Genomic DNA, 576,716 nt, shown 5'->3' with positions numbered 1-576,716 from the left:
ATCAACTCTTTTCTTAACTTTTCTCACCACAACATTGGACCCTTCTTCCAACAAGCTTCCCACCAGTGTGGTGCCGATCTATAAGACACATGAGAAGCTATTCAACATACACTTCCTCCACTCCTGAACCAAGGTCACTTCAACCTCAAGCTGCAAGCCATGTTTGGACGTTATTGTGGATTCGCTAGAGTGTATGACTGGTGTACTGCCCTCATCAGTCACTGAAGAAACCTCAGAAATGGATTAGTAACAAGTCATCCTCAATATGGAGGAATTTCTGAAGAAGAAGATAGTATTTCTGGTAACCATAAGAGTGAATTATTTTGGAGTCATGATTTTGTAGATGGAACATCTCTCTATTAATGAGTCCTTAATATTCTGTGTAGAAAATGCTTGCTTCCTCTAACTGACAGGGAGATGAGGATGTAAATCTTGAGCAGGGACATTCCATGAGTAGTCACCCTACTCTTCCCGATCCTCTTATTCCTGCTTGACCTAAGCTCTGACCTCTGGATTTCAAGTTCTGGATCCTCTAAATGTTCTTCTTCCAGAACCAGTTCTTTGCGACTGGATGCAAGATTCTGCAGCTTGCAGTGCAAAGTCTCTGATGCAAGATTTTGACTTGAAACATCAATTTACACTTATTACCTCCTTAGATGCTGCTGTAACTGATGAGTTCCTCCAGTGCTTTATTTATCTTATTTCAGATTTAGCTTCTGCAGTGTCCTTTGTCTTCTATATCTGCTTGATATGTTCTTCAAGGTGTGCCAAGACTGAATCTTACCTTGAACAGATTTATGAATCGTATCTTCAGCAGAGTAATGGTACTGTATATTTCTGTGTCATCTGTGTCATTTGGTAAATCTAGTTGTATCTACGCACAGAACTGAGACGTCATTTATACCCCAGTGTGGGCGCTCGGCATAAAGAAGTCATGAGAGCTTCTTAGAAACATAGTTTTTCTATTAAACCCTTCTGATACGGGTTTAAACCTAAAACTATATATGATATGATTATGAAAATACAGCCAGGTATATCTGATAAAATTAAGAATGAATGAAAAAGAGAACTTCAACTTTTCTTACCTATAGAGAAGTGGGAGAAAATTTTCCAATTAGTTAACTCTTCCTCTATATCTGCTAAACATCCGTTGATACAATTTAAGGTGGTGCATAGGGCTCACATGTCTAAAGATAAACTAGCTCGTTTTTACTCTCATATAAGTCCTGCCTGTGTTAGGTGCCATTCTGAGATAATTTCTTTGACTCATATGTTCTGGTCTTGTCCTCTTTTGGAAAAATATTGGAAAGACATTTTTTATACTATTTCAACAGTTTTGCTTATTGATTTAAAACCTCACCCTATTACCGCAATTTTTGGGTTACCAATGATGGATCATAGTTATTTATCGTCTTCGGTTCATCAGATGATTGCATTTGCTACATTAATGGCTAAAAGATCCATTTTATTGAATTGGAAAGAGATCAATCCTCCTACTACATTTCAGTCGTTTTCCCCAAACAATATCTTGTTTAAATTTAGAAAAAATCAGACAAGTGCCAATTTTGACCCTTCTGTTAAATTTGAAGAGACTTGGAGGCCATTTATTCGACACTTTCCTATGATGTAACTTGACATTTTCCGAATCCTTTTTATTAACCTTAAGTATATGGACAGAGGAGCGGAGTTAATGACATTAATGATTGTATCCAATGTAATATAATAGCCCAGCTTTCTTTAGTTTAGTTTTGTTTAGTTCGGTTTACTTTTTTTTCTAATTTGGGTTTTATTTCCCCTGACATTTTTTTCATTTTTCTTTCTATCATGTTTAATTACATTAAGAGTTTGGGAGGCTTGCTATACTTGTGTTATCTGTAGTTTATATTCGCATATGCTAATTACCAATAACGTAATCCTTATCTCTTTGTACTAATATTGTTGTTATGTTTATGAATTTGAAAATTAATAAAAAGATTGAAAAAGAAAGAAAGAAACATAGTTTTGACCCTCAAGTAATTTTTCTGTATATAAAGAGGGTATAAGCTCTCCCTGCTCAGAAAAGGCTCAGAGGAACCTAATTGTTTCATGCACTTAGTGGCCACTTTATTAGGTACACCTGTACACCTGCTCAACAATGCAAATATCTAATCAGCCAACACACACAAAATGATTCAGGAACTCAGCAAATCAGCCAGCATCTATGGAAAAGAGTAAACAGTTGACGTTTTGGGCTGAGACATCGACTATTTACTCAATGCATAAAACATGCAGACATTGTCAAGAGGTTCTGTTGTCGTTTGGACCAAACATCAGAATGGGGAAGAAATGTGATCTAAGTGACTTTAACCATGGAAACGTTTGTTGCTGCCAGACAGGGTGAGTATCTCAGAAACTGCTGATCTCCTGGGACTTGTGCACACAACAGTCAAATGCCGCAAAGAGCAAAGAGCATCCAGTGAGCAGCATTTCTGTGGGTGAAAACATCTTCTTAATGAGAAAGGTCAGAGGAGACTGGTTTAAGCTGACGGGAAGGTGATCGTAACTGAAATATCTACACATTACCACAATGCTGTGCGGAAGAGCATCTCTGAACACACAACACATCAATCCTTGTAGTGGCTGGGCTACAGCTGCAGAAGACCACAAACATACATTTCATTGGCCTCTGTATTAGGTACAAGAGGCAAACATCCCACCCTGCAAAAACTCATTTCAGGGAGGTAGCACCCCGGCTCCCCGCAAACTCATACCGCACCCCCCCCCCCACCAGTCGACCTCCAAGGGCGTATGTAATACTCTGTTTAGTGATTTTGTCTAATCTGTAATCCAAGTTGGGTATATGCAGAAAATGTGACATTAAAATATGTACTTATATAATATTATCAAGTTTATTCTATTACAACTTTAAGCAAGTCTACAGGGAGTTTGGCCTCATCACATAGGACATCAATAGAGTAGCTCCTTAGCAGCCAGCCAGCTAGTTTAAATAACATTAGCTATGCTAATGAATGAATGACACCTGTTAACTCACTTCAACATGTCTTTTACATTTTAACCCACCATGGGCAATAGAAAAGTCACTGTTGCAAACAGTGCAGCGAACAACACTGTCATTATTTTTGAGGTCGACTGTAAAGCCCGTCCACAGAGAAAACTGATAGGTCTACCTAGCAGGGGTCCCCAACCTTTTTTGCACCACAGACCGGTTTAATATTGACAATATTCTTGCAGACCTGTGGCGGGGGTGTTAATCACAACCGGAATATAGGTGGTAAGTCAACTATAAGTAAGTTATAAGTGGCAAATACACTCAATTTCGTTTCTAAAAGGGTTTATCTAACGAATTTAATATTAAACACACAGCGCATATTTTCCTCACATGAATATAGTAATAAGAAAATTATAAGACAATAGCATCATAACATTTTAAGTAACATTTGGATATTAAACACACTGCACATATTTTCCTGGTATGAACATATAAAATCATTGCAACACACCAATATCGCTGAATCAATGGGAGCCCTGGACTTGTTTTCCTGCAACAAGATGGTGCCATCGAGGGGTGATGGGACACAGCGATACTCGAACAGGGTTCCTTGTGTCCAGTCTATTCCGCAATTTAGTTTTCGTTGCATTCATTGCAGAAAACTCCGTTTTGCAGAGATATGACGTTGAAAATGGAAGCAACGTTTTCAGTGCTTCCGTGGCTATCTCAGGATATTCAGCCTTGACTTTGATCCAGAATGCCGGCAGAGATGTTATGTCAAACATATTTTTCAGCCCACCGTCATTTGTAAGCTCGAGGAGTTGATCTTCCTGCGCTGACGTGGATGACGCGTGCGTAATGATCTTGCGTGTGTTCAAGTTCAACAGTGCATGACAGGGAATGAGGAAAGGTGCAGATATCATTTCATATCGTCAAATCATATCGCTTCTTCGCAGCCCAGTGGTTGAGGACCACTCTTAGCACGAAGAGAGACCAATCTGGATGCTCGCTCTCTCCCTCTCAAAAAAATTGATTTCCGGGATATTGTATATAATTTCCGGGTGTCACGGAGCCACTATCAATATGCGGGAGACTCCTGGAACTTCCGGGAAAGGTGGGATGTCTGAAGAGGTATCACCTGTACCTAATAAAGTGGCCACTGAGACTATGAGTGTGGTCAGTGTTTGCCTACACTCTTGGGAAGACAGCAATATTAGCAGATCCCAGGGCTCAAGCTGTTACTTTCTCTTCCTTGAGATCAAAATATTCAAAATCATTCCTTCATGGAAGTTGTCTCTTGGTATTTCTCTCATGTGAAGAATGACCAACAAATTGCATAAATTTGCAACAAATGGCAGAAAATTACTGTGGGCATTTGAGGGCAGTGGGACACAAGCCCAAGAGCAAGGAATGAGCTGATGTTTGACCATTACTGGAGCAGACTTGGGGTCAAATTGAAGCAGCAGGAGCCGGGCCCGAGAGCAAGGAACAGGCCTATGTTTAGCTGTTTTAAGCACAGGGCCAGATTACGAAAGTTAGTGTGTCGGGGGCTTGCTGCTGCATGAGGTTTACTCCTCTCTGCACTGAAATGAGGCTGTATTCTGCAACTAATGGGCTCCTGGACCAGCTGTAGTGATGAACTGGCTTTGTGGCTGGGCTGTAGATTCACTTTGGAGAACATTAGTTCTGAGTGTTAGTTACTTAATTATTATTGTTAGCATGAGTTGTTTTTTCTTGCTCATTGGGTGTTTGCAGGTCTTTTTTAATGAGTTCTGTTGGGTTTCTTTGTTTTTGTGCCTGCTTATTTCTTATAAGAAAGCAAATTTCAATGTTTTCTATGGTGTACATGTCTTGATAATAAATGTAATTTGAACTTTGAAATTTAGATGATCCTTTAGTCAGAAACGTGAGGGTCAAGGAAACATTGACTTCCATGAGGAGTCCAGGCATGGGAGAATGGCCAAATTGCTTGTCTTAGTTATATCTCCTTCAGAAAATCTGAGCCTGCAAATTCCTTGTTTATCTCAAGGTTCAAGAAGAATGTGGCATCCCTGAAAACTCACTGACAAGTGGGCTTTTGAGTTATAGGCACTCTTTTTCTGCTCACCCAAGATTTGCAGCCTATGCTGAGTGGCTATCCCAGCAACTTAATGCTGGTAGAAACTCTCCCTGTTAGACGTAGCATTGACTGCACTCTGGAAAACATTTGAGAGGCCTGCATTCAGTTGTGAATCTGTTCAATCAGGTATTCTGATGTTAGCTGAATGTCCTTTAAGTAATGAGAAAAGCAACAAATCTGCACAATTTTCTTCGGCAACAGTCAGGAACTTCAATTTGACCTCCAGCTTATATTAGGAAGGACAGAAATGGATGTGGTGTAGATAGTGTTGCACTAGCCACACACCTCACATAAGGAAAATGTCACATGTGCTAATGTCAATGTTGCACAGTAGAGCCTCGTCCAATATCCAAATCGGCAGAATTTCACCTCGGATTAGTCATTGGAATGATCAACTCTAGCTACAAATGATGATAGGCACCTAAGCAGGCATTAATCAATCAGATTTATTGGCATGTGGTAAGTTTGTGATCTAGTATTTCTACGAGGAGCAGAACTTGCAGAGTATGCATCTTTATTGCATTTTTCTGAAAGCTGTCTTCCTTCTTCCACTCTATAGTCTCCTGTTGAGTTTCATGTGCTGCCTTTTGTCCTGTTTGCTGCAATTTGCTTGTGACATTATTTAAACTTCTCGCTGAGATCACTGGCTTGCTACATTCTCAACCTGCTGCAAACTGTTTTTGCTCAGCATTTGATCTGGGATTTTTTTTTGTATTTGGTGAATTAGCTGAATTTTCTCATGCTGGTGTAGTGTTTAGAAGTGAAATAGTTATTTCACACCTGCCCCCACAGATGCTGCATGACCTCCAGCACCTTGTATTTTTTCGCTCCAGATTCCAGATTTGCGGTTTCTTGTGCCTTCAATTCGATTAATTTGATATCTTGGAATTTATTGATACTTACCTCAAATTTTTGAATTAGGTTGCTTTGAAATTACTCTGAAAAGAAAGTGTTAACCTTTATGATTTGTTTTAACTTAAATGGTCTGTTTAATAGTGTTTAGAATTAAGTTAAAAAAAAACAGCCAGTACTGAAAGGGTTAATCCAAAGCATGCATCATGTGGAATGACAAGTTACCTAAAGTCAGTGTTGCCTTCTACAGTGTTTGCTAATTCTGATCATTTGTTGCGAGGCTGACATCTCCAGACTCTGTCTGATGGGAATGAGCAACCAGTTTATCTTAGACCCTTTGATCTAGACAAAAGTGTGTGTTCTCAATCAATGCATCCACCATTCTGTATTTTAGTACCACTTGACCTCTTTATACAGTATCAGAGGTGACTTCCTGCCACTAAAAATAATATGAGCCTCAGGTCCTGGGTAACTGTTGAGGAACAAGCAAACATTTAAGCCACTTAATCTTTTCTCTGTATGTGACTGGATGTATTGGTATCTGTGGTATGTGATCAAACAATTGATACAAGAAAAAAATTGGTTCCAAGGAGTGAAGTGGTTTGATGTGTAGATATTGGAAAGAATCTGGACCTTTAAGAGCCAGCCATGTGTTGCCTAGAATATCAGAAATTCAGCCACAGATTGAATTTGGGTTCAAACTTTTCCGTAATATCTGAAACATTTGCAAATTCCATTTGATGTTATTGTTGATGTTGGTTCTTATAGAAAATGGACACCAAGTTAAACTTATAGTTTGGAGGATGAATAATAGTAAAATTTTAATTTCTTTGTATTCAAACAATGGTGGTGGATGGATTCTTTTGTCCTATTGTAGGATTTTGTGAATAAAACATGCAGGAGTCATTTTGGGCAAATTGGGCATTGATTGCAATTTGGGCATCGAGGGAGAGGGTCTCCTGGAGGAGGGTGTATGATGTTGAAAGACCCGAAACACCCAATGATTCCTGGAACATCACTGAAGATGTGTCCAGAGGCATCAGTAGATGTACGTACACAGCAGTATGTGCTTCAAACTACATTCATGTCCTATTATATTTCAAAATACACCAAGGTTTATCAAACAAAACCAAGCCAAAATATATAGACGTAAACAAATCCTTAACTCATATCTACATGACATGATGCCTGAAAATTTACAATCAGCTTTAAAGAGGCGTAAACTCACTGCTGTTGAAAGAAATATCGTAATCCACAAGCCTGTAATAGATTTTGTGGTAAGGACTTCCCTTTTTTGAATTCAATGCTGTCAAGGGAAAGTGAACAGAAACATTGGTAAACAGTAGTTGTAATGCCAATGGTGTTTTTCGGTTTTTGGCATCTGGTTGTCATTGGAAAGGGTAGCATTTATTGCCCATTCCTAATTGTCCTTGAAGGTGGCGGTAAACCACCTTCTTAAATCTTTCGGTGAAAGCATTCCCAAAGTACCGTTGGATTGTGGGTAACATGAATGAGACTCAGTGACAATAAAGTATAAGGGAAAATATTTCCAAGATAGCATGTCATCTGCTTCAGTGGGGAACCTGCAGGAAGTACTTTTGTTATGTGGTCTACTGCCTTTGCCATTTTTGGTAGCAGTGGTTGTGGTTTTGAGAGATGCTAAAAGGGTGACACAGTGGCACATCTTGCAGAGTAACTCTCACACAGCTCAGCAACCTGAGTTCAAACCAAGCATCTGGCACTGTCTATGTAGAGTCTGCATTTTTTCCCTCTGACATATGGGTTTCCTGGTGAGCTAAATGGCCACTGTAAATTACCATTATGTGTAGATGAGTGGTAGAATAAGTGGGGTTGGTGGGGGCGGGGGAGACCGATGAGAATGTAGGGAGGATAAAATGGGTTAGAGAAGGATCAGTGTAAAACTGGGGACTTGATGTGGACTCAGAGAACCAAATGGTTTATTTTGGTGCTGTATCTATGACTAAGACTAAGTCTTGGCGAACATCTGCTGTGCATTTAGTGGACAGTACCCATTACAACTACTGTGTGCAGCTTATGTAGAAAATTAGTTTTCTGGGTGGTGGATGGATTCCTTTGTCCTATTGTAGAATTTTCTGAATAAAACATGCGAGAGTCATTTCATGCGCTTATCAAAAGCCGCAGCCATTTACTTCCATTACGGACAAACCAAAAGCCTTACACTGATGTTATCATGTCAGACGCCGTCTCATAAAGTGAACACAACAACTCAGTGACGGCCTTAGTGAATTATGCAGAACATTTTCTATTTTGAAGAATATGTGTCATCTGTCACCCATTACATTATCCTATACAGCACCCACCCCACCCCCGACCCCCAGAATTCACCTAGACCGGTATTGTGAGTCTGTCTAGAACTCATACGAGCCTCCTGGCTCAAGTTCCATGTGGCTTGATTGGAGTAACAACAAGTCCCTATGGCTTATTCATGCATACCCTTCCTATCTACAATAAAGGTCTTTTAGCTCTGTTCCAAACTGCGGAATGAGCCATTGTAAGGGAGCCTAAGGTGTTGTTGATGTGCATCATGGTGGACAAAAATGAACGAGGTAGAACGTGGGTCAACTGGAAACCAAGAGTTTGGCACGTCATTATGGGAGTCGGAGTAGGTGGAATAGGTGCAAAAGAATTGAGTTTACTCAGGAGGGTGGAGTGCTGATGAGACACCAAACTGGCAGTCGTACCATCAGGAATAAAATCACTCAGCATCCGTAGTGGCTGCCCGTAAACCAATTCAGTTGTGGAGGACTGCAGATCCACTCTTGGAGTCATTCTGAGGCCCAGCAGGACCCACAAGAGATGATCGTGTCAACATTTGTCAATTAGGCAGGCCTTTGGAGCCGCCTTTAAGGAACAGTGAAGTGCTTGCACAAGCTATTGGACCGTGGGTGATGCAATTTAACACCGAGGTTCTGGGCCATTGCACCCTGGAGGTCTGACATGAAATGGGGACTGTGATCAGAAGAAATACCAGATGGGGTGCTGAACTGAATGACCCAGGTGCTGATGAACGCCTAAGCCAAACCTGCAGCCATCATGGATGCGATAGGGTCAGCCTCTGGTCACCTGGTGGTACGGTCCATCATTGTAAGGAGATATGTGAAACTGTAGGAGGGGGGAAGGCAAGGACCAATCAGATCCATATTGACGTGGTCAGGGATCTCAGTGGGTGCTGACGGCGTCCACACATGACAGTTAATTTTCGCTCAGTGACGCACAACACTGGTTGCACTCCAGTCTCGCACATCGACCATTCAAGTATGTGTAAACCAGGTTAATTAAACCCAAAGATGTACTGTTAGAAAGCACAACCTGAGGAGGGATGAAAACAAGGGTTACTGATCTTAAGAAGGAAAGAGAATTTGAAAAAAAAACCTGCTATGCGAGGGCAGGGCAGGCTGGACATAGGCACGGACAAAGAGAGAAACACAGCAACAATCAAAAGCTGAAGACGTGAACTGTTAAGAGTGGAATTAGTAGTGGTATCTTTTCCCTACTAACTTGAAAACTTAAGGGTGAAATCCCTGGAGGAGAGACAATAGTTATAAAAGATTTACTGAAGCTACAGCTATAACACGCAGCAGCTATAATGAGGCAATATCAGCAGAGACCAGTGTCCAAAATCCCTACTATGTACTCAGGAATTAGTTCTGCAAAATCATAAAAAGGATTTGGTCAAGTTTTTGTACAAGTTTGTGAATTGACTTTCTGTGGATGATAAACTATTTAAATCCAGTGATCTAAGAAACAAGATGGCGAGCCACCCAGGGTGAAGAACCAGCATGGGAATGAAATGTGTCATGACACAGAGGATTTAATACCGTTGGATGTATAAGTTTATTTTCATTCGAGGAATCCGAATTTGATTTTCTGCAAGAACTGATTATTTTTGCAAAGACCTTGATAAGTTACTGAATGTGATTTAATTTGATTAAAAGTTATGATGTTGGAGAATTATCATGAAAGGAGTTAAACTGTGTATATAAAATTTTTGAATTTGAATTTAAACTTGTAGATATACTACCTGGAACTGAAACTGAAGTTAACTATTATACTTAAGAAAAGGAATTATATTTGATTTTCTAACTAGCTAGGGCTAAGTAAAAAGAAAAGTTTAGTCTGTAAAATTTTAAATCGGGAATAACACTAGATCTAATTAGTTAGAGAGATTAGAGTAATAAAGGAATCTCACTGATTCTAATTATAAAAGAATTTGTTCTGGTTTGATATCTAAGATTTGGAACCTAAACAGAATGTTGGAATTTTGAATTGTACATGCTCCTGTAAATATTTTGTACATATTGTTTTTTCTTATAAACAAAACCTTATTTCCAAAAGTAACTTAATAATATCAAATTATAACTCAAGTCTCTGGGGAGGTCTTCTCTGCCTCTCCAGGTAATGTCTGCCTGAAACATTTGCTCTGGGGAATGAGTCTCCACAGGTACATCAAGTGGGTCATTAGCACTGATGACAGTTTTATATTCACTGTCTCCTTCCAATACCTAAAATCTTCTGATGGCCTACCAGCAACTAGTGTAATTTGATTTTCTCAAAAGAGTGCAGCGTCCAGTCACATGTGATAAGACTGGTGCCACACAGGTGTTACACATGCGATTAGGAGCATTGCCTTTAAGGACACTATACAAAGGGAGCATAAGTTCAGCAGCACATGGAATGAAACAGGAATAGAAATTCACCAAACCTAAGAACTCTTGCAGTGTTTTGGTAGTGCAGGGCAATGGAAAGTACACAATAGCACTGACTTTTGACAGCAGGGGTATTGCCCCTTCTGTGGAGATTGGTGGCTGAGAAAGTCAATTGTAGACAACCCGAAATGGTACATAGCAGGTACAATGAACAACCCATGTAGCTTAAGCGACTGAAATGTGTGCGGAGATGCGATAAATGTTCGGCTTTAGATGCGCTGGTGACAAGTATGTTGTCCAGGTAAACAAAATCGAAGACTCTTAACATAGTTCATTTGTCACTAGAAAGTCTGTACTGCATTTTTTCAGCCCAAACAGCATGGACAGAAATTCAAATAAGCCAAATGAGGTTATAATAACAGCTTTGGGAACATCCTCAGCTCGCACAGGCACATGATGGTAGACCCTGACTAAGTCCACTTTATAAAAAAAATTATCTTTACTGCTAAATATGCTGAAAAGTCTTTGTTGTGTATGTGGCCTGTTTACACAATTATGTTATTAATAAAATCGCGGGAGATGGGAGCAAAGTTTCATGGTTCTTTACTGGTAGAGTCCGAACTTTTACTCATACACATACAGATCCATACACGCCTCATAGCGCATGCAACGACATGTTACTACAACATAAAGTAGACCCTTATTATAATGTAGGCTATATGGTACACTCCTACCCTTTTATTTTAAAAGTGTATCAGCTGTTTTTTTTTACTGGGGTGCTATGCTAAACAAATATGTTTACCCTTCACATACAAATGCCTACCATTTGTTTTACAAATTATAACAAAGTAACTTAATAATATCAAATTATAACTCAAGTCTCTGGGGAGGTCTTCTCTGCCTCTCCAGGTAACGTCTGTCCTGAAACATTTGCTCTGGGGAATGAGTCTCCACAGGTACATCAAGTGGGTCCTCAGCACTGATGACAGGCTTATCTGCAGATGAGGCTGATGTGGTCACATCAGGGGAGTTCGGGTAAGGTGTTGTTGTGTTTTTCATCTGAGCATCCAGGATTTGGTCCACATGATGTCTCCATACGTTCTCTCCCACGTTCACTGTATACATCTGTGGCCCATCTATGGCAGAAGTTGTACCCAGCTGCCACTTTTCAGTCCGGTAATCACATGCAAGAACTGACTGTCCCACACTAAAGCTCCGTGTTGACTTAGCATTCAAGTGTTTCAGCTGCTTGTTCTCCACATCACGACGTACATCTGGTTTGAGAAGATCCATGCGGGACCTCAGGTTCCTGTTCAAAAACATCATTGTGGAGTCTGATTAGTGGTTGCATATACTGCATTACGATAGGCAAGGAGGAAGTTGTCAACCTTGTGTTGCAGTGGTCAATTTTCGCTGTCCGTTGCCTTGATGGCTTTCTTGAATGTCTGAACAAATCTTCCTGCCAAGCCATTTGTGGATGGATGATAAGGGGCAGATTAAAGTGCTTGATTCCATTGTTCTGTACAAAACTTTGGAATTCTTCAGAGACAAATTGTCATCCATTGTCTGTGCAGATTTGTTCTGGTATGCTATTCCTGGCGAACATGGTCCTCAGAACTGTAGTGGTCTTTTCCAATGTGGTTGTCTTCATCTTATGACCTCTGGCTATTTGGAATATGCATTGACGGCGATTAAAAAGGTAGAGTCCATGAAAGGTCCAACAAAGTCGATGTGCACCCATTGCCATGGTGATTAGGGCCACTCCCATGGATGGAGAGGGGCTTGTGGTGGGTGATCTGGATCTTTTGACATCCAGAGCAGTTCTTGGTCAAGTCCTCAATCTGTTTATCAATTCCTGGCCACCACACACAGGCATGGGCAAGACTTTTCATCTTCATGGTACCCAGGTGCCCCTCATGCAGTTCCTCCAGCACTCTGGTGTGTAGCTTGGGAGGTATCACAACTCGTGAACCACACATTAGTGTTTCCCGACACACTGACAACTGCTCCTTCCTCGCTGAGAAGGCTGTATAGAGTGTGTTACCACATGCTGGCCTGGCCATCCCTTCACCGTGATGTCATACACTTCTGACAACATTGGTTCATTGCGTGTTTCTCTTTCAATGAGGCTGTTTGTTACTGGTAATTGTTCAACTATTGTTGTGTGAAAGACCTCTGCTGAATCCATTTGTGTAGTTATCTCTGAAGTCAGCAGTGGTAAACGTGACAAGCCATCTGCATTGCCATGTTGCTTGGTCCCCTTGTGTTCAATGTTATACATGAGACCTCCTAAGAAAAGAGACCATCGCTGCAGCCCTTTTGCTGTCATCACTGGAACGCTTTTTCTTGGGTTGAAGATTGACACGAGAGGCTGATGGTCAGTCAACAGAGTAAACTTTTGGCCATACAGGTAGTGACTGAATTTCTTGACTCCCCACACGAGGCTTAGGGCCTCTCTGTCAATCTGTGTGTAGTTGCGTTCAGCTGAAGTTAGCATTCTTGAGGCAAAGGCTATTGTTCTTTCTGAGCCTTCTGGAAATTTGTGCCATAACACAGCTCCTATCCCATGGGGCAAGGCATCACAAGCCAGATGGATAGGTAAGGAGGGGTCAAAGTGCGCGAACACCCCTTCTGAAGTTATGAGTCTTTTAGTTTCTTGAAATGCTTTCTCATAGCTCTCAGTCTACTTCCATTGTGTCCCTGTCTGTAATAGTGCATTTAGTGGGTGTAGGACTGTGGATAGGTTAAGCAAAAACTTGTGGTAATAGTTCACTAGACCAAGATATGCTCTCAGCTGAGACACATTTTCAGGTGGTGGTGCCTTAAGTACCACTTCTATCTTGTCTTGAGCCCTGTGTAAGCCAACCTTGTTGATCTCATGCCCACAGTATGAGATTTCCTTTTAGCTCTGAGCCCATATTCTCGTAACCTGCTGAGCACTTGTTCAAGGTTAGAAAGATATCTATCATCATCTTTGCTGGTGACAATGATGTCATCCAGGTAACACTGAGTCCCTAGAATCCTCTGCAGGACCTGGTCCATTGCCCTTTGCCAGAATGCAGGAGCTGATGCTATCCCAAATACCAACCTGCTTTATGTCCTTTGTGTGTATTTATTGTCAGGTATTTCTTGGATGCTTCATCGATTTCCATTCGGAGATAAGCCAGGGCCAAATCGATTTTTGTGAAATGCTCCCCTCCTGACAGGGAAACAAAGACGTCCTCAATACGAGGTAGAGGATACTGTACTGTGCGGAGAACTGGATTAACAGTCACTTTAAATTCTCCATATATGCACACCTTGCTTGGTTTACCTGGTTTTGTGCTGGAGGTCTTCTTCATCACTGGAACAATAGGCGTGACCCATTCACTCAAATCCACCTTTGACAGGACCCCAGTCTGCTCCAGAATTTTCAGCTCTGCCTCTACTGTAGGACGGATTGCATATGGCACTGGCCTGGGTTTGTAAAGTTTTGGACATGCATTTTCCTCAATCTCAGTCTTTGCCTTCATGCCCTGAAGTGTTCCTATTCCTTTCAGGAACACTTCCTCAGAGTCAGCAAGTATTTGTGACAGTCTCTCGGATGTAGCCTTGCTGCCCTCCTTTGCTGACACATCTAGTGCCTCGATGGTGTGCCAATGCAACTGGATTTTCCTGAGCCATTCACGTCCCAGCAACGGTGGTCCTCCATTTTTCAGTACATAGAGGTTCAGCTGCTGTGTTTTGTCTCTGTAGGTCACTGTCACTTTAATTTTACCTTTGGGACGCACTTCCTGTCCTGTGTAAGTCTTTAGCAGTAGTTTAGTTTGTTTCAGAGGTATGTGAGAAAACAGTCATTTGTGTTCGTGTATAGAGGTTACTGTTAAACCTGAGCCTGTGTCCAGCTCCATTTTCAGTCTCACGCCTGCCACTTGTGGAGTGATCCATATTACTCTTCGATCATCTGTCTCTTTCACACTGTCGCAGACAAGACAATTCACTTCTGTTTGAGACATTTTCATCAGAACTGCTTTCTTTCATTTTGCGTACATTGTTGTATTTTCCTTTCTGGGGTCTCTTGTTTCTCTGTATTTTGTCCTTTTTCTGCTGTTTACTAGCTTTGCATACTCTGCCAATGTGGCCCTGTTTGCCACAGTTTCTGCATTCTTTGTCTTTAAACCAACAGTCCTCAGGGTCATGTGACATGTTCCCACAACGGTAACATTTCTTTCCTTCATTTCTGTTCAGTGACATTTTATTTGTAGCGCATTCCAGAGATTGTTGTTGTACTCCTGAAGCACCCCATGCTGCTATTTCCAATGATATTGCAATGTTCAGCACCCCCTCTAAGGTAAGGTCTATTTCACACAGGAGGTTCTTCTGTGTGGTTTCACAGTGCATGCCATATATTAACCTATCCCTCAATGCGTCTGATAGACCAGCTCCAAATTGACTATGTTCTGATAATTTGCACAATTCAGCACAATATTCAGAAATGCTTTCATTTTTGCTCTGATTCCATTTGCGAAATTTAAATCTTTCAGCAATGACCTGTGGTTTGGGGTTTAAATGCTGTTGGAGAGTATCTACTATTTGCTTGAACATTTTGTCAGCTGGCTTTTCAGGGGTTAACAAGCTCCGTAGCAGTCCGTATGTTTTTGCTCCATTAATACTGAGTAAGACACTGGCTTTCTTTTCATCATTAACACCATTAACATCACAATATAACTCCATTCTTTCAATGTAAATTACCCAGTTTTCAATGCCACTATCAAATGCTGTAATGGTTCTAATCATTGTCACCTTTGTTACGTTAATTTAGCCCAGTTTTTCCTTGTTTTCTTTTTAGCTAGTTTCTTGCAGTCACAGCACGTTTCACTTGACTTATCTGTCCTTTCTGCTAGCACAACGAGCGCACTTCGTTTAGATGCGTTTGTCACTCCTTTTCATCTCCCTTCTCTCTCTTCTCCTCCGAGTGCTGTTATCAACTAAAACACGGCGTTCCGATAAGATGTAGGTTCATAATTCGCGTCATCAATTTGTTGTGTATGTGACCTGTTTACTCAACTATGTTATTAATAAAAACACAGGAGACAGGAGTTAAGTTTCATGGTTCTTTACTGGTAGAGTCCGAACTTTAACTCACACACATACAGATCCATACGCACAGTGCATGCAATGAAGTGTTACTACAACATAAAGTAGTCCCTTATTATAATGTAGGCTAACAATACAGTCTTGAATATGAGAGACCAGGTAATGAATGGGAGGCGGTGGCCTCGTTAAGACATTGGCAATTGCCACATGGATGGCAACCACCATCAGACTGAGGGACCGTGTGGAGGGGTGAAGCCCTAGGCCTATTCAACCTGCATTCAATGCCAAGTAGTTCCATATTAGCAAACTTGGCCTTCATGCTGGCCAGCTTTTCTGAGTCCAGTCTGTACACACAGGTGTGGACCAGTGAGCCAATTCTGGCAAAGTGGTGCTCGACCCCCATGCTTTGTGACTGTGGTGGAAAATGTGGGCTTAGTGAGGCTTGGGAATTCACCCAGCAGGCGAGTGATGCTTGTTCTAGACAGAGTCGTCGTGGGGATCCAGCATTTTTGTTTTTGTTTCCAGCGATCTAAACTTAGCCAAAGTATCATGTTTTGCGTTGTTTACTGAAGCTGAATGCCATGCGTTGTGTCCGGATCCGGATCCTGTTGCCATTGGTGGCCTCTGCTGGTAGCAGCCTCGCTTTATTGGCCGTGTCACACAGGAAGTGCTACCCTAAAAGGATGTCCGTAGTGAACAATAGACGACCCTGGCAGCTGGAACCCATGGTGTTCACAAACCCCTAATGTCTCCATATGCTGGCATTGTTGAAGCTGCTTGGTGGTCAGCACTTCTTGGCGTTTGTACCGAAGCGTGTGTGGTAAAAACATAGACCTGCCATTGTCTGGTTCACAGCCACGGGCATGAGTCTGCTGGAGGCTCTGCTAACAGGGCTTATTGAGAGAGGGAAAGGAGGAGGAACGATGCAGATCTGACTGGCTGAGTGCAAACCATCTGCCATTTTAGCAAGCTCCCTATAGTCCTACATGGGTGACTTAGTGAGGGCTGTGAGAACTTGATCAGGCATTTGTTGCATAAAGAGTTCATTAAAAATAAAACAAGGTGGTGATCGCCCAGGAGAAATACTATAAGGTCCATTAGTTCTGAAGGCCTAGGAAAACCCAGGCCAGACAGGAAGAGCAACAGTTTGGCGCACTCAGACACAGACAGTCCAAAAGTCGGAAATAGGTGAGTTTTCAGAGTGACATATTTATCACATGAGTTGGGTCTACTAATAGACTCACCAATCTGGCTGCAGTGGAACTACTAAGTGATGCTACGACATAGTAAAATTTGGTATTGTCCACAATGATTTCTCACAGCATGAACTGGGCTTCTGCCTGTGCAAACCATGCAGTGATGTGTTGCTTCCAAACAGGGACATATCGACAGAAAATAACGTCTATGGCAAGCACTAAAATTGCGCCCCTGCCCAAACATCTGACACCCATCTTTTAGATAACTTTACCATAATATCAGCTCAAAAATACAAGTCAAGCTCGTTAATCTTTTAATTAACAAATTATGGCACTACATGAAAATTATAACTGCACCTTCCTTGCTTTCACTGATGCAAATTGGTCTATGATGTGATCAAAGTCAGTTTTTTCAGTTTCTTCTCTTTCTACACTCAGCAGAGCAAGATCACAGAGTCTGCCTTGACCCATGGAGGCTCTCAAATATGAAAGTATTAGTTTTAACTTGCCGAATGATCTCTCACAGCTGGCGATGGAAACTGCGATGGTTCGCATTATCTGAATAGCAATGCGAAGATTGGGGAAGACGCTCTCATCTCCATACTGAACAATAAATTCAAAAAGCTCTTCAGGTCTTGATATTTTCATGTTGACCTGCCTTGATAGCAACATTCTGCAATCCAAAATTTTTTCATATAGCTGCTGTCCATCAACATCGGAGCTGTACAATTCGCCCAAATTTTCACACTTCTTCTTTAGTTCGTTACTGTCGGCGCCGTAACACAGTCCCTCGACATCGAGAAGGAACCCAAACTTGGCGTCAGTGTCGTGCAAACGAGCGAACCTTTCATCCATTTCTCTGTGAGGAAGGTCGAGTGTTCCCTTCATGACTCTTTCCATTTCCTCCTTAGCTATTAACCCAGCGTCTCTTGAGTTCTCATCAGCCATTCATTTCTTTCGTCTCTGACGTCTTTCCATTTCAATATTCCATTCTTGACAGAGACCGACTCCTTCTTCGAGTGGCTCACTGACCAACACTTCTCTTTCATCATAGAAATGATCTCGGAAGGCTTTCAAATCCGGGGCAGCATCATGGAAGTTCATACTAGGATTCTGCAGCCTCTTTTGAATACGGTCAATGCGAATGAGTACTTTGTTCCAAAATCCTAGCAAAATCAGAAAATTGTAACTCAACATGCGGTTGTACAGCTGCCTTGCGTCACTTCTTGTTTCACTGGTCTCGTTTTCATTGTCTATCATGTCCTGGAGAACTTGAAGTATCTCCCCAAGGTACTTGTTAACAGGCTTCAGTGCTTCTGTCCTTGCACTCCACCTGGTTTCAGACTCTGACTCAACAACCACAGGCATGGTGTTTTTGAGTTTTTCCCAGTGCTGTGTTGAACGAGAGAAAAACACGTAGAGAGTTTCGATGGTTCCAAAAAACATGATCATCATTGTATCCCGCTTGGCTGCATGTACACCCACCAAGTTGAGTGAGTGATTGTCGCAATTCACAAACACTGCCAGGTTGTTCTTCTCACTTATTCTTTGATGAACACCACTTCTGTGTCCAGCCATCACAGCAGCGTTGTCAAAGCACTGTGATTGACAATCTTGTAGCTCCATTTCATCCTGCTCTAGCTGTTTCAAGATGTCTTCAACCAAGCTCTCAGCATCCTCCTGGCTTATCTGGATAAAACCAAGGAAGGACTCTCTAACACGGACTGTCTTCCTCTTAAAATCAACTTCCACATACCTCGTCAAGAAGTGGCGTGATTCTTGTCAAGATATCACACCACTTCTGATTTTCCTTCTCAATCTGTGACTGAGATACCACGTCAATAGCTCTTCTGTTTCCAGCTAAATTTCTTTCCATTTCTTTCCACTGTGTGAAGTATTCCCAATGATTCTTGGCATTTTCATGAACACTAATCCTTTCAGGTGCTTTCCACTGGTTGAATCCACTTTCCTGCTCCAATGAGGATTGATGGTCTGACCAGGAATAGAGAAGACAACAGATACAAAATGCAGACTTTTTAGAAGGGGAATAGACCAGCCATGAGCGAGTTGCTTCCTCACAACGACCATTTCCCAATTTCCTTTTGAACCAAGTTTTGTTCATTGAGCAGTTATTTGTTGGTAGGAAAGGCCCCTCACTGTTCTGGAAATACTTTGAATCCAGCTTTATTATTTCTGTTCTCAACGCGTCAGGCAGAATTGCTTTTCCAGTATCCTTGTCGAACTTCAGAAGTCCACTGTCATGCTGTTCAATCACTTCTGGTATGACAGTTTGAGGTTCTTTGACACCATCCAGTTCACTAGGTTCAGTGCTGTCAGGATCAAGCTCGTCAGGTAAAATCTCATTAATAAACTCAACATCACCACCACCACCGTCTTCCCCTCCTGTCATGTCCACGTTCTCTGTGGCAGCCTCACTCTTAATCTCGTCATACTCAGATTTATCTGATTTGACTTCCTCCTCGGCTTGTGACGCATTTGTACTTGATCCATCTTCGGATTCTAACAAACTTGTAGCAGGTGCAGGTGACTCCATGGAACATGTCGAACTACTTGTTCCGGGCTTTTCAAAGAAGGGCATAAAGAACTTGCTTGACTTCATGGCTTCCTCCGCATCCAACTTTCGTCTCTTCCGTCCTTCAGCTCCACTTTCCTTCTTCTTCATGAAGAAACGTTTCATGGTCTTCTTACACAACGTTCTGAAATAAGGCCATCCTAGTGCTTCTCACCCATGATAATCAGATCATACATCTGAAGAAAATTCTTTTCTCACTATCCGAGGATGGCTTGTCTGACTTTAATAGAAACTGCTCAGTGGCGCCCCCCCCTTCAAGTGGCGCCCAGGGCACGTGCCACACCTGCCATACCTTAGATATACCACTGCTTCCAAAACTCCAGCAGCATCAAAACGACTGTGTTCGTCGAAATCTCGTTGAATAACTCTGGAATGGTCCAAGAGCATTGTGGTTGCCAATGTAGGATTTGGTCAATGAAACATTCAAGAGTCATTTTTTGTGCTTAACAGAAGCCGCAGTCCTTTACTTCCATTATGAACAAAGCAGAAGCTATCATCTAACACTGACGTCATGAGTTCAGACACTGTCTTTTAAAGTGAACAGAACAACACAATTACGGTATTTGTGAATTATGTAGAACAGTTTCTATTATGAATAATATATCTCATCTGTCACCCATTACATTACCCTACACCATTACTGGAGTTGATAGACTTTAGGTTCAACAAAAACAAAAATGCTGGAGAACTTACAACACTGCCCTCTACTGAAACTACTAGTCACTGGCAGTGAACTCGAAAAGCCTCCCTTTATTGCTACTTTTTGCCTTCTGCTAGTCAGCAAATCTTCTGTCCATGCTCGTATCCTTATCATGGGCCCTTATCTCGTTATGATCACTCTCCTCATGCTTCCCACGGTCCACTCTCCTCTCCTATCAGATTCCTTCCTCTTCAGCACTTTATCTTAACCACATACCACCCCCAGCTTCTCACTTCATCCCCACCGCCCCCACCCACCTGCCTTCCCCCCTTTTAGCTTCACTTATCACCTGCCAGTTTGTACTCCATCGTTTCCCCCCTCCTTCTTATTCTGGCCTCTTCCCCATTCCTTTCCAGTCCTGATGAAGGGTCTGGGCCCAAGCTGTCAACTGTTTCTTTCTCTCCATAGGCGCTGCCTGACCTGCTGAGTTTCTTCAGCACTTTATGTGTGTTACTATTTTTTTTCTATTTTTGTTTCAGATTCCAACATCTGCAGATTTATTTGTTTTCAATTACTTTATCTGCTTTGAGCTGAAAGTGAATGGAGATCCTCCTTCTGGCTTCAAGGTTTTCTGGAGAAATTCAGCCGGTGCTGTGGATCCTGACTGTATAGAACTGCAGCTAAGCAAGCTGTGTGGAGGTTTTGAAGCTTTCATTGTATTGTCTTTTTCACCCCCTGGGAGGATATTTAAAGAACTGGAGGCTATTCTGTCTATCTTTAACTTTCAGTGCATCATGTCATCAGTACCGAAATGATGTTTGTGTTCACGGAGCCAATACCTCATATGCACAAGCGCAGCTCTGTGGAATTGTGAACATGTATTAATCAGTATTGGGCAGCAGTCTGCCCTTTTAGGATCACTTCCCAACATGATACGTTCAGGACGGCAAATTGTGTCAATGGAATGAGTCATAGTTTCACATGAACCCACTCTGGCGAAAATCTATCTGTCGACCCATGAGTCAACACCAGACAGAAACTTGCAACTCTGGAGCTGTAAGGCCCCATTGGTACTGCTGCTTTGGGAAAGTGAAGCAGGAAGTATAAAAACAAAGAGTAAATATAGGATATATATTTTTAAAAAGAGAAAGAACTATGATAGAATTAAAACATAGATAAAGATGTTATCTCTGCCACTTACGAATGTGTTATTTTATCTGTGGTTTCTGTATTGACAATGTTATCACCAATTCTAGATAGAACAGCCCATAATGAGATGTCTGGTTATAGGTAACCAAATGCTTTTGTACTTAGCTTGCCTGCTATTTAACAGATCCGTGATGAAATAGTTCTTTTAATTGCCATGTAGAGAACATGGTTTTCACATTTTAGAGGAACTTAAAGTAGAAACTGAAAACATAATTGACTCTAACCTTACATAGCTGAATGCATCACATCTTGAACAGTAACACATTTTGATGTGTAAATTAGCTTAACATTAGACCATCATGCTCAATCGAGTGATCAAAATTTTGAAATGATTCAACTACCTTGTCACTCTGCTGTTATAAAATATGTAAAATTATCATTTCAATTGGCTACATCAATTCATAATGTTAATTACAATTTGATATGCAATTACATTTATGATCCTACCTTTTCCGATTCACTTCAATAGAATGATGGGACATTTCTCCAGAAAGCAATTTTGAGAAGTAGGATCATCTAAAAATCATTGCAGAGTTATAATCTGAAAGCACAGCACATACTCAATCATTTCCACCAATCTAATATGTTGAGTGGGTCTACGCAATATTATCAGTATTCTAAAATTGCAACAAATTGACATATTGATGCTCAATATATCAAAAAAAAACAGTAGCCAGAGGATTTAGGACCTTATTCAACTTCTTAGCAGAGTATGCACAGGCCAAGTCCCAGAGAAAGTCCAAGCACAGGTAAATCTTAAACTAAAATAAACAAATGAAGTTCAATTTGCTGTGTGACCACCAGTTTGTTAATTGTGTTGAAAGTACTTGTCTATCCCAAATCTGTATCTTCAGAACTTCACAGAGTTATACAGCATCAAAACAGCCTCTTCAGCCCAACTTGCTAACCAAGATGTCTATCTATACTAATCTCATTTCCCTGCATTTGGCCCACGTCACTCTAAACCTACCCAAGTGTCTTTTAATTATTGCAATTATACCTGTTTCTACCACTTTCTCTAAAGTCAAGTCAAGTGAAATTTATTGTCATTTAACTACATATACCCTGTATTTTATATATACCATATATAGAAACAAAACAAAGTTTCCTTGAACCAGGGTAATACTCACTTGTAGCTTATTCCAAATACCCACCAACCTCCTGTGAGAAAAACCTGCCCCCTCCAATCTCTTTGGTATCTTTCCTCTTTCACCTCAAAACTTTGCCCTCTAGTTTGAGACTCTCACCCTGTGAAAAAGACTGTGACTATCTACCTATCTATAATACTTATTATTTTATAAAGTTCTATAAGGTCACCCTTCAATCTCCTTTGTTCCAGAGAAAACAGATGTGGCTATCCAATACATGTAAACTTTAGGCTTCAAATGCATTTAAACACTGCCTAATTTTCCCTTTTCTCTAGCCCCTTGCTGGAATCTCTAGTCTCTCTATTAGTGATTGATGCTGCCAAAGTGATCTCCCCATTCTCGTGTCTCTCAGCATTCTCTCAAACTTCTGCATAGTCTCCTTGATCCACTCTCTACCCAAATCCAATCTCCCCTAAGCATCCAAATCCTGTTCCCGCAAAATCCAAACTTGTTACTTCTGAAAGGAAGTTTTCATTCCTGATACTTGAGCAATGAAGTCAGCCACTTTTCAGGTCACAAAAACATTAATGAGATCCCTGATGTTCATATCAATATGTTCTCCCCTGCCCCAGGCTTTCTGGGTTTAGATGTGCCACTGCATTCCAACCAACCATTTCATAAATGACTGTGCTGATGGGTGTCTGGCTTCTTCTTTGTGCTTGGTAAGTAGGGGCAGGTAAAATGGAATTGTTGATGGTTTTTGTCACTATCAGCTGAATATCTGTGTTTCACTTACCTCAGCCTGCATGGCCATACATCAGGTGAATTTTAAGGAGAGTGAAAATCCTGGAGAGAGCATGGAATGATATTCTAGAATACTATCTAAAAAGACATTCTTAACTTCAAATAAACTGACTCCTAAGCTCTGGAACCTGGGCCTTAGCACTCAGATCTGCAGCTGGATCTTCAACTTCCTCACAAACAGGACCCAGGCTGGAAAAACAGGGGACAAGCTTTCCTCTACAATCACTCTGAGCACCGGTGCCCCACAAGGCTGTGTACTCAGCCCCCTGCTGTACTCACTGTACATCCATGATTGTGTAGCCAAGTTGCCATCGAACTCAATATATAAGTTTGCTGATGACACAATTGTAGGCCATATCTCGGGTAATGAGAGTTTGAGTACAGAGAGGAAATTAAGAACCTGGTGGCATGGTGCAAAGACAATAACCTTTCCCTCAACGTCAGCAAGACGAAGGAATTGGTTGTTGACTTCAGAAGGAGTAGCGGACCACATGACCCAATTTACATCGGTGGTGCACAAGTGGAACAGGTCAAAAGCTTTAAGTTCCTCGGGGTCAATATCACAAATGACCTGACTTGGTCCAACCAAGCAGAGTCCACTGCCAAGAAGGCCCACCAGCGCCTTTACTTCCTGAGAAAACTAAAGAAATTTGGCCTGTCCCCTAAAATCCTCACTAATTTTTATAGATGCACCGTAGAAAGCATTCTTCTAGGGTGCATCACAACCTGGTATGGAAGTTGTCCTGTCCAAGACTGGAAGAAGCTGCAGAAGATCGTGAACACAGCGCAGCACATCACACAAACCAATCTTCCGTCCTTGGACTCACTTCTCACCGCACGCTGTCGGAGCAGTGCTGCCAGGATAATCAAGGACACGACCCACCCAGCCAACACACTTTTCATCCCTCTTCCCTCTGGGAGAAGGCTCAGGAGGCTGAAGACTCGTATGGCCAGATTTGGGAACAGCTTCTTCCCAACTGTGATAAGACTGCTGAAAGGATCCTGACCTGGATCTGTTCCATACCCTCCAAATATCCGGACCTGCCTCTCGGTTTTTTTGCATTACCTTACTTTCCATTTTTCTATTGTCTACTTATGATTTATAACTTATATTTTTAATATTTACTATTGATTTGTAATCTAGGGAGCGGGAAGCGCAGAATCAAATATCGCTGTGATGATTGTACATTCTAGTATCAATTGTTTGGCGACAATGAAGTATAAAGTATCCCTAACAATTCCTTTGGGGAAACTGGGAAGTAGTGTCACTACCCCGTGACGGGGATAAAGAAAGCAGCAGAAATAGAAAACACTTTAGAGTCCAGTATTGTTATAAACTACTAATATTTATTAGTAACTGCGCAATACAGTAATATCAATGTAAATAAATCACACAGGTTAGCAATTATTATATATAAAAGTAAGTGTGGAAATATATATGTATGAAAACCAAGCTTCTTTAAGTCTAGGGGTAAAAAGATACAGTCTTACGATGTTGAGTAACGTTCAGTGCAGTTCAGTTCGTGGTATTTAGTTGAGTAGTGATGGAGAGAGAGAGAGAGAGAGAGTGAGTGAGTTGAGTCCTCAGGTGAGCTGATACCATTGATCTTCTCGTTGTCCTCCGAAATCCTTTACAAGTCACCGACAGTGACTTTAACCGGGGGACCAGTCTTCTGTGCTATCACCCAGACGAGGGTGGACACAAAGACGATTCCCCACCAGTCAACCCTTTCTCCTCAAACTGGAATAGCAATTTGGATCGATCCGCCTGATTGATCTTCCAAAACCCACTTTCTCTGCAGGCACAACAATGCTCATTCAGTGTCCAGATCATGTGTCTGAGGTCTGTATCATCTGACCTCCTATTTATTTCTCTGTGCTGAGCATCACCTGTCACTCAGAGTCCCTCCTTCCTTTATCTGTGAAGAAATGCACAAGCAGGCAACAAGTCCTTGAAAGTAACGTCAACAACTTGCCGAAAATCATAACATCGAGTGTCCATTAAATAACACTGTATTCGGTCACCATAGCAACCTTCGAGCTGCTCGGTGCTGTTTCCAACTCCAAACTCAGTAAAAATCCAAAGTTACTTCCAATGCCTCAAAGTGACAGTCCAACCGTTAATCTTCGTCTCTCTCTCACTTTTCAAAAGCAACATATCGGTGGTAAATAACTCTCTCTCTGTCTCTCTTCAAACAGTTAATAGGGGCACTCCTGGATCCCCTCACAGCAGAAAAATATCTGGAGAGACTAGACGTTTGAACAGGAAAAACACCAGGTATACTTCGGAATAGCACTATCAGTTGCAAACAGCCAAGTCTGTCATCGAGGTACCATTCTGATTAGTTTATAAAATTGCAATAAAAAGAACATCTTACCATTCTAAGTGCATACCACGTCTTCTGCCTTACTAGTCTATTTCTCTAGCAGCATATAATCTGCTCTATATTGTGTCAGTGAAATTGCAACAAATACATTGACTTCCCATTAAATGATACATGCAGAATACTGCCTAAATGGCTGCCTGTTCTCTGCTCATGCAGATCACTTAATACAGTGTCTGCGTATTCGGATGCTAGCCTTCCACTGTATTCTCGTCAGCTAGCGGACCATGACTACTTAGCTCTGTATCCTCTATTATATGACTCAACGGCCCGTAGCATAGCAGTTCATGCACCAGAGATCCAGGTTCAACTCCACTGCTGTCTGTAAGTAGTTTGTATGTTCTTCCCGTGATTGCGTGTTTTTCCTTTGGGTGCTCCGGTTTCCTCCCACATTCCAGGGACATAAGGTTAGTAGGTTAATTAGACACAGGGGTGTAACTGGGTCACGTGAGCTTGTTCAGCCAGAAGGGCCTGTTACTGTGTTGTATTCCTAAACAAAAATTAAAGAGATTGACTACTTTGTCTGAATTATCCTCTGGTAAAAGGAACGGTTGGAACTTGGCATTAAATCAAGAAGAATTGGCTTGGAATTAATTCATTGAGGATTTTGTATTTGATCTTAAATACAAAAAACCCATGGCAGAGCAGGATAGGATTCAGCAGGTGCAAACTTTTCCTGAAATTATGGGACATCAACACAACTAACATTGTTTCAAAAATAGAAAATAGCATAAACATTCGGTATGTTAAGCAACATCAGAGGACAGAGAAAGTCAATAACCTTACATCAGAACTTAAAAAGCGAGGGAACCAATTTGTTTAATTTGCAGAAAGGAGCAAGTGTGGTGACAGAACATCTGTGTAGGGTGGAGGCCAATTTATTTAGGAAACATAAATGCTTTCATCAAAGGAGTGCCCCTTGTCCTTTAGGTGTAGATACACAGCTGAGTCTTGACCTGAGGTGTTGGCCCTCCTGTGTTGGGCTATCCATTCGTGAAGTGGTTGTTTTGTCTCACTGCTATACAGATCTGTGCAGGATAACAATGTGCACATTTTGGTCAGGGGGGACAGGTGGTTTGAAAGCAGGGATAAAGAAGCATCTTTGTCAAACTGGAAAACCCATCCCTGAACAGAAGGGGTGGGTACGACACCACCTATCGGCTACGTACAATGCAGTCCTAACATCTCTACCCCTCCATCTCTACAAGAGTTCACACCCCCATTCATGCAAAGGTAAGACTAATGACCCTCTCATTACCCCTATGACTCTTAATGACCCTCATGTGATTGCTATACCTTTAAACAACCCATAGAGTTTATAAGTCGGAAAACTACCCATCATGGATCAGAACTGAAGAGGCCACTTGGATCAGTGGTGCAACATCCTCTTTAGTCATTATTTCTGATATAAATGATTATTGATCAGCAATGGTGAATCTGTTACTTTCTCCATAGATGTCTCACATTACGATCAACATTTATGTTTTGATTCAAATTTCCTGCAACTCTTGTCTTTTACAACAACTGGTGCATATGTCAAAGATAAACAATGCTTTTTTGCTACAGCACCAGAATGTATCCAACAAGACATGCAACACCAGAAGCGGAAGCCTGTGGAGAACAATGATATATACTGTAGAAGTATTCGACAAGATACGTGACAATAGAAAGCAACCCTTGAATCCCCCAAATGTACGCTTGTGGTTATCATTGATTGGAAATTTAACCGGAATAGTTACATTGATATTTAGCAGGTCTGAAGCTAGGTATTTGGATGCTCCGCGAACCTTCCTACCTCCTACAAGGTACAAGTCGGGTGTGGCAGAATATTCACCATTTACCTGGGTACTAGCGGAGTACAAAAGCCCAGTTCCTCTCAGGGCAAGGAACCTTGATTGTCACAATAGCCACATTTATAGGCACTCATTGCTTTACAAGCAGCAGTCTATGGAAAAAATGCATACAATATACTAGATGGATTACAAAGCTTCATGACAGCACCCACCAATTCAAATCTACATTCACTTACAGAAATCCAGGCCAGGATAATACAGACGTGTGAGGTATTGCACGTTGGAAGGACAAACCAAGGTAGAACATACAGGGTTAATGGTAAGGCACTGAGGAGTGCAGTAGAACAGAGGGATCTGGGAATACAGATACAAAATTCCCTAAAAGTGGCATCACAGGTAGATAGGGTCGTAAAGAGAGCTTTTGGTACATTGGCCTTTATTAATCAAGGTATTGAGTATAAGAGCTGGAATGTTATGATGAGGTTGTATAAGGCATTGGTGAGGCCGAATCTGGAGTATTGTGTTCAGTTTTGGTCACCAAATTACAGGAAGGATATAAATAAGGTTGAAAGAGTGCAGAGAAGGTTTACAAGGATGTTGCCAGGACTTGAGAAACTCAGTTACAGAGAAAGGTTGAATAGGTTAGGACTTTATTCCCTGGAGTGTAGAAGAATGAGGGGAGATTTGATAGAGGTATATAAAATTATGATGGGTATAGATAGTGAATGCAAGCAGGCTTTTTCCACTGAGGCAAGGGGAGAAAGAAACCAGAGGACATGTGTTTAGGGCGAGGGGAGAAAAGTTTAACGGGAACATTGGGGGGGGCTTCTTCACACAGAGAGTGGTGGGAGTATGGAATGAGCTGCCAGATGAGGTGGTAAATGTGGGTTCTTTTTTAACATTTAAGAATAAATTGGACAGATACATGGATGGGAGGTGTATGGAGGGATATGGTCCATGTGCAGGTCGGTGGGACTAGGCAGAAAATGGTTCGGCACAGCCAAGAAGGGCCAAAAGGCCTGTTTCTGTGCTGTAGTTTTCTATGGTTTCTATGGTTTCTATGGATGTGTACCTCCTCCAAATCACACACCACTGTTACCTGGAAAAATATTGCTGTTCCTTCAACAGAACCGATTAAAAATCCTGCAAATCCCAACTAAATAACATCCAAGATATACCTTCACAAGATCTGGGAAGTTCTAGAATAAAGCTCACCAGTCTCCTATCATGGATAATTTTGGATAAGACCTTAAGATACAGGAGCAGAATTAGGCCATTTGGCCCATCAAATCTGCCTCACCATTTCATCATGGCTGATCTAATTTGCCCCTCAGCTCCAATCTCCTGCCTTCTCCCCCTATCCCGTCATGCATTGACCAACCAGGAATCTATCAACCTCTGCCTTAATTATACATAAAGATTTGGCCTCCACAGCTGCCTGTGGCAAAGAATTCCACAGATTCACCACCCTCTGGCTAAAGAAATTCCTCTTCATCTCCAAACCTAAAATGACACCACTTTATTCTGAAGCTGTGTCCTCTGGTATTAGACCCTCCCACCATAGGAAACTTCCTCTCCTCATTCACTCTATCAAGGGCTTTCACCATTCAATAGGTTTCAATGAGATTACCCCTCATTCTTCTGAATTCTAGTGAATACAGGCCCAGAGCCATCAGATGCTCTTCATAAGACAAGTCATTCAATCCTGGATTAATTTCCATGAACCTCCTTTGAACCCTCTCCAGTTTCAGCACGTTCTTTCCAAGATAAAGAAGTTCAAACCTGCTCACAATACTCCAAATGAGGCCTCACCAGTGCTTTATAAACTTTCAGCATTACATCTTTGCTTTTAAATTCTAGTCCTCTTGAAATGAATGCTAACATTGCACTTGCCTTTCTCACCACAGACTCAACCTGCAAATTAGTGTTTAGGGAATCCTGCACAAGGATGCCCAAATCCCTTTGCACCTTAGTTTTTTTTTTGTATTTTCTCTCCATTTATAAAATAATCAACCCTTTCATTTCTTCTACCAAAGTGCATGACCATACACTTCCTGACATTGTATTCCATCTTTCCATCTGCCATGTCTTCGTCCACTCTCCTAATCTGTCCAAGTCTTTCCTTAGCCAATCTACTTCCTCAAAACTATCTGGCCTTCTACCTATCTTAATGTTGTCTGCAAACTTTGCAACAAAGCCATCAATTCCATCATCAAAATCATTGACATATAATGTAAAAAGAATCGGTCCCAACACACACCCCTGTAGAACACAACCAGTCACTGACAGCCAGCCAGAAAAGGCTCCATTTATTCCCAGTCTTTGCCTCCTGTCAGACAGCCTCTGCTTTATCCATGCTAGAGTCTTTCCTGTAATACCATGGGCTCATAGCTTGTTAAGCAGCCTCATCTGTGACAACTTGTCAAAGGCCTTCTGAAAATCCAAGTATACAACATCAACCAATTCTCCTTTGTCTTTCCTGCTTGTTAGTTCTTCAAAGAATTCCAACAGATTTGTCAGGCAAGCCTTCCTTTGAGGAAACCATGTTGACTATGGCCTATTTTATTATGTACCTCCAAGTACCCTGAGATCTTATACTTAATATCAACTCCAATATCTTCCAAACCACTGAAGTCAGACTAACTGGCCTATAATTTCCTTTCTTCTGCCTCTCTCCTTTCTTGAAGAGTGGAGTGACATTTTCAATTTTCTAGTCTTCTGGAATCACTCCACAAGAAACTCCATCACTCACTAAGAAATAATTACCAGCATTAGTACCATCTCCATGTTGTAAAGGAAAAAAACAAATAAAAGTAACCTTAAATAACATCTAAAATTATTTTTTAGAACTGGATACTTACAATTGTTGCACCAGACAATCAGCTTGCATTACACATTTAATACTCAGGATAATTTATATTTATGACTAATCTTTGAACTTTTCATTTATCTAATGTCATTATTTTAGATTTATTTTTGAGTTATACAAGAGGTCCCATGATCTCATAATATCTGTCAATTTTAAGGATCGGAAAAAATGAATTAGTAATTTAAACTAAAACAAAGTGTACTTCTGCATTTGACCTCAAAATGGTTTCCTTGATATCATGCATCAAAATATTCAGTAACTTTTTTCTGACCCAAAAAAGAGAAAATCATATCAGTAGCATTAAATGATGAGTATTATCTGATAATTCTATTCTACTCCATGTATTTGGCTCAATGGAATTGAATTTGCAAAGTTAATGACAATTAGTGACTGTTATTTTAATGTGTAATTACTGCTGGTGTCAAAGATAAAGGTCTCCTTTATTTCATTCTGCAACTTTCTAATCACACATTTCTCCCAGGAACCAATGTAAACCCACTTGTCTATTAACACAATATTAAAACATATTAATTAAATATTGCAGCTATAAAATTGTGTTCCCGAAATTTAATATACCAGGTATCCAAACACTCTGCATTTTTCTCTCTTTCTCTGTGCGCATTGGGGTTGATCTTTTGTTTAATTGAGTTCTTTCAGGTTCCTTGCATTGTGACTGCTTGTAAGCAAGCAAATCTGAAGGTTGTATAATTCATACATTTTTTAGTAATAAATGTACTTTGAATACTTTGAGTTTCAGCCCCATTATCTAAGAAAAGCTGTGCTGGCATTGGAGAGGATCCAAAGGAGGTTCATGAGAATGATCCCAGGAATGAAAGGGTCAACATTTGAAGAGTGTTTGATGGCTCTGCACCTGTACATGTTGGAGTTTAGAAGGATGAAGGGGGATCTCATGGTGCCCAGGTCCGCAGGAGGATGGAGGCCCTATGGAGACTACAGAGGGCGCAACAACGCCACAACCGCCGACAGATACCCAGTACCCCACATCCAGGACATCCAGGACTTCACGGCGAACCTGCACGGAGCGACCATCTTCTCGAAAATCGACTTGGTCAGATCCCAGTGCACCCCGACGATGTGCCCAAGACAGCCCTCATCACCCCGTTTGGCTTTTTCAAATTCCTGAGGATGCCCTTCAGTCTCAAGAATGCTGCCCAAACTTTCCAAAGGCTCATAGACTCGGTGGGACGCGGCCTGGATTTCATTTTAATTTACTTGGACGATGTCCTGGTGGCCAGCAGTTCGCACCAAGAGCACGTGGCACATTTGCGCCAGCTCTGCCAATGCCTGAGAAACCACGGACTGGTAATCAATCCGGCGAAGTGCCAGTTCGGGCTGACGGAGATCGACTTCTTGGGCCACAGAGTCAATCGACATCGCGCAGTTCCCCTACCGGACAAAGTCCAGGCCGTCTGCCAGTTCCCCAAACCCAGCACGGTCAAGGGCCTGCAGGAGTTCATAGGGATGGTCAACTTTATCATTGGTTCGTGCCAGTGGCGGCACACATCATGAGACCCTTGTTCAGCCTGATGGCCGGCAAGGCCAAAGAAGTGGCACGGGATGTGGAGTCCACAGAGGCGTTCGAGCAGGCCAAGGAGGCGCTGGCAAAGGTGGCCCTCCTAGTGCACCCGAGAGTCGATGTACCCACGGCACTCACAGTCGACGCTTCCGACACGGCAGTCGGCGGAGTCCTGGACCAGCTCGTTGAGGACTAGTAGCGACCACTTGCTTTCTTCAGCCGGCACCTACGGCCACCAGAGGTCACCTCTACAGCCGCCGTACGAGGGACCCATCAAGGTGATCCGGCACAGCGGAACCACGTGTGTCATGGAGGTGGGTGGCCGGGAACAGACTTCTACATTGGACCGCCTCAAACCGGCGCACTTGGACATCGAGCAACCAGTGAGGGTACCCTCACCACGCCAGCGAGGCCGGCCAACCAGGCAAGCCACATTGACTGGGGGGTCCACTCTCCCGATGGACGTTGCTGCGGGGGGAGGTGTGGCGGCCCGCACAGGCGGGACTCGAACCGCCATCGGGAGCCGCAAACAGACACGCAGTAGCCCACTTGGAACTACCCACTCAGGGCGGACCTTCTGGGAACAGTCTGATGCCACGTCCGCCCCGCGGATCACAGGTGCCCATGAGAGGGGCGATCTAAGTGCGCGATTTTGAATCAGTAAGGGCATTCTGAGTTCAGCTCTCTCTGCCTCCGTGTGTATCTATAGCAGTGCATTTGCGCGCGCGACCACTATATATATGTATATGAGGAAAAATTTCTTTAGCCAGGCTGTAGAACTCATTTCTACAGACAACTGTGCAGGCCACATCATTAGGTATATTAAGGCAGAGGTTGTTAGGTTCTTGATTAATCAGGGCATAAAACGTCTCAAGGAGAAGGCAGGAGAATTGGGTTGTAAAGGATAATGAATCAGCCATGACGGAATAGCGAATCAGTCTCAATGTGCCAAATGGCCTAATACTGCTCCTATGTCTAATGGTCTTGTGATCAAATCATTAGTCTGGCAGGCAGAAAGCACATGTTAACTATGAGTTATATTGAGAAAAATATTGGTTGAAAGAACCACTAGGACTTTCCAGTTAAGTGTGAAGTGGTTCATTTTGGTAGGTCAAATATGATGGCAGAATATAGTATTAATGGTAAGACTCTTGGCAGTGTGAAGGATCAGAGGGATCTTGGGGTCTGAGTCTATAGGACACTCAAAGCCGCTGCGCAGGTTGACTCTGTGGTTAAGAAGGCATACGGTGTATTGGCCTTCATCAAGCGTGGAATTGAATTTAGAAGCCAAGAGGTAATGTTGCAGCTATATAGGACCCTGGTCAGACCCCACTTAGAGTACTATGCTCAGTTCTGGTCACCTTGTTACAGGAAGAATGTGGAATCCATAAAAATGGTGCAGAGGAGATTGGGGAGCATGCCTTATGAAAACAGGTTGAGTGAACTCGGTCTTTTCTCCTGGGAGCGAAGGAGGATGAGAGGTGACCTGATAGAGGTGTATAAGATGATGAGAGGCATTGATCGTGTGGATAGTCAGAGGCTTTTTCCCAGGGCTGAAATGGTTGCCACAAGAGGACACAGGTTTAAGGTGCTGGGGAGCAGGTACAGAGGAGATATCAGGGGTAAGTTTTTTACTCAGAGAGTGGTGAGTGCGTGGAATGGGCTGCCGGCAACGGTGGTGGAGGTGGATATGATAGGGTCTTTTAAGAGACTTTTGGATAGGTACAAGGAGCTTAGGAAAATAGAGGGCTATATGTGAGCCTAGTAATTTCTAAGGTAGGGACATGTTTGGCACAATTTTGTGGGCCGAAGGGCCTGTATTGTGCTGTAGGTTTTCTTTGTTTCTATGTTTCACTAGGCAAACATATCATCTAGAAGATCTTCTGTAAGGGCCATCTCCCCCCAAACAGAACCAGTTTGCAATGAGACTGCCAGCATTAGTAGCTGCTGTTCTCAGTAAAACAAGTGAACAGGTGATCTAACAACATTCCTCAAATGGACATTACAACCCGTAAGTAAAAAGATAGCTTTGTTCAAAATGATAATTTGAATATGGAGTTGGGTGCAGATGGAATGTTTCCTCTCTCACTGTGTGCTGCTCTACCTACACATTGGCAGTAATCCATCATGATCACAGTCACTGCCAGTCTTTATCTTTACTGCTCTTGTACTGTGTTTCCTTGTCCAATCACACCCTTCCTGGTTTGTCCCTTAACATAATCTCCATATGGCTGTGGAGTGCGACTGATTATGAAGTGATAAACAAGAGAAATTCTGAGGATGCTGCAAACGTATGTGTTGATTCTGAGTGTCTGCGTTATCCACAAGTGAACTGCTTGGTGATAACATTTATATATCCACAGTTCACTGATTAGATGATATTGAGGCCCTAGCACCAATTTACATACATTGTGAGTTTTCATGCAAATGCTTTTCCTTGCACCTCGAGAGGCAGTTTGGGATAAGACTGAATTTTTACTTGATTTGATTAAATACAGGAAAATGTCTATTATAGCAGCGGTCCTCAACCACCGGGCTGCGAGGAAACAATATGAGTCCGCTGCACTTTTCCTTATTCCCTGTCACGCACTGTTCAACGTGAACATAGGGTTGTTAACTATCCTGTAATGGCCGGGACATCCCGTATATTGGGCTAAATTGGTTTGTCCCATACGGGATTGCCCTTGTCCCGTATTTCCCCCCGCTAAGGTAGAGCGTTCCTATGAAAACTTTCGTGCCAAAATGGCATAAAGCGAAGAAGCAATTACCATTAATTTATGTGGGAAAAATTTTTGAGTGTTCCCAGACCCAAAAAATAACTTACCAAATCATACCAAATAACACATAAAACCTAAAATAACACTAACATATAGCAAAAGCAGGAATGATATGATAAATACACAGCCTATATAAAGTAGAAATAATGTATGTACAGTGTAGTCAGGAAGATTAAGCCAAAACCGATTTGTGGGAAGAAAATCGGCACGTACGCGCATGCGCATGTCACATGTGCGCACGTCACGCACACGCACACAGGTGCCCGCGCTGGGCTTCATGGTCATGGCAGTCTTTCTTGGGATAAACACAAGTGTCCCGTATTTGACTGCTACTTTTGTCCCTTATCTGGGAGTGAGAAAGTTGGCAACCCTACTTGAACACCCCCCCCCCCCCCACCGGCTGGCTGGTCCGCAAGAATATTGTCCATATTAAACCGGTCCGCAGTGCAAAAAAGATTGGGGACCCCTGCTTTTGATACAAAGTATATCCTTTGATGTTAAATGTCCAATTATGACCTTCTTTCAGCCACGACTCAGTGATGCTCACGTCATACTGACCAGCCTCTAATTGTGCCATGAGTTCTTCCACCTTATTCCGAATGCTACGCGCATTTTAAATACAACATCTTCAGTCCGGCATTCTTCGCCCTTCTGAATTTTGCTTCTGTGGTACAATTTAACCCTTGGCTCTGTCTGCATTTGTACCCAGTCATTGGCTTGTCCTTCTTTACATTCATATCACACGCACCATCTACTTGTAAACTTGCTTGCTCACCCTCAGCTCTACCATACTGGTTCCCATCCCCCTGTTATGTTAGTTAAAACCACTCCCATTAAGCTAATATCATTTTTATTCCATTAAATGAACCATATAAGTGTTCATATTTAACATCAAAGCCACAGAAATATTAACATAAATGTTATTTACCAAGTCAGGAATCAATTTTGGGGAAGTAGCAAATAGTCCCATTTGATAGCAATTAGCTGTAGTACCACTATTCCTGTGGCTATTGAAATTGCATAGAAAATTTGTAGGAGTGTTGGTGGTGAATGTAAATGGGAGCTATTTATTTAGTCCAAGGTTATGATGGAGGGCTGTCTATAAGTGTCACCATGTTTCTGGTGCCAAAGTAGCACGTGCACAACTTATTAGTCCTCACTAATCTGTGTATCTTTAGAATATGAGAGGAATCTGAAGCACGCAGAGGAACCCCTGACAGGGAGAATGTACAGACTTCTTACAGACAACAGTGGAAATTGAACCCTGATCACTGGTGCTGCAAAGAATTACTCTAGCCGCAATGCTACCATGACTAATAGATTACATTATTGGAAATAACTTTTGCTTTGAGTACGTTTTACTGTCTTTTTTAAAACAAATATGAACAAGGATTATTCTGAAGTCATGGAAAGATGCTCAAAAACTTGTGACAAACAATTTTAATTGTATGGTCTAACAAACTATATTTGATATGAAAACATAATCACATAGAACAAATCATAACTTTTTAAAATTGTGAATTGCAGGTATTTGACATTACATATTACAGACACTCATATATTGATATTCTTTTACCAACTATGGGATAGATTATGAGGGTTTATGTGAGATTAGCTTAAAACCTGATTTAGGCCACAGCTAAAATAACTTGAACAGCTCTGACCACCATGCTACAGGAATGACACAACACAATGAACGATGGCGCAGACATGATTTATAGAGTTATGGTCAGGGTGGAGAATTGTAGTCATGAGAAAAAAAATAGGTTAAACTAGGAATGTTTTCTTTGGAATGGAAGAAAATAAAAGAACAATTAATCAAAGTAAGCAAAATTATAACATCTGCATAGAGAGTGAATAGGAAAGATCTCTTTCCATTAGCAGAGAGGTCAATAACCAGGGAACATAGATTTAAATTAATTGTTAGATGGGTTCGGGTGGAGTTGAGTGAAGATTGGTGGGTGTCTGCATCTCCCTTGGAATGTTGGATGGTGAGGTTGGATGAGAAAGAACTTGCTCTTAGTTTAAAAAATGCATGGATAAATACCTGGTAAATCACAGGGCTGTGAAATGTGATAAGCCTAATTACCCCTCTGACCATCATGCTGTAGGTGTTTCAGATTTTATGATAGTTCAATCATGACAAGCAACAGGAAGTATTCAGAGTTGGATAAATATGTCAATTATAAGAATGCGTTGATATCTGTGTGGGAATACTTTTAAAGCAGACAATGGAACTTCAAAAATTAATGGTCAGAAAACCTAACAATGAAAAGTTAAATTAACTGCTTGGACTGATCAGTAAAATGAGACCTGTTCAGAGTGAATTTTCTGCCAGAAGTGAAGTGCCTGCACATCATTCATTACATAAATAGAGTGCTTGTCTGAGAAATATGGATGAATGCCTAGGTAGAATTCTGACTCAGAGATCTTCAATCATAGTCCTACAAATAGTAGCCCTTTGCTCACCAACCACTGGCTCCTCAGCCAAGCACATGCACTAAATGTCCAAGCCAATGGTTTCTCTTATATTGAGCAGGAATACTTTTGCAATGACATATAATCAGTGAGGTAATAACCTGTTTCACTTATCAGATCTGAGATATTTTGTGTGCTGCACAGGGCCAATCCAATTCTAAATGATGATGTCTTGTCAAGAGGAAGCATCTTGTGCACAATAATGCCATCACTTGGGTGGTCAAACTGAGCTCTGTTCAGGAAAAGACAGGTTAAACTTTACTAAGAAAGGCCCGTGAAACTCAGACAGGCAGATTAGCCATGTTCTGGATTTCCAAGTTGGAAAACATATCATAGACTAGGAATGTTTCTTAATCTCTCTGGTTTAAAATCAGACTAAACTAAATTACTTCAAAAATACATGTGAACAAGTAATTATCCTTCCCAATTGCAGGCATTTCTCTCCATTGGGATGAATGGGCTTCTGTTCTTGAAGTGGATCTAAAGCCGGTACAGGTCAGCACACCGATTTCAGATCACTACAGCTCCTGATGTTGCGGTATATTTATACTCTGCATCTGGATCTGGACCCGGATCTATGATTAAATAGTTCCAAACGCCTCAACTGAGCAGACTCCAATGCAAATGTCCAACTGATTAGCTACTTCAACATTCATGACAATATTCCCAACCTTCCGGGAATTTATAGGGATAAATACTAAAAGCATGGCACGAAATTACTGACTATCTTTTCAAATACTGACCCCCTACTTCAAAGTTTTGGTGCAACTAGTAGAGCTGCTGCCTCACAGTGCCAGAGACACAGGTTCAATCCTGACTTCAGGCGTTACCTGTGTGCATTTTTGCTGTGACCACACGAGTTCCCTTTGGGTGCTCCGCTATCCTCCCACCTTCTGAAGATGAGCAGGTTGGTAGGTTAATTGGCCGCTTTGAATTGATCCTAGTTTGTAGTAGAGTGGTAGAATATATGAGAGTTGATAGGAACATGGACTGAATAAAAAGAAATGGGATTAATGTAGGTTTAATGTAAACAAGTGGTTGATAGTCACTACACACTTGGTTGCTCAAAGGTTCCATTTCCATGCTGTGAATCTGTGTGCTTTTCCCCCAAATATCCATCAACCTATGAATTTCAGCTTTGAATTTAGCAACTCAGCATCCTCAGCCCTCTGAGGTAGGAATTCAAAAGATTGAAAACTGTCTACTTAAAAGAAGAATTGTCCTCCGATCAATTCTAAATACTCACTCTGTTGTGGTAATATTATGTCCCCTAGTGGTTTTAGATTCTACAAATACAGGAAATGGCCTCTCAGCATATAATCTATCAATCATTTCAGTTACCTGGTTGATTAAATGGCAGTGCATGTAAACCACTCTTTCTCAATCACTTCACAAGACAACCGCAATGTCTCCAGAATCAATTGGATTAATCTACCCTATTCTGACTTCTTTAGGTAAGAAGAATAAACCTGAATTCAGTACTTCAGTTGAGGTTTTGCCAAGGTTTCATTCTTAAACTCCAATCCTCTCACCTTCCTAATCATTTGCTCAACCTGCAGTTTGGCTTTCAATCTTTCTTGAATCAACACATCAAGGTTTCTTTGTCATCATAGCTTGTCACTCCAGACAGCCAGCCACTCTAGTGTTGTTTGGTTGATGTTGAGCAGGTCAGTGTCAGCTAAATCAGGTGAGAGTGGGCAGTTGCACAGAACGTGTTCAATGTTCTACACCCTTTCGCCACACTCACAGGATTCACTGGTCTTTAAACCCCACTTCACCATATTGTCTCGAGTCCTACAAACTCCCGCTCTCGCTCTGTTGAGAGTGCACCACTTCCGTCTGTCAAGCAGTGCCCCGTCTGGTAACATTTCTGTGGGGTCTTGCACTGTATTGTTTGGTGGGGTTCTGGCTTCTGTTTGTTGCCAGAGGTCAATTCTGTATGTTTGGAGGGATGTTCCATGTGGTAGTTCCTCCACTGTAGCAAAGCTTTTCCTCGATTTTAAGCGGTTGGAAATTGGCATATGATGATGTAGTGGGTGCCGTGGATCCGAGTCCTGTTCACCTTTTTCAAATTTTGTTGTAGTGTGTCTTTGGATCTCTGGGGGAGCAATGCCTGCAAGTCTGTAAATGGTTAGTGGGTGTGGGGCGCAGTATGCCCGTGATTATTCGGCAGGCTTTGTTAAGCAACGGGTCTATTTTCTTTGCATGGTCTGATCTGCCCCACATAGGTGCACAGTATTCTGCAGGTGCATAGCAGAGTGCTAGGGCAGTTGATCTAAGTGCGTGAGCATTAGCTCCCCATTTCGTGCCTGCTAATTTTTTCAAGAGAGAATTGCAAGAGTCAACTTTCCCTCAGAGTTTTTGGATGTGGGTGGCAAATGAGAGTGTCCTATCCAGTGTCACACCCAGGTAAATTGGAGTCGGATGGCGCTCGAGCTCCTTCCCACACCAGAAGATCTTGAGTTTCCGAGCTGCTTCTTTGTGACTAACATTTATTAGTTTCTCACAATTTCTTCCAGGCAAAATAAATAATCTCACAATCCTCACTATTAAAATCCATCTGGCATCTTGCTCGCTTCCTTAACCTGTTTACATCTCTTTGCAGACATTTGCCTATTTCCTTCCTAGCTTTCTGTCATCAACCAACTTAATAAATCTAATCTGTAAGTTTACCTTAATCGCTCATATAAACTATGAATAGCTTGAGGATCCAAAACTGGTTCGTGTGGGATCTGAACTCAATCTGTTTACTCTTTGCTTTTTGTCTTTTAACCTTCCATGCCGGTATGATTCCTGACCCATGATGCCATAATTTAATAACACAAATTTTGTCTGGCATCTCATTAAATATTTCTGAAAATCCAGATATATTACAACTTCTTCATTCTGACCCAGCCTGTAACCTATACACTGAAGAAAATTTGATAAGATTTGATAAATATGATCTTCCCCATGATAAATCCTTGATGTTATGATTTTATCATTGTGATATCATCTACTTGCTCTGTTGATAAATGTTGATTCCAATATTTTTGCCAGCAACAGATGCAGTCCAGCTAAACACAATCCAACACATTCTAAACTTTTTCTTAATTGATTACACTAATAGTATATTAGGTTCTGTATGAGACAGTAATTTTGAGCTGAGTTTTAATCAGAAAGTTTTATTCACATTCTAAACACAAGATTCTGCAGATGGTGTTGAATGCTGAACTGTAATCAATACACAGCAGCCTGACATAGGTATTGGTATGTTCCAGGTGAGCCAAGGCCAAGTGGAGAGCCAATGAGAATGCATCCGCTGTAGACCTATAATGGCAATAGACAGATTGCAATGGGTACAGATTCTTGCTTAGGCAGGAGTTATTCTGACCTTGACCAGCCTCTAAAGCATTTCATCACAGTAGAGGTGAGTGTAACTGGGAGATAGTAGTTAAGGCAACTCACCTTGCTCTTTTTGGCTACTGGTATGATGGTCGCCCTTTTGAAGCAGGTGGGAAACTCTGACTGCAGCTGTGAGGGATTAAAGAACTTTGAACACTCCTGCCAGTTAGTTGGCACATGTTTTCAGTTCTCTACCAGGTCTACCATCAGGGCCTGATGCCTTGCAAGGTTTCACCCTCTTGAAAGATGTTCTGACGTCAGCCTGCGAGACAGAGATCATAAGGATGCTTTAGGGATTCACACAGGTGTAGTTCTATTCTCCCTTTCGAAACATGCTTAAGAGGCACTGAGCTCATCTGGGAGTGAAGCATCTCAGCCATTCATGATGTTACGTTATGCCTTGTAGGAAGTAGTAGCCTGCAAACCTCACCAAGCTGACGTGCATCCAATTCTGTCTCTAACCTCAAACGGAATTTCTTTTTTAGGTCCTAAAATAGTCATTCCACAGGCCGTACCTGGACTTCTTGTATCATTCTTGATCACCTGTTTTGAATGCTACAGATCTAGCCCTTAGTAGATGGTGAATCTTCTGGTTAATCCATGTTTTTTGGTTTGGGTATGTCATCCACACAGGTCTTGATAAAGTCAGTGGTGTGTTCATCCAGATTTGAAAATGAGATCCTGAATGTTGTCCAGTCGACTGACTCACAGCAGTCCTGTATGTGCTCCTCCACCTCCCTTGACCATACCTTCTTGTTCCACACCACTGATGCCAAGGTCTTTATTCTCTGCCCGTATGTTGGGAGTAGAAGTATAGCCAGGAGACTGGACTTTCCAAAGGGCAGGTGTGAGATGACATGGGAAGTGTTCTAGATGGTGGTATAACTGTGGTAATTAGAAGTGTTGGTTCCACGGGTGATATGTTGGTGGTAGTTGTTCAGAGAATTCTCCAAGCTGGGCTGGTTGAAATCCCCCACAATTATAGGGAATGCATCTGGACGTGCTGTTTTGTGACTCTTGATCACGATGCTCAGCTCCTCAAGTGTCTCCCTCCCTGATGCTGGCCAGCTTTGGAATGTACACTACTACCAGGATGATGGCAGAAAAATCCCTCGGCAGATAAAATGGACGACATTTGACCGCTAGATGTTCCAGGTTGGGTGAGCATGATGAGACAGAACCACCATGTCTGTGTACCACAATGAGTTAATTAATGTTTTGTAAAGAAGCACACACGACCTCTAAAGTAGTCATGGTTTCCTTTTTCCGTGCCATCCCATGCAGTTGATTAAGCTTCTCTGATAACACACTAACCACCTTATTGTTCACCCACATTAGCTTTGGCATAAATAATTCCCAATCATTGTCTTTTATCATGTCCTCGGAGACAGTATGAATACTTGGATCTTTTCCTTAAAATTATGTGCACAGATTCTCAATGCTACATGCCCTGAAGCCCACTGCTGCCTGTTGTATCTCTGTGCAACCTGTTCTCTGTTTTGTGATTTCATGCAACGCTGTCTTCATGATGGTATTCTGGGATTTCTTTTGTTATTATCATCGTTTTCATATTTTGCTTTTGCTTCTTCCTCTAGTATTTCCCCCTGCTCCACCTGCTCTGAATCATTGAATTTTCAAGAGCGAGAAACAAGCTCTTTCCAGGTGCCTTGTAGAGAAACAACAGGAAATTGATGCCCTTTCAAGATATATCCAAAAATTGTTGGACCACAGCTGGTGAGACGAGGAGGTGATTCAAATCAAATCGCAGGGGATATAATAGTCACATTCAAACATTGCTAGAGAGCTGAAGACAGACTGCAAGAGGAACTCAGCAGGTTGAGCAGTATCTGAGATAACAAAGGGATTATTAATGTTTCAGGTCAACGCCTTGCATCATTTATATTGCAGGACGTTCCAACGCCATGACTGTATCATGGAGGATCATGAAATTCCTTGTGACATTGCTACATAACTTGGAAATTCTCATTCCTAGAGTGAATAGCTGTAGGGACTTCCAGCCAGGATCCTCTGCTGATGAGCTGGGAGGGTAAATAGTTTATAGGTCACTTGTACTCCCTGGTACATAGGTCCTCTTACTTGGCAATTATTTGTCCAGAACCTTCAGTCAGTCTGAGAATCTCCATCTCTTCTGCAATCTTCCTCTCTTCACTGTGGCAACCATGGCTTGTGTTACAGGTTTCTGGATGCCTTGGGAGGTGTACATTTATGGGCTGACATTCTCCTCTGATTCTGATTAGGCCCAACAGAACACAAGCAGCTGTAATGCAGTCTGTGTTACTTTAGATTAGATTAGATTCAATGTTATTGTCATTGTGCCGAGTACAGATACAAAGCCAATGAAATGCAGTTAGCATCTGACCAGAAATGCAAAGAATAGTGTTATTTACAAAATAACTGCGAATAAAAAGTAAGTACTGTAGCACACAAATATAAAAGTACTGAGACAGTACAATATGGGTGCAATACTGCTTAGCGCTGTGATGTGAGGTTCAGCAGGGTCACAACCTCAAGGAAGAAGCTCTTCCTGTGCCTGCTGGTGCGGGAGCGGAGGCTCCTGTAGCACCTACCGGATGGGAGGAGAGTAAAAAGTCCATTGTTGGGGTGAGATGCATCCTTGATAATGCTTTTCGCCCTGCCCAGGCAGCGTTTATGGTAGATGCTCTCAATGGTGGGCAATTGGGTGCTGATAATCCGCTGGGCAGTTATCAAATATATTTTAAAATTCATCCCTAGGTCTTTTCTGGTTCAGCTGCAAGAGATATCTGCAAACAAAGGAGGAACTGTACATGTATTCAAAGTTATAAGTTATTAATTTAGTAAAGTTGTATAAAAATAAATACAGAAAGCAAGTAAATGGCTAACGAAGAAGTAAAAGAGATATAATAATAATTAGCAACCAAACAACTCTCTCTCTCTCTCTTGCTCTGTCCTTGTCTCCAACTCAACTTCTTAGCATTAATTGCCAACCAGCCTAAGAGATGGCTCTGACTTGCACAGAGAACTTGCCCTTTTTTATACACCTCAAGACCCTTATACTAGTACTTTCCCTGGTACAGTACCTGGCAGTATCTGCACCTGCAGAATCACCTTCCCTTTCCCAGACAAACATGTTTTTCACCATTATCTACTCTCAGAGCTGTGGACTGGTACTCATGCTAAAGCCTCAAAATATTGCTGTGGACCGGACCATTTTTACTTTGTAAAAATGACCCCATTTTGTCTTACAAACTTCCATTTCGTGCTCTACATTTCAGTGTATATGTCATGGTCCGGATCAGGGTCCCTTTAAATTTACCTTGTTTATGTTACAATCCGGACCATTGATTCCCTGTTTTCCCGTGTCCCTCGGCTTTAGTGATTAGAGGCAATTAATGCTTGGCTGAACCGGTAGTTTATAGTCCCCGGCTTTCAGCCGTTCGGCGCGGGAGCATCTGCAAAGCCATCAAGGTACGGTGTGCTGATGTCATCTGGCCGGAGCAAGCCTAGTCTCTGCCGAAGCGAGTGCCGGTAATTCGCCCTTCTTCACCGGGGCAATCCTGTCCAGTTATCTTGCCGAAGTGAGCCTGCAAAGTTTACTCATCAAGGTGGGTCCGTCAGTTAACCCGCTGGAGAGAATCAGGAACCGCTGTCTACTGTTCCTGGGCTGAGTCTAGAGCTCACCACTACCCGGAGGCTCCAAGTCAAGTCCTGGCTCTGGCAGCATTCAAGTACCAAGTCAAGTCCTGGCCCTGGCGGCATTCAAATACCAAGCCAAGTCCTGACCCAGGCAGCATTCAAGTACCAAGTCAAGTCCTGGGCCTGGCGGCATTCAAGTACCAAGTCAAATCCTGGCCTTGGCGGCTTCCCAGTTCCGAGTCAAGTCTTGGCCATGGCGGTTTGTGATTCCTGTCCTACCCCCCGTCTGAATCCCTTCTCTGCCCCTCTTGCCTCTAGCCCTCGTCTGCAGCCCTCGCCTGCACTTCGGTCCAGTTCTATCGCCAGAGCTAGATAGGTACTGTCTGATGTTCTTTCGTGTTGGTCTTGTCTTGACCTCGCCTCCGTGGGGTAAGTCAGGCTGACTTGCCGTTGCTCCGCTGGCGGGTCATGTCTTGTCTGGTCCTCGCCTCCGTGGGGTAAGTCTGGCCGTCTTTCCGTTGCCCCACTGGGGGGGGGGGGTCATGTCTTGTCTTGTCTGGTCCTTGCCTCTGTGGGGTAAGTCTGGCTGTCTTTCCATTGCCCCACGGGGGTCATGTCTTGTCTTGTCTTGTCCTCGCCTCCATGGGGTAAGTCAGGTCATCTTGCAGTTGCCCCATGGAGGGTCATGAGTCCCGGCCCTATGTCCTGTACCCAAGGAGGGGTCCTAGCTCTCTGTTCTGTGTGTGAGTCTCAGCTCTGTTTTCCATTTTCCTCCTCTCCCTAGCCCATGTCATGTCCATGCCTGGTACTGGGGTCCGAGCCCGAGGCAAGACCAGGTACTGGGTCCTTGCCCAGTCTCGGTCTCGGAGTCCATACCCTAGCCTCTTCATGTCTCCTCTAGTTCTGGGAGCCAATTCCGAGTCCTAGCCCAGACCCTTGGTCCCAGCCCAGTCGTAGTCCTGAGTCCCTGTCCAGTTCGCTACTCCTGCTCCTGCCTTGCTCTCCTGGTATTGAACAATAAACTAAATTTAATTAACCTCGCAACGTGTGTCTTGCATTTGGGTCCACCTTTGCTCCCAATGCCCCTGCCATTGTGACAGTATATTAAGGAAGTCAAATTTAACTCTTTCCTTACAGTTCCAGAGTTGTTTTAAAATTTCAGACAATGTCTGAGCTAATCTAATGTTGTTTTAAATGTCTTTTGTATCTGTTTATTGAGAGAAACCCCAACTGGTGTTAGCAATGGATGTCATAGTGTTTTAGTATACCAACAGTATGTGCCATCCAACTCCCAGACATAAAAAAACAATCAGCCAAGTGCAGCAGTCTGATAGGCAGGAATGTCCAGACAACTAGCAGCTATCACCTGCATGGTGTCAGGGATATCTCAGATTTCTGCACAGCTTACTGACACATGGAAGTCCAAAATTATGACACCAGATTTACCATTGGAGGAGCACTTGCATGCAGAGAACAGAGCTTGAAATAATTCTACACTCAGCTCTTCAGGCTTTCTTCATTGTAAGCTATGGGAAAATTCAGCTGCTTATACAACTTCTTTTTTGATTTTTTGTTAGCATTTTGTAATCTTTTTATTTTCCAAAATGAAAAGATGAAGCATCCTTGTTTGTTAAATAATTCATTATGGGTTGTATGTAAAAATACATATGTCATGTACCACCATGTGATACACGCACACCTTGCTTAAAGTAAAGACATTATTCCCTACTCCTTATTTTCCATTTGATTAGATTTTATGTTTCTCTCTTTATTCCACTCTTTTTCTCTCACATTCTTTCTCTCTTTCATGCCTTTCTCTTTCTCACTCACTTCTTTCTCTGTATCTCTTCTCTGCTTTTCAACTTCTTGACTTCCTTTTTCTCACCTTCCTTCTTTTCTTATAGTTTCTTGTGAGTATCTCTGAATTTGCTAATTTCTTGAGAAATTAGGCCTTGTTTGCTCTCTTCCATTTCTATAGCACTTATGTCATCCTTCTCTTCTTTTCCTTTTCCTTATTTCTAGAATGTGCACCTTGATCTTGGGAAGATGTATTTAGTTCACTGGAGTATTCTCTTATTAATCCTTCAACTGCTCCCTTTACAATCTGATATCTCCTCTTGGATTCCTCAACCACAGCATCATCTGACAAATCCTCTGTTTGTGCATCTCCATTGAGTCCTATCTTTTTGGTCTCTATCCATCCAGCTGGGCTTTGGGCTTTGCATCTACTTTTACAAGCGGCCTTTTCATCTCCCACTTGAAGTTCATGGAATAACCTTATTGCACACAGAGTATTTTCTCATTCTTTATACTCACAAAAATCGAATGCTTCCAACTTTCCTAAAGCTCCTGGAACTTTTTTTCCAGCTAAAAACCGAGCCACACTTTGTAAGTATCTGCCTAATTAATAGATCAGAAGTTTTTCCAAATATGTTATCTACAAAAGCTGTTGTAATTGGACCACTGATTTCATTATTTCACAATTCCTATGAGCAGCGTGGACCTTTCTTGGTCCAATGTACTTCCCAACCAGAGGTACAGAGGTTGGCACCAACACCCGTTTGCCCTCTGCTAGGCAACAGTTCATGGTGTACAGCATGGAGACAGTTGTGGCATCATCCAGTACCTTTGTTAATTCATTTTTCAGTTGACTCTATTACAGGGGGTGTGGCATGAACATGGTGGATGGAACTTCAATCAAGTTGTAGTTGTCTCAGTCAATCACATCCCCACAATGTTAGCCCTCCCGTTTTTACCACATACAAGCCGAATGTGGTTTGTTGGTTGTTGTATTTCATTGTTATGAATGTCATTCCCACAGGAGTTACCTTTTCTCCAGTATAAGTTCTTAGTTGGATATCTGCAGGCTTCAGTTTAGTATCTTTGAAATGCCGTTCAAACTCATTTTGTGGAATGACTGAAACAGCTGAGCCAGTTCCTTATTCCATTTTAATTAACTTGCCATTCACTTTTGGTGTAAGCCATATTGCGTGTCGGGTCTGAGCCTGAAACGTCGACTGCACCTCTTCCTACAGATGCTGCCTGGCCTGCTGTGTTCACCAGCAACTTTGATGTGTGTTGCGTGTCCATTGTTAGTTTTCACGTTATCAATCTCAAGCCTACCCAGTCCTGCGTCACTCTCATCATTATCAAATTTTTCATCAACAGCATTAGTGCTCCTTTTGAAACTGCAACTGTCCATTTATTTCTATCTGCCCAGCATGCTCTTTGTATGTGTCATTGCATTTTCTGCAAGTTTCACCCTTAAACCTGCATTGGTCTAGTGTATGTGAACACCTGCCACAACAGTAACAGTATTTGTTCAGCCAGGCCGGACTCTGTTTATGCCATTTTGTTTATGCTCACTTTCATTCCTGAATGCAACTTAATTGCCTCTCTGTCTACTGTTTCCATTGTTACAGCAATTTCAACAGCTCTTTTAAATGTAAATTGTGCTTCAGGGAGGACCCATTTTTGAATACTTTCTTGTAAGATTCCACAAACTAAATGATGTCTCAGCGCATTATTAAGCCCATTACCAAATCGACAATGCTCAGACAAGCTCTTCAATTCAACCTTGTATGCTGAAATGGACTCCCTTTCTTTTTGATTCCAATTATGAAACCTAAAGCATTCTGCAATTAACAATGGTTTTAGTTCCAAGTATTCTCTCATTACTTTCACAATATCAGCAAAGCTGATTTTGGTTGGTTTGGTTGGAGCAGTTAAATTTCTAAGCAAACTGTATGTCTTTAAATCTAAGGCACTTAGAAAAACTGGTTTTACTTCTCATTGGCTCTTTCATTTGCTTGAAAACACTGCACATTCCATTCAGTATACAAAATCCAGTTGTCTTTAGTGTAATTGAATGCATTGATCTTTCTGAGGTAGCCAGCAATTTAGATTAGATTATGAGGACACTCAGTCCTCGTTTATTGTCATTTAGAAATGCATGAATTAAGAAATGATACAATGTTCCTCCAGAGTGATATCACAAAAAAAACTGGACAAACCAAAGACTAACACTGACAAGACCACATAATTATAACAATTATAACAATTTCTGCTCTTTATTAAAATTTATTATTGTTTTCAAACAGTACTCAATCTTTATGAGCCTGTGAATTTTTCCATTTTCTGCCTCTTTTAACTTAACTATCCCTCCTTCTGAAGAAACGCATGCTGTATTTTTTTTAACTTGAATGTTTCACTGCACTTTTTAAAAATTCAAATCTCTCATTGTTCTTCAACAGATAGGTAATCATATCGGGTTTGTTTAAAACTTCCTCGTCACCACTGTTAAGTTTTGTAAGTCCAAAACATAGAAACAAATGGAAGGGGAAACAAGGAGCTGGGAATAACAAATCTTAGTTTTGTTTTTACTTCAAGTGAGGCGTGCATGTATCATATGGTGGCGTAATGACGTATACAATTCACATATCTTTAAACATAACCTGTAATGAATTATTCAACAAACAATGATGCTTAATCAAACAATATGTTTATGATATTAATCAAATATTACTGAAATATTAAATACAGAACAGTTTCAAATCATTTGCCTATTTCAATAGCTTTTTGAGAGTACTTGCTTCTGCCAATTCTCAGCAGTGTGTTCCAAGTATTTGTAAGAATAGAGTGCAATGGAAAAGAGGGACCTAGGGATGCAAGTGCCTAGTTCATTGAAATCAGTGTCAAACATGTGGGATTCCTCTGAGTGTCCCAGCTTTCTCCCACATTCCAAAGGCGTACGGGTTAGGGTTAGCAAGTTGTGGACATGCTATGTTGGCACCAGAAGCATGGCAACACTTGTGGGTTACACCCAGCACATCCTTGGACTGTGCTAGTTATTGATGTAAATGACGCATTTCACTGTATGTTTCAATATACATGTGACAAATAAAGCTAAACTAATCTCTTTAAAAGATAGACAAGATGGTGTAAAAGGTGTATAGTTCCTGGTCTTCATCAGTCAGGACACCGAGTATAGGAACTGAGACCTTATGTTGCCCTTGTATATTCTGCTATTAGTGTATAGTTTTGGTCACCCTACTGTAGGATAAACTGGAAAAGAATGTAGAAAAGATTTACGAGGATGTTGCCAGGGCTAGACGTCTTGAGTTATAGGGAGAGGTTGGCCAGTCCAGGTCTTTATTCCTTGGAACGTAGGAGAATAATGTGTGACCTTATGAAAATGTTTAAAATTATGACAGGTATAAACAAGGTGGACAGTAACAGTTTTTTTGCCAGGGTAGGGGAGCCAAAACTATGGTGCATAGATTTAGAGTGAGGGAGGAAAAATTTTAAAAGGAACTGAGCGGCAACTTTTTCATGCACAGGATGGTGAGTAGATGAAATAGGTTGCCAGAAGAAGTGGTTGCGACAGATACAGTAGTATTATTTGTGAAACACTATGATAGGTAAATGGAGGGGCAGGCCATAGAGGGAGATATGGACCAAATGCAGGAAACTGAGGCAAGCTGGGTGGGTAAAGTGATTAGCATGGACTAGTTGGGCCAAAGGGCCTGTATCTGTGCTGTATTGCGTGATGGCTCTATAACTCTAAGAGGAAGATCATCTACTTGATGATCTTTGTCTTTCATTTTATCAAACTTTTGATTTATGGGGTTGCTTCACACAGAAATTCTTAAGTTTTATCTTCTATGTTCTTTTACAAGTGAGAAAGTCTGTATGATGCTTTTCAATTTACCACAAAGCTAATTTTAAACATCATTTTAAGAAAAGGGCAAGTGATTCCACAAATCTTCACTGAAGGCAGAACATGATGGGATGCCACATCTGCAACGCATTAATAGTTCTGATGGCACATCCTCAACCTGAACTGTTAACTGCATTTCTCCACATTTTCTGACCTGTTTCTGTATCTACGATATTTCACTTCTCTATGTTTTCCCGATTGTGTGGATTTTCTGATAGATAAGCAAGATTAACTGAATTCACTCTAGTTTTAACAGGTATTTTTCATTGTATTATTCAGTATACTAAACACAAAATGAAAAGACACATGAAACTATCATTTGAGATTACAGGAAGAAACCTATGAGCCAGAAGCAGTTCTGTGGAAGGAAGTGACTAATTTGTCCCACTTTGAATCTGAGCAGCGATCTTCTGAAAACACATTTGTACCACACTTATACATGATTTACAAATACATGTGGAAGGGACTGAACTCTGATTAAAATAACTGGATCTGGTGCTGTGCTTTCTGATCGATTTTATAGAAGCTTTTATTTCTTTTCTGAACTAAGTTCATCTTACAATTGGACATTTCAGGATGCAAATGATATTCTGCTTTTAATTTCAAACAAAGTGAATGATGACTTCACGTATAATGAAAACAGGATGTTTTCATCGCTCATTCAATTAGATCAATTTGTTAATAAAATTCTGTGCACTTGTTTTAACTGACCTTTTATTCTTTCTTTCCATTAACTTCTTTGCCAGATCTAGATTAGAGATATTAACATCAAAAGACAGAGCTAAATCTTTCCCTGCTGCAAGAAATATGGTGGGACTTTCCATCTGTATAACATTACTGAAAACTCTTGGGCAAGGTGGCTTCAGTGCTCCTCCCATTCCTGATTTGACCTGCTGCTTGAAGATTATGGTGTAATGCTGTTTATCTGCTGCTCTTTAAAATACCCAAGTACTTGAATTTGAAGTAGAATGGAAGGAGAAACACTTTCTTTGTAATGAAAGCCTTCACTAATTAAATGTCAGCTAAGTAAAAATCAATAATTGGATGTAGTATCTTATTGTAAAGGATGCTACAAATAAGCAATTATTTTAAAATGTTATAATCTATATAATTTAGTGCTCATTATATAGCTTTAGCATAATACACAATGCCTCACTTTTAAAATGTGCATCTTTATATGCATGTCTCTCTCTCACCAAGGCATTACATCTCTTCTCTGCAGTTCATTCCGCAATCTCCAAGCTCTTCAGATCACCGATTTTCTTTATGTCACTGTTACGATGCTTTCTTCCCCCTGGCTCCTAAACTCTGGAATTGCAGATCAGTCTCATTGCCTCCCGGAAGCTAGGTTTATTGCCCATGCATTTTGTCACCTCTCCTTTAATCCCTTTAGCTCAGTGTTAAATGCTTCAGTGAAGTGATTTGGGCTTTTAGCTGCATTTAATTCCCAATGCATGTGGAAATTTCCTATGACTGTTGTGCAACTAGAACTTGAGTTACAGGGAAAGTTAGGTCTTTGTTTCCTGCAGTGTTGGAGAATGTGAGAGATTTGATGCAGGTAGACAAAATTATGAGGGGTATAGATAGGGTAAATGCAAGCAGGGATTTTCCATTGTGGTTGGGTGAGATCAGAACTGGAGGTCATGGGTTAAGGGTGAAAGGTGAAAATTTTAAGGAGAACATGAGGGGGAACTTCTTCACTCAGAACGTGATAAGAACGTGGATCAAGCTTCCAGCACAGGTTGTGGATGGGGGCTCAATTTCAGCATTTAAGAGAGGTTTGGATAAACTTGGATGGGAAGGAAATGGAGGGCTATTGTCCAGGTACAGGTCAATAGGACTAGGCAGGATAATAGTTTGTCATGGACTAGTTTGGGCCAAATGGTTGTTTCCGTGCTGCAGTGTTCTATGACCCTATGCCTCTAAATGTCCAAAGCACTCCATTGATGCTATAGAATCACAATTCTAATACTACACAATATTACAATGAGTGACAATACTAAAACAATTGGCAACCCATTTTTGGATTCAATCCCCTTAACACATGCTGGTAGAAAGATTACTCAACACAGCAGGAGTCTTGGCTGCTCCAACTTTAATAGTCCTTATGCATTTTGGTGGAGTGGGTCAGGGATTTTGGAGAAAGCAGTATAGGAATAGATTAAGACAAAATCTGTCTGCAGACCAGGCAGGTTCTGGTGTACTCTCTAATCTGTTGTTTTTTGCTTTGTTGGTAAGTCATCAAAGATTTAATACTTTAAATGTGATCTTGCTACTTGTTTCCTCTTGCCTGTTATTTCAAATGCTATTGTGCCTGCTGTTCCACTCTTTTTAATTCAAATACGAAAAGAATTTGAGACTGAAGATTATTTATGGAGCTTTTGTTGTCAGTTAGTTTACTGAACGGTACTGTAAATGTTGATTGTTATTTTCTTTTCCAGTTGGAAGAAATTCATTCTTTCTTTTTCAATCTTTTTATTAATTTCAAAATATAGAAACAAAACATAGCAATAATACAAATAGTAGGAGATACATTGTTACACTTAAAAAAAGTAATTGCAAAACCAAGTAGAAGAAATTCAAAGATGTAATTCAGTTGCAAGAAATTCAAATTTGTTCACACATTGAACAAACATTTGAGCTTTAACTTACGAAGCACAATGTGAACTTGAGCAAGTACTCAATAATGTAATAAATATGTAAAACAATAGTGATTCCTTTTACTGTCTGAATGTAATAATATTTAACAGGTCAAAGCAGATTTTTCCCTTCATTTTATCCTTCAGGTTTTCTTTATTTGCTTTTATGAGTGTCATGTTTAGATTAATACTCTTACTTCTGTCAGAAAGTGAGAAGTCCACGGACTCCATGGCAACAAGCTCCATGATCACCCAACAAGTAATCTGTAGAAATGAATAAAGTGCAATTGTAGTTCATAATTCAGCAATCTTAACTATCAATGATTTCTCCTAATGAAGATAAAAACTAAATTAATTATACAGTCAGCAACTGAGTTTTAAACGACATTTATAAGGGATCTTAGTTTGCTTAAATTTAGGGTTTTATGTAATAATCATTGGTATAATTTGTTGATTTTGTGTTAGATACATTGACGCAAAACTAGCTGAAGAAAGTTATGTTTTCTGCCTCTGGTTTAGTTAGATAGAAATTCTATATAAAATTAGTTTGTATCTAAGTAACTTGTTTACATAATTTTGAGATTTTGATCAGGTTTCAATAACATTTTTATGAGCTAAAATTTTTTAGTGTGGGCATGACACATACACCTTGGTGATTTGAGTTTGAATTTATCAAATAAACAATAACCAAAATGAAAAAAAAAGGTACCTCAGTTTTAAACATCATGTATGAAAGTGGTATTAAGGCTTTCATTATATAATTAGGCCTGGATTTACAAAATCCAGATGTTGACTGAAAGAAGAAACCAGACCAAGTAGATCACCAAGACTGTCCATGGGACAGCTGCTTGATTGTAGAAAATGACAAATTTTCTCAGCTGTATTAACTCTGGTCAAGTTGTTAGTATCACTTAATCAAAAACCACATACAAGGGCAGTAAATCTAAATCTGACATAGTTATGAATGTCTTCCTTCTGATGATATAGGAGTATAGCAATGACATGTGAAGAAAAGAAGTCATCCGGACAGGATTTAATAAATCTTACTTGTGGAGTTTTCCTTCAGTTTTGGCTACCTGAATGTTGCACTTTTTTTAAGCATTACTCTTTCCACAAAAATACATTTTTATCTGTTATATGATGAGGGCATCTTTGATAGTTTTAGCATTCATTGCCTGTCCAATTGTGTCAAAAATTTATGTTGCAGTCTCTTCTTGAACCATTACATTCAATGTTCTTCAGTAACACGAGGCACAAGAGACCGCAGATTCTGGAATCTGAAGGAACAAATAAACTGCTAGAGGAACTCAATGGGCTAGGGAGTATCTATGTAGAAAAATGTACAGTTGATATCTCAGGTTGAGATCCTTTCCAGCCTGAAACAATGACTGTCCATTTTCAGGCTCTGCCTGATCCATTGACTTCCTCCAGCACTTTGTTTGTATCTTCAATAACATTGTTAAGAAAGAAATTCAAGGGTCTTTATCAAGCAGCAATGGACAAATGAGGAAACATGTCAAGTTAGAATGATCTACCACTTGAGAAGTATCACAAATGGTGTTGCTTACATGCCTTGAAATGCTAGAAGTCAACAGCTTGGGAGATCTATCGAAAGATATTTGGTTAGTTGTTCCAGTGAGATCTCATAGTCCATGCACAGTGCACCACTTGTAGAGGAAGTGCAGTTTTAAGGAAGTGGATGGCTTGCCAATCATGTAAGCTGCTTTTCCTGAATATTATTGTGTTTTGCTGTAGTCCAATAAGGGGATGGAATTCCATCATATTCCTTATACGAACAAGGAAGTGAAAATGTTTTGGGAAGTCCAGAAATGTACCATTTGCCTTTGACCTGTATGCAGTAACGTAGCTAGTCCATTTAACTCTCCGACCAGTGATCACTTCCAGCTGTTGACAATAGGGGAATTTAGAAGAAGTAATACCCTTGAAGAGGAAGTGATTTAAATTGTCCTGTTAACACATTTTAAGTATCTGGTTCTGGTCCTGATAGTCTCTTCTACAACTTTCATTGATCCAGAATTTACGTTCTGACTTGATACCGGTTTTAAAATCAGTATAATCCCAGCCAACAGTGTCATAGATTGGGGTGGAGTACTACCTTGCTACTTCTGATGTTTCACAGACGATCATCGATGATTGGTTTACAGCCGCTACCTCCATTCTGAATGTGTTTCATTCAGCAAAATAGCATTACCGCAGATATTGTAAAGGTCGACCACAAGCTAGCTGTATCAACTGTTGCAAATGTGGGTCTTCTGATGATGAATGCATCCACTCAATGCCAAGATAGTCTTTAGTGTGCAGCGTATTTAGTGTGTTGCCAATGTCAGAAGCAATAGACTTAGGTTAGTCATAGTTCCTCTTCTTATTTAATGATGCCTATCACTGCTGCAAGTGGTAAATAAGCTGAGAAACGTTCACTCAGTGGCCACTTCCTTAGGTATATCTGTACACCTGCTTGGTAATGCAAATATCTAATCAACCAATCAAGAGGCAGCAACTCAATGCATAAAAGCATGCAGTCATCGTCAAGCACTGCAGTTTTAGAACAACATCAGTCCCGGCATTATGTGTGGAGATGGGAGAAGCGTCTCTGCATTTAAGACGAATTCAGTTGGACCTGCAGTATTGGGTAAAACTAAATGGATTCAATCACAGCTGTCCATCAAAGTGTCTTTTGCAGGGGAAGTCAGAGCGCCAAAGTAAAATTAAAAGATACCCATTTTTTGATTTGGTTAATAATTGGGCTATGAAATTGCAAGTGACTGAGGAAGACATAAGTGACCAAATTTGCTTGCCACCCATCCCTTTTTGGCTCTTTCCAGAACCAGAAGTAGACCTATTCCTCCTTTTTCACCTTAAATGAAGCAGTGCAATTTCATCAGCATTGATCACAAATGAATATTTAAATAATATGTGGGGATCTTATCTGAAGATTTTTACTGATGGCTCAGTGGACCCAGAGAGCAGTAGGGCAGGATTTGGGATGTATATGTCTCAACTTGGAGTTAAGATTAGTCACCGGGTTTCAGATGGTGTTTCTGTCTTTGCAACAGAATTATTAGCAATCCTCTGGGCCTTATGGTGGATAGAAGACTCTCGACCACGTAGGGTTATCATCTGTTTGGATTCTGCTGCTGCCTTAGAGTCTGTGAAAGGGAGTAAATCAAAAGCTCGTCCTGACATAGTTATTGAGATTCTCTTAGTGTTGTTTAGAGTAGGGAAGATGGGTTATGCAGTTAGATTTTCATGGATACCTGGGCATGCTGGGGTGGAGGGAAATGAAATTGTGGATGGCATTGCAAGGTCTTCTTTATAGAGCAGGCAAGTAGAAATTAGAGTTCCCCTAGGCAGAGCAGAATTGAGAAGTAGGATTAAAAAAGGTATAGAGAAGAAGTGGCAGGAGGATTGGAAACACGAATTAAGGGGCAAGCATTATTTTTCTAGTCACCCACTAGTTAAAAAATGTCTCAGGCTTTTAAGTCGTAGAGATATGGTGAAATTTACAAGACTTAGGTTGGGGCATTGTGGGCTAAACTATTATTTAAAGAAAATAGGAAAACATCCTACTGGATTATGTGACTGTGGTAGTCCTGAGACAGTCCAACATGTTTTGCTGAGCTGTAATCGATATAAAATTGAAAGAAGCTTGTAGTTCAAGAGGCTATCTGGCTTAAATTTATTTTGGTTTTCTATTAAACCATTGTTTGGCCGTCAAGAGAATCAACATCTGATGGATGAGTCTATTATTCAGTTTATGCGTGAGACTAGGTTGCACTCGAGAATTTGAGCTCCTTGAAGTTCTATAACTTATTATACATCCTGCGGAGGACTGTAATATGCCTAGATGCGTCTAAACAGCCGGAAATAGAGGAAGAAGAAGAAGATGAAGCACTGCAGTTGTCATTCAGACCAAACAGCAGAATGGAGATGAAATGTGATCTAAACGACTGTGACCGTGGAATGATTGTTGGTGCTAGATGGTCTAGCTTAAATATTTTCAAAAAGTGCTGATGTTCATGAACAACTGTCTCCCAAGCTTACAGCAAATGGTGCAAGAATCAATGAACATCCAGTAAACAGCATTTCTATGGGTGAAAAAGCCTTGTTAATGCGAGAGGTCAGAAGAGAATGGCCAGATTGGTTCAAGCTGATGGAAGGTGACAGTAACTCAAATAACCAGGCATTACAATGGTGGTGGGCAAAAAAGCATTTCTGAATGCAAAACCTGTTGAAGCCTGAAGTGGATAGGGTCCAGCAGCAGAAGACCACAAACATATGCTCAGTGGCCACTTTATTTAGGCATCTACTAAAGTAGCCACTGAGTGTATGGTTAAGTATTAAAAATTCTTTCTTTCTAAAATGCATGGAAGTGTACTCTTATATTTTATTCTGATTAAAGATTAAAGTCTGTCACGAGCCTTGTGGCCCATCAGGTCGGTGCTTATGCCAGTTTCTGTAGCATGAAGCAACTGAGAGTACGAGACTGCCCCCCGCGCCCCCACCCCCCCGATAGGATGCCAGTCTATCGCGAAGTTAACACCCAGCATTTTTGCTGGAGCATTGCGTGGTTAAGTGCCTTGCTCAAGGACACACAGGTTGCCTTGGCCGAGGTTCGAACCCACGACCTTCAGATCGCTAATCTAACGTCCTAACCACTTGGCCACGCGCCACACATATTTTATTCTGCAAGTATTTTATTTCACAATAGGTGAACAGATCCCTTGCACAGGAGAGCTGATCCCACCAACAGGAATTGCTTGGTGCCCTGCCCACAACTTCTTCCTACGTGCAACCAGTCTGTGTACTTCCCAACCAATTGTAAGCACTTGGAAGATGGACACAGTAATAACAGTACATCAAAAATAATGCACGTAGTTTTTAGTTTAACCTTTTCTGAGGGACTATGAACTGAGTAATTCTTATGAATAATTTTGTTTCCATAGAAATGTTAAAGGTAATCTTGCACACGTAAGTGCCATGTAGTTGCAATTGTATTCCATTAGTCATAGAATGAACTAAACTCATGATGAATTTTGATGTCAAGAAATATTATTTCATCTGCAAGTATAAAAGTTAATGAAAGAGTTAAAGGGAGCACATTCCAAATTGTTACAGCTCTTTATTCATTGCTTTTCCTGAAGCTGTCATTTTGTCCATGTCTGTTTTCCTTCAGCAGACATGCTTCTTGAAGCAGTCGAGCTGCTGAGAGACGTGAAGAAAACAGGAAGCTATTACTAGCATGATGCACAGGAAACAAAGCTAACTAAATAAGTTGTAACAAGGAAGAAAAGGCCCATGGACAGGATATTTTTGAACATGTTGTCGATTTTGCAGCTTATCTTTTGAGCGCAGAATTGAAATTCTATACAAATAATTGAAACATCTGGTTCTATATAAGTGTCGTCAGTATTTGGTAAGGGGCCAGTCACAGCGGCTGGGACGGAGGGGATGTGTGGGGAAAGGTTGGCAGCTTGGCAAATTGTGAAGTAAGTGAATGTACTGGGAGAGTAATTAAGAAAGACATTTCTGAACATGTTCTTCCAGAATTGATCCTGACTTCTCACATTGGCAGATGACAAAATCACAGGTAGTCTCGTCATATAGAGCATAGATCAGTATAGAGCGGCAACAGGCTCTTTCAGCCAGCCATGTGTGTGCTAATTGTGGTACCAAACTAAACTAATCCCGTCTGCCTGTACATGATCTATATCCCTCCATTCTCTGCCTGTTCCAAGTTCAAAGTAAATTTATTATCAAAGTACGTGCATATATGTTACCATATACTACCTTCAAATTCACTTTTGCAGGCATTTACAGGAAAGAAGAAATACAATAGAATTTTATGAAAACCATACATAAACAAACAATGCATCCAATGTGCAAAAGAAGACAAAATGTCTATGTAATAATACTACTGAGAGAATGAGTTGTAAAAAGTCCTTGAAAGTGAGTCCATAGGTCATAGAATGAGTGCAGAGAAGTGTTGAATGAAGTTATCCACACTAGTTCAGGAGCCTGATGGTTGTAGGATAATAACTGTTCCTGCACCTGGTAACACGGGGCCTAAGGCTTCTGTACCTCCTGCCTGAGTAGCTGAAAAGGGCATGGCTGGGATGGTGGACGTCTTTGATGATGGATGCTGTTTTTTTGTGACAGTACTCCATGAAAACATACTCAATGGTAGGGAGGCTTTGCTTGTGATGGAGTGGGCTGTGTCCACAACTCTCTCGATTCTTTTCTGTACCTGAGCATTGTTGTTTCTATACAGGCAATGATACAACCAGTTAGGATACTCTCCCCTGTGTATCTATAGAAGTTTGTCCAAGTTTTCTGAGAATCCTGGATCTGCCTAGATTATACTTCAAAGCTGCTATCATATCTTCTTCTACTATCTCCCCTAGCAACACGTCCCAAGCATTTATGACATAAACAAACCTGCCTTGTGTATTTCCTTTAACCTTTCCATCATTCACCTTAAACTTAGACATAAGACCATAAGACACAGGAGCAGAATTAGGCCAACTGGCCCATCAAGCCTGTTCCACCATTCAATCATAGCTGATCTTTTTTTTTCTCTCTCCTCCTCAACCTCAGTTCTCGGCCTTCTCCCCATAACCTTTGATGCCATGTTCAATCAAGAACCTATCAATCTCTGCCTTAACTACACTCAAAAATCTGGCCTCCACAGCTGCATGTGGCAACAAATTCCACAAATTCACCACCCTTTGGCTAAAGAAATTTCTCTGCATTTATGTTTTGAAAGGGCACCCCTCTATCCTGAGGCTGTGCCCTATTGTCCTAGACTCTCCCACCATAGGAAACATCCTTTCCACATCTTCTCTGTCTAGGCCTTACAATATTCGAAAGGTTTCAATGAGTTCCCCCTTCATCCTTCTGAATTCCAGCAAGTGCAGACCCAAAGCCATCAAATGTTCCTCGCATGACAAACCTTTCATTCCTGGAATCATCCTTGTGAACCCCCTCTGGACCTTCTCCGATATCAGCACATCTCTTCTAAGGTGAAGGGCCAAAAACTGATTACAATACTTAAGGTGAGGCCTCACCAGTGCCTTATAAAGCCTCAGCATCACATCCTTGCTCTTGTATTAAAGACCTCTTGACCTTTGCCTTCCTCACCACCGACTCAACCTGCAAGTTAACCTTCAGGGTATTCTGCACAAGGACTCGCAAGTCCCTCTGCATCTCAGATTCCTGGATTTTCTCCCCGTTTACAAAATCGTCTGCACATTTATTTCTACTACCAAAGTGCGTGACCATGCATTTTCCAACATTGTATTTCATTTGCCATTTTCTTGCCCATTCTCTTAATTTGTTTAAGTCCTTCTGCATCCTACCTGTTTCCTCAACACTACCTGCCCCTCCACCAATGGTTGGGAGTAACTTGTGCCCTCAACTTTTCAACTTTTCAAATCTGGGAAAAAGATTCTACCCTATCTATGATCCTAATTTTATATCTTTTCAGGTTGCCTATCATCCACTGACACTCCAGTGCAAACAATTCAAGTTTGTCCAACCTTTCCTTGTAGTTAAATACACTTCAATCCAAATAGCATCCTAGTGAACCTCTTCTACACCTGAGTGTTTCTTAACATTCTTCTTTGACCAGCTATTGCTTTTCACTGGAAGTGGATGAGCAAACGGAAGGCAGCATCGTATTGCCTGTACAGAGTTTATATTTCTTCCCAAGACCACATGGGTTTGCTCCAAAGGCATACCAATTGGTAGGGTAATTGGGCGTTCTAAATTGTCCCATGATTAGGTTAGGATTACATCAGGGGATTGCTGGGAGGTGCAGCTCGAAGGGCTGGAAGGGCTTATTTGGCACTGTATGTTACAAAATAAAATTTAAAAATCATATGAAGCCCAACAGTTAAAATACACAAACAAGAGAAAATTTTCAGATGCTGGAAATCCGAGCAACACGCACAAAATGCTGGAGGAACTCAGCAGGCCAGACAGCATGTAGTAAACGAGTACAGCCGATGTTTCAGGCCAAAACCCTTCAGCAGGACTGGAGAAACATTAAAATATACTGCTTTTACAGTCTACTGCTGTGTACTCTGTGTGAGATTGCTATGCACTTAAGCCAAAAATAAACATTAGCTCTTCGATCCTAGAAACTAAGGTCATCTAGTAAACTGATTTGATTACCCTTGCTCAGTTTAAAAGAGTCTACTTAATCAGGAAGAAAAACTGTAAACAATGTAGTAAATTTATAGAATACAAAGTAGATATAAGTTGTGAAAATCGATAAGTAATGATGGCTTGATACAGGGGCCTGTGATAATTCATAATATTTGTGTTTACTATCAATATCCAATGTAATCTTGAAGCTCTGTGATCAACAACAACAAATTTTCCTCAGTGAGTTGAGAAATATCTGTCTTCCATCTTTTCCCAGTTCCTGACCTTTAGCCGAAGTTGAGACCAGTTTCCTTTCTGGGTGAAAAATCACTTCCTCCAGCAGGTGGCCCACTGCAACCATTTTCACAAGGAAAGCGTTTTTTTTCCTGTGCTCTGTAATGTGAATAGTGGCAGGATGTCGTTCCAAAGTTTCCTAGGGAAAAAACAATTACATTTTAGAAAGTAAGAATTAACTCCATCCTGACCTTTTGATTAGTTGAGCTAAGTAATTTTCTGCTATTGAATTTATTTCTCCAGTATCTCAGTCTTCTATCTTGGTTGGCATTTGGAGATAACTTTTCAATTTATAAAATTTGCTTCACTTAACTAAACATTTTCTTTGTATATCAGGGTGAGTATTATTGACAATGTTATCATCGTTCAAGTACTTTCCTAGGATAGGATGGTTTTCTTATGAGGAAAGGTTAAGGAGACTGGTTCCTGTTGTGTTTGGAAGATTAATTAAAGTGTACAATATTTTTACTGGCTTGACTGGACAGAGCGCCACAGTAGCTTAGCTATTAGTGTGATGCTATTACAGTTTAGAGTGTCAGAGTTTAGAGTTCAATTCCAATGTCACCTGTAAGGAGTCTGTATGTTCTCCCCATGGAATGTGTTGTTTTTTCTCCGGAAATGCAGTTTCCTCCCACAGTCCAAGTCAGTAGGTTAATTGGCCATTGTAAACTGTCACGTGATTAAGCTAGGGTTAAATCCGGGGTTGCTGGAGTGGTCCCTCGAAGGGCCACAAGGGTCTATTCTGTGCTGTATCTCTAAATAAGTAAATGAAATATAGGAATGACTTTCCCCCTTGCTTGTTCCCTAGAACCACGTGTTCACCGTCTCACTCTAATGGGCCAGCCACCCAGAACTGAGAGAGGAAGGAATTTCTTCATTCAGAGGATAGGGAATCATTGAAACTTACTTCCTAAGCAAGCTGTGTCATTAAGTCACACAGTATATTCAAAATAAACATCAGAAGATTATTGATATTGAGGAAATTAAAGAATAAGGGTAAATGCAGGGTAGTTGTGCTGAGATAACTCATATCGAAGGATAGGGCAGATACAAAGGATCAAATGTTCTTTATGGCTTCTATTTCTCCTACAGTTATGCTCCTTCATTAACTATGTCTAGTGTCTACCTATTTATTAGCAGATATAATGGCATAATGGTTAGTAAAATGGACTAGTAATTTGGGGCTATGGACTAATGCTTCTAAGGCAGTAAATCTGAACTACACTGAAAAAGCTGGGGAATTTAAATTTGCTTAATTAAATAAATCTGGAATTAGAAAGTTGGGACCTATCTGACCCATTAATTTTGCTTTTCTATTTTATGCAAGGTGAACCAGAAGTCGTGATACATGTTGGGACCAACGACATAGGCAGGAAGAGGGATGAGGTCCTGAAGTGTAAATTTTGGGAACTAGGCAGAAGGCTGAAGAACAGGACCTCAAGGGTGGCGTTCTCAGGATTGCTGCCAGTGCTACGTGACAGTGATGGTAAGAATTGGAGGAGATGGCAGTTGAATGCGTGGCTGAGGAGTTGGTGCAGGGAGCAGGGTTTTAGATTTTTGGATCATTGGGATCTCTTCTGGGGAAGGTGGGACCTGTACAGATTGGATGGGTTGCACCTGAACTCGAGGGGGAGCAATATCCTTGCAGGTAGGTTTGCTGGCATGGTTCGGGAGGGTTTAAACTAATTTGCAAGGGGGATGGGACCCAGAACGTTAGAGCAGTGAAAGAAGTTCATGGAGTAAAGCCAGATCTAACATATAGAGAGGCTTTGAGGAAAGAGAAGCAGAATAAACAGTGTAAAGACAGTAAGGTAGAAGGGCTGAAATGTGTGTACCTCAGTGCAAGAAGCATCAGGAACAAAGGTGATGAACTGAGAGCTTGGATACGTACATGGAATTATGATGTAGTGGCCATTACAGAGACTTGGCTGGCACCAGGGCAGGAATGGATTCTCAATATTCCTGGATTTCAGTGCTTTAAAAGGGAGAGAGAGGGCAGAAAAAAGGGAGGAGGGGTGGCATTACTGGTCAGGGATACTATTACAGCTACAGAAAGGGTGGGTAATGTAGCAGGATCCTCTTTTGAGTCAATATGGGTGGAAGTCAGGAACAGGAAGGGAGCAGTTACTCTATTGGGGGTATTCTATAGGCCCCCTGGTAGCAGCAGAGATACAGAGGAGCAGATTGGGAGGCAGATTTTGGAAAGGTGCAAAAATAACAGGGTTGTTATCATGGGTGACTTTAACTTCCCTAATATTGATTGGCACCTGATTAGTTCCAAGGGTTTAGATGGGGCAGAGTTTGTTAAGTGTGTCCAGGATGGATTCCTGTCACAGTATGTGGACAGGCCGACTAGGGGGAATGCCATACTAGATCTAGTACTAGGTAATGAACTGGGTCAGATCACAGATCTCTCAGTGGGTGAGCATCTGGGGGACAGTGACCACCACTCCCTGGCCTTTAGCATTATCATGGAAAAGGATAGAATCAGAGAGGACAGGAAAATTTTTAATTGGGGAAGGGCAAATTATGAGGCTATAAGGCTAGAACTTGTGGGTATGAGTTGGCATGATGTTTTTGCAGGGAAATGTACTATGGACATGTGGTCGATGTTTAGAGATCTCTTGCAGGATGTTAGGGATAAATTTGTCCCGATGAGGAAGATAAAGAATGGTAGGATGAAGGAACCATGGGTGACAAGTGAGGTTGAAAATCTAGTCAGGTGGAAGAAGGCAGCATACTTGAGGTTTAGGAAGCAAGGATCAGATGGGTCTATTGAGGAATATAGGGAAGCAAGAAAGGAGCTTAAGAAGGGGCTGAGAAGAGCAAGAAGGGGGCTTGAGAAGGCCTTGGTGAGTAGGGTAAAGGAAAACCCCAAGGCATTCTTCAATTATGTGAAGAACAAAAGGATGACAGGAGGATGAATGTAGGACCGATTAGAGATAAAGGTGGGAAGATGTGCCTGGAGGTTGTGGAAGTGAGCGAGGTCCTCAATGAATACTTCTCTTCGGTATTCACCAATGAGAGAGAACTTGATGATGGTGAGGACAATATGAGTGAGGTTGATGTTCAAGAGCATGTTGATATTAAGGGAGAGGAGGTGTTGAGTTGTTAAAATACATTAGGACAGATAAGTCCCCGGGGCCTGACGGAATATTCCCCAGGCTGCTCCATGAGGCGATGGAAGAGATTGCTGAGCCTCTAGCTAGGATCTTTATGTCCTCGTTGTCCACGGGAATGGTACCGGAGGATTGGAGGGAGGCGAATGTTGTCCCCTTGTTCAAAAAAGGTAGTAGGGATAGTCCGTGTAATTATAGACCAGTGAGCCTTATGTCTGTGGTGGGAAAGCTGTTGGAAAAGATTCTTAGAGATAGGATCTCTGGGCATTTAGAGAATCATGGTCTGATCAGGGACAGTCAGCATGGCTCTGTAAAGGGCATATCGTGTCTAACAAGCCTGATAGAGTTCTTTGAGGAGGTGACCAGGCATATAGATGAGGGTAGTGCAGTGGATGTGATCTATATGGATTTTAGTAAGGCATTTGCAAGATTTTACACGGTAGGCTTATTCAGACAGACAGAAGGCATGGGATCCAGGGAAGTTTGGCCAGGTGGATTCAGAATTGGCTTGCCTGCAGAAGGCAGAGGGTCGTGGTGGAGGGAGTACATTCAGGTTGGAGGATTGTGACTAGTGGTGTCCCACAAGGATCTGTTCTGGGACCTCTACTTTTTGTAATTTTTATTAACAACCTGGATGTGGTGTTAGAAGGGTGGGTTGGCAAGTTTGCAGACGACACAAAGGTTGGTGGTGTTGTAGATAGTGTAGAGGTGTCAAAGATTGCAGAGAGACATTGATAGAATGCAGAAGTGGGCTGAGAAGTGGCAGATGGAGTTCAACCTGGAGAAGTGTGAGGTGGTATACTTTGGAAGGACAAACTTCCAAGGCAGAGTACAAAGTAAATGGCAGGATACTTGATAGTGTGGAGGAGCAGAGGGATCTGGGGGTACATGTCCACAGACCCCTGAAAGTTGCCTCACAGGTGGATCGGGTAGTTAAGAAAGCTTATGGGGTGTTAACTTTCATAAGTCGAGGGATAGAGTTTAAGAGTCGCAATGTAATGATGCAGCTCTATAAAACTCTGGTTAGGCCACACTTGGAGTATTGTGTCCAGTTCTGGTCGCCTCACTATAGGAAGGATGTGGAAGCATTGGAAAGGGTACAGAGGAGATTTACCAGGATGCTGCCTGGTTTAGCGAGTATGCATTATGATCAGAGATTAAGGGAGCTAGGGCTTTACTCTTTGGAGAGAAGGAAGATAAGTGGAGACATGATAGAAGTATACAAGATAATAAGAGGAATAGATAGAGTGGATAGCCAGTGCCTCTTCCCCAGGGCACCACTGCTCAATACAAGAGGACATGGCTTTAAGGTAAGGGGTGGGAAGTTCAAGCGGGATATTAGAGGAAGGTATTTTACTCCGAGAGTGGTTGGTGCGTGGAATGCACTGCCTGAGTCAGTGGTGGAGGCAGATACACTCGTGAAGCTTAAGAGACTACTAGACAGGTATATGGAGGAATTTAAGGTGGGGGCTTATATGGGAGGCAGGGTTTGAGGGTCAGCACAACATTGTGGGCCGAAGGGCCTGTACTGTGCTGTACTATTTTATGTTCAATGTTCTAAGTTCTATTTCCAGTTCTCTAATAGTCTGGGCTTATATGTGAACCCAGACACACAACAGTGTGATTGACTCTTAGCTCAGATTTAGGTTTATTTCTCACATCTACAATGAAACATTTAGTGAAATGCATCATTTGCATTAACAACCAGCACACCCAAGGATGTGCTGGGGGCAGCTTGCAAATGTTGCCACATATTCTGGTGGTAACAGAGCATGCCCACAAGCTGCAGCAACATCAACAACAGTGAACCATGTTCTTCTCCCATAACTCCCATTCCCTCCACACAATCACACTCCCAGATAAGCCTCCAACCGCAGGACAGGCCACTTCTAGGATTCCAGATGATCAGACTCACAGACATCAGGTTGCCAACTTTGGCCTTTGCCCCAGGACTCGCCGATCACAGTTCAACCTTTGGGCCCCAAATTGGTTCTTCAGTTGTATAAAGCTATGAGAAAACAAAAACAAAAAAAGTGGATGGGATTAACAAAGGCAGAGACAATTCGAGTTAATCGCATAAAGTCTTGCATTTGGGAATAAGTTTGGAGAAATATCCTATGGATTAAACAAGTAATCATCTAATGTAGTCAAACTTGTATTTCAGTGAACGTTTCAGAGCCCTTCCTTGTCATCCCCTAAAATGAATCCATCAGAAATAACAACAAGCAAAAGAGTAGGTTCTGGGAGATCTCAGCTTTTGCACTGAAGTATTGTTCTATAAGCTTAAACATGAAGAGGAAACCTCTTGTTGATAATCAGTGATGTGATCCTCTTCCCCCAGGTGACATATAACTACTCCGCAATATCTGAGTCTTCCATGCTGGTGCTGCAGTGGTCAGCTCCAGAGGTCTGGATTAAAACTCAAGGATAGAAGTTGAAATCTCACAGTGGCAACAGTGGAAGTTAAATTCAGTTAATAATCTGGATTTTTAAAAAATCCACTCATTAGTAATGATATAAGAATAGCTATTGGATTGTCCTACATACTCAACTGGCTTAATAATGTGTTTCTGCTATACCATAGTATCACATTATGAACATGTGCCATTAAATGTACTAATACCAATTTATCGGCAGATATGATAGCACTGTGGACTAATGATCCCAAGGCATTAACTCCACATTATACCAGGCAAGCTGCTGAATGTGATACTGCTGAATTCCAGAAGTTAGATAGCAGTACCTGTCTTTGATGTCAAATCAGCATTTGGTGAATAGTGGCATCAATAGTCACAGGAGGAGGTTTCAAGAACCTTAGTGATGGCAGAATCCAGCAGGTGTGCTAAATACAAGTCTGTAGTACTAGCAGAATTGTCAGCAAAAAATGGTGAATGAAAGAGATTCCTTTGCTTTCTTCTACATCCCTTACCATCTCAGAAGCTGGTCTTCAGCCAACTGGATTCACTTTAAAAATTTAAGAACAGTGAATAAAGAAAAAGGCTATCGGGTTAAACAACATCCTGGCTCCTGTATTGAAGGCTTGTACTTCAAAACCAGCCCTGATGGCAAAGTGGTGCAGATAGTGCAGCGACTGCTTCTCAATTCCAGAGATCTCTGTTACTGTCTGTGTGGTGTCTGCATCTTCTCCTTGTGACCATGTGGGTTTCCTCCATGTATTCTGGTTCCTTTCCATACCTCAAGAATGTGCAATTTGCTAAGTGGATTGACTACTGTAAATTGCATCTACTGAATAGCTTCTGTAGTGAGTGGGAGAATCAGAATTACAATAAGATTTATTACCTCTGATGTACTACATGTCATGACATTTGCTTTGTGGCAGCAATACACTGCAAGGCAAAACATTAATATAGGTTACAATAAAAATAAAATATACAAATAGTGCCAAAGATGAATGGTAGGGTAGTGTTCCTGAGTTCATGGACCATTCAGAAATCTGATAGTGGGAGGGGAAGAAGCTGCTTGCGAAACAGTGAGTGTGAATCTTCAGGCTCTTGTACCTGCTCCCTGATGGTAGTAATAAGAAGAGGGCAAGTCCCAGATGGTAAGCATTTTTAATGATGGATGCTACCTTCTTGAGGCACTGGTTTTCAATGATATTCTCAATGGTGGGGAGGCTTGTGCCTGTGATGGAGCTAGCTGAATCTACAATCTCCAGCAGTCTCTTTAGATTCTGTTCATTGGAGCACCCATACCAAGTGGTAATGCAACCAGTCAGAATGCTCTCCACAAAACATTTGTAGAAATTTGCTAGAGTTTTTGATGACATACCAAATCTCTTCAAATTCCCAGTGAAGTATAGCCACTGGCATGCCTTTCTTGCGTTTGTATCAGTGTGTTGAGGCCAGGATAGATCCCCTGAGAAGTTGATGCACAGGAACTTGAATCTGCTGTGGATGGACTGAATCAATGGAAATGCGATGAGAAAATGGGCTCGCACAGGATTAGTATAAAAAATTATGTGCTGCACATTCATATCACTCATTGAAACCCTGTCCCTGGCCAAATTGTTTCAGCTCAAATTTGACACTGCTGGGTATATCCTGGCCACAAAAAGCAAGGTACATCCAATCTGACTAGGTGCTGCCCAGTCAGTCTTTATTCCACTCACATCATTCAACTCCAGATACTACCACAGCCTTCACCCAAATTTAAAACACTGTCTTTCAGAATTGAAGTAAGTGACAGATCTTAACCCCAAGGCAGTATTTGATCTAGTGTGACATTAAAGAACTCTAGTGAAACTGCAGTCACTGGGCATCAAAGGTCGGAGTCATACCTTGCAGAAATAAGGTTGTTACAGCTAAACCATCCCAATCCCAGGAGCTATTCAAGACTGTGTCCTAGGCTGAATTATCTTCATTCATCTACCATCTTTCTGTCACAAGATCAGAAGTGGAGGTATTTGCTAAAGGTTCAATTCCACTTGTAGCTTCTTAACAAATGATGTATTCCAAGCTTACACACAACAAGGCAAAGGCATCATTCAAGCTTGACGCCACAGATTTACAGAACAGTGAGCATCTCCAACCAACTATCCTTGCTATTCAGTACCATTTCTGTCGTTAATTCTCCACCATCACTATCCTAATGGCTTCCATTAACCAGAAATTCAACAGGATCAGTAGCATAATTGCTGTGGCTACGAGAGCAGATCAAAGGACAGATCTTGCATGAAGAGATGACTTCTTAACAACTGAAAGATTTTCCATTATCCAGTTAACACAAGCGAGGAGTGTGATCAAACACTTTCATGGATGAAAACAATTTGAAAAATTATCAAGATTTATCCAGGACAAAGGAGTTCACTTGAGTGGTGTGCTATCCACCACTCTAAACATTCAAAATGGAAAGTACAATTATAATCAAACTATGTATACTATATATAACCTTGAGATTTCTCTCCTTACAGGCAGCCACAAAACAAAGAAACTCCCATAGAACCCATTAAAAAAGGAGATTGTCAAACACCCAATGTGCAGAAAAAAGCAAAAAATGAAAGAAAAAAAACCTTCATTTTTACCCACCATGTGTAGCTAGTGACTGCAGATACATAAGAGGGGTGATTGATAAGTTTGTGGCCTAAGGTAGAAGGCGTCAATTTTAGAAAACCTAGCACATCTATTTTTCAACATAGTCCCCTCCTACATGTACACACATAGTCCAGTGGTCGTGGAGCATACGGATTCCTTCTTTGTAGAAGTGGTCCACAGCGGGGTGATTGATAAGCTCGTGGCCTAAGGTAGAAGGAGATGAGTTATTAACTTCAAACTTTCTGCATTTTCACTCAAAGAGTTGAACTGCACGTGCATGTAACAAGAGCGTCTTGGATCTCCAGGTGGTCCATAGCAGGGGCGATTGATAAGTTTGTGGCCGAAGGTAGAAGGAGATGAGTTATACAGTTCTTGTTACATGCACGTGCAGTTCAACACTTTGAGTAAAAATGCAGAAAGTTTGAAGTTAATAACTCATCTCTTTCTACCTTAGATCACGAACTTATCAATCACCCCTGCTGCAGACCACTTTCTGGATGTCCAAGACGCCGACTTCTACAAAGAAGGGATCCGTATGCTCCATGACTGCTGGACTAAGTGTATAAATGTAGGAAAAATAAATGTGCTAAGTTTTCTAAAATCGACTCCTCTACCTTAGGTCATGAACCTAACAATCACCCCTCGTAATCTACAAAATACATTGCAATTAGACGTCTAATTACTCCAACAGAATTTCTCAAAACCACAATCACCATTACCAAGAATTTAAGAGGCAACAGTTGCATGCAACCTCCACCAGTGGAATTCTTTCCAAGATGCATGCCATCCTGACTTGGATATATATTGCCATCATTACTGGGTCTAAATCATGGAACTCCCTTCCTGTAACAATAAACAGGTATCATTACCTGGAGGACAATATGAACATTAGACCATAAGATACAGGAGCAGAATTAGGCTATTTGGCCCATTGAATCTGTTCTGCCATTTCATCATGGCTGATTCATTCTCCCTCACAGACTCAATCTCCTGCCTTCTCCCTGTAACCCTTCATGCCCTGACTAATCAAGAATCTATCAAACTGCCTAAAATATACCCAAGGACTTGGCCTCCATAGTGGTCTATGGCAACAAACTCCACAGATTCATCACTCTCTGGCTAAAGAAATTCCTCCTCATCTCCAATTCTAAATGGTCATCCCTCTATTCTGAGACAGTGTCCTCTGGTTCTCGACTCTTCCTTTATAGAAATATCCTCTTCACATCCACTCTATCAAGGCCTTTCAACATTCGATACATTTCAGTGAGATTTCACCCCCCCCCATTCTTCTGAATTCTACTGAGTGCAGGCCCAGAGCCATAAAACACTCTTCATATGATAAGCTTTTCAATCACAGAATTGATTTCATGAATCTCTTTTGAACCCTCTCCAATGTCAGCACATCCTTTCTTAGATAAGGGGCCCAAAACTGCTCACTATACTCCAAGTGAGGCCTCACCAGTGCTTTATAAAACCCCAGCATTGTATCCTTGCTTTTATCTTCTACTCCACTAGAAATTAATGCTAACATTGTATTTGCCTTCCTAAATTTCCTTTTAGAAAATAGTCCATGTATTCCATTTGCTATTTCTTTGCCCATTCCTCTAATCTATCTAAGTCCTTCTGCAAGTCAAGTCAAGTCAAGTCACTTTTTATTGTCATTTTGACTATAACTGCTGGTACAGTACACAGTAAAAACAAGACAATGTTTTTCAGGACCATGGTGCTACACTGAATTACGTAAAAAACAACACAAAACTACACTAGGCTACAGAACTACTCAGGACTGCATAAAGTGCACAAAACAGTACAGAGATTACAATAAATAATAAACAAGACAATAGGCACAGTAGAGGGCAGTAGGTTGGTGTCAGTACAGGCTCTGGGTATTGAGGAGTCTAATGACTTGGGGGAAGAAACCTAGTCTGGTCGTGAGAGCCCGAATACTTCGGTGACTTTTGCCAGATGGCAGGAGGGAGAAGAGTTTGTATGAGGGGTGCGTGGGGTCCTTCATAATGCTGTTTGCTTTACGGATGCAGCGTGTGGTGTAAATGTCTCTAATGGCAGGAATGGCAGTCTCCTTGATTCCTCAACACTACCTGCCCCTCCACCTACCTTCCTATTGTCCACATTTTTGGTGACAAAGCAATCAATTCTGTCATCCAAATCATTGGTATATAACATAAAAAAGAACCAGACATCTATGGAACACCACTAAACTCATAATTCCCACACCCCATACCGCTCGGTTTTACCTCCTCCCCAAGATCCACAACCCTGACTGTCCTGGTAGACCCATAGTTTCTGCTTGCTCCTGCCCCACCGAACTTGTATCTGCCTACCTGGACTCCATTTTGTCACCCATAGTTCAGTCCCTCCCCACCTACATCCGGGATACATCCCATGCCCTCCACCTCTTCAATAACTTCCAGTTCCCCGGTCCCGACCGCTTCATTTTCACCATGGATATCCAATCTTTATATACCTCCATTCCACATCAAGAAGGCCTCAAAGCCCTCTGCAACTTTCTGGATAATAGACCTCACCAGTTTCCCCGCCACCACTACCCTCCTCCGGTTGGCGGAACTGGTACTCACACTTAATAACTTCTCTTTTGGCTCTTCCCACTTTCTTCAGACTAAGGGTGTAGCTATGGGAACTCGCATGGGCCCCAGCTATGCCGCCTCTTTGCTGGTTATGTGGAACAGTCTGTGCTCCAAACCTATTCTGGTACTGCTCCCCAACTTTTCCTTCGGTACATTGACGACTACATTGGTGCTGCTTCCTGCACCCATGCTGAGCTCGTCAATTTCATCGACTTTACTTCAAACTTCCACCCAGCCCTCAAATTCACTTTGTCTATCTCGGACACTTCTCTCCCCTTTCTCGATCTCTCGGTCTCCATCTCTGGAGACAGACTGTCCACTGACATCTTCTACAAGCCCACTGACTCTCATAACTACCTCAACTATACCTCTTCCCACCCCGCCACATGCAAAAATGCCATTCCCTATTCCCAGTTCCTCTGTCTCTGCCGCATCTGCTCCCAGGGATAAGGCTTTAGGGATAAGGTTTTCCATACCAGGACATCTCAAATGTCCTCTTTACTTAAGTATCGTAGTTTCCCTTCTGCCATCATCAATGATACCCTCAACCGCATCTCCTCCATTTCCTGCACTTCGGCCCTCACCCCATCCTCCCGCCACCACAACAGGAACAGAGTTCCCCTTGTCCTCACCTACCACCCCACCAGCCTCCGGATCCAGCACATTATCCCTGCAACTTCCGCCACCTTCAATAGGATCCCATCACTAAGCACATCTTTCCCTCTCCACCCCTCTCCACTTTCTGCAGGGATCGGTCCCTCCACAACTCCCTGGTCCACACGTCCCTCCCCACGGATCTCCCACCCGGCACTTATCCCTGCAAGCGTAAGTGCTACACCTATCCCTACACCTCCTCTCTTGCCACAATTCAGGGCCCCAAACAGTCCTTCCAAGAGAGGCAACACTTCACTTGTGAGTCTGTTGGGGTCATTTATTGCATCTGGTGCTCCTGGTGCGGCCTCCTCTACATCGGTGAAACCCAACGCAGATTGGGGGACCGCTTCGTTGAGCACCTCTGCTCTGTCCACCATAACAGACAGGATCTCCCAGTAGCCACCCACTTCAACTCTGCTTCCCATTCCCATTCAGATATGTCCATACATGGCCTCCTCTACTGCCATGATGAGGCTAAACTCAAGTTGGAGGAGCAACACCTCACATACCATCTAGGTAGTCTCCAGCCCCTTGATATGATCACAAAATTCTCCAACTTCCGGTAATTCCCTCCCCCTCCCTTCCTCTATCCCTATGTCACTCTGCCCCCTCCCCCAGCTGCCTATCACCTCCCTCATGGTTCCGCCTCCTTCTACTACCCATTGTGTTTTCCCCTATTCCTCCTTCACCTTTCCTGCCTATCACCTCCCTGCTTCCCCTCCCCCACCCCTTTATCTTTTCCCTTACTGGTTTTTCACCTGGAACCTACCAGCTTTCTCCTTCCCACCCTCCCCCCACCTTCTTTACAGGGCCTCTGCTCCTTCCCTCTTCAGTCCTGACGAAGGGTTCCGGCCTGAAACATTGACTGTTCGTTTCCACGGATGCTGCCCAACCTGCTGAGTTCCTCCAGCGTGTTGTGAGTGTATCTATGGAACACCACTAGTCACTGGCAGCCAAATAAAAAAGGCTCCCTTTATTCCCACCCTTTGCCTCCTGCCAATCAGCTAATGCTCTATCCATGCTAGTATCTTTCCAGTTATACAATGGGCCCTTAACTTGTTAAGCAGCTTCATGTGTGGCGTCTTGTCAAAGGTCTTCTGAAAATCCAAATACACAACATCCACCAATTCTCCTTTGTCTATTCTGTTTGCTATTTCTTCAAAGAATTTAAACAGATTTGTCAGACAAGATTTTTTATTAATGAAACTATGCTGACTTCGGCCTATTTTATCATGTGCCTCCAAGTACCCTGAAACCTCATCCTTAATAATTGACTACAATATCTTTCCAACCACTGAGGTCAGACTAACTGGCCTATAATTTCCTTTCTTCTTTCTCTCTCTCTCTTGAAGAGTTGAGTGACATTTGCAATTTTCCAGTCCTCTGGAACCATGCCAGATTGCATTGATTCCTAAAAGATTATTACTAATGCCTCCACAATCTCTTCAGCCACCTCTTTCAGAAATCTGGTCCAGATGACTTATCTACCTTCAGACCTTTACGTTTCTGAGCAGCTTCTCTCTAGTATGGCAACTTCACTCAATTCTGTCCCTGACATCCTCGAACCTTTGGCATATTGCTAGTGTATTCCACTCTGAAGACTGATGCAAAATATTTATTCAATTCATGCAATATTTCCTTGTCCCCTATTTCTACCTCTCCAGCGTAATTTTCCAATATCTACTCTTGCTTCTCTTTTACTGTTTATATATCTGAAGGAAGTTTTGGTATCCTCTTTAATATTTTTGGCTAGCTTACTTTGGTATTCCATCTTTTCCCTCTTTATAGCTTTTTTAGTTGCCTATTGGTTTTTAAAACCTTCCCAATCCTTTAATTTTTGCTCTATTATATCCCCTTTTTTTGTCTTATATGTTAGCTTTGCCTTGTCAGCCACGGTTGCATCATCCCGCCTTTAGAATTGTTACTTTTCTTTGGGATCTATCTATCTGAATTGCCTCCAGAAATTCCAACTGTTGCTGCTTTGCTATCATTCCTGCTTGTGTCCCCTTCCAGTCAACTTTGGCCAGCTACTCTTTCATGCCTCTGTAATTCGCTTTACGCCACCGTAATACTGATACATCTGATTTTACTTTCTCCTTCTCAAATTGCAGGGTGAATTTGATCATATTATGATCACAGGCTCTGAAGGGTTCCTTTACCCTAAGCTCTCTGATTAATTCCGGTTCATTGCTCAACACCCAATCAAGAATAGCTGATCCCCTAGTGGGCTCAACAATGAGCTGCTCTAAAAAGGCATCTTGTAGGCTTTCTACAAAGTCCCCCTCTTGGGATCCAGCACCAACCTGATTTCCTCATTGTACCTGCATTTTGAAATTCCCCCATGACTTTTGTAACATTGCCTTTTTGGCATGTATTTTCTATCTCCCATTGTAATTTGTAGCCCAAATCTTTGATACTGTAGCAGTTCTAGAAGGTGGCCCATCACCACTTTCTCAAAGGCAGTCGGGAATAAATAAAGGCTGTCCTTGCCAGCAAAGTCTTTTTCCTGAAAGATGAAATTAAAACAGAAAAATAGTGAAAGTAAGATTAACTTGCATTTTATATAGAAATTTCCATTGTCTTTAATCATCCCAATGTTTGTTATAATCAATGCAATAAGGTAGAAAGTACAGCAAGTTCCTCACACAGTAAGATAATAATGGCCAGATTATCTCTTGCTGAGAGAGCAAGGATAATTCTCTCTACCTCTTTGAAATCCTGCCCTGCGATCTTTTATGTGCAACCCAAAGGGGTAATAGGGCCTCAGATTGACACTTAATCTATTTTTAGTCACTATCATCACAATATTGAGCTAAATATCCATCTAGGTTTGAATAATAGTGTCTCTGGAGTGAAACAGATTCAGGACTACTGGTGAGACGCTCAACTGGAGTCAGGGCTGGTTCTGAATTTTCAGTCATTGAAGGCTCAACATCAGGCTGTAGGGGAAGGATTTGATACCGGGGGTCAATCAAAGTGATATCCAATGGGAGCCCAATTAGTGTCAGAAAGGTGATAGATGGAGCATTTTGGAGACTGACGAATTTTAGTGCCACAGGGTGGTTGTGGGTATCAGACTGAAGGTGAGTATTGTGACTTGCCTGAGTAGGAACCCAGTTCTTTGTTAGTAAACTATTGTGGATACCCCTCAAAACAATGTGGTCTAATTTCTCTGGCAATACTCCCAAAACTCAGATGTTAGTTTTCTTCACATTTTGTTTTGGTTCTGGTCTGTCAAGGAGCTCTCCAGAAAAGTAACATACAATGATAGATTGATAGAGTATCTCTTATTCATATTAGCTGTTTCTTAAGCTTTTCAAAGGTTCAAAGGTCAAGTTTAATGTCAGAGATATGTATACAATATACTGTACATCTTGAAATGCTTTTTCTTCACAAAACATCCACAAAAACAGAGAAGTGCCCCAAAGAATGAACAACAGTTAAATGTGAGAACCCCAAAGTCCCCCCGCCAGTTCTCCCCTCCCGTGCGTAAGCAGCAGCGAGCAACAATCCCCCCTCCCCCCACCAGCACAAATAAACGTGTGTTGGTACAATCACCAAGCCCAAGCGTGTGCTAAGCAATAGCAAAGACACACACCAAAGTTACCCCAAAAGCTTTGCATTTCATCCAAATTCAACAACCCACAGGGTTGGGAGGGGGAGGTGTCACCCATTTTCACAGCAAGCAGGAGACATAACTACAACCCACTGGTTTACAATGTTAAAAGTCCATTTCATAGCTTTTTTTTTTAGCTCTGTGTCCCAAGATTGCAAAGACCTCAGGTCTTCAGGTCCACAGTGAAAGATTTTCCAGCCTCCCCAATGACACACGAGTCTATGGCCATGACACTGACCCTCAATCCGCCCGTCTCCAGAGCCCCGAGATCTTAGGCTTCCGAACACGATCGAGATTCTCAGGCCAAACCCTTGGCATGTGGAATAGCGGCCCGTCATGAAACCCCGAAAACGGGTTCCATTCCCAAAAAGAACCGAAGCCTGCATGGAACTGTAGGTCAGGGTCTTCAAAAGAGCCCTGTAAGGAAAAAATAATGATATTAAAGGTAGAAATAGAGCTGGGGTATTTGTTATTGTTGCTGGCACCACTGTCCCTTCAACTTTGATATATTACTCTTCCTGTGTTCTCAATACCATCAGCTTGAATACATATTTTTAATGTCTTTCAAAAGTTGAATCAATGTGGGATTCTGTAGTTTAGTTTGGAGATTTACAAGCAAGATAATGAGTTTCCATACATGTCAGACATCCAGCTAACCAAAATTATATAATCATATTTCTTCCAGTCAAAGAAATAAGTGTTCCATTGAAATGTTTCTTATCTCATTTGGGAATCTCACAGAAGATTTCTTTTGTGTATTGCATTATTTTGCAATTCAAAATGAATAAGAAAAAGAAATAAAAATTTCACACTCACTATGTTAAAAATGCTGGCTTCAGGAATCTTTATGCATGTGTTGAATCAACATGAGGTAGAACATTTAATCTCACTGAATTCTCAGGTTAGTCACTAGACTACATTAAGTCTGGTCTCTGAAGTTGGTAGGAATGATTTATTTGATGCTCTGCTGTGGCTTATCATTTGAGGCAGAAGCACAGGCATTGTGTCTGTCTGTTTATAGGAGACAAAATGTCAACCTGCTCTGGCTCTGATAAGGATAATTGCCTCAGGATAACCTTGGCAGATGGGACATTCCACCTGCTCCAGAAGGCAGTTCAGATTATTTCCACAGACTTTATGGAAAATACCATGTAATTCTGAGGTTTGGATATTTGCCTGCTACTGATTTCCAAGGATCTGTGAGGAGGTGTGAGGAAAGATTATGTGAGAGTGCATATGTGTGTGTGTATGTATTGAGGTGTGGGGTGATGAGGATGAGGGGAAAGGTCAGAGTGTCAGTAAGCTCACAAGTGCAGAATTAGGCCATTCAGCCCATCGTCTGCTCTTCCATGCAATCATGGCTGATTTATTTTCCCTCTCAACCCCATTTTTCCATCCTGTAACTTTTGATGTCCTGACTAATCAAGAACCTATCAACCTCCACTTTAAATATACCCAATGATTTTACCTCCATAGTATCTGTAGCAATAAATTCCACTGATTTACCATCCTCTGGCTAAAGAAATTCCTCCTCATCTCTGTTCTAAAGGGATTATTCTGAGGCTGCCACCACTTGTCCTAGACTCTCACATTATTTGATATCCTTCTGTCTCATCTTGCCAATGAAGAGGTAAGTATAGGGTATATGTTGGTCGGTGGGGTGTTAACTATGTGGAGCTGTCTTCTGGGTTCCAGGGTCCTAGGTGAACAGCTTACTGGATTGCTTAGAGGTTCTGCATCTGTTTGTACAAGCAATCTGATTAGCATCTTGAATGCCTTCACAGGGAGCTTGCCTCTGGAAATAGAAACTTATAAGAGTAGAACGGTATAGAGAGAGGTATGAATGATAGTCAGAGCAAATGGGCATTGGGCATTGGGCATTACAGAGAAATTCAGGGGGATTGTTGAGGAGTTGTTGACAGCTATTTAGCAGTGTGTTGGGCCCAGAGAAAACAACTAATTCCTGAACTACAAACTGTACTATAATCACTCAGACCCCATGACTTTAGTCAATTTATACCTCAGCAGACTCATTATTTCAATGACCTATCCAGTTATTGGGAGGAGATTGGCTACCAAATTCTTGTCTCACCTTTGTGAAAGCCAGTAGATTATTTTTATTCATTTTCAGAATTTTGACATTGTTGGTGAGTATTTATACCCATTTACCTCAAGGCAAATTCATGCTGTCTGCTCATTTGCACAATTGCAATTTTCAGCAACTACAGTGAGATGCTATATTGTGAGTAGAACCACTTAAAGCTAGCTTGTACTTCATTATTCATTCATTCAGTGTGTAAGGAAATCTCAGTAAGGCCAGCCCAAATTATCTCTTGAATCAATTGGCCATCTGGGGCTATCTCAAAGGGCAGAATACATTTCAAAGATTAAAATAAATTTATTATCAAATTTTATATATGTCACCATACATATAATATTATATATGTCACCCTCTAACTCTCAATACAGGAGCCCCTCAGGGCTGCATACTGAATCCCCTCCTTTACTCGCTGTACACCCATGACTGACAGTATCGCCACCCACTGCTCCAATCTTCTAATTAAATTTGCCATGAAGCTACATTGATTGGTCTTATCTCAAACAGTAATGAGGTGGCTTACAGGGAAGAAGTCATCTCTCTAACACAGTGGTGTCAAGGAAAAACCCTCTCTCTCTCAATGTCGCAAAAACAAAGGAGCTGGTTGTGGATTACAGGAGGAATGGAGATGAACTAACCCCTATTGACATCAATAGATCTGGGGTTGAGAGGGTAAGCAGCTTCAAGTTCCTCGGCATCCACATCACCGAGGACCTCGCATGGTCTGTACTCACCACGGACAGTTGAGGAAGTTTGGTATGGGCCCTGCAAATCCTAAGAACTTTCTATAGGGGCACAACTGAGAGCATCCTGACTGGCTGCATCACTGCCTAGTATGGGAACTGTACCTCCCTTAATCGCAGAACTCTGCAGAGAGTGGTGTGGACAGTCCAGCGCATCTGTAGTTGTGAACTTTCCATGATTCAGGACACTTACAAGGACAGGTGTGTAAAAAGGGCCCGTAGGATCACTGGGGACCCAAGTCATCCCAACCACAATCTATTCCAGCTGCTGCTAACCCAGAAGCGGTACCGCAGCATAAGAGCCAGGACCAACAGGCTCCAGGACAGCTTCTTCCACCAGGCCATCAGACTGATGAACTCACACTGATTTGAGTGTACTCCATATTACATTGACTGTTCTATTTATTATAAATTACTATGATTGCACATGGCACATTTAGATGGAGACGTAACATAAAGATTTTTACTCCTCGTGTATGTGAAGGATGTAAGAAATAAAGTCAATCCAATTCATTTCATACACTATCCTGACTGAGATTCAATTTCTTGCTGGCATTCACATTAAATGCAAAGAATCACAATAGAATCAGTGAAAAACTACACACTAAGACAGGCAAACAACCAATCTGCAAAAGACAACAACTTGTGTAAATACAAAAAGAAAAACAAAATAATAATAATAATAATAATAATAGATAAATAAAGAATAACATAATATTGAGTATATCAGTTGTAGAATCCTTGAAAGCGAGTCCACAGGTTATGGAATTCTGCTCACTGTTGGGGTAAGGGAAGTTATCCACTCTGGTTCAGGAGCTTGATGATTGAGGAGTTAATAACTGTTCCTGAGCCTAGTGGTGTGTGGTCTAAACCTCCTGTCTCTCCTTCCTGATGATAGCAGCGAGAAGAGAGCATGGCCTGAATGGCGGAGGTCCTTGAGGATGGATGCTGATTTCTTAAGACAGCACTCCTTGTAGATATGCTCAATGGTGGGGAGGGCTTTACCTGTGATAGACTGGGCTGTATCCACTACTTTTTGTAGGCTTTTCTGTTCAAGGGCATTTGTATCTGCATACTGAATCACATACAAAGCATGTTGCTTAATAGGGTTGCTTTAAATTTTCCTAAACATTAACCTACACCATTGTCTCTGCATCACTGCTGTACTGTGCACCACCTACAAAGTGCACTGCAATTGCTTGCCTAAGCCTTTTCAAAAGGCTTACCGAATCTTTTCTGTCAAGATCAACTATGGCTTCAGGAACATGACCTGCAGCTACCTCCAAGTCAGACATGGAAACCTGGTTACCAAACTAAAATAAGTGACTGAAAATGATTTTATACACATAATTAGTCAGTAATTATCCTCCACTTCTGGAGAAATTACTTGCTTTTTGTTGGACAAAGTTGCTATAATTTATTGAATATTGTATTTCCTCCATGTATTAAATAGCTTTCCGATTAAATTTTCTTTGTTTCTTGTATAATATTGTTTGCTGTGAACTAAGTTAAACTCACTACTCCACGTTTAATGTATTAACCAACAGAGTCATGAATAGTTGCTCAGAAAAATAAAGTTTGCATTAATGATCAGATGTTCTAGAGTGGAATGTGCTGTTGAGAATTTGATCAGAGGGGAATATTTAGGCAGTGCGGATAATTGCCTCTGACATTAGTAAATCTGAAATGTAAACTTATCCAATTTTGTCCATTTTTTGTGGTTTGAACAAGTTAACTGTCAAACAAAACTATTGTTAATGAATCAAGAAGGAACAGATTATAGCTGTAATGTCTGTGTCCAAAATGTTGAGTTTGTCAAAAGACAAGTTTATCCCATACGAAGATGATTGCTGTCAACTTCCCTATGTAAGAGTCTTTGAAATTAAGCCCACATTGACGCATAAGATAGTGGGGTGAATATCTAGTTACTTTGTTCATAATTTGGTCTTCCCATGTAGAGAGTTTCAAGATCAGAGAAGAGTTGGGACTGAAGTAAAGTAGGGGCAAACCAAATAAATGGAGATTCACAGAAACTGTTTCCATCTAACTGGGTAATGAAGTTACTCTATATGAGGATAAGTATAACACTTGTTAGAATGACTGCCATACTGATGATCAATAGTAGAAGGCTTTAGTGGGGAGAGCTAGGACAAGAGAAGTTTGATGGTTCTGCTGAGGCTATAATTAGAGGGACGGGAGCATGTCTTGAAAGCAGAGTTGAGAACCCATGTGGTACGTTGCTTACCTCTTTCTAAAGCAAGAAACATATCAATCTGTGTTTAAAAAAGACTTTGTAAATGCAGAGCAATGATGCACTTTTTATGAACAAGGCCAGGGGTTCACAATGAAGCACCAAGGCTGCAGATACTGGAATCTTGCACAAAAGTATAATCTGATTGAAGATCTCTGTGGAGGCAAAGTGATAGATGATGCTTCAGGTTGCCAGAACCCTGTGAGTCCAGCAGGACCAGCGGCAAAATTCAAGAATAGGATCTGAAGGACTACTTCATTAATCCATCATGTTCAGAGCTTTGGAGGTGCTGAAACAGCAGACGTTCTAAGCCATTGATGCTCTGATATATACAGTACAAATTCATTTTTTAAGATGTTAACAGTGAAATAATAACAGTTCTAGTGAACCTTGTAAGTTTAAAGGGATTTCAGAAAAGAAGGCCCAAGGATGTTTTAAGGGAGTATGGTTAATAGGGCCAGGTAAGTTTTAAGGAGGCTCAGGAACCAAAGCCACAGTGACTCTACAGGGAGCACGTGACTTTGGATCTCAGTCAGTGTAAGAGTCACAGGAATGGGAAAGAACAGGATAGGTTCAACTTGAGTCAACTGGGGAACTGATCACAGCGAAAAGGAATGAATAAACAGATTGAAGGGATGTTAAATTTGTCTATAAACTAGGTGGATTCAGGAAATACAGGAGTTATTAATAATGTTACTAAAAAAAAACAACTGAAAGGGAAATTGTACATAGGGCTCTCCAGGTAAAGAAAACATCAAAAGATATAAAATAATTTAATCCTGAATTTATGACATGTGAGTAAACATTGGATATTAAAAGCAAAGTCTTGTCAAAATAAGGCATTTTATATAAATGTATGAAGCATGATGAAAATGGAATAGATTTTAAGAGTATATTTAGCTTAGTAGGTAATGGGAGGTGGTTATTATTGAACTGTTGAGGATTTTCAAGATGTTCAGGAATGAGAAATAAAAAGACCATGTTATGAAATAAAAGAAGAGGAGGATCCCAGGGATTAGGCATGGAATGATATCATTCACGAGAGAATAATTAACAAGAGCTAAGCCTGCAAGTGAAATTGAAGAGTGCAATGGGTAATTGTTGGGACTCCTGGCAGCTTCTGCAAAGTGTAACATGTATAAATGCAGAAATTTGATAAGCACATATCATACATCTTTCATAAACTCTGGGAATGATAGACTAATTTGCATCTAGAAGGTAGTACAGTCTGTACAGGATAATTTCCCATAGCAATGTGTTTCAGATCCATCATGAATTATATTAAATTTAGTATTGATTAATGAACTAAATTTAGTTAACAGCCTAGTGGTGCATAAATATTTATCAGGTATTGTTGAAATTATGACTAACATCGTGATTGAAAGAGAAAAATGTTCTAGATATGTATGAATAAACCTAAATTCCTTGTGATGAAGAAGAATAATTTTAGAAAAGGGAAAAATCTCTTTTTAAAAAGAGCTAGTACAGTGGAAGGTGTTCAAAAATAGCTTACAATTGGACACATTTAGTTTATATCCTTAAGGTGCGCTAATTCAAAAATTCAATCATAGGTGATTCAAGAAGAAAGGGACAACATAAGACTTAAAGAAAAACATACAAAATGACAAAAACTTCCAGAGATTCAGATTTCTGAGGTAATTGGACAAAATGCTAACAATGGCAAAAGCAGTAACCAGAGTACAAATTATAGAAAAGGGTAGAGAAGAAATGTGCAAGTGACATTCAAGTTAATATATTTTTTCATGAAAGTATCAGGGAAAAAAAGTGTCTGACCAGGGGCAATGTGCTTCCTTTAAAAATAAACCAAGATGATATTCGAAAGCAAATAAAAAAATAGCAGGCATGTTGAAGATGATAGTGCATCAGTATTTACAGTGAAAGAAGAGAATAGCATACCAGATATCTCAAGAAATGTCAGTTTGAATTAGGAACAGGTACTTGGCAAAATTATAGTAGACAAAATAATGGACAGGAAGAATCTAGCTTCACAAAGAAAAACATGTCCATATGACCTTATCTGGCCTGATACCTGGGAATAAGGGACACCTTTCATCTTCACAGTGGTACTTCATTAAATGTGCTTGTTCAGTGTTCACTCCTAGTCTTGGCTTTCCCCATGCTCACCTCCCAATCTTGTTCTCAATGCTTTTGGGGACTCTGATCACATCTCTGTCCAACCCCAGACATAACCTCCAATTTTTTTTGCACCAATCCTGCCCCATTGTTCATTTTGGCCAACTCCCAAAATACCCAGCCATCTCTACCATTCTCCCTTTCCCAATCATCTCCTTACCACCAACAAACTCTTATCTAGTCTACCCATCTCTGAACTTCATAATGTAGAGTCAGACTGATGATGTTCTATTTTTTGTATAACAGAAGCCAGTAGGAATCAGCATTCATGCACGCAAAATATGAAAGACCTATTTTATAAGGAACATTGCAATGACTATCACATAACTTCTGGTAAGATTCATGATAGCATACTGTAATTTTAGTAATCGTGTAAAATTATTTTAAGAATTATCAAACGATCAATATATTATTACTTATGAAAAGAATGCAGCATTTCCCAATCTTTTCAGTTGTCTTTGCACAGTTTTCATCACTTACCTCTTTCTTCTGGAGTATATTTTTGTGGTGTTGCTTGCAAAAATATTTTGATAAAGCCAATAGTAATTTGCTCATCATCTCCCTTTTATAAAAAAGCTCATGTTTACACAGTTTTTGTTGATAACCCAGGGCTATAATTAACTGGGAGGTATACACTCCATAGCTGATCTGTAAAATATAACCTGTGTAATACATTCCATGAAGGATGTATTGTATAAGCAGAAATCTTGACTGGAACAGCCATTAAGATTATCATGCTGCCACCAAGTGGCAACAGAACTCATTCACTCAATGACTCATCCTGATTCTTTGACATTATTGATATCCATGAACACAACCTCAATTAAAACAAAACTGAAGAACTATCTGAACTATGTACTTTTCTTATAAATGCACTTTCTGCATTTTGCATGGAACTTGCAGATTCTTGCAATTTCATTTGATAAAGTTGCATTATGTAATTAAAAGTAGAGATTAGACTTGTATGCATTAATGATTACATATCAAAGCAAGAGATATATAGACAGTATGAACACTTCAATTTTACTTTATAAGAAATAGGATTCTGCAGATGCTGACCAGCACTAATAGGATCTTTAAAATGACTGTGCAGTGTTCACTCATCACAGGCTTTAATGGCTTGGATTATGAAAGTGGATTGCTTTTTAGTACAACCAGTTTATTAATTCCTTTTATGTGTATTAAAGCTGAACCATTTTTTCTATGTACATCTAGTTTTTATAATAACACTATTTTGTCACAGCTTAGAGGACTCCAATTTATTGAACAAATGAAGTGAAAAATGTCAATAGCCAGTATTTGTTTTTGATATCTGAACAAGGTTTCATGGAGTTGATGCACAGATGTGAAAAAGAGATTGCTAACAATTTTGCAAAAGAAAAAGAGTTTTGCAATTTTAACACCCCCCCGCCAAGACCTACATATCCATTATTCATAACTTTGTGTCCTTCATGTATTGTCAAAATTCAGAATAACATATTGGAAAAAAAATTAAAACAAAATTTGGAAGAGAGAAGAGCTAATTAATTTTATAATGGGGTGTTCTGAGCTGGGACTCAATTTTATAAGCAGCTACAATTTGTAGGATAGGCCTTCGAATACATCTGCCCACAGGATTACTGGACCAGTGGCTCAAATTCTGGTATCAAAATAATAGAAATTCTACTTCCAAAATATTAGAAATTCTACATCTTAGTCTATCCAGGAGGAGCACCACTAAAGAACATGTAATTCATAGAAATTTTGTGGAAGCTTTTCATTGTTTGCAGAAAGTTCATTCGGAATAACTGTCTCACCACATGATAGAGATTGCCTTACTTCAGGACAAAAATTAAAACAGATTCAGTCATTATTAATAAAACTCGCGTACCGCTTGTGCAAAAGCAAATCACTCAGCCCCACAGATCCATGTGTTCTCCCACTTTATATCACATCCTATCAATGTAATCTTCCATTCATTTCTCCCATAGACTGTATACTTATTTGCCTCTCAAGAAGAAAGGTAAGTAGCTGTAAGTAAATTGTACTTTTTTAACATGGTGTAGGTAAATTTGATTCACTTACTTGTTTTCAAGCTTTTATTGAATTTTTTATTGTGTTGATTTCTTAAATAAGTACTATATCTCATTTCTAATAGTTTTGAGTCATTAAAATATTAGTGACATTTACAAATATTCAAACTCTCTAATAGCTTTGAGTACTGATTCACCCTAAGGTGGGGCTTAACCAGCTTTCAAAGAGTTTCATTTGAGGTCTGCAGTTGGAATGCTCTGTGCTGCTTCAGGCTTTGTCAATCACGTTCAACCAGGTTTCAGCCATCTTAGCTGAGTAAGTTAGAATATTCAAGGTAAAGGCATGTTTAGTGGAGAGGCACCAGCAAGCATGGGAAATTGGCTGCTTTGAGGAAATTTTCCAAGTACCTACCATGGTATCTACCTTCATACATTAAGCATTCAATGTGTTAATATTGTCTATATTACATAAATAAGTTATGGTACACAGAAGTTTGTAGCTATTATACTGTAGATAAGAGGGTAACTACAGTTGTATTGGATTAGCTTTAGCAGGCGGAAAAGTCACAGCAGGGAGCAGGAACAGAAAATAACTGCTGTGAATGAGTAATAAGATTAGGGGCATACTGTCTCCAATTTGAAGCTACCAACCATATATGCAGACAAAACCATCCATGCACTCTTGAGGCTCAGGTTTAGTAGAGCAGTTAGAGCTGGGCTATTTATTTAATTTTTCTACTGCTAAATACTCTTACAATGTGCTACTTGATCTTTGGACAACTGACCTCCATCGGTCAGTTGATAGGTGAATCACTAATTCAAAAAACTCTCTACTAATTTCCTCAACATACTGAACGCAGAAAAAAAAATCATAGATTTGAATCTACATCCTTCAATAACACTGGAAAACCAATGTTTTCGAAAGCCTTACTTCCTCAGAATTTTTTTTTTGTTTATGATAGACTGCTTGAAGCTGAACACTAATATAACTTCAGGCTACTTGTATCATGTAGGAATTTGGAAAAACAAGAAATTAACTTTCCTTGAATACAATTCATTTAATTGTATAACTGTGCTGACACTCTGCAATAGTTCAACCAAGCTAAAAATGTTTTGTCATTTGTACTCAGTGTCTGAGGCTTCTCACTTAAATGCCCAACAATAATCAACCAGCATTGATGGATTTCAGCTGCCCTGAAACCATTTTTTCCTGGTGAAACCATACACCATGTTTATCACTGACAGTGTCAATGTTTCTAGGGAAGAAGTCTAAATGGGAATGCAGAAAATGAATCTTAGTGATATGTGGAACGACATGATTTTGTGTGTTTGAAGCATGTTGTCAACCAGCTAGATGTAGTTGCCCTGCAGTTGCCAAGAAAATTTCAACAACATCTTTGAATGCCTTCCATGCAGTTTTCTCTGGTCCCACTAGAAGTTCTTCGAACTGCCTATTATTGATGACCTGTTTGATTTGTGGATCAACAAAAATGCCTTCGTTAATCTTGGTTATTCTGAATTGAATTATGAAATGAAATAACACATATAGGCATTTTAAAGTGTGTGATAGGGAAAGTTCATAGTAATTTTCATGACCAACAGCTCAAAATCCATAAGATACACCCAAAGGTATTCAGGAAGCAATGTCTTTGATGTCCAGTATAATGGCACTGTAAGCATTCACAGGCAGCTTTGTTCCATTGATGGTGCCATTGAAAATATCCCACCACAATTGCTAATGTAGGCATTTATTCACAAGTAAAATGAAGCAGGTTTACATTGACAGTGCGACCAAAAGGTTGGGAATTGTTGATATTCGCTACATTGGAAACAGTAAGATGGGGAACCAAGAGAGAGTAAAGACGTACCATTAGAGCAGCAAACAAAAATAGAATGGACAATTTTGAGAATAAGGACAAAAGGGAGAGTGTGCCACAGTTTTAATCATAGCGATTTATGTCAATAGTCTTTCACATTCTTGATCTCATAAAAACTTTTCTCAAGAGGATGTTGAATTCATGGGTCTCTGGGATGAGAAAGGAACTTGGGACAGATGCTCAGTGATAGGAAGATGACATAGAGGAAAGGAGGGGAATTTAGGAAAAGGGATGAAATTATGGACCAGATATCTGGATCTGGGAAAAATAGAAACCATAGAAACTACAACACAGAAGCAGGCCTTTTGGTCCTTCTTGGCTGTACCGAACCATTTTCTGCCTAGTCCCACCGACCTGCACATGGACCATATCCCTCCATACACCTCCCATCTATGTATCTGTCCAATTTATTCTTAAATGTTAAAAAAGAACCCGCATCTACCACCTCATCTGGCAGCTCATTCCATACTCCCACCACTCTCAGTGTGAAGAAGCCCCCACTAATGTTCCCTTTAAACATTTCCCCCCTCACCCTTAACCCATGTCCTCTGATTTTTTTCTCCCCTTGCCTCAGTGGAAAAAGCCTGCTTGCATTCACTCAATCTATACCCATTATAATTTTATATACCTCTATCAAATATCCCCTCATTCTTCTACGCTCCAGGGAATAAAGTCCTAACCTATTCAACCTTTCTCTGTAACTGAGTTTCTTAAGTCCCGGCAACATCCTTGTAAACCTTTTCTGCACTCTTTCAACCTTATTTATATCCTTTCTGTAATTTGGTGACCAAAACTGAACACAATACTCCAGAGTTGCTGGTGAACGCAGCAGGCCAAGCAGCATCTATAGGAAGAGGCGCAGTCGACGTTTCAGGCTGAGACCCTTCGTCAGGACTAACTTCGAAGGGTCTCGGCCTGAAACGTCGACTGCGCCTCTTCCTATAGATGCTGCTTGGCCTGCTGCGTTCACCAGCAACTTTGATGTATGTTGCTTGAATTTCCAGCATCTGCAGAATTCCTGTTGTTTACAATACTCCAGATTCGGCCTCACCAATGCCTTATACAACCTCATCATAACATTCCAGCTCTTATACTCAATACATTGATTAATAAAGGCCAATGTACCAAAAGCTCTCTTTACGACCCTATCTACCTGTGACGCCACTTTTAGGGAATTTTGTATCTGTATTCCCAGATCCCTCTGTTCTACTGCACTCCTCAGTGCCTTACCATTAACCCTGTATGTTCTACCTTGGTATGTCTTTCCAACGTGCAATACCTCACACTTGTCTGTATTAAACTCCACCTGCCATTTTTCAGCCCATTTTTCCAGCTGATCCAAGTCCCTCTGCAGGCTCTGAAAACCTTCCTCACTGTCTACTACACCTCCAATCTTTGTATCATCAGCAAATTTGCTGATCCAATTTACCACATTATCATCCAGATCATTGATATAGATGACAAATAACAATGGACCCAGCACTGATCCCTGTGGCACACCACTAGTCACAGGCCTCCACTCGGAGAAGCAATTCTCTACTACCACTCTTTGGCTTCTTCCATTGAGCCAATGTCTAATCCAATTTACCACCTCTCCATGTATACCTAGCCACTGAATTTTCCTAACTACCCTTCCATGCGGGACCTTGTCAAAGGCCTTACTGAAGTCCATGTAGACAATATCCACTGCCTTCCCTTCATCCACTTTCCTGGTAACCTCCTCAAAAAACTCCAATAGATTGGTCAAACATGACTGAAACTGAAACGAGTTAGTCCTGACGAAGGGTCTAGGCCCAAAATGTTGACTGTACCTCTTCCTATAGATGCTGCCTGCCCTGTTGTGTTCATCAGCACTTTTTGTGTGTGTTGCTTGAATTTCCAGCATCTGCAGATTTCCTCGTGTTTGCGTGCAAAAGAATAATGTTATTTACCAAATAACTATGAATATAAAGTAAGTGCTACAGCACACAAATATAAAAGTACTGAGACAGTACAATATGGGTTGCATACTGATCAGCGCTGTGATGAGAGATTCAGCAGGGTCACAGCCTCAGAGAAGAAGCTCTTCCTGAGCCTGCTGGTGTGGGAGCGAAGGCTTCTCTAGTGCCTGCCAGATGGGAGGAGAGTACAAAGTCCATGGTTTGGGTGAGATGCATCCCTGATAATGCTTTTCACCCTGCCCAGGCAGCGTTTATGGTAAATGTTCTCAATGGTGGGCGATTGGGTGCCAATGATCTGCTGGGCAGTTTTCACCACACGCTGGAGTGCTTTGTGGTCTGATACGGGACAATTGCCATACCACACTGAGATGCAGTTGGTGAGTATGCTCTCAATGGTACAGTGGTAAAAGTCCGTTAGTATCCTGGGACAGAGGTGAGCTTTCTTGATGTTCCACAGGAAATAAAAGCAGGATATCAAATATAGTTGATCACACCACTACAAATATTCCCCTTCACAATTTAGTAGTTGCAGCAGAGCTACAATATAAAAAAAAGTTAATAGGGACAGAAAACTTACTGCAACCTTTGGTTTACTTCCCAATAGACATTCCTTGAATTATACCTTTGAAATCTTGCTGTGATTCATTTAATACAAGTATTGGCTGGAATGTTTCTATCATCTAACATTGTTTTAAAATACAAACATGAGACAATCTGCAGATGCTGGAACTCCAAAGCAAAGCAACACACACAAAATGCTGGAGGAACTCAGCAGGCCAGGCAGCATCTATGGAAACTAATAAACAGGAATGGCATTGATGCTGCCTGGCCTACTGAGTTCCTCCAGCATTTTGTCTGTGATTGTTTCAAAATAATCAGATTTGTACAGTACTGTGGAATGAGATGTAAAAATGAAAGTGCAAATAAACTCTGAATTAGCTTCTGATTTCTAAATCTACAGTGTTACAAATTGTGTCCTTTTTCTCCATTCAAGCATGAAACTTCGCTGAAAAGCATATTCTTGAATTAATTTCTGAAACATAACCTATTTGTTCTGAAAGGCATAAATTGGTTAAGTTCTTCTAATCTGTCACGGTAGTATTATTCCTGTTATATGACGGTGATGAACAAAATATGTAGACCTAAAGAAGATGAATGTTGCAATTAACATCACAACAACTTTATTTGAAGTACAATTTGGAATTCAATAGTACGTGATAATTAGAAATATCTTTTGAAACTCATTTTAATTGCAGAAAGAGCTCTTTTAGATTAGATTATGAGAACACTCAGTCCTCTTTTATTGTCATTTAGAAATGCATGCATGCATTAAGAAATGATACAATGTTCCTCCACAGTGATATCGCAGAAAACAGCACAAACCAAAGACTAACACTGACAGAACCACATAATTATAACATAGTTACAGCAGTGCAAAACAATACCATAATTTGATGAAGAACAGACCATGGGCACGGTAAAAAAAGGTCTCAAGTCCCGATTGACTCCCGAGTCCCCGATAGCAGGTGGCAAAAGGGAGAAACTCCCTTCCATAAACCTCCAAGGCACCGACAACTGCCGATACCTTGGAAGCAGCTGACCACAGCCGACACCGAGTTCGTCCATCCGAAAACTTAGAGCCTCCAACCAGCCCCTCCGATACAGCCTCTCGAGCGCCATCCTCTCCCGAGCCCTTTGACCTCAACCCCGCCACTGAAACAAGCAAAGCCGAGGATTCGGGACCTTCTGCTCTGGAGATTCTAGTTACCACACAGTAGCAGTGGCAGCGAAGCGGGCATTTCAGAAGTTTCTCCAGATGTTCCTCCATACTCTCACGTCTGTCTCCATCAAATCAGAATTGTGCACGATCCCCTACTTGTCAGATTACAGATATCATTCACCGGAGAGGCCATGTGCACTGCGTCGTGCCGCCATCTTCTCCTCCTCCTCAACTTTTCTAGTCCTATTCAAACCCAGGTTAATATGCAGAGAGGAAGGCACTTGCATTCAATCAAGGCTGAAACTTCAGTTTTGACATAGCTTGAACTGGAATGGTAATTGGAACTGGAGTGAAATATAAATGGATATCTGATGATAAAATCATTCACTCCACACTTGAATTTGATACTTAAAGAGAGGGGAAAATTAAAGGAATATAAATGTAAGGAATGCAAAAATTCTGAAAGTATCTTGAGAATCTCAACATGTGCCTGTATATATCTGCCAAAGTTGAACATCTAGGAAGCTTTAAAGAAGGGGAATAACAATGAGATGAAGGAAATCCAAACTGTATACATGATTTTGGAAAGGTGATATTGTTTTGATGGCTGCTGAAGTGAAACTGATTCTCATAGGTTTCTCATGAGAGAAGAGTTGTAATGTGACTTTACAACTTTACAGCACATTCTCACAATTCAGTATGTGTGAGGAGATGAGGTGGTTGTGATTTGCCCAGGGATCCAAAGACCGGAACTGGTATGGGAGAGGGGTTAGCCATCAAACTTCGGTCTAGTGTAAATGTGGTGTGGCTGGCCATCATGTCTGGATTGGAGTGAATATAGGCCAGGGATTGGGACCAGGTGATGGTGAAGAGAGTATTATTGATTTTTGTCTCACCAGATATCCAGGACTGAGAGAGACTGATGTCAATTATCAGTAAGTTTTAATCAAGGTGGTTGTGATTAGGACCTGATTTGGGCATTGGAGTTGTGTGATCAGGTTAGGGACTGAGAACACTGAGAACTGATGATCGGGGGTTTGGTGTTTAGGAACCTAGGGTTGAAATCAATGAATTGACAGTTATATTGTAGGATTTTAAGGGAGGCAAGAAGTGCCCAATTGAATTTCCTGAATGATGTAAAATGGTCTGGAAGTTGATGTTAATATGCATCAAATTTTCATAAAATGCATTTTCTATTGCATTTTGGTGTGATCAGGTTTTAGAACAGTATGGAATCTGATCTTCCTAGTGTCTTTCTCATGGTGCATTTATTTTTCTAAACATGTCAAATAAGAAGGTTATGTATGACACCTCTAGCTGATCCCTGTAACAACACTCAGAGTGAGAAGAGACAATTTACAATAATGAGGAGAAAAGTTACACAATGGTTAAGCAGGCTCTTTTTTATTTTTTGTGCCATTTTTTAACCTTCAACTTATGTACTATTGTGTACAATTGTAAACAGAATGAGACATGTGCGAGGTTCTGAAAGCCAAAATGCTACGAGACATTATGCGAGACCTAAAACCCTGTGAGTATTGATAGACATTCCAGCGCCTTGACTTTCTTAGATGTCTATGTAGACTTGATATGTCATCTCAAACTTTGACAAACTTCGGGGGAGTACACTGACTGGCTGTGTCACAGCCTGGTCTGGAGCACCAATGCCCAAGAACAGAAAAAGCCCACAGAAAATATGGAATGGACATAGCCCACTCCATCGCAGGAAAATCCATTCCCACCATTAAGCACATCTACAAGGAGCATCATCATCAAGGAACCTGCCATGATCTCTTCTCAATGTTGCTATCAGGGAAAAGGTACAGAACCCTTCGATTCCACACCACTGGGTTCAGGAATAGTTATTACCCTACAACCATCCGGCTCCTGAACCAGCATTAATAACTTGACTCGCTAAACTTATGGACTTACTTTCAAGGACTCTGCAGCTCATGTTTTATTATTTCTTTTATTGAGATACAGCATGGAATATGGCCTTCAAGGGCCACGCCACCCAGCAATCCCCCTATTTAATCCTATCCAAATCATGGGACAACTTACAATTAACCAATCAACCGGTACGTCTTTAGACTGTGGGAGGAAACCAGAGTGCCCGGAAGAAGCCCACGCAGTCACGGGGAGAATGTACAAACTCCTGATAGGCAGGAGCGGGAATTGAACCTGGGTCACCTGCACTGTAAAGCATTGTGCTAACCTCTACACTACCGTGCCGCCCCACTATTCTGTTCTCAGTATTTATTTATATTTGAAATGAATTTATTGAAGTGAATTCATTTAAATCTCATGTCTGTCCCACAATGTGAAAAAGTAAAAATCTTTGCATTATGACTCTATTGCAATATGCAGACATGTGAATTTGTAAGTCTAATGGCTTGTAGAAAGAAGCTGTGCCATATTCTGTTGGTCCTGCTTTAGTGCTGCGGGACCATTCGCCAGATGGAAGCAGCTGAAACAGTTTATGGTTGGGGGTGGTGGTGACCGGTGTTCCCGATGACCTTCCAGGCCTTCTTTCTGCACCTGCTGCTGTAAATGTCCTCAGTGGAGGAAAGTTCACATCCACAGATGTGCTGGGCTTCCTTATTTATTTATTTATTTGTTTGTTTGTTTGTTTGTAATTGCAGTTTGTCACTTTTTTGCACATTGCTTGTTTGTCCATCTTTGTTTGTAGTTTTTTTATTGATTCTATTGTACTTCTTTATTCTGCTGTGAACGCCTGCGACGAAATGAATCTCAGGGAGGTATATAGTGACATATAAATACTTCAATAATAAATGTACTTTGAACTTTGAACAACTTTGAACTGGAATAAGTAAAATAAATGTAGTCACTTGAACAATAGAATAATCAAGGTGCATCTAACTATTTAATTGGATGAACAGACAAATTCATCCTCATTTTGGTATCTTTCACTTTTATATTGTTCATTTTATTTTGACTGGATATGATTAGGAATGATATGATTAAGATGATTAGGAATAGTCATGACGAAGGGTCTCGGCCTGAAACGTCGACTGCGCCTCTTCCTATAGATGCTGCTTGGCCTGCTGCGTTCACCAGCAACTTTGATGTGTGTTGTAGGAATAGTCAACATGGCTTTGTCAAAGGCAGGTCGTGCCTTACGAGCCTGATTGAATTTTTTGAGAATGTGACCAAACATATTGATGAAGGTAGAGCTGTAGATGCAGTGTGTAAGGATTTTAGCAAGGTATTTGATAAGGTACCCCATGCAAGGCTTATTGAGAAAGTAAGGAGGCATGGGATCTAAGGGGACATTGCTTTGTGGATCCAGAACTGGCTTGCCTACAGAGGAGTAGTTGTAGTCGGGTCATATTCTGCATGGAGGTCGGTGACCAGTGGTGTGCCTCAGGGATCTGTTCTGGGACCCCTACTCTTCGTGATTTTTATAAATAACCTGGATGAGGAAGTGGAGGGATAGGTTAGTAAATTTGCTGATGACACAAAGGTTCGAAGTGTTGTGGATAGTGTGGAGGGCTGTCAAAGATTACAGCAGGACCTTGATAGGATGCAAAACTGGGCTGAGAAGTGGCAGATGGAGTTCGACCCAGATAAGTGTGAGATGGTTCACTTTGGTAGGTCAAATATAATGGTAGAATATAGCATTAATGGTAAGACTCTTGGTAGTGTGGAGGATCAGAGAGATCTTGGGGTCCGAGTTCATAGGACACTCAAAGCTGCTGCGCAGGTTGACTCTGTAGTTAAGAAGGCATACAATGCATTGATTCATCAATCGTGGGATTGAGTTTAAGAGCTGAGAGGTAATGTTGCAGCTATATAGAACCCTGGTCAGACCCCACTTGGAGTACTGTGCTCAATTCTCGTCGCCTCACTACAGAAAGTATGTGGAAACCATAGAAAGTGTGCAGAGAAGATTTACAAGGATATTATCTGGATTGGGGAGCATGCCTAATGAGAATAGGTTGAGTGAACTCGGCCTTTTCTCCTTGGAGCGATGGAGGATGAGAGGTGACCTGACAGAGGTGTACAAGATAATGAGAGGCATTGATCGTGCGGATAGCAGAGGCTTTTCCCCAGGGCTGAAATGGCTAGCACAAGAGGGCATAGTTTTAAGGTGCTTAGAAGTAGGTACAGAGGAGATGTCAGGAGTAAGCTTTTTACGCAGAGAGTGGTGAATGCGTGGAATGGGCTGCCGGTGGCAGTGGTGGAAGCGGAAATGATAGGGTCTTTTAAGAGACTCCTGGATGGCTACATGGAACTTAGAAAAATAGAGGGCTATGGGTAAAGCCTAGGTAGCTCGAATGTAGGGACATGTTCAGCACAGCTTTGTGGGCCGAAGGGCCTGTATTATGCTGTATGTTTTCTATGTTCTATGTTTCTATGTCTATTATAATCTAATATATGACCTCCTTTGATCACAGGCAGCCTGGCTATGATACTAAGGTCAAGAGGCCAAAGAATATGGTAGAATGGTCCCGCAGATCTTCACACACATTTCAATTAACCTCATCCAGAATTCAATCCAACACTTCAGACTTGTTTTGAATTTAATATTATGCCACATTTAGTTTAGTGTTAAATGAGCCAGAAATGTTATCCCTACATTTACTTCAAACTGTTTTATAAGATTTAGTTCTAATAGCATTAAGAGAAGCCATGGTACTCAGCTATACGAACAGGAGTCAGGCCATGTGGACTTCTCTATTCCAGCTGACTACTGATCTTATGTTATCAAGTCGATTGAGCCAGTCCCATTGAAGAATTTTCACAAACAAGATACCCAGGTAAAAATAAGAACATAATTTTTAATTCACTTTTTACATATTTCACATTATAGTAAATAAATACTACATCATACACATAAAATTCTAATAGCTGAATTTTAATAAGAAATTTCCATGTTTTGATTTAAAATATATACGTAAAGCAATTACAATCCACATTGATAAAATTGATCTTAAGGTGTCAGAGAGCTTAGTTTTGAGTAATTATATTTAAGCATTTAATTGTAAGTTAACTTAGAATTCATGTAAAAAATTCAAAGTTCAAAATAAATTTATTGTCAAAACACATATATGTCACCATATACTAGCCTGAGATTCATTTTTTTTTTACAGGAATTCACAGTAGAACAAAGGTATACAATAAAATCAATTAAAACTACACACAAAGACTGATAAACGACCTATGTGCAAAATGAGACAAACTGTGTAAATCAAAAAAATCCACAAATAATAAATAATGCTGAGAACATACGTTGTAGTGTCCTTGGAAGTGACTCTATAGGTTATGGAATCAGTTCAGTGTTGAGGTAGTTGAGGTATCCATATTGGTTCAGGAGTATGATGGTTGAAGGGTAATAACTCTCCTGGACCTGGTGGTGTGGGACTTGAGGTTCCTGTACCTTCTTCCCAATGACAGCAGTGAGAAGAGAGTATGGCATGGATGGTGGGGATCCTTGATGATGGATGCTGCTTTCTTGTGGCAGCACTCCTTGTAGATGTGCTCAATGGTGGGAAGGGCTTTTCCTGTCATGGACTGGGCTGTACCCACTAGTTTTTTTAGGCCATAATAGTTTCAGTGGACATAACAAAACATAATATGGTGGCATGAACATTGACTTCTCTAACTTCCATTAATGCCCCACCTCCCCTTCGTACCCCATCCGTTATTTATTTACTTATTATTATTATTAATTTTTTTTCTCTCTCTCCTTTTTCTCCCTCTGTCCCTCTCACTATACTCCTTGCCCATCCTCTGGGCTTCCCCCCTCCCCCTTTCTTTCTCCTTAGGCCTCCTGTCCTATGATCCACTCATATTCCTTTTGCCAATCAACTTTCTAGCTCTTAGCTCCATCCCTCCCCCCTCCTCTCTTCTCCTATCATTTCGGATCTCACCCTACCCCTCCCACTTTCAAATCTCTTACTATCTCTTCTTTCAGTTAGTCCTGACAAAGGGTTTCGGCCCGAAACGTCGACTGTACCTCTTCCTATAGATGCTGCCTGGCCTGCTATGTTCACCAGCAATTTTTATGTGTGTTGCTTGAAATTCCAGTATCTGCAGATTTCCTCATGTTTGCATAATATTTTCAATGTATTTTACAGTAAGAATAGTTCCAAAATCCTACAAGCTAATTTCAAGCCATGTTATCATCTTGTTGGAAGAGAATAGAAAAACTTTGTGTGTGGGGGGAATGCTGAATTACTGACAAATTAGGAATTATTCATGAAACGTGAGGGTGCAGAAATCATAATTATTATTGTTTCACCAGGCAAGGTCAGGGAATACTGATAGTTTTACCATCAATAACACTGCAACTTGAAAGTATTTTTTATTTCCTGTGTTGGTTACCTAGCTATTAGATAGAGCACTGAGACGTGATGTGCTGCTGACTGCCTGTTTAAGATAATTTTAGAGAGACCAGAATTGGCATTCCTCTTTTTTTTTCTTGTTGTTGCATGTTCCATTTCCTTAATCTGACTTCATGTAAGTATAATTATTTCAATCCAATATCTTCATCAATCAATATAAATTGCATGATGGATAATTTACTACAGGCTTGGGATACAGGACAAGCACTTCAGGTTTTTATGACATTAATCAATCCCCAGTGAATTAATATATTTAAAAGCTGTTTAAGTTATTGCAGGAAGTATAAACTATACAGTGAAAAGTGATCATTTTTCAAAAATGTACTAATCGATAACAGGGTATGAGTACCATAACATTCATACAAATATCATAAATGGTTTGATTTTTGTAATTCAATCTATTTTTCTTCTGTACATTTATGTCATACGGTAATTATCCATCATTTTTCTGAATGCTCCGAAAGATATTTTGCCTGTTGCAATTTGTTAACAAAATGTAGGTTTGTCATCAGTCAGCATGCCGGCTTTAAAGTTTATTTTGATTGCAACTATTTGTGCTGATTCTGCTGATTAAATTGTCGGTACATTAAATAATCCATCAAATACTGAAGACTCTATGCCTCTATACACTCTGCACTTAACTCTTTGCTGTTTGACTGTTACATCTATATTCCAGATGTAGAAAATACTTTGAGTAAATAGTGAAGTCACTCCAGTAGTTAATTTTGTGTGAACGATGTTCATGGAAGCTTGGGCCATTTAAGAGGCACATCAAACTTCCAGGGACTATTGAGCAGTGCAAACAAAATAAAAAACAAATTTATGAGCCAAATGAGTAATGGCATTAACAGTTCATGATATATAGAATTAAGAAAGAGAAATCATTTGTCATACAGTATGTATATTAAAACTGTGGAGATATATCAGTCCACAGTCAGCGGCCACTTTGTTAGGAAAACCCATGTATCTGTTCATTAATACAAGTCGTGTGGCAACAACTCAATGCATAGAAGCATCCGGACATGGTCAAGAGGTTCACAAAGCATCAGAATGGGGAAGAAATGTGATTTAAGTGACTTTGACTGTGGAATGATTGTTGATGCCAGATGGGGTGGCTTGAGTCTCTCAGAAACTGTTAATCTCCTTGGGATTTTCATACACAACGGTCTCTGGAGTTTGCAGAGAATGTTTAAAAAAAACAGCAAAAAACATTCAGTGAGTGGCAGTTTTGTAGGAGAAAATGCCTTGTTAATGAAAGAGGTCAGCTGAGAATGACGGGTCTGTTTCTAGCTAACAGGAAAGTGACAGTAACTGAAATACCCATGCATTACAACAGTGGTGAGCAGAAGAGCATCTTTAAACACACAAAATGTCAAAACCTGACATGGCTACAGCAGCAGAAAGCTATGAATATATACTCAGTGATCACTTTATTTGGTACAGGAAGTGCCTAATAAAATGGCCACTGAGTGTACTGCTAATTAAAACTTATAGCTGGAGAATATCATAATTAAAATCAGCTACGTGTTTCTTCACAACATAGCAGAAGGCTCTTCAACCTGCATAATCTGTGCTGGCTCCTATGAATCATAGTTCCTCCCCCTTGGATCTCCCTGTAATCTATTCTGCCTCATGTGGCCATCAAATCTATCCTGATAGGGACAATTTAAAGGAAACAATTAGATTGCAGCACATACGAAATGCTGCAGAAACTCAACAGGTCAGGCATCATCCATGGAAAAGAATAAACAGTCGATGTTTCGGGCCGAGACCCTTCATCGGGAGTGGTGAATTAGCCTACAAACCAGCACAGGTTTGACAAGTGGGAAGAAACTGAAGCACCCTAGGGGAATCCATATGGTCATAAGCAGAAAGTAAAAATCCCACAGAGAGAGCATCAGAGCTTATGATTGAATCAGAGCAGCTTGATTTGGAAGGCAATTTTGTTACCTCCTCTGCCACTAGGCCACGATTTAAATGTAAAAAGAGAACTTAAAATATTTTTGAGAAATCAGTTTGAACACTCTTTTCATCTTCCTGTAGAGTAGGATCTTCTAAGATGACAGGTAATATGCTGTTCACATTCCAATGGTGTCATTGGACCAAAGTCACGCATACTAATGAGTTATCTCTTAAATTAAGTGCGCTTCGATATACTATAATAAAAAAAAGACCAGTCCCGTATTGACAGTCAAAAATTGAGGAGGATTGGAAGAAAATATCTACAGGGGTTATTTTAACTACAGAGAAGTCTTGATCCTGGCAGCCAGATGGGTTAAAATCTTACAACTTCATCCCAATGCAGGACAATGATTATATTGGCAATATATTTAGTGGTATATTTGAATTCTAAAGAGATATAATTAAGGTGCAGTTGGGTTACACTTTAGCTTCTACATTTAAAAATTAATTTAATTAAACTAAAATATATGGTACATGAATTGTTAAAACCGTTAATGAATGAGACTGTATAATCATGGAGGAAAATGCTTGAGCACTGTACTCATTTCTTCTTAAATGTTTTCCTGCTCCTATGTTATCTTACTTCCTTTAATCACATTCATTTTATTTCTCAATATAATTTTCATAAATATATTTTATAACTTTGCTATCCGAGTTTTATGTAAAGTCATATTGATTCAAGTGGTCAAATCAAAGAGGAATATTTCTTGCTTTATTTGAAGCAAAAGAAAAATCAAATTAACGTGCTATGTCAATAAATTTTCCGTTTCCAAGTTATCAAGTTCAAGCTTATTGCCACCTCCAAGTGAAGCAACATTGGACAAAGGGACACAACATGGTACATATAATTCACATAAAGTAATATTACCACAAATAAATTGAAAAAGATCATTCCAAAAGATTGACTTTAGCATGAGGTACATTTACAATGCATGTTAAAAAGTTAACAGTGTAATGCTACTGGTTCTTCAGAGGTGATGAGACCTGGGTGTTGGCAGGGCATTCAGTAGTCTCAGAGCCTCGGGGGAGAAAAGCTGTTTACCATCCTGGTCTTTGTTCTAACGCTCCTGCTTGATGGTAGAGGGTCAAAGGGACTGTGGAATGGGTCGGAGGGCTCCTTGACAATGCTAACCAGCCTACGTACACAGCACTCATGATAAATATCACTGCCGGGTGGAAGAGCGACACTGGTGATATTGTCAGCTGTCCTTGCAATCATTTTAGGGTCTTGCAGTCAGATGCCTTGCAATTCCCGTACCAGAAACTGATGCTTCAGGTCAGGATTTTCTTCATGGTACTTCTGTAAAAATCATAAGCGCTTATGTTCAAACAAGATTTTACACCATAACCCCAAATCCATTCATCTGGAGCTTCCAGTAGATGTTCAGAAATATTCAAAGAATAATTTTCCTGAATAACATTTTTAGCAAAGCAAACATTCTATTAAAATAGGAAAAATGGTCACATATCTGACTTCCATTTGTGAGAAACATGTAAAAAAAGTTGGATTACTTGCTGTGTAACAAATGGTTATTTTTATAATACATTTTGGGCTTCCAAGAGAAGTGAAATTCATCTACTTACTGCAAGTTTATTTTCAGCATATAATTTGCTAGTTATGGTCAACTCGTATTCACCAAGTTTCTGTTCCAGAATACATTTACCTAGATGATATTCCTTTCAAATACTGTTGAAGTAAAATTCTAACAGATTTATTTCAAAACAATACATATTATTTTAAAATATGTCTATAGGCCATATTTATGGTACAGAAAAGTTTTGTAGAGATAAAAAGGTAGGCAAAGTTAAGTATCAATATGGTGAATGCATTTTCCATTCAAGGGCATTGATATTTCCATAACAGGTCGTGATGCAACCAGTCAATATGCTCTCCACTGCACATCTATCAAAGTTTGTCAAAGTCTTAGATGACATGCTGAATTTTTGCAGATTTCTAAGAAAGAAGAGGGGCTGCCGTGATTTCTTCATAATTAGAATCACCTCATTAAAATCCGAAACTGATTCTAACTCTGATTCTGATTCTGATTCTAATGGCACTTACATGCAGGACCCAGGACAGATCCTCTGAAAAGATAACGTTGAGGAATTTAAAGTTGCTGATTCTCTCCACCTCTGATCTTCCAATGAGGACTGATCACGGACCTTCAGTTTCCTCCTCCTGAAGTCAATAATCAGTTCCTTGGTCTTGCTGACATTGAGTGCAAGGTTATTGTGGTGGTACCACTCAGCCCTATTTTCAGTCTCCCTCTTACAACAGAGGGAGATTTTCCTCCACATTTTATTCAGTCAATGACAGTGGTGTCATCGGCAAACTTAAATATGGTATTGGAGCTGTGCTTAACTTAACAACCTTAAGTATAAAATGAGTAGAGTAGGGGGACTTAGCACACAGCTTTGTGGTGCACCTGTGCTAATAGTGATTGTGGAGGAGTTGTTGCCAATCCAAATGATATGGGTCTGCAAATGAGAAAATCTAAAGATCTATAGTAGTCATAGTTATAGTCATACTTTATTGATCCTGGGGGAAATTGGTTTTTGTTACAGTTGCACCATAAGTAATTAAATAATAATAAAACCATAAATAGTTCAATAGTAATATGTAAATTATGCCAGGAAATAAGTCCAGGACCAGCCTATTGGCTCAGGGTGTCTGATCTTCCAAGGGAGGAGTTGTAAAGTTTGATGGCCACAGGCAGGAATGACTTCCTATGGCGCTCTGTGTTGCATCTCAGTGGAATGAGTCTCTGGCTGAATGTACTCCTGTGCCCAACTAGTACATTATGTAGTGGATGGGAGACATTGTCCAAGATGGCATGCAACTTGGACAGCATCCTCTTTTCAGACACCACCGTCAAAGTGTCCAGTTTCATCCCCACAACATCACTGGCCTTAAGAATGAGTTTGTTGATTCTGTTGGTGTCTGCTACCCTCAGCCTGCTGCCCCAGCACACAACAGCAAACATACTACTTGCAAAAGGAGGTATTGAGGCTTAGGTCTTGAATCTTATTGATTAGTTTTGAGAGGATAATAGTATTGAATGCTGAGCTGTAGTCAATGAAGAGCATCCTGATGTATGCATCCTCACTGTCCAGATGTTCTAAGGTTGAGCGAAGAGCTAGTGAAAAGGCATCTGCAGTTGACCTGTTGTGGTAGTAGACAAATTGGAGCAGATACAAGTCGCTTCTCTGGCAGCAGTTGATACGTTTCATCAACAACCTCTCAAAGCACTACATCACAGAAGATGTAAATGCTACTGGATGGGAGTCGCTGAGGCAGGTTACCACATTCTTCTTAGGCACCAGTGTAGCTGAAGCCTGCTTGAAACAGGTGGGTATCTCAGACTGCCAAACAGTGAACACTCTAACCAGTTGATCAGCACAGGCCTATAGTACCCCGTTTGTGCTGGATTTGTTCACTCTCCTGAAGGTTGCTCTCACATTGGACTCAGAGGCTGAAATCACAGGTTCAGGAGGGTTGTGAGAGTTCATGAAGTTGCCTCCATGCTTTGATGCTCAAAGTGAACATAAAAGGCATTGATATCATCTGGAAGTGAAACCTTGTTGTCACCTATATCGCTTTTTCTCATTTTGTGATAGCCACTCAAGCCCTGCCACAGCTGTCAAGCATCCTTCAGTGATTCAAGTTTGGTCCAGTATTGCCATGTGAGATGGCTTTCTGGAGATCGTACCTGGACCTCTTGTATTTTACTTGGTTGCCAGACCTGAAAGCCACTGCTTTAGTCCTCAACAGATTACAGATCTTATGATTCATCCGTTGGCTTCTGGTTGGTGAAGACTCTGAATAATTTTGTGGGGACACACTCATCTGCAACTGTTTTATAAAGTCCGTGACAAGCGTGGCAAACTCATTCATATCCTCTCATAAGTGCTTGAACATGGACAAGTCCACCAACTCAAAGCAATCCTGCATCCAATTATCTGCCTCCTGCAACCACTTCCTCATTGTTTCTGGTCAGAGTCATGGAAGAGAATGCTTTTGGTAAGTAGAATGGTCACCACTTAATCATTAGATGTTCCAAGTCAGGGGAACAAGAGTGTGATAAGACCACTGCAACTGAGCACCACAAAGAGGTTGTCATGAAACACAGACTCCCAACTTTTGACTTTTCTGAATCAGCAGTCTGGTCCATCTGGAGTACTGAGAACCCATCATGTCTCACTGATATATCTGACATGGCTTGAGTTAGCTATGTTCCTTGAAACACAGAACACAGCAATCTCTCATTTTCCTCTGTTATAATAATCTTGCCCTTACATGTTCAATCTTGTTCTCCAGAGTCTGTACATTTGTTAACAAGATACGGGGTAGGAGAAGTTTCATACCCCAATGTTTCAGTTTGGCTTGGAGTCATCCCCTCCTCCCAGCTGTGGCGATGTGTCTTTGTCCACTCAAAGGTGCCATACCTGCATTCATGAGAGTTAAATCTGATAGACTTTCAGAAGATTGTGAAATCACTAGTTTGTTAAAATGGGTTTAAAAGTGCATTACTTAATGGGGAAATACAGGATGCATAATGTAGCAATGGTAGTTCAGAAGAAGTGCTATATCTAGAAGTTTTGTGTACAGCCAGAAAAACATCACCATGTATGTCACCAGTGCCACCTTAGTGACATTATCATTACGTAGTGGATTCCACCCCGTTCATCATGGGTAAAGCCTTCCCAGCATTGAGCACATCTACGTGAAGTGCTGTCACAGATCCATCATCAAGGACCCCTACCATCCAGGACATGCTCGTTACTCACTGCTGCCATCAGGAAGAAGGTACAGGAGTCTCAAGTCCCTCACGACCAGATTCAGGAAAAGTCATTACCTTTCAACCATCAGGCTCTTAAACCAAAGGGGATAACCTCACTCAGCTTCACTCACCCCTCTCTGAACTGTTCCCACAGTTAATGGATTTACTTTCAATGACTCTTCATCTCATGTTCTCAGTACTTATTGCGTATTTATTTGATATTATTATTTTTCTTTCTTTTTGTATTTGCACAGTTTGTTTTCTTTTGCACATTGGTTGTCTGTCTGTTCTGTTGGGTGCAGTCTTTCATTGATGCAATTGTGCTTCTTGTATTTACTGTTTCTTGAATGCCTGCCAGAAAATGAATCTCAATGTTGTATATGGTAGCATATATGCACTTTCATAAATAAATTTACTCTGAATTTCGAACTTTGAATGCAGATATCATCAGCAAATGTTAATATAAATTACCCTTCATAAGGGAACTAAAAATCAAAACCAATAAATATCTACTTGCTGAGTGGTGCAGTCTAGTAGTTTGAGAGTCAAATGATAAACTGAATATCCTCTGAGAACCAAATTAAATTAAATTGGTCTAATCAACATTGGGCTGTGCAATGCAAAAACTATGAGACCATTGTAGTATACTGTACCTATCCACCAATCCAATAAGCAATTATTCCTCTATATCATAGCTTCCTTTAGAGCCTTAGATTAAAGTTTTCTAGTTTACAATGACCTCCATTGCCTTTGTAATAAATATTAAGTGGTATGATGGCATGCTTCTACATTTTGGAGCAGACACCTCAGGCTAAAGCTTTGAAATTTCTGGGCTAATACATCAACCTTTTCAAAAAAGAATATGAAGTTTCATTGGTTACTTTTTAAATCATAGTTTCTACAGTCATGTCTTTGAACAGCAGAAATGTTCACTTTATTTCAGATAACCTTAGATCTCAACTGAACCTTTGTGAGCCAAAGATGTAAACTTCAGCATCGTTTAACTCTTCTTTTTGTACCATAGAGGAAGATTTACAGTATCACCAGAACTTACAGATTTGTCTGCAAATAATGGGATAAGAGTTTTTATATATTTGCTTTTATACCATAATGACTTTTTAGTCAAACACATGAAATATAATAATAAGGGTCAAAATATTATTATTGCTATTGCTTACAAGATTCATATTTTTTTCAGATTCAACACCACTATATACGTTACAAGGTGGCCGGAAGAAGGTACAGAGGGGATGTCAGGTGTAAGTTTTTCACACAGAGTGTGGTGGGTGCATGGAATGCACTGCTGGCAACGGTGGTGGAGGCAGATAAAATAGGGTCTCTTAAGAGACTCTTAGATAGGTACATTGGGCTTAGAAAAAATAGGGGACTACGCAGTTGGGATAGTTTCTAGAGTAGGTTACATGATCAGCACAACAGGACCTGTAATGTGCTATAGATATCTATGTTCTATGTTCATCTAAGTGCCCTTCATTTTCTATTTCTTAAGTTTTAATTTAGAATTGCAGTCTGAAGAGTGCCACAGACTTTTAATCACAGTTTAAAGAAATTTCATCCAGCACTAAACACATTTTCCAAATTCAAAACCTTGATTCTCTTCCACATTACCATCAGCAGAATCAACAGTTTATAGAGAGAGGAAGAAGATTATCAATTGCTAAAGTACAGTATAAACTAAAGTTGCAGAGAATGGGTATTTAATGTCAAATCTCTGGTGCAAATTTAGTAAATTAAACCTTCTCACTCCTTTTTCATATCAGATCCTATTACACCAGAAACTACTAGTTCTTTTCAATGTTTCCGTCCCTTACTTACCAGTTCTTTTCTATTTTCTGCAAGAAACTGAAATCGCCCTGCTCCTGTTCCCTTTGCCACATTGTATTGTTGTTCCTTACCATGCATGGGACAGCAATCTTGTCATTTCTTTATTACTTTTGTCTGTTTTTTATGAGACCGAGTTGCTGGTTCAACACTCAACCCAACATGGATGGAAAAGGAGCTGGCCGGATTTGAACGCAGAACCACTTGCCTTGAAGTCCAGTGCAGATGCCACTATACCACTGGCCGGCACCTTTGTCACATTAACTGCATCCTGTTCTACAAATACAAACTAGACCTTCTCATTCCTCTGCCGTTCTTCGCTCTTCAACTTAACAGACAACTGCATCCTAACTTTCAGAAAATTGATGCAGAAAATTCATCAATCAGTCTATTACTAATCATAGAAAGCAATACACACAAAATGCTAGAGGTACTCAGCAGGTCAGGCAGTATCTAGAGAAAGGAATAAAGGGTCGACATTTTGGGCCAAGACATTCTGTAATACTTAAAAAGAGAGGTTGCAAGAATGATTCCAAAAAATCAAGTGCTTTTCAGTTTGGCTCTTCTGAGCAACAGTCAAAGATGTGATAGACATAGACAAAATATCTGCATCCAGAATAATGTGTAACCTTCTTACTGCCCTTTGATCTGTGGACAACAGGCCTCTGAATACCACAAAATTATGTGAATTATTGCTTCAGAATACTTCCCACTAAATTGCAAGATGTGATAGACATAGACAAAATATCTGCATCCAGAATGATGTGTAGCAGAAATGTGACAACACATTGCAACTGTTCTTCAACTGAACTTTTGATGTTGCATAAAATCCATTATTGAAAAGTATTCTACAATGACATGTTGAGTTGAGGACAGAGAGATATGTACCATTTATGGCAGAGATGAAGAAGTTGCTTGCAATTGTACCATATGTGTGAAGTGTGGTATGATTTATAAGAGTGAAATTACTGATAGATGAGTGATGGAAGATTTGCTGAGGAGGGCATGTTGGTTTTGCTGATGATGGGAGAGAGCAGATAGATATGGTGTCTGAAGATGTTCTTGCTGACCTTGAGAACTACAGCAGTACATAGCCCTTCACCTGGGTCACATTGGAAATATTTTCCTGACATTGACCTCCACAAATATCCACAAGAGCTGCTTATGACCATGTTCTGACAATGCCTTACTTTTCATTAGGTCCTGTGCAGCTTCCAAAACCACAGAGCTTGTATTTTCCAATATCCCTTGCTTCACTGTTTCTAGGTCATATTATTTTATTGGATTCCCACTGATACCTGATCCAACTACAATGCCCCCATCCCTATATATATGTAAAAAATGCTGAGTGGTTTTAATTAGTAGAAATGGCTTTAAAAGAAGCAAAAATTTGGAAAGTTTTTGAAGGATCTTTAACCTGATACGTCAACCTTGCTTCTCTTTCTGCTGATGCTGCCTGGATTGTTGAATGTTTCCTGAATGTTCTGTTTTTTTTTTACTGTGATGACTTATTTATTATCCTGTGATTCTGAAATCAACAAAATTGTACTCTAATGGCACATACCTTCGATTAAACAAATACACTATTTTCTGAGAAAAAGCAATGAAGTACTTCACAAAGTAAATGAGCTGTTTGTTTCTTGCTATGTATGGAGCTTATGACAGTTGACGTTAACTGTAAATATATATATACATTCATATACACACACACTCTATTATTAGTCTTTCTTGGTTCATAATGCTTATAAGTAAATGTGCTTGATGTTTCAAGAGTTATTTTACTGTCTTTGATAAGCAAAAATTAGCTGTTGTTTTAAATTTGTTATTTGGTAATCATGTATTCTGGAGCATGAGTGAAGAAATGAGAATACTCTCTGATATACAGTGAACTGCTGATTACTTATAAAAGTGATCTGTAACATAATCAAAATAACCTGTGGAGTTACAAACAATGGTAATAGCCCCCACAGAAGCAGAGAAAAATTTTAGTTGAGGTTAAGTTTCTGGAGGCTGACATTGTACATTGGGATATTCAGGTCCACAGATAGCAAGGCATGGTTTAACATTCAGCTGAGGTCAGTCATAGTCATAGTCATAGTCATAGTCATACTTTATTGATCCTGAGGGAAATTTGGTTTCGTTACAGTTGTACCAACCAAGAACAGAGTATAAATATAGCAATATAAAACCATAAATAATTAAATAATAATAAATTATGCCAAGAAATAAGTCCAGGACCAGCCTACTGGCTCAGGGTGTCTGACCCTCCAAGGGAGGAGTTGTAAAGTTTGATGGCCACAGGCAGGAATGACTTCCTATGACGCTTAGTGTTGCATCTCGGTGGAATGAGTCTCTGGCCGAATGTACTCCTGTGCCAAACCAATACATTATGTAGTGGATGGGAGACATTGTCCAAGATGGCATGCAACTTGGACAGCATCCTCTTTTCAGACACTGCCGTCAGAGAGTCCAGTCCCATCCCCACAACATCACTGGCCTTAGGAATGAGTTTGTTGATTCTGTTGGCATCTGCTACCCTCAGCCTGCTGCCCCAGCACACAACAGCAAACATGATAGCACTGGCCACCACAGACTCGTAGAACATCCTCAGCACTGTCTGACAGATATTAAAGGACCTCAGTCTCCTCAGGAAATAGAGGCGGCTCTGACTCTTCTCGTAGACAGCCTCAATGTTCTTTGACCAGTCCAGTTTATTGTCAATTCGTAGCCTACCGTAGCCCTGTACTCAGCCTCATTTCCCTTGCTGATGCATTCAGCTATGGAGATTTTTGAAGTTACAGAATTGGACTTAAGTGGTAATGATGCTGCAGTTCTGTAATCAGAAGCTCTTTTATAAGTAAGTTATAACAACAAGAGAACAGTGGGTGGATCACATGAAAAGTAAAAGAAGAGGAAGATGCAAGTTCAGGAGTTTGAGTAAACTTGGGTCAGTGGATTAGAAGAAGGAATGACTTAGTAGAAGTAGCAGAAAAGATGGATTCAATCCTTATGATAAGATATCTACTCTCTTCTTAGAGTCGAGGGTGAACAATATAAGGTTAAAAATGTAAAGTAGCTAAAGGAGAAGGAAAGTGTTTGTACTTATATTGCATTACTATTTTGGAGTGTTCTAAAGCAATATACAAGTGTTTCAGAGGTAAACATGGTCACCATGGCAACATGAGGTTCATGCTACCACATCATACATAGCAAAGTCACATTAACAGCACTCAAGCACTTCTTCCGTGTTGTTTCAGGGATAAATATTGACCTGGATACCAAGAAAACTTCCTTACATATATCTAAGAGTGCAGACAGTCTGATAACTCTTCAAATATTTTCACCAATTACATCTCAGATTTGGGGGTCAAATCACAGTAGTGGGGTTGCTGAGGTTGCTTTTGGCATCCATCATGTCTTGTTGTGACTCAAGAGAAAGAATGAAAAATATTTATAGCAACAAAATAAGGCTTGATAATTAATGTTTTCCAGAAATCTTGGAACAGAAAAATTCTCACTAGTAGTCACAGTAAAAGAAATGCTATGCAGTAAGGTTATCACTTTTGACAGGTGCTTGCTGCATAATTTTAATAGTGTTGTTCATTTTTGTTTTCACTCTCTCTGGAGCGCTCCGCTTTTCCATTGTAAGCTGAGGCCCAGTGCCTCAAGTCATCCATGCATTCAGTACGATACATTATACAGAGGAGAGCTTCAGGTTTGGAGCTTATTTAGATCATGGGTCTTGTGATATTAATGCTTGGACTTGGATGGACTGGCATAATTTTAAAGTCTGCAGATAATGTGAAATTTAGAAATAAGGAGGAGAGCGATATACTTCAGAAAAGATATATGAAGTAGGTACATGGCTGATGAAATTATAATGTAGAAAAGTCCGAAGTCTTACAGTTTAGTATGTAGAATGGATACAATTGGAAGCAAATAGTCGGTCGTACTAGTCAGCATCTGGAGTAATGTTATGTAACAATCTTTCACAGAGGGAAATAACCACCCATTCTGTTTGTTTGAAATTCAGTGAGACAAGCACAAAATATAATGCTTTCTAGCTTTGGGTCAAGTCATTTCCATAATGTTACCATGATGTGCGGAAATAGTAATCGAGCTCTGAGGAGACTATTCTCCAGACGGACACTGCTTTTTTTAATTTTGGGACCACAGCATCTGCATTTCATTATTATTATAGCTTTGTTAAGCTCTCGCAAAGGCATCAGAAATTTATTTCTTAAGAAGTACAAAAATCATTGTAGCACTAGAGAGCTCATTCAGTCCATCAAGGCCAGACTGTGAGCTACCAAACTGTACTGATGCTATGATTCTACAAACACCTGCCTGTCCAATAAATTGTAAAAAATTTAGCTTTAGACTAAAGATGAGAATGCTAAAGGAAAGAATAGAATCTTCTGGGGAAAAAAGTAAGATTGATTTCTATTGAAGTAAACATTTGTAATGATAATTTAAAGTTTTTTTAATGTCATCACAATCACCAGATTCTAGCAACACTGCATGAAAATTTACCTTTTTTTGTTCAAATTATGTGTTCCTTCTGGTAACAATTGTGCTCTTATTTATGTTCTTTTTGAGAATGCTGTTTATATCATTCGATGCTTTAGGCAATTTTTTCAATGCACCTGTGTATATCCTCAGTACCAAGTAAAGCTCCAAAATCTGGGCCTCTGTATGTTCCTCTTCAACAGGGTCCTTAACCTCCTCGTTGGAAGATCATAGTCAGTGCAGATCAGAAATAACATTTCCTCCTCGCTGACAATCAACACTAGCACACTTCAAGACTGTGTGATTAGCCCTCTGCTTTACTCTCTCTACATCTACAACTGTGTGGCTGGGCAGAACTCAAACACCATCTATAAATATGCCAATGACACAACTATTGTTAGCAGAATTTCATACAGTGATGAGGAGGCATACAGCAGTGAGATAGATCAGCTGATTAAGTGGTGTCGAAACAATAGCCTTGCACTTGATGTCAGTAACACCAAGGACTTGCTTATGGACTTCAGGAAGGTGAAGTCAAGGGAAAACCCACCAGTCCTCACTGAGGATATCAGCAGTGGAAGGGGATGTGCAGTTTCAAATTCCTGGGAGTCAACATCTCTAAAGGTCTATCCTGGGCCCAACATTTTGATGTAATTTCAAAGAGGCCACAAAAGCAGATATATTTAATTAGGAGTTTGTGGAGACTTGGTATGTCATCAAAGACTCCCGCAAATTTCTACAGATTTACTATGGAGCGCATTCTAACAGGTTGCATTACTATCTGGTATGGAGGGGCCACTGCACAGGATTGGAAAAAACTGCAGAAAGTTACGAATTCAGCCAGCTCCATCATGGGCACCAGCGTCCCCTGCATCGAGGACATTTTCAAAAGGTGATGCCCCAAAATGTCGGCAAACATTATTAAAGACCCCCATCACCCAAGGCATGCCTTCTTCTCATTGCTACCATCAAGAAGGAGGTACAGAAGCCGGACGACAGACACTGCATCTTAGGACCAGCTTCTTCCCTACCACCATCAGATTTCTGAATGTATAATGAGCCTATGGACACTACCTCACTATAGTTTTCCTTTTTTGCTCTCTTTTTGCATCACTTATTTAATCAGGCCATTACCTTTGTCAGAGCTGGGGAGCAGCCAATACCCGCCAAAGGAACATCTGCAGGTGTCCTGACCTCTGCAAGGGACTGGCAGCTGTTGGTGGACCTCGAACGGCAGCTGAAGTTCCCCAACCATATCGCAGCCACCACCCTGGGACCAGACATTGTCCTTGTGTCTGAGTCTACTAAGCAAGTGGTGCTGCTGGAGCTGACAGTCCCATGGGAAGATGGCTTGGAGGAGGCCTTTGAAAGGAAGCTCTACAAGTACGCAGGACTGGTCAGCAACTGTCAGCAGGCTGGATGGAGAGCGAGGTGTCTCCTAGTGGAGGTTGGTTGTCGGGGATTCGTAGCCCGTTGCTTAGCTAGAGCCTTCAGCAATTTGGACATCGAGGGAGAGAGGAAGAGGAGAGCCATCCGTAGTACCATCGATGTGGCAGAGAGAACCTCAACATGGCTGTGGCTCAAAAGAGGGGATCTATGGAGTCATAAGTAGCTAGCCATCTGGACACAAGCTGGGGTCTGATCAGCCCCGGCTGGGTCACCTGGATGAGGTTGTATGATGTTGAAAGACCCGAAACACCCAAAGATTCCAGGAACATCACTGAAAATGTGTCCAGAGTCATCAGTAGATGTATGTACACAACTTAATTATATATACACACCATATTTCTTATTGTAATTTATAGATTTTGATGTATTGCAATGTACTACTGCTGCAACGTAGGCCAATGATTCTGATTCTGATGTGCATTTGAAACTAAATTCAACTTTGACCATTTCAGAGATTACCTTACTCATGACCATAAAAATCGAACATTTTTCTTGTGGATCCCTGGTGCCCAAATAGTTGAAGCATTATTTTGTTTAGAGATAGTTTTTAAGACTTCATAATTCTCGATAAAATTATTCAAAATCTTTTCCATAAAATAGTTACAAGTCTTGTTCGTCTTTTTACTCATATTATATTCAAATAAACTATTCAACTCCAAATATGTTGAATATAGGATTATAGGTTTACTTTAGTAAAATAAAGAACTGTTTTTTTTTAAGCTGTATGCTTGGTTTTATACATACAGTATTGGCTTTACTTGTTTAAGTAGTGATGTGGTATTTAAATGCCAATGCCCATTGTCCCTCCAAGGTCACTGTTCAAGTATTATCTGCAGATATGTATTCTAAATAGGACCAATGCTCAATTAGGCCTAATTAGTGTTCACGGAAGTTTCTATTTATTAGCAGCTGCTTAGTGCTTGTCACTATTTCAGTGACCTTTCCAGCTTATCCCAAAGTCAGAGAAAATAAAAACTATGCCCATTTATAATTATTGTAGCAATGAATGAGCCGAACCCAAAGGCAGGACACAGGAACGGAGATTGAGTTAGGATGCAGACGCGGGCGTGAGGGTTGAACGGCAAACAGGAGGGAGTGCAGGAAAGCAGGAGGCAGGCAGAACTTATCGTGACATGGAGCGTTAAAAGGAAAGCGGCAGAGAAAACTTTTCTTAGCACGGAGAGATGGAGTTAAATAGGTAAACCTCAGTGCTGAAGTGAAGCTTAGAAAACTTATCTTGATACGGAGAGACTGAGTTTCACAGGTAAATCTCGGTACTGAAGCAAAACTTAGAACACACAATCCTAAGCGGCCGGGAAATGTTAATTACCACAGTGGCAAAACCAACGATCTGGCAACTAGCGGGTGCAAAGCCGGGGTTCTTATGCTGCAGGTCTTGATGAAAACCAGGTGTGCCGCCATCAAAGGAAATTAGGAGAAAATGGGGAATTTAACAGTTGGAACCGTGGTACAATCAAAGGGAATTAGGAAAAATGGGGAATTAACGTTCGGGACCGTGACAATTATATATATTTTAAGTTTTCTCACATGTGATTAGCTGATTTGTTTTCTAAAGTATGTCATTGGAAAGTGATTGGCAGGTTCAATATGTCTTAATCCAAATGTGGATAGGATGGTAGAGAAATTTATCTTTGCTGTTGTTCAGTCACTAACAGTCTGCATCATATCTTTTTAAACAACACAAAAAGTAGTATCAGTGCTCATGGAATCCCTCAAGTAATGTTATTCTGTTTAAGGAACAGCAGGTGTTAGGGATAACATTTCCATTGTGAATAACATCTTTCCTAGCTACTCCAGCTGAGGAAGCAGCTCTTAAGATTCAGACCACAATAGAAGCTGCAGCTTTTCACTGGCTGAAGAGAGTTGAGAACAAATCACTGTATAAAATAATGTTTTTGGAAAGCAGGGAGGCAGAGGTACTCATACCATCCTCTACTCATAAAGCAGTTCATGTCCAACTTAAGGTTGGTGGGGTGAGGGCAGATGTGTGAGTGTTTCATATTGAGAACCTATTGTCAGAATAGAGAAGGAGACAAAAGGAGCTTGTTAAGATGTAGGGTGTGTGGGAGGGATATCTCTGGTAGGGTAAAATTGTGGTGATCACAGACCCCACTTGGAGTACTGTGCTCAGTTCTGGTCGCCTCACTACAGGAAGGATGTGGAAGCCATAGAAAGGGTGCAGAGGAGATTTACAAGGATGTTGTCTGGATTGGGGAGCATGCCTTATGAGAATAGGTTGAGTGAATTTGGCCTTTTCTCCTTGGAGTGACAGAGAATGAGAAGTGACCTGATAGAGTTGTATATGATGAGAGGCATTGATCATGTGGATAGTCAGAGGCTTTTTCCCAGGGCTGAAATGGTTTCCACAAGAGGACACAGGTTTAAGGTGCTGGGGAGTAGGTACAGAGGAGGTGTCAGGGGTAAGTTTTTCACTCAGAGAGTGGTGAGTGCGTGGAATGGGCTGCCGGCAATGGTGGTGGAGGCGGATACAATAGGGTCTTTTAAGAGACTTTTGGATAGGTACATGGAGCTTAGAAAAATTGAGGGCTATAGGTAAGCCTAGTCATTTCTAAGGTAGGGACATGTTCGGCACAACTTTGTGGGCCGAAGGGCCTGTATTGTGCTGTAGGTTTTCTGTGTTCTATGTTCTATGTTCTAAGTGTAATCAATATTATCTGATTAATGAATGGATTGGGGCAATTAGACAATGAAAACATAAACAAAAAAAATCACTGCAGAAGACTGTTTTCTCCTAGGAGTGGAGGTCATGCCCAACCTGATCTGCCCATCATGTTGCAGCACACAAGGTGCTGGGGGGGCACGGCGGGTCGGGCGGCATCTATGGAGGGAGGTGGACGGTCAGTATTTCAGGTCATGAGCCTTCATCTGGACTGGTCTTCTTGCTCTGCATTTCACAAATCGTACCATCTTTTGTTTATGTTTTTGTTGTCTCCTTCTCAGTTCTGATGCAGGCTTGAACTTGAAACAGTCCCACCAATAGATGCTAGTCAAGTTCATATTCAAGCTTATTGTCATTCAACTGTACACATGTATACTGCCAAATGAAACAATGTTCCTTCAGACCAAGGAGAGCATGCCTTATGAGAATAGGTTGAGTGAACTTGGTCTTTTCCTGTAGTGATGGAGGATGAGAGGTGACCTGATAGAGGTGTATAAGATGATGAGAGGCATTGATCGTGTAGATAGCCAGAGGTATTTTCCCAGGGCTGAAATAGCTAACACGAGAGGGCATAGTTTTAAGGTGCTTGGAAGTAAGTACAAGGGGGATGTCAGAGGCAAGTTTTTCACAGAGAGAGTGGTGGGTGCGTGGAATGCACTGCCAGTGATGGTGGTAGAGGTGGATACAACAGAGATTTTTAAGAGACTCTTAGATAGGTACATAGAGCTTAGAAAAATAGAGAGCTATGGGAAATTCTAGGCAGTCTCTAGAGTAGGTTACATGGTCGGCACAACATTGTGGGCCAAAGGGCCTGTAATGTGCTGTAGATTTCTATGTTTCTATGTCTCTATTCTAAGGGCACTTATGACAGGAAGCTGTTAGGAAGTTATCCTAAAGAGTAAGTGCTTTCTATGAATAGCTGGAATTTTGGTGGCTCTGCAATGTGTCTAAATATGTGAATGAAAAAATCAGCTGGCTAGTAGGTAAGATGCACTACTTCATAGGTAGAATTTTTGATGATATGGGTTGACTACCCTTTATTTGAAATACTTGGGGCTGAAGTTTTTCAGATTTTGGAACATATAATGAGATAGCTTGGGATCACCATCATTTCTGACTCTGAATTTACATGCTACTGGTATGCAGTATTAGTATTACACTTGCTCATCACAAATATGTACTGATGCAACTGTTCAGTGTGTTTGATCTGCATCAACAACAATTGGATAACTACTTTGGTTCTGTCTTCACTAAGGAGGACATAAATAATCTTCCGGAAGTAGTAGGGGACCGAGGGTCTAGTGAGATGGAGGAACTGAGGGAAATACATGTTAGTAGGGAAGTGGTGTTAGGTAAATTGAAGGGATTAAAGGCAGATAAATCCCCAGGGCCAGATAGTCTGCATCCCAGACTGCTTAAGGAAGTAGCCAAGAAATAGTGGATGCATTAGTGATAATTTTTCAAAACTCTAGATTCTGGACTAGTTCCTGAGGATTGGAGGGTGGCTAATGTAACCCCACTTTTTAAAAATGGAGGGAGAGAGAGACCGGGGAATTATAGACCGGTTAGCCTAACGTCGGTGGTGGGGAAAATGCTAGAGTCAGTTATCAAAGATGTGATAACAGCACATTTGGAAAGCGGTGAAACCATCGGACAAAGTCAGCAAGGATTTGTGAAAGGAAAATCATGTCTGACGAATCTCATAGAATTTTTTGAGGATGTAACTAGTAGAGTGGATAGGGGAGAACCAGTTGATGTGGTATATTTGGATTTTCAAAAGGCTTTTGACAAGGTCCCACACAGGAAATCAGTGTGCAAGCTTAAAGCACACGGTATTGGGGGTATGGTTTTGATGTGGATAGAGAATTGGTTGGCAGACAGGAAGTAAAGTGCGGGAATAAACAGGACCTTTTCAGAATGGCAGGCAGTGACTAGTGGGGTACCGCAAGGCTCAGTGCTGGGACCTCAGTTGTTTACAATATATATTAATGACTTAGACGAGGGAATTAAATGCAGCATCTCCAAGTTTGCGGATGACACGAAGCTGGGCGACAGTGTTAGCTGTGAGGAGGATGCTAAGAGGATGCAGGGTGACTTGGATAAGTTAGGTGAGTGGGCAAATTCATGGCAGATGCAATTTAATGTGAATAAATGTGAGGTTATCCACTTTGGTGGCAAAAACAGGAAAACAGATTATTATCTGAATGGTAGCTGATTAGGAAAAGGGGAGGTGCAACGAGACCTGGGTGTCGTTATACACCAGTCATTGAAAGTGGGCATGCAGGTACAGCAGGTGGTGAAGAAGGCAAATGGCATGCTGGCGTTCATAGCAAGAGGATTCGAGGACAGGAACAGGGAGGTACTACTGCAGTTGTACAAGGCCTTGGTGAGACAACACCTGGAGTATTGTGTGCAGTTTTGGTCCCCTAATCTGAGGAAAGATATTCTTGCCATGGAGGGAGTACAAAGAAGGTTCACCAGATTGATTCCTGGGATGGCAGGACTTTCATATGATGAAAGACTGGATCGATTAGGCTTATACTCGCTGGAATTTAGAAGATTGAGTTGGATGATCAGCCATAATCATACTGAATGGCGGTGCAGGCTCAAAGGGCTGAATGGCTTACTCCTGCACCTATTTTCTATGTTTCTATGTTTCTATCTTGGCAAACTTGTCAATGAATTTCTCTGCTACTTTGTGATCAGCAGACATTCTATGACCACAAATCTTGAGAAATTTAATGCTGATAAATTTTTAAAATTCTGCAGCCAACCTGCTGAATATTCATGATTACTTTCAATTTTTAGTTTGCCGTGATAGATCTTTGCTTATTTCATGAACTGCATAGTGTTAAACGGCATATATTCACTCTAACACTGATGCATCCACTCTTTCAACACACATTCGAGATCTTCCTTTTTTTTCATATTCTGTTGTGTTTTTCTATTTCTTTCATTAACTTCTGTTCATTACATACGTAAGGTCACTTCACAGAACTGTCTGTGGTTCACAGAGACTTGTGCATTACCAGGGAACCTTCCAGCGCCTTGTGGAATTTTCCATTTGTGATGTCATATCGTGCTCAAAAATATTTTGGATTTTGGTGGTTTTCGTATTTTGGAATTTCGGATAAGGGGTACTGAACCTGAATCTGTACCGTAATAGAGAGTTGCAAATTGTCAATTGAGGCATACATCAGCAGAGACACTGGTCAAGATTTTATAAATCTTGCTCTGAGGCAGGATTTATAAAAGCAGTGGAAGGAGTTTGCCCTTATTTTGACTTTGAGAGCATAGCAGGATAGTGAAGAGAATTGGCAAGGTGTTTTACAGCAGCCTGAAAGACACACTAACAATCCAGGTAACCTGTCAGGAGCTGAACGGCTGGATGAAAGCAGATAACCAGTCAGGACTACCTGGCAAGTTTGAGGCATTAATATACCAGCATGGCATCCTACCGAAGGTTCTTTGGCACTGCTGGTATATGAAGTTTCAACTTCAATCGAGAACTTAGAGAGAAAGGTCAGCAGCTTTTTCTGGAGGTGGCTGGGATTGCCCGGGACTCTCAGCAGCATCACTCTCTATGGAAAGAACATCAAGCTGCAGCTGCCCTTGAACTCCTTGGAGGAAATGTTCAAAGTGACAAGAGCTAGAGAGGTGGTGCAGTATGGGGAGTCCAGTGACCCAAACGTGGCCCAGGCAGGGACGTTGTGAAGACCTGGAGAAAGTAGAGAGTGGAAGAGGCCTTGCAGCAGGGTGAGTCTCAGCTGTGTCACAATATGCTGGTGAGCGCAGTGACTCAGGGAAGCTTCCTAGTCCCCAGGCACAACTTGGCTAAGGGGAGGGAGAAGTGCAAGCTCATCCAGGAGGCAGTGAGAGCAGCTGTGGATGAAGAGCAATCCACCAAAGCAGTGGGTATGAAGCATGCAGGGAGCTTGGGCTAGGTGAGAGCAGGCCATGGAAAGGAGAGTGACATGGACTGATCTCTGGCGAGCAGAGCCACACCGAATCAAGTTTCTTGTCCAGGCGGTGTGTGATATCTTGCCCAGCCCATCCAATCTGCATAGCTGGGGGAAGGTTGATGCCCCAGACTGTCTGTTGTGTTCCAGGAGAGGAACCTTGGAGCACATGCTGAACTGCTGCCCAGAAGCTCTCGGAGAGGGCTGATACTGCTGGGGACATGACCAAGTATTGAAAACCCTCGCAGAAGCAATCTTCTTAACAGTTAGTAACGATAAACGAGCTCAACCCTGCATTTGAACCATCACCTTTATAAGAGCAGAAGGGCGACCAGGAGCAAGAGTAAGGCCACCCACAGGGTTTCCAGCACCGGCTCACCCTGGAGAGACAGCGAAATTTCCCAAGCACATTGTCAGACCTCCTTGAGACCGGACACCCTCCTGGTCTCAGGCAGCAAAACACATCGCCCTGCTGGAGCTGACAGTGCTGTGGGAGGAGTGTCTGGAGAGGGCACATGAGAGGAAGCTCGCCAGATACAAGGAACTGGTCAGCAACTGTCAGAGGCAGGGATGGAAGGCAAAGTGGGTTTCCAGGGCTTTACTGGACAGCTGGACAGTCTCTACACAGAGCCCTCAGTGCATTGGGCATCGCTGGTACAAGGAAGCACAGAACCATCAGCAGTATCACTAAGGCAGCAGAGAAATCTCAAGATGACTGTGGATGAAGAGAGCAAGTCCATGGAGATCTGCAGCACATGCTTCCTGAACACAAGTCGTGGCTTGGTCACCTGGGTGGGGGTATCTGGTGTTGAAAGACCCAAAATACCAGATGACCCCAGGTTACATCATCCATGATGTGTTCAGAGCATTGTGAGATGTATGATTCAAATCATATCTTGTTTTGTTAGGTTATATGTGAGGACTACTTTGTCGAAGATAGCCTACATAGACCTTGCTCCTTCAATAGAGGTTGTCCCCTTTTGAAGCTCGGGTAGAGAAGGTTTCTGTTTCCATCACTTTTGTCAAATATGTACCTTTAATTCTTTTTTACTCATTACTGATCTGATGAATAGAGAACTAGTTCATTTTATGGAGGACTTATTCTTGAGTTTTTGGGCACTTCATTTCGAAAAGGAATCTGGTGCAACCTTGAGGCAATGTAGTGACTGGAATCACAGTTAGGGTCTGTTCCTTTGAAGTCTGTTTAGCTAACAAGCGTGTTGAATTCTGCGTTTGAATATGGGAGAAATGTGTTTATGTATTTAAATAGCAGTCTATTTGAGCTTTTCAGCATTATTAAAACTATTCATCTAAGAGTGTATAGAACCAGATGCTATAAAGAATAATATGCAACATCTTCCTGGAAGCAAAATATGGGCTTTACTTTATTATTGAGCATACGGGATGTCAGAAAATCATCACTAAGGCACATAAAAATCTTGCATCTATATGAGCATATTCTTTTAAAGACAGTTGTTGAATCCAATATAAAAGTGTGTAACCTTTGCTTGTGTTCTATTGATTTTGCACAATTGAATGTCCAGGGGTGGCTAAAGTATAACATATGTGCCCAAGATGGCATGCACAAGAATTTTGTTGGCACCCAGCATGCAGGGCTGCCCCTTGATTCTTCAAACCCTGCCTGCATCATAAAAAGATACATAATGATTAGCTTTTCCACCAAATGAAGCAGCGAATGCTTTTTTGATAACCCGGGCAGAGTGAGAAAATTTCACTGGATCAAAAACATTGAAATCCTCCCAGGGCTGGTGTACTCCTCAGTATTTAGATAGTAAATGGTTTATAGTAACAATCCTATTTAGATGTGATGTTATTTATCAATTGTCTTTTAAAATTATTAATATTAATAATTTTGTAACAGGTTTTCTAAAATGTTTCATTTATTTCAAATTGTCCTGTTATAGATTTATTAATGATAAAACAATGAACATATGAATAGCAACAAGACTCATCCTTTTACTTAAAAAGTGTCCATAATTATTTTTACTATTTCATTAATCAATGACAATCTCTGCTCAAAATTACCATGACATGCAAGTTAATTTTTTAGATTATCACCAATTTGGGCACACTTTCTCAAAAAGGTTCCCCTTCACTGGTCTAAGCAATCGTATATTGCTACCTGCGAAATATAGTGAAGAGACAGTCAAAGATGGTTTTCCTTGTTTTTTTTTTACTTTTTTTTATTTAAAGGAACAGTGCAGAGCAGGTCCAATGAGCTGAACTGCCCAGCGACCCACTTACTTAACACTAGCCTACTCACAGGGCAGTTTAGAGTGACCAAATAACCTACTAATTTTTTACATCAGAATCAGAAACAGAATGTTTACTTTTGAAAGAATTCTGGCACTTTGTCTCATTGCATAAATTTTCTGTAATCTCATTGAATGTAGTCAGAAGAAATGTAATAACACAATGTGCAAGGCATTTATTTTCCTTCAGAACAGATCACTGTTGCACTTAGCAGTGATAAATAATCGTGATTATTAATCTGTAAAATGGTTTCATTCTTCAGTAGAGTTTACGCTTGTATAATGCTTACCACAGAAAAAGACCCCAGGATGCCTTCTGTGTAGGATGAAATGAATGGTTACTCAACCAGATGATAAAGGACTAAAATAAAATAATTTGTTAAATCATATGCTTGGTTGCTAAGGGGTGACATTAGAGTTCTATTGAAAGCAGTTAGCAAGTTAACAAGATTGGGAAAGGAATTCCAGAGGGTATGCCAACAGAGGTAAGAGAATCAATGAATATATCAGCGTGAAGTACTTGAAAAATGAGGTAAACTAAAATCAGATATGTAGAAGATGCAGAAGATAAGAAGAAATGAAAGGATGTGAAAATCCTTTGCACTGTCTGGAACTTGGTGAATTAATTATTCTTACATAGAAGCGGAACCATATGGACCGGCAAAGAGAACATTAGAATTAAGCTGCAGGTGAGTAAAATTCTCACAAAATTTCAAACCCCTTTCAATTCAAGCAAAACAATCTATGAAAGCCATCTGACTCCACCCCTCTGACTCTCAACACAGGAGCCCCTCAGGGCTGTGTACTAAATTATACCCATGACTGTGTCACCACCCACAGCTCTAATCTGCTAATTAAATTTGCCGACGACACTACATTGATTAGCCTAATCTCAAACAATAACAAGGTGGCCTACAGGGAAGAAGTCATCTGTCTGACACAGTGGTGTCAAGAAAACAACCTCTCCCTCAATGTCGCAAAAACAAAGGAGCTGGGTGTGGATTACAGGAGGAATGGAGACGGGCTAACCCCTTTTGACATTAGTGGATCTGGGGTTGAGAGAGTAAACAGCTTTAAGTTCCTCGGCATCCACATCACCAACGACCTCACGTGGTCTGTACACACCAGCTGTGTGGTGAAAAAGGCACAACAACACCTCTTACATCTCAGATGGTTGAGGAAGCTTGGTATGGGCCCCCAAATCCTAAGAACTTTCTACAGGGACACAACTGAGAGCATCCTGACTGGCTGCATCACTGCCTGGTATGGGAACTTTACCTCCCTTAATCTCAGGTTTCTGCAGAGAATAGTGCGAACAGCCCAGCGCATCTGTAGTTGTGAACTTCCCATGATTTAGAACATTTACAAAGACAGGTGTGTAAAAAGGGCCCGTAGGATCATTGGGGACCTGAGTCACCCCAACCACAATCTATTCCAGCTGCTACTGTCCAGGAAACAGTACCGCAGCATAAAAGCCAAGAGCAACAGGCTCCGGGACAGCTTTTTCCACCAGGCCATCAGACTGATTAACTCACACTGATTTGAGTGTATTTCTATGTTACATTGACTGTTCTATTTATTATAAATTATTATAAATTACTATGATATCACATTGCTCATTTAGACGGAGACGTAATGTGAAGATTTTTACTCCTCATGTATGTGAAGGATGTGGGAAATAAAGTCAATTCAATTCAATCTCCACTGTCTACATAAAGATCAATGTACCATATTGATATTTCTTCTGCATAATAGTTTTCTGAGATTAGGATTCTTAGACTCCATTGTGAGAGAGAAATGATTTTAAATCCACAAGACATAGACCTGAATAAGTTAGAACATTGAACATCAAGCAGTACAGCACAGAAACAGACCAGAGCCTTCAGCTCACAAAGTTGTGCCAAACCAATTAAATTAGTAATTGAATGGCCAAGTAAAGTAATCTTCTCTGTCTAAACGAGGTCTATATTCTTCCATTTTCCTCTCATTCATATGCCTACCTAAAAGTCTCTTAAAAATCCCTGATTGAGAGAGGCAAGAGAAGAGTTTGCTGGGGCATTGATCAACATATTTGTGTCTTCTCTGGCCACAGTTGAGGTCTGGAGGACTGGCGAGTAGCTAATGCTGTTCCATTATTCAAGAAGAGAATCAGAGATAATCCAGGAAACTATAGGGCAGTGAGTCTCATGTCACTTATAGGGAAGTTACTGGAGAGAATTCTTAGGGATAGGATTTGTGAGCATTTGGAACACCATGGCCTAACTAAAGAGGGCCAGCATGGCTTTGTGTGGGGCAAGTCACGTCTTACTAACTTGACTGAGTTTCTTAGACGAGTGATGAGGATGATTGCTGTAACTAGAGCTGTGGATGTTGTCTGCATGGATTTTCGTGAGGCGTTTGACAGGGTCCCTCATGGGAAGCTCTTCCGGAAGATTAAAATGCATGGGATCTCTGGTAAATTGGCCATTTCGATTCAGAACTGGCTTGCCCATAAAGCATAGAGGGTTGTGATTGGAAGTATTTACTCTAGCTGGAGGTCACTGATTAGTGGTGTTCCACCGGGATCTGTACTGGGACCTCTGCTATTTGTGATGCATTTAAATGACCTGGATGGAAATATAAATGGGTGGGTTAGTTAGTTATGGATCGCATAGAAGTTATGGATAGAGATCAGTTGCAGATATGGGTGGAGAAATGGCAGATGGAGTTTAACCCAGCCAGGTATGAGGTATTGCACCTTAGCAGGCCAAATGTAAAGAAACAGTACACTGGTAGGGGCAAGGCCAGAGGGATCCTGGAGTACCAGTTCATAGCTCCCTGAAAGTAGTTATACAGGATGATAGGTTGGTTAAGAAGGCATATGACATGCTTGGCTTTATTAGTTGATGCATGGAGTTCAAGAGTCAGGATGTTATGTCACAGTTTTATAAAACCCTAGTTCGTCATCACCTGGAGTACTGCATACAGTTCTGGTTGCCCAGTTATAGGGAGGATCTGAATCAGAATCAAAGTCAGGTTTAATATCTCTGGCATAGGTCATGAAATTTGTTCCTATGCAGCAGTACATTGCAATACATAATAATAAAAAATGCAAATTACGGTAAGTTATATATAGTTAAAAGAGGTAAGTTTTGCAAAAAAGGGGAAAAAAAGTAAAAGTAGTGAGGTAGTGTTCATGTGTTCAATATCCATTCAGAAGTCTAATGGCAGACGGGGAAGAAGCTATTCCTGAATCATTGAGTGTGTGCCTTCAGGCTCCTAAACTTAGCCCCTGATAATAACAATGGGAAGTGGGCATGTCTTGAGTGATAAAGGTCCGTAATGATGGATGTCATCTTCGTGAGGCTTCACTCCTTGAAGATGTCCTGGGTGCTGGGGAGTCTAGGGGTAATTTTTTTTTACACAGAGATGGTGGGTGCCTGAAATGCACTGCCAGGGGTCGTAGTTGAGAGAGAAACATTAGGGACTTTAAAGAGTTGTTTAAGTAGGCATATGAATGAGAGGAAAATGGAAGGATATGGACATTGTGTAGGAAAAGGAGACTACTGTAGTTTAGTTAGCTCTTTGATTACTAATTTATAAGTTTGGCACAATATTGTGGGCCGAAGGGCTTGTTTCTGTGTTGTACTGTTCTATGTTCTATGCTCTAATGCGCCTGCCTCTACCGCCACTCAAGACAGCGTATTCCAGATACCCACCACTCTATATGTGTAAAAAAAATTGACTCTCACATCTCCTTTGAAATTACCCCCACTCACTTTAAATGTATGCCTTCTTCAATCAGACACTTCAACCCCGAGAAAGAGATACTATCTGTCCACTCTATCTCTACCTCTAATAATCTTATAAACCTCTATCAGATCTCCCCTCAGCCTCCACCACTCCAGAGGAAACAATCCAGGTTTGTCTGCTCTCATTGTAGCACATGCCCTCGAATCCAGGCAGTATCCTGGTAAATTTCTTTGCACCCACCCCAAAGCCTCAATATCCCTCATATAATGTGACCAGAACTGTATGCAATACTCCAGATGCGGCATAACTGGAGTTTTATAAAGCTGCAACATAACTTCCTGACTCAATGCTTCCACTAATAAAGACAAACATGCCATCTACCCCTTTAACCACCCTATCAAACTGTTCAGCCACAGGTCCTTTAACCACCCATCAACCTGTTCAGCCACAAGTTTTCTCAGTATTTCCTATGAATCAGTAAGTCAAAAACACCCTATTAATTCACAATGCACACTACAGTACTGTGCAAGTCTTGGGCACATATATGTCACACCCACCCCTGAATCACCAGGCAAGGTCATTTGATTCCAAGCAATTGCTTTATAGATCATTACAGAAAGTCTCTCTGGTGCCTCCCGCTCCATCCCAGCTTCCTTCCCTTTTCCTAACCATGATTTCCATCTCCCTGCCCCATTCAAACCTTCAGTCCACAATAGAACCCCATATCAGCATCAGGTTTATCATCACTCACATGTACCATGAAATTTGTTTTTCTTTTGTGGCAGCAGTACAGTGCAATACATAAAATTACTACAGTACTGTCAAAAAGTCTTAAGACTCCTAGCTGTACATACGTGCCTAAGACCTTTACACAGTATTGTAGATTTGTACTTTTATAAACAAGGTAATATTCATTGCTGGTGCATTTGAAAATTAATTAAATCCTTCATTTCAAAAGTTGTTTTATTGCTCGTTAATTATTCATGTAAGAAGTTTAGTCATAATGAAATGCTCCTTTATTAGCAACAATTAATTTATTGCAGCAGTGAGATTTTATAAGCACCTAGCAGGCTATTAGAAAAATAATATTATACATGTAGATCAATGTGAAGTTTGAATAGAGGCATAACAATGATATACAAAGACTAAAATATGAACTACTCATTGTTCTTCAAACTTTCAAAAGTAAGATTCAAGATGCAATTCTAACTGAATGGAGGTTGTGACTATTGTTGATGCTGATGTAGGCTTTGTACTAATACTCTGTAGGCATTTCACCAAGTTGACATGTTTAATAATCAAATAATAACCTGCAATGCTGACCATGTATGGGAAATAATTGATGTAAACAAAGGTGACGTCTCAGGCATTGCGTAAGGTATCACGTATACTGTTTCTTCTTAGACCGCTAACCACTATTTTACCCAATTAAAGCTAAAACAACATTTTAAAAACAAGATCAACTGACTGTTTATGTCAGATTACAACTAGTACTACTAGGTCATTATCATCATAGCTTGTCACTCCAGACAGCCAGCCACTCTAGTGTTGTTTGGTTGATGTTGAGTAGGTCAGTGTCAGCTAAATAGGTGAGAGTGGGCAGTTGCACAGAACATGTTTAATGTTCTGCGCCCTTTCACCACACTCACAGGATTCGCTGGTCTTTAAACCCCACGGTAAAGAGTACTGATAAAAAAAGCAATAACAACACAGCCATGATTTTCCAACCCACGCTGCAGACTACTGACAATGCTGGATCAAGCAATTCACCTCATAACTTCTTTTACATAAAGCTGACTTGAGCACATGGGTTGTCAGCCAACTGTAACAAGAGCAAGTATCTCTCCCAGTTCATTCTATTTGCGCTGTACTATTTGTCCTGTGATGCCTAAGGCCAAATCTAGTACTTTCCCAAAATCTAAAGTGCATGTTCTGTTACATTCTTCAGAAAATGATTGCTAATGTTGAACTTCAACTTTTCCCTACAAGAAAATGGTTTGAATGACAACAAGGAACTTCTGAAGAAATAATAAACTGCTAAACCCTTACTAATTGCATTTCATTCCAAATGATTTAGGATACACTGATTCTCAAATCTGACTACTATGGTTAAAGATTTAGTTTAACACTCTCTCTTTCCTTTTTCTTACCTAGAGTGTTTTGACTTGTTGAACACAGGTGTTGGAGGCCACAACTCTCTGATATCTTACCATGCACTCTCCGTGACGTTAAAGATGTTCTCAACAAATACTCGCAGGTGGTATTGGTGTCAGCTGATCTGAGTTTTCTTACTTTATGACCCAAATAAAAGGTTTTTTTTTCTTTGTATTCCTACTTTAATTGTGAGGGTATGCAAATAAGCTCATCCTCTGCACCTCCAATTGGACAACTAAACACTCAGCCCTGCAAAAGTATTCTAGGTCAGTGTAGTTCCCATTTTCTTTTTGTTCATGTCCACATGGAATCCTCTGAGCTTTATTCTGTTTTCTGCAAATAACTTTTAGATTAGCTGAAAGCAATGACGAGACAATGCATGAAATCCAATATCCTGCCATACTATAATGAAAGATACTTGTAGTTGGGTATTTGGTGACAACATATCTTCATCAGTTTTAGCTTAAATGTAATTATCTAACCATCATACGACCATCTCAAAACCTAGATTTCCAATCGCTTAAATCCTTGTGCTTCATTTATCAGATTAACCACAATAGAACTTACAACTAATTTTTTCCAGTTAAATGTAACTTTTACAACATAGAATACTAATTAATGCTACATGTTCTTCAAAAGAATGCGAAGGTATTGACAACAGTTGCTTTGAAATTTATTCCATTTACATTTCAAAAAGGCCTTTGTCTTATATGTTGTGCTGTTAGCTTGAGAGCTGAACATTGATATGAATGTTGAATTTCCAGCTGTTTTCAACAGGGTCTTCAGATACTTTTCAAAGGAAGCTTGAAATTGACAAGTTGTTTGAGAAAATGTATTAATTTAATTAGTTCTGCTGGAGATAGAGATTTCCAATTGATTATCAGTCAACATGATCTAAACTTGAGTAATTTTATTTTGTAGGTAAAATATTTGATGATAAACTCAGCACCACTTAATGTAACAACATGATCAATGCTGATCATTAAGTAAATTTATGAGGCCAGAAGTTACGGTCTTGTCTTGTTATACCACTTTACAGGCACAAGTATACCAAGTCTTGGATAGGACTGGGAGGGTGAGGCTAACATTGGATATATATTTGTGATCCCATCTGCACTCTGGATACTTGGATCCTCTGGTGGTTCTGAGCAGATATTGATCAGAGGTGCCGCTACCCCTGGGGACTGGGATACTTTGGATGCCTGCAAATCTCTTCTTTCAAGTCCAGAGAACCATCCTGCAAGACAATATTATACGGTGGAGAGCAACACTTATTGAAAATATACTATAAGAGTCAGACTACGAAAGTAGAATTGCAGTGCCCTACAGTCCTCTCAACTAACTGTGGTGTCTTTCCAAGTATTTTATGCTCGGTGTTGTAGAAGGTTGTTGGCAGCCCACTCTTTGGGATTAAGGCCCTGATCTTGTCATCTCCTTATTCCTCCCTGTAAATTATTAATAATGGTGGAAGAGCAAAGGCAAAAATATAATGCTAGCTTCACCAGTGTGTGGTGTTTACTAGTAAAAATTTGTATAAAAATATCCAATAATCAGTTCCAGACTCATAAATCCATTTCAAAGACGATGTTGTCATTATTTGTTGTATTTGGCATGCAATTAATTTGACTGTCTAATACATGGAGGCCAATTCTGCTGATAAATTTAACCAGTTTCTCAATGGGGCCTTCTGCACCACTAGGACACCAAGAATTGTTCCTTCAGTTTTGTGAAAGAAGAGCATTTGTGGAAGATTATAGCTCTGTATTTGGCCTTACCAGAATCATCTCATGGACAATGAAATCAGCTCTCTTATGGAAGAGGACATCTATCATGTTGATTGCAAGTTAATGCGGCTTGTCAACTGTTGAAAAGATTTCCAGTGGGGACTGAAAAGTCCCAGAGGCAAAGATAATGAAGGCAAAAGTAATTTTAACTGATAAGGTTTTAATTCATATATAGAAGTGATTCAAGATTACATAGAAACATAGAAAATAGGTGCAGGAGTAGGCCATTCGGCCCTTCGAGCCTGCACCGCCATTTATTATGATCATGGCTGATCATCCAACTCAGAACCCAGCCTTCCCTCCATACCCCCTGACCCCTGTAGCCACAAGGGCCATATCTAACTTCCTTTTAAACATAGCTAATGAACTGGCCTCAACAGTTTGCTGTGGCAGAGAATTCCACAGATTCACCACTCTCTGTGTGAAGAAGTTTTTCCTAACCTCGGTCCTAAAAGGCTTCCCCTCTATCCTCAAACTGTGACCCCTCGTTCTAGACCTCCCCAACATCGGGAACAATCTTCCTGCATCTAGCCTGTCCAATCCCTTTAGGATCTTATACGTTTCAATCAGATCCCCCCTCAATCTTCTAAATTCCAACGAGTACAAGCCCAGTTCATCCAGTCTTTCTTCATATGAAAGACCTGCCATCCCAGGAATCAATCTGGTGAACCTTCTTTGTACTCCCTCTATGGCAAAGATGTCTTTCCTCAGATTAGGGGACCAAAACTGCACACAATACTCCAGGTGTGGTCTCACCAAGGCCTTGTACAACTGCAGTAGTACCTCCCTGCTCCTGTACTCGAATCCTCTCGCTATAAATGCCAGCATACCGTTCGCCTTTTTCACCGCCTGCTGTACCTGCATGCCCACTTTCAATGACTGGTGTATAATGACACCCAGGTCTCGTTGCACCTCCCCTTTTCCTAATCGGCCACCATTCAGATAATAATCTGTTTTCCTATTTTTGCCACCAAAGTGGATAACTTCACATTTATCCACATTAAATTGCATCTGCCATGAGTTTGCCCACTCACCCAACCTATCCAAGTCACCCTGCATCCTCTTAGCATCCTCCTCACTGCTAACACTGCCACCCAGCTTCGTGTCATCCGCAAACTTGGAGATGCTGCATTTAATTCCCTCATCCAAGTCATTAATATATATTGTAAACAACTGGGGTCCCAGCACTGAGCCTTGCGGTACCCCACTAGTCACCGCCTGCCATTCTGAAAAGGTCCCGTTTATTCCCACTCTTTGCTTCCTGTCTGCTAACCAATTCTCCACCCACACCAATACCTTACCCCCAATACCGTGTGCTTTAAGTTTGCACACTAATCTCCTATGTGGGACCTTGTCAAAAGCCTTTTGAAAATCCAAATATACCACATCCACTGGTTCTCCCCTATCCACTCTACTAGTTACATCCTCAAAAAATTCTATGAGATTCGTCAGACATGATTTTCCTTTCACAAATCCATGCTGACTTTGTCCGATCATTTCACCGCTTTCCAAATGTGCTGTTATCACATCCTTGATAACTGACTCCAGCAGTTTCCCCACCACCGACGTTAGGCTAACCGGCCTATAATTCCCCGGTTTCTCTCTCCCTCCTTTTTTAAAAAGTGGGGTTACATTAGCCACCCTCCAATCCTCAGGAACTAGTCCAGAATCTAACGAGTTTTGAAAAATTATCACTAATGCATCCACTATTTCTTGGGCCACTTCCTTAAGCACTCTGGGATGCAGACCATCTGGCCCTGGGGATTTATCTGCCTTCAATCCCTTCAATTTACCTAACACCACTTCCCTACTAACATGTATTTCGCTCAGTTCCTCCATCTCACTGGACCCTCTGTCCCTTACTATTTCTGGAAGATTATTTATGTCCTCCTTAGTGAAGACAGAACCAAAGTAATTATTCAATTGGTCTGCCATGTCCTTGCTCCCCATAATCAATTCACCTGTTTCTGTTTGCAGGGGACCTACATTTGTCTTTATCAGTCTTTTCCTTTTTACATATCTATAAAAGCTTTTACAGTCCGTTTTTATGTTCTCTGCCAGTTTTCTCTCATAATCTTTTTTCCCCTTCCTAATTAAGCCCTTTGTCCTCCTCTGCTGAACTCTGAATTTCTCCCAGTCCTCAGGTGAGCCACTTTCTCTGGCTAATTTGTATGCTTCTTCTTTGGAATTGATACTATCCCTAATTTCTCTTGTCAGCCACGGGTGCACTACCTTCCTTGATTTATTCTTTTGCCAAACTGGGATGAACAATTGTTGTAGTTCATCCATGCAACCTTTAAATGCCTGCCATTGCATATCCACCGTCAATCCTTGAAGTGTCATTTGCCAGTCTATCTTAGCTAATTCATGTCTCATACCTTCAAAGTTACCCCTCTTTAAGTTCAGAACCTTTGTTTCTGAATTAACTACGTCACTCTCCATGTTAATGAAGAATTCCACCATATTATGGTCACTCTTACCCAAGGGGCCTCTCACGACAAGATCGCTAATTAACCCTTCCTCATTGCTCAAAACCCAGTCCAGAATAGCCTGCTCTCTAGTCGGTTCCTCGACATGTTGGTTCAAAAAACCATCCCGCATACATTCCAAGAAATCCTCTTCCTCAGCACCTTTACCAATTTGGTTCACCCAGTCTACATGTAGATTGAAGTCACCCATTATAACTGCTGTTCCTTTATTGCACACATTTCTAATTTCCTGTTTAATACCATCTCCGACCTCACTACTACTGTTAGGTGGCCTGTACACAACTCCCACCAGCGTCTTCTGCCCCTTAGTGTTACGCAGCTCTACCCATATCGATTCCACATCTTCCCGGCTTATGTCCTTCCTTTCTATTGCGTTAATCTCTTTTTTAACCAGCAACGCCACCCCACCTCCCCTTCCTTCGTGTCTATCCCTCCTGAATATTGAATATCCCTGAACGTTGAGCTCCCATCCCTGGTCACCCTGGAGCCATGTCTCTGTGATCCCAACTATATCATAATCATTAATAACAATCTGCACTTTCAATTCATCCACCTTATTACGAATGCTCCTTGCATTGACACATAAAGCCTTCAGGCACTCTTTTACAACTCTCTTAGCCCTTTTTAATGCTTGCCCTGGATTTGTCGGCCTGCCACTTTTACTTTTCCCCTTTGTACTTTTTGCTTCTACGCTCACTTTACACCCCTCTGTCTCTCTGCACTGGTTCCCATCCCTCTGCTGAAACATTTTAGATGCTTGGATAATCCTAACAATGGTGATAAATTTCTTACCATCAAATAGGTTCTCTGGAGTGGGTAAGGGATGTCATGAGCTTGGTTTGGACTCCAGTGATGTTGTACTACATAAAATGCAACCTGCAGCAATAACATTCTGGAATGATTGAGAGTCAGAGAGGACCTGGGGAATTTGAAAATAATGGCAAAGATATTAAAAATAAGAAGTTGCTTATGGGGAGGTAGTAAGTATTAGGATAGCATGTGAATGGGACTCAGGGAGAATTAGGACACAAGAACAAAACCATGAGAAATGGACGGAGGAGTGGGCCTTACTACCCCTTTTGCCTGCACTGCCGATTGATCCTTCACCTTACTCCACTTTCTGGCATTGAAGCCATATACCAAGGATAGAAGAATAAAAGGCAGCCATAATGAAAACATAGGGAGCTAGATGCCTCAAAATTACCATTTTCAGATAACTACCGCACTTTAATGGCAAAATGGGCAAATCTAGCAAAAGCAATTATTCCAATAATAGAAAAAAGAGAACATATTTGAAAAATCAATCCGAGGCTGCATTAATGTAGTTCAATTGCTTTAATAACCATTTCATGATCCCTCAGGCTGAGAATCATGTGAACAGCATAAATAGTATTTGTGTCGGTGACAGAAGGATCCACCCACACCATTATTTATTAGTTTAGTTGGCTGTAAACAGAAAATAACTGTTCTAAATGCAGGAAAATCACTATTGACATTGATCTGAATAAAAGAACAGAGCTTTCATAATCAACTTTGAACATTGTCATCAGAAGGGAGTTGTAAATTCTCAGCGAAATTTGGCACAATGTGATAAACAATACAACCCACTCTCATCATAATTTGCCTTGACAGTTATGATGTAAATATAACCTGAAAAATAGATGCTATGGCACAAGTCCACTGGTAACTCTGCCAACAAATTGCTATTATGTAAAAAGTATTGATATTAATCCAAAACCAATCATATTCCTGAGTTATGATGGGTGACAATTTTAAAACAACACACTAAACTGCAATATGAGAGAAGCATGCACTAATCTAGTACTGAATCATTGCGCTGTTTTACATAAGCATATGAGAGGTTATTTCCCCACCTCTTCCACATTCTAGCTTTATAAAATGTTACTACCAAAATAATAGGAAATGGATGTGTATCCAACAGTGGAAGGCAAAGAGTTGAAATTCTTACCTCCATGATCAGGTCATTTATGGTAGAAGAAAATAGTTATTAAATTCATCTATTGGCTTGCCTTGAGCAAATTCAATATGAGGTGTACTACTATGTCCAGGAATACAAGTGTAAATAAGGCCAAATATTCATGTGGGGCCTAAAAGACAACAACCCCTTCCTCTCCTATCTTCATCTTGCTTATATTCCATAAGGCTCATTACCAATAACTCAGCTATCAAAACGTCCAGTGGTCTTCACAAACATGATGACTGCAGATGTCTAACTGATTTGTGATGAACCTTCTGACATAATGATTCTAGTGCAAGGATTAACCCCCTGAGCCCATTGTATATCTATAGATTGGCTCCAACTCAATTTCTAGACTATTACTTTTCTGCCATTACAAATGTAAAAAAAAGCTTTGCACATTCAGGTATTGTATTGTTATTTTTAACTCCATTAAACTGTTGAGTGCAAAGCTACACTTTGAGTTCTAAGCTAAATCCGAATGACTCGTTCTTGGCTTACCAAAGCAGTCAATGAAATTCAGAAGATGTTGAAAAAAATAAATTTAATATAATTTATTTTTAGCGAAAACATGCGCATTACATTACGAGTGGAGCAATTAGGAGGTTTTAATCCAAACTCTTCTGACTTCAGTATAGTGACAGATCGTGAAGTGAATTTAGTTTATTAAATAAACCAGTTCAAATCTCTCTGGTATTAACACCATCCTGAATCTTTTTTTCCAATAGTATTGTTCTCAATAGTGAGTAAAATATTGTCTCAATTAATAGAAAGTAATATCACTATATGTTGAGTTTGTTCATAAGACCATAAGATATAGGAGCAGAAGTAGGCTATTCGACCCATCAAGTCTGCTCCACCATTCAATCATGGGCTGATCCAATTCTTCCAGTCATCCCCACTCACCTTGCTTCACCCCATACCTCTCGATGCCCTGACTAATAAAGAACCTATCTATCTCTGCCTTAAATACACCCAATGACTTGACCTCCACAGCCACTCATTGCAACAAATTCCACAGATTTACCACCCTCTGACTAAAGTAATTTCTCTGCAATCTCAGTTCTAAATAGACGCCCTTCAATCCTGAAGCCGTACCCTCTTGTCCTAGAATCCCCTACCATGGAAAATAACTTTGCCATATATAATCGGTTCAGACCTTTTAACATTTGGAATGTTTCTGTGAGATCCCCCCTCATTCTCCTGAACTCCAGGGAATACAGGCCAAGAGCTGCCAGACACTCCTCATATGGTAACCCTTTCATTCCTGGAATCATTCTTGTGAATCTTCTCTGAACCTTCTCCAATGTCAGTATACCCTTTCTGAAATAAGGAGCCCAAAACAGCTCACAATACTCCGTGTGGTCTCACGAGTGTCCTACAGAGCCTTAACATCACACCCCTGCTCTTATATTCTGTACCTCTTCACAACCTGGAGGTTAACCTTTAGAGTATCTTGCACAAGGACTCCCAAGTCCCTTTGCATCACTGCATTTTGAAATCTCTCTGAATCTAAATAACAGCCCATTTATTTCTTCCACCAAAGTGCATGACCATATACTTTGCAACATTGTGTTTCATTTGCCACTTCTTTGCCCATTCCCCTAAACTATCTAAGCCTCTCTGCAGGCTCTGTTTCCTCAACACTACCCGCTCCTCCACCTATCTTTGTATCATTGGCAAACTTAGCTACAAATCCTTTAATACCATAGTCCAAATCATTGACATACATCGTAAAAAGCAGCAGTCCTAACATCGACCCCTGTGGAACTCTACTGGTAACCGGCAGCCAGCCAGAATAGAATCCCTTTATTCCCACTCTCTGTTTTCTGCCAACTAGACAATGCTCCACCCATGCAAATAACTTCCCTGTAATTTCAAGGGTTCTTATCTTGCTAGGCTGCCTCATGTGTGGCACCTTGTCAAAGGCCTTCTGACAATCTAAGTACACCATGTCTACTGCATCTCCTTTGTCTACCCTTGTAATTTCTTCAAAGAATTGCAGTAGGTTTATCAGGCAGGATTTTTCTTTCAGGAAACCATGCTGGCTTTGGCCTATCTTGTCATGTGCTTCTAAGTACTCTGTAATCTCATCCCTAACAATCGATTCCAACAACTTCCCAACTACTGATGTCAAGCTAACAGACCTATAGCATCCTTTCTGCTGCCTCCCACCCTTTTTAAATAGCAGAGTAACATTTGCAATTTTCCAGTCATCTGGTACAATGCCAGAATCTATTGATTCTTGAAAAATCATCGTTAATGCCTCTGCAATCTCGCCAGCTACTTCCTTCAGAACCCAAGGGTGCCTTCCCTTGGAGATTTATCCACCCTCAGACCATTAAGCTTCCTGAGCACCTTCTCAGTCATAATTTTCACTCCACAAACTTCACTCTTGAATGTCTGGTATACTGCAGATGACTCCGACTGTGAAGACTGATGCAAAGTACGCATTCAGTTCATCTGCCATCTCTGCATCTCTCATTACAGTATTTCCAACATCAGTTTCTATTGGTCCTGTAATACTTTATATACTTAAAAAAAGGTTTTAGTATGTTCTTTGATATTTGTCGCCAGCTTCCTTTCGTAATTCATCTTTTCTCCTTAATGACCGTCTTAGCTTCCTTCTGCAAGTTTTTAAAAGCTTCCCAATCCTCTACCTTCCCACTAGCTCTGGCTTCCTTGTATGCCCTCTCTTTTGCTTTTACCTTGACTCTGACTTCACTTGTCAGCTAAAGTAGTGTCCTTCTTTCCTTTGAAAATTTCTTATTATTTGGAATATATCTGTCTTGCACTTCCATCATTTTTCACAGAAACTCCAGCCATTGCTACTCTGCTGTCTTTCCTGCAAATGTCCCTTTCCAGTCAACTTCAGCCAGTTCCCCTCGTATGTCATTGTAATTTCCTTTATTCCACTGAAATACCAACACATTGGAGTTTATTTTTTCCCTCTCAAATTTCAATGTGAACTCAGTCATATTGGGATCACTATTCCCAAAGGGTTCCTTAACCTTCAGCTCTCTTATCACCTCCGGATCATTACACAACACCCAATCTAGCACAGCTGATCCCCTAGTGGGCTCAACAACAAGCTGTTCTAAAAAACCATTCTACAAAATCTCTCCCTTGAGGTCCAGTACTGACCTGGTTTTCCCAATCCACTTTCATGTTAAAATCCCCAATGATATCATGACATTGCCTTTCTGACACGCCTTTTCTATCTCCTGTTGTAATTCATGTTGAAACAACTCTGAAACCACTCTTAAAAGTGCAGAATGAGGCAAAAAAGCAGAGAGAGACATAGAGGTAATTAAGAGCTGAATAGCTAAAGGTCAAGTGAAAGGAGTGGGGGATGCATAGAAATGTTACACACTATTATTCTATAAAAAAAGGGAAATTCAGAGGTTTCTGAGGGGTCAATCTTTATTTAGGGCAAATCAATAATGATGACTGTCTTACTTGTATTTCTTCTCCAATGTTTTGTTAATATTGTCTTCGTTCCTGTGCCTAGTTTGATTCTTCAGTTGTGCTCTCTTCATTTCATTTGTTTTGAAATGCTTAATAATATTTCCTTTCTCTTCTGACTCCCTTCTCTCTCACCTCACCTTAGGTTCTTTCAGCCTATTTTATCATTTTTACTAGGAACTTAACTCAAGCTCAATTTTGGTGATGCATATTCCAATGGCACGCTTCCATCCTCTCCCATAATTGAATTTCTCATTCTCAAACAATACTTCCAGCTATTTTCCAATGTCAATTTTACGCAAAACCCAGATAATAATCTAGAAACTATAGCAATTAAAATTCTGTTCTTTATTTTAGCTCCGAGCACAACCATCTTCTTTTTCTTCTTCTATTTTGTTTTATGGCAGTTGGCAACCAGTTTTCAGTACATTACCACCACCTGCTAGACTTCTTGTGTTCCAACCAAATATGACCTGGAGTTCTCTACTTTAGACAATCTAGTTCAGCCTGCAATTCTCTATTAGCATCACTCTATAGTTGCAATTCCTCGTGAATGCTTAATGCGCTCATTAGATAATGCCGCAAACTGCTATTCTTCCCTAATTTTGTCATGTTTTCGTGTAATTGCATTACCTCAATTACATTGATTTCATCTACTTCACTTGTAAGACTAAAACCGTCTTGTTAAAGAATAGTAATTATCGCACATTACACTTTTAAAACTGCTGTTTTTCCAAGTCTATCTGCTTTTTCAGGTTTTCCTTTTCTTGGATCGTAGCCTGCAGTTGTTTACTGAGACCTCGGAGTTCTTCTTCATTTGCTTCCATGTTTTCATTTTATAATCTGAATGTAGATAATTCAATTTGCAACAAATCCTTTTCCTTTTGTATCCTTGTAATAACTTACTCCATTTTCTAATCTCTTCCAACTCACGATTGTTCTTGTTGGGTACTTCTATTTGTTGTCGGCGTTCTGCACATTTACCCTGGGCTTCAACCATAAAATCTGAGGATTTTCCTTAAGTTCTGAAACATTTCTTAAATTCTTGCGATAGATATACTGCCATTAAGATTCCATCTCTCCTGCCTGTGAACTGTTGGATCCTCCATTCAGCATTTCTCTGACTCCTTCCCATCTAATCCCTTTAATACCAAGACACTTTTCTGCAGACTTGATGATAATTTTCGTTTTCTCAGTTCTTTTGCTCCTTTTATGTTCTGTTTAATCTCATCCATAGTAACTTTTGTTGGTATCCCCGAAATAACTCCTCTATTCCACTTTCTATTGTTGGGTATTGAGAATTGTACTTCTTTGCTGTCTATTTTACATAATCTTATCACTTTACTTTGTTGAGCACTATCCCGACAAAGCACTAATAGTGATCCATTTTGTAAAATCTTTGCTCCTTCAATCTCGCCTATAATTTTGTTGAGCATCTTCGTCAAACGAATCGGGTTCCAATCACCAAAAGATGCCCCGTCTTCACTTAGTTTTATAATTGCTTTAATCTCATCTTCTTTCCATTGTTTTGCTGTCCTGTTTTGATCATCCACTGATTCCTCAGAGTTTGATATCCCGTACCTCTGCTTTCTTTTCTTCCTCTTTCCATTCTGTTCCTCGTTCCCGCCGACCTTCATCTCTAGTTCACTTCCACTTTTGCCAAAAACTTCCTTCAACAGCTTGGCTCTTTCCTTGATGTTCTCCCTCTCTGCCATTTTCCAGTCACAACTCGGCTCCTCATTCGCTTCGCAACCAGCCCCCAGAACACAACCGTTTTTTGACAACACCTTTTGTAATTCATCCAAGTTCAAGACATCCTTCACTTAGCAACAGGAATAGTTCTTATGGGTTCCCAATTATTTTTTCACAAAGGTTGCTATCTGTCCCTTAATTGAATAATTGTCCACAACTGCCTAATTCCTAATTTGAATAGCTCGTTGTTCAAAGGGAGCTTCTTCATCAAGATGTCTATCTTTTTCATAAAAATGTAAGAAACGGAAGAAAAGCAGGCCAATCAACTCTTCTGCAATGTTCACACATGCCCTGAGATCGATGATAAATTCGGAAAGTAATATAACTTCTAGAGCCGCTGCCTCACAGTGCTCGCAACTTTGGGCTTCAAGGGTATCTACGTATGTGGGCTTTTATGTTCTTCCTGTGACTGCATTGGTTTTCCCTAGGTATTCTGGATTGTTCTCACATCCTAAAGACTTGCAAGATTATTAGGCTAACTGGTCACCATAAAATGCCATTAGTCTGTAGGGTAGAATTAGGAGAAGTGAATATGAATGTGAGTTGATAGGTTAAATAGAAAACTAATGGGAGGTTTAGATTGCTATGTGAGTAGATATTATTTCAATGGGCCATAGGGTTTCTTTCTATAAGGAAATGTGAAAATATATTGGTGGAATTAATCTTGACAACACCAATTTCCTGCTCTCCACATTCCTTATTTCCCTTGAGCTGAAGTGCCTAATGTTTCTCTGTCTTGAAAATATTCTCAGAGGTGTCCAAGGTAGAGAATTCCAAATCCTCACACCCTTTGAGAGAAAAAATGTCACCTCATTTACACCTTAAATGTGTGACCTGTTATTCTAAAACTACTCCATCAAATCTAGGTAATCCAACTGGGGGAAGTATCCTCTCAGAATCCACCCTGTCAGTCCTCATAATTTTACATCTTTCAATATGATTACCTCTGGGTCAAATCTGCTCATCCATTTTGCATACACTGGCCCCTTCAACCCAGGAATCAGCCCAGTGGATTTTCTCTGCAAAACCTCTAATGCAGGAAAGCAAAATACAGAGACCAAAATTGTATTTTGAAGTCAAGGTGTGGTCTCACCAGTATCCCGTAAAATTGTCTCAAAATATCCTACCTTTTATACTGGATAACCTTTACAACAAAAGCCAAGACCCAATTTGCCTTCATACCTATTTGCTCTACCTGCACATTAACATCTTGTGTTTCAAATAATGGAATCCCTATACCTCTTTGTAATGCAACGTTTAATCATATCATTGCATTTAAATACTAATTTGCTTTTTTCTCTTTCATAGTGGATAATCTCACATTTTCCCACATCATTCAGTGTCTGCCACCTTCTTGCTCACTCACTCAATTTGTCTATGAACTGTATCAGATATATTGCCAGAGTGTGGATTGTAGTCAACTGATCATGCGTTAAATTGATTGGGCCTCCTATGTGTGACAGGCACTCTTTTCTAGTGTTGGCTTTCAAATGTGCAGGGTTTCTGTAAGTGGGCCCAGATTATTGCTCCCACACTGTAAATTGCCCAGTGTATACCGTGGCTAACATGAGTTGGTAAAAACATTCAATCCTACTATTCTATTGTCGTTCTTGTTTTGTGCATGCATAGCAAGTTATATCTTTTGAATGTCCTTTGTGTCCTACTCACTGTTCCCTGATCCACCTTCCTCTTGAATCATAAGCATTTTGGCTACAGTATCCACCTTCATCAAAATCAACATACATCGTTAATAGCTGAGGCCCCAGCACTGATGCCAATGGCACCCACAAGTTACTGATTGTCTAATAGTCTAACAGGTGCAAAGATGTAGGAGAATCTGCACAAATTTGCTCTATACTACATTAATCCAATTTTCAATAGCAGTACACAAATAGTCTTCTGGGGGATTTGTCAAGCGACTTGTCAAGCCTACTGCACAAGAGGTCCACAGTGGATGCCATCTTATTGGCTCTTCATTCAGCCCTGGAACATTTGGACAGCAAAAAGCATACATGAGGATGCTCCTTATCGACTGCAGCTCGACATTCAATACCATCAACCCATCAAAACTTATCAATAATCTTTAACAACTTGGCCTCAATAACTCCTTGAGCAATTGGATCATCAATTTCCTCACTTGCAGACCCCAATTGATTTGGATTGGCAACAACATCTCCTCCACAATCTCCATCAGCAAAGGTGCACCACAAGGCTGTGTGGCTAAGCATATCTCCATTGCATATTTAAGTTTTCTGATGACACCATTGTTATAGACTGAATCAAAAGTGGCAGCAAATCAGCATATAGGAGGGAGATTGAAAATCTGGCTGAGTGGTCCCATAACAAGAACTTCTTATTCAATGTCAGCAAAACCAAGAAGCTGATTATTGACTTCAGGAGGAGGAAACAGGAGGTCCATGAGGAAGTCCATCCTCATCAGTGGATCAGAGGAGGAGAGACAGCAAATTTAAATACTGTACCTCCCCTCTAATTGAGCACATCTACATGAAACAATGTCACAGGAAAGCAGCATTCATCATCAGGGGCCCCCACCACCTGGGATGGGCTCTCATCTTACTGCGGCCATCAGTAAGAAGGCACAGGAGCCTCAAGACTCACAGCACCAGGTTCAGGAACAGTTATTATGACTCAACCGTTCGGCTCTTCAATCAAAAGGGATCATTTGACTCAGCTCAGCAATACAAACAAGATGCTGGAGGAATTCAGCAGGCCAGACAGCATCTTGGAAAAGAGTACGGTCGCCATTTCAGGCTGAGACCCCTGCATACTCTTTTCCTAGATGCTGCTTGGCCTGCTGAGTTCCTCCAGCCTTTTGAGTGTGCTTGTTCGGATTTCCAGCATCTGCAAATTTTCTCTTGTTTGTGATTTGACTCCACTCACTTGTCCCATTATTGAGATGGTCCCACAACTTATGGTCTCACTTTTAGAGGCTTGTTATCTCATATTCTTGATATGTATTGCTTATTTATTTATTATTATTATTGTTTCTTTCTTTCTGTATTTGCACAGTTTGTTGTCTTCTGCACACTGTTTAGATGCGCAATTGGTGCAGCCTTTCATTGATTCTATAATGGTTATTTTTCTATTATGGATTTATTGAGTATGTCCACAGAAATTTTGTATATGTTGACATATATGTACTTTGATAATAATTTAATTTGAATTTTGATCCTAACTGTTTTTCTGGTTTAAATAGTTAATTATAATAAAATAGAGATTAAACTAACATCCAAATTGTGGTAAATGAAGTTAATTTTTCCACTTCAGACCTAAAATGAAAACAGATTACTTTCTAAATGACAAAATGTTAGAAAAAACCAAAGTCCAAATGGACTTGAGGTCCATACAGGGTTTGCTACTGTGTTGAATACTGAATATATTTATTAATAATTTGTTGATCTTTCTCAATCTATAAACTGGTGGAGTTCTTGGTGATGTTGGCAACATGTTTTTCTTTGTTAGAAACCTATCAAAGCTTTGTTTCTTCCTCAAAGTCTACTTGGCTGTAAGATGTTCTGTGATATAACTATTGGACATAATTTGGTTTCAATTGATTTACTTTCGAAGATGCTGCTGAAGTACTGTACTGCAAATATGCCCTATGGTTAGGGAGTAAAAATTAAAATCTGAAAAATACTGCATTATCCTTGTCTTAAAAGCATGAACAAAGGTTCAAAAAAAACATACCATGGTGTTGAATTTCTGTAATTGCTAGTTAACCACTGAAAAAGTTGGCATTATGCATAATTATTAAAAACAGCATTTTATGTAGCTTCTAAAATTTATTAGGTATGTAGGGATAGGAATAGACTATTTACCTCACTGAGCATATACTGTAATTTATTCTGAGCACAGCTCATGTGCAACATAATTCAATTCTCCTCCCTTTCCTCTACCTGTTTTAACTAATTGAAAAAAGTGATTGAACAAGGATTTAAAGTTAACAATTGAGTTCAATAAATTGCCATTTAGAAAATCTCAATTCTATCAACTTCTACAAGTAAATAAATATGCAACAGTTGTTGCTGACTTTATCAAGACTGGTGCATCTTTGAGAATATACTAGGCATACCCAAACCAGAATCTCTGGATGAACCGTGAGATATGCAGGTTGCAGAGGGCTAAATCTCTTGTTGCTTAAGACAAGCGTTCGGAGTTTCACAAGAAGTCCAGGTGCAACCTATGTAAGGCTATCGTAAGAGTGGAGAAGCAATTCCAGTTGAAGTTAGAGATACAGTTATATGCATGTCAACTATGACAGGGTTTGTAGGCCATTACTTGCCACACAGTAAAACTTAACATCATAAATGTCCGTTATGTTTCACTCACTGATGTGCTGAGTGTCAATTTTTTCTGCACATTTTGAAAGGGATGAATCCTTGCAGCATCTGCTGACACTGTGATCTCTGTCTCAGAGGCTGATGGCAGAACATCTTTCAAGAGGATGAACCTTCGCAAGTCATCAATCCTCAATGACGGTACCCGGTAAGGCACTGAAAACCTGTACCAACCAATCATCTGGAGTGTTTCTTTAATCTCTCACTGCTGCAGTCAAGGTCTTCCAACTACTTCAAAAGGTCATAAATCATGTGGGTGCCCAAGAAGAGAAAGCGAGTCCCTCCCCTCTCCTTCACCATTCTCCATTCCCATTTCCCTCTGTCACCTTACCTGCCCATCACCTCCCTCTGATGCTCCTCTCCCTTCCCTTTCTTCCGTGGCCTTCTGTCCTCTCTTATCAGATTCCTCCTTCTCCAGCCCTTTATTGCTTTCGCCAATCAACTTCCCAGCTCTTTTCTTCACCCCTTCCCTCTTGAGGTTTCACCCATCACCTACTATCTTGTACTTCTCCTCCCCTCGCCCCACTTTTTTACTCTGATCTCATCTCTTTTTTTCTGATGAAGAATCATGGCCCAAAATGTTGACTGCTTACTCTTTTCCATAGATGCTGCCTGGCCTGCTGAGCTCCTCCAGTAATTTGTGTATATTAATTTGAATTTCAGCATCTGCTGATTTTCTCTTGTGGGTGAATCATCGCTTCATTATTGCCTAGTGGCACTCACATCTAACTGTAATGAAGTGCTCCGAGAGATTGGTCATGGCTGGAATTAATTCCTGCCTAAACAAGGACCTGGACCTGCTACAGGTTGCCTCCTGCCCCAACAGATCTACAATGGATGCTGGCTCTCCACCCAGCCTTAGACCACCTGGACAACAGCAATACATATGTCAATCTGTCACTTATTAATTACATCTATGCTTTCAACAGCAGCATTCCCCCACCCCCCAGAACTAATCAAAAGTTTCAGAATCGGTGTCACTGTACATCCCTCTGCAACTGGATCTTTGACTTCCTCATTGGAAGACTACAGTCAGTGTAGATCAGTAATTGTGTCTCCTCCTCGCTGACAATCAACAGATACACCACAAGGACGCATGCTTACTCCACCACTCCATTCTCTCCACACCTGTTACTGTGTGGCTGGATGCAGCGCTGGTGCCATTTATAAATTCGCCGATGTCGCAACCGTTGTCGGCAGAATTTCAGATGGTGACAAGGAGGCATGCAGGAGTGAGATAAAGTGGCTGACTGAGTGGTGTCATAGCAACAGCCCTCACTCAACGTCAGTAAGACCAAGCAATTGTTTGTGTACTTCAGAATTGGGGAAGTCAAGAGAACACATGCCAGTCATCAAGGGTTTGACCGAGGAAAGGGCAAGTAGTTTCAAATTCCTGCATGTCAATATTTCTGGAAACCTATCCTGGACCCAACATATAGATGCAATTACAAAGGAGGCAAACCAGCAGCTGAATTTCATTAGGATTTGGAGGAGATTTGGTATGTGACCAAAGACTCTTAACAAATTTATACAAATATACCGTGGAGAGCATTCTAGCTGGTTGCATCACCATCTGGTATGGAGGAGGCAACACACAGGTTCAGAAAAGGCTACAGAGGGCTGTAAACTCAGCCAGCTCTATCATGGGCACTAGCCTCCCCACCATCGAGGACATCTTCTTTCCAACTGTGATAAGACTGCTGAACGGATCTTGACCCAGATCTGGGCTGTACCCTCCGAATATCCGGACCTGCATCTCAGTTTTTTTGCACTACCTTACTTTCCATTTTTCTATTTTCTATTTATGATTTATAATTTAAATGTTTTAATATTTACTATCAATTTGTAATCCAGGGAGCGGGAAGCGTAGAATCAAATATCGCTCTGATGATTGTACATTCTAGTATCAATCGTTTGGTGACAATAAAGTGTAGAGTATGAAGTATCTTCAAAAGATGAACCCTCTAAAAAGGGGGCATCAACACTTCAGAACTCCCACCTCCCGGGTCGTGTTCTCTTCTCATTACTTCATCAGGGGAAGTGATAAAGGAGCCTGGAGACACACACTTAACGTTTTAGGAACAGCCATCAGATTTCTGAATGGTCTATGAACCAATGAGCTCTACCTGACTATTTTGCTCTATTTTTGCACTACTTACTTATTAGCTTTATATATCTCTTGTAACTTCTAGTATATTTTATGCATTGCATTGTACTGCTTCTGCAAGAAAACAAATTTCAAAGTATGTGCCAATGGTAATAAACCTGATGAAAGGACAGCAGCTGTAAGATCGGGTTCGATTCCCTCCACTGTCTGTAAGAATTTTGTACATTCTCCCCGTGACGAGTAAGTTTCCTCTGGGTGCTCCAGTTTCCTCCATCGTTCCAAAGACTTGTAGTTAGGGTTAATGAACTGTCAGTGCCGCAAGTGTGGTGACACTTGCTGGCTGCTCAGCACAATCCTCATTGATTTGATTTGATGCAAACACATTTTACAGAATATCTTGATGTACATGTGACAAATAAAGCTATTCTTATTGTATAATATTATTTTAATCTTCTGATTCTGATGAAATTAGGTATTGCCTAACTTTACTCATGAAAGAGGTAGATCTGGTTTTATGAATATGACCTCTGGTCCTGCACTGGTAGAAGTAGTATATTCATGCTATCCATTGTCAGAAATACAGTACTATGCAAATGTCTTAGCACATCAGTATAGCTAGGTTACCTAAGACTTTTGCACAGGAGCAAAGGGATGATAAGGGTGGAGGGCTGTGGGAGGGGTGTGGGACAGATGACAGGGAAGGAGTGCTGGGGCAGGGGACAGCACGGGGTGCAGACACACCCAGCCCTGAAACACCAGGAAAGATCATTTGATTCCAAACAATTGGTTTATTGATTGTTACAGAATGTCTCTCTCTTATGCTTCCTGCTCCCTCCCCTCTCTCTTCCCCTTTTCCCGATCATATTTCATCTCTCTCTGCCACTTTCCCATTCTGAGTCCACAATAGAGACGCACATCAGAAGCAGGTTTATCATCATTTGAATGTATCATAAATTTTTTGTTGCAGCAGTACAGTACAATACATAAAATTACTACACTACCATGCAAATGTCTGAGGTATCCTACCTATATAAATGTGACTAAGACTTTTGCACAATATTGTGTATTTGAAAACATCAATCAATTCTTTAATAAGCTTAATAATTTAAAAGAAAATAAAGCTAGTTCTTTTTTTCTTTCCTTACAAATGAAGCTCTGAATTTCATGAATTATTCTAATAAATCGACCTGATGATGCCTCCAAAGCTAATATTTTTCTATCCAGCTGTGATGCTCAGAAGTGCTTATAATATACGTCTGCTGGTATTTGTGCATTGGACAGATGTACTGACATCAGCATACCGGAGAAGGCCAACATAATTAGCATCTCTACCTGTCATGGTCCGGTCCCTGAAGTCCGTATTCCAGTTCATGGTCCGGTCCATCGACCCTTGCTCCAAGTTTTCCCGTCTACCCTGTTTCTGTTCTTGTTGAGCTCTAAATGAGTCAGCTGATGCTCGTTGGGGCTGGCTGCATAAATACATTCAGAGACCAGGGTGTGGCCGCTGGATTGTTCCTGTCCTTACTCCTTGTATCCCTTCCTCTAACTTCTGTTTCCTTGCCTGAAGCCCTGCCCTGTCTTGTCTTGCTGGTAACTCTCGCCGCACCTGAAGCTCTCATCTCGCCTTGTTTTGGCAGAAGCCTTGCCTTGCCAGAAGCCTTGCCTTGTCTTGCCGGTAACTCTTGCCTCACCTGAAGTTCTTGTCTCGCCTTGCATTGCCTGAAGCCTTGCCTTGTCTTGCTGGTAGCTCTCCCCTCGTCTTGCCTGCAGTCTTGTTCTGGAGCCACCCTGTACTTAGCTCCCTTCCTGTCCCTTGCCTCCGCCCAGGTAAGCCAGGCCGTCTTGCCGTTACCTGCAGTTGGTTCTGTCCCTTCCTGTCCCTCGCCTCCGTCGGATAAGGCAGGCTATCTTGCCGTTACCTGCGGATGGTTCTGTCCCTTCCTGTACCTTCCCTCCGTCGGGTAAGCCAGGCCATCTTGCCGTTACCTATGGTTGGTTCTGTCCCTTCCTGTCTCTTGCCTCTGTCGGGTAAACCAAGCCGTCTTGCCGTTACCTGAGGTTGGTTCTGTCCCTTCCTGTTCCATGCCTCCGTCGGGTGGTGATCCGCACCCTGCCCAGGAGTACTGCACCCTACCCAGGTGAACTGCACCCTGCCCAGTAGGAGCCTGCCTAGCCTCAAGGTTGAAGACTCCAGCCTCCTGCCTAGCCTCAAGGCTGAAACTCCAGCCTCCTGCCTCCTGCCAAGCCTCGCCTCAAGTCTCTAGCCTCCTGCCAAGCCTCGCCTCAAGTCTCTAGCCTCTAGCCTGAAAATTCCAGCCTCGTCCTGCCTGCCTGCCAAGCCTCATCCTTGCCTAGGTCTGGGGTCCGAGCCAGAGGCAAGACCCAGGTATTGGGTCCTTGTCCAGACTCTGGCTCGGGGTCCAAGCCCGGACTCCTAGCTCTCTTGTCCAGTCCTGTTCCGGGTTCCTGGTTTTCATGTCCATGTCCTTGCCCTCAGCCTGTATCCTAGTCCTGTCCCTAGTACTTCAATGACTGTGTCTTGCACTTGGGTCCATTTCCAGTCACCTCCTTATGACACTACCACAATAAAGCAACACCAACTCTGATGGATAGATCATATCTACCTCACGTCTCCCCAAACAGATCCTTCACTTCCAGTTGAAGGAAGGTCAGCAAGTCCCTGGTGGACAAAGGAAAGACTTTAAAGACTTTAACATCAAAACCAGCCTGAAGAAGTTCAACATAGCATCTAAAAGACTGGGAAAACATTGCACTCAATAGATACACCTGGAAGAAACCTATTCAAGAGGATGCTGTGCTACATAAGAGCAATCTCTAATGTGCTGGAGAGAACAAGTGGCATCTGTGAAAGGAGAGATTGAACAACCAAAAGACCCAACCACCAGCTACAACCACCACCATTCACTGCACCAGAATATGTGGATCCCAGATTGGGCTCTACAACTACCTGAGAACCCACCAATAGACAACCCCCTCAGGAGGACATCATAGAGTGATCACACTACTGCTATTGCTTATCCTATGCAGGTTGAGATCTAGTCAGGGTATCGTATAGAGTTGCCATAATTTTCAACCTAATATATTCCAATCCCTTTGATTGTCATTTGCTTCTCGATTATTTTGTGCATTTTTGCAGTGAATCTTAATGGACTTCCAAATAACTAGGAAAATATATTTATTCCTTTAAGAAATGATGAAATGAAAGGTTAATTCAGAAAGAAACCTCTTCTATTCAGGTAGAGGATTAATGGGAGGTCCCATCATATCAAAGTTGAGTAAATAAATGAATACCCAGAAGTTATATTGGTTTTTATAGAGCATACCAACAACCTTATGAGATAAGCATTCATGTGTGTCTTTATTGTGAGTGTTAATAATGTTGCCCAGAATGTTTTTCTACTGTCTTCATTCCTCAAAAAAGTCAAGACCATAAGACATAGGAGCAGAATTTGGCAATTTGGCTCATCAAGTCTGCCCTACCACTCCTTCATGGCTAATTCATTATCCCTCTCAAAATGTTTCTCCAGCCTTCTCCCCATAATCATTGATGCCCTTACTAATCAAAAACCTATCAACCTATGCTTTAAATATACCTATGTCTAGGTCTCTGCAGCCATCTTTGTCAATGAATTCAACAGATTCACCACCTTTGGCTAAAGATATTTCTCTTCATCTCTGTACTAGAGGGACATTCTACGAGTCTGAGGCTGTGCCCGCTGGTCCTGGACTCTCCCACAATAGGAATTATCCTCTCCACCCTGTCTAGGCCTTTTAACATTCAATAGGTTTCAATGAGATCCCCCCCCACCCCAATTCTTTTCAAATCCAGTGAGTACAAGCTCAGGGACATCAAATATTCCTCATATGCTAACCCTTTCTTTCCCTGGATCATTTTCGTGAACCTCTTCTGTACCCTCTCCAATATCGGCACATTCTTTCTTAGATAAGGAGCCCAAAACTGCTCATAATACTCCAAGTGCGGTGTGACCAATGCCATATAAAGCCTCAGCTTTAGGACTCTTGTTCCCATCAGCAGAAAAATCCAATCCTTTGGTGAAAGGATGGGCAAAGATGAAATAGTTCTCTAATATCCTGTGTGCATAGGAATTAATTAACACACAGTGTCTACAGCATGATCATAAGGAAATTGAACAATCAGGCAAAGCAGCATCTTTGCAGAGACATCTCACTATATAAAGGGGGAATAAGTTTTATCAAATGGCATGAAGGATGATTATTCATGTGAAGAAGTGTACTATGTGTTTAAAAAAATAGTGTCATGAATTCTGGAGAAAATATGTAACCTATTCAGAGACTTGCTGAGGGTCTGTTCAAGGAAAAATGGAGTATGTGATTAAACATTGCTGGATTAGAACATTATTCTCCTCTTTAATCGTGAAAGAAGGAATTCCATGATAGCACAATTAACATATTAAATGTCTTTGGTAATTGTTTTTAGTATAATAAATATGGAACTAATGAAAATGCTTGATTAATGCATCTCAGGTAAAGTATTTTCAATTAAGCACACTTTTCCCTTTTGAGTTTCTTATTTTTACAATTCATCTGGACCTGACAAAGTATTTCACATAGAAATCCACTACTGTGAAGATGGAAAAAAAAGGATGTATACCGTGGAGAACAATATTTCATAGAAGATAGTAATGATGTTGCCAGGGCCTGTTTTGTCACTGACATTATTTCCCTCAAGTCCCTGCTTTATTCATTTCATATTTTATTTTTGTCACGACGGGGTGCTGGAAACAGACTCAAGTGCAAGACACAGACACTGAAGTACAAGGAATAGGACTTGACTAGAGTAGGGATGTGACAGGATTCGGGTAAGGAGCAGGGACAAGAACGCAGAATTGGGCTAGGGAAAGCAGGACCAGGACTAGGAACCATGGACTAGGAGACAAGGCTTAGACTCCAAGCCCGAGACTGGACAAGGACCCAGAACCTGGGTCTTGCCTTGGGCTCGGACCCCAGAACCAGGCAAGGACATGACATGGCTTCAGCACAGGACGTGGCTGGGGTCTAGAGGCCTGAGCTTGGAGACAAGACAAGGCTTGGATTCCGAACCTGTGACTGGACAAGGGCCCAAAACCTGGGTCTTGCCTCGGGCTCGACCTCAGAACCAGGCAAGGACATGACATGGCTTAAGGCTGGGGTCTTGGGTCTTGAGCTTGACTTGGGATCCTTGAGGCTTGGGTGCTTGGAGCTTAGCTTGGATTACTCAAGGCTTGGGTGCTTGGAGCTTGGCTTGGGTTTTTGGGTCTTGAGCTTGGCTTCAGGCTGGGGTCTTGGGTCTTGAGGTTGGCTTGGGATCCTCGAGGCTTGGGTTCTTGGAGCTTGGCTTGGGATCCTTGGGGCTTGGGGTCTTCGTCTTGAAATACTGAGGCTGATAACTCGGAGACTGGAGCTGAGAGACAGGCTGGGAACTGAACATCAATATAGAGCCAGGACTTATCCTTCAACAAGCCAGGACTCATCTTTAACACAACACAAACATGAGACAGGACAGAACATTAACATAGAGTGGGACTTATCCTATGACAAGCCGGGACTCAACTTCATCTCCACACCAAGGTAGGACAGATCTCTCCATCAGGTAATGGTAGAACAGCCAGACTTACCCAACAGAGGCAAGGACAAGACAAGACAGGTCCCCCCGCAGGGCAACGGCAAAACAGCCTGGCTTACCCCATAGAGGTGAGGACAAGACAAGACAGATCCCCCTGTAGGGCAACAGCAAAACGGTCTGGCTTACCCCACAGAGGCAAGGACAAGAACAGACAAACACTCAAGAACGACAGACAGTTCCATCTCTGCTCTGGGGAAGCTCCGAGTCTCAGTTTGGCCAGCAACCTCAGCTGGCTACGGAAACAGCCAGATCCCTACCTAGCTTGGTGGCTGGCAGCCACTCAGCTGGCCTGAGAAACAGCCGAATCCATACTGCAAAGACCAATCCAACAAGTGGCAACAAGCTCCATGAAGCAGTGGTCCTCCAACCAGGCCGAGAGATCACAAATGGTTTCACTAGCCTTCCATCAGCAGATTGCTCCAAGGGGGACTGACAAGACAAACCAGCCACTCACACTTCTTCTTCTTCTTCTTCTACTACTTCTTTTTTGTTTTATGGCAGTTGCCAACTAGTTTTCAGTGCATTACCGCCACCTGCTAGACTTGTGGTGTTCCAACCAAATTTGTCCGGGAGTTCTCTACTTTAGACAATCTAGTTCAGCCTGCAGTTCTCTATTAGCATCACTCTGTAGTTGCAATTCCTCGTGAATGCTTAATGCGCTCATTAGATAATGCCGCAAACTGCTACTCTTCCCTAATTATGTCATATGTTTTTGCGTAGTTGCATTACCTCAATTACATTGATTTCATCTACATCACTTGTAAGACTAAAATCGTCTTGTTAAAGAATAGTAATTATCACACATTATACTTTTAAAATTGCTGTTTTTCCAAGTCTATCTGCTTTTTCAGGTTTTCTTTTTCTTGGATCGTAGCCTGCAGTTGTTTACTGAGACCTCGGAGTTCTTCTTCATTTGCTTCCATGGTTTCATTTTATAATCTGAATGTAGAGAATTCACTTTGCAACAAATTCCTTTTCTTTTTGTATCCTTGTAATAACTTCCTTCATTTTCTAATCTCTTCCAACTCACCGTTGTTCTTGTTGGGTACTTCTATTTGTTGTTGGAGTTCTGTACATTTACCCTGGGCTTCAACCATAAAATCTGAGGATTTTCCTTAAGTTCTGAAACATTTCTTAAATTCTTGACCATTTGCGATAAGTATATTGCCATTAAGATTCCATCTCCCCTGCCTGTGAACTGTTGGATCCTCCATTCAGCGTTTCTTTGACTTCTTCCGACCTAATTCCTTTAATACCAAGATACTTTTCTGCAGACTTGATGATAATTTTAATTTTCTCAGTTCTTTTGCTTGTTTGCACTGAACAATTAATTGCATCCACCATAAAAAGCACAAACTCCTTTCTACTCGTTAATAGTGTATCCTTATTTTTCATATTACAGCTCTCACAATTCACCAGTTTATTATTCCCCGTATTTGTTTGCTTGACAGCCTTTTTTTCATCAACTTCTTTCACTGCCTCTGCGTAACTGATTCCTCGAGTTACTTTTACATATTGTATCTCAGCCGCCTTCTTGCTATAAATGCACACTCGATAAGCTGCGCTGTTCCTCACCACAATTGCAGCATTTCAGCCTAGCTCCCGCCTCACATTTCCCATATTCATGTTCTCCATCGCATCTCCCACATCTTTGTTTTCCTCGGCAGACTGCCGCAATGTGTCCGAATTTCTGACATTTATAGCATCTTAAAGGCGGTGGTATATATATAGAAACATAGAAAATAGGTGCAGGAGTAGGCCATTCGGCCCTTCGAGCCTGCACCGCCATTTATTATGATCATGGCTGATCATCCAACTCAGAACCCCGCCCCAGCCTTCCCTCCATACCCCCTGATCCCCGTAGCCACAAGGGCCATATCTAACTCCCTCTTATATATAGCCAATGAACTGGCCTCAACTGTTTCCTGTGGCAGAGAATTCCACAGATTCACCACTCTGTGTGAAGAAGTTTTTCCTAATCTCGGTCCTGAAAGGCTTCCCCTTTATCCTCAAACTGTGACCCCTTGTTCTAACTGCATAACACATATGCCCTAAGTAAACATTAGTCGGCAATCTCTCTTCATCAAAGTTAATCATTACTGAAAAACTATCACACTTTTTCCCATTTCTTGTAACTTTCAAACGTTTGGCCTCAATAATTTTTGCTCCTTTTATGTTCTGTTTAATCTCATCCATAGTAACTTTTGTTGATATCCCCAAAATAACTCCTCTAGTCCACTTTCTATTGTTGGGTATTGAGCATTGTACTACTTTATCGTCTATTTTACATAATCTTATCACTTTGCCTTGCTGAGCACTATCCCGACAAATCACTAATAGCGATCCATTTCATAAAATCTTTGCTCCTTTAATCTCACCTATAATTTTGTTGAGCATCTTCATCAAACGAATCGGGTTCCAGTCACCAAATGACACCCCATCTTCACTTAGTTTTATAATTGCTTTAATTTCAGCTTCTTTCCATTGTTTTGCTGTCCTACTTTGATCATCCGCTGATTCCTCAGAGTTTAATATCCCATACCTCTGCTTTCTTTTCTTCCTCTTTCCATTCTGTTCCTCTTTCCCACCAACCTCCATTTCTAGTTCACTTCCACTCTCACCAAAAACTTCCTTCAGCAGCTTGGCTCTTTCCTTGATGTTCTCTCTCTCCACCATTTTCCAGTCACAACTCAATTCAACCACAGTTCACCAGTCACCAGTCACCAGTCACCAGTCACCAGTCACCAGTCACCAGTCACCAGTCACCAGTCACCAGTCACCACAATCATTTCAGGAAACAGTCACCCACACTCAATCCCAAGGCTATTTATATTGCAAGCCCAAAGATGGGAATCAGGTGCCTATGATTAATTCAAACAAGGGACAGCTGGAAGACCCGGAGTCCTGGGTCCACGGACTGGACTGTGAACCGGAAAGTGGACTTCATGGGCTGGACCATGAAAATTTTTAAGCATTTGGAATCAAAGAGAGAAATAGACCCTTCACCGTACCAATGGGCAGCCTCCAAATTGCTCTAATCTTACATTAATCCCACCTTTTTATTTTTAGATACTCATTAATTCTCTCCAGGTTCTACCACTAGGGGCAATTTACAGGGACCGATTAATATAACAATACACGCATCTTTAGATCATAGGAGGAAAACTAGAGTACCCATCCAATCACAGCGAGAATCTGCAAACTCCAGATGGATGAACCCAGGGTCAGGATTGGACCCAGGTCTGTGGTGCTGTGAGGCAGCAGTTCTATTAAGTGTAGCACTATGTGCTGCTTGTCAGGTTTTTAGAGAAGAATTGGCTTTCCTAATTGATGCCGCACTTGCATTTAGCCTTTAACGATCCATACACTAAAACCCATAAATCCCTCTGCATCACAGAGCTCTGCAGTCTCTCACAATTTAGATAATAGGCTTTTTTTCAATTTTCCCTGCCAAAGTGGACTACTATCATTTTCCCCACATTATACTCCATTTGCCAGATCATCATCATCAAACCTATCTAGATGTTCCTTTGTAAACACTTTATGTAACCACTTACCTACCTTTGTCTTCTGCAGATTTAGCACCCATATCTTTAGTGCTTCCACCTAAGTCATTTATATACATATATAAAAAAAAATTAGGTCCCTGAGGCACACTATTCATTACATCTTACCAACCAGGAGGAGACTCATATAAGCCTACTCTTTTTCCTACTTACCTCTGTCATAGTTATCCATTGGTTTTAAAAATTTTAGAATGGCAGTTCTATCCCCCTTGATTCTGGTAGGCAGGTCCATGTCCTAACAATTCTGTTTTTAAAACAAAATTCTCTTCCCTTTCCATTACTTTTTCTATAATAATATTGACATTGCCCCATGGCATTATCCTGATTTACCTTCTCAAACTGGAAACAATATTTCGCATCTCAGAATGAGATCAGGCAGCACATACTTGAATTGGATTTGACAGACTTCGAAGTGAATTGGTTAGACAGAAAAAAAAGCAGATGAAACACACCTTGGCAATCATCTTCACCACTTTGTGGAAATTGCTTGGAGGATTTTCTGTGCCACAGCTCGTACGTTTAGCAGAGCCTTCCATACCATAGGAAGCTATGGATATTGGAGTGGGATAAGTTAGCATGGGGGAAGGGGAGCAAGACTAGACTTTTCCCAAAAAACGAGCAAAAGTCACACCTTGCTAAGTCACACCCCAAAATACTGCCAAAATTTCACTGATACTTTGGAGTGTTTCCAAACCTTCCGAAAATATTAAAATCTTTCCAATACACATAAAGTACTGAAGCAATTCAGCCTACTTCCCTCTCATATTGCTGAGCTCCTTGTAGAACCCAACATCAGAATATGGCCTCATGCTTAGCAGTTAATTTTTAGAAACAAGTACCTGATTTTGCTTTCATATACAGGCATAGGTAAATCCATTAAATGCTGTCAGCTACATGTGTCAATGGTAACAAATGACAGCACCAGCGCCAGCAATCTGCGATCGGGATTTCATTTCCACCCCAACTGTAAGAAGTTTGTACGTTCTCTCTGTAACTCAATGGGTCTTCATTGGGTGCTCCGGTTTCCTCCTACATTCCAAAGATATACAGTTATGGTTAGTCAGTTGTGGGCATGATATGTTGATGCTGGAAATGTGGCATAACCCTCAAGCTGCCCAGCACATCTCTTGATGTTTTCATTTGACACAAGCGACGTATTTCTCTGTATGTTTTGATGCCCATGTGACAAATAAAGCTAAAATCTCTTTCTTTATCTCTCCTTATACTAAGTTTTGTGTGTTTCTGGGGCAATATACGACTGCTGACAAAGGACACACAATATTGAAGCAACAGTTAATATGAAATGATCCTGACCTTTTTAGTTATTAATCTGTGAGGATTATTAGTGTGGGTGATTTTGGAGGTGTCATGCCACCATCCAGCAAGCATCTCTATTAATTATTATCCTTGACACTTTGACTCATTTATTAATCATCATAGCAGCAGTAGGATTTGCTCAGCAGAAGCATAGTACCAAAGTGCCTTATAATCTTGCCCATCTTTGATAATGTAATATGATTTAGTATATTATGATTTCTACTTTTATTCCTTTAAATTCTTGCGAATATTATGTAGTGAGCAGATCCTTGAAAACTGTGTATCTTAGGGATTTATTCAAGTAGGATTTAAGGACCAAGGATCAACTTCATTCACCAAATACATTTACATGTATTAGGAATTTGCTGTGGTGTGTTGGTTGGGTCACAACATGCAACAAAAAACAATGACATTCAACAATTATAAAGAATAAAGAACTATAAAAAAATGAAGTCAGAGATAAAAGAATGGAGATGGAATAAAATATGCATAAATACATAAATACCAGCATGTACTTATAATGTAAGCAGCATTATAAATAGTGTTTTGAAGTGCTTAGAGAACAAAGCAAGGTAGCAGTTTGAGGGGGTTGGGGAGGCTTAACTAGAATGGTTGATCAGATTAACAGTTTCAGAAAATAAATATTTAAGTTTTAGTCAGTTGTGGGCATGATATGTTGACACTGGAAGTGTGGCATGAAGTTTTATTTTTATAGCCCTATTGTACTTTACAGCAGAGCACTTTTGGAAAAGGTAGCTTGCAGTGTGAGTAGTGTCCATAACAATTTTTCCTGCCCCCTTCTTTGTCCTAGATACATACAAATCCTGCCCTGATGGTAGGTTGCAGTCAGTGACATTTACCACTGAGCTAACAGTCACTGCAGTTTTCATATATTATGAGAGGATGCTGTACCAAACCAGACAGCAAAGGCCGATGTGAGGATGCTCTCTATGATGGCAGTGTATAATTGCAGCAGTATGTTCTGGGGAAGAGGGAATTTTACCAACTGCTGCAAAGTACTTACTTTGCCAAGCCTTTTTGTTAATGAAGGACAAACTGTATAGTTCTCCTGCATGAGGTCAAGTTAATTAACTAACATTTTGGAGACCAGTACACATGATTAAAGTCAAATAAATTCCAAAGTATTAAATACAATTATTACTTCATGATCATTTACAATAATCTATTTATAGTGTCAAGGCTATTGCAAAGACATTGTGGTCATGAATTGATAGGTTCCCTATTAATCAAACTTGCTGATTGCAATGTTATAAGTAATAGTGAACTGAGGATGATAGTTCAGTTACAGTCCTTGAATTGTTATATCACTATAAGATTGAGAAGGGTATACATTGTTAGGCAGAACTACATTATTTTGATAACATTATACCATATAATTTGGTAGTACAGTGTATGTTTACATTCTACTTATGTACGAAATGGCATTGGCCAAGACATGGTATGAAGTTGGATGAATAAACACATTTTGAGCCATAGATTTAAGCCTGGGAATATAATTAACAATTAGAGCCCTGCAAACAACAAAAAAACATGAATTTCTGGCAAACATGCTCTGCCTGGGTTAGGAGAAATTGTCATGGGTTATCTTATATTTGGCCTTGTTGGATTGCAATTAATTGTTTTTTGCAAACTCAGACATACAGCCCTCCATCACCAACTGACACAGAAATATCAATAGGGATTCTGTGAAAAAACTACAAATTGGTAACAGTAATAGTGATCATGAATTGAACCGTCATAAAAGCCCATTTGATTCACAAAACCTTTCATGTAAAGGAAATTTTCTATCCCTACCTGATCTGACCTGAATGTTATTACAGAGTTGCAGGAATATGATTAACTGTAACTGCCCTTTGAAATGGTTCAGCAAAACACTGAGTTCAAGAATAATTGGAAATGGACCACAAATACTGGCAGTGTCAGCAATTCCAACATGTTGCGAAAAGCACAAACAGCGGGCTGCATTTGATATTCTACCTAATCTTGAGAAATGTAGGTGATAAGTTTGAGACTGGAGAATCAGGTGATCTACAACCAATAAATGGAGATGCTAGGATCAGAAAACAAAGAGCAACCCATATTGATCCTGTGCTCTATCTTGAACAAGAGTTTGGTATCCCAATGTACTATTATCAGAGGGCAGTTAATATTAGACAATTAGTTAAAATTCAGGAGCCTCAAAACATACACTCAACATTTTAGGAACAGCTTCTTCCTCTCTGTCATCAGATTTCTGAACAGACAATATACCAACCCATGAATAATATCTCACTATTTTCATTTTCTTTTTGTGCAACTGATATATATATATCTTTTTGTAACTTATAGAATTTTATGTATTGTACTTCACTGATGCTGCAAACCAAATTTCATGACATTTGTCAGTGACATTAATTCTGATTCTGAAATTCTGTATTTCTACGAAACAGAACTCTAGCCATCACCAACATTCACCAATAAAATAAAATTTATTGTTGATGATAACATTTCTAAAAATATACTACAGCTACTAGGGAAGATGCAGACTTTCAATGAAGAGCTAGAAAATCTATAGACCTACCATTGATAAGCTTTCAATGGCTACAAAATTAGCAACAGCCAAATAAATCATATTAAAAATGATCTGATATTTCTGATAGGTTACTAATGTATAGGGCAATTATTGTACCTTCTCTTGTAAAATGTATGTAAAAAATAATACTACTCGACCATGGTCAAGATCTGGATTGTTGGCAGTTCCTACTTATATTTCTTTAACATGGAACTCTCTTCATATGTGAGCTTAACCTTTAAGTGGACATCTTGTTTTACAAAAGAGATTTCCTGTAGTTGAATAGCAATGAATGATTTTAAAGAAGTCTAATTAGAAGAAGCAATCAATGCTCTTTTAGAGGTAATGTACTTGATGACTTGAGGCCCTAGTCAGTTTCATTGATTGATTTCAAGCAGTGTACTTCTCACCATGCACTAGACAATGCAGATTATCACTTAAACTTCCAATATAACAGAGCGGCGATTTTGGATCCATTAAGCATGTACTTACACTAGAAACTTATGATTGTTCCAAAACATTTCATTAATGGTATGAATAAAATTGGTTAAAGAAATAAATTCACAATGCTGTGTTTCTTATCATGTGAAGCATAAATGTACTCCCTTTTTCATCAAGAACCTACCTCTGCCTTAAAATAATTAAAATTCTATGTTTTCACCACATTTAAACAAAAATTTGTAAAGCCGAGGAGTGGTAGTGGGGACAAGCTCCCACTACCTAAAAGTGCTCCTCACAGCATGTGACTCAAATACCCTCTGACAACCAAGTCCAACTCCTGGCCTTCTCGTGTGGTTTAGCCTCTAAGCCCGGCGGACCTGTTTCTACCGACAGGAGAAGGGGTGAAGGCGGGTCCTGGTGCCCTAAAACCAGTGCTTCGGGTAGATGGAGCTTGTCAGCCTGGGAAAGCAGTCCATCTAAGGGAGGGAAAACTCTGATTTCAGACCTCCGCTGCCTTGCAGCCATACCCACTCATGAGAAAGGCTTCGGCAGTAAACCCTGAGGACAAATCCGGAGCTGGAGTCCCTAAGGCAGTCCGACGTTGCCTTCAACCTCATTCTGGCAACTCCTGTGACGACGTTGGTACCAAGCTGTATCGGCCCTTGCCCTTCCCTTGGACAACATCGGTGTCATGGAGAGGGGAGACTTGCTGCATGGGCAACTGCTGGTCTTCCATACAACCTTGCCCAGGCCTACGCCTGGAAACTTCCAGGCGTAGATCCATGGTCTCGCGAGACTAACGGATGCCACCACCAAAACAAAACAGTTTCTAAACCACACCACTGTCTCATACAAAATATTTTGCCTCATCTCTCTCTTATTTTAGACTATAGCCCCAAGTTCCAAATTATCCCAGAAGATGAAGAATTCTCACTGCATCCACTCAGGTTCTTCTATGATTCATTCTAGTCACTTGTCAGTTTTCAACAACTCTAGAAGGTATAAGCATAGCTTGTCCAGCCTTTCTAATGGATATTTGCCCATCTCAAATATTAACAGCAAGTTTTTGTAGATCTACTCCCAGCTTATTAACATCCTTTTTTAAATGAGGAAGTCAACACTCAACACAGTACTCTAGATGAGATTTCACCAATGCCCTAAACAACCAAGGCATAACATTCTTAGCAATAAAAGATGATATTCTGCTAGATTTTGTGGAGTTTTTTGTCAGTTATGCACCAAGACACCTGGACCTCTGTACACTTTAGATTTATACAGTTTCTCATCATTTAGATAGCATGCTTCCTTTTTAATTTTACTGTCAAATGGACAATTTCACATTTTTCTCATTATACTCAACCTGCTAGATTTTTATCCCCACTTACTTAAAATATCTATATTTCTATGTAGCATCTTTCAGTCCTATTGAAATTTTACTTCCTTGCACATTTTTGCATGATCAGAAACTTGCCATTGACACCTTAGAAATCTCGTCCAAGTCACTTACAATTTCTTCTTTTTAATTGAGATTGCAGGACAGATCTCTGAGCTACATGATTCATTACCTCTTCACAACCAGAAGAGGACCTATTTATGCCTACACTTTTTTCACTGTGTTGGCACTCTTACCAAAAGGCAACATGCAAGTGATACAGAGGAGGAAGATAATGATTGGTCCTTAGGGATTCCATGGATATAGACTCAGGGTTTTAAAGATAAACTGAATCCTTTTGGAAAAAAAGAATAAACCTGTATTCCTGATGTCTTTGAAGAGAAGATAGGACTTGAGGAAGTTGCAGAAATTGGGTGGCAGAACATTGGATAAACTTAAGACAAGATTGAAGATTCTGAAATGTTTACGTTGGAGGAAGAAGAGCATGTAATGAGTAAGTAGGATTTAATCTTTAAGAGTAGGGATACAAAGAGCTTATACACAATGATGAAAGAACATGAGATGTCAGCAATTTTAACATTTAATCTGCACCAAATGCACTGTTTTACATGTCACCAGCCTATCAGTGGCATAACGTAAGGTCTTCTTATCAACTGCTGAAACTAACATTCATGATTGAAGCCAGATGCATCTCTTAAAGGCAAGACATTCTTTGTCTTTAACTTGCAAGAAGTCATGGAAGAATTAGTAAGCATTTAGAAAATAAAAGAAAACCAAGCCTGGATCAGGAACCTTGATTTTTAGGCTTAGTATTTTTCATCATATCAGAAGAAGTTGAAAGAAGGAAAGAGCTGATTAGAAGAGCAAAAATAGTGCAAGGAATATAGAAAAATATTGTGAAGAAACAACTTCATGGAGTAAAATGAGAAAAGATTAGTGAAGACAAATATAGTTGATTACGGCCAAACAATGGCAGAATTTATAACAATGGAAGAGCAATTAAATAAATACTATATGCATAGCAAAGTGCACAGATAACATTCTTGAAATACTAGGGAACCAAGAGACTAAAGAAAAGGAAAAAAATAAAGGAATTTAGAATTATTTTAAAAATGGCAACAGAGAAATTATTGGCACTGGAGGTGGATTTCCCCAACATATTTGCATCCCAGAGCACAAGAGATGTGGCCATGGCAGTAACAGATGTGTTGGTTGTCATCTTAAAAAGTCAATAGATTATGGAGGTGTTTCTTCAGATTGGAGAGTGACAAATATAAACTCACAATCTCAAAATGAATTGAGAGAGCAATGAATTTGAGTACAATCTGGTTAGTCTAACATCAGTAGTTTAGAAAATGCTACAGAAAAGTGATAACAAGATATTTAGAAAATATCCATGAGATTAGATAAAGTGAAAATGAATTTATGAAAGAGAGATCATGTTTGACAAATATACCAGAGCTTTTGAAAATGTAACTGGTAGAAGTGATAAGAGAGGTAGTGACAGTAGATGCAGAGTGTTTGGATTCTCAGGTTTTTGATAAAGTCTCACATAAATATATGTATATATAGATTGAAGAGTATTCATGAGAGTTTGAGAAGGTAACTATTGATATTTACAACAGTCTGTCATAGCTTGTAAGGATGGATGCAGGGGTAATATTTCTCCTGCCTGGGACTCCAGAACAAGGGCTATCTCAGGATACGGTGTAAGACACTGAGATGAGCAGCATTTTTCTCACTCAAATCCTCTACCCTAGAAGAATGTGGAGATCAAATCACTAAGCATATTTAGGAAAAGTTAGATTTCTTGACTTAAAAAAGGCATCAAGGGGTTATAGAGAAGAGATTGGGTATATGGTAATAAGTTACGAAATCGGGCACGTTTCTATTGAATGGCAGAGCAGATCTTAAGTGCCAAATCTCCTAACCCTGCTGCTATTTTTCTGTTTTTTCATGTTCAGGGGCCCAGGAAGCCCTTTCAATAAGAAATTAGGTTTGGATGAAAAGAGACACCTGGCCCAGGGGCTGGTATCAGGACTAATGCCATCCATGGCATTCCGGGAAATCCGGAAAATAATGAACATGTGTAACTTTTATTGAAGGAGTAATAAGTGGCTGTTGTTATGTGTTCAGTGTGGTAGTGTAGTGGGTAGTGCTTGTCATTCTCAATTTCAGTTTCCACTGCTGGCTAGCAGTCTTGCGAAAAGGAGAGCTGAATGTATAAGTCTCTCCCTGGCAGTACATGGCCTCTCCAACAGCAAACCTCATGCAATGCCTCCTCACCGGAGACACACAGAAACTGAACTCCTTTTGGACTCAGGCTGAAGTACAGAGGACACAGGGGAGGTCTGGCCCCTGCATACATAGCCAGGTGCTTGTGAACTAGATCTCCAGCTATGGATAAATAGTCCCACTGCCTTATGGGCAGCCTCAGGAGAAACGAAGGTTATGGGAGTAAACCCAGACGGCAAATCCGGAGTGGAGCCCTTAAGGCAGCTGGACATCATTGAACATCCTTCTAGCAGCTCCTGCAGCTAAGCTGGTGCCAAACACATTGTTTCATAAGCTTTCCTTTGGACTACACTGGTGTAGCCAAGAAGGGGATCTTGACAACCGGACATCTCAGGATCTCCATACCTTCTGCCCAGGCTCGTGATGATGATCATCATCAACCATTGTCCTTCAAGACAAATGGATGCCAACCACCACCACCACCACCAGTAAGTAGTTATCTTTTTGATCTGCTGTAGAAATCTACAATGAGTTTGGAAAATCTAGAAATATAAAGAGTCATCACATAGAAGGAGTGATTTATATTTCCATATCAATACCTCAGCACAATCTGTGATTTGTAGGCCACTCTATAGATATCCAGAGTGGAAAGTAATTTTTCCTTCTAGATGTAAATCTCAAAGGTTTCCCTTGCATTGCCAATAAAGTGTGGATGAATCATGGCCCTCCATTTTCCGGATCGTGTATGATGTAGTATAATCAGTATTTATCACTCTTCCTAAGAAACCTGGAGCAATAGAATGTGAATTACATAGGACCATAAGTTTAATGAGTCATATCACCAAGATACTCATAAGAATTTTGATGACAAGAGCTAAAAGTAAGGTACAAGCTGAAATAGGTAAAGAACAATGTGGCTTTGTGAAAGACAAAGGTACAAGAAACGCAATATTGATGTTAAGGATACTATCAGAAGGAGCTATTCAAGTGCAAAAAGATTTGTTTGTTTGTTTTATCGACTACACAAAAGCATTTGATAAAGTGAAGCACAATGAGTTATTTGAAATATTACAGGAAACTCTAGATCTAGATTCGAAAGACCTCTGCCTAATCAGAAACCTGTACTGGGAACAAACTGCCGCTGTAAGAATAGATGGAGAAGTGAGTCAGTTTACGAAAATCAAGAGAGGCATTAGACAAGGGTATGTTTTCTCCCCTGATTTATTTAATGTGTACAGTGAAACAATATTACAAAAAAATAAGAGACATCTTGGAAATCAAAGTTGGTGAAAACATCAATAATTTCAGATATGCAGATGACATTGTGTTAATTGCAAGTACAGAGGAAGAACTACGAAACTTAATTGATATAGTTGTTGAAGAAAGTACAAAAATGGGTCTATCTATCAATTACAAAAAGACAGAATGTATGGTGATATCCAAAAAGAAGGAGAATCCTATCTGCAAGCTGAGAATAAACGGGGAAGACATAAAACAAGTACAGAACTTTTGCTACTTAGGAAGCTGGGTGACATCAGATGGCAGGTGCGACATGGACATCAAAAGAAGAATAGGGATGGCAAAAGACGAGAATGAAGAGTATACTGACCAATACTAAACTAGGTATGACAACCCGCCTCAGTGTACTGAAATGTTACGTTTATCCTGTTACGTTATATGGCTCAGAATGTTGGACAATATCTAGTAACATGAGGGAACAAATTGAAGCAGCAGAGATGTGGTTTTTGAGGAGGATGCAAAGAATATCATGGATGTAACGAATATCTAACGAGGATGTCATGAACAAAGCAAACACAAAAAGAGAAATAATGTATGAGATCATGAAAAGGCAACGTAACTTCATTGGACATGTGATTGGGAAAGAGGAGTTAGAATGCACGGTAATTATGGGAAAGATTGAAGGGAAGAAAGCAAGAGGAAGACAAAGACAAATGATGATGGAGACAGCAGCCAGAGAATTGAAAATGAATACCAATGAATTGATCCACTTGACCCGAAAGAGGAGTGTGTGGGCCGTGGCAGTCAAAGCTCAAACTGGGCACGGCACCTGATGATGATGATGATGTAGCCATAATGTGACTGCAGTGGGCATCAGTAAATGTATAGAGTTTGATAAGGCCAATAACTTATTAAGCTTTTATCCAATATAAAATCAAGCTTCCTCACTTTCTTGGAACTGCACCTATTGAGAAAAGTAGAGAAAATGTCTCAGCAACCTTCATATGCTTTGTAGTTGATGGGAAAGCTTTACTAATTAAGGAGTTAGACTTTATCACTGTAGAGTACACAGTTTTTAACATGGTTCTGCCATCACAATGATTAAACCACGTTCAATGGTTAAAGTCACAGCTTGTTGAAAGGATAGGACTTGGAAATGGTAATGCATCTGAATAACAAAGGAAATAGTGGACTTCTCTTTATGAAGGTGATGATTGAATCTAATCACTCATACAGCACAATGTAATTTGCCTCTAATGCTAAGTACCTTTGTTGGCAAAACATTGGCAGAGACATCACTTTGTCACAGTACATATTCAATGAAGTGATGTTCTCAGCTGACCACAGGAGAGATAGACATGCCTTCCAGCTCATCTAGAGAAGTCATTTGATCTAGTTCATCCTCTTTCTCTGCTCTCTTTTATTCAATCTGTCCTTCCAGCTGCTTTACCAACTATAGATGTACGAGATTGTGTGCTACATTTCTTGACTGGCATCCCCAGACCTGACTATACATCTAAATCTCTGACGTTACCAGGATAAAGTTTTTGTGGAAAATACCCACTGAAGCTATAAAGAACAAAGAATGAAAGAATCAAATAAGTTTCCCTAATTCTCTGTCAGTCTTCTGATATTGGCCAGATGATCTTTCAGGCATTGATAGACCTTTCTCTTTCGAAATAAGTTAGGTTTTATATGTGATTTGTCTTATTGGCATGAGTGATGTTTATTGAACATGAATTATCAAGAGTCCCCAGCTGGGCATATATCCATCTTCACACTGTCTGATACTCAATACTCAGAAATAACTAAAAAACTTCCCTGAGTGGAGAGCTTTCATAGCATTGCAAATGCTGTCGGGATTGTAAATTGTAAAATGTTGCAGACATTAGAATGAAGATAAAGCCTGCATTTGAGGAGTATGCACAAAGAGATGAAATGATCGATGTGATCTCAAAGAGAAGAAAAGTTTTGGTGCTGTGCATTAAAGTATTTTGCCAAGGCCAACTGGATAGCTATAAGGAATATTGCAAAAGGTCACTTGTGGAAATGTTAGAACCATAGAACCATAGAACATTACAGCACAGAAACAGGCCTTTTGGCCCTTCTTGGCTGCGCCAAACTATTTTTCTGCCTAGTCCCACTGACCTGCACCTGGTACAGTCGACGTTTCGGGCCAAGACCCTTCATCAGGACTACCTCAGTTAGTCCTGACAAAGAGTCTCAGCCCGAAACGTCGACTGTACCTCTTCCTAGAGATGCTGCCTGGCCTGCTGCGTTCACCAGCAACTTTGATGTGTGTTGCTTGAATTTCCAGCATCTGCAGAATTCCTCGTGTCCCGCATTTACTACTTCATCTGGCAGCTCATTCCACACTCCCACTACTCTCTGTGTGAAGAAGCCCCCACTAATGTTCCCTTTAAACTTTTCCCCCTTCACCCTTAACCCATGTCCTCTGGTTTTTTTTCTCCCCTTGCCTCAGTGGAAAAAGCCTGCTTGCATTCACTCTATCTATACCCATCATAATTTTATATATCTCCATCAAATCTCCCCTCATTTTTCTACGCTCCAGGGAATAAAGTCCTAACCTATTCAACCTTTCTCTGTAACTCACTTTCTCAAATCCCAGCAACTTCCTTGTAAACCTTCTCTGCATTCTTTCAACCTTATTAATATCCTTCCTGTAATTTGGTGACAAAAACTGAACGCAATACTCCAAATTCGGCCTCACCAATGCCTTATACAACCCCACCATAACATTCCAACTCTTATACTCAATACCTTGATTTATAAAGGCCAATGTACCAAAAGTTCTCTTTACAACTCTGTCTACCTGTGACACCACTTTTAGGGAATTTTGTATCTGTATTCCCAGATCCCTCTGTTCTACTGCACTCCTCAGTGCCCTACCATTTACCTTGTATGTTCTACCTTGGTTTGTCCTTCCAATGTGCAATACCTCACACTTATCTGTATTAAACTCCACCTGCCATTTTCCAGCCCATTTTTCCAGCTGGTCCAAATCCCTCTGCAAGCTTTGAAAACCTTCCTCACTGTCCACTACACCTCCAATCTTTGTATCATCAGCAAATTTGCTGATCCAACTTACCACATTATCATTCAGATCATTGATATAGATGACAAATAACAATGGACCCAGCACTGATCCCTGTGGCACACCACTAGTCACAGGCCTCCACTCAGAGACGCAATCCTTCACCACCACTCTCTGGCTTCTTCCATTGAGCCAATGTCTAATCCAATTTACCACCTCTCCATGTATACCTAGCGATTGAATCCTCCTAACTAACCTCCCATGCGGGACCTTGTAAAAGGCCTTATTGAAGTCCATGTAGACAACATCCACAGCCTTCCCTTCATTTACTTTCCTGGTAACCTCCTCTAAAAACTCTAATAGATTTGTTAAACATGACCTACCACGCACAAAGCCATGTTGACTCTCCCTAATCCCTGTCTATTCAAATACTTGTAGATTCTATCTCTCAGTACTCCTTCCAATAATTTGCCTACTACTGATGTCAGACTTACTGGCATATATTTCCCAGATTACTTTTAGAGCCTTTTTAAGACAATGGAACAACATGAGCCACTCTCCAATCCTCCGGCACCTCACCTGTAGACAGCAACATTTTAAATATATCTGCCAGGGCCCCTGCAATTTCTACACTAGTCTCCTTCAAGGTCTGAGGGAATACCCTGTCAGGTCCTAGGGATTTATCTACTCTGATTTGCCTCAAGATAGCAAGCACCTCCTCCTCTTCAATCTGTATAGGTTCCATGACCTCACTACTTGTTTGCCTTATTTCCATTGACTCCATGCCAGTTTCCTTAGTAAATACAGATGCAAAAAAAAAATTTAAGATCTCCCCCATTTCTTTTGGTTCCATACATAGCCGACCACTCTGATCTTCAAGAGGACCAATTTTATCCCTTACTATCCTTTTGTTCTTAATATACCTGTAAAAGCTCTTTGGATTATCCTTCACCTCATGTCTACTTTTAGCCCTCATGATTTCTTTCTTAAGTTTTTTTTTGCACTTTTTATACTCCTCAAACACCTTATTTGCTCCCTGTTTCCTATACATGTCATACATCTCTCTCTTTTTCTTTATCAGAGTTGCAATATCCCTTGAGAACCAAGGTCCCTTATTCTTATTCACTTTGCCTTTAATCCTGACAGAAACATACAAACTCTGCACTCTCAAAATTTCTCCTTTGAAGGCCTCCCACATACCAATCACAGCCTTGCCAGAGAATAACTTGTCCCAATCCACTCTTTTTAGATCCTTTCTCATTCTTCAAATTTGGCCTTTTTCCAGTTTAGAACCTCAACCCGAGGACCAGATCTATCTTTATCCATGATCAAGTTGAAACTAATGGTGTTATGATCTCTGGAACCAAAGTGTTCCCCTACACACACTTCCGTCGCCTGTCCTAACTCGTTTCCTAATAGGAGATCTAATGTTGCATCCTCTCTAGTTGGTACCTCTACACATTGAATTAGAAAACTTTCCTGAACATATTTTACAAACTCTAACCCGTCCAGACCTTTAACAGTATGGAATTCCCCATCAATATATGGAAAATTAAAATCTCCTACTATCACAACTTTATGTTTCCTGCAGTTGTCTGCTATCTGTCTGCAGAATTGCTCCTCCAGTTCTCGCTCACTATTGGGTGGTCTATAATACAACCCCATTAATATGGTCATACCTTTCCTGTTTCTCAGCTCCACCCATATGGCCTTGGTAGACAAGCCCTCTAATCTATCCTGCCTGAGCACTGCTGTAACATTTTCCCTGACTAGCAATGCACCGCCCCCCCCCACCCTTCATTCCTCTGCCTCTATCACGTCTGAAACATCAGAACCCTGGAACATTAAGCTGCCAATCCTGCCCCTCCTGTAGCCAAGTTTCGCTAAAGGCTATAATGTCCTAATTCCATGTATCAATCCACGCCCTCAGCTCGTCAGCCTTCCTCACAATATTCCTTGCATTGAAATAGATACACCTCAGAAGATTACCAGCACACACGATCCTCAAGGCCCTGCTTTTTAACGTCCTACCAAGCTCTCTATACTCACTCTTCAGGACCTCCTCACTCTTTCTTCCTATGTCATTGGTACCGATGTGTACCATGATATCTGGCTGATTACCCTCCCACTTCAGAATGCTGTTTACGCGATCAGAGACATCCTTGACTCTGGTACCCAGAAGTCAATAAGCCATCCGGGAGTCTCTATCACGACCATAGAACCTCCTTTCTGTACCTCTAACTATCGAGTCCACTATCACTAACGCTTTCCTCTTCTTCCACCCTCCCTTCTGCACTGCAGAACCAGACTCAGTGCCAGAGATCCGGCTACTGCAGCTTGTCCCAGGTAAGTCATCCCTCCCAACAGTATCCAAATCGGTATACTTGTTGTTGAGGGGAATGGCCACAGGGGAACCCTGCTCTGCCTGCCCTTTCCTCTTCCCTCTCCTGACGGTAACCCAATTACCTGTGCATTCCTCCTTTGGCGTAACTACCTCCCTGAAGCTACTATCTCTGAACACCTCATTCTCCCAAATGATCCGGAGGTCATCCAGTTCCCTAACGCAGTTTGTTAGGAACTTCAGCTGGATGCACTTCTTGCAGGTGTCGTTGTCCGGGACACCAAAGGTCTCCCTGACATCCCACATCCTGCAAGAGGAGCATTCCAACATCCTGCCTGTTTAAGAAAATTAACCCAGTGGTGAACAAGAGAGGAGAAAAATGTGTTTGCTGCCTTGTTGAAGATGCTTAACTTCTTAAACCACTGTTCTGAAGTTCAAGGGTGGATGAGTTGACAATATGATTGCCAACTCTTTCACAAGGTACAAATCACCACTCAGGATTTACATCATGGTGGCTCTTGGATTTCTCCATCTTGAATTAATTGCTGTGCAGGTAGTTCTATCAAGAGTAATAAAAGAATTAGAAAGGATTACAATGAAGTAATTTAAGAGAGAAATGAAAGCTATGGCCTGTCTCAACGATTACATATCTTTCAAAACATGCAAAAAATCATTAAGGTATAGAAGGGCAGACTATTTTCTATATTTTTCTATACTAATAAAGAAGAAGTAAAATAAGTTTCTCAGGACACTTAATTGGTGTTTGTTTTAATCTTATTTGGATAGAATATTACAGAATATACAAATGTAAAAGGCAGAAAGTGTAAGCTGTATTTGTACTCATGGATTTACATGAACAAACTGCAATATGATAAAGTTTTTCATAATTCAAATTTCAAATCTATCAAAGTTGTCTTACACTTGATATTCAATTTACTTATTGATGTTGTCTCACTTAAAATCTAAATTAATGTAACTTCATTCTTTATTTCTCTATTGTACTTGTTAAAGTCAAAAGCATTGTCTATTGCTTCAGACTTCATATAAAATGTATAATTATGTAAATGTTGTTTAAGAATTAAACTGACACTTCCTTCTTATTCATTTTACATAAATTCTATTTATATGCTTTCTAAATAAACCTTCTAAATTTTAAAATTAAATTTATTCCTTAGACATTTACGTTAATAATCAAATGTAATTTTCTGTGAGACATTTGATGCATCACAGAGAACTACATCAAGCATTTATTAATTCAACCTCATGCAGACAGTATTTTCTCCATTTGGAAATGTCAACTTGTATTAGCTCATTACACAGTTAAAACTACTCAAGAAAAATTTAGTGATAATAATGCCACAAACAGTGCATTATTTAATTATTTGATCTTTTGAAAGTTTTAATTAAGAATTACATGTTTTTGAAAAATACAAATCTTCATTCCTTAATGATTATATGGTTTTATAAAGTGATGCAAATTGGAGACTCCTGACACTTGCGCTATTTAAAATAACTATTGGATCAAAAATTACATTCATCAAAATCTGTTTATGTTCCAATAGTGAGTTGCTGGATGAGGATAGACTGTAACAAAGTAGGTGTGGAGGTTTTAAGGACACCAATTCCATCTCAAAGTTATCATATCAAGTTATTGTAGGTAAGGATGTTGAAAGATTGTTCGTAAAATAGAACATAGAGCATAGAACACTACAGCGCAGTACAGGCCTTGAACCCTCCATATTACGCCAACTATTTATCCTACTCTAAGATCAATTTAACCCTTCTTTCCTATATAGACCTCCATTTTCTTATCAATCATGTGCCTATCTAGGAGTTTCTTAAATACCCCTAATGCATATGCTTCTACCATCACCCCTGACAGGGCATCCCATGCACTCACCACTCTGTATGTAAAAATAAAACTTACCTCTGATGTACCCCCCATACTTTCCTCCAGTCACCTTAAAATTATGCCCCCCTTCCCAGTGTTAGCCATTCCCTGGGAAAAAGCCTGGACTATCCACTCAGTCTATGCCTCTTATCATCTTGTACACATCAATCAAGACACCTCCCATCCTCCTTCGCGCCAAGGAGAAAAGGCCTAGCTCGCTCAACCTATCCTCATAAAGCATACTCTCAAATACAGACAGCATCGTGGTAAATCTGCTCTGCACCCTCTCTAAAGCTTACACATCCTTTCCGTCATTGTTAGTACTCTTATTTCAGGGAGACTAGGAGACACTCACATGAATGTTTTTATTGCCTTTAATATAGCTGAGGTGAAATCAGTTGCTGTATCCTGAAAACGAGATTAAATTTTCATAGACTGGGATTTACAATGCGAGTTTTCCTGGATTCAGTGACTTCTAATATGCTGGAAGGTGGGGGGGTTCCAAGTACATAGCTACTGATTAATATAAAATGAAATGAGTCTTAATAAGCTCTTGAAAAGACAAGGTGCAATACAAGTGTTTAAAATCATAATATTTCATCTTCTGGATCTGACAGTTTGCAACACCTAGTTCAATTAATGCATCATATTACATTTTGTACTTATCCTGATACAACTGGACATATCTATCTCAGAAGGTACCACTACAATGATCTGGAAGTGTCTGCAGAATCCTTAAATTAGTGCCAGCAACTTGGCACTGGTATAAGAAGTGTAGAGTTTAAAGAACAATACAAAACCATGGACCTATATTCCATTTTGTATTAACAATGCAGAAGAAAGTTACAATGATGAAACTAGAAAGATATACTATATCTTTGGAAAGGTTTAGGCCATCCTCCTTCAAGATTACCTTACTTATAATTACATTTGCCCTATTAATCTGAACTGCAGACTCAGCTTAAAATACATCTGCTAACTCCACTTCACCAAGTAACCTGCTTTTGTACAATACAGTCTATTGCAGCATCTGGTACAGGGCCGCACCAGGTAACACGCTTCATTGCCTTTGGCTCTGAAGGTGACTGTGGTCCTGAATTTCTAAATCTTGCTGTCGTCCCTGCCAGATAGATGTGATTTACTCCATTTGTAGTATGTTTTAGTGTAAAATATGTCAAGTAAATGCTCCTCACCAACTCAAATGATTTCATTTTCAATCTCATAAACTTATCAAAGCATGAAGGTCAACACTCAGATCATTGTCTCCCCTTGACTTTGGGTCTGTCTGCTACAGTGCTTTAAAATAGAAAGTTCCAGGATTTATTCTCAGCATTGATGAAGGAGTCCCAATTATTTTCCAAAAATACAATTATTCGTCAAATTTGAAACTACACAATGCAGGATATTCATATTGTAAACATAGGATATTTATAATATTTCCTCTGTCAACACAGTATCATTTTTCTATTCTTAACCAGCCTGACAGAGGTAGTTTGAAAGGATATTTCTCAGAACTCAATCCCGCAGCTTCCAGTGGTGTGAGGAGTCTAAACTGTGATCCATCCCTGCAGATGCACCAAACGCCCTTCAGCACAGAGTCTCATGCCTTGGAGTGAAGTGGATTGTGTTCATTTACAGTCTTGACCATTTGAAGCTGTTGACAAAGAAGACCAGCGAGTTTGTGAAAGGCACATTTAAAATAAGAAGCATGCAGAAAAAATTCTCAAGGATCTTGCCAGGACTGGAGGGCTTGAGTTATAAAGAGAGATTGGATAGGCTAACTTTGTTTCCCCTGAAGTTGAGATGAAGAAATATAAAGTTATGAGGGCCTGGACAGGCTAGATAGCCAGAGACACAAGGGATTCTACAAACGGTGGAAATCTTGAAAACACACACAAAATCCTGGAGGAACTCAACAGGTCAGGTGGCATCTATAAACACAAAAGCTTAACACTGCAGCTTAATGTGAAAAAGACTAAGGAGCTGGTGGTAGACCTGAGGTGAGCTAAGGCACCGGTGACCCCTGTTTCCATCCAGGGGGTCAGTGTGGACATGGTGGAGGATTACAAATACCTGGGGATATGAAGTGACAATAAACTGGACTGGTCAAAGAACACTGAGGCTGTCTACAAGAAGGGACAGAGCCGTCTCTATTTCTTGAGGAGACTGAGGTCCTTTAACATCTGCCGGACGATGCTGAGGATGTTCTACGAGTCTGTGGTGGCCAGTGCGATCATGTTTGCTGTTGTGTGCTGGGGCAGCAGGCTGAGGGTAGCAGACACCAACAGAATCAACAAACTCATTCGTAAGTCCAGTGATGTGGTGGGGATGGAACTGGACTCTCTGACGATGGTGTCTGAAAAGAGGATGCTGTCCAAGTTGCATGCCATCTTGGACAATGTCTCCCATCCACTACATAATGTACTGGTTGGGCATAGGAGTACATTCAGCCAGAGACTCATTCCACCGAGATGCAACACTGAGCGTCGTAGGAAGTCATTCCTGCCTGTGGCCATCAAACTTTACAATTCCTCCCTTGGAGGGTCAGACACGCTGAGCCAATAGGCTGGTCCTGGACTTATTTCCTGGCATAATTACATATTACTATTTAATTATTTATGGTTTTATTACTATTTAATTATTTATGGTGGAACTGTAATGGAAACCAATTTCCCCCGAGATCAATAAAGTATGACTATGACTATGACCATGACTAAGAGATGGAATTGTTGAGCAACACGCATACACATAATGCTGGAGGATCTGAGTAAGACATGAAGCAGCTATGGAGTGGAATAAACCACAGATGTTCTGGGGCCAAGAGGGCAGAAGCAATAATAAAAAAGGAAGGGGGAGTTGGAGGAGCACCAGCTGGCAGATAATAGATAAGCTGCAGTGAGAAGATGGCGTAGGTCAGTGGAGTTGTGAGAGGGGAATGGAAGGGAATGGAGTGAGAAGCTGCAAGGCGACAGGTGGAACAGGCAAAGGGCTGAACAAGAAGGAATCTGATTGGAGAGGGCAGTACACCATGCAGGTGATGAACCAAAGAAAGGTGATGAGTAGGTCATGAGGGGAGGGGGATAGGAGAGTGAGGGAGCCACAAGAATGAGGGAACTCAAAGGGGACCAGTTACCGGAAGTTAGAAATTGATGTTGATACCGTCAAGTTGGAGACTATCAAGTCAGAATATGAAGTAACTCTTCCAGCTTGCTTCTGGTTTCATTGTAGCAGTAGAAGAAGCCATGGAAAGACATATTGCTGTGGGAGGCAGAATGGAAATTTTTGTGTACTTAGCCAGAGTCTGTTTCCCATGGTAGGGGTGCCTAAAACTAGATGACATTGTTTTAAAGCAGGAGAGAGAAGGTTTAAAGGGGCTCCGATGGGGAAAAATATTCACACCAAGCTTAGCTGTCACAGAAGGTGGTAGAGACTAGAACAGTACCAGAAGTACCTAGACATGTACTTGAATGGGCAAGGTATAGAATTGTGTGGAATTAATTGAGACAAATGGGACTACAAATCGGACAGGCATGATGGATAGTATTCCTAAAATGGGCCTAAGGGCCTGTATCTCCACTAAGCTTTGGTCAAGTGTGTCTTTCCATCACCAGTTATTAATTGTTTTAGTGCAGAAGTTCCCAACCTGGGGTCTATGGGCCCTTGGTTAATGGTAAGATTCCATGGCATGAAAAAAGACCGGGAAGCCCTGTTTTGTTGTGTCTATTGTCACCCTGAAAGCGGCCTGTTTGTGGGCTTCTGTGGTATGGGATGAAACTCAGCATAGGACATTGCATTTTACTTTGGCCTTCTTGGTAAGTATACGCTCCTGGAGGAAGAGGAGAAGGACTGCATGTTCAGTAAATGAGACTCTGGCTCCGTATAAATGAGTTTTTCTCAATAGGAGCCAAGCAAAATATCATACTTGTTTGAATGTTCTGGTGTAGAGAAATTTTGCTCATGGATCTACCTATTTCAACAGGGCCTCAGGGAAACCATATGCTACATCACAAGAAAATCTGCAGATGCTGGAAATCCAAGGCAACACATACAAAATGCTGGAGAAACTCAGCAGCTCAGGCAGTATCTACGGAAAAGAGTAAACAGTGGACAGTTCGGGCTGAGAACCTTCATCAGGAAGTCCTTCATCAGGAGGACTGAGTTCCTCCAGCATCTTGACTGCATATTATATGCTACCACTGCCTGATTGTTTTGTTGTTAAATATGCTTTTCTGCACAAATTTTTCTCTGTGGAAAATTTCCCAATGAGTGGAACTTCCCATGGCAAAATGACCAAATCTATCCTTTGCAGTACTGTATCAGGGACGGGTAAAACCTCAGTATTTGGTGATATTTGATCCTGCATACACAGAACCTAAATGCAGGTTATACAGTAACATATACTGCAAATGCAGCCATATTAGGTCCATCTACCTTTAGTTTCTCTGGAGGTTTGTACATTGCATCTCTACAGATGTGATCTCCCAGTGAAATAGACAATGGCTTGAGTCACTGCCATAGTGCAGGAATGGGGTTTAGGCCAGAATCAGTATCATGTATAGTAACACCAAGGATATCTCTCACCTGATGGCCAGGTTTTTTTCCCACATTCCTGGTTTCCATTTCCCCTTGGCTCTGCCCTCCACCCATTCTAGGTACATGTCCTCCCTCTTCCAAACCATCTTCCCAACACCTTCAGCGTAATCATGGGCCTTTTGCTGTTAAAACTGACTCTGGCCCACAAGGTTGCAGATGCTCAGTAGTGCAGGGGGTTACAGGCAGAAGATGGCAGTATCATCCATGTACAGGCATACTTTAATTTGAGTGCCTTTATTGCCTGGGATAATTACCCTTTTTATGCTTATGTCCTTCCTGGTGGATTCAGTAAATGGCTTAATGCAAAGCACATACAAGGCAGAGGGGTAACTAACACAAAAGGCTGGAGGAACTCAACAGATCAGGCAGCATCTATGGAGAGGAATAAAGAGACGACATTTCAGCTTGAGACCCTTCATCAGGACTGGAAAGGAAGGGCATGCAAACTGCTACTTCATCTGTTGTCTTTCCCTGTGTAGTTTCCATGGGACAGTATCAGAATGTCCCACACCCACAAATTATTAGTTGGAAGTTAAATTGTATATAGATTTTACTTCTTGAAGAATGGTGCTTAGTGTAGTTCATCTGTGATTATGCTATCCATAATGTCATAACACCAGAATGATCCTGAACAGAGCAATTATGCATCCCTTAAACCTTACTTTGGAGGTCTTTCCTATCATGCATATGTGAGATATGCTGCCATAAGTCTTCTCCTGGTCCAAACTGACTAGGTAAGGATTCATTCCCAACACCCCCCCCCCCCCCCCACCACGACCATCTATCCCTTTCTGCAACTCTAGGGTGATCATGTCCCTGTCTAGGTCGAGAATGGCAGAGATCTCTCTGTTGAGTATAGTGCTTTTTTGCCCTGGATGAATCAGATCAGGGATAGTCTCAGACATCTACATTTAATAGTGAGTTAGCTCCAATTTTTGGCATTCTGTCCCCCACTTCTCTTGTCGGTGAGAGCGAAAATGCCCTCACTCATGGATTCTGACCTGCTGCCAGCTGCCAGCTACCAGCATCGTGTATCTACTTTCTGTATGTTCATGTCCACCCAGTTTGCAGAATCAGGGTCATCTCATCACTAATATATTTTTTATTTGTCTTAAAGAAACAGGCTGATCTAGTTGCCTTGTGTAGGGTAGATGGATAGTCCAGCCTTTTGACTTCGTTGTCATATTAAGAGGAAGAAGGCAGGAAATTCTGGGAAGCTGTGTGATATCTGAAGTGGACAGGCAAGCAGAGAAGAATTGCAGATGCTTAATGTAACTGGTTGTAAGACCATTACTGAAACATCATCTTCCTTAGTGCTAATATTTTTTCCCAAATCAGGATAGTATTAGATTTGGAATGGAATCTGCAGTTGGTGGTGTTTCTATTTGACAGTAACCTTTGTCCTCAATAGTTGTAGTGGTCAGAGTTTTGGAAGGTATTTAGAAGTGATACAGATTGCAGCCAAGGTGAACAAGTAATACAGGGAACAAGTACTTGGAATGCTAATCAAGCAGAATGCTTTATCCTAAAGGATAAGAAAAATATTTCAAATGCTGAAAATCTCAAAAAAAAAGCTGTCATTACTTCTGGCTGAAGATGACTTGTTAGATATTTTCTTCCTAAAACTTAACTTTCTCTATTGTTCTGCCTGTCCTGCAGATTATTCCTAGCATTTTCTGGTTGATATTATCCTTCTTCAGTTTCATTCAAATTGCACTCATTCAGGTAGGTGGAAAATTAATATAATCCATACTTAAACACCGCATAAATAAAAAATTTAGTAAAATATCCACAAATTGACCCAGCTATGTATTAATTTTGTATCATAGCTACCAGCAACAATAGTCTCAGAATGTCATTTAACTATTTATGAATTATTTCCAACTCTCTTAGTTATCATCAGTAACTATTATGAATTATTTCCAACTCTGTTAGTTATCATCAGTAATTCCCCTTCCCTTTGGGGAATGGCAGAGGATATTGCTTTAGTCTTGCCTTTTGCAACCAAATCTGTGGCAAATTAACTAAATGTTTCAGTGCTCCATTACTCCTTCATTGAAATTTACATTTCCTGTTGAAACTCAGTTGTTATTTCTATGATAAACTTCCTAATTTCCTTTTCAGCAATAAAATCAACTTATGTTGCTTATCATTACTACATCATGCTTCTATATAAACACAATTGCTTAGAAATTGGATCCACTTGCTCTTGTTTTTTTAGTACAAATTATAAATAAATGCTGCTTCAGCTATTTTTGCAAGAGAAGTGACCATTTAGTAGCGCACACTTATCCATTAAAAATTGAATTGGGTACTGGATTGTGATTTGCCTTAGCATGGCTAGTGTTTCTCTAGATTCATTCAAGGATGTGATGAATTCATCAACACGCATGATTCTCATCTCAGCCTAACAGAAAATGGATCAATAATTTGCAACCTGAATCTTTGTTTTTAACCCCACCCTTTATAAAACAAAGAGCAACTCCACAGCAATTTGACAAGGAGATGTGAATAAAAGGATGCCCCCTCCCCCCAGGATATTGATATATACATGTCTCCATCTGTTTATCTCACTTTTAATGCTTTACATCATTTCTGGGTCTCACAGTAGCCAGGGCCATTATGTAGGCCATTAATGATTAAAGCACTGATTTGATCGAAGCTACATTGCATTTGGCAGAGCAAAATGAGCAACCAACATGGCAAAGGGATTAGAAGTGGCATTGTCAAATGCTTCTTGGTAACAGCTAGGGCATCGTTAATTCAGACATCTGTTGTCTGGTTCAGCATGACATGGTCAAATAGATTTCACATCAGATTTCCATGGAGACCCTGAAGGTTTTCCAGACAACATGATCAGGGATATGACTACCTACAAGAAGCATACCAAATGCAAAATGGTTATTACCAAGGATCTGGTGTAAATTCAGAAGCACCAAGGCCACACTTGCAATGGGTTTGGTGACTTAAGAAGTGCAATATCATGCAGTTATGTTTACCTGACAGAAAACAGATTCTAGACTGAGCCTGGCATGGCAGTGGGAGCTAACAGAATGAGCCACAATTTGTTTTTCTGACATTGTCGCACTTTGGCAGCAAGGCATCTTTCCTTGCACTCTCTGCATCCCAGCTCCAGAACTTTAAGAACAGTTTCAGGACACAGAAAATGTTATTGGCAGTCTACCGTCACTGCAGGGCGTATATATGTCCAGCCAACAAAGTGGGCAGGATAAATCATTGCAGACACTACCCACCCAGCAAACTGCTAAAAAAGCTCCCAAAAGCTTCCAAAAGCTCCCTTCTGGAAAGTGCTATAAGGCTATTAAGACAAAAATCTTCATGCCATTTTAAAAGTTTCTTCCCCCAGGCAGCTAATCTGATTAACCATTCTAGTTAAAACCTCCACCTCTTTCTATTTATTACTTCAGTCACAAAACTGCACTGTAAACACTTTAATCCACGTCTTTATAATGCTGTTTACATTGTAAATACATGCTGGTATTTATGCACATTTTATTCCATATCAGAACTTCTAACTTTATTTTTATATGATACATTTTTCCATATAATTGTTCCATGCTGCAATTTTTTGTTGCATGTACTGTAGTGCCAACACACCACAGCAATTTCCTACAACATATAAATATAGAAGGCAAATGAAGTTGATCCTTGAATATAGGAGAAGCACTATGAAGAGTGAAGATTGTAACTCCAGGAAACTGAGAGCAGAATCATTTCTACCTAGATCCAGAAACTCAGGTGCTAATGACACTGGATAACACTTTTTTTCAGAAGTGTTGCTTGTTCTGGTTATGATAGACCACTTGAATCTGAACACAAATATAATTTCAGGCTACTTGTATCACATAGGAATTTGGAGAAACAAGAAATGAACTTTTATTGAATACAATGTGTTTAATTGCATAATGGTGCTGAGGCTTTGCAAAAGTCCCACTAACCTAAGAATGTTTTTTGATGATTTTTGTTTGTACTCAATATCTGAGGCTTCTTGCTTGAGTGTCCAATAATAATCAGCCAGCATTGATGGATTCCAGTTGCTCAGATACCATTTCTCCTTGACTGCAATGTCCTGATGAAAACATGCACCATGCTGGTCACTGACAGCACCAAGATTTGTAGGGAGCAAGTCTACCAGTAATGCAGAAAATGAATCTTCAGTGACATGTTGCACTTCATGGTTTTGTATGCATGAATTATGTTGCCAACCAGCTGCACTTCCTTAAATGCCTTCCATGCAATTTTATCTGGTCCCACTAGAAGTTCTTTGAATTGCCTATCGTTGATAACCTGTTAGATCAACAAAAATGCTTTCCTTGATCTTGGCACTAGTTATTCAGGGAAACATCAGTCTCAAATATTGAAATCCTTCAGGGTTTTTTGGCCTGGTGACAGCAGATCCCTTCATCCTTGCAGCCTTGAACCCAGTAATTCTGTTTTTGCCTTTGACAAACTCAAATCCTTGACCAGGTCATTTATCTCAGATTGAGTTATTAGATGAGGATCACTCGATATTAAGGGTTCAAAATCTGTATCAGATGTATCAGTATCAGAATCTGTATCAGTACCAGAGTCATTTTCCATTCCTGGCTCATGCAACATGGCATCTTCATCTGACTCTATGTCTCCTCTAGATTCTATGTCTCTAGTGTCTTCAGTACTGGAAGACTATCATTATGTGCCACAGGTCCCATGGCTGAAGGGAAATTGAGGTATTCAATGGATTTAAACGCAAACAACAGGAATTCTGCAGATGCTGGAAATTCAAGCAACATACATCAAAGTTGCTGGTGAATGCAGCAGGCCAAGCAGCATCTGTAGGAAGAGGTGCAGTCAACGTTTCAGGCCGAGACCCTTCATCAGGAGTAGTCCTGACGAAGGGTCTCGGCCTGAAACGTCGACTGCACCTCTTCTTACAGATGCTGCTTGGCCTGCTGCGTTCACCAGCAACTTTGATGTATGTTTATTCAATGGATTTCTTGTTTTTAGTAGAGAAACCAGACACACTAGTCAAACAGAGTAGCAGTCTGTCACATGATCCTTTTGCTCTTGCCATGCCGTCAGGCCAGCAAATGGCATTGACCTCAGAGTACCTCTCAGCAAAGTTCTAAGATTGAAAGTGCATGTTGCACAACAAATATGAGGAGCCCAGGCTTTGTCCTGGTCACCAATTTACACCAAAAGTGGAGCTGATTGGCTTTATTAATCAGAGGAGTCATGCTCTGTCTTTGAGGTTTAAGTGTATACTTCCTACAAATACAACAGAAAGTATTGCAGCTGTTGCAACATTGGTGAGACATTTTGCTATCACAAATACTTCTGAAAATACAATTACTTTATTATAATCAGTGCAGACAATATGCTTTGCCTGTAGAGCATGTACATCAACATAATTGCAAATGATATACATGAAATGCAATGCATAGAATGGTGTGTATGTGATGTTTTTTACAGTCTTTCTAAAATCTGCCTTGCCATGCTTTTATTCCAGCTGATACAAGTCTAGAGTTTCCTCTTTAGACAACACACCTATTTCAAGTACAACTCTGGTAGACTATATCTGAATATTTCCAGTGCATTTACATCCTTCCTTAATAAAGCACAGGTTAAAAAGATGTCATCTATCACTAAGGAGCCTCATCACCTAGCTCAAGCCTTGTTTTCATTGCTACCATCTGGAAGGAGGTACAGAAGTGTGAGGGCACACACTCAATGATTCAAGAACAGCTCCTTCCACTCTGCCATCTGAGTTCTGAATGGACATTGAACACTACCTCATTATTTTTTAAATTTCGATTTTTGCACTACTTATTTAACTATTCATTATATATACTTACTGTGATACATGTTTATTTCTCTATTAGTATGTATTGCATTGTACCGCTGCTGCAAAGTCAACACATTTTATGACATATGCTGATGATATTAAAACTAATTCTGATTCTGACAGTACTTTTCAGATGCTATTTCACCAATGCTCTCTGTAACTGAAGTGTTACTGTCCTACTTTTGCATGGAGTTCCCTTCACAATAAACAATGACATTCTGTTACCATTCCTGATTACTGGCTTTATCTGTATTCCAGGCTTCTGTAAATTATTCACTCAGACACTTTGATTCCACTGCATTTCAGAACTTAGTAAATTCTATGTACTTGCATAATATGCTTCCTTTTTAATTTTTTTTCTGCCAAAAATGGTCATTTCCTCAATTTCCCAAATGATGCTCCATTTTGACAGATATTTGTCACTCCAACGATCTTCCTCCCACTCATTTAGCCTATATTTACACCTTTGTAGTCTCCTTATGTCTTCAACACCAGCTACTTCTCAACAATTTTTTTAAATGAATATAGCCAGGAGAAATCATGAGGCTTTATAATGTGAGGCTTTATGAGGCTTTGGTCAGACCATATTTGGAGTATTGTGAGAAGATTTGGTCTCCATATCTGTGATCGAATATCCTGGCATTGGAGAGGGTTGAGAGGAGGTTATACAAGAATGATTCCAGGAATGAAAGTGTAAATGTATAAGAATCGTTTCAATGTTCTGAGCCTGTACTCACTGGAATTCAGAAGAATGAGGGGAGATGCCATTGAAACCTACTGAATATTGAAAAGTCTAGACTGAGTGGATATGAAGAGGATGTTTCCAATATTAGGAGAGCCCATGACCACGGGGCATGACCTCAGAATAGAAGAATGGCCCTTTTAAACAGAGATGAGGAGGAATTTCTTTAGCTAGATGGTGGTATATCTGTGGAATTCACTGCGCTGTACTGCTGAGGAAACCAGGTCATTGGGTATATTTAAAGTGAAGTTTGATAAGTTCTTGATTAGTAAGGGTGTCAAACTCTGCAGGGAGAAGGCAGGAGAACGGCAATGTGAGGGAAATATATCAGCCATAATTGAATTTTAGAGCAGACTCGAGGGTTTGAATTGCATAGCTTTGCTCTTGTGTCTTATGCTCTTATGGCTTTATGGACTTAGTATGTCTTAATTGAAAAAGAAGGGGAGTTATACACAGCAGAAATGTATGTTACCAGCACATGATCTATGTGATGATCTCAAGAAGAAATGTGACCACATGCAGTAAAGAGTCCCCTTCCCTCATGTTATCCCTTCTCTCTTGTGTAGCCTTCTAGGCTGCTGTACCATGACTGTTATTGAGAAAGCTCTTTAAGCCTCCGTAGATTCCGTGTGCCAATTAGTGGCAAAGGCATAACTACCATGATCTTGCTGCAACAGCCACTGGGAACTGTGTGAGCTATGTTTTAATGTAACTCTCAAGGTGAAAACACTAAACTAATTTTCAAAAGATAGGTCCCCCTACCTTCAAGTGATTTTTTTTTAATCTCTGGAATTCCCATCTCTAGGCATCACCAGTAAACATACTTCTTATTTTACACAACAAACAAGTCTGAACTCCAACTTCTAAGCACAGATGTATTCATTTTGTTGTTGTGTTGTTGGATGGATGAGCTGGAACATTTTCATCCATGGAGTTATGGAAGAATAAGAAAAAATTGTGTTTTTCTATTTTGCATTTTATTAAATTATTAATTTTCATTCAAGTACTCATTTTACATGAGTTTCAGGGAAATTTATTCCTTGGCAAACCTTCCTGACTTGTATCTTGTACACACAATCCATAAAGATCATTTTAATAACAAATTATAATTTAAAGGTAATCATTCAGGATATTGGAGAAAACTAATATTTATTTGTTAGCAGTGACCATGTCATTAAGTTATAGTTCTTTGCAAAATCAGTGCCCTTTGATTATCTTGTCTAAAATTGTTACTACAACACCAAAAAGACTAGAAATACTTGAAACCATTGACATTTTCTGCAAGCAACAGTTGTCTACATGAAATTAACTATGTTTGTTAATCAGTAACATGAGGAAGTCTGCAGATACTGGAAATCCAAATAAACACACCCAACATGCTGGAGGAACTCAGCAGGTTAGCCAGCATCTATGGAAAAGAGTAAACAGTCAATGTTTCTGAAATGTCAACTGTTTACTCTTTTCTGTAGATGCTGTCTGACCTGCTGAGTTCATCCAGCATTTTGTGTGCGTTGCCTTAGTTAATCAGTGTTGCTTATTTGAATCTAAATTACATGTCTCATTTGAATGCCCAAAATATATGGTGGCAACTGAACAGCTTCCTGAAGAACAAATGTAGTTCATTTCACAGGCCATTTTAGGGAGAACAATTATTGATGTGACACTGGAGACAAATATTAGAGTAATTGAGTATTACAGCATAGAAACAGACCCTTTGGCCTATCTAGTCCATGCCCACCTGATTTTCTGCCTATTCCCATCCACCTGCACCCAGACCACGCCCCGTATTCCTCTCTCATCCGCGTACCTACTCAAGTTTCTCTTAATTGTTATAATTGAACTTTCATCTATCACTTCCACTGGCAGCTCATTTTATACTTGTATCACCCTGAGTAAAGCAGTTCCCCTGAGATATTTTATCTTGCTCTAAAATTATGACGTCTAGATCTCATCTCACACATGCATCGGGGAAAAGGCCTGCATGCATTCACCATATCTTTACCCCTTGTAATTTTGTATATCTTTATTCTAGGGATAAAGTCTTAATCTATTCAACTCAGATCCTCAAGTCGCAGCAAATCTGTTCAAATTTTCTCTGCACTCTTTAAGCTTATTTGTATCTTTCCTATAAGTAGTTAACCAGAAAGGCACACAATATCCCCATAGCTGGCCTCACCAATATCATGTACAACTCAAAATAACATCCCAGCCCCTTTACTCAAGTGCCCTGATTTATGAAGACCTATGTGGCAAAAACTCTCTTTATGGTCCCAACTAGCTGTAGCACCATGTTCGTGGAATATGTACTCCCAGATTCTATTGTATACATCAGTGCCCTACTGTAGGAAGGGCACTGATTGTAAGTCTTACCCAGGTTTGTACTTTCAAAGTGCAACATTGCGCACAATTCTGCATTAAATTCCATCCACCATCTTCCAGCTCATTTTCCCAGCTGGTCCACATCACTTTTCAAGTTTTGATAGCTTACCTCTCTGTCCACTATGCCCCACTCTTGGTGTCATCCACAAATTTGCTGATCCAGTTTACCACATTATCATCTAACTCATTGATAGAGATGATAAACAACAGTCGACCCAGCACCAATCCCTGGGCACACCACTAGTTACAGGCCTCCTCAGTCAGGGAGGCAACCATCTAACACTACTTTCTGGCTGTGCCTTTGTAAGCTAAAGTTAAATCTAAAATAAAAACAGAAAATTTTGGAAACATTCAGCAGATCAAATAACATTTAAGGAAAGAGAAAATGAGTTAACATTTTATGTCTGAGACTCTTCATCAGAAGTGGTTACTTTCCATCAAATGTTGTTGACTTATTAAACCTAAAAGGTTCTTAACTGGCAAGCTTCATTTTTAAGCTGACACAACAGAGGATAAGCACAAAAGAACGTTTTCCACCTACTCCACCTCTTAACTATTAAATGGACTTCAGAATGGTATCGGTGGTACCATAAAATGTTGTTGTCTTAGAAAACCTGCAAGGTTCTTAACTGGCAAGCTTTTTTTAAGCTGACACAACAGAGGATAAATGCCAGGGAACATTTTTGACCTACCCTACCCCTTAATTATTAAATGAAGTTCAGAAAGGTCCCGATGGAGTACCTGGTAGGGCTCATAAAACCTGTGCCAACCGACTCGCGGGAGTATTCAAGGACATTTTCAACCTCTCACTGCTACGGGTGGAAGTTCCCACTTGCTTCAAAAAGGCAACAATTCTACCAGTGCCTAAGAAGAATAATGTCGGTTGCCTTAATGGCTATCACCCGGTAGCACCTCATATCAACAGTGATGAAATGCTTTGAGAGGTTGGTCATGACCAGACTGATCTCCTGCCTCAGCAAGGACCTGGACCCATTGCAATTTACCTATCACCACAATACGTCAATGGCAGATGCAATCTCAATGGCTCTCCACACGGCTTTAGACCACCTGGACAACACAAACACCCACGTCAGGATGCTGTTCATTGACTACAGCTCAGCATTTAATACCATTATTCCCACAATCCTGATGGAGAAGTTGTAGAATCTGGGCCTCTGTAACTCCCTCTGCAATTGGATCCTTGACTTCCTAACCGGAAGACCATAATCTGTGCAGATTGTGATAACATATTCTCCTCGCTGACAATCAACACTGGCACACCTCAGGGGTCTGTGCTTAGCCCACTGCTCTACTCTCTATATACACATGACTGTGTGGCTAGGCATAGCTCAAATACCATCTATAAATTTGCTGATGATACAGCCATTGTTGGTAGAATCTCAGGTGGTGATGAGAGGGCGAACAGGAGTGAGATATGTCAACTGGTGGAGTGGTGCTGCAGCAAAAACCTGGCACTCAACGTCAGTAAGACAAAAGAGCTGATTGTGAACTTCTGGAAGGGTAAGATGAAGGAACACATACCAATCCTTATAGAGGGATCAAAAGTGGAGAGAGTGAGCAGCTTCAAGTTCCTGGGTGTAAGGATCTCTGAGGATCTAACCTGGTCCCAACATATCGATGTAGTTATAAAGAAAGCAAAACAGCGGCTTTACTTTATTAGGAGTTTGAAGTGACTTAGCAAGTCAATAAATACACTCAAAAACGTCTATAGTTGTACCGTGGAGAGCATTCTGACAGGCTGCATCACTGTCTGGTATGGAGGGGCTACTGCACAGGACAGAAAGAAGCTGCAGCAGGTTGTATATCTAATCAGCTCCATCTTGGGTACTAGCCTACAAAGTACCCAGGACATCTTCGGGGAGCAGTGTCTCAGAAAGGCAGCGTCCATTATTAAGGACGTCTAGCACCCAGGGCATGCCCTTTTCTCACTGTTACCATCAAGTAGGAGGTACAGAAGCTCGAAGGCACACACTCAGCAATTCAGGAACAGCTTCTTCCCGTCCGATTCCTAAATGGACATTGAACCTTTGGATACGACCTCACCTTTTTAATATATGGTATTTCTGTTTCTGTACGTTTTTTAAAATCTATTAAATATATGTAATTGATTTACTTGTTCATTCATTATTATTTTCCTCTGCTGGATTATGTTTTGCATTGAATTGCTGCTGCTAAGTTAACAAATTTCACGTCACATGCCGTTGATAATAAACCTGATTCTGATTCAGTGAAATCTGTGGCCTTAAGATTTCTTTTTCTTCAACGATATTAGGAAACCAAGAAGAATAACAATCTGTTTTTAAAAAAAAATTCCATCAGATTCTTTTAAAATTTTCAACTTGCACGTGGGATTTGAACTCACTTTATTTGACCTTATATTCTCCATAGAATTATCGTCTTTACTTTCCAAATTCAAGTCTCGGGCTTTAGTCCAGGAAAATAACCAACCCGCTACCGTAGTCACCACAGGCATTGGACGTTTCACTGTGAATATGCTTTGAAATCATTCGGTAAATACTTAATGTTGTCCCTAGCTTTGGTGCCATTCACTTATTTAATGCTAAAATTCCGGACAGTAAACTAACAAATCGGTACATCAGTAATTCAAAGAAAGTCAACTTGTATACATTTTGGTCCGGGATTGTAGATGTCGATTATTGTTCTACAACACATACGGACTTGGGTTCAAAACCTACCGTTTATCGGGAAGAAACAGAAGAGAAACTGAATGCTATTTGTTTTATGTCATCTTTAAGGTGAATTAATAGGACGCCCTCTCCAGTCAAATGCAACAAAGGACCAGGTTATATTTTACCTGTCTCTTTCTACAACCTAATTTATGCAAATCTCTGCATTATCAATCGAAAACCTACAGTAAATGAAGATGATTCGTTCTCTAAACTTCACATCTCGTAGAAGCTCATGTTGCCAGTTGTATTTAGGGACACTTTCCGAGTGAATAATACTGAAATCGTGGCGCCACCCTGTACACCAGTTCTAGAGACTAACCACCGAATCACTGGCAACTATTTTAACAGATGATCTCGCTATTTCGAAAAGCCTTAACTGGATTCTCCAAAAACGTTTGAATATTAGAAGGGTAGAATTGAACTTGTTGGCAGTTTGAACGCTTTCGCTATATATGTATATGTGTGTGTATATATATATATATATATATATAAGCGGAATTTATGCTTCTTGGTATCCTTGTCGAATTAATCCTTGGCGAGGAAGGTGTAAAACACGTCGTATTGGGTGGGTCAGATCCGCAAGAAAGTGCAAAAATGTTTGGATGCACGGGGCTGTGAATGTTGCGCCGGCGTAGTATCGAGGGTGTGCGCCTGTTGAATTCTTGCCCGGGTCTGTGTGAAACAAAAGGATGAAACGCCTGTGCAGAGTCGGTGATGCAGCCACGTTAATCGAGCAGGGAAGGAGGCGGAGCAGCGGTGAGGAGCTGAAAATCGACTCCATCCTCTCAGGAGCCGAACCCAGACCGAGCAGTAGCAGGAAGTTTTTTGTGTCCAACCCCCTCCCCACCACCACACCCTCCCCTCCCCCCTCACCCCTTCCCCCTCCCCCCCACCCCAGGCACTGTTAAAAAGAGCGCGTTTCCCCGGAAGTGAGTGCCAGTCTAGGAGGGGGGCTGTCGCCTGTTCAAACATGGCTGCAAAGTCGGACGGGACGGGAGTGACGGCGTTCGCTTCCTCGCAGAATTTAGGTCAACACCCAGCCGAGAGCGAGGAGAGGAGCCCGGCGGCGGCCTTTGGAGCCCCGGTGCCGGGCGAGCAGGACTCCAGCTGCTGCCACAGCTCGTGTGTGCACTCGGTGATCCGCCAGCGCCAGGAGTACTCGCTGGCCGACTGCTGCTGGGTCTTGGGCGCGCTGCTTGTCTTCTTCTCGGACGGGGCCACCGACGTCTGGCTGGCCGTGGACTATTACTTCCAAGGGGACTTCTGGTGGTTCGGGCTGACGCTTATTTTTGTGGTGGTGCCTTCTCTGGTGGTGCAGGTGTTGAGTTTCAGGTGGTTCGTCTATGACTATTCGAGCGGTAGCGGTGCCCGAGCCCGGACGGCAGCGGGAGGTGAAGCTGCCGCCACCGAGGAGGCAGCCGATCACTTCAGCACCAAGGAGAGCGAAGCGAAGCAGCGCCGGGATGCAGTCGCTTCGCCTTGTTGCCGGTTGTGTATGTGGTTCTTCCAGTCTCTCGTTCACATCCTGCAGCTCGGACAAGTCTGGAGGTAAAACTGCAACACTCCATTTAAACCAGCTAGTTTAATACACAACTCTATTGCAACCATATAATTCAATTTTGCTATTTTGAATCCAAATTGACAACTTGCAATTCAGGGTTTGAGGTGTTATTCAGTAGAGGGGGTGGTGTAATCCACATTTAATGAAGAAATTGTGGATGCCATGTGTTAATCTTTGAGCTAGGAGATCTTAGATTAATCTGATTTCGTTTATTAAAAGGTAGTTAACAAAGGATTTTTGAAGGAATTAATTTTTCCTATGTGAGCTCATGTCTGCAATTATCTTCAAAATATATGGGGTTATTTTTTGGGGGGATATTCATATATTTGAGCTGTTCATGTATCAGTATTCGTAACCGTTTTTCGCTAGTACTGTACTGGTAACAGTGCAGACTATCTTTGAATTAAGCGTTACTGAGGTAGCGAGAGAGGTAAAGTGATAAAAATAGACCTGCAACTTCACAATATTATCATAGCTTGTTAAAAAGGGGATCATTACTGATTTAAAACATAGTGATTTGAAAATGCCAATTCCAGAATTTCTTCTAATTTACAAGAAAAGGCTATTTCCTCCTCCTAGCTTCTACCAGAATAGGCTTTTTTTTTAATAGGCATTGGGTGAATACTTGAGTATTTTAGTTGCATTTTTAAAAAAAATCATTGACCTCTTTATTTCCAAGAATCCAAAGGATTTACACTGGTGAAGTAAATCAGGAACATGTGTGCTCCAGGGAGAGCCATGATAAGATACATTATAAATTAAATTTTTGCTAACTACTCTGCAAGAATAAACGAATAGGAAACTAGTCTTGAGATGTCTTATCATAATGAGTATTGATAAGTACTTCAATTATTAATGTAAATATTAAATATTTTTGCATGCGCATTAATCAAGTTTATATTGGATGATACCTTACCCTACCTTTATTCTTGGTAATTCATATTTTATACTTTTCAGTTTGGAGTTCAATAGCTGAGTTAACTAAGTGCCAAAACATAATACAAAATGAGAAGTATTTTACCCATCTAGTAGGCCCTTCAGATGATGAATTTAGAAACCAAGTACCATTTTGAAGTTGCATAATTTGCAGATGCTGATGAGTAAATTTCCTGTTGTTTCTTTCTCATTCCATAATGTGTGAACAAGTGTGCCTTCCTGCTTACAGAATCTTTCCAAATAAAGGATGGATCAAAATCTTCCTTATAACTTTTTAAAACAATAACTAAAATACAGGTGCAGTATTTTATATATTTTTTTGACTTTGGATAATTGGAAATTGGATTCCTTAATTACGACACAATATAATTATCTTTTGTAGTTTCATTTGTTAAACCATAAATTTAAAAATGTATTCTACGTTACAAATACCTTAACTACGCTGATGGATTATTGGGTTAAGGTTTATATGGAAATATTTATTGGACTGAATTAGCTGCTTAAATAGATGTTATCATGGGTAAACTTAAAATAAAAGTTTGTGACCATGGTCGGATACCAGTATACTTAGATTATTAAGTTGCTTTCCTTAGTTAGTGCAGATCAAAGTATTATTTTGTTTTCTGACACTGGACCAGATTGTTTGAAGAATGAATGACACTCCATTTGTATTTAAATGCCATGAAAATATATTACTGATTCTAGTTTGTACAGAATATTAACTTTGCTTTATAAAGAAATGCATTTATAATTTTATCAAGTGAGTATGTAATTTGATGCTCTGTATATGATGGTAAGTGTTTTAAGAATACACCATACTGAAAAAAGCACTATTATTGTTCAGTTTGACATATACAAACCAGCTGAATGTAATGGAAACTTTAGTGCCTTTGCACGCCCTGCTTTTGGAGCTTATTCAGTCCTAGATACAAACATAGTTCAACTCCATTGTAGATGGTTAGAGTTATATTAAGGGTGGGATCTGGGATAAATTTATGCATAAATGAATGAATATTGTATAAATGCATAAATATTTTATAAAAGAAGTTCGTGCATTTGGCACTGACCATCTCAGTGAGAATCTGTAGAGGTTTGAGGAATCGGACATCAATGGAAATGTAGGAAGGATATGGTAATGGATAGATGGTTAAGGCAGAAAAGAAGAGGTTTTTGTTTAGGATACCTAGTCTGCCTGTATGTGATCTCAAAGTGTTCAATCACAGAACCTCATAGTCAAAATGGAATTGAATTTTGAGGATATCTTCAAGGCAGAATGATGACTAAATTTGAAGGCATTCTGATCTTGTAAGGAAACCATAATTTGAGGCCATAATCTTCATTCAAATTGGAGTTTATGGTTCTCAAGGTCTGATGTTTTAAGAAATAATAGATGAATCTGAATCAGCCCATTATAAAAACCTATTAAGATTCTGACCCAAGGTGTTGGGATTAAACATGTTTTTTAAAAAAGTAATTATGGTTTAAAAACTTGCTTCTGAGCAAAAATAAAAACTAAGTGCAGAAGGAATGACTTCCAGAAATTATAGTAGTGTGTAAGTGGTTCATGGTGCCACATTCTTCTGATTACTTTTTTTTTGCCATGAACTGTTTATGGAGTTAAAGAACAAGGGCAATGGCATATGTATATCTTCCCCTCTTGAATGAGGGAACATCTAGAGCAAAACTTAAAGATCCAAGCTGCAGGAAGAGCACATTTGGTGAATTGTGGCTTTTAATGATACTTTGCCACATTGACATAAATTGTTTAAATACTACTTTTGAGACATTAAAGCTGTAGAAAATTGTAGTTCAACATTTGATGGTCACCAATTACATGTGGGTGACTTGTACAGAAACATCTTGGGAATAGTTATGTTACATGTGAGGTATCATTATTCTCCATTATCAGATCTGGGTTGTAATTATTATACTCACCAATGCAGCTGCTGCTGTTTTTAAAGAAAGAAAACATTAATTTGCCGTGCATTTATTGAAATTGATTTAATAGTGAAAAGGTACTGTTGTTTATTGTTTACATAAAAATTATGGGCATTAGTAAAGCATTATTGGATTCTAAATATATTTGAATAAAATTTCTAATTGCTGTATTCACAGTTAAGTGAAAATTAAAGCAGAATATACTTTATAACATTATGGGTATCTGTATTGCATCAATGTAAACCTGAAAATTTATGGATATTCTTATTAATGTTTAGGAATCAAGTATATCCTTTTTTTTCTAATAAGCAGACATTTCTCTGGAAAATTAGTGCAATTTAGCATCAAAAATTAGCTATGACATAGAAGGCCATTCATTCCATTTTCTCTTCCTGATTTTAGTTGGAACATTGTCATAAATCGTAATTCTTAACTCTTTTGTAGTAGCTATTAACATTAATTTACTCTTTAATTCCTATTCAATTCACTTTTGAAAGCCCTGATTCACTCTGTATTCACCAAATGAAAACTTAAGATGATATTCACCAATGATATTAGTTTTGGGGAAGGAAAAGAAATGCTTTTCTGACAGTTTTTCTATCTGCCTCTTAAATGTTCTTTTCACCAATTACTTTAAAATTGTTTTCTCTGATGCTTAACTATCTCTTTACTTACCCCATGTTCTCTAAATATCAGGTTTTTACATACTTCAATCAAATCTTCCTTTTGATTTTCTTTTGCTCGAAAGAGCACCACCTTTGGTTTAACCTTGTAGAGGAAATGCACCCTCCATGGAATTATTGTGATAAATAGTCATAGTCAGAAAAGCACGGCCCATCAAGTATTCACTGGCCATCAAACATTGATTTAAATTAGTCTGATTTTGTTCTTCTGACATCCTCATCAAATCCCTCCCCCACTCCACAGATTCTACAATTTGCCAATATAGAGGGACTGTTAACCTACCTGCATGTCCTTGGGTATATAGGAGGAAACTAGAGCCTTTGGAAAAGAAAATCAATGCAGTCATGGGGAAAATACGAACTACTTTGGAACAACTGGAGGTCAGGATTGAACCCAGATCACTGGAGCTGAGAAGCAGTAGCTCTACTAGCCGTGCTATCATAGCCACCCCTATTTCTATATACTCCGCAATGCATTATACATTTCGTTAGGTGTGGTAAATGAACTGGGATTCAGTAGTGGCTGAACTAGGATTTTATAAAGGTTTGTTTGTAATCTCCCTACTTGTTAATTCTACTTTCTGACATTGCATGTGAAGCCCAGAGTTGTGTTTTCTTTACTAAAACCCTTTAAATGGCATTTGGCTATACAGTAAAGCTTATAAACTGTTAAGTTTTGGACTTGTGAACTGCCAGATTTTCCAGACTGCTGGATGTTATGTATTTTAAAACCTGAGCACATCTTTATTTCACATTTTTTTTAATGTTTTACATTACACATGTATTGTACATTTACCAGTGAGTTTGCAGAGGGCAGGAAATACCCCATATAAGGTGCTCCGGCTGCAAATCAATGCACACTGGTATTCCTGAACCCATTTCTTTTGGGCGATACATCAAATCCACTGTCTTGGATACCAGCCAGGCTAATGCCAGATCTTCTTGCACACTCTCCTTGGGTCTGGATCCCCACCTTAACATTCTGAACTACTGAGTGAGCATGTGCTAATCCATCAGGTTTTCAAAACAATCAGATGCTGAAATTTCACTGTTTGCACCCAGATACTCCTATTTCACACCCTCAGAACTTTAACATTTAATCTGTTTTCTTTGTCCTGTCTGTTACAGTGTTTCAATTTTCTTTTTTCTGTGTTAAATTCCATTTTCTACTTTTCATCTTTTAACTTTCTCCTCATAGTTTGCTACGATCCTTTATTGCATGGAAACGGGCCCTTCTGCACGCTGGGTCTAAGCCAACAAGCAAACAACCCTTACACTCAAATCCCAGTTTCTTGCCGTAGTGTTGCTCTTGTTTTAAATAAGCCTCCAGCTTTAGTGCTGTTTGACACTTCACTTGGTTCATCCGTATCCAAATTCCACACACTTTCAGTCTAGCTAGTCACTAGTATTGACTCTGGTGCCAAAGAACCACTAGTGGACAGTAAGCATTTCTTTAGTAGGAGTTATCCCTTACAACTAGCACTTAATCCCATGTCTGTCAGGAGCAGCAAGTGCAGGAGGGGAACACTCAAGGTAGCACAGTTAGTGGATAGACAAAGACATTTTACCTTCAATAAATATCATTTAAGGCCTTCTTTATTATTAAAAAGATAATGAATACTGCTAATTAAAGTTGAAGGATGAAGTTACTGAGCTGTTTCATTGATATTTTTTTCCACAGTGGAGAATTGAATCCATGTAGTATGCTTTCCACGTTTTACAATTAGCAATTTAGTGAAGACCCAAAACTAGGAGGTAGCATGTCCATGTATTTTCTCTTAAATCTGTGCTTTGCGAAATCTTGTTCTAAAGATTGTACAGTCTTTAAGCTGCATGGCATTTCTTAATTCTTTGATTTTTAAAACAATTACAGCTTTAGACTAATAATAGCAGATCAGGAGTGCAATAAAATGTGCTTGTAGCTCAACTATAATGAACAGTTCCTTTTTTAATTAACAATTCAAAATATGTAATTAATATCTTGGATTCATCCCCAGAATTATTGTATAATAACAGTGATTCACATCCTCCAATTTTGTCTGGACATTACATTTCTAACTCGATTAAACTAATTGACTTTCTATTCTCAATGAAAGCTGGACTTACAAGACAGTTCAATAATAATGTAATGATTAAGATGCAGATCTTTGTTTGCAGTCACTGCTATGTTATTCAAATGTGAACTTGCTACAAAGTGATAATTGTCTATTTCAGCTGTTTAATAAAAAGTACAAGAGAAATGCAGCTACCCCTGTATTTCTGGCCAGGATTTTGTGATCAATGGTGAATGTACAACTCCAGCCTTTCAATGCACTTACAATTGCTCTCAGACTTTCAAGGGACTTTGATGTACTTCCAAATGTGTGGTACAAATGCAGTGATATTTCCAGGGGATTTAAATACAGCGTGGGTAATGGTTAAGATAATATACTGATCAGAATGAAGGATCCTTACTAAGGCATGCAGAGGCTAAAACAGGATTTGCAAGTTAGAATGCTTTATTCAATAATAAATGTACAGGAAATCAGATAGTGAGGAAAATATTGAATTAACAGAAGAAGACACTCTAAAAAGCATTTAGAACTAGAAATCTGGCAATGTATTGCTGTTTATTAAGCACAGAGCTATTGAAAAGTACACTTCTGGAGTGAATGTTAATCGCACTTTCCAGGGTTTGTTTTTTGTTCTTATGGAAATTCAACCGGACATTTTTCAGTGTGAGTTATCCTTGAGCGTTTGACATTATTTCCATTCTGAATAATATCTCATGCAACTTGTTGAGAAAAATATTTGATGTTGGGAGGGTGCAGGTTTTTGTGCATTCCTGGAACAGTCAAGTTTTCATTGTACTAGAGTTCTTCTAATGACTTTCTCTCTTTTGAGTACAGGTCAAACAAGCCCTCATCAAAATCGGGTTTAATATCACCGAAATGTGTCGTGAAATTTGTTAACTTTGCTGCAGCAGTTCAATGCAATACATAATAGAGAAAAAAACTGAATTACTGTAAATATATTAAAATATATATTGTTGAAAAAAAACAAAAATATAGTGAGATAGTGTTCATGGGTTCAATGTCCGTTCAGAAATTGATAGTAAGGGGAAGTAGCTGTTCCGGAATTATTGAGTGTGTGCCTTCAGGCTTTCTTATCTCCATCCTGATGGAAACAATGAGAAGAGGGCATTTCCTGGGTGATTATAAGTCCTTAATGATGGATGCTGCCTTTTTGAGGCACCATTCCTTGAAGATGTCAATGTCTTCCTTTAGTTAATACCCCAGGCCATACACCGCTGGATCCCTGCCCTTTGTCTCAGATGACATATTTCCTCTGTCCATTCCAAAGTGTGTATGTTACTTTCTGTCTCGTGATCCGCTGAAATGTGCACATTCTAAACAATTGATGCACTTCCCAATGGCCGGATAGAAATCCATTTGTTGGCTTGGGGACATTTAGCAGGGGCTTGTCTAGCATTCATCTTCTCCACTGATTACATTCATGGATAATAAAAGGTTAGGAATGTGTCAGATCTTCCAGGGGATGAGAGGTAAAATGGATCATTGCTTAACTGAGGTTGACTGTCTAAAGTAATTTTGTTGTTCAAGATGACATTTGAAGCTACAGCTTCCTATTTGGTGATAACTAATTAGCAGTACTGCACATTGACTTGCTATGAAATGGCAGTTTAAAAAATTTGCATTTAAACTCTTCTGGACCAGGAATTTCCTTGGGCTACTGTTTTATTAGATATTCAAATGTTCAATCATACTCTAAACTGTGGTCCAGGTGCTGAGTTAGAAACTGACTTTCATTGTTAAGGTCATCTGGAATCACTTGAGTAGAAATGCTAAGCAGCATTGTGATTACAGCTACATTATTAGGATCACTTCATGTTTAAAGAAGCTTGCTATCATTTTATTTCTGCATTGGCCATGTCCGTTGTGTGTTTAAAATTTGTAATACAAAAAGAGCTGCACAAATTCTTACTGTACTGTATGGTCTTATTTTAGTAGGTTCATGTATCTTTACATAAAACACTAAGACAACTGTGCTGCTCCAAAGAGCACTATATGAGGTCATTCTTACCCTCAGTTTTTAGGCTCTATAATGAGTCAACCTGTAGCCAGGGAATTGATGACCCCTTCCTATTAGATTGTTTGAGGTAACTTATTCTTTCTTGCTTCTCTTCTAATATTTGTATATCTGTGCACTTATAGTGCTACTGTGACACTGTAATTTCCTTTGGGATAAATAAAGTATCTCTCCATCCAATTTTAAATGGTTGAAAATATTGTGTGAATCTGAACAGTTCAACTTCAGCATTACTAATGCAAGTCATTTCTTTGGGATTGACCATAACAATTGGCATAGCAAAAATAATAAACACAAGAGATTCTGCAGATGCTGGAAATCCAGAGCAACACATGCAAAATTCTGGAGGAACTCAGCAGGTCAGGCAGCATCTTTGGAAATGAATAAACAGTCAATGTTTCTGGCCAAGACCCTTCTTCAAGACTGGAAAGAAAGAGGGTAAGGGAGGGAGGAAAAGATGGCGGCGCAATGTAGCGCATGCGGCCGTTCCGAATTGATATCGATATGTGTTAACTAGGGGGCCGTGCACAATCCTGATTTGATGGAGACAGCTGTGAGAAGCACTGAGGAACACCTGGAGAAACTTCTGAAATGCCCGCTTCACTGCCGCTGCTACTGTGCGATCGAGAACCAGCGGAGGGGAAGGCCCCAAATCCTCGGCTTTGCCTATTGCCGGGGCTGGGGTCAAAGCGCTCGGCAGAGATGGTGCTCGATGTCGGAGAGCTGGTCGGAGGCTCAGAGTTTTCAGACGGACTCTTGAGTCGGACTGTGGTCGGATGCTTCCAGGATGCTGCATCGGCAAGTTTGCGGCGCTGGAGGTTCACCGTCTGTGTGAGATGATGGGACTTTCGAGAAACTTTGAGACTTTTACCATGCCCATGGTCTGTTCTTATCAAGTTACGGTATTGCTTTGCACTGTTGTAACTATGTTATAATTATGTGGTTTTTGTCAGTTAGTAAGTGGGTTTGTCATGTGTTTCTGTGATATCATTCTGGAAAAACATTGTATCATTTCATAATACATGCATTATTAAATGACAATAAAAGAGGACTGCATGTCCTCATAATCTAAGATGCCAAAATAAAAAAGATACAGGGGAAGGGGAATAACTAGAAGGTGATAGGTGAAGCCAATTGGGTGGGAAAGGTAAAGGGCTAGAGAAGAAGGAATCTGATGAAGAGTGGAGCATGAGAGAAAAGGAAGGACAGTCACCAGGAGGAGATGATAGGCAGGTGAGATGAGGTAAGAGGCCAGAAAATAAGTTCCCAGGAAGGATCCGTGGCTGTGGTGGTGAGTACGTGGCCAATCAGTTGGAGGGCAGCAGAGATCAGAGGGGGAGCAAGGACAGAGGGTCACACTAAACTCCTGTCGAAGAGAAGCTTTAAACTTCTTCAGGAAAGGCATCCCTTGAAGAGACACAGTGGAGTAGTAAATCGTAAACATAAGGGGATTCTACAGATGCTGGAAATTCAGAACAACACACACAAAATGCTGGAGGAATTCAGCAGGTCAGACAGCATCTACGGAAATAAGTAAATCTATGTTTTCAGCTGAGACCCTTCATCAGAACAGAAAAGGAAGGGGGAAGGTATCAGAATTAAAAAGGTGGGGAAGAAGAGGGTAATGGGTGAGGCTAGGTGGATGGGAAAGGTAAAGGGCTGAGATTTTATAAATTATGTCTCCAGATTGACGGCCTTAATTTTTTCTCAAGAGGTGGTGGCTGAGAAATTGCCCTGTGCTGTTTTTTGACATTTAACATGGTACTGAAAATCACTCTTCTGCTGTTGGTGGAAGTCACAAAGAGCAAGAGGTTGCAATGTGAGGTTCACAGAACAGCATTCTTTCAGTAACAACACACTAAAACCGATGGTGTCATTTTTAGGATCGAGTTCCATTGTATTGCAAGTACTCATAGTTCTAACAGTGTCACACAGCAGGAGTGTTTCTTTGCAGGTGGTTCTGAAGTAGGCACACCACAAAACAAGTTCCTGTCTTTCAACTATGACAACATACTGTGAATGAGAAAATATCCAATGTGCAATGGTGAGAGCTCGGCAGAAAAGGACTCCTGCAGGCCAGAGAAGCTGAGGCAATTGGCAGTAGGATGATACTCACAAGAGTTCTCTTTGTGCATAGGGGCCACAGACACTTCCATCAGGTGCAGCTAGCATGGTAGTCACTGTAAAGAAGTGAGCACAGATTGCTGGCATGAGAAAATCCAAGCAACACACAAAATGCTGGAGGAGCTCAGCAGGCCTGACAGCATCTTTGGAAAAGACTAAACAGTCGGCTGGAGTCCTGTTGAAGGATCTTGGTCCGAAACGTTGACTGTTTACACTTTTCCATAGATATTGCCTAGCCTGCTGGGTTCCTCCAGCATTTTGTGTGTGTTCTTTGATTGCTGGCATTATCACGGGAGCAGGATTTCAGTGAGAAGAATAAGAAGCAATTAAAACTAAGAATTTTAAAAGGATCAGCAGGAACAACATTGGTGAATACTGAATTTTGAAGGTGGCAGGGCAAGTTGAGAGGACATTTTTTTAAAATAATGCATTCAGGATCTTTGAGTTTATTAATGGAAGGTTCGAGAACGAGCTGACAAAAGCCAAGTGTTTAGAAATACAATGCTCAGGAACCAGTAGTATCAATTGTTTAATTATGGATTCCAGATTTTAGGGGGAATATTTTACTAGATTGAACCAAGAAAGCAGTTAACATTTGAGGAGATTGAATCAACAAGACCTGTTCTAACAACAATGGTTAAGGAGAGATTGGATGGAGGTGTTCAAACTTGAGAATGAATTTATATAAATAATGAAAAACTAGAGGGGGAAGGTTTGGTAACTGTCAAATGTTTTGTTTTCCAATGGGCTGAAGGAAAAGTAACAAAGTGTCCTGTCCTTTTATATAGAGCTTGAATGACCTTTCCAATGCAGCAAACTGTGAGCCGTTGCACTGATTAGCTACAGCAGCTTGGAATGACCCCGAGGCTAGGAAGCTGAGTGTAACCATAGCCCTGACTTCGATGGGCAAAGCAGTCAAGAGACGTATTTGATTGCATTTAAGGTCATAAATGGTCAGAGATCTGTGGGGATAAATAATCCAGCTTCTGTTGGCTCTTTAACGAGCATGAATTCTGGGGAACTCCTAGTTGCTCTACAAATGGTCATTTTCAGATACTGAGGTTAAAAAATTTTGTGGTCAAGTTCTGTATTTCATTACCACTGACGACATTGGGGAAGTTTATTGGAGATGGGGAGGAGTATAAATTTGGTTGAAGAATGAAGAAACAAATATCCCAATAACCACAGTAGCACCTAAAAATGTTGATAAAATTATTGTGACACCTTGATAGCCAGATTATTTTCTTCCTCCAGCAGCAAACCAACTATTTAACCAAACTAGTTTCTAAATTGGCTTCCTAATTTGATTTTAAAAGATACAGCACTGTAACAGACTCTTGGGGCCCAACAAGTCTGTGCTGCTTTAATACACCCATGTGACTAATTAACTTCCTAACTCCATAAGACATAAGAGCAGAATTAGGCTATTTGGCCCATCGATTCTGCTTTGCCATTTAAACACATCTGATCCTTGTTTCCCCTGCTCAGCTCCACACCCTGGCCTCCACCCTGTAACCTTTGATGCCTTGTCCAATTAAGAACCTGTCAAGCTCTGCCTTAAATACACCCAATGACCTGGCCTCCACAGCTACCTGTGGTAATAAATTCCAGAAATTCACCACCTCTGGGTTTTAAAAAAAATTCTCCACATCTGTTTTAAAGGGACACCGCTCTATCCTGGACTTCCCCCACCATGAGAAACATCCTTTCCACATCTACTCTGTCTAGGCCTTCCAACATTTGAAAGGTTTCAATAAGATCCCCCCTCATCCTTCTAAATTCCAGTGAGTACGGACCCAGAATTATCAAACATTCCTTGTATGATAATACTTTCATTCCTGGAATCATCCTTGTGAACCTCCTCTGAACCCTCTTCAATGTCAGTGCATCTTTTTTCAGATGAGGTTCCCAAAATTATTCACAATACTCAAGGTGAGGCCTTAAAAGGTGAGTGCCTTTTAAAGCCTCAGAACTACAGGGGGACCAATGTCCTTTCAGGGAGGTTTGTTAGTGCTATTGGGGAGGCTTTAAACTAGATTTGCAGGGGGATGGGAACCAGAGTGCCAGAGCTGACAGTGTGGCTGGGGTGAAAATAGATGATGTTAAAAGTTCAAGCAAATCCACAAATAGAAATGTTGTGAGTGGTGGTAAAAATCTGAGGTGTATATATTTCAATGCTAGGGGTATTGCGGGGAAGGCGGATGAGTTGAGGGCGTGGATTGACACGTGGAATTCTGACGTTATAGCAATTAGTGAAACTTGGCTACAGGAGGGGCAGGACTGGCAGCTTAATATTCCAGGGTTCCGATGTTTCAAATGTGATCAGGGCAGAGGAATGAAAGGTGGGGGAGTAGCATTGCTTGTTAGGGAAAATATTACAGCAGTGCTCAGGCAGGACAGCTTGTCTACTGAGTCCTTCTGGGTGGAGCTAAGAAACAGGAATGGTATGGCCACATTAGTGGGATTGTATTATAGACCACCCAATAGTCAACGAGAATTGGAAGAGCAAATCTGCAGAGAGATAGCAGGCAACTGCAGGAAACGTAAAGTTGTGGTGGTAGGGGATTTTAATTTTCCATATATTGATTGGGACTCCCATACTGTTAGGGGTCTAGATGGTTTAGAGTTTGTAAAATGTGTTCAGGAAAGTATTCTAAATCAATATATAGAGGAACCAACTAGAGGGGAGGCAATATTGGATCTCCTGTTAGGAAACGAGTTAGGACAAGTAACAGAAGTCTGTGTAGGGGAGCACTTTGGTTCCAGTGATCATAACACCATTAGTTTCAACTTGATCATGGACAAGGATAGATCTGGTCCTAGGGTTGAGGTTCTTAACTGGAAGGCGGCCAAATTTGAAGAAATGAGAAAGGATCTAAAAAGCGTGGATTGGGACAGGTTGTTCTCTGGCAAGGATGTGATCGGTAGGTGGGAAGCCTTCAAAGGAGAAATTTTGAGAGTGCAGAATTTGTATGTTCCTGTCAGGTTTAAAGGCAAAGTGAATAAGAATAAGGAACCTTGGTTCTGAAGGGATATTGCAACTCTGATAAAGAAGAAGAGGGAGTTATATGACATGTATAGGAAGCAGGGAGTAAATAAGGTGCTTGAGGAGTATAAGAAGTGCAAGAAAATACTTAAGAAAGAAATCAGGAGGGCTAAAAGAAGACATGAGGTTGCCTTGGCAGTCAAAGTGAAGGATAATCCAAAGAACTTTTACAGGTATATTAAGAGCAAAAGGATTGTAAGGGATAAAACTGGCCCTCTTGAAGATCAGAGTGGTCGGCTATGTGCGGAACCAAAGGAAATTGGGGAGATCTTAAATAGGTTTTTTGGATCTGTATTTACTAAGGAAACTGGCATGAAGTCTGTGGAATTAAGGGAAACAAGTAGTGAGATCATAGAAACTGTACAGATCGAAAAGGAGGAGGTCCTTGCTGTCTTGAGGAAAATTAAAGTGGATAAATCCCCGGGACCTGACAGGGTGTCCCCTTGGACCCTGAAGGAGACTAGTGTTGAAATTGCAGGTGCCCTGGCAGAAATATTTAAAATGTCGCTGTCTACAGGTGAGGTGCCGGAGGATTGGAGAGTGGCTCATGTTGTTCCATTGTTTAAAAAAGGATCGAAAAGTAATCTGGGAAATTATAGGCCAGTAAGTTTAACGTTGGTAGTAGGTAAGTTATTGGAGGGAGTACTAAGAGACAGAATCTACAAGTGTTTGGATAGACAGGGACTTATTAGGGAGAGTCAACATGGCTTTGTGCGTGGTAGGTCATGTTTGACCAACCAATTGGAGTTTTTCGAGGAGGTTACCAGGAAAGTGGATGAAGGGAAGGCAGTGGATATTGTCTACATGGACTTCAGTAAGGCCTTTGACAAGGTCCCGCATGAGAGGTTAGTTAGGAAAATTCAGTCGCTAGGTATACATGGAGAGGTGGTAAATTGGATTAGACATTGGCTCAATGGAAGAAGCCAAGGAGTGGTAGTAGAGAATTGCTTCTCCGAGTAGAGGCCTGTGACTAGTGGTGTGCCGTGCCACAGGGATCAGTGCTGGGTCCAGTGTTATTTGTCATCTATATCAATGATCTGGATGCTAATATGGTAAATTAGATCAGCAAATTTGCTGATGATACAAAGATTGGAGGTGTAGTAGAGGTGAGGAAGGTTTTCAGAGCCTGCAGAGGGTCTTGGACCAGCTGGAAAAATGGGCTGAAAAATGGCAGATGGAGTTTAATACTGACAAGTGTGAGGTATTGCACGTTGGAAGGACAAACCAAGGTAGAACATACAGGGTTAATGGTAAGGCACTGAGGAGTGCAGTGGAACAGAGGAATCTGGGAATACAGATACAAAATTCCCTAAAAGTGGCATCACAGGTAGATAGGGTCGTAAAGAGAGCTTTTGGTACATTGGCCTTTATTAATCAAGGTATTGAGTATAAGAGCTGGAATGTTATGATGAGGTTGTATAAGGCATTGGTGAGGCTGAATCTGGAGTATTGTGTTCAGTTTTGGTCACCAAATTACAGGAAGGATATAAATAAGGTTGAAAGAGTGCAGAGAAGGTTTACAAGGATGTTGCCGGGATTTGAGAAACTCAGTTACAGAGAAAGGTTGAATAGGTTAGGACTTTATTCCCTGGAGCGTAGAAGAATGAGGGGAGATTTGATAGAGGTATATAAAAGTATGATGGGTATAGATAGAGTGAATGCAAGCAGGCTTTTTCCACTGAGGCAAGGGGAGAAAAAAACCAGAGGACATGGGTTAAGGGTGAGGGGGGAAAAGTTTAAAGGGAACATTAGTGGGGGCTTCTTCACACAGAGAGTGGTGGGCGTATGGAATTAGCTGCCAGACGAGGTGGTAAATACGAGTTCTTTTTTAACATTTAAGAATAAATTGGACAGATACATGGATGGGAGGTGTATGGAGGGATATGGTCCGTGTGCAGGTCAGTGGGACTAGGCAGAAAATGGTTCGGCACAGCCAAGAAGAGCCAAAAGGCCTGTTTCTGTGCTGTAGTTTCTGTGGTTTCTATGGTTAATCACATTCTTGCTCTTATATTCTAGTCCTCTTGAAATGAATGCTAACATCGCATTTGCCTTCCTCACCACGGACTCTACCTGCAAGTTAACATTGAGAGTGTTCTGCGCAAGGACTCCCAAGTCCCTTTGCATCTCAGATTTTTTTGGATTTTCTCCCCAGTTAGAAAATAGGCTGCACATTTATTTCTACTACCAAAGTGCATGACTATGCATTTTCCAACATTGTATTTTATTTGCTAATCTCTTGCCCATTCTTCTAATCTGTCAAAGTCCTTCTGCAATCTACTTGTTTCCTCAACACTGCTTGCCCCTCCACCAATCTTCATATTATCTTCAAAATAGCAACACAGCCATCTATTCCATAATCTAAATCGTTTATATACAGCATAAAAAAGAAGTGGTCTCAACACTGACCTCAGCGGAACAGCACTAGTCACTGGCAGCCAATCAGAAAAGGATCGTTTCATTCCCACTGGCTGCCTCCTACCAATCAGCCAATGCTCTAACCATGCCAGTAACTTTCCTGTAATACCATGGGCTCTTAACCTGATAAGCAGCCTCAAGTGTGGCACTGTGTCAAAGGACTTGTAAAAGTCGAAATATACAACATCCACTGCATCCCCTTTATCTATTCTACTTGTAATCTCCTCAAAGAATTCCAACAGGTATGTCAGGCAAGATTTTCTCTTAAGGAAACCATGCTTTGTCCTATCTTGTCCTGTGTCACTAATTATTCCATAACCTCATCCTTAATAATTGACTCCAATGTCTTCCCAGCCGTTGAAGTCAGGCTAACTGGTCTATAATTTTCTTTCTGCTGCCTTCCTTCTTTCTTAAAGAGTGGAGTGATATTTGCAGTTTTTCAGTCCTGTGGCATCATGCCAAAGTCTAATGATTTTTGAAAGATCATTACTAATACCTACACAATCTCTACCGCTCCCTCTTTCAGAACCCTCGGGTGCAGTTCATCTGGTCCATGTGACTTGTGTACCTTTTTTAAAAAAAACACATTTCACCTTTTTGAGCACCTTCTTCCTTGTAATAGTAACTGCACTCACCTCTCTTCCCTTGTACCCTTCAACATCTGGCACACTGCTGGTGCCTTCCACAGTGAAGACTGATGCAAAATACTCATTTAGTTCATCTGTCATCTCCTTGTCCCCCGTTATTTTTTTTTCCCTCAGGCCTTATTTTCTTCCAGTCCTATAACTTCTCTCATCTCCCTTTTATTTTGTACATACTTGAAAAAACTTTTACTATCCACTTTGATATTGTTTGCTAGCTTGCTTTCATATTTCATCTTTTCCCTCCTAATTATTCCATGCTTCTTTGTAATGTTGGAAGAAACCCACATGGGCATGGAGAGAAGGTGCAAACTCCTAATAGACAGCAGCAGAATTGAATTCAGGTTGCTGGTATTGTAATAGCCTTACAATGACCATTTTTCTATCATGCTGCCCCAGATTGTATTTCAGCTGCTCAGTAACACTATTGTTCTGAATGTTATTCAGCAGTCTACGATAACTTCTTGGAACAGATGTGCTTTTACTTTTTTTTAAAAAAAATGTAAGTGTATGTTGATTCCAACTGGAATGGAATAGATGCCATAATGCTGAGGGTTAGCATAAATCTTCCATTTACACTAAAAACTATAATTTAAAACCTGACTCATTTTTACAGATGTACAGTACGTTTTTAGGAAAATAACTATGTGGTATGTCTGTTCAGTAATTGACCTGGAGATAAACTGTTATTTACATCAAGAATATCAGGTGGCTTTGAAGAAACAGTTGAGGAATTGCACAGTGGTGCAGCTAGTAGAGCTTCTGCCTCATTATGCCAGTGACCAGTGGACAATCCTGACACTGGTGCTGTTTGTGTGGCTTTACACATTCTCCTTTTGACTGCTGGATTTCCTCCCACATTCCAAAGATTTACAGGTGGTTAGATGAATTGGCCACTGTAATTTGGCACCTGAATATCACTGTCTTGAGTCTAATATATTTCTTTATCCAGTAACCCTTGAGGCTGTGCTTTATTTTGATACAAATTGTGCTCTGAGATACGCTGGCTGAAAGCATGGACATGATGAGCTATACGAAGAGAGATGAGTACAGGAACGTTAAATATAACATTTGTTTCAAAACAGTTGTTACCTAAGTAATTTCTTTTTAACAAAACTACTGATCTTGTTTCTCTTTTAGTTGGGAGTCAAAATCAGAAAAGGAAAAGCTCTTTCAGTGGGGTATCATCCCAGAGATGTTTGGCTTTTTGTTTTGTATCTTCCTTGCCATGTGATCGAGACCATATGATCCCGACTCTTCTAAAGACTTGTTCTTTGGATCCATAGGCATTAACTTCCTGAGTGAACTGGGATGATTGCCTGTTTCATTCATAATTTCTAAGGTAAATGAGGAGGCAGCAAGTCTAATGTAACAGTACTTAGAAGGCCATTTACTTAATGTGAAACATGAGTCCAATCATGTGGTGAAATTTTAGGTGAACTGGCTGGGAAACACTTAGTGAGCTTGTATATCAGACTACATTTCCTAGAAATGAATTCTAGACATTCCCTCTTGTCATATCATGTGAACAATTCTGCCTTCTAAAAATTCACTTGTCTCAAACAAACATATTTGTGTTGTGAACAAGTGTGATGTTCTTAAGACGGGTTTCTAATAAGATGAAGTAGTTCACATTAATTACGATTTTTATGAAATATATTACTGTAAAATGATTGAAAAACATTGTTCAATCCATTGGAACTGAAAATACAATGTAAAAATGTTATACTCTGTACTTCTGTTCAAATTCAGTTTTGAACTATAATTACTGCGTTTATTTAGAATGCAGTGTAAAATAGCTTTACCACCAGTAAGGTCGACACTTTTGACTGTTGCTTTGTTTTTTTTTTAAGTCAAAGACATTGAATGCAAAATGATGCAGGGAAATGTCAAAAAATGGGGATGGAATTGTTACAGGATGCTGTTGCTTTATGCTACTCATTATCATTAACGTGGTTTGTGTTTTACAATTGATGCAGATTTTTAAAGCTCTGTTATAATTGACCTTGGATTTATTTTCCACTTGTTTTTATTGTGATGATGCATCAAAAGTTCAAAGTTAATATTTATTAATGTTCTGTTTAAGAGCAAAGCATTAAGTGTTGCACAAGTATCAAAGTCATTGAGAATCACATGTTCTAAATTTATGGTTATTTACTTGAAAGCAATATATTCCATTTTGTGCAGAGTAATAATTTTCTTTCCCATTTAACAAACTACGGTATATTGTTCTATTTCTGTGCAAATAGAGTGCACCGTACTTAATGATATGGAAAGACCTGCTTTCCCCAAAATTGAAAAGAACTTTTCCTGTTCTTCATTGGGCCTAGCATTAAGGTAGACTCATCTCAGGTACAGTATTTATTTCTAATATTGAGTTCAAGTTAGCAACTGTGGAAAAACTTGTTTTCATTTACTTTGTTTTTATTCTGTTTAATAGTTAACCTCATGGTAAATAGGTTACTGATTAAATCATATTCCAAAGGATTATAGTTAAAGTAGCCGTGGCATTTACTTTCAGTGAAGCACATTATGCTTCACTTCCTCTCCATAATTCACTTGCTCTCCATAATTCACTTGCTGTGTTAAGAATTTTTATCTGAAAGAGTTGATATCTTAGAGCAGGTTCTTAAGAACAGATGGGTACAACAAAGCATCTTTTGATGATTCTGACATTCATTAAAAGGTATTTGAATACACTGTAAAAATCAAGAGAAACAATTAATAAATGATCAAAGTGATAGGTTACTGATTGCTGTAGTCTTTAAGCTGACGTGCTTGTCATTTAGGACCTGTTGGATAAAACCTTAAAACTTATTAAAAGGTTTAGAAACAACACACACAAATTGCTCAAGGGCTCAGTAGGTCAGGCAGTATCTATGGAAATAAATAAAGAGTTGATATTTTGGGCTGAGACCCTTCTTCTGGACTGGAAAGGAAGGGGTGTACTGAAAGGGCGAATAAAGGGGTGGGCTAGCTAGATGGTGATAGATGAAGGCTTAGAAATTTTTCTTTTTTAACTGCAGATGCTGGAAATCTGAAATAAAATCAGGAAATAACAGAAATAACCGGCAAGTCAGTCAGCAGCAAAACACAGTTAATTTTTTAGGTTGTTATAGCTGATGGTAATGCTTGCCATTTTTCTTTGCATTGTCATTGTGAAGGTCATGTTTATTCTGTCTCCCAATTAACAGAGTTGGAGAGAGCAATATTTCTTTCCCATGGTGGAGGCAGTTGAGAATGATTCAGATATAGCTTGTGACAAACTAAAGGGAGACCCCTCTGCAGTTACCGCATAGAGATTTGTCTCCTCGTTTCCTTTTACATGGGAGATAAGACTGAGAATTTTGTACATGAAGTTCTTCTCAAATAAGATTTACGACTTACTACAAGGCTATCATCTTCTCCAAAGGCCTTGTTTCTCTCCTGATGTATTGGGTTTCCAGCCTCTCATGAATCTTATGGAAGTATAGACATTTGAGGCGCACACCATTGGGACCATTTAATAGTAGTATTACTCCTGCAAAACAAAGGTCTTCAACTTATCTTCTACCTTCAGCAGAACACTGCATTCCAGTACTGGAATTCAGGATTGTCTCAGTTAAGGAGTACAACTGATAGTGGGTTTTGGCAGCTCTTCTGTTCCTCGCTTTCAGTGGAGAAGGCACTTGGGTATTTAAGCCAAAGATGGACTTGACAGGTGTGAATTCTTCAGTACTGTCATAAATGTAGCTTTCTGCTTGATCCTTTGGTTATTCTCAACAAATTAGTTTATAGTGTTTCCTGAGAGAACTTTGCAGGGGCTAGTTCTGTTGGCTTCGGGGCACTCAGATGTGGTGTTTAAAATTAAAAACAAAATGCTGGAAATGCTCAATATGTCAGGCAGCATTTGACTTTCTGGGAGACCTTTTCAAGGTCAGAATAGAAATCCTCCTCTACCTCATCCATAGTTTCCAGGCTGGAGGTAGGTACAAGGCCAACTGCAGCATGCTAGCTCCATGTCAGAGTAAACCATGAGGTTATGAAATGCTTACTGAAAGGGGATGCACTGAGATGCCAAACCAGCCTATTCTTGCTGGTGAAGCCAGTTCCATGAAGCCAACCACCTTTCGGAAAGGCAATCAAGAAAATAATGTACCCATCATTTTGGTTATTAAGTTAGCCATTCTCCGTCAACTATTTCATTCAGTCAGAAACATCAACATTAAACACCTGAGTTGCCAGGTTGAGTCTTGCTGAGTTCTCAGGGTTCTTTCACAACTACCATTGTCCATTAGGGACCTGACCTTCCAGCTACCAAAACTCATATTGAAAAGAAATTATTGATTTCTATTAAAATGAAATGGCTGTTATGAATCAGTTCCACATGGATCTTTTCATCCATTAGGCTAAGTCCTGACTATGTTAGGTTCATGACAACCCTGATATTGGGTTTTGTTTCCCATATATTTAACATGTGCACAAATTGCACTTGGATGTCTCATCAACCTTACTCTTTTCAAATAATCTTGTGTAAGTAGACTTGCTCAAATTCCTTTCTAATGTTAGTGTTATGTAATAACTGAATTAAATTCCATGGAAAGAAAGGGATCACGGAAAGGGATACAAATTTTATTAAGAAACTGTTTCAGATTGGGGCGGGGGACTGTGGCTGTTAGGGGAGTGGAAGCATTTGGTCATGTTCCCTGAGGTCACTATTATTAATGTCTGTCCTTTATAATTAATTGGCCTTTGTTGTAAGAAAATTTGTTTACAAGAGTGGTGATCATGCTCTGATTAGATAAGAGACTTGGTGAGTCCACATTTGGAACATTTGGTAAGAAAAACAAACCTGTAAGCATGTCAGAATGTGTTTGTACCAGACAGTAGTGGTTTGCTGGATTGATTCCTCAGATAGTGTTTGTCAGATGAGGAGAGGTTAAGCAGACCAGGCATATATTCTTTTGAGTTTAGTAGAATGAAAATTGATCTTGTTGAAAAGAACAACGTTCTTAAGGGACTTGACCTTAAGATGCTGAATTGATATTTTCCTTTTTTGTGTGTCTAGAACCAAGAATAATAGACTCAAAATAGAAAGTTAGCCATTTAGTACAGACTTGAGGAAAATTTCTTTATGCTCAGGTGGTAAGGTCACAGCCAGGGGTGGTAATGGGGATAACTTCCCACTACTATTAAATGGTCCCAATGGTGTGCGCCTCAAATAGCTACTGACAACCAAAACCAGCTCCTGGCCTTCGGGTGTGGCTTGGCTGTTAAGCTGGGTGGAACCATTTTTACAGGAAAAAGGGCAAAGTTGGTTTACTGGCATCTTAAAACCTGTCTCTTCAGGCAGTTTTTGGGTTCATCAGATGTGTGGAAAGGGGGACCTTTCTAATGGACAACAGCTTGCTCTCCAATAGTACTGCTCTGGTTTCCTTATCGAGCCAGTCAGAATGCAATATCCATGGTCAATCCTGATTTCAAATCCTAGAACTTTACCCACAGCATTGTGGAAGTATTTTCACTACATGACTTCAAGGGTTCAACTATAGGGGCGTGAAAGATGACTGGGAATTAAATATTGACTTTGCTTATGACCACGCATGGCAGATAGTGAGAACAGTTCAAATGAGAGATTAAACACATACATAACCAAATCAAAAAAGTGGACTTATCACTGCAGGCTTCTATAGAAAAAAAAAATTTGATGGGTTTAAGCTGGAATTAAATATATAGTAATGTTGGTGTCAGCAATGATAACAGTTAATCACAGCAATTGTGGGGAGTGTAGCAGAGGGTGAAAAAGACATATTAGAAGCAAATGAATAAGGAGTGAGTGGTTTTATATTAAAAGCAAATGTGTTGGAGAAAAAAAGTGGAAATACAAATGTGTTACAGAAAATGGGGACAATTGCAAATTGGACGAGCTTAGAAAGGAATCTTGGTTGGCATGGATCAATTGGGCCAACGGCCCTGTTTTCATGCTGTATGATTCTGACACTGAATTATTAATATACATAATTGTATAAAAGTAACTGGTTCTTTAAAACTCAGTTGAGTATAGATGATGTCAGAGAACAAAGGATGTTGAGGTATGTAAAAGAAAAAAGTTAAGTATGAAATTTTCCCATCTTAAAAATGCAATTTTATTTTTGGGTCTGGAGAGTAGCCAACTTAAATACCTGATTAGCTATGAGTGGGCAGTGAAAAGGTGAGTGGAGATTTGATTAACCTAATGAAAAAGGAAAGTTCGAGGGTAACTTCACTTTGTAGTAAAGACAATAAAAATTCCAAATCACACCCATATCTCTTTAAGCACTATACACTGTAATTAAAGAAAGTTATTTCTCACTGTATCTTTATTAAGAAGTTGATACTATACCCCTTCCCCACATGAAACCACCACGGTGGGCTTCACAGCTGAACAGGTGAGAAGACAGTTGAAACGTCTCAACCCAAGCAAGGCTGCAGGCCCGGATGGTGTCAGTACCAGGGTGCTCAAAGCCTGTGCCCCTCAGCTATGTGGAATACTTCACCATGTCTTCAACCTGAGCCTGAGTCTCCAGAGGGTTCCTATGCTGTGGAAGACGTCCTGCCTCGTCCCTGTGCCGAAGATGCCACGCCCCAGTGGCCTCAATGATTATAGACCGTGGCTTTGACCTCCCACATCATGAAGACCCTGGAGAGACTTGTTCTGGAGTTGCTCCAGCCTATGGTTAGGCCACACTTAGATCCCCTCCAGTTGGCCTACCAGCCCCGACTAGGAGTTGAGGATGCCGTCGTCTACCTGCTGAACCGTGTCTGCGCCCACCTGGACAAGCCAGCAAGCACTGTGAGGGTCATGTTTTTTGACTTCTCAGTGCGTTCAACACCATTCGCCCTGCTCTGCTGGGGGAGAAGCTGATAGTGATGCAGGTGGATGCTTTCCTGGTGTCATGGATTATTGATTATCTGACTGGCAGACCACAGTACATGTGCTTGCAACACTGTGTGTCCGACAGAGTGATCAGCAGCACTGGGGCTCCCCAGGGGACTGTCTTGTCTCCCTTTCTCTTCACCATTTACACTTCAGACTTCAGCTACTGCACAGAGTCTTGCCATCTTCAGAAGTTTTCTGATGATTCTGCCATAGTTGGATGCATCAGCAAGGGAGATGAGGCTGAGTACAGGGCTACGGTAGGAAACTTTGTCACATGGTGTGAGCAGAATTGTCTGCAGCTTAATGTGAAAAAGACTGAGGAGCTGGTGGTAGACCTGAGGAGGGCTAAGGCACCGGTGACCCCTGTTTCCATCCAGGGGGTCAGTGTGGACATGGTGGAGGATTACAAATACCTGGGGATACGAATTGACAATAAACTAGACTGGTCAAAGAACACTGAGGCTGTCTACAAGAAGGGTCAGAGCCGTCTCTATTTCCTGAGGAGACTGAGATCCTCTAGCATCTGTCGGATGATGCTGAGGATGTTCTACGAGTCTGTGGTGGCCAGTGCTATCATGTTTGCTGTTGTGTGCTGGGGCAGCAGGCTGAGGGTAGCAGACACCAACAGAATCAACAAACTCATTCGTAAGGCCAGTGATGTTGTGGGGATGGAACTGGACTCTCTGATGGTGGTGTCTGAAAAGATGCTGTCCAAGTTGTATGCCATCTTGGACAATGTCTCCCATCCACTACATAATGTTCTGGTTGGGCACAGGAGTACGTTCAGCCAGAGACTCATTCCACCGGGATGCAACACTGAGCATCACAGGAAGTCATTCCGGCCTGTGGCCATCAAACTGTACAACTCCTCCCTTGGAGGGTCAGACACCCTGAGCCAATAGGCTGGTCCTGGACATTTCCTGGCATAATTTACATATTACGTTAATTATTTATGGTTTTATATTGCTATATTTATACTCTATTCTTGGTTGGGACAACTGTAATGAAAACCAGTTTCCCTCGGGATCAATAAAGTATGATTATGACTGTGACTATGACTAACCCTCCTTCTGACCACCACCCTTTGCAAACCTACGCATTACCCTAAATAAGCCATCAGTCTCTGAGCTGTTGGGCTTCATTTTGAGGAAACAACTACATTTCTACTCTCTTCACATTATGGCTGGTTTGCCTGACAGCTGAGTAATTAGAGGTGTTGCCTTCAGAAATGGAGCTTGTGTGGGACCAGTAGTATGGTTTGTGGGAAATTGAAACTACTTCCACCAGCAACCAATTAACTCATAGTCACTTTTCATATAATCTAAGTTTAAAAGTACTAACTTGTATTTCTCCAGAATGAATTTGGAAAGGAGGGGAAAGTAAGGAAGCAAAACAGATTTGCTGTGCCTTGCTCTCTATCCTACAGCAATTGGTACATTGATAATTAACATCTGATCTTTCAACTGTTGCTGGTGACTTAATGTCTTGTGCTTGAAGTCATATCATCTGGAGCTCATCTGCTGTATCCTGCAGGTGCAATAAATTTGATATGCTCAACTAATAAAATTTCCTTGTTTAAATGTGTCATAGTTGTTTAGTTTTCTTTTGATTTTTTTTTAATGGGAAAGGCTATTTGCATCTGGAACTGCTTTTGTCTACCTGTGCATTAATGCTAAGAAAAATCAAGGATCAGCTTTATTTACTGTGTACTGTACATTTGCATAAATTAGGAATTTGCTGCGATGTGTTGGTGAGACATGCAACAAAAAACAAGATTCAACAATTGTAAGAATTAAGAACAATATATAAATAAATGGAGGTTAAATTAGAGTTGTGGAATAAAATGTGTACAATTACTGAAATACCATGTATTTACAATGTCAAGTTTTTGCTCTCTTTGATAATCAGACACTTGTAGCTGATAGTTCATATTCACATTAGTTTAATTTATTGTCATATACACGCCAGGGTGCAATATAATTTCTTGGTTGCCGGAAGCTCAAAGAGTAAATGGTATATATTTTAATAATAAATACAACACTCAGGGCAAATCTGCAGAATGGTGGAAGGATTGTAGTGCAGAAGGAAATACTAAAATGACAATAACAGAATATCCAGAGAGGTAGAACTAAGAATTTGGAAATTGGTTTTGTTAACAGGAATATAGTGTAGTTATGAAAAGCTAAATAAAAAGCAAGATATACCTTAGTTGTGTCATTGACAAATGTATAGATGATGCATCAGCTGTGCCTAGCCACACAATCATGGGTGTAAAGAGAGTAGAGCCAGGGGCTAAACATGCATTCTTGAAGTGTGCTAGTGTTGATTGTCAGCAAAGAGGAGATGTTATTTCTGATCCAAACGCTGTGGTCTCCTGGTGGAGAAGTCAAGGATCCATTTGCAGGGGGAGGTACAGAGGCTCGGGTTTTGGAGCTTATTGATTCAAACTACGAGTATGATAGTGTTGAACACTGAGGTGAAGTCTATAAACAGCAGCCTGGCATAGGTATTTCCATTGTCCAGGAGAGCCAAGGACGAGTGGAGAGCCAGTGGAGTTGCATTCTCTTCAGGCGATAGGCAAATTACAGCGAGTTCAGGTCCTTACTTAGGCAGAAGTTAATTCAAGCCGTGACCAACCTCCAAAAGCTCTGTCTCTGCAAACAGTTATGAAAAATGAAATCTAGATGTATATAATCCATCTATCTAGGTGACTAGGATCCTCATTTTATTTCATTGTGATACAAGGTGCGTAATTGGAACTTAAAAATGGGCCTGCTTCTAATGGCACCAATTTGCTTAGTTTTTTAAAATGATCAGTAATACTTAATGTGCTGGGAGGGGAGAGGGATGTTTCCATACTAATATCTAGAATGCTTGGATCTTCTCAAGTGCCTTTCAATATAGTTCCACCTGTTTTAAATGCTGTAAATTTCACTACTTCAATGCTTTCCTGTATTAAGTTGACATTAGGTTTCTGTTTGCTGCAACTTTTTTTTTGGGGGGGTGCCTTTTAAAGTTTTGGAACTGTCTCCACATTGCAATGTAGTCCTCTTTCTAAGTGTCCAACTCATCTGGACTCCATTCAGTCTTTTCAGAAATAATGTAAATTTTGACCTTCACTTGTAGACATCCAAGTGCTTCTCAGTTCATCTCTGCATCGAATTTACCACATCCATTCAATGCCACTCTGTTGTAGCACCTGTTCCTTTTCACCTTGTTTGTGGGCTCGTGTAGTGATGTGCCTCTGTTTTCATAAAACTTGTATGAATTGGCTGTCTCATGCTGTTCAAAGATATTACAGTTTCTTTCTCTGAGCTGTCTACCTATAATATCTGTGAAGAATCCCTTGATTGTGAAATTGTTATGTCACCTTTGATTCTGGATGCACTTAACGGGCTGTCTTTTACTGGCCTTAGACTTAGAACACGATTTCCTTTGGGACATTTCAACCTCATCCAATTCTTTGAGCAAATTATTGTTTTACTCTGTAGGTCTGCTTCTCAGCCTCCTGATTGCCTTCAAAGGTAGATCAGTAACCCAGCTCATTGTTATAGCATTTCACAGCATTTTCATTCAATACCTGTGCACTTGTTGATCAGCTGCCAAGGTTTTAAAGAGTGTATTCTACAAATCCATGATGATCTAAGATTGTCTTCAGTATGCACTTTTTTACTGTAAGTATATCATATTATTAATCACTCCAAAAGCTATTCTTATAATGTTATTTCATGTTTTCATTCTCCTTTTAATTCTGTTGGTGCTTGACCTGTGGAAATCTCTTTGAAATTGCTGATTTACCTTTCCCAGGGAGATCACACATTCTAATGCTTGGTTTTAATCCCTGTCAGATAGGTTGTTATCAGATTCTAGCACCTCAGTCAACACACCTGCTCTCAAGGATAAAAAAGCCAGCATCACATTATTCTCATTCCATATTGTATTTTTTGTGCTAGCCTGGATTGCTGCACAATAGCTGTTGAATTGCTGTTTTCTAAACTGTCTTGTGTGATCTCTAATCTGTCATGCCTTGTCTGCTAGCTGGATGCACCTTGGTGCCTCCTGGGCTTGCTCTGAAGCACAAATGGTTTCTGGATTTCCTGGCTGCTTAAGGTGATGGTTTTTTTCAGTTTCTCAGTCTCAATGATTTAGGTTCTGATTCAATTATTTATCCCACCTATATTGAAACATACAGTGAAATGAATCATTTGCATTAACAACCAACACAACCTTGCGGGCCGTCACCAGCATATCCTTGCGTGTCGCCACACATCCAGTGTCAGCATAACGTGCACACAACATTCAGTAAAATCGAAGACATCATCAAAAAGTGGTTCCTCAGGAAAGCAGTGTCCATCGTTAAGGATCCCCACTACCCAGGGCATGCCCTCTTATTGCTACTACCAGGAAGGAGATACAGGAGCCTGAAAACACATACTTAGTGATTCAGGAATACTGTTTTCCCCTCTGCCATCCAATTTCTAAATGGACATTGAACCCATGAACCCTACCAAAATATTTTATTTCTGTTTTTGCATTAGTTTTTTAATTTAACTGTTTGACATGTATATATAATTGCTGTAATTCAGTTCTTTTCTATATTTATCATGTATTGCATTGTATTGCTGCCACAAAGTTAACAAAATTCGTGATGTATGCCGAAGTTATTAAATCTGATTCTGAAGAGCAACAACAATAGCAAAACAAATCCCTTTCCTGCCTGCCACCTACCCACCCACTCACTCACGCAAACAAGCCTCCAACCCCCAGCCCGGCCCCCTCCGGGCTTCCAGCCCGGCCCCCTCCGGGCTTCCAGCCCTGAGGGTATCCATGGACTTGTAGACTTTGGGCCTCTGATTTCCCCAGTGGACTCACAGACTTGCAGAACCAGGGCTTTGGCCATTGGTCTCTGACTTCTGGACTTGTTGAATTTAGTCTTCAACTTTCAGGCTTCGATCTTCAGTATTGACCCCAGCAAGACCCTCTGATGATGGGACCTCAAACTTCAGGCCTCATACTCTGGATTCATCAACATTGGCCGGGGATGGGGGGGGGAGGGTCAGTGGCCCTCGTGCCTCCTTCCAATGATCCTCTGATCCCAGGATTGTCAACCAGGGTGTAACTAGTCCTTGTCCTTGCTGGTCTTCAGGTCCATAGCACTTGCAACCCGACATCTATCCACAGTGATAGCTGACTTTTGACCATGGAGCACGAAGTGGAGACCTGGACTCTGTTGTGACCTCAAATCTGTTACCTCCCTGTCCTTGACCCCTAACTCACCATTCTGTCCCCAAAACCGTCCCTACACACCAAAAAAGCAACAATGTCTGAGCCATGACTTGGATAGATATTGCAGCTCAGCATCAACTTGAGTGATTCAGTCCAATTCCACGATCGCTGTTACTTACTCATCCCAAAACTATGATGCGTAACTGGGTTTGTCTGACTCTGTTAAAGATACAACAGTTAATTTCTCCCCTTTACTTGGGAACTATCAATATATATTGTATATTTCAACACTATTTTCCCTTGACGCAACAGAAAATGTTGAAGGTATTAATGATGCAAGTTCTCACCTGTAACAGAACAAAGTGTGCAGATTTATGGTTGCTTCCTCAGTCAGTGCCCCTAAATGCATTCTCCATGGTTTTGTAACAGATATTTTTGCATATTCTTTCTTCACCCCCTTCATATTCTGATTCTACTATATGTGCTTACTGGTAATGATCTATAAAATTGCTCCTTCTTTCAGAGATATTTGGAGCTTACCTACTTGTTACCTACTTTAGGAGCTTGCACCCTGTTCAATATTATCTATCCTATGATACTCGCACCATTCTTCCATCTAAAATAGATACTGAGGCCATGATATCTCCTTTTTGCAATTGTATGATCTGCTAGTTTCCCACTTAAGGGGTCCACATGGTTCATCTGTGAAGAAGCTGCTATTATTGTTTCAGTGAGCTTGAGCATAGCATTTTGTTTGGAATTATGCATGGAGTGAAACTGGCTTGGACTCTTCAGTGCTATCTCTATGATGTCAAGGTGTCATAGAACTCTATCACACAGAAACTGGTCCTACAGTCCATCTAATCTGTGCTGAACTATTATTCTGTCTAGTCCCATTGACCTGCACCTGGACAAAAGCCCTCCATACCCCTTTCATCCATGTACCCTTCCAAATTTCTCAGATGTTGAAATCAAACCCAAATCCATCACTTCCATGGGCAGCTCATTCCATACTCACCACTTTCTGAGGAAGAGGTCCCTCCTCATGTTCTTTTTAAACATTTCACCTTTCATCCTTAACCCATGACCCTAGTTCTAGTCTCATCCAACTTCCATGGAAAAATCCTGCTTGCACTCTAGGAAATAAAGTCCTAACCTTTTCAGCCTTTCTCTATAGCTCTGGTCCTCAAGTATCAGCAACACGCTTGTAAATTTTGTTGACACTCTTCCAAATTATTGATATCTTTCCAGTAGGTTGGTGGCCAGTAGTGCACATGCTACTCCAAATTGGGTGTCACCAATGTATGATGCAATTTCAAAATAACATCCCCACACCTCACCTCAATACTGGTGAAGGGTCTCAGCATGAAATTTCCATTGTACTCTTTTCCATAGATGCTGCCTGGCCTGCTGAGTTCCTCCAGCATTTTATGTGTATTGCTTTGGAATATTTCCCACCTCTGCAGATTTTCTCATGTCAATGTGCCAAAAGCTCTCTTTATGACCTTATCTAATTATGATACCACATTCAAGGAATTATGGACCTGTATTCCCAGATCTCTGTTCTACCACACTCTGCAGTACCCTATTGCTCTCCGTGCAAGTCCTATTTTGGTTTGCTTCCTCCCAAATCAGAATCGGATTTAATTCCATACGCTGTGAATTATGTTGTTTTGCAGCAGTAGTACATTGCAATATATTATTGAAAAAATAGGCACTATAAGCTCACAATAAGAAATGTATATTTTTTAAAAAATTAAGTAGTGCAAAAGGAGAAATAAACACTGCAGTGTTCATAGGTTCATTGTCCATTTAGAAATCTGATGGTAGGGAAGAAGCTGTTCCTAAAATGTTGAGTGTGTGCTTTCAGGCTCCTGTACCTCCCCCTTGACAGTATCAATGAGAAGAGAGCATGTTGAGGGTGCTGGAGGTCCTTAACGACAGTTGCTGACTTTATCGGGCATCACCTGCAGATGCAAAAAATCCATTTAAGATCTCCCCCATCTTTTTCAGCTCCTTAGATGACCACTTTGATCTTCGATAGGACCAGTTTTGTCCTTTGCTATCCTTTTGATCTTGATAGACTGTATCTGTAGAAGACCTGAGGATTCTTCTTCAGAGCAACCTCATGTCTTTTAGCCCTCCTGATTTCTTTATGTATCCCCTTGCTTTTCTTGTACTCCAAGTACATAAGAACATAAGAAATAGGAGCAGGAGTGGGCCATTTGGCCCATCAAGCCTGCTATTGCCATTCAATAAGATCGTGGCTGATCTGGCCATGAACTCATCTCCACCTACCTCCCTTTTCCCCATAACCCTTAATTCCCCAACTATGCAAAAATCTAACCAACCTCGTCTTAAATATATTTACTGAAGTAGCCTCCACTGCTTCATTGGGTAGAGAATTCCATAGATTCACCACTCTTTGGGAAAAGCAGTTCCTCCTCATCTCCATCCTAAATACACTCCCCCGAATCTTGAGGTTATGTCCCCTAGTTCTAGTCTCAACTACCAGTGGAAACAGCTTTCCTACCTCTATCTTAACTATCCTTTTCATAACTTTATATGTTTCTATACGATCTCCTCTCATTCAAGTACCTCATTTATTCTTTCCTCCCTATACCTGCTGTACACCTTCTTAACCTGGAACTTAATATCTCACAAAAACCAATCCACATTTGCCAGATCCTTTCTCATACCATCAAAATTGGCCTTCCTCAAACTTATGTGTTCCTCTGCACCCACTTCTGTCACCTGCCCAGTCTCATTTCCGAATAGGAAATCCGGTATTGCACACTAGCTGGGATCTTGAAATAGAGATTAAGGAATCTTCCCTAACAAATTTTACAAACTCTATCCTATCTATCCCTCTTATATTATGGGAGTCCCAGTCAATATGTGGAAAGGTAAAATCACCTACTATGACAACCTAACACAGACAAAAAATGCTGGTGAACGCAGCAGGACAGGCAACATTTATAGGAAGAGGTACAGTCGACGTTTCGGGCCGGGACCCTTCATCAGGACTAATTGAAAGAAGAGATAGTAAGAGGGCCTGATGAAGGGTCCCGGCCCGAAACGTCGACTGTACCTCTTCCTATAGATGCTGCCTGTCCTGCTGCGTTCACCAGCATTTTGTGTATGTGTGTTACTTGAGTTTCCAGCATCTGCAGATTTTCTCGTGTCTACTATGACAACCTTATGTTTCTTACAACTGTCTGTGATCTACAAATTTACTCCTCTAAATCCCACTGTCTGTTGAGTGGTCTACAACATAATCCCATTAGTGATCATCCCTTTCTTATTCCTCAGTTCTACCCATATAGCCTCTGCAGATGGGCTCTCCAGTCTGTTCTGACTGAGAGCTGCCATGACATTTTCTCTCCCCCTTAATCGCTCCCTCTCTATCATGTCTAACATATCAGAACCTGCTATATAGAGCTGTGGATCCTGCCCCTCCTGCAACCATATCGCCCACTAATGCTACAATATCATAATTCCACATGTTAATCTATACTCCAAGATCATCTATCTTTCCTACATTATTCCTTGCATTGAAACAGATGCAACTCAGAATGTTATTCCCACCACACTCGACCTTTTGATTCTTGTCGTTGTACGGAGGTTTAAAAACATATTTCCCCACAACCACTTAATTAGCTGCTCTGGTTTCCCATCCCCCTGCAACTCTCATTCAGTTGTGGCATCTTGTATGGTCCTGTGGAGATTAGCAAGACCATGCTGAACAGTCCAACCTGAATTCTCTTATCCATCAATCTGTATAACTGATTCAAAAGGCCTGATTTAAAAGAGTCCAGCAATTGCACTGTTTTGTTAGTGCCTTTAATTTGACCATATTTGTCATGTTGTTTCATTTTCCAAGCTACTTATCAGACTTAACTTCCTATCAGTTATTATGCATTACTATATTTCTCTGTTTTACCTTTCTTTCAAACACCCATAAGACACAGGAGCAGAATTAGGGCACTTGGCCCATTGAGTCTGCACCACCATTCAATTATGGCTGATTTATTATCCTTCCTTAACCCCCTTTGACACCCAGACTAACCAAAAATTGTTAACCTCAGCTTTAAATATACTCAAAGACTTGGCCTGCAAAGCCATCCGTGACAGTAAATTCTACAAATACACCACCCTCTGGCTAAAAAAATTTCCTTCTCATCTCTGTTCTAAGTAGACGTCCCTCTATTCTGAGACTGTGCCCTCTGGTTCTAAACTTGCAAACTATTAGAAACATCCTTTCCACATCCTCTCTATCTAGGCCTTTCAATATTTGATAGATTTCAATGAGAATGCCCCTCATTTTTTTAATCTGCAAGGATTGCTGTCCTAAAGCTATCAAACATTCCTCATATGTTAAGTCTTTCATTCCAAGAAACATTCTTGTGAATCTGCTCTGGACCCTCTCCAATGCCAGCACCTCTTTCTTTGCAAAACTGCTCACAATACTCCAGTGTTGTTTGACCAATACCTTGTATCACATCCTTGGTCTTATATTCTGGTCCTCTTGAAATGAAAGTTAACATTGCATTTGTCTTCCTTATCACTGACTCAACCTGCAAATGAACCATTAGGGAATCCTGCACAAGGACTTCCAAGTCCCTTTTCTCCCCATTTAGAAAGTAGTCTCCACCTTAATTCCTTCCATTAAAGTGCATGACCATACACTTCCCCACACTATATTCCATCTGCCAATTCTATGTCCATTCTCCCAATCTGTCCAACTCCTTCTGCAGACTCCCTGCTTCCTCAGCACTACATGCCCCTCCACCTATGTTTGTATCATCTGCAAACTTGATTACAAAGCCATCAATTCAGCCTTCCAAATCATTGACTTATAACCTGAAGAGATGCAGTCCCGTCACTGACCCCTGCGGAACACCACTTGTCACCGGCAACCAGACAGAGTAGTTCCCCTTTATTCTGACTGTTTGCTTTCTACCAGTTAGCCAATCTTCTATCCATGCTGATATGTTTTCTATAATACCATGGGCTCTTACTGAGCAGCTTCATGTGTGGCACCTTGTCAAAGGCTTCCTGAAAATCCAAATAAACAGCATCCACTGACTCTCCTTTGGCTATCCTGTCTTTTACTTCATCAAAGAATTCTAACAGACAAGACATCACTTGCCTTGTGAAACATTTTCAGTTGTTCTGCATGCATAGCAAGTGGCTGAGTCAGTCTGCACCTATTTAGGGCTCACTTCCCTAACACCCGCATACTGATCTAGCAAAACAACCATTAAACTTTCTCCCATGTCTAAATACTTAATAATTCTACATGTCAAATTTTAAAATTAAGAACATATTTTGTGTGGTTGCAAGAAAGTAGTAAGCCATGCTATTTTTTTTGCTTTCGATTTCATTTTTTTTCACTGGTAACCGGCTTCCCAATTTCTATTTCAGCAAATTCAAGGTCTTGTTAGAATAATTCTCAGGGTTTATAGACGTTGAGGACAATTTCACTTTCAATCATCTTTTGCTTTCATCTGTTTATAAATCTTAACTGACTGGACACACTCTGTTCTGTTGCTGATGGCTGGGCTCACAGTAATATACGTACATCTCTTAAGGGATTTTTGCAAGACCACATACCAGCTGTTCTTTTCAATTGAATTAGTTTGTGAAACTTGCTCTCTTTTGTTTGAAGTATATTTGTGTTAGACTTGGGTACAGCTATATTTTTTTTTCCGCACTCTGGAGCTCTCTAAGAAAAATACTCTTGAAGTGCTTGCAAGGCATAAAATTGAATTGATCCTCATCCATTGAACGAATAACACCAGGGAATCTTATAGCTCTTATCTGCAGATACGCTTGAGAGGTAATGTATCCATCTTGTACCATCATTTTAGTGGAGTTAGCCTAGATTAATGAAGATAACCTAACCAACCCAAGGGAAATCCTTGTTCGCTCTTCTTGTTGCATTAATTTTTAATATCTAGGTTCCTCTTTTTACCCAAACCTAAGTCAATATTTCGATGTGAGCTTTGAGTGTGCATCTCATTTGCCATTCATCAGAGTGGTAAGATTGGATTTTGAAAGTAATGGAGAATGCTCACTTTATGATGCATCTGAGCCATTTTCTGGTCTAGGTGCAGATTTTCTGATGTAAGTTAAACAGAAAAAATATTGTATATGATTAAACATGCAAAAGTTTACTTTCCTGAATAACGTACAATTATTATTCAAATTCGAAAGTGATGACTGTGCGCTGATTTCTTTTGTATTTATTTGCTCATAACTAGGTATCTCAATAAATTTTGCATTATGTTATTCTAAACTAGCATTCTGACATGTACTTCCTTGAAAAAGAACAATCATTTAGTTTGGCATCTGTTCTAATCTAAAAGCTAGCAATATTTATACAGTGGAGAAATATTCTCTGCAAGATTCTTGAGTATTTGTTATATATACAAATCTCAATTTGCCATTTCCCCTCTGTTATCCTTCATTGATTTAACTAGCTGTTTTTATTTTAAACATCTGCTTGCCTAGAACTTGCAAATCACTCAGCACTGTTTTTCACTCTGGATAAATAATACAGGGAATTTGGACAAAGTGCTTCTGTGTGTAATTCACCTTTAGCGTGGCTGACATTTATTTGGTTAACTTGAAGGTTAAGTCGGTGTTGAGGAAGGCAAATGCAATGTTAGCATTCATTTCAAGAGGTCTAGATACAAGAGCAATGATGTGATGCTGAGGCTTTATAAGGTACTGGTGAGGCCTCACCTTGAGTATTGTGAACAGTTTTGGGCCCCTCATCTTAGAAAAGATGTGCTGGCATTGGAAAGGGTCCAGAGGAGGTTCACAAGGATGATTTCAGGAAAGAAAGGGTTAACATATGAGGAACGTTTGATGGCTCTGGGTCGGTACTCGCTGGAATTCAGAAGGATGAAGGGGGATCGCATTGAAACCTTTCGAATGTTGAAAGGCCTAGACAGAGTAGATGTGAAAAAGATGTTTCCCATGGTGGGAGAGTCTAGGACAAGAGGGCATAGCCTCAAGATAGAGGGGCGCCCTTTCAAAACAGATGTGGAGAAATATCTGTAGCCAAAGGGTGGTGAATTTGTGGAATTTGTTGCCACATGTAGTTGTAGAGGCCGGGTCATTGGGTGTATTTAAGGCAGAAATTGATAGGTTCTTGATTGGACATGGCTTCAAAGGCTACGGGAGGAAGGCCGGGAACTGAGGTTGAGGGGGAGATCTTAAAAAAAAGGATCAGCCATGATTGAATGGCGGAGCAGACTCGAAGGGCCAGATGGCCTAATTCTGCTCCTATGTCTTATGGTCTTCTGTTGTCATTTCTGCATCAGGTCATGTGCTGGATGTCGCCATCCATGCCACCAGAATTGAGAGTTTTTGGGGGCAATTTATGACTTACACTGTCACCTCAAGGTAAGTGTGTTGCAGACAGTATGGGGAAAGTGTTTCATTGGGGAAAGGGTAATTATGTTAGGCAGGAATTTGAGAGCATAAATTTGGAACAGATCGGAAGCAGAATCAGCATGTGACATGAAATTTGTTAACTTAGCAGTAGCAATTCGATGCAATACATAATCTAGCACAGAGAAAAAAAAATAAAGCATAATAAATTAAAAAGTAAATCAATTACGTATATTGAATAGATTTTTTAAAAAACATGCAGAAACAGAAATACAGTATATTTACACAAAAAAGTAAGGTGATGTCCAAAGCTTTAATGTCCATTTAGGAATCAAATGGCAGAGGGGAAGAAGCTGTTCCTGAATCACTGAGTGTGTGCCTTCAGTGATAGTAACAGTGAGAAAAGGGCATGCCCTGGGTGCTGGAGGTCCTTAATAATGGACGCTGCCTTTCTGAGACACTGCTCCCTGAAGATGTCCCGGGTACTTTGTAGGCTAGTACCCAAGATGGAACTGACTAGATTTACAACCTTCTGCAGCTTCTTTTGGTCCTGTGCAGTAGCCCCTCCATACCAGACAGTGATGCAGCCTGTCAGAATGCTCTCCAAGTATAACCATAGAAGTTTTTGAGTGTATTTGTTGACATGTCAGATCTCTTCAAACTCCTAATAAAGTATTGCCACTGTCTTGCTTTCTTTATGACTATGTTACTATGTTGAGACCAGGTTAGATCTTCAGAGATCTTGACACCCAGGAACTTGAAGCTGCTCACTCTCTCCACTTCTGATCCCTCTGTGAGGATTGGTATGTGCTCCTTCATCTTACCCTTCCTGAAGTCCACAATCAACTCTTTCGTCTTACTGACTTTGAGTGCCAGGTTGTTGCTGTGGCATCACTCCACTAGTTGACATATCTCACTCCTGTACGCCCTCTCGTCACCACCTGAGATTCTACCAACAATGGTTGTATCATCAGCAAATTTATAGATGTACTCTGAGAAATACACAACAGAAATCTGAAAGTTGTTTGCTGAGCACTTGCATTGGGTACTGGAGAGATTTGTACTATTGATTTAGGGAAAGGGCATTAGGATGAAGGAAACTTGGTTGACAAGAGATGTGGAATATCTAGTCAAGCCGAAGAAGAAAGTTTATTTAAAGTTTAAGAATCAAGGATCAGACAGGGCTCTCTGGAGTTGCAGGGTAGCTAGGAAGGAGATGAAGAATAGGAGTGTTAGAAGTTCAAAGTACATTTGTTATCGAAGTATACCTACCATATACAACCTTGAGATTCGTCTCCTTACAGGCAGCCACAAAACAACGACTGGCTAAAGGAGGAGGACCAGATGGTTGGAGGCTGCAAATATAATTCCTTTGTTCAAGGTAGGCAGTAGGAATAATTGTGGAAATTATAGATGAGTGATTTTTTTTTTTTACTTATGTGGTGGTAAAATTATTGGAGAAGATTCCTAGAAACAGGATTTCTGAGCATGTGGAGAAGCATAGTCTGATTAGGAATAGTCAACATGGATTTGTGAGTGTCAGGTCATGTCTCACAAGCCTGATTAAATTCATTGAGGAAGTTACAAAGCAAAGCACACATGACATAAGACAATTACTCATAGGAGCAGGAAAAGGTCACTCTCCCATTTCATCATGACTGATTTATTATTCCTCTCAACCCCATTCTCCTGCTTTCTCTTTGTAACCTTTGACACCCTTACTAATTAAGAGCCTATCAACCTATAAATATATCTAACGAATTGGCTTCCACAGCCATCTGTGACAATGAATTCCACAGATTTACCACTGTCTGGCAAAAGAAATTCATCCTCATCTCTGTTCTAAAGGGATATCCTTGTATTTCAAGGCTGTGCCATCTGGTCCCAGACTTCCCTAATACATGGAACATCCTCTCCACATGCACTCTATAGACAGATAGATACTTTATTGGTCCCAGAGGAAATCACAGGATTCTTAACAGGTGTTGCAGGAACAGAGGGATCTTGGGGTCCATATCCATTGATCTCTCAAGATTGTCATGCCAGTTGGTAAGATTGGAAAGAGGCATATGGTGTGTTGACCTTAATTAGTCAGGGGCTTAAGTTCAAGAGCTGTGAGGTAATATTGCAGCTCTATATGACTCTGGCTAGACCAGACTTGGAATTCTGTCTTCATTTCTGGTCATCTCATTATAGGAAAGATGTGGACATTTTAGAGAGGGTGCAGAGGAGATTTTCCAGGGTGTTGCCTGGGTTAAAGTGCAGGTCTTGTGAGAAAAGATTGAGTGAGCAAGGGCTTTTCTCTTTGGGGTGAAGGAAGATGAGAGGTCTGTTGATAGAGGTGTACAAGATGTTGAGGCATAGATCAAGTAGGCAGCCAGAAACTTTTTTCCAGGGGAGTAGGAGAGGGGAGTGCATTAATATGAGGGGCATAATATTAAGATGATTAGAAGAAATTTTAGAGGGGTATGTCAAAGTTGAGTCTTTTTTTTACAGAGTGGTGGTTGCATGCAACTCGCTGCTAGGGATGGCGGTAGAGGCTGGTACATTAGGGGGATTTAAGAGACTCATTGATGATAGAAAAATGGACAGCTATGTTGGAGAGAAGGGTTCAATTGATCTTGGAGTAGATTAAATGGCAGTACAACATCATAGGTCAAAGGGCTTTTACTGTGCTGCAGTGTTCTATGTTTTATGTTCTAAATTCTGAAGGATTCAAAATTGAGATAACATTAAATGATCTTGCCTGCCACATCAATATCTTGCAAAAAGCATCTCACAGCCATGGTGTTCCATGCTTAACAGTATGGGAAGATTGATCAATAGCTCCTTGGCCATTTCCTCGTATTACCATGGGGCCACTTGCAGACCCTCTGTTTGTGAATGGTTCCCTCTCCTCAGGGCAGCCTTTCCTTCAGTCTTACTCAGGCTGTCATGGAGAAGGGTTTTTGTGCTCAGACTTGCTGCTTGGTAGTTAGCAGGTCAGAGACGTCGCAGCTGCAAGCTCTGCATGCAACTTATGATGCATAGTTCCTACTGAGTGTATGAATCTGTGTGGCATAATGACTGAGCACCATCTTTCAACATGTTTTGGCATACATTCTAGTATTTTTAAGGAGGTCTGAGTGGACAGTGGCAGCACATGTAGCAGTATATCTTTAGCACAACATAAGAAGGTAAAATCCACAATTTATAGACTATTGTGTGACAATTGCAATCTTTTATCAGCATAGAAGCTTTTCCTGTCACAGTTCTAAAATTGGTGTATCATTAATTGTGCTTGAAGGCAAAGTAAGTTTAAATATTAGAACCCTGTTGCTGCCTGTGTAGCTGTATGAAAATTCACACTTTGGTTCATGGTATGAATTAAATATTTATTCAGAGGAAAATCTTCCATTTCCCTCCAAGGTTGAGGCAATTTTGTAGAAATCCTTATCAATTGGCTAGATACATACTGTTGCATGTTAAAAATGGTATTGCCAATGCTAATCACAATGTCGCATTATTACTTGACATGAAAATGCTGCAGAGAGAGACCTCTAGGCTGATTCTTGATGTCAGAACTGAAATGTGGTTGCCAGGGTAAGCTGTAACTTTTCAGGAACACAAAGGTCTAAATCGTTAAAAGATGAAAAAGGCAACTTATTCCAGATAGCAGTGCTTCACAAAAAATAGAATTAAAATAAGAAATGATTTCTAAATCAAGTTGTGAAGCAGCCTCTCTGGACTCATTGAGAGTTGGTTGGATACTGAGGGAATGAAATTAACTTCCACTTATCTCTAATTAATGTAATGTGCACCATCATTGAAAATTTTTAAAGAAACCTTTGTTGGGAAAAAGCTTGAAAGAATGTGTGGCCTTTGAAAAGGGGCTGAATGAAGAGTATTAAGATTCTAAACCTTACAAGTTTCCACCTTCCCACTCAGTGGATCATCAGTCACAGCATTGATTTCTCTTCAGTTCTGACAAGCACAAATATTCTCCTTTTCCAGTGACTATCTGTTTTCTTTTGTATGCCAAGATATTTAATAATTAATAAGAAAATGTTTGTGATTTAATGTATTACATTCATAAAATCTTAATATGCAAATTATAGACATCAAACAACTTACCTTTTTCTTAACAAACTAGGAATCACAATGCAAATTAAAGTATATTTTTCACTTCTGTAGATTTAACATGTAGTGAGCATCTCTATTAAATACTACAGAGAAATGAGAAAATTGATACGGACATTAAAACTGTTACATTTAGGTTTAAGTTGCCTATTGCCAGTAGCACATTGCAATCCTTGCACTCAATTATGGCCTTCTGTGCACTTTGTATTATATTATTTCTCTGATAGAATCTTAAATGTTTGGCTGATTCTCCCTAGTGTTTCTAGAGGAAATCGTGAATGCTCAACTGCTTCCAGGTATGTAAATCTTAGATGTTCATAGGTCTACTAAATCCATTATGTACTGATAGATGGATGTTGTGCCATCTGCCACTTACTGGACCTCTTATAGCAGATGTCAGAGCTTAATTGTGCTGGGAGCTCCAGTATTATGAAGGATTTTAGACCACATTGATTTTACAATTGGACACCGAAAATGGAGATCAAGAAAAATAAGTTCAAACTTTGAATATTTTTAGATTTTGTTGCTGCTTTAATGTGTTCATTTTCTGTGTTTTTGTAATCACGAGCAATTATAATTTTGAATATCTCTGAATAATTGAGGTGCATTACTGTTGCAAAGGTTTGATTGGATGTGTGATACTACCCCTAAGCGGTCTCCTTTCATAGCCTATTGGCAATTTTGGAAATGTTGCCTGAGGCAATACCATTCCTTGCAGGACACTACCTAAGCAACACACACAAAATGTTGGGGGAGCTCAGCAGGCCAGGCAGCAACTATGGAAGACAGTACAGTCGACATTTCAAGTTAAGACCCTTTGGCAGGACAGCATGGTTAACCCCTGCATCAGGGATGTGGGTGTGGAGTAAGATCTCAGCCTGACCTACCTGACAAATATAGTTACTAGTTTCTGTAACGGTTGTGCAACAAAATTTGTGTCTTGGTTCTAGGAGTATGGCAGAGAATTAGGACATCACTGGCAATTCTGGGGAAAATGGAAAGAAAAACGTTACTAGAATGTAACCTGAGTTTTTTACTAGAATGTTACCTGAGATTCATCACCTAAGTTACAGAGAAAGGTTGAATAAGTTAGGTCTTTATTCTTTGGAGCGTAGAAGGTTGAGGGGGGACAATAGAGGTATTTAAAATGATGAGGGGGGTAGATAGAGTTGACGTGGATAGGCTTTTTCCATTGAGAGTAGAGAAGATTCAAACGAGGACATGAGTTGAGAGTTAGGGGGCAAATGATTAGGGGTAACATGAGGGGGAACTTCTTTACTCAGAGAGTGGTAGCTGTGTGGAGCGAGCTTCCAGCAGAAGTGGTAGAGGCAGGTTCGATATTGTTATTTAAAGTAAAATTGGATAGTTATATGGACAGGAAAGGAATGGAGGGTTATGGGCTGAGTGCAGTTCGATGGGACTAGGTGAGAGTAAGCGTTCGGCAAGGACTGGAAGGGCCGAGATGGCCTGTTTCCGTGCTGTAATTGTTATATGGTGATAAATAGGTTTCACCTTTCAAAAATGTGGAAAGTTGGTAAATGTTTGCATTGCTTGCTCATTAGAAAGTGTGCATTTTTGTCAAATAACAAGGAATTGCACCTTGTAATCCATGAGGGGATAACCATATGAAAATAGTAAATGATAAAGGTAGGAAGGACTGCTAGTACAGAACAATAGTGAAATTTATCCAGGCGCAAACCTTTCCAATCTCTAGAGCAATGGTTCTCAAGCTTTTTATGCTGTAGATCCCTACTGTTAACCGAGGGGTCCATAGATCTTAGGTTAGGACCCCTGCTCTGGAGGAAGAAGAGCAATTACGATGTCACTAAACCTCCATGATAACAAATATGGAGTTTCTCCTGAAACAAAGTGGTAATAGAGCAAAGTTCTTAAATATTACGCCAGATCTGAAGTGCTGCTGAATTTTGAGTGCTTATGTTCTTTGTATTTGCTGTACATGTTAAGTATGTGCTAAAATGTTTCAGAATTCTTTGGCTGTTGCCTGTCACTCCACAATTGCTGAAGGTATAAATTATTGACATGTTATCTTAAAGCCTCCTCCAGGATATACTGTAACTGTGCTACATTTTGAATGGAGACACGTCGTAACTTTCAAGCATCCACATGTTTCTATTACTCCCAACATTTGTATCTTAATCCCTCTTTTTGGTTACATGTGATTATATTCTGCAAGACATAATTTTATTTCAAGGTCAGAAATGTCTTTTTCTCTGCAGTGTAGTGATATTTTTATTTATTCCTAGTTGTCAAGATGGATGTTTTTACTTGGGCTCACAGAGTCACCAAGCATGTCTTATTATTTTAACAAGTCCTTGTTTTTGAAGCCTGCCATGAACATATTAATAGCTTAAGGGAGGGGACAGGAATATTCAATTTAATGGTCTTTAGGAAGGTCAAATTTGACGTAAGAGCTCTGGAAGTCTATTCTGAAGGGAGCCTGATTAAGACTATTGAGAGTTTGCACACCAGTTCACTTCAAGGACTGATGATTCTGTTTCTCTCACAGGATACTTTTCACAAGCCATAGACGAAACAAAATTCTTCTTGTTGCTTCTGGGGACCTACCTGATGCTTTTCTTATGCATATTAATAAGAATTCTTCAGTCTTTAGTGTATAAATGCATTTTCCTTCATGCAAATAAATCAAGAGAGCTTTATATTTGTTGAAATTATGATTTTGATGAAGTTATTGACCAGAGCAGATTAAAACCCCAGTAATGCACCAGCTGTGATTACATTGATAATAAGTAAACAGTTGATATATTTATAACTATATTTTAGACAATGTATGTAATTGCATATTCTATGATTGGTAGTACTATTAAAATATAGTCTTATTTTAATAGCCTGTAATTGCTACCTAAATTAATTGGTGATGTACGGATTTTTTTTTTGGAATGAGCGTATTTTGGAATTACGGCCAATTCCTATTTGCCCTTGAGCTGGTGATGATGAGCCATCATCTTGAGCAGAGGCAAATGTGTCCAACAGAACAGCATACTTGGCCACCTCAGTAGGCAGTTGTGATGCATACTGCTGTGAGTCTTGGGACAGAGGTAAGGCTGAACTGAGGAAGCATAGCACATCCTTATCCTGAAGGACAGGTGAGCTTTGTTGACAATCCAGTAGTTTGGTCGTCTTCATTATTAAGTTGGTACTTTTATTTTTAAATACTGCATTTTTGATTAAAATCAGTCAATTAACCTGGAATAAATAAATTCTAAGCTACAATATAGGATTTAAACTTGACTCTTTTAAAAAAAAATTAGTCTAGTACTAGCCTGTGATGAAACCACGGCATCACCATTGTGTTCCATGTTAGAAATTTTCGGAATTACAATTTGTTTAAATATTTATGACTTGCAAAAATTCCTGAGAATGAATATTACTGTACAGTTAACTGTACAGTAATTATCAAGCACAATAAATTTTAATTTGTAAGTAACGAACTACCGAGAAGAGGGACTAGTGCCACCTGATGAAGGGTCCTCTGCTGGAAATGCTAGCGCTCCTGAGATGTTTGGTCAGCTCTGATGTTTCCGCACGTGCTGCCTGACTATTGAGTCTTTTCAGCATTCTCTTTTAACTTTTATAGGGTCCCAGTTATAGAGAAGCAGCAAGGCAAAGGGCTCACCAAGTTCACACTGACTATTAACCAAGCACTCGTTCCACACAGCACCTGAGGTCTGGATTGAACCTGGGTCTCTGGCACTGTGAAGCAGCAGTTCTATTAATTGCACACTATGCTGTTGTCAATCACAATGTAACTGAAAGACTGTGTTTCCTTGGCAAAGGCATGAATGTTTGAGAAGTCAGAAATACATGCACTATACAGAGCGGAATTGTGTACATAATGGTCTACTTCTACATGTAGTTGACTATGTATGCATTTTATCAAATGATTTCTCAAAATCAGTTGTCCTTCTAAACTTTTATTCTGCTTCCAGACTAAATACCACAGTACATTGTTTGCCAACAATTTTTTGCATATGCATGGGCATGGACTGTTATTTCAGTGTAGTTTTGTAGAAAGCAAGAAGTTTACTAAATGGATCAATCATGTCGAGTTTGTTCAGTAGCAGCAGAACTAAACATGACAGCTCTGATATTGAGGTAGAAATAATAGGAAATACCATAAGCTTTAACTATTGCAGAGCAAAATTGCATATGAGATATGTCATACTTTCAATATCTTCTGTTGCATAATATGCTTTGCAACTTTTTTTATTTGAAGCTCATTGTCTCATTGCAATAATGGAATTACAGTAATAGTAATTGTGGTCATTCATTAAATGCCAACCATGTGTTGTTAGTAGCAACCATGCTTCAGGCACAACATTATGGGTTCAAAGTGCAAGTCCCACTCAGAGTTTCTAGCACAGAAATCTAGATGTGCTTCAATGGAGAAGTGAAGGAGTGGTAAGTCACAGTGCAATGTTTTTGATGAAAAATTAAATTAAGGTTGTGGCCCACTAGTCCTACTGTTTCCTAAGATTGATATAAAAGGTGACATTATTTTGTCACTTCTGTTGCCTTTGTCACCAAAGCTGACGTTATTTTGAAGAAATGAGTACTGTAATGTCCAGCTGGGGAAGATGGTGCCAGTGATTAACTCAACCAAGGATGACATCCTCTAAGTGGTTCACAAAACTTCTTTCACTTCTTTTTCTTTCAAATTTCATTGTGTTACTGTTGGAGCCTGTGATCTACACTATGGTGGTGTGTTTTCAGGCCAACTGAGCGACCTGGCACTTCGCCATCTCCAAGGTGGTTCTGTGAGGTTTTGAGTGGTGTGTGGCCTGGAGATGGGGTGCAAGCCCATGATGGACCAATCTTGTAAGTAAAGCATCGAAAAAGGTTGAAATTGTCAAGGCAAGAGCGGAAGGTAAGCAGGTATCAGTGCCATCTACCAGCCTCTGGTTCTCCGCTGCTGGAGTAAGGTGTATGTGGTGGTCTCTCTCTCCCTCTTGCTCCATGCTACCACAGGATGATGCCAGAGTCCTGGGTCTTAGGCAAGGTTTAATCATGCAGTTTGTGGATTGGACTCTAGTTCACATTATGATGTGTGTTTGGTTTCTGGTTGCTCTTTTTTGCTACTATATTTTTAAATTTGTTTAGGATGGACTGACTCTGTGGCCTGAAGTTAACAAATGACACAGAGCTCGGTTGAACAGAACTGAGCTGAACTGCATATGCCTGGACCGGTTGGATAATTTGTGGTTTGGTGTTCTACATTCTGTATTTCAAATTTTTTTTTGCCATTTGTGTGATTTGTTCTTCTTTTTGCATGTTGGAGGTTTGATGTTTCTCTTTCTTTGTTTCATGGCTATCTGTGGGAAGACATACATACTTTGATAATAAATGTACTTTGAATCTTAATTCTTGGTTTCTTTCCCAAAACTTTTAACCCTCCATCAAAATCAAAAGGATCAAACTATCATATAATTTCCTACATTCTCACTTGAGAATTGTTGTATACACATTGACTGCATTCTTTCCTGTGTTACAATATGATTACACTTCAGGTGTGTCAACTTGGCAGTGAAGAGCTTTGAGCTGAACTGAAACTGTGGAAAGCATGATTTTTATAGGCCTTTTTAATTGTACAAGTCCTAGTGGGAGAAGATTCGAAAAGAAATCTTGTCAATGCATGTTATTGTCCCAAACTGTAAGTGTGGTGGTGAATTTCAAGTACTGCTTGTTTGTTGATCAGGTGCATACACATTATTGGCATTTTTTCCTCTCCACATCATTACCCTTCCTTTTAAGCTTCTTGTCTCATTCACCATCTTATCCAACTCTGTCAGTAAAGTTTTTTTTTGTCAGCAGTTCATTGTTTAGACTCACTGACCTCTACCTGCTCTTTCCCTGCTGTTTTATCTTTGTGTTTTTTTTTCCCTTCATTAAACCTCGCTTGCTGTTACATCCAGTTTTGCTATCCACCTGTGTGCTCGCTGTTCATGGGGTTGTAGGCAAATGGCTGTCATTGCAACATTTGCCTCCTACATCCCCATTTTCACCCAATTAGCGCTTGTATTTCACTGTGTCCCATATGAATTCCTCCCACGAATTACTGCTTTGAGTTGATGTTTTATGGTACAGTTGCCATGTTTGCAATTTTAATTTCAGGTTGCATGTTGACTCCAACCAGCCTAGCTGTGCAAAGTTCAGGTTTGGCTGCTGAATTCTGAAGAGTTATTTTTCATTATTTTTGGCTATTAAGGAGCTTAGCAACTATCCACTTCTACAGCAACAAGCAACAAGCTGCAAGACCATACTGCAGTGAGCAGCAACTGCAGGAGGAAAGGCATTGCTGAGGTCTTTCCACTGATGCTTCTCAACAACTGTGTTCTTCCAGTAAATTGTCTGTTGCTCCAGATTCTAGCATCTCTTGTCACTTGTGTGTCCACTCTCTTCTATAGGTTCAAGTATTGATTCCCTTCCTTGCTTGCTTGTCATAATGATGCTAACAACTGACAAAGTTTGCTCCTCCTTCTGTAGCCTAAATAATTAAAAAAAATTAGTCATAGAGAATGCAAATGAGCCCTTCTGTGGGGTATGTCTATCAATTACCTATCTACACTTTTCCCATTCACTTGCACTTATTCTCCTGTGACAACACATTTCATGTGTACATCTTAACACTGCATAAGTGTGGTAAAGGTCTCTGCATTCACCTCCTAGATTCCAGTCCCATAGTTTGAAACCGATATTTGCTCAAACCCCCTCTAAATCGCCAATCCCTTAATTGCATGCTCTCTAGTTAAGGACACCCCTGTGAAGGGAAATTCTTGTATACCTGAAATGAGTACTTTGTTAACTTATTCTGCTCCAAAGAAAACGAACCTAATCTCTCCTCATAGCTCAAATATTCCATCCAAAGTAACTGGAACTGCACATGGTATCCCAACTTGGGCTTAATTAATATTTTAAATGCTTACACCATAACCTCTGTGCTCTTGTATTCTTTGGCAATGATTTAATATGATTCCTTAACCTCCTTATCTACCTGGCCTGCAGCCTGCAAGGATCCTTGGATGTGTACACCAAGGTACCTCTGTCATTAAATCCTACCATTATTGTGGACATATTTTCCAAAATAGTCATTTCAAGTTGTATCCTTGTATTTTTCAGTGTCAAATTCCATTTGTCACTTATCTGCCCATCTTACCAAATTATCAATGTCATACTGTAATCAAGAACTTTCATCCTCACTAACCACAACACTAATTTTTGTATTATATGCAAATAACATTCACCTGTCCCATGCCACACATTTCTGATGTTGGTCTTGATTAGCCACAATTTTATTCTTATGAGTAACTGCAAATCTAAAACCTGAGTGTTTGATGCTGCAGACTTTGTGTCTGTGGTGCTAATTTAATTTCCTTGTCCAGCTGCTTACTCTCACTAATCAAACAATGAGCTTCCTTGGTGTTGACATCCAGGTGCTTTTTAAATTCTGCTTGATCTTGTCTGATGCTAATACCATCCTTTATGCCTCTTATCATCTGCAGGCCCAGTGTTTTCATTATTTTTCAATTTAAAGCTTGCACAGATGTTAATTCATCCTGAACTCTCAAACTTCCCTAATGAAATTCGCTCTTTCTATCTTCCTTAACCTTTAATAGCCTCCTTCCTCTCAGAATATTAGTTTTAAATTGCTGGTTTTCTTCATTGAAATCCAAGTGTAACCTTGTCCACCCATGTACTGGCACCACCTTTAGCCTCACTATTCGAATACTATCAATTCACCTAATGGTTCTGCCCAGTGCAATCCATTGCTGCACCAACAACAGGTTTGGGGAGGTTGGGGAATGACCTAGTGGAAGAAGGCCACAACAGTCAGGACTCTGGCACTGAGCCTGGTTCTGTGGTTCAGCAAGGAAGGCGGGAGAAGAGGCCACCTATATTGATAGGGAATCACTATTTAGAACAGACAGGAGGTTCTGTGGACGAGAATGAGATTCCTGGATGGTATGTGCCTCCTGGGCACCGGGGTCAGGGATATCTTGGATTAAGTTCATAGCATTTTTAAGTGGGGAAGTGAGCAGCAAGAGGTTGTGGTCCACGTCAGTACCGGTGACATGGGTAGGAAAGGCGATGAGTTTGTGCAAAATGAGTCAGGGAGTTGGGTGCTATGTTAAAGGATAGGACTTCAGGGATGTGATCTCAGGATAGCTACCGGTGCCATGAGCTACTGAGCTCATAAATAGAAAGGTAATACAGTTTAACACATGGCTAAGGAGTTGCTGCAGGAGGAAGGGCTTCAGATTTTTGGATCATTGGGCTCTTGCAGGGAAGATGGGACCTGTACAGGCAGAATGTTTTGCAACTGAACTGGAGGGGAATATCTTTGCGAGGAGGTTTGTTAGTGCTGCATGGTGCAGTGGGTGGGGTGGTTGTGGATGTGGTTTAGACTAGAGTTACAGGGGATAGGAACCAGAGCACCTAACCAGATAATGGAATGGTCGTGGGGAAAAATGCTAAGCCCACAAAGCCAGGGATCAAAAGGTTGAGTGTGGCTGGACTAATATTTTGAGTTGTGTTTACTTCAATGCAGGAAAGGCAATGAGCTTAGGGTATGGATCATCACACAGTATCAGAAAGGATCTGGCAAGTGTGGATTGGGACAAGTTGTTTTTCGGGCAACGATGTGCTTAGTTACTGGAAGGCATTCAGAAGAGAAATATTGAGAGTACAAAGTTTGTATGTTCTTGTCAGAATAAAAGGTTAACAGGTTTAGGGAATCTTAGTTTTAGAGAGATATTGAGGCCCTGGTGGTGAAGAAGAAGGAGGAGGAGGAGGGACATAGCAGGTATAGACAAGAAGGAACAAATGAGGTATTTGAGGAGTATAAGAAATGCAAGAGAACACTTAAGGAGGGAATCTGGAGAACAAAAAGATGCAATGAAGTTGCTCTAGCAGACAAGGTGAAGGAGAATCCCAAGGGTTTCTATAGATATATTAAGAGCAAAAGGAGAGCAAGGGACAAAATCAGTTATCAGGAAGATTGGAGTGGTCAACTCTGCATGGACGTGAAAGAGATTGGGAATACAGGTGTGACCTGCTTTTCGAATGTTCCCTTTACGACACCTCGCTGTTACGAAGACCTACATTAGTTACATGTTTTTGGTAACAGAAAGTGTTTTCACTGTGAGGAAAAAGGCAACGTGCGATAAAAGGCAGTGTGCGCCCCAAGCAGCAAAGCTCCTCCCCCAGAACTGCGTTCTAGCTGACATTGCTTAAACACGTGCCTGTGAGCATCTGTGCATTATGTCAATTTACTTTGAGTATCCGTTTGCAAGATGAGTTCCAAGGTATCGGAAAAGCTTAAAAGAGCTCGTAGGGGTGTTGCACTTAGCGTAAAACTAGACATAATTAAGCATTTCGATCGTGGTGAATGAAGTAAGGACAAAGTGAGTTTGGCTTGTGGAAGTTGCGAAGATGATGTTGAAGAGGTTTTGGCATCCCATGAGGAAGAACTGATAGATGAAGAGCTGATGCAATTGGAAGAGGAAAGGGTAACAATCGAAACCGAATGCAGTAGCGAATGGACCGAAAGTGAAGTCGTCCAGACACTGAACATGAAGCAACTGCGTGAGATTTTCGCTGCAATGGTTGCAGAAATGTACGACTTTAATTTTGAAAGGGTACTTAGGTTTAGGGCATATTTGCAGGATGGTTTGAGTACTTACAAAGAACTGTATGATAGAAAAATGCGCGAGGCTAAGCAGTCAAGCATACTGTCGCTTTTCAAGCCTTCCACATCAGTCACAGCAGACGACAAACCTCGACCTTCGACATCGAGGCAGGCAGAGATAGAAGAAGATGACCTGCCTGCCCTAATGGAAGCAGACGATGATGGGATGACACCTCAGTGTCCCATCACCCCAGTGGTCCCAACCTCCAGGCCGCAGACCGATACATTGCTGCGAAGCATGCCATGGTGCAGCAGTAGCCGGGACGCACCCAGCGCATCTTTAAGAAAAAAGCCAAAATAAACAAGCTAACTAATTAGGTGCCACCCGGCACGTAAATGTCGGCCCAAATCAGAGCCGATTGCCGATTGCGTTGCCTCTGATCTGGGCTGACATCTACGTGCCGAGCGGCACCTAATTAATTAGATTGTTTATTTTGACCTTTTTCTTAAAGATGTGCTGGGTGCATCCTGGCCACCACTGCACCCCTACATTCTTCGCGGATCGGTATCCTTCTGCGGCCTGGAGGTTGGGGGCCACTGCACCACCCCAACCTCCGACGACTCAGTCTAATACACCATGATCAATGTGCTCAACAAGCTGTCTTCCTGATTCCCGTAAGTGATACTACGCTGTACATACATTATTTCTACTTTATATAGGCTGTGTATTTTTATATGTTATTTGGTATAATTTGGCAGCTTCTTAGCTTAAGGGTTACTGCAGAGAGTGTTTCTGCCGAGAGCGCTTGCGTGAGATTTTCGCTATGGTGGGCAGTGTGACAATGATTGTAGAAAAGTATTTCTACTTTATATAGGCTGTGTATTTATCATATCATTCCTGCTTTTACTATATGTTACCGTTATTTTAGGTTTTATGTGTTATTTGGCATGATTTGGTAGGTTATTTTTTGGGTCTGCGAATGATCACAAATTTTTCCCATATACAGGTGTCCCCCACTTTTTGAACGTTCGCTTTATGAAACCTCACTGTTACTAAAGACCTACACTAGTTCCCTGTTTTCGCTTTCAGAAGGTGTTTTCACTGTTACGAAAAAAAGCAGCACGCAATAAAAGGCAGCACGTGCCCCGAGCAGCCGCTTTCTCCCAGATTCGGAATGGCATTCTCACCGGCATTGCTTAAACACATGCCTGTGAGCATCTGTTAGCGAGATGAGTTCTATGGTATCAGAAAAGCCTAAAAGAGCTCGTAAGGGTGTTACACTTAGCGTAAAACTAGACATAATTAAGCATTTCGATCGTGGTGAACGAAGTAAAAACAAAGTGAGTTAGGCTTGTGGAAGCTGATGAACATGATGTTGAAGAGGTTTTGGCATCCCATGACCAAGAACTGATAAGTGAAGAGCTGATGCAATTGGAAGAAGAAAGGATAACAATCGAAACCGAATGCAGTAGCGAACTGAACGTGAAGCAACTGCGTGAGATTTTTGCTGCATTGATAAAGTATGACTTTAATTTTGAAAGGGTACGTAGGTTTAGGGGATATTTGCAAGATGGTTTGAGTCCTTACAAAGAACTGTATGATAGAAAAATGCACGAGGCTTAGCAGTCAAGCAAGCCTTCCACATCAACCACAGCAGACAACGAACCTCGACCTTCGACATCGAGGTATGCAGTCATAGGAGAAGATGAGCTGCCAGCTCTAATGGAAACAGACGACGAGATGACACCTCAGTGTCCCACCACCCCAACACCCAGGCCACGGACAGATACCGATTCACGGAGAATGTAGCAGTAGCCGGGAGGCACACAGCACATCTTTAAGAAAAAATACGAAATAAACCTGCTAATTAATTAGGTGCCGCCCGACACGTAATTTCCGGCCCAGACCAGAGATGAAGCAATCGGAAATGGGCACTGATCTGGGCCGACAATTAGGTGCCGGGCGGCACCTAATTAATTAGCATGTTTATTTTGGCTTTTTTCTTAAAGATGTGTTGGGTGCCTCCCGGCTACCGCTGCATGCTTCGCGGTAATGTATCGGTTGGTGGCCTGGAGGGTGGGGGCCACTGCACCACCCAAACTGCGACGACTTAGTCTAACACACTACCATCAATTCCTGTAAGTGATACTACACTGTACATACATTATTTCTAGTTTATATAGGCTGTGTATTTTTACGTGTTATTTGGTATGATTTGGCAGCTTCATAGCTTAAAGGTTACTGGAGAGCACTTGCACGGTCTTTTTGCCAACAGCGCTTGCGTGAGATTTTTGCTACGGAGAACAGTGCAGTAATGATTGTGGAAAAGTATTTCTACTTTATATAGGCTGTGTATTTATCTTATCATTCCTGCTTTTACTATATGTTACTGTTATTTTAGGTTTTATGTGTTATTTGGCATGACTTGGTAGGTTATTTTTGGGTCTGCAGATGCTCACAAAATTTTTTCCATATAAATGGTAATTGCTTCTTCGCTTTACGACATTTTGGCTTACGAACCGTTTCATGGGATCGCTCTACCTTCGGATGGCGGGGGAAACCTATAAGTGGTAATTGCTTCTTCACTTTACGACATTCCGGCTTACGAACCGTTTCATAGGAACGCTGTACCTTCGGATAGCGGGGGAAACCTGTATTCTAAATGATTCTTTTTGCATTGTGTATTTTTGGGAGACAGACACAGAGTATATAGAAATAGGGCAAAGCAACAGAGAGGTCATGGATCGTATACAAATTACCGAAGAGGAAATGTTTGCTCTCTCAAGGCAAGTTAAGGTGGATAAATCCCCAGGGTCTGGCATGGTGCTCTCCCAGACATTGTGTGAGGCTAGTGCAAAAATTGCAGAGGTCCTATCAGAGATATTTAAAACATTCCTAGCAAACATAGAACATAAAACAGTACAGCACAGTACTGGCTCTTCGGCCCACAATGTTGTGCCAACCCTTATAAACCCTGCCTCCCATATAACCCCTCACCTTAAATTCCTCCATATACCAATGGACGAGGTGCTGCAAGATAGCTAATGTTGTTACGTTGTTTAAGAAAGGCTCTGAAGATAAGCTGTGATAATAAAGGCCAGTGAGCCTGACATAAGTAGTGGTCAATTTATTTGAAGGTACTCTGAGGGAGTGGATAGGCAGGGACTGATTAGAGTAGTTAACATGGTTTTGTGTATGGAAGGTTATGTATAACCAATCTTAGAATTTTTCGAGTAAGTTACCAGTAAGGTTGATGAAGGCAAGACAGTGGATGTTGTCCACATGGATTTTAGCAAGGCCATTGACAAGATTCCACATGGGAGGGTAGTTAAGAATGTTCAGTCACTTGGCATTCGGGATGAGATAGTAAATTGGATTAGATATTGGCTTTGTGGGAGAAGCCAGAGAGTGGTAGTAGAGTATTGCCTCTCTGACAGGAGGCCTGTGACTAGTGGTGTACTTCAAGTATCTTTGCTGGGTGTATTGTTGTTTGTCATCTGTGCCAACGTTTTGGATGATAATGTAGTGAACTAGATCAGCAGTTTATGAATGACACCAAATTGGGGGCACAGTGAACAGCAAGGAAGGCAGTCAAAACTTGCAGCGGAATATGGACCAGTTGGAAAAATGGGCTAAAAAATGGCAGGTGGAATTTAATGCAAACAAATGTGAGATGTTATACTTTTGGAGGACATCCAGGGGACAGCTTACATGGTGAGCAGATATGGGAATACATTTTAAAAGATTTTTTATTTAGAGATACAGCATGGGAACAGGCCCTTCTGTCCCAAAAAGACACACTACCCAGCAACCAACCTATCTTAACACTATTCTAATCACAGGACAATTTACAATGGCCAATTAACCTACTAAATGGTACATATTCGGCCTGTAGGAGGAAACGCAATAGTCATGGGGAGAACATACAAGTTCCTTACAGACAACACCAGAACTGAACTCCAAACCCAAGTTGTAATGGCACCACTCCTACGCTGCTCTGGCAGCCTACATGTCCATAATTCCTTGAAAGTAGATCAGGTCATAAAGTGAACTTCATAAATCAAAACATTGAGTACGGAAATTGGGATATTATATTGAAGATGTACAAGACATTGGTGAGGCCTAATTTGGAGTATTGTTTGCAGCTTTGGTCACCTACATACGGAAAAGATATCAGTAAGATTCAAATGTGCAGAGAAAACTTACAAGGATGTTGCCAGGACTTGAGGACCTCAGTTATAGGGAAAGGTTGAATAGCTCAGGACTTTGTTCACTGGAACATAGGAGAATGAGGGGAGCTTTGATAGAGGCATACAGACTTATGAGGGATATAGTTAGGGTAAATGCAAACAGGGCTTTTTCCACTGAGGTTGAGCAATACTAGAACTAGAGGTCATGGATTAAGAGTGAAAGGTGAGGGGGAAACATGAGGGGGAACTTCTTTATTCAGAGGGTGGACGGAGTGTGGAATGAGTAAGTTGTGGATTCTGGTTCAATTTCAATACTTAAGAGAAATTTGGATAGGTACATAGATGGAAGGGATATAGAGGGCAGTAGCCTAGGCTCAGGTCAATGGGACTAGGCAGATTAATAGTTTGACATGGACTAGGAGACTAAAGGGCCTGTTTCTGTGCTGTAGTGTTTTATCCTGAGCTAAACCTTCTCTCACATTTGCCATCGCAGAACAGAACACTTGCTTGACCAGCAAGCTTCTTTCTTCACTCCCTTTTGATTAAAAGCCTTCTGAAACATCTTATTTGAATATTTTGTAGCAACCTCCCTTCCTTGTGAGATGCATCCCATGAATTGAGAAGTACTTTCTAATGCAATTTGATGCCTCATAATGTTTTACTATTGTATTTCATAGCCATTATTAACGTGTATATTAATATTTATAGCGGTAAATTCACTTTCCTTGGATTTTGACCTTCTCTAAATATTCAACTGATTATCCATTTGCCATTTATGATGATCTGGCTTTATTTTGCTTGAATCCAACAGTGGTTTTTCACATATCAGAGGCCTGATTTCTCCCCCCCGTGCCCCCCCCCCCAATATCAGTAGTTTAAAGTAGCTGCGTATATCACAGAAGTGGGTTGCACAATAGATTGCAACTCAAGCTCATGCCTGAAAGGAATAGGGTGTTTACTTGGGCAGGAATCACCAGAAAGTGTTTAAAATAACAGGAAATCAGTCTGAAATTCAGTCATTCTGGTAAGAAATTAGCATGCTCAGACACGGCAGCCTTTGCGGGGCCAACCAAAGGTACAATTGTCATTTTTAAATGTACATTTTTTATGATGGCAAGACCCTGCTAGACATTAGGAATCTAAAAGTACTGCAGGTCTACGCCAATCAGAGAGTTGTTTGTTGGTGGAGAAACTGAAGGAGCTGGACTTGCTAAGGTCCATTCTGCCTCCTGCAAAGAGGTGTTGATATTGTACGGTGAAGGCTGGGGCACTGAGGTGAGTGGTATTCATGGGAATACTGATCATAATTCCTTGAACATGGCATCACAGGTAGATAAGGTCATAAAAAGGGCTTTTGGCATATTGACCTTCATAAATCAGGATTTGGATGTTATGTTGAAGGTGTACAACTCATTGGTGAGGCTGAATTTGGAGTATTCTGTGCAGTTCTGGTCACCGACCTATATATGAGAAGGATATCAATAAGTCTGGAAAAAAAATAGAATTTACAAGGATGTTGCCAGGACTTGAGGAACTGAGCTACAGCCAAAGCATGAATATAGAATATAAGATAATATAGCACAGTACAGGCCCTTTGGCCAACCTTGTGGCAACCTTTAATCTACTGCCGGATCAATTTAACATCTTTTCCCATACAGCCCTCTATTTTTCTTTCATCCAACTGCTTATCTAAGAATATTAAATGCCTTTTAAGGAATCTGTCAAACAGAATGCTCTTACCACAGTGTGTTTATAAAAAAAAATCCTCTAATATTCTCCCCATACTTTCCTCAAATTTCTAAAATTATGCCCCCACGTGTTACACCTGAACTTAAGGAGGTTTAATAGAGCTGTTGGGGAGGTGTTAAACTAATATGATAGGGGTAGGAGTCATCGGAGTGATAGGGCTGAGGATGGGGCAAATGGTGTGCAAGTCAACACACAAAATGCTGAAGAGACTCATCTGGTTAGGCAACATCCATGGGAATGAATAAGAAGGTGGGGGAGGGGAAGGAGGGTAGCTAGAAGGTCATAGGTGAAGCCAGGTGGATAGGAAAGGTAAAAGGCTGGAGCAGAAGGAATATTTTAGGAGAGGAGAGTGTACCATAGGAGAAAGGGAAGGAGGAGAGAACCCAGGGAGAGGTGAAAAGCAGCTGAGAAGAGGTAAGGGGCCAGAGTGGGGAACAGAAGTAGAGGAGAGGATGAGGGAATTTTAAAAATATTTTAAAATTTTTTTACTGGAAGAAGAAATTGATATTCATCTCATCAGGTTGGAGCTACTCAGATCCCCCACCCTGAGAGTAGCCTCACCATAGCACAAGCGGAGGCAATGAACCAACATATTGGAACAGGAATGAGAATTGGAAACAAAATGTTTGACCACTGAGAAGTTTCGCTTTAGGCTTATGGAGGGGAGGTGCTTGATGAAGAGGTCCTCCAGTTTACAATGGGCCTCACAAGTGTACAGGAGGCTGCATTGGGAGCACTGGACACAATGGACGACCCCTGTAGATTTGCAGGTGAAGTGATGCCTCACTTGGAAGGATTGCTTGGGTCCCTGTATGGAGGTGTGGAAGGAGGTGAATGGGCAGGTGTAGCACTTAGGCCAGTTATAAGGAGGGAGATTAGTGGAGAGGGAGCGATCCCTGTGGAAAGCGGAGTGGGGGGGAGGGTAAAGATATGTTTGGTGGTTGGATCTCTTTGGAGATGGTGGAGGTTGCAGAGAATGATGTGTTGGATGCAGAGGCTCATGAGGTGGTAGGTGAGAACAGGAGGAACTCTTAACACTGTTAAGGTAGCATGAAGAGGATATGAGCACTGATGTGGGTAAAGGCAGCATCAGTGGTGGAGGAAGGGAAACCCCAGCCTTTAAAGAAGGAGGACATCTCTGGCCGAAATGGAAAGCCAAAACCTGGAAACAGCTGCTGCAGAGATGGAGGAACTGAGAAAAAGGAGTAGCATTTTTACAGGAGACAGGATGGAAAGAGGTATAGTCAAGATGACTGTGGGAATCGATGGATTTATAAAAGATGTTGGACAACAACTTGGACAGATCGAGAAAGGAGAGGCGACAGAAATGGGCCAAGTGAATTTAGCGGCAGGGTGGAAGTTGAAGGCAAAGTTGATAAAATTGGTGAGCTCAGCATGTGTGTCTGAGCAGCACCAATATAGTCATCACTGTAGCAGAGGAAGCGCTGGGGAGCATTACCTGGAGAGCTTGGAACATGGACTGTGCTATGTCGTCTATGAAAAGGCAGGCATAGTTGGTGTCTACGCAGGTACCCATGGCTACCCCTTGAGTCTGAAGAAAGTGGGAGAAGCTGAAGGAAAAATTATTGAATGTGAGGAACAGTTCTGCCAGATGCAAGTGTGTGGTGGTGGGGGGGAACTGGTTGGTTCTTCTATTGAGAAAGAAGCAGAGAATTTCAAGTCATTCTTGATGGGCGTTAGAAGTGTTTAGGGACTGCACATCCATGGTGAAAATGAAGCAGTAATGGCCAGGGAATTGAAAGTTACTCAGGAGACTGAGAGTGTGAGAAGTGTCACAGATGTAGGTGGGAAGGGACAGAACCAACAGGGGTTAGAATTCTGTCAAGGTATGAGTACTGGAGTTCAGTGGGGTAAGATCAGGCAAAGACAATGGGCCTACCTGAACAGTCAGATTTGTGGATCTTGGGTAGAAGGTAGAAGTAAGCAGTGTCGGGTGAGGGGACTATGAGTTTGGTGGCAGTGGATGGGAGCTCTCTAGAGTTAATGAGGTCAGTGATAAGAGAGAGACAGTTTTCTGATGGTAATAGTGGGGTCGTCTTCAAGGGATAGGTATGAGGAGGTGTCTGGGTTTCTGGGTTGCCGACTGGCCTCAGCAAGGCTGAGATCAGTGTGCTAAACTACAACAGCACCCCTTTTGTCTGCTGATTTGATTGTAAGATGGGGATTAGTGCAGAGAGAGTGAAGGGCAGTGTGTTTAGAGGGGTTAAGTTTGATGAGGATAGAGGAGTGCTGAGTTCGAGGAGCAGAAAGGAGTGTTGAAATTCAACGTCTGCAGAATTTCACGAGTTTATGGTACACAATTCGATGTAGTGAGACTGTGAGGAAGGACAGACAGATGACAGTGCAAAACTATATTCAGTGGGAATAGTTGATGTGTAACATGGGACAACATTGAAAGAGTGATGAAAACAGGACTGAAGGTGTTATATTTGAATGCACGCAGTATACAGAATAAGGTGGGTGATATTGGAGCACAGTTAGAGATTGGCAGGTATGATGTGGGTATCACTGAGTTGTGACTGAACAAAATCATAGTTGGGAGCTTAACGTTCAAGGATGTCTCTTGTATCGAAAGGACAGGCAGGTAGGCAGAGAGGGTGGGGTGGCTCTGTCGGTTATTTAAAAAAAATCAAATGCTTAGTAAAGGTGATATAAGATCGGAAGATCTTATATCACCTTGTGGGTTGAGTTAAGAAACTGCTAGGGTAAAAAGACCCTGATGTGAGTTGTATACAGGCCTCCGAACAGTAGCCAGAATGTGGATATAAATTGCAACAGGAGATAGAAAAGACATGTAATAAGAGCGGTGTTACAATAGTCATAGGGGATTTCAGTATGCAGGCAGATTGGGAAAAATCAGGTTGGTGCTGGATACTAAGAGAGGGAATATGTCGAGTGCCTACAAGGTGGCTTTTCAGAGCGGCTTGTGGTTGAGTGCACGAGGGGAAAGGTGATTTTATATTGAGTGTTGTGTAATTTGATTAGGGAGACCATAAAGCATAGGAGCAGAATTAACCATTCAGTCCATCAATCTGCTCTGCCTTTCTATCATGGCTGATTTACTATCCCTCGCAAGCCCATTTTCCGCCTTCTCCCCGTAACCTTTGATGCCCTAATTAATCAAGAACACATCGGCCTCCGCCTCAACTATACCCAATGACTTGGCCTATATAGCCATCTGTGGCAATGAATTCCACAGATTCACCACCCTCTCTGGCTAAATAAATTTTTCCTCATCTGTGTTGTAAATGGAGGTCCCTCTATTCTGAGGCTGTGCCTTCTGGTCCTAGACTCTCCCATTATAGAAAGCATCCTCTCCACATCCACTCTCTCAGCCTTTCAATATACAATAGATTTCAATGAGTTCCTCTCTCATTTTTGTAAAACTCCAGTGAGCACAGGCCCAGAGCCATCAAACTCTTCTCGTATAGTAACCTTTTTATTCCTCGATCCTTTCTCGTGAACCTCCTCAGGACCCTCTCCAATGCCAGCACACCTTTCAGATAAGAGGCCCAAAACTGCACACAATAGCTCCGTGCATTCTGACCAATGCCTTAAATTTTCAGCATCACTTTCGTGCTTTTGTATTCTTGTCCTCTTCAAATGAATGTTAACATTGCATTCACTTCCTTACTACTGACTCAACCTGCAGATTAATCATTAGGGAATCCTGCACGAGTACTCCCAAGTCCCTTTGCACCTTTGTTTTTTGATTTTTCTTGTTTAGAAAACCTTTATTCCTTCTAAACATAGGAGCAGAATTAGGCCATTCAGCCCATCGAGTCCACTCTGTCATTTCGTCATGGCAGATCCCAGATCCCATTCAACACCATACACCTCCCCTCTCAACATATCCCTTGATGCCCCAACCAATCAGAAGTCTGTCAACTTCCATTTGAATATATCCACAGACTTGGCCTCCACCACAGTCAGTGGCAGAGCATTCCACGGATTCACCAATCTTTGGCTTAAAAAAACTTCCTCCTTCCATTCTAAAAGGTTGCTCCTCAATTTTGAGGCTGTGCCCTCTACTTCTGGATACCCCCACCAGAGGAAACATTCTTTCCGTATCCAACATATCTAGTCCTTTCAACATTCAGCAGGTTTCAATGAGATCCTCATGCATTCTTCTAAATTCCAGTGAGTACAGGTCCAAAGCTGCCAAACGCTCCTCATATGTTAACCCCTTCATTCCCATAATCATCCTCATGACCCTCCTCTGGACTCCCTCCAGTGACAACACATCTTTTCAGAGATATGGGGCCCAATACTGGTGACAATACTCCAAGTGTGGCCAGCTAGTGTCTTAAAAAGCTTCAGCATTATCTCCTTGTTTTCATATTCTATTCCTCATGAAATAAATGCCAACATTGCATTTGCCTTCTTTAGCACAGTCTCAACTTATAAATCAACCTTCTGGGAGTCTTGCATGAGGACTCCTAAGTCCCTCTGCATCTCTGATGTTTGAATCTTCTACCCCATTTAGATAATAGTCTGCACTGTTGTTCCTTTTACCAAAATGCATTATCATACATTTCCCAACACTATTCCATCTGCCACTTTTTTGTCCACTCTTCCAATTTGTTTAAGTCCTACTGCAATCACATTGCTTCCTCAGCACTACCCACCCCTCCACCTATCTTCATATCATCTGCAAACTTTGCCACAAAGCCATCAACCCCACTATCTAAATCATTGACAAACAATGTGAAAAGTAGCAGTCCCAATGCTGATTCCTGAGGAACATCACTCGTCACTAGCAGCCACCAGAAATGCCTCCTTTATTCCCATTTGCTGCCTCCTGGCTGTCAGCCATTCCTCAATCCATGCCAATATCTCTCCTGTATCACCATAGGTTTTTATCTTGTTAAGCAGCCTCATGTGAGGCACCTTATCAAATGCTTTCTGAAAATATGAGTTAGTGACATCCACTGCATCTCCTTTGTCCACCCTGCTTGTTACTTCCTCAAAGAATTCTAACAGATTTGTCAGGCAAGACTTCCCTTTACAGAAACCATGCTGACTTTGACTTATTTTATTATTAGTCTCCAAGTACCCTGAAACCACATCCTTAATATTGGACTCCAACACTTTTCCAACCACTTGAGGTTAGGCTAACTGGTCTGTAATTTCCTCTTTTGTCTTCCTCCTTAAAGAGTGGAGTGGCATTTGCAATTTTCCAGTCCTCCGGGACCATGCCAGAATCAAGTGGTTCCTGACAGATAATGACCAATGCATCCGTTAACTCTTCAGCAACTGCTTTTAGGACTCTGGGATGTAGTCCATCTGCTCCAGGTGACCTATCCACCTTTAGACCTTTCAGCTTGTCTGGCACCTTTCCTTTGTAATAGTAAGGACACTCACCGACCTCTGGCATAAAGCTAGTGTCTTCCATAGTAAAGCTGCAGCAAAGTACTTATTAAGTTCATCTGCTATTTCTTTGTCCCCCATTACTACCTCATCAGCATCATTTTCCAGTGGTCCAATATCAACTCTTAGCTCCTTTTACTGTTTATATAACTTAAAAAAACTTTTAGTATCCTGCTCTATATTATTGGCTAGTTTGCCCTCATATTTCATCTTTTCCTTTATAGCTTTTTTTTAGTTGCCTTTCATTGGATTTTAAAAGCTTCCCAATCATCCAACTTCCTACTCACTCTTGCTACTTTATATGCCCTTTCCTTGGGTTTTATGCAGTCCTTAACTTGCCTTGTCAGCCACTGTTGCCTACTCCTGCCATTTGAGAACTACTACTTCTGTAGGACATTGTCACGACTTCTGGCTGCTCACCCTCCCTTTTCAGGATATTGTGGATGCATTCAGAAACATCATGGACCCTGGCACCTGGGAGGCAAGCTACCATTAGGGTTTCCTTTTTGCATCCAACGAATCACCTATCTGACTCCTAACTATGGAGTGCCCTATTACTGCTGCCATCCTCTGCAGTTTCCTGCCCTTCTGAGCCACAGGGCCAGACTTATTGCCAGAGGCACGGGCACTGTTGTTTCCCCAGGTAGGTCTTTTCCCCCCAACCCCAACAGTAGTTAAAACGGAGTACTTATTGTTGAGGGGGATGGCCATGGGGTTACTCTCCACTATCTGACATTCTTCCTTCCCTGTCCTGACAGTCACTCATCTATCTGTCTCCTGTAGCCTTGGTAGCTCCCACGATGAATACTCTGTTAGGTGGTACCTCTCTTTTATAGAGACCGGGTTCTTAAAGCTCTTCACCAGACCTGCGTGTGAATGCTTCTGTTGCATCTACACAGGACTCCAGTAATCCATTTATGAGGAGTATAAGACCTTAAGACATAGGAACAGAATTGTGTAATTTGAAAGGGTAAATACTTCCAAACTTTGCCTCTTAAGGTTGAATAAAACTAGAAATGGAGGTCAGGTTTAGATTTAAAGGAGAATCTGAGAAGAACTCAAAGTGTGTGCAAATGTAGAATAAAGTGTCAGTTGATGTGGCAGATGCAAGGTCAATTATAACATTTGAGATATTTGCATAGGTACATAGCTGAAATTGGTATGGAGGGCTATGGTCCTGATGCAGGTTGATAGAACTAGGCAGAAGACCCAGCTAACATGAACTTGATGGGCTGAAGGGCCTGTCTGTGTTCTATATTGCTCTGTGACGCTACTATCATGCCATTTTTTACTTGGTTCCCAATCTACACATCATATTTTAATAGTTTCCTTAGTATGGGTTGAAAACTGATTTCAAATTGAGCTACAACATTGTTGAACCTGATGTAAAATTAAACCATGTTATGATTAACTTTTCCTCGAGTCTCCTTTTCCAGTGTTTTTTATTTAACAATTTATTGCACTGGATCTAAAACAGCCTGTTCAAAACCCACTTTATCAATGCATTGATCATGAAACTCATCTGGTATACATTTCAGAAAATTATCCTGTACTTTGGTATTAATTTGATTTGTCCAGTTCACTTGTAGAGTAATAAAATGGAGGAGACTGCAGATGCTGGAATCTGGAGCAATAAACAAGCTGGAACTCTACAAATGCTGAGTTTGTCCAGTGCATATTTTTTCGTACTTGTAGAATAATCTCACATGATTAAAGTACTCTCCTGGTTAGTCAAACCTTTAATTTCCCAATTTATATTTCCCAATTCTAATATTTAAAAACCTATAAGCAAAACTCATTAATGCTTTCTACCTGCTCGTGCTGCTTCACTTAACCCAAATCAATTAGTTTAAGACCAAAATTTTTCCTAATCAATGAACTGATATCATCTCTTATTAACTGTCTACTGTGTTGCCTTCTCCATTTGACTGTCCTTTCTAAATATTAAAATACCCTAGGAGATTTTCTACCTAGCTTTGGTCTCTCTGCCGTCACATTTTTATTATGGCAACCAGATCATAGCCATTTACAACTTTTGTGCATTTAATTCATCCACTTTGTTGTAGATGCAAAATGAATTTCAATTTTGTGCCTTTCAATTTGATCTCATTCTTTCCTTGCTGTTTCTTCTTCTGTTGCCTATTTATTTTGCCAATTAATTTTTAACTTCCATTAACCCCTTTATCCTCTTATTGTCTGTTTCTGCCATTCAATAATGTCATGGTTGATCTACATTGCTATGTTTGCTCCAAATCAGCCCTCTGAGATTGACGTTTCTGCTGTTATTATATTTGAAGCTAAGAATTGGGGTGGCGTGGTAGTGTAGTGGTTAGCACAATGCTTTATAGTGCAGGCGACCTGGATTCAGTTCTCACTGCTGCCTGTAAGTAGGTTGTACATTCTCCCCATGACTCGGTGGGTTTCCTTCAGGCGCTCCGGTTTCCTCCCACAGTCCAAATATGTACTGGATGGTAGGTTAATTAGTCATTGTAAATTGTCCCTTGATTAGGCTCAGATTATATCTGGGGTTGCGGGGTGGCATGGCTCAAAGGACTTTTAAGGAAAACATACTGGTTGAGCATTTTTGGCTCAAACAACAGGAATTCTGCAGATGCTGGAAATTCAAGCCACATACATCAAAGTTACTGGTGAACGCAGCAGGCCAAGCAGCATCTGTAGGAAGAGGTGCACTCGAAGTTTCAGGCCGAGACCCTTCGTCACCTGAAACGTTGACTGCACCTCTTCCTACAGATGCTGCTTGGCCTGCTGCGTTCACCAGCAACTTTGATGTATGTTGCGAGCATTTTTGGCTCTTGTGTTTTCTGAAGTACAAAGAAGAAATCTTTTTGTGCCTTCCAATGGGAGCAACATGCACAAAACAGCACATCCTAATGCCTTCACCTTCGTTTTGGGAGATTTTAACCAGGTCAGTCTGAAAAAATCACTAAGCAACTACTATCAACAGATCACTTGCAATACCAGAGGAAACAACACACTGGACCATTGCTATATGCCACACCACCATCAAGAATGTCCAACTGTGCTATTCCACACCCTCACTTTGGGAAGTCTGATCACCTGGTTGTACTTCTACTCCCTGAGTATGGGCAGAGACTGAAGACTGTAGCACCAGCACTGAGGACCAAGAAGGTATGGACAAGGGAAGCACAGGAGCGCCTACAGGACTGCTTTGAATAGGTGGACTGGATTTATTCAGGGATTCATCTTCGAAACTGGATGAATATGCTGCAGTTGTTACTGACTTCATTAAAACCTGTGTGAATGAGCGTGTGCCCACAAAGGCTTGCTGTACATTCCCAAACCAGAAGCCGTTGATGAACCAGGAGGTACGTCGTCTGCTGAAGGCTAGATCTGTGGCATTCAAGTCTGGTGGACCAGGCCTGTACCAGAAAACCCAGGTATTATTTACGGTGGGCTATTTCAAGGGTGAAGAGACAATTTCGAATGAGGTTAGAGGTGACAGCGGATGCACGGCAACTCTGGGGTCTGCAAGTCATTACTTCCTAAAAAGCGAAACCCAATATCATGAATGGCAGCGCTGGTTCGCTACCAGATGAGCTCAACACCTTCTATGCACGCTTTGAAAGGGAGAACACAACTACAGCTGTGAAGATCCCTGCTGCATCACTGTCTGGTATGGAGGGGCTACTGCACAAGACTGAAAAAAGCTGCAGAAGGTTGTAAATTTAGTCAGCTCCATCTTGGGTACTAGCCTACCAAGTACCCAGGACATCTTCAGGGGGCGGTGTCTCAGAAGGCAGCGTCCATTATTAAGGACCTCCAGCACCCAGGGCATGCCCTTTTCTGTAGGAGGTACAGAAGCCTGAAGGCACACACTCAGTGATTCAGGAACAGCTTCTTCCCCTCTGCCATCTGATTCCTAAATGGACATTGAATCTTTGGACACTACCTCACTTTTTTTAATATACAGTATTTTTGTTTTTACACGTTTTTTAAAATCTATTCAATATATGCATACTGTAATTGATCACTTGTTTATATATTATTTTTATTTTATTTATTATATTTTTTCTCTGCTAGATTACGTATTGCATTGAACTGCTGCTGCTAAATTAACAAATTTCACCTCACATGCCGATGATAATAAACCTGATTCTGATTCTAGATAAAAACAGGAGCATTGTGACACAGTAGTTGTGCTGCTGCTTCACGGCTCCAGTAAATGGAATTTATTTCCAAATTTTAGATGCTATATGTATAGAGATTGAATGTTCTCTCTGTGACTGCATGCATCCCACATCCTGAAGAGGTGCTAATTGGTAAGTTAATTAACCAGAGTAAATTACCACTACCGTAGGTGGATGGCAGGACAATTGGAGTGGATTGAAATGAAGAGATAGGTCTCAGAGGAAAACTGGGATTGATATGGATGAGTGCTTGATGGCCAACATAGATGTGGTGGGCCAACATCAATGACTCCAGCTATTATTATTTCACAAGAATATTTGAGTGTGTCCTTGGATTAAGGTGAATGAGATTTCAGAGACTGAGGCGGAAATAACATTTGAAGTACTTGTAAATTATTTCCATTTTCCTACACTCATTTCCTGTCTTCCTGGGACCCCTCAGAATTACAATAAAATCATACCACCTTCAGCTCTGAACTTATGTTTGCATTAATGCAAATTAAATGTGCAGTTCCATAGACATTTCTAAGTGTTGAAGTGGCTTCTGTTTCCTTTGTATTTATTTGGTTCCTAATTATAAAATAAGGAGGCCATTTGGCCCATTGGGTCATGCCAGCCCCCATTGAGCACATCCAATAAAATAATTTTCTTATCCCCTCTGATGCACTACAGCTTGTACTTTGGCTCGCCTATAAACTACCCCTTGATCCCTTTATCACTTGGTGACCATAAGATAATTTACAGTAGCCATTAAGATGAACAGCATATTTTTGGACTTTATGAGGAAGCCTAGTCATGGGGAGAGTGTGCAGACTTCCAAGCAGATCATATTCATTTGAATCCAGGCTCCTGAAGCTGTGAGGTAGAAATACTAAATGTTCTGCTACCATATGGCTTGTTCAAGGAACATAACATTAAAGAAAATCCTGTATAATACTACTACCTTTTAGATTTGAAGCATTAGTTCTGGTGCCAGCACTAATTTGGGAAAAGCATTTGCTTTATAGGTTCATAGAGTCAACAGGTTTCAAATTGGCAAGAACTGAGCTATTTATCATAAGGATGAAAAGTTCTTCTTCTAGATCCGTTTCATCTGTTTCAATTATATTCTAAACAATATAAAAGTGACCTTCATATGTTTCATGCTAATAGCCTGAAAAATTACAGCCTTGTGACAAATCATATGATTACAACTAGGTTTTGCTCCTGTTATGCCATCTGTTATAGGAGTTATTGTTCTTCATCATTCTATTCCTGTAGCACGTTTAATTATTCTTGGTCATCATCCAAAAGGAAAGAAAATATCTTCCTGTAAACTTATTTATCTAGTATGCACATACAGAAATAAAAAGTTGATTCTCCCAAATGGTTATGATATTTTCTATGTTCTTTAAGAAACGATGGTAGCAAGAAAATGTTAATTTATATACAACATTAGTGCAACACTCTATCATTTGATTTTTCACCCTTAGAATAAATTAGATTTCTGTACTGTACTGTTCTGTTCAACACTCTATGCAAAAAATCACTTCACACATAGACATATGAATTGAAGATGGTTGCTTATTTGCCTTCATGAAAGTTTGCCCCTAATTTTGTTATAAATCCAGGCATAGCATTGCATTTGGGGGGATAAAAAAAGGAGTAATCCACCTTTTCTTTTGGTGGCACCATAGCTTAGCATGGGGGGCACGGGTAGTGTAGCAGTTAACTCGATCGCCTTACTCCGTCAGCAATCACTATTTGAGGTTCGATTCCCGCTGCTGTCTGTAAATTTGTATATTCTTCCGTGACCATATGGGTTTCCTCCAGTTGTTCTGGTTTCTTTGCACAGTCCAAAGATGTACAGGTTTGTAGGTAGTGGACATGCTGTTTTGGTGACAGAAGCGTGACAAAACTTGTGCACTGCCCCCAGCACAATCCTCACTGATTTGATTTCACGGAAATGATGGATTTCACTGTATGTTTTGACTTGCAGGTGACAAATAAAGCTATTTATCTTGAAGCAGTTACATCTCTTGCAACTGTCGACTCCGAATTCAGTGGTTGCGGCTGGAAAGGATATCGTGACATCTGATTTGGCTTCTGTGTTTATGATCAGAGGTAGAAAGGATAAAGCCATAAGTCTTAAGTACTGACTGTTTTTCTCTTTAAACTTGATCACTTGAGGTAGCAGCTGTGAAAACATTCTCGACCAGGAGGTGCTGATTGCCATGTGGATACTGCATAATATGTGCCCTTAAAACAAAAGGGGTTGATAGAGAGTTAGCCAGGTAAAAAATATTGGGGTCTTCTGTATATGCAACAATTCCTTTGTAACCCTGTAGTGACTGTGACACTTTGTAATATTAAGTGAATTTTCCTTACTCCGTTTGTGTCTTGGCAGCAACTTGGATTGCTTGGAAATCATTAGCTATTAACTTTCTTTATTAGTGAGGGCAGTGTCCTACCACTCGTTGGGCTTCAGTACCCAATTTGGTTTTGTTACTGATGCTATCATCTTTGGAAGGCATTGTTAAAAGTTTGCTATTCTTTCACTTCATAAGAAGGCAGGATTGCAATTGATCTCTGCTGTATGTTTCACACAAGTTTATTAGAGTTGGGGTGATGGAGCATGACAGCACAGGAATGGGCCGTTTGGCCTATCTTGTCCATGACAATCTGTTTTCCTGTCTTGTCCCATCTACCTGCATCTGGGCCATGACCCTCCTTCATACACCTCCTATCCATGTACCTATCCAACCTCCTTCTAATTGTTGCAATCAAACCCACATCCACTGCTTCTGCTGGCAGATCATTCCACATTCTCTCCACTCTCTGGATGAAGATGCTTCCCCTCCCATTCTCCTTAAATATTTCACCTTTCACTCTTGATCTATGATCTCTAGTTGTGGTCTCCCACAACCTCAGGAAAAAGCCTGCGTGTATTTACCCCCTTATACAATTCATAATTTTGTATACCTCTATAAGATCTCCTTTCATTCTCCTTTGCTCCAGGCAATAAAGTCTTAACCCATTCAGCCCTTACCTATAACTCAGGTCCTTGGGTATCCTTGTAAATTTTATCTGCCGTCTTTCAAGCTTATTGATATTTCCTGTAGCTTGGTGACCAGAGCTGCACACACTACTCCAAATTCAGCCTCATCAGTGTCTTGTATAACTTCAGTATAGCATCCCAACTCCTGTACTTAATGTTCTGATTTATGAAAGCCAATGTGGCAGTAGTTCTCCTTATGACCCTATTTACTTGTGATGCTGTTTTCAAGGATTTATGGATCCTTATTCCCAGATCCCTTTGTTCTACTGCACACCTCACTGCCCTACCATTCACTGTGCAAGCCTGCCTGGGTTGTCATGTCATCGTGCAACAGCTCACACTTATCACCTGCCATATTTTTTTTCAAGATGGTCCAGATCATAGTGCAAACTTTGATCGCCTCCACTACATCCCCAATCTCGTTGTAATTTACAAATTGCTGATCCGGTTTACCACATTATCATCTATGTCATTAATATGGGTGATAAACAACAATGGGCCCAGCACTGATCCCTGCCGCAATTCACTAGTCGCAAGCCTCCGGGCAGAAAGACAATTATCTACTACCACTGTCTTCTCCCGTTAAGTCAGTGCTGAATCCAATTTATTTTCTCATCCCGAACACCCAGTGACTAAACCTTCTGGACCAACCAACCAGGTGGATCTTGGTCAAAGGCCAGCTGAAGTCCATGTCGACAACATCAACTTGCTTTCCAGAATCAGAATCAGGTTCGATATCACTGGCATATGTTGTGAAACTTGTTGTTTAGTGACAGTGTACATTGCAAGACATAGTAATAAAAGGTATAAATTAAAATAAATATATATAATATTGAAAAGACTAAATAAGTAGTGCAAAAAGAGAGGGAAAATACTGAGGTAGTGTCCATGGGTTCATTGTCCATTTAGAAATCTGGCAGAGGAGAAGAAGCTGTTCCTGAAACATTGACTGTGTCTTCAGGCTTCTCGATGTTAGTAATGAGAAGAGGGTATATACTGGGTGATGGGGGATCCTTAATGATGAATGCTGCCTTTTTAAGGCATCACCTTTTGAAGTTGTCCCAGAACAGGAGAGGCTAGAGCTCTTGATGGAGTTGGCAGAGTTTACAACTTTCTGCTGCTTTTTTTGATCTTGTGGAGTGGCCTTTTCATACCAGGTGGTGATACAACCAGTTAAAATGCCCTCCTCAGAACATTCGTACGTGTCTTGAGTGATGTACCAATTTCTCTCAAACTCCTAATCAACCTTCATCCTTCATCAGCCGTACTTGTAATGTTCACAAAAAATCTATAAGATTAGTTAGACACAGCTAGCACAACAAAACGTCATTTTGACTATCCCTCATCAAGCCCTGTCTATCCTGATACATATATTTCCTGTCAAATAATTTACCAATGATTGACATCAGGCACGTTGGTCTGTAATTTCCTGGCTTAGTCTATCTTTATCAATAGAACAACTTTTGCTATCCTCCAGTCCTCTGACACCTTACCTGTGGCAGTGGGCATTTGAAATACCTCTGCCAGGGTCCTTGCAATTTCTGCACTAGCCTCCTACAATGTCCGAAGGGACTCCTTTTCAGTGCTTAGGGGTTTATCCACCCTCGTTTGCCTTGAAACAGCAAGATCCTCCTCTCCTATGATTCAGATACGGCCCATGACCTCACTCTTCTTTTGCCTCAATTCTATAGGCCCTATGCCTGTCTCCTGAGTAAATACAGATTGAATTACATTCCACTGTATTACCAACCATAGAACAGTAAGTGAAATTATAAGCACAAAGAATCATCACTCCTTTAACTTCAATTGGTTGAAATAGAAAATGTACTCAAGATCGGCTGTAATAAAGCAGGCCATGATTGCAGTTAATTGTGATTTCATTTTAATTCATTATTGATGAATAAAGGTTTAAAATTCTTATTTGCAGCTGTAAGCACTTGTGGCCCTAATTTACTGCTGTGGAAATGATTGGGGAGGAGGAAATAGTACCTCTCTATAATGAATGTCAAAACATTAGTGCCAACTTCCTGCCTGGCCCACTCCGGGTGTCTGGACTAGTAAAGAATGCAATTTACAGCACCCGGTAACGACCTCCATAAATCCTATGCCGGCAATTTTAGGTTCTTATCTGCTGAGAGGAGGGGATTGACATAGGAGAATTCCAGTCAGAAAAGGAAGGTTAAACATCATATGAAGAGATCCTTAAGAACCGACAGCTAACATTTTCCTCAACTGCCATAGAACCATTGAAGTTGATAGGAGTGCAAGGTGTTCAATGTGTCAAAGAAAAGGGAAGTACAGGATACAATTATCCTAATATGTCATGCTGGGTCTTTATGAAAGCCTGGTTTCTGTTTTGCGAAAACCAGGTAAATCCTGGAAAAGTAGAAGAGTGCGTAAGGATTCCATTAATTCCTGGTACAAAATTAGAATTTGTTATACCAGTTTCCATATTTTTGGTCTCCCAATCCCGCGAGTTACGGCTCCTCAAGAGCTTTTTGAATGTATGGAGAGATTTTTGCCTCTTCCACGGCCTCACTATAATTTGATGCAGCAGTTCAGTGATGATCAGCGTGGGCTCGGCAGCTAGTATTTCACCTTTGTTACATCTGGGCAATGAGTTTTGTAAGACACATCAGGAGGAAGTGTTTTCTTGTAAGAGTGACAAAATTAGGATTCATTAACATGATGGCTGACTTTTTAAATAACCCACAGTAACTGAGGTTATGCCTAGGAGCTTAGAGGATCAATGTACAGTGGGCCTGAAGATACTAGAAATGCATTATCTAAATGCTCTGTGTTTTACTTGGGGTGATGGGGAAGGGGGGAGTGGGGAGCAGTAGAAACTCATGATTTGGACACTTGTATTTGCAAGCTCTGGAAGAAGTGCACTGGCTTCAAAGGTACAGTGAAATTACACCTTATACTCCACTTAAGTCCATTTTTTTTGGTGTTGTGCAATGAACTCTCATTGCCAAAGGGATGAAAGAAATCTGTCATCTCAAAAAACTTTGGCTGAATTTGAAGACCAGCTTTGGCATGAGGATTGAGAGTGCCCTATCATTAACTATAAAATATCAAAGCTGCCGGTACTTGTCTTTAGTCAATAATTATATCAAAATAAATAATTCATTGTTTGCTGGTGCCAAGATGTTTGACATTTTTTCTCCAGAAAACCTCTACTCAGAGAAAGCTGTCCCATTCAGTCATATTTTCAGATTCTGAAAGAAAATTGTTGTGGTATTTATATTAAACATCTGGCCATTTGCAGCTTTAGCCAAAATAAAGCAACACTCATGTATCAGTTCCTTTGGTGGTTTGGATATGGTAGAATGGAATGTAATGCTTAAAAAATTCCTTTTAATGATAGCAACACACACAAAATGCTGCAGGTCGGACAGCATCTGGATGGAAGGGAGTAAACATTCGATTTTTTTTTTGGGCCAAGACCTTTTGTCAGGAGGGTCCTGATATAACTATATAACAACTACAGCATGGAAACAGGCCATCTTGGCCCTTCTAGTCCATGCCGAACTCTTACTCTCACCTAGTCCCACCGACCTCTCAGCCCATAACCCTCCATTCCTTTCCTGTCCATATATCTATTCGATTTAACTTTAAAAACATCGAACCTGCCTCAACCACTGCTGCTGGAAGCTCGTTCCACACAGCTACCAATCTCTGAGTAAAGAAGTTCCCCCTCATGTTACCACTAAACTTTTGCCCTTTAACTCTCAACTCATATCCTCTTGCTTGAATCTCCCCCACTCTCAATGGAAAAAAACTATCCATGTCAACTCTACCTATCCCCCTCGTAATTTTAAATACCTCTATCAAGACCCCCTCAACCTTCTACGCTCCAAAGAATAAAGACCCAAATTGTTCAACCTTACTCTGTAAGGTAATTTAGGAGATGAAACCCAGGTACCATTCTAGTAAATCTTCTCTGTACTCTCTCAATTTTGTTGACATCTTTCCAATAATTCAGTGACCAGAATTTTTTACTACTTCAATATTAATACCTAACGATTGAACTTTCCGTGTGGAACCTTGTCAAAGTCCTTACTGAAGTCTATATAGACAACATCTACCGCTTTACCCTTGTCAATTTTCCTAGTAACCTCTTCAAAAAATTCAATACGATTTGTCAAACATGACCTTCCACACACAAATCCGTGTTGACTGTTTTTAATCAGACCCTGTCTATCCAGATAATTATATATACCATCTCTAAGAATACTTTCCATCAATTTACCCACCACTGATGTCAAACTCACAGGCCGATAATTGCTAGGTTTAGTCATAGAACCCTTTTTAAACAATGGAACAGCATGAGCAATATGCCAATCCTCTGGCACCATCCCCGTTTCTAATGACTTTTGAAATATTTCTGTCAGAGCCCCTGCTATTTCCACACTAACTTCCTTCAAGGTCCTAGGGAATATCCTGTCAGGACCTAGAGACTTATCCACTCCTATATTTCTTAAAAGCGCCAGTACTTTCTCCTCTTTAATCATCATAGTTTCCATAACTTCCCTACTTGTTTCCATTACCTTACACAATTCAATATTCATCTCCTTAGTGAATACCGAAGAAAAGAAATTGTTCAAAATCTCCCCCAGCTCTTTTGGCTCCGCACATAGCCGTCCACTCTGATTCTCTAAGGGATCAATTTTATCCCACAGTATCCTTTGGCTATTAATATAACTGTCGAAACCCTTTGGATTTATTTTCACCTTACTTGACAAAGCAACCTCATATCTAATTTTAGCTTTTCTAATTTCTCTCTTAAGATTCTTTTTACGTTGTTTATATTCTTCGAGCACCTCATTTACTCCAAGCTGCCTGTATTTATTGTAGGTCTCTTTTTCCAAACCAAATTTCCAATATCCCTTGAAAGCCATGGCTCTCTCAAACTTTTAACCTTTCCTTTCAACCTACAGGAACATAAAGATTCTGTACCCTCAAAATTTCACCTTTAAATGATCTCCATTTATCTATTACATCCTTCCCATAAAACAAATTGTCCCAATCCACTCCTTCTAAATCCTTTCGCATCTCCTCAAAGTTAGCCTTTCTCCAATCAAAAATCTCAACTCTGGGTCCAGTCCTATCCTTCTCCATAATTATATTGAAACTAATGACATTGTGATCACTGGACCTGAAGTGCTCCCCAGCACATATCTCTGTCACCTGCCCTATCTCATTCCCTAACAGGAGATCCAACACTGCCCCCTCTCTAGTTGGTACCTCTATGTATTGCTGCAAAAAACTATCTTGCACACATTTTACAAACTCCAAACCATCCAGCTGTTTTATAGAATGGGCTTCCTAGTCTATTTGTGGAAAATTAAAATCTCCCACAATCACAACCTTGTGATTTTTAATTTTTAATATACTACAAATATCTGCTATCTCCTTACAAATTTGCTGCTCCAATTCTCGCTCCCCATTAGGTGGTGTATAATACACCCCTATAAGCATTACTACACCTTTCCCATTCCTCAATTCCACCCAAATAGCCTCCCTAGACGAGTCCTCTAATCTATCCTGCCAAAGGACCACTGTAATATTTTCTCTGACAAGCAATGCAGCACCTCCCCCTCTTGCCCCTCCGATTCTATCACACCTGAAGCAACGAAGTCCAGGAATATTTAGTTGCCAATCACACCCCTCCTGCAACCATGTTTCACTAATAGCTACAACATCATATGTCCAGGTATCAATCCATGCTCTAAGCTCATCCACCTTTCTTACAGTGCTCCTAGCATTAAAATAGGTGCATTTAAGAAACTCTCCACCTCTTACTCTCTGTTTATCCCTGATGGTGCAAACAACTTTATCTTTTTGTTCCCTCTCCCCTACATCTTCGGGATGTAGCTCCATATGTGGCCTCATTTGTACTTTCTTTGTTTTGTGGCTGCCTGTAAAGTGGCAAAGCTCAAGGCTGTATAACATATACATACTTTGATAATAATAAATGTACTTTGAACTTTAGAGGGGCCCGAAATGGGATTACTATTGCATAATGTCCTAGAATAGCCTCATACCCTCTTAGAGTAGTTGGTCAGCTCTAAGCTAAGGTCTGTATAGGATTTCTACATAGATCTGTTTGGTTTAAACATATTCTGTTTAATCTCAAACCTCTTGTAGATTTTATTGTGTTGCTCGTGTAATATAAGACCTCGAGTATGCACCCTCGCTCTAAGCATTGGCACATGATCGACTTCATCATTGTGAGACGTAGTGACATCAAGGATGTTCCTATCACCTGTACCACAAGTGCCGGGAGCAACATCAGGACCTTTATGGCCTTTGTTGACCTCTCCAAAGCATTCGACACAGTGCAAAGAGAGCTCTTATGGGATGTCCTCCTCAGGTTTGGCTGTCCCAATAAATTTGTTAACATCCTCCGCCAGTTCCACGATGATATGACTGCTCGGGTGACCATAGGAGAACAAGAGTCTGAGCCTTTCCTTGTTTGCACAGGGGTGAGGCAGGGATGTGTACTAGTGCCAGTGCTCTTTAACATCTTCCTCTTGTGTGTTACCAAGCTTCTCCACAATGAGATTGAAGACAGCAGCGGTGTGGCAGTGGACGTCAGATTAGATGGCAACCTCTTTGACATCAGGAGGCTCCAGGCAACCACCAAACTCCGTAGAGAACGGGTCCTGGAGCTGCAGTATACAGACGACTGTGCTCTTATGGCCCATACTCTGGAGGATCTTCAGACTGTCCTTGCTGTGGCAGTGAGAGCGTACAGCAGGATGGGGCTGACTGTCAATACCACCAAGACAGAAGTGGTTTGCCAATGGAGTACCAGTATCCCACCCACTCTACCTGCTTTCACTGTTAGTTTTGAAAAGCTGTCAGTAGTGCCATCTCTCAAATATCTGAGGAGCATTCTCTCTGAGGATAGAATCATTGACAACGACATCCAGAGCCGCATTAAACAGGCATCGGCTGCCTTTGGGAGACTTCGGCGTAGAGTCTTTTGGAACAGGAGCCTTCGTCCCCCCACAAAGGTCGCCGTATACCAAGCGGTCTGTGTCACCACCTTCCTTTATAGCTGTGAAGCTTGGGTAACCTACAGCCGTCACATCAAGTCCTTGGAGTGCTTCCACATAAGCTGCCTCCAGCGCATCCTGGGAATTACCTGGCGTGAGCGGGTGCTTCACACTGAAATACTTGTAAAGACCAACTGCAGGAGTATTGAGGCCATGATCACCCAGCGTCAACTGCAGTGGCTGGGGCACGTGATAAGGATGCCCCCATGTCAGCTACCCCGCAGAGTGTTATACGGCCAGCTACATCATGGTCGACACTCAGCTGGAAGACCAAAGAAGTGCTATAAGGATAAGATGAAGAATGCTTTAAGGAAGTGTAAGATCAGACCCGAGGACCTGGAGAAGGTTGCTGCTAACCGTACCACTTGGCGACTGCTGTGTAGGGACGGGGTTCGTATTCTGGAGATGGAAAGAACAACCAGAAGACAGCAGAAGAGAGCCAGGAGAAATGCAGCCATGGTTGCCACCACTACCACTATCACCACCACCACCACCACCACCACTACTACATATACATGACCCACCTGCAATAGAGCTTGTGGGTCCAGGATAGGACTGTATAGTCATCAAAGATCTCACCATCAAAGGAGTGGACGTCGTCATTGGATTTCGAAGGACAACCGAAGAGAAGAAGAGTGTAATGTTTGTAGACAAGCCCCCTTAAGGTCTGAACATTTGGACAAAGTAGCTAAGGTTTGAATTGCAATTTAACTTGCACTTATTCTCAGTTGTGTTCAGTGCTTCAGCTGTGTTTTGTAGATCTCGGAGCAATATCATGCTCTTTGATGCATTCTACTAATATTTGACAAGCCCAGAATGATGTTGAGTATTGAGGTATTTGGGTTGAATATAAGGCCAGGTATTGAAATAGCAGGAGAATATAGTTTCAGTGCCTTTCTTTAAAAAAAATGATTGCATATATCACAATATTGAAGTTATAACCCGGAGTAGCTAAAGAACAGCAGTGAAAAATGAGATAATTAAATTTTATACTCAACCCTGTAGATGTGGACTCTACAACCTGCTGTTTTGCTATGTTCCTCTTTCTCTGACCCAAACATAAAGGAACTGTAAGAAGGACAGCATTCACCTTGTATGTAGGCATAGAATTGTAATATTAAAATGGTCCTGGAAATCTTTGTAACCTTTGACTGATGAAGTAAATAGCGGGAAAAATCTTTAAGCCAATTTAATCTGCTTGTATTATAGACTAAAGTAGCTGATTATTATGGAAATTTTTGAACATTTAGTAAAAGTTCTGTCAACATAGGCATATTCAATAATCTATTTAGCTTATTTGAAATCTTAATTACTCTGATTATCTGCTGTGATTTGCTAAAAATTGATAGATGGTTTTCTTTAGATGACATTAGCAAATTTGGTAGCAAGGGATGACATTTTTATGAAGTGCCAATACTGTTCACAAGGAATCTTTTATATCGAACTACTCTGACTCTGAATGATGAAGAGTCAGTTTAGATGTAACAGAATTGGTAAAGACTTTTATAGATTTGGTTCTGCAAGTTGAAGATAATGGAATAATTCATAAATAGAAGTAACATTGGAAGACTCTAGCTTTCAAAATATCACAACATAGTCTTTGCTAATGTTGAAAGTACCGAATCATTTCAGATTCTGCAGTTATTTCGTTGATTCTCAACCTACTCTTGGAGCAATAGTTTAAATTTCAGATATTTAAAATTCTTACCTCTTATTCTGAATGTTTATCAACAGTGAACTCAGGAAATATCTTAAATACAGGATGAAATTTCAATCAATGCACAAAATTCCAGAAACTTGGCTACACAGAGGTAATTTGACAAATGATAAAGACTTTCCTAAGCCTGCACTGCGGTGTTCTGGAAGTACATGTCACAAAGCAGTATATGTAGTGTCTACTGTATTCCTTACAGAATCAGATTCAGGTTCAATATGACTAGCATATGCATCTTGTTTGCATATTATTTGTTTGAAGATGCCACCGAAAAATTGATTTGCTCAATAGCGGCCAGTAACAGTTCGGCATAAATATAAGAGTAGGTATTTTAAGTCCTGATAATTAATAAACTATTACCTAGATCCCAAGCCAGGCAAAACATCAGTCCTTCTACAGACCCCACACTGATACAAAGTTGTCTTTCTTTTCTTTTTAAATCTTTTTATTGAATAAGTATACAAAAAGGTAAGCCATATAGACACTAATGCACTGTTAGAATATAATAAAATTACAGAAGATATTAATACAAAAAAAACTACAAACAATGTAATTTAAACATAACATACCAAGGTGACATAATAGTATACTAATTTTATATATATATCAATAGAGAAAAGGAACCCCCCCCCAAAAAAAACACCCACCGTGCAACTAACTAAAAGCAAAGCAAAGCAATGGGCTAACTTGAAACCAAACAGAGTTAAACTTAAAATCATGTCCTCAATCCCGACCTCCATTAAAAACAGTAAAAAAAACAAGAAGGGTATATATTACATTAAATGAAAATATTGAATAAAAGATCTCCAAGTCTGTTCAAATTTAAATGAGGAGTCATAAAGATTGCTTCTAATTTTCTCCAGATTCAAGCATAATATCGTCTGAGAAAACCAAAAAAAGGTAGTTGGAGCATTAAGCTCTTTCCAATGTTGTAAGATACATCTTTTCTCCATTAAAGTAAGAAATGCAATCATTCTACGGGCTGAAGGGGAAAGATTACTGGAAATTTTAGGTAGTCCAAAGATAGCAGTAATAGGGTGAGGAGAGATATCTATATTCAATACCTTGGAGATAATATTAAAAATGTCTCTCCAAAAAGTTTCCAAAGTAGGGCAAGACCAAAACATATGAGTTAAAGAGGCTATCTGCCCCGGACATCTATGACAAAAAGGATTAATATGAGAATAAAAGCGCGCTAACTTATCTTTGGACATATGTGCTCTATGAACAACTTTAAATTGAATTAGGGAATGTTTAGCACAGATAGAGAAAGTATTGACTAATTGTAAAATCTGCCCCCAGTCATCCACGGAAATGGTAAACCCCAATTCCTGTTCCCAATCTACCCTAATCTTATCAAATGGAGCTTTCCTAAGTTTCATAATAATATTATAAATCATAGCCGATGCACCTTTCTGACATGGATTAAGGTTGATTATAGTATCTAAAATGTATGTAGGAGGAAGCATTGGAAAGGAAGAAAGTATAGTACTTAGGAAATTTCTAACTTGTAGATATCTAAAAAAATGTATTCTTGATAAGTTATATTTATTAGATAATTGTTCAAAAGACATAAGGGAACCATCTAAAAATAAATCCAAAAACCGTGAAATACCCTTAGTCTTCCAAATTTGAAAAGCACGATCCGTAAAAGATGGAGGAAAAAATATGTTACCTAAAATAGGAATCGCTAAACCAAATTGATTAAGATCAAAAAATTTTCTGAATTGAAACCAAATACGTAAGATATATTTAACTATCGGGTTAGACCCCTGTTTAAGGCGTTTCAAATCAAAAGGAAGAGAGGAACCTAAAATAGAGCCAAGTGTAAAACCCTGAACAGATTGTAATTCCAATGCTACCCATTTAGGAATGGATAGTATATCCTGGTCCAGTAACCAGAATTTCATGTGTTGAATATTAATTGCCCAATAGTAAAATCTAAAGTTAGGTAATACTAAGCCTCCATCTCTCTTAGCTTTCTGTAAATGTATTTTACCCAGTCTCGGGTTTTTATTCTGCCTAATAAATGAAGAAATTTTAGAGTCAACTTTGTCAAAAAAAGATTTTGGAACAAAGATTGGTAATGCCTGAAATATATATAAAAATTTTGGCAAAAAAAAATCTTAACTGCATTAATACGACCAATCAAAGTTAAATATAAAGAAACCATTTAGATGAAAGTTGAATAATATGGTCTATTAATGGTAAAAAGTTAGTCTTAAATAAATCTTTGTATTTACAAGTAATTTTAATCCCAGGATATGAAAAATAATTATTAATCAATTTAAATGGACATTTATAATATAAGGGAAGTTGTTTATTAGTCGGAAAGAGTTCACTCTTACTAAGATTTAATTTATAACCTGAAAAAAGACCAAATTGTGCTAATAGCTCTAAAACAGCCGGGATGGATTTTTGAGGATTAGAAATATATAAAGGTAAATCATCAGCATAGGGTGATAATTTATGGGACTTTAAGCCCTGAGTTATCCCAGTAATATTTGGAGATTCTCGAATGGCAATTGCAAGAGGTTCTAATGCAATATCAAATGATAAGGGACTAAGAAGACAACCTTGTCGAGTACCTCGAAAAAGAGGGAAAAAAGGTGAACTTAAAGAGTTAGTACGGACCGAGGCCACAGGAGAATGATATAACAGTTTAATCCAGGATATAAATTTCGAGCTAAAATTAAACATTTCAAGCACCTTAAATAAATAAGGCCATTCTACTCTATCAAAAGCTTTCTCAGCATCTAAAGAGATAACACACTCAGGAACATTTTGTGAGGGAGTATAAACGATATTTAACAGTGTGCAAATATTATAAAAAGAGTAACGACCTTTAATAAAACCCGTTTGGTCTTCCGAAATAATAGAAGGAAGTACTTTTTCTAATCTATTTGCTAATAACTTAGAAAAAACTTTAGGATCAACATTTAATAAAGATATTGGTCTATAAGATGCACATTGAGCAGGATCTTTATCCTTCTTTAATATTAAAGAAATTGACGCTCTATTGAAAGATTCAGGAAGTTTACCAAGTTTCAATGAAGCCTCGAAAACCCTACAGAGCCAAGGGATTAATGAAGGAGCAAAACATTTATAAAATTCTACGGTAAACCCATCAGGGCCAGGAGCTTTCCCCAAATTCATAGAGAAAATAACATTCTTAATCTCATCCATGGTAATGGGAGTATCTAACATAGAAGACATATCCTGTGAAATCTCAGGGAAGTCTAAATTATCTAAAAAATCATTCATATATTTAGAATCTCGAGGAGACTCTGATTGATATAAGGAAGAGTAAAAATCACAGAAGGTTTGATTAATCCCCACATGATCAAGTATCAGTCGATCATTTTGGTTATAAATCTGATTAATTTGAGATTTAGCATAATTAGACTTCAATTGATTAGCCAACAGTTTGCCAATTTTGTCACTGTGTACATAAAATTCACTTCTTGTTTTCTTTAATTGGTTTACAATCGAGGACGAGAGTAATAAACTGTGTTCCATTTGAAGTTCAGTTCTTTGTTTTTATAACTCCTCAGAAGGAGCTATAACATATTTCTTATCAATTTCCTTAATCTTGTCCACAATTACCAACTCCTCCTGCTTCAGCTTCTTCCTCAAAGCAGCAGAATACGAGATAATCTGACCACGAATATAAGCTTTAAAAGTGTCCCAAAGAATGTTGACAGAAATATCCTCTGTATAGTTAATTGTAAAAAAAAGATCAATCTGTTCATTCATAAAGTTAACAAAGTCCGAGTCCTGAAGCAACAGCGAATTAAAACACCATTGTCTATTATTTTGTATATTGGCCAGAATTTTAATAGAAAGCTTAAGTGGAGCATGATCCGAAATGGTTATAGAGTCATAATCACATTTAATCACTGAGGAAATAAGACGAGAATCAATAAAGAAATAATCAATTCTTGAATAGGAATGATGAACATGTGAAAAAAAAGAAAAATCTTTTTCCTGAGGATGCAAAAAACGCCAAATGTCCGTCGACCCAGAATCTGAAAGGAATGAATTAATCAAATTTGCAGATTTATTAGGTCAGGTCCGTAAAGGAGCCGAACGGTCTAAAGCTGGAGACAAACAGGTATTAAGATCCCCGCCCCAGATCAATGAAAACTCATTCAAATTCGGAAACTGATTAAATAATGATTTATAAAATTCCGGACAGTCCATATTAGGAGCATAAACATTAACCAAAACTACTTTTTTATTAAATAGTAAACCACTAACCAATAGAAATCTACCATTCGGATCAGAATTAATATCGTGTTGTATAAAAGTAACTGAGGAGTCTATAAAAATAGAGACGCCTCGAATCTTAGCATCGGAGTTCGAATGAAACTGTTTGCCCTTCCAGAATTTAAAAAAACGTAGTCCGTCCCCCCTCCGCAAATGGGTCTCTTGTAAAAATAAAATTTGTGCTTTAAGTCTCCAGAACACTTTAAAAACTTTTTTTCCTTTTAATAGGATGATTAAGACCATTAGTATTCCAGGAGACAAAATTAATAATAGACTCCATAAACCCTAAAGTCAACCCGCAACAAGGAGGATTGACGATAGGCTCGACCCACGAACCCGGAAAGGGAACAGAACATACAAGAGATACCGGGAAGAAGAACGCAACCAATACTTCAATAATGTATATAGCCCAAGAAGAAAGAAACTAAAATGTGAAGCCCCTCCCACCACCCCACCTCATGACCCCAAGGCTAAATCTAACGCAGATCAGCCCGAAAGAAGCAAGCACTAAAACTACCCCCATGACTTCCGGTATATGCTCCCTAAAAAAAAGTGTAAATATAAAAAAGATCAGCTGATTATAAAACAGTAAAAGAATAAAAAAAGATAACTCAATTAAAATAAACACATAACAGAATAAAAGCCAGAAAATATTTTTAAAAACCGCAATAAACCCCAGACCCATGAATAAACAAAAGAACAACAAAAAAAATGAGATTATTAACATAAACTAGTTATAAAAACCTACAAAACAAAATAGATTTTAAAAAAACTACAAAATTTAAGGCCACAAAAGAAATACGTAAAATGACGATAAGGAAGTAACCACCCAGAATTCCCTGGGAAAAAGAAAGAAATGACGCAGTTAAAAAGAAAGTTTAGCAACCATATTAAGTAATCAAAAATAAACTTTTCTGCCCAAATAGGGCAAAAAAAAATTAAGACCAACAATTTCGCAGCCTTCGATTAACAGAGATAGTTAAAATATTACGATTAAGATGTTGAAGATGAAAATTGATCCAGATAACTCTGGGCATCCGATGGAGATTCAAAAAAACGGAGGGCTCCATCCAGCGTACGAATCCTTAAACGTGCAGGGTAAAGAAGCGCTGGTCTTAAATCCATCTTGTAGAGTTCCGACATCACAGATCTGTAACGAACCCGTTGATCCCGGATTGGTTTACTGAAATCCTCCACGAATCGGAACTTAAGATCCAAAAAATCAATAAAACCTTTAGATCGAACGAATTGAAACAGTTTCTCCTTGTCTTGAAAGTAATGAAACCGTAAAATGACATGTCTAGGTTTATCTGACCTAGGCGAGTATGATGGAACTCTGTGAACACGATCCAATAACGGTGGTTGGTCAGGAAATACAGTAGGAAATGCATCTTTTAAAAGTTGAGAAAAATACTTCATAGGGTTATCGGATTCAACAGCTTCACGCACCCCAATCATTCGAAGATTCTGCCGTCGCATTCTAGATTCTAAGTCAGAGTTTTTAAAGGTCAGAAAGTCAAGTTTCTTCTTCATTACATTAATTGTTTCTTCGATTTTTCTCCATCTTGAGCTCACTTTGTTGCGTGGATTTTTGAAGATCAGATATAGCACAAAGTTGTCAATAACTGATGTCTATTTTCATGGCTAACAGGAATTACATTTAAGGATAAAATAAGTATTTTTTTCCTCTCCATTCACTCAATTCATTTTCCCCAACTATCAAAAATTGAAAGGAAATGGGGATAGTCTGTAGATTTCAACTAGTGGTAGAGATAACTAGAGATGAATTTTCTTTTGGAGCTACAGTTCGAAGAAGCATAAATCTAAATGTTCCAGCAATGATAGTACAGTGTAGCAAATTTATAAATCTTAAATTAAATTTAAGCAGCAACCTAAATAGGCAAATTAAGAATTCAGCCATTAAAAATGAGTTCTATTTCCAGTAAGTAGCTTGTTAATATCCATTTGTAATATGATGTAAAAGTGGTTTGAAAAAGGTACAAATATGATTTGTAATATCTCATTTAAGAGGCTGTTTATTGTCCTATGGTGGCTAAAATTTTTAACCTATTTAATAAAATGTACGTGCATTTCAATCCTGATTTTGTACACTCTTTAATCTTGCCTTTAACTGCAAGGGAAAATATTAATTTGTCATTAAATGGCAAATGAATGCTAGGAAGCGTGACATTTACTTAAATTTGTGAGTAAGTATTTCTAAAGAAAGACTTAGAAATTGCAGCCAGTATGAATATTTCTACATAATGAAGCATGGAGTAAGTAAAGGCCAATTAGTATGTCAAAATCAGCTGCATTACATTCTTCCCCACTGTGGACTTGACTCCATTTATTTAATTTCTTCAAGACTGTTCTACATTAATACTCTATTTTTCTGCCAGCTTAATTAGCAAAGCTCTAAATTTTTCTGCATTTTTACTAGTATTTGATTCAGTCCCCCTGCATCCCTTCAGATTGTTTCAACACCTGATGATAAGCGGCATTGATCGTATGGATAGACAGGGGCTTTCTCCCAGGGCTGGAATGGCTAGCACGAGAGGACACAGGTTTAAGGTGCCTGGAAGTAGGTACAGAGGAGATGTCGGGGTAAGTTTTTTACGCAGAGAGTGGTGAATACGTGGAATGGGCTGCCAGCATTGGTGGTGGAGGCCTATGATAGGGTCTTTTAAGGGACTTCTGGACAGGTACATGGAGCTCAGAAGAATAGAGGGCTATGGGTAACCCTAGGTAATTTCTAAGGTAAGGACATGTTCAGCACAACTTTGAGGTCTGAAGGGCCTGTATTGTGCTGTAGGTTTTCTATGTTCTATGTTTCTACCTTTTATGCTGCTTGTAGTATCTTAAGGAATATTATAATGAGTAACTTCTGTTGCACATTCCTGTTGAAGATACAGATCAAATACTATCTGCTGCCACCACCCTCCCGATTCTTGCAGGTGTGCATCACTGATCAATACAGCAAAAGAGGTTTAACTCTGGTATATGTGTGGTTGCCCAAAATGAGAAGTCCATTAAAGGAGAAAGCATGTGTCAGGCCGTATTAACGGACAGTTTTATTTTAAAATTGCATTTCTCTCAGTCATTGCCAGGAATAGAATGGGGATGCAAACTGAATTCAGTGGCCTAAGGAAACAATGCAAACAATAAATAAAATATGATCCTGTTTTGCAGGTATGCTGCTCTGAGTTGTACTCTAAGCAATTGAAAGCTGGGGAAGTTTGACACCTCTGATTTGTGCTCTATTCATGTATGGATTTCCTGCTGAGAGTTTGTTATCCTCCCACATGGAATAGTTTGTAATGCTAAATGTTCTGCACCATTCCACATTTTTTACAAAATGACAATACATTATCATTCTGCCACAGTTTAGTGACTCTTATCCTAATGCAGTAGTTGAAGAACCAGCTGTAAACCCTTGTGTCTTTAAAACCACTTTAAAGATACAACACAGATAGTTCATTCACTTCTATTCAGAAATGAATGGAGCATTATTCCAAGTCACCATGTACCATCTCTTTCAAGTGGTCTGTACTCACTAAATTATCTCAATTGACTATTAAGTAAAGCATTCTCTACTGTCGAATTCAGGATAGTAATGATAAACTTAATAAACTGTTGATTTTTTAAAGAAGCTTCTTCCTTTGCTCTGAAGCATTAGTAAAATAAATTATATGTTTCAGACCAAGGAAAGGTGATATAGAACCTAGAACCTAAAGTCGTTTCTGTTTACTTTGGTTCTATTAATAGCATTAACTACTGTACAATATTTGGAAGGAAATTCTTTGACAACCCAAGGGCTGAGCACTAAAAAAAAATGCATGTTGTACTCCCAAAATCCAACTCCCTTGACTTTGTTTTATTCAGGCAGATGATGATGAATTTCTAATCCATTGCACTTGAGTAAAGGGAGAATCAATGTGGAAAGAGGTGGCATACTCCCCAATTACAGACTGCTGAGAACGTTGTCACATAAGGCATTTGTTGATACTTAGCCATGGAATTTGAATTGAAGAAACTTATCAGGCAGAATATTAATTGAGAAAGTGCTCTGAGCTCATTAATACTGTTAGTGATTGATATGCAAAATCTGAACTTTTTTTTAAGTTTGCTTGGTTACTTAGAAAGGTTATTAAATTTTAGGACTTTCGAACATCCCTGCAGCTGGAGCTTTAGTTGATCAGTAGTACAGTTGATGAGCGCACTGCAGCTTGTTTCTCAAATGCTTGGCATCCAAAACGGTAGTTCATAAAATGACATGATGCTCCAAAAGCTTAATTGCCCAAATGTTGAGCCTAATTTTGCTGTAGCGCTTTGAATTCTTGTTCACTGTGAAACTTTTTAAAAAAAAATAAAAAATCACATCTGCAATACTTGTACAGTACATTATACCGATTTCTTATTCTTGCTTTTCTGTTCTGTAGATATTGTATACATCCTGACATTTTGAATTGTACTGTTGAGGCCTAAAGCCAGATTTTGTTGGTTATTATGCAGATTTTTTGAGTATTTTATGTGTGATATGATTTTTGATGACATTTGGATGCACCTACCGTTTTTATTTACTATATTATAAATGTCCTTGGTTTTGTGTATTCAGTTAATGTATTTTGCTTAATCCTTGCCACACAAACCAGAGTCCCTTCATCAAAATTCCTTTGATCATTTTTATGATCACACCAGCTGTTGCAAGCTGGAAAATAGACTGACCAGTTAATAAGCAATGCACCCTCTAATGCACACTAATGATGGATTTCGCAGAAAAAGAAAATGTAGCAGTCTTCCTGGCTTTATCTACACATTAATACCTAATACGTAATTGGAAGGAATCCTAAATCCTTTTAAAGGGAATAGGAATAATGCAACTGCTGCAGTAATGAGAGAAAGAAGCCAGTGACCTTGGTGAGCAGTTAGGGTGTGACTTGATTTGGAGAGAATTTCTCATTCTGCCAAGTCGACCCGGAAATAAGAGAAAATAAACATCAGTTTGCTGCTTTCCCTGCAGGTTGAATTATTTCCATCCTACTGTCATACTTCATTGTCTAAGTGAAATTAAAAAATCACAAATTAAGAATGCATATTCAGGCTTCTAACTTGATTGTTTGAAATCTAGTTGGTGTTTCTGTGATCAGACATTGTAGTGACAATGAGTTGATAAATTGCTGTGATTACAATTTTAATATACCATCTATTTTTTAGTACCCCCTCCAAAAAAACAGGTGGGAGAGGTAGAAGTTGAGGACCACAGTGAGCTAGACTAGTTCCGTCTCTGTTTTAGTTGGCAGCCTGACTGGTGGCCATAGTAGTGGTATTGCTTGGTAACTGTCTCCATGGTGATGTACTAATGATGGGATAACTGCTCCCTAAAGAGCATCCATAGGTGTGCTTTCTGGGATTTTTTTTATTCCTTTGCTTTATTGTGGGGCCAGATTTGCATTAAATCCCACTGCCCTCCATCCTGAAGGTTCTCCTGTGCTAATCCCTATCAGTAATTTGCCTTTTGGAACGATGGCTGCAGTGTGCAATTTGCCTGTTTTATCAATATTCTTATTTTTCACCATTTTTGCTGTGTTCTCATTCGAGTTTGGAGTACTCATTTAAGTTCTGTAATTTAATGAACTCTGGTTCTTTAACAAAAGTTTGTGCTGTGGTTCTGAAATCCTCCAAGGAAAGATTTAATTTTCTTAAAGAAATAGAGCTTGTTCAAAATGGCAAGACCTGAATTCCCATTGTAAATTTTGTTTCAGTGCCATGAGTCTTCAGTGCATGTGCAGAAAGGGATTATTTGAGGGAACTGAATGCTCACTGTAATGACCTGTCTCTTATTCACTCTTCAGTATACAATAGAAACCGAAATATTGAATTTTTGCACTTACTTCCCCTTTCTGCAGAAATATTTCATGTCTGTCATATTTTAACTCCCTACCCTTGGTTACATCTGTCAGAATTGATTTCTCTCCTGATTTATGGCTGATTTAGAAGCACGTCCTGTATTTTTAATGTAGTTTATAACAGAGGACCTTACTGTATGGGCATCCCTTTAAATAGTCTTCTGTCTGGCCATTTTGAAGGAAGGAGTTACAGGTAAACCACCTACGTTTACATTGCTATCTCAAACCCCAAAATCTTCAGCAACTAAACTTGTATAGAAATCTTCCTAGATGCAAATTTCGAAATCCTTTGCTGTGGGTATGAAAAGAGATTGGTAGAATTGGTATTCAGGGAGACTGGATCCACTGCAGAAAGTCATACAGGAGCAGCAAGCCAAAGTTAACTTCTACATGTGTCCAGTTCTTTCAAAAACTTTAGCTGTTGTCCTTTATTTCTTTGCCCCAAAGCAAAGGTTGGTTTTCAAAAGCAATATATTAAGGATGCTGCATTTATTTCAAGTTATCAGTAAATGCTAGAAATTCTCAACAGGCCTGGCAACGTCTGTGGGAAAAGTGTGATCCATTCCTTCCTTAGCATCATCTGATGGTAAAAATCTGAGGGAAGATGTTCTGCCTTCAGCAAGGGCCTTACCAATGTCCCCATGCACCTATACCTCAGTGAGTTTCGCGTCTACCACTGCAGTGAGCTCTTCTTTCATTAACTCTATCTTTGAGCATACTTTTTTGGCGAAGATTCTCCACCCTGCACCGATGATACCATCTCTTGACTTGAACCCTCTTCCTCAAAAAAAAGTCCTGATGAAGGGTCTTGGCCTGAAGCGTTGTCTCTTTATTCCTTTTCACAGATGCTGCCTGGCCAGCTGAGTTCCTCTAGGATTGTGGGTGTGTGTGTGTGTGTTGCTCTGGATTTCTTGTGTTTATGTATCTGGTGGTAAATCTGTTTTAACACTGGTTAGAAAATGTCGGTCTAGTCAATACTTCCTCTATCTGTGCTAAACATTCCCTAATTCAATTTAAAGTTGTTCATAGAGCACATATGTCCAAAGATAAGTTAGCGCGCTTTTATTCTCATATTAATCCTTTTTGTGATAGATGTCCGGGGCAGATAGCCTCTTTAACTCATACGTTTTGGTCTTGCCCTACTCTTGAAACTTTTTGGAGAGACATTTTTAATATTGTCTCCAGGGTATTGAATATAGATATCTCTCCAGTAATCTTTCCCTTTCAGCCCGTAGAATGATTGCATTTCTTACTTTAATGGCGAAAAGATGTATCTTACAACATTGGAAAGAGCTTAATGCTCCAACTACCTTTTTTTGGTTTTCTCAGACGATATTATGCTTGAATTTGGAGAAAATTAGAAGCAATCTTTATGACTCCTCATTTAAATTTGAACAGACCTGGAGATCTTTTATTCAATATTTTCATTTAATGTAATATATACCCTTCTTGTTTTTTTTTACTGTTTTTAATGGAGGTCGGGATTGAGGACGTGATTTTAAGTTTTTTAACTCTGTTTGGTTTCAAGTTAGCCCATTGCTTTGCTTTGCTTTTAGTTAGTTGCACGGTGGGTTTTTTGGGGTTTTTGTTTTTTCCTTTTCTCTATTGATATATATATAAAATTAGTATACTATTATGTTACCTTGGTATGTTATGTTTAAATTAAATTGTAGTATTTTTTTTTGTATTAATATCTTCTGTAATTTTATTATATTCTAACAGTGTATTAGTGCCTATATGGCTTACCTTTTTGTATACTTATTCAATAAAAAGATTTAAAAAGAAAGAAAGAAAATGTCTGTCTTCAGCAACGGGCTGGAATGAGTTGAAATAAAAAGTGCAATAGGCATAGTTAACTTGGGATGTAATTGGAAAGCTGAAGATCAGGCAAAATAATGTTTATCAATGCAGTGGTGGTGAAGATGATTAGTGAAATCTGGTTATAATTTTCAAAAGGGGTTTGTTTGAGTGAAGCAGATGGGATGGGAAACATAAGATATGTCTTACTAAACAAAGAAGAAATCCATACGGATGGGTAGCTTAATCATGGGGATTGAATTTTCAGTATCAGTAAAACCCTCTAGTTACCTTTTAATAAGGTATGTAAAGCATTAAAATGCATGTCATATCCAGATGGGTCAAGCATATTATTTTAATTCAGTGCAGTAGCCCTGCTACAACTGCATTACTGAAGCATAATGCACCTCACTTACAGGAAATTGACCTATAAGCCCTGTGGGAATGGTAAGAGTAAACTGACCTATACATCCTTTTGGGAGAGAAAGGCCCTCCACAAGCTTCTCCTTTCATCTGGTGTACTCTAACCCAGCCCACTTATTGCTCATTCCCATAACTGTAACAGCAGCTGCTATTTCTTTGCTGTTTTCTACATAAAAGAAGAGACAGCAACTAAGACCAACAGTAAGTGCCTCATCCAGATTAGTGAGGCAGCAGGAGAGGAATGAGAGAAACTTCTGCAATCTCTCAATCCTTTGGGATGCACTAACTACATCAGGATATGTCATTGTAATATAGATACCCTTTAAAATGTGCCTTCATATGTTCAAGTGTAATCTCACTAAAAGGTTCTTCATTGCCAAATTTAGTATCATCCATGATGAAATTGAATCTTTGGCCAATATCTAGTTACCATAAAGTCATTTTCCCAGTTAGAATACTGCTCAGTAAAATTCTGATGGGAATAGGACACTCAGTTGATTCTCTTCCCCCTCATTTTGCTGCTTCCACTTCATGTTCATAAGTTAAATTGGGTTAAAAGTTCAGATGAAGTTAGGGTTTTTTTAAAAATTGCTCAAGTTGTTCCAAGTATTATGTTAGCATTAAATTTCATAAATTAAAATGACCACCTTGACCTTTCTAGATATCAGAATCAATTCAATGTTTCACCAGGCTTATTAACTGGTGATTTTTGAGAGTGCTCACACTTTAATTCCAGTGATAATGAATAACTCCATGTAGATATCCTTCTTCTGTTGGAATATTCCTCTAGCTGCTATATATTCTCTTAATTCTCATCTGCTTCACTCAGTCAAACTCCCTTCTGAAAATTGAGGACAGTTCATTAAGCATTAGCAGCACAATTGTTACTTCTGGATTCAGTGTTCCATTTACTTTGCTTTTGTAGGCTCTTACTTCGACTTGCACGCTGTCCTCTGATATTCTATTTCTTATTTCTATAAATGAGAATTGATTAGTTCATTGACTCCTGGCATTCAGTATTCCATTTTCCCCTAATTTTGGTTAGCCTTTGATTCTTTTTCAATTCTATTCCAAAATTACTGTGATCTTGGAATTAAACTCTAACTCATTCAATTTAGATTTCCTTAGAGCAGCCTTTTAAAAAAGAATGAGGTTGGTTCTGTTTACTTTTCAACTGTGCCTGATTAATTAATCCTGAAACCCTTCTCAAAGGTTTGAATTCAGCAGATTTAATGAGGTTTTTTTTGAGAAGTGACTAATTGGATAGATAAGACAAATGAATTTGGTGTAGTCTATATTGATTTTCAAAAGGCGTTTGAATACACGTTCAACTGCGTACTTCCGAATCAATTCTAAATGTTCATAGTCTCTGTCTCTGACTTTTAGAATTCATTGTATTATCTTTCTCAACCAGATAATTAAAAACCAAAAATTTACTTGCTTCCATATGTAGTTTCTACTATGTTACCAGTTTACCAAATATTTTCTGACAAATAATCCAATATTCTCAATCTAATATTTATAATGAATTAGTCAAATAGCCAGTTCTTCCATTGAGTCTCAGCCCAAAACATTGACTGTTTACTCCTTTCCATTGTTGCTGCCTGATCTGCTGATTTCTTCCAGCATTTTTTTTTTGTGTGTTGTATTGGCTGTAACACTGAATTGGAAAAAAAATGGCTAGTGTGGAAATCTGTTTTATTTAATACATACTTCATAATGGATGTATAATTACTTGATAGATATAGTTCAGAGGATAGGAGCACAAGGATTATTTCAGAATCAGGTTTAATATCACTGGCATATGTCGTAAAATGTGTTCATTTATCATGTCCATTAGGATTTTGTGTAGGCTAAGTTTGTAGGTTACTTAGAGTAATTTCATAAATGGGCCAGCACATGGAATCATATGCATTATGACTAAGTTTGTAGGTGATGCTTGCTCAAGGATATTAATTGCTATGGTAAATGCCATTACTTGAATTTTGGAAGTTCTCTTTATAAACTATGAATATATTTGATACAGCAACTGCATGCTAGTGTGATATTCAGTTATCCTAGTTATTGCCTATCTTTTATATCTTATCATGATATGAATTTCACGTTCTTCTCCATCCCTGATCCTCATGTCCACTCTCCTTCAGTACCAACTAGCTTACATCTTCCCAAGGGTTAGAGTTACAAACAGAAATGAGGCCCAGAGTTACTGGGACCTCTGGAATCTGGTAAGTGACAGAGCGGATAGTCGTCTTCAATTTATTAAACTTGAGGGTGGAGCGAGAAATTGTGAAGGAAGAGGAAAGTGAGAAATCTGTCCACTTAAAAACCAAAAGAAATTGAAAGAAAGATTGTATTAATTTAAGTCTAGTTCATATGTTTGTTTTATTCAAGATACTTGTTTCTTCTGGAGCTGTTAGCGGTGTAGAACAATCATTTATTTACCTGTACCAATTTGTAACTCATGGGTGTCCCTTCCTTGCTGCAAGACACAGGTTTCCTTTTACACTGTAATAATGGGATGCACATTAAATTGTTATTTTTTAAGTAAACTTTGTCATTCTATACCTTAACTCACATTCCTTTGGCATAATTTGCTTATTAACTGTTGTTACTTCCGCAATAACTTCTATTTGACAGAAATAATGGAAAAACTGGAGGCTTTGACATTTGTAGAATGATGCTAACATGTTCGTGTAATGTTATGTTTTCTAAAGTGATATATCTTTTCAAATGAAGGTATTGACTCCTCACCCAGAAAAGTAGCCAGAAATGTTATCTAAGTATTCGTTGTTCCTCCACTGCTGTTAACAGTAATTTCGTGCCAGCTGTTTAATGGAAAAACCATTTTGGTTAAGTGGTTTTTAAAAGCAAAAACTTCAAATTTTGGATATCTAAAATAAAAGCAATGCTGGAAATCTCAGCAGGTTGGGCAGAATCTGTGGATTCAAGCAGTTAATTTATCAGGGCAATGTCCTTTCCATTTAAGTCGTCAACTTAAAACATCACGTTATACAGTTGCTGCCTGACCTTCTGTGTATTTCTCAGAATTTCTTTTCTTTTATGATTAGACAGGTTCTTGGACTGATCTGCTCTTCAGATTATTTTCTGTTCACTGTCATAGAATGTTGTAAATAAGGGTGCTGCTGTTGTATACTTACTATATATTCTGTAAATAATATGCAATAATTACAGTATTATTATAATGAAGTTGAACTTCAGTGATCAGTTAGCCCAAACTACATACATTGGGGAGATTGCACTGCATTTGAAAAATTGTGTGCTGAAAACTCCTGCATGAAGATAAGCTGTTTCAAGTAGATTAGTTGCTTCATAATTCAAAGTTAAAATGCTGCAGATGTTAGATATACTTAACAGGTTAGGTAACACTTGTGGAGATAGGAAAATAGATTCTGTTACTGATCTTTTGCCAGAGCTTTATATAAAAGTACAATCAGACTGGGTTTATACATAGAAAATTTTTGAAACACAGATTGTATTCATTGCCTACAAGTAATGCATTTAGTCAATAACCATTTTGCAGCAAATTGTTAACTTGTTTTTCACATGATGTGCAAAACTTGAATGTTATGAAGAGTCTAAATCTGTGATTCTTGACATAGGATGCTCTATCTTCTTGAGAGAAGGAGAGGAAAAAAAGTTCAAAGTAAGTTAACTGTCAAAGTATACAAAGGATTGTCACCATATACAATCCCAAGATTCATTTTCTTGCAGGCATACTCAATGAATCCATAATAGAATAATAATTATAACGGTTAGGAAATAGTTAGTGTATCATGTTATTATCCCTATACCAGACCTGGACAAATGAGATGACAGGATCCTAGAAAACAACAACCCTCAAAAAGATAAAGTTCAAATCAAAGTTATTATCAAATTGCATATATATCACAATACGCAATCCTGAGCTTCATTTTCTTGTGGGCATACTCAATGATAGAATAATAACCATAACTGAATCAATGAAAGACTACACCAACTTTAGCATTCATCCAGTGAAGAAAAGCCAACAAAAAGCTATGCAAATACAAAAATAAAGAACTAATAGTAATAAATAAGCAATAAATATTGAGAACATGAGATGAAGAGTCCTTGAAAGTGAGTCCATAGGGTGTGGGAACATTTCCATGATGGGGAAGGTGAAGTTGAGAGAAGTATTCCACTTGGTTCATGAGCCAGAAAATTAACAAAAATACATTATGAAATGGTATGTCCATCATGTTACCTATCTTAACTCGGGGCTTCTTGCAGTCCCCAAAATGCCCATCTCCTTAAAAGCAATTTGTTATCTTTAAGGAGGCACATATTTTATATGAGGAAAACAAGAAGAGAATTGAGTCAAAAATAATAGGAACTACTATTTCTTTGTAATGGACAATAGTAGAGCTACTAGGACTTGATGTTTCAATCCCTATGGTTATTCAGCATTCTCGATGTTGGCAGTGGGCTTGGAGTGGTAACAAGGAGGGAGGGTAGGTATGTCATCGGGATCATCAGGTGGGCACCTTCCTTCTTTGACGTTTCATTGATAAGCCCACGATGTCTCCAGAGGGCTCAACGGCGCAACCTGGCGTCCCAGATACACTCCCCTCAGTTCCATGCCCTCCTGTCTTCATCTTGCAGCCCAATTGTTGTCTTTCCTTTTAATCCAAATCCAATTGCTGCTTTCTTCTGCTGCATTGACAAGGATTTGATTGCTTGTTGGTGGGAGTGACCCCTCACCCCCATCTTCCTCAATAGACTGGTTGTAGATGTAGCAACGAATCCCCTGCATCCCACTTCCACAGGGAAAATCTTGGTCTTCCAGCCATTCTGGGCAGCTTCAGTTGCCAGTTCAGAGTGCTTGGTCTTTTTCCTCTCATAAGCTTCTTCGACACCATCTCCCCATGGTACTGTTAATTCTACAACATATGCCAGCTTGTGTAGAGTGCCCTCCTGCTTCAAATTATCCACCATTGTCCCTGTACCAAAAAAGACCAAGGTAACATGCCTGAACGACTGGCGTCCTGTCGTACTCACCTCAATAATAAGCAAATGCTTTGAGAGGCTGATTAAGGATTACATCTGCAGCTTGCTACCTCCTAAACTGGACACCCTATAGTTTACCTACCAACACAACCAATCAACAGACAACGCAATAGCCACTGCTCTACATACCATCCTTACACATCTGGAGAAGAAGGATGCTTGTGTAAGAATGCTGTTCTTGGACTACAGTTCAGCATTGAACACCATCGTTCCATCCAGGCTCGACAAAAAGCTTAAAATCCTCAGCTTTGACCCTGCCTTGTGCAGCTGGATCCAAGATTTCCGGTCAGATTGCTGGCAGGTGGTAATACTGGGCTTCCTCACCTCCACCCCTCTGACTCTCAACACTGAAGCCCCTCAGGGCTGTGGACTAAGTCCCCTCCTTTACTCCATGACTATGTCACCACCCACAGCTCTAAACTGCTAAGTAAATTTACTGATGACACTACATTGATTAGCCTAATCTCAAACAGTAACAAAGTGGCCTACAGGGACGAAGTCATCACTCTGACACAGTGGTGTCAAGAAAACAACCTCTCCCTCAACGTCGCAAAAACAAAGGAGCTGGGTGTGGATTACAGGAGGAATGGAGACAGGCTAACCCTTATTGACATCAATGGATCTGGGGTTGAGAGGGCAAACAGCTTCAAGTTTCCCGACGTCCACATCACTGATGACCTCGTGTGGTCTGTACACACCAGTTGTGTAGTGAAAAAGGCACAACAGCGCCTCTTGCACCTCAGACAGTTGAGTAAGTTTGGTATGGGCCCCCAAATCCTAAAATCTTTCTAGAGGAGCACAATTGAGAGCATCCTGACTGGCTGCATCACTGCCTGGTATAGGAACTGTACCTCCCTTAATCGCAGAGTTCTGCAGAGAGTGGTGCGGACAGCCCAGCGCATCTGTAGTTGTGAACTTCCCATGATTCAGAACATTTACAAAGACAGGTGTGTAAAAAGGGCCCGTAGGATCATTGGGGACCTGAGTCACCCCAACCACAATCTACTACAACTGCTACTATCCAGGAAACGGTACCGCAGCATAAATCCAGGAGCAACAGGCGCTGGGACAGCTTCTTCCATGAGGCCATCAGACTGATTAACTCATGCTGATTTGAGTGTATTTCTATGTTACATTGACTGTTCTATTTATTATAAATTACTATGATTGCACATTGCACATCTAGACAGAGACGTAACATAAAGATTTTTACTCCTCACGTATGTGAAGGATGTAATAAATAAAGTCAATTCAATTCATTTCCTATCTTGTCCAGTGTCACCAAGCACTCCAGAACCTCATCCTGACCAATTGACTCCAACATCTTCCCAACCACTGAGGTTAGGCTAACTGATCTTTAATTTCCTTTCTGCTGCCTCCCTTCTTTCTTAAAGACTGAAGTGCCATTTTCAAATTTCCAGTCACCCAGAACCATGCCAGAGGCCAATAATCCTTGAAAAATCATTACTAATGCTTCCACAATTTCTACCGCTCCCTTTTTCAGAACACCAGGCTTCTGTTCATCTGGCCAGGTGACTTATGTACCTTTAGCTCTTTCAGTCTTTGAGCACCTTCTTCCTTTTAATAGTAACTGCACTCACTTCTCTTCCCACACTTCCTTCAACATCTGCACACTGCTAGTGTCTTCCATAATGAAGACTGATGCAAGGTTCATCATTTAGTTCATCTGCCATCTCCTTGTCCCCTGTTATTATTTCTCCAGCTTCATTATCCACTCTCATCTCTTTTATTTTTTATATACTTGAAAAAGCTTTTTCTATCCACCTTGATATAGTTTGCTAGCTTGCATTCAGATTTCATCTTTTCCCTCCCAATGATTCTTCTAGTTGCTTTCTGTAGGTCTTTAAACGCTTCCCAACCCTCTATCTTCCTGCAAATTTTTGCTTTGTCTTATGCCCTCTCTTTTGCTTTTACATTAGCTTTGAATGCCCTTGTCATTCATGGTTGTACTATTTTGCCATTTGAGTATTTCATAATTTTTGGAATACATCTACCTTGCACCTTCCTCATTTTTCCCAGAAACTCAAACGATTGCTGCTTTGCTGACATCCCTGCCAGCATCTCCTTCCAATTTACTTTAACCAATTCTTCCCTCATACCGCTGTAATTTCCTTTACTCCACTGAAATACTGTTGTGTCAGACTTTATTTTCAGGAGTTTTAGGTACCACAGCACCTGGTTCAGGAGCAGTTACTAGCCTTCAACATCAGGCTCCTGTACCAAAGTGGATAGCTTCACTCACCCCAACACTAAACTCAATTCACATTCTATGAACTTACTTTTAAGGACTCCATAACTCATGTTCATGATATTAACTCATGTCTCTATTTCCTGAGGAGACTGAGGTCCTTTAACATCTGCAGGACGATGCTGAGGATGTTCTACAAGTCTGTGGTGGCCAGTGCTATCATGTTTGCTGTTGTGTGCTGGGACAGCAGGCTGAGGGTTGCAGACACCAACAGAATCAACAGACTCATTCGTAAGGCCAGTGATGTTGTGGGGATGGAACTGGACTCTCTGACGGTGGTGTCTGAAAAGAGGATGCTGTCCAAGTTGCATGCCATCTTGGACAATGTCTCCCATCCACTACATAATGTACTGGGTGGGCACAGGAGTACATTCAGCCAGAGACTCATTCCACCGAGATGCAACACAGAGCGTCATAGGAAGTCATTCCTGCCTGTGGCCATCAAACTTTACAACTCCTCCCTTGGTGGGTCAGACACCCTGAGCCAATAGGCTGGTCCTGGACTTATTTCCTGGCATAATTTACATATTACTATTTAACTATTTATAGTTTTATTACTATTTATTATTTATGGAGCAACTGTAACGAAAATCTAATTTCCCCAGGGATCAATAAAGTATGACTATGACTATTATTTATTATTAATTTATTTATCACTTTTTTCCTCTGCATGTTGCTTTGTTACCTTTGTGTGTAGTTTTTCATTGATTTTTATTATGTTGCTTTGTATTTGCTTGTGAATGCCTGCAAGAAAATGAATCTCAGGGTTGTATATGGTGATATGTATATAATGTACTTTGAAAATAAGTTTACTTTGAACTTTGGTAAATGGCTATTTTCTTAGCACTCTTGCTAAGGTCCTGAAATGATTATGCAGGGTCTAAAATTATATGCAGTCTTCCAGCTGCGGCCTCATTGCAGTTTCAAAGGTTCTGCAAGACACGTGTCCAAAACTCTCTATACAAAGCTTTGCAATCCACTTTACTTCTTTGTTACCCTATCAACTGCCTCTTGTGCAAGCCGAGATGTGTTAATATTCACCAACATATTCCAATACCCCTGTACCTCTTCAGAGTATTATATAGATCAAAGTCTCTTAAATTTGGTCAAGGGCAACTATTGCATGAAGTCTATGAAATTTGATACACGATCATATGGGTTGGATAATTGAATAAATCATTTTGAGTAGTTATAACAGTGTCCAAAGTGACTGCTGTCTTAAGGCCACTGATACAGGGATGGTGTGGATGATGGTCAAACAGTAAAGAAGGCATTTGCATGGCAGATGATAAGCATCTCAGACACCAGTAGTAGCAAGTCAGGGTGCAGCCCTTTTAATTGGTCCAGTTAGACAACATGCAAATATTGGCATGTCATGTTTTCTCGTGTAACCTGAAAATGCCCCTTTAAGCACAAGTCTGTGCACTTCTGGTTATGAATGATACTATCTCACCATAATATACCTGACCAAAATACATCACAGAATAATTTATTGTATCTGTCAACTGTCACCTTGTTATCTGTTCAAGTCTGCTGTCATCTTGTTTGCTATTAGCAAATTTGCAGATGACACAAAGCTGCAGTATGAAATGTGAGGAAGATGTTATGAGAATGCAGGGTGACTTGGACATGTGGGTGAGTGGGCGGATGCATGGCTGATGCAGTTTAATGTGGATAAATGTGAGGTTATCCACTTTGGTGGTAAGAACAGGAAGGCAGATTATTATCTAAATGGAGTCAAGTTAGGAAAAGGGGAAGTACAACGAGATCTAGGTGTTCTTGTACATCAGTCACTGAAAGCAAGCATGCAGGTACAGCAGGCAGTGAAGAAAACTAATGGCATGCTGGTCTTCATAACAAGGGGAATTGAATATAGGAGCAAAAAGGTCCTTCTGCAGCTGTACAGGGCCCTGGTGAGACCACACCTGGAGGATTGTGTGCCGTTTTGGTCTCCAAATTTGAGGAAGGACATTCTTACTATTGAGGGAGTGCAGCGTAGGTTCACAAGGTTAATTCCCGGGATGGTGGGACTATCATATGTTGAAAGATTGGAGCGACTGGGCTTGTATACACTGGAATTTAGAAGGATGAGAGGGGATCTGATTGAAACATATAAGATTATTAAGGGATTGGACACGCTGGAGGCAGGAAGCACGTTCCCGCTGATGGGTGAGTCCAGAACCAGAGGCCGCAGTTTAAGAATAAGGGTAGGCCATTTAGAATGGAGTTGAGGAAAAACTTTTTCACCCAGAGAGTGGTGGATATATGGAATGCTCTGCCCCAGAAGGCTGTGGAGGCCAAGTCTCTGGATGCTTTCAAGAAAGAGATGGATAAAGCTCTTAAAGATAGCGGAATCAAAGGTTATGGGGATAAGGCAGGAACTGGATACTGATGTGGATGATCAGCCATGATCACAGTGGAATGGCAGTGCTGGCTCGAAGGGCTGAATGGCCTACTCCTGCACCTATTGTCTATTTAGTAGGCAGCTGTCAATCCCAGGGAATCATGGGTTTGCGCCTCTGGTGGCCTATGACCTCTCCAGGGCACAAGCCTGGGCGAGAAGATTTGAAGAACTGGCTGTTGCCCACGCAGCAGGTTCCCCCTCTCCACGTCACTGATGTAGTCCAAGGGAAGAGCAAGCATCAGTACAGCTTAGCACCAGTGTCATTGCAGAGGTTGCCAGACCGAAGTTGTGAACAACATCAAATTTACTTTGGAAAAATAAAGGTATTAATTCTTTTTTGTATTTATTTAAAGAAGATAGACTGATGTCTTTTGAACAATTAGTTGATAAATATTCTCTTTCTTACTCACACTTTTTACAATACCTTCAAGTTAGACATTTCTTACAAAAATATTTAAGTAACTTTCCTTACATGTTGGATGCTGATCTGTTAAACACTATTATGAGTATGAACCCTTCGATGAAGGGTTCCATTGGAAGAATTTATAATTTACTATTACAATGGGATAAGCGTCCTTTATTTAAGATTAAACAAGACTGGGAAAAGGAACTTAACTTGACTTTTATGACGGAGGATTGGATGCGGATTCTGAAATTGGTTAACTGTTCTTCGATCCATACTAGTCATTCATTGATTTAATTTAAAATTGTACATCGTTACCATTTGATGAAGGAGAGATTGTCTAAAATATTCCCTAACGTTGATAGTTATTGTGATAGATATAAAACTAAGACAGCTACGCTGACACGCATGTTTTGGTCTTGTTCCATACTGGAACAGTTCTGGAAGTCAATTTTCTTGGCAATTTCTAAAGCACTTAAAATTAATTTACATCCTAACAAATTAACTGTGCTTTTTGGAATAATTCCTCAAAATATCCGTGGTATTTCTTTGTCTGACCAACATGTTATTGCATTTGTTACATTGATAGATAGGAGGGCCATTTTGTTGAAGTGGAAGGATACATCAGCTCCCACTTTGTCACAATGGTTCTCTCAAGTGATGCTATGTCTTAGTTTGGAGAAAATTAGAAGTCGAATCTTTGAACCTATGTTTGATTTTTTAGAAAAGATGGGGTTCATTTGCTCGTTATTATCATTTGAGTTAATTGATAGATTTCCTCCATGATCTAATTGTAAATTTTTGGTACATTCCTTTTTTTTTGCTGGCGGTTTGATGTTTATCTTTAGAAGCTTTTGTATGATACATGGCTCCGGGGTTGAGCACCTAATGGTTTTTTTCCCCCCTCACTTTTTCTTGCTCAGTAGGGTTTTTTTCCTCCTTTTTCTTCACCAAAAATTTTTTCAATCTTTATAATAATGTTTTTTTTTCTTGAGACATTGTAAGTGTTGTTTACTTCGATGTACTCTTGTAAATTTTGGATATTAATAATAAAAAGATTTGAAAAGAAAGAAATTTGCCTTAGGGACCCTGGCTCCAGATTTCTTCCTCGGGGTTTACTCCCGAAGCCTCTCCCATGGATAGGTATGGTTGCAAGACAGCAGAGGTTAGTAATCAGAGTTTTCCTTCTCCATGCTTGCTATTTATTATATTTAGAATGGCACTGTCACAATACTGACACTAAAGAATCTCTGCTGCATATATTTCTAGAATCAGGAGAGAAAAGTATCAGTTTGCCACCTCCCTCTGAATTCTATTGACTTAAATGTCACAGTAATCTGACAGTTAATGTTGCTTCCTTATTACTCCATCAAATAGCTTCAATCCTGATCTTCAGTGCAGCCTGTGCAAATTTTCCAATGGCTGTGTGTTGCCCTCTGGTTTCCTCCTGCAGCTGGTAAAATAATTGGCAACTGGGAATTGGGCCTTGTGTAAATAAGTGATTGGAGAATAAGAGTGGTAGGAGAGAATGGTCTATAGGGAAATGGGTGAAGAAATATGACTAAGATTGCTATGAGAACAAGCATTGACTCAATAGACTGAATAATATTCCATGTCACGAAATGGCTTGACTGTCTCTTGGTTGCAGCAGCTTAATTTTACATTTCTCATTCTTGTTATCAAATCATACCTAGTTTTACTTTTGTCTATCCCTTTAACCCTGCATTTTTTTCAGTTTTACCATCTGATTAATGAGCTGAATTGTTTAATTCTGTTACTATACCTTCTGTACATCTGATTTGAGTCTCATTGCTTTCAACTGCCAAATGGCCTATCTTAGGAATTTACTCCTTTAAGATATTTTTCCTTTAAAATCTACTTTTTGTCAAGTTTTCAGTCATGTTTCCAAAACTCAGCATGTAGCTATGCATCAGGTTTTGTTCGATAATGCCTTGGGACATTTTACTGTGTTGAAGCCATTGTATAAATACAAGTTGTTGACTGCAATATTTCAGATGTGACCTTTTTCACAGCAGTGTTGAAGAACCCCTTGTTGTGCTGCATAATAAATTATTTAGAAAGTAGCATATCTCCATGACACACGGGTGTGTCACCAGACAGTGCCACTGTAATAAAATATCTGACTTGCCCCTGATTCTTTGCAAAATAGGTTCCCATTTCTGTTGGGAAGTACAAGGTGATGCTTACTTGGAACTTGTGCAATGTGAACAGAAGCATTTGAGATCTATTATCCAGAAGCAAAACTGCATTCAACATGCAGTGTGGCTACAATAAACCCCTCTGGAAAATATTGTGACCGGTGTAGAATAATTGTGTGAACAAATCAGTTAGCATAAAAGCAGATCTTGATAATGGATTGATAGCCTGAGTCATGGAGAGAAGTGTTTTTTTAAAATTCATGAATGTAGGGCTAGGGCTTTCCTTTTTAGAGCACAGAAGGATGAGAGGTGACTTAATAATGGTTTATAAGATGATAAGAGGCATAGATAGACTGGTTTGCCAGTGCCTTTTCCCAGGATAGAAGTGGCTAATATGAGAGGGTATAATTTCAAACTGATTGGAGGAAAGTATAGGAATTGCCCAAGATAGGTTTTTATTTTACACAGAATGTTAAATATGCGGAATGCACTGGTAGAGGCAGATACCTTTGGGATATTTAAGAGACACTCAAATAGGCATATGGATGACTGAAAAATGGAGAACCATGTGGGAGTGAAGTGTTAGATTGATTTTAGAGTAGGTTAAAAGGTCAGCATGTCATGGGTCAAAGGGCTTGTGCTATGCTGTTCTATTTAGGTTTGAGAGCAGGCATTGGATGGTATCTGGGGAAATTAGTCAGAATCCATCTCCAACCTGCCACCAACATCCAGATATTTTAGACCTGAGCTGAGGGCAGGGTAGATATTTTGTATATATCAATTAAGCAGAAACTGTTTTGAGATTACCTTATTTTCCGGGTTGGATGGTCAAGCTCCCTGCAGTGAGGGTACTCTGGCGATTGGAGTGAGATGATAGTAACTTCAGAGAGAAGGCAGATGCCTTTCTACCACTGATTTTAGCAGAAATTTCTCCTGTTCTTGAACTCTCATCCACCATCACACTTCTCCCATCTCCTTCACCATTAAATGTTGTAACTTTTACAAGGACGGGGGAAATTGGGAGTAAGGACTATCTTATAATTAAATCAGAAGCATTTTAGATCAGTTAAAATTCCTCTATGATATGAGTATTTCTTTTTGTCTAGCATGCAAGCAGTTTGTGAATTTAATTCATACTCTAGATGATTTACTGAAAGACGAGTAATCTGCTAGTTTTTTATTAAAAGACAGGTCTGATATCCCCACCTTTGTTGCAAAATTATCTGTGTATTCAGATATGTTAATGAGGTAAGAATCTTTTTCAGTGTATTTCAAAAATGAAATTTGTAAAAGATATTGTGATCATCTTGTTTGGATTGTAAAAAAAGATCTGTTTGCTTTGCCGTGGTGTGAAAGGAAACACATTTGTCAAGTTGCTGGATACAGTGCCCCTCCCGTCTGTTCTTTAAAATAATGGCACAGGATGTTTCATAACCATCAGTGCATCAGTTTAACATTTCATTTAAAGGTTAGCATCTCTGAAGTTCAATACTTCCACTCATTGTAGTGGAGCATTGGTCCAAACTTTTGTCTTCAAAATCTTGAGTAGGTTTTGAAGCTAATAGCCTTCGAATCTGGGCAAGAACGTTATCAGGGGCTGAAGCAAAATTTCTGAGAACATCCATCTTCCAGGAAGAACGACATTAAGCACGTATCAATAATTAAGACACCAGATGTCAAATAAGCAAGTGACTCAACCTTTGAAATGCCACAGGAAATCTGATAACTACAATATATTAAGCATTTCTATATAGCATTTTTGAACATGTCAAAGTACTTCTCAATTCAATTTGTTGAAAACAACCCTTCAGCAGATTTTAAACAGTCCATGAGCACTAGCATGTGCAATTTGCTTATAGAGGCAGAAAATCCTAGGCTCGTTTTAACACCTTTTTTGCGTATTATACAAGATGCTGTTTAACATTCAGTGCAGCTGTTGACTATTACATTGCCCTTTGCCATCTAATAATTGAAGCCCAGAAGTGTTTATTGAAAATGTGCACAATAAGCAGTCTTGCATATGCTGTAATTGCACCATTTTCTTGCTATTAAGTGTTTAGAAAGAATGCTATTCAAATTTTCAATCATAATTTATCAAAGGAATTTTATAATAAAAGTAAGCTCTTATTCCGGATTGATTATTGCCTAATTGTCATTTAATTTTGACTTGATGAGCTGAATAGCTAAAAATATGTGCTGATTTCAATCAAAATACTGTATATGCAGAATTGTAGAGCATCAGTGTGAATGCAGGCACTAAAACCTGGCATATGTTTGCAGAACCATGTGTAGTCTTGATTGCTACATTAAAAGGAAGATTAAAAGGCAATGGAAATTTTGGAAGTTAGAAAATAATAATTTCACAGCATGGAGAGTACATGGAGTACTCTGCCTTTTTAATTGTTAAAACAGTATCTATAAAAAGTCGCTTAAAAATGTTATGGTTGCTTGGATGGACATTTAAAGGCATGGGGAATTAGTCTGAGCACCTTGTGTGAAGAGAAAAGCAGCATATGGGCCTACTGTGGGATGAAAGCCTTATCCTGTACTGTGATGTTTTCTGATTTACAGTATGTTCCATTGACCTGCGTTCAATTTTATTGCAATTGATCAGGAAGTGGGCGGGCCAAATCACACCCATACATGGACAAAAGAGACTGTATGTGAAAGAATCTGGAACAAAATATATAATGCTGGAAAACCTCTGCAGGTGAAGAACAGCATCTGTGGAGTCAAAAGTGGTTTTGCCAGTAGATTGTTTCCTGTCCAGAGTGGAGTTTCTCCCCTGAATCTCTCATCATTTTGAACAAAAGATGAGAATTATTTTAATATTGTAGAAAATATTGTCATAAATATAGAAAATATTTCACAAAGCACTGCAGCATTTTATTAATTAGGAGAAGGAACTTAGGCTATCTAGAATAATATAAATTGTTATGTTATTAGGACATCCGTTAGTTTTAAGTGTTTGCACAAACTATGCAGCTGGTGGAACATATAGCAAATGAATGAAAGCACATTTTTACTGGTCAGTTAAGTACTGTATGTTGGCCATGACACTGAGGATGAATTGTTTTGCGTTTGATAAACATGTGATCAGTGGTCAATGGTTATGCATTGAATTTCTCAAAATGCAGTTTTTGATTCCACTGAAGCCTATGAAGCCAAATTTCAGAAGGAAAGTAGAATGTATATTTTTGCACATTTGAAAACAAATGTCTATTATTTTGAGTGTTTATTTAACACATCCGAAAAGCATAAATTCTCATGTCAGAAGTCATGAGAGGAAATCGTGAACTACCAGGTTTTGGGCCAAAAGAATGAGAGTTAAGTTGACAAGCTTTATTTGGGGAAAATTTCTCTTGAAGGTTATGCAATCACAGTTGACAACTGCAAAGAGACTCCTGTACAAACTTGACATATAAAAGATTGATTTTTTTTTAAAAAGACAGTCCAAGTGGAATTGGAAGTGCAAATAAATGTGATCAAATTCATTGCAGTTGAACTCTGTTGGAGAACATCACGAGACTGAGTTTTCCAGAGGGATAGTGTTTCCTGGCCAAAGAAGGATTAGATTACTGTTGCAGAAAAGATTTGTATCAATAGAAGTATGGCAAGCTGATTAAAATTTCAGGGTGGCTTGAATATTGGGTTTATAAGTAAGTATCTAACAGGAGAGTAGTACAAACAAGAACTATTTTGAAGATAAAGAAGGCATTAAAGTTTGAGGACTGATGAGTAAGAAGTATTGAAAACCCAGTCCTTCTGAGGATGATTTGTGAGGCAGTGAGTTTGCTACACTCATCATGGCAGTTTCAAGTTCTTGATTCCTGATTCTAGCTATTTATTGGAGGCTCTATTTAATTGCTGTCATTTAAATTTCATAGATGTAGCAGTTGAACCTGAAGGTGTTTGAACCTCCAATCTAAACTTCTAGTCAAATAACATACTGCTTTGTATGTTGCACATTGAGCATCCTGGTGATTCAGCAATGGCCTAGAATTTGCGAGTAGGGTTGAACCCATGAAAGAGGTTGAGTTTATCTTTTTTATCACATCACCTGCAGAACTCCCCAGGTTGTCAGCTGCAAGGTCAGTAATGATACCCTGCATACCAATAGGTTCATCTACCTGATTGCATTATATGGGGAGTTGGGGTACACAGAGAAACAGCACACAACTCTAGCATGAAATGACTGATATACTGAAAAGCTGTGATATGAATTTCATGCATTTTTACAGATGTAAAATTATTAGCATTTTTAAGCTAGTTGTTTAAGTTCAAGCAATATAGAGAGAATCCAAAGTTTCTGAAATGTGCATTAGTTAGTTATTCTCTCATGATTTTCTATAGAAAGTTATGAAGAGGGCTCCACAGACCAGGTAGAATGATGTTCTTCCAGTGGATTCCCCAGTGAGTACTGAGGGATTGATGCAGCATTAGGCTCTGCCCCTTTTTTAACAAGGATTCCAGTGATGGAGTATAGTAAGAAAATCTCTGGTGAATGGCTCTTGGCAAGCTTGAAACCGGCTTAGTACATGCATAAAAACCAAAAATGTCGGTGTAATCCCACAAAATCTAACCTTTTGTTTCAGTGCTTGGACGTGCACATTCTAAGGAAATGGACTTTTAAGAAGACACAAGGGTCATGAGTGAAATTGTACTGCTATTGATTGCATAAGCTTATTCAGATTGTAACAAAGATTTCATTTTTAAAATTAATGGAGGATTTGTTCATCAATAGCAAAAGGTTAACTGATACACTCAATAATTTTTAGATGAAGCCAATCATAGAAAAATAATGCAAGAAGTTTAATTAACCCTTTTTTTGGGAGAAAGGGGAATTAGGGGTCAATTTATTCGAAGGTAATTCAAACTTCTTTTTTCAAATTGTATGGCACAAAGGTAAGGAAGCTACAAAAGATTGCTTCGGAAATCTGGTTAGAGGAAGGTGGTGAAGGAATTGTATAGCCTCTGGCTTATTTGGCTCAAGGGTCTGTCCTGTAGTGGAAATCTGAAATTGATGGCCTCCATCGTTTTGGTTCCAGACCAGCAGAACTGCTTTACACCTGTTCTTGAAATTCCAGTTGCTTGCCTCCATCCTACTCCCACTCTAACCTCTTTGCCTCCTATAAGGTTCCAACAAAGCTCAATGTACACTTGGGAGAAAAGTACATCATAGCTCTTGGACATTTACACTGACTTAAGCAAGGGAGGCTGTTTATGCTGCTGTAAAATTAGTTCAGTTTTTCTCTCTGTAGACATTTCTTTTCAACTCTCCATCTTCTACTCCCTGCTTTCTCCATTCCTCTGCAGTCCTCTTGAAGGGTTATGGTCCTAAAACATTAAGTGTTTTTCTCTTCATAGCTGCATCCTGACCTGCATATCTATCACACTTTACTTTGTATTTTTTAATTTCTGGATGGCAGTTGTTTTTGCTTCCAAGCTATAGGATAAACTGTCCTTTTGAGGAGGGTTCTACATGTCGGGTCACATCAGCAGATATCTCTATTGGTAAAGTGTTGTGCATCTCTGCTCTAGGAGTTTGTATTCATTTCCAGACCATGCAGTGTGATGCAGTTCCCCGTAAGAAGGACCAAAAATGCACACTTTTAGAATCATTTCAATGTAGGTGCAACTTCAGTTCGTACTAATGGACCAAGGTTTTATAAAATATAGCAAAATGCCCACAAATGTTGCTTCCCTTTGAACTAAGCCTGTGCTTGCCGTGTGTTTTTATCTTTCTGGATAAAACCTGCTGCAGCCCCAGTAGGCTTTGGAGCAGGGCTGAGACACAGTGCTTATTACACAGACGTCATGCAACATAGGAGATGAGAGCAGAGCAGAATAACCCCACTTGCCAAACTCTTGGCAGAATTTTGATATCATTCTGACATACATGATTAGTCTTAGTCAGATTTCTATGCTTTCAAAGCACCATGGAAACAGCATGCAAACTATTTGGAAAAATATTATTTTAATTAATTAAAGAAATCATAATCTAAACACAAGGTATTCAAAGTCATATTTTTTGTAATCTGAAACGATTAATCTAATGAATCAATATATTAACTTCTCAGAAGTGCTTTTCTCCATTGAGGGAGAGCTGCTTGCCCCACTTCTGACCTGGTATAAATTGTTTCAGTAGATTTCCCCATTGTAAGTGTAAAGGAATCATATGAACTTTGAAGTTTAGTGATGGAGCATAGAAAAATATGTGAGCAGTTTAAGATTTTTACTAAAGGTATACATAGAAATTGTGAATTTGCTGGCAATTGTTTCAGATGCTGGCATCTCCTGCAATATCTGACTGATCTCCAGGGGAGGTTACAATTCTTCACCTGGGTGTTAATTCGTGAGAGGACAAATAACATAATACCATTATATCAGAGGAACAGGACATCCTAGTATCACACAATTATTTAGTTTTGAACATGCAGCCAGTTATTATGTAAACACATAGCGGCTAATCTGAAAGAGGTGAATGTCTCAGTGATGAGACTGTTCAGTGATGGCTAGAACTGGAATGTTGCCCAGGAAAATTTGCTGCTCTTTGAATTCTACTATGACAAAGTGAGCCTTTCAGCCACTTATCAGAGCGCAGTGTATGTAGCAATGCCAGATTCCCTTGGTGCTGCAGTGACCTGTCAGCCTGCATTACAAGGTGAGCTTCTGAACGAAGCATGATTTGAGTGTTGAGATTGTTGGCAGCTGAACCAAGCTGCCACATGCACCAGTGAAATACTGAGCTCATGAGTAACTTGTACTCATTTATCCAGAAAGGTTAATATTGTGCATTAAGTATAAAAGATTTTGCATTTAAATGTAAAAGCAATTTGATTTATTTACTCATATTGTGGTGTATTTTAATGCATTTCAAACACCATTCATTATTTTATATACTCATTTAGCAGATTCCCTGTGGCATTGCTCCTAAGTAAATTGATGTCAGGAAAATGTTGGTATTCCTTTGCTGTTAGCTATTTCTAAAACTCTGCCTGTAATAAAATGAATGGCCTGAACCTGCTGTAATTACTTTCATCCAATAGTGTGTGTATGACTGATGCACCATGGGCAAAAGACTCACCTCCTGTGGGACTGCCGCAAGTGCAATTTTAACTACTGTTTTGTCTATTACACACATCTCACTCCCCCTCTTGCCCTCCCCTCACAACCCTTCCTGTCATTCCTCTCACAGACTGTATAGTTTAGGCAGAGATTTTTGTTTTGTACAAGTTACTAATGGAAAGGGAGTTTGCAATGCAGCTCCAGGTAACTTTTAGGGCTGCAAATAATTATTAAGGATTTGGGCTGAGGAGTGTCAAATCTAGTTTAAATCAAAAAAATCAAGCAGTGGGAGGAATGAAAAGGACAGCTCAGGGGTATGAAGAGGAATGGAAAGAATTGTGCTGTAGGAACAACCTAAGTGAGAAAATCACCTTCTGACAGAGATGGACTGGTCGCAGAGAGATAAAGGTTAAAGAGCAGAGTAGGAAAGATGAATGCAATGAAATACTTTGACCACTCAAGATTTTATTCATCTTTCATATCTGCAGAAAAGTGTCAAGCAATGTTAACTGGTAATGGCTGGCAAATATCTGCACTGCAGTTCATTAATCCTATTCTATTCACCAGAAAGATAGGCTTGAAGGTTTAAGTGACCTGTACCCTTGGATTTCTGCTAAACTTTCTATTCAGTCTCCAATATGATGTGTACACATGAACTGGCAGAGTGCCACCTACCATGTTGGTAGATTTTTGTCTGATAACAGGACATCCAGAGCTCATTCCCAAAATGAGGATCATACATATGCAAGTAAGGAATATGACACCTGTCTGAAGCCCTCTGTTGCAGTGAATACTATCTGCATTCTGAACAACTTGATACATCCCACCAAATCATTGCAGACTTGACGCCAAAAGCATTTAGACTTTAGATCACCCCACTGGTGTCTCACCACTTTAATTTCCCTCTCCATCATCCAGCATTTTAAGCCTCCTATTTCTCCCTCTTGCTAATGCTTCACCTAATCACTCTATTTTTTAAGTACTTGAGAGCAATTATTAATGATGCAGAGACTGTTCGTCCAAGATCCCTATTGGGTTATAAATAATCTGTCTTCCATAGGTTTGACAGTGGTAATAAACTTGCTACCTCTTACTCTAGCTGCCAGTTTCATCTCCTGAAGAATGGTAAGTTTTGTTTTGCTGTACATCAAATATACCACGAGTTCCTGATTGGTATGTTCATTATGGTTCAGCAGCATTATTTTCCTCTGGTTCTCTGGTGACATGTATTGTGTGCTCTAAATCTTCTAAAGGTCTTTGCCAGATCTATAGCTTTAGTCACTTCTACACAATAAACTGTTTCATTGCATCCCTCATTTTTTTTTTCTTAGACTCCATGAGGTACTCAGTGTTGTGCAAGAGTACATTCAGTAGAATGACTTGCGTCTACTTTGTCTCTGGGGTACTCTTCTGAACTGCATGTTGGTATGTGAGTACATCTTGTTGAATTCACTGAATGATCATGGGAATCAAATCTGTATTTTGCCTGCTAGCAACAACAGTTATTGAAGAATGTGATTAGTTATTTGCAAAAGAATGAATCCTATAATGCCCACAAAATCCTAAAAAAAAAATTATATTTGTAATAAAGTACATCATACCCATACCTCCAACATTTACAGACATTATTAACTTTTTCACCGAGGCAGCACTAAAAATTTGTACATGCTCCAGATGTTAAGCTGTCCATTACAGAAAGTCATTGCCTAAAGCAGGGTTAGGGTTCAGTGAAAAGAACTGAAGTCTGATCTCCAGGATGATTGTTAGTGGCAATGTGCGATAATGAAACTTCCAGGTAAGCTTCACCAGTGGAATCCTTTTTGTATTTGCATTATATAATCTGATACACAGTTTAGATAAGTGCACAATCTCAATTCTTGATCTGTTTATCTTCTGTATCTTATAGAATTTGATAATAATCACTTAGTTGACAGCCGTTCGCAAGCTTATGGGTACTAAAACATGACTTTTCTTTTCCATTTTGGACATGCAGTAATGCTGCAGAATCTTCCTAATTTTTTGATCAGTTGTCATTTCAACTAGTAAGGCAGAACTTACTCCCTGGATTTATTTAAACTGATTTAATCTCCAAATTTCCAAATTTATTTTTAACTGACTTGAATGCAGTCCTTTCAACAATTTGTCATTATCACTTCTCAAATTTTGTTGCTGCATGAAGGGTCTTGTCCTACTGGTGGTTACCACCAGAAGATATTCCAAAGAACCCCCAAATTTTTAGAGAGGCTTTTAAAAGAAAAAAAAGTCTCATCATAACATATTGCAGTTTTTGTCTTTTTGAATTGCCAAGTTGATGTAAAAGTCAATGGACCAGGTGTTGAGTTTTAAGGGGAATTTTATGTTCGATCTTGCATAAAGACAAATGTTTGTGGATGTTGCAGCTTATAATTTATCTCAGGATATCTTTGCAGGAGGTGGTGGTTCTTAATACCATCCTCAATGCTCCTTCTCCCTTTTGAGTGATCATGGGCCTAAGTTTTGCAGGAATTAGTGAGGATGTTGCACTTCTAGAAGGCTTGGAGCACATCTTTGTATACTTGTATATGTCCACTTGGTAATCCTGTTCCACAGGAGAACTCAGAATGTCTGTTTCAGGATCTGCTATCAAGCATGCAACATAGCCTGAGACTAACTTAAGGTTACCAGGATGTTGGCCTAGAAATGGATGCTCACATTTGTTTGCAGCAATGATGTTGGCAGTAACACACAAAAATGCTAGAGGAACTTAGTAGGCCAGGCAACATCTAACAGAGTACGGCCAACATTTCAGGCTGACACCTTTTGGCCAGACTGGAGAAAAAACGCTGAGGAGTATGCTTTAAAGGTGGGGGGGAGGGGAGACAGAAGCACGAGGCGAGAGGTGAAACATGAAGGAGGATGGATGAAGTAAAGAGCTGGGAAGTTGATTGGTGAAAGAGATACGGGGCTGGAGAAGGGGAAGTCTACTAGAAGAGGACAGAAGGCCATGGAAGAATGAAAAGGGGGGGGGCGGGGAAGCACCAGAGGGAGACGATGCACGGGCAAGGACATAAGGTGAGAGAGGGAAAAGGGAATGGGGAATGGTGAAGGGGGGGCATTACTGGAAATGTTGGTAGTATTTCGTTTCAGTGATTTGTGATGTCTCATGCAGATAGCCAAGGTCTCAGGAGCAGATAGGTGGGCAAAAATCTCTGCTATTGGGTAGGTGTGTATATGCCAGACTAAGGTCTTGTTCTTGTACCAGTGTATTCAAGGTGGTGGTGAATTTTATCATTGATATACACTTTGAGAGGTGACCTCTGAGAGGTAGGAAAAAGCTACACATTTTCCAGGGTGCGTTGGGAGCCTTTATGGTTGGAGTACAAGATGGTGCAATGGTGGCTGAAAGAGGGCATTTTTATCTCGCAGATGAGTGCAAAACATACTTCACCGTGTGTGTACTAACACTATCTTGGAACTCAGTGCTGTAGCTTGACTACAGAGTTTGGGTGAACTTGATTCTAGAGCATAGTTGCATTTGATTGAATATTCAGAATCCATTAGTTCTGAAGATTGGCTCCACTCCCTTAAGAAGTTCAATGATGGTGAAGTGCAACATTACGAGAAAGACTGAGGGAAAGTGTTGTGCAATATTATAGTCATATTTGACACTGATTTTTTAATGAAATTGGTTCTGTTGTCAGCCTATTAGTATTATAGATCGCATTCTGTCATGAAGCAAATGAACAATGAAGGCAGATTTTTATTTTTATTTATTTGTAGCACAATATCAGGCAGTTCGGGTCCAAAAAGCCAGTGCCCCTCAATTATATCCATATCATTAGTTAATCTACTAACCCGTACATCTTTCCAGTGTGGGAGGAAACCCATGTAGTCACAGGGAGAACATCCCGTGCTGCCATATGGGCAGACAAATTTTGATGAGGTCATTCCAAATTCCCTCCTGACTGACCAAGGCCACATGACTAATGCATCTCCCTGCATTGTCTTGGAGTTGTCATGCTGTGACGATTACATTCACTATCTATAACTGAACAGAATCCATTTGAGGAGAAGTTGTTCAGCTGTTGGGTGTAGGGGACTTGAAGATAATCCTGAAGACGACTGACTTTCTCTGAGCAGACAATAGAGACCCTCTATGAAGTTATCAGAGTTGGACTTTTCTTCAAGTTTCAATGAGGTACATAGTACGGAAATAGACCATTAACCCCCAATCACCCATGTTGACCGAGATGCTTTTGACTTTGACCCATATACTATGTCTCTAAACCTTTCCTTTTCATGTACCTGCCATAATGCTTTTTAAACGCTGTAATTTTACCTTCCTCCATTACCTCATCTGACACCAGTATTCATATTCCTACTGCCTTCAATGTGAGAAAACTTGCCCTTCTCACCTTAAATCTATGCCTTAAATCATAGATGCTGCCTGGCCTGCTGCATTCACCAGCATTTTTTATGTGTGTTGCTTAAATTTATGCCCTTTTGTTTTGGACAACTTCCGTACGAAAAACATCATGACTGTCTATCCTGTGCCTCTCAAAATGTTACTGATAAAGATAGGTGTGATTACAGCATCTTTGAAATCCACCAGCATGTTCTCTTCCCTGATGTGGACATGAAGTTATTGGGATTTCAGCAGGAATGCCATTTGTTCCCAAGGTGGTAATACCTTAAGTGACCTTCCTAAGGTATAGCAGTAATAGATTGATGGTCAAATGCAAAGATCATGATATTAGTAGAGCAGCGGGCTAATTGCACAGCCTTGTGCTGCACCTGTGTTGGTGATTGTAGAGGAGATGTTGTTACCAATCCAAACTGACTGGGGTCTGCAATCAAGGATCCAGTTGCACAAGGAGATATTGAGCCTAGATTTTATTTCTTATTGAGGGGATGATGGGTAGTACTGAATGCTGAGCTGTAGTCAATGAAGAACATCCTGATATATGCATCTTCACTAGTGTTCTAGAGTTGAGTGATGAGGCAATGAAATCTGCTGTTGACCTGTAGTGACAGTAGACCAGTTGGACTACATCCAAGTCATTCCTCGGGCCGGTGTTGATTTGTTTCATCACCAACCTCTCAAAACATTTCATTTCATCACAGTAGATGCAAGTGCTACTGGACAACAGCCATTGAGGCAGATTACTAATTTGTTCTTGGGTACTGGTATAACTGAAGACTGCTTAAAGCAAGTGGGTACCTCAGACCGCTGAAGTGAGAGGTTAAAGATCTCAGTGAACACTCCAGCCAGTTGATCATTACGGGTCTTCAGACTCTGGCCAGCTACCTTGTCTGTGCCAGATGCTCTTTGTGGGTTCACCCTACTGAAATAAGCGCTCATTTGAGCCTCGTATACTGAAATCACAGGATCATTGGTATGGTGAGAGTTCGTGTTTTGGTAGTCAAAACGAGCATGAAAGGCATCGAGCTCATCTTGGAGCAAAACCTTGTCGTCACCTATGTTGCCTGATTTCACTTTATAGGTGGTGATAACATTCAAACACTGCCATAGTTGTCGAGCATACTTCAGTGATTCCAGTTTGGTTCGGAAATGCCGCTTTGAATATGAGATGGCTTTCTTGAGGTCATACCTGGACTTGGTCATCAGTCCTGAATACTACTGATCTGGTCCTCAGCAGATTCCGGATCTCTTAATTCATCCAGGGCTTCTGGTTGGGGAAAACTCTGAATGACTTTATAGGGATACAATTTTCTACAAATGTTTTCATAAAGTCTCTGACAACTATGGCATATTCATGGTGTATTCATGTAACGATGTCACAAAACATAAATGAATTTGAAAGGAAACCGACATATGAATCATGCATTTCTCTTTGTATATGTCTACAAGGCATGAATGAAATGTTTGTGACCAATTTTCAATTGCACACTTAGCAGCATAGCATGACCCAATCATTAGCTGCTGTGCAGCTTACTTTTTTAGTCAGTCGTCACCTTCATTGATTGTGAAGTGCTATCGAATGTCCTGAGGTTGTGCAGGTTGCTGTACAACTCTAAATTAAAACTAAGTGTTTAGTTTTTAAGCATTTCTCCAACTTGCAGGAGCAGTTATGAATTTATTTCATAATCGGAATGCCATCTTGAATTCTTTGCCGATTTAGTTATTTAACCATTCAGTTCATTACGACTGTGATGCACCTCGCAGAGCTATTCTCCTTCCTTTTGTTCCCTGGCAGCCCTGCCTCTATTTCCTTTGCATGTTCTCATCATCTGCACATCTACACTCAAAGAGTAATTTAGATAATCAATGAATTTGGGACATCGGACAAAGCCAAGGTATCTGATGAAAACTCACAAGGCAAAGATGCAGTTTAGCCTGGTCAGTATCCAAAGTCAGGATTGAATGTGGGTCCCTGCATCTGGCATAGCATCACTGTGCATTGCTGTTTATTTTTGTGGAAAATCTAATTTGCTTCCTGTGATATAGGAGGCTATTTAATCCATTCTGACAAAGGCCATTTGATATGAAACTTTAACTCTGTTTCACTTTCCTCAGGTACAGCCTCACTTACTGAATGTTAACAAGATTTTCTGTTCTTATAATATAACACTATTATTACTTTCCTCCAAAATACTGCTTGAGCTGCTGAGATAAGCTGCGTTCATTTTTCTCGTCCAGCTGAGTTTCCTTTGTTCCAAGCAAGTAACAGGTTTTTTATGTCTGCAATATTGTTTACAGGTTGACCTATTTCAGAATCCTGTGCCCCATTGTTCTTTGGCATTAACAGCACTTATTTGCAACATAACTCATTAAAAGTTATGTTGAACTGTTGTCTTCCTGTGATTGTTGTGCATAGAGTAGGAGTCCCATTTTTGCCAGATTTCCATGAGTGATTTTGTGCACATTTCCAATTTGTTTATAACATTTATTTCTTTTGGACTTTGCATACCAGAAGTGCAACACCAGCTGTAACATGGGAACAAGGCTCGCACTGCCAGAGAACCTCGCTATCTTGGGCAAGTTGAAACAGATTTTGGATGAGCTAAATTCATAGTTCTACCTGGTTTTGTTGCCTTACACTAGTGGTCACCAACCTTTTTAAGCCCAAGAGCCCCTACCTCGACCTCAGTGAAAGGCAAGATCTACCTACTAAATCATTCAGAGAAAAAACAGCTCAGATTGTACTTCCAATTTGAGGCCTTTTATTTGGGTGAATTGTATTTGAATTACGCAAAATACTTCTGTCAAACTTTCAAATTCAAACAAGAAAACACTGTAACTAGCATATCAAACAGGCCATAGCTGTCTTTCTTTAAGAATATTACAATACTTCACACCTTTACTTCTAAGTTTCATTATTTAATTTTATTTCAACACAAAAAATAAAGGAATAAAAATTGACTGTTGCACTCAGTGTGATGACTGGGGCTGAATACTTTCTGCTAGTTCCCTGAAATTTGGCTCATAACTACAGACAGCCAGTCTGAGACAGTCTGTGAGGTGTTGGGTTGCCAACTGTCCCGTATTCCCCCCGCTAAGGTATAACGTTCCTATGAAACCTTTCATGCCGAAATGCTTTACGCCGAAGAAGCAATTACCATTAATTTATATGGAAAAAAAATTTTGAGCTTTCCCAGGCCCAAAAAAAAACCTACCAAATCATACCAAATAACACTAACATATAGTAAAAGCAGGAATGATGTGATAAATACACAGCCTATATAAAGTAGAAATAATGAAAATTAAGCAAAAACTGATTGGTGGGGTAAAGAATAGAAATCGGCACGTACGTGCATGCACAAATATCCCAGGATTTGACTGCTACTTTTGTCCGTTATTTGGGAGTGAGAAAGTTGGCAACCCTAGTGGGGTGTCTGTCAGTAAGTCAACTCTTGTACTTAGATTTAATGATTTTCATCTGTGAAAATGCAATTTCACATAGATAAGTTGACCCGAAGTAGGCACTGACTTTTAGTGGTTTAAAACCAATGCGCACACCGCGCATTACTGGACCCCATCAGTAGTAATTGCCACCAGTTTATGAATGGGGATGTCATTTTCACAGACATATTTTTTAAAACTCATTGTAAATATCCTCACCTCTTGTTCTTTCCTTTAATTGCAAAAGAGTGAGGAAGTCCTCCTTTGTTGTAAAATCCTGGAAAGCCATTCTGACAAATACAGCAAGCTGAGCTGTTTGCATTACATCCAGGGATTCGTCGAACTGTAGTGAAAAAAATATTTACGTCCTCTGACGGTGACTCTACCCTCCTTGTCACTGTTGCAGGGCTAAGCAGTATATTACGTACTGCGGTTGTGACGCCATTTTTGTTTTTAAGGTCATCAGAAACAGTCTCTGCAGTAATTACCATTGCTTCCTTGAATAAATCGCCATCTGTAAAAGGCTTCTTGTGTTCAGCCAAAAGGTGACTTACACGAAATGATGCTTCAATAGCAAACTTATTTTGAGCAGCATGTTTTGTGAAAAACGATTGCTGGGCCTTCAACCCCGATTTCAGCTCAACTTTCCAGGCACGAATTGCGCTCTTTGGGGGGTAGGTGTCTTTAAATTCCTGGTGTTTGGTGTTGCAGTGCCGCTCCAGATTCCCTCTTTTAGTCGGTGCTTTTGTTTGGTGGCACAACATACATACACACTTGTCTTTCACCAAGGTAAATGGAAATTCCTCTTCCCATTCTGGATGAAATTTGTATGTTTTCGCCTTCTTTCGTGGAGCCTCCGCTATGCTATCAGGATATCATGAGCGATTGCCAATTGCGTCACCTCTGATCTGAGCCGACATTTACGTGCCGGGCAGCACCTAATTAATTAGCTTGTTTATTTCGGCTTTTTTTCATAAAAATGGGCTGTGTGCATCCCGACTACCGCTGCACCACTGCCTGCTTTGCGGCCCAGAGGTTGGGGACCTCTGCCGTATATTGATGTTTGCGACAGTCAGTACTCATATCCCTAATCTGATTGGTCACGTTGATGCAGCACAGGCTACGCTGAAAATGTGGTGCATGGCGGGGGAACTATACACATGTGCACTGGGCAGAAAGAATGGAACTAAACCCCCGCAACCCAGAAACAATCTCTCTTTACAAAGAGCTTTTTAGCGAAAATATTGCTAAATTACCATTATCCTAATTAGTATTACTTACTTTTATAATGCTCACATTACAACAGTATTTGTGTATTTATTTTTGATTTTTCTTCGGGAAAGTCTGAAAGATCGACCAGTCGATCGTGATCGACGGGTTGGCGACCCCTACCTTACACAAATAGTGCAATAGTCTTTGAAAAAGGCTTAAAGCTCAAAAGAGCATATAAAGATGATTAAAACACTATTCTGTTATCAGTATATGTGCTTTTAAGGACTGAGTGGAGAACAAAATGGTAGCTAACATTGCTCTGCATTAACAAGCATCTGTGTGGGGATTATTAACAAGATGTGTTATTGAGAACCTAGTCCTGTATTGTTGTAACCACTGCAGTTCTTGTTTCAGACATAAAGAAAAATGTATTACAAATTAAATGATTAGTGATAAATCTATCATAATAGATACATACATCTTGGATCTTAGCACATATGGTGAACTGAATATTCTTCCAGCTGTAAATTTTTATAATTATAAATATTTGGAGGAAGTAATTGTGTACCTTTACATTTTAAATTTAATGGATCAATTTTTAGCACTTCAGTACTTGCCAGACGTGTGATTTCCTAATGCAGGCAGTGGTTTTGCCCAACAATAATGTTACTTAATAGGCCTGTCATTACTGCAAATTGAAGCTCACATCCTGCCCCTAATTCAACCAGAATTAGCATGTGAATCCGGTGGCTGAAATCCTTTACCTTCTGACGGTCACAGAATTAGATGGCAGTCCATTAGGGTTTGTTTGTGTTTTTATATAATATTTTTATTTTCACAAATGGATGAAAACATTGAAGTCCTTGTCTCAATGTGTTAGTTGGACTTCTTTTGTGGTCAGCTCATCATCTGATTCTGATAACAAAAATATTTGAAAGTGAACATTGTTGTGATCACTGCAAAAGAGAATTAGCTGCTTTGTTTAGTAATAGAAAAAAAGATGGGAATTTGCAAGTGAGTGCTCTCTGAAGTCTCCTTCCCTTGACTGAAGGACATGCCAGTCTGCAGAGGAATGTTGGTGATTAGCAGTCTTTTCATCAGGCAGCAAATGCAAATATGTAATTATTTCTCTATTATACTGATGTTTATGGAACTTTCAAATTTACTCTATTTTAACACCATGCAGTACTCAGGCAGAAAAATAATGGTGTTCAAATCCTAAAAGCAGAGTGGTTTACGGATTTAAGGAATTTGATTGTTTTATCAAAGAGTTCTTTTGTTTGCAGCCCAAAGAAGTATAAAACTCAAAGTAAATGTATTATCAAAATGCGTATATGTCACCATTTAGATCCTGAGATTCACTTTCTTGAGGACATGCTCAATAAACCCATAATAGAATAATAACCATAATAGAACCATTGAAAGGCTGCACCAATTTGGACATTCAACCAGTGTGTAAAAGACAACAAACTGCAAATACAAAAATAACATTAATAATAATAAATAAATATACAGTAAATATAGAGAACATGACATGAAGAGTCCTTGAAAGTGAGTGTACAAGGTGAGAGAACATTTCAGTGATGGGGCAAGTGAAATTATTTTCTTTGGTTGAAGAGCTTGATGGTTGAGAAGTAATAATTGTTCCTGAGCCTGCTGATGTGAGTCCTGAGGCTCCTGTACCACCTTCTGATGGCATCAGTGAGAAGAGAGCATGACCTGGCTGGTGGGGGCCCCGATGATGGACGCTGCTTTCCTGCGACATCATTTTGTGCAGATGTCCTCAATGCTGGGGAGATGGCATCTGCTGGAGACCTGTTACTCCAGTAGGCAAATTGGAGCAGATCAAGTCACTTCTCAGGCAGGAGTTGATGTGCTTCATCATCAGCCTCTCAAAACGCTTCATTGCTGCAGATGTAAGTGCTATACAGGAGGATAGTCACTGAGGCAGGTTACCATGTACTTCTTAGGCACCGGTGTATTTGAAGCCTGCTTGAAGCAAGTGGGTACCTTGGACTGCCAATTGAGAGGTAAAAGATCTCAGTGAACACTCCAGCTAGCTGACCAGCTCAGGTTTTTAGTGCTTGGCCAGGTGTCCTGTCTGAGCTGGATGCTTTTCGTGTGTTCACGCTCCTGAAAGCTGCTCGTATATCGGCCTCAGAGACTGAAATCACAGGATTATTGGGGGCCTTGGGAGTTTGTGATGGTTCCTCAATCTGTTGTGAAGCAAGTTTATTTTTACTGAAATGGAGAATAATCAGCTTTTATTTATTAATAAACAAGGTTGAGGAAGTGATTGGGCATTCTACTCGTGCACCATCAAAAATGTATCAAATTGTGAAGAACTTCAACCAGGGAAAGCGACTATTACAACATTTGCACCACTCAATAAAAATGAAAGACTTGCATTTTTTAAGCATCTTCACAACCTCAGACTGTGTCAGCCTTGCTTCCTTCTATCTTGCATTATAACTACTTCCTTGGTTGCAATTCTACATATCTGCATTCACTGCAAAGCAACAAGATTATCTGTTACACTGGTCTGAGGCAATGAGTTAGGCTACTGAGAATAATGTTTGCACATAATTCCAAACATTGCCATGGGGTCTTCTATGTCAGTCTGAAGACAAGTTCAGTTTGATATCTCATCTGAAAGATGGCTTCTCAGATGCCATACATTACCAGTGGTAAATCAGAGTGTTCTCATTGTTCGGAGCTCTGGAATGGAACTATACACATGTGCACTGGGCAGAAAGAACGGAACTAAACCCCCGCAACCCAGAAACAATCTCTCTTTACAAAGAGCTTTTTAGTGAAAATATTGCTAAGTTACCATTATCCTAATTAGTATTACTTACTTTTATAATGCTTACATTACAACAGTATTTGTGTATTTATTTTTGATTTTTCTTCGGGATCTACTGGGAAAGTCTGAAAGATCGACCAGTCAATCATGATCGACGGGTTGGCGACCCCTACCTTACACAAATAGTGCAATAGTCTTTTAAAAAGGCTCAAAGCTCAAAAGAGCATATAAAGGTGATTAAAACACTATTCTGTTATCAGTATATGTGCTTTTAAGGACTGAGTGATTTCATAAACAAAAAATAAAATCTAAGGAAGCAACATGTTTGAAAAAATTTGTTACACCACATCATTAACACCTGAAAGGAGGGACCTGGATGCCTAACCTTGACATTCTAAGGTATCACTGTCAAATTCCTTACCACTGCATTAATTGTGAAATAACCAAACCGGCGTTGGAAAAACAAGTGTTAACAAGATCAGGTCAGAAGTCAAGTATCATGCAGGAGGAGTTCACAACTCTTAACTCGAAATTGTTCTACCACTTACAAATAAAGCTGTTGAGAAATGTTCCCCATATGTTTACATATTCCAAGAACAAAATCCTCAGTGCCTTCCAAAAAAAATCATCCATTGCTTGAACAAATGAGGCTGCACTGTGTATCTGCGAGATCAACTCAAGCATATCTGTACAAAGGAGCATGTTTTGAAAAAATAACTCATGCACCCAGACTAGAAGACGTTGAGCAGTATCCTGACCCAAGTAGAAACTATCAAAAGGAATTAAGTTTCACAGATTGAAGGAGCTGACCTTGCAAATAAAGTTTAAGTAACAAAAGTGTAATAAAATTCATATCCCACAACCACTTATCAGGCTTTTAGTGCGTGTCAATGTAGTTAGAACCATTCATTTTAAATGGGACTTTAATGATGCACAAATTGCTTCGGTAACATGGATCTCACTGTGGACTTGCTCCTTCAAATGCCATTCTCCCCTTACATCATCACCATGAAATCAGAAAAAATACATCAAAGAAATGGATAGATTAACTTGCATTTATATGATGCCTTACTACAATCTCTCAGAATCATTCCAAAGGGACTCGTATTTAATCACGAACACAAAAAAATTTGCAAATGCTATATAATCATTCATACTGAAGTGCAGAAGTGTATGTTCTAATGTGAATGGAAATGGCAACATTTTTGTGTTAATTTTTAGTCCTATTATCAGTTGAAGAACATTTGCTTGTTTGCTAGATTTCTTAGTTCTTTGCGTAATGACACGGAAACATGTTACAGATTAGCTAAATATTGGTTCTGAATATTTCTTTCACCCCAAAATGCCGGTAGGTAGATTTAGTTGGATTTCATCTTTAAAACATTCTTCCTTATTGTATAGAAAAGCTAGAATGAAATCACAAACAATAACATTTTACTGATTTATTCTGATTTCTATCTCATACTGTGCCAGATATTATCTCAGGTCTCTGAATCAAAAAGGTGGTGGGCTAAATCCTGGTTTGCCAGATATTAACTCGGGCCTCTGAATCAAAAGGCCTAGGAATTTGGAGAAACAAGAAACTAACTTTTATTGGATATAATACGTTTTGCTGCTGATGCTTTGCAATAGTTTAACTAAGCTAAAAATGTGTTATTGATGACTTTCATTTGCAACTAATGTCTGAGGTTTCTAGCTTAAGTATCCAACATTAATCAGCCAGCATTGATGGATTCCAGTTGACCTGATACCATTTCTCCATGATTGCAGTGGCCTGGTGAAACCTTTTCCCATGCTCATCATTGACAGTGCATCTTTGCCATAGAGGGAGTACAAAGAAGGTTCACCAGATTGATTCCTGGGATGGCAGGTCTTTCATATGAAGAAAGACTGGATGAACTGGGCTTGTACTCATTGGAATTTAGAAGATTGAGGGGGGATCTGATTGAAACTTATAAGATCCTAAAGGGATTGGACAGGCTAGATGCGGGAAGATTGTTCCCGATGTTGGGGAGGTCTAGAACGAGGGGTCACAGTTTGAGGATAGAGGGGAAGCCTTTTAGGACCGAGGTTAGGAAAAACTTCTTCACACAGAGAGTGGTGAATCTGTGGAATTCTCTGCCACAGCAAACTGTTGAGGCCAGTTCATTAGCTATGTTTAAAAGGAAGTTAGATATGGCCCTTGTGGCTACAGGGGTCAGGGGGTATGGAGGGAAGGCTGGGTTCTGAGTTGGATGATCAGCCATGATCATAATAAATGGCGGTGCAGGCTCAAAGGGCCGAATGGCCTACTCCTGCACCTATTTTCTATGTTTCTATGTTAAGTGGGAATGCAGAAAACAAATCTTTGGTGACATGTTGCACTTCATGGTTTGTATGCTTGAAGCATGTTGTCAGCCAGCTGCATGTAGTTTGGTGCTCTGTAGTTGTCAAGAAAATTTTCAACAATTCCAAAATATCAATGCCTTTCACAGATTTGGTGGTGAATCTGTAGAATTTGTTGCCACAGGTGGCTGTGGAGGCCAGGTCATTGGGTATACTTAAGGCAGAAGTTGATAGATTCTTATTTGTCAGGGTATGAAAGGATTTGTGGAGAAGGTAGGAGACTGAGGCTGAGAGGGAAAATAGATCAGTAATAGAGCAGACTAAATGGGCCAAATGGCCTAATTCTGCTCCGGTAGCTCATGGTCAAACAACGCCCTTGAATACCTCCAATGTGATTTTCTTCAGTCCCACCCGAAGTTCTTCGAATTACCTTTCATTGATGACCTGTTTGATTTTTGAACCAAAAAAATGCCCCCCTTAACCACAGTATCAGTTATTCTGACTTGAATTATGAACTGAAATAACAAATGTATGCATTTTTAAAAAACATGGTGCATGATAGGAAAATTTCGTGATTAGCAGCTCAAGATCCATAAAATACACCCAAAAGTATTCGGGAAGCAAAATCTTTGTTGTCCAGTGTAATACATTTCCGCTAGGCCTTTTAGTTTGGAAGCACAGACAGCTCTGTTAACTGTTCAAGCTTGACTTGGAGCAATTGTCAACAAAAATCCCCAGCTGGAAATCACTGGAGAAAAGATTATTATTGGAGATGGTTGGATACAGAGCAAAAGCAAGGAGCTTGTATTGCAATGCCCAAGTGCTGAGGTGATATATTTCCAAATAACCGCAGGCATCTTCTTTGAGGTTTTCTCTCAGTTTGCATTGACTTCACTTTTGCTGGAGCAAACTGATCCTATACACAGCTGAGTGGTGAAACTGAAAGGAGTCATGCTTATCTTGCCAAGATATACAAATTCAACTGTTTTTTTGTCATTTATTTTTGAATGAGACATATTGAGGCAATTTTCAGTTTGGTTGTACTTGATCTATACTGGAACGCTTTGATAGGACGATGAAGTCTTCGGCACTTCTGTCAAGATGACACTCATGGTCTTTACAGTATCCAGCTTACTCAGCTTTTTAGATGAAATGTTTGGTTTGAGAACAGACATATTGTAGTGTTTTGCATTGCTGGTGGACGCCAACATGGATCTTTGCATGACATTTTAATTATGATTACTCTTAAGTTTCTTCTGTTCTCCATCATCGTTAATGGTGAAAAATGTACTCAGTTTCCTCAACTTTCAAGTTAGTTATTTAGCTGCTAAGCATCATTGCTGTTTACAATTGGACATGGCAGAAATGCAGAGCTTTGATTTGATCTATTGGTTGTGGTAATAATAGCTTAGTTTGCAGCATGCTGCTTCCACTATTCAGTGTGCAAATTCTCCTGTGCTGTACTTTGCTAGGTTGCCACCTCATTTTTCATTATGCCAAGTTCTACTCCTGGAATGCTCCTCGGTGATTGCTGGAACAAGGTTGATTGCTCGCTATGTGTTTATTGTGGAGTGATGAATTTACTGGGCCAATTATGACAGAATATATTTCTGTTGTTCTTGCTGTCTCAGAGCCTCATGGGTTCCTAGTTTTAAGCTGCTAAATCTGTTCTGTATCTATTCCATTTAGCACAGTGGTAGCAGCACATGAATTCTGTGTGAGAAACAGATTTGATTTCTACATAAGTTATCAAATAATTATCAGGGACAAATGCAACCACGGCAAAGTGTGGTGAGGGCAAGCAAGTCTGTCCCCCTTCACAACATCCTCCAAAAACCCAGTCTGGCAGCGAGTCATTAAGGTGCTTTGAACCTAAGACTGCTGACAGCGTTTCCTTTACAGAATACGTTTGTGGTAGTATTTGATCTGGATGACATTCACTGAGGAATATCGATTCATTAACTCTTTTAACTGTAGATTTACTAAGGGAAATTCATTCCAAAATGGCAGTACCAAGTGAAGAATATGACCAATGGTGAGGACTATTATTAATCTTGGGAAATGAAGCAACAATAGATTTGGATATATGAACACTAATACGAACTTACTAAGTAGGTGCAGGAGCAGGCCACTTAGACCCTCAAGTGTATTCTATCATTGGATAGACTGTGACTTCTGTGATGGTAACTGCAACTCTCCATGTCCACAAGCAGTAATGTTTGATTCCCTTATTTACCAAGTATCTGTCTATCTTATCTTTAAAATACCTTGAGATTCTGCTGCCACTGTCCTGTGGAAAAGAGATTCTCAAACCTCTGAGAAGAAATGTTGCTACATCTGTATTAAGTGGGCAAACGTAGACAGGTGCCTCCCCAGTTCTAGATTTGCCCACAAAAACAAAATAATCTCCACATCCATTCTGTCAGTACACCTTGGACATTATATCTTTCATTTAAATACTTTTTCATTTTAAACTGCAGCAGATACTCTGGCCTAGCCAACCTTTCCTTATAACAGAGCCATCACATGAATTTGTCAAATTATATAAAGTTAGGTGAACATGGAAAATTTAATTAAGTCTTAATTTTACTGGAGGCAGAGTACAGAAAAAGAAGTTGAATTGAACCTTTTCATAGAGCACTATTTAAACCTCAGCTTATGTATTATATTCTGTTCTGAGCATCATATGTTGGAGAGGATAATGCTAACAAGATTGGCTTTTATTGCTTTTATTGCTCTTATGGAGCTGGACCAATTTCTGGTGGAATGTTTGTTTTTCTGTCCACACCTTATAGCACATTAGGCAGGGACCTTGCCATTTCTTTACCATTTTTTCAGTTTTTTACGAGGCTGAGTTGCTAGCTCGATGGATGGAAAATGTGCAAGGAGCTGGTCGGATTCAAACTCAGGGCCGCTTTTTCCAAACTCTGATGCGGATGCCACTACACCACCAACTGGCATTCTGGTAGATTTACTCCTATAATATTGTTACATAGGGGCTTTCATGATTTGAACCTTTTGACAGTGAGGCAATAGCAAAATATTTTTAATTAGGGGTGAGGTTCTTTTGGACGGGAAGCTGGAGGAGGTGATGTTCCGTTGTACTTTTGCTCATATTGGTGGGAGAGAGAAATGGATTTGGAAGGCTTTGATAAAGGGTATGGAAATTATTTTCCAGAATGATGTCAGTAGTGATCTGTTCTGAAGAGACTGAAGAAGCTAGCATGTTCTCAGAAAAGAGAAAAGAAGCTGTCAAGGTAATGAGTAGTTTTGATAGAGTACATAATTTCATCTGTGGGGAAATAAAAAAAGAAGAATGATTACTGAAAACAATTATTATAGGATGAGACTGAGTCAAAATGGATTATTGAATGTGAAAACCCTTTAGGTTAATGTTTTTAGAGGTTATAATCTAGCTGAATACAGTTAAGGTGATGATTATGTCTTTCAGTGGACTTTCAATCAAGGGTCACTAAAATAAATTAGAATAGCTAGGAACAACAGGAATTCTGCAGATGCTGGAAATTCAAGCAACACACATCAAAGTTGCTGGTGAACGCAGCAGGTCAGGCAGCATCTCTAGGAAGAGGTACAGTTGACGTTTCAGGCTGAGACCCTTCGTCAGGACTAACTGAAGGAAGAGCTAGTAAGAGATTTGAAAGTGTGAGGGGGAGGGGGAAATCCAAAATGATAGGAGAAGACAGGAGGGGGAGGGATGGAGCCAAGAGCTGGACAGGTGATTGGCAAGGGGAATATGAGAGGATCATGGGACAGGAGGCCCAGGGAGAAAGCAAGAAAATTCCCAAAGCAACTTGCCAAAGTGAATTGGATTAAATACCTGTAGGACAACAATTATGGCTGATTGAGAAAGAGCAGTCAAATGGAACCAATTGTACAATACTTTTGAAGAACTGTTACTGGCTCAATCATCAGAATGGGCTCCTGATGTGCTTACAATTCAATGATTAATTCTGATGTTTGGATTCTTCAAATGCACTTTTGTTGGGCAAAGTTCCCAATGTCAACTCTAAAGATTACCTTTAAACTATTGACAACTAATGGTGTCGATGACCTGGACTTTGCTGGTAATAACTAGCAGTTTTAGACTCATATGCATATATAAAAGTCCAAACTTATTATTTGGGTTTATTAAATCAATATGTGGATGGTCCAATAAGAGGAGGTGTCATATTGGACCTGCTGTTGGGTAATGAGCCTGGCCAGGTGACTGACCTTTCAGTGGGTGAGCAGTAATCCGTTAGGGCACAGTGACCGTAACTCCTTAGGTTTCAGGATAGCTATAGATAAGGATAGGTATAGTCCTTGCTGGAGAGTGTTAAGTTAGTGTAGGGCATTAGGCAGGAACTAAAAAGAGTTCATTGGGAACACCTTTTTTCTGGCAAGAACACATCAGACATGTGGAGGGTATTTAAGGCAGGGGTCCCCAACCTTTTTTGTACTGCAGACCGGTTTAATATTGACAATATTCTTGCGGACCGGCCGACCGGGGGGGGGGGTGGGGGGCGGTGGGTGTTAATCACGACCAGAATATAGGTGATAAGTCAACTATAAGTCACTTGTAAGTGGCTAATACACTCAATTTTGTTTCTAAAGGGGTTTATCTAACGAATTAAATATTAAACCCACAGCGCATATTTTCCTCGCATGAATATAGTGATAAGTCAATTATAACAGTGATCCCAAACCTCTGGGCCGCAGACCGATACATTGCCGTGAAGAATGCAGCAGTGCAGCGGTAGCCAGAATGCACCCAGCACATCTTTAAGAAAAAAGCTGAAATAAACAAACTAATTGATTAGGTGCTGCCCAGCACATAAATGTCGGCCCAGATCAGAGGTGACGCAATCAGCAATTGTCTCTGATCTGGGCCAACATTTATGTGCCGGGTGGCACCTAATTAATTAGCTTGTTTATTTCGGCTTTTTTCTTAAAGATGTGCTGGATGCGTTCTGGCTACTGCTGCATTCTTTGCAGCCTGGAGGTTGGGGACCACTGAATTATAAGTCACTTATGAGTCAATAGCATCATAACATTTTAAGTAACGCTTGGATATTAAACACACAGCGCATATTTTCCTCGTATGAACATATAAAATCATTGCAACACACCAATATCGCTGAATCAGTGGGAGCCCTGGGCTTGTTTTCCTGTAACAAGACAGTCCCATCGAGGGGTGATGGGAGACAGCGATACTCAAAGGGGGTTCTTTATGTCCAGTCTATTTGGCAATTTAGTTTTCGTTTCATTCATTGCAGAAAACTCTGCTTTGCAGCGACATGATGTTGGAAATGGAAGCAACGTTTTCAGTGCTTTCGTGGCTATCTCAGGATATTCAGCCTTGACTTTGATTCAGAATGCCGGCAGAGATATTATGTCAAACATACTTTTCAGCCCACTGTCATTTGTAAGCTCGAGGAGTTGATGTTTTTCCCGCGCTGACATGGATGATTCACCGGAGACATTCACAAATGCGTCACCTTAGGTCATTTGTGTCTTGGGCCACTGATGACCTCATGTGTGTTAAAGTTCAACAGTGAGCATGACAGGGAATGAGGAAAGGTGCAGCTGACTCATATTGTTTCATATTGCCAAATCATATCGTTTCCTCGTGGCCCGGTAGCACCTGCTTTGCAGCCTGGTGGTTGGGGATCACTGATTTAAGGTCAACAGCACAGAGTACAAGAAAGGTATGTTCCTGTTAGAAGGAAGGAGAAGGATGGAATGATTAGAGATCCTTGGATGTCCAGAGAGGTGATGAATTTAGTTAAGAAGAAAAAGGAAAATTATGTAAAGCTTCAGAAGTTAGGATCAAACAGAGCACATGAGGATTAAAAATAAGCCTGAAAAGAACTGAAGAAGGGAATTGGGAAAGCCAGGAGAGGCCATGAAAAGCCCTTGGCAAGTCAGATTAAATGAATCCAAGGCATTCTGTAAATACATCAAGAGCACAAGGATAACTAGGGAGAGGGTAGGAGCACTCAAGGATAAAGAGAGGAACATTTGCTTGGATGTGGAGAACGAAGTGAGGTGCTTAATGAGTACTTTGCTTCAGTATTTACCAAGGAACAGGACATGAAGTGTATAGATATGTTAAGGTGTTTGGAGGTCAAAGAGGAGGAGGTGTTGGCCTCCTAATATTAAAGTGGATTAAGTCCCCAGGACCTGATGGGATTTACCCCAGGTTATTGAGGGAGGCAAGGGATGAGATCACCGGGGCCTTGAACAGTAGCTTTGTGTCCTCTCTCTACACAGAGGTCCCAGAGGACAGGCAAGTGGCTAATGTTATACCTCTATTTAAGAAGTGAACAAGAGAAAATCCTGGGGACTATAGACCATTGACTCTCACATCAATTGCAAGGAAATTGCTGGAGAAAATTCTTAGGGATAGGATATATGAGCACTTGGGAACCCTTGGTCTAATTAGGGAGAGCCAGCATAGCTTTGTGTGGGGCAGGTCATGACTTGCCAACTTGAGTTTTTTGACAAGGTGACGAGAAATATTGATGAAGGTAGAGCAGAGGATGTTGCTGTGCATAATGCTTTACGATTCAAGAAACTGGTGTTCAATTCCTGCTATGTGTAAAGAGTTTGTACATTCTCCTGTGACCACATGGGTTTCCTCCGGGTGCTCCAGTTTTCTCCCACAGTCCAAAGATGTACAGGTTGGTAGGTTAATTGGTCATTGTAAATTGCCCCATGATTAGGCTAGGATTAAATTTGGTGATTTTTGGGCGATGCGACTTGTAGGGCCAGATGGGCCTCTATCAATAAAATAAAATAAAGATGCATCCAGAGCAAGAAACACGAAATGCCGGAGGAACTCAGCAGATCAGACAGTATCTATGGCAAAGAATCATTTTGAGCTAAGACCCTTCATCGGGACTGTGCTTTATGTGTTTAAGTATTCATAGTTTTAATTTTTATATAAATTTTATCTCTGACACTTACAATTATTCATTCCAAAATGTTGCTGCAAAAGCTGATGAAGGTTTACAGAGTAATTCCATGCATTCTGTTTTGCTCATGCTGCCTAAGTGTGTCATTTGAGGTCCCACCAATGCTCAGGCAATATTGTCAGACCATCTTGGCAAAACCAGGTAAAATTGAGGTGGGGGATGTGAAAAGTGAGGCTCCACGTGAATAAATCTGGCAACTAACCCTCCAATCACTGCAGTCAAGATGCCAAACAACCAGTGTATATGTAATTCTATTGGTTTTCAAAAGCCCCCAAGCCTTATAAGTTACTCTTTCTTATCCTCAATATTGATGAAAATTTATTGGCTTAAAAAAAATAACCCTGGCCACCTGATCTGTTGATTATTACCAGTAATTTCTATTTAAGAAATATTAAATATATATTCTGCAAGTATGATAAGAAAATAGAAGCAGGAGTAAGTAAGCCTTAAGTTTGCTCAGTCAATCAATATGGCCATGACTGGACATTGCTGCCTTCAACCTCTCTTCTCCACCAATGCCTCATAACCGTTAATTACTCAATCTTTGCAGTAGTTATCTATCTTAATCTACATATATCTGTTGATGTGGTCTCCTACACTTCAGCAGCAGAGAATTCCAGAGGTTCACTACTGTGAGCCTTTAAAACCTCAGATGTTGAAATGCTCCCAACCATTCATGTTTGAATAGTGTTACCCGTTGTTCTTCTAAACTCCAAGAAATACACACTCAGAACTAGCTAGCCCCTCTTAATTAGGCAACCCGTTCCTCTCAGGAATTAGATGGGTTAATCTCTGTCTCCGGAGCTGTCATGTAATATTTTTTTTAATGAAAGTGGACCAAAAGTGGACACAGTATTCCAGGTGTGGTCTCATCAATACTGTGTGCAACTGTAACAAAAGCTCCCTGTTCTTTAAACTGCAACAATAAAGGCCCACATACCATTGGCTGCCTTATCTACTTGTTGGATGTGCCAGCTAACATTTTGATTCAATCAGCAGAACACCAAGATCATGCACCAGAACTTCTTCACTCATTTGCAGTCTCTCTCCGTTTAGATAACAATTTGCCTTTGACTCCTTCATACGACCCTACATTAAACTCCATTGCCAAGTTTTCATGCAATCACTCGATGTCCTGTTGCAGAATTGCAATCTCCTCAACACAACATGACTTTCCACTTATTTCTGTGTCAGCAGCAAATTTGGAAAACTTGCAATTTGTTCTCTCCTCCAAGTCATCAGTGTACCTAGTGAACATGTCAGGGCCAAGAGTCAATCACTGGGGTATTCCACTAGTTAAATAGCTCCAACCTGCCTGATTTCCCTGTGACAGTTTCTTTACTGCTGTTTTATGGCATATAATCAAATAGGTATGGGGGAATTTAGAAAAGCAGTACATTAATGTTTGCAAATCTGCTTTCAGTCATGTAATTATAACCTTGAATGACTCTTATTAAAAAGTGACTCTTGATAATTGATGCAAGGTCATCCAACGTAGAGATTGCAATAAATGTTGAAAAATGTATAATAGTCCCGCAAAGATTGAGGTAATTGGTGTTGGGTTGCTATGTAACAAAAACGCAAATCCAGTGAAGATTCATGACATGACTAAATTCATAATGTCTCTACAACCATCTGTTCCAGTAATGCACATCCTACTGGTATGCAAATAGCTGGGATCGGCTCCCCAGTTTGCACCTGCTTCTTGAGACCTTGAGGCTCAGCTGTTTCGAAGGAGGCACAGGGAACTAGAGCAAAGTAGTCATGAATCTTTTTAAAGCATTGGCTCAGCCTCAAGTGGTATTTTCTGTCCAGTTCTGGTTGTCATGCTTTAGGAAAGATGCAAAGCTTTTAGAGAGGGTGTAGGTGAGTTTTACCAAAATGATTTTAAGTTTGAGGGACTTCAGATAGAATAGCAAAGGCAAGGTTGTTCTCTTTTAAAAAGAGAAGGCTGTAAAGTGTAATTTAAATTCATGAAGAGTAAGAACAGGGTCATTGGAAAGAACCCATTCTCAAAGGTTAAGGCGTCTGAATTAGGTAACCTAGAATGAGTGTAATGGGCAAAAGAATTAAAAGTGACAAGAAAAGATATTTTTACAGTGAGTGGTGAATGGCTAAATTGCTCTGCTGAGGATAGCCATGAAAGCACATACTTTTCTAGAAATGTCACATTTTTAAAGAGGTTTAGTGACCATCTGAAAGGGAAGAATTTGCAAGGCTCTGGGAAGAGAATGGGAAAGTGAGCCAAGCTGAAGTGCTCTCACATCAAGTTGAGATTTAAGGGGTTAAATCTCCTGCTTCTGTGGTGTAACCATCCTGTGATTATATGTGCAATGAAAATTTGAAACAAGTCTCAAATTGCCGAACCTTTTAAATTGCACTTTAACTATTCCAGTCCAGATGTTTGATTTTTTTTTACGAAATTGTGGTCTAAGTGAGGCTGCGCTTGGACCATAATTTTGGTCTCCTTATCTTGCCATAGAGGAAGAGCAAACCTTCCCCAGGCTGGTTTCCAGATGATGGTTTTACTGTATGAGGGGAGATTGAAATGATGATGTTTCTACTGTTTAGAGGAGTTAGTGGTAATATGACTGAAATGTTCAAGTTATATAGGGCTCAATAGGCTAGATGCAGGGAAAGTGTTTGGCTCGCTGAGGGGCCTGATATTGGTTGTCACAATATTAGAATAAGGAGTAGCCGGTTAAGGTTGTTAATAACCTTAGAGTTATAATAGCCGGGAGCGGTAATGAGGACAAGCTCCCACTACCTATTAAATGCTCCCAATGGCATGCACCTCAAATAGCCTCTGACAACCAAGACCAGCTCCTGGCCTTCACGTGTGGCTTAGCTGCTGAGCATGGCGGAACAGTGTCTACTGACAGGAGAAAAGGCAAGTTACTGGCGCCTTAAAACCAGTTGCTTCGGTCATATGGGGCTCATCAGCCGTGGTCGGCAGCTCATCTAGGAGAAGGAAAACTCTGATCTCAAACCTCTGCTGCCTTACACCTATACCCACCTCTGGGCAAGGCTTCGGGAGTAAACCCCGAGGGAAAAATCTGGAACTGGAGTCCTTAAGGCAGTCCTACATTGATTTCAATGCTGACTGACAACTCCTGAGATGCTGCTGGTACCAAACTATATCGGTCTCTGCCATTCCTTGGGTTCATCAGATGCACGGGGAGAGAGAGCTTGCTACATGGGCAACAGCTTGTTCTCCATATTATACTGCCCTGGTTTGTGTATCTAGACAGCTAGGATGCAATATCCATGGTCAACTCTGACCTATGGAGGCCTCAGACCAGCCTGTTCAGGGCCACAATGAGGGAGATTTCTTCAGAGAATTCTTTATCCAAGAAGCTGTGGAGATGCAGTCATTTGAGTTCATTCAAAATTAATTGATTTTGAAACATGACAGAAACATGACCTTAAGGTAAAAGATTAGCCATGATCTTGACAAATGGCAGAGTAGTTTTGAAAGGACAAATGGAACACTCCTGCATTCAACCTCCAGAGTGGGGATCTGTAGAAAGAGGTAAACTCAACCTGTATGTAGTATGGTGGTGCAATAGGATTTTTTTGGAACAGTTCTTAAGTACTTTTTGGTGTATTCAAGTATATTAATTGCCCATGCCAAATTGCACTCATCCATCACAGGTAAAGCCTTTCCAAACGTTGAGCACATCTACACGAAGTGTTGTTGCAGGAAAGAAGCATCCACCCAGTTCATGCTCTCTTCTTGCCATCAGAAGTAAGGTACAGGAGGCCTAGGACTCTCACCACCAGTTTCAGGAACAGTTATTACCCCTTAACCATCAGGCTCTTAAGCCAATGGGGATAACTTCACTTACCCATCACTGAAATGTTCCCACAACCTATGGACCCATTTTAAAGGACTCATCATTCTTGATTTTTCTTGCTTTATTTATTGATTATTATTATTTCTTTCTTTTTGTATTTGCATATTTGGTTGTCCTTTGGACATCAATTGAACACCCAAGTTGGTGTGCCTTTCATTGATTCTATTATGGCTATTATCCTGTGGATTTATTGAGTATGCCCCCAAGAAAATGAATCTCAGGGTCTCTGTGGTGACATGTATGTATTTTTATCATAAATTTATTTTGAACTTTGAACTTTTGATCTTCGAACACGAGTGGATGTTTAAGTTGAAGATGCAAAACAAACTTTGGAACAGAGCCTCATATAACCCTTTTTTACTATTTTTACATTTTCCTTCCTTTTTTATGCATGGTATTTTCTTATTCTCATCACTGGGTAAAAAATAGATCAATGTCAGCCCACTTTTTGCTGTGAAAAGGATGCTGTATCTAAATGTTCCAATATGGATGGCATGGTCGCCTAGTGGGTGGTTAGCACAACGCTTTACAGTACAAATGAACCAGGTCCAATTCATGCCACTGCCTGTAGAGAGGTTATACGTTCTCCCTGTGACCACGTGGATTTCCTCTGGGTGCTCCTGTTTCCTCCCACAGTCCTAATATGTGCCAGTTGGTAGGTTAATTGGTCATTGTAAATTGTATTGTAATTAGGCTAGGATTAAATCCGGTGATTGTTGGGTGGCTTGGCTCAAAGGGCCAGAAGGGTCCTTTCTGTGCTGTATCTCAATAAATGAAAATAAATATACCTAGCTCTACTTCTTATGTATAAATTAGTGTAGATCAAAGGTCAAACTTGTAAGAGCCTATCCATTTATCAATAGAATAAGGCGCATTTGTTGGATGAATTGATATTGATGCTTTCCGTAATAAGTCAAAACAAAAGGTCAAAAGCAACATTTTTGGACTTGGGCCTTAAATTTCAATCATTCAATGCTCAGAAGCTACCTTTGAAAGCTTTTAAATATTTATCATTTGTATGTCTTTTCCATTAACATTCTCCTCAGATTGTTACTCTTGAAATCAACTCTGGCCAAACTTTGTTGTCCTTCATTTTATACGCTAATTTATTTTTGTCTTTTTTAAGTTTCAGAGAATTAGAGAAAACAGTTATTATTTGGTGACCTATAATTATTTTGCCCAGTGATGGATTGATGGATGTACTGTGGCCACAGTATAACTTTGAGTTGTCAACATTCCTCCCTTCATCCTGAATTGACTGTTGGACATTTCTTTTGATGCAACTCAGAAAGTGCAAATGGTAGAGCCTGTGTCGGATTAGTGTTTGCCTCCTGCTAGGAAACTATTTAAGACCAGAAAATTAAAAAAAAAATTATATTCTAATGAACAACAAATCATGCAGTATATGTTACAGATGTTTAATTTTCTTAGCTTGATTTGCATGTTATGTTTAAAGTACTGACAGATATTCACAAAAGTAAAGCTAATTGATAAATTGCAAATCATTCGAACAGTTTGGATTTAATCCAAAAAATTTGGATTTTCCCTATATTGTATTTACTATAATATGCGATGCTATCCATTCAGTGAGTGATATTCATTCACAGAAAATGTTATGTTTCCTGTACTGTACAATAACTGTCTTCAAGATTATGAAACAACAAAAATTCAGTTAAAAACCTCTCAGAATTTGGCTGCTGCAAAGTTTATATATCACTTGATGCTATTGATTTAAGCTCCTGACCCTGTGATATAAGTGAGTGGAATCATTGCTAATTTTATGTTAGAAATCATAGAATTCTTTATCACATATAAACTGTTATTTGCCCATCACATCTGCACTGGCTCTCTCGAAGAGGCAACTTGTTCTTGGTTTATGCTTAAAAAAAAGTTTATTCGAGAAAATGCCCAGAATTGATTGATAATTGTTTTTCTAGGATGGGATTCTAATGCAGCACCACATTCTCAGAACAACAGACTTTCAGATAAAATGATAAATCAAGAAGTATTTAGGTGAAATTGAATTATATCATGATTATTTGGGGAAAAATGAGTAGATTACTCTCTTCAGGAAGTTTGCCAATGTTTATCCACCACAAAACTTAACCAATCATAGTTTGAGTTTATAGTGTGTGGTTTGATTGCCTTGTTTCCGCCAATGCTTGTTTTTTTTTAAATGAAGTATCAAATCCTCCACCATGTTCATCTTAATGAATGTCCACGCCATTTTTAAAAAATTTTGAATTTAATTATTTTGAAATCCAATTTGGATGTCTATGATTAAATCTAACTGAATCTGAATAATTTTTGTGAAGAAAAGAGGCCATGTCTTAGGATATTTCAGAATTTTACATTCTTGCTGTAACCTGTTATCAACCATTATCAATCATTAAAGACATAATACACAAGAATTAATGACAGAAGAAAATTGAAAATTTGGTTTATGATAATGCTTTACATAAAAATGACAATTAGAAATTAGAATTGTGAGCTTTTAATTAAAACAAATTACTTAAGATATTATAGATACTGATGAATCGCATCAAATTTTGAATTATAATTTTCTAAGAATGCTTGTGTAAAATTGTCAGAAAGTAATTACAACCTGTCTTCGAGTGAGGTGCTGTAGTGCCATCACTAGGAGGTGAAATAATTACTGTATGACATGTTTACATAGACTACTTCCATTTAAAATGAAATAGTGGTGAAATGGAACAGTGATAGAAAGTTACAATAGAAAAGTTGACAGACAAATATAAGATTTTTTAGTGATATCATGCTGTAGCTTTATGCTTAAATCTATATTGTCTTTACTGTTTTAATATCTATAACCTTTGGTCATATCGTGCCCCTATACCAAACCTTCCTGAGTTGTTACTTCTTCCTACACTGGTATTTGTGCATGCACTCTTTTGTTCACTGCTATCTTTCCACCCCAACCTCATTCTAATTTTATCAGCTTGCCTTGGCCTCATCCAATAAGTTTGCTAGCCTAAAATATATCTGTCCTTAAAAACTAACCTTATTGTTCATATATTTCTACTTTTCCTTTAGCATTGCCTGTTAATGCGTCTATGATGTGTCTTGGTATTTTGTTGTTTATTAAAGATGCTACAGCCGTCACCTTAGATTTAGGAAGCACATGTGTGTTCGTTGCTTTTTTATTTGAGGTATAATTGTCGGTACAATACCTGCCAAAGTACTGCTCACTAGCAGATGGTGATGGGATTCTGAACTACTGTATGAGATTCCTCTTGTGTCTGTACACAACTATCAATTCAGTGAAAGCATGGACGTGGGAGATAGCTTTAACTGGTGTATTTAAATTGCAATGAGAGAGAGAGAACAATGCACATGCACCGACAACAGATCAACACATAGTGCTGTGGAGGGGGGCATTTCTCTAAAAGAAATGGATCCATACATTACAGTCCCCAGTGCTGAAAGATTACAAAACCTTTAACACCCGATATGACCCCCCTCCAATTTCTAATTCTGGCATCTTCTCCATTCCTTTCCAGTCCTGTTGAAAGATCTTGGCCTGAAGTGTTGACTGTACATTCCATAGATGCTGACTGACCTGCAGAATTCCTCCAGCATTTTGAATGCGCCTACGTGATCGGATTTATTTTCTGTTTTCTTACCAAGTTTGGCTTTGATCTCACGATGTTTAACAATTGGGTGGCTATGGTGTGTAAAGAACTTGATCTCTATATTTAACAGAAGGGACGTCCTTAATAATACTGTTGTCTTCAGATGCTGCTACACAAAACTGTAGTTGCCTCTTACCTCTAAGAACAAGCAGCTGTCATTTTTGTCCTGTATTACAGGGGCTGTGATGGTGCTGGGTTTGCTGACTCCGCAGTTCCATACTCAACCGACGACCTTAAGCTCTATCCAATATACGAGGGGTAATTGATAAGTTCGTGGCCTAAGGTAGAAGGAGTCAATTTTAGAAAGCCTAGCACATTTATTTTTCAACGTACTCCCCTCCTACATGTACACACTTAGTCCAGCGGTCATGGAGCTTACAGATCGCTTCTTTGTAGAAGTGGTCCACAGCAGGGGTGATTGATAGGTTCATAGCCTAAAGTAGAAAGAGATGAATTATTAACTTCAAACTTTCTGCATTATCACTCAGAGTTGAACGGCACGTGCATGTAACGAGAGCGTTTTGGACCTCCAGGTGGTCCACAGCAGGGGTGATTGATAAGTTTGTGGCCTAAGGTAGAAGAAGATGAGTTATACAGCTCTTGTTACATGCACATACAGTTCAACTGTTTGTGTGAAAATGTAGAATCTTGAAACTTGAAACATTATAAAATATTTCCAAATTACAAACCATCCCCAAAAAAAACCATTTCCAAAGTACAAAGCATTTCCTAAACATAAAACAGAAAGCATTTCTTAAGGATAAAGGATTTCTCAAACACAGAGTATTTCCAAACCACAGGTACAATTCCTATAAACTAAAAAGACATGCCAACAAGTTGCAGCCAAACGAATCGTCTGTTGCAGAAACCATTGCTGGAGGAATGGATTCACTTTGAATGCTTTGTAGAACTTGGAGACTCCAGGATTACATCACTGTTTCTGAAGAAATCACAACAAAATAGGTAAAAATGTTATCAGGAATATAGCATTCCTCAGGGGTAGCTATCCTTCTCCTCCTAATAAGTCTTTTATCTTTGTAGAACATAACACATATAATAAAAGGTTTTAAAGGTCAAAGGTGTAAACCATGATAATATAATGCCATCATTGACAATGACCAATACATTGACAAAATACATTGTATAAAATTTTAAGAACCATAGGTATATATAAAAAATTGCCCATATTAACAAGTAAATATACCATATCAAAATTGGTGTATATAAATGTTTGTTGACTCATTGTATTATTAAACCAATTAATCACAACAGACACACCTAACCCCCTTCAGGATGAGGCAAGAAAAATGTATACCTGTACGGAACATAAGTGATCAGGACTAGGAAAAAGAAAGGAGTAAGGATAACATGATCAGCGCTCTTCACTGCTCTTCCCTCTTCCCGGATTAAGGACAAGCCAGAGGAATTGGTAAAGAGGTGAATACAAGGTAATGCTCGTAAAGCACAGCAAAGAGAATACTTAGTAGTGCAGGTTAGGTATGGGAGATACTGAAGTCTTAGGAGTGAAGCAGTTACAAAAAAAAGCAGAAGCCACCAAACTTCCATCCTTGCAGACTTCAACATTTCAACTAAAAGAACACTATCAAAACAATAATTCCAATGGCTAAGGAAACTGTTCATTGGAAGTCTGCAAAAAAAAAAATCTGCAACCCAACTTAAAGTAGTGCCAATTCACCCAGAAACTATTCACGACTCTGGAAGCTAAATGTGCAACAGCTGTACAGGTCTTAGTGATAGTTTCAGCTAGAGCGTTAAACCAGTCAGGGGCTTGGTGCGAGTCTGCAAAGGAAACTTGCAAAAAGAGGTGCCTTGCTCATTTGATTGTGTCAGTTCAGTTAATCTCGTATAGATAAACATTCTTTTAACTTGACTGAGTTTCTTCCAGCCGTTGTTGATGAATATCAAGTCCTTTTGGCACATGCTTTGTTGCATCCAAAAACTGGACTTGTGTTTCTGTATTTGAGATACACAACTTGGACTAAAGTATCAAATTATTCCAAGAGTTATTTCCATTACAAACCTTAAAGAGTGAGTAATCTTCTAAAAGTGATTCTCTGATAGCGGTATGTCTGAACAACTATTTTCATCAGAAGTTTCCACCTTCTGAGTGAACCAAAGGATCACAGCAGTGTTATTATGAGAGTGAGCACTGTCAAGAAGTGTGTAACCCCAAAATTTTGCATTATCAATTGGTCTCCAGCAGTAAACTTGTCATGAGCCTGTTTCACCATTTCCAATTTGTAGTTGAAGTCTATCTGAAATATAACTGAATTTATAAGAACACCGATAATTCTAGAGTAATTTTTGTTGTAAGGTATGATTTGCATCACAGAACAAACTGTTCAGAACTGTTTTATTAAGAGCAAATAGGAAATCTAGGTAGATACAATAATCTGTGGGACTAAAATCTCTGAAAAAGCTTTTAGGAAAACGTTCACTTTATCTTGGCTTCTGCTACAGTGCATCTTTCCATTTTCCCATGCAAAAACCCAGATCAATGGCTTCGCTTGAACAATTTAGAACATAACCCAGAAATGCAGAAAATTGTCATGTTACCTTGACATTTAACAACAGAGTGGAATAGTGGCTATAATTGCAGAGGTGGGCACAACTGAAGTCTTTGAGAAAGGATTTGGTGCTTTCCAGGTGTATATGGCACACAAACTCTTCTTGTGCTTCCAGCCAGGTTCAAGTGTCGATTTTAACCAATGTTTCAATGACAAACTCCACCATCTTCAGGGATGATGCCTAGGTATGTATAATCTGCTGATATATATACTCAGCTCCTATCATCCATCACTCCCGATTGGTTAGTCATCAACCAATCAGTTTTCCACTGTATTATTCTCTAATCTTATTTCAATGGCTTCCTTCACCAGGCAGTCCCAAAAACCATTATAGATCTTATAGATGTTTTGTCTTTTCAATACATCTCACGCCTATCAAGATGTAGGGGTTCCATAGTGAACCCATGTACTGCTCTAAAATCCTGGAGGATTAAATCCAACTGGGGCAGGTGTGATGTTATCTCTGGAGACAGTTTTACCTACAGTTTTGTATCCCCTCCGGGTCTTGATTACAATAGTCGTAACATTGATGACCTAGGTACTGATACAAGGAGGTTTCCATCTAGGCCGAAACTAGGGTTGGAATTATTTATATGGAATTTTTTTTCTTCGAACCTAGTCCATGTCTTTGTAGCCTCCAAATTGTCTTGTCAGATTCTTTCGTTTACTCCTGAATTCCCATAAACTCTCTCAACTCCTTGAGGAGAGCTGCATCGGGTGTAGGCAATGGTTGGCCTGAGTTAGCGATTAGGGATGTATTTAGGTGGACATTCTATATTAAGAGATAGGTGTAATATTCTTGTGTGCTCCTACTTTCACAAACAGACAGTTGCACTTCAGTGACAAGTGCAGCCTACTTTGCCTCTAGAGCAGACCAGTTATTGCCAGGCTTTGCATAATCTCTCGATTCCTTCACTGCACCAGGCCTCTCAATTGCGGCTGGAATGGAGTGCTGTGCTCCACTTGTATGCCTGTTCATTCACACGTGGCTTGCTAGTGAAAGAAGACCCTTGGTCAGCTCTTATGCAACTAGGTGTGCCAGCATATGGGAATAGAGAGTTTTGGAGTGCTGTGATGAGGCCTGCAGTATATCCTGGGATGTGTGAGAACTATGCTAATTGTCTAGTCAATAATAATTCATAAATATTTTTCCACATGGACAAATGTGTAAGCAGTTTACCTCTGTGTGGTCACAAGGCCACCTCCAACAAGACAAGCAAATCCAAATGCAGCAGTGCAGGTGTGGCAATTGATTATATGGGCCTATTTCTGGCGTCCCAAGGCAACCCACCTTATCAGAATCCTAACAAGTATATACTCGTGAGAATTGATTTTTGTACAGGATATTTGTGGTTAGGCTCCACAACTTATTGTAGTGGGACCAGTGTTTCAGGAATTTCTTCCCTTGTCTGTTTTCTATCTGGTAGTTGACCAGATAGGAAGATCTGTTTCTACCGCATTCCTAACATAATTATAGTCGGTACATATCATGACTGGTTTTGTTGTATTTACTTGTTTTAGACATAATTCTAAGGCTTTAGCCTCTGCAAATTGATCTGTATTATTTATTAAAGGAAGAGCTTGCAATTGATGTGGTTCAAATTCAATTTCCCATTTAAAAAAAATCCTTTTATAATCAAGAGCAGGAATTATAATCTTTTGTGATCCATCACAGTACCATATTTGAGAATACTGCTCTAAATGATGTTGTGCTATATTAGGTCACAGAGAAGATGGTTTTGCATCTTCCATAACAGGTAAGGATTGTAAGTCATTCCCCTCAGGAACGTATCCCCACTTTAAGAAGTCATTTTGTAAAAGTATTTACCATTCCCCATATCTAGTTATGGTAGCACTCTGTTGATTTGTTGGTAATTTGCTATCATTTTTCAAAGCCACAAACTCTATATAATAATTGGCTTGTCCCTCGCAGTGGTCTCATTGCAATATGGAATACCATAGCAAGACATCTTTCTAAGGCAGTAAATTTCTGATCTGCTGGGGTGAAATTATATGAGGCATAGTGTATGGAGGGCTTGTGTTTCTTCTCTCTCATTATAGAAGATGGCTACAGTAGTTTTTGTAGAAACACAGATTAGCAGAGCAAGAGATTTTCTGAAGTCTCTTTTCCTGAGGTCTATTGCTTGCTGGACTGCATTCATCAATTTCTCTAGTGTTTCATAATCTTCTGAGGTAAAAACAAAAGGCTTTTCATTTTTCTGGGTACATCTAATGGTTTTTACAATTGAGCAGAGTCAGGTGTGAAATCTCTAGCATGTTTCAATAGGTCTGAGGTTTATTTTAAGGCTTTCAGGGCCTTTAGGTATCCTACTCAAGTGACGTTCTGTCTAAATTCAGGAATTAAACTACATCCCTGTCCCGCCGAAGGGTTTCGGCCTGAAACGCCGACTTGTGCTTTTTTCTGTAAATGCTACCTGGCCTGCTGAATTCCTCCAGCACTTTATATGTGTTGCTTGGATTTCCAGCATCTGCAGATTTTCTCTTGTCTCTAATTTGTAATTGTCCACCAAGGAAATTTACTTTTGTACCCCACAGAACTGAGAATTTTTAATGTTACTTGTCTGTCACTTTCAAGAAGTGGGTGTGGCCAGAAGCCATTAGCTAGATCTATGCAAGATTTATACTTTTATGATTCAATCATGTAAGAATATCTAATGCTGTGTCAAAAAAGCAGGATCTTATTTGGTTTGTTGATTACGTCTTCCCTGCTGAGGGGCTGGTGTAGGAGAATGCTGTGAATGTGATTGACCTGAGGATTAAGGTTGAATGATGACATTGTTACTAATGCTACATTGTTACTAACCCTACGTTAACCTTAGAGGGAAAAGGGGAGAATCCTATGCGGATACCTCATTGCCATGGTGTGGGAACGAGTGGTAATCCTGCTACCCCCATGTGGGTATATGAGATCTCTTCAACAACCTGAAATTGTTCACTTATTGGGTGTTAATTAAGGGTCATTCCGGTGTGTATGTTCACTAGGATAAATGGGTAATATTATAAAATGAACTAGGTGAAGCACCTTCAATTACTCCAAAAGACTGAGGTTTGGTAAAATACTGAAAGGCTTTTATTCGCTGTACAATACGACCTCCACAGTGAGTGTCTGCCCCCGGACTGAGGGGGAGGGGCAAGGCGAACACCTTTATACAGGACTCTGTGGGAGGAGCCACAGGGGCAGTCAGCAGAGGGGTGTGTCCAGACAGTTAACCCAGTTACAACATATATACATGGTTTACCACATTCACCCCTCCTTGTTTTAAAAAGAGTCCCGCGGGGTGAGGTGACTGACAATATTTACAAGTATATTTACAGGTCAAGCCTATCGGGCGATCGAGTCCGTCGCTGTGATCTACGTAGCACTGGCGATGGCGGTTGTGCTGGCTCCGGCCTGACTTCAGGTGCTAGCACGTTAGGCGTCGGTAATCCCTCATGCGTGTGCGTTGCGCCCGGTATGGGAGTGTCGTGTGGTGTCTGTATAGGGATTGGGGTGCACGGTGTCTCGTAGGTACATACATTGGTGGGTACGGGGTCAATAGTCACCACGGAGTGTTCAGGGTAGGGGCCCGGAGCTCCTGCGGGCGCCAGGTCGCAGATGGAGACCGTGTCCTCCCGCCCATCAGGTAAAACCACGTAGGCATACTGGGGGTTCGCATGAAGTAAGTGAACCCTCTCGACTATCGGGGAGTATTTATTGTTCCTCGCATGTTTCCGGAGCAGCACTGGCCCCGGGGACGTCAGCCAAGATGGTAGGGTGGTTCCAGTGGTCGATTTTCTGGGAAAAGAAAAGAGCCGCTCATGAGGGGTGGCATTGGTGGCTGTGCATAACAGGGAGCGGATGGAGTGGAGTGCCTTGGGAAGGACCTCCTGCCAGCAGGAGACCGGCAGTCCCTTTGACCTGAGGACTAAGAGTGTGGCTTTCCACACTGTGTCATTCTCCTTCTCTACCTGTCCATTCCCCCGGGGACTATAGCTCGTGGTCCTACTGGTTGCAATTCCCCTAGTCAGTAGATATTGGCGTAGCTCGTCACTCATAAACGAGGACCCTCTGTCACTGTGGATATAGCATGGGTATCCAAACAGAGTGAAGAGCTTGCGCAGGGCTTTTATAACTGACGTGGTAGTGGTGTCGGGGCAGGGGATGGCGAAGGGGAACCGCGAGTACTCGTCAATTACGTTAAGAAAGTACACATTGCGGTCGATGGAGGGAAGGGGGCCCTTAAAGTCAAAACTCAGTTGCTCAAAGGGGCGGGTGGCCTTGATGAGTGGTGCCTTTTCGGGTCGGTAGAAGTGCGGTTTTCACTCTGCGCAAACTTGGCGGTCCCTGGTCATCATCCTGATCTCCTCAAGGGAGTAAGGCAGGTTCCGGGCTTCACGGAGTGGAAAAGCCGGGTGACTCCCGGGTGGCAAAGGTCTACATGTAGGGCGTATAGCCGGTCGATCTGTGCGCTGGCGCATGTTCCCCGGGATAGGCCATCGGAGGGCTCGTTGAGCTTGCCAGGCCTGTACATGATGTCATAGTTGTAGGTGGAGAGTTCGATTCCCCACCTGAGAATTTTATCATTTTTGATTTTGCTCCGCTGCTGATTATTAAACATGAATGCGACTGAGCGCTGGTCAGTTAGCAGGGTGAATCTTTTGCCGGCAAGATAGTGCCTCCAGTGCCTTATAGCTTCCACTATGGCCTGGGCCTCTTTCTCTACCGCAGAGTGCCGAATTTCAGGGCCTTGAAGGGTACGGGAGAAGAACGCCACTGGTCTTCCTGCCTGGTTGAGGGTAGCAGCCAGCGCAAAGTCGGAGGCGTCGCTCTCTACTTGGAAGGGAATGGCCTCATCCACCGCATGCATTGCTGCTTTGGCAATGTCCCCTTTTATGCGGTTGAAGGCCGCGTGGGCCTCAGCAGAGAGGGGGAATGTGGTGGACTTGACCAGGGGGCGGGCCTTGTCTGCATAGTTAGAGACCCATTGAGCGTAATATGAAAAGAAGCCCAGGCACCTTTTGAGGGCTCTGAGGGTATTGGGAAGAGGGAGTTTCAACAAGGGGCGCATACGGTCGGGGTCAGGGCCAATGACTCCATTCTCCACGACACACCCAAGGATAGCAAGTCGCGTGGTCCCAAATACACACTTGTCCTTGTTATAGGTGAGGTTGAAAGATTTGGCCGCTTGGAGAAATTTTTGGAGGTTGTTGTCGTGATCCTGCTGGTCGTGAGCGCAGATGGTGATGTTATCCAGATATGGGAACGTGGCCTTCAGTTGGCACTGGTCCACCATCCGGTCCATTGCCCTCTGGAAGACAGATACACCATTCGTGACACCAAAGGGGACACGCAGGAATTGATAAAGCCTGCCGTCTGCCTCGAAGGCAGAGTAAGAGCGGTCCTCCCGGCGGATGGGGAGCTGATGGTAAGCGGATTTTAAGTCTATGGTCGAGTACACCTTGTACTGTGCTATCTGATTGACCATATCCGCGATGCGGGGTAGAGGGTACGCGTCGAGCTGTGTGAACCTATTGATGGTCTGGCTGTAGTCCACGACCATCCTATTCTTCTCCCCGTTCCGAACAACCACCACCTGCGCCCTCCAAGGACTTGTGCTTGCCTCAATGACCCCCTCTCTGAGCAGCCGCTGCACCTCCGACTTAATGAAAGCTCTGTCCCCCGCGCTGTACCTCCTGCTTTTAGTTGCCACAGGTTTACAGTCGGGAGTCAGGTTGGCAAACAGCAGTGGGGGAGGGATCCTGAGGGTGGAGAGGCCGCAAGTGGTGTCAGTAGTGTGGCAGTTGGCATGATGTTGGGTGGGATGCGCGGGTCGGTGTGTGCGTGTGGCCAGTAGCGGGGTACGTGACATATCTCTACAAAACAGGGGATTTATGACAGTAATTGGTGGGAGGGGCCCATCATACTTCATTGTCACGCTTTTCAGGTGGCTCTGGAAGTCCAACCCCAACAGCACAGGGGCACACAGTTGAGGCAAGACCAGTAACGTAAAGTCCCGATATTCTGTGCCCTGCACCACTAGTGTCGCTACACAACCCCCCCGGATGTCTGTTGTATGCGACCTGGAGGCCATGGTGACCCTCCGACTTACCGGCCGTATCATGAGTCCACAATGCTGCACCGTGGCCGGATGGATAAAACTCTCCGTGCTGCCTGTGTCAAACAGGCAGCTTGTCCTGTGCTCCTCCACCAGGATGTCCATCATTGACCTTGCGAGCTGGTGGGGAGCACTTTGGTCGAGGGTCACGGAAGCCAGGGTGGGGTCGCTGTCTTGGTCCAGCGTGGTGGGGTGCCCCGTGAGCACCCGTTGGTCGTAGGCGGTGGGAGGTGGGGTCGACCAAGATGGCCGCCCCCATGTCTCGCACGTGGTGGTGGCGTGCAGGGAAGATGGCGGCAGACAAGATGGCGACTCCCACGTCTCGCACGCAGCGCTGCTCGATCCCACTCATGGTTTTGACTTACAGACCTTGGCGAAGTGGCCCTTCTTTCCGCAGCTGGAGCAGGTAGCTTGTCGGGCCGGGCAGCATTTCCGGGGGTGCTTCTCCAGTCCGCAGAAGTAGCACTTCGCTGACTCACGACTGGTGGCAGCCGAGGTCGATTCACCGGCAGGTTGCGGGGTCTGCGGCACCCACGCGGCCATCGGGGGATCGCGTGCCTGGAGAGCCTCAGAGTTATGCAGAGCGGCCTCCAATGTATCAGCCAGCTCCATCGCCGAACTTAGGGTAAGATCGACTTTTTCCAGCAGCCGCTGGCGCACGTACACTGACCTGGTCCCCGTGACGAAGGCGTCCCTCACTTGGAGTTCTGCATGCTGCGCCGCCGTCAGCTCCTGGCAATTGCAGACCCGCACGAGTGTCTGTAGGGCCCGGACAAACTCAGCACTCGATTCCCCGGGGCGTTGTTGCCGTGTCGTTAAACGGTGCCGAGCATAGACGCTGTTTATCGGCCGCAGGTATTGTCTTTTGAGTGCGTTCATCGCGCCGTCGTAGTTCGGCTGGTCTCTGATCAGCGAATAGACCCGCGGACTGACCCTGGAGAGTAGAACTCTGCGCTTCGCTACGGGGTCGGTCGCTTTAATCTCCTTTAGGTACGCTTTGAAGCAGGCCAGCCAGAGTTCGAAAGTGTTTCCAGCTTCAGGTGTTTGCGGATTGAGGTCTAATTTTTCTGGTCTCAGGGACTGTTCCATGTTTTAAAACGTACAGCGAATAAAATTGAAGCACTTTCAATTACTCCAAAAGACTGAGGTTTGGTAAAATACTGAAAGGCTTTTATTCGCTGTACAATACGACTTCCACAGTGAGTGTCTGCCCCCGGACTGAGGGGGAGGGGCAAGGCGAACACCTTTGTACAGGAGTCTGTGGGAAGAGCCACAGGGGCAGTCAGCAGAGGGGTGTGTCCAGACATGTAACCGAGTTACAACATATATACATGGTTTACCACGCTAGGTCCCAGCCTGCCCTTGCCATTTGTGCTCCAATCTTATAAGCTTTTATTAAGCCCTGGCTTTTGACTATTTCACTCATTGTACTACTAAGTCCACCGAAGTCATCTCCACCATTTACTGGTTTGTAAATCCACACATATCTCTGACATGGATTTTCACATTCAAGTGGGAGTGGCACCAACACTATGGGAAACAACATGAATGAGAATTGCCGAGTATGTTGGGGAGTATGTCTGGCCCAGAAAGTCTGAAATCTCTCTCATCTTTCTGAAGTAACTCCTTCAGAATTCATTAAACATCGCCTAGAGCCCTGGTACATACTGCCTACAAACTCTGAACAGTCAAAGTTCTAAAAACTTGATGGGAAGTGTGTACTGGGGAAGCTGTAGCGTAACCCTGGATCCTTCTTTTACTGGCTACAGCCAATCTTTTCAGTAATTTTAGTGCACGCTCCCTAGCATCTGTTCTCCAGGCTTCATTAGAACCTCTGGGGTTCACTGGTGTGTGACTGAAAGGAGTACACAATATCCCCGTGCAGCAGGATTAAGATATGGGTCACCTGGTTCTATCACATAAGCATGTGGTCCCCACCTGGGTGCTTGGTTTCTATGTAAAAAGTGACAAATCTGTTGTCTCCAGGCATGAATTATTGCTACCTTGTTGGGATCTGGTACAAATTGTGATGGTCTGAGTCCAGCAGATTGAGCGAGGGGTTTGATCGGTCTAATCTGCACCCTACTCTATGTTCAATCCCTCCATCATTCCAGTCTCTGATTTGGACAATAAAATATTCAGCATGTTCAATCTGAGGGGTAGTCGGGGCAGTATCCCATATTTCTGCTACATTATTAACACATTCATAATACCGACCAGCCTGCATAACTGCTGAAAAGCACGATGTCGACCATTTTATAGCACTAGCTGGGTGCTGTAGCACTTGTCAAGACCTCTCTGAGTTGGGATACTGCTGAATAATCTTTTTTCTAGAATAATACTTCTGGTATAACATGTCTAAATCCAGGCAGCACTCTTAAAACACATTTAAAATTCATAGAGAATTTCTTTCTTATCTTGAATCATTGAATCATTATCTTAAAACATGAAACATTATAAAATAATTCCAAAATACAAATCATCTCTAAGAAAACAAACCATTTCCAAAGCACAAAGCATTTCTTAACCATAAAGGATATCTTAAACACAAAGGAGTTCCAAAACATCCAACAAGTTGCAAACGAACAAATCATCAGTCAGAGAAATTGAAGCTGGAAGATCGGATTCTAGTTTCTTCCATGCTCCTTAATGTTCCTTTCTACATTCCTAATAAACCTGACCTGCTCTCTACATACATAGTCCTTTTCTGCCACTGGGTGACTTCACACACATAGATATTTCCTCAGATATTCTCTTAACACAAACAGTCTAAAAGCTTCTTTGAATATAGAGACGAGCATATAAAACTTTCCAACTTATAAACTCATTAATTATTGATATGCTAAATGGTATTATCAACTTTTCTACAAGGTTCCTTGAACTGAGCAACTTAAAGAGTCAGCTTGTGTTTTTGAAACAACCCGAATTAAATAGCCCTTTGTATTATACTGTATCATGAGTGTTGTGTCTGTGCACAACTACGTATATATAAAATAAAAGCACGCATGTAGGAGATGGCTTTAACTGGTGTATTCACACTGCAGTGAGAGTGAGAGAGAACAATATGCACGCATAGACAACAAACCTCTGTGGTGCTGGGGGAGGGGTCATTGCGCTAAAAGAAATGATAGATCCATAACTTACACATCCTCCCCCTTTAAATTAATGCACCATAAAACTGTATATTTACAAAACATTCAATTTCCCAAAAAACATGCTTTCACAATAATAGTCCATACCTAACGACACAGTTCTAAAGGTTCAGTGTTTTGGGTGGCGCTCTATTTCTTTCAGGATAGCACCTGTGGAGTGGCATCAAGTTTGACAAGTGTCTTCTCCTAGACAACCTTCTCGGTTTCCAGTGTCACGTTGTTGTCAATGACATAATTACTGAGAGGTAATTCTGGTGATTGTAACGTATGCATCTTGTTGGATATAGTCGACTCAGGTGTGTTCTTCGGTTGAGCATCCAGTACCTGGTCCATATGACACCTCCTGTGTCTGATCCCCACCATCCACTGTATACATCAGTGTTCCAGTTCTTGTAGCCATCCTACCAGGTGTCGATTTGTCTTCTCGGTAATCGCATGCTAGGACTTCCTGTCCAAACTCAAATCTTCTTGCTCCTTCACTTGGCAACTGGCTGAACTATTTGTTCTGCACGTTCTTCTGTGGATCTGGTTTCCGGAGGTTTATCCGTGATCTCAGATTCCTGGTCATGAACAGCATTGCAGGTGTTCCGATACACATAAGGGAAGATGTCCACCTTGTTCTGTAGTGAAGTGTCATCCATATCCATAGATTTAATGAACTTATTGAAGGTTTGGATAAACCTTTCAGCAAACCCATTCATTGTTGGTTGGTGAGGAGCTGACTTGAAATGTTTGATACCATTTTTCTTCATGAATGAAATATGAATTGTGGTCCATTGTCACTCACAATTTGTTCTGTTAAGTTGTTTCTGGCGAAGTTAGTCCTCAGAGTGGAGACGGTCTTCGCTGAGGTGGATTGAATTAAATGGTATAACCTCCGGCCACTTCGAATAAGCATCCAGTAATCAGAAACAGATATCAGAAACTGCATTACAAAGAGCGATTCGCTCTAGAGAAACACAAGGAGTTCTTAAACCATTAGTAACTGATGTTAAGCAACAATTAACTAATTCAGGTGCTCTAAAAACCTCAGAGCCCAATGTTCTCCAATGCCCTGCACAGGCCTGACGAAGTCACGACAAGACCCCCCTCCTTATAACTTGATGGCCCTAGAACATAGAACATAGAAAACCTACAGCACAATACAGGCCCTTCGACCCACAAAGTTGTGCTGAACATGTTCCTACCTTAGAAATTACTAGGCTTACCTGTAGCCCTCTATTTTACTAAGCTCCATGTACCTATCTAAATGTCTCTTAAAAGACCTTATCGTATCCGCCTCCACCACTGTTGCCAGCAGCCCATTCCATGCACTCACCACTCTCTGCATAAAAAAACTTAACCCTGACATCTCCTCTGTACCTACTCCCCAGCACCTTAAACCTGTGTCCTCTTGTGGCAATCATTTCAGCCCTGGGAAAAAGCATCTGAATATCCACACGATCAATGCCTCTCATCATCTTATACACCTCTATCAGGTCACCTCTCATCCTCCGTCACTCCAAGTCGAAAAGGCCAAGTTCACTCAACCTATTCTCATAAGGCATGCTCCCAAATCCAGGCAACATCCTTGTAAATCTCCCCTGCACCCTTTCTATGGCTTCCACATCCTTCCTGTAGTGAGGTGACCAGAATTGAGCACAGTACCCCAAGTGGGGTCTGACCAGGGTCCTATATAGCGGCAACATTACCCCTTGGCTCTTAAACACAATCCCATGGTTGATGAAGGCCAATGCAAAATATACCTTCTTAACCTCAGAGTCAACCTGCGTAGTAGCTTTGCCTGTCCTATGGACTCTGACCCCAAGATCCCTCTGATCCTCCACACTGCCAAGAGTCTTACCATTAATGCTGTATTCTGCCATCATATTTGACCTACCAAAATGAACCACCTCACACTTATCTGGGTTGAACTCCATCTGCCACTTCTCAGCCCAGTTTTGCATCCTATCAATGTCCCGCTATAACCTCTGGCAGCCCTCCACACCATCCACAACACCCCCAACCTTTGTGTCATCAGCAAATTTACTAACCCATCCCTCCACTTCCTCATCCAGGTCATTTATAAAAATCACAAAGAGTAGGGGTCCCATAACACATCCCTGAGGCACACCACTGGTCACCGACCTTGATGCAGAATATGACCCATCTACAACCACTCTTTGCCTTCTGTGGGCAAGCCAGTTCTGGTTCCACAAAGCAATGTCCCCTTGGATCCCATGCCTCCTCACTTTCTCAATAAGCCTTGCATGGGGTACCTTATCAAATGCCTTGCTAAAATCCATATACGGTACATCTACGGCTGTACCTTCATTAACTTGTTTAGTCACATCCTCAAAAAAATTCAATCAGTTATAACTGGAATTCCCTTCCTGAGATTGAAAATGGACTCAAAAAGGCTGGTCATCTGTCACTAGCATAAACTTTTGTCTGCAGAGCTGGTGGTAACATTTTTTTATTCCCCATACTAGACTAAGGGGCTCTCAGTTGATCTGTGCGTGGTTGTGTTCTGCACTCGTCAGTGATCTTGAAGCAAACACAATCAGACGTTCAGATCCATCTTTCATAGTGTGTGACAAAACAGTTCAAATGCTATAAGGGGATGCATCGCACGCCAGTCTAATGGGCAAGGATGGGTCATAATGGATGAACAGTTCATCTCATGTTATTGGTCTCTTTGTTTCCTTGAATGCTTTTTCACATCTTTCTGACCATTCCCACTTTGCTCCTGTCTGTAACAGTGTGTTCAATTAATGCGGTATTGTAGCAATGCTTGGGAGAAATGGTGGGAGTAGTTGACAAGGCCCTACTATGACCTGAGTTATGCTGCATTTTCTGGTTTGCGTGCATGTAGCATTGGTTCAATCTTCTCTTTTCACTTGTGTAAGCTATACTTGTCAATGACATGTCCAAAATATGAAATTTCATTCTTGAAAAACTCACATTTCTCTCTCCTTGTTTGCAGACCATTCACATACAGCCTGGTAAGCACTTGCCAAGGTTCTGGAGGTACTGTTCCTCATTTTTGCCAGTCTCAATGATGCCAACAAGGTAACATTGTGTTCCTGGAACACCTTGGAGCACTTGGTCCATTATTCTTTGCCAAATTGCTGGAGCTAATGCGAGACTAAAGGCGAGATGATTATACTGGAACAGTCCCTTGTAAGTGTTGATTCTGAAGAACATTCTGCTTGACTCCTCAATCTTCATATGCAGATAGGATGTAACAATCTTTGAAAACCTCTCCCCAGCTGCCAAGGATGCAAAAATGCCTTCTATTTGTGGCAGGGGATATTGTACAACATGCAGCACTGGGTTGATGCTCACCTTGAAATCTCCACATATGTGAACAGCTCTGGCCTTCCCTTTCTTGATCACCAGGACCCAGTCACTCCATTCAGCTTTGGAGAGAATTCCAGACACTTTCAAGCTCCGCAGTTTATTGCGTAAGGCACTGGGCGCACTTTATGAATCTTGGCATTGCTGTCTCAATTCCGGCCTTCGTGCCTTTCAGTTCACCAATACCCTTCTCAAACACCTTCTCTGGTTAGTGCTACCACTTGGGCTGCCGATGCCTGTTGATGCCACAGTGAGAGCTTTGACTGAGTGCCAGTCTAGTTGGATTTTTATCAACTATTCACATCCAAAAAGGGCTGGCCCTCCACTTTTCAATACATAAAGCTCGAACTGTTGTCTTTGGCCTCTATATCTCATATTTGCTTTCAGTTTGCCTTTGGGAGACACTTACTTCTAGTATTGGTCTTTAGCACCACTGAGGACTTCTCTAATGGTATCTTAGAAAACAGTCTGTTGGAATCAGCCTCTGCAATTATGGACCTGTATCCAGCTCCATTTTCAGTTTTACACTAGAAACATTTATTGTCATCCAGATGATTTTGTGATCTGCTTCAGTGCTACTATGCAATTCTAGGCATAACAGTTCACCTTTGTCAGACTCTATGTTGTCTGATTCTGTTTTACATGTAACTTTATGCATTTGCTTTGTGTGTTTTTGAGACTTTTCATTCAGTTGTGTCTTTGCCTGCCTGCCTTGTGCACTCTCTCTATGTGACCCTGTCTGAGTCACTTTCTGTAGTCTTTTTCTTTGAACCAATAGTCATTTGCATCATTGGAGGGTTTGCCAGAGTGTAACATTTTTGGTTATTTGCACCATTCAGGGACATTTTGTTCATTTCTCATTCTAACCTCCTTTCCAGTAATTCTGTTACATCCTTTGCTGCAGTCTTTAACAATATTGCAATGGTCGATGCCCATTCTAAGGTTAGGTCTCTTTCAGATAGTAGCCTCTCTTGAGTGCTTTGACTATGCATACCACATATAAGCCTGTTTCTTAATGCATCAGAAAGTCCATCTCTAAAGTCAGAATACTGGAAATGTTTGCGCAATTCTGCAATGTATCCAGAATGGCTTTCATCTTTTGACTGGTTCCTTTTGTAAAATCTAAAGCTTGGCTCAAGTGATTTTGTAAAATTGTAACAGTTTTGTTGAATGTCTTGCTTGCTGGTTTTTCAGGGGTTTCTAGGTTGCATAATAGAGACTATACATTCATGCACCCATTAAGCTAAGAAGAATAGGGGCTTTCTTTTGCTCTTCCACATTGTTCGCCTTACAATACATTTCAACCCTCTCAATATATGACTCCTTGCTTTCATTAGCACTATCAAATTTGTCAACTTTCCTGACTGAAGCCATTGCCATGTGTGACGAGAATACACATAAATTAAGATGTTTGCTGGCCTGGGCTTGCACCAGTGGCATCAGCAGTGGTCTGCCACCTGTCCTCAGGTGAAGGAGCGATAAGGAACAATGAAGCAGCATCTGGAGATGTGTAATGAAGGGACGGGAGAGAGAGCTGTCTGGAGCGGCTCCCCCTTTGAACCCTGAACTGTTTGAAGTGATGGACAGGCGATACCCCAGCAGGGGGATAAAAAGGGACAGGTTCGCTAAGGCAGGACACACACGACACCCGAGGTAACGAGACCCTGGAAGCGGTGCGCCTCTCACGAGTCGGTGGGAAGTATCGGACCTTAAACGCACAGGGTGGAAAGATACGATCAGCGGGAACTCGGTGTGTGTCCACCCTCGCTTGGGTGCCGGGTTCACTGCAGAGGATCGACCGCATCTGGAGGAGGGGTCACAGTCGGTGACCTCAGGTGGCATCACAAAGGACCCGCCTGAAAGCTGCTTCTGAGCAATATCGCCGGTCTGTGAGTGGAAGCCGTTTCTGAATGATCAGTCGTTCTCGTTCTCTCTCTCCCTCCCCCCACGTTGTCCATCGCCATGGCAACGATTACTGCGAACTGAACTAAATCGAACTGGACTTTTGTGTCACTTTGAAATTGGTCATTTACACCTAGACAACGATAGAGCTTGATTGATGCTGTTATCTTAATTCTGTGCACATGTGTGTTTATCATTGCTGAACTGTTGCATTTATTATCCTTTCGATTACTGTGTTGCTTGTTTCTTTAATAAAACTTTCTTAGTTCTAGTAATCCAGACTCCAACTGAGTGATCCATTTCTGCTGGTTTGGCAACCCAGTTACGGGGTACGTAACACATGTTATTTCCACTTAACTGCCGGTGCATTTTGTGATATTTTCCGTCAGTCAGGTTTGCTCTTGTTGCCAATTTGTTGTGTCTGTGCACAACTACATATCAATTAAAATAAAAGCACACACACAAAACATGGGAGATGGCTTTAAATGGTGTATTCACCTTGCAGCAAGAGGAAACATTGTGCATGTGCAGACAACAGGTCAATATGTAGTGCTAAGGGCGGGGGGTTGCTATTGCTCTAAAAGAAATAGAGCCATACATTACAACGAGCAACTAGAGAGAATGCTGTGAACTAGCACCTGCTTTGACAGACAGTGTCTGCAAAATACAGAGCTTGTTTGCAAACCTGTGTTTTAATTTCAAGCTGATTACTGCTTGCCACTTACACTTTAAGAATGAAGATTGACTTCATTTTGACCAGAAATTAAACAAACTGTTAGTTGAAAGTTTACTACAACTATTTGTGATCTTACAAGTGGGAGATGCTATTTAGAAAGCAAGTTTAGCACAAATCCAGGAAGTGAATATCTAGCACAGGTGCAGGGTTGGAGGGAATGATTTGCATGTGCAAAGTATCTCCAATGTGCTAATTGCAAGATAATATCAGCATCTGTTATAAACTTTGGACACAAGCAAACGTAAATAAGCAACCATGTGAAACAGCTAAACAGAATGAACTCAGTGTAATTTCATGCAGAGTTTATAACAATTTGACTTTCGACATCTTGAAGTATTTAAACTGTCACTTCAGTACAGTACTGAAGAGTGCTTCATTGATTGAATTGTTATCCGTGAGATAAAATAATACACCAGAGTTTCCTTCATAAAGAGTGAGGATTAAGGCCTCTTCCAGTATCTTGGCCAACATTTACTACTTAACCAACTCCATCTGTGTGCAAAAGATAGATTAATTTCTTTCATGTTCAGCTCTTTTTTTGTTCTCCGTACTGTGTTTTTTTAAAATAAGAGTTGAATAATTACGCTGCTGATTTAGGATAATAACCATCAAAGTCAAGAGCCTTTTAGCTGTACTGGAGCTAGCAAACTGATGTCTACTTCTATGCATTTTACCTTCATGCTAAGATTTTCTAATAGACTAATTTATCTCGGTAATGCAAGTTTTTGTAAGTTTTATAGTTGAAAATAGTGAGTATATGGACTTGATCAGTCCTGATGAAGGATCTCAGCCTGAAATATCATCTGTTTACCCTTTTCCATAGATGCTGCCCGGCCGGCTGAATTCCTCCAGCAATTCACGTGTATTGCCGAGATTTCCAGCATCTAGGAAGATTTTCTCATGTTTTAAATATATGGATAACCCATTATAACATATATTGGCATAAATTCACAAACATTAAAGAAAAACAATTGACTGTTTACCACAGGAAGAAATTTTCAAATAATGTGTGTCCACCTTTAATGCTGATCTAATACTCTAATTACTTCCAAAAATATGTGAATGATAGGAAATTGACCAGCTTTTTCTTGTGGCAAAAGGTCAAATTAGGAAGTCCTTGAGCTATTTGTCTATGCAAGATTGTACAAGGAAAGAAACACTAAAGATTGGTGGGGTGGGGAGAGGGTGGGAATACAAGCAAATTTAACTGTAGCTAGAAATTGAACCATAATTCTGTCAGTTAACTGAACTTGGATTAATACCATAAGAGAATTTTATAATCAGAATCAGGTTTATTGTCACCAGCATATGATGTAAAATTTGTTAACTTAGCAGCAGCAGTTCAATGCAATACATAATCTAGCAGAGAGAAAAAATAATTAAAATAAAATAATAATAACAATAAATAAACAAGTAGATCTATTACTTATATAGAATAGATTTTTTTTAATGTGCAAAACCAGAAATACTGTATATTTTTTTAAAAAGTGAGGTAGTCTCCAAAGATTCATTGTCCATTTTAGGAATTGGATAGCAGAGGGGAAGAAGCTGTTTCTGAATTGCTGAGTGTGTGCCTTCAGGCTTCTGTACCTCCTACCTGATGTTAACAGTGAGAAAAGGGCATGCCCTGGGTGCTGGAGGTCCTTAATAATGGACACTGCCTTTCTGAGACACCGCTCCCTGAAGATGTCCTGGGTACTTTGTAGGCTAGTACCCAAGATGATGCTGACTAGATTTACAGCCCTCTGTGCTTCTTTCCTCCCATCACTGGAACAGATACCTTCTAGGTAAATACTCTAGAGATTATCTGAAGTACTCACAAGAATGAGACATTAGTTTTATATAGGTAACTTGAGTGGTTTCAAGTGACATGCTTTGGAGCATCAGCTCTGCTCTCTTTGGTGGCGTTTCTCTTGTCTTCTGATTTTAAGATAGCATTTTTTCTCTCTGCACTTGAGGAGAAAATCATCTAGAATATGGCAAAATTCACATTATTCAGTCGTGTTTTATGAATTACATATATCATGTGTTTAGCCCTTGTTTTATGATTTTAATTGTTTTAAGTTGTGAATGTGCCTTTTAATATAGAACCTCCAGCGAAAAAGAGAGTTGAGTCACTAGCTCATCAACTGGGGGGCTTCAGGGGAACAAGAAGAGCTACTGCTTCAACATAAGATTCTACCGATGTTGGAAGTCCACCACAACAAAAAAGCTGGAGGAAGTCAGCAAGACCTGATGAAGGTCTTGGCTGAAAACATTGAATGTTTATTCTCCACTGTAGATACTGCCTGACTTGTTGAGTTCCTCTGGCATTTTGTGAGAGCTATTGCTTACATCTGTGATTGATACTGGTAATAACCATCATTGGGCTTTCTGGTGCTAAACTGCTTAAAGCATTGCAACCATTTTTAATGCAGGGCAAATCTTGAGCAGTTGATCTAACTTCTGTATGTATCTTTCTTATTAATTGTTTTATCATTACTTACATCTTTCTCCATTTTTAATAATTTGGTATTTTAACCATGTCCAAGTAGTTTACTTTTGTGGTGGCACTTTGAAGTGCAGGCTGAATATCTGAATGTTACATTGCAGAAAGCACATGAATTTTCTGCCAACGAGGGTGATGCTATAATAACATTAATTGAAGGAAAAACCAACAGGTATAAGAAATATAAAACAAAAATAGAAAATACAGAAAATATTTGGTAGGGTGGGCAGCATCTGTAAAGAAGGAAATAGCCAGTGTTTCATGTTATTTTCTCTTCACCAGACCTGGACAAATGAGAAAACAAGATCTTAGGAAACAACAACCTTCAACAGGGTGAAGTTCATAGTTCAAAATAAATTTATTATCGAAGTACATATATTTCACCATATATGAATGACCATAATGTTCATTTTCTTATAGGCATATTCAAAAAACCTATCATAAAATAACAACCATAGTAGAATTAATGAAAGACTGCAACAACTTGGGTGTTCAGACAGTATGCAGAAGATGACAAACCTTGTAAATACAAAAAGAAATAAGTAATAATAATAAATAAATATCAAGAACATGAGATTAAGAGTTCTTGAAAATGAGTCCATAGGTTGTGGGAACATTTCAATGATGGGGCGAGTGAAGTTACCCCCTGATGGTTGACGGGTAATAACTGTTCCTGAACCTGATGGTGTGAGTTCAGAGGCTCCTGTACCATCTTCCTGATGGCAGCAGTGAGAAGAGAGCAGTCCTGCCTGGTGGAGGTCTCTGTTTCCCTGCAACATCATTTCAGGTAGATGTGCTCAATGGCAGGCAAGTCTTTGTCTGTGATGGACTAGGCTGTATCCACTACATTTTGCGGGATTTTCAGTTCAAGGGCATTGGTATTTCCATTCCGAGCTGTGATATGGCCAGTCAATATACACTCCACTACACATCCATAGAAGTTTGTCGTGCCAAATCTTTATAAACTCATGAAGTAAAGGTGCTGCCGTGCTTTCTTTGTAGTTCCACTTTTATGCTAGGCCAAGGATAGGTCCTCCGAAATAATTCCTCCAAAGGTTGTCCAAGTGACAATTACTATCGGTGATGGAATTTGAGAGAGGCTGGTATGAGACTGATTAACTTTTCTGAGAAAGTGACAAAACAAACTTATTTAAGGTAGAGTGGTGGGGATGTAGTGTATATATATTCTAGTAAGGCATTTGACAAAGTTCCCCATGGTTGGCTCACAGAATCAGGAGGTGGTAGTACCTTTTACTTTATTTTCGCTGAACAGTTGATACTAGAGTGTACAATCATCACAGCGATATTTGATTCTGCGCTTCGCGCTCCCTGAAGTACAAATTTATAGTAAATATTAAAAATTTAAATTATTTATCATAAATAGAAAATAGAAAAGGGAAAGTAAGGTAGTGCAAAAAAACCGAGAGGCAGGTCCGGATATTTGGAGGGTGTGGCCCAGATCTGGGTCAGGATCCGTTCAGCAGTCTTATCACAGTTGGAAAGAAGCTGTTCCCAAACGTGGCCGTACGAGTCAGATTTGGCCGTAGTAGATAGAGCACTTTCTGCCTGGAGGTTCATGACTAGTTCTGTGGTATTCTGTTCTGGGGTCCCTTCTCTTTGGGATATTTATACATGACTTGGATGAAGAAGTGGAAGAGTTGGTCAACAATTCTGCAGATGACATGAAGGTTGGTGGATATGTGAATAGTGTAGAAGGTCATTGTGGGGTTCATCCAGACATTGACAGGATGCAGATCTAGACTGAAAAGTGGTTGATGGAGTTCACTCCAGAAAAATGTGAAGTGATACACTCTGAAATGTCAAATTGATGGCAGAGTACAAATTTAGCAGCAGGATTCTTAACGGTATGAAAGAACAGAGGGATATTGAGGTCCACATCTATAGGTACCTCAAAGTTACACACAAGTTGATAGGATGGTTAAGGATGTGTATGGTGTGTTGGCCTTCATTACACAAGGGATTGAATTCAAGGGCCATGATTTAATGCAATATGCCCATTTAGAAGCTGAGGTGTTCTTCCTATAGCGTGTGTTGAGTATTGAAGAGTTGAAAAGTGTAAATAAATTGTGAACTAACTTCAAGTGATATTCAAGGTGGAATCCAACCTGTATGTATTTATTCAATGTAGTGAAGACAACGTTGTGAGCATTGAATTGGAATAAGTGAGAGTGAGTGTTATTTGGACTCTGAAAAAGGAAAAGTTGCATTTACTGAAAGTGCTCCTCCGTTCAGCCAAGTGGCATGCAGAGGGAGAGAAACCTTGTCCAAAATTGCCAGGATTTTCTTCAGGGTCCTTTGTTCGACCACAGCCTTCTGTGTGTCCAGTTTGACTCCTATAAAAGAGCCAGTTTATCGAGTCTGTTGGCATCACTCCTGTTGATGTCATTGCCCCAGCACACCCTCACATAGAAGATTGTGCAGGCGACAACAGACTGGTGGAACATGTGAAAGAAAGGCCTTCATGCTCCTCAGGAAGTAGAGGCGGCTCTGGCCTTTCCTGTACAGAGCCCCTATGTTGGTGCTCCATTCAGGTCTGTCATCCAGGTGCACCTCCAGGTTCTTGTTGGTCCTCACCACAGCCATGTCCTCACCATCAGTAGTAACAGGGAGCAATGCAAGTTTAGTTGTCCTAAAGTCCATCACTATCTCCTTTGTCTTACTGATGTTGAGCTGCACCGTCTGACAAAGTCCTCCACCAGGGCCCTGTATTCATCTTCCTGTCCTCCCTTTATACATCTGACTATTGCTGCGTCATCAGAGAATTTCTGCAGACATGACATAGTGTTGTATCTGAAGTCCAAGGTATACAGGTTAAACAGGAAGGGAGCCAATACAGTCCCTTGTGGGGTCTCAGCGCTGCTTATAGACATGTCTGACACACAGCTCTGAAGCCAACCAAACTGTGATCTGCCAGTCAAGTAGTCCATTGTCCAGTATACAGTGGAATGCCAACCTACATTGAACGGAGCTTCCCCCCAGCAGTGAGGGCTGTGTGGCATTGAAGGCACTTGAGAAATCAAAAACCATGATCCTCACAGTGCTGCCCTGCTTAACCAAATGGGAGTAGGCTCTGTTCAGCAGGTAGATGACAGCATCATTGACTCTAATATGCTCCTGGTAGGCAAACTGCAGGGGATGGAGGGCTGATCTGACCAGAGCTCAGGGGTGGGCTAGTACCAGCCTCTCTAGGATCTCCATGATGTTGTGTGGTCAGGGCCACTGGACAGTAATCATTGAAGTCTTTTGGTTGGCCCTTCTTGGGTACTAGGACCACACATGATGTTTTCCACACAGTTAGGACCCTTTCTAGGCTGGGACTCAGATTGAAAATGCCCTGGAGAACTCCACACAGCTGCTCAGCACACTCCTTCATGACCTTGGGGCTCACACCATCCGGTCCTGGTGCTCTGCCGTGTCTGAGTTTCCCCAGAGCCCTTTTCATCTGCTCAGTAGTGAAGGTGAGTCCATGATGACTGGGGAATTGGAAGGTGGGGGCTGGAGGAGGAGGAGAAGATTGGGACAGTAGTAGTTAGTATGTGGAGGTGTAGATGGTAGGTACAGGAGAAGGAGTGGGTGTAGACAGTGGTAGCCTGTGTTGTTCATCCAGGCGTTGAACTGGAGGCAAGAGGAAGGAAGGCATTGGTAGTGAGGGAGTATGGCTAGAGGATAAATATCTCCAACCAGTTTTATTCCTTTTATTTAAAAAAAAACTAATTCCGGCTTAGAAGAATATTTCCCTTATGAAATAATTACAAGATAATTTGAAGTTGGATGGTTTAATCTTTCCAAAAAATAATGGATTCTCACATAACCTTGCTAAAGTTGGTGTTTGAAGTATGCTGACTTAAACAATTGAACTGTTTGATATAAAATAATTGTTAAGTAAAGAAGTGCCATCAGTTTTATCAGACAATTATTAAATTGCCAGGTTCTAGCAGTTACAGGCATAAGCCAGAACTATACTATCAGTTCATTTTCTTTAGGTCAACTTGCAACTCCAACAAGATGTGATGTAATAACAATTTTAATTTTATTATTGGGTTACAATTTAAGCTCATCTTTACCTCTCAAATCACCAATTTATATTTATTTATGAGAATTTAATTTTATTTAACAGTGGATTAGTTGAACAAATTAATGTAGGTCAAGTGTGGGAAAGTTATCTTTCCACTATTTTCTCAGTTCCAGTACTGATATTTTGTGTAAACAAATAAGAACTGTGAGATCAATGGATGGACAGTAGTTAAATCCAACTCTTCGCATTAGCATCTATTTACTTTCAAACAGAACTCACTCTTTTGGCCTCTGAGGTTTATTATTTAGTCATTTTTAATAATTAGAAAATTTCCAGCAATGCCTTAATGAGAAAAGATGCCATTCCGTATCTAAAAAACAGCAATTCACATTTACATTGCTAATTTCATGTACGTAAGCATCCTGAGAAATTTTACTCAAAGGTAGTTAATGACAGTGTGAGCAAACACATCCATCCAGGAAGCTGCTCTACTGCTCAGTTCGATCATGGCTGATTTATACCTCAAATAATTTACCTACCTCCAGTGCAAAACTTACCCAGGAAGAACATTCAGTCTGAGGCTCAATTTAAATCAGTATTCAGAGGTTTTTTGGGCAACTGGTGAAATGGATACTTGTAAGGATTATTTCATTGAGGAATAATGCCTTTGTGCTTACCCCTTCAAATCCCACTAGCATGTTCAGTGTCTCCATTGGTTCACCCTTTAATCTCTTAAAGTTAATACAGACTGATGCAAACTGCCTTGTAATTTTATCCTTGAAGACATTAGTACTAATCTAATGAATCTGAATTGTATCTTCTCTAATGTTAATGTATTCTTCCTGATGTTCCACAGTCTTCATCTTCTTAGGGAGCGGAGATGAATTGTTTAAAGATCAGTTCTGTAGACTTTTCCAAAGGTGGGGAATGAGGTGTTTGGTTGGGTGGGTGACTAGTTTGGTGTGTTTATTTCACTGTTAGTAGTAAGTTTCTTTGTGATTCCAGGGGTTCTAGAATCATATTGCTGTCCTAAATGCTCTTTCTCCACTTTGAACAGTTACGGAACAGGGATTCCCAGTGTCAGTGTGGTTGTTACATTATTTATCCCAAGGAAATTGCTAAGAACATTTTTGAATCATTATTTCCTCTAGGCATTGGTAAATGGCCACTGACAAAGTTCTGAATAGCATCTAGGGCGTATTGCATTGAATGGCTAACCTATGCAACGGAGCCAGCTAAGTGTAAGAAGGCTTTGTTGTGAGATGTATTGGCCTGGGAGAGAATGCCGATGTTCCTTTGCTTATCCTGCTAGTGAATGTGCAATATGTTCCAGAGAGAATATTGCGGTATTTTTCTACTGATTTAGGGTGTGTATTGTATGTAACTCAAGTTTCAGAAGCAATGGGAGAACAGAGAGCAAGTGCTACTCTTGTCCCTACACCTTCTCCCTCACTACCATTCAGGGCACCAAGCAGTCCTTCCAAGTGAGATGACACTTCATCTACAAGTCTATTGGGGTCTACTGTATATGGTGCTCCTGGTGTGGCCTCCTGAATTTCACTGAGACCCGATGTATATTGGAAGACAGCTTTACTGAGCACCTACACTCTATCTACCAGAAAAAGAGCAATCTCCTGGTACCCAATCATTTCAGCTCTACTTCTCATTCCCATTCTGACATATTAGTCCATGGCCTCTACTGCTATGATGAGGCCACACTTTGTTTTGAGGAGAAATACCTTATATTCCATCTGCGTAGCCTCCAAACTGATGGCATGAACATCAGTTTATCAAACTGGCAGTAATAGCCCCCTCAACTTCACCATACCTTGTTCCTGTTTCCCTCTCACACCTTATCTCCTTACCTGCCCATCACCTCCCTCTTGTGCTCCTCCTCCTTCCCTTTCTTCCATGGTCTAATATCCTCTCCTATAAGATTCCTCCTTCTCCAGCCCTTTATCTTTCTCACCAATCAACTTCCCAGCTCTTCACTTCATCCCTTCCCCTCTCCTGGTTTCACCTACTACCTTGTACTTCTTCCTCCACTCCCTCTACCTTCTTACTCTGACTTCTCCTCTTTCTTTTCAGTCCTGTTGAAGGGTCTTGGCCCAAAATGTAGACTGTTTACTCTTTTCCATAGATGCTGCCTGGCCTGCTGTGTTCCTCTAACGTTTTGTTTGTGTTGCAAAGCATTTTTAACTTGTCTTGGATCCATATTATGTATGACTTCACAATTACCCTGCGCAAATTCCATCTATCATACTTGAGCTTTCAGTTTCTGCTCCTTGGTAGTATAGATCTTGTGACAACATGCACAGTACATTGTACTTCACTAAGTTAGCTGTACATCCAAGTTTATTCCCTCTACTTGCATATATCATCATTAATATGATGAAAACTGAGGACCCAATACAGATTTCAGGAGAACACCACTTTTTGCATTTAGTGGATTGGAACAAATCTTTTACCCACTCGTACCTCATTTCCAGATTGTTTCAATGTCACGCTTTTTTCACTTGCACTTTTTAAAACATCACGTACCTACTGGAATTCCTATGTGTGTGTGGATGAGTTTAATGCTGTTGTAATATAATGAAAATCCAAGACTAGTTGTGCAAAAAGTTCGATTAACTACTGTATTTATTGAAAATATTAACTATATACAGGAACACAAGATGCTGTAATCCAAAGCAAATAAAAAAAAAACAAACTGCTGTGGGAGCCCCACTCAAAATCCTACAGAGTAAATAAACAAGACACCAGTTTCTTCTACCATCTACCACCGAATGGCCTAATATTGTTGCTCTGTCTTATAGTCTTAAAGTTCTGCTGGTCTGTAAGTTCTAATTTATTAATTTGAAGCACTCTTTTGGTTCATTCACCGTCAACAATTTGAGTATGCATTTGCACTACTCTGCCAAACAGGAACTGCAATACCCTTATCCTGTTAGAGCTTCAAAGAAAGTAAATGGGATGAAAAGAGTCCAGTCCTCAACTGATAATACCTGGGAGCACATTGAAATTTGTTTGTAGTTGTTATCTCCTCGCTCCATTTATCTTGAATGTAATTATGTAGCATTACAGATTGGCATATATGTTGTTGTAGGCATCACTGAATCATGGCTGAAAGAAGATTTTAGCTGGGAGCTTAATGTCCAAGGATACACATCGTATCGAAAGGACAGGCGGTAAAGCAGAGGGGGCAGAATTGCTCTGTTGGTAAAAAATGAAATCAAATCATTAAAAAGAGGTGACACAGGGTTGGAAATGTATGAATCATTGTGGATAGAGCTTAGAAATTGCAAGGATAAAAAGACCCTGATGGGAGTTATATACAGACCCTCAAACAGTAGTAAGGATGTGGCCTACAAATTACAACAGGAGGTAGAGGATGCATGTCAAAATGGCACTGTTACAATAGTCATGGGGGATTTCAATATGCAGGTAGATTGCGAAACTCAGGTTAGTGCTGGATTCCAAGAGGGGGAATTTCTCAAATGCTTACGAGTTGGCTTTTTAGAGCAGCTCGGAGTTGAGCCAACTAGGGCAGTGGTCCCCAACCTTTGGGCCGTGGATCGATACATTGTCGCATAGTATGCAGGGGTGCAGCGGTGGCCAAAACACACTCAGCGCATCTTTAAGAAAAAAGCCAAAATAAACAAGCTAAATAATTAGGTGCCGCCTGGCACGTAAATGTCGGCCCAGATCAGAGGCAACGCAATCGGCAATCACCTCTGATCTGGGCCGACATTTACGTGCTGGGCGGCACCTAATTAATTAGCCTGTTTATTTCGGCTTTTTTTCTTAAAGATGTGTTGGGTGGTTCCGGCCACCGCTGCACCCCTGCATGCTTTGCAGCAATGTATCGGTCCGCGGCCCGGAGGTTGGGGACCACTGTTAGAAAGCACTGGTGATGCCTCACTTGGAGTGTTGTGAGCAGTTTTTGGCCCCTTATCTGAGAAAGGATGTGCTGAAACTGGAGAGGGTTCAAAGGACGTTCACAGAAATTATTCTGGGATTGAATGGCTTGTCATATGAAGAGTGTTTGATTGCTCTGGGCCCATATTCACCGGAATTCAGAAGAATGAGGGGTGACCTAATTAAAACCTATCAAATGGTGAAAAGCCATGATAGAGTGGATGTGAAGAGGATGTTTCCTCTGGTGGGAGAATCTAAGGCCAGAGGCCACAGCCTCAGAATAGAGTGCGTTCTTTTAGAACAAGGATGTGGAGGAAGTTCTTTAACCAGAGAGTGGTGAATCTGAGGAATTCTTTGCCATAGGCAGCTGTGGAGGCCAAATCTTTATGAATATTCAAGGCAGAGATTGATAGATTCTTGATTGGTCAGGGCATGAGTGGATTGGGGCTGAGAGGAAAATTAAATCAACCCATGATGAAATGGCTGAGTAGACTCGATGGGCCAAATGGCCTAATTCTGCTCCCATATCTTATGGTCTTATGGTATTCTTAACATTCAACATGAAAATAGAACCGTAAAATCAGTGAAGGGGGCCATTTGGTCTGTCAAAGTTGTACTATCTCATGTCCATTACCTCTTAACTAGTTGCCAAATCCAAATGTTCCAAACTGTAACCTCACAGAGTGAAATGTGAGCTATGACATTAACAATCACCAGGAATAGAATGGATCAAAATGCCCAGGTAAGCAGTCATTTCTGCACAAGTGCTCAGAATTCAGCTTCCTACACAGCTTCTGTAAACTGTAGTGTTTGCCGCCTTTTAAATAGCTGCAGTAGGTAATGCCTCATATATTCGGTGCAATGTTTATTGTTTAAATGCACAGTGATTTGATCATCTGGATGGTAAAAAAGTGTCAGAAGTAGGAGCAACTTTCTGTGAATCTTCAGCTATTGAAGAGATTGCTGATATTTGGCAGACATTGTATGTCAGTGAAAATCATTATCTTGGGCAGTCACTCAGGATTTGAGAAGGATTCGTTTCCTCTTCATTCAGAATATGATGCTATATTGACTGGACACTCCCATAGATGACACAGGAAGGATAGGAACAGATAGATTTGATGTGGTATGTTCTTTCCTTTCAATGCATGGACTAGGTTCTCAGCACCATCCCAAATGCTGTAAAAGTAACAAAAGTGAAGTAATTTATTGTCAAAGTATGCATACTGTATGTAACCACATACAACCCTATGATTCGCTTTCTTGCAGGCATTCACAGTAAAACAAAGAAATACAATAGCGTCAATGAAAAGAAAATACAAGCAAGACCGACAAATTGTGAATATACAAATAATAATATTAATAAATAATACTGAGATAACAATGATGTTGTTTCACCACTGGGTGCAGTCATGGGCTAGGAGTCAGGAATGTTTTCAGAGAGGCTTTGGAAACATTACGGGTTTTTTGTTTTGTCTGCATAGCAAAGTTTACCATGACAGAACCTTGATCAGAGTGTCAATTTCCTGAGTTTGGCATCTGTCACGTGACTGTTGAGTCCTCTGCAGCAGAGCAGACTATGTGCAGGTGAGGTCTCAACCAGGGATGATAGCATGGGAGAGAACACTGGCATTGGCCTCCTTATCCTTCCAGTGGATTTGGAAGATTTTGTAGAAATAGTGCCAGCATTATTTTTTATTGCCTTGAAGTGCCACTGAGAAGTAGTCTGTGTCTCAGAGGGACACAGAAGGCAAGGGATCATTGCTGTATTATTTTCTGCAACATACAGTCTTTAAACACCCCTGTTTTCAGTCAACCAAAATGTGTTCTGGTGCATTACGGCCAGTGATGAATACCATCACTTATGTCTGTCTTCACTGAGAGATTTTTTTTCCCAAGAAATGAGAAATAGTCCTCATTTTCAAGGTCCTGCTATGAACACTTGCTTTCAGAGAATGCCTTGGTATAGCAGGATTAGGTGACAGAGGGTTTTATTTGCTGAAAGGAGCCCCTGCATGCTGGCCAGCTGTCACTTCTCTCCGGTTTTGATTGAAACTGGCTAAGATTATTCAGATAATGCTGGGATTTCAAATGTCCCAGCTCTCACTCTGTCAGAGTCAGTACAATTTGCCACTGCCTGCCTGATAATTCCATGCTCAGAGCTCAAATTGATTTTTTTTGAAGTGACAATAGAATAAAATATCTTCAAATCCTGCTATTGAAACCGATAACATATGCCGTTCACCAACACGCATAATGCCAATCTTTACAAGTTTTCCACCTGTAGTCTGGCAAGCATTTCAATAATCTTGGAATCATTTTGGCATCCAGAGCAATCACACTGTCAGTTTTAAGGCATGGCAGCCAGGAAATATGTCAATGAATCTCTAACAGCACTTCAGTGTAAAAATATGCTATCCTCAGCTGTGACATTCAACGAATGTGCCATATTGCTACAGCTGTTGAGCAGCATTTTTTTAAAAAAATTATAAACAGTTGGCAAGTTTGTATGTGTAAATATCTGTGTTGTTTTTCATAGCAATATTCCACTAGCTAATGTTAACTGTTTGGCCTTTGGGGCAAAATTATTTCTTTTGCAAAATGGAAGATTTCATGAGACTTTCTTTTTATCTAGAAGTTAATGTTGTAGAATCTAGAATGTTTCGTGACTTCTTCAGCAGTGATTGCTCTCCCTCTTTCACTCACTTAGACATGTAGCTTCAAGTAAATGCAACCTTTATTAGTAGCAATCAGTGTTGAGGTGAACTGCACGCATGATACAACAATTTTTTTATTTTTTATTTATTGTGGTATAGTGCAGAGTAAGCCTTTCTAGTCCTTTGAGCCGCACCTCCCAGCAATCCCCCAATTTAATGCTAGCCTAATCACAGGACAATTTACAATGACCATCTAATCTACCAACCAGTATGTCTTTGGACTGTGGGAGGAAACCAGAGCACCCAGAGGAAACTCATGTGGTCACAGGGAGAACATACAAACTCCTTACAGTCAGTGGCTGGAATTGAATCCGGGTCACCCGTACTGTAAAGCATTGTGTTAACCACTATGCTGCCATGCCATCCCAATGTTACTGAATATAATGATAATTCAATGCAGTAGTGACACAGGAAGCTTAAGGTAGTGCGTTCCTTAGGGGCTAACTACTTGCAGTTTTAAAAGAAGGATAACAGTGCTATGCTTTTTTTAAAAAAAAGCAAACCCATCTATACTGAAAACTCGCACACTAAATCTACACAGATCAATTGTAAACTCGTATTTACACTTGCTGACTGACCAGTAGCATTCAGTAATTGTTCTGTTTTTATTTCTGATTTCTAATATCTGCAGTATTTGTATGCTTGGTTGCATCAAGTTGTAAACCTTGTTACATGGTGCAAATCTCTTTTTCATCCCTGTGCATCCTTTCTCCTATATTTCTACTTGCCCTGAGTCCACCACTGGATTGTTACCCAGTCCATACTTGTTACATACTATGATGTGATGTTTACTTGGACATTTCCTTACTTGTATTTTTCTAGAGAAATCTGGGTCATTCATTATACCCTGGGCTTACTTTCTATGTTTACTGTAAAATATGTTTATTCAAAATCTCAGACCCTCTTATTCTTGTTCTGTGCATCTCCACTGCTACCTCTTCTAAAGTTTTGCCTTGCATACAATTTTCCTTTGGCTTCTGTCTTTAACAAATCATTTCAAAGTCGATTACTGTGCTTAGATACAAACATTTTTACAGCAGTCACGACCTCTTCATTGTTTGGAGACTAATCTTATTTCACCCAATTGAATGCCTGTCATTTCTTCCTTGGACAGAATGTTTATAATGAATAATACAAGTGATAGGAGTCATTAGCCATTTTTTCCCCTTATTTTGTCCACTGACTTTCTTTGAAAACTGATGCCAGATGCAGAATTCTGCCTGGTCCCATAAATATGGCTTTACTTCCATTCATGAAGTCCATTTTGATTTTACACTAGCCTCTCCCCATGTGCTGTGATTCTAATGAGCTTCTCATTTTTGTTCTAACCAATGCTGTTTGTGTTCTTGTGGGACTTTCCATTGGCTTCAGCATTCTCCTTTGTGTTCTTAAGGCAGCCACTCATCACTTTCATCATGTTCCCATTGAGGTCAGTAATGCGTCATGGTTTGTTTGTTTGCATCTTCAGCTCTAACTGCTTAGGTTATCTTTTTGGTGATTTCATTTATTAGTACGTTACATTCTTCTTATATATTTGGTGTGCCAATTAAACTGTGGCTTTGCATAACCACTTTCAAGGATAGTGTCTGGGTCAGAATCTGCTCACTCATCTTTAAGTCTTTAAAACTTGCTGTTCATAAGTATCTATGTTGCCTGCAAAGTGGACAGTCATGGATTAATCATACAGCTCCCTGCAGCTATCTTATTCTAAGTCTCAAAAAACCCTTTGACTGATTTGATTTATTTTTTTTATTTATTGAGATGTAACGCAGAATAGGCTCTTCTAGCCTTTTGAGCCACGCTGGCCAGCAATTCCCCAATTTAAACCTAGCCTAATCATGGGACAATTTAAAATGACTAACTAAACTACCAATCGTACATTTCTGGACTGTGGGAGGAAACCAGAGCACCCAGAGGAAACCCATGCGGTCATGGGGAGAACATACAAACTCCTTACAGGCAGCAAGGGATTGATTAGTTGTTCATCTTATCTGACAGATACAGTTTGAAACTTGTGCAGGGAAGTTTTTAAAGTGCAAAAGCCATGTACTGAAGCAGTTTCACTCTCTTTACTTCAGAAATACAGGACCAGTGGTATGAATAGTCATCACAACTGGGATCTTTATTGATTGAAATGGATGACCACGACCACTTCATGTCTTGTCATGTCCTTTGCTCTCCACAAAGTATTGCAAACTGCCATCCTGGCCATTGGATGGCTTTGTTGGTCTCATCCACGCAGTCCGCCTTGTATGTTCAGACAGGCATATCACTACTTTGCTGGCTAGCCTCACCTGCTTTACCCCACTTGTTGAAACACTTATCAGGATTTGGCCACCGTCACATGCAGGCAGCATCTTGGAACCGAAGATGAGAGCTGAGTGTCCAGTGGGGACCAAAGGTGAGTGACCTGCCCCAGAATGGACACGACAAGCCCTTTCACCAGAGATGCCACCCCACAGATCCAAAATCCTTTAAAAGCAAAATTCCAAAGTCAAAATGTCCTCAAAAATAACTAACATCTTGCATTTTAACAGTGTTCTGCATCTCCTATCCTTTGTTTTTTTTTTCTGTTGTGTGCCTCCATCTGCTTTCTCAGTTAATCATGCAGTTTCTATCATCATCTTCAGCAGGTCCCACTCCATCTTTGTATTTCCCAATTGCTGGGACTTCATTTTAAGCTTCTGTTCCAAAGCATTCAGCTTTTGATTACTCCTGCATTTGCCAGAGCTCAGCTATTTGTCTTTGTAAAATTTTCATCGCCAAGTGGTCTGCCTGACTTCATTCAGCAGTGGATGATGCTTTTTGTGCAGAGGCATTAACATATAAGCAATACTTCTTGTAATTTCAGAAATGTGCCTTTCACTCATCAGATAATATCTGAGAAAGGAAAAGAGATTGAGAATCTGCAGAGTAGTCTACTTTAATTCACTCTTAACAGCTTCAGAGCTTAAAACCAAAACTGACAATTCACTTAGTACATTGGATCTTGCTGTTTAAGTTTTAACAGCAGTGCTTCTTGTTCATTCATGCAAATAAGTTAAATGTTCAGTAGCTTCTTTAACAGACCATCTAGTGCCTTTAGTGTAATGTATTTTAGCATCCTCAGGCTTTTCTTGTTTCTCTCAAGTGCTTAGTTATCCAGTCAGCAGATTTATTTTGTTCATTTTCTTTGTTCAATTCTGCCATGCATTATTTTCTAACTCCAACTACTTTTACACTAATTTCCTGAACTTCTGTTGCAGTTTTTCTTGAATTCAAGCTAACCTAGTTCTGAAGACATTGTGTAACAAAGCTTTGGCCTCATTCATGAATCGATCTGTTCCTCTGTTGACAATTCCCTCTTCCTCTGATGAACAAATGGTAGCTTGACCCCTCTTTGCTGCGTCAACAGAGGAAGAGTTGGAGACTAAAGGCTGTACTTGAGTGCCAAATGTACACTGTAGGTACGGCGTAGCCGCAAACCCTACGCTGAACCCTACACCATAGCCTAATGCGCACGTCTCCCAAAATGTAACTGCGCGTTGCGGCGTCACAGACCGCAACAGCTGTGATTTCCTCCTACACTGCAATAGCTTCCCATTGGGCGAATGAAAGGCAGGGAAGGAACTCTGGCTGCAGTGCTTTCCATAAGGCTTTACAGACCTCCAAAATTATGGAGAACCCTGTGCTTGGCGCCAGTTTGTAGCTAGCTGCTACAGCCTGTTGACTTCCACCTGAAGCTAAAACTCTAATGGTGATTGCCAGTCTCTGAGTATAGTGTGCGTACACTGATGCGAAATAAATGGTTGGAGACGATGAACTAAATCGTCAAATCTACCTGCCGACATCCGAAAATATTTGAAATGCATTTCCTCGTCCATGTCTCTCAGTGGCCGGACAAGCACAGAAAATTCACCCTCCTTCGGTTTCAGTCGCCATTGTTTGAAGTTTGAGTTTCTTCGTGTTGAGTTTCAACGCACAAGTATAAATGCTCATGACGGCGTAGCCCACTTGCATAGGCTGCGGCGTAAGCTAGTACGTAGAACTGTAAATCAGTGTTCTCCCAAATAGTCCATTGACTTTGTATTACACGGTTATTGTAAACTTCAGTTTTATTCAGAGCACTTTCTTGAGTGTACTTGTCAGGTGTATTTCCTTACAAGCAAACCATCAAATATTCTGCGTCAACATTTTCTGTTTGGACATCAGGTCCTAATTTGTAACACAATTTTAATACCAAACTTTAAATGGGCGGGCCAACCAAGCTATGTGGTTTCCTTGAATTCAGCAACAGCACTCCTTGCCTTTTCCAGTGTTACCTGTCAGGTTTCTATGGCTCACGAGATTTCCTGCCATAGTTGCCCTCAATATCCAGGTGACCAGGACCCAATGGAGAAAACATGGCTGCTACTGCTATTACAGCAATTACAGCTCTTGACAAATAAACTTTGATCTGCTGATGTTCTTCAAAGCTTTTCCCATCAAATCTGCAGTTTGTGTTGTCCTCACAGAAGTAGGATATGGTATTTTGGTGTTCAGATTGTAACCTTTCATCACTAAACCCATATGCTCATCTATCTTCCAAAAGTCTGCTCAAGAACACTTTGATATCGCATTCCCTTGCTAGGTCCCTCAGGCTGATAACATAATTCCCTTGCCATCACCTTATGATACTGAAATATTTTTGGTGGTGCTGGTTGAAATATGCTTTGAGCTTCTCAACTAGTTTACCAAGAAGAATGCCTGTTGCATTCTGGGTGCCAATGAGGTTGCTAGCATTACAGAAGCATCAGTTGACACCTTGGTTCATGTTTTTTTTCCACTTGTCACTAATTTTGTTTTTCAAAATTATCGCTATAACCACCACAATGTTCTTGGCCTTTTGAAATGCTTAGAATCAGGTTTATTATTGCAATTTTGTATGATGTGAAATTTGTTGTTTTGTGGCAACAGTACAGTGCCAAGACATAACATTACTATAAATTATAAAATAAATAAATAGTGCAAAAGAAAGGAATAATGAGTTAGTGTTCATGAACTAGTTAGAAATTGGATGGCAGATGACAAGAAGAAGCTTCACATCTATCATTGAGTGTGTGTCTTCTGGGCCTCCTTTCCAATGGTAGTAACAAGATGAGGGCATGGTGAGGGTCCATGGTAATGGATTGGATGCCACTTTCTTGAGGCACTGCATCTGATGCTGAGGGTTCTGTCATCATGGAGCTAGCTGAGCCTAGAGTCCTCTGCAGCCCTTTGTGATCTGTAGGTTGGAGCCCCCATTCCAGACTGTGATGCAGCCAGAATGCTCTACACTGTGCACCTATAGAAATTTGCAAGAGTCTTTTTTTAACATACCAAATCTCCTCAAACTCTTTCATGATTGCATCAACATGCTGGCCCAGGATATATCCTCTCAGATGTTGACACCCAGGAACTTTAAGCTGCTCCCTCTTCGCACTGCTGGCCCCTCAATGAGGACTGGTGTGTGTTCTAAAACTTCCCCTTCATGAAGTACACAATCGATTCCTTGGTCTTGTTAACACTGAGTGTGAGGTTGCTGTTGTGACACCACTCAATTTATCTCATTCCTTTACATCACCTTACATCAGGAATGAAATAAATTGACAACAGTGATGTCATTTACAAATTATATAGATGGTATTTGAGCTATGCCAAGTGAATATTAACACTGTGATTTGTCCTGAACTTTGCAATACGTCTTTCTTGTGCTTTCTGGATGGAAGCATCCAACATACAGCTGCTAAATTGTTGGCATGAAGATAGGAAGGAAGGTAAATTGTGAAGCCATCATAGGGAGATGACAGAGGGATATAAGTGAGTGGACAGCAACTACAAATGGAGTATAATATGGATAAATGTGAACAGGACAACTTTGGCTGGAAAAATAAAGCAGCAGAAACCCACAGGAAGAAGTTGCAACTCCACACAGATTATTTCTGAGCTCGGGATGCAACCTGGGACACAGGATTAGTGAGGCAGTAGTACTAAATGCTGCTTGACTTGCCCTACCATCTTGTTTTGTCTAATTTGCTTCCTATGACACAGGTGGCTATTCAACCCATTCTGATGAAGGCCAATTTGACATGAACATTAATTCTTTTTGCCTTGGCACTGATTCTCTGACCGACACACAGTAATGTGTAAAGTGACACTACTCCAGGTAACTTGATTTTTATTTTCCAATAGTACTAGGCCAAGTTGTTGGTTTACTTTGAGGTGTGTAAATGCACACAGCGTCAACCTTCATAGAATAGTAGTATGCTCACCTCTGAATCAGGATGTTGTTCAGGAGTCAGTGTCAAATATGTGAGCACATGATCATAGCTGGTATCAGTGCTGCTTTGAAGGAACGCTGCAGTGTCAGAAATGCTGTCTGTTGAATAGGTTGTTAAACAGCTGTAAATTTTTTAAGATCCCATAGCACTATATAAAAGCATTTTCTTTATTTAAAGACCAAGAGTTCTTGCTGATACTTCTCCTTCAACCAATTACTGAAAAAGCATATTATGGAAAACATAATATGAGCTTGGATTGAATTTGCAGCACAGAAGAATGCCGTTTGTCCCAAAAGGTGCAAGCAACTTATAATCATGCCTCCCTCTACAAATGTTTCCTTTCCTCCTCACTCTCACTAAAGTCCCCATTAAATCCTTCATGACTATTTTCCTCAGCCAGTCCATATATGCAGATAGCATATTGTTAGTACTCTCAGTAAAGGAGGTACTGCCAGAATTCTTACTGCAGACATGTTAAGTTTATTATCATATATACAGATATACGTATGGATGGGTGCAATGAAGAACTTATTTGCAGAGGCATCACAGGCCCACAGCATTAGAAACAACATTTACAAGACAAAAATAAATAAACCAAAAATTATGAAAAATTGTTTAAGAAAGAACACAGAGCAAAACAAAGGTCATTGTTGTGTAAAGTGGTTATTATAGTAGATGCTGAACTGAGGTAGTCATTAAGATTGTGCAAGTTAGTGCAGGAACTGAATCATTAAAGCAAAGAGCTCCTTTTGAACATGACGGTGCAGGATTTCAGGCCACTGTAACTCTGCCCAAGGGTAGTTGAAATTCCTTTGAATTATTTTGGGAATTCCTGTTGAAGACTTATGCCAAGACAAGGCTGTCACTGGATCCAGACCCCAGTAAATCTATGGGTTTCTAGTCCAACAGATTATGGAGACAAAGAGGAAAGCTGATCTTCAATTATGTTTCTTTCATTTTGCATTAAATAACTATTAATAATTATTGACTCCATTATATCAATTTCCAAATTTTGCAATGTCAGTAAAGCTTGGTAGTGCAGCTGTTAACATGGAAATCTCAGCTGCAGAGACCAAGGATTCTGACTACAGGTGTTGTCTGTCTGGAGTTACCTTATTCTCCCTATGATGACATAGGTTTCTGCAAGGAGCTGTAACTTCCCTTCACTTTCCAAAAACATGCTGTTAAATTAACTGGTAACTGTAAATTGTCCCTTAATTAATAAGAGTTATAGGGAAGCAGGGGCAGGTTGTTGTTGTCCAGGGAAATTACAGAGAATGGGATTGGGACTGACATGGTAAGTCTGTTCAGAGCTGGCATAGACAGTGACTCAAATGTCCTCCTGTATCTATGTAAGAAAAAAAAATACTCATTGATAACTTTGTCAGAAAACAAAGCTGTGCCTCCGCTTTGCTTTCCCTCAATGTGCTCCATATCGTGCTACCCAAAGCTTGGTCACCATTCCCACTTCACTACTGGAGTGGGATGCAAAAGATCACATCGTGGGCTAGTGAGGCAGGTTGTTTACAGCTGGTCATGTAACTATAGCTGGTGATTCAAGGTTATTTTAGTTTCACTACTGATAATCATTAACTGAAATAGATCAGCATTTTGCAGTTTTCACCTGCAAGGGAGTCTAAGATTAAATACCATCATCTTGAAATTACCCTCCACCGAATGATATTGAGCAGGAGGTATACAACAATAGTCACATGCTTCACTCTAACCTTGAAATTTGGTTCTGCTAAAATTGCATACTGAATAGAATGTGCCACTGTTCTTATACAATGCCCTTAGTTAGCAAGCCAAGATGATTTTTAAACATCGCTAACTGCATAACCTTGACCTTCAATGTCAGCATACCCTCAACAGATGTTGCTTGAACCTACTGAGTTCCTCGAGGAGTGTGTTACTGCAGCATCAGCAGTATCTCGTCTCTAAATCTAAGGCTCTACTATAAGTGAAAACATAAGATTTTTAAGTGATTATCTTAGATTTTTTTTAATAGAAACTTGACCACAATTTTGTTGACACAGTTCCTGCACATTGTGACTTGGCTTAAAGGATCCCCTAGCCATGGAGCTCCTTAGGATATCCTGAGGTTGTAAAATGAATTATTCATATGCAAGTTCCTGTGCAATTATATTGTATGATTTTGTGTGTGTGTGTGTGTGTGTGTGTGTGTGTGTGTGTCTGTGTCTGTGTGTGTATACATGTTCAATAATTTCTCCATATCAAGATCCCAAACACAATTCCTTTAAAAGCTGTGTGTCCTTTTATGATGATAATTAAAATCAAGAAATTTGAGTTTCATTCTCTCAATTTTTAGGAAATGGTATCTTGTGATAAGTAGAAATTTTGAATCTTTACTGAAAATTAATTTTCATGAGTATTTCTCAGTCATTTATGACTAATTGTTGAGAAGCTTTAAAACTTTTTCGGAGGCCGAGTTTGCAGTGTCTCCCAGTTTCATTAAATATAATGGGCGTGGAGGATTCACTACAGTTAGTCTTCCTCCAGTCCTTCATGAAATACTGATTGACAAGGAATGGAACAAGTTATCCATATTCTCATTAATTGAATTAAAAATATAATGCCAACATAATCATAGAGCATGCTGAATTCTACCCATTTATAAATGTTCCAATTTATTGTAAAATCTATAAAGCTACAAAAGCAACACAAGCTAAGTAGAAATGTGCATTTAAAGTTGGGGACTGATGGACTGGCTGAAAGGTGTGAAAAGGCTAATAGATTTATTGGATTTGACATCCACAAATTTTACTGTGTAGAGGACAGAGAACCATTAAATATCCTCTTGTGCGTCATTAACATGCACTCCGTGCTCTTGTCCTAATGGATTAGTTAGTGATTGCTGGGATGTTGCTCAGTGTATTCAGACACAAAAAGACACCAAAATTGCTTGCTTCAGCACAAAATGACAGGGTTTCATTTATACAAGGCAAAAAATCATCTCTGCAATGTACTATTAATTGAAATTTTTAAAAAAATCTGATTTAGAAATGATAGTTGCTTCAGAGAGAAGTCAGTTTAATGGTTCAGTCCAAGACCAAACTGAAGGTTTTGTACCTAAGTAACCATACATATTTTGAAACAGTTAGATTTGCTGGGTATTATTACAATTGATTAGCAATTTACTGGTTTGAGTTTTGCTATTCTTGTATAGCAGTTAACAAATGTAATTCTAGGATTAACTGCAGATTAAAAAAAAAGTACAGGGTGAATTTTTCAAATGGGCACTACTGGCAGTGCTCTGCTAGCCAAAGGTAGAAGTCTGAAAATACAACTACTTCCCTCGTGAAGATGTAAAGCACAATTGTGCTAATAATTTGGGTTATGTGGAAATCCTGAAGGGCTACTTTTTCACCCGTGGGTGGTCAGAAGAAGTGGATGAGCTTGGACAGGTATGTGGATAGGAAAGGTTTAAAGGGATATGGACCAAATGTCGGAAAATGGGACAAGCTTAGATGCAAATTTACTTGGCATGGACAAGCTGAGCGAAACCCCTGCTGTATGGCTGACTAACTAAATTTAAGATAAATAATTAATGCCAAAAGAGAAGGACTTGCTTCCCAACCATAATGTGTGCAGTGTCAGGAGCTTACTGAAAGAGTGATGGATACAGAAATCCTCAGAATACTTAAGAAAATATAGAGGTGATATCAAGAGCTTGGGAGGGGATTGTTTGGACAGCTCGTAGAACCAGCACAGGTCAAAAAGCCTCATTCTGTGAGGTAAACTTCCATGATTCTATGAAAATGCAACACTTTAAAAAATGACAATGTGTCTTAAAGCAATAATTTATTGCTATTATATTTCAGATGAGTTAGTGTTGTAAACTGATCTTAATGATAATACAGAACTCATTCTGCAGCAACAGTCTGTTCATACCTAAATTTCTATCTTATTATATCATTTAGTAATTTTAATTATGGGCCTTAAAATTAGTATCAGTAGAGTATATAAAGAACATTCTGCTTTTGATATAGAGTAATGTAGTGTATTTAATATTTCAGTAATACTTGAGTAATATTGTAAATATATTGTTTGAGTAAGCATTCTTTGTTGTTTACATAATTCATTATGGGTTATATGTAAAAGTACATGAATGGCATATGTCATTACACCACTACATCATAAGTGCACACCTCACTAAAAGTAACAATGAAGAGTATAGATTCTCCCTGGTCTCCCCGTATTTTTTTTATTTGTTTTGGAATTACAAGAACATAACAGTGGCAATGATTAAGTTTTAAAAAGAACACGAGTTGACTTTCGTAACAGTGAGATACAACAACTAAGTGAGTTATGTTGCATGGAGGCTGAAAGAATTCTTTCCAAGTTTGAGTGATGCCCATGGGCAACACCAGTAGTCCCAGTAGCCAAGAAGGATGGGTCTGTCAGGATCTGTGGTGATTTTAAGGTCACCATCAACCCAGTACTGAAAGTACATTAATACCCTCTGCCCAGGATAGAAGATACCTTTGCAAACCTTTCTGGAGGGAAATAATTCAGCGAAGTGCATTTAGCTGAGGCCTACCTGCAGATGGAGGTGAAAGAGTCCAAAGTGTTTCTCACCAGGAACATTCACAAATGCCTTTATCGCTGTAAAGGTTTTTGGAGCTGCATCTACACCTGCATTCTGGCAGAAAGCTATGGGCCAGGTGTTGCAAAGCTCCCCAGCCACACAGTGTTACCTGGATAACATCATTGTTACCAGTCAGGATGAGAAGAAACATCTTCAAAATCTCAAGACAGTGTTAAAAAGATTAGAAGATTATGGACACAGAGCATGATGCAACAAATGTGAATTCTTTAAACCAAGCTCACTTACTGTGGTCACACCATTGACGAACAAGGATTAGACAAGTGTGCTGAGAAAATTCAAGCAGCAGTCGATGCCCCAAGGCCAAAGAACGTATCACAGTTTCATTTCTTTTTGGGATTTGTCAGTTACTGTAACAGGTCCCTGCCAAATCCAACTACTGTGCTCCACTTGTTACTATAGATCGGGAAGAAGTGGCAATGGACAAAGCAGTACAAGGTGGCTTTTAAAAAGGCAAAGGAAATGATGACACCAGACACTGTTTTCACACATTATGATCCACATGGTCCAGTGAAGCTTGCCTTGTTATGATATAGGTAGAGTCATGTCTCATCTTATGAGTGATGGAAGCGAATGCCCCGTAGCCTTTGCATCATTCCCTTACCGCTGCAGAGAAAAATACGCACAAATTGACAGAGAGGACCTGAGTTTGGTTTGGGGTGGAAAATATTTCAACCAGTACTTGTTTGGGAAAGAGTTTACTCTCATTACTGATCATCAACCACTGGTGTCCATTTTCAATCCACAGAAGGATTTTCTGTTTTCAGCAGCATCACGAATGCAGAGATGGTCACTATTTCTTGGAGGACAAGATTAAATTATCAAATTCAAGAAGATGACTAATCATAGAAATGCTGATGGATTGTCCTGTTTATCCTTGGAAAAGGAAATACCTGAAAATTTACTAAAGAGGACACTCCTCAGGACGTATTCTCCCAACACAAATCAAAAATCTTCATATTGCGACAGAGGTGATTCAAAGGGAAACCAGAAAAAAGCCCATAATGTCTCAGGTTTACAAGGCCACTCAGAATGGCTGGAATGTGTATCTATATCTCTCTCACTCATTTTCTCTCCCCCTCCCCTCTCCCCTCTACCCTCTCCCCCTCCCCTCTCCCCCTCCCCTCCCCCCCCTCTCCCCTCTCTCTCCCCCCTCTCTCCCCCCCCCGTAGTGATGCATTCAATATTAAGCAGGGAGGAATGTTGTGTATTTAGTATTTCAATATTATTTGAGTAAGATTGTAAATATATTGTTTGATTAGACCTTCTTTGTTACATAATTCATTTTAGGTTATATGCAAAAGCATGTAAATGGCATATATCATTGCCCCACCACATCATAAGTGAAGTAAAAATGAAACTAGATTACATACATTATTCCAAGCTCTGTGTTTTTAACGAATTGAAATGACTTTATTTTTTACATCCTTCACATACATGAGGAGTAAAAATCTTAATGTTACGTCTCCGTCTGAATGTGCAATGTGCAATCATAGTAATTTATAATAAATAGAACAGTCAATGTAACATTGAAATACACTCAAATCAGCGTGAGTTAATCAGTCTGATGGCCTGGTGGAAGAAGCTGTCCTGGAGCCTGTTGGTCCTGGCTTTTATGTTGCAGTACCATTTCCCAGATGGTAGCAGCTGGAATAGATTGTGGTTGGAGTGACTCGGGCCCTTTGATCCAATGATCCTTCAGGCCCTTTCTACACACCTGTGTTTGTAAATGTCCTGAATCATGGGAAGTTCACAACTACAGATGCGCTGGGCTGTCTGCACCACTCTCTGCAGAGTCCTGTGATTAAGGGAAGTACAGTTCCCATACCAGGCAGTGATGCAGCCAGTCAGGATGCTCTCAATTGTGTCCCTGTAGAAAGTGCTTAGGGTTTGGGGGACCATACCAAACTTCCTCATCTGTCTGAGGTGAAAGAGGTGCTGTTGTGCCTTTTTCACCACACAGCTGGTATGTACAAACCACGTGAGATCCTCAGTGATGTGGATGCCGAGGAACTTAAAGCTGTTTACCCTTTCAACCCCAGATCCATTGATGTCAATAGGGGCTAGCTTGTCTCCATTCCTCCTGTAATCCACAACCAGCTCCTTTGCTTTTGTGACATTGAGGAAGAGGTTGTTTTCTTGACACCACTGTGTCAGAGAGATGACTTCTTCCTGTCAGCCACCTCATTATTGTTTGAGATTAGGCCAATCAATGGAGAGTCATCGGCAAATTTACGTAGCAGGTTGGAGCTGTGGGAGGCAACCCAGTCATGGGTATACAGGGAGTAAAGGAGGGGACTTAGTACACCCCCTGAGGGGCTCCTGTGTTGAGAGTCAGAGGGTTAGAGATGAGGGAGCCCACTCTTACCACCTGCCAGCTATCTGACAGGAAGTCCAGGATCCAGCTGCACAAGGTGGGGTCAAGGCCAAAGTCTCTGAGCTTCCTGTTGAGCCTGGATGGAATTATGGTGTTGAATGGTGAACTGTAGTCCAAGATCAGCATTCTCACATAAGCATTCTTCTTCTCCAGATGTGTCAGGACAGTATACAGAGCAGTGGTTATTGCGTTGTCAGTTGATCGGTTGTGTCAGTAGGTGAATTGTAAGAGGTTCTGTTTAGGTGGTAGCAAGCTGCAGATGTAGTCCTTGATCAGCCTGTCAAAGCATTTGCTTATTATTGAGGTGAGTGTGACAGGATACCAGTCATTCAGGTATGTTACCTGCAACACGCATAAAAGTTGCTGGTGAATGCAGCAGGCCAGGCAGCATCTCTAGGAAGAGATACAGTTGGCGTTTTGGGCTAAGACCCTTCGTCAGGACTAACTGAAAGAAGAGCTAGTAAGAGATTACATGTTACCTTGGTCTTTTTTGGTACAGGGACAATAGTGGATAATTTGGAGTAGCAGGGCACTCTATACTGGGAGAGGGAGAGGGTAAAAATGTCTATAAACACACCCGCCAGTTGTGCTGCGCACATCCTGAGTACTCGCCTTGGGATGCCGTCTGGTCCCACAGCCTTGTGACTGTCCACTCGTTGGAAAATCTGCGTACCTCAGCCTTGATTAATTTGATCTGGATCGATGAATTTGATTAATTTTATGTTTTAGACTTAAAAATTACAGTTAAAGTTCAAAATAAATTTATTATTCAAATCCCTATGTGCCAGTATATTCTACCCTGAAAATTATTTTCTTAGAACCATTTACAGTAGAACAAATAAATGCAGTAGAATCAATTAAAAACTGCACACAAAGAATGACAAACAAATAATATGCAAAAGAAGACACACTGTGGAAATACAAAAAACAAATAATTATTGTAATAGATAGATAAATAAATACATAAATAAATGATACTGAGTCCTTAAAAGTGAGTCCATAGGCTGTGTTCAGTGATCAGTGAATTATAACTAGTTAATCTCATACTGAACTAGTGAAAGTGAGAACACTTTACTGAAAGCAAACACGAGGAAATCTGCAGATGCTGGAAATTCAAGCGACACACACAAGATGCTGGTGGAACGCAGCAGGCCAGGCAGCATCCATAGGAAGAAGCACAGTCGACATTTCAGGCCGAAACCCTTCGTCAAGACTAACTGAAAGAAGAGATGGTAAGAGATTTGAAAGTAGGACGGGGAGGGGGAGATCCGAAATGATAGGAGAAGACAGGAGTAGTGAATGCATTCCAGAAACTGCACATTTGCAAATTGCTCCCTTAATGCAGGAAGAGACTTGTCCAGGAATAATACCAACTGCCACTCAATTGTGTGTGTATTAGATTACAAGTAATCAGTGGATAATTTTGTGCTTAATAACTGTACCCATTATTAGTGTCCTCCATTTTTGCAACCTTTGAGTGGAATTTCATGCATTGTAAAAGGGTTCCTTGAGGTCTGTATGACCTTGCAAAAACTAGTTCAAAACAATTGCCCAATTTCAAATTATTCTGTTTTTGTAGAAACTTAGTATCACATTCCATAAAATGCCATTCTAGTATAAACCAGTATGAAAGTGAAAGAAGATCAAAAATCCTTGTACATTTTCTAATTGCACTTTTTCCTTTTGCCCATCATTTCACCTATTTGTTCACTGCTCAAATTCTGGGCCTCTTGCACAATACCCTGACCATTTCTCCGGCTATTGGCTGGAAAGACTTCTGGCGATTAGACTCTATTATTGCAATGGCTAATCGTGCAACAAGACATAACTTAGAGAATGAACAGAAGAATTGTTGCGACAACATATGGTACCTGGGATCAAATTTTCAGCTCTCTGAGAACTGCAATAAAATATGAACAATATTTTTTTCTATTTACACTTTGACCTTTAATTACCCTATCTCCTTGACTAGATTTTTGTGTACTCATTGTTGTGTCCTTTGGGTTGGTGTTAGTTTTCGTCTGATGATGCCTCTATGAAATGTCCTGGGACAACTTCCTGTCTGAAAATGCCCTAATAAATGTTAATTATTATTGTTGACAACACTGCAAATGCTGTTATATTTACATTTAAAGAGAGTAATTGGAAAGGCTGTAACATACTGCCAAATACATTTGTATTGACGTACATTTCTGTTTCTAAATTTGACAATGCTTTGAATAAATGTGCTATCATCTTCACTCCAGTGCACAGCAGACATCAAACAGAATTATGAACACTTCACAAGTTTTTCTTGATGTGCCAGTTAACCATCTGCTGCAAATTGCTTCCTTAATACTATACATTAAATTTTCTTCAGCATGCTTGATAGTAGAATCATCTGTGAACTTTCTCAAGTGCAAAAGTCTAAAAATAATTTTGCAGCTTTAAGCCTACAATTGAAATTATCCAGCACAGATGTAGGACTATTGTCACTTTGTATAATATGCTGCAAATTCTTTTTTGGTTGTCTTGTTCCACTCTGCTTTCAAGATTTGCAAATTCTTACGCACGTGGATAATTTTCCCGTCAGAATTTTTTTTAAATATCTGGTGAAAAGCTGCTATATTCCCGTGATGCTATTGATATTAGTCATATTTTATAGTAATAATCAGATTTAACATTTCTATTTTAAACAGAATCCTCAAGACAGATTTGCTTTATCTATAAATAGCCTCATCAAGTTTTGAATGACAACTCTTTTTACCCATCTTGAATATAATGTTAGTCATTGTAAATATTGTGTAATTTCTTTCTTAAGTACAGACGCATGATATTATAATTCATGAGTAATGAAAGAAAATACTAAGCAGAATTTCAGCACCGGCACTTGAAAATTAGGCAGGCAGGCACCAAGCTGGCAATAAATCCTCCTGACCTCATTAATATGTGAATCCAGAGATTTTAACCCTGGGCTTTATTTGCATATCATTCATCTGCTTTCTGTCCATAACTGCTGGAAAGTGACAGCTGACAACTGTGAGGAAATGGCTTCATGTACTTCAGGAGAACATTCGAGAAGGCTTACACTCAATTAAGTACTTCTTGAAATATTGCGATGTTGGAATTTCAACAGCCAGACAAGCATTATGGACGTGAGGGAGTACTTTATGAGGAACTGTTGACTGAGATATGAGAGCGGTCCATTCAGCACCTGGTGCCTTTGCTGTTACTGAGTGATATCAAACCTTTTTCTGCACGTTGATTTCATTCAACTCCTTTGATTTCATTGAGGACAAATGTACTGATCTTGCCGTTGTGATTAATTTTCTTTGCATCTGAATTTATTAATGACAGAATGATTCTATGCTTCCATTTTGAATGAAAGAGCATTTCTGCTTCCTCCTCACTCGTGCAAAGTGAGAAAAAGTTCACACCATCTACTGGTTCATTTTCAAAGTCCAGGAAATGTGAGTTAAAACATCCTCTTTGGCTTTTGTAAATCAAGGAATGTAGATAATTTCACTTTATAATTTAACTTGTTGTCTAAGTAAAAGACTAGTGGTCCACTGCACTCTTACAAATGAAAAAGTGAAAAAAACCTTCATTATAACACACACACAAAATGCTGAAAGAACTTAGCAGGCCAGGCGGCATCTATGGAAAAGATTCTCTCAGGCATTTTACGTGTTTCACTTGGATCTCCAACATTTGCAGATCTTCTCTTGTTTGTGAAACCTTCTTTATATTCGGGCTCTTTTTTTCATCATTTTTTTATATTTGGAATTTAGAAGATTGAGGGGGGATCTGATTGAAACGTATAAGATCCTAAAGGGATTGGACAGGCTAGATGCAGGAAGATTGTTCCCGATGTTGGGAAAGTCCAGAACAAGGGGTCACAGTTTGAGGATAGAGGGGAAGCCTTTTAGGACCGAGATTAGGAAAAACTTCTTCACACAGAGAGTGGTGAATCTGTGGAATTCTCTGCCACAGGAAACAGTTGAGGCCAGTTCATTGGCTATATTTAAGAGGGAGTTAGATATGGCCCTTGTGGCTACGGGGGTCAGGGGGTATGGAGGGAAGGCTGGGGCGGGGTTCTGAGTTGGATGATCAGCCATGATCATAATAAATGGCGGTGCAGGCTCGAAGGGCCGAATGGCCTACTCCTGCACCTATTTCTATGTTTCTATATTTCACTGGACTGAGTAAAGACCCTTAAATTTCCTTGACACACAAATGTTCATTGCCCATACTGAAACGTATCTACCATTATTTTGCTCACTTTATGTACAATTTTATAATACTGTACTTTTATGTCTTTCTACGTATGGCATAAAAAGTTATTAATAAGTCATGTGAATGAGTGGCTCAAACAACAGGAATTCTGCAGATGCTGGAAATTCAAGCAACATACATCAAAGTTGCTGGTGAACGCAGCAGGCCAAGCAGCATCTATAGGAAGAGGCGCAGTCGACGTTTCAGGCCGAGACCCTTCGTCAGGACTAACTGAAGGAAGAGTGAGTAAGGGATTTGAAAGCTGGAGGGGGAGGGGGAGATGCAAAATGATAGGAGAAGACAGGAGGGGGAGGGATAGAGCCGAGAGCTGGACAGGTGATAGGCAAAAGGGGATACGAGAGGATCATGGGACAGGAGGTCCGGGAAGAAAGACAAGGGGGGGGGTGACCCAGAGGATGGGCAAGATGTATATTCAGAGGGACAGAGGGAGAAAAAGGAGAGTGAGAGAAAGAATGTGTGCATAAAAATGAGTAACAGATGGGGTACGAGGGGGAGGTGGGGCCTTAGCGGAAGTTAGAGAAGTCAATGTTCATGCCATCAGGTTGGAGGCTACCCAGACGGAATATAAGGTGTTGTTCCTCCAACCTGAGTGTGGCTTCATCTTTACAGTAGAGGAGGCCGTGGATAGACATGTCAGAATGGGAATGGGATGTGGAATTAAAATGTGTGGCCACTGGGAGATCCTGCTTTCTCTGGCGGACAGAGCGTAGATGTTCAGCAAAGCGGTCTCCCAGTCTGCGTCGGGTCTCACCAATATATAAAAGGCCACATCGGGAGCACCGGACACAGTATATCACCCCAGTCGACTCACAGGTGAAATGTTGCCTCACCCGGAAGGACTGTTTGGGGCCCTGAATGGTGGTAAGGGAGGAAGTGTAAGGGCATGTGTAGCACTTGTTCCGCTTACACGGACAAGTGCCAGGAGGGAGATCAGTGGGGAGGGATGGGGGGGGGAACGAATGGACAAGGGAGTTGCGTAGGGAGCGATCCCTGCGGAATGCAGAGGGGGGGTAGGGAAAGATGTGCTTCGTGGTGGGATCCCGTTGGAGGTGGCGGAAGTTACAGAGAATAATATGTTGGACCCGGAGGCTTTTCGATGATTTTAAGTTCCCTGGCCCCCACCGCTTTATTTTCACCATGGATGTCCAGTCCTTATATACTTCCATCCCCCATCAGGAAGGTCTCAAAGCTCTACGCTTCTTTTTGGATTCCAGACCTAATCAGTTCCCCTCTACCACCACTCTGCTCCGTCTAGCAGAATTAGTCCTTACTCTTAATATTTTCTCCTTTGGCTCCTCCCACTTCCTCCAAACTAAAGGTGTAGCTATGGGCACCCGTATGGGACCTAGCTATGCCTGCCTTTTTGTTGGCTTTGTGGAACAATCTATGTTCCGTGCCTATTCTGGTATCTGTCCCCCACTTTTCCTTCGCTACATCGACGACTGCATTGGCGCTGCTTCCTGCACGCATGCAGAACTCGTTGACTTTATTAACTTTGCCTCCAACTTTCACCCTGCCCTCAAGTTTACCTAGTCCATTTCCGACACCTCCCTCCCCTTTCTAGATCTTTCTGTCTCTGTCTCTGGAGACAGCTTATCCACTGATGTCTACTATAAGCCTACTGACACTCACAGCTATCTGGACTATTCCTCTTCTCACCCTGTCTCTTGCAAAAACGCCATCCCCTTCTCGCAATTCCTCCGTCTCCGCCGCATCTGCTCTCAGGATGAGGCTTTTCATTCTAGGACGAGGGAGATGTCTTCCTTTTTTAAAGAAAGGGGCTTCCCTTCCTCCACTATCAACTCTGCTCTTAAACGCATCTTCCCCATTTCACGTACATCTGCTCTCACTCCATCCTCCCGCCACCCGACTAGGAATAGGGTTCCCCTGATCCTCACCTACCACCCCACCAGCCTCCGGGTCCAACATATTATTCTCTGTAACTTCCGCCACCTCCAACGGGATCCCACCACGAAGCACATCTTTCCCTCCCCCCCCTCTGCATTCCGCAGGGATCGCTCCCTACACAACTCCCTTGTCCATTCGTCCCCCCCATCCCTCCCCACTGATCTCCCTCCTGGCACTTATCCGTGTAAGCGGAACAAGTGCTACACAAGCCCTTACACTTCCTCCCTTACCACCATTCAGGGCCCCAAACAGTCCTTCCAGGTGAGGCATCACTTCACCTGTGAGTCGACTGGGGTGATATACTGCGTCCGGTGCTCCCGATGTGGCCTTTTATATATTGGTGAGACCCGACGCAGACTGGGAGACCGCTTTGCTGAACATCTACGCTCTGTCCGCCAGAGAAAGCAGGATCTCCCAGTGGCCACACATTTTAATTCCACATCCCATTCCCATTCTGACATGTCTATCCACGGCCTCCTCTACTGTAAAGATGAAGCCACACTCAGGTTGGAGGAACAACACCTTATATTCCGTCTGGGTAGCCTCCAACCTGATGGCATGAACATTGACTTCTCTAACTTCCGCTAAGGCCCCACCTCCCCCTCGTACCCCATCTGTTACTCATTTTTATGCACACATTCTTTCTCTCACTCTCCTTTTTCTCCCTCTGTCCCTCTGAATATACATCTTGCCCATCCTCTGGGTCACCCCCCCCCGTGTCTTTCTTCCCGGACCTCCTGTCCCATGATCCTCTCGTATCCCCTTTTGCCTATCACCTGTCCAGCTCTCGGCTCTATCCCTCCCCCTCCTGTCTTCTCCTATCATTTTGCATCTCCCCCTCCCCCTCCAGCTTTCAAATCCCTTACTCACTCTTCCTTCAGTTAGTCCTGACGAAGGGTCTCGGCCTGAAACGTCGACTGCGCCTCTTCCTATAGATGCTGCTTGGCCTGCTGCGTTCACCAGCAACTTTGATGAATGAGTGGCTCCCTTGGATTACTTGTTAAATAAAGAAAATGAATAGTTGAGAACCCTGCATGTACTGTTTGGGACACCACTAGGCATATATATTTACTAACTTGGCATTTCCTGCAGTCCTTCATCCCACATATTTTATTCGTGCTGTCACTTGCAAAGCTTACTAATTACCTTTTAGAAGTCCATACATGCTGTGACACATGGACATTCCCTTGTTTGCTACTCAAGCTCAACACAGAGTTCAATTTTTGTTCATTAGATTTGACTTAGTCTTTGCAGATCCATGTTAGCACTTTAATCACTTCAAATTTCTTGAAGTGCTTTGGTATTCTGTCCTTATTAATTAGGACCAGAGGAATGGCATACTCACTTATTGTCAGCGAATTTTTAAAATAAAGCTCAATACCAGACTTCAAGTGGGGAATCTTTTATTTTAGCATGATAATGTGGAGAGTCCACATGTGTGGAACTGAGGTACAAGGAAAAAGCTTGTCTTTGTATTAGTAGCAGACATGCGTCGATGACCTTAGCAGAACAAAGGAGTTAGTTCACAATGTTTTTTTTCCACTATTTGTGGCTCATCTGTCTACATTCATCTCACTTGTGCAGCTGCTTTCATTCTAAGGAGTACCTAGTACAGTATTCTTAATTAGAAAGCACAGGAAATCCACAAGGTGACAAAACTGAACCAACACACAGCTCTTTTAACCCTGTATTTGAAGTTTTCTTCCACACTTGTGTACATAATTAAAGGGAAGAGCATGGGTCATAGAGGCATAACTTCCCTGTTGCTCCTGGTGGAACAAAGGTGGTGCCCCAGCCAATGCTCTTCTCGTCTGCTTGGAGTTGGTGTGAACATCCAGGAGAAAGATCAGCAGTGAAGTCTCATGGACAATCTGGGCTGTTTCTGCAGAAAAGTGCATTTAAAATCATGTGTAATGTTTTACACAGTACAGTAGCTAATGAGTATAAATCTGACTTGCTTAAAAGAATAGCATTCTCCATCACGCCTCATACCACCACTTAAATAACTCAGTGCCATATTACCAAAGATAAAAAGTGTATTGAAACTGTGATTCTTTTCACCTCTGCCAGCTCCGATCCATTACTGGAAGATGGAACACTCACCTAAAAGGTCTAGTGGGTGATGTTATAGTGGAATGAAATGTAAATACTAATGCTCCAGACCAGAAGAAATGTGCTGCAGGCCTAGGCATCAGTTAGCATCTCTGATTTCTTTCCTGACTCCTGTCGTGCCTTATCTGAGATCAACGCTTCAATCCAATTCACCACCTCATTCACACACAACTGCTGACCATCTAAATTTCCTTCTCCTAACTTATCTGGAAATGGTATACATTACACTCTGAAGGGTGAGCTCATCTTGTATCTGAGCAGTTTTTTCTGCAGATAATATAATTCTTAAAATATATGTCATGACATGAACTCCATGCAAAAAAAAATACAGAGGGTAATTTTTGGCAGATCTAAAGTATAATGAGATGTTGCCCATTTAAATTTATAGACTTCATTACCTTGTGAAGCTATGTTAAATGGAGGGGTATGAGCTCTTCAAAATCTGTATAAAATGCAATTATTCAGTGGATTTAAAAGTAAGGATTCTGGTTAAGCAGAGTATTGGTATTTTTTTCTTATTCTACATTTTATAAAATCCTTGATTATTGTCATCTTTTCATTTTTTCTTTATAAAATATCTCTCTGCTCACACGAGACTACAGAGACTGGAATCTGGAGCAACAAGTAATATACTAGAGGAATTCAGCTGGTCGATCCTCCTGATTTTTCTCAGTTATTACAAGAATAATTCACAAAGATTAGTGCTTGCCATTGGAAAAGATAGCCTGTACCTTGTTTCATATAAGTATGACTTTTTAGTAATATTTGTACTGCTGCACAAAAATGTGTAATGATCATGGCTTAGCCATGGCCATAGTTATCTCTGAGGAAGTTTATGGTTCAGCTTACACTGCAGGGGTTTTAGCACAGAACGCTAGACTGAAGTTCTGGTACGATAGATATTCAGAGAAATTTGAGCTCTTTGAGCTACTATCTGCCTGTTCGAGAACAGTTATGAAAGATACCATTGTATGATGTGTAGAACAAAGTATTTGAATACTGTATCCTAACTAAGTTTCTTGAGAGAACCATCTCAAAAATTATCTATTCATTATGTTACGTACCCCGTAACTGGGTTGCCAAACCAGCAGAAATGGATCACTCAGTTGGAGTCTGGAGTACTAGAACTAAGAAAGTTTTATTAAAGAAACAAGCAACACATTAATCGAAAGGATAATAAATACAACAGTTCAGCGATGATAAACGCACATGTGCACAGAATTAAGATAACAGCATCAATCAAGCTCTATCGTTGTCTAGGGGTAAATGACCAATTTCAAAATGACTCAAAGTTCAGTCCAGTTTAGTAGTTCAGTTCGCAGTAATCGTTGCCATGGCGGTGGACAACGTGGGGGAAGAGAGAGATAGAATAGGAACAACTCATCATTCAGAACGGCTTCACTCACAGACCAGCAAGATGGCTCACAGACCAGCGAGATGGTTCACAAACAGCTTTTGGGCGGGTCCTTGGTGATGTCACCTGAGGTCACCGACTGTGACCCCTCCTCCAGATGCGGTCGATCCTCTGCAGTGAACCCGGCACCCAGGCAAGGGCGGACACACACCGGGTTCCCGCTGATCGTACCTTTCCACCCACTCGTGAGAAGCGTACCGCTTCCAGGGTCTCGTTACCTCGGGTGGCGTGTGTCTCTGTCTTAGCGAACCTGTCCCTTTTTATCCCCCTGCTGGGGTATCGCCTGTCCATCACTTCAAACAGTTCAGGGCTCAAAGGGGGGAGCCGCTCCAGACAGCTCTTCCTCCCACATCCCTTCATTACACATCTCCAGACGCTGCTCCATTGTTCCTTATCTCTCCTTCCCCTGAGGGCAGGTGGCAGACCAACTGCTGATGCCACTGATGCTAGCCCAGGCCAGCAAACATCTTAATTTTATGTGTATTCTCGTAACAATTATCACATTTTCCAAAACAACTTCAAGGAATGGTGCCTTAGGAAGGCAGTGTCTATCATTAAGTATCCCCCACCACCCAGGACATTCCCTCTTCACACGGTTACTGTCGTGAAAGAGGTACAGAAGCCTGAAGGCACACTCACTCAGTGATTCACGAACACCTTCTTCCCCTCTGCCATCCGATTTCTAAAAGAACATTGAAGGCATGAACACTACCTCACTACTTTTTATTTGTTTTTTGCACTATGTATTTTAACTTAACTATTTAATAGACATATGTATGGTTAATGTAACTCAGTATTTTTCTCTATATTTAGTATCATATATTTCATTGTACTGCTGCTGTAAAGTTGACAAAATTCACAACATATGCCAGTGATATTAAGTCTGATTCTGATCTATTGGCAATCTTGCTTTATGCTGCCACTTTTCCTAAAACGCAACTGTAAGTACAAATCAGAAATTGCTTCATCAGCTTTGGATGACCTATTGTAATGAAAGGCACAAAATAAAGTTCAAAATATGAGGTAAGCTACTTAAAATCTGTCATCAGACACTCCAACCCATTTTATGTATGCATTCAAGATGCCACCTCCACATTCCAGCTCCATCATCTAAAACCGAGGTCAAGCTAGCCAAGAGTTTGTTACTCAGACTAGTAATAGGCATTACACCTTGCTTCATGCTGTTTGTGTATTTGTAACTTAAAGCGAAATTACATACAGTGCAAAGTGCAAAGTGGCACAGTTAAAGGAAACTAATTCACTGCAAATGGATAAGATGAGAAAACAAAGCAGAAAATAGCTCTTCACAAGTTGTTATCACTTTGCAACTTCTTTAAAGTGACATTTCAATCTTTTTATTTTGTTTATCGATCCATGTTAGAGGAAGTAGGACGAGTGAAATTCTATGTTTTTCCACAAGGATAGCTTCAGAGGGAAAAATGAAACCATTCCCAGGCCTTTTCTGCCAAAGTTACAACAGATAAAGAGTTTTCATGTGTAAATTCACTCTGTGTTATCTCAGTGCATATATTACAACCAGTTGAGAGAAATGACAGCACTCTTTGTGGGTCAAGTAAAAGTGGCAGGTGTTCCTATAGTCTGTTTGGGAGGTAACAGCCTCATCTTTGGAGGCAAATGAATGGCAAGTGTTGTCATTCTGAGTTATATAGCAGTTGACTGCTGGTATAATTGTGACAATGATATTTATATGCACCTATCCATATATAACTTATCATTTTATTTACTGGGGGGGTGGGGGTTACAATCAAGAGAAATTGTAATGCAGCAACTGCTTGACAACTAACTATCTTTTTGATCAAATAGAAAAAGAATATCAGTAAGAGTTCCAGGAGATAGATAGCTGGCTCCAAAACTTTACATTTCACAATTTGATTCAAAAAACTATTAGACCAAAGAAAAGATGCTATATTATCTCCTCTTTGCATCTTACTCTTCTGTAGTGGCTCTTTTTATAAAAATAGACTCTTGCCATGAATTCTACAGGAAGTTGTTTGTTCTTGGAGTGCTCAGTGATGCTCACTCTTGAGATAGCTTCACAAAAATTTTTCTTTCAATTCAAAAATAAAGGAGTATCATTTTAAGGTAACACACATAAAAGTTGCTGGTGAACGCAGCAGGCCAGGCAGCATCGCTAGGAAGAGCTTCTTCCTCGAGATGCTGCCTGGCCTGCTGCATTCACCAGCAACTTTTATGTGTGTTGCTTGAAATTCCAGCATCTGCAGATTTCGTCGTCTTATCATTTTAAGGTTATAGGAGAGAGTTTTACAGTGGATCTGAGATGCAAGTATTTTGAGGACAGAGAGATGTTGATTTCTAGAAGAAGTGATGCAATCAGATACAATGATTATATTTGAGAGTTGTCAGTTCGTACCTGGTTACTCGTATCTCCACGCTACACCATGGTAGCGTAGCATTTAGTGTGACGCTATTACAACTCAGGGCAGAGGATTTCAGAGTTCAATTCCAGCATCCTCTATCAGGAGTTTGTACCCTTTCCCTGTGAATGCTTGGGTTTCCTCCGGGTGCTCTGGTTTCCTTCCACATTCCAAAGACATACTACTTAATCGTTTAATTGGTACCTAGACATTGTCCTGCGTTTTGGCTAGGATTAAGTGTTTGGGTTGTTGGGCGGCATGGTTTGTAGGCAGGAAGGGCCAGTTCACACTGTATCTCTAAATAAAGAAAATAAATCTCCCCTGAAAAGACCAATTGCATTAATGATGCAAAAGTGCCCAACACAAGTTAATAGTCTTTTCTTACTGAGAAATATAATCCTTATTGACCATTCCTACACTTTAGTATCTAATACATTCTAGGAATAGCATAGCTGTAAGAACATTAGTTGTTCAAGGCGAAGGCCCCCCACCAACCTAGGGTAAATCAGAATTTAGAGAGGCGACCTTAACAACATTTCATATACAAATGAAAATTTCCCTTCAGCAGCAACAAAAAACTGTCAGATCAGGCCGTTCATCTCAGTTTGTGGAAGTGGCTCTGCACGATATGGCTTCCCCTTTGACCATATAACAGCCTTGATAATACAAGTTAATTACATCTAGCATTCTTTAGAAAAGGGGAGTTGCAGGAGCATGATGTTTCAACTTTACATTTTGGACTGATCAAATGTGGCAAAACATGTCTCACAATTCAAAGATATCATTGTGCCATAGAGACACAGAGCACATAAATAGACCCCTTGGCTCACTGGGTCTGTGCCAGACATCAACCACTCATTTACACTAATCGTACATTAATTCTTCTTTTTATATTCTTCCCATATAAACTCTTCCCCCTCCCCCTTCCAGATTATCCGCTCAATTACACATTAATTTACGGTGGGCATTTAACCCCAGTAACCCTCACAGTCACAAGGAGAACATGCAAACAACATTGAAGGCCAGGTTTGAACTCGTGTCTTTGGTGATGTCAGGCAGCAAATCTACTCCCATGGCGTTTTAAAACAGCAGTTCCTTAAAACATTCTCATCGCATCAACCCCCCCCGCCCCCAACCCAGACTCTACCACTCATCTATACATTAGAAACAATTGGCTAATTATAGCGCATAAAGTACATCAAAAATACCATATCCCCACTATGTTGGAGATACTTGGGATGGAGATTAAAAGCCAAACTAAGACTCTAAATAATATAGAAATTCTATACCTGGGAGAGAAATAGGTATTCCACAGTGTTAGAGACTTAAGCTGTTGATGGTGGCTAGATATTAAGGCCAAGTTCCAATCTTCTTTCCTGCTATTATATTCCCAGCAATGACATTTTTGTAACAGTCAGTTTCAGTGCACTTGCTCCAACATATTGCTGATGATGGACATGGATTTTTTTTGCTACTAACCTGGTTAGAGCACCAGCATAATTTTCTGTCCTTCAATTAATATCGTGACTAGCCAAGAAGATAATTGAGGGGAATTTTGAATTTCATTTATCCCTTTTTAATTAAAATATATTGTTTCAATTATTTTCCTTGTCAGCAAGTTGTCAGTTCTCAGCTCTAAAGTACAAAGTATGAAGACTTTTCTTAAAAGTACAAAACTATACTCAAAATTCATAGCAAGATTTTATACTGTTAATGGCAATTACAAACTGGCACCTAAACTGTAAGGCTAGATTTAAAAGCTTAATTCACAGGGTGCCATTTTTTCCACTTTTTTCTTAAAATTGTCTTTCCACTGAGCAAAGTTATATAATGGCCATTTCTTGGTACTTTGCACAAAGCCATATATTTCCTAGATTAATTCACCCATTCAAATGCGTATTGGGTGATTTGCTTCCCGTACAATGCTCCTAGAGTTGTACAACCCTTCAGTCCACAACTTCTAAGCTAACCATTTTTGCCCATCTACGCTAATTCAATATGCTCACAATATGAATATATCCTTCTATACCTTTTCTTATTTAAGTATCTGTCTGAATGCCTCTAAAATGTAGTAATGGTATCTGTTTATAGTAACTGTTCCAGCAGTGCACTCTAGATAATTAACCATTCTATGCTTACAAAAATACTTATAAAGGAAGTCAGAGAGGTCGTCCGCAAAGCAAGGGCAAGCTCGGCTCCAGGACCAAGCAACACCTCGTACAAAGTGTACAAGAATTGCCCCAAACTCCTGCTGCGTCTGTGGAAGATCCTGAGAACCTTTTGGAGAAGGGGGAAAATCCCAGAACAGTGGAGAGTGGCTGAAGGAGTGTGGATCCCGAAGGAGGAGAATGCCACCCAGATAGATCAGTTTCGCATCATCTCCCTGCTGTGTGTCGAGGCGAAGATCTTCTTCAGTGCAGTTTCTAACCGGCTGTGTACCTACCTAGCAAAGAACACCTATATTGATACATCAGTCCAGAAGAGTGGATTTCAGGGATGCCGGGCTGTCTGGAGCACATTGGTCTGGTGACACAGCTCATCAGGGAGGCCAGAGAGAACAAGGGCAACCTGTCAGTGTTGTGGCTCGACCTGGCAAATGCATATGGCTCCATTCGGCACAAGCTGGTGCAGCTCACCCTGACCAAACATCACGTCCCCAGCAGAATCAGAGACCTCATCGCTGATTATTACAGCAACTTCAGGATGAGGGGCTCTTCAGGAGCAATTACATCAACCTGGCACAAGGTGGAGGTCGGCATCATCACAGGGTGCACTATCTCAGTGACACTGTTCTCCCTAGCCATGAACATGCTCACTAAGTCTGCTGAACCAGAGTGCAGAGGGCCCAGAATGAATTCCGCTCAATGGCAACCACCTATCAACGCATTCATGGATGACCTCACAGTCACCACAGAATCAGTCCCAGGCTGCCGGAGGATTCTGCAAGGGCTCGAAAAGCTGGTGGAGTGGTCCCGGATGCGTTTCAAACCTGCCAAATCAAGATCGAGATCAAAATCAAGTTCCGGTTCAGCATCGCAGGCACAGCCATCCCAACCATCACAGAAAAGCCAGTCAAGAGCTTAGGCAAAGTTTTTGACAGCTCTTTAAGGGACACAACATCCATTCAGGCAACCTGCACCGAGTTGGATAGCTGGCTGAAATCTGTGGACAAGTCTGGCCTACCTGGGAAGTTTAAAGCCTGGGTGTATCAGTATGGCATTCTTTCCAGAATCCTGTGGCCCCTCCTCACCTATGCAGTTCCGATCTCGACAGTCGAAACCTTAGAGAGGAGGGTTAGCAACCACCTCAGGAGATGGTTGGGACTGCCAAAGAGTCTGAGCAGCATCGCACTCTATGGACACCACAACAAAATGCAACTGCCGTTCAAATCCTTGGAGGAAGAATTCAAGGTAACAAGAGCCAGAGAAGTGCTACAGTATAGGGACTCAAGTGACCCGAAGGTGGCTAGAGCAGGGATCCGCGTGAGGACTGGCAGGAAGTGAAGGGCAGAGGAAGTTGTTCAGGAGGCAGAGGCGAGGCTGCGTCACAGGAGGCTGGTGGGAGTGGTCACACGAGGCTGAGCTGGGCTAGGATCCTTTCCAACTCCCCAAATGGACACCAGAGGGAAGGAAAGGCGTCGTCTAGTTCAGGAGGAGGTGAGAGCAGTAGTGGAGGAGGTGAGAGCCTGCAAGGCAGTGGGAATGAAGCAACAGGGAGCTTGGACAAGATGGGAGAATGCGGTTGAGAGGAAAGTGACCTGGGCTGATCTTTGGAAAGCCGAACCACACCGCATCCAATTTCTCATCCAGGCAGTGTACGATGTGCTTCCAAGCCCATCAAACCTGCACACATGGGGCAAGGCAGAGTCATCTGCGTGCCCACTGAGCTCCAAGCGAGGAACCTTGGAGAACATCCTCAGCGGCTGTGCAAGGGCACTTGGTGAGGGACGGTACAGGTGGAGGCATGATCAGGTCCTGAAGACCATCGCTGAAGCCGTCAGCGCAGGAGTTGAGTGGGCGAAGCGGTCCCGACCCTCCAAGCAGACCATTGCCTTTGTCAGAGCTGGGGAGCAGCCAATACCTGCCAAAAGAACATCTGCAGGCATTCTGACCTCCACAAGGGACTGGCAGCTGTTGGTGGACCTCAAAGGGCAGCTGAAGTTCCCCAACCATATCGCAGCCACCACCCTGCGACCAGACATTGTCCTAGTGTCTGAGTCTACTAAGCAAATGGTGCTGCTGGAGCTGACAGTCCCATGGGAAGATAGCTTGAAGGAGGCCTTTGAAAGGAAACTCTCACAAAGGCATCAGAAATTTATTTCTTAAGAAGTACAAAAATCATTGTAGCACCAGAGAGCTCATTCAGTCCATCAAGGCCAGACTGTGAGCTACCAAACTGTACTGATGCTATGATTCTACAAGCACCTGCCTGTCCATTAAATTGTAAAAAATTTAGCTTTAGACTAAAGATGAGAATGCTAAAGGAAAGAATAGAATCTTCTGGGGAAAAAAGTAAGATTGATTTCTATTGAAGTAAACATTTGTAATGATAATTTAAAAGTTTTTTTAATGTCATCACAATCACTAGATTCTAGCAACACTGCATGAAAATTTACTTTTTTTTGTTCAAATTATATGTTCCTTCTGGTAACAATTGTGCTCTTATTTATGTTCTTTTTGAGAATGCTGTTTATATTATTCGATGCTTTAGGTAATTTTTTCAATGCACCTGTGTATATCCTCAGTACTAAGTAAAGCTCCAAAATCTGGGCCTCTGTACGTTCCTCTTCAACAGGGTCCTTAACCTCCTCGTCGGAAGATCATAGTCAGTGCAGATCAGAAATAACATTTCCTCCTCGCTGACAATCAACACTAGCACACCTCAAGATTGTGTGATTAGCCCTCTGCTTTACTCTCTCTACATCTACAACTGTGTGGCTGGGCAGAACTCAAACACCATCTATAAATATGCCAATGACACAACTATTGTTAGCAGAATTTCATACAGTGATGAGGAGGCATACAGCAGTGAGATAGATCAGCTGATTAAGTGGTGTCGAAACAATAGCCTTGCACTCGATGTCAGTAACACCAAGGACTTGCTTATGGACTTCGGGAAGGTGAAGTCAAGGGAAAACCCACCAGTCCTCACTGAGGATATCAGCAGTGGAAGGGGATGTGCAGTTTCAAATTCCTGGGAGTCAACATCTCTAAAGGTCTATCCTGGGCCCAACATTTTGATGTAATTTCAAAGAGGCCACAAAAGCAGATATATTTAATTAGGAGTTTGTGGAGACTTGGTATGTCATCAAAGACTCCCGCAAATTTCTACAGATTTACTATGGAGTGCATTCTAACAGGTTGCATTACTATCTGGTATGGAGGGGCCACTGCACAAGATTGGAAAAAACTGCAGAAAGTTACAAATTCAGCCAGCTCCATCATGGGCACCAGCGTCCCCTGCATCGAGGACATTTTCAAAAGGTGATGCCCCAAAATGTTGGCAAACATTATTAAAGACCCCCATCACCCGAGGCATGTTTTCTTCTCATTGCTACCATCAAGAAGGAGGTACAGAAGCCGGAAGACAGACACTACATCTTAGGACCAGCTTCTTCCCTACCACCATCAGATTTCTGAATGTATAATGAGCCTATGGGCACTACCTCACTATAGTTTTCCTTTTTTGCTCTCTTTTTGCATCACTTATTTAATCAGGCCATTACCTTTGTCAGAGCTGGGGAGCAGCCAATACCCGCCAAAAGAACATCTGCAGGTGTCCTGACCTCTGCAAGGGACTGGCAGCTGTTGGTGGACCTCGAATGGCAGCTGAAGTTCCCCAACCATATCGCAGCCACCACCCTGGGACCAGACATTGTCCTTGTGTCTGAGTCTACTAAGCAAGTGGTGCTGCTGGAGCTGACAGTCCCACAGGAAGATGGCTTGGAGGAGGCCTTTGAAAGGAAGCTCTACAAGTACGCAGGACTGGTCAGCAACTGTCAGCAGGCTGGATGGAGAGTGAGGCATCTCCCAGTGGTGGTTGGTTGTCGGGGATTCGTAGCCCGTTGCTTAGCTAGAGCCTTCAGCAATTTGGACATCGAGGGAGAGAGGAAGAGGAGAGCCATCCGTAGTACCATCGATGTGGCAGAGAGGGCCTCAAGATGGCTGTGGCTCAAAAGAGGGGATCTATGGAGTCATAAGTAGCTAGCCACCTGGACACAAGCTGGGGTCTGATCAGCCCCGGCTGGGTCACCTGGATGAGGTTGTATGATGTTGAAAGACCCGAAACACCTGATGATTCCAGGAACATCACTGAAGATGTGTCCAGAAGCAACTATAGATGTACGTACACAGCAGATTCTTTAGATCCCCCTTAAAACTCCGTCATCTCACTTTAAACCTGTGCCTGTGCACTCTTGTTAATGAATTTCAGGAAAAAATAAGGCTCAGCAATCTCACGAGTGACTGTCACTGAGCACTCCATGTTTCAAAGGGGCAATTATGCATGGCATCTCTAATTCAAATCCCGTTCTGGTCTTTTAACCAAGCTTGAATGCACGGCACCTATACTTTGCAGCTGAATGCTGGCATCTCACCCAGATCTTTCTGTACAGTTCTGCTCCATTCCTCTGTCTACAGACACCTCTTCTCTCTACCTCTTAAGAACCCATCCTTAGTCTCATAGCAAACTGACTATAATGTGAAGCCAGCATTCAATCGTGCTTTGTTGCTTGGTCCTATTGAAATTTGTAGGAGAGAGTTTACTGTCAAAGGTTAAAAACAGCCCCAGATTTTTTAGCCAACTTTCTTCAGCATAGATTCAAATTTTGCCATGATTTAAATTAAAGAGACTAGATGATTAGGATTAAGTATCTTTATACGAGGTATACGAGGGGTGATTGATAAGTTCGTGGCCTACGGTAGAAGGAGTCAATTGTAGAAAACCTGGCACGTTTATTTTTCAACATAGTCCCCTCCTACATTTACACACTTAGTCCAGCGGTCGTGGAGCATACAGATCCCTTCTTTGTAGAAGTCGGTATCTTGGACCTCCAGAAGTGGTCCACAGCAGGAGTGATTGATAAGTTTGTGGCCTAAGGCAGAAGGAGATAAGTTAAACAACAGGAATTCTGCAGATGCTGGAAATTCAAGCAACACACATCAAAGTTGCTGGTGAACGCAGCAACTATGCTGTGTCCACCAGAGAAAGCAGGATCTCCCAGTGGCCACACATTTTAATTCCACATCCCATTCCCATTCTGACATGTCTATCCACGGCCTCCTCTACTGTAAAGATGAAGCCACACTCAGGTTGGAGGAACAACACCTTATATTCCGTCTGGGTAGCCTCCAACCTGATGGCATGAACATCGACTTTTCTAACTTCCGCTAATGCCCCACCTCCCCCTCGTACCCCATCCATTATTTATTTATATACACACATTCTTTCTCTCTCTCTCCTTTTTCTCCCTCTGTCCCTCTGACTATGCCCCTTGCTCATCCTCTGGTTCCCCCCCACCTTGTCTTTCTCCCCGGACCTCCTGTCCCATGATCCTCTCATATCCCCTTTGCCAATCACCTTGTCCAGCTCTTGGCTCCATCCCTCCCCCTCCTGTCTTCTCCTATCATTTTGGATCTCCCCCTCCCCCTCCCACTTTCAAATCTCTTACTAACTCTTCCTTCAGTTAGTCCTGACGAAGGGTCTCGGCCTGAAACGTCGACTGTATCTCTTCCTAGAGATGCTGCCTGGCCTGCTGCGTTCACCAGCAACTTTGACGTGTGTTGCCAGGAGATAAGTTATACAGCTCTCGTTACATGCACGTGCAGTTCAACTGTCTGAGTGATTATGCAGAAAGTTTGAGGTTAATAACTCATCTCCTTCTATCTTAGGCCATGAACTTATCAATCACCCCTGCTGTGGACCACTTCTGGAGGTCCAAGACGCCGACTTCTACAAAGAAGGAATCTGTATGCTCCATGACCACTGGACTAAGTGTGTACATGTAGGAGGGGACTATGTTAAAAAATAAACGTGTTGACTCCTTCTACCTTAGGCCACAAACTTATTAATCATCCCTCGTATGTATATTGAACACTGAAAGTAATGAAAAGGGACATTTTCTAAACTGGAATAGATCTTTAAAGATTGGAAAATGTTTTATTACAAACCAATCCTTCAAAAAGCACTGTTGAAGTCAGCAGTTTTTTTTTAGCCTGCCATTTATTTCAACTTGACCTTGTTAAATGTTTTAATGGATGGGTTCTTTGGACAATAGGATTGGCCTTAAAGTGAACTGGTTATTTTTAATATTATAAACCTTCAGTGAATGGAGTAGGTAGGGTGATGGATTTAACTCAGTTCTAGAGAAAGAGTGAACAAAGTTATGGTATAAAAATTAATAAAAATATTTCACATTTATTCAGTCTTGAATAAGAAAGAAACTGATAAGATTTGTCATTTACCAATATTGTCTCTTGCACTGGAAAAGCTGAAATTTGATTAAATGGGCTGACTTGGATTTATTATGCATGCAGACATGAGCTTTGAAGTTAGATTGAAGATTGGATAGTATGTGACATTATTGTGAGATAAGGGGTGTTTTGCTGTGGCACAGATGTATCTTGTAGTTCAAGCAGTTGCTGCTCCTTTGCTAATTTTTTTGTTGCCTGTGTAAGCCATTCTCCTGAACCATCAATGATACATCTTAATTTGGCAAAATTGTATAGAGTATAGCATAGGAACATGATGATTAGAATATGTAATACCGGTCAAGTATAAAGCTGTGTTTACATGCAGCCAGTAGTTCTGTTAACAGCAGTTCATTGGGTAAACCTACCAAACTACTGAATGTTGGCTCTAGAATTGAAAAACTCCGAAATCTGTGCCTCAGAACTACCCCCCCCCCCCATCCCCTCACTGCAACTGGTTCCATGACTTCCTCATCGGGAGACCACTATCAGTGAGGATCAGAAATAACATCTCCTCACTGACATTCAACAAAAGTGCGTCTCAAGGGTACATGCTTAGCCCGCTGCTCTACTTTCTCTACATCAATGACTGTGTAGCATAGCACAGTACAAATGACGTCTGTAAATTTGCTGATGACACGACTGTTGTCGGCAGAATCTCAGATGGTGACGAAGAGCCATACAGGAGTGAGATAGGTCAGCTGGTTGAGCAGTATCGCAACAACATTGCACTGAACATTGATAAGGTGTTGGACTTTAGGAATGGGAAGTTGAGAGAACATACACCATTCAGTATTGATGAGTCAGTAGTGGAAAGGGTTAGCAGTTTCAAGTTCCTTGAGTCATAGAGTCACAGAACACCATACCATAGAAATAGACCCATCTAGTCCATGCTGAACTATTAGTCTGCTTAGTCCCATTGCCCCCAATACTGTTCCCATCCTTGTAGCTATCCAAATTTCTCTTGAATGTTGAAATTGAACCTAAATCCACCACTTCCACTGGCAGCACCTTCCACACTCTCACCAACCTCTGAATGAAGAAGTTCCATCTCACGTTCACCTTAAACATTTCACTTTTCACCCTTAATCAATGACCTCTAGTTCTAGTCTCATCCCCAACCTCAATGGAAAAAGCCTGCTTGCATTTACCCTTTCTATGCCTTTCATTGAATATAATTGATATCTTTTGTAGGGAGGTGACCAGAACTGCACACAATACTCCAAATTAGGCTTCATCAATGTCTTCTTCAACTTCAACATAGCATCCCTATTCCTGCAGTCAATCCTTTGATTTACGAAGGCTTATGTGCCGAAAGCTCTCTTTACAACCCTATCTACGTGTGACACCCTTTCAAGGAATTATGTATCTGTATTCCCAGATCCTTCTATTCTATCGCAGTCCTCAAGGTCTCACTACTGACTACGTAAGGCCTACTTTAGATTGTCCTCCCGAAGTGCATTAAGTTCCCTCTGCCATTTTTCAGCCCATTTTTTCAGCTGGTCCAGATCCACAGCAAGCATTGATAGCCTTTGTCGCTGTCCATTAAGCACCCAACCTAGGTGTCTTCTGCAAATTTGCAGATCTATTTTACTACATTATCATCTAGATTGTTGATGTACTGTAGGTGATGAACAACAATGGACACTTCTTTTAGCCCTCCTCATTACTTTCTTAAGGTTTCTCTTGCATTTCTTATACTCCTCAAGTATCTCATTTGTTCCCTCCTGCCTAAACCTGCATCTCCTTTTTTTTTTCTTAACTAGGGCTTGAATATCTCTTGAAAACCTCGGTTCCTTAAACCTGTTATCCTTGCCTTTTATTCTGACAGGAAAATACAAACTCTGTACTCTCAAAATTTCATTTTCACTAAGCACACCCTTGCCAAAAAACAACCTGTTCCAATCCACGCTTGCTGGATCATTTCTGATGCCATCAAATTTGGACTTTCTCAAAGTTAGAATCTCAACCCGAAGATCAGACCTATCCTTCTCCATAACTGGGTGGTCTATAATATAATCCTATTAATGTGGTCACCCCTTTCTTATTCCTCAGTTCCATCCATATAGCCTCAATAGATGAGCTCTCTAGTCTGACCTGGCTGATCACTCTGTGACATTTTCCCTGATCTGTAACACCACCTCAGAATCAGAATCAGGTTTATTATCACCGGCACGTGACGTGAAATTTGTTAACTTAGCAGCAACAGTTCAATGCAATACATAATCTAGTAGAGAGAAGAAAATCAAAATAATAAATAAAATAAATAATAAATATACAAGTAAATCAATTACGTATATTGAATAGATTTTTAAAAACATGCAAAAACAGAAATACTGTATAATTAAAAAAGGAAGTGAGGTAGTGTCCAAAGATTCAATGTCTAATTAGGAATCGGATGGCAAAGGGGAAGAAGCTGTTCCTGAATCACCGAGTGTGTGCCTTCAGGCTTCTGTACCTCCTACCTAATGGTAACAGTGAGAAAAGGGCATGCCCTGGGTGCTGGAGGTCCTTAATAATGGACACTGCCTTTCTGAGACACCACTCCCTAAAGATGTCCTGAGTACTTTGTAGGCTAGTGCCCAAGATGGAGCTGACTAGATCTACAACCTTCTGCAGCTTCTTTCGGTCCTGTGCAGTAGCCCCTCCATACCAGACAGTGAAGCAGCCTGTCAGAATGCTCTCCACAGTACAACTATAGAAGTTTTTGAGTGTATTTGTTGACATGCCAAATCTCTTCAAACTCCTAATAAAGCATAGCCGCTGTCTTGCCTTCTTTATAACTACATTGACATATTGGGACCAGGTTAGATCCTCAGAGATCTTGACACCCGGCACTTGAAGCTGCTCACTCTCTCCACTTCTGATTCCTCTGTGAGGATTGGTATGTGTTCCTTCATCTTACCCTTCCTGAAGTGCACAATCAGCTCTTTTGTCTTACTGACATGGAGTGCCAGGTTGTTGCTGTGGCATCACTCCACTGGTTGGCAAATCTCACTCCTGTATGCCCTCTCATCACCACCTGAGATTCTACCAACAATGGTTGTATCGTCGGCAAATTTATAGATGCTATTTGAGCTATACCTAGCCACACAGTCTTGTGTATATACAGAGTAGAGCAGTGGGCTAAGCACACACCCCTGAGGTGCCCCAATGTTGATCATCAGCGAGGAGGATATGTTATCACCAATCCGCACAGATTGTGGTCTGTACCTTTATCCCTCCCTTTAATTCCTCCCTCTCTATCACATCTAAAACAACAGAACCCAGGAACACTGAGCTGCCAATCCTAACCCTCCTGCAACCAAGTTTCACTAATGGCTACAATGTCATCATTCCACATGCTGATTCATGCCCTAAGCCAATCTGCCTTTCCTACAATATTCCATGCATTGAAATAAACACACCTCAGAACATGGTTTCACCATGCTCAGCCTTTCAATTCCCTGTTTTATATGTTGGCTTAACAGCTTCTTTCCCCACAACGCTTCAACGCTCTCGTTCATATCCCCCTGCAACTCCAATGCAAATGCACCTGTCCCTCCCCACCTCCCTTGTACAGCATCAGCAAGCCTTCACACAAGGATATTAGACCCCTTTCAGCTTAGGTGCAGACTGTCTCACCTGTACAAGTCCCACTCTCCCTGGAAGAGAGGACAATGATCCAAAAATCTGAAGCCCTCCCTCCTGCACCATCTCCTTAGTCACATGTTAAACTGTATGATCTTCCTATTTCTGGCCTCACTAGCAAATGGCATGGGTAGCAATCCCTGGATGTCCTGTCCTTTAACTTAGCACCTAACTGCCTGAACTCACTTTACATGACCTCATTACCCTTCCTACCTATGTCATTGATGCTAACATGGACTCCAATCTCTGGCAGTTCATCCTCCTACTTAAGCAGGGGTTATCAACTGGGGGTCTATGGCATAAAAAGAGGTAGGGAATCCCTGCACTTACTTGATCTGAGATCTCCCTGACCCATGACACCTGGGTGGCAACACACATCCAGGAGTCTCATTCTCATCCACAGAATCTCCTATTTGTTCCCTAACCATTAAGTCCCTTATCACTACAGCTCACCACTTCTCCCCTCTTCCCTTCTGAGCCACAGAGCCAGACTCACTGGCAGAGACCTGAGTGCTGAGGCCTTTCTCTACTAGGTCGATCCCTGCCCCCCCCCCCCACCAATATCCAAAGCAGTACTGTATACCTGTTATTGAGGTTCTCTGCACTGGCTGTCTATCCCCTCCCACCCCCCCTTGATGGTCACCCTGTTATCTTTGAACTTGAATTTATTCAAATCTTACATCCGTCCTACAATGTGAGGAAGTAAAATTCTTTGTGTTATGACTCTGTTGCAATGTACAGACATGTGAATGTATAAGTCTAATGGCTTGTAGAAAGAAACTGTCCTGTAGCCTGTTTGTCCTGGCTTTAATGCTGCCAGACAGAAGCAGCTGAAACAGTTTGTGTTTGGGGTGACTGGTGCCCCGATGATCTTCCAGGCTTTCTTTACGCACCTGCCACTGTAAATGTCCTCAATGGAGGGACGTTTATATCCGCAGATATGCTGGGCTGTCCATACCACTCTCTGCAGTGCCCACCAATCAAGGTTGGTACAGTTCCCGTACCAGGCGGTGATACAGCCAGTCAGGGTGCTCTCAATGGTGCGGCTGTAGAAGGTCTTGAGGACCAGGGGTCTCATGCCGAACTTCTTCAGTCACTTGAGGTGGAAGAGATGCTGTTGTGCATTTTTTTTGCCACATAGCCAGTATGCACAATCCGGGTGAGATCTTCAGTGAGATTAGGCAGTTAGGTGTCCAGTACCTTGTGTGTAACTACTTCCCTGTATATCCGGTTGATCAACCGCTCAGCCTTCCGAATGATATGGAGTTTATCCAGTCCCAGCTTCAGTTCCTTAACATCGTCTGTAAGAATCTTGCAGATGTAATCATCAGAGACACTGGAGGTCTTCCTGTCTTCCCACATCCCACAAGAGGGATTTTTTTCCACTATCAAGCCTAGCATTGCCACTGCTTAATGAAAGAAAGAGAGAATAATTACATTAAGAAAATCTACCTACTGCTGCCACCACCCCTCCCTGCCGAACTCCCCACTCAATCACTGGCCATTCAACTTAAACCTAACTTCTTTCTATTAGACCTTGCCAAGTGCCTAATTGGGCACACTCCAACATCTCCTATTGGTGTATTGCCCGAGTGTCAATATGTCTAAAGATCTACCCTGGGCTCAACGTATTGATTGAATTACGAAGCGGGCACACCAACTCATATTACATCATGAGTTTGTGGTGATTTGGTATGTCAAGAAAGACTCAAGCATATTTCGACCGATGTACCCTGGAGAGCACTCTAATTGGTTGCATCACCATCTGGTATGAGGGACCACTGCATTGCATCAGAAACGCTGCAGAGGGTTGCAAACTTAGCCAGCTTCAACAGGGGCACTAGCCTCCCCAGCATCAAGGACATCTTCAAAAGGAGATGCCTCATAAAGGCGGCATCTATCATTAAGGAAATCCATCACTCAGGATGTGCCCTCTTCGGATTGCTCCCATCAAGAAGGAGGTACAGAAGCTTGAAGACACACACTCAAAAAGTTTTAGAAATGGCTTTTTCCCTTCTACCATCAGATTTCTGACTGAACAATGAACACTACCTCACTATTTTTTGCTCTTCTTTTGCACTACTTACTTAAATTTTGATACATATTTCTTGTTATAATTTATAATATATTTTATGTATTGCACTGTACTGCTGCCACAAAACAAGACATTTCACGACATAGGTCAGTGGTAGTAAATCTAATTCTGATTCCGAAAAATGTTGATTATAATCACTGGCTTAACTGAAGTAGATTCAAGAATTTGGTCTTGCATTGTATGTTGCTAATCTCATTTTCATCATGAAACACAACAATGCTTAATGGCCTTTCTTCTTGACTCACAATAGAAAACAATATTATGAACATTCCTCCAAGGATATGAAATGCATTTTTGAAAAACATGCCTTTCAACCATTTTTCTTTCTCTGAATTCTTTGCAATGTTTGCAAAAACTTTTCAAATATAAATCCTAGCTATTTATTGTGGGTAAATTAGTTTGGCAAATGATAACTCTTTTGTTTCTTTGTTATGCATGGCAACTACAGTTCAGCAATTGCTTATAAAATTGTTGTGAGAATTTTTTTTAAATTGCAGATGCTAGATATCTGAAATAGAAAATGCTGAAAAAAGATTAACAGGCCAGGCAGTGTACTGAAACATTCTGTTTCTCTTTCCACAGATGCTGTCTGATCCCCTGAGTATTTCCAGTATTTTCTGGGTTTTTTTTTATATATATGACATTGTTGTGGTATTCTGAATCAAGCAATTTAAATACCTGTTGTAGAGAGATTGCAAGAATACAGTTTGAACAATAGCTTCTGATTGGATACCAGTAACTAATAAAAGAATAGCTGGAAGTTATCATTTAGTATTTTGGTGAAAGTTGCCTTGTGCTAACGGGACCATATTCTAAACACATGATTACATATAGTACATGTGTGAGCCTTTTCAGGTGGTTAAAAATAGGGCAGAATCTGCCCTGCATAGGCAATTAAATCCATTGCAACAAATATAAAAAGTATCCAGAAAGTACTACTTATATCATTTGCGCCTGACTTTAATGCTATACCAGATTTGCAGACTATGGACACATTTTGTATACTCCCACAGGAAGTCTTGCATGTGAGGAATACTTTCAGCATTCATCCCATGGGGAAGATGATGGGGACTTTCTGATATTTTCCCTGAATGGTGCTTAAGGCTCTTTGCTAGGAATAGCTGTAAGTTTCGCACCTTCATCTTCAGATGCCAATTTTTTTCACTGAAGCACCTAAGGCCCCTGCAGAATTTAATAAACCCTCTTACCTTCTGAGTAATAATCTTCATCAGGTAGAGCTGAATCTTAATTGTCTATATTCTCAAATGCATACTCTCTCATCTAAGACTGCTGCAGACTTCACATTCTCATCTTGCACACATTACAATTCATTCACCCATGACATCAGTCGATTACAGAATATTTATGGACAATTTCCCCCTACAAAGCAGGACAAGATAATGTACAACTGAAAAGCCTGACAGCTAACCAGCGTGGGAAAGTGTGCTTACATATTCTAAACCATTGCAGAGGCTGTGGACAACTGCAGGTCTGGAAACATCCAGGGTTGTTTATTTGAAATGTCCTGCCCCTCTCATTACACCTCCCAATAAATTGACACCTCTTCTGCGTTACAAACTACAGATAGCATTTATTTTCCACCCTCCCTATACCACACCCAAAAGAAAACAATGTAATCAGCCACTCTTGTCCTTTCTTGCATCTTTTTTCATCAGCAATATACTGTATAAGAGCTGCAGTCTACGGAACAGCAAGAAGGTAGAGACAATCTAAGTCCTTTGCATGAAAGGCTTTTTAAGCTAGCTATATGCAGCAGGCAATTACATACTTCATGCATGAAGATGCTTTGCAAAATTATGTTGTGCAGGAGATATGAACAGTGGACATACAGTTCACACTTTGCATGCACAGTGATGCAAATAACTTAGCTGTGGCTTGATAGTTTGTTCTAGGGCAATTAACATTACCCCATTGTTTTATGTTTAGATAAATGTAGACTAGAATTTTCATGAATCCTCACGGTCACTTCACTTTGCAAACCACATATCTTAGCAGCCAACTCCTACTGTAAGCCAGCAGCCTTTGCTCTGAAATACTGTTTGCAAAGCTGTCCTTTTAACTTCAGACTGATTACCACTTTCAATTACATGAAGGACTGAAGACTGGTTCTTGTTTACCACAAGAAGCTGAGCAAGGAATATTTGTTAAAAGTTTAACTTTGTCATGAACAACTCTAAACCTTCGGAATGGTCATGCTGTTGTGCTAGAAAGCAAAGGTTGGTAATGTGCCTCTTGGGCCCCGGAAAAGTGAATCTCCATTACAGAAGGAGCAGGGAGTCATTTAGTGGGGCAGGGTCTTGTCTGTTTGAATCAGGCAAATGGTACAAGTGGTCGCCTGCAATGTAATGGACTATCATGATAGATAGTGGACAGTTGGAGTCCAGATCCAGTGATAATGCAGTGGGGTTGCAATTCCTGCAGAATACGGTAACCTACTGAATTTTGCAGAATGGGTACATCCAAATATGCATTTTATTCTGGGAACTACTGTGCATATCCAGGCATTTATACGTTCAAGTGCACCTAATGCACGGTGGATTCATGGGTGGTGTCATCTAAGGACTGGATAGTAAGTAAAAGTAACTGATATCTTATTTGGATCAGTTTCTGATTAAATCCTGTCATGCAGTGTGCAGAGATTTAGGTATGTTTGATAGAATTTCTTACCACCATTCTTCTCCCATCATTTCCAATCCAGATACTACATGTGAGCACTCGTCATGAATAACATATATCCAGGGCAGAGATCAAGGATAGCACAGATGCTAACTTGACAGAGTGCAAGGTTGTACATCAATTCAGTCACCAACATGATCAATGGGAAGGTTACAGCAGAATGCTGTTGGTGGTAGAAGACAGAAGGTAATGGTGGAGGCATTTCCCTGACTGGATGTCTATGATCAGTGGTGTCTTGCAAAGATCAGTTAGACCTTTTGTTTTTTGTGGTAACTATAAATAAACCAGGTGAAAATATAAGTAGTCTGATTAGTAAAATTTAAACACACATAAAAATACTATAGATGCAGAAATCCAAAGCAACCCACACAGTATACTGGAGAAACTCAGCAGATCAGGTAGTGTCCATGGAAATTAACATTTTGGACCGAGACCCTTCTTTCAGGACTGGAAATGAAAGGAGAAGATGTCAGAATAAAAAGGTGTGGTGGGGGGTGGGGAGGAGGATAGCAAATTAGTAAATTTTCAGACACTACAAAAATTGGTAGAGTAGTAAAGGTTGTGAAAGTATATACCAGGATATAGATCAATTGGAGTTTAATGCGGACAAGTTTGAGAGATCAAATTCTGGAGGAAAATGTACAGTAAATAAAAGACCTTCAGTAGCATTGATACACAAAAAGATCTTGGGGTATAATTTACTGACTCCCAAAGATGGCAACACGCTCTGGTATGGCTGCAAAGAAGGCATAAGGCATACTTCAATGGTTAGGGTATTAAGTGTAAAAGCCAGATTACAGCTTTGGTATAAAACTTTGGCATAAAACTTTGGCATAAAACTCTGCAAAACTTTGGTTGGGCTTCATTTGGAGTATTGTGTTCAATTCTGTTTGCCAGAGTACAGGGAGAATGTTGATGCTTTGGAAAGGATGTAGAGGTTGCTCACCAGGATATTGTGTGGAATAGATGAGACTGGACAAACTTGGATTGTTTTAGTTGAGCATCGGAGGCTGAGGAGAAATCTAGTGGAAGTATACTGTATATAATGATGAGAGGTATAGATATGATCCCTCTTCTAGGGTGGAAATATCAAGTGTTGGAAGGCAGAGGTTTAAGCTGAGGTTGAGTGGGGGAACATTTAAAGGAGATCTGTGCCACAAGTTTTTCTTAGACAGAGGTGGATGCCTGGAATGCCTTGCCAGGGGAGGTGGCAGAAGCAGGTACAATAACAATGCTTAAGAGGCACATTGAGAAGCATGGAATAGAGAGATGGTGTTCATGTGGAGATAGGTGAGATTAGTTAGATTGATGTCATGATGGACTGAAGATTCTGTTCTGTGCTGTAAAGTTCAGTGTTCTGAATGCTGGAAAGTGGGATTAGGGCTGCACAGAAATTTCAAAGTGTACTTTGTGTGTCAGATATTTTGGTTCTAAATTCTAAATAGGTACAAGAATACAGTTTTGATGTAATTCTAGACACACAGATGCTACCAAGTCATGTTCTCAATATTTATTACGTTTTTTTTTGCATATTTTCACATTGGTTGTTTGTACACAGTTTTTACATTGATTCAGTAGTGTTTCTTTGTATTAACTGTTAATGCCTGCAAGAAAAAGAGTGTCAGAGTAGTATATGGTGACATATATGTACTTTGATAATAAAATTACTTTGAACTTTGAACTTTGAATTCCTCAACATTACAACTTTAGGTCTTGTACAAAATCAGTTAAATTTGTACTACATTTGTAGTCTCTTTTCTTTGCATAGATAGATGAGGCTGTATGTGTTTTCAATGTTGTATGTTGGTATATAGATTGTATAACCTTTCCCAATATTGGTACATTATTCTTCTTACCGCGTGCGCGATCCCTGGCTACACCTTTACCCATGCAATCTTCCTCCTGTTTCTTCTCATACTTCTGTCCACACTGCTTCACTCTGTCTTGTCCATGATTGCTCCCATGTGCTTTGTAGCCAACAGTTAGATTTTTTTTAAGTTCATAGGTATTGTTTTGGGTACAAAAAGGGGAGTTAGGGGTCAGGATCTGGCTTAGGGAGGGTGATGTGGGAAAGTTATAGGTTAGGCTTCCACTCCGCGTTCAAAGTCCAGTGAGGTGGATAGGAGACAAAGATGTCCCGGCCTCAAATCCGTCCTCGAAGACCAATACCGTTGATGGGTGATGGAGAATATCTGTGGATGTCGAGTTTTTCCAAGTTGCTGTATCCTGTGTTTGGATGTCTGTACAAGCAGGAGACGTGAGCACCTGTCAGTTGGCACATCAGAAGTTCAAGCCTGAAGTTTGGGGGTCTTACCATCAGCTAGTACAGGATGGATACCAAAGATCAAAGCCTCAAGGTCGATCGGAATCTGGAAGTCAAAGCCCGATGAAGACTAAAGGGCTGCCCTAGAGGCGGAGGACTGTCCATTCATGTGGGTGGGTGGAAGGGAGAAAAGGGAGCATGCTTTTCTGTGGTGGTTTTGTTGCTTGGTTGTGTTCTGTGCTGTTCTGCCAAGCACTCTGGGCAAACTATCTTGATGATGCGGACACTTGCCGGCTGCCCCCAGCACATTCTCGGGTGTGTTGGTTGTTTACTCAAATGATACATTTCACTCTTATGTTTCCATGTACATGCAATAAATAAGTGTAAATCTGACTCTGAGTGCATTCAGATTCTTCATACCTTCATCTGATAGTATATCCTGGGTGTCTGTAGGACCCATATACGAGTTCAAAGTTCACAATGGCAGCTGAGGAAGTTAAGTTTCCTTAGTAGAGTAACCTGGGATAAAAAGATGGTCTCAGTGATATTAACCACAAAATCACCAGATTATTGTTAAGATCCTGCAACCCAGTCTGGCCCAGATGTAATTCCATATTCGAGCCAATGTGATTGAGTCCTAATTGCCCGGAAAGACAAGTTTAATGACAATTCAGGGTGAGCAATAAAGGCTGGCTTTCCTGGTGACAGTCGCTACCCTTGACTTAATAAAAAAAAAGATACAGACAGTTTCATGTTATTGAAAAGCTACAGTTGAGCTTTTAACAGGAAGCATCCATCAGAGAAACAGACTGTAGATTTTCAATAACATAAGGCAATAATCTTGACATTTGTTTTCATTGAATTATTTAAGTAGTCCAGCAATGCAAGGTTTACAGTCCTAACCTAGAAACAGATTGAGTAGGCTGTAGCCTCGGTCTGCAGTTGCTGTGTACACTCACATTTATGCATTTGAACAGTATAGATATGTGTTTCTTGTATACTGAACATTTATAAACAATGGATTTCATTGAATTACTCAATTGCTTTGAATGTTATTTCTGTGCTTTTGCATAGGTATCTCAGAGCCATGTATCTTGGAATTCAGAGCCGCTGGCACAGAGAACATGAGCGCCGGCACTTCTACTGGAGGATGATGTTTGAGAGTGCTGATATAAACATGTTACGCCTGCTGGAAACTTTTCTTAAAAGTGCACCTCAGCTTGTACTGCAGCTAAGTATTATGGTGCAGAGAAACCACATTGGGAGTTTACAAGGTAAGACTCATTGATTTTGTTACACCGTAGGCCGTGAAAGGAACCCATCACTTAAGGTTGGTAAAGAATCCAATTTGCCTCTTTGGTCCTACTTTCTCACCATGTTATACGCTCAGTGGCCACTTTATTAGATAGCTGTCTGCGTGGTCATTTGAGTTACTGTCACCCTCCTGTTAGCATGAACCAGTCAGACCGTTCTCCTCTGACCTTTATCATTAGCAAAGTGTTTTTATTCATAGAACTACTGCTCACTGTATGTTATTTTTGTTTTTTGCACCATTCTCTGTAAATTCTAGACACTGTTGCTCATGAAATTCCCAAGATTTCAGCAGTTTCTGAGATATTCAAATCACCCCATCAATAGTCATTCCAAAGTCAAAGACACTTAGATCATATTTCTTCCCCATTCTGATGTTTGGTCTGAACATCAACTGAACCTCTTGACCATGTCTGCATGCTTTGTTGCACAGAGTTGCTACCACCTGACTGGCTGATTAGAATTTGCCTTTCTGGGCAGATGTACAGCTGTACTTAATAAAATGGCCACAGAATGTAGAATCATTTCTCTTTAGCACTTATTTATATCTCCTTAACTCATTTGTGCTTTCTCATCCCTGCTGCGCTTTTCTGCTTCACAGTTGTCCTTTGGATTGCAGTGTATTGTAACAAAGTTTAAGGATTTTAGAGATTAGTGCTATATAGGGGGAAGGGGTTGGCTCTGGGGGGGCTCCATGACACGGCAGAGTTCTCACATCCCCAGGTACAAACATACTACTGGATGAAATGGTGGAAGACAGAGGAGGTACTGTGGCCACTGCTCAATAGGATTATCAATGGGGTTTAAACAATACACTTTATCACTTCTAAAATGAATTTTACTACTAAATCAAATTTGTTTCCTTTCCTGGAAAATATTAAACAGTTAGTTATTTTTATGCCAAAGTCAAACATGATGCTTTATCATAATTATTGAAAACATCTTTCAATCAGAAGGTCTGGATAATAGAATCAGGGTCATTGAAAAGTACAGCACAGAAACAGGCCCTTCAGCCCATCTAGTCCATCCTGAACCATTTAAACTACCTACTCCCATCCACCTGCAATGAGACCATAGACCTCCATACTCGTGCTCACATGCACCACTCACGCTGGCAGTTTTTTTCACACTCGCATGACTCCCTGAGTGAAGAAGTTTCCCCTCATGTCCCCATTAAACTTTTCTTTTAACTCTTAACCCATAACCTCTAGTTTTAGTCCCACCCAATGTCAGTGGTAAAGATCCCACCACAAGCCATGATAGCCTTCACCGCTGCCCACTTCACTCCCAATCTTAGTGTCATCCACAAATTTGCTGATCCAGTTAATCACATTATCATTCATATTGTTGATATATAGGTGTGGGCACGTGGCACGTGGTTAAGGCGTTCGACTAGCGATCTGAAGGTCGTGAGCTCGAGCCCCAGCCGAGGTAGCGTGTTGTGTCCTTGAGCAAGGCACTTAATCACACATTGCTCTGCGACGACACTGGTGCCAAGCTGTATGGGTCCTAATGCCCTTCCCTTGGACAACATCGGTGTCATGGAGAGGGGAGACTTGCAGCATGGGCAACTGCCAGTCTTCCATACAACCTTGCCCAGGTCTGCACCCTGGAGAGTGAAGACTTTCCAAGCCCAGATCCATGGTCTCGCAAGACTAACGGATGCCTTTTGTTGATATAGATGGCAAACAACAATGGACGCAGCACAGATCCCTGCGTCACTCCACTAGTCACAGGCCTCCCATCAGAGAGGAAACCATCTACCACTATTCTCTGGTTTCTTTCACAAACCCAATGTCTCATCCATTTTGCTGCCTCATCTTGAATGCCGAGCAATTGCAACTTCTGGACCAACCTCCCATGCGGGACTGTAACGTTGAATCAGATTCGTGGGTCCGGCAAGTAAGACAGGAAATTAATAGGCATATTAATCATTTATTTACAAACAGTAAAAATACGACCCAACATTCATGTTCCCCAAATTATAGAAACTACAAAGCTGATATTCAACAAATATACACACATTCAACAAATGTACCTAGTCAAAAGCATGCGCAGAGCATACCTTCACAATGGCCCTGTGCACCACTTGCCTTAAACAAAGGGAGAGCGAGAACCTCCCACACCTGCTCTCTATGTACCCAGGATATTTGAAAATGGATACCAGGCAGCTATCCAATGAGAAACGCAGCTGCAGTTTCTAAACTAACCAATCACGACAGAAGTGACTTTCAACACTCCGATTAGACCAGGACCCCAGAGGACAGGGACCTTGTCAAATACCTTGCTAAAATCCACGTAGACAATATCCACTGCCTTGCTTTCATCAACTTTCCTAGTAACCTCCTCAAAAAACTCTATAAGATTGGTTAGACGTGACCTGCCACGCATGAAGCCATGCTGACTATCCTTAATCCAGTCCATGTCTATCCAAATACTCAATCATCCAGTCCCTTACAATAATTTTCCCACTACTAATGTCAGGCTCACTGGCCTATAATTTCCTGGTTTAGTTTTAGAACCTTTCTTAAACAGTGGAACAACATTGGCTACCGTCCAATCCTCTGGTACCTCACCTGTTGCTAAGGATGATTTACGTATCTCTGCTAGGGCCCCAACAATTTCTGCACTTGCCTCCCACAGGGTCCAAGGGACACCTTGTCAAGCCCTGAGGATTTATCCACCCTAATTTGGCTCAGGACAGAAAACACCTCCTCCTCTGTAATCTGCATAGGGTCCTTAAATTGATGCCTCTTTGCCTTACTTCTATAGATCTTGTGTCCATCTCCTGAGTAAATACAGGTGCAAAAAATTAATTTAAGATCTTTCCCATCTCTTTTGGCTCCGCACATGGATTACCATTCTGATCTTCCATTGGGCCAATTTTGTCTCTAACAATCCTTTTGTTCTTAGGATTCTCCTTCACCTTGTTTGTTAGGAAAGTTTCATGCCTTTTTTTTAGCCCTCTTAATTTCTTTCTTAAACGTTCTCTTGCATTTCTTATACTCCATAAGCACCTCATTTTTTTTCTATACTTGCTATGAACCTCATTATTTTTCTTACTAAGAGCCTTAATATCTCTTGAAAACCAAGATACCCTACATCTGATATCTTTGGCTTTTATTCTGACAGGCACATATAAGTTTTATACTCTCAAAATTTCACTTTAGAAGTCCTCCCACTTACCAAGTACACTTTTGTCAGAAAACAGCCTGTCTCAATCCACACTTGCTGGATACTTTCTCATACTGTAGATTTTCACAGATAAGACAGTGAAGGCATTTTATGTTTAGAAAAAAAATGAAGCAACTCACTTATTGAACACCAAAAATCTGAACACACAATGTGGTAAAAGTCCTTTACGCAATTACATCATCACATCAGACCAGTCTCTTAAAGTGAGCCCTAACCCAATGTCAGTGGTTGTGAATTCTGTACTTTTCCACCAATTATATTACCCTACAATACCATCAAAATTGGCCTTTCTCCAATTTAGAATATCAACGCATGGACCAAACCTATCTTTTTCCTATTTACTTTGAAACTAATGGCAAAGTGTTCTCACACACAAACATCTGTCACCTGCCCTGTCTCATTCCCTAATGTTAGATCAAGTATCATGCACTCTCTTGCTGGGATTGCTACGTACTGATTAAGGAAACTTTCCTGAACACATTTGACAAATTCTATCCCATCTATTCCTTTTACAGTTTGGAAATGCCAGTCAATATGTGGAAAGTTAAAATCACCTGTTTTCAACAACCTTATGTTTCTTCTGTCACCTCACTACCAGTTTATTTGTCTAAACCTCTCGGACTATTGGATGGTCTGTAATATAGTCCCATTAATGTGGTCATCATAGTTTTCTTACTACTCATTTCCACTCACTGAGCTCCTCTGTCACAAGGATCATTACAGAACGTCTTTCCTACCAGATGCAATGAGATCATCTCTGTGCGACAGGAGAACACACATCGTAGTATAGTAATCTGTGTTTTATTATTTTGTACATCATTATTGCACATTATTGTAAATTATTGCACATTGATAAATTATCATTGTATATATTATTATTTTGTACTTTGTTATTAGGTAAGTCTGCACACTGCGAAGTGTGTTTTTAAATGTTGCTGCTCTAACAAAAGAAATTCCCTCTTGGGATCAATAAAGTATTTATTATTATTATTATTATGCTTCACTGAATGAGTTCTCCAGTCTGCCCTGACTGAGCACTGCCACAGCATTTTCCCTGATTATCAATGCCACCCCCCACCTTTAATCTCTCCCATTCTGTCGTATCCAAAGCAACAGAACCCCAGAATATTGAACTGCCAGTCCAGCTCCTCCAGCAACCAAATTTCACTGTTTTCTACAATTTCACAATTTCCATGCCCTGAGCTCATCCACTTTCCCTAAGATGCTTCTTGCATTGAAATATATGCAGCTCAGGACATTAGTCGCACCGTACTCAACCTTTTGATTCCTGACTTTGTCTGAGGTCTTAACAACTATCTGTCTGGCACTCTGGTTCCCATCCGCCTGCAGATCTAGTTTAAACCCCTCTGTTGTTCGTCCATCATTGACGTCAATGAGGACCTCGACACCATAATGATGGTGTCGAGACTAGCACGTGATTTGGATTTAAGTGAGGGAGAGTTGCGCAGCGTCAGCCTCTCTCTCCCTTCCCAATTCCCATCTGGGTCCAGTGGCAAGACAGAGTCTAGACGGATGGGGATGGGACTAGGCGCAGTGGATGACCAGGATGTCTTCTGTGTCTTGTCCTGCTCTACATGTTCCACGACGCTTGCAGAGACCGCCTTCTTGACCGTTGGACCTTCCATTGGTCTAGTCCGCTCAATCCACCGGAGTCTGTCTTCACATGCTAGGATAGGCAACTCCCTATCTCACCGAGGGTTTGAGACCCGTCGGCTACCCTCACCTGGTTTAGCCGGCTTGTTGAAGCCGTTGCCTGGGGTGTGGCCATTGTCGCATGCAAACAGCTATGGGGAGCCACAGGTGAGAGCTGTGTGCCAGGTGGGGACCAAAGGTGGACTAACCGCCCTGAAAAGGACGCGACATGTTCCCCCACCAGAGGTGCTACCCCTCCCTGACACCCCATATACCCCAGTTTAAACCCCACCCAGTGCAGCACTACCAAACCTTCCCGCTCATCTTTCTTCTACTTCTGTAAAGATCTATCTGTATATTTAGGTCTTGTGTAAATGTAATAGATTTCTCTATGGACCTTTTTTGGCATTAAAATATTGATTAAAGTTGACCATCTTATGTACTTACTCTAATAATTAGTGCAATAAATGGTTGGCAGAGTAGTGATAGCAAGGGGAGAGAACCGGACTCTTGGTGGTACTTCTTTATATTTTGTCTTGCCACATTGAAAATAATTTGATTAAATGAATGAAATAGAATTTCTGTTCAGTGGAGTGATCCTGAAGCCATTGGTGAACCAATTGCATTTTTAACTAATTCCTTTTTGAGACAGAAATTCCAGTCCTTACCAACACTGGCCTATTTGTGACTTGAGACCCACACATGTCAGATTACTTTTAAGTATTCTTTGAAGCAACTACAGGCCTCCCAGTTATATCAAGCACCTACAAAATTATTATAGTAACAAAACCTGATGGACTATTCATCATCAGCTAATGCTTGTTAGCCCAAGCAATTCTATAAAGCCTGCCTTACCAGCATCTGGGAGCTTTTGCCAAATCATGGCTGTCAGGCACTTGCATCATTCCTGTGATTGTCGTAGCTTGCCAATTGAAAATCCCCAAATGAGCTGCATGCCAGCACAGTGGGATACAATATGGGGTAAAGTGTCTCTGGAAATCTGCTCCATTGATCAAAACCCATGAAGTCTCATGATATCAAATGAAGCATGGATGAGAAAGGCTCCTTCTAATCAACAACAATTGAACTTCATCAACAGATCAATTCGTGAAAGTCTTTGAACATCAGTTGAAGAAGCAACATGGACCTTGGCAAAGTGATCATCCATCCAAAGAGTAGCTTAGTCACACCACCATAGTGACTGAGGAAAAGTTCAAACACCTACTAAATCAATACAAATAAGCAGATTCAAAGAATAATGAATAGTTCGTAAGCAATGATCTCAGTTAAATGTGGTCATTGACTGAAATAAAGTAATGTGAAAATAATTAAATTGCTAAATTTTTTAGGAGTGGGCTGGAAGAGAGAGGCATCAAAGCTAATAATTTATTCCAAACATTTCACACCATTGTGGCTATCCTCAACAATGATGCAACGTTTGACTGGGTGATACATCAAGGAACCACAGTACAACTGTGTTTATTGAAAAATGTTATCACCATTGATTAGAGACATGGTCAACTATAGGTAATCATGGTATTTGAAAGGAAAATTATCTCAGCCTCAAAATGTACACATAAAAGTTCCTTAGAGCATTGTCCAAAGACAATCTTCTTCAGTATCTTTACCATTGACCATCTTGTAGTTTTAAAGCATCTGCACATTGTCAAGAGACAGAGCAGCAATTTGCTAAGAATTTTTCAACTCCCTCCCCACCTCAAATCCATGATTTCTATTAGTTTTGAAGGGCATAATCTGCATGCATGACAATACCAAATGCAAATTCTCCAAATTGCACCCTATCCTGCCTTAGAAATGTATAATAGTTACTTCACTGTTGGGTGATAATCCTGAAATGTGCTGCCTAACAACAATGTGGGACCATCTTCAGCACACACTCAGTGGCCACTTTATTAGGTACAACTGACACCTACTTGTTAATACAAATATCTAATCTGCATGTGCCAGCAATTCAGTGCATAAGAACATGTAGGTATGGTCATGAGATTCATTTGTTGTTCACACCAAACATCAGAATGGGGAAGTAATGTGATCTAAGTGACTATAACTGTGGAATGATTGTCAGTGTCGGATGGAGTGGTTTGAGTATCTCAGAAACTGCTGATCTCCTGGGATGGTAAAGCACAACAGCCTGTAAAGTTTACAGAGAATGTCATGAAAAACAAAATAAAAAATCCAGTGAGTGGCAGTTCTTTGGGCAAAAAACACCTTGTTAATGAGAGAGGTCAGAGGTGAATGCCCAGACTGGTTCAAGATGACAGGAGGTTGACAGTAATTTAGATAACCACATGTTGCAACAGTGGTGTGCAAAAGAGCATCTCTGAATGCAGAACACATCAAACCTCGAAATGGATGGACTACCACAGGGGAAGACCACAAAATATACTCAGTGGCTATTTTATTCGGTAGAGAAGATGGCTAATAAAGGAGGTGAAAAGGTTCAGAAAGGCTGACTCATTACCATCGGGTCCCAGAGCAGTGGGGTGGGCAGTAAATCCTGACCTGCCTAGCAATATCAACCCGTTTAAACGACACTTTAATGTCCAATTCTTTACTCCCATAATCTCCAAATTAAAATTCAATTTATCATTGACTATTCCGAATTCTGAAAGGACATTGACTTGATACATTAACTCTGTTTTCTCAGCATGTGTTGCCTGGCTTTCTGCTTTTTATCAATTTTTTTAATTTTGTATTTCTAGTATCCATGGTATTTTGCTTCTGAAATCCTGTTTATTATTTGTTTACTTTATTGTGAAGTGCAGGTGACAGATACAAATTTACCAAAATGATGCAAGGGATATGAGGAAAGGAAAATTGGGAGCAATTAGAGCACCATGAAAATTAAGGAAAGAATGCAAAATGATGAAATGAGTCGACAGGATAAACATAGGTTATTTATACATCAAATTTAATTGCTACCTAATCAATAGGTAGCAGATTAGCACTTACAGAATAGAAAAGAGTATTATCAAAATACAAGAACATAGACCTGCAAAATTCACCATGAAAGTGTCTTACTTTTGTGCCACCCTTTAACAGTGCACACTGACCTGAATGTTTTGTGTTACTGTTTTTGAGGGGCAGAACAGAACTTCCATAGCAAACCAAAATTACAGCTCAGTTCAGTTAATCTAATTCAGTTTGAGTTGGTGAGTTCCCTAATTCTGTCGTCATTAGGTCGCATCTGGAATTTCCAGTTGGTGGACAATTTCACTGCACGCTGCTCTGACATATTGGGAAATCACGTACTCGGCAAGTGGTTTGCGTTTGCCTTTGCCTTCTGCCGGGTGAGTTTAAAGAGATCACCACCTCTTGCAATGGATGACCAGGACGTCTAAGTGCCTTGTTGTGCTCTTAGCGATCCACAAACACCTCCTGGCCTGCCTTCTTGACCGTTGGATCATTAATCGGTCTCCTCCACTCAATCTGCCAGGGCCAGACTTCACACACTGGGATAGGCAGATCCCCTACCTCACCGAGGGTCGAAGGCCTGTCCACTACCCTCACCTGGTTTGGCCCGTCTGCCGAGACGGTTTACTGGGGTGCGGCCGCTGTGCGTGCTACAGCTACTTGGAGCCACAGGTGAGAGCTGAGTGCCAGGTGGGGACCAAAGGTGGACAAGCTGCCCTGAAAAAGGGCACGGCAGGCCCCCCCCCACCAGAGGTGCTACCCCTCCCTAGACACCCCATACACCCCAATTCTGTACTTAATGATTTTGGTACACAGTTCATTAAACTTTTTACTAAAAATAGATACCAAAATTTTGTTGAAGTTAGCTATTTTAAGACCAAGCAGTGATGATAATAGGTGTTCTCTTCTTTTTGCACTAAGCTGTACTATGAGATATATATATATATATATATATATATTTGTACCTAATAAAGTGGCCTCTGAGTGTACACTGAGTGTCTTCTGCTGCTGTCACCCATCCACTTAAAGGTTCAATATGAAGTGTATTCAGAGATGCTCTTCTGCACACTACCAATGAGGTGCGGTTATATTAGTTACTGTCACCCTTCTATCAGTTTGTACCAGTCTGGCCATTCTCACCTGATTTTTATCATTAACAAGGCTTTTTTGCACACACAATTTTTTGTTTTTTGCACCATTCTCTGTATACTCTAGAGAATGTTGTGTGTGGAAAATCCCAGGAGATAAGCAGTTTCTGAGCTACTTGAACTACCCCATCTGGCATCAACAACCACTGCGCCATCTAAGACACTTAGATCACAATTCAAAGTTTCAAAGTACATTTATTATCAAAGTATGAATTCAGTATACAACCTTGAAATTCATCTTCCCCACAGACAGTCATGAAATAAAGAAGAACCATGGAACCAACCTGTTCAAAGAAATAATGTCAAACAAAATATCAAATATCAAAATATCAAACAACAAACCTCTCTCCCCCACGCACAAAAAAATGGCGCACATGGTAGCCAAAATAATGAGTACACAGAATATAAAACACAAAATCAAAAGGCATATTTCAGTTCAGTTCAAACCTACGAACCGCATCAATTAAACCTTACTCCGGCACCATCTGCCGACATCATCAAGGGAGAGAGAGAGAATCACTCAAAAGCAATGACATTCCCTTGGGAGCAGTGAGCAAGAGCGAACGAGAAAGCACCACATACAGACTCCTTTTCCAGTCGCAGTGAGTGAGAGACTGGTAGACGACACTTATCACTAGTTCGCCCTCTGCCACCACCTTGTAGATTTCAATCTTCCTCGGCACTTTAATCAGCGAGAGATGGCATCAATCATGGGATCACACTCAGTCTCCTGGCTTCCTGACCTCCATTCTACGTGCTGTGATTGCAGCCTTGTGGAATACTCTTGGAGTCAGCAAAGCAGCAGTCACCTGATCAGACCAAAAGCACACCACCGGAATGTAGATAACAGGCTCTACCAGAAACAAAACCATATCGGAAGTGAAAGGAATTGCTTCATAAACCATCTTGAAAATGCCACCTTTGGTAGCGTTGTTTGCTGGCATCATCTTCTTCCACAGTCTGATATTTGGTGTGAACAACAGCTGAACCTCTTGACCATGTCTGCATGGTTCTATGCATTGACTTGCTGCCACATGATTGACTGTAAAGAAGTTTGCATTAACGAGCAGATGTACATAATAATGTGGCTACTGAATGTATCAAAATGATTCACAAGCATTGCATTACTTTTGAAGTATAGTTTACAGTGGTTATTTGGAAAGATTGTGTGCAATTATGTCTTTAAAAAACAGCAAATTTTAAGAAAACAAGCTGGCCTGAATAAACTTATTGAATAAATTATAGATGTAATTAAAGTCTCCATTGTAATGATTTGATGAAGAAGCTGCTTTGAAGATAACTTTAATTTTTAAATAACATGTAGGCAGTTGTCTCTTTTTAAAGAAGAGTGGGGGAACATGGTCAATTCTTAATATCTATAATTTTATTTGTCTTTTTAATTATGATTATAAACTACAGTGATTATTTCTGAGAACATGGGAGTGGCATGGAAGCTTGGCCGATCTTATTGGCTAAACCTGATTACAGTTAGTGGCAATAAGTTTGACCTAGTCCAGTATCAAATACTAACCTACTTGACAGACACAGCTTGCAGTGGTAGCACAGATACCTGACGATGCTTAGCAAGCCAAGCTTGAGTTCATTGAAGAGAAATACCAATTGATGTTGCTTTGGCGAACAGATAAACATTTCATGGTGACTGGCAAAGGTGTCAAGACATGTTAGGCTTCCCTTCCGTTTTCCTACAGGAGGCGATACCCAAGTCAGGGTCTGTTATGAGATGCTATCATCAGCTAGAAAAGACCATGGGTTTCTCTCCAAGCAACCATGGCAGAAAATAAGAAGTAAATAATCAGCGCATCACCCAGAGGACTTTAATCTCAAGCCGGCAGGTACCTGAGAACCCAAGATCAGAAGTGGCGATGAGAGCTATTTTTTCACTCTTTGCCTGGAATGCACCTGCTCTCAGTTCCCTTCCACATTTTTACCATTATCCCTATCCCATCACTCTGACCTCACTCACAACATATATTCGTCTGGATCCCTTGCGTATCGCTGATACTTGTGCAAACCTGTTCCCAACCGCTTTCATTTGCTCAACCCACACCTCCACTTAATTTCCCTTCAAGCTGTACATACACTTGCGATGTTCCCACTCCTTGTACCATCTTAGAAAGATGTGAAATAAGGATTGGAAGATGTTGAATCCTTGTGGATTGAGTTAAGAAACTGCAAGGGTAAAAGGACCCTGATGGCAGTTATATACAGGCCTCCAAATAGTAATAATAATCTGGAGACAGAAAATGTGTGTCAAAAGGGCAATGGTATGATGGTTATGGGAGATTTGAACTTGCAGGTAGATTGGGAAAATCAGGTTGACAATGGATTGCAAGAGACTGAATTGGTTGAGTGCCTATGAGATGGCTTTTTAGAGCAGGTTGTCGTTGAGCATACTTGCGGATAAGCTATAGGTACATTTAATGTCAGGGAAATGTATACAATATACATTCCTGAAATTCTTTTTCTTCGCAAACATCAATGAAAACAGAGGAGTGCTCCAAAAAATGAATGACAGTTAAACGTTAGAATATCAAAGCACCCCCCCCCCCCAGCTCCCTTCTGCCACGCACAAGCAGCAGCAGGGCAATAACTCCTACCCCCCACCAGCAAAAAAAAAGCATTGGCGCCCCCACTGAGCACTCAAGCGTGCAGCAAAACATCAGTAAAGACGCAAACTTGCAGTACCCCAAAGTCTACTCATTCACCTGGCAATTCGACATACCATAGGCTCTGTCTCTCTGCCTAATAAGGGAAGAAGAGATGTCTCTGATTCGCAGCGAGAGGGGAGACATAACAAACAACTCACTGATTTATGATGTTAAAAGTCTGTTGCATTGCTTTTTTCGAGCTCTGCACACGAAGAGCTGAGGGTCGGCAGCAAACCCCCTGCTCCCAATGTTCTATGTTCTCCCATGACACCAGCCTTGAATCGGCCCATCTCCAGAGCCACGAGAATCCGGCACCATGAAGGCTAGCTAGTCTTCCAGGCCACACCCTTGGGATAGCCAATTGTGGCCGGTCATGAGGCCCCGACAGCAGGTCCCATTCCCACAAAGAACCAAAGTCAGAGTGTAACTCCAGGTCAGGGTCTTCAAAAGAACCTTGAAAAGGAAAAAAAGAAATATCAAAGATTGAAGTAGTGCTGTTTCTGAAGATGCAAGCAAAGGATTCCCCATTTAGCACCATCTTGACTTTGCTCTTCCCTCCTATACTGGATTGGGTGTTATGTAATGAACTAGAGGCAATTAGGGAGCTTAAGTTAAAGGAATCATTAGGATGCAGTATTCACAATATGATAGAGTTCAACTTGAAATTTGCTAGGGAGAAAGCCAAGTCTAACGTAGCAGTATTTCAGTGGAGTAAAGGAAATTCAGCAGTATGAGAGAGGATTTGGCCAAAGAAAATTGGAAGGAGATGCTGGCAGGGATGGCAACAGGGCAGCAATGACTTGAGTTTCTGGGAACAATGAGGGAGGTGCAGGATAGATGTATTCCAAAAACAAAGAAATGCTCAAATAGCAAAATAGTGCAACCGTGGCTACAGGGGAAGTCCAAACTAATGTATAAGCAAAGGGGAGGGCATACAACAAAACAAAAATTAACAGGAAGATAGAGGATTGGGAAGTTTTTAAAAACCTACAGAAAGCAACTGAAAGAATCATTAGGAGGGAAAAGGTGAAACACGAAAGCAAGCTAGCAAATAATATCAAGGTGGATAGAAAAAGCTTTTTCAAGTATATAAAAAAATAAGAGAGTTGAGAGTGGATATAGAACCACTAAAAATATGGCCAGAGAAATAACAATGGGGAACAAGATGGCAGATGAACTAAAAGAACATTTTGAATCAGTCTTCACTGTGGAAGACACTAACAGTGTGCCAGAAGTTGAAGGGTGTGAGGGAAGAGAAGTGAGTGCAGTTACTATTACAAGGGAGAAGTTGCACAAAAAGTTGAAAGACCTAAAGGTACATACGTCACCCAGACCAGATGAACTGCACACTAGGGTTCTAAAAGCAGTAGTGGTAGAGATTGCGGAGGCATTAGTAATGATCTTTCAAGAATCTTTGGGCTCTGGCATGGTTCCAGAGAACTGGAAAATTGTCACTCCACTCTTTAAGAAAGGAGGGAGACAGCAGAAAGGAAATTATAGACCAGTTGGCCTGACCTCAGAGGTTGGGAAGATGTTGGAGTCAATTGTTAAGAATGAGGTTATGGAGACTTTGGAGACATCGGACATAATAAGGCAAAGTCAGCATGGCTTCCTTAATAGAAAATCTTGCCTGACAAACCTGTTGGAATTCTCTGAGTAGATTACAAATAGGATAGGTTACAACAGGGATGCAGTGGATGTTTATATTTGGATTTTCATAAGGCTTTTGACAAGGTGCCACATATGAGGCATGGTTAAGACCCATGATATTATAGGAAAGTTACTAGCATGTTTAGAGCATTGGTTGCTTAGTAAGAGGTAGCGAGTGGGAATGAAAGGATCCTTTTCTGGTTTGCTGCCAGTGACTAGTGGTGTTCCACAGGGGTCGGTGTTGGGACTGCTTTTTATGCTGTATATCAATGATTTAGATGATGGAATAAATGGCTTTGTTGCTAAGCTTGCTGATGATATGAAGATTGGTTGAGGGGCAGGTAATGTTGAGGAAACAGGAAGGTTGCTGAAAGACCTAGACAGATTAGGAGAATGGGCAAGAAAGTGGAAAATGAAATACGATGTTGGAAAATTGCATGGTCATGCACTTTCGTATAAAAAATGAATGTGCAGACTATTTTCTAAATGGGGAGAAAATCCAAAAATATGAGATGCAAAGGGACTTGGGAGTCCTTGTGCAGAACACACTAAAGGTTAACTTGCAGGTTGAGTTGGTGGTGTGGAAGGCAAATGCAATGTTAGCATTCATTTCAAGAGGTCTAGAATATAAGAGCGGGGTTGTGATGCTGAGGCTTTATAACGCACTGGTGAGGCTTCACCTTGAGTATTCAGAACAGTTTTGGGCCCCTCAGCTAGGAAAAGATGTGCTGGCATTCAAGAGGGTTCTGAGAACATTCACGAGGATGATTTCATGAATGAAAAGGTTATCATATGAGGAATGTTTGATGGCTCTGGGCCTGTACTCACTGGAATTTAGAAGGATGATGAAGGGGGATCTCATTGAAACCTTTTGAATGCTGAAAAGCCTAGACATAGTAGATGTGGAAAGGATATTTCCCCTGGTGGGGAGTCTAGGACGAGAGGGTACAGCTTCCAGATAGAGGCACTTTGTCAGATTGATGAGCTATTTTGGACCTGAAACGACAACTGTTTCTTTCTGCAGATGCTGCTTAACCTCCTAAGTGTTTCTAGCATATTTTCTTTTTATTTATGATAAGAAACAGAACAGGCTGAATAAAATGTTTATTTTATTCCTTTTGCTTTCTCAGAATCACGATGAGATGTTTTATATTCCATTGAACAAGCAGACTGAGCTTCATTTAGTATGTTATTCAAACGATTGTGTAACACTTCAGCAGCCCTGTACTCGTTATTGAGCCCAAATGAAAACGCTTTGGCCCATAGTGGTACTTGAACTTCTGAATTTTACACTGGGCACTGCCAACTAAACCAAAATGATGATGATTACAGTAGGTTTTTGGATTTCAGGATCTTCTGGAGATTACTTTTATTTTGAAATCACATGATTAATATGCATTATGGCATAAAAATTGCCAGACTGCACAAAAAATATGAGCATGAGTCATTTAATAGGCTGTTCATTATTATAAAACCCAGAGCTATAATTAACAACATTTAGTAGCTGACGTTAGTAATCCTCTTAATATCTGTCCAATTATGATGAATGCATCATGACATAGTTAATTACTTCAGTACTTGTATCTGATAGTTAAAACTATGCTCTTGTTAAAAACAGATTAATATTTTTGAATAAAGATGAAAAAACTGAATCCATTGCGACCACAGACTTGCCGAAGCTAACTTAGTGCTGGTGATGGCTTTTCTACTGCCGATGTCTAATTAAATCCTAGTTTTTGCTTCCTCAAGTGTATGACTCTCAAAATGAAAACACAGGCAGATGACTTCTGTATCATGCCCCCTGCATTTATGAAAAACTATTCCTGCAGTCAGATTGCTAACAACCATTTGCAGCAAGCTTTGTGGTGACATCAGGCATGCTGCCTCCATTAGCCTTCTGGATGCAGATCAGGAGATTTAGGAGGGGATCTGCATCCAGAAGTCTTTCTGTTATTGAAGTACTGCCTGTAGTTTCTGGTCAAAAGGTTAAAAACTGCACATGGCAAAATTCGAATCTTTCATGAAATATATTGCAAAGTTTCGAACTGAGATAATGTTGAATGGTTAAATTCAAATGTGAAGTGTACTTGGAAGTAATAAGCAAGGCATTCTTTTTTCCTAAAACTATTGCAAGTAACTAAAAACAAACATGAAAAATTCTGCAATTGCTGGAAATCCAAAGCAACACACACAAAATGCTGGAGGAATACTGATTGACCTGCTGAGTTCACCCAGCATTTTATGTGTGTTGTAAGTCACTAAAGCAGTGTTTTAGCTTCAGCTAGTTGGTCAGATTTTTCCTTCAGACATCAGTGGCAAAGAGGGTTTTTTATTGAAAGTCTTTCATTATATTATGCCTCGTATGATGTCAACAGGTGTATCAGTGGGCAGATCATTTGTATGGTGATTGTGACTTTAATGTGGTAAATTAAACACATGAGAGAATTCTGCTGTTTGTTGTAGGACGATAGGTTGTCTGGGAAATTACTTGATGAGTGTGGGTGTGATTGAAAGAAGTAATGGCTTGGGATAAAGATCAATAAAGAAAGAGTGAGAAAATTAAAACGGTGCTAAATTTTCCTTATTTCACAGTCCAGAGTAGGAGAAAAAAAAGTTCTGTAATCAAAACAGTATCTGAGTTGAGCTTTACCAGCTGGCTCGAGAGGTCTCTGATAGGCTGGTGATACAGAAGAAATGTTGCCATGGGCCATACTATACTTTGAGGTGAAGGCCAGCTTCAACAGCCAGTGTAGAGCCTCCAGTTAGCATGGGTGTGAAGTGAAAAGCAGCATGGAATTGCTATCAATTAGGGCAAGGGGGCAAGTTTGGGAAGCTGTGTAAATTTTCACAGAATGCTAAGTGTGCATTATGCCTTTTAAGGAGGTTCACAAAGAAAGGGGGGGCCTCTATGCAAATACCTCCCTCACCATTGGATAGAATTCCTCACTGTATAGAGCTGTAAGTGTCTGAAACTGAATCAGAACCGAGTTTAATATCACTGGCCTACATCGTGAAATTTGTTGTTTCGTGACAGTACTTCGTAATACGTAATTTAAAAAAAGCCATAAATTACAATAAGGAGTGAGTGTGTGTGTGTGTGTGTGTGTATGTATATATATATAGAGAGAAACAGAGAGGGGAAAAAAGGTGGAGTGCATTCATTGTCCATTCAGAAATTTGATGGCAGAGGGCAAGTGTCTGTCTTTAAGCTCCTGTACCTCTTCCTTGATGGCAGCAATCAGAAGAGGGCGTGTCCTGGGTGATAGGGTCCTTAATGATGGATGCCACCTTTTTGAGGCATCACCTTTTGAAGGTGTCTTTGATGCTTGGGAAACTAGTGCCCATGATGGAGCTGGCTGAATTTACGACTTTCTGCAGCTTTTTCCGATCCTGTGCAGTGGCTCCTTCATACCAGATGGTGATGCAACCTGTTAGAATTCACTCAACAGTACATCCTGTAGAAATTTGTGAGTATCTTTGGTGACATGCCAAGTCTCTTCAAACTCTTAATGAAATATAGCTGCTGTTGTGCCTTCTTTGTAATTGTATCAATATGTTGACCAATGTTTGGCATGGATTCCCACCAATTTCATGTGATTGCAGGGGCTCCTGTGAGTATTGTGAATAACTGCTATGATGGTAAATCTGTTGAATATGAGAGGCTTGGAGCTCAGTACTAGGCTGGCAACATTGTCCTTGGTGTAAATAAGAGAAGAGATTTTTAAAGATCAAACGCAAAGCGAGAGGCTGCTGATGAAGCAGCGTAGAAGATAACGGGACACTTCACAGAAAATATATTTAAGGTCTGGATATCCACATATTGGTTTTAAGAACTAGTTTTTAACGGAATTATAAAAATATTAGAAAGCTGTGATTTATTGGATCATTATAGTTTATTAGGAAGAAATTAGGAAAACAGTAATGGAATGCACATATGGAAGGAAAGATTGTACATAATCTATGACCAATAATTAAACATTTGTATAAAAAGTGATAGGGCCACATATTATTATCTAACTGATGCAGCTTTTGATAGGAATTTGATTAATTTCTTGCAAAATAACTGGTAAATTTAAGATGAAAACTTAATGAACAAACACCAACAAAGACATTTCTGCCTGGTAGTATAAATGTAAAATATTTGCAAATAAGTTTTTCAGTTTGATGTCACTGTCATTGTCAAGAAAGTATTAAATATTAAGGGATAATGTTTGTCAATCACCACAAAGAACAAAATTAAGAATTTTAAAATTAGTAATCAGTAGATGTCGGAATCAGTATGAGAGGTAACATGGTGTTGCTTCTCCAATATTTTATTGAAGATTAGTAGTTATTTCTGCTTTTTAAGTAATTTTGTATGGGAATCTATATGATTGATTTTTGAAGAAAACTGGCAGCAGCTTCATTCAGAACCCTGCTGTCTCATCTACTGCTGCAGTAAGATCTCCATTCATTTCAAAGAAAGCAAATAGCTAAGAGAGATTAATCTGTTGGTGATTTTATTATTTTTATTTATTTGAGTTTATTTAAATTAAGTTCAACTGTTTTAGAATGTTTAGTTTGCTTGTTTTTGATAATTTGATTAACATTTAATGATTTTTCAATGCTTCTAAAGGTTAAAACACAAAGGCATAGAATTACTTCAGCAGGCACAGGAGTGTGATCTTCCTTTAATTTTAATTTGTCAAACTAATTTTAGTTTTATTTTCAAAGCATTATTGTGGCACGCTGGGCAGCAACCTTGCCATATCTTTAGCATTTTGTCTATTGTTTATGAGGCCGAGTTGCTAGCTCGACGCTCAACCCAGCACGGATGGTCAGTCTGCAGGGAGCCGGCCAGATCCAAACTCCAGGACCATTCACCTTGAAGCCCAGTGCTGATGCAGCATCGGCCAGTTTTTTCAATATTTCTAAATTTTGAAACATGAAGTATAGAATTTCTTCAGCACCAACAAGTTTGTTTATGATGTATGTAAATGATTTGGATGAAAAGTTCAAGTGGGATTATAAGTAGATTTGCAGACAGTGCAAATGGCTAGTGAGGAAGGTTGTCAAAAGATACATTAAGATGTAAATCAGTTGGAAGTATAGGCAGGCAGAATTTAGTCTGGTTAAGTATGAGGTCTTTGGGAGGTCAACTATTAAAAGGAAGTCTACAGTAACTGGCAGGATCCTTAGGCATTTATACACGAAGGGATTGTGGGGTGTAAGTTCACAACTCCCTAAAAGAGGCAACATAAATAGATGGCGTATTCAATAATACTTGCCTTTGTTGATTGGGTTAGTAAACTAGGGAATTCATGTTGCAGCTGTAGAATACATTGATACTGCATTACAGGAAGTATGTGAAGGCATTGGAGATGGTGGAAAAGAGATTCACCAGGATAAATTAGACCATATTAGTTATAAGGACGTTCATTTTCAATGAGTTCTAACCTGATAAAAGTAGAAATTATGAATGGCACAGCAATGATAGATAGTCAGAAACTTTTCCCAGTGTGGAGGGCATGAATTTAAGAGGAGAGGGAGAAAGATTTTCGTCCGTGTTTCTGTACAGAGTGGTAGGTGCCTGGATCATGCTGCCAGGGAGGATGCAGAAACAACAGCAACATTTAAGAGGTTTTTAAACAGGCAATAGAATGAGACATGTAGTGTAAGTGTAGGCAGATGGGATTAGCTTAAATTGGTCTGCATAGATATAATATTGTCAGTCTATCATTGTGTTACATGTCAATGGCTATTCTGATTTCATTCTAACCATTTAAATACTCAGTAGTTTCCAACGCATTGTCATTTATATAAAACAATTTGGATAAGAACCTACAAGGCATGACTAGTAAGTTTGCAGATGACACATGGTGAGGAAGGTTAAAAAAATTACTAGGGGACCTTGATCATGAGGTAGGTGGCCAAGAAAGGGCAAATAGCATTCAATCCAGATAAGTGCGAGGTGTTGCACTTGAGAAGTCAAAACAAGGTCGAACTATCACAGTGAATGGAAACACGCTTGGGAGTGTTGTAACAAAATACAATTACATAGTTCTCTGAAAGAAGTGTCAGGGAGGAGGTATTTGGCGTGCTGGCCTTCATCAATCAGGGCAATGGTTGGAGATTGCAGTTGTGCAAGATGTTGTGAAGGCCACAGCTGGAGTATTGTGTACGGTTTTGGATATCCTGTTACAAGAATGATGTAATTAAGCTGAATAGAGGGCAGAAAAGATTTGCAACCATGTTGCCTGAACTTGAGGGCATGAGTTATAGGGGAATGTTGAGCAGCTAGGACTCTTTGCAACTGGGTCCTTGTCTCCATGATCCATAGACTGCAATCAAGGATCCAGTAAGTAGAGGCAGCAACACTTCTGCCATGATTGTCCTCCACACTGGTGCCCTGCAAGGCTCTGTTCTCATCCCCCTGCATTACTCATTATTCACTCCTGATTGTGTGGCCACTTTCTGCTCTAACTCCATCTATGAGTTTGGAGATGACAGCACCATAGTGGGCTGGACCTCAAATACCGACATGACAAAGTACATCAAGGAGATAGAGAACCTCATGGTATGGTGTCATGGCAACAACCTCTCCTGCAATACCAGCAAAACAAAAGAGCAGATCATTGACTCGAACAAGCAGAGCAGAGTGCATGAGGCTACATGTATCATTGATGTTGTTGAGGTGGAGATGGTTGAGAGCTTCAGTTTATTCTGGCCCAACCACATTGACACTATGACCAAGATATCTCATCAGTACCTCTACTTTCTCAAAAGGTTAAGGAAGATTGGCATGTTCCCATTCATCCTTACCAAATTATATAGATGCACTCTAGAAAACATCCTATCTGGTTGTCTCACAACATGGTGTGGAGATTAGTCTGAACAAGACCACAGGAAATTGCAGATAGGTATGGAAACTGCTCAATCCACCACAAAAACTCGGCTCTCCTCTATGAAGTCTTTCATAGACCCACCACCAAGCTTAAGGACAGCTTTTAAACTACTGTTGTAACATTCCTGGATGGATTTATTGTGTGTTAAAGGTCATTTCTTGACCTCACTATCTACTTAGCCATGGCCTTTGCACCTTATTATCTACTTGCACTGCACTTCCCTCTTACTACAACACTTATGCATTCTGTTGTTCATTTTCCTTGCTTTACCCTGACGTATTTGTATTTTGAGATGATCTACATGGATGGCTTGCAAAATTCGCTTTTCACTGTACTTTAATGCCTGTGACAATGAACCTTTTCCAATTCCAATTAATTGGAGCATGGGAGATTTAGAGGTGATCTTATTGAGGTCTATACAATCATGAGGGGCACAGATGGAACGAATTCAGTCTTTTTCCCCAAGGAAAGGGACGCAAAAACTAGAGAGCTTAGGTTTAAGGAAAGAGGGAAAGATTTAAAAGAGACCTGAGACACAACATCTTCATGCAGAGGGTAGTGCATATATGGAATGGGCTGCCAGGAGAAGTGGGTAGGACAGGGTAAAATAACATTTAAAAAGCACTTAGACAGGTAAATGGATAGAGAGGGTTTTGAGGGATATGGACCAAAAGCTGACCCATTGGACAAGCTTATATGGGCACCTTGATCAGCATAGACAGGTTGGGCTGAAGGGCCTGTTTTCATGCTGGATGATTCTATGAATGCCTCTGACCCTTGTGAATTTACCTTCACATGCTCTTCAGTTTCAGAGCAAACAAAAGGAAAACAACGTGTGAGGCCACAAGCAGAATTTAGGGGAGGAGATCTTTCAGAATTGAATATGGGCCTGGGATCAGGGCTGTAGATCAGCACACTACTAGTAGTCACTTTGGACTTCTGAAGCCAAGCGTTTAAGGATAGTGAACTGGGGATTAGATACCCAAGGATTATGAAGCTGGATGATGGCATTTTTGGGTTGTTACAGTGAGGGAATGGGTGGAGCGTCTGAGCAGAGCAAAGAAGTAATGGAAGAGTTTCTACTAGATTAGAGGGCTTATCTGAAATCGTGCAGCTTCAGATCAAACAATGGTTGCTTGTCTGAGAGTTCTGCCCTTAAGGTACGCTTCGTAATAAACTGACTGAATTATGTCACAAACATTGGTTCTGCAGATGCTGGAAATTTTGAACAGCACACACAAAATTCTGGAAGAACTTCCCTTGTCCATTCATCCCTTCCCACTGACCTCCATCCTGGCACTTATCTCTGCAAGCATGACAAGTGCTACACCTGCCCCAACATCTCCTCCCTCCTCCCTCATTAGAGCCCCAAACAGTCCTTTCAGGTGAGGCAACATTTTACATTCAAGACAGTTGAGGTCATCTGTTGTATACAGGGCTCCTGATGCAGACTTATCTATATCAACGAGACAACGCAGATTGGGGAACTGTTTTGTCAGACACCTTTGCTCTATTCGCTGCAAAAAAGCAGGATCTCATGGTGACTAGCTATTTCAATTGTACATCATATTCCCATTATGGCAAGCCTTTCCATGGCCTCAAGTTGGAGGAGCAACACTTCATATTCCATTTGAGTAACTTCCAACCTGATAGCATGAACATTGATTTCTCTATTTTCTGTTCATTTCTACCCTGCCACTTCTCTCTTTATCCATTCCCTATTCTGGTTACCCTCTCATCCTTTCTTATCTGCCCATCACCTCCCTCGGGTTCCCCTCCTCCACTTTTTGCGTGGTTCACTGTCCTCTCCTATTAGATTCCTTCTTTTTTAGCCCTTTCCCTCTTCCAAATATCACCTCCCAGCTTTTCACTTCATACTCCCTGCCCCCACCCACACACCTTCACCTTCACCTAGTCTCACCTATCACCTGCTAGCTTTACTCCTGCCCGTCCCCACACGTCCTTTCCTTCTCAGTCCTGATGATGGTCTCCACCAAAATGTCGACTGTTTATTCTCTTTCATAGATGCTGCCTGACTTGCTGAGTTCCTCCAGCATTTTGTGTGTGTTGCTAGATGATGTCACTACCTGCAAAAATAACTTCATTTGTGCATTGATTCTCAATTGAAAATGCCTCATTAACTTTGATCCAGAAATAATTTTAATGTTGTTCCACTTGAGCGAAAAATATGATCTTCAAATAGTGATATGCATCCAGTTTTTTAAGCCTCGATGTTTTGGCAGCTTTGACAGTCATCTCTGCTAGTTATCATTGTTCAGTCAGCTGTCAAGCTTTCTCCCCCTATCCAGAGTTGAGTCGTACTTAGCACTTGTCTAAATAATGGGATTTGTGAGCACAAGACCCTGTAACATTACAGAGCCTCTGTTCTAATGTATTGAATATGCTCCCTCTGTAGATACATAATTGGTCACCAATAACATCATGGAAATCCACCTCATTATTCAGTCATTGGCCTGGATGGGAAATCATGAGGTCAACCCAATTTGGAGATAAGAAAGCAAAGACATGTTCTTATACTTCAGCCAGGTTATTTACCATGGGTTGGTGAACCTACTGAATAGATAGTGACATAAACACTCTAAAACTATTTACGGTTGGAAGTTTCAAATTAAAAATTAATGATTGATCTTGAAGTAAACATTAGGTTGCAAAATATACATGAGATGCAAAAACATTAACTATATTCATCTGTTTATATTCTGCACCCCACAGTCCCCAAAGAGACATGGGATTGTGTAGCAGGAGAGAGAGTTCAAAAGAAGCGAGTGGGAGCATTCGGGACTTTCTGTGTGCCACAGTTCTCAAGGAGACTTTTGTTTGTGAATAATTAGGCACTTGGCAAGGGCCAATAAAAAGAAGTTAGGTTTAAGCGCAGCGGCTAGTGTTAGAGTGGGGAGCTCAGGCTTTGGCGAGGAGTGGCGGAGGCTGTAGGCAGAATTTTTTGTTTAATTTTTCTTTCTTTTGTTTATTACTGCACAACTATAGCAGTGGGAAAGCAAGGAGACCTCCAGTGTCTCGGTGACAACCACACCCACAAGAAGTGCATCCACCTGCAGCTTTCAGACTATATTAAAGAGCTGGATGAAATCCGTATCATTCAGGAGGAACGGGGTTGATCGACAGGGCATGAAGGGAAGTACCTAGTTACACCCAAGGTGCAGGACACAGGCAGGAGGGGGAAAAGGATAGGCAGGCAGCCAGTGTTGAGTACTCCTGTGGCTATTCCCACCTGTGGTATGCCACCTTGGATTCTGTTGGAGGTGATGGCGTTGCTCAGAAGGAAGCCACAATTCCCTGCACTGAGTCTGGCTCTGTTGTTCAGAAGTGGAGGGGAAGGAAGAAGAGTGCTGTATAAGCAGCACTGGGGCCCCACAAGGTTCCCTTCCTGTTTACCCTGTGTACCTCAGACTTTAGATATGTAATGCCCTAATTCATATTTTTTTTTACTGTGTGCTGTTCTGTATTTGATTTTTGTGCTGTTCCCAGCAAGCTGCTTGTTTGGATTGCTATTGAAGATAAGAGATAGGAGAAATGTGTGCCATCCAATTAGGATGGCTGGATTAAGGGGAGGTTTCTTTTGTGAGGGACACTATGGTTGGGCTTGGGGTCTTTTGTGAGGGAGATGAAGAGAGAAGAGGTCGTGGGATTTGACCCGGAGCGGAGCCGTAATTCGACGAAGCCCAGGTTGAGATTGAAGGAGGATTAGCAACGGGGAAACATTAGACTGTTTCATTAAAATGGGCCCTTTTCTTTATTCTTTCTTTACTAACCCTTTAGTCAAATTAAGAACTATAAAGCTAAATCTTTTAATTGTCTGAGGTGTACTGTCTGTTATTTCGTGGCACTTGTAACAGGGTAACGAATCACACAGCATCCACACAAACGGGGTTTGGGGGTGGGCTTGCGTCTCAATCTCACACATTTGACGGGGACAGAGAGTGTCTACCCTAGACTTACACAGCCGATGGAATCAGGGTATTTCAGATACCACAGAGTCATGTCATCTGCAGAAATTCACTGATGACTCAGCAATAGTTGTGTGTATAAAGAGAAGACAGGATGATGAGTACAGGGCCTTGGAGGAGGACTTTGTCAAATGGTGTAAGCTGAGTTATCTGCAGCTCAAAATCACTAAGACAAAGGAGATCATACACTTTAGGAAGACTAGGCCTGCACTGCTCCTTGTTACTATTGATGGTGAGGTCGTGGATGTGATGACGACCTACCAAGTACCTGGGATGTACGTGGATGACAGACTTAAATAGAGCAACAAGGCTGAAGCTATGTACAAGAAGGGCCAGAGTTGGCTCTGCTTCCTGAAGACACTGAGGTCCTTTGGAGTATGCAGGCCTGTCCTTCACGTGTTCTACTAGCAGACATCCCAGCTGTCCCGGAAGTTCCGGGAGTCTCCCGCATATGAATATTGGCTCCCTGATACCTGCAAATTATATACAATATCACGGAAATCAATTTTTTTGAGAGCAAGAGAAAGCAAGAGAGAGCGCGAGAGCGACCACAAGAGAGAGCGCGCTCACGAGAAAGCAAGCGAGAGCGCGCAAGCGAGAGAGAGAGCGCGAGAGAGCAAGAGAGAAAGCAAGCGAGAGCATGAGAGAGAAAGCAAGTGAGAGAGAGAGCAAGAGAGAAAGCAAGCGAGAGAGAGAGAAACCAAGAGAGAGCGAGAGAGAGAGAGAGAGCGCGAGAACAAGCAAGCGAGAGCACGCGAGCGACCACGAGAGAGAGAGAGCGAGAGCGCGCCATGGCAGAATGTTCCAAAAAAAATATAAACCATACGTCACCCCGGACTACACTAAAGTGTACCCCTGCCTAATAGGGGTCAAAATAATGACAGTGTTGCTCGCTGCACTGTTTGCAACAGTGACTTTTCTATTGCCCATGCTGGGTTAGGACTGTAAAAGACATGTTGAGGTGAGTTTAACAGATGTCATTCTTTCATTAGCATAGCTAACGTTATTTAAACTAGCTGACTAGCTGCTAAGGAGCTACTCTATTGCAGACATCCCACCTCTCCCGGAAGTCTCCCGCAAATTGATGGTGCTACCTCCCTGAAATGAGTTTTTGCAGGGTGGGATGTCTGTACCAGTCTGTTGTCACCAGTACAATCTTCTCTGGCAATGGCATCTGTCATATGAGTCAAACTAGACACATTGGTAGCTGTGGTCGAACAAAGGGCCCTCCGGAAAATCCTGGCAATTCTGGACATTGTTTCTCACGCTCTGCATGACACCTTGGCTGAATAAAGGAGCACTTTTAGTAACAGACTAAGACAACTGCAGTATTCGAAAGAGCTCAATATGAGGTCATTCTTACCCTTGGCCATTGGGCTCTATAATGAGTCAACCTATAGCTGGGGAAGTGATGACCCCCTCCTGTTAGACTGTTTGAGGTAACTTATTTTTTTATATTCTTTCTTATTTCTCTTGTAATATTTGTATATCTGTGCACTTGTAATGTTACTATGACACTGTAATTCCCTTTGGGATGAATAAATTATCTATCTATCTAGTGATAGGGGCTCCTTGGAACAGACAAGACATTCTGTGAATGTGAAAGAGGCACCCTGATGCTATGTTGCCTCCCAGGTGCCAGGGTCAGGGATGTCTTGGAATGGGTCCATAAGACCCCAAGACATAGGAGCAAAATTAGTCCATTCAGCCCATCGAGTCTGCTCTGCCATTCCATCATGGCTGATACGGGATCTCACTCAACCCCATACACCTGCCCGCTCAACATATCCCTTGATGCCCCAACCAATCAAGAATCTATCAACTTCCGCTTTGAATATATCAATGGACTTAGCCTCCACTGCAGTCAGTGGCAGAGCATTCCATAGACTCACTATTCGTTGGCTAAAAAAAAATCCTCCTATTCTAAAAGGTGACCCCTAAATTTTGAGGCTGTGCCCTCTAGTTCTGGATACCCCCACCAGAGAAAACATCCTCTCCATATCCGCCATATCTAGACCTTTCAACATTTGGTTGGTTTCAATGAGGACACCCACATTCTGATAAATTCCGGTGAGTACAGGTCCAAAGCTGCCAAACACTCCTCATATGTTAACCCCTTCATTCCTGGAATTATTCTCATAAATCCCCTCTGGACTCTCTCCAGTGACAACACATCCTTTTTGAGATATGGGGTCCAAAATTGTTAACAGTACTCCAAGTGTGGCCTGACTGGTTCCTATAAAGCCTTAGCATTACCTCCTGGTTTTGAAATTCTATTTCCCTAGAAATAAATGCCAACATTGCATTTGCCTTCTTTACCACAGATTCAATCTGTAAATTAACCTTCTGGGAGTCTTGCATGAAGACTCCTAAGTCTCTTTGCATTCTGATATTTGAATTTTCTCCACATTTAGATAATAGACTGTTGCATTTACCAAAATGCATTATCATACATTTCCCAACACTGAATACACTTGCCACTTTTTTCCCCATTCTTCCAATTTGTCTAAGCCCTTCTGCAATCACAATGCTTCCTCAGTACTACCCACCTGTCCTGCTATCTTCATATCATCTGCAAACTTTGCCACAAATCCGTCAATTCCATTATCTGAATCATTGACAAACAATGTGAAAAGTAGCAGTCCCAATACTGACCCCTGAGGAACACCACTAGTCACTGGCAGCTAACCAGAAAGGGCGACTTTATTCCCACTCACTGCCTCTTGCCTGTCAGTCATTCCTGTATCCATGCCAGTATTTTTTCTATAATGCCATAGGATTTTATCTTGTTAAGCAGCCTCATGTGTGGCACCTTATCAAATGCCTTTTGAAAATCCAAGTACATGACATCCACTGTCTCTCCTTTGTCTACCCTACTTGTTACTTCTTCAGCGATCTCTTAACAGATTTGTCAAGTAAGATGTCCCTTTACAGAAACCATGCTGGCTTTGACTTATTTTATTATTGGTCTATGTATACTTCAAAACCTCATCCTTAGAAATGGACTCCAACACTTTCCCAACCACTGAGTTTAGGTTAACTGGCCCATAATTTCCTTTCCTTTGCCTTCCTCCCTTCTTAAAGTGTGAAGTTACATTTGCAATTTTCCAGTCCTCTGGAACCATGCCAGAATCTTGAAAGATCATTACCAATGATTCTGCTATCTCTTCAGATACCTCTGTCAGGTCTCTGGGATGTAGTCTGTCTGGTGCAGGTGACTTATCCACATTAAGACCTTTCAGTTTTCCTAGTACTTTTTCCTTTGTAAAAGCAAAGGCACTCACTCTGCTCCCTGACACTCGCGAACCTCTGGCACACTGCTAGTGTCTTCCACAGTGAAGACAGATGAAAAGTACCCATTATGTTCATCTGCAATCCTTTGTCCCCCATTCCAACCTCACCAACCTCATTTTCCAGTGGTCCAATATCAACTGTCATCTCCCTTTTACTCTTTATATAACTGAAAGCATTTTTCATTTTCTGCTTTATACTATTGGTTAGTTTGCCCTCATATTTCACCTTTTCCCTTCTTATAGCTTATTTAGTTGCCCTTTGTTGAATTTTAATAGCTTCTCAATCATCCAACTTCCCACGTACCTTTGCTACTTCGTATGCCCTTTCCTTAGCTTTTATGTGGTCTTTAACTTCCCTTGTCAGCCATGGTTGCCTATCCCTGCCATTTGAGAACTTCTTCCTCTGTGGGATGTATCTATCCTGTGCCTTGTGAACCATTCTCAGAAATCTGCCATCTCTGCTCTGCCATCATCCCCGCCAGTATCCTCCTCCAATCCATCTGGGCAAGCTCTCTCATGGCTCTGTAATTCCCTTTATTCCATTCTGTTACTGATTCATGTGACTTATCTTCTCCCTCTCAAACTGCAGTATGAATTCAGTCATATTATGGTCTCTGTCTCATAAGGGTTCCTTTACTTTAAGCTCCCTAATAAAATCTGGATTATTACACAGCACACAATCTGAGATGGCCTTTCCCCAAGTCGTCTCAAGCATTAGCTGCTCTAAAAAGCCATCTGGTAGGCATTCAACAAATTCCCTCTCTTGCAATCCAACACTAACCTGATAATCCAATCCCCTTGCGTATTGAAGGGTCCCCCATTAATATTCTGACATTACCCTTATTACATGCCCTTTCCAGCTCCCTTTGCAATCTCAACCGCACATCTTGGCTACTATTTGGAGGCCTTTATATCATTCCCATAATATATAATCTTGCAGTTTCTTAGCTCCACCTACAAAGATTCAACATTCTCTGACTCTATGTCACCTCTTTCTGAATATGTAATTCCATCTCTTACCAGCAGAGCCACACCACTACCTATGGCTTCCTGCCTGTCCTGTCGATACAAAGTATATCCTTTGATGTAAAGCTCCCAGCTATGGCCTTCTTTCAGCCACGACTCAGTGATGTCCACAACATCATACTAATTGTGCCATGAGTTCGTCCACCTTATTCCAAGTACTACGTGCATTGAAATATAACACCTTCAGTCCTGTATTCTTCATCCTTTTGAATTTTCCCTCTGCGCTACATTTTATCTCTTTGCTCTGTCTGCATTTGTATCCAATCATTGGCTTGTCCTTCCTTATATTCATGTTACACCCATCATCTACTTCTAAACCTGCTGGCTCATCCTCAGCTCTATCATACTGGTTCCCATCCCCCTACCATATCAGTTTAAATCACTCCCAATAGTTCTAGCAAGCCTGCCCACGAGGATATTGGTGCCCTTCAGATTCAAGTGTAACCTGTCCCTTTTGTACAGGTCCCACCTACCCCTGAAGAGATCCCAATTATCCAGAAATCTGAATTCCTGCCTCCTGCTCCAATTATTCAGTCACACATTTATCTGCCTCCTCATTCAATTTCTACCCTCACTGTCGTGTGGCACAGGCAGCAATCCTAATATGACTACCCTTGAAGTCTTGCTTCTCAGCCTCCTTCCTAACTCCCTGCATTCTGTTTTAACAACCTCCTCACTTTTTCTGCCTATGTTGTTGGTACCAATATGTACCACAACCTCTGGCTGCTCACCCTCCCTTTTCAGGATATTGTGGACATGTTCAGAAACATCATGGACCCTGGACCCTGGGAGGCAAACTACCATCTATGTTTCTTCTTCACATCCACAGAATAACCTCACTGTCCCCCTTACTATATATAGAGTCCCCTATTACTGCTACCACCCTCTTCAGTTCCCTACCCTTCTGAGCCACAGGGCCAGACTCAGTGCCAGAAGCACAGCTGCTGTTGCTACCCCAGGTAGGTCATTCCCCACCCCGACAATACTCAAAATGGAGTACTTATTGTTGAGGGGGACGGCCACAAAGGTGCAAACCATGATCTGACGTTTTCCCTTCCTTCTCCTGACAGTCACCCATTTATCTGTCTCCTGTAGCCTTGGGGTGACTAGCTCCCTGTAGCTCCTGTCTATCACCTTCTCACTCTGCCTAACAAGCTGAAAGTTATTGAGCTGCAGCTCCAGTTTCCTAACATGGTCTCTGAGGAACTGCATCTTGATGCACCGGGTGCAGATATGGCCATCAGGGAGGCTGGAAGTCTCCTGAAAATCCCACATTTGACACCCAGAAGTGAACGCTGGCCCTGAAAACATACCCCCTATTCTTTCAAGAGTTAAATAAGAAAAAGAAATAAGAAATAATCTTACCTACTTACCTGTTCTTGCCGAAGTCTGTTGAGCCAAAGCCTTATCACTCTGACTCAAGATGACCATTCTGCTTGACCTCCCTTTTATGGTGACTGGGTTTTTTAACTTCTGTTCTGGACCTGCACAGGAACATTTCTACTGCATCTGTGCTGCTGTCCAATCAAAGACTCCTACTGAAAATAGGCAGGTTTTTCAAGCTCTGCTCTGGACCTACACAGGAACACTTCTACTGCATCTGTGCCACTGTCCGATCAAAGACTCCCACTGAAAACTGGCGGCTTTTTCAAGCTCAGCTCTGGTCCTGCACAGAAACGCTTCTACTGAATCTGCGCTGCTGTCCAATCAAAGGCATTCTAAAGGGGGAGAATGAGCAACCGGAAGCCATGGTACATATTGGTATCAATGGCAAAGGTAAGAAAAGGGAGGAGGTCCTAAAGAGAGAATATAGGGAGATAGGTAGAAAGTTGAAAAGCAGAACCTCAAGGGTAGTGATCTCTGGATTGATGCCTATTGCACGCACCAGTGAGGGTATGAATAGGGTGATTTGATAGATAAATGCGTAGCTGAAGTAACTGCAGGAAGGAGGATTTCAGATTTCCGGATCAATTGGGATCTCTCTGGGGAAGGTATGACCCGTACAAAAAGGGAGGGTTATACCTGCAACTGAGGGGAACCAACATGATTGGGAGTAGGTTTGCTAGAGCTGTTGGGGAGGGTTTAAACTAATTTGGGAGGGGGATGGGAACAGGAGTGATAGGGCTGCAGGTGGTGTAGTTAGTATACAAGTAGATGCAGTGTGTTGTGAAACTGTGAGGAAGGACAGACAGATCATAGGGCAAAATTGCAGGCAGTGGGTTGAGTTGAAGTGTGAAATGGTTGCAAAATCACAAAAGTGATGAATACAGGACTGAAGGTGATGTACTTGAATGCACGCAGTAAATGGAATAAGGTAGATCATATTGTAGCGCAGTTAGAGATTAGCGGTTATGATCCTGTGGGTATCAATGAGTCATGACTGAAAGAAGATCATAGTTGGGAGCTTAATATCCAAGGGTACACATTGTGTCAAAAGGACAGGCAGGTAGGCAGAGGGGGTGTGGTGCTGCTGTTGGTAAAAAAAAATGAAATCAAATTTTTACAAAGAAGTGACGTAGGATAGAAGATGTAGAAAAAGGTAAAAAGATCCTAATGGGAGTTACATATAGGCCTCCAAACAGTAGCTAGGATGTGGCCTACAAATTAAAATGGGGGATGAAAAGGGCATATAAAAAGGGCAATGGAGGACAGCAATATCCAGGTAGATTGTGCTGGACCCAAGAGATGGGATTTGTAGAATGCCTACAAGATGGCTTTTTAGAGCAGTGTGAGGTTGAGCCCTCTTCCAGGGGAAAGGTAATTCAGGATTGGGTGTTGTGTAATAAACTGGATTTGATTAGGGAGTTTAAGATAAATGAACCCTCATGAGGCAGTGATTATAATCTGTTTGAATTCACTCTCGCTCGCAGTTTCAGAAGGAGAAAATAAAATAAAGGGAATTAGAGGCATGGGAGAGGAGCTGACTAAAATTAATTGGAAAGGGATGCTAGCAGGAAGCATGGCAGAACAACAATGGCTGAATTTTGTGGGACCAATTTGGAAGGTGCAGGATAGGTACATCACAAAGATGAAGAAGTATACTAAAGGGAGCATGAGGCAACTGTGGCTGAGGATTGGGAAGCCTTTAAAAACCAACAGAAGGCAACTAAAAAGCCATTAAGAGAAAAAATGAAATATGAAGTAGTATAGCTAATAATACAAAAGAAGATACCAAAAGTGTTTTTTCAGATATTAAGAGAGTAAAAGAGAGGTGAGAGTGGATATTGGACCACTGAAAAATGATACTGGAAAGGTAGTAGTGGGGCACAAACAAATGGCAAACAAACTTATTAATTATTTTTGCATCAGTTTGCACTGTGGAAGACACAAGCAGTATGCTAGAAATTCAAGAGTGTCAGGCAGTGGAAATGAGTGTAGTTGCTATTACAGGAGAAGGTGCTTGGGATGCTGAAAGGTCTGAAGTCACCAGGACCAGTTGAACTACACACCAGAGTTCTGAAAGAAATTGTGGAGGCATTAGTAATGATCTTTCTAGAATCACTAGATTTTGGAATAGTTCTGGAGGACTGGAAAATAGCAAATATCACCTCACTCTTTAAGAAGCAGATGAAAGGAAATTATAGGCCAGTTAGCCTGACTTTGGTGGTTGGGAAGAATTCGGAATCTATTATTAAGGATAAGGTTTTGAGTACTTGGAGGGACATATAAACTAGGCCAAAATCAGCATGGTTTCCTTAAGGAGAAATTTTGCCTGACAAATCTGTTAGAATTCTTTGTGAAAATAACAAGCAGGATGAACAAAGGAAGATCTGTGGATGTTGTATACTTGGATTTTCAGAAGGTCTTTGACAAAGGTGCCACACATGAGGCTGCTTAACAATGTAACCATCCATGGTATTACAGGAAAGGTACTACCACATATAAAAGATTGGCTGACTGCCAGGAGACAAAGAGTGGGAGTAAAGAGTGTTTTTTTAATGGTAGGCTGCCAGTGACTAGTGGTATCCTGCAGGAGTTGGTGTTTGGTCCACTTTTTTCACATTATATGTCAATGATTTCGATGACATATTTGGATGAATTGATGGCCTTGTGGCTGACATGAAGATAGGTGGAGGGGCAGGTAGTGTTGAGGCAAGGACTCTGCCAAAGTACTTGGACAGATTGGGATAATGGGCAAAGAAGCAGAACTTGAAATTTGGTGTAGGGAAGTGTATGGTCATGCACTGTAGTAGGAGGATTAAAGGCATAGACATTTTTCTAATCAGCAAGAAACTTAAAAGATCAGAGGTGCAAAGAGACTGTGGAGCCCTCATGCATGATTCCTAAAGATTAACTTGCAGGTTGAGTCAATTGTGAGGAAGGCAAATGCACTGTTAGGATTCATTTAGAATTCAATAGAAGACCAAGGATGTAATGTTGATGCTTTATAAGGCATTGGTCAGACCACTCTTCAAATATTGTGAGCAGTTTTGGGCCCCATATCTAAGGAAAGGTATGCTGGCATTGGAGAGGGTCCAGAGGAGGTTCACAAGAAGGTTGATGGGAATGGAAGTGTTTTCATATAATGAACATTTGATGGCTCTGGACCTGTACTCACTGAAGTTTAGAAGAATGTTGCGGTGGGTGGGGGGGAGAATCTCATTAGAACCTAGTAGAGGGACATCCATTTAGGGAATGTATTTCTTTTTATCAAAGGGTAGTGAATCTGTGGAATTCATTGCCACAAAGGACTGTGGAGGCCAAGTCATTCTGTATATTTAAAGCAGAGGTTGATATGTTCTTGATTAGTCTGTGGGGAGAAAACAGGAAAATTGGGTTGAGATGATGGAATGGCAGAGCAGACTCGATGGGCTGAAAGGTCTACTTCTGCTCATATGTCTATGATCTTTTGGTCTTTAAGATACATGTGTTGATCTCAGTTTAAAAAAAAGCAAGAGTGCATTCAAGTGAGTACCAACAACTCAATCTGTTCCGTAATCATCCAAGATTAAATTTGTGGCATGATTACATGGGGAAATCATCTTATACATTTGCAGAAAATTATTTTCTTTGGAAAAGCATTAATAGTAAAAATGCTGATTAAAATGTGGCAGTTGGGATTGACATTGTATGGATGGAGTGCAGTCAGTCCAGAATTTATTTTACTGTAAATGGATATAAGCTCACTCACCATAATTCAGCATCAATCAGTAGTGTCACCAGAGGCCATGGAATGGCTTTTCTGTAAAATGATGATGTCATATTGGCACAGTGAGCTTTCTGTGGATATTTGCATTGCAGTGAAATAAAGAGCTTTAGGTTCTAGTGCCTGACTAGGGACTATTGGCTGATATTAATGCAGAGAATTAAAATTGACAGGACATTTCTTATCTTGGACTGACATTGCAGATGATAAATTGTATAAAGCATCACTGTCAAGGACTGAGCAATATCTCAGTTATTATTTGTACCTCTGGCTGCATAAGAACTTTTCAGCAAATCCATGCTTGAAAGAGATGCTAACTGACACGTGAAGGCATTGATTGCAAGAGTTTTGTAGTTGCATAATGCACTGCATTTATTTTAAATTTTCCAGATGACTGATAGAGGTGTCATTTGTAAAAATTCATAAATAGATTGCAAATAGACAAAATATACTTTTATAGCTTCTGCATATGAGACTATATAGACATTGAGAGTGAGAGAATTGAAGTGATTCTAACAACCACTAATGTACTCCAGATTACCAAACTCATTGTTTGGAGCTATGTAGAGATAACCTGGCCTATTAGCTTAACTTGAAACAGAATGACTAAGGTTTAAAATTCTTGCTCTGAAACTTATGATATTTAATACTTGATGTTTTTCAGGTCACTATTCTTTACAGTTTTCAAAGGCCATCTGGATTACTTTAGCAACAAGCACCATCATACACTCAGTGACCACTGAGTGTACATTCATGGTCTTCTGCTTCTGTAGACCATTCACTTCATGGTTTGACATGTTGTGCATTCAGAGATCCTCTTCTGCACACCTGGGTTGAAACGTATCGTTATTTGAGTTATTGTCACCTTCCTGTCAGGTTGAACCAGTCTGGTCATTGTCCTCTTACCTCTCTCATTATAAGTTATTTTCACCCACAGAACTGCCACTCACTGGATGTTTTTTGTTTTACACACCATTCTCTGTAAACTCTAGAGACTTGTGTGTGAAAATCACAGGAGATCAGCAGTTTCTGAGACACTCAAACCATCCTGTTTAATCACCAATAATCATTCCACACTCAAAGTCACTTAGATCACATTTCTTCCCCATTCTGATGTTTGACCTGAACAACAAGTGAATCTCTTGACCATGTCTGCATGCTTTTATACATTGAGTTGCTGCCACATGATTGGTTGATTAGAGACTTGCATTAATGAGCAGGTGTAGAGGTGTACCTAATAAAGTGGCCACTGAGTATTTCAACTGAAAGGAATAAAAAAAGGACCTGCATTTAAAAAACTTTCACTGGCATGCACTTGCTATTGATTTTGGTTTTCCAGATTTGCAGGTGTGTGCTCCCTCTCCTCTATCAAAATATGACAACCAGCTAGAAATTATTGGTTTTCTACTCTTTTAGTTATATATATGTATTTTTCAAATGAACCTTTAGTTGGAATTATAAGTGCTTTATATTCTGAAGACATCTGAATAATAATGAGTGTTTATTATTTTGACAATATACACAACTCTAAGTCCATTCCAAATTCGCCAGTTGCTTTCTTGCTGGAAAACATAATTCATTGGTTACCAGCTCTCTATAATCAGATGTCTTCTTTCAATACAATGTACGTGTGCTCAGGTAAGACCTCAACATTCAACGATAACCTGAATCTACTGCATCATGTTTCCACCTGAAAATGATGTGACTTTCATCTGTTGGTAAATCATAGTCAATGAAGAATTCTGAAGTGGACCAGCGGTAATGACAAAATATCCTAACATAAACAGACCAAATTTTAGCTTCTCGGGTTCAGCACATGCAGTGATGAAAGCTACAATTTCAAGGACTCAGAAAATCATGGGGACAGTTTTTAGGAAAGGTCTTGAGTATCAAGGTATTTTGGGGAGAATTAAATGTACTGTTTGAGCCCTGGAAGAGAATGTTGGCCTCTTGTGGCACTGTAGGAAATGGATCGATCTGTTTAGCATCCTCCTGACCCCACAAGTTCTTATTACTTTAGTTGACCTTATGTTTTTCCATTCAAGTTACTGATTTTCAAAATGCAGTGGATTCCCTTAATATTATGAGAAAAAAAAACTATGTATATACAAGGGATGGACATCTTTCTGGTCTTCTCAGTGGAGCTTATTAAAATTCAATGAATTAAAATAGAACATTGGGAAAGTGGTCTTGTCCACCTGGTCATCTAATTTCCGCTAGACAAATAAAGTTTTAAAAAACCCTATTAGTCACTTCATAGTGTTTCATTGTCAGCGTTACTTTAGCGCCATTGGCTCAATGGTTTATTTTGTGAGCATTGAAGACCAGAAAACAAACTTATCATGAAATACTGCTTGGTATGTAAAGTTTAAGACCTAATTGTTGCAATTTGAAACACCCATACATATCAAATGAATAAGCTTAAAAAATAAAACTTCTGCTTATTATGATCCTCTCTGGCTAATGTTCCACCAAGGAGAAAAGTCAAGCTGCTCCTAATGTAAAAAAAAATCTTGAAGAAATGAAATTGGCATGGAAACAGTGAAACCATGTACCTGAACTACCCATGAGCAAAAGGAGTGGAAATGCTAGTAATTTATTATCTGTAGTTATCTATTTATAACCTTGAGAAACACACCATATATTGTCAATAAGGAAATACAGTATATTCCAATTTGCCATGACTTCTTTCTGAAGTTAGTATCCTAAGACAATATTCTTAAACTCTGTGTGCTTTTTTTAGCCTTGGACTTCATGTTTAACAACAGAAATGTGCAGCTTGTGCACTTGTTTAAGGAGCTTATGTGTTCGACTCAAAGGAAGAGGCATTACATTTTGAATGAAACTGCAGCAATGAGCACTTTATGGAATAAATTTCCTTTGCAGCATCACCTTACTATGTGTACACAAGGAAAAGCTCCACTTATGATCTCAATTACTAGAGTAGTATATTCTGTTAAAGGTCGAGCTCACATGAAAGTTTGAAAAGCTGCAGGATTGCCTCAAAGTGATTGTGTGTGGGATGAATCTTTAACTTACTCAGAAAGGAATCTTTCAAACCACATTTAAGTAATCTGCTGAAAAGAGATTCTAGCTCATACATTAAGATAGGAAGTAGAGGAATATCATGCAAACATATTAAGCATTGCAAAATCAATGCTCCATACTGATGTTTCTAATACAAGAGAAAACCTGCACATGCTGGAAATCAAAGTACCTCACACAAAATGCTGGGGGATCTCAGCAGGTCAGGCAGCATCTATAGAAAAAAGTACAGTCGACATTTTGGTTTGGGACCCTTCATCAGGACTGGAAAAAAAGATGAGAGGTCAGAGTAAGAACGTTGGGGGAGGAGAGGAAGAAGTACAAGGTAGGTGACTGGTGAAACCACTAGATGGAGAGTGGTGACTTGTCATCTTTTTTTCCAGTCCTGATGAAGGGTCTTGGCCTGAAACATCGACTGTTTACTCCTCTCCACGGATGCTGTCTAGCCTGCTGAGTTCCTCCTGCATTTTGTGGGTGTTCGTTACACTGATGTTTCTGTTCAGATCATATCAGGGTATTGATATTTTCATGGAAGTGCCACTTCATTACTGAAATGAGCTAATGTGTCTCCAATATTTATTATCTTTCCCAGGTCTGTCAGCAGCTGCATCACTTCTGTCCCTTGCATGGATGATAGGTTCTTACCAGAAGATACTTCGGGACTCTCGGGATGATAAAATGCCCATGACGTATAAGGCTGCTATTACACAGATTCTCTGGCACCTCTTCACCATTGCTGCTCGAGTAATTGCATTTTCCTTGTTTGCCTCTGTTTTCCAACTCTACTTTGGAATCTTTATTGTCAGCCACTGGTGCATCATGACCTTCTGGATAATTCACGGGGAAACAGACTTCTGTATGTCGAAGTGGGAGGAAATCATTTATAACATGGTTGTCGGAATTATTTACATTTTCTGTTGGTTTAATGTTAAGGAAGGGAGGACTCGGTGTCGAATGTTCATTTACTACTTCATTACCTTTTGTGAAAATGCTGCCTTGACTGTGCTCTGGTACTTGTACAGAGATTCCCGTACTACAGACTTTGAAGCCTTAATCATAGTGTGTGTAGTGTTTAGTAGTTTTGCCCTTGGAATATTCTTCATGTTTATATATTATGGTGCTTTGCACCCAAATGGACCAATGTTTGGTTCGCAAGGTGGGTGTATAGACGGCAGAGAACGAGACACTGCTACACACATACCTGCACAGGTTGTAACAAGTCCACCCCGAGCGATGACCCAGTGCCGGACTACAGCGGGTGAGCAAGTGCCATCTGATCGCGACAGTTGCATGCCTGTTTTTCAGGTGAGGCCCACTGTTCCCCCAACACCAGTGTCACGTGCACTGCGAACAGAAGGGCCTGTTATCAGGATTGACTTGCCCAGAAAACGGTATCCTGCCTGGGATGCGCATTTTATTGACAGACGACTGCGCAAAACCATCCTGGCCTTGGAATACACCTCGCCTGCCACTCCATGCCTCCAGTACAGAAACACTAGCTTTACACAGGAAGTACTGGAATATGAAACCACTGTGTAGTCATATACAGGCAGATCTAGATGCATGGAATATTTTCACCCTTCTTAAAGGGTTCAAGTCTATGTAGAATAACAGTGCACTGCAGGGCGCCCCCTCAGCAACTAACCTTGCTCTGTCATAGCAGTGTACAGAACGCCTGTATCTACTAACGTGTCTTTGCTGAGGAAATGTTGTATTGATGCCACACTCTGACTCTGTTGGAGTGAACTGGTCAGTTATTTTTGTTCTTGCCTTTTACAGGAAATGATTTTTACATTTGTTTCAAAGAAAATAAGTGTAGGTGCACATAGTTCTGTGTGACTCAATTGTGAAAGGCTACACACAGGTAAATGTACGGTACCTTGGGTTTAAACTTAGAAATGTCAAACTTTGCTGATTGTTTGAAAAAAAAAACACGGTTTGCATGTGATGTTTGAAGTATTATTTCCAAACTTTACTATAGCTTATTCTCCTTAACCAGTTTTTTTTTTAATGTCACAATCTATTTGCCAAATAGTGACCAAATATTAAGAGTAATGACAGTATATGATATTCTGTAGAGGTTAGATAACACACATTGTTTGAACTTTTAATCCCTATACATCACAAGTCTATTTTTTGATGTAAGCAGGATGTTTTTCTGCAGTTATTATGGTTCTGGCAATGGAAATATGTTCAACATTCTTGCAAACAAAATAGATAATTATAGTAATTCTTACAATTCACATTGTAATGGGCCATGCACATCTCAGTGCAGGGAATTAAAGCATTAAAGCTGCAATATAGAATAGCAAGATATTATGACTTTTTTTAATAAATTAGCAGAACATTTGACTTTGTTTTAAATGTCATCTTTTCACTTTTACTATCTTAACTTAATACCATACATAGAATGCAAAGCAAATTCTCAGGAAATATGACTTCAAATCAATTTGAAATATAAAATAATATTAAAATGTTGGTTTTAGATTCAGAGTACAAATATAAATATTATTTTACAAACATTAATTATTTTTAGTTTGTATGTTGGCTGGCAGGTACAAATTTTTAAATGTAGTCTGTTAAAATATCACACTTGCTTTCTTTGTTGTAATACAGCTTTTGGCAGTGAACAGTTAAAAGCATCTGTAAAGATATATTAATCAACACAATTAACCTCTCATCAGTAAAACTGGAAACAAATAGTTCCAATAATGAGGTATCAATTTTCAAGTACAGCCAATATTTTTAAAGTTTTGGAAAGTTAGATTCATTCAAAAATGGGAATTAGGAAAGATAAGTTACTGCATTATCATGTGTCTCTAGATGGTCTAATTGATTAGGATAAGAACACTGTGCCATATCAGAAGTGTTGCCTTTCACTTGGGCAGTGGCATGAAATAGAATAATTCTTCATTATTGATAAAAAGTACATTCAGTCTGTTTGTAAGTGAAATGGGTGCTAATTCACAGCTGTACTCTGGAACATTTTGATGAATTAAAGTTTGTTAGAAGTATTTTTTTTAACCAAGGGCTTTTGGTTCCATGTGGAGTTTTAAAGTGAGGATCCATGCTGCCTGAATTGTAAATAATAAATTGCCCAATTAATGCTGGCATGGTCCTGAACTGCTTGCATTGAAATAATGCAATGGTTCAGGTAAGAAACCTGCAACAGTTTGGATTGAAGAAGCTCAATTGATCTTTTAATTTTTTTTGAATTACAAGAATTTAAGCAGCAAGATGTTAAAATATGTTTTCCAGGTCAAACATAGAGGAAATGCAAACCTGAATTTAATTTGAAAACTAGCATCAAATATCTATTAATGAAGTTTACTCAAAGAATGAAAAAAAAACGTTTTTACATTTTTGTTATTAATTTTCTCAGCTTAAGTAGAATTATGCAACTTTTCAGAAACTGGTAACACAGAGCAGTTAAGCAATTAATCCCATTAATATCATTAAATTTTGCTTCTCTGGAGCATTCACAAACCAGTATGCAGCTTTGTTAATACCACAGCTCAGACATATGAGTCAATGAGTAGCACTGCTTTATGTGAAATAGAGTACTACATAAATTAAAAAGAGCCAGAAACTAAGCAGAAGTACCACTAAGGTCCAACAGGAGACCTGGGATCAATAAAATAACACTGGTGCTTATCTGGAGATTGTGTTATTAGTTTCACAAAAATAAATACAGGCCATCCCCAGATAGTGAACGAGTTCCAATTTTACAGACAGTCGTAAGTTGACTTAGTTTGTAAATTGGAATGTACACACAAAGGACTAACTATGGTAACCATATCTACATAGTATTGTAATGAATGGCATCAAAATTGTTTAAGACTGATAAGAAACAGCAATAACTATGTAGGATTTTAAAATTTAATAATACTGTGGGAGCTCGTTCCTATCTATTAGTGTCCGTAAGTAACGTGTTCATAATCATGTACTGAAACCTAGGATGGTAACATATTGCAGTTGTCACTGATCATACAATTTTGAATAAAAATTACTTGAATCTACATGACTCGATAACTGCAGTAATCAATAAGAAAAATACACCCTGTTTTTCTTTAAAGTCTAATGGTTTTAAAAGAATTTATTATAAAGCTTAAATTGAAAATGCAGCAAAGACACAGGTAAACTATATAAAATAATTCCAAAAGCATGCTACAAATCGTTAATAATTTTAAAATCTCAAATTGAGAAGTAGAATTTATTAAAGAATTTGAAAATTTCTGTATTTTAATTTTTGTAAAATACAAAACAGTGTGGGTAAATATATTTAAAGGTACTTTAAATATATTCAAAACAAAACATTTTCTTCCATGTTCTGTATAATGTGTGACATCAATCCTATTTTTTTGCCACAGTTATTGTATCTTAAAATGTTTGTATAACTACATCCCTAATTTGAAGCCTTATTTTTACACATTACTATGGACCAGACTGTTGCTTATTGCCTGAGGCAAAAACTAGTGAAAAGAAGTTAAAATGTGCCTGCTTAAACTCCACAGATGGTTTAATGAGTTAGAGGCACTACCCATGTTGGCACTAAGCAATGCAGAGTATAAGATCCCAGTAATGATTCTTGGTCTGTTACGTGTTAGTTGACCTTTGCTCCAAGTTGGAGCAGATGTAGGGGTGCTATGACTTCTTTCAAAAGTACACCTTTGAACCTGGGCTAGGGAATGGATGAAATTGCTCCTTGATTACTAAATGGCTATGGAAAACCCATCTTTATGCATGCCAGGTAAGGAAGGACAGGATGAAGTAAGGTCTTTTTTCCTCGTTGGTCAAGTAACTAGCCAAAATTTCCTCTGTAGGCACATACAGTATATGCAAAATGCCCAACTGGAGGAGGACCTCAGCCTGAATGATATTTGCAGATGCATTGCCTAATAAGAGTCAGTGCCATCTGAACACACTGAGGAGGGGGGGATAATTTCGAGAGTGTGGAGTAACAGTGCCTGCACAGTGACGTGAAAGACACTGATAGTTTCCAGTAGAAACGTCTACTTAATAAAGAATACAAGCATCAGTTTGCATTTAGTAGCTTCTATTTGCAATATTATCATTACTGAATACTACTCAAAGTACTGTGTGTGAACTACTGTGTGCTACAATGATTCAGAGGACCAAACCTCATCATATTGTGAGTACACACTTGAAATTAGTACTTTGTTCACATAATATAGACAACGAGGCACCATCTATCCTGTTGAGAATGCAGAGTAATTACATGTGCACCTTTCTTGTAGACGTGAATATTGTGAGGCATTCACCAGTTTGCAAGTTAGTCTGATGGAGATTTACTAATCCTTATTAAAAATGAATGGATAGCATATCGTGGATTGTGATAGATGATTGTAGATGAACTATGATTTGTCTCATTTTGGGAATAACATATAGTTTTTAGAAATCATAAACACAAGAGATTCTGCAGTTGCTGGAAATCCAGAGTAAAACAGACAAAATGCTGGAAGAACTCAGCAGGTCAGGCAGCATCTATGGAGTGGAATGAACCATTCAATGGTCCACTCTCCTTTCCTATCAGATCCCTTCTTCATCAGCCTTCCACCTAGCACCTCCCAGCTTCTCAATTCATCTGCCTCCCTCATCCACCTACCATGTCCCTCACGTGCTTCACCTGGCACTTTCCAGATAGTAGTCCTTCCCTCTCCCCCCACCCTCACCTTCTTAGGCTAGGTTCTTCCCCTTTCCTGGTGAAGGGTCTCAGTTCAAAATGTCAACCGTTTATTCTCCTCCATAGATACTGTCTGACCTGCAGACTTCCTCCTGCATTTTGTGTGTGTTACTCTAGTTATTAAAAATCTATTTCTTGTGGGCATTATTTTTGAAAACTTGAAATATTCAGTATAAAAGAATATATAATAGAACCAAGGCAGGTTATCTTCTAACAAATAGGGGAGACTTCATTATGAGTCAGATTTAAAATCTGTTCCAAAGAAAATCTATGTAGTAACTTACAGTATGTTAAGAAATCATTGAGATCTTTTTTTTATTCCATTGCATTAAGATTATTTTACTGGGTGTTGTTGAAGACCATTCTTAAGTTTGATCATAGAGTTAAGCACTTAATACAAAGATTACATGAAATACAACTGACTATTTACTAAATTGGTGCACTTCCACAGTATATGGGAGATACTGCGCCATCTAAATGCATATGTTATGATATGATTTAATCTGCTGCTTTTAATTTTTAGTGAAATATCTACCTCAGATGTTTATTGTATTTTTTTTCTTGTCTTTGTGGCCTCCTGGTGAAAAGTGGGAATGAATTGTTAATGTATTATGATGCAGGGAAGATGAGTTGGAACCAGTTCGTAGTTTGTCTTTCATTTCTCTTAATGTTATTTTGGAGTGATATTTACTCAAAATGCTAAGTTTATTATATATTCATCAGATATAATGGAATAAAATAATATTTCACTTTAAGGAAGACCCAAGTAAACTGCACACATGCTGTTACTCATCTTTTGATATCACTACAGCGTATATTCTCACCTCAGCAATGGCTGTTTTTCCGGTTTAGCTCTTCCATTATTAATGCCTGTGCTTCTGACTGCAATTGAAGTGAAAGCAAATCTCACTGACCGTTTCATTCCTAATTCCACTTTTCATTGATATATTTTGACATCTCACGAAGTGTAAATGAACATTAAATCTGAAGATGCAGAGCATAAATCGAGAAAAAGTTATCTTAATTTTCTCATTTTTCACCAAGAAGGAAAAAAGATATTCTGATATTAATGAAACTGGAATTAGAGGCCACAATTCAGTGAAGGACAAGATAATTGTGATCTTTTTTCATTATTCTATACAGGATTTTCATCTCTGTGTCCACTGGGAAGTATTGATCACTCTGTGGGAACAAGAATAGCCTACTAACAGAACTAATATTATCTTTTTCTAGCTTGGACTGTCCATTATATAACATGCCAACAACACTCTTATTTAAGTGTATGGTAGAGAATTATACCATTTCTCTGACAACAGAACAGATACATCAAATGGAAAACATGGTCAGAATTAAATGTTTACTGCAAAAGCTATCACGTGTAATACATACTTTAAATATGAACAATATTATTTAAGGTCTGTAGTCAGTCTGTAAGCATCATTTCTCGTCTATTTTGCTTTCCCTTGCACTTTCTCTCTCGCTCACAAGCTCCCATTTTCTTCTGTTCTCTCTTCAACACTCCCAATCTTTCTCAATATTAAGTAGAGAATTTTTTATAAGAAAGGAAGCATTGATTGAAGTGACAGCAGATAATACCAAACAAGTAAACAAAATACAGTAATTTTTTAAAATTCTAATTTGTGATACAGTAATTTGTAAGTCACCCTGCTAAGTGATTTTAAATAATACAAATGCTGTCTTTTGTATGACTCTTAATATGTTTTGCGTTACTCTGTACTTCTGAATTCTATTTTTAAGACTGCTCTAGCTTGAGGTTCATTTAAAATGCATTCCACCAGGAGGATAAGCCTGCAGGGTTTAGAAAGACTGTCTTCAGTTGCCTTTTTTATTCAGGTAAAATTAGTTGCCTAATTTTGTAAAGGAATACAACTTTAATCGTATTGTATCTCTAAGTGTGATTGTGTTGCAAGATGCAAAAGAACTTGATTCATCACTTTGCTTGCTTTACACTGCTGCTTTTGCCTCGGTGTTTGTTACTTAGCTTCGACATACAATGACATTGAGCTTCTGCAAGGTGTACCATGGTGAGATGAGGGTGAAGCAGTATGACATTTTACAAAAATGAAACTTACAGCCTTTAATACCCAGAAAAATGTACATTTTATCTTTTGCACATTTATGTACTGTCATTGTATTTAACTTATGGAAGCTGTTGCCATTCAGAAGTTGGTTTTACTCCCCATTTTAATGGAAGGGTTGCAAAAGTGTAATCATAAAACGTGAACTATACTGGTTAATGCTGAAATTAATGCATCTTATGGTGTACATTTTATGCCCCATTAACAATAGGAAGAAAATCAGTGAATAAGAATATGTTTTGAGATGTTGCACGTTGAATGCAGGTAGTTATGATGACACGTTACTAATATTATGTCACCCTTTTTCAAAGTGGTTTTATAGAAAACCCTTTTCACATTTGGGTTTGTCTTCACTAATCATGCACTGTCTCATTTGATATGACGATCAAGTAACCTTTTAAGCTTTTAAATTTGTGTAGTTTTTATTCACCCTTGAGAGAAGAATTTTATAAAATACTTTCTGGATTTTAATAATTTAAGACTTGGACTATGCAATTCTTTTTATTCCAGAAGAAATTTTTAGAAATCGACAACATGTGAATTACTTCAGAGAACACGTGTCAAAGTTTTTACAACACATTTCTGAAAATAAAAATGGCTAAAATATTGCAAGTTTATTATGTCAGAAATCACTTACAAATTGTAATCTGCGTGCAGGCCAAATAACCCTCATGTCTAAACTGCTTAGGTTTGCTAAATGTCATAGCAATGCTTAGTGAATATAACACAAATGAAATATCCAATATACCCAAACAGCATGAAGAAATTATCTTATGATTACATTAAACACAAGAAATTCTGTAGTATTATGAAGTAGCATAGCATCTGGATCATCATAACAACTACCTATTTAATTTTTTTGTACTGTTTTTCTTTCACAATGAGGAGTATGCAATAATTAAATCTGTTACTATTGACATTGTATGGTGCAAAACCTCTCACAGTTTCCTGTTTTCAGCTTCAGCAACTATCCAACATTCAAATGCTGCCTCTTATTGAAAGCTATCATTTAAGTCTTAGATACAAGTAATACTGAAAAATCTCTACCTTCTAACACACACTGAACCATTTATTGATCAGGTTAGCACGATACCACAAAGGAGCAGGTGACATAATATATGGGCAGCAAAAACTCAATTTTCTATATTACAGCAGCAGCTATATTCTGAGTATGATATTTATATGTGTTCTTGTGTTTTTTTTCAATGATTAGTGCAAAGCATTTTTTAATCTGGTTTATTAACATCATAGGTCTATGAAACTGACATATTCATCCCATTCCATAGAGAAATGAATAGCAGTGCTGGTTTTGCCCTGACTGCTTCTTATGTGTACTGTATGTGAAAGGCTGTATGTATAATTGAGGGTGTAATCAGTATCTTTCTTGGGTCTTGGCAGTTCGATCAGCTGTAACATAACAGCTAGTGATTGTGTATACTGCTTTATTTAGTGGAAATAATCTGTGGGTTAAAATGTCTCCTCTTTGTGTACCTGTAATCAGTTTAGTACTGTGTGGTTTGATGTTATTTAGCACACATGACTGAGCATATGTTCACTTGAATGATTAGAAACTGCATCAACAGATAACTTAGTTGAGAAATAATTGTTAACGTCATTAAGATGTTGCTTGGTTTTAATTGTCATGTGTGCTAAAACAAAGATTATTATATGATAGCTGCTGAGTTTTTAAATGACTTTCTATTATTCTTTTCTCAGCTGCTGATTAATAGTCTTTTTTATTAGAATTAAAAGGATGGAATGATGTGTTTCATGATGTACATAGTTATTTGGTGCCACCTTGTAATATTGTTTCTTTTAAAACAATTCAAAAAAGTAATTGGGCTTGAAACTTTGTATATTATGAACCTTTTTGTACATTTTTATTTTGCTGCAACACAAAAACCAAAATCATTAAAATAAATTATGCCATTACCAGTTTTAGTAGTTGTGATTGCATTGTGTAACGCAAAAACACAGCAGAGTGTACGACCTGTTCTCAATGGCTAGAACTCTGCAGAAAAAAGTAACATGGAAAATATTAGCACATTTATTTATGTTAAATATTGCATAGTATAAAATTGTTGATAAATCTAAGACCCGTACAACATAATATTACTGGATAACTTTGCCATTCAAGTATGTATCCTATGTGCTACTATATCAAAGCAAAATACCAGCTTCCCACATTGTTTCTTATTTAAACCAGCCCTTTATTGCAACTTCATGCTACAGTCATTTTAATAAGATTATCATTTATTTCAGAATATAAATATATGTATGATTGAAGAAGATAATTACTGATGTGATTTTTTTCCCCTCCACAGCTCTTCTTCAAGCACATTGAAACTGAAAAATCGAGCTTAAATGTAATTATAAACATTTGTAAAGAAAGGAGCTCATCATGGCATTCATCTCAGCAAAATCTGAATGTTATTTCATGAGTAAACTGAATAATATCCTAATGGAATCCAATTTCATGTCCTCTTGATTTTATGTTTTCCACTAAATAATACGAATAGGTTAAAAGCAACTTAAATTGACCCTTTGATTTTCAGTTTTTTTCTTAATTATGTTCTTGATCGCTATTTTTATAGAGTAGTCAGGATTTTCTCTTTCTATATTTGGTATTTTCTTCCACCTATATCTATAAAATTCAGTAAATATATAATTGAGTACAATTTTGAACCTACCTGCATGTTTCTCCAAACCTACTTCCAATGACATTTTAAACCTTGTAGCCTTCCAATTATTTTCTTTAATATTTTTCACATTCCTTTCATAATCAAGCAAGAAAATTATTACGAAGGGGAATAAACAGATTTAACAAGTTAGAGTTTCTAATGAAAAACAGAATTTAAACACTTCATGAATCCCAAACTGCCTTACTATGAATGGAGTACAGTACTCTGCATGGTAGTGTAACAGCATAAAGACATTACAGTGCCAGCAACCTGGGTTCAATTCTGCTCCTGTCTGTAAAGAGTTTGTACACTCTGCTGTAACCACGTGGGTTTCCTCCAGGTGTTCTGAATTCTTTACAGAAAGATGTACAGGTTGCTAGGTTAATTGGTTATGTGTGTGTAATTGGGCAGTGAGGGCTCTTTGGGCTGGAATCTCTAATAACTGCACCTAACAATTAATGTGTATAGAGCAAGATACCAAAAGTATCTGGGGAAAAAAGTCACCAGAGAGGAAATAGTTAACCTAGTTTGATAACCTTTCATCAGCAGCAATGCTTGCACTTCAGACTAATGGTGTCTACTGTATTTCCCTTTTCAATATCAAACAAAATAATCTGTTTTCTGAACTTTGTTGAGGGATGCTTACTGGTCAGATGACCTGGGGCATTCTCAATTTATTAGTGACCACCATCAGATCTTTTGTTCCCAACTATGAGGGTAGAGCATCATTTTAATCACTTATCTGAAAAATGACAATTCAACTGTCCTTCATACAGTACAAGCTGGAGGTAGACTGGGACTTCTCAATACAAACATGTGGCCATCAGTAAGAGTGTTCTAATTGGTTCGAGTTTTCCCTTACTTACTGCCCATTACACCACTGGCCTTTAGAGCAGCAATGAAGATCCTCCACCTCTTTACGCAAAGATATAGAAGGATTTTTCATTACTGTTTCTGTAACAATATTTCATGGACCAGTCAGGGTTTTTAGCAGTGAGCTGAACCTCCAAATCTGGAGGACCAGTGGACCACTCTTAGTCTGGCCTCTACACCTCGACATGTTTGGCATGGGTGACCATACCGAGAGTCAAAGCATAAAGCCCTGACTCCAGCAAGCATAGCTCTCCAGGTCATTGAGGTACTCAGGTCTCCAAACCCCACGACAAGGTGGTGGTCCTCTTGGAGGCAAGTTGTCCCTATTTTTGTAAAGAAACACCTTACCCTTTTGGTCAGAAATGAAGAAAGATATGATGAAATAATAGGATTGAATAAGAAAGCAGGCAGGAAGTTCTTACAATATGCCAAAGTAATATGAAAGTACCACTGTTTGTGCTGGACTGCAGGATTTAAAACCAATTTAGACGAAAAAAATGTAAACAATTAGCATGAAAGTAGGATGAGAGGACAAGAAAGGGGAGATGCAAACATGGATGAAGTCTTGAAGGATTTTGATGAACTGAGAGATTGGTAATGAATGGTGGTTAATAGCCCTCTAATTTGCAGGAGAAGATTCCGGAGGCTGACCTCTGTTTGACTTGTGTACGCAAAATGAAACACTGGAACAGTAAATACAATCTGAAAAGATCAAGTCTGGAGGCAGCATGTGTAGGTATCAAGGATTTAGAAGGAGATGAAGTGAGATGGGGTCAGAGGCTATTGATATTTTAAATATACATAATACCTTGCAGCTATATTCCAGGGCTGGCAGAATACTTAAAGTAATTAAGGAGTTTAAACTAATATTACATGAAAATATTTGAGGAAACCAAACAATATCATTCTGATTTGAAAAGAAATTGGAATAAGCCAGAAGTAATCAGCAGGCTTCTGCTGAAGAGTGATTGACTGAAAATGTCAACTTTTTCTTTCTCCACAGATTCCACTGAACCTCGTGAATGCTTTAAATATTTTTGTTTTGATTTCAGATTACCAGCATTCGCAGTTTGGTTTTGCTTTCATTCATGTTAAACTGTGGAAAGGTTTGGATTATTTATGATGTTGCATCACATTGACAATCGAACACAATAGTTGATGTGAAAAATGGTGAGTGGAGACATAAAACTGGCTGTCATTGACATGAGAATAAAAGGTAATTATGTGTTTGCATATAATGGATTGATAATATATATATATATATATATGCCTTAAAGCACAAAAAAATCATTGTGTTTGTGCAGGTATGAAATCTCACAAATCTGTCCCTGAAAAATAACAAAAGATTTGGTCAACAAATATCTTGAAACCATACTAAGTTTACAGCCAGATTTAGGTTTAGACCAGTATTTGGCAGATTCTTAATATTTTTGAAGACTAATTGCCCAGTTATAGAAAGAATTGTATAGAACCCTACCAAGGAGCCACAGATTCTGCTTTTCATTCATCTAGTGAAATTGCTAAGTTGCAAAATTTTTTTTCCACATGGATTGTGATTAGCACATGAAAGGTTTTGACTATTTGAAAAGCGTCAAAGAAAAATATGGAAGTATACAGATGAAACATAAGGAAATGGATTCAGAGTAGTTCTGGCAAAATCTACACATACATCAATCTTGTCAGCTTTCGCTTCAGCAGAAAAGGTATTTGCTAATAGACACAAAATTGGAGATTTTACTAACCAAACTTTGTTGTTCAGAATTTGTATTGTTTTTCATTGAGTAGTCAGAATTACACACTAGGTAATAAAGGACATTAAAGCTGAAAATTACCCTATGACATATAATTGTGTGAATTTGTCATTAACAAACCATGAGCTCTGGAGTAAAGGAGTGATAGAAAGCTCCCCATGGTTGTATACACTAATTGCCTGAAATAGATATAAATTCATATGGAATTCCACATTAAATCACACTTTCGCAGGTAGAAGATAAAATACATAAACCACTATATCAAATAATTCATAGTCAAAATTTTAATCTGTAACGTCAGAAAACTGATCATTGCTCTCTAGGACTCTCAAGCACTTGGGTGATGTGAATTTCTATGCAAATGATTGTGCCTTCTCACATGGCATAAAACTGAAGCTGTATTCAACATAACAGAGAAAGAAATGCACTTAATAGATTTTAGGAAATCTTTTGAGTAGAGGAGCATAGGGAAATCAATATTGATAACAGAGATATGGAGTTAAGGCTACTTCCTCCTATGCATGGATTTAGAGGAGATGGTGAAGGCAATACTGGTAGTTCCTGTCCAGTATGCCATTCTTAGAAGCATACTGGAAGGCAGAGATCATTGCTGTCCGTAGACCACAAGCTTGATCTTGATCTTCAAACAATCTTTTCCTCTGTGGCTGTCCTGGCGCACTGAAAATGATGATAAATGTCATCATCAATATGTATCCGCATTGATAGGTCATTCCTGATATAATGGAATCAGACAGCACATTGTAGGGTCTCATTATGGGACTTTATTGATAGGTAATGTGCAGGAGTAGAGACACTTTGCTTTATGTTATAGGATTATGATGAGGCCCCATTTTTAGTAGAAGGTCTGGTCTCTCTAATTGATGAAGAATTGACTCACTACACACCTGGACACCTGTTTGTGAATGCAAATAGCCAACCAGCCATTCATGTGGCAGCAACTCGATACGTACAAGCATGCAGACATGGTCAAAAGGTTGAGTTATTGTTCAGACCAAATACTAGAAGGAGAAAGAAATGTGATCTAACAGACTTTGACTATGGAATGATTGTTGGTGCCTGACGGAGTGGTTTGATTATCTCAGAAACTGCTGATTTCCTGCGATTTTCACACACGTCTCTAGGGTTTACAGAAAATGACACGAAAAACAAAAGAGCATTCAGTGAACGGCAATTCTGTTGGCAAAAGCACCTTGTTAATGAAAGAGGTCAGAAAAGAACGGCCAGACTGGTTCAAGCTGATAGGAAGTAACTCAAATAGCCACAAGTTACAACAGTGGTGAGCAGAAGAGCACAATGACTGCACAAGATGTTGAACCTTGAAGCGGATGGGGTTCAGCAGCAGATGACCATGAACATACACTCAGTGGCCACTTCATCAGCTATAGGAGGTACCTAGTAAAGTGGCCACTGAGTTTATTTGAATTAGAGGGAGTTCAGCAAATCTTCAACAGATTGATTCCTGCAACAGATCTTTTACCATTTGAGGAAAGATGAAGAAAATTGGGCCTGCATTTGGTCAGTCCAGCTGCCACCAATTTCTTTCAAGGTGCAGATAATGTAGACGCCCTTGCATTCTCTTACTCAGATGGTAACATAATCCAAAATGCGCCAAAGTGTGGATTACATTGTTGGCATGCGATCTCCCTTTTAACAAGCAATTGGTGATAACAAGATTTTGCTCAAAATGTATGGTTAGACAAAGAACTCCGCTGGAATTGATTTTCCCTGCTCCCTCTTTTCCAACACTGGCACTAAAGTTATCTAAGAGAATTACTTTGTCTTCACCAAGATGGAAGGTAGTGTTTTCATTCTTGGCCACATTCACAAGAGGAGATGCTGCAATGTCATAATAGTTTACAGTTGACTGCAAAGTTTCAGAACAGAGGTTCCCAACCTTTTTTATGCCATGGAGCAATACCATTAAGCAAGGGATCTGTGAATCCCAGGTTGGGAACCCCTGCTCCAGAAGAAGAGCTGAATACCTTCTACCTTTATACTTCAGTCAGGATAGTAATATCAATGTGAAAGTATCTGTGTTCCCAACTGCAATAAGAAGAGTGTCATTCAGTTTTGTCATGGCTGAGGTTTCATATAAAGACCCTGATGTTCCTTGTGATTTTTAGCAAGGTGGTCGCACCTAAGGCGCAGGCAGAAAATTGTTGTCAACTCGCAGGGAAGGAAAAGGGAATAGGCAAATAGTGTACTATTACCCTATGACCATTCCCCTGACAACAAGTATACTGTTTTGGGCATTGTTGGGAGATATAACTGTTCAGGAGAAGGCAGCAGTCGCCATGTCTGTGGCACCAGGACTGGCTCTGAGGCTTGGCAGGCAAGGTGAATGCAGAAAGGACTATAGTGATAATGTACTCAATAGATAGGGGGCCGACCAGAGACTCTATGGCCACGAAAGGGATTCCAGAATGGTGTGTTACCTCTCTGGTGCCAGGGTCCAACATGTCACAGAGTGGCTACAGAACATTCTTAAATCTTAGCACAATTGACTTAGAGAAAGTGATAAGGTCCTGCAGAGTGAATACAGAAAATGAGGGAGGAAGTTAAAAAGCAGGACTTTGAGGTTGGTAATCTCTGCTTGTCAGGGAAAGAATAGGAGGACATATCAAATGAACATGTGGTTGAAAATTTGGCGTAGTGGGCAGGGATTCAAATTTCTAGACCATTTGGGATCTCTTCCGGGGCAGAGGTGACCTGTACTGGAGGGATGGTTTGCACCTGAATTGGAGGGGAACCAATATTCTGGAAGACAGTTTTGCTGGTGCTACTAGGATAGGTTTAAACTCAATTGGCAAGAGTGTGTGAGATCCAAAGCATCGGGGAGGCAAATGAAAGGCTGGAAAGTCATACAGAAGTCTATGACAACAAGTTAAAAATTCATGGCAGGTACAAGCATGTCAGGAGTGAAGAAATCCTATTGAATTTATTTTAATGTTAGAGGCCTGACAGGTATGGCAAATGAACTTGGGGCTTGAATAGCTACATGGGACAGGGATGTTATAGCCATTCTGGAAATACGGCTAAGGGAAGTACAGCTTAATGTAACAGGCAGCACAATGTCCTGGGGTACAGGTGTTTTAGATGGGATAGAGGTGGAGGAATAGCGAGGAGGAGTTGTTGCATTTTGATTGAGGGAAAAGTCACAGCAATGTCAAAGAATAAATTACTGAAGGATCATCCAGTGAGGCTTTATGGGTGGAGCTGAGAATAAAGATGGGTATGATCATATTATTGAGATTGTACTATAGGCCAAAGCCTGAAAGGAAAATCCTGCCTGACTAACCTACTGCAATTTTTTGAGAAAATTACAAGCAGGGTAGACAAAGGAGACACAGCAGACGTGGTGTAATTGGATTTTTAGAAGGCCTTTGACAAGGTGCCGCACATAAGGCTGCTTAGCAAGATAAGATCCCATGGAATTACAGTGGAGTTACTAGCATGGGTGGACCATTGGCTGATGGGCAGAAAACAGAGAGTGGGAATGAAGAGGTCCTATTCTGGCAGGCTGCCAGTTACTAGTGGAGTTTCACAGGGGTCGGTGTTGGGACTGCTGCTTTTTACAATGTACTGTAAGACAATGATTTGGACTATGGGATTTATGGATTTGTGGCTAAATTTGCTGAAAGAAACAGAGAGCCTGCAGAGAGACTTAGATAGTTTAGGGGAATGGGCAAAGAAGTGGCAAATGAAATACAATGTTGGAAAGTGTATGGTCATGTACTTTGGTGGAAGAAATAAACGGGCAGACTATTATTTAGATGGGAAGAGAATTCACAATGCAGAGGTGCAAAGGGACAAGGGGTCCTTGTGCAAAATACCCTAAAGGTTAACCTCCAGGTTGAGTCAATGGTAAAGAAGGCAAATGTTGGCATTCATTTCTAGAGATATAGATATAAGAGCAGGGATGTGATGTTGAGGCTCTATAAGGCACTCGTGAGACCACACTTGGAGTATTGTGTGCAATTTTGGGCTCCTTATTTTAGAAAGGATATACTGATATTGGAGAGGGTTCAGAGAAGATAAATGAGAATGATTCCAGGAATGAAAGGGTTACCGTACCGTGTTACTGCCAGAATAGGACCTCTTTATTCCCACTCTCTGTTTTCGTATGAGGAATGTCTGACAGCTCTTGGGCTGTATTCCCTGAAGTTCAGGAGAATGATTGGGATTCTCATAGAAACATTCCAAATGTTAAATAGCCTGAACAGATTAGATATGGCAAAGTTATTACCCATGGTAGGGGAGTCCAGGACAAGAGGGCACGACTTCAGGATTGAAGGATGTCCATTCGAGCAGAGGTGTGGAGAAATTACCTTAGTCAAAGGGTGATAGATCTGTGGATTTGTTGCCACAAGCGGCTGTGGAGGCCAGGTCATTGGGTGCATTTAAGGCAGAGATAGATAGGTTCTTGATTGTTGTTGTTGTTTGTCCTTCGTTGTCGAAGATGACCATGGCTTCAAAGTCAAATGGGAGATTGGTGGCTGTGGGTCCGGAGGTGACTGATGAGGCCAATCCGGGTCCTGAAGGCTCGCCCACATGTGGGACACAAGTGGGTGGGTGCTGTCGTGGCAGTGGATGCTGCTCGGGCCTTGTGCACAGCACGCTTTCATTGCACCTCGATGATGCGCCTGACTTCAGCTGCACGGGCTCCTGTGGTGATCTTGCTGCGCCAAGCTGGATGGTCGAGGGCAAGCGTCTCCCACGTGTTGATGTTGACACCCAGGCCTTTGAGGGATGCTTTGAGGCAGTCTTTGTAACGTTTCTTCTGCCCCCCGACTGAGCGCTTGCCCTGACACAGTTCTCCGTACAGCAGCTGCTTAGACAATCGGCTGTCTGGCATTCTGACCACATGTCCAGCCCACCCGGCTTGGGCTTTCAGTAGATGCTGCAGAGCCCAGCTCGTTCCAGGATTTCCATGTTGGGGACTTTGTCCTGCCACCTGATGTGGAGGAGTCTGCGGAGACAGCTCAGGTGAAAGTGGTTGAGCTGTCTGGGGTGTCTGCTGTAGACAGTCCAGGTCTCTCTGGCGTAAAGGAGGATGGTAGGGACCACTGCACAGTAGACCTTCAGCTTTGTGGTAAGGCTGAGTCCTCTCTGCTCCCAGACATTCTCACAGAGTCTCCCAAAGGCGGCACTGGCTTTGGCAATCCTGTTGTTGACCTCAGCGTCTATGTTCACTGCGCGAGAGAGTATGCTGCCCAGGTAGGTGAAGTTGTCGATTGCCTGGAGGTTCTGGCCCTACACCGTGATGCGCGGCTCCGCGTATGGCTTTCCTGGGGCAGGCTGGTACATAACTTTGGTCTTTTTGGTGCTGATAGTGAGACCGAAGTTGTCGCAGGCTTGTGAGAAGCAGTCTATTTCTTGATTAGTCAGGGCATAAAAGGGTATCGGGAGAAGGCAGGGGAGTAGGGATGACTGGAATAATTGGATCAACCCTGATTGAATGGTGAAGCAGACTTGATGGGCCGAATAGCCTGCTTCTGCTCCTATATCTTATGGTCTTAAATAGTCAATGGGAATTAGAAGAAAAAATATTCAGGGAGATTGTGCAGAATTGTAAGAATAATAGTACAGAATTTTAACTTTTCTAACATAGGCTGGGACTGTCACATTGTGATACCCACCATAAATTTGGGAACCACTTTGTCAAGCACTTCCGTTCCATCTGCCAAAAGTGGAATTTCCGAGAGGCCAAACATTGTAATACCAATACCCATTCCCATTCTGACATATCAGTCCATGGCCTCCTCTTGTGCCACAATGAGGCCACCTCAAAATGGAAGAACAACACGTTATATTCCATCTGGGTAGCCTCCAACCTGATGGTATAAATATCAATTTCCTCTTCCAATAAAAAAAATTCCTCCCCCTCCCCTCTTCTTCTATTACCCAATATAGTCCCTTACCACTCCTCACCTGCCTGTCATCTCCCCCTGGGTTCCCTCCTCCTTCCCTTTCTCCATTTGTCTACTCTCCTCCTCTCCACTCCTTTACTTTTCCTACCCACCCCTTGTTTATCTATCACCTTCTAGCTATCCTCCTTCCCCTCCCCACTTTTTCATTCTGGCAGCTTCCTCCATCTTTTCCAGTCCTGAAGAAGGATCTCAATCTGAGACATTGACTGTTTATTCATTTCTATAGATGCTGCCTGACCTGTTGAGTTCCTCCAGCATTTTGTGTGTGTTGCTTTGGATTTCCAGCATCTGCAGAATTTCTCTTGTCTGCTGATATCATAATAATAATACTGGAACATCTTGAATCAAAATTATTGTTGATTGCCAAATGTATTAGGTTTCATTAGCAGAATCGAAAAGAAGGAGAGTCCATTTCAACATCCGTGGTTGAATTGAAGAAGTTGGCTGAGTATTGTCATTTCAGTGATGGGCTTAATGATGCACTGAGAGAACATTTAGTTTGTGGACTCATAAGAAAGCATTCAAAAATGGCTCCTAACTAAAGCACAATTTACATTAAAAAGAGAAGTTGAAATACTGTAGCTGTATCATTTGCACAATTGAGTTGAGGTCAGGAATGGAAGTGAGCATGAACAAAACTGCAGCATCAAGGAGGAGGCCTGCATGGCCGAACAAATTGTGTTACCATTGGAACAGGGACACATATGCTAGGCCAACGCAGATTTGAAGGCAAAAGTTGCAGAAAGTGCAACAAAGTAGGACACATACAAAGAGCATGTCAGACAGATAAAAATAAATGGACTGCACAGGGACAAGGAAAATCTAAAAAGTCAAGTTGCAGTTTCAAAAAGAGCACTAATCTGAATGTTGTTGAGGAAAAGTTGTGATAATGATGAGAATGACATAGATCTGGGTAGTGTTGAGATTTACCATGTGAAAACTAACAAGAAACAAGCAATATGGCTTACACTAGAAGTGAACACCAAATTACTTAAAATAGAATGGACACTGACTCAGCTGTTTCAGTCATTCCACAGAAAGAGTTTGAACAGCATTTCAAATTTACTAAGCTGAAGCCTGCAAAATGTATACTGGAGGAAAGATTACTCCTGTGGGAATGACATTTGTAGCAGTGAAATACAACAACCAACAAGCCATATTGGGCTTGTATGTGATAAAACAGGTGGGCCAGCATTGTGATGACATAACTGAGACAACTACAAATTGATTGAAGATCCATCCACAATTTGCATGTCATATCCCCTGTAATAGAGTCAACTAAAAGTGAATTAAGAAAGGTACTGGATGATGCCACAACTGTCTCCATGTTGTACACCATGAACCATTACCAAGCAGAGGGCAAACAGGTGTTGATGCCAACCTCTGTACCTCTGGCTGGGAAGCATATTGGACCAAGGAAGGACCATGCTGCTCAGAGGGAGCATGAAAGTGATGAAAGCAGTGGTCCAACTACAAAAGTTTTTGTAGGCAACATATCTGAGAAAGCTTCCGATATGCTGATCAAGCGAAACCCAATAGAATGAATGGCAGCGATGCTTCACTACCAGATGAACATTCTATGCATGCTTTCAAAGGGAGAACACAAGTCCAGATGTGAAGACCCCAGCTGCACCTGATGACCCTGTGCTCTCTGTCTCAGAGGCTGATGTTAGACTGTCTTTAAAGAGAGTGAACCTTCGCAAGGCAAACTGTCCTGATGGAGTAACTGGGAAGGCTCTGAAAACCTGTGCCAACCAACTAGCGGGAGTATTCAAAGACATTTTCAACCTCTCACTGCTACAGGCAGAAGTTCCCATTTGCTTCAAAAAGGCAACAATAATACCAGTGCCTAAAAAGAATAATGTGGGCTGTCTTAATGACTATCGCTAGGTGGCACTCACATCGACAGTAATGAAATACTTTGAGAGGTTGGCTATGACGAGACTGAACTCCTGCCTCAGCAAGGACCTGGACCCATTGCAATTTGCCTATCACCACAATAGGTCAATGGCAGACACAATCTCAGTGGCTCACCACACGGCTTTAGACCACCTAGACAACACGAACACCTATGTCAGGATGCTGTTCGTCGACTATAGCTCAGCATTTAATACCATCATTCCCACAATCCTGCTTGAGAAGTTGCAGAACCAGGGCCTCTGTATCTCCCTCTGCAATTGGATCCTCGACTTCCTAACTGGAAGACAGTCTGTGCGGATTAGTGATAACATCTCCTCCTCGCTGACAATCAACACTGGCACACCTCGGGTGTGTGCTTAGCCCACTACTCTACTCTCTGTATACACATAACTGTGTGGCTAGACATAGCTCAAATACCATCTACAAATTTGCTGATGATACTACCATTGTTGGTAGAATTTCAGGTTCTGACAAAAGGGCGTACAGGAGTGAGATATGCCAACTAGTGGAGTGGTGCTGCAGCAACAACCTGGCACTCAATGTCAGTAAGACGAAAGAGCTGATTGTGGACTTCAGGAAGGGTAAGACGAAGGAGCACATACCATCTTCATAGAGGGATCTGAAGTGGAGAGAGTGAGCAGCTTCAGGTTCCTCGGTGTCAAGATCTCTGAGGATCTAACCTGGTCCCAATATATCAATGTAGTCATAAAGAAGGCAAGACAGCAGCTATACTTTATAAGGAGTTTGAAAAGATTTGGCATGTCAACAAATACATTAAAAAACTTATATAGTTATACTGCGGAGAACATTCTGACAGGCTGCATCACTGTCTGGTATGGAGGGGTTACTGCACAGGACCGAAAGAAGCTGCAGAAGGTTGTAAATCTAGTCAGCTCCATCTTGGGCACTAGCCTTCAAAGTACCCAGGACATCTTTAGGGAGCGGTGTCTCAGGAAGGCAGCATCCATTATTAAGGACCTCCAGCACCCAGAGCATGCCCTTTTCTCACTGTTACCATCAGGTAGGAGGTACAGAAGCCTGAAGCCACACACTCAGCAATTCAGGAACAACTTCTTCCCCTCTGCCATCAGATTCCTAAATGGACATTGGAGCTTTGGACACTACCTCACTTTTTTTTTAGTATACACATTTTTGCACATTTTTGAAAATCTATTCAATACACGTAATTGATTTAATTGTTTATTTATTATTATGTTTTATTTTACTAATTTTTTCTCTTGCTGCTAGATTATGTATTGCATTGAACTGCTGCTGCTAAGTTAACAAATTTCACATCACGTGCCAGTGATAATAAACCTGATTCTGATTCTGATTCCGATTCCAACAGTTACTTGTGAAATGTGGCTTGGTTTTAAGCTGGAAGAGAGTTCAAGGAGCTTCAGGAAAGTTGCAAGTATTCATTTTTTCTGAGTGTAATGTACCAAAATCTACTCCGCATGCATTATGGTTGTTTCATGAACTTCAAGTGGGAGACAAAAACGCTGCTTGAAAAAGTAGATGCAAAGACCAAAGCCCAGCCGGATGAAAGGAAGGCCAAACAGAAAGACGTCGATGGAGATATGAAAACAGAGGATTCATCAGATGATGTTATGGATGCAGAAACCAAGACGTGAGATCTGACCGTAAAGGGAACAATAGAAGGATTAATAAGAGAATACTCAGTGAACTAAATGCACCTTCCCAAGATGGAGATGCGTGAACTACAAGAAAAGAAACAGAGAAGAAAGGCATCCAGAGCTGTCAGAGCACTTCCTACAGTGTCAGCCTCATTTCATTCATTTCATTTATTCACTAATGATCAAAGCATATATCTATATCCAACTCTAAATTTTGTATTTCTCCAGATAGCCACGAAACAAAGAAAGAACATGAAAGTCAATCAGAGAGAAATATCAAACCTACCCTGATACAAAAAGAACAGCATCAAAATGTACAACAAAATGGAAAGTGAACGAGTGATAAAACACACAATATAAAAACAAGTCTGAAAAATCTGCAGCCCAGAAACGCAATAGTCCAATCCATGAACACATCCTACAATAAGACCAACAATCATCGAATGAGAGGGATACCACACAAGGGTTGAGAGGTCTACCCTCCTGCCACAGCGAGCCACACAGAGAAAGGCTGCTCACAGACTTCTTCCCCAGCAGCAATCAAAAGGCAGGCAGTCAGCGCTGAAACTCTCGCTTACCTTCCCCATTCACCTCGATGTCTCAATCTTCCTTAATTCTTTAATCGGCAATTAATGGACATTAAAAAATGGTGAAATTAAGTCTAACATTGGTTCATGTCCCATCTCGAAGTTTCTTCACATCGAGGCCATCCAAGTATGCATTCATTTCCTGGAATCTTCTTGGAGGCAGCAAAGTGCGAGATCACCCAAATGATCTTCAAGTTGTAAATCGCAGGCTTTAAACAGTCCCAGAAACATACTTAAGGCAAAAAGCAGACATAAAAAAAGTAAAAAAGCTATTTTCATGAACTATCTGTAAGATGTTGACTGAGGGAGTATTACATGATGGCGCCATCTTGATTGGAAGTAGTCAACTCCTACAATCACCATGGAGGAGGCCCCAGAACCTGAAATTGTTTTCAGAGCCACAAGTCTCACCCGCCAAACAGAGTGACTTCCCCTGTCAGAAAAGACATTATCCCACAAGAGTAAGGAATCCTCCACAGTGATTATATCTTTAGACCGGAATGGGACAGTTTAAAATTTACTATACTGTGGATGTCTGTATAGTGGTTGTATTGTATAGTATGTGCAGTGCCTATAAAAAGTACTCACTGCCCCCCCCCCCGGAAGTTTTCATGTTTTATTGTTTTACAACGTTGAATCATGGTGGATTTTGACAATGAGCAACAGAAAAGATTCTTTCATGTCAAAGTGAAAACAAATTCCTATGAATTGGCCTAAATTTATTACAATTATTAAACACAAAGTAATTGAACGCATAATTACTCACCCCCTTCAAGTCCATATTTAATATATACACCTTTGGCAGCAATTACAGCCTTGAGTTTGTGTGGATATGTCTCTAACAGCTTTGCACGTGTGGACACTGCAATTTTTTCGTATTCTTCTTTACAAAACTGCTCAAGCTCTGTCAGATTGCATGGAGATTGTGAGTGAACAACCCTTTTCAAATCCAGCCATAAATTCTCAATTATTTGTAATAAATTTAGATCACTTTGTAGAGATCTATTTTCACTTTGTCACAAAAGAGTCTTTTTCTGTTGCTATTATTAGCCAAAATAGCAAATAATTTGGCTATTTCATTAATAGCTAAATTAGATTCAATGTGATAGAACAATATAAGATGAAAACTTCCAAGGGGAGTGAATACTTTTTATAGGCACTGTATGTGTACTGTATAGAAGTTGAGATGCATTCTATATTGAGTTGGAGTTTATAGCTAAGCAGGGAGGATGTTGTGTATTTAATATATATGTAATATTTGAGTAATATTGAAAATATTTTGTTGATTAAGTATTCTTTGTTTAAATAATTCATTACAGATTTTATGTAAAAGTATGTTATTACAACACCGCGTCCTGTGCGCATGCCTCACCTAAGGCAAAAAATCAAAGTTAGACTCACATTTCAGATTTTTGTCTTTGCCTTTCAATTAGATTAATGTTTCGAATTTACAAAACATAGCAGGCACTCACAGTAAATATAAAGAAATACAACAGAATCAATAAAGAGCTGTACAAAGACACAACTAAGATGGACAAACAGCAATGTTCAAACGACAATAAAACTATACAAATACAAAAAGAAAGAAATTAAATACTAATAATAATAATAAATAAGTAATAAATATTGAGAACATGAGTTGTCACTTCATTGGAAATGATGAATCTCTTCTGTGGTGGGGTGAGTGAAGTTATCCACTCTGATTCAGGAACCTGATACTTGAGGGCTATTAAGTGTTCCTGAATCTGGTAGTGTGGGCCTAAGGCTCCTGTACCTACTTCATGATGGCAGCAGCAAGAAGAGACCGTGGCCAGGATGGTGAGGGATCAGATGAGTGTGGGCTGAGGAATGGCTAATGTAGTTAAAAAGGCTAATAAGTGTGAGATATTGCATTTTGGAAAGTCAAATCCAGGTAGGACTTACATAATGAATGGCAGAGCTACTGGGGAGTGTTGTAGAATTGAGGGATCTTGGAGTAGAAGTACATGGTTCCTTGAAAGTGGAGTTAGAGATAGATGGTGTGGTGATGAAGGCTTTTTGACATGCTGGCCTTCATATGTCAGGGAATTGAGTACATAATTTGGAGGTCATTGTGCAGTTTTACAGGATGTTGGAGAGACCACTCATGGGGCATTGTGTTCAGAGTTCTTTGCCCTGTTATAGGAAAGATGTTATTAGATTGGAAGGAATATAGAAAAGATTTTCAAGGATGCTGCCAGAACCTGAGAGACTGACTTACAGAGAGAGATTGATCAGGGTTGGTCTTTATACTTTAGAGGTGGGAGACTGAAAGGTAACTGTATAGAGGTGGATAAAATTAAGAGGGGTACAAATGGGGTGAGTGCACTGTCTTTTTCCCCCAGAGCTGGGATATTAAGAAATAGTGTGCATAGATTTAAGGTGAGGCGCAAATTTTAAGAACTTGAGGGATAACTTTATTACTTAAAGGGTGGTATCTATGTGGAATCAGCTGCCAGAAGTAGTGGTTGAGTCAGGTAAAATAACAACTTTTAAAACACAATTGGACAGGTACATGGAATGGAAAAGTTTAGGGGGTTATGAGGCAAACACTGGCAAGTAGAACTAGCTTGGATGGGGAATGCACCAGTTTGATTGAAGGGTCTGTTTCCATGCCACATTATTCTATGACTATATGATCCTTCCCCATCTGCCAAAGGTCCAATTAGAGTAGATTAGATTAGATTATGAGGACGCGCAGTCCTCTTTTATTATCATTTGGTAATGCATACATTAAGAAATGATACAATGTTCCTCCAGAATGATATCACAGAGACACAAGGCCGACCAAGACTAAAAAAACTGACAAAATCACATAATTATAACATTTAGTCACAACAGTGCAAAGCAATACTGTAATTTAATAAAGAACAGACTATGGGCACGGTTAAAAATAAGTCTCAAAGTCTGTCGAAAGTCCCATCATCTCACGCAGACGGTTGAAGGGAGAAACTCTCCCTGCCATGAACTTCCAGCACCGCAGACTTGCCGATGCAGCATCCTGGAAGCACCCTTTGCTGCCCACAAACAGCAGAATTCTTGAGTAAGTGTTCCTCTGGTGCATGTTGTCCTTGCTCTTTTTCTAAAGGTATAATGCAGATTTCTTTTTTGAACAGGGTATCTTAGCAAGCCATTTGACAAGGTGCTGCATGTCCAGATGATCTGGAAGGTTAGATCACATGGGATCCTGGATGAGTTAGCTAATTGGATACAAAATTGGTTTGGTGGTAGAAGGCTGAGGGTGACTAGAGGCCAGTGACACTAGGATTTATGCATGCTCCTTTGTTTTGTATCATATATATTAATAATTTGAATGAGAATGTAAGTGACATGGCGAGTAAGTTTGCAGACGACACCAAAATTGTTGGTATAGCGAAGACAGAAGAAAGTTGTCTTCTACAACTTGACTACAACTGAATATAGATCAACTGAGTCAGTGGGCAAGCGAATGGCAGATGAAATTTAACTTGGCAAGCATGAAGTGATATATTTTGAGACGTTTGGGTATGAGATATAAAGTAAACAGCAAAGTCCTGGCAAGTGTTGTTGAACAGAGAGATCAAGGGGTACAAGAACACATTTCCATGAAAGTAGAACATGGATGGTGAGAAAGATGTGTGGTTTGCTTGCTTTCAAGGCATTGAGTATAAGAATTAGAGTTATGCAATATATTGGTTAGGCTGTACTTGGAGTATTGTATGCATACTCTAGGAAGGAGGCGACTAAGCCAGAGAAGGAAAGGTTCAGAAAGATGGTGCCTAGGTTTAAATGATCAGAATAGATTGGATGGGCTGGAACTATATTCCCTGCAGCAAAGGGTGCTGAGGTGACTTGATAGAAGTATATAAAATTATGAAATGCATAGAAGGGGTAAATAGACAGCATCTGTTTCCCATGTTGAGATGGCTAAAACTAGAGGGCACAGCTTTAAAGTGAGGGTGTGGATGATTAAAGAAGATCTAAGGCTATTTTTCTCATGAAGAGGTTGGTATCTGGAATACTTTATACTTTATTGTCGCCGAACAATTGATACTAGGACGTACAATCATCACAGCGATATTTGATTGAGCTGCCAGAAGAGGTGGTGGTGGCAAGAATAGTGCCAACACTTAAGAGGAAGTCTGGACCATAATTAAAAAAGCAAGACTATAGACGGATATGGAATTAATGCAGCCATGTGGATTAATATGCCAGTTGTCAAAGATGCAAAGGGCTGAAGGATCTGTTTCTATCACTGAGCCTCTGATTCCTGCCTGTGTAGCTGTGCCGACTGGTTTAGGTTATAAGTATCAGTTATCAAAAGGCTTCAAGATTTTATTGTGATGCAGAATTATGCTAACGCAGCCTAAAATGCTCAAGTTACTATGGTTAAAGCAGCGTGGGAAGAATTGATCAAGAAATGCTGCAGTAAGTTTTCAAGGTCACTCAAGATCAAGATCACTCTACTCTTGCCAGACGGGTTGGGTTAGCCTGTAAGGTTCCTGTACACTCTTTAAATCAAGAAATGCCTTCTGTTGGTGTTCCAAACAGTAAGAGTATATCTAGCATACTGGCTCATCTCAATTGGCTTCAGGGTTAACTTCAAGTAAATGGATTGATCTGTTATGCCAATGCAATTTGACTGCCATTTATGTGTAACACAGATCTCAGGACTACACCAGCTATTACACTGAGTTGCAAATATACCTGCAAGCGTTTGATAAACACAGGCAGAAGGTCAATTTAGCCTGACCTGATGTTGTAACTAGGCAACAGGACCCCCACACAGTAGTAATCTTGTAATGTTTTGATAGAGGTGGTTACTACGCTGCCTAGAACCAACATTACTCAATTGCCAACCAAGACCTCCTTACTCTGCAGCAGTACAAATCTAAAAAACATTCTATTATTTAAACAGAGTGAGACAGGGAATAGCTAACCAGATTTGTTCCCCAGCTCTATGTATCAACGACTGGTTGTCTTGGCTATCACTTTGAATTAGAGACCTTCTTCCTTGGTGCGAGAGCTATAGGTGTGTTGCTATGCTCCTTCAGGTCCTTTATAAACAGCATCTTACAAACCCACAACTGTAATGTATGGGTCTATTTCTTTTTGGGCAATGACCACCCCCCCCCTCCTTAGCACTATGTATGATCTGTTGTCTACGCATGCGCATTGTTCTCTCTCTCGTTGCAATATGAATACACCAGTTAAAGCCATCTCCCACATGCGTGCCTTTATTTAATCGAAAAGTGGTGGTGCACAGACACAATAAATTGGTGACAAGTACAAACCTGAATGCTGGAAAATATCACCAACTGCACCGACAGTTACGGGATGAAACAGCAAGAGTTAAACAGCATGAGAAAGCCGAAGGACCCATGATTAACAGTGAAAAACACGCTGAATTTAAAGTGAAAGTAGCATGGCGATGACTCTGGACTCTCTAACGGTGGTGTCTGAAAAGAGGATGCTGTCCAAGTTGCATGCCATTTTGGACAATGTCTCCCATCCACTACATAATGTACTGGTTGGGCACAGGAGTACATTCGGCCAGAGACTCATTCCACCGAGATGCAACACAGAGCGTCATAGGAAGTCATTCCTGCCTGTGGCCATCAAACTTTACAACTCTTCCCTTGGAGGGTCAGACACCCTGAGCCAATAGGACGGTCCTGGACTTATTTCCTGGCATAATTTACATATTACTATTTAACTATTTATGGTTTTATTACTATTTAATTATTTATGGTGCAACTGTAACAAAATCCAATTTCCCCCGGGATCAATAAAGTATGACTATGACTATGAAAGCTGAAGAATTTGATAGTGCGAATGAAAGCTGGGAGTCAGATATCAAGAGGGTTGAACTATTTTATAATGCGAACAAAGTGGAGGCGCAAAAGAAAGCCCCTGTGCTTCTTAGCTTAATGGGCCCAAGAACATACAGTCTCTTACCCAACCCAGTAACCCCTGCAAAGCCAGCAAGCAAGTCGTTCAATGAAATTGTTACAATTTTACAAAATCACTAGAGCCCTAAAGGGCCGGCAATAGATTTTACAAATGCAATCAGTCAAAAGATGGAAGTGTTTTGAATATGTTGCAGAACTGCACAAACTTTCCCAGTACTATGACTTTAGAAGTGAACTTTCTGATACATCAAGAGACAGGCTTGTATATGGCATGCATAATCAAAGCACTCAAAAGAAGCTACTGTCAAAAAAGAGACCTAAACTTAGAACGGGCATTGACCATTGCAATATCATTGGAGACTGAGGCAAAGGATGCAGCAGAACTACAGAAAAGGAGGCTAGAATGTGAAATGCACAAAATGTCCTGGAAAGGTGAAAAAAGTTCAAAGATGTTATCAATCTGGCAAATCCTCCCACAATGCAAATGACTATTGGTTTAAAGAAAAGGTCTGCAGAAAGTGTACAGACAAGGTCACATAGAGAGAATGTGCAAAGATGACAAAAAACACAACCGAGTAAAAAGCCTCAAACACAAAACTAAGCAAATGCACAAGGTTACTGAATGTAAAACAGAAGCAGACAACATAGAGTCTGACAAAGGTCACCTGTCATGCCTAGAACTGCATAGTATTACTGAAGAAGATCACAGTATAACATGAGTCACAATAGATGTGTCTGGTGTATACCTGAAAATGGAGCTGGATACAGGTTGAAGGGTCCTGGCCCGAATCGACAACTGTACTTTTCCATAGACGCTGAGTTTCTCCAGCATTTTGTGTGTGTTGATGGATACAGGGTCAGCTTTGTCTGCAATTCCAGAGGCTGAATACAACAGGCTGTTTTCTAAGATACCACTTACATCTGGGGCGCCTTGGTGCAACTTGAGTAGCAGCAGTACGCTCAATGGATACAATTAAATATTCTCTTTTCAGCCTGATACAGCTGAAAAGCACAACTGCTTCCAAGGTCAGTACAGTCAACCAAGATGTCTTCATGTGTTTAAATGAATTATCGCTGCTTAAAACCAACGGAAGCAACACCAATTGTGGTTGGAAGCAGCGTCCATGTAGGACACCTTGGAGGAAGCGTGGGTGTAGAGCAGGGTTACAAGCGCATTTAAGGAAACGAGGTTTTAAGCTCCCTATACCGAATATCTTGCTGGTGAATGTGCAGTCTCTTGTGAATAAAATCGACGATCTTAGAGCGAGGGTGCTGAGTCAGAGGGACATTAGGACTGTGTTTGTGTCCTTTGTTTCATGGAATCCTGGTTAACCCCTTCTGTACTGGATGCAGCGATTCAGATCAACGGGTTTACTATACACCGTCAGGATAGATCCACAGAGTCTCTCAAAAGCATAGGTGGAGGAGTATGCCTCATGATCGACTCTTCTTGGGGCACAAATATATCAGTGCTGTCCCAATTCTGCTCACCAGACCTGGAATATCTAACAGGTGCCATCCTTTCTATCTACCATAGGAGTTCTCTGGGGTCATTTTGGTAGCAGTTTACATTCCACCTCAGGCCAACTTAAAGCAGGCTTTCGATGATCTGAGCAATGGGATCAACATGCATGAAAAAACACACCCTAATGCCGGCACCATTGTTTTGGGAGATTTTAACCAGGCCAGTCTGAAAAAAATCACTAAGCAACTACCATCAACAGATCACTTGCAATACCAGAGGAAACAACACACTGGACCATTGCTACACCACCATCAAGAATGCCTACCGTGCTATTCCACGCCCTCACTTCACCTAGCTATACTTCTATTCCCTGAGAATAGGCAGAGACTGAACACTGCAGCACCAGCAGTGAGGATCAAGGAAAGCACAGGAGCGCCTACAGGACTGCTTTGAATTGGTGGAATGGACTGTATTCAGGGATTCATCTTTGAACCTGGATGAGTATGCTGCAGTTGTTACCGACTTCATTAAAACCTGTGTAGATACTGTACTTTCCCAAACCAAAAGCCGTGGATGAACCAGAAGGTGCAACGTCTGCTGAAGGCTAGATCTGTGGCATTCAAGTCTGGCAACCCAGGCATATACCAGAACACCAGGAATGGTTTGCAAAGGGCTATTTCAAGGGTGAAGAGACAATTTCAAATGAGGTTGGAGGAGATATCGGATGCACGGCAACTCTGGTAGGGTTGGCAAAACATTACTTCCTACAAAGCAAAACCCAAAAGCATAAATGTCAGCGATGCTTCACTACCGAATGAACTCAATGCCTTCTATACACACTTTTAAAGAGAGAACCCAACTGCAGCTGTGAAGATCCCTGCTGCACTAATGACCCTGTGATCTCCACCTCAGATGCCGATGTTAGACTGTCTTTACAGAGAGTGAACCCTTGCAAGGCAAAATGTCCCGATGGAGTACCTGGTAAGACTCTGAAAAACTGTGCCACCCAACTAGCGGGAGTACTCGAGGACATTTTCAACCTCTCACTGCTATGGGCGGAAGTTCCCACTTGCTTCAAAAAGGCAACAATTATACCAGTGCCTAAGAAAAATAATCTGGGCTGCCTTAATGACTATTGCCTGGTAGCATTCACATCGACAGTGATGAAATGCTTTGAGAGGTTGGTCATGATCAGACTGAACTTCTGCCTCATCAGGGACCTGGACCCATTGTAATTTGCCTATCGCCACAATAGGTCAATGGCAGACACAATCTCAATGGCTCTCCACATGGCTTTAGACCACCTAGACCAACGGTTCCCAACCACCAGGCCGCAAAGCATGTGCTACCGGGCCATGAGGAAACGATATGAGTCAGCTGTACCTTTCCTCATTCCCTGTCACGCACTGTTGAACTTGAACATACGGTTGCCAACTGTCCCATATTTGCCGGGACATCCCGTATATTGGGCTAAATTGGTTTGTCCCATATGGGACCGCCCTTCTCCCGTATTTCCCCCGCTAAGGTAGAGCGTTCCTATGAAATCTTTCGTGCCAAAATGGCGTAAAGCGAAGAAGCAATTACCATTAATTTATATGGGAAAAATTTTTGAGCGTTCCCAGACCCAAAAAATAACCTACCAAATCATACCAAATAACATATAAAACCGAAAATAAATAACACTAACATATAGTAAAAGCAGGAATAATATAATAAATACACAGCCTATATAAAGTAGAAATAATGTATGTACAGTGTAGTTGGGAATATTAAGCCAAAACCAATTTGTGGGGAAAAAAAATCGGCACGTACACGTATGCGCACGTCACGCATGCGCACACAGGTGCCCGTGCAAGGCTTCATGGTCATGGTAGTCTTTTCCCTGGTTAAAGTGTCCTGGGATTTGACTGCTACTTTTGTCTCTTATTTGGGAGTGAGAAAGTTGGCAACCCTAACTGTAAGAGACATGTTGAGGTGAGTTTAACCCTACTTGAACAGCCACCCCGGTTGGCACGTCCGCAAGAGTGTTGTCAATATTAAACTGGTCCGCAGTGCAAAAAAGGTTGGGGATCCCCGACCTAGACAACACAAATACTTACGTCAGGATGCTGTTCATCAACTATAGCTCAGCATTTAATACCATCATTCCCACAATCCTGATTGAGAAGTTGCAGAACCAGGGCCTCTGTACCTCCTTCTGCAATTGGATCCTCGACTTCCTAACTGGAAGACCACAATCTGTGTGGATAGATGATGACATATCCTCCTCGCTGACGATCATCATTGGCTCACCTCAGGGGTGTGTGCTTAGCCCACTGCTCTACTCTACATCTACACATGACTGTGTGGCTAGGTATAATTCAAAAACCATCTATAAATTTGCTGATGATACAACCATTGTTAGTAGAATCTCAGGTGGTGTCGAGAGGGCATACAAGAGTGAGATATGCCAACTATTGCAACTAGTGGAATGGTGCCACAGCAACAACCTGGTACTCAACGTCAGTAAGACGAAAGAGTTGATTGTGGACTTCCAGAAGGGTAAGATGAAGGAACACACACCAATCCTCATAGAGGGATCAGAAGTGGAGAGAGTGAGCAGTTTCAAGTTCTTGGGTGTCAAGATCTCTGAACACCTAACCTGGTCCCGACATAATGATGTAGTTATAAAGAAGGCAAGATAGTGGCTATACTTTATTAGGAGTTTGAAGAGATTTGGCATCTCAACAAATACACTCAAAAACTTATATAGTTGTACTGTGGAGAGCATTCTGACAGACTGCATCACTGTCTGGTATGGAGGGGCTATTGCACAGGACTGAAAGAAGCTGCAGAAGGTTGTAAATCTAGTCAGCTCCTGGGCACTAGCCTACAAAATACCCAGGACATCTTTAGGGAATGGTGTCTCAGAAAGGCAGCGTCCATTGTTAAGGACCTCCAGCACCCAGGGCATGCCCTTATCTTACTGTTACCATCAGGTAGGAGGTACAGAAGCCTGAAGGCATACACTCAGTGATTCAGGAACAGCTTCTTCCCCTCTGCCACCTGATTCCTAAATGGACGTTGAATCTTTGGACACCACCTCACTTTTTTTAAAATACACAGTATTTCTGTTTTTGTACTTTTTAATGAATTCAATATACATATACCATAATTGATTTACTTATTTTTTATTTATTTTTTTTCTCTCTGCTAGATTATGTATTGCATTGAACCGCTGCTGCTAAGTTAACAAATTTCACGTCACATGCCGGTGATAATAATTCTGATTCTGAAAGGACCTGAAGACCTACATAGGTGAAAAAATGTCTCCTAAATGCAACCTAAAATAAAGGTGAATGTGGCTAAATACAGCTGTTAGAACTTCATGTATTGAAAAATAGAGGGCCGGTACTTCTCGAATGTGAATGGTTGAGAAAAAATCCAACTAAATTGGCACTCAATCAAAGCTCTCAGTGTGGCATCAACAGGCAACTGCAGCTCAAATGGTAGCTCTAACCAGAGGCTGTCATGGCTGCTTAATGCTTATCAGAATGTGTTTGAGAAGGGAATAGATAAACAAATCGAAGACTTGGCTAAAAGCTGGTCAGGGTGCCAAAAAGTTCAAAATTCACCCCCACAGGCAGCATTGCACCTGTGCGAGTGGCTGTCAGCACCATGGCAAAGAGTACATGTTGACCTCGCTGGGCAATTAATGCACTCCATGTTTCTGATTGCTATGGATGCTCATCTGAAGTGGCCTGAGGTTATGCCATTGAAATCAACCACCTCAGCAAAGACTTTCTCCACTCTGAGAACTATCTTCACCAGAAATAGCTTACCAGAACAAATTATGAGGGACAATGGACCACAGTACGTCTGAAGAATTCCAAATGTCGAAGAAAAATGGCATCAGACATTTCAAGTCAGCTCCTCACCACCCAGCAATGAATGGATCAAGTCCACTAAAGCAATGGACAAGGAGGACACTTCTCTATAGCACAAGGTGGACAACTTCCTTTTTGTGTATCAGAACTCTGTTCATGCTACGACAAATCAAAAACCTGCAATGCTGTTCATGAACAGGAATCTGAGGTATCGCGTGGACCTCCTGAAACCAGACCTCCAGAGGGAAGTACAGAATAAACACTTCAGACGGTTGCCAAGTGAAGCAGCAAGGTACTTCAAGATTGGACAGGAAGTATCCTAGCGCGTATTTACCAAGAAGACAAGTAGACACCCGGTAGGATACGTACGAGAACTGGACCACTGAAAAACACTGTGAATGTTGGAGATCAGACATGGAGATGTCATATGGACCAGATACGGGGTGCTCAACTGAAGAACACCCCTGAACCGATTGTATCCAAGAAGATGGACACATTATAGTCACTGGACCTAATTCTCAGTGATGATCATGTCACTGACAGCAATGTGACATCAGAAACCGAGAACGTTGTCCTAGACAGGACACCTACCAAACCTAAAGCCACTCGATAGACCCAGGGGCACGACCAGAATGTTATTGACAAGACACCTGCCAAGACTGGTGCCACTCCATAGGTCCAGAGGCACTATCCTGAAAGAAACAGAGTACCACCCAAAAGACTGAACCTTGAGAACTGTGTAGTTAGTTATGGGCTGTTACCTTGAAAGCATGTTTATTTGGAATATGGGTTTATGAAAGGGAAATTAAATGTCTTGTACATATACAGTTTATGTTGCATTAATCTAAAGGGGGAAGAAGTGTAATGTATGGATCTATTTGTTTTAGAGCAATGACCTCCGCCCCTTATCAGGATCATTGATCTGTTGTCTACACATGTATAGTTGTCTAGGCATGCCTATTGTTCTCCTTCTGTCTCTCTCACTGCAATGCGAATACACCAGTTAAAGCCATCTCCCATGTGCATAGTTTCATTTAATCAATATGTAGTTGTGCACAGACACAAAGACAACCTCTACTAGCTAGGACATGAGCAGCAAAAGCAAGGGAACAGCACCGCCTGGAAGTAGCTATCCAAACCACACACCATTCTGTCTTGGAAATATGTCAGTCACTGGGTCAAAGAGCTCGAACTCTCTTCCTAATAGCTCTGTGGGTATAGCCACTCCTCTAAGACTGTAGCAATTCAAGAAAGCATCTCCCCACCACTTTCTCAAGGGCAACTTGGAATGGACAATTAAACACAAGAGATTCTGCTGATGCTAGAAATCCAGAGCAACGCTCATAAAATGCTGGAGCCACTCAGCATGTCAGGCAGCATCTATGGAAATGAATAAACAACCAATGTGTTGTGCCGAGACTCTTCATCATGACAATGTGTAATTAAATGTTGGTTTGGCCTGCAAAGCCCATGTCCTTTCAACGAATATTAAAAATGGGTGAAAGAGAATGATCATTCCAGCAAAAAATGCACAAACAATCTGGGAAGTCTTCATTGGGTTTTTATTGTTAAGCATATCATGTTGCCAGTGACGATTCTCCCTGATAATTCTCTTCTGAAATTCAGTTCTTGTTCACACTCAAAATAATTAATGGTTAGAGCTTTAGTTAATCATGCCTTAAATTCAGTGAAGCTTCCTGTTATCGACTGCCTCTAAAGCTGCACATACTTTGAAATTTACTTCAAAGTAAAGCGAAAAAAGGCATGTAGTCTGTCAGTAACCTTGACCACAAGAGGATATAGGCATGTGTTTCCTGGGTCTGACCCTGCATGAAGATGAATTCTTAAGTGCTTTTATGTAAAACTATTTATGTATTTAGTGGATGCATATAATCGTCGGCAATTCTGATATTTTAAGCGGGGAGAGAATTTAGCAAGCGTTTGAGCACATGGCCTCTATTGTTCCCCAGGGCAGAACAATTGCAGTTGCAACTAGCAGTATAAATGAGGTACAGCCTGACTAGAGCTAACAGCTGCAGTTTAATGTATCGTAAGTTTTATAATTTCTTTGCAACCCAGTTGATTTAGGAGTGGAATCTTGTTCTTTAGGTTTGTTGTTTTTGGTGATTTCTTTTTAACTTTAAGCTTTAAGACTACGGCTCTTGGTTAAAATCGAGTTTTATTACTTTCCCCTGCTAAAGTGACTTTTAGGAGCACTTAAGGTTCTCCCATGTGGATCTCATTCAGTTCTCAAATGGGTTAGGAAAAATTTAGAGACTTCAGCTGTAGCCCTCCCTAGTAACACAGTGACTTAATCACCAAATAAAAGACGGAAACTGCAATTCGGTTTTAAAATAAGGAGGTAAGTGTAAGAAGTGAAAGAAAACTGCTCAATATTTAATCTTAAAGCAACTAATTTTAGTTAATAAACGTCAATAAATTATAGAAATTTATATTGGGAGCTGACTATTATGTAAGACAAGTAAAAGATTGGCACTTCAGATATCCTCCAAGGCAATAATTGAGTGATCTTTGAATTTCTAACAGAATATTAATTGTGTTCTTTAATGATTGTTCAGTCTTCATTAATACAGACATGTATATTTGTATCCTGTATGTTGAAGTATGCTAATATACAGACATAAGGTGTACTAATTGATTATGCTTAGAATGATAATGTTATCTGTTAAGTACACAATGGAGATAACAATCTCAAAACCCACATTAATTGTTTCTGGAGGGACTGCCGATGATACGGAATTTTTTTAAAAATCTGACACAGCAAACTGTATATCATCTGACTGAAATATTTCTTCTGACTGGAAAAGTTCTCCCACGGGAAGTATCTGAAATCTGCCTATATTTTTCAGCCTCCCAAAAGATTTTCAATATCTTGCATCAAATTTCAAGATAATTTAGATTCTGAAGTCCTTAGCCATACTGTGACAGAGAACTCACAAAAATGCACAGCTACTTACAGCATGCACATATTTTGAGCTTTCATTGACAAGTCAAGCAACTACTGCACTAAAGAGAAAGATTATCAATTACTAAAAAGAGAAAATCTGCAGATGCTGGAAATCCAAGCAACACTCAGTCCTGATGAAGGATCTCGTCCTCAAATCTTGATTATATTCTTTTCTATAGTTGCTGCCTAGCCTTAACAATTACTTTTAGGTCTGATGTTGTTGTGTTGAACGACTCCGCAGTCTGGTTGACTTCGACTGAGTTTGATTAAACAACCAAACAAAGGTTCCCTTTTCTTCACGAAGAATATGGTGACCTGCCTCAATGACGATATTCCAGCAGCACTTACATCCAAAGTGCTCTGAGAGGTCAGTGATGAAACATATCAACTCCTGCTGGAGAAGTGACTTATATCCTTTCCAGTTTGCTTACTGGAGCAACAGGTCCACAGCAGACGCCATCTTTACTCAACCCCTGGGATATCGGGACACCAAAGATGCATGCATCAGCATGCTCTTTATTGCCTACAGCTCAGCATTCAATACCGCCATCACCTCAAAACTAATTAATATGCTCCTAGACCTTGGCTTCAATACATTCAATGCAATTGGATCCTCAGTTGCCTTACCTGCAGACGCCAGTCAGTTCAGATCGGCAACAACATCTCCTCCACAATCTCCATCAGCACAGGTGCACCACAAGGATGTGTGCTTAGACCCTGGTCTACTTGCTTTCTACTTATGACTGTGTGGATTGGCACCACTCTGATGCCATATTCAAGATTGCTGATGACACCACTGCCTTAGGCCAAATCAAAGGGGGTGATGAATCAGCATGTAAGAGTGAGATTAAAAATCTGGCCCAGTGATGCCATAACAACAACCTCTTACTCAATGTCAGCAAGACCAAGGAGCTAATTATTGATTTCAGAAGAAGGAAACCAGAGGTCAATGAGCCAGTCCTCACTGGGGGTGGCAGGGGGAGGGAATCAGAATTGGAGAGGGTCAGCAATTTTAAATTTCTCAGTGTTATTATTTTGGAAGACCTGTCCTGGGCCTAGCACGTAGGTGCAATTATGAAGAAAGCATGGCAACACATCTTAGGAGTTAGGAATTTGCGAAGATTCGGCATGATATCTAAAACTTTGACAAACTTCTATATATGCGTAGTGGAGAGTATATTGATTGGCTGCATCACAGCCTGGTATTAAAACAGCAATGCCCTTGAATGTAAAATCCCACAAAAAATAGTGCTTACGGCCCAGTCCATCACAGATAAAGACCTCCCCGCCATTGAGCACATCTACATGTAACTCTGTTGCAGGAAACCAGCATCAAACATCAGAGACCCCCACGACCCAGGACATCCTCTCTTCTCACTGCTGCCATCAGGAAGAAGGCACAGAAGCCTCAGGACTCACACCACCAGGTTCAGGAACAGTCATTACCCTTCAACCATCAGGCTCTTGAAGCAAAGGGGGTAACTTCACTCAACATCACTTACCCATCATTGGAATAGTCTCACAATGAATTGATTCACTTACAAGGCCTCTTCATCTCATTTTCTTGATATTTAGTGTTTATTTATTTATTATTATCATTTCTTTCTTTCTGTATTTGCACAGTATGTTGTCTTTGCACACCAGTTGAACACCCAGGCTGTTGTGGACTTTCATTGATTCTGTTATGGTTATTATTCTATGGATTTATTGAGTATTCCCATAAGAAAATGAACCTCAGGGTCATAAACAGTGACATACATGTACTTTGATAATACATTTTCTTTGAACTTTGAACATTGAAATATGGATGCTTTAATAGTGGTCCCACTAACCCTCCTTCAACAAAATAAAGACCAGGCTGGCTTGGGAGTTTGGAAGAAGGGATAATGAATGGAGGAGAATAGAGGGACTTATTCCCCAACTGGGACTCAGAAGAGAACTATACCCCTAAGGTCTAACCCCTACGGCCACCTCATGTGCAAATATCTGTAGAGAGATCTCCAGCTAAGCACTTTTTCTAAACTATTATTTTTGTGGAGCTAAAGGTCAAAGTGTGGCTGAATTACTTACTTCAAATTCATTCCACACGTGTTACTTTGTCCTTCATCCCATCTTGATACTCAGCACAGTATTATTATAACTAGAACGAGGGATTCCATGAGAAAGAGAAATCATCTGTGTTTAACAAAGGTGCTGAAGGACAATATGAAATCAAACTTTTTTTTTCCTGTTGTAAGAGGATATTGTAGCAAAGGAGATTTACCAGGGTCACAGCAACAAGCAGTCTGCTGGAGGAACTTAGCAGGTCAAGCAGCTTCTCTGTGTATGGAGGAGAAAAGGGATGGAAGTATTTGGGGGTGGAAGTGGCGGGTATCAGGGCAGAGTGGAAAGAAAAGATAGCCAGTATATAGAGGAGTAGGAAAGTGATGAGTTGGGCCAGTGAGTGAATGGTGGACCGAGGATGATATGCAGATGGAGCTGGGGGACTGAAGAAGGTGGATGGTAGGTGAAGGTAAACAAACCAAAAGGAAGATAGATATGAAGCCAGGTGTGTGGAGGGTGAGAACACAAAGGCTACTGGTGCAGGAATCTGATAAGTAAGGAAGGTGACAATGGTAGCCATTAGGGGAGAGAGAGGTCAAGACCCCTCCTCCTCTGGACTCTCTTCAATGTCTGCACATCCTTTCTTTAAAAAGGGGCCCAAAACAGTCTGCAATTCTCAAAGTGTCGTCTGATCAATGCCTTATATTGTGAACTGTTTTGAGCCCAGTTCCTAAATAGGGAGAAAATTCAGAAGTCAGATGTACAAAGGAATTTGGGAGTCCTTGTGCAGGATTTCCTAAAGATTAATTGGGATGAGTTGCAGTGCAATAAAGTTGCAGTGAAATTAAAGCGAAAAGCATCAAATACTGGTCTTAAGGTGTTGTACTTAAATGCACGCAGCATAAGGAATAAGGTGGATGATCTTGTCGTACAGCTACAGATTGGCAGGTATGATATTGTGGCCATCACTGAGACCTGGCTAAAGGATGCATGTCTCTGGAAGCTGAACGTCCAAGGATACACAGTGTATCGGAAGGATAGGAAGGTAGGCAGAGGGGGAGGCGTGGTTTTATTGGTAAGAAATGATATTAAATCATTAGAAAGAGGTGATATAGGATCGGAAGGTGCAGAATCTTTATGGGTTGAGCTAAGAAATAGCAGGGGTAAAAGGACCCTGATGGCAGTTATTTATAAGCCTCTAAACAGCTGCAGGGATGTTGGCTACAAATTACAGCTGGAAATAGTAAAGACTTGTCAGATGGGCAGTGTTATGATAATTGTGGGGGATTTTAACATGTGAGTGGATTGGGGAAATCAGGTTGGCACTGGATCTCAAGAGAGAGAATTTGTAGAATGTCTGCGAGATGGCTTTTTAGAACAGCTTGTTGTTGGGCCCACTAGGGGATCGGCTGTACTGGATTGGGTATTGTGTAATGAACCAGAGGTGATTAGAGAGATTGAGGTGAAGGAATCCTTAGGAGGCAGTGATCATAACATGATTGAGTTCACTGTGAAATTTGAAAAAGAGAAGCCGAAATCTGATGTGTCAGTATTTCAGTGGAGTAAAGGAAATTACAGTGGCATGAGAGAGGAACTGGCCAAAGTTGACTGGAAAGGGACACTGGCAGGAAAGACAGCAGAGCAGCAGTGGCTGGAGTTTATGCGAGAAATGAGGAAGGTGCAAGACAGGTATATTCCAAAAAAGAAGAAATTTTCGAGTGGAAAAAGGATGCAACCGTGGTTGACAAGAGAAGTCAAAGCCAAAGTTAAAGCAAAGGAGAGGGCATACAAGGAAGCAAAAATTAGTGGGAAGACAGAGGATTGGGAAGTTTTTAAAACCTTACAAAACGAAACCAAGAAGGTCATTAAGATGGAAAAGATTAACTATGAAAGGAAGCTAGCAAATAATATCAAAGAGAATACTAAAAGCTTTTTCAAGTATATAAAGAGTAAAAGACAGGTGAGAGTAGATATAGGACCAATAGAAAATGATGCTGGAGAAATTGTAATGGGAGATAAGGAGATGGCAGAGGAACTGAATGAGTATTTTGCATCAGTCTTCACTGAGGAAGACATCAGCAGTATACCGGACACTCAAGGGTGGCAGGGAAGAGAAGTGTGCGCAGTCACAATTATGACAGAGAAAGTACTCAGGAAGCTGAATAGTCTAAAGGTAGATAAATCTCCTGGACCAGATGGACTGCACCCGTGTGTTCTGAAGGAAGTAGCTGTGGAGATTGCGGAGGCATTAGCAATGATCTTTCAAAAGTCGATAGATTCTGGCATGGTTCCGGAGGACTGGAAGATTGCAAATGTCACTCCGCTATTTAAGAAGGGGGCAAGGAAGCAAAAAGGAACTTAAAGACCTGTTAGCTTGACATCGGTGGTTGGGAAGTTGTTGGAGTCGATTGTGAAGGATGAGGTTACAGAGTACCTGGAGGCATATGACAAGATAGGCAGAACTCAGCATGGATTCCTTAAAGGAAAATCTTGCCTGACAATCCTATTACAATTTTTTGAGGAAATTACCAGTAGGCTAGACAAGGGAGATGCAATGGATGTTGTATATTTGGATTTTCAGAAGGCCTTTGACAAGGTGCCACACATGAGGCTACTTAACAAGATAAGAGCCCATGGAATTACGGGAAAGTTACGTACGTGGATAGAGCGTTGGCTGATTGGAAGGAAACAGAGAGTGGGAATAAAGGGATCCTATTCTGGTTGGCTGCCGGTTACCAGTGGTGTTCCACAGGGGTCCGTGTTAGGGCCACTTCTTTTTACATTGTACATCAATGATTTGGATTATGGAATAGATGGCTTTGTGGCTAAGTTTGCTGACGATACAAAGATAGGTGAAGGGGCCGGTAGTGCTAAGGAAACGGAGAGTCTGCAGAGAGACTTGGATAGATTGGAAGAATAGGCAGAGAAGTGGCAAATGAAGTACAATGTTGGAAAGTGTATGGTTATGCACTTTGGCAGAAAAAATAAACGGGCAGACTATTATTTATATGGGGAAAGAATTCAAAGTTCTGAGATGCAGCGGGACTTGGGAGTCCTTGTACAGGATACCCTTAAAGTTAACCTCCAGGTTGAGTCAGTAGTGAAGAAGGCGAATGCAATGTTGGCATTCATTTCTAGAGGAATAGAGTATAGGAGCAGGGATGTGATGTTGAGGCTCTATAAGGCACTGGTGAGACCTCATTTGGAGTACTGTGGGCAGTTTTGGTCTCCTTATTTAAGAAAGGATGTGCTGACGTTGGAGAGGGTACAGAGAAGATTCACTAGAATGATTCCGGGAAAGAGAGGGTTAACATATGAGGAACGTTTGTCTGCTCTTGGACTGTATTCCTTGGAGTTTAGAAGAATGAGGGGAGACCTCATAGAAACATTGCGAATGTTGAAAGACATGGACAGAGTGGATGTGGCAAAGTTGTTTCCCATGATGGGGGAGTCTAGTACGAGAGGGCATGACTTAAGGATTGAAGGGCACCTATTCAGAACAGAAATGCGAAGAAATTTTTTTAGTCAGAGGGTGGTGAATCTATGGAATTTGTTGCCGTGGGCAGCAGTGGAGGCCAAGTCAATGGGTGTATTTAAGGCAGAGATTGATAGGTATTTGAGTAGCCAGGGCATCAAAGGTTATGGCGAGAAGGCGGGGGAGTGGGACTAAATGGGAGAATAGCTCATGATAAAATGGCGGAGCAGACTCGATGGGCCAAATGGCCAACTTCTGCTCCTTTGTCTTATGGTCTTGTCTTAGGGTCTTAATTTGCAGGATGTGTTGGTGGTAAGGAAGGCGGTGTAATGTTAGCATTACATCTTTGCTTTTATATTCTAGTCCTCTTGAAATGAATGCTAATATTACATTTGCCATGGACAGTTGAAATGGCATGCACTTGGGAGTCCAGGCTGGCCTGAAAATGCTGGTGAACGCAGCAGGCCAGGCAGCATCTATAGGAAGAGGTACGATAGTAAGAGATTTGAAATTGGGAGGAGGATGGGGAGATCCGAAATGATAGGAGAAGACAGGAGGGGGAGGGATGGAGCCAAGAGCTGGAAAGTTGATTGGCAAAAGGGATATGAGGCTGGAGAAGGGAGAGAATCATGGGACAGGAGGCCTAGGGAGAAAGAAAGGGGGAGGGGAGCCCAGAGGATGGAGAGCAGGCAAGGAGTTCTAGTGAGAGGGACAGAGGGAGTAAAAAGAGAGAGAGGGAAAAAATAATAAATAAATAAGGGATGGGGTATGAAGGGGAAGTGGGGCATTAACAGAAGTTAGAGAAGTCATTGTTCATGCCATCAGGTTGGAGGCAAATAGGTTGGGTCTGTATTCCTTGGAGTATAGAAGAATGGGGTTGAGGAGCTTATTGAAAAATAAACTAGGTTCTAAGGTGACATGATGAGGTAAATATTGAGATGTTTTCATTGTGTAAGGGACTTAATGAGAGGACGTAATTTCAAGATAAGGGGTCAGTCATCGAAAACCAAGGTGCGTAGAAATTTCTTCTCACAGAGATAGAAAGTTGTAGAGGCCAGGTAACTATTTGAAGTAGAGGTAGATTTTTTGGAAAGATCAAGGAATTGAAGGCTACAGGGATCTGGCATAGAAGAGGCCCAACTTAAATCAATCATGATCATAATGAATGGTTGGGGGAGGCTTGAGGGCCTAATCACCTACTGCTGCTTCTGTTTCCTATGTTCTTTTGACAGAGGCTCTCTACTTAAATAGAGGGGAGCTCATTTCCCAGAGTACAGACAGCAATCATTACAGATTCATGGACTGAAAAGGAACATCCTGGAAATTACCATCGACTGGAAAGTGACACAGGCCAAGCACTAAGCAATTATAGAATGTCAGAGATGGCAATTTCCACATCAAGAGACTCAACTCCTTACTTCATGAAGACACAAGAGGCTGCAGATGTTAGAATCTGGAACAACAATCTGCTGAAGAAACTGAGCAGGCCGAACAGCATCTGTGGAGAGAAAGAAATTGCCCTGATGCAGAAATTTTGACAATTACTTTTGCGCCACAGATGTAGCTTGACCCACTGAGTTCATCTGTCAAATTATATGTTACTCCTTACCTTCATAAGATTGCTTCACCAGCTGCAGGTCTGTATTAGAAGAGAGATTTGCTGAAGTCCAATGAATGATCTTGTTTAGTGAGGGACTGATTATTTAAAAAGTACAGTTGGTGAATGTATTGTTTTACAATTTATTTTCATTGAAAAATGGATAGCAATTAATATTGAATCACTCATTTGGAGAAGGTATAAACATCAAGAACATGTATTTCAAAAACATGTTGAAGGTAAGGGAGCTCTGAATTTCTAACATAATATTAATTTGTTACGTTAATGTTTGTCCCCTTTTTTGATTTAATATCTTGATTTCTATTTCTATGAATATCTTCTATTGTGTATCCTTAATTCAGGATCAAACTTGTTTCCTTCCTGATCTTACATTTTAGGACAAGAACAGACAATTGAAAAACGATCAAATTCGGCAACAAAACATTAGATTGCTTACAAAATAATGTACAATGTTAAGATTCAAGATAGTAGCATTCACATCATATGTTGTAAAAGATGATGATTGAAGAAAGACATGATTGGTGAACAAGTTGAACAAGTCCCTGAGGAAAGAAAAACAGAAGTACAGAAGTACCAAAAAAAGACTAAATTTCTCTCCGTTCTTGCATTGAAAAAATTACATTGACTTGCGAGGACAGGAGGAGGCTCAGTTTAATGACATAGGAGGTCCTACTTAAATAAGTTGATGAATGTATTTTGTTCCTCTATTTTTAATTTTTGATCAATTTGTCTGTGCAACCCATCTTTTGCCTGTGAAAAACAAATAACTATTCACATCTGGAAAAGCTGAGACCTATTAGAGATAATTCAGCCTAGCTTTGTGTAGAGAAGGTCACAAATCACTAACTAAATAGAGCCTTTTTGAGAAGGTGACAAAGATGGTAGGGCAATGGATGTTATATATATGGACTTTATAAAACATTCAACATGATCCCTCATGGCACATGGAGTCTTGGTAGATTGGATTAAAATTTGACTTGGACAAGGAAGGCAGAGGGTCGTGATGGAGGGGCTTTACACAGATTGAAGATATGTGACCAGTGGTATTCCACAAGAACCATTGCTATTGCTTGTGATTTAGCATGGTTGGTGATAGTAAGGAAGTTTTGTCAAAGAATTGAACAAGATATAGAACATTTGGAATTGTGGACAGGGAATACTAGATGAAATTTAATCTAGACAAATGTGAGGTGTTAAATTTTGGCAGGTCAAATGTAAGGGAAAACTATACACTAAAACAAAGAGGGATGGATCCTGAGGTGCAAGTCCATAGCTCCCTGAAAATGGCAACATGAGTAGATTTTATAGGCATCCAATCAGGGATTTGTGCCTTGGAAGGTTTCCAGGGCGCAGGCCTGGGCAAGGTTGTACGGAAGACCAGCAGTTGCCCATGCTGCAAGTCTCCCCTCTCCACGCCACCAATGTTGTCCAAGGGAAGGGCATTAGGACCCATACAGCTTGATACCAGTGTCGTCGCAGAGCAATGTGTGGTTAAGTGCCTTGCTCAAGGACACACACGCTGCCTCAGCCAAGGCTTGAACTAGCGACCTTCAAACCACTAGATGAATGTCTTAACCACTTGGCCACATGCCAACATGAGTAGATGGGGTGGGGAAAAAAAGCCGTATGGCACACTTGCGTTTATCGTTCGGAGTATTATACATAAAAGTTGAAAACGCATGTTGCTACTGTATAAAACCTCAGATAGGCCTCAGTTTAAGTCTTGCGTGAAGCATTACATGAAGAATGCAGAAGTTTTGGAGAGGTTCACTAGGATGGTGATTGGATTGGAGTTTATTAGCTATAAGAAGAGATTAAACAAATCTGAATTGTTTTTTCTGGATGGTGGAAGGCTGAGAGGCAATTTGATTGAAATATAAAATCTATGAGGGGCATAAATAGAGTAGATAATCAAGAGTCCTTTCTTCCCAAGATAGAAATGTTGATTACTAGAAGGCATAGGTTGAAGGTGGAAGTGTGGAAGGTTTAAAGGACATTTATGAGCCTAGAAAACACTGCCAGGGAGGTTATGAAAGCAGGTATGATAGCAATGTTTAAAGTCGTTTAGACAGGCACATAGAGGAATATAAACCATTTGCAAGAAGATGGAATTGGTTTAAATTGATATCATGGTCACTTTGAATATTATGGACCAAATGGTGTGTCCCTGTGTTCTAATGTTCTATGCAAACTGTACTTCAGTATTAACAAAAAATGTTTAGATCATACCGAGACAAGTTATATTTATGTATATATCTCTGGTTCAAAACACTTCCACTTAACTGCTTCATTTGAAGCATTAGTATTACACAGGTAAATGTAGCAGTGAGTTTGTAGACACACATCCTAGCCTCAATAACCAGAAACTAGATCAAGGATTGTTACTCTGCATTGCCTAATAATGAGAAAAAGAATACAAGGAACACGTTTACATCTATCTGAAATGAGAGATGGCTTTTGAATTTAGATAACACCTCTCTGGATTAAAGTCTCAGCCTAGATTACATGTTTTGAGCCTGCAACCTTTCAAGCAGAAGGCAAGCACATTACAGCTACTATCCAGCAGGGGATTGATATTGAAATATTGATTAAAATCCATACCAGCGTCTGGTTTCCTGTTCATTTTACATATTCCCACCCAATACCATTTGAGGGACACCATAAATCCCAACACTGTGCCAGTTCTAGGGAAAAGCTGAACACTACTCCAAATGTGGTACACCAATCCTGAGAATGAGAAATGACTTAATCAAAAATAATCAACTCCACTGTTTAAATTGTTGAATTCTTCTTATTATATATTTCCAGGTTAGACTAGATCAGTTTATTGTCATAACAGGATGCAATAACAATCCTTTTTACATGAAGTTCACAGTGTTAAGAGTATACATGTTAATAATAAATAAAGCCAAAAGGTACAATGAATGGAGTTACATTCTAGTGGTTGATGAACAAATTCTTGTGCATGGTCCAAGAAGTTTAAACTTTGATTGTTCTAAATGTGAAATGGTAATATTGATCCTCCATATAATTCTAACATTGTCTACAACATTTGTTTAACGTCATACAATTTGAAATAATATTAGCAAACATGGCTGCCACATAAAAATATAAAGAGGAAAACCAAGTGCATGCAAGTAAGTTCAAAACTGACATAGTGAGACTATAAGTAGAATACATTGCTGAAAGGAGCTTTTCTTCAACTGAATTCTTAAAGATATGTTTTAGCCAAGGAAAATCAAGGCACAGAATACTGCATGTAAACTAATAATCTTGTCCCTTAGAAATGCAAATTCTAATTATTGTATTCATTATTCTATTGTCTTTCCAATTAAACTGTAACCTGTTATTACTGTTGGTTAACACTGAGATACTAAGTCTAGTGATAATGGGGTAATTGAGGTCTGCAAATGCACTCGGTTGTGTGATCTAGACTAATGGAACACCATGTGCAGATCAAAGAATGTGTCAGGAAAGTATTGAGTAACATTATTCAGTAAAACTTCGCAAGGATTTTCAGACTGCATGACCGGGTTAATTGTCCTTTCAACAGATTTCCTTCATCTGCACATCTTGATGACCACTTCCAATTTCAGAATAATGACATTGAATTAACATGGTCATCATCAAATCATTAGCCTTGATTACACTAATGTGCTACATATCAGACAATTAGGAAATGGTCCTAGAAGGTTAATAAAGCATTTTGAGAATACTACCTTCAGTTTCTTTTTGTTAGTTTTGATTGAATTGAACAATTCTTTCCAATGAGCTTACCTACACCTCTTTTGAGTCAGTATGGGTGGAAATCAGGAACAGGAAGGGAGCAGTTACTCTATTGGGAGTATTCTATAGGCCCCCTGGTAGCAGCAGAGATACAGAGGAGCAGATTGGGAGGCAGATTTCGGAATGATGCAAAAATAACAGGGTTGTTATCATGGGTGACTTTAACTTCCCTAATATTGATTGGCACCTGATTAGTTCCAAGGGTTCAGATGGGGCAGAGTTTGTTAAGTGTGTCCAGGACGGATTCCTGTCACAGTATGTGGACAGGCTGACTAGGGGGAATGCAATACTAGATCTACTACTAGGTAGTGAAGCGGGTCAGGTCATAGATCTGTCAGTGGGTGAGCATCTGGGGGACAGTGACCACCGCTCCCTGGCCTTTAGCATTATCATGGAAAAGGATAGAATCAGAGAGGACAGGAAAATTTTTAATTGGGGAAGGGCAAATTATGAGGCTATAAGGGTAGAACTTGCGGGTGTGAATTGGGATGATGTTTTTGCAGGGAAATGTACTATGGACATGTGATCGATGTTTAGAGATCTCTTGCAGGATGTTAGGGATAAATTTGTACCGGTGAGGAAGATAAAGAATGGTAGGGTGAAAGAACCATGGGTGACAAGTGAGGTGGAAAATCTAGTCAGGAGGAAGAAGGCAGCATACATGAGGTTTAGGAAGCAAGGATCAGATGGGTCTATTGAGGAATATAGGGTAGCAAGAAAGGAGCTTAAGAAGGGGCTGAGAAGAGCAAGAAGGGGGCATGAGAAGGCCTTGGCGAGTAGGGTAAAGGAAAACCCCAAGGCATTCTTCAATTATGTGAAAAAAAAAGGATGACAGGAGTGAAGGTAGGACCGATTAGAGATAAAGCTGGGAAGATGTGCCTGGAGGCTGTGGAAGTGAGAGAGGTCCTCAACGAATACTTCTCTTCGGTATTCACCAATGAGAGGGAACTTGATGATGGTGAGGACAATATGAGTGAGGTTGATGTTCTGGAGCATATTGACATTAAGGGAGAGGAGGTGTTGGAGTTGTTAAAATATATTAGGACGGATAAGTCCCCGGGGCCTGATGGAATATTCCCCTGGCTGCTCCACGAGGTGAGGGAAGAGATTGCTGAGCCTCTGGCTAGAATCTTTATGTCCTCGTTGTCCACAGGAATGGTACCGGAGGATTGGAGGGAGGCGAATGTTGTCCCCTTGTTCAAAAAAGGTAGTAGGGATAGTCCGGGTAATTATAGACCAGTGAGCCTTACATCTGTGGTGGGAAAGCTGTTGGAAAAGATTCTTAGAGATAGTATCTCTGGGCATTTAGAGAATCATGGTCTGAGCAGGGACAATCAGCTTGGCTTTGTGAAGGGCAGATTGTGTCTAACAAGCCTGATAGAGTTCTTTGAGGAGGTGACCAGGCATATAGGTGAGGGTAGTGTAGTGGATCTAATCTATATGGATTTTAGTAAGGCATTTGACAAGGTTCCACACAGTAGGCTTATTCAGAAAGTCAGAAGGCATGGGATCCAGGGAAGTTTGGCCAGGTGGATTCAGAATTGGCTTGGCTGCAGAAGGCAGAGGGTGGTGGTGGAGGGAGTACATTCAGATTGGAGGATTGTGACTAGTGGTGTCCCACAAGGATCTGTTCTGTGACCTCTACTTTTCGTGATTATTATTAACGACCTGGATGTGGGGGCAGAAGGGTGGGTTGGCAAGTTTGCAGATGACACAAAGGTAGGTGGTGTTGTAGATAGTGTAGAGGATTGTCAAAGATTGCAGAGAGACATTGATAGGATGCAGAAGTGGACTGAGAAGTGGCAGATGGCGTTCAACCCAGAGAAGTGTGAGGTGGTACACTTTGGAAGGTGTCATGTACCCCGTGACGGGGGTTAAGAACCAGCAGAGATAGAAAACACTTTGGAGTCTCGTATTGCTATAAACTACTGATATTTATTAGTAACTACGCAATACAGTAATATAAATGTAAATAAATCAAGCAGGTTAGCAATAATTATATATAACAGTAAGTGTGGAAATATATATATGTATAAAAAACCAAGCTTCTTTAAGTCTAGGGGTAAAAAGATACAGTCTTACGATGTTGAGTAAAGTTCAGTTCAGTTCATGTTATTTAGTTGAGTAGTGATGGGGAGAGAGAGTGAGTGAGTTGAGTCTTCAGGTGAGCTGATGCCATCAATCTTCTCGTCGTCCTCCGAAATCCTTTACAAGTCACCGACTGTGACTTTTAACCAGGGGGACCGGTTTCCTGTGGCGGAGCTATCACCCAGGCGAGGGTGGACACATAGACAACTCCCCACCAGTCAACCCCTTCTTCACCAATGGAATAGCAATCTGGATCGATCCGCCTGATCGATCCTCCAAAACCCACTTTCTCTGTGGGCACAGCAATGCTCATCCACTGTCCAGATCGTGTGTCCTGAGGTCTGTATCATCTGACCTCCCATTTATTTCACCAGGCTGAGCATCACCTGTCATTCAAAGAGTCCCTCGTTCCTTTGTCTGTAAAGGAGTGCACAATCAGGCAACCTGTCCTTGGAAGTAACATCAATAACCAGCTGAAAATCATAACATCGAGTGTCCACTGCCTTCAGTCACCATAGCAACCTTTGAGCTGCTCGGTGCTGTCTCGAACTCCAAACTCAGTAAAAATCCAAAGTTACTTCCAATGCCTTAAAGTGACAGTCCAACCATTAATCTTCGTCTCTCTCTCTCTCTCTCTCTCTTTTCAAAAGCAACATATTGGTGGTAAATAACTCTGTGTGTCTCTCCTTTCCAAACAACCCATCAATGATGAATGTCTCTCTCCAAACAGTTAATAGGGGCACTCCTGGATCCCCTCACAAAGGACAAACTCCAAGGCAGAGTACAAAGTAAATGGCAGGATACTTGGTAGTGTGGAGGAGCAGAGGGATCTGGGGGTACATGTCCACAGATACCTGAAAGTTGCCTCGCAGGTGGATAGGGTAGTTAAGAAAGCTTATGGGGTGATAGCTTTCACAAGTCGAGGGATAGAGTTTAAGAGTCGCGATGTAATGATGCAGCTCTATAAAACTCTGGTTAGGCCACACTTGGAGTACTGTGTCCAGTTCTGGTTGCCTCACTATAGGAAGGATGTGGAAGCATTGGAAAAGGTACAGAGGAGATCTACGAGGATGCTGCCTGGTTTAGAGAGTATGCATTATGATCAGAGATTAAGGGAGCTAGGGCTTTACTCTTTGGAGAGAAGGAGGATGAGAGGAGACATGATAGAGGTGTACAAGATAATAAGAGGAATAGATAGAGTGGATAGCCAGCATCTCTTCCCCAGGGCACCACTGCTCAATACAAGAGGACATGGCTTTAAGGTAAGGGGTGGGAAGTTCAAGGGGGATATTAGAGGGAGGTTTTTTACTCAGAGAGTGGTTGGTGCATGGAATGCACTGCCTGAGTCATTGGTGGAGGCAGATACACTCGTGAAGTTTAAGAGACTACTAGACAGGTATATGGAGGAATTTAAGGTGGGGGCTTATATGGGAGGCAGGGTTTGAGGGTCGGCACAACATTGTGGGCCAAAGGGCCTGGACTGTGCTGTACTATTCTATGTTCTATGTTCTACCCACTCTTGAAGAGTGATTTATAAAGTGATGTACAGAAAAGGAAATGAAATGGCCTGAAAAGATTGCTTCATAGGTAGGAACTAAGTTGGGGTTTTGCTGACTGGAAAATGGCGGGGAGAGAGAGAACATCAAGGAAAGAGTCAAGCTGTTGAAGGAAGTTTTTGGTGAGAGTGGAAGTGAACTAGAGATGGAGGTCAATGGGAAAGAGGAACGGAATGGAAAGAGGAAGAAAAGAAAGCAGAGGTACAGGATATCAAACTCTGAGGAATCAGCGGATGATCATAACGGGATAGCAAAACAATGGAAAGAAGATGAGATTAAAACAATTATAAAACTAGCGAAGACGGGGCATCTTTTGGTGACTGGAACCCGATTCGTTTGATGAAGATGCTCAACAAAATTATAGGCGAGATTAAAGGAGCAAAGATTTTATGAAATGGATCGCTATTAGTGATTTGTCGGGATAGTGCTCAGCAAGGCAAAGTGATATTATGTAAAATAGACGGCAAAGAAGTACAATGCTCAATACCCAACAATAGAAAGTGGACTAGAGGAGTTATTTCGGGGATACCAACAGAAGTTACTATGGATGAGATTAAACAGAACATAAAAGGAGCAAAAATTATTGAGGCCAAACGTTTGAAAGTTACAAGAAACGGGAAAAAGTGTGATAGTTTATCGGTAATGATTAACTTTGATGAAGAGAGATTGCCGACTAACGTTTACTTAGGGCATATGTGTTATGCGGTTAGAATATATATACCACTGCCTTTAAGATGCTATAAATGTCAGAAATTCGGACACATTGCGGCGGTCTGCCGAGGAAAACAAAAATGTGGGAGATGCGATGGAGAACATGAATATGGGAAATGTGAGGCGGGAGCTAGGCTGAAATGCTGCAATTGTGGTGAGGAACAGCGCAGCTTATCGAGTGTGCATTTATAGCAAGAAGGCAGCTGAGATACAATATGTAAAAGTAACTCAAGGAATCAGTTATGCAGAGGAAGTGAAAGAATTTGTTGAAAAAAAGGCTGTGAAGCAAACAAATACAGGGAATAATAAACTGGTGAATTGTGAGAGCTGTAATATGAAAAATAAGGATACACTTTTAATAAGTAGAAAGGATTTTGTGCTTTTTATGGTGGATGCAATTAATTGTTCAGTGCAAACAAGCAAAAGAACGGAGAAAATTAAAATTATCGTCAAGTCAGCAGAAAAATATCTTGGTATTAAAGGGATTAGGTGGGAAGAAGTCAAAGAAATGCTGAATGGAGGATCCAACAGTTCACAGGCAGGGGAGATGGAATCTTAATGGCAGTATACTTATCGCAAATGATCAAGAATTTAAGAACTATTTCAAAACTTAAGGAAAATCCTCAGATTTTATGGTTGAAGCCCAGGGTAAATGTGCAGAACTCCAACAACAAATAGTACCTGACAAGAACAACGGTGAGTTGAAAAGAGATTGGAAAATGGAGGAAATTATTACAAGGATACAAAGGGAAAAGGAATTTGTTGCAAAGTGAATTATCTACATTCAGATTATAAAATGAAAACATGGAAGCAAATGAAGAAGAACTCCGAGGTCTCAGTAAACAACTGCAGGCTACGATCCAAGAAAAGGAAAATCTGAAAAAGCAGATAGACTTGGAAAAACAGCAATTTTAAAAGTATAACGTGGGATAATTACTTTTTTTTTAATAAGACGATTTTAGTCTTACAAGTGATGTAGATGAAATCAATGTAATTGAGGTAATGCAACTACACAAAAACGTGACAAAATTAGGGAAGAATAGGAGTTTGCGGCATTATCTAATGAGCACATTAAGCATTCACGAGGAATTGCAAATACAGAGTGATGCTAATAGAGAATTGTAGGCTGAACTAGATTGTCTAAAGTAAAGAACTCCAGGACATATTTGGTTGGACCACAAGAAGTCTAGCAGGTGGCGGTAATGTACTGAAAACTGGTTGCCAACGGCCATAAAACAAAAAAGAAGAAGAAAATGAAATTTCATGTTATTGAAAAGTCTCTGTTAAGACTGAAAAAACTTCTTCTAAGAAACTTTGAGTATACACTTGAAAGATTTTCCTTTACCTGGTAATCTCTTCCCATGACAGAGCTCGTAAAGTCCATTTTGGGATTCCCAGATCAGGTACGCAAATGATGGGGACTGCCTAACATAGTTGCCTCAGAGTAAACAGGATCTTATTGCTGGGCTAAGCAGAAAAAAGAATTTTGAACAATGATAAGTTTATTGAGCTTAAGATAATAATATTGAGCTCAGACAAAGTTCTCTTACAAAATAATTAACTGTGAAATTGAAAGGATCTCTGAAATACTTTATTAATATCTGTCAAGTTAATGTAACAACTTTGCTGAGGAAATAGCTGGTATTAGAAGTCATTTCCTGCTCCTTGGGTGTCATGGTGATGGAACAATACCAATTAGCCAACAGGAGGTACTGAAAGAACACATCCAGAGGAAGTGACTCCAAATCCTTTCTGGTGATTTAGGGAAATTAATTCAGCCCTTAAGAAATGGCTAAAATTAACATCGCAATATTTTCTGAAATATTGTTAATCTCACTGGAAAAATCAGCATCATGTCAAAATTGAAATATATTGCTGGTCAATTTTGTCAAAGTAGGCACAGAGATAATATTTGCTAAATTTTAATAGGCTGATGTATAGCATATTGTTATCAGTCCCTGGAGAGGAAAAGCTCAAAAAAGTTTACTTATTTGGTGGAGTCTACTAAGAGTTTCCTGCATGTAACAGCACTAGAACAAAACAAGAAATGTGTAGAACTGATATGAAAGCACAATGGATGTAGAGATCAAGAAAGGCAAGAAGGTAAGAGTTTTCATAATGTGATGTAAATCAGAAATACATGCATGAATGTACTGTAAATTTCAAATGTTTTAAATCTATAATGCAGTGGAAACAGTGCAGATTCTGGAGGTACACACACCCACTATTTCCTTTAGGGAAGCTCATATCTATCAAACTTCTTTAAATATTGTTCTGGATTCCAGATGATAAAACTTTATTTATGCAACGAAAATGTTTTAACATTTCTTTTGTTGAAATATTGCAGCTTTTCTGCCATCAGGATAAAGTTCTGACCTAGCTGAAGCTTTAAGTGTGTGCAGGTCTTTCTTAGGTCAACTAATTTTAGGGCATTGTTTAGCCATGGCTGAGATTTGTGGTAGTGGCAATCTATATTACACCGTTTAACTTGATTTAAGTAGTTTATATATGTATATCAGTTTTAGAATTTATTCTGTGCTGTAAAAGAGCATGCTTTTCATATGTTTCACAGGACGGTAGTGTACAGTGGAAATGGTGACTTGAGTTAAGTAGTACAGTTTTATGTTGAAGCTTCTTTGTTAAAATAGAATTCAATTGCTGTGTATTCAGTCCGTTGTCTTTTGTATTTGTTCATTCAATATTGCATCGTAAGACTATACAATTTTGTAAGGATAAGAGGAGTTTCCATTGGATAAGATTTGTAACATTTCTTTCTTATCTAAATGAGAGATTCTAACTGGATAGTTTGCTTAAAGTAAACAACGTGTCAATGCTTCTAATAAATCCTCCATCATCCCGGAAGATGTAACATGGGGGACATACCTAAGATTATATGCTATCTCTAATTAACAAGTTATATCAAGTCTATTTTATTGATTTTGATCTATTATTACTTTTATTTTAGATTTGAAATTCCTTCATTTGTAAGGAGTTTCTAAGGAGTCAAGCATACAGTCAATAAGAGCTCTCTATCGAATGATTAGTAGAAAAGGAAGGGAAAGGCTGTTTGAGAGTGCCCAAGCTTGCAGTATTTTGAATTGGAAGCAATATTAATTTGTTCTCTAATCAGCAAAGTTGATGGTTGGTGCAACTGCGCAGTAAAACATACAGATGTTATTAATACTAAAGTAAGCTTTAGATGTCTAAAGACATCTCAGGAACACTTGTATGATTCAGCCCTCATATTTGCAGATACCCTTCCCCAGCCAGGTCTGACTCCTATTAGAAAAACAAAATTAAGAAATCATTACATAGTTAATTTATGGTTTATCACTCGAGATGTCTAGAAGGTACTGGTTATTGATGTGTCAGTAACATGAAAAGCAGAGTATATTCACTGAGACGCAAACATTATCTACTCTTCCATCTATTCTAAAAATGTAAATTCAGCAGTGAAATCTGTGCAATTACATTACTTTGGGCTGGCTTGACTGATCCCTGATCACTGGGACTGGGCAATAAAAGGAAAACCCAAGAAGGGTAAGCATTTTGATTCTGGATTATCCTAAAAATGCAAGGTCAACATGATATCCATCAAGCAAGAGCATATTGGTTTCTATAGAATGTAGAAGGTTAATGTAAATGGTAAGTTACTTGGCATCTGAAATCATCAGGATTATTAATTAAATATGATACACTAGTTTGCTCCTATAGACAGAAAAATATTTATGACCTTGGGATATCACAAAACAGTCAAAATAGTCAATTACAGGTACATACTTTTCATTAGTAGTCACCATTACGGTAAAGAAAAACAGACTTGTCAAGGTTTACTTCCTCTTGTGTCTCAGAACCCATTGTCTAAAATTGAATTTCACTTTTTTGCTTTTGTTACGTACCCCGTAACTGGGTTGCCAAACCAGCAGAAATGGATCACTCAGTTGGAGTCTGGAGTACTAGAACTAAGAAAGTTTTATTAAAGAAACAAGCAACACAGTAATCGAAAGGATAATAAATGCAACAATTCAACAATGATAACCACACATGTGCACAGAATTAAGATAACAGCATCAATCAAGCTCTATCGTTGTCTAAGGGTAAATGACCAATTTCAAAATGACTCAAAGTTCAGTCCAGTTTGTAGTTCAGTTCGCAGTAATCGTTGCCATGGCGATGGACAAGGTGGGGGAAGAGAGACAGAATAGGAACAACTGATCATTCAGAACACTGCTTCACTCACAGACCAGCGGGATGGCTCACAAACAGCATTTGGGCGGGTCCTTGGTGATGTCACCTGAGGTCACCGACTGTGACCCCTCCTCCAGATGCGGTCGATCCTCTGCAGTGAACCCGGCACCCAGGCAAGGGCGGACACACACCGGGTTCCCGCTGATCGTACCTTTCCACCCTTGTCGTTGTCTGGTACTTCTCACCCACTCGTGAGAAGCGCACCGCTTCCAGGGTCTCGTTACCTCGGGTGGCGTGTGTGTCTGTCTTAGCGAACCTGGCCCTTTTTATCCCCCTGCTGGGGTATCGCCTGTCCATCACTTCAAACAGTTCAGGGTTCAAAGGGGGGAGCCGCTCCAGACAGCTCTCTCTCCCACATCCCTTCATTACACATCTCCAGACGCTGCTCCATTGTTCCTTATCTCTCCTTCCCCTGAGGGCAGGTAGCAGACCAACTGCTGATGCCACTGATGCTAGCCCAGGCCAGCAAACATCTTAATTTTATGTGTATTCTCGTAACACTTTATACCACAGTAATCAGTTTACCCACAAGTCAATATATGGTCAAAAAATATGTTAGAAGTGGCATTACAGTAGTTGTTTTAGAGTCAGGATAATGCACTAAAATAGTACAGCATTATGAAAAGCTCCTTACCTCTGTTTTTGCCATGGTGATCACTGGGAAATTCAGTGGCCCTTTTGTCTTCAGAAAAATTCACAGGGATATGAAAAATATGAGTGAGGATTCCACTTTTCTGAGAAATCCACATACATACTATGTCTCCTGCTCTCTTTTTGTAGAAAAAAGAATGGAACTCCCCTCTTCTTGAGAAGAGACCATGAGTTTACAATAAAATGCTGCAAAATGGGAGATATTTTACAATAAAATGTTGCAAATTGGGATACATGACTTATGGCTCTAACATCAGACTGGACTGAGCTGAAATTCAACATCATTAATTTGCCGGTCATTGGCAAAACAGTTCCAACACTATTGAGTAGCTGCAAGTCTGGCTACTAATCATGTTGATTTCTCTGGCAAACAAGAGCCTCCACAAGAATTGCTTCTCTGAAATGTTAACATGGGTTAATTTGTCCCAGAACCTTCTGATAAGATTGACTGTCCTCACTAGAGCCTTCTTTCCCCTTTACGTGCCTCGTCTGGCATTTTGTCTTGTCCACTTAACTTTTTCCTTCTCTGTGCTTCATGCTGAGATATAGCTATTAAAGCTTTTGTATCTTTACTGAACTCCTGTACGCTCAAATCTGATTATATATATATATATAATGTTCGTAAAGCTCAGCACTTGCTGATTATTTATTCTTTGAATATCAACTCAAACCACTGTTTTTCAACTCAGAAAAAACAATGCAAGACAACAATCCATTCACTCATATTAATTCATTCATTCATTCATGAATGCATTCATATTAATCCACTCATTCATCATTCATTCATTCAGAGTCTTCCCCAACTAGAAACCCTGGATAAACCATGAGATCCACAATCTGCTGAGGGCCAGATCAGAGTCATTGAAGTCCAGCAATGAAAAAAGTTAAGAGAGATCCAGGTACGATCTCTGGAAAAATATCATATGGGTAAGGTGGCAGTACTGGACTAAACCTGAATCACTGAAGAATGCTTGACAGCTGTGGCAGGGTTTGAATGCTAACACCTCTTACAAAGTGAAGTCAAGCAACATGGGTGAAAACAGGGCTTCTCTTCCAGATATGCTCAATGCCTTCTATGCTCAGTTTGACCATCAAAGCACGGAGGAACTATCACGAACTCCCGTAACCTCTGATGATCCTGTGATTTTAGTCTCTGAGGGCAGCCTTCAGGAGGGTGAACCAATGGAAGACATCAGGCCAAGATGGGGTACCTGGCCAAATACTGAACACAAGGGCAGATCAACTGGTAAGTGTGTTCACTGAGAATCATTAGCCTCTCACTCTGGCAGTCTGAGCTACCCAACTGCTTTAAGCAGGCTTCAATTATACCAGTTCCTAAGGAGAATGTGGTAACTGGCCTCAATGACCATTGTCCAGGTAGTACTTTCATCCACAGTAATGAAAGGTTTTGAGAGGTTGGTAATGCAACATAGCAACTTCTTCCTGAGAAGTAATTTGGACTTGCCTACTGTCACAACATGTCCACAGAGATGTCATCTCACTGGCTCTTCACTCAACCGTGGAACATCTGGACAACAAAAATGCATACATCAGGACGTTTCTTTATCGACTACAGCTTCACATTCAATATTATCATAAACTATTCAGTAAGATTCAAGATCTTGGACTCAATACTTTTTTTTTGGCAATTGGATCCTGGATTTCCTTACCTGCAGTCCACAGTCAGTTCAGATTAGCAATAACACTTCTTCCACAATCTCTATCAGTTTAGGTGCACCACAAGGCTGTGTGCTTAGCTCCCTGCTCTACTCAGTTTACACTTATGATTATGTGCTGAACCATAGAACCATAGAAACTACAGCACAGAAACAGGCCTTTTGGCCCTTCTTGGCTGTGCCGAACCATTTTCTGCCTGGTCCCACTGACCTGCACACGGACCATATCCCTCCACCTCTAATGCCATATTTAAGTTTGTTGACGACACCATTGTTGTAGGCTGAATCAAAGGTGGTGACAAATCAGCACATAGGAGGAAGATTCGAAATCTGGCTGAATGGCGAAAACAAAAAGCTCTTATTCAGTGTCAGCAAGACCAAAGAGCTGATCGTTGACTTCAGGAGGAGAATCCAGAGGTCTATGAGCCAGTTCTTATTGAAGGAAATCAGAGATAGGAGGGTTGGCAGTCTTATGTTCCTCAGTGTTATCAGTTCAGAGGACCTGTTTTGGGCCCAGCATATAAGAGCAATTATGAAGAAAGCTTGGCAGTGCCTCTATTTCCCTAGGTGTTTGCAAAAATTTGGCATGGCATCTAAAACTTTGATAGACTTCTGTAGTTGTGTAGTGGAGAGTGTATTGACTGGCTGCATCACAGCCTGGTATGGAAACAGCAATGCCCTTGAATGGAAAATCCTCCAAAAAGTAGTGGATATAGCCCAGTCCTTCACAAGCTAAGACCTCTTCACCATTGAGAATATCTACACGAAATGTTGTCGCAGGAAAGCAGCACCCATCATCAGGCCACGCACTTTTCTCACTGCTCCCATCAGGAAGAAGGTACAGGAGCCCCAGGACTCACACCACCAGGTTCAAAGTGGCTTTCTGGAGATTTAGATAAATATTACTGCATAGGCCTGATTGTTTTGATGCTATTGCGTGGTGAATTTGGGATGATGCCAGTTGTAGATATTACTATTGGGACATTGTATACCTTGTTCATTTTTTAAATTATTATTTCTTTTTTTGCTTTCTTTTTCTATTTGCACAGTTTGTTGTCTTTTGCATATGGGTTGTCCGCCCTGCTGGTGCAGCCCTTCATTGATTCTATTCTGGTTATTGGATTATTATACTTTGATAATAAGTATATGGTTATTACAATTATTATACGGTAAGTATATTTTTATTATACGGTTATTATACTTTGATAATAAATTTACTTTGATCTTTGAAGACTGAGAATCGCTTTAGATTGCCAGAGTTGAACTGGTGGTTATTTCTGCTGATATTGGCCGAACCATCATGCACAGTAAGCATACAGCATGGGGCAGCTTGATAGTCAAAACCCAAACTGATGGAATAGTTAATATTACCTATTACCTGATTACTGACATCATGAACTACAGACTTGAAAATTTCAAGCTGCTTGACCACTAGAGCACAGGCTTTCCAATTTGCCAAACAGCTGGCAATCTGCACACACATAATTCATATCACAGATAAAAAGGTAGTAAGCAGCCCATGTTTTACAATCCAAGTCTGTTGCTCTCTGTATACCGCTGCTTCATCCACTGGGGATTTCAAGTGTTTTATTCTGTGTGGTTGAAGTGGTGATTAATTAGAAGCACGGATCTGTTCCTAATTTGTCACAAAATAACAAATGCTCATTTTAAAAAAAGGGGGGTTTACTGTGCTGGGTTCTCTGTACTGAATTGGGTCATGCTCCAAAAATAAACAATTAAAGTCATTCTTTGAAATAACATAACCTAATAATTTGAACAAAGCTCAAACATAACATAGCACGTAGAGATGTAATGTACCAATCGTAAAGAAAACAACTTGCTGAAAGAAAACACCTAGACCAATATCTCTATTGAAATTTGACTTGCGTGAAAAGATGCATTGACAAGCCTTGTTGCAGGAATATAGAGGATCTTCTCTGCATTAGATTGTATGGGATTGATAATTGGTGAAATATAATGCCTCCGGAGTATTAATATTCTTCACGTTGTTAAATAGAAAAATAGTTATTAAATTTGATATAATTCATGTAAATGAGTTAACATACTGAGCATAGAGGAAAATATGTTTTAAAACATTTGGTGCATTTGCTGTAAATTCCAAGAGAGAAAGGACTGCTAACTGTTCGAGTCGAAGCACGCTTGGTGGAGTCAGTTTAGAATTTCCTGACAGGACAAAACAAATAAGAAAGCTCCAAGTTCAGAATAGATCAGAAAGCAAGATGGATGAGGATGTCAAAAGAAGGGAGGAAAGTAGAATTTTAATAACTTGATGTTGGTGGTAATTTCAAATATTTTGCATAATATAAATCAGACTTAAAACTGATTACAGTGTTCCCTAGGAAATATTCACCAAGGACAATGTATGTTGGGTTGTGCTCCTCATGTACAGTATTTGAGCAGAAAATGTGGCTACCATTTTTTTTGTTAATGAAGTGTAATTATTTTTACACACCAGTGGCATTGCCTAATGTGAGTGGACTTTTTCAGTCAAGTGGAAGTTTTGTATGGAATTTTAAGGAAAAGTGGGACATGGATTTTCTTCCATTTTAACTTGGTAGTGATTTCATTATTTATCTGTGTTAGCTCACCACTGGTCAATTCGTTGGTTGAATAATTTATTCTTTATTGCAAAAATGACTTAATTAGTTTCTGTAATTCTACTATAGTTAAAGAACTTGCAGCATAAGAATCATTTGGACCATTGCTCTTGCACTGGCAAGGGAAATATCAGCTCCATTTTCCTGCTTTTATTTATATATTTTTTTTATTTTTTTTTATTTTTCTCTCTCTCTCTCTGCTTTTAAAGAATTTGTTTTCTGTTTCAATAATTATCCATACTCTAATAATCATAAATATTTATTTTGACCTTCTCGTATTCCAGCAATTAAGGCAAAGTTAATGAAGCTGTCTTCCACATGTAATGTGTACTGATTGGTTGGTAAAAGGACTGTGCTGATCAGATTGAAATTGACAGCCCATGTAATCAGAATTATTTACAACTGCTCTGTATTAAGGCCTTAAATTATGATGTAACTGAAAGAAAAAACGCATAAGGGCTGACTGCTTGATGAAGATTCTGATGAAGGGTCTGACCCTGAAACATCAACATTTAATTGCTCTCCATAGATTCTGCCTGATCTGCTGAGCTCTAAGGTGGGCCCCCTCATGGCTGACAAGAAAAGTCAAAGAGAGCTTACAAGCAAAGGAGAGGGTGTACAATAAAGCAAATGGAGTCTGATGTCAGAGGATTGGGAAGCTTTTAAAAGCCACCAGAAGACAAATAAAAAAGCCATAAGGAGAGAAGGGATAAAACACAAAGGAAATCTAACCAATAATATAAAAAGGATACCAGAAATTTTAAACACAAGAAATTCTGCAGACACTGGTAATCCAAAGCAAAACACGCAAAATGCTGGAGGAACTCAACAGGTCAGGCAGCCTCCATGGTAAAGAACACTCATGTCAACATTTTAAGCCAAGACCATTCTTCAGGACTGGAAAGAAAGGGGGAAGACACCAGAATAAAAAGGAGGGGATAAGGGAAGGAGGATAGCTAGAGGGTGATGGGTGAAGCCAGGTGGTAGGAAAGGTTAGAGGTAAAGGAAGGAATCTGATAGGAGAGAAGACTGGACCAGGGAAGGAGAACATAGAACATAGAATAGTACAGCACAGTACAGGCCCTTCGGCCCACAATGTTGTGCTGACCCTCAAATCCTGCCTCCCATATAAGCCCCCACCTTAGATTCCTCCATATACCTGTCTAGTAGTCTCTTAAACTTCACTAGTGTATCTGCCTCCACCACTGACTCAGGCAGTGCATTCCACGCACCAACCACTCTCTGAGTAAAAAACCTTCCTCTAATATCACCCTTGAACTTCCCACCCCTTACCTTAAAGCCATGTCCTCTTGTATTGAGCAGTGGTGCCTTGGGGAAGAGGCACTGGCTATCCACCCTATCTATTCCTCTTAATATCTTGTATACCTCTATCATGTCTCCTCTCATCCTCCTTCTCTCCAAAGAGTAAAGCCCTAGTTCCCTTAATCTCTGATCATAATGCATACTATCTAACCCAGGCAGCATCCTGGTAAATCTCCTCTGTACCCTTTCCAATGCTTTCACATCCTTCCTATAGTGAGGTGATCAGAACTGGACACAGTACTCCAAGTGTGGCCTAACCAGAGTTTTATAGAGCTGCATCATTACACGTGACTCTTAAACTCTATCCCTTGATTTATGAAAGCTAACACCCCATAAGCTTTCTTAACTACCCTATCCACCTGTGAGGCAACTTTCAGGGATCTGTGGACATGTACCCCGAGATCCCTCTGCTCCTCCACACTACCAAGAAGGGGACCCAGGGGAAGTAATAGACAGGTGAGAAGAGTGAAAAGCCAGCATGGGATACAGTATACAATAGGTGAGGGGAAGGGATTTTTTTAACCGGAAGGAGAAATTGATATTCATGCCATCATGATGGAGGCTATCGAGGCGGAATACAAGGTGTTGCTCCTCCACCCTGATTATGTCCTTATCGTGGCACAAAAGGCGGCCATGGACCGACATATTGGAATGGGGATAGGAATCGGAATTAAAATGTTTAGCCACTGGGAAGTTCTGCTTTTGGCAGATGGAGAGGAGGTACTCGACGAAGCAATCCCACAATTTATGATGGGTCTCACCAATGTAGAGGAGGCAGCATCAGGAACACTGGAAATGATAGATGCCCCAGCAGATTCACAGGTTCTCAACTGGCAGGGTTGTTTGAGGTGCTAAATAGAGGGGAATGGGCAGGTGTAGCACTTAAGCTGTTTGCCGGGATCAGTTCGGTGGTGGGGGGGGGGGAGAGTCGGGGGAAGATTAATGGGGATACACAGAAGGGGGAGAGAATTTGCTAAATGTTTTTTTCAAATATACAAAGAATAAACGAGACCTGAAAGATTGCTGGAAAATGATGCTGGAGAGGTTGTAATGGCAAATGGCAGACAAAGAAATGGCGGAGAAACTTAATAAGTATTTTGTGTCAGTCTTCACTGTGGAAGACACTAACAGTATGCCAGAAGTTCAAGAGTATTGGGGATAGAAGTAAGTGTTGTTGTTATTACTAAGTTGAAGGTGCTTAGGAAGGTGAAAGGTTTGAAGGTAAGTAAATCATCCAGACCATATGAACTACACCTCAGGGTTCTTGAAGAGGTAGCTGAAAGATTGTGGAGGCATTAATAATTGGCTGACTGGCAAGAGGCCAAGAGTGGAAAGAAAGAAGCCCTTTTCTGGTTGGCTGCTGGTCTTTGCAGGCGTCAGCGTTGGGACTGCTTTTCACATTATATGTGAATGATTTGGATGAAGGAATTGATATCTTTGTGGCCAGGTTTGCAGATGATGCAAAGATAGGTGGAGTGTGAATAGTGTTCAGGAAGTAGGGAGTATGCAAAAGGGAGAATGGGCAAAGAAGTAGCAGATGAAATATAGTGTAGGGAAGTGTATGGTCATGCAATTTGATAGAAGGAATAAAGGCATTGACTATTTTCCGAAAAGGGAAAGAAAAATTTAAAGATCAGTGGCGCAAAGGGACTTGGGATTCCTTGTGCAGGGTTTCCTGAAGCTTAACTTGCAGGTTGAGTCCTTAGTAAGAAAGGCAAATACAATATTAGCATTCATTTCAAAGGACTAGAATACAAAAGCAAAGATGTAATGTTGAGGTTTTATAAAGAATTTGTCAGACTGCACTTGTAGTATTGTGAGAAATTTTGGGCCCTTTTATCTAAGAAAAGATATGTTGGCTGTGGAGACGGTCTAGAAGAGATTCACAAGAATGATTGCAGAAATGAAAGGGTGAACACATGAGTAGCATTAGATGGTTCTGGGTCTGTACTGACTGGAATTTAGAAAAATAAGGGGGGATCACATTGAAACCTAATGAATATTGAAGTGGGTGAGTCTTGAACCAGAAGGCATAGACTCAGACCAGAGGGACATCCAATTAGAACAGAGCTGAGGAGGAATTTCTTTAGCAAGAGGGTATTGTGACGAAAGTACACATAGACTAAGATGTTAACTGTCCTGTGCTGGCACCAGTGGGATCAGCAGTTGGTCTGCCACCTGTCTTCAGGAAAAAGAGAGATAAGGAAAACAGTGGAGCAGCATTTGGAGATGTTAATGAAGGGACGGGAGAGTTTAACGGAAGGAGAGCTGTCAAGATCGGCTCCCCTTTGAACCCTAAACTGTTTGAAGTGATGAACAGGCGATACCCCAGCAGGGGGATAAAAAGGGACAGGTTCACTAAGGCAAGACACACACGACACCACGAGGTAACGAGACCCTGGAAGTGGTGCGCCTCCCACAAGTCGGTGGGAGTTTTGGTGGGCTGGTCGCGGGACCAAGCCATAGACGCACAGGGTGGAAAGGTACGATCGGCAGGAACCTGGTGTGTGTCCGTCCTTGCCTGGGTGCCAGGTTCACCGCAGAGAAACGATCGTATCTGGAAACGGAGGGGTCACAGTCGGTGACCTCAGAAGACATCACAAAGGGCTCGCCCAAAAGCTGACTGCGAAGAATATCGAAGGTCTGTGTGGAAGCCATTTGAATATTCATTCGTTTTTGCTCTCTCTCTCTCTCCTTGCCCCCACTGTCCATCGCCACGGCAGTGATTACTGTGAACTGAACTGAACTCAATTGAACTGAATTTTGTGTCACTTTGAAACTGGTCATTTACCCCTAGACGATGATAGAGCTTGATTGATCCTGTTATCCTAATTCTGTGTACATGTGTGTTTATCATTGCTGAACTGTTGCATTTATTATCCTTTTGATTAGAGTACTGTGTTGCTTGTTTCTTTAATAAAACTTTCTTAGTTCCAGTGATCCAGACTCCAACTGAGTGATCCATTTCTGCTGGTTTGGCCACCCAGTTACGGGATACGTAACAGTATTCTGTGGAATTCATTGCTACCGGCAGCTGTGGAAGCCAAGTCACTGAGTATATTTAAAGTGGAGGTTGATGGGTTCTTGATTTACCAGGGCATCAAAGGCTATGGGGAGAAGGCAAGAGAATAATCAACCATGATAGAATGGTGGAGCAGACTCATTGGGTCGAATGTTCCAATTCTGCTCCTATTTCTTCTGGGCCTTATGGTTTTATGTTCCTCCAATATTTTGTGTGTGTTACACTGGATTTGCATCATCTGCAGTTGTTGTTGTGGTGGCTATCCCTCAAGGTCGAGGATGATGTTCTTCATTCCAATGATCTATTTATGGGCTCTCAAGTGGCTTATGAGTCCAATCTTGGCTTTGAAAGTTCTTCCGCATTCAGGACAGGTAGTTCCAGTTGGAAGATCGGGCTTTGGTTGTTGCTGCCTCTCTTTCCATTTTCTTCCCTTTTTTCTTCTATTTCTGCACATCTGTTGGCCTCAAAATTTTCTGTTCCTTCTCTGATGATGGCTTGCCAGAGTTTCCTGTCCTTGGCATTGGTTTCCTAATTGTTGATGTTACATTTCTTCATGTTGGCTTTTAAGACGTCTTTGAATCTCTTCTGTTGTCCGTCTCTTTTACGTTTGCCTTCTTTAAGCTGGGAGTAGAAGATTTGTTTCGGCAGATGTTCGTCTTTCATCTGAACAAAATGACCGCTCCATCTTGGTTGGTTCTTGATGATGTAGGCTACAATGTGTGTTGTTTTTGCTTCATTTAGCACGCTGATGTTGGTTCTTCTATCTTCCCAGCTGATATTTAAGATGTTCTGAAGAAAGCATTGATGGAACTTTTCAAGTACCTTCAGATGTCTTATCTCTTGTGTTTATAATTGTTTCTATCTTCTGCTGTCACTACAGTTTTCTAAAAATTTATAATAAAATCTTGTTCAGCACCAAGAAAATATTTTAATAACTTGTTACGCATCTATTAAAATGCATGAGTTAATACTTCAAGTTTTATTTATGACAAATAAAAAGCAGCAACTCAGAAAAATACCTTCAAACCAAACTTTGATTTCTTCACATCTTTGCCAGCTGGCCTCACTCTTGCTTTGTAATAGAAGGATGTATGTTTAAGCCCTGGTCAGAATTTGAGCAGAAAACCTAGCCCAAAAATTCAGTGTGGTATAGTGGAATTGCTACATTGTTTGAGCAGGAATCCTGTAAAATTCAGAATTTCTGGCCTATTGCAAAAACATAAGTTTCTTTTATTGCCTTAACAAGTATTTTCCCTAAACAATTCAACACTTACTTATTCAACTCACTGGACCTTCCTATATCCAGATTAATATCTCTAACAATGTTTCAAACATAACTAATTATATGTGGAATGCAGCTCAATAAATGTATAGTTTTAGTGACCTGCCGTGAAAATATTCTTTTTCATAATGCCTTTAAGTTGATTATATTCACCAAAAATAATTAATCGTTATTCAAAGTACTTTTCACATAGTGGTTTTAATAAGTTATGTAAATCTATTCCAATTGTTATGAATATTTCACCGTAAAAGTAATGTTACCAAGGCCGATAATGGAAGAAAGAAATGATTAACCTGATAATGTGTGACATTTTTTGATAGTTATTATAGTTGTGCTGTTATTTCACAAGCAGAATAACAAGTAGATTTGGAAAGCGGTGAAATTATCGGACAAAGTCAGCATGGATTTGTGAAAGGAAAATCATGTCTGATGAATCTCATAGAATTTTTTGAGGATGTAACTAGTAGAGTGGATAGGGGAGAACCAGTGGATGTGGTATATTTGGATTTTCAAAAGGCTTTTGACAAGGTCCCACACAGGAGATTAGTGTGCAAACTTAGAGCACACGGTATTGGGGGTAAGGTATTGATGTGGATGGAGAATTGGTTAGCAGACAGGAAGCAAAGAGTGGGAATAAATGGGACCTTTTCAGAATGGCAGGCGGTGACTAGTGGGGTACCGCAAGGCTCAGTGCTGGGACCCCAGTTGTTTACAATATATATTAATGACTTGGATGAGGGAATTAAATGCAGCATCTCCAAGTTTGTGGATGACACGAAGCTGGGTGGCAGTGTTAGCTGTGAGGAGGATGCTAAGAGGATGCAGAGTGACTTGGATAGGTTGGGTGAGTGGGCAAATTCATGGCAGATGCAATTTAATGTGGATAAATGTGAAGTTATCCACTTTGGTGGCAAAAATAGGAAAACAGATTATTATCTGAATGATGGCTGATTAGGAAAAGGGGAGGTGCAACGAGACCTGGGTGTCATTATACACCAGTCATTGAAAGTGGGCATGCAGGCACAGCAGGCGGTGAAAAAGGCGAATGGTATGCTGGCATTTATAGCGAGAGGATTCGAGTACAGGAGCAGGGAGGTACTACTGCAGTTGTACCAGGCCTTGGTGAGACCACACCTGGAGTATTGTGTGCAGTTTTGGTCCCCTAATCTGAGGAAAGACATCCTTGCCATAGAGGGAGTACAAAGAAGGTTCACCAGATTGATTCCTGGGATGGCAGGACTTTCATATGAAGAAAGACTGGATGAACTGGGCTTGTACTCCTTGGAATTTAGAAGATTGAGGGGGGATCTGATTGAAACGTATAAAATCCTAAAGGGATTGGACAGGCTAGATGCAGGGAGATTGTTCCCGATGTTGGGGAAGTCCAGAACAAGGGGTCACAGTTTGAGGATAAAGGGGAAGCCTTTTAGGACCGAGATTAGGAAAAACTTCTTCACACAGAGAGTGGTGAATCTGTGGAATTCTCTGCCACAGGAAACAGTTGAGGCCAGTTCATTGGCTATATTTAAGAGGGAGTTAGATATGGCCCTTGTGGCTACGGGGATCAGGGGGTATGGAGGGAAGGCTGGGGCGGGGTTCTGAGTTGGATGATCAGCCATGATCATAATAAATGGCGGTGCAGGCTCGAAGGGCCGAATGGCCTACTCCTGCACCTATTTTCTATGTTTCTATAACGGATTTAGTATGTTATATTGTCACTGTTAATGTCATCTGTCATAGTTTTGTTCATAGGCTATAATATATTCAGTACTTTATAGTAATGTAACATGTTAATACTTTAAAATATATTTAAAAAAACAAGTTATTTACAGTTGTTTTGAAAAGTAGTTCTTTTAAGACAGATAACTGATTGAATAAGGCCAAAATTATAGGATATGAAAAGAAGCAGGAAAGTGAGATTAGTTTATTTGGCAAATTTCCCAGACTACAGCATTCTGTAACTTTTATGATGCAATGCCTGGAAGACTGCTTTGCCTTTCTTTCTGAAATGGAGCAAACCATTCCTCTAGAGTCTACTTAAAGAGGTAATAAGAGCAGCCTGTTTGAAAGTTGTAATATTTGCATTCTTCATGTGATTAACAGGGGTTTGTGTCTCCGATCAAAAGGCTGGTGTTTCCCAGAGCTGACAAGAATAGGAGGCAGCAGGACAGAAGCAGTGTGTACAGGAGGCCATTGCATTCTATCCCACTCTTCCCTCCGGATTATTTAATAGATCCTGAACTTCTGCTGCATGATTATCTGGAGAAAGAGGTCAAAGTATGTTCTCCCTTTATTTCTCTCTGTCTTCTCATCAGATACTAAATAGAGTATGTTATCCTGTAAATAATGCACTGTTAGGACTGAAAATAACATACCTAGATTATGAGAAAAAGTTGATATGATATTAGAACAGACAATTTATCTGATGAACAACATTGGGCAGTATGTGAAGGGCTGAATGGTCACCTTCTGTGTTATTATCTTAATAATTCTAAGCAAAACTTAAGTCTCTAATATATATAGCTAGTAAGTTGTACAATTGTCTCTTGTCATGTAGGGAGGAACTGTGATAGTTGCTTGAATGGACTCTGTTGTATAAAAATAATTTTTAAAACAAGACAACATGTATAAGGGGAATTAGATAAAAATAATATCTTTTATAGAGAACTGGCTCAGGCACCAATACAAACGCTACACGTTTTCTTTGATTTTGCCTCTGAAAAGAGGAAGTTTACAACAATGAACTGATTGGTGTGGTCCATAGTGAGATTTGTTATTGTAAGTTGGTACATAGCATGATTTATTATTAAACATTTGTTCTATGTGGTGTAATTTTCTATTGGAAGATACAGAGTACAGGAATATTTTTTGGACAATTGCTGACTATAATGGACACCTGACAAAGATACATCATCTCCTTTAGTCACAGTTTTATATAGTATGCCTTTATCAGAATACAAACAACATTTTAATCAAGTTAAAATGCTTCATTTGTAGCTTCTGGTTTTAATGGTATAACAGTGTGCAAATTGCATTGTGCACTAATGGTGTAACACAATTAAGTCAAATTGATTGATGTAGAAGTGGGAAGAATAAAATTATTTCAATGTCACAGCTATTTGGTAACAGTTGCATTTATAGCATATGGAGTTGGACAGATATAAATGGTTATTTAGTCAATCTGGAGGTTGCTGTTTAAATTTTTAATTAGTAAATTTTAAAAATTAATGAAGATTTCAACTGAGCTTGAAATCTCAATAGCAATGAAGTAGGATCTTTGACCCAGACATACTTTGAGTATGGGTCTTCTACTACTTTTTCCTTCATAGATAATACAATATGTATTCCGTGCCTGCATGTAGACTTCTACATGTGTCGGTTCTCTGAAGTTTCTATTCCTGTAGTATCTGAAGTGTTGATTGATTTAAAATAAGCACATTGTTTGCAATTCTTAAAACTTCCTTCCATATTTTAGCAAATAATCAATTTTTAATTGTTCTAAAATTATAGTATATGCAGAAGCATGATGCATTCGCCACTGCTGAGGGGAATTTAATTAATAATTATGTAGTTATATTTTTTATAAAAACAATCGATTAACTGCACAAATTTCACATAAAATATCATCCCTAGAATACAAGCATCACAAAACTATTGCAAGAGAGGGAACAGGGAACAGCGAACAGCTAGGCTGTGACTTATCAATGAGAGGGAGTTTTCAATCAGGTCTGAAATCAAGATTTAAAAGGCAGGGTTTCACAGCAGTTTCTTGGAGTTGGGCTACAATCAATCACCGAGAGGGTTTCATTAGAAAGAGCAAATTAAAAATAATGCAAGTGCAAGTGGAGCGGCTACTCTTTTAGGTGAGCCTGTGTTTAGAGTGGCTTTGGCTCATCAGGCTTGGGCAAGGTAAGTTTCTGGAAAGTTTTAACCTTTTTGTTCTTATTTGTTCATTCCTCATCTGTTAGAGCATAGTAGTGTACAGAGAATAGCTCCAGAGACAGTGTTCTACACTGTGTATGGGATGTGGGAAGTCTGGGAGGCCTCCAGCCTCCCAGATAAACACGTCTGCACTGAGCTGCAGCCCCCGGGAGAACATATTAAGGAGCTGGAGCTGCAGCTTGATGACCTTTGACTCATACTGGTGTAATGTGAGCATTATTAAAAGTAAGTTGCTACTAATTAGGATAATGGGGGGTTTTACTTCCGTTCTTTTACTTCCAGCGGGCTTTGTATATAGTGTCCCTGCCATGCCGTACGGGTTGTGAAAGCCTCTGTATATACATAACGGTTCTGAAGTTCGAGATAAAGTTGTTTCTTGGGCATGAAGTTGTCGAGTTTTCAAAGTAGAAGTTACTACATATTTTTGGTGATGAGGTGAACTGGTTTTGTGAACGTATCGGCACATTTTTCAAACGGGAGCTTTGCGTTTCAGATGGCTATGTTTGGAACTATCAGTGAATTTCTGGAAGGAAATGAGGACTGGCCGGAGTATGAGGAAAGGTTGGGACACTTTTTCTGTGCTAATGGAATTACTGAGGAGGCTAAGAAACGCTCTATTCTCCTGAGTGTGTGTGGGGCAAAGACTTGCAAGCTAATAAGGAACTTAGCCGCACCACGGAAACGGGGGGAAATTCCATATGACAAACTGGTCAAGCTCCTGGGGAACCACTACAATCCAAAACCTTCTGTGATAGTCCAACGGTGTAAGTTTCACAGCTGTTTCAGGAAGCCAGGTCAGTCTGTGGCCGATTTTGTGGCCCAGCTTCGGCAGCTGTCGGAACATTGTGATTTCGGAGCGGTGTTGGAAGACGTGCTCCGTGATTGATTGGTATGCGGCATTAATAATGACGGCATACAACGCCATCTGTCAGGGGAAACCCCACCGTTGACTTTCAAGAAAGCCTTAGAGATTGCCCAAGGCATGGAGATGGCTGCTAATAATGTCAAGGATATCCAGAAAGGACGTGGGGGTTCACAGTCAGCAGCAGTGCAGCAAGTCAGGAGGGAGACTGGTAAACAGGGAAAGCAGGCCGAATGTTTCCGGTGTGGAGGGACGCACAATGCAAATGATTGCAAATTCAAAGACGCTGTCTGCCATGCTTGTAGCAAAAAGTGACACTTAGCTAAAAAGTGCAGAAGTTGCAAGGGTAAGATTAAGCCTGGGCAGGGCAAAGCTCAACAGGCTAAGGCAGCCACACACCATCTAGAAGAAGCAGATGAAGAGGCAGCATGTGCCTACAACATGTTTGCAGTGGAAACAGATGAGGAACCACCTGAACCATATTCTGCCACAGTCACTGTCAGGGGAAAGGACATTAAGTTTGAGATTGATTCAGGGGCTACTGCATCGGTCATTAGTGAGGAGACCTACAGGAGGACAAGGGGGTCCAACCTGCCTCCCATTAGACCGTCAAAGCTCAAACTCAGGACCTGTACAGGGCAGCCCATACCTCATTTAGGGGTGTTATATGTGGACATTTCAGCCAGGGGTCAGAAGGCTGAAGCCGGGCTAGTGATAGCTAACGGCAGAGGGCCTAGTCTTTTGGGTCGCAACTGGCTTCGCAAAATCCGGATAAACTGGCATGAAATTAAGTATGCACACACGATGGAGGACGTTCTGCATCAGTACAGTGACGTTTTCAGGGACGAGCTGGGAACACTGAAGGGCGTGACAGTGAAACTCCATGTCGACCCTGAGGCTACACCATGCTTTTTAAGCCCAGTTCGGTGCCCTATGCCATGAAAGGCAAAGTAAAAGAGGAGCTGGAACATTTACAGAGGCTGGGTATTATTGAGCCCGTCCAGTTTTCAAGGTGGGCGGCTCCCATTGTTCCAGTTTTGAAAGCAGACAAAACGGTGAGGATATGTGGGAATTATAAACTTACGGTGAATCAGGTCTCCAGGCTGGAGGAGTACCCATTGCCATGGGTGGATAACCTGTCTGCGACCCTGTCAGGGGGTAAGCTGTTCACAAAACTGGACATGAGCCACACCTAGCAACAGCTACTGCTCAACGAGGATTCAAAGGAGTACGTCACAATTAATACGCACAAGGGATTATTCGAGTACAATCGCCTGGTGTTTGGAGTGGTGTCCAGCCCTGCCATTTTCCAAAGGACAATGGACACTTTGCTGCAGGGGATTCCGCATGTAGCAGTGTGCCCTGATGATATTTTGATCATGGGAGCTACAGAGGTGGAGCATCTGGCTAATTTAGAACGGGTGCTGAAGAGGCTCTCAGACGCAGGGCTATGGTTGAAACGCGGAAAATTTGTGTTCCTGGCATCGAGTGTTTCTTACCTGGAACACAAGATCACAGCTGAGGGGCTTTGCCCTGTGGAAGACAAAGTGAGAGCTATTACGGAGGCTCCAAGCCCTAAGACCGTCACAGAACTCAGATCATTTTTGGGCATGGTGAATTATTATGGCAAGTTTCTTCCTGACCTCTCAAGGGTTTTGACCCCACTGTATAAGCTGCTTCACAATGACACTAAGTGGTAATGTGGTGAAGAGCAGGAGAAAGCATTCAAGGAAGTGAAAGAACTCCTCCACTCAGCGAAGCTGCTTGTTCACTATGACCCAGACAAGGAGATCACCCTTGCATGCAATGCCTCGCTCTGTGGAGTTGGGGCAGTTCTCCTACATGTAATGGAGGACCTCTCGGAGAGGCCTGCTGGTTCTGCTTCACGTACCCTGACAGCTGCTGAGAAGGGTTATTCACAGCTAGACAAAGAAGGTCTGGCCATTGCTTTTGCGATCAAACACTTTCATCAGTACCTTTATGGACGTGTACTTACAATTTATACGGACCATAAACCACTGATGAGCCTGTTCAGTGAGACTAGATGCATCCCACCGCTAGCCTCAGCCAGGATACGGCGTTGGGCTCTTACATTGTCAGCCTACCGGTACACTATAGTGTACAGAGCGGGTGGGGATAATGCAAACGCCGATGCACTGAGTCAACTACCTTTACCTGAGATACCTGTTACTACATATGTGCCTCCAGAGACTGTGTTTTTATAGGAGAGGCTGTCAGAGACACCTGTAAAGGCAACTCAGATCAAGCAGTGGACAGAGAGGGATCCAGTCCTGTCCCAAGTCAAGACTTTTTTCTTTTACAAGGTTGGCCCAGAGTCATGGAAGGAGAGGAACTGAGGCCTTATGCCAAACGCAAGACAGAACTCAGTCTGCAGGATGGCTGCATTTTCTGGGGGGCGTGGGCTACTCACAGATTGTGGAGGAAATTTATGGGACTCACCCAGGAGTGTCTCGAATGAAAAGCCTTGCAAGATCCTTTGTTTGGTAGCCAGGAATGAATCAGCATCTGGAGTACAAGGTAAAATCATGTACGCAATGTCAGACTAATCAGAATATGCCACCACCAGCTCCTTTGCATCCATGAGAGTGGCCAGACCACCCCTGGTCTAGGCTATATTTGGACTTTGCTGGCCCTTTTATGGGGCAGATGATTCTTGTAATGGTAGATGCGCATTTTAAATGGATCGAAGCTCACATCATGAGCAACATCACAGCCCTCTCAACCATAGACAAGCTCAGGCAAGTCCACGGTTGCCTGACACTCTGGTCACTGATAATGGCCCAACGTTCACCAGTGAGCTGTTCCGTGAGTTCATGCAGCAGAATGGCATTCATCACATTCGGACGGCCCCTTTCCACCCAGCCTCCAATGGTTGGCTGAGCGGGCTGTTCAGACAGTGAAGGAAAGCCTGAAGCCGATGACAGGGGACTCTCTTAGCATGCAGCTTTCACGTTTCCTGTTTAAATACCGCCTCACGCCACAGACTACGACTGCCCGCACTGCAGCAAAGATGCTGAAGGGACGTAGGCCCAAGTCAAGATTGGACCTGTTGTGCCCGGACATGAAGGCAAAAGTGGAAAGAAAGCAGGAAAAGCAGAAGGAGGGACATGATCAACATGCACGAGAGAGACAGTTAAAACCGGATGACAATGTTTATGTGAGAAACAATCAGCAATGGCTGCCTGGGGTTATTCTTAAGCAGAGTGGTCCCATCTCCTATGTTGTTAAGCTGACTGACTGGGCGTGTTTTCCTCAGGCATCAGGACCATGTGCGCCTGCGTCATGATACCGGCTCAGAGGCAGACCATTCCATTGAGTTTCCATTTGTGAGACAGACTACAGTGGAAGCATGTCCACCAGTGACTTTGCCTGAGGGCAAGTCACTGGCAGAGGGGTTGGGGTCCCCTGAAGAGGATGGACATTCTCACGCAGACACACAGACCCCTCTCATGCCCCCAAAACCAGATCCACCCAAAACACCCTCACTAGCAGTGCCTGCTGGGTCACCGGGGGTAGTGCGCAGATCACAGCGCACTCGTAAACCTCCTGACAGACTGAATCTTTGACAGGACAGTTCTTTTTTTGTTGCTGTTAGATTGAATGTTGAATCTGTCACATTTTCCAAATGTTTTGTATTGATAAACTGTTGCTGAGATACTAGTACAAGTTTGCAGGGGTACCCAAGTTATAACACCACTGTTTTCATTTCCTAGTTTTTACATTTGGGGATGTTGGATTTTAAAGGGGAAGAAGTGTTGTAATGTGAGCATTATTAAAAGTAAGTTAATACTAATTAGGATAATAGGGGGTTTTACTTCCGTTCTTTTACTTCCGGTGGGCTTTGTGTATAGTGTCCCTGCTATGCCGTACGGGTTGTGAAAGCCTCTGTATATACATAACGGTTTTGATGTTCCAGATAAAGTTGTTTCTTAGGCATGAAGTTGTCGAGTGTGCCTTTTTCAAAGTAGAAGTTAGTACACATGCGAAAGAATGAGGAGTGGATAGATAGGAGCTACAGAGAGTTAGTAACCCAAAGGCTGCAGGAGAAAGGTAACTGGGTGACTGTCAAGAGAAAGAAGGGAAATGCACAACTAGTACACCTGTGGCAGTTCCCCTCAATAATAAGTATACAACTTTAGCGTGAGGAAATCTGCAAATGCTGGAAATTCAAGCAACACTGTCCTGACAAAGGGTCTCAGCCTGAAACATTGACTGTACCTCTTCCTATAGATGCTGCCTGGTCTGCTGCGTTCCACCAGCATTTTGTGCGTGCTGCTTATACAACTTTAGATACTGTTGAGAAGGACGACCACAGTGGCCAGGTCCCTGACACTGAGTCTGGTGCTGTGGCTCAGAAAAGCAGAGAGATGAAGAGGACTGCAGTGTTGATAGGAGATTCATAGAACATAGAAATTTATAGCACATTACAGGCCCTTCGGCTCACAATGTTGTGCCGACTGCTCAGTTCTAGTTGCCTCACTATAGGAAGGATGTGGAAGCCATAGAAAGGGTGCAGAGGAGATTTACAAGGATGTTGCCTGGATTGGGGAGCATGCCTTATGAAAACAGGTTGAGTGAACTCGGCCTTTTCTCCTTGGAGCGATGGAGGATGAGAGGTGACCGGATAGAGGTGTATAAGATGATGAGAGGCATTGATCGTGTGGATAGTCAGAGGCTTTTTCCCAGGGCTGAAGTGGCTGCCACAAGAGGGCACAGGTTTAAGGTGCTTGGGAGTAGGTACAAAGGAGATGTCAGGGGTAAGTTTTTTAATGCAGAGAGTGGTGAGTGCGTGGAATGGGCTGCCGGCAATGTTGGTGGAGGTGAATATGATAGGGTCTTTTAAGAAACTATTGGATAGGTACATGGAGCTTAGAAAAATAGAGGGCTATGGGTAACCCTAGTAATTTTAAGGTAGGGACATGTTTGGCACGACCTTGTGGTCCGAAGGGCCTGTATTGTACTGTAGGTTTTCTATGTTTCTATAGGTCTATGACATTCTCAAGGGGGAGGATGAGCAGCCAGAAGTCTTGGATCATATTGGCACCAATGACTTCGGTAGACAAGGTGAGGAGGTCCTGAAGAGAGATTTTAGGGAGCTAGGTTAAAAAACTGAAAACCAGGACCTTCAGGGTAGTAATCTCTGGATTTCTGCCCCTGCCACACACCAGAGATGGTAAGAATAGGATGATTTAGCAGGTGAATGTGTGGCTGAGGAACTAGTGCAGAAGCAAGGGTTCAGATTTATGGATCATTGGGATCTCTTCTGCGGAAAGTACAATCTGTACAAAAGGGACTGGTTACACCTGAACCCAAGGGGGACCAATATCCTTGCAGGCAGGTTTGCCAGAGCTGTTTGGGAGGGTTTAAATTAGTGTGGCAGCGGGATGGGAACCAGAGTGACAGTGATCAGAATGAGGTAGTTGGTTTACAAACAGAGGCAATGTGTTATGAGACTCCCAGCAAGGCGATGATGATGAAAGGGCAAAATTGCAATCAAGAGGATGAGTTGCAATGTAAAAATAGGCTCAGCCTAAGAGCTCTGCTCTCCTACAGAGGACCGAGTTTTTGTGACTCTGGAGACGGGGTTGGAGGTCAGTGTCCGAGCAGAAAACCGGTGTATTGTGGGAGATGGAAAATCTCAGGCTGTGTACCCAGAGACCCAAGATCATTCAGCACAGAGCTTGTAAAAAGCAACTTTCTAACATTGTAAACCATCGAGTTGTTTGTTATGTCTCCCCTCTCGCTGTGAAACAAAGACATCTCTTTTTCCCTTATTAGGGAGAGAGAGAGCCTGTGGTATGTCGAATGCTGCGTGAACAATGTAGTCTTTGGGGTACTGCAAGTCTGTATCTTTGCTGTCACCTTGCTCACGCTTGAGTGCTCAGTAGTGGGTACCGATGCTTTTTTTGCCAGTGGGGGGAGGGGGGATTGTCGCTTGCTGCCGTTTACACGCGGGAGGGAGGGGAGCTGGGAGGGGACTTTGGGGTTCTAGCATTTAACTGTCATTCATTCTTTGAGGGCACTCTTCTGTTTTCCTGGATGGTTGCTAAGAAAAAGCATTTCAGGATGTATATTGTATACATTTCTCTGACATTAAATGTACCTTTGAAACCTTTGGAAATCAAAAAGGGTGAATACAGGACTGAAGGTGTCATATCTGAATTCACCCGGTATACAGAATAAAGTATGTGAACTTGTAGCACAGTTACAGATTGGCATGTATGATGTTGTAGGCATCACTTAATCATGGCTAAAGGAAGATTATAGTTGGGAGATTCACATTCAAGTATACACATTGTGTCAAAAGGACAGGCAGGTAGGCTTTGGTTAAAAAAAATTAAATGAAATCATTAGAAAGAAGTGACATGGGTCGGAAGGAGTTGAATCATTGTGGATAGAGCTAAGGAACTGCAAGAGTAAAAAGATCCTGATGGGAGTTATATACAGACACTCAAACAGTAGTAAGGATATGGTCTACTAATTACAATGGGAGATAGAAAATTCATGCCAAAAGGGCAATGTCACAATAGTCATGGGGGATTTCCATATGCAGATAGATTGGGAAAATCATGTTGGTGCTGGATCCCAAAAGGGTGAATTTCTAAAATGCCTATGAGATGGCTTTTTAGAGCAGATTGTGGTTGAGCCCATTTAGGGGATCAGCTATTCTGGATTGGGCATTGTACAATTGAACCAGAATTGATCAGATACCTTAGGCTCCAAGAACCTTAAGAGGAAAGTGATCATCATATGATCAAATGCACCCTGAAATTTGGGAAGGAGAAACTAAAGTCAGATGTATAAGCATTATGGTGAAGTAAAGATATTTACAGAGGCATGGGAGAAAAGTTGCCCAAAACTGATTGGGATAGAACATTGGTGGGGGTGACAGCAGATCAGCAATGGCTGAAGTTTCTGGAAGTAATTCCTAAAAGGAAGAAGTATTCTAAAAGCAAGATGACACAGCTGTGGCCATCAAGAGAATTCAAAGCCAACATAAATTCAAGGAGAGGTCATATAATAGACCAAGAATTAGTGGGAAGTTAGGAGATTGAGAAGCTTTTAAAAACCAACACAAGGCAACTAAAAAAGTTATTAAGAAGGTAAAGATGGAATACAAAAGAAAATTAGCCAATAATATTAAAGAGGATACCAAAAGTTTCTTCAGATACATAAAGTGTAAAAGAGATGTAAGACTAGATATTGGACCAGTGGAAAATGGTGCTGGAGAGGTAGTAATAGGGACATGGAAATGGCGGATGAACTGAATGAGTGTTTTGCATCAGTCCTCACTGTGGAACACACCAGTAGTATGCTGGAATCTCCAGCGTGTAAGGGGTCAAATGTGTGAAGTTACTATAAGTAGGGAGAAGGTTCTTAGGAAACTGGAAGTTCTGAAGGTAGATAAATCACAAGGACCAGATGGTGTACACCCCAGATTTCTGAAAGAGATGGCTGAAGAGATCATGGAGGCATTAGTAATGATCTTTCAAGAATCACTAGATTCTGGAATGGTTCCAGAAGACTGGAAAATTGCAAATGTCACTCCACTCTTCAAGGAGGGAGAGAAGCAGAAGAAAGGAAATCATAGGCCAGTTAGTATGACATCAGTGGTTGGGAAGATGTTGAAGTTGATTGTTAAGGATGCAGTTTCAAGGTACTTAGAGGCACATGATAAGTAGGGAATAGTCAGCATGGTTTCCTCAAGGGAAAATCTTGCCTGACAAATCTGTTAGAATTCTTTGAGAAATAACAAGCAAGACAAAGGAGAACCAGTTGATATTGTGCACTTGGATCTTCAGAAAGCCTTTGACAAGGTACCATGCATAAGGCTGCTTAACAAGTTAAGAGCCCTTGGGATTACAGGAAAGACAGTAGCATGGATAAAACAATGGCTGATTGGAAGGAGGCAAAGAATATAGGAAAAAGGGTGCCTTTTCTGGTTTGAAATTGACGAGTGGTGTTCCACAAGGATCTGTGTTGGGACCACTTCTTTTTATACTATATGTCAGTGACTCAGATGATGGAATTCTTTGCTCTGTTGCAAAGTTTGTGGACGAGATGAAGATAAGTGTAGGGGGAGGTAGTTTTGAGGAAGTAGAGAGGCCACAGAAAGACAGACAGGTTAGGAGAATGGACAAAGAATTGGCAGATGGAATGCAGTGTCGTAAAGTGTATGGTCATACGCTTTGGTAGAAGAAATAAATGGTAGACCATTTTCTAAATAAAGAGAAAATTTTAAAAATCTGAGGTGCAAGGGAACTTGGGAGTCCTTGTGCAGGATTCCCTAAAGGTTAATTGGATACTGTTGTTTTGGATACTGTTATAGGGGATGACCTCCCTGCGGAATGCCACAGAGACTAGGTTACTGGCATGGAACATGGGTTCATGGTGCAGAAGAGAAAGAGGGAGAAGAGGGGAGCAGTAGTGATAGGGGTCTCCGTAGCCAGGGGACAGTCAGGAGATTCTGTGGATGTGAACAGGACACCCGGGTGCCAGGGTCAAGGACGTCTCTGATCACATCCACAGCATTTTGGTGGGAGAGGGAGAACAGCCACATGTCTTGGTACATATTTGTACCAATAACATAGGAAGGGAAAACAAAGGGGCCCTGAAGAGAGAATTTAGAGAGCCAGGCAGAAAGCTGAGAAGCCGGACCTCCAGCGTAGTAACCTCTGGATTGTTCCCTGTGCCAGACGCCAGTGAGGGAAGAAACAGGATGATTTGGCAGATAAAATGCGTGGCTGAGAGGCTGGTCCAGGGGGCAGGGCTTCAGGTTCTTGGATTATTGGGATCTCTTCTGGGGGAGCTATGACCTATACAAAGGGACAGGTTGCTCCTGAACCTGAGGGGGACCAATATTTTCGTGGGCAGGTTTGTTAGAGCTGTTGGGGGGTGTTTAAACTAATTTGGCACAAGCGGGGGGGGGGTGTAGATAGTAGGGTGAAGCGACTTGGGATAGGACAAATGGTAAAATAGCAAAGATAGCGTACAGCCAGGCTGTCAGAGAGGGCTAAATTGCAGCCAGGAGAGTGAGTATCAGTGCATTATGGATGCAGAATCAAAAGGGTAGCGAATACAATACTCAGTGTTATATCTCAATGCATGGAGTATAAGAAATAAGGTGGATGATCTTGTTGCTCTATTACTGATTCTCAGGTATGATGTTGTGGGCATCACTGGATTGTGGCTGAGGGATGGTTGTAGTGGGGAGATGAATGTCTGAGAGGGATAGGAAGGTCAGCAGAGGGGATGGCATGGCTCTGCTGGTAAAGAATGGCATTAAATCAGTAAAAAAAATGTGAGATATGTTCAGAAGGTGTTTAATCCTTGTGGGTTGAGTTAAGAAACTGCAAGGATAAAAGGACACTGATAGCAGTTATGTACAGGGCTCCCAACAGTAGCTGAGATGTTGACCACAGATTACAACAGGAAATAGAAAAGGCATGTCAAAAGGGCAATGTTATGATGGTCATGGGAGATTTCAACATGAAGGTTGATTGGGAAAATCAGATTGGTAATGGATCTCAAGAGAGTGAATTTGTTGAATGCCTATGAGATGGTTTCTTAGGGTAGTTTGTCATTGAGCCTACTAGGGGATCAGTTATACTGGATTGGTTTTAGGGAGCTTAAGGTAAAAGAACCATTAGGAGACAGTGATCACATTGTGATTGATTTCAACCTGAAATCTGATAGGGAGAAAGTCAAGACTGATGTAGCAGTATTTCAGTACAGTAAAGGAAATTAGTGGTATGAGAGAGGAGTTGGCCAAAGTAAATTGGAGGGAGATGCTGGCAGAGATATAAGCAGTGCAGCAATCGCATGTATTTCTGGGAAAAGTGAGCAAGGTACAGTATTCCAAAAATGAAGAAATACTCAAATAGCAAAATAGTACAACAGTGACTGACAAGGGAAATCAAAGCTAATGTAAAAGCAAAAGAGAGGGCATACAACAAAGCAAAAGTTAGCAGGAAGATGGAGGATTGGGATGCTTTTAAAAACCTACAGAGAGCAACTGAAGGAGTCATTAGGAGGGAAGAGATGAAATATGAAAGCAAGCTAGCAAATAATATCAAAGTGGATAGTAAAAGCTTTTTCAAGTACGTGTTTAAAAAAATAAAATAAAAGGGAGTTAGGAGCAGATATAGGACCACTAGAAAATTAGGTTGGAGATAGCAGATGAATTAAATGAATATTTTGCATCAGTCTGTACTGTGGAAAACCTTAGCAGTGTGCCAGCAAGGAGAAGTGAGTGCAGTTACTACAAGGGAGAAGGAACTCAAAAAGCTGAAAATCCTAAAGATACATAAGTCAGCTGGACTAGATTAACTGCAGCCCAATGTTCTAAAAGAGGTAGTGGTAGATACTGCAGAGGAATTAAGATGATCTTCGAAAAATCATTGGACTCTGGCATGGTTCCGGAGGACTGGAAAATTGCAATTGTCATTCCACTCTTTAAGAAAGGAGGAAGGCAGCAGAAGGGAAGTTATAGACCTGTTAGCCTGACATCAGTGGATGGAAAGATGTTGGAGTCAATTGTTAAAGATTAGGTTGTGGTGTACTTGGTGATGCAGGACAAGATAGGACAAATCAGCATGGTTTCCTAAAGGGAAAATCTTGCCTGGTAAACGTGTTGGAATTCTTTGAGGAGATGTCAAGTAGGATAGATAAAGGGGTTGCAGTGGATGTTGTATATTTGAACTTTCAGAAGGCCTTTGACAAGGTGCCACATATGAGGCTGCTTAACAAGTTAAGAGCCCATGGTATTAGAGGAAAGTTACTGGCATGGTTAGTGCAGAGCTGATTGGAAGGAGACAGTAAGTGGGAATAAAGTACTGCCAGTGACTAGTAGTGTTCTGCAGGGATCAGTGTTGGGACTGCTTTTTTATAGAACATAGAACATAGAACATAGAACATAGAAAAGTACAGCACAGTACAGGCCCTTCAGCCCACAATGTTGTGCCGACCCTCAAACCCTGCCTCTTGTATAAGCCCCCACTTTAAATTCCTCCATATACCTGTCTAGTAGTCTCTTAAACTTCACAAGTGCATCTGCCTCCACCACTGACTCAGGCAGTGCATTCCACGCACCAACCACTCTCTGAGTAAAATACCTTCCTCTAATATCCCCCTTGAACTTCCCACCCCTTACCTTAAAGCCATGTCCTCTTGTATTGAGCAGTGGTGCCCTGGGGAAGAGGCGCTGGCTATCCACCCTATCTATTCCTCTTAATATCTTGTACACCTCTATCATTTCTCCTCTCATCCTCCTTCTCTCCAAAGAGTAAAGCCCTAGCTCCCTTAATCTCTGATCATAATGCATACTTTCTAAACCAGGCAGCATCCTGGTAAATCTCCTCTGTACCCTTTCCAATGCTTCCACATCCTTCCTATAGTGAGGTGACCAGAACTGGACACAGTACTCCAAGTGTGGCCTAACCAGAGTTTTATAGAGCTGCATCATTACATCGCGACTCTTAAACTCTATCCCTCGACTTATGAAAGCTAACACCTCATAAGCTTTCTTAACTACCCTATCCACCTCTGAGGCAACTTTCAGGGATCTGTGGACATGTACCCCCAGATCCCTCTGCTTGCTCCTCCACACTACCAAGTATCCTGCCATTTACTTTGTACTCTGCCTCAGAGTTTGTCCTTCCAAAGTGTACCACCTCACACTTCTCTGGGTTGAACTCCATCTGCCACTTCTCAGCCCACTTTTGCATCCTATCAATGACTCTTTGCAATCTTTGACAACCCTCTACACAATCTACAACACCACCAAGCTTTATGTCGACTGCAAACTTGCCAACCCACCCTTCTACCCCCACATCCAGGTTGTTAATAAAAATCATGAAAAGTAGAGGTCACAGAACAGATCCTTGTGGGACACCACTAGTCACAATCCTCCATTCTGAATGTACTCCCTCCACCACCACCCTCTGCCTTCTGCAGGCAAGCCAATTCTGAATCCACCTGGCCAAACTTCCCTGGATCCCATGCCTTCTGACTTTCCGAATAAGCCTACCATGTGGAACCTTGACAAATGCCTTACTAAAATCCATGTAGATCACATCCACTGCACTACCCTCATCTATATGCCTGGTCACCTCTTCAAAGAACTCTATCAGGCTTGTTAGACACGATCTGCCCTTCACAAAGCTATGCTGACTGTCCCTGATCAGACCATGATTCTCTAAATGCCCAGAGATCCTATCTCTAAGAAGCTTTTCCAGCGGCTTTCCCACCACAGACGTAAGGCTCACTGGTCTATAATTACCCGGACTATCCCTACTACCTTTTTGAAAAAGGGAACAACATTCACCTCCCTCCAATCCACCGGTACCATTCCCCTGGACAACGAGGACATAAAGATCCTAGCCAGAGGCTCAGCAATCTCTTCCCTCGCCTTGTGGAGCAGCCTGGGGAATATTCCGTCAGGACCCAGGGACTTATCCGTCCTAATATATTTTAACAACTCCAACACCTCCTCTCCCTTAATATCAACATGCTCCAGAACATTAACCTCACTCATATTGTCCTCACCATCATCAAGTTCCCTCTCATTGGTGAATACCGAAGAGAAGTATTCATTGAGGACCTGCTCACTTCCACAGCCTCCAGGCACATCTTCCCACCTTTATCTCTAATCGGTCCCACCTTCACTCCTGTCATCCTTTTTTCTTCACATACTTGAAGAATGCCTTGGGGTTTTCCTTTACCCTACCTGCCAAGGCCTTCTCATGCTCCCATCTTGCTTTTCTCAGCCCCTTCTTAAGCTCCTTTCTTGCTTCCCAATATTCTTCAATAGACCCATCTGATTCCTGCTTCCTAAACCTCATGTATGCTGCCTTCTTCCACCTGACTAGATTTTCCACTTCACTTGTCACCCATGGTTCCTTCACCCTACCATTCTTTATCTTCCTCATCGGGACAAATTTATCCCTAACATCCCGCAAGAGATCTCTAAACATCGACCACATGTCCATAGTACATTTCCCTGCAAAAACATCATCCCAATTCACACCCGCAAGTTCTAGCCTTATAGCCTCATAATTTGCCCTTCCCCAATTAAAAATTTTCCTGTCCTTTCTGATTCTATCTTTTTCCATGATAATGCTAAAGGCCAGGGAGCGGTGGTCACTGTCCCCCAGATGCTAACCCACTGAGAGATCTGTGACCTGACCCAGTTCATTACCTAGTACAAGATCCAGTATAGCATTCCCCCTGGTCGGCCTGTCCACATACTGTGACAGGAATCCGTCCTGGACACACTTAACAAACTCTGCCCCATCTAAACCCTTGGAACTAATCAGGTGCCAATCAATATTAGGGAAGTTGAAGTCACCCATGATAACAACCCTGTTATTTTTGCACCTTTCCGAAATCTGCCTCCCAATCTGCACCTCTGTATCTCTGCTGCTACCAGGCGGCCTATAGAATACCCCCAATAGAGTAACTGCTCCCTTCCTGTTCCTGACTTCCACCCATACTGACTCAAAAGAGGACCCTGCTACATTACCCACCCTTTCTGTAGCTGTAATAGTATCCCTGACCAGTAATGCCACCCCTCCTCCCCTTTTTCCACCCTCTCTATCCCTTTTAAAGCACTGAAATCCAGGAATATTGAGAATCCATTCCTGCCCTAGTGCCAGCCAAGTCTCTGTAATGGCCACTACATCATAATTCCATGTATGTATCCAAGCTCTCAGTTCATCACCTTTGTTCCTGATGCTTCTTGCATTGAGGTACACACATTTCAGCCCTTCTACCTTATTGTCACTACACCGTTTATTCTGCTTCTCTTTCCTCAAAGCCTCTTTATGCGGTATATCAATGATTTAGGTGGCTTTGTTACCACACTTGCAGATGGTTTGAAGATTGGTGGGTTAGAAGGGCTTAGGCATATTAGGAGAATGAGCAAGGTAGTGGCAAATGAAATACAATGATGGAAAGTGCATGGTAGTAGAAATAAACATACAGACTATTTTGTAAATGGGGAGAAAATCCAAACATCTGAGGTGCAGAGGGACTTGGGAGTCCTTGTGCAGAACACCCTGATGGTTAACTTGCAGATACAGTCAGCGGTGAGGAAGGCAAATGCAATGTTAGCATTCATTTAGAGGTCTAGAATACAAGAGCAGGGATGTGATCCTGAGGCTTTATAAGGCACTGGTGAGGCCTGAACTGGAGTATTGTGAACAGTTTTTGGCTTCTCATCTAAGAAAAGGTGTGCTGTCATTGGAGAGGGTTCAGAGGAGGTTCATAAGGATGATTCCAGGAATGAAACGTTCATCATACAAGGAGCATTGAAGACTCTGGGTCTGTATTCACTGGAATTTAGAAGGATGAGGAGTATCTCATTGAAACCTTTTGAATGTTGAAAGGCCTAGATAGAGTAGATGTGGAAAGGATGCTTCCCATTGTGGGGGAGTCTAGGACAAGACAGCACAGCCTCAGGATAGAAGTGCGTCCATTTAAAACGGAGATGAGAAATTTCTTTAACCAGAGGGTGGTGAATTTGTGGAATTTTCTTACCACAGGCAACATTAAAGGCCAGGTCATTTGGTGTCTTTAAGGCAGAGATTGATAGGTTCTTGATTGGACACGACATCAAAGGTTATGGGGAGAAGGCTGCGGAGTGGGGCTGAGGAGGGGGGGGCAAAAGGATCAGCCATGATGGAATGGTAGAGCAGACTTGATGGGCCAAATGGCCTAATTCTGCTCCTGTCATGGTCTTCAATAGTGGGTTGAGTTGATGGTGAGGAAGGCAAATGCGATTTTAGCATTCATTTCAAGAGGACTGGAATATAAAAGCAGTATGTAATGATAAGCTTGGGTGAGGCCACACTCAAAGTACTGTGAACAGTTTTGAGCCCCTTATTTTAGGATGTGCTGATACGGGAGAGAGTTCACTGGAGGTTCACAAAATCATTTCCAGGATTGAACTGCTTGTCATATGTAGAGCGATAGATGGCTTTAGGCCTGTACTAACTAGAAATCAGAAGAATGAGGGATGACCTAATGGAAACCTATCAAATGTTAAAAGGCCTCGAAAGAGTGGATGTAGAGAGGATATTTCCTGTGGTGGGAGAGTAGAGGGGCATCCTTTTAGGACGGAGATGAGGAGGAATTTCTTTAGCCAGCGAGTGGAGAGTCTGTTGAATTCTGTGCCACAGGTGGCTGTGGAGGCCAAGTATTTACATATCTTTAAGACAGGGGTTAATTGATTTTTGATTGGTCAGGGCATGAAGGAATACAGGGAGAAGGCAGGCGATTGGGGCTGAGTGGGAAAATAGATCAGCCATGATGAAATGGCAGAGCATGACTCGATGGACCAAATGGCCTAATTCTTCTTTTGTATCTTATGGCCTTATTGCATTGATGCAGCTGTTAGCATTGAGTGCCTTGACCTTGAGTGTTGACTGTGTGGATAAGGTCCCCATGTGTGTTAAACGATGTATATATGTTGTAACTCAGTTACCTGTCTGGACACACCCCTCTGCTGACTGCCCCTGTGGCTCCTCCCACAGAGTCCTGTATAAAGGTGTTCATCTTGCCCCTCTCCCTCAGTCCGGGGGCAGACACTCACTGTGGAGGTCGTATTGTACAGCGAATAAAAGCCTTTCAGTATTTTTACCAAACCTCAGTCTTTTGGAGTAATTGAAGGTGCTTCACCATGACTGCAACTTTCCGCCAGGAGGTCTTATTTACTCCCCCAAAGATGTACCAACTGTTAACTAGCTGTTGCCGCTTCCTCTTTAGTTTAGGTAAGTGACAAAAGACTCATAGTAGAGTTGAAGGGCATGTGAGAGAATGCATGATAAGAGGGAAATAGGACTGATAGCATGCACTGCTGTGAACTAGAATGGGCTGAATGGCCCTCTCCATGTAAAATCTCAGCTACTGTTAAACTGACAGGAACAATAATAGATATCATCTCTTTATAGGCTCTGTTTTTATTGTCAAAGACATTCCAAAAGGGAATAGAAGGGCAAATCAGTAAATTGAAGGTTAAAGCATCTGGTATTCCAGGAAGATCGTCAGCTGCATCAACTTGTGAACTGATAACTGAATCTGGTTTATTTAAGCAGGAAGTTTATGTCCTTTGCAATCAGCACTTCCTTTTGTTTCAGCTATTCCCTTGCACTGAGGCCAGAGATTTTTACATGAGTTGTGAAAATCAATGTCGTGATCAACGGATGATATTTTTTCTGTTTGTTTCCATCCCCACCCAATAAGCTTTCCCCCCAAATTACTCAAGTGTCATAAAACTATCAATCATCAGTCCGAATATTTTAACCATGGTTAAGGCAGCTATATGAAAGATTTTATTTATTGATCTCTGTGTTTTCTAAAATGCAACTCTCCAGTTCCAAGTTTATATTGGAATTCTAAATTTTTATTTTGAATATAGTTATCTACATACATTTTAATGGATGGGTCTCCAATAATAAAAGTAACAAACCTTTTCTTTATTTAGCACAATGGTAAATTCAACACTGATAAAAGTGCTGGAGAATCCACCAAGTGGCAAAACATTATTTATTAACGAAAATAGCGGTAATCCTAAAATACTAATTTAACAGCACTGCCTTAACGGTTCCCTCAACTTTTCTTTAAAACAATTTCCATTAACACCATTCCCTTGAGGCCATTCCTCTGACATGTACTTAAAATGACTAAGCCTCTCAGTGGAAGCAGAACTTCCAATGTGTATGTGTTTGCTGATGTGCTCAGTTCTGGTCGCCTCACTGCAGGTAGGATGTGGAAGCCGTAGAAAGGGTGTGAGGAGATTTACAAGGATGTTGCCCGGATTGGGGAGTAGGCCCTATGAAAACAGGTTGAGTGAACTCGGCCTTTTCTCCTTGGAGCGACGGAGGATAAGAGATGACCTGATAGAGGTGTATAAGATGATGAGAGGCATTGATCGTGTGGATAGTCAGAGGCTTTTCCCCAGGGCTGAAATGGTTGCCACAAGAAGACACAGGTTTAAGGTGCTGGGGAGTAGGTACAGAGGAGATGTCAGGGGTATATTTTTTACTCAGAGTGGTGAGTATGTGGAATGGGCTGCCGACTATGGTGGTGGAGGCAGATACAATAGGGTCTTTTAAGAGACTTTTGGATAGGTACATGGAGCTTAGAAAAATTGAGTGCTATGGGTAAGCCTAGTAATTTCTAAGGTAGGGAGATGTTTGGCACAACTCTGTGGGCCGAAGGGCCTGTACTATGCTACACACATAAAAGTTGCTGGTGAACTCAGCAGGCCAGGCAGCATCTCTAGGAAGAGGTGCAGTCGACATTTCAGGCCGAGACCCTTCGTCAGGACTAACTGAAGGAAGAGTGAGTAAGGGATTTGAAAGTTGGAGGGGGAGGGGGAGGGGGAGATCCAAAATGATAGGAGAAGACAGGAGGGGGAGGGATGGAGCCAAGAGCTGGACAGGTGATAGGCAAAAGGGGATACAAGAGGATCATGGGAGAGGAGGTCCAGGAAGAAAGACGGTGGGGGGGGTGGAGATCCAGAGGATGGGCAAGGAGTATATTCAGAGGGACAGAGGGAGAAAAAGGAGAGTGAGAGAAAGAATGTGTGTATAAAAATAAGTAACAGATGGGGTACGAGGGGGAGGTGGGGCATTAGTGGAAGTTAAAGAAGTCGATGTTCATGCCATCAGGTTGGAGATACCCAGACGGAATATAAGGTGTTGTTCCTCCAACCTGAGTGTGGCTTCATCCTTACAGTAGAGAAGGCCGTGGATAGACATGTCAGAATGGGAATGGGATGTGGAATTAAAATGTGTGGCCACTGGGAGATCCTGCTTTCTCTGGCGGACAGAGCGTAGGTGTTCAGCAAAGCGGTCTCCCAGTCTGCGTCGGGTCTCACCAATATATAAAAGAGAAGAGGAATAGTCCAGATAGCTGTGAGAGTCAGTAACATCTTTCCCTCCCCCCACCTCTGCATTCCTCAGGGATCGCTCCCTACGCGACTCCCTTGTCCATTCGTCCCCCCCCCCATCCCTCCCCACTGATCTCCCTCCTGGCACTTATCAGTGTAAGCGGAACAAGTGCTACACATGCCCTTACACTTCCTCCCTTACCACCATTCAGGGCCCCAAACAGTTCTTCCAGGTGAGGCAACACTTCACCTGTGAGTCGGCTGGGGTGATCTACTGCGTCTGGTGCTCCCGATGTGGCCTTTTATATATTGGTGAGACCCGACGCAGACTGGGAGACCGCTTTGCTGAACACCTACGCTCTGTCCGCCAGAGAAAGCAGGATCTCCCAGTGGCCACACATTTTAATTCCACATCCCATTCCCATTCTGACATGTCTATCCACGGCCTCCTCTACTGTAAAGATGAAGCCACACTCAGGTTGAAGGAACAACACCTTATATTCCGTCTGGGTCGCCTCCAACCTGATGGCATGAACATCGACTTCTCTAACTTCTGCTAATGCCCCACCTCCCCCTTGTACCCCATCTGTTACTTATTTTTATACACACATTCTTTCTCTCACTCTCCTTTTTCTCCCTCTGTCCCTCTGAATATACTCCTTGCTCATCCTCTGGGTCACCCCCCCCCCGTCTTTCTTCCCGGACCTCCTGTCCCATGATCCTCTCGTATCCCTTTTGCCAATCACCTGTCCAGCTCTTGGCTCCATCCCTCCCCCTCCTGTCTTCTCCTATCATTTTGCATCTCCCCCTCCCCCTCCAGCTTTCAAATCCCTTACTCACTCTTCCTTCAGTTAGTCCTGACGAAGGGTCTCGGCCTGAAACGTCGACTGCACCTCTTCCTACAGATGCTGCTTGTCCTGCTGCGTTCACCAGCAACTTTTATGTGTGTTGCTTGAATTTCCAGCATCTGCAGAATTCCTGTTGTTTGGGCCTGTATTATGCTGTAGGTTTTCTACGTTTCTATGTATACATAAGAGAATAGAATAGGCACTGCCCAGTATGTGTGTTTAGTGTATGTATGTATGATTATGCTGAACATATACTCTTGTCCATCAACTCCATTTACACACATACACCTTGAGTCTTGTAATGGTTGCAACTGCGCATTGATTTTTGTGTCCAGCAATCACAGTGGTCCAAGGCATATGAAAAATAAACCCACAATTTCAGGAATAACTTTTTTAAAATCAACAACTGCTGAATATTTATCATCACTGGGTCCTGCACTATTCTACTTAACTTTGCTTCATTAGACTCAGTCACATGAGAAATCGAAAGGTTTCACAATGTACAAAATTAAACCTACTCTACCTAACATGCATAAATAACAGTGGGATTGAAATATAATTATTTATATTTATGTGGGAATATATTGCATGGAATCACCACTTAACTCATTTCCCAATTGCTAACATTGCTTTCTGATGGTTTACAATTGCTTTTACATTATAGTAAATGTTAATTAAATTGACAGGGAATACAGACTTTGACAGAATGGGTTCAAAAAGAAAACAAAGTTAGGTATAAATTCATGATTCTATGTCACATTAAATTTATCTCATTCAGTCAAACTGCAATGCGATAGGATTCTTATTTCCACATTCTGGTTAATGGTGTGATGGATTTTCACTGTCCTAATACAGTTATGACTATTCACTGTCTTGTGATTGTTGCTTATAATGGTAACAATCCTTTGAGATTTGAGAAATGTGTGCAGCTGAGATTAAAGAACCGAATACTCTGAAGAGAAAATCACACAGAAACCCTTGCACTGGAAGGTACTCAATGAATTCTTTGAGCATCAGATCAAGAAGACCTCTTCTAGCACTGGAACGGTTAATGGTATGATAGTCTGCTTCCAAGAGGAGCCTTGGCAGGTGCCTGATCTCAAGATTGATATTCATATGAAGAAGCTTCACGAAGCAAGACAGAGGGTGTGAGGGATATTCGCTATCCTGGTTTTTTCTTTTTTGCCAAGCTCAGCTTTCCATACACACTGCAGCTGACACTTGTAAAGATCAAAGTGTCTGTTTTTGAGTACTTTAACCTTCCAATTAGTATTTTCTGTTTAATTTCCTGACGTGAATGGAAGCCAGTCTTCAGTTGTTCATGTAAAAGGCAAGCAGTAATCAGTTTGAAGTTAAAACAACAGTTTTACAAACACTGTCCATGGAGCAAACTTGCTGGCCCGCTGCATTTGGGCTTATTTTTCAAGAGATGCATTGTAAGACAACGAGTTATTTATTTTGACTTGTATCAAACTAGAGAATGCTGGCTAATTTATTTAGTTCAAGAAAGCTTGCAGACTGAACCGATTGTATCATTTGGTATATCAAATAGCTAATCTATTAATTGTTGGAAGGTTTGTATACTCAAGAGTCAACTTCACAGTATTAATTGTGGAAAGCTGGGATCTCTGTCTCCAGAAACTTTTAGACCATTTGTGTTAAAAACGTATCTGAAAAATAAGATGTGGTGTGTGTGTGTGTGTGTGTGTGTGTGTGTGTGTGTGTGTGTGTGTGTGTGAAGTCACCCTAGTGACATAGAAACAGTTCCAAGCTTTTTAGGAATTGTCTAGGAACTTCAAGAAGAATGACAGAAACACGGGTGAACTAAAATTCATTCCTCTGCCTTCAATTTCTGTGAGGAATTCATGGGTATGTCTTTTTAGCTTACAGGAGATGCACCTGTGCTTTTGAAATCCTTAGTGTTTTAGATATCATTTGTAATTTGGAAATCTTTTATAAGATAGAAATCCTCTAAATTTTAAATGTGTTTTAATAACGTTGTTTGGATTCAGCCATGTATCACTGAAAATAAATTATGTTTTAAACTACTTTGTTAGCTGGAAGTATCTCTTCCTTGTGGGGAGGGGGTGGGCACCACTCAAATATGAGTATTGGCAGCTAAACCCACTGTACAGAATAAACAGGGAAGTGAGCTAGCTTTTGAAGATTGGATGGTTACAATGTAACCTCCCAACAGTGAGGGTACCCATAGTTATTTATATCGGATAAGGCTTAATATCTTTGTGTTTAGAACTTCAAGGTCAGCAACCCAATACCATCACAATGGTGAAAAGCCACATAAATCTCAGATTATGTATCAGTGCTGCTGTGGTAGAAAAGACTAAATAAGTGCAGGAATAACAAAAAGTGGGTAGTACCTCCAGCCCACTGCTGTTTATGGAGCTGTTAAATGGCTTGAACCTGAGTAAGCTGGATGATGAAGGAGAAATATTTTGCTGGATGGAATTAGTTTGAAGATCCCAAGCACGTTACCTTGGGTATGGAGATATTGATGAATAACAGAGGCTGAAAGCCATGATGGCTGTATTTGTGCACAAGAAAGCATCCAGAGAGGGAATGTCTGTGGTGATGATGACTAAGTTTCGAAAGATTGACTAAGACAAATGCAAGGCCTAGAACCCATGGGGATTGAAAGCAAGAGTTGTGATATGAAACAGAATATGCACAAAAGAAAGTAGATGTGAAGCATTAAGAAGAATTTAATTAAGAAATTGCTGTTACTGGGTTTGTGATACCTTGAAATACTTCAGAAACATTTTATTACTTCGGTGATTAATGGGATATCGGTCTGTTAAGTTCTGTAAATTACATCCACAGTTGAGAATTGCCTGTGATATTCATCATTTAGTACAGTTAAAGTAATTCTTTAATACAAGATACATTATAATGACACAGAAGGAGACAGTGCAGCCCGACAGGTCTCTGTCTCTTTCCAGAGGAGCAATAATATTTGTACCATTCCGTAATTTTTAATTGCCTTGCCTCTACCACCTCACTTTGATTCTCTTTGCCATTAGCCTATTCTTAGAGATAAATCACAGTCAACAATTAACCTAACAAGATTTCATTGGAACGTGAGACCCAGAGGAAACTCACAAACTTAAGAGGTTAATAATGTGAATCGAGGCAGCAACGCTAACAGCTGTGCCACCATACCACACACTACTAGAATTTAGTAATCTGCCTGGTTCACATATTTCTGGGTGCTCAAGTTTAATGTCCTCAGCAGTAACACACCCAGGATAATTAAACCTACCTATGTGGATGTGGCATCTGAAATGGCATTTTGTAGGCAAAAATCATCCACACTAAACAATGGCTGTTACTGTTCCAAACAGTATGCCACATAGAGCTTTGTTGGGATATTCATCTGGAAGCTATCATCTCAAGAACTATGGATTTATTTTCTTATCCATGGCTACTTCCATTAAACATATATCACAGAGAATATGAAAATAGAATTCATGCTTTGTTAGTTTTTGACAAGTATTCCAAGTTCAAGAATTTGTTAATTGACACAGTATATAGCATTTGTAATGTCCTCTTGAATGTAGGTTCAACAGAATTTGTCAAACCCACAATACACCCGCGCACTACGGATAAACTGTTACAAATCCTCGACAGAAATTGACAAAATGTGTTAGTACTTTCACAGTTTAGGTTTATTTAGTTATTTTTTGCTCACATAAATTCCATAAGAGCAAATGTTTATTCCATCTCCTAAATATTTTGAGTCGTGATTTGTGAATTCTATAAGGGACATTTCCATTACACGGACCTAGTAACTCGGGTACACAATGTATATGTTATTTTCTTAAAACACTTGGCTCCTGTTAGTGAAGAGAATATACAGTTGTGGACACTAAACTAGAACTTATTTCACGGTACATTAATCACAGATCAATAAAAGTTATGTGTATTGTCCAATCAACTGATAGTTTAGCTGATAATTACCCATTAATTTTAAATATCCACTTATGTTACCAACAGAATTCTTAAGTTGCTTGTCCATATTTAATTTCCCTTCCCTCACTATTAAGAATATTCACCATTAAATATGATAAAGACATTGATACTTTTGACAAATCACCTGGTCAAAAGCACAACAGTAATTCTAATTAACTTACGAGTGTGATACAAGTACAATCCAAAGATGTTATAATTGCCTGTATGATCAGCGTTGTATATAAGCCTTCCACTGCCCTCCCCTGCATCCCTGTGTTAAACAAATGTAAGTTTGGTTTGTGTACTCAACCCTTTACCATCAAATGTCAATCTTAATTGGGACTGTCCTTTATAATTCCACTTAGTTGTATAAAAAATCTTTGTAGCGGGCAGAGGCTGGTTTCACCTCATTAATTTGATCACCCTTGAACTGATGTTGCTATGGGAGAAGATCTAATTTATTATTCAGTCATAATGCCAGTCAGTTCTCTAAACTAAGAGCTTTTGATTAGCTACTTATGAAACTCAGTAATCTGTACACTATGACCTAACTTCATGCTTAAAGATGTTTTTTTTTTCTTCAGTTTTTAGGTCACTTAACTTGGGTATTGTGTTCTTTAAATCCAGCAAGCAGAGCTGAAATACTGCAGCTTTTGGACACAGCAAGGGTAAGGGATGATTACCAGAGAATTACATAAATTAAATAAATATTAATTATGCACAATTGTATGTCAGACCCAGCAATGTCTCATAAACTGCAAAATGACCAAGTAAATTGTACTTGTCATGTTACTTAATAGATTAGTACTTACCAAGATAGTGGGACCTGCAAGAGGACCACAACCTTGTTCCGGTTTGGAGGCTTGCATGCCTCAGTGATCCGGAGAACCCTGTTGGCTGGAGTCAGGGCTTTATGCTTTAACTCTTGATAGGGTCTTCTATGCCAAACAGATCTAAGGGTAGAAGCTAGACTAAGAGTGGTCCACCAGTCCTCCAGGTTCAGGGGTTTAGCTCAGGGTTAACAACTCTGACTGATGAAACGAAGTTGTTACAGAAACAGCAATGAAGAATCCTTCTACATCTGAGTGTGCTGGTATTCCTGAGTCTCCATCTAAGGTCTGCATGACTAACAGCAGTGAAAACCGAGGAAGCTACTGACACGATGAAGGAAGCGCTAAACACCACCAGAGATAGAGGACTTTCATTGCTACCCTAAGCACCAGCGGCATAACGAGCAGTAAGATAGTAGAATTCCTAACCTCTTTTTCAAATAGATCCTTAAAAGACCTGAAGGTCTTGTCTAAGAGAGCAGACAAGTCATTGACTTCAGCATCTCACAAAAGGTATGATTTCAAGATAATGAGGTATTGTATTGGAGTGTCAGCCAAGATTATAGTTCAAATTATTGAATACTCGTAATTTACTAAGAACTGGTGCCAGGCAAGTAAATTGTATAATTAGATGTTCATGTTTGTATTTTAATAAGCAGTAAGATTTTAAATAGAAATGATTCAAAAATTATAATGTTCCTGTATCTTGATGATGCAATTAATGGAAGAAAGCCAGATCATATCAGTGGATTTAGATTAATTTCAAGATTCAACGTGTCTAATGTTCACCAGTTAATTTTGATTTGGAAGAGGAGTCCTTTTGGAGGTATGCATAATTTGATATATACTTTTCCAAAGAAAAATACAGTTCATTTCATTATTTCAAAAATAAATACCTAATACTAGAATGTTAGTAATGTAAGGTTGACCACCGGTTTTCTGGAAACCGATAGTCTGGCCTATGTGTGTAGCACACGCAGCGCCATCTGTGATGAGACTCATTTTGACCAAAGCACTCTATTTTTATTATTTGCATTGCACTCGTTGGTGCTCGCCCCAATATCTTGTGCTTATTTTTGCTTATTTTATGTAAATTTAACCCTAGCTATGGCTTCTAAGATAAGTGCAAGTACTAACGGTGGAGTCAAATGTAAATGTTTCAAGAGAAGGTTGAAATGTTGAAAAAACTGGACCAAGATGTTTCTGTGTGTAATCTGTGTGACTTATATGGCATTGGTTCATCAACTGTGTATGATATAAAGCACCAAAGAGAGAAAAAATTTGCAATTCTATCCAAGCAGTGATTCGCTAAAGTCTGAGTATTAGAAAAACTGGAAGTTGGTAAGAGCGCTGATCATGATCAAGTGATGATTGAATGGTTTCACCAGCATCAGAGCGATGGAGTTGACTTGTCAGGCAGTATGATAATGAACCAAGCTAAGTTGTTCCATAAGGAACTTAAATTAGAACGTGGGTGCAACTATAGTGAAGGATGGCTTCAAAGGTTTAAGAAGCACTGTGGAATTTCCATGTATAAAGTGTGTGGAGAAAAATGGTTTGCAAACCATGAAGGAGCTACCGAGTACATGGACAGGTTTTCAAAGCTCATAGTTGATGAAAACTTCATTCCTGAGCAGGTGTACAACGGAGATGAAACTGCATTATACTGGTGATGCATACCGAGGAAAACATTAGCAACAGAAAACAAAGAAGATCCCATGGGGTTCAAACAACCTATGGACAGAGTTACACACATAAAAGTTGCTGGTGAACGCAGCAGGCCAGGCAGCATCTGTAGGAAGAGGTGCAGTCGACGTTTCAGGCCGAGACCCTTCGTCAGGACAGAGTTATCATTTTAAGGTGCTCTAATGCAGCAGATACTCACAGATGTAAACTACTGGTGATTGGAAAAACTAAATGCCCTAAGGCCTTGAAAGGTGTTAAAATTTACCCAGTAACATACCGTGCAAATAAAAATGTCATAATTGCCACCGATATTATGTCAGAATGATTTGAAAAATATTTTGTGCTATCGTAAAATTGCAAAATTCTTTTCATTTTGGATAACTATTCAGTTCACCCCAACGCTGATCTCCTGTGTAAGAATAATGTTTTTACGGTGTATTTACCACCAAACTGTACATCACTTATCCAACCCCAAGACCAAGGAATACTGCGCTCTCTAAAGGCCAAGTATTGCTCACTTTTCATGAAATGTCTGTTAGATGAGGTGAAATCTGGCAATTCTGTATAGACATTTATTAAAGAAGTTAACACGAAGGACTTTCTTTGGTTCACTGCTTGAGGATGGGAGAAGGTAGAACCTTCAGCACTAAAGAATGGCTGGCATAAGTTGTGGCCTGCCTTGATGTTTGATAATGTGCCTGAAGAAAAGTTTGACAATGATTTTACAGGATTTCATGTATCAAAGGAGAAAGCAGTTGTTCATGATTTGCTTACGTATGCAAAAAGTGTTACAGGACCTGAATTCAAAGATATAGCAAGCAGTCTTAATGAAGAAAATCTACACGAGTGGATGATTGTTGATGATGAATCACCTGTTGTGCATGACCTTACGGACTCGAAAATGACAGATAGTGATCTGAATGCTGATTAAAAACACTGCAACTGATGAAGATGGCAGAGATGATAATGAAACAGATGAAACTGAAAGATTTACTATTGACAAGTTAATTGAGTTGTTGGGTAACTTCATCAAAGGGATAGAGAAACGTACCCTCGTGATGGAATAAAAGCTAATGAACTTTTACTTGATGCAAGAAAAATTGCACAGGGAGAGATAAAAATACACGAAACAGCTTCGCCTGGATGAAGTGTTTAAAAAGATAACTGAGAAGCATTATTCTTTGTAAGCACAGTTATTAATAAATTTACATTTAATTTGTGTTTAATTAATAATCCTTTTCAAGCTTCTACAGTCTATTTTTACCATTATTATTGCATGGCCTCTTTTAATCCAGAAAAAAATGTTAATCTGGCAAAGCTCAGGAACCAAGGGAGCCCAAAATCGTTAGTCAAACTGTAATATACAGAAATTGCTCATATTTGTTTCAAATTTAATTCTATCAGTTCTGTTTTACAAAACCGTTTACTCATCAACTCAAAGTAGTTTGTCTTTAGTTGTAAAGAGGGTTTATGAAAAAGTGTATACAACAAGAGGATGAAAATTATTAAGAATAATTGAAATATTCAGAATCCTTTTTACAGCAACAAAAACAACTGCCTTTGCAAACAACTGCAGAACAGGACACTATTTTGAGTTTGTCTGCACGCTGTCTCCTCTTGACCTGGAGGGATAATGAAGAACTGATCCTGAGAATCCCAACCCATGAGATTGCTGCTGTATCTTATGTCAGGGATGATGCATTGCATCTACTCATTCTCAAAACAGGTATGTTTATTCATTTAAATATATTCAGTGTGAGAATTCTAACTCATTCAGCTTTACACAATAACAAAGCTGAGATAATCCTAGAAAATTTTCAAATATTGGTGTCAGGTACGCCTACTGAAGTTCAGAAGTTTTGCATGCCTGAAGTGATTAATTTCATGGTCAGAATCTTTCTCCTCACAAAAGATTGGTGTTATCATAGTTTAGTCAGCAATTTTTAAGTCCTAAGGAAAGGATTATTCACCATGTGAAATTAACTCAGACTCATTGCTGATGGGAAGAATGGCCTCCATCTTAATGATCCTATGACTCAAAGAATTTTGGCAATTGAAATTCAAGTATCAACATACAAATTTGCCAGTAGGTGCCAACAGGATGATAATCTGAGAATAATATGCCATTCTGAGGCAATTAGACTGGTCTTCTCTGAAGATGCAGCTGAGGGCCAACATTGGAGCCAAAATCTACTCAGCATTTTGATGGGGTTTTCTCAACCCACCATCCATATTGTCATTATATTGGATCCCCAAAATGAAAAATTTTCCATACCACAAGACGTTCTTCTGATTTAAAATGTTAACTCTCTTTACCTTTCCGCAGATGCTGGCTGATGTGCTAAGTGTTTCCAGCATTTTCTGTTTTTATTTCAGAATTCCAGCATCTGCCGTGTGCTTGATTTTCATTAACAGTGTTCCCCTTGATTCCTAATTTGCTTTGAAAGTCTTGCATCTAGTAAGTATTTGTAACATCCAAACTTCCATACCTCCAAAGCCTAGTGATTGGACAAAAAGGAATTGTTAACAAGCAAAAACATTTATCTGCTAGATCTCTATATCAACATTCAAATTAGTTTCTTCCTTATAAAGTTAAATTGTGTTGTGTAAATTTAAATATGATAATTAATTTGGTCTGGACCATGTAGACATGCCTTCAGTTAATTTGGATGTTTAATTTAGATTAAGTTTTTTTTGTACTAATATTTATGAAGCATGCTGAACCACATGTAATATGAAACTTAAAATCTAGCATTTCAGTTCAAATCACTCACAATACCATCCGTCCAATTCAAATCACATTATTTAATCATTTACTTTGCACTCTGGTACTTGATATCTGAGTGTGAAATTAACTTGCTGGAAGAAGCTTTAAATGTCCCCTGCAGCTGCGCTAAATAAAACAAATGACTGCAAGATGTTCCATGGATGTAACCATTCTCAAGGTTAAAATGACATTAATAAATTACTTGAGCTTTTCTATAATATTTGGTGACACTATCTCAATACCTTGTTGTGGAACTATTGAGCAATACACACAACCAAGCTTTTATCTTTTCCAATGAATACTAAAAACAAATTACTTCTCAAGTATTCTTCAATTTGATCCACCAGGTTTTCTTTGGAAATTGCATTTGAGCTTTGTCAACCCTTTAATGTTTACATATTATGAAAATGTCCATAATTTAGACTTAGTTACATGAATGTTATAATTATGTATCTCCTGCTAGGTCTTGGAGTGGCTGCTGTTGCTGCTAGTGGCAGTCTGGAGCGGAGACAAACAACTGGAGCTCTGCTTGATACACAGGAAGCTGTGCCCAGTTCAGAAACATACTGCAACCTTGTGATACTTGCAGTGGACAGCAGAGTGAGCACTTCTTGTCACACCAGTAATGACGAGTTTTGTCAGCACTTTCAGCAGATGTACTCTGAGATTAATCATCTCTATTTGTGTTTTTTTTATTATTCAGGATTCAGCTGAAGAATATTGTGCTCTAATCTGTCAAGTGTTTCGTATCATTTATGGAGATCAGACAATAGACTGCGTCGATCGTGCTGGAAACAATTATACCTCAACACCAGATAGACGGTGGTTAATGGAGAGAAGTATGTTTCAGGTTGAAAGTGCAAAAACATTCATAAAAAATAGAGGCTCATATATGCCTATCGGTACCTTACATCTGAATTGCTATTTGATTAAAATCTCTATTGTTACTTTAATGCTGATATTTTTCCTCAGCACCTATTTCCTGCCCTTATTCCCTTTTCTTTTATTTGATTAATTTCTAAAAATCTATTCATCTCTATCTTGAGTATTCTCCATGGCTGTGCTAATACAGTCTCTTGAAAATATCCACCACCTTTTGCCCAAGAATATACTTCTCATCTAGGTCCTAAATCTAGGTTAACTAACATCCTTATCTGAGATTGTGACTCCTGATTCTTGACATGCTAGACTGTATAAACATTATATTAGATTAGATTCAATTTTATTGTCATTGTGCCGAGTACAGATACAAAGCCAATGAAATGCAGTTAGCATCTAACCAGAAATGCAAAGAATAGTGTTATTTACAAAATAACTGCGAATAAAAAGTAAGTGCTACAGCACACAAATATAAAAACACTGAGACAGTACAATATGGGTGCAATACTGCTTAGCGCTGTGATGTGAGGTTCAGCAGGGTCACAGCCTCAGGGAAGAAACTCTTACTGTGCCTGCTGGTGTGGGAGCGGAGGCTCCTGTAGTGCTTACCGGATGGGAGGAGAGTAAAAATTCCATGGTTAGGGTGAGATGCATCCTTGATCTCCCTCCCAGCACTTATCCTTGTACCATTCATTCCCCCACCCCATCCCTTCCCACCGATCTCCCTCCCGGCACTTATCCTTGTAAGCAGAACAAGTACCACACATGCCCTTACACTTCCTCCATCACCACCATTCAGGGCCCCAGACAGTCCTTCCAGGTGAGGCGACACTCCACCTGTGAGTTGGCTGGGGTGATATACTGTACTGCGTCCGGTGCTCCCAATGCAGCCTTCTATATATTGGCGAGACCCGACGCAGGCTGGGAGACCGCATTGCTGAACACCTACGCTCTGTCCGCCAGAGAAAGCAGGATCTCCCAGTGGCCACACATTTTAATTCCACGTCCCATTCCCATTTTGATATGTCTATCCACAGCCTCCTCTACTGTCAAGATGAAGCCACACTCAGGTTGGAGGAACAACACCTTGTATTCCATCTGGGTAGCCTCCAATCTGATGGCATGAACATTGACTTCTCTAACTTCCATTAATGCCCCACCTTTCCTTCGTATCCCATCCGCTATTTATTTATCTATTTATTCATTCTTTCCCTCCCTTTTTTCCTCTTTTTTTCCTCCCTCTGTCCCTCCCACTATAACTCCTTGCCCATCCTCTGGGTTTCCCCCCCCACCCTCCACCTTTCTTTCTCCCTAGGCCTCCTGTCCCATGATCCCCTCCTTTCTCCAGCCTGGTAGCCTTTTTGCCAATCAACTTTCCAGCTCTTAGCTCCATCCCTCCCCCTCCTGTCTTCTCCTATCACTTCGGATCTCCCCCTCCCCCTCTCACTTTCAAATCTCTTACTATCTCTTCTTTCAGTTAGTCCTGACGAAGGGTCTCAGCCCAAAACCTCGACTGTACTTCTTCCGATAGATGTTGCCTGGCCTGTTGCATTCACCAGCATTTTTTGTGTGTGTTGCTTGAATTTCCAGCATCTGCAGATTTCCTCATGTTTGCGTCCTTGATAATGCTTTTCGTCCTGCCCAGGCAGCGTTTATGGTAGATGTTCTCAGTGGTGGGCAATTGGGTGCTGATAATCCGCTGGGCAGTTTTCACCACACCCTGGAGTGCTTTGCGGTCTGATACAGGACAATTGCCATACCACACTGAGATGCAGTTGGTGAGTATGCTCTCAATGGTACAGTGGTAAAAGTCCGTCAGTATCCTGGAACATCATCCCTCCCTTGAGCTTATTAAACCATATAAGAAGTTAGTATGTTTCAATGATGTCTTTTGAATGCAAGAAAGTATAAACTCAATCCAATTAAATCCATCTCACAGGAAGAGCTCTCCATCTCAGAAATCAGTCTGGCAAATCTCAACTCCATCACAAGTAAATACTTTCTGAGATACAGAGACCAGACCTATACATAATTTTCCAGGTGGGGTGTCACCATGCCCTGATAAAACTTATATTGCTATTAACGGCTTGTATCAAGTTTCCCCAGTCCTGTTGACTGCACATCTGACAACAATCATAGCGCTTGCAATACTACCATCAGAGGAAAACCAGTAATGACAATTTCTAGTGCATTCATAGAAATGGAAACTGCATGATTAGATCTATAGCTTGTGGGTTGCTTGTTTCTGATTGAGTACCTCCAGAAATCCTAGCCTAACCACATGGTCTTAAGTGTAACTTCTACATTATTGATCACAACTCTAGTGCATGCCAAGCATATGCACACAAACACCCAAGGGGGCATCTACAGAGAGAAACAAAATTACATCAGCAACCGAATCACCAGAAGACGTACATTTATTCCTGTGTTACTATTGCCATGGAAACAGAATACCATGGCATCCCCAATCTTAAAACAATCCCTAATGCTAAAGTATCCTGCAAGCCTGAAGCAACCCCAAATTTTAATATAACTACCATAGCTAAGGGAGCCTGCAATCCTAAAGCTCCCCGTTAATTAAACAATGCCCATCACCAAACTATCTACCCTAAATAACAGAAAATGTCTTCAATATTCAATCTTAAAATGAACCACCAATGCAAAAACAATTCTTAACCCCAAAACAAACTTTAATGCATAATTCTCTAAAATAACACATAACCCTTAATATTCATCTGAAAATGGCCTAGAGCACGAACTTTCAGATAAACATCTGTCAGGAATCTGGCTCATGTGCTAAATCTAAATCTAAATATAAATCTAACTCCAGCATAACCTTATGGTAATTGTAACTGGCCAAAAACCAATAGAAACAGTGTGGGGAAAAATACAAAGGACAAGAGAAAATGTAAACATCATAAACGTAATTATTCTGCTGGTTTCAAACTTGAACCTTAACTTTCTCTCTGACCGTGACCTTTGACCAATTTACACCCAATCCCAAAAATGATAACCTGACTCTTGACTACTTTACACCAATCTTAAAATTAATATTCTTGATTCTGACAAATAGTCAAAATAATGGTACTAAACATCTTTTTCTTTCTTTCAGCAAGCAGTATCCCTAGTGATTAGATTATACGATGTTATCAGTTATAAATTTCATGTAACTGAATATAAAGCACTGGAATTCCTGAGAGATGTTATATAAAAGTAAAATTGGTCTGTGATTGTAAGCAAATAGGAATAGACAACTTGCCTTCAGTGTTACCTAAACTTAAGAGCCTGGGTTACAAAGAGAGGGTGCATGGTTTCCAATTTTATGTAGGAGATTGAGGGGTGATCTGATAGAGGTACATAAGGTCATGACAAACATAGGATGAATGCACATCGTCTTGTACTCAGAGAGGAGGTACCAAACATGAGGGCATTGGTTTATCTTGAAAGGTGAGAGATTTAAAAGGGAACATCAGGGGCAACTTGTTCACATAAAGGATGGTGCATTTTTTTTTTTTGTTTTTGGAGAGACAGTGTGGAATAGGCCCTTCCAGCCCTTCAAGCCAATCAATCCCCTGATTTTTAATCCTAGCCTAATCACAGGACAATTTATAATGACCAATTATCTACCAACTGGTACATCTTTGGACAGTGGGAAGAAGCTGGAGCACCTGGAGGAAACCTACACAGTCATGGGGAGAATGGACAACAATTCCCAGCGGTGCAAGCTGAAGCTGGGTTGCCTGTACCGTAAAGCATTGTGCTATCTACTACGCTACCATGCCAACCTATTTCTGGCAGCTTGTTTGTAATGGCCTTCTAGAAATAGTGGTTGGGGCAGGAATATTAGCAATGTTTGAAAGCCGTCTGGGTAAGTAGATGGATAGGTCAGCTTTAGTTGGCTTTAGGCCAAAGGCAGATATGTGTGACTAACTCACTAGTTCACACAGTTGGCATGGTTGGGCAGGACAAAAGGTCTTTTCATGCCATATGACTCAATGATTATTGTGACTTGCATCTATGGAGATGAAGTGCTTTGAGAGTTTGGTCATGGCTACAATGAACTCTTGCCTCAACAGGGACCTGGACCCACTGCAATTTGCCTATTGCCACAATAGGTCTACAGCAGATGCAATCTTAATGGCTCTTCATATGGCCTTAGATCACCTGGACAACATAAATACCTTTGTCAGGATGCTGTTCTTTGACTACAGCTCAGCACTTAACACCATCATTCTCGCAGTCCTAATCAATAAGCTACAGAACCTGGGCCTCTGTAACTCGCTCTGCAATTGGATCCTCTACTTCCTAACAGGAATCTCTGCGGATTGGTAATAATATCTCCTCCTCGCTGACAATCAACACTGGCTCACCTCAGGGATGTGTGCTTAGCCCACTGCTCTACTCTCTCTATACCCATGACTATATGGTATAGTTCAAATACCATCTATAATTTTGCTGGTGATTTATCCATTGTTGGCAGAATCTCAAATGGAGACCAGAGGGCGTACAGGAATGAGATATACCAGCTAGTTGAGTGGTGTTGCAGCATAATCTTGCATTCAATGTCATTAAAACCAAAGAACTGATTGTGGATTTCAGAAAGGGTAGAATGAGAGAACATGAACCAATCCTAACAGAGGGATCAAAAGTGGAAAGAGTGAGTAATTTCAAGTTCCTGGGTGTCAAGATCTCTGAGGATCTAACCTGGTCCCAACATACCGATGCAGCTATAAAGAAGGCAAGACAGTGGCTATATTTCATTAATAGTTTGAGGAGATTTGCTTTGCCACCTGAAACACTCAGAACCTTCTACGGATTTACAGTGGAGAGCATTCTGACAGATTGCATCATTGTCTACTATGGGGGGGAGGTAGGTACTGCACAGAATCAAAAGAAGCTACAGAAAGTTGTAAATCAAGCCAGCTTCATCTTAGATACTAGCCTCCATAGTATGCAAGATATCCTCAGAAAAGCAGCATTCATCATTAAGGGCCCCATCACCCAGGACAGGCCCTCTTCTCACTGTTACATAGAACATAGAACATAGAATAGTTCAGCACAGTACAGGCCCTTTGGCCCACAATGTTGTGCCGACCCTCAAACCCTGCCTCCCATATAAGCACCCACCTTAGATTCCTCCATATACCTGTCTAGTAGTCTCTTAAACTTCACTAGTGTATCTGCCTCCACCACTGACTCAGGCAGTGCATTCCACGCACCAACCACTCTCTGAGTAAAAAACCTTCCTCTGATATCCCCCTTGAACTTCCTACCCCTACCTTAAAGCCATGTCCTCTTGTATTGAGCAGTGGTGCCCTGGGGAAGAGGCACTGGCTATCCACTCTATCTATTCCTCTTATTATCTTGTACACCTCTATCATTTCTCCTCTCATCCTCCTTCTCTCCAAAGAGTAAAGCCCTAGCTCCCTTAATCTCTGATCATAATGCATACTTTCTAAACCAGGCAGCATCCTGGTAAATCTCCTCTGTACCCTTTCCAATGCTTCCACATCCTTCCTATAGTGAGGTGACCAGAACTGGACACAGTACTCCAAGTGTGGCCTAACCAGAGTTTTATAGAGCTGCATCATTACATCGCGACTCTTAAACCCTATCCCTCGACTTATGAAAGTTAACACCCCATAAGCTTTCTTAACTACCCTATCCACCTGTGAGGCAACTTTCAGGGATCTGTGGACATGTACCCCCAAATCCCTCTGCTTCTCCACACTACGAAGTATCCTGCCATTTACTTTGTACTCTGCCTTGGAGTTCGTTCATCCGAAGTGTACCACCTCACGCTTCTCTGGGTTGAACTCCATCTGCCACTTCTCAGCCCACTTTTGCATCCTATCAATGTCTCTCTGCAATCTTTGACAATCCTCTACACTATCTACAACAGCACCAACCTTTGTGTTGTCTGCAAACTTGCCAACCCACCCTTCTACCCCCACATCCAGGTTGTTAATAAAAATCATGAAAAGTAGAGTTCCCAGAACAGATCCTTGTGGGACACCACTAGTCACAATCCTCCAATATGAATGTACTCCCTCCACCACCACCCTCTGCCTTCTGCAGGCAAGCCAATTCTGAATCCACCTGGCCAAACTTCCCTGGATCCCATGCCATCTAACTTTCTGAATAAGCCTACCATGTGGAACCTTGTCAAATGCCTTACTAAAATCCATATAGATCACATCCACTGCACTACCCTCATCTATATGCCTGGTCACCTCCTCAAAGAACTCTATCAGGCTTGTTAGACACGATCTGCCCTTCACAAAGCCATGCTGACTGTCCCTGATCAGACCATGATTCTCTAAATGCCTATAGATCCTATCTATAAGAATCTTTTCCAACAGCTTTCCCACCACAGACGTAAGGCTCACTGGTCTATAATTACCTGGACTAACCCTACTACCGTTTTTGAACAAGGGAACAACATTCGCCTCCCTCCAATCCTCCGGTACCATTCCCGTGGACAACAAGGACATAAAGATCCTAGCCAGAGGCTCAGCAATCTCTTCTCTCGCCTCGTGGAGCAGCCTGGGGAATATTCCGTCAGGCCCCGGGGACTTATCTGTCCTAATGTATTTTAACAACTCCAACACCTCCTCTCCCTTAATATCAGCATGCTCCAGAACATCAACCTCACTCATATTGTCCTCACCATCAAGTTCCCTCTCATTGGTGAATACCGAAGAGAAGTATTCATTGAGGACCTCGTTCACTTCCACAGCCTCCAGGCACATCTTCCCACCTTTATCTCTAATCGGTCCTACCTTCACTCCTGTCATCCTTTTTTTCTTCACATAATTGGAGAATGCCTTTAGGTTTTCCTTTACCCTACTCGCCAAGGTCTTTTCATGCCCCCTTCTTGCTCTTCTCAGCCCCTTCTTAAGCTCCTTTCTTGCTTCCCTATATTCCTCAATAGATCCATCTGATCCTTGCTTCCTAAACCTCATGTATGCTGCCTTCTTCCTCCTGACTAGATTTTCCACCTCACTTGTCACCCATGGTTCCTTCACCCTACCATTCTTTATCTTCCTCACCGGGACAAATTTATCCCTTGCATCCTGCAAGAGCTCTCTAAACATCGACCACATGTCCATAGTACATTTCCCCCAAAAACATCATCCCAATTCACACCCGCAAGTTCTAGCCTTATAGCCTCATAATTTGCCTTTCCCCAATTAAAAATTTTCCTGTCCTCTTTGATTCTATTCTTTTCCATGATAATTATAAAGGCCAGGGAGCAGTGGTCACTGCCCCCCAGATGCTCACCCACTGAGAGATCTGTGACCTGACCCAGTTCATTACCTAGTACTAGATCTAGTATGGCATTCCCCCTGGTCGGCCTGTACACATACTGTGACAGGAATCCATCCTGGACACACTTAACAAATTCTGCCCCATCTAAACCCTTGGAACTAATCAGGTGCCAATCAATATTAGGGATGTTAAAGTCACCCATGATAACAACCCTGTTATTTTTGCATCATTCCGAAATCTGCCTCCCAATCTGCTCCTCTGTATCTCTGCTGCTACCAGGGGACCTATAGAATACCCCCAGTAGAGTAACTACTCCCTTCCTGTTCCTGACTTCCACCCATATTGACTCAAAAGAGGATCCTGCTACGTTACCCACCCTTTCTGTAGCTGTAATACCATCAGGAAGTAGCTACAGAATCCTGAAGACGCACACTCAGCAATTCAGGAACAGTTTCTTCCCCTCCCATCCAATTCTTAAATGGACACTGAACCCATGATTACTACCTCACTTTTTTATTATTTGTTTTTATACTATTTTTAATTTAACTATTTAATATACGTATATATACTTACTGTAATTGATTAACTTTATTTTTTCTATATTATCATGTATTGCATTGTACTGCTGCCACTAAGTTAACAGATTTCATGACATTTGCTGGTGATACTAAACCTGATTCTGATTGTGAATTCATACCCCGATAGCTGGTGTTCCCATTATCTGCAATCTGCAGCATATTTCACCTGCTGACTGACTTGTGCCCAAATGACTGTCAGCAGTTTTTCAAAGCGTAAAGATGGTTTGTTGAGATAGTTCTCTATGAATTCACTTGCAGGTACAGTGCTGTGCAAAAGTCTTGGGCACATATAGCATGCCTAAGACATTTGCACAGTACTGTAGTAGTTTTATGTATTGCTGCACAAAAAAAACAAATTTCATGACATATATGAGTGATGACGCACCCAATTCTGATACACGTCTCTATTGTGGACTGAGAGTGGGAAGTGGCAGGGTGAGAGGGATTTCATGGTTGGGAAAGTGGAATGGAGAGGGGAGGGAATGGGAAGCACCAGAGGGACATTCTGTAATGATCAATTAGCCAATTGTTTGGAATCAAATGAACTTGCCTGGTATCTCAGAGCTGGGTGTGTCTGCACCCGTGCCACACCCCACCCTGGCACTCCTTCTCTGCCAACGGTCTCACACCTGTCCTGCAGCACTCCACTCTCACCATTGCCAACATATTTTGCTCCTGCCAGATTTAGAAACTCTCTCTCTGTTCCACGTTGACAAATAGAGTGTTGTGCAAAACTCTATATGTGCCTAAAACATTTGCACAGTACTGTATGTTTTCTGGCTGGTCTACACCTTCCCTGTCATTTATTGTTATAACGTTATATAGAATATGCTACATTTCAAAGTTGACCCTTCTGTGATATAATACTCACTCATAGTCCAGTCAGCTGTAAGAGTCTCCTAATGATTTATGCCAATGCTACCACAGCTTCATTCAATGCACTTTTAATCATTTCCTCTGCTTATCATGCTATATTTGAATTCATTGTCTAAACTACTTCTGGCAAAAATCTGCTATAACCCATCCTGATAGTTTGCTTCTTCAAGCATAGTTGCATCTTAATTAGCATTGAACTGGTGCTGGTCTGTCTTCAGTAAGTACCTCAAAATGACTTCTGTCAGAGCCTTGTCCAATGCTATTGGATTTTGCATCATTCAGAAACCGTACAGGACCTCTGTGGAAACCTTACAGATTAAATGCCAAAAGCCTTTTGCATTAGATAGAGTACCAAAAAGATATTTTATTATTGAAAGAATTTATACTCATCCTACAGCAAAGTCTGATGCGGAAAAGCTTATCAAAAGTCATACCTCACATTACAAAAGTACATTCACAATCACATGTACTACATTGCTTCCTTAAAAATACCATGCAAGTCATCATTATGTGCATCTATCCACAGTAACAACTCAATAACAAGCAATTAAACACAAAGTTAAAGGCTTACATATCAATACATAGTTATCAACTATAAATTTTGTCAGTCTATGTGTTTTCATAATCTGAGATCACATCTGCAAGGTCGTCATCATCAACCCTTCACTCTGCTGGAACGCGGCATCCATTGTGTGTTGCTTACTCGATTTTAGGGTCTATGGTGCCTTTATTCCACTTTAATGATTAGATTATAAAAGTAATAGTGTAATTTGAGTACAGGATAACCTACCCATTTTACTGATCATCAGCTACTTGCAATGTGAACTGACATCTGCATTCATCTTTAGAAACAGAATCAGATTTAATATCACCAGCATATGTTGTGAAATTTGTTGTTTTGTGGCAGCAGTATATTGCAACACATAATAAAATCTATAAAATACAGAAAGTATATATCTATATGTAACATGCTGTAAGGTTTCACTGATAATGTAATGGTTTCTCTGTAGCAGCAATGTTTGGGTTATGACCAGAGATAACGGGGTTTGGAACACTGTTGCTCTTTCTTGTGAGTCTGGAAGAGAGATTTTCATGGTCTTTTGCCAGGGAGAGATGAGGAGAGAAGAGATGAATGGAGAGAGTTGGGAGACCACCGGACGGGGTGGCTTGGAGCGAGGATCTGAAGGGCAGCGACAATTGGAGGAGTTTGATGGCAGATGATCGGCTTATCAGTGAGCACCAACATTGCGCATAGACTGTTTAATAAGATTGGGCCCTTTTTTTTCCCCTTTTTTTCCATTTCTTTACTAACCATATAGTCAAAGTAAGAATTATAAAGCCTAATCACTTAATTGCATATTGTGTATTGTTTGTTATTTCGGGGTACTGATTTGTACATCGTGCAACATCCACCCAAACGAGATTTCTTAAGCTTGGCCGGGCCGGGGGCTATCACCCTCTATATTAAGCCACTAGCCGAAGCGAGAGTTACGTATATGTGTGTGTGTATGTATGTGTATATAAAAATATCAAAATTTTCCTCTCTTTTTGTGCTACTTATTAAATGCAAAAAGAAAAATGGAGGAAAAAAATTGAGGTAGTGTTCATGGATTTATTGTCCATTCAGAAATATGATGGCACAGTAAGTGTTCTTCATGGTGATCATTAAGTCACGACTAACAGGATTTCTACTGTTTCCTCATGGCTCCATTAAACCAATGCTCATACCTCATGTTTGCTGGTGTACTCTCATAGTACCATTCACCTTATACAGTATATTTTGCCACATCTTTGTTTCTTCTTTTGCTCTGGTTTTCCTTACAAGTTAGGTGGCTTGAAGGTTACTCATGTTGGCAAGCAACAACTCTTCAGGTTCTCATTCCAAGAACATCTTATTGTGGAGTTGTAACTGGCATTGACCAAGCCCAAGTCTGTCAAAAAGTATCTTTCAATAATTTGGACAATGCCCTGTTCAATGCTATTAGATTCTGTATCATTCAGAAACTTGATATTAATGGGAAAACCTAGCAAACTAAATAGGAAAGCCAGTTTATAATAAGTGAGTTGTGTCTGTAGCATATTTTACAATGCAGTTGACTATAAAAAGTAACATGGAAAAACACATTGGTTCTAGTTGATGTTTTATAGATGACTTTGTACTCACTTACAATAACTGTTGCCTTTTTTTCTTTTGCCATGAGTACAGAACATTCAGGCTCCCTATCAAATGCCGGAAAGTAGCAAAGTGTGAACCATAATCAGAAACCAATTCCTGAGGAGGGGTAAACTAGGCCTCAAACCTTCATCATTACACTTTGTAGAGATGTCAAGACAACATGATCAATGACCTTCAAATCCAAATCAGATTTTGCCTCTCTATGAAGCACTCAGATTATTAAGAAATTTCCATTTCAGGTTCTTGTCCTTGTACCAGACTATGCAGAGGACTTCCTTGAGAATCTCAAAGACATCACCAGTGAAGAGCCCCAGAACAGGCCCGCAGCTTACCAATGGAGTCACACTGAACAACAGCTCATACCTTATCATGCAACATGCAGCATGACTGTCTTCGTGGTTATGAAGGTGCTGTAATGTTTGTGACTTGCAGCACCCTGCAGATTACTTGTCCAGGATCATCATCACTGTATTTATCTTTCTCATCCTTTGGGTCTTAAAAACCAAGGAATTCTCACCACCCTCAACTTCTGTGATTGTATATCATAATGTTATGGACATAAAATGACTGACTCTCTCTGTCTCTCTGTCTCTCTGTCTCTCTGTGTCTCTGTGTCTCTGTCTCTCTGTGTCTCTGTGTCTCTGTCTCTGTGCCCTGCTCCATAATTACGGCCTACCTCACATTCTTGAACATCACCTCCACCATGACCATCCTGCATGTTTCCCAAACATCAAATCAATTCTCTGAGCATGTATTGACCATTCCTGCTGAAACCTCTTTGCACTTGCCAAACTCGTAGCTCTCAATAATCGCTGAAGACTCTGAGTTAATCGTCCTCTTCCACAGAAAGTGGCACTGCTAGGCTCACCAGATATCTCGTACATCTCTATCCCTGCTGCCAGCAACAATATTGCTTTTTTTTTTATTTCCATGTAAGGCTTTATTGTTTTGCTTCATGTCCTCCCTGGGGTCAAGAGAAACTGTTTGCTCACAGGGAGAATTCTAGTCGTTCCATGGATAGCTACAATGGCTGTGACTAGTCCAATTTCTCCAGCTAGTTCACATATCTGCCAAATTCTCTGCTGTTGCCTGTAATGTTACACTTGATTACCTCTCTGTCCACCTCAACCAACAACAACCTATAAATACCTGCAGGAAAATGCCATTTGTGGTGACATATATGTACTTTGGTCATAAGTTTAATTTGACTTTGGGTTAATGCCAAAGAAGTGTCCACAAACAATTGTCACTATAATGTTAACGACAAATATTGGTTTATTATTGCTACATGTACCAAGATACAGCAAAAAGCTTGTCTCGCATGCAGATTTGTCTTATACAGATCAAATTATTCGACAATACATTGATCTACAATAAGGTCAAACAATAATAATGCTACCGAAAAAAGTGCAGTGCAGGTAAATGATAAAGTACAAGGTCATAGCAACGTAGAGTCCATTTTAATCAGACAAGATGTCTGTTCAAGTGCTTGATAACAGTGAGATAGAAGTTGTTCTTGAGCCTGGTGGTATATGATTTCTGGCTTTATGATCTTCTGCCTGGGAATGGGGAGAAGAGAGAATGCCTGAGGTGGGTGGGGTCTTGGGCTATATTTCTTGCTGCCTCAGTGAAGCAGCCAGCATAATCAGAATCCATAGAGGGGAGGTAGATTCCCGTGATGTGCTGAGCTGTGTCCACAACTCTGACATTTCTTGCAGTGATGGGCAGAGCAGTTCCTTTACCAACCTGTTATGCTTTCTAGGTGCATTAATAAAAGTTGTTAATGGGCCATGCTGAATTTTTTTTCCTTCTAAGGAAGTAGAGGCCTTCCCATTCCTGAGAACTGTTAATAACACAACAGTTCCAGCCATAAACCAAGGCCTCAGAGAGCAGAAGACGACGGAAGCCCCACAGCAGTCTGCAAGTCCATCCCATCAGTATCCCAAATGCTCATTTGTATGTATGGGCTGTATACAAGTCAGGCATTTGTAACCTTGGGAAGACCTGGACTGAGCTACCAAAAACTGTCCTTTATTGAAAGTAGTTAATGCCCAGCTGATGGCAATGGATATTTATCAAGAAAATACTGAGCTTGAAAGTATCAAACACAAAATGCTGGAGGAGCCCAGAGGGTCAGGCAGAACCTATGGAGAAGACAATTGATGCTTCAGGCCCAGAGCCTCTGAGTCCTGATGCAAGACCTTGGCCCAAAATATTGACTATTTATTCCTCTCCATAGATACTGCCTTGAGTTGCTGAGTTCCTCCAGTATTTACTGTGTGATGTTCTGAATCTTCAGCATTTGAAGAATCTCTTGTGTTTGAACGTATATTGACATTTGTATTATTTTACAAAAAAAATCTCACATGTCAAATTTTTAAAATATTTTCAGCACTATCCAGACACAGAAAAGATTCATAGTTTATGAGCGTTTCCTTTGAAATTACAAACTTAATAGAATACAGAAAAATAAGATGTTGCTTTTGTTTTTTTTTCCATTATTTTCTCCTTCCATTGCCTAAGCAATAATCAGCTGAGAGTGTCAGATTTCTAGGAATGAATCTTGCTGCAGTGGCTGACATTCTTATTCATGTAGAAGTCCCAGGGTTACGTGCATTCATACGTACTGGGTCCCCAACAGACTCAGTTACATGTGGCACCACACCTGTCACTATGCTGCATCATTGAAATACCTGTGAAGACCCATTGTACTGGAATTCTTTGGGGAATTGTCGCTCAGATCCTACAACTCAGTCCCACAGGTTCTAGAGGTCCATTTACTTCGAATGGAGTTGCTGAGCCAGCAGATTGGAAGCTGAAGGGGAAAGAAAGATAATTTTTTTAAAGAGATTTCACTTTATGCTAATTATTTCCAGGTATTTTGTGTTTTTATTTAACTTTGGATTTTCATTTTCATTCTTTTTAAATTCAGTATTAACTTTTTCACTTTTTAATATCAGCAACTTTGGAAAGCTGTTAAAAATGCTTTCCAGCTTGAATCAGAAACTGTTTTGCCTTCTGTCAAAGTCTTTTGGAGTACTCTACGTGGAGGTCTCCATATCATGCAGTTCCAATGTTTCACTGCCCATATGTTCAAAGTAAATTCATTAACAAAGTACGTATATGTCACCATATCCAACCCTGAGATTCATTGCCTTGTGGGCATACGCAATAAATCCAGTAACCATAATAGGATCAATGAACAATCACACCAATAGGTCGGACAACTGGTGTGCAAAAGCAATAAACTGTGCAAATAATAATACTTTATACATCAATGAGCAATAAATATTGAGAACATGAGATGAAAAATCCTTGAAAGTGAGTCCATAGGTTGTGGGAATAGTTCAGTGATAGAGAAAGAGCCTGTGGGTTGAGAAGTAATAACTGATCCTGAATTTGGTGGTGTGAGTCATGAGGCTCCTGTACCTTGTTCCTGATGGCAGCAGCGAGAAGAGAGGGTGCCCTGGGTGGAGGGAATCTTTAATAACCAATACTGCTTTCCTGTGACAACACTGTGTCGATGTGCTCAATGGTGGGGAGGGCTTTACCTATACACTACTTTTTGCAGGATATTCCGTTCAAGGGCATTGTTGTTTCTATACTGGGTTGTGATGCAGCCAGTCAGTATACTCTCCACTGCACATCTATAAAAGTTCATCAAATTTTTAGATGTCATGCTGAATCTTCACAAACTTCTAAGGAAGTAAAGGCACTGCCGTGCTTTCTCCATAATTGCACTTGCGTGCTGGGCCCAGGACAGGTCCTCTGAAATGTTAATGCTGAGGAATTTAAAGTTGCTGACCCTCTCCACCTCTCTCAACAAGGACCGGCTCATGGACTTCTGATTTGTTCCTCCTGAAGTCAATAATCAGCTTTTTGCTGACGTTGAGTAAGAAGTTGTTGTGGCACCACTCAGGTAGATTTTCAATCTCCCTTCTATATGCTGATTTGTCACCAGTTTTGATTCTGCCTATGACAGTGGTAGCAGCAAACTTAAGTATAGCATTGGAGCTTTGCTTAAACCTAACCCTCATCATCCCAATCGTGTGTGAGAAATCAGCTCCGGAACAGATCCTGGACAATCTAGCCTAAAGGTTATGGAGTGAAGCCAGAAGGAAGGGGTGGAGAGGAATAATGGCAGAGCAGACTCAGTGGGTCAAATGATCTAACTCTGCTCCCATGTCTTGTGGTTCTATGGTCTAAAGTGTCTGAATACAAAACAAATACAATCATCTTCAGCATTTGAGGAAGATAAATAAATTTGCCTGTAGTGTTCTAAATACTTTTCTCATTATTGTAAAAGTAATTTGAATAAGATGCTGCAACTTGACAGCCAGAAATTGATTTCTAGTCCCAAGTTTGTTTTATAAGTCAGTAGCTTCTCCTTAACAATCACAATAAAGCAAGAAAGTAATTGAGGATTTATTGAAACCAAACACTCGCATGTCTTACTAAGTATTCATACTTTCTGAATATCAAATATGAATTGCAGCAAGGAAATTGTTGACTTCATCTGGATTAATGGGAGACCTTTTTGGTTAAAATAAAAGCAAATTGTTATAATAACCAGATCATTTTTGAATTACAACCTTCATGAAATAATGCTCTACGCCTTGTGATGCATTGGGTGACAACCTGGCCATTTCTTTTGCATTTTGCCTGTTTTTTACAAGGGCAAATTACTAGCTCGATGCTCAATGCATCACAGATGGAAAATGTGAAAGAAGCTGGCCAGATTCAAACCTGGGACCATTGGCCTCAAAGTCCATTGCTGATGCCACTACACCACTGCCCAGCTAAATAACACTACACTATCTTGTTAACCTATCACTTTTCTATTTATGTATATTTTGCAGGTGTGTCACTGATTTAAACCATTGTGAGTTTAAAAGAAAGTGATCATTAAATATTAGGCTAAGCATGCAGACAGTAAGGAGATGCACAACACCCTGAACCTCTCATTATGGTAGGAAGTTTGCAGTTACAATTTGTGTTATGATCTCAAGTCCATTTCTGGCAGCTACTCAATTGGTTGCTCAGTTTCACCGCGTGCTTCTTGCACTGTTACTGACAGCTTCTCCCTTTGGTTGTTTTGTGGCTGGAAATTCATTCGAGTCTAAAACTATGGAAAATTTCACAAATACGATTGGACCTTTTCACAAACAAATTTGGCCTAATTTCCTTTTTAAACACAATAAAGACACAAAATAAGACAGAGATGTTGAATAGTTACAAGAGAAAATATTTAGTTGCATTTGTTAAATTTTATTTAGTGAAAAAATAGGAAAGGGAAGAACAAGCGAAGAAAAGTCTTTCACTCTATATAAATGACCAAGCAAAAAACTATATTTAAACTAATACAAAATTCAGCTCACAAATGAGAGGAAATCTGCAGATGCTGGAAATCCGAGCAAGCAACACACACAAAATGCTGGAGGAACTCAGCAGGCCAGGCAGCATCTACTCAGCTACAGTTGGACACATATTCCCAATCTGGTGATACGCAGTGACTATTTCCCGTCTCCTAACCATCTCCTTTTCACTGATTCTCTAGGCAACAGCAGACAAACAGCTGAGACCTATGGCTATGAAGCAGATTTTAGCTGTTGCAGTTCTTTGTAAGTACTCTTGACTTTGGTAGGGATTCTGTGTGAAACATCAGTAATGTTTTTTTTTGTTTTTCTATATCAAACTGAGTTCCTTCAAGCATCTCCTTTTCTTTTGCATTTTTTGAGAGCAGTGATGGATCGCAGGACACGTTTGACCCTTACTGTTGCGGCAGCTATTCGTCCTCATGCAGGGAATCACAATTCAGCCAAGGCACAGTCGGTAGTGAAAGTGACCAGAGTAACACAGGAGCTGATCTGCTACAGGATTACATGACAACTGTAAGTAAATGCTGAGGGAATTGTACGTGACACCTTTTAATCTATTGTTACCAGAAGCCTTACACAGATGGAACTGCAGAAATGTTCAATAAGTCTGTGTTTGCAGTTCACCAGCATCTGTGTCATGGTGGCTGGTTAAACATATCAATTTCTAAATTACAACTTTATCACAGTGAATTATAGTGCTTTTTTCAGTGATGACATCCTTGCCCCTTCCTGGTTTGCAGATCGCTGCTACATTGTTTAAATTCTTCATGTCTAACTTCGAGCATTGCAGTTGGTGTTGTCAGAGCTGAATATAGCCCAGCCTTCCTAAGCTTCCTTGCCTGTGGAGTATACATAAAATAACTACTGAACCCTGATCACAGCCAGAAATCTATTGCAAGGGCAAATCAACAATTTTGAACATATAACTGCACAGGCCCTTTGGCCCACAATGTTGTGCTGACCCTTGCATCTGTCTTTATTTCATCATGTGCTTATTGAAGAGTGTCCCTAATGTATATGCCTCTCTATCACCCTGGAAGCGTAACCCATGCATTCACCAATTTCCGGGGGAGAAAAACGATCCCTGACATACGCCCTATACTTTCCTCCAAACACTTTAAGGTTACGCCCCTCTGTTTTAGCCATTTCCCCATTTCTGCCCTATGATAAAAGCCCTATCTCTGCCTTATATCATCTTGTACACTTCTATCAAGGCACCTCTCATCCTCCTTCACTCCAAAGAGAAAATCACTTGCTCATTCACCCTAAGACATGTTCTCCAATGCAAGCAGCAATCTGATAAGTCTCCTCTGCACTGTCTCTAAAGCTTCCACGTCCTTCCTATAATGAGCCAACCAGGACTGAAGATGATATTCCAAGTGTAGTCTGACCAAATTTTAATAGATCTGCAAAATTACAGCTCACAGCTCTTGAAATAAATCCCTGACTAACAAAGGCCATCGCACTATATGCCTTCTTAAACACGCTATCAACTTGTGCTCAGCTTTGAGGGATGGATGGATATGAACTCCAATCTCCTTCTGTTCCTCCACACTGTTAAGAATCCTGCTATTAACCTGGTTCTCTGTTTTCAGGTTCGAACTTTCAAAGTGAATCAATTCACACTTTTCCGGGTTGAACTCTATCTGCCAGTTCTCTGCCCAGCACTGTATCCTGTCAATATCCTATTGTAACCTATGACAATCTTCGACACTATCTGCAACAGCACCGACCTTCATGTCTTCAACAAACTTACTAACCCAGCCTTCCACTTCCTCATTCAAGTCTTTTATAAAATTTACAAAGAGCTAGGAACTTCCTATTTTTATGTTCCATCTTAAAAATTTTACATACTTACCCATTGAGGCAACCTGGAATTTGAGTTACACATTCTGAACCACCCTAAGCAAGCTGATTACATTTTCCTTGTTTGAAGTTCATGTATGAGAAATTTACTTTTGGTCACCAGCACTAAATGCAAAATATGCTAGAACCACATGACAGATCAAGCAGTGTCCGGAAGGAAAGAAACACACATGATGTTTTATGTCAAGGACCCTTTATCAGAAATGAAAAAGTGGACAACATGTATGTGTTTAAGCTGCAGATCAGGGGTGGGATGAAGTGAACAGAGCCCAATAGCTAAGAACATGTTCTGAGGACTGAATACACTGATTTAGAAAATTTCAAGTAAATCACTGCTTCACACGGAAGAACTGTTTGGGTCCCAGGATGCTGGTGAGGGAAGAGGGAAAAACAAAAGGTGTTCCATATCCTGCAACTTGTGTGGTAAAGTGCTGAGAGAAGGAGAGTGTCTGGTAAAGAAGGAAAAGGACCAGGGAATCAGCAAGGGAAAGATCTCTTTGGAATGCTGAAAGGACAGGAAAGGAAAAAAAATGCTTCTGGTTGTGGAAGCCAGTTAAAGGTAGTGTTCCATTGAATGTGGAGACTGGAAAGGTATCCTTTTCTAGCATGGACAAAAGGAGCACGAACAGAAGGGAGAGAAATGGGAAAGATACAGGTATGAGGCCTGTCAACTGTATTAGAGGAAAAGACATCATTAAGGGAAAAGGAACACATTTTAAAGATACTATTGTGAATAATCTCATTATCACAACAGATAGATTGGAGATTGAATGGAGGATGGGAGGAGGGGAGTGATGGAGGTGTAGGGGATTATATGCCATAGTGAAGTTGGCCCTGTTGGGAGAAAGAAATTATAAACTGTAAACTATTAATGTAGTGGAAGGCATCAGCTGTAAGTAGGTAGGGAATGGACAAGGGGAGAAAGAATAAAGTGTAAATAGTAAGGTGTGAGTATTGGGTGAGAAGGGAAGGCTGAAAGCAAGTCTATCTGAGCAGTTCTGTTGAGGATCTTGGGTGGTATGTGCTGGAGATTGTGGAGGAAATATCTCTTGAGAAATAAGATTGGTCACTAACATTTAATGATGGCCCATAGGGAGATATGAGGAGATGTCCAAGCGCTGATTATCCGCAGTACTGATATCCTCCCCCATTTTGATAGTTTCTAGTTTCCTAGTTGCATCAAGTTTCTATCCTATTTGTGGGCACGTGGCCAAGTGGTTAAGGCATTGGACTAGTGGCTTGAAGGTCGTGAGTTCGAGCCCCAGCCGAGGCAACTTGTTGTGTCCTTGAGCAAGGCACTTAATCACACATTGCTCTGCAACACACTGGTGCCAAGCTGTATGGGTCCTAATGCCCTTCCCTTGGACAACATCGGTGGTGTGGAGAGGGGAGACTTGCAGCATGGGCAACTGCCAGTCTTCCATACAACCTTGCCCAGGCCTGCGCCCTGGAGAGTGAAGACTTTCCAGGTGCAGATCCATGGTCTCGCAAAACTAACAGATGCCTTTACTACCCTATTTATAAAACTAATAGTACAATAAAGTATATTTTAAAAAGATGGAACATCTATGCATGATAGGTAAATGGAAACATAAAAACTAAAAATGCAATAGTGAGAAATGATTATATTGCCTGTCCTATCCTTTGCTCTAGTTAATCACTCAGGCTGTTAGTGATGGGTTTTCCGCACATCAGGGCATTTCATACGTGCAGAGAAACTATCTTCATAAGGATTGGCTGTGCTGTACCATGTGGCTTAGACATTCATGAAAAACAGAGAAATAGTTAATCAGAGTTTCTAATCCCACTCTGTATGGAGAGCATATAACGACTGATATGACAACAGTTTCATTCTTTGTACAAATGAAAATGCTGCTCCCAATTATTATTATTGAGGACACATGTGAATAGTGGCCAATAATTGAAGTAATGAGGGATGTGCAATACACATTGTAATAGGAAATGTGTAAATTGTACAACTATACACAGAATGGAGGCAACTCATTTAGGCCAGAAGACAATTAACTACATTTGTATTTTCCCACCTTTTACTCGCTATTCATTCTCTATTTCATTGTTAAAATTTTCTGTCTTTTCCCCCTTTCCCCTCCTGTCTTCCTCTTTGGGGTTTGCTATCCAGATCATAATTATACTTGTAGAGTTGTGATTAAAGCCTTCCCTTGCATCAATGTTCAGTGGCAGGAAAGGAATTTGTGATGCAAGACAGTTTCTTATAGGTTAGGATACAGTTATTTACTGCCTTTATTCTTGTGTTATAAATAAAATAAGGCACAAATGTAATACCATTTGTTAGACATTTATGGCACACGAGCTTCAGAAACCTCAACTGCCTCTTCTGTCACTGATGGTCTACTTATCCTGACTGAACTATGAAGAAAATTTATGCCCCTGTCAGTGTAGTATGACAAAGAGGATTCTAATGTAGTAGTTGTAAAAGAATACTTCATCTGCCAAACAGCATGTTGGCATGTCTGGTTGACCATGAAATGCAGTTACAGTACTGTATCTCAGATCAACATTGCAGATTATATCTTGTACTCAAGTAAACTAGAAATAGCTAACAGTCGTAACTCTTTCAAATTTTGTTTTATTAAATGTTCATTGAGAGAGGGTGTCTATATCACAATGAAGAGCTGGAATCTTTACTCTCCCAGCGACTCTGATGATGGAATTCACTGATAGGAAAAGTTCCTTTTGGCCACAATTTTGATACATGGCCAAATATATGTTTCAGATGCACATTTCTACTAGACTCAGCAGTGAGAATACCAAATGTCATAATTCAATGGAGGAGAAAATGAATATAAATTATAATGTTGTTTGCAGCTCAAGGACAGAGATCTAAATCAACAAAAGAATGAAATTAACAGCTTATCGCTTCACATATTTTAACCAAGCTTCAGAACTATTTCATTTTCTCTTCCTTGGCGTTTTGAGGGAATAAACATATTGATCCCTGTCACAGTGCTGGCTGCTCCTTTGATTGAAGAATATTTCTGACAGCATTAACAACAAAAGCAGTCCAAATTAAGAACTGTATCTTAAAATGCAGAGATCTTTTGTGTGTGTGTGTGTGTGTGTGTGTGTGAGAGAGAGAGAGAGAATTGCTGAAACACTATCACTGAAGTAATGTATCAATCTTAAAAAAATATACCTGTGATCAAAAAAAATCCCAGGTATCAACAGAACCAGAAAATTTTGTTTTCTAGGCATACATTGTAATTGAACTTTAAGAATACTTCAATAATATCTCTACCTGTGTTTCCTCCTTAAAGAACCTCCTACAAACTTGATCTTTAACAACGCTTTGAATCCTGAATATGGCTCAGCAGCAACTTCTCATTTCTAGTTCTCATGAAATACTTTAGGTTATGTTATTATATAGAAGGTGCTTAGAGAATAGAAGATGCTTGTATTATATGTATGTATATATATATATATATATATCGACAAATACAAGTAGATGTTATTCAGAACAATAAGATGAGTCATACAGTTTCTCACAGAGCTAATTGTGCTTCTCTTTCATTGATTATCAGCTGAGAACAAAGTTGACACCTCAAGAAATTCAGCAGTTTGCTTTGCTGCTCCGTGAGTATCGACTGGGTGCTTCAGTTGAAGATTATTGTGCTGAACTTCTTCAACTTTATGGAGAGAAAAGAAAGTTCCTCCTTTTAGGTAAAAACTTCTCCATGTGCATCAGAACTGGTGAAATCATTCTTCCACTTGCGTAGGCTATTGGAACAGTTCTCTTCAGGCAGAAGAGATTTAAAAGAGTCAATAGAATTATCAGAACAAAAAAGAAAGTATTTGGTTTTATTTCTGAAAATTTTAAAATATTTGCCTTTATTATCCTCTGTCCCATTCTACATAAACCAACAGAGTTAGTCAAACTCAACTGTTCACATACTGTTTGGACACCTGAAAGAATACAGTACAGCACTGGTTAAACTAATACAAACACACAGAGACTGCAGATGCTGGAATATGGAACAAACCAATGCAATCCTCAATAGATCACAGTTGATTTACAACTCATAACAACGTACTCCTCCTGCATAGTCAATGGGAAGTTGATTAATTAATCAGCACAAGCAGAACAGTGACTTGACTTCAGAATTACAATGATGATGCAAATTGTGTTCAATTTAACAGTAAACTCACTGCCTGCAGATTTCCAATATCCAGCCCCAGTGGGTGCAGCTCTTCACCGCTGGTGCATTCTTAGAAAAATATTCGTTCATTAACTTTCAGATTTCTAGACCAGTTTGTTTCCATGCAGAGACCAATGGGCATCTTTCTGAGATATTTCAAAGAAGCAGCAAAATTTGCTCATGGTGGGTTGATAAGATTATTCATAGTCATAGAGTCCTAGGGCTGTTCAACACAGAAGCAAGCCCTTCAGCCCAACTCGCCAATGCTGACCAAGTTGCCCTCCTGTGCTGGTCTCTCTTGCCTGCAGTTAGCCCACATTTCCTATGCACAAGATTGTCTAAATGTCTTTTAGATATTGTAATTTTACCCACCCCTACAACTTTGGCAGCTTGTTCCACTTACTCACCACACTCTGTGTGAAAAATTGTCCTCAGATTCCCTTTAAATCTTTTCCTCACACCTTAACATCCATGCTGTCAAGTTTTGGACTCCCTACCCCTGGAAAAAGACTATGACCATTCACCTTATCTACGCCACTCATGATTTTGTAAATTTATACAAGGTAAACTCTCAGCCTCCTTTGCTCCAGGGAAACAGTGCCAGACTATCCAGTCTCCCCTTATAGCTCAATCCCTCTAGTTATAACAACATCCTTGTGAATCCTCTCATTGCCTTCAGCTTAATCACATCCTTCCTATTGTATGGCAACTGGAGCTGCACTCAATATTCCAAATGCGATCTCAACAATGCCTACACAGCTGTAACAGGGCATCCCTGCCATTGTATTCAATGCCCTATCCAACGAAGGTAAGCACGCCAAATGCTCTCTTCAATATATTATCTTCTTCTGGTAAAATCAGGGAACTTTCTGTTTGCACCTCTAGGTCCTTCTGTTCTACTACAGTCCCCAGGATCCTATCATTTACTGTCTAAGTCCTGCCACTTATTGTGTAAGTTCTTCCCCAGTTTAACTTCCTAAAATACATCACTTCTACTTGCCTGATTTAAATTCAGTCTGCCATTCCCCAGGTCAACTTGAACCTGTTGTAAACTTAGACAACCTTCTCCACTGTCCAACTCACAACCAAGTCTGATGTCAGCTGAATATTTACTAATCATGCTGTCCATTTTCTCATCAAAATAGCAGGGGACACAACACTAATCCCTGTGGCATATCATAACTTATCCTTCACTACAACCCTCTATCTCCTCCCACCGAATCAATATGTTTTTAAATCCAATTGGCTTATTTGGCTTGCTCACCCTGGATCCAATGTGATCTCACGTTATGGACTAGCGCACCATACAAAATTTGTTAAAGGCCTTGCTAACGTCCATATTGATGATGCCCACTGCTCTGCCTTTGTCAATCCTCCTGGGGTCACATCTTCAGAAAGCTCAATTAAATTCACAAGGCACAATTTCCCACACAGGGAGCCATACTAACTATCGCTAATCACTCCTTGCCTGTCCAAATACAGACACATGCTGTCTTTCAGAATTCTGGCCATCACTGATGATAGTGTCACTGGCCTATAGTTCTCTGGTTAGCCTTACCACCATTCTTTAATAAAGGTACAAAAGTTGCCTTTCAGTTTTCTGGTTTCATTACCCGAGCCAATGGAAGATATAGAAGTCTTCACCTCGCTCCCAGAAATCTCCTTCTTTGCTTCCCCCAACATCTTAGGATACACTTTATGTTCTTCAAGACTGCTAACACTTCATCTCTTATAATATCATTATGTTTCCAATATCACTATTCTCTTCCCTGAATTTCCTAGTAATTGTGACTCTCCACAGCAAATACAAACAAGAAAGATCCTACAACCCTTATACTTCTGAATGGACTTGCTTGATGCCAGCTTCCTATGCCTGATATTTGCCTCTTTTTTTCAAGCCTCAATTACCCCTGTCAGCCAAGATTCCTTAATCTTGCCAGCGGTGCCTATGAATCCAACAGAAGCAAGTTAGCCCTAGGCTCTCATCATCTCACATCACTGAATCTCACTTGCCAAATGTCCCTATACCTACTACCAACCTCTCACAACCAACCTTCACAAGCTTCTGTCTAAAGCCATCAAAATTTGCCTTGCCTCAACTTAGGATCTTAATTTGTAGATCAATCCTATCGCTTTCCAAACTATTTTAAAATTAATAGAATTATTGTTGCTGTTTCCAAAGTGTTTCCTTTGATACTTCAAACACTTGCCCAGCCTTATTTCCCAAGAGGAGGTTAAGTGTTGTCATATTTCTAGTAGGGTCATCTATTGATTGGTTGAGAAAAGTTCCCTGGACATACTACATAGGTTCAACTATATCTAATCCCTTTGTCCTGAAGCAGTACTGATCAATACTCGGTAAGTTAAAATCATGTACTGTCAGAATCCAAATATTCCTGTGGTTATCTACAAACTCCCCTGACTATTGGGTGACCTAGGGTACAATTCCATGAAAGTGATCACCTCCTTCTTATTCCCATGTTTTACACATATACTGTCAGTGGATGTCTCCCCCCCCCCCCACCACCCAGAAATATTCTAAGCACTGCTGTGATGTTCTCCCTAATCAAACCACTATTCCCCCTCATTTCTTATCTACAGAATCTGTATTCTGGAACATGAGTTGCCAGTCCTGCCCATCCCTCAACCCTGTTTCTGTGAAAGTGAAAATATCCCTCTCCCATGTGCCTATCCTACACCTGAGTTCATCTGCCTAACCTATCAGGCTTCTTGCATTAAAAGAAATTCAATTTAAGCTTTCAAACCTTCCTCACTCCCTGTCTTACCCCTGCCTACTGGAATTACTCACTTTAATTTCGATGAGACGACTTTCTCATCTGCCACACAGCTACTTCTGGTCCCTGAGTTGTAGACTGAAAGCTTGCTAGTTTGTTAGCTTCATCATCTTCAACATCCAGATCACACTGCAAACAAATCTACTTAGCCAACTTTATAGTGGACAAATATCATTAGAGCCTTGCTTTACATTTTTCTTCTACTTTACTGGAGCGTTTTTGGTTAAGTATGTTCATTATGTAAAAGACGACGTTTTGAAAATCAAACAAGCATGGTTGAACCGTTGTAATTATTTTAACCATGATGATATATCAAAGACTGCCCACATGCCATTTAATAGCATTGGGGTGGAGAACTTGTTAACTAAAGAAAGACAACCAAGCAAACCAAGTTCATATCACAGATCACAAAGTTCATATTAAATATCACAGTTTATACAGGAGAGATAAGAGCCCTAATAGTTTCTGTACAGAATATAACATCAGTTAGAAATATTGTATTTCAGCAGCATTTTAAGTTTTATGTTTGCTGACAATAAACTATTATCTAATTTTCCATGATGGTTGTGTACCTATTTCCCTAGGGTTCGTTACAGTTGTTAAAGGCAGGGGAGGAGGGGGGTGTAGCTCCCACTACATATTAAATGTTCCCAATGGTGTGCAGCTCAAATGGCTTCTGACAACCAAGTCCAGCTCCTGGCTTTTACGTGTGGCTTAGCTACTAAACCCAGTGGAACTATTCCTACTGACAGGAGAAGTGGCAAAGGCATGTTACGGGTGCCTTCAAGCCAGTCACTTCGGGCAGATGAGGCTCGTCTGTTATGGTTGGCAGCTCATCTAGGAGAAGGAAAACCCAATCTCAAATTCCTGCTGCCTTGCGATTATACCCACTCATGGGGAAGGCTTCAGGAGTAAGCCCCAGGGAAAAATCCAGAGCTGGAGTTCCTAAGGCAGTCCTACATGGAGTGCTATGCTGACTGACAACTGCTGCAATACTGCTGGTGCTAAACTGTATTGGTCTATGTCATTTCTTTGGATTCATCAGCTACATGGAGAGGAGGAGCCTGCTGCTTGGGCAATAGCTTCCTCTCCATTTTCTACTGCCCTGGCTTGCATATCAGCTAGAAAACAATAACTATGGTCGACCCCAATTAACGGAGGGCCTATTTCCCAAGAATACAATCCTAATTATGTTTGCTAGTATTGTACTTTATTTTGCAATAGAACCTGGTAACAAAAAGAGTTTGATTATTCAGAAATTCCTCAAGGCCCTATTTTCCTCCTCTCCACCCAGATATCCAGCAAAAGCTTGGGTTACTTTGCAATTCTGCTACTACGATGTGACACAGAAACCTATTTTTTATTTGTCATCTCTCATTCATTTTTTTCTTGAATATCACCTATGAAACTATACATTTCTCCTGCCATTCAGAATGTAATATTACCAAACCTCGGGAACCATTTCTCAATGAAGGCAGGCATCAAAGATGAAATCCATCTTCATTTTGAGTGTGTCATATCAGCCTTTGGTCAATTGAGGAAAAAGGTATTTGAAGATCAAGATCTTGGTGTTGGCACAAAACTTATGACATACTGAGCAACGGTGATCCCTGTCCTCTGATATGTTTCTGAAGCCTGGACTACGTAGAGCAGAAAATCCTGAAAAATATACTCCCAGTGCTGTCTCCATAAATGCTTTCAAATTCATGAGAAGGATAATCAAATTAATATCATTAAACCTTATTACCATAAGAGATAGCAGCACAATTAGGCCATTTAGAAATAAATAGAAAACCTACAGCACAAGACAGGCACTTCGGCCCACAAAGTTGCGCCAAACATGTCCCTACCTTAGAAATTACTAGGCTTACCCATAGCCCTCTATTTTCCTAAGCTCCATGTACCTATCCAAAAGTCTCCTAAAAGACCCTATCGTATCTGCCTCCACCACCATTGCCGGCAGCCCATTCCACGCACTCACCACTCTCTGCATATAAAAAGTTACCACTGACATCTCCTCTGTACCTGCTTCCCAGCACCTTAAACCTGTGTCCTCTTGTGGCAACCACTTCAGCCCTGGGAAAAAGCCTCTGACTATCCACACGATCAATGCCTCTCATCATCTTGTATACCTCCATCTAGTCACCTCTCATCCTCCATCGCTCCAAGGAGAAAAGGCAGAGTTCACTCAACCTATTCTCATCAGGCATGCTCCCCAATCCGGGCAACATCCTTGTAAATCTCCTCTGTACCCTTTCTATGGCTTCCACATCCTTCCTGTAGTGAGGCGACCAGAACTGAGCACAGTACTCCAAATGGCGTCTGAGCAGGGCCCCATATAGCTGCAACAATACCTCTCGGCTCCTAAATTCAATTCCACGATTGATGAAGACCAATACACCGTATGCCTTCTTAACCACAGAGTCAACCTGCGCCTCTGCCTTGAGTGTCCTATGGACTCGGACCCCAAGATCCCTCTGATCATCCACACTGCTAAGAGTCTTACCATTAATGCTATATTCTGCCATCGTATTTGACCTACCAAAATGAACCACTTCACACTTATCTGGGTTGAAATCCATCTGCCACTTCTCAGCCCAGTTTTGCATCCTATCAATGTCCCACTGTAACCTCTGACAGCCCTCCACACTATCCACAACACCTCCAACCTTTGTGTTATCAGCACACTTACCAACCCATCCATCCACTTCCTCATCCAGGTCATTTATAAAAATCACGAAGAGTAAGGGTCCCAGAACAGATCCCTGAGGCACACCACTGGTCATCGACCTCCATGCAGAATATGACCCGTCTACAACCACTCTTTGCCTTCCGTGGGCATACCAATTCTGGATCCACAAAGTAATGCCCCCTTAGATCTCATGCCTCCTTACTTTCTCAATAAGCCTTACATGGGTTACCTTATCAAATGCCTTGCTGAAATCCATATACACAACATCCACTGATCTTCCTTCATTAATGTACTTAGTCACATCCTCAAAAAATTCAATCGGGCTCGTAAGGCACAACCTGCCCTTGACAAAGTCATGCTGACTATTCCTAATCATACTATACCTCTCCAAATGTTTATAAATCCTGCCTCTCAGGATCTTCTCCATCAACTTACCAACCACTGAAGTAAGACTCACTGGTCCATAATTTCCTAGGCTATCTCGACTCCTTTTCTTGACTAAGGGAACAACATCCGCAACTTTCCAATCCTCCAGAACCTCTCTTGTCCCCATTGATGATTCAAAGATCATCGCCAGAGGCTCAGCAATCTTCTCTCTCACCTCCCACAGTAGCCTGGGGTACATCTCATCCGGTCCCGCGACTTATCCAACTTGATGTTTTCCAAAAGCTCCAGCGCATCCTCTTTCTTAATATCCACATGCTCAAGCTTTTCAGTCCACTGCAAGTCATCACTACAATCACCAAGATCTTTTTCCATAGTGAATACTGAGGTAAAGTATTCATTAAGTACCTCTGCTATTTCCTCCAGTTCCAAAAACACTTTCCCTCTGTCACACTTGATAGGTCCCATTCTTTCAGGTCTTATCCTCTTGCTCTTCACATACTTGTAGAATGCCTTGGGGTTTTCCTTAATCTTGCCCACCAAGGCCTTCTCATGGCCCCTTCTGGCTCTCCTAATTTCCTTCTTAAGCTCCTTCCTGTTAGCCTTATAATCTTCTAGATCTCTAACATTACCTAGCTCTCTGAACCTTTTGTCAACTTTTCTTCTTGACTAGATTTATTACAGCCTTTGTACACCACGGTTCCTGTACCCTACCATAACTTCACTGTCTCATTGGAACGTACCTATGCAGAACTCCACACAAATATCCCCTGAACATTTGCCACATTTCTTCCATACTTTTCCCTGAGAACATCTGTTCCCAATTTAAGCTTCCAATTTCCTGCCTGATAGCATCATAATTTCCCTTATTCCAACTAAACACTTTTCTAGCTTGTCTGTTCCATAGCTGATCATAGCTGATTTATTTTTTTCCCTCTAAACACCATTTTCCTGCCGTTTCACCATAACTAATCAAGAAACTATCAACTTCTGCTTCAAATATAGCCAATAACTTGGTCTCCACAGTCATCTGTGGCAAAAAATTCCACAGATTCACTAATCTGCTTATAGAAATTCCTCCTTATCTCTGTTCTAAAGGGGTGGCCTTTTATTCTGAAGCTATGCCCTCTAGTCCTAAATCCTTCCATTACTGGAAACAACTTCTTCATATTCACTTAATAGGCCTTTCAATATTTGGTTGGTTTCAATGAGATCCTCCATCTTTCTGAACTCTGGTAAGTGCAGGTCTGCAGCTATCAAATGCTGCTCGTCTGTTAACCCTTTTATCCCTGGAATCATTCTTCTAAACTTCCCAGGGACCCCCTCCAATGCCAGCACATCCTTTCCTAGATATGTGGCCCAAACTGCTCACAATGTTCCAAGTATGGTCTGACTAATGCTTTATAAAGCCTCAGTATTATATCCTTGCTTTTATATTCTAGTCGTTGTAAAATGAATGCACACATTTTTCTTTTTTCTTTTTTCTTTTTTTCTTTTTTCTTTTTTATTCCTTTTTTCTTTTTTGCTCTCTTTTCCCACTACTTAATGTAATTACTTATAAATTACAGTAAGAAATAGATATTTTTTATTTTATGTATTGCAATTTTCTGCTGCGGCAGAACAATAGATTTCATGACATATACCAGTGATATAAAAATCTGATTCTCATTTTAATTCTGAACATTATATTTGCCTTCCTTACAAATGACTCAAACTGCAAGTTAACCTTTAGGGAATCTTGTGCTAGGATTCCCAAATATCTTTGCACATCTGCTTTCTGAATTCGTTCCCCATTTAGAAAATAGTCTGCATCTTTAATCCTTCCACCAAAGTGCATGACCATACATCTCCCTACACTGCATTGCATCAGCCACTTGATTGCCCATTCTACCAACCTGTTCAAGTTCTTCTGCAGACACTCTTCTTCCTCAACGTTACTTGTTTCACCTATCTTTGTGTCATCCACAAGCCTGACCATAAAGCCAACAATTCCGACCCCTGTAGAACACCACTAGTCACCAGCAGCCAATCAGAAAAGATCTCCTTTATTTCCACTCTTTACCTTCTGCTAGTAACTTTCCTGAAATACTTTGGGCTTTTGTTTTAGTTAGCACTTCATCTGCAGCACCTTTTCAAAGACTTTCTGAAAATTCAAGTGGACACCATCCATTCTTTTGTCTATCCTGCCTGCTTCTTCCTTAAAGAATTGCAACAGATTTATCAGGTAAAATTGCTCCTTAAGGAAATTGTGCTGACTTTGGCCAATTTTATTGTGTGCTTCCAAATACCCCAAAACCTCATCCTTATGGACTCTAAACCCAAGTCAGGCTAACCATTCTATAATTCCCTGTCTTTTGCCTCCCTCTTTTCTTAAAGAGTGGAGTGACATTTGTGATCTTTCAGTTCTCTGGAACAATTATTGACTCTAATGTTTCTTAAAAGATCACTTCAAATGCCTCACAATCTCTTCAGCTATCTCTTTCAGAACCCTGGGGTGTATTTTGGTTCAGGTGACTTATCCATCTTCACACCTTGCAGCTTTCTGAGCATCTTCTCCTTAGTAATTGCGACTAACAGTCACTTCTGCTCCCCGACTCCTTCTATTTTCTGGCATTTTACTGGTGTCTTCCACAATGACGGTTGACAAAAAAATACTCATTCAATTCATCCATCACTTCTTTGTTTACTACTTCTCTGGCAACATTTTCCAGCTATCTGATGTCCACTCTTGTCTCTCTTTTACTCATTATATATCTGAAAATTCTTTTGGTATCTTTTTTTTAATATTATTGCTAATTTAACTTCATATTTCATATTTTCTCCCCTTATTGCCTTTTTAGCTGCCTTCTGTTGGTTTTTAAGAGCTTCCTGATATTTTGGTAGTATCATATGCCCTCTATTTTGTTTTTTTTTGTGTTGTCTTTGACTCCCTCATCAGCCACAGTTACCTCATCCTCCCTTTAAAATGCCACTTCTTCTTTGGGATGGAATTATCCTGCATCTTCTAAGTTACGCCCAGAAAGTCCTGCCACCTATTTCAATTCTACTTCCCTTTCGCATTCCAACATGTCAGTCCTCTACTGCCACAATGAGGGAATAAAACTTTATATTCCAACTGGGTAGCCTCCAACCTGATGGCATGAATATTGATTTCTTGAACTCTCAGTAATTCCATTCTCCACCCCCCCCCCCACCACTACTCCCCATTCCTGTTTCCCCCTCACACCTTCTCTTCTCACTTGCCCATCATCTCCCTCTGGTGCTCCTTCACCTTCGCTTTCTTCCATGGCTTTCTATCCTCTCCTATCAGATCTCCGCCGCCCCCCCCCCTTCTCCAGCCCTTCATCTATTTCACAGACCAACTTTCCAGCTCTTTACTTCTCCCCTCCACATCTCTTAGTTTCACCTACCACCTTTTACTTCTTCCTCCACTCCCCTCACCTTCTTATTCCGACTTCTCCCCTTCCTCTTCAGTCCTAATGAAGGGTTTTGGCCTGAAACATCGACTGTTTACTTTTTTTCCGCAGATGCTGCCTGGCCTGCTGAGTTCTCTAGCACTTTGTATGTGTTGCTTTGGATTTCCAGCTTCTGCAGATATTCTTGTGTTTATGAAGTCTTGCCATTGCTGTTATGCGGTCATCCCTATTAAGCCAACCGTCCCTTTCTTGAGGCCGTAATTACACTCTGTCATGTACATTGGGCAAGATGTGTCACATACATGACCAATGCCAGACTTCCAAAACAGACACGCTACTGAATCGCTGAGAGAGCAAGAGATTACTAGGCAAACAGAGGAAAATATTCAAGGGGTTGCTCAAATCTTCTTTGAAGAAACGCACGTCCCCACTCACTTGGACCAATAAACACTCAGCATGACAAAGGTTGTCATGTTGGTACAGAGTACCTTGAGGCCATTTATTGGAAGCACCCAGTAGCCATGCATGAGCAGCAGAAGGAGCAGACGACCTCAAAAGCCACTTAACCTGCCTGCCAATTTGTGGAAGAGTAGGCAATTGCCTCATTAGCCTCCTCTAAACCAGAAAACTGGAGCAGAAAATCTCATCATCTGCTCTGTGAGTCTGCTTATTGTGTGCCTATCTGCATATCTCTGTGGTTTGAATAACTAGTTTGTTAATCAGTGACCATAAGGAGATATAATGATGGGAACAATGAAACATAATCTACTCTAGTGTCACAGTTTGGTCTCAACCTGTTAGAGATACTCCCTTTGTATTATCTTCTTTGCAACTTAAAAATAATTTGTTTTTTTTCTCTGTTCCAGTTCTGATGTTAGATCTCAAAGACAACATGTTAACTTTGTTTCTAATTCCACAGATGATGCTTCGCCTGTTAATTGTTTCTAGTATTTTCTATTTCTATTGAAGTGGTAGAGATTTGGTCTGACTAACTGCATAGAGGTCAATATTTGACTTGCTTGTTGATGTGAACTAGAGGTCATAGGTTTAAGGTGAAAGGTAAAATGCTTAAGAGGAACCTAAACCGTCGCATCTTTCTCAGCGGGTGGTGTAAGTGTGGAACGAGCTGCCGGTGAAAGTGGTGAATGTAGGTTTGATTGCAACTTTTCAGAGAAGTTTGGATGAGTACATGGATGGAAGAGGTATAGAGGGCTATGGTACTGGTATGGGTCAGCTAGGTTCAGCACAGACTATATGAGCTAGTAGGATCTGTGTCTGTGCTGATGACTTTGTTCCTATGACTCTGACTCCATGTTCCCATACAAAAGATATATTCATATTCTGCCAAGTAGTTTTATTTTTAAAATGTATTAAATATTGAAATGACTATTTAATAAACAAATTCAGTGTTTGCCAATCAAAGGCATCTTCTTCACCTTATGTGCTAAATTCACTTCATTAAGTTCCTGTTAATGTTTTCAACTGAGAGTTCAGATTCAAACCCATTAACTTTAACAATGATCTTTCAAGAATTGACAGACTTTGGCATTGCACCGGATGACCGGAAAATTGCAAATGCTACTTCACTATTTAAGAAGGGTGGGAGGCAGCAGAAAGGAAACTATAGACCTGTTAGCCTGACATCAGTGGTTGGGAAGTTGTTGGAATTGATTGTTAGGGATGCGATTATGGAGTACCTGGAGGCACATGATAAAATAAGGCAAAGCCAGCATGGTTTCCTGAAAGGAAAATCCTGCCTGACTAACCTACTGCAATTTTTTGAGGAAATTACAAGCAGGGTGGATAAAGGAGATGCAGTAGATGTGGTGTACTTAGGTTTTCAGAAGGCATTTGACAAGGTGCCACACATGAGGCTCCTTAACAAGATAAGAGCCCAAGGAATTACAGGGAAGTTACTAGCATGGGTGGAGCATTGGCTGATCAGCAGAAAACAGAGTGGGAATAAAGGGATCGTATTCTGGCTGGCTGTCGGTTACCACAGGGGTCAGTGTTGGGACTGCTGCTTTTTACGATGTATGTCAATGATTTAGACTATGGAATTAATGGATTTTTGGCTAAATTTGCCAATGATACAAAGATAGGTGGAGGAGCAGGTAGTGTTGGGGAAACAGAGAGCCTGCAGAGTTAGTTTAGGGGAATGGGCAAAGACGTGGCAAATGAAATACAATGTGGGAAGTGTATGGTCACGCACTTTGGTGGAAGAAATAAACAGTCAGACTATCATTTAGATGTGGAGAGAATTCAAAATACAGAGATGCAAAGGAACTTAGGAGACCTTGTCCAGGTTGAGTCAGTAGTGAGGAAAGCAAATGCAATGTTGGCATTCATTACTAGAGGTATAGAATATAAAAGCAGGGATGTGATGTTGAGGCTCTATAAGGCACTCACGAGATCACATTTAGAGTATTGTGTGCAGCTTGTGGCTCCTTATTTTAGAAAAGATATACTGACATTGGAGAGGGTTCAGAGAAGATTCACAAGAATGATTCCAGGAATGAAAGGGTTACCGTATGAGGAACGTCTAGCAGCTCTTGGGCTGTAATCCCCAGAGTTCAGGAGAATGAGGGGGGACCTCATAGAAACATTCTGAATGTTTAAAGAGCTGAACAGATTAGATATGGCAAAGTTATTCCCATGGTAGAGGAGTCTAGGACAAGAGGGCATAACTTCAGGATTGAAGGACGTCCATTTAGAACAGATGCGGAAAAATTACTTTAGTCAGAGAGTGGTAAATCTGTGGAATTTTCTGCCATGAGTGGCTGTGGAGGCCAAGTTACTGGGTGCATTTAAGGCAGAGATAGATAGGTTCTTGATTAGCCAGGGCATCAAAGGGTATGGGGAGAAGGCAGGGGAAGTGGTGATGAATTGAAGAACTGGATCAGCTCATTACTGTATGGTGGAGCAGACTTGATGGGCCAGATAGCCTACTTCTGTTCCTATATCTTATGGTCTTTCAGAGTTGATATTTTCAAGGGAGGTGAAAATAGTTGTTTGATACATTTGCAACTTCTTCAGTTCTTGCGAGGGGAATTTTCGGTAATTTAACAAGTGTCTTGCTCTTAATGTAGGTATGCGGGCCTTCATACCTGATCAAGATGCCACCTACTTTGAGAGCTTTTTAGAAAGCATTGGAATTAATGATGGAAGAGGAATTCTGACAGACAGCTTTGGACGAATTAAGCGAAGCATGAGTAATACATCAGCATCTGCTGTCAGAAGTTATGACAGTTGGTCTGTGCCTAAAGAATCAGATGGATTTGAAAAAATGATTTCAAATATCACACATGACATTGAAGCTTTAGGATGTGATGTGGAAGATGATTTATTGTGATGGATGTATGGTTGTCTATCATTTTATTTAGCATTTCTAATTAATAAATTTACTTCAGTCACTTAGTACAATAGCTGTAAAAATCTACTAGTCTTCAACTCTGATTAAAATATGTACTGTGCTACAGTAAATGTTTAAAATTTACTAGATGTTTAGAAAGGTCGTAATATTTCAATTTTTAGAAAATGCAGCTGAGTGGCATTATTATACTAAAGTTTAATACATATATTAAAATGATCTAACCCCCTGATCATCATAATAACCCAAACCTCGCTCTAGACAGGCCAATATATTCTTGAGATTTTGTACAGATTAATTTCAAACATCTGAGGTAAGCATTCGCACAAACAGCACATGACATTTTGAAGTTTATATGAGAGTCAGATTTTTTTTGCTAACCACAAAATTATAATATTATTATGTAAAAATAATTTGAATTGGATTCCTGAATTCTTTGAAGCTGAAAAAAACTATCCAAAACAGCGAATAATAAATGTTATTTTAAAAGTGCATACATATAATTGAAGTTATTATCATGTTAAAATATAATGGAATGAATACTAATTGCATTATCTGTTTTGAAAGCCTTGCTGTAATGCTTATAATAATGCTGTAAGTGCAATAATATCTTTCTTGCACATAGATGAAATCACTGGTGAGAAAGTAAAATCATAAACAAATTATGTATATTCCATAAACCTACTTTATTTCTACTATATATTCCCTTTCAAACTTAATTTCTTTTTTCTCTCTTTCTTGCTCCACGACCACCTTCCTGTCAAAAGGTTTTACCTCTTTCTTTTTGTTAGATTTACTTTTAACCTTTCTCATTTTGTTTCCTCTTTCTTCTTTGTCCTGTTTGTCTTCCAGTGTCCCTCAGAAATGTTCCATCTTTGATGCACAATGCTCCATCAACATGACATTTCTTAAATTTTATACAGCACAAGTCAAAATAAGTACTCTAGTTGTCCCAAGAAAGGAAATGGGAGCCAAACAGAATTTTGGAAAGATATGTTAGGTGAGAACCTTCCATCAGACAGAAAATAGGAGAAAGACTGAGATTGAAAACATTGGCAGATATAGGGTCAGGTCTGGCAATATTTGTCTCTGGTAGGGGATGTTATTGATCAGTATTGACACAGAGAGCTAGAAATTCATTTGTGCTAGGGAAGTCATTATTAACAGATGTTTCCCACAACACCAATGATTCTCTGGTCATGAGGCAACTGTAGTAAAATTCAACATTGCTCAAGTCATTGGCTCAGTGTATTTTCTTTAGAGTTCTTTACCATTATTATGGAGCATTTGTCTGAAGATAATTGATGTGCTGCATGTTGGGACCAAAGTAGTGAGATATCACTAATTTGTAGTTTGGTTCCAGAGCTGGGGGGGCAGTGGGGATTCAGCGATGTATGGATGGAGATGTCAATACAGCTGGTCTAAAGCCGAGGTAGGAACCACTATGTGGGTCAAGCTATTAAAGCACATTTGAAAAGTGTCCAATAGCAGGCACACCTCAGTGCAACGTGACCTAATTTCTTGGGCAATATTTCTAAAACATTGCAAGGAGTCTGATGTAATTCCACATATAACTTGTTTGGAAGTTATATCCCTGACACAAGTAATGATTGCAATTAAAAGACTCTAATCAAATTTCTGAATCAGAAGCTTCAAGGTGCAAATCAGCACAATTGCATACCACTCTAAAAATAACTGATATTAATGTACAAAGTGTTTAAAAAAGAAGTACCATGCATATGATTGTTCTGTTTGAGGAGTCTATCTAGCTAAACTCAAATTAGCTCTGGGAATATTGGTAGGATGTGGTATTAAGAATTTGACATGATAATAAAGGTTTAGAATGGGTAAGACTCATTAATGGTGAGTGAGGGATTTGGAAACATAACAGGAAAATAATGAGGTACTTGTTTGGTGTAAAATTGGCCCTAATTTTAACTAATTAATTGAGTTAAATGTTCTATTTTATAACCAATTATCATTGTTAACAAAAAGTAATTCATGATGTTTTCTTGTAATTAATAGGTTATCTGACTCAATCATGATTTATTTCACGACCCAATTTCCCCTCATGTTAAAAATGTGACAAACAAGCACCAAATGTGTTTGTAAATAAAAACGATTAACACAAGAGATTCTGCAGATGCCAGAAAACCAGAGCAACAGACA

At 40.5% G+C, this 576,716-nt stretch overlaps 2 protein-coding genes across 5 annotated transcripts; both read left to right on the top strand.

The window, feature by feature from the left end:
- Window positions 1–187,356: 187,356 nt before the first annotated feature.
- On the top strand, window positions 187,357–440,617 carry xkr7b (XK, Kell blood group complex subunit-related family, member 7b). Of its 3 annotated transcripts, none has more exons than XM_063030572.1 (3): window positions 187,357–187,964; window positions 401,502–401,701; window positions 438,960–440,617. In XM_063030572.1, the coding sequence occupies exons 1-3, from the start codon at window positions 187,387–187,389 to the stop codon at window positions 439,904–439,906; spliced, it is 1,725 nt and encodes a 574-aa protein (XP_062886642.1). In that variant the 5' UTR covers window positions 187,357–187,386; the 3' UTR covers window positions 439,907–440,617. The 3 variants fall into 3 exon arrangements, with proteins under 3 accessions (XP_062886642.1, XP_062886660.1, XP_062886652.1); XM_063030590.1 differs by lacking the exon at window positions 187,357–187,964 and adding an exon at window positions 224,715–224,758; XM_063030582.1 differs by lacking the exon at window positions 187,357–187,964 and adding an exon at window positions 297,603–297,651.
- A 52,216-nt stretch (window positions 440,618–492,833) lies between these two features.
- On the top strand, window positions 492,834–576,006 carry ccm2l (CCM2 like scaffold protein). 2 transcript variants are annotated; one of them, XM_063041330.1, is made up of 10 exons: window positions 492,834–493,158; window positions 507,979–508,152; window positions 533,992–534,075; window positions 537,466–537,649; window positions 539,154–539,290; window positions 539,394–539,529; window positions 556,029–556,092; window positions 556,215–556,362; window positions 561,276–561,414; window positions 574,267–576,006. In XM_063041330.1, the coding sequence occupies exons 1-10, from the start codon at window positions 493,129–493,131 to the stop codon at window positions 574,527–574,529; spliced, it is 1,359 nt and encodes a 452-aa protein (XP_062897400.1). In that variant the 5' UTR covers window positions 492,834–493,128; the 3' UTR covers window positions 574,530–576,006. The 2 variants fall into 2 exon arrangements, with proteins under 2 accessions (XP_062897400.1, XP_062897401.1); XM_063041331.1 differs by lacking the exon at window positions 507,979–508,152.
- Window positions 576,007–576,716: the final 710 nt, after the last annotated feature.

Source organism: Mobula hypostoma, chromosome 2 (genome assembly GCF_963921235.1).
Source record: "Mobula hypostoma chromosome 2, sMobHyp1.1, whole genome shotgun sequence".
Taxonomy (NCBI): Eukaryota; Metazoa; Chordata; class Chondrichthyes; order Myliobatiformes; family Myliobatidae; genus Mobula; species Mobula hypostoma.
Note: the sequence above shows the minus strand (reverse complement) of the source record. Positions and strands in the feature narration are given on the sequence as shown.

Coding starts and splice junctions, on each gene's coding strand:
- xkr7b (XM_063030572.1), top strand. CDS start 187,387: ATGGCTGCAAAGTCGGACGGGACGGGAGTGACGGCGTTCGCTTCCTCG. Junction 187,965..401,501: donor CAGCTCGGACAAGTCTGGAG/GTAAAACTGCAA, acceptor GCTTTTGCATAG/GTATCTCAGAGCCATGTATC. Junction 401,702..438,959: donor CCACATTGGGAGTTTACAAG/GTAAGACTCATT, acceptor TATCTTTCCCAG/GTCTGTCAGCAGCTGCATCA.
- ccm2l (XM_063041330.1), top strand. CDS start 493,129: ATGGATGTAGAGATCAAGAAAGGCAAGAAG. Junction 534,076..537,465: donor AGCTTTTGGACACAGCAAGG/GTAAGGGATGAT, acceptor TCCTTTTTACAG/CAACAAAAACAACTGCCTTT. Junction 561,415..574,266: donor AAGAAAGTTCCTCCTTTTAG/GTAAAAACTTCT, acceptor CTCTTAATGTAG/GTATGCGGGCCTTCATACCT.